The following is a 527,990-nucleotide window of genomic DNA, read 5'->3' on the forward strand; positions in this document are numbered from 1 at the left end:
CACTGTAAGGATGCTCCACAAGCGAAAACACATTTTAAGGTATAAAGTAACAAACATCTTTTGGGAGTTTCACATCGTTTCCTATCATGGCTTTCAAGTTAAAAACACATCTTTCTACAAATCTTGCTATGTATGTGAACTGTCGTTCTGTACCTTCTCTTCTTTCCTCCTTCTTCTCTTCTTCCTTTTCCCATCTCTTTGACTCTCCTTCTCCCACTCTTTTCTCCTCTTCTTCATTCCCCTCTCCTCTTACTTGCCCTCCACTCCTCTTCCCTATCTCTTTCCTCCTCTCCTCTCTTTCTACCTTTCTTCTACCTCCTCCCTACTTTCTGTTTTTCTTTCACCTTTTCTTTTCCTCTCCATCCCTTTCATTCCCCCTCCCCTCCTCTCTCTTCTCCTGCTCTTCTCTTCCATTCCTTCCCAATTTTCCCTTGTCTCCCTCCCAATATCCCTAACACTGAAATACCTGCTTATTGCCTAACTTCTTTTCTGAACTAAATGTTTCTATAACTAAATCACTTTAACTCTTGCTCACCCTGTCCTGTTTGTCATTGCTGCTTTTCTTTCAAAAGAAGGCTAACCCTTTGTCTGTTTGTTTCATTTTTTGAAAGAAAGCTGAATAAAATGGGTAGAGAGCACTAGATGGGGAATTTGGAACACCTAGTTTAAAAATCCTTTCTCTGATACTTACGAACTGGGTGACCCTGAGTATAAATGTCACTTAACTTCTGAATCTCTGTTTCTTACACTGTGAGAAGAGGCCAATGATACAAGTAATATCTGCTGAACAAAATTGTGGAGAGGCTCAAATTAGATTGAATATAAGAAGGGCTTTGCAAACTCATAGCTATGAATTATTAAAAACTCATCTTTTAATATAATTTTGAAACTTGGTAGAAATACCATAAAATCATGGGTTGAAAGCTGGAAGGAAATTTGAAGTTGTCTAGCCTAAACTTTTCATCTTACAGGTGAGGAAATAGATAGAAAGAAGGGATGGAAGCTGTCTAAGGTCATACAGTTAGTAAGGGTTAGAGCTAGAATCTTAAGCTCAGGTCCTTGGATATCTTTCACACTACATCATGTCATCTGTTGGAATTATTTGGAAAAGTGTGGAATTCCTTTGAATGCCAGGAGTTCCCCCAGAAGCTTAAACATCAATCATTATTATAACTTTTGTTGAAATTTACCCACAAGTAAAAGCATTTTAGTTTCAAGGTTCTTTAAGTCCTGAAATAGCTAATTTACATGACAGTCTTGTAAAGCTGATTAGTGTCTTTGACCTTGAATTTTATAGTGTGGATACAGAAGGATAGAGACAGTCTTCTCCTCCAAGGTCTCCAACAAGAACTGTTAGTTCAGTTTTCATTTCTTGATTCTGTGTTTAATCTAGAGATCCAAATAACTTCACGGGAAATCACACAGTCAGGGAGATAACCTTGGAAACTAACAGTCAGTGGTAGAAAGCAAAAGAAAAGTCATGGCCACATAGTTAAGGATCTGGTTACTAATAATGGGCAGCATTTATATAATACTTGAAAGTTTGCAAAGTGTTCCACATGTGTTATGTCATTTCATCCTCAGAATGACCTTGTGAGGTTGGTGCAACTCATCTCCATTTTACAGATGAGAACACTGAGGCTGAAAAAGATTGTGTCTTGTTTGAGGTCCATAACTAGTAAATATATAAGGCAAGATTAAAACGCAGATCTCCTGATTCCAAGTCTGTAGTGCTCTAGTTGGTTTTCTGGAGGTCTTTGAGCCAGCCTTCCTTTCAGCAGAGTAATCACCAGGAGATAACCAGGGATAAAGGCCAAATTCTTAATTGTCTCCTTGCCCAGGACCTGGGCTAGCTTTCTGGAGGCCCTTCAGACTGGCCTTTGGTCTCAGTGGGGGGAAGCAGGAGCATAGACTAGCCACCACGAAAGTGGGAGATGGAATGGATGTCTCTGGCTAAGTTTGTCCCAGCTTATATACTCTATTATAATTACATCATCCTGAAATCATGAAATCATTAAAAAACAATAAAAGAAAGGTATACACCATTTTCAAAGAAAGTATTTTAAAAATAAGTAAGATAATTTTATTTTTGAAATATTATGTTTCCAATAATTGTACTTGAAATAATAATGATGACAGCTAGTTTATAAATTAATTTAAGGTTGTGAAGCACTTTACAAATATTATCTCATTTTATCCTCATAACTCTAGGAGGTCACTCTTTTCCAGAGGAGGAAACTGAAGCAGATAATGAGCACAGCTGGTTAGTATCTGAAACTGGATATGAATTCACATTTTCTCGATTTCCTACCCAGCTTTCTACCTACTGTGCCAATCAAATGCCTTTGAGAGTTTGGGATATTCTTGATAGGTCCATTTGGGAGTTTCCTGATTCAGTTGCTCAGAAGAACATACTACTTTTGACACATCATTGTCTTCACTTTTAATGTATAATCAGTTTTCTACTTCTGATCTGCCTCAACATAACTTTTTATTAGTTGTGATTAATTGGCCCCAAAGAAAGACTCTGACAGGCAAAATAAAAGTTCTCAAGTTAAGTATATTCCAATAAGACTGTGATCTCTTCCATTCAAGTATTCCAAGTGTTCCATGCAGTGGGCCACTTGTCCACATCTCTCTATAAACTCTGTAGAGGGCTAGAACTTTGGAAAGGTATATTTGAATCAAAGACAGCAGGGTGCTTATAGTTAAGCACCTACTCAGCATAATTGATGGGATAATGGTTCTCTAGTTAAACATATACTTAATGTGATGTAATGATGTAATCACTCTAGGTTGGCATATACTTAGTGTGATATGGTGATGTAATGGTTTTATAGTTGGCACATGCTCAGTTGCTGTAGTGATATAATCATACTGTGTTATTTAAGGTCTGAGAGGACTGGGATCAGGGAGTCTCAGCCACAGACACAGAGAAGACTTCAGACTCCAGACTTCAGATTCCGGACTCCAAACTCCGGACTCCATCTTTGACCAGTCTCATGGTGGCCCTCCTGCCTTCATCACTTCTCCACCTAAAGACCAAGGCCAGTCCAGATATCCTCCAGAAAGCTAGCACAGACACTACAAAATTCAGTAGGAAAAAATCCAGCTAAGATGTTTCCCTTACCTTCTTTTGACTTCACAAGTCTACTAGTGGACCTTGGGGCTATCCATCAATTTTCCTTGCTCTTACTGTATCAGTAACCAACAATTTTAGATCATTCATTTATTTAATCACATCCTTTACTTCAAGGCTCCTTCACAATACCTTGTTTGTGATATGCTTCTGCTTGCTGAAACCCAATGATGTGACCCTCCATTGCTCTTTAGATGATCATCAATTTCTTATTTTTAAATAATATAACTTTTTATTGACATTACATATGCATGGGTAATTATTTACAACATTATCCCTTGCACTCATTTCTGTTCTGATTTTTCCCTTCTCTCCCTCTATCCCCTCTCCTAGATGGCAAGCAGGCTAATACATGTTAAATATGTTATAGTATATCCTAGATACAATATATGTGTGCAGAACTGAACAGTTCTCTTATTGCACAGGAAGAATTGGATTCAGAAAGTAAAAATAACCCAGGAAGAAAAACAAAAATGCAAATAGTTTACACTCATTTCCCAGTGTTCCTTCTCTGGGTGTAGCTGATTCTGTCCATCATTGATCTATTGGAACTGAATTAGATTTTCTCTTTATCGAAGAGATCCACTTCCATCAGAATACATACTCATGCAGTATTGTTGAATGTTGTTTAAGTATATAATGATCTCCTGGTTCATTTCACTGAACATTAGTTCATGTAAGTCTCTCTGTATTCATCCTGCTGGTCATTTCTTACAGAACAATAATATTCCATAACATTCATATACCACAATTTACCCAGCCATTCTCCAATTGATGGGCATCCATTCAGTTTCCAGTTTCTAGCCACTACAAACAGGACTGCCACAAACATTTTGGCACATCCAGGTCCCTTTCCCTTCTTTAGTATCTCTTTGGAATATAAGCCCAGTAGTAGCACTGCTGGATCAAAGGGTATGCACAGTTTAATAACCTTTTGGGCATAATTCCAGATTGCTCTCCAGAATGGTTGGATTTGTTCACAACTCCACCAACAATGCATCAGTGTCCCAGTTTTCCTGCATCCCCTCCAATATTCATCATTATTTTTTCCTATCATCTTAGCCAATTTGATAGGTGTATAGTGGTATCTAAGAGTTGTCTTAATTTGCATTTCTCTGATCAGTAGTGATTCGGAGCTCTTTCATATGAGTAGAAATAGTTTCAATTTCATCATCTGAAAATTGTCTGTTTGTATCCTTTGACCATTTATCAATTGGACAATGGCTTGATTTCTTATAAATTAGAGTCAATTCTCTATATATTTTGGAAATGAGGCCTTTAGATGATCATCAATTTCAAAACTGGTCATCAAAACTGACCATTAAAAACTAGTTACGACCAGTTTTCAACAATTCCCCAAATCATATGTGGAGTGAGAGATATCACAGGCTTAGCATATTGTGTTAAGGCTTCTGTTAAATATATATATATTGCAATCTGTGTGTTTTTAAGCCCATTTAAAGAGATGCCAATGTAGAGAAATTACCTAACACAGTTAAATATCATTCTGAAGTTTGAAATTTCAGTGTTTTCTCTTTAATGCAGAATTCCTAAAGGGAATTATGGGGCGGTACATTTCTTCATGGAGAGTCTGTCACCTTGGAGCTCCAGAATTTGAAGACTCATCATCTTCATGGATCAACACCATCTCTACTCATTAATATTTTTAGCATCTGTCTTTTAAATCAGGCACAAAAATGAAGGGCTTTTAAAAATAGCCTTATACTTCCAAGTTTGATCCAGTTTCCCAGAGCAAATTGTTGACATCAGCATCTTCTGATTCTCTTCTTTCTCTTCTACTTCTTCCTCCCTTTTCTCTTCCTTTCTTGCCATCCTTCTGTCTGTGGGATGGAGTTATGTTTGGGGAAAAGTAACCTGGGTCTCAAGATATTTAATTAGTCTAGGATTTGTTTTTGATCAATTTGGGGATAACTTTCAGTTAAATGGAACAACCATAAGTTTAGATCTAAAAAGGACTTTGATATCATTTAGTTCGTTTCCCTTATTTTCAAATGAGGAAAATTGGGTTGTCTCATAGAAAATGAATGATCCACACTTAGTGGTCAAATTTCTTAAATATCTACCATCAACCCAGCCCTGTGCTAAATGTTTTGAATAAAAATTAAAAAGAAACTCCTCTCCACTGAGAAGTTGATTACTTAGTTTAGAAAACAAGAAATATGAACAAGGTTAAAAAAAACCCACACTCAAAACTACTGGAGGACCGTACAGCTTAGTATATACTGAAGTATTAGAACATGTGGTTGTAGTGGCTAGGTGGCATATGGGATTTGGTGCTGCATTTGTGGTCATCAAGGTCTGAATTCAAATCCTACCTCAGACATTTATTAGGTCAATTATTCTGAGCAAATTTCTTAATCTTTCTCTGCCCCAGTGCCTTAGCCTATAAAATGGAGGTGATGATAATAGTACCTCCTCCCAGGATTATTGGGAGTGATAAAATGAAGTAACATGTTTAAAATGCTTTGCAAACCTTAAAGGATAATTAAATATCCGCTTAATCATTATTTATAATAATTATAAATAATACTTATATACAGATGAGCAATACTTTAGAAATTCAAAGAGAGATTTATAAAAGTCAGGGCATTTATGGAGGTCTTTTAAGGAGAAATCAGGGCTTTAGAGGAGTTTTGAGGAAAAATGAATTGATAGAAGTGGGGAGGGATAGAGTTGGGGTGGGATATGGAATGACCCAGGCAAAGGCCTGGAAATGTAAGTGAATATGGAAAGCATTGAAGGAAAATACCATGATTGGATAAACTATGACTGGGTTCATGTGAGGGCATAATGGGATATACGATTGGATTTGTATAATGGTGCTGATTGATGGAGTACCTTGAATGCCCATGTGGGCTGAGGAGTTTATACTTCATTCAATGAGTAATAGGGAATGATTCTAGGTTGTTTCGTAGGAGAATGACAGGATAGAAGTAGTGAAGAAGATTAATTCACTAAAGTTAGGATGTTTTTCGTGCTAGAAAGATGAAGCCAAGGAAAAATAAAACTGCTTAGTGGAAAGTGAATTTATGCAAGAAGTTGGAAGAAGCTGACAGTTACTGAGATAATATTGTTAGTGGGGGGACAATAGAGACTTGGTTTCAATAGGTATTGATGACATAATTTTTTTTGTAAAATGCTTTTCTCTCTTTTAATGAAAGCATAAAAACATCATATTTAAGGGTTATCAGACTTTTATTCTCAAATCAATGAACCCTGAAAACAAAGTAATCTGGATATTGCCCAAGTCAAAAACAATAAACTTCATAGATGCTAAGGTGAGAGGTCATCTTCTTGATATTCATTAGGGTTCAGAACTCCACCCACACAAGCCTGGTTGATTCTTGGTCTTGCCCTCCCTATTGCCTATTCCATACATCCTCTGTAGAGGATCTAACCCATATGTCACTAGATGGGAGGACTTCCTTTAGATCTTGGGGCATTTTCTGGATCCATTATGCCATGTAGGAAGGTCACATGTTGCCTCTTGTCTTTGATAAATGACCAGCCCTATTTCTTTTCTGATCACACATTTTCTGGCATCTTTAGAGCCACGTTGGATGTGCAAGCCACTCTTGATAATATGTGATCATATACTGATGACATGGTAAAGCTTTTTCTTGCTCTTTGGGTCATTTATAATCTTGAGCTTTTGAAATTTGAAAATTGCAGCTCTGTTCACAGCCAGACTGTGGCTGCAAACTGAACTAAAAACAGCAATAAAAAAAGTTTGCCAGCAATGATATCTTTTGTAATCTAAAGATCAAATGTATTTATGTTTCTTGAAGTCCTTGCCAAATCAGTCATATTATAAGGAATTTGGGGCATGTTGTTCCACCTAATCATTTCTTCATAGCTTAGAAAACTCAAATTAGATCAACATCTGATTGTCATCCGCTCCTTTAATTCTTACCTTCCCACCTCAAACCTTCATTAATTATTTCTTGATGCACATCAGAAAATCCTTCTCTTTTTCATTGCGGCTCATGGAAAAGCTGTATGTAACAACCTTGTCAAGTTGAACCTATAACTTGAAGACTGAGATGGAAACTTTAAAGGTCTCCCTTCAGGAAGAGATGTCAGTGATTTGCTTGTTGTCTGATGTTCTATTTCTTTCCCAAACTGGAGGATAGGCCAATTATAGTCCCAGAACAATGGGAAAAGTCTTTTTCACCTTTGATATCAAAGAAACCAATCATTTCTGCTGTTGACTCTCCAGTTTGGGTCCTCTCAATTATTTATTTTTAACGTATGGCTTAGCCACCTCCCACTGAAATGAATTACAAGGCTTCTTGGTGCACTTTACAGCACAGATAGTGGTTGTTCAGTCATTTTTCTGTCATGTCTGACTCTGAAGGATTTCATTTAGTGTTTTCTTGTCAAATAACAGATAATGCAGTAGTTTGTCATTTCCTTCTCCAGCTTGTTTTACAGATGAGGAAACTGAGGCACACAAGGTTAAGTGACTTGCCCAGGATCCCACAGCTGGGAAGAATCTGAAGTCAGATTTGAACTCAAGAAAATAAGTCTTCCTGACTATGAACTATGGCACTCCCTAGGTAGAGAGATGGTCAATGGTGATTCCAAACTTGTGGATATAGATAGCTGGCTACCATTTTACTATCATGGCTACATTAGGATTTTAAGGTAAAGCTTGAGGGAACCACAGAGTTCATCTAACACAATTTATTTATTCTCCAGATGAGGAAATTAAAGTTCAGGGAAGTTAAGTGAGTAGCCCAAGATCCACTAGCTATGAAGCTTTCTAGTGTTTGATCTTCTGAGTTTGGAGCCATCTTTGTTTCTTGCTCTACCATGTCACCATTTGAAGCATAAAAAATACCATTCTTTGAGAGACTAATTTTTGTTTCATTTAATTATTGTAGGAATATTTTTTAGGCTAAATCTTAAATTAATAGTATATTTGGCTCATAGATTCAGAATGAAGGCTCATAGAGGTTGCTTTGCAGCTGATAAATTTTTTTGCGTACATTCTCATATCATCTTCAAAACAACCCTGTAAGGCAGGGAGAATAAATGTTGGTATTCCCATTTTACAGAGGAGAAGAAGAAGACTTAAACAGGTCAAGTGATTTGTCTAAGATTACAGAGTGTGGCAGAATCTAAACTTGTTCCTCCAAATCTAGGCAGTTTTCTATCACATCATAGCTGCCTTGGAGGGTCAGTCATTTAAAAGATCTTTTATGGAACTGCCCTCAATTTGGGGATTTCTATTTGATGTTCTGATTTGCTAGGAGTAAGTCAGGTTTCTGCTTTATCTTCTCTAGGCTCTTGTTCCACAAAGACATTTGGTGTGCCTGTACATGTGGGGAATTGCAGTGGAAGTGATAGGGGTATTTTGTTTGGGGTATGAAGGATGTATCATATCAGGGTCAACAGAGCATAAATTCAGAGCTAGAAGAAACCTTAGACTCTTTCATTTTTGGCATAAGGAAACAGACACTGTCTATTTGCATTCCATTCCAAGTGGTCCAAGCTTACACAGCTAATAAAAGGATGAAGCAGAATTTGAACCTAACTCCTCAGTCTTCAAATTCAGGATTCTTCCTCCATCACTATGCTGTCACTTGTGGTGACCTGTTCTAACTGACTAAATAGAGCCATATTTATATACAGTGAAGCTTTGATTATATAAGTTTCTCTCTAATTCAGTAAGCCTGATTCTTAGTCAACAGGAACAGAAAACAAAGGATTTTTAACCGTGATGGGAAATGGTAGTAGATGCAGTGAATAGAGAACTGAACCTAGACAGGAAGAGTCATCTTCCTGAGTTCAAATCCACCTCAGATACTGTGTGACCCTGTCTGCCTCAGTTTCCTCATCTGTAAAATGAGTTATAGACGAAAATGGCAAACCACTCCAGTATTTTTGACAAGGAAACAAGAAAATAGAGTCACAGAGAATCAAACTATAACAACTGAACAACAATAGCAGTTTGATCCCAAAGTGACAAGCTGCTATCTGGCATAAAGGAAGAATGAGCCTTAGCTGACAATTCTAAGTATTCACTGTGAGAAGAAAACTATTTGGTGATAATTGCCTGTGTAACTCTGATTTTGAAAAGGAGACTTCTGGAAAGAAGGGCAGAGGTTAGGGCTCTGAGGTGATATGGTAATAAGGAAGAAAGTGTAAGTAATCAAATCAAAAGACCTAAGTTCAAGTCCAAAATTTGTCACTGATTTGAGTGAGTCCTTGCCTCATTGTTTCAGAATTTCTGAGAGCTAATGTATCTATCTCCCCAAGACTGTGAGTTCCAGCTATTTTATAACAGCATATGATAATATTGTAGGATTGAGAGACAAGACTTTCTTGTCCACCCCATCCTTCATTTTACAGATGAGAAGCTTTGACCCTGATGTGCCCGAATGTGTTCCTTATGCAAACACTGTGGTCTGGGGAGTCTGAGGCTTTGAACCTGAAAAAGCTGGCAGGCCTGTTCTAAACCCACCGTGACCTTGAGGTTATAAAGGAAAATCTTCCTCCCTCTGCAGCCTGCTGGTTTTGTTCCTGCTGTTTTTCCTTCTAATGGGAGTTGAGCTTCTAGCCTGCTCTGGTTTCATGTCTTTTTATTTCCCTCCAGGCATTAGAGATGAATAGCTACAATCCAAGCTAAAATAGAAAAAAAGACTAACCCAGTGCAAGTTTCTGACACTTTTCATCTAGCCAGTTGACGTGCTTTTAAGTTAGACAACACAGTGTAGTGGCTGATGACTAGCAGGACCTCTACCCACTTACAACTTTTTCTCAGACCCCAGACCAATAGGGCAAGTTTCCCCATGTTTTCTTGAGCAGGGCTGACTTTTTCAGGGTCAATGCATTAGTTTTTTCATCTCTTCAGGAGGGACAGGGAGCCTTGGCACAGGCTATGACCCCTTTCTCCCAAATTTATTCACTCATATAGCCTTGATAGGAGGCCATGTGAGGCTGTAAACCCTCTGGAAAGATCCCAGGTATAGGAGTCAGAGAAGTCGAGTCCAAATTCTGCATGTGACTCCTACTGTCTATGTGACCTTGAACACACTTAACTTTCCTGGGAACTAAAGTTTCAACAAAGATAAAATGAAGGAGTTGGGCTAGATGGAAACTTTTTCAACTATAGGTCACAATTCCATATGGGGTCACATATCTGAATGTGGGGGCCATGAAAAATTTAGCAACAATAGAAAGTTTCTGAATGTTCTACATCCTGCAGTATCAAATATTCTGCCAAGATTTAATTCTTTATGTAAAAGCAAACCAGCACATCCATCTCAGTATGCAAATTTGTTTTCATCTTTAATAAATGGTAAAATTATACAATTCCAAAGTTTAAGATAAATTTCTTTATAATTTATTATCAGTAAATATTTGATTTGTAAATCTATTTTATATACCTATATGCCCAGGGTGGCATAAAAATTTCTTGGGCAAAAAGGGCTTGAGAATAGAAAAAGTTTATGAAGCCCTAGGCTAGATGATTTCTAAAGATTTTCAGCTCTAGACTTATGATCCAAGAGGTCTTCCATTTGTAAAGCACAAATTCCAAATAATAATAATGGGACACAGTCACACTCCAGTCCTTCCTTTTTAGATGCTGAGATGAAGAAGAAGTGTACTTGGCCAGAAAAACCAACTTAGAGGGTTCAAGCAGGCTTGAATAATGTCAAGGAATCATCTGGACAGGATGGGCTCTTGTCAATTATGGACTAAAAGTAAACTGTGTAGCAGATATACATTTTGACTCATCACTACCCTAAGTGACGACTGGTCATTGAGCTGTATTTCTCAGATAAAACATTTTAGAACTTGTCTTCATTGTCCCCAGGTTTACTAGAAACAAGAGAAGGGAAGAGAAGAAGCATTTATTAAGCACCTATTGTATGCCAGGCACTGTGCTAAGTACTGATAAACTAACGTCAATGCATAATAAATATCTCCAGTTGGACATATACTACAACCAATTGGTTGTGTCCAGTTGGACACAAATGCCCAACTGAGGATATTTGGCCTTACAGGCTGCTTTATTTTTCAAAGTTTGCCCAAACTGTCCAGGATTTGACACCTAAAGACATTCACAAAGCAACAGAGAATATAAACAGAAATAGATCCTTATCCTGCCTGGGGAAGCTGTACCCGTCTTAATTACAACAAATATATTCAGTGCCTCACATAAACTTTCAGGTTCCAGAGAGTTCTCACAACAAGCATCTATTCCCATTCTCCCCATGCACTAAGAAACTTTGTGAAGGAGAAATAAATGAAATAAGAAAAATAGTGAAATAAGCATCTTGGGAAGGGCCAGATTCCCAAGATGCTTATTTTACTAGTTGCCAGCATCAGGAGAATGTCTTAGTCACTCTTTTATAACCCAAGGAGACACAATCACAACTGTAATCCAACTCTGAGTGGGGCATATATTTGGTACCTGTTCTGAGTCTACCATTGTTTCCCCCTTTATTTCACTTGTTTCCTTACTTATTCCTAAGGTTTGTGGAGGTAAGTATCTAACAGAGGAACTAACATTTACCTTTATCTAACCCCCTTTAAAATGGTCAGACAGTGTCTCATGTTCAAACAGTGTCTTGCTCTGGCTAAAAGGTTTTTTTTCATATTTAATGCAATGAATTTCTAACAGTTGGGTGGCTCAGTGTATAGAGTATGGAGATCATACTTAGGAAGACTCCTCTTTCTGAGTTCAAATCTGGCCTCAGACATTTAGTGGCCGTGTGACCCTAGCAAGTCATTTAATCCTGTTTGCCCCAGTTTCCCCATCTGTAAAATCATCTGGAGAAGGAAATGACAAACTACTCCAATATCATTACCAAGAAAACCCCCAAACAAGGCCACAAAGAATCCTATGTGAAATGACCAAACTACGACAATAATGATTAGTGGCAAGGATTTTTTCCTCTTCTACATATATCCACTCAATCATTTCTTCACTAGCTTGTGTTCTTTATTGGGGGTTTTCTCTGTATCTTCTTTTGATTTTTTTTTCTCCTGTTCCTGTGGAGCTTGCTGTAACATAAGATCCTCCATTTTAATCTCTTATAGAATATAGTTTTCTTTTTACTCTCCTTAGTCCAGAGCCCAGCTTTCTATCTTAGGTTACTGATTACCATCTTCAGAGCAATATCCAGATCATTCTTTCTAGCTAAGAATTAATCTATTAATATGGAGATCTGTGACTTGGGTATCCTTGTTCTCTTTGGTGTGTCTTCCGTTCAAAAGGAGGCACCTCCTTTCAAGCTATAACTGGATTGGCCAGTACAGTCCACCATGTCAGAAAGATCACTGTCAGTTTTCAGCACAGTACAAAACACAAAATGTATTTGCTAAACACTAGTTTCCTGAGGATCTGAAACACTATATCGGAAGTGTTTATCAAGATAGAGGACCTGGGAAAATTCCAAGGGGGATAGTGGCGATCAGAGCACATGAACAGTTGGTTATCACAACCCTATGACAGTGTTGATCCTGTCATTACTTTATATTCACTTCCCAGTCAACTCTGCCATCCAACATGTTCTACCTTGTCAATCATCATTCACTTGTTCTTGCAGATGTCTTGTTCTTGACCTCTCTACCCTTTATAGGGATTATGATTGCCCTTATCTTACAGAAACCTGACTTGCATGAGAATTGCCATTTTTAAATTGGGTTGCTACTATCATCTCCCCTTCTCAATTATAGAGAAATCCCAGAAAGCTTTATGTCTCTATAACAAGGGGCTGAGCACAGTGAGTGTCCCGAGCTGCCCTCCTTGCTTTTTGCCAACCATATGTGCTAGTTCAATGATCTGACATTTCAGGAAGGATCAATTCTCTGGCTGCTTCTGACTGACCATGTGTGTGACTTAATGCTGAAGGGAACTTGTACTTTGCAATGAAGACACAGACATCTAGGAAAATGGTTCTTTAAGAGGACAGAACCATCCTCTTGTATGTGTCTCTTTTCAATCTGCCTACAGAGATGTGATTTGTTAGAGTGGTGAGGGTGAGACTGGACCCTTTCACAACCTGGTCTCAGGGTTTCTACCCCCAGAAGGATAGGGGGACTAGAATAAGTCCTTTCTGAGACTAAGCCACTGGCTGCCTTTTCTACTTTGTATTTCAAGTGACAGAACATCCATCTTGAGGACATGTTCAAACTTGTGAGTTCAAGAGATCATAGGTTCCTTGGGTAAAAGTTACTGATAACAGGGGAAATTTTTATTTCAGAGAAGATGACCACTAACAATAGGAGGAACCCACACCCTGGCCTGGATAGCCAGTAAATGGGGACTTTGAGGGAAGGGTATAAAGTCAAGACACAATACCTATTTAGCCAGTAGTCTTGCCAGCTGCCTCATACTCAAATAATGTTTAAATTTCGACTTCCCAGCAGAGTACAAAAGTAGGTATTACTGCTGTTTATTGTTAATTTTTTTTAAATCTATCAATTTTCCCCTTGTAAGTATATTATGTTTAGCATTCCTTTTTGTTTGTAGAAAATAAAAACTTGTCCCATACCTGGATTGGATTGTACGTGGAGTGCTTTTCTTCTTCTCCCTAGATGGAGGCGTAGGGAGGAAAAGCCAAAATTGAACCAAAAAATGAACAAATATGTCCTAAGTTATTTTCCCTAATCGGTGGGGGAGGGGAATATAGTACAAACAAATAGGACAATATGAGAAAAGGGAGTCTAACTTCTCTCACTGGAGGTTAGACTTCTCAGAAGACTCAACTTGATTTGGATCCTACCAATGGCTCTAATGCAGATGACCTCTGCAATGAAATGAGAATTGGTACAGTATCCCAGCCCCACTGGAGCCAGCAGTGGTTATATTTTTAAATGTCCTTTTTTTGTAGATAGTTAATCCAGGTCATGGTAGATTATGATAAGAAAGTAAATCATTCCCCTAAGCTGATCATAACTCAGCCTAATAAAAATTGATATATTTCCCCATATGTTCAGGAGTTGTTTTTCAGTCATTTCAGCTGTGTCTGATTCTTTGTGACCCCATTTTGGTTCTTTTGTTAAAGATATGGAAGTGGTTTGCCATTTCCTTCTCCAGATCATTTTACAGATGAGGAAACTGAGGAAAATAGGGTTAAGTGACTTCTCAGGATTACATAGCTAGTAACTGTCTGAGGCTAGATTTAACTTGCGTTTTCCTGACTCCAAGCCCTGGTGTCCTATCCATTGAACCATCTAGTTGCTCAGATGAAGAAAATAATACAATAATTTGATGCTCTTCATAGTTAATGAATGAACGGATTATAATTACAGTGGAATGATGACTCCAGAAAACTTTAGAAGGAAAAGAAACAAAAAAAAATTTATTTTTTATGACAAATCCCTGTAGTGAGTGACCAAGACCCAGAATATATCCCAAAAGTCTGGACCCCTGTGCTTTCTAGGTTTTTTAGTTAAAGTGGTCAGTCCATCAGGAATCATTTATTAAGTACCAATATCTACTATATAACATGCAATGCTCAGTTGTGGGTCTACAGTGCTACAATAAACAATCCCTACCCCAGAGGAAATTAGATTTGAATTATAAGAGGGTTAACAGAGTTTAGCTCAAATGTGCTTCTAAGTACAAGCATTGGTGGTAATAATCAAACACATTGAACCTGAGATAGAAATTCACTAGCTCCTTAGTCATAAGGTATTAGGCGAATTGAAAACAGGACTGCTAAATAACATGGATTGAAGGTTTGAAATCTGAACAAAAGTGGGAGGTGGAGCTCAACTAAGAAGAATATTAAAGTTGTAAGGTGAAGGAAAATGTTGCCCAAGTGATATTACTCAATCAACAGAAATTGACCAAAAGTTATTTTTTCTTTATTTAAGAACATTGGGATGAGGAACAGCCATTTCCTGAAGCTCCTGAGAATGATAGGACTTTGACATTTTTTATTGGAAGAGTAATGAAGCTTGGATTCTGAAGAGATTTGATTAAATTGAAACAAATAAATGAAAGGTAGCATCTTGCTGAGCTGAAAATAAATGAAGTTCCAATAAAAGTTGGTCAGCAAGGCACAAAGTAAACAATTGAAGCCTGAAGGACTTAAACTTTAAATATGGATTTGTGTGTTGCTACTGAAAAACTCCTTAGTCATTGTGGAGTCTGAAACATCTTGAGTTTCTAATAAAAATGATCATGCATCCCTCCCCCAAAAAGAATAATCCAAGGAAAGTATTGGAAAATGGAAAGAGAAGGACAAACTTTATTTTTATAAAAGGAAAAAAAAATCCCCATGTGCTTCCTTGGGTCAGAGCAAACTTTATTTTCCTCCTTTCCTGCCTTCCTCATTCCTTCCCTTTCCCCTCCCCTTCCTTCTCTTCCCTCTTTCTTTCCTTCCTTCCTTTCTTCCTTTCCTTCGTTTCCTTTTTTCCTTACTTTCCTTCCTTTTTCTTTCCTTTCCTTCCTTTCTCTTTCCTTTTCTTCCTTTATCCTTCCTTCCCTCTTCCCCTCCTCTCCCTCTTTCTTTCCTTCTTCTCCTTCTCCTTCTTTCTTTCTCTCTTTTAATTTTTATTGTGAATGTAACAAATGTCAAACAAAACAGATATTTCTATATACATATTGTAGAACAAAAACAGAGGACCACATTTCTTTTTTCTTATTTCATTTTTATTCTGAATTTAATAAATGCCAAACAATATGGACATTTCCACATATATACAATATAACAGAAAAGGAGGACCATATTTCCTTCCTTTTTTCTTTTTTCTTTTTATTTTCTTTCCTTCTTCATTTCATTTTTATTTTGAACTCAACACTGATGAAAACAGACATTTCTAAATACATATGGAAAAAAGAGGACAATATATAAAACTAAATATCTTCATTTTATATAGCTTGCATTTCATGTTAAATATATAATTAGTTCAATATGTAGCTTTCAAAGTTGTCCAGATTGTCTGTGCTTTTGGAATTTTCTCCTGCTTTCTTTTTTTCTTTTAAAAAAAAAATTTCAATGCAACTTTTTTCTTTTTTTTTCTTTCTTTCTCACTTCACCCCCACTCCCATTTCCATCTTTCCTATTCTTTCAATATCTTCTCTCATTTTTTTCTCCCACCCTAAATGGAAGAAAAACAAAGCCCTTGTAACAAATATGTGTCATTAAGCAAAACAAATTTCCACAATGGTTATATCCAATAATTAACATTTTAATTCATCTTTAATCTGTGATCTTTTTGTAGATAGTCATTCCATCTGTCAGAAGTCTCAAGTATTAAATTTTATTTCTTAATAATGTTGTCATTTCATAAATTGATTTTACCACTGTCGTCAGTTCTTGAAGATCTTCCCAGGTTTCTTAGAAACAGGTAATTTTGCTATTTCCCATGTATAATAATATTCCATGATATTCACATATTTTAATTTATTAGTGATTCTCCAGTAGATGGGTTTTCTTTAGTTTCTAGGTCTTTGGTACTATTAAAAAAATCTGCTACACACACACACATACATACACACACACCCTTAGAGATGGTATAATTAGGTCAAAGAGAACAGTTACTTTTAGGATAGAATTACAAACTGTTTTCCAGATTAGATAGACCAATTTACAGCCTCACCAATAAAACATCAATATGCCTGATTTTCCATAGTTCTTCCAATAATTGGAATTTTTCATTTTTTCATCTTTAACAATTTGATAAATATAAGTAGAGACTCAGAGTTGTATTAGTTTATGTTTACTTATAACTGATTTGAAGACTTTATTTCATCTTTCTATTGATAGTTCAGATTTCTTCCATTAAGAATTGACTACTCGGGATCACTATGTGGTACAGTGGCTAGAACACCAACCCTGAAATCTGGCGAACCTGAGTTCAAATCAAGTCTCAGATACTTAACACTTCCTAGCTGTGTGACCTTGGGCAAGTCACTTAACCCTAATTGCCTGGGGGGGGGGGGGGAAAGAATTCACTACTTATACTTTAGATACCTTTTTTTCTATTGTATCTTATCTTATAAATTATAATTTCCTCCTAATATATCTTGGAAATGAGACTTTTATCAGGAAAATTTTTCTCAAAGTTTTTTTCCAAGTTGTGTCTGTCTGTCTGTCTGTCTCTCTCTCTCTCTCTCTCTCTATATATATATATATATAATATATATATATATATATAATTATTATTATTATTATTATTTCTTTCTTTCTGCAAGAGCTTTTTACTTTTACATAATAAAAATTGTCCATTTTATCTTCTATTATCCTTTCTACCCCTTATTTGGTCATAAAGTATTATCCTCTTATCCATACATCTGAAATGTAGTTCCTTTCTCACTCTTTTAATCTGCTTTTATTGTTGCTTTCTATTTCTTTCTATTTTCTCAGTTGCTTTTGTCATATAGTGAATCTTTCTCTAAATTTCAAGACTATAAGTATATAAAACATGGTACATATATAAAAAAAGATAACTCACTAGTCCTTCTAATTTTGATTCAGTCATGAAACAGAGACATCACCTTCTTGACAAGGGTCTATATAATCAAAGCTGTTTTCCCATTAGCAATGTGAGAGTTGGATTGTAAAGAAAGTTGGGGTAGAAAACTAAAACTTTTAAATTGTAATTCCAGAAAATACTTTTGAGAATTATTTGGACAGCAAGAAGATCAAATCAGTCAATGCTTAAATAATTTCATTTAAGCTATTCACTGGAAGGACAAAGATTGTTCTAAGTACTTTGGTCACATAATGAGAAAACAGAAGTCATTGGGGATCCCAGTTCCTTCTTAAATTATACATTTCACCAGTTCTTATAGCACAATAATATTCAGTCACATCCATATACCATAATTTGTCTAGCTATTCCAATAGGGCAAAGCTTCTAAAACTGTGGGTTGTAACCCTATAGAAAGTCATGTAATTGTGGGGGTTTTGAAATTTTGATTTGTTATCAAATTTGAAAATTTGATTTGTGGACCTATACCTATATAAAATTTATATATACCTATATAAAAATTTCTTAGGTAAAAAGGGATCACGAGTGAAAAAAGCTGTGCTAAACACTGTACACCTACAATCTTAATTTATCCTCATAACGACCCTGTAAGATAGTGTTATTATGAATCCAATTTTACAATTGAAGAAATTGAGGCAGACAGAAGTTCTGACTTGCTCTATAGCATAGATTTGAATTTAGATCTTCCTGAGTTCAGGCCCAGCATGTCTCTACTGTTCAACCCCACCAATTTTAACAGCTTAAAATGCTTATATTTCTTCTTTTGAAAACCAGTCACAGCTTCTAGCCATTTATATGTTGGGAAATAATTCTTAAGTTTGACTCATTTACAGTTTCTTTGGAATGAGAGTTTTATCAGAGAAACGGTTAGAAAGATTTTTTTTTAGTTACCCTTCTAATTTCTACTACATTAGATTAATTCAGGCAAAAATCTTTTAAAATGTATGTGACAAAAATTTCCATTTTATTTTTTGTGATCTTTTCTATCCCCTGTTTAGTTATAGGCTCATCTTCTATTCATAGATTTAAGGAGTATTTTTTCTTTTGTTCCCCTAATTTGTTTATAATGTGACTTTTAATACTTTAGTCATATATCCATTTGGAGCTTACCTTGGTATATGGTGTGAGGTGTTGATCTAAAACTTAATTTCTGCCAGATTTTTGTCCAATTTTCCTAGTATTTTTTTTTTGTCAAATATGCAATCCTTCTCCCAGTTACTGTTCTTTGGGGTGGTCAGGCACTATGCTACTACTTTTTTAAAGTTCTATATGTTATATTCTTAAGCTCTTCCACCGATCAACCCCCTTTTTTGTAGATCCAGTAGCAAAACATTTTAATTATTACTGCTTTAAAGTACAAATTGTTTTTTGACTTATTCTTTAGGAATGTTATTTAGTTGCCAAAGAATTTATAATATTTTCTTCAAAGATCTTTTATTGAATTTTTTCTGCATTGTAGTCAGTAAATTATATAATATTTCTGCTTTCCTGAACTTTTTGAAGTTTTTATGTCCCATTACATGGTCTTTTTTTTAAGGTTACATTCATGCCTGATAAACATATTAATATTTTTCTCTTCCCCTTTAATAATATTGTTTTTTAACTTCCTTCTTGTTTACTCTTTTTTAGATTTGTCATAGTCTGAAGGGTATACATTCAGGCCCCCTACCATTATGATTTTGTTTATTTCTCCCTATGATTCAATGAACTTTTTTCATTAAGTATTTAGCTATTAATTATTGATATTTATTATTTGTCTATGATGCCTTAGCGCATGATATTGTGTTCTTATTTATTCCCTTTTATCTTTTCTATTATTATTTCTATTATTCCTATTTCCTGAAATCTTAATTATTAATCTTCTTTTTTTGAGCATAACATATTTGGTTTTATCCCCTCATTTTACTTCATGAATATTCATCTTTCAAGGATTTTACCTTTTTGTAAACAACATATTGTGAGACTCAGTTTTCTAAACTCTTCTGCTATCCTTTTCCATTATGTGGATGAGTTGATCTCATTTCATGATGAATAAGTTTTTTCCTCTCCAGTCTCATTCCTCTCTACAAAGAAGATAAAGGTGATGAAAGTGGAGTTTGCCTAACAATTGTGATCTATAAATGATGCAATTTGTTTTGGCTTTGTGGCCTCTTTTTATATGATTCTTGAAGTTCTGAAAGGACAAAAAAGAAATCTGAAAGGATACTTGCCTTTTCTCCCACTATTACATACCAACAATTCATCCTCATGTGATCCTTTCAAATTGATCAAATTTTTCCCTTTTCTCCTACATTTTCATTTCAAAGTCTATCTAGGTATGATCTTCCTATAAGAAAAGTTTTGAGATCTTTTATTTCATTAAGGTGATTTTTTTCAGGTTTCTTTTGGATAAATTATTCTTGATTGTAAGCCAAGGTCATTTGCCTCTTCTTTATAGTGGCAATTACTAAGTCTTCTGTGATCTTGTTTTCTTTCTGCATACTTGAAAATTTTATTTTTGGCTCCATGGTGTATATCTTTTTTGATGTGGAGGCACCAGATTTTAGTTATAATGTTCCTGGGACAGTTCATTTTAGGATATTTTTCAGGAAATAACTAGTGGCTTCTTCCCATTTTCAATTTGACCCTTGGTTCTAAGAGATCTGAATAGTTTTCAGATATGACTTCTTGAAGTATAATTTCTAAACAGTTTTGTTAATGATTTTTAGTACTCCAATGACTTCTCCATAACAAGTTTTCCATATTAGCTTTTAAAAAAGAATTTCTTCTGTTTTCTAATCTTTTGATTTTGTGATATTTCTTGTCTCCTGGAACTGTTTTCTGTCAAGTTAGGTTTGTCATCATATATTTTGTCTTTAATTCTTCTTGCCATTTTTTCCTCCCAAGCTTTACCAGTATGTATTTCTTATTTTGTGTCCTTTAGGTTTTTTTATAATTCTTGTGGCCAAAAAATTTTTCCACAGAGGTTTATTGTGAGAGTATTCTCTTCTTCACAGTTAACTCCTGAATATCTCTCAATTCAAGTTATTTCTTTGTAGTACTTAGTATTTTCTTCTGTTTAGTCATATTTCCAACCTTAGTTTTTGAATTAGAATTTTGTGCTCCATTCCTGTACTTCTGGATGATATTGTTAGGTCCTGCTTGATCCTGAGTTTAGTAACTAAAACTAAACCTCACTATCTGTAGGAATTGTTGAGATTATTATTGCTGTGAGTTGGATTCAAGTTGCTTAGATCCTGGGTCAGTGGGCTGCATGGATGCTGGTCTAGTCCTGTTTTCTACAGTGGTTGGCAACCTTAGGTCACCTCTTCTTGAGCAGTTCTTGCCCTATATCTTGTTGGAATTAGGCCCTTGGGTTACTTCACATCAGCTCTAGATGTTACTTTGACCCTTTATCTTGCATTGCTTGGTGTTGTTGCCCTTGGAATCTCCCACACTGGATATGTCTACAGCAATCAATTGGGTCCCTGAGTAATCTTGAGCTGGCCCTGTCTACTAGCATTGATGGGGCCACTGTGTTGTCCATATGAGACTCTGCTGTGGCTTTTTCCCCTAGTGCAGGACCAAGCTGTTTTAAATTTCACATTTTACCTACCATCTGCTCAAGTATTCAGCAGCATTCTGGCATCCTTTTTGTGGAGTTCTGGACTAGATGGAGGAGTTTGTAGCTTATAGGAGGAGTATATGGTTTGTAATTTGTTCTCCTTGATTTTCTTTTATCATTGTTTCTTCTGGTGAATTTTTAGAGTTTTCCTGGGCTATCTGTGTATGAACTGGATTCCTAGGAGTTCTAACATACCACTGTCTTCCCACAACTCCCCAGAATAAACTTGGGATAAAAAAAATTTATGTGTCACATCAGTCAACCCAAATCTCCTGAGATTATAGAAATCCTGAAATAGAGCCTGGTGCCTGGTACCATCAATCTACTTGATTCACAACACCTCCATTATTTATGTTAATATTCAGTATATCTAAAGGCAGAGAAATCATTATGCAGTCCTAAGGGAATCTAGATTAATAAGTTCCTTTGCCTGTTCACATTGTATTATTACTAGTAGATTATTGCTTTCTTCTATATGTTTTAAATTTGATAAAAGTGACTATTCAGATAAAGAGTTCATCAGAGTGAAAATGAAAAGTGATTGGTAGGCTCATCCATGCTTGTCTTTGAGGATTTAACAAAATAATTTAAATCTTATTAATTCCCAGACAATTATTTGTCCAGAATATAGGCAATGTCAGAAGAGGGAATATCTTGGGTTCTGTTCAGAAATAAGAAGAGACAGAGATTCAAACTATGACTTTTTTGTATTTAAATCTCTAGCCCAGTGGCCTTATATAGTTGTATGTTGGTTTTAAGTTCATACTCCTCATCCACCTGCATGAACTCTATATACATTTTTTCCCACAAATAACAAATTCTTTTTTTGTCTGAACAATAGGACGAAGAGCTGAATGATGTGATTCAGGGAATTATGGGCAATCCAAAGCATGTTTTGGGAATCTTTCCTGAAATATTTCTTTACTGAAAACCTTTCATAGTTGACTCAAGTATTGCCAATCAGCATTGTACTGGAACTATCCATATTTTATTTCAATTCAATTGAACACCGAATGTTTGTTTAATTATTTAATTTTGGAATAATGTAGCAGAAATCACTTAAAATAGTACAGGTGACATTTAATTTAATGACTTGATTAAAGCATTTCTAAAGCACATTCCTAGAAATGTAAGTTGACAGGTGTCAGGTATGTCTTTCTCTCTGAATTGGCATTGAAGACACAGTAATCCTCCTCTTTTTAGGATAGAAGACAACAATGGATCACCCCAGTTTAGACTTTATCACTTCTGGCCATCCTCAAATCACTTTCTTCATTCATTCTACCTCTTCAGTGACAATCAAAATTTTCCAGGTTACATTCAATTCAGTTCAGCTATCATTTAAGTTCCTACTATAAGCCAGGCACTGTATTAAGCAATGTAGATTCAAAGACAAAACTATAACACTCCTTACTCTCAATGAGGTTACATTTCATTTTAGAGAAACAGCATGGATGTTGACATATAAAATACATAATCAAAAGTCATCAGAGTAGGACAGGACAAAAAACCTTAACAATTATAGGAATCATGAAAAGTCTCAAAAAAGAAAGGTGGCACTTGAATTGTGAGTCTTTGCTTGACTTTTTTTGTGTGTTTAGAGGAAATAAATAGCTGTCCCATTCCTGATCTTCATTATACAGCATGTACCTTTCTGTTCTACCATTTATAGAAGATCCTAAGTAGGAGTCAAATCTAAAATTTACATAATTTTCTCTGAGACTGAGGTATAAAGAGAAAAAGAGCGCAAGGAAGAGTGGGTTTGGACCTTTCTTATAGGTGGTCAGGTATTGAACCTGATTCACATGCATGGCTCCACAGCCAAGGTCAAATCCTTCTCAAAGGAGAAGATGGAGCCCCAATCTCCTAAGCCCAGGAGCAGTTAGTACTATTTCATATGGAATGCATGTAAATCAAGGAGACAGACATGTAATGAAATAGTCATTTCATGATAGATCATTTAAATGGAAATGGAATTTTTCTCAGCTCTAGCAAGATTTTGTTTCATATCATTCCTATGACAAAAGCTGGACAAATTCCTTAGCCTCTTAGTGTTAGAAACATATTTGTAAGATTATAAATTATAGAGAAGTTGCCAAGTTGCATTAAGACAGTGAAGGAGTTTTCTCATATACTAGTTCCTTATGCTAATGAAAATGAGACTAGTACCTTTCCCTAGTCTAGCAAAAGTAGCAAAATAGACTCATGATATTGAATCAGAATTAATTTGAGAAAATGGCCCCAAAACACTTTTTTAGTTTGAAATCCATAATCCTACCTCTAATTTTTACCTCTGAGGCGGGATGTGGTAATATACTTATTGGACCCAATTGAGGAATCTTATTCCCAAATGCTTTCTATTTCAAGTATATTTATAGGAGTGGGGAGGGAAAGCTGGGAAAGAACTTAATAATGTCTATTAAGACAAACAGAATGAAAAATACAATATTGAAAACATTTACATTTTAATAGTGAAATAATAGCAATAATTTTTACTTGTTCTATGTCCTTTTAGGACTTCTTTTCCATCTGTATTCACATTAGGTATTACTGGTGTTTTTTAAAATAATCACACTTCCTTTGTATTAATTTTTTTTTTATTTTTCATCATTTTGTATGGAGTTTTCCCATATTTCTCTGTATTCTTCACATTCATTCATTTCATCCATTTTTATATATGTGGATGGATGGATACATATATGCATATGAATATGTATATCAATATTACAGAAATATTTTGTTATATTGATCCAGCATAACATTTATCCATCTTCCAATTGGTAGAGATTGAAACTGGCCAGAGGACCTCACTAGTATAGGTCAGGTAGCAGTATTCCAACTTCTTATGTTTTCTTCCAACTTTTAAGCCTTTGTTTTGAAAGCTTTGCACTGTTCATTTCCTTATCTTAGTACGATCAGTCAAACCTTGACATTTATCTGTTCTATAATGCGGGTCAGTCCTTGGTTTTGTGAATAGACTGATATGTTTGTGCTGAATCATACTGTTTAGTGTATCAAATATTCATCCTCTGACCTTTTGCCACTGAATTCTACTAGGGCAGGGCTGGGGGTGCTGAGCAATGATTAGGTATCTCCTTCTTGGTAGAAACTTTGCCAACATTTGTACCACTGGGCATCCCAGAATTTGAAAATCATGGATGAATGCATTGATGAAATGGCACATTGGGGCAGTGTGTGTCCTTGGTCTAATAAAGCTGATGTCATCCATTGCAAGAAAACCCAGTGGCACATTCGTTGGCTCAATCTGACAAGGGAGAGTATGTATACCAGTTGACCAACCTAACTGATGACAGTATACACAGGCATACAACTATAGATGTAAATTGTTTAAAATTTTTCACTATTACAAATAAAACAATTATAAATGCCTTTTGACAAGATATGATGATTATTCCTCTTAAAAAGCATAGCTTAGCTAAGTTTGCAGAGGACCAGTATCAAAGCTTTAGCTTCCCTTTTTCCAGTCACAGAATCCCCTGAAGTTAATCCAATGAAGCATAGAAGTCTATTAGTCTGCATATATGGAGTAAATACCCACGATTCTTGTCATGGATCTTTGCAGTATAAAATTTATAATTCTGGTACTGGGATCACAGGGTCAAAGGATATAATCAGTCTTGTAATTAATTCTATTACACACTGATAACTTGTTCTTCAAAAAGATTATGCCAATCTACATTTTCCCAGCATTGTAATAGAGTTCCTCTTTCCTTATAGCCCTACCAAAATGCATCATTTTTAAAAACCAATCTAATGGGAGTAAGATGCTACCTCAAGGTGGATTTAATTTGCTTTCCTCTGGTTATAAAAAAAGTTTGAACTATTTTCAATTAAGCATCAGCAAAGTGTTTTCCTAACTTACAAAAGTGAGCATTCACATCTTTTGATTACATCATTCATTGAGAAATGAATATTCAATTCAGTCCAATAGATGTGTGTCAGTTGAGTCTTATATGCAAGGTACTGTGCTAGATGCTGGGGATACAGAGGCATAAGTAAAATTTTCCTGTCCTCCACATGCTTGCATTCTCTGGGGGCATACAATATGTATAAAGAAATGGGTACAATGTAATTTGAGGATGAGAAAAAATAGGGTGAAACAGAAAATGTGCTCCATTTGGAATTAGATGTCATGGATTTCAATCCTGACTCTGACTTAGACAGTTCACTTTATATGTTTGAGGATTGCTTCATCTGTAAAATGAGAGTTGGACCAGATGACCTTTAAAGACCCTTTCACTTTTCAGTTCATGATGTTATGAACTAACAGCTATGGAAAGGATGGAGATGGAGGGACAAGAGATGGATCAGCAGAACCTTTTCGCTGAAGTGAAACCAAGCTGAATCTCCAGGGAATGAGGAAGAATCAAGTTGAAAAGAGAGTATTGGAGATATGGGAGACAGCTAGTGTAGAGACCCCCAGAGCAGGTGGGAGATAGAATGCTTAATTCAGAGATTAGCTAACAAACCAATTTGGCTGCAAAGGGAGTGATTGAAAGAGAATAATAAGAAATGAGGCTGGAGAGGTAAATTGAAGACAGATTATAATGAGTTTTAAATGCCAGCAGAAGGATTTGCATTTCATTAAAGAAACAGCAGGGAAGCACCAAAGATTTTTGAGCTGGGGAGTGACATGATTAAACCTGTGTTTTAGGAACATTATTTTGGCATCTGTATGAAGTATGAATTGGAAAAGGAAAATTAAAATCAGGGAGACCAATAGGAGGCCATTACAATAATGGCCTGGTTCAAGAGAATGGAATGGATGTCAGACATGGATAGGTAGAATTGAAAAGACTTGGAAAGTGATTGGATATGGAGAGAGAAAGGAAAAAGTCAAGGATAACTTAGAGGTTGCATGCTTCTGTGTCTGGGAAGATGGTCAACAGAAAAATGTTTAAAAGGAAAGAAAAAAATTTAAGAAAATAAAGGGAAAAAAGGAAACCTTTTTTTAAGTTTCAAGGAGTGATTCAGGGGCAAATAGTGGACAATAAGTACTTTTGTGAATGTCTATCAATTTCTTACAGACTGTGTATTGGTTTATCAGATATTTTAACATATTTCCTACAAATAATTCCTCCCTCCCCCACCCCATTTCTTTTTGCCTTATCAACTAATGCTTTCACATATTAATAAGCAGGAGAAAGACAGTGCTTGAAGATAATGGACTTTGGGGGAATTGGCAGGGTTCAGAAGCAGTCATAGGAGATCCATTGGCAACCCAGCTTCTAAGACCCTAGAAAGCCCAGAAATACGAGGATCACTGGACAAAGATATGTACAAAGAGGAAACATTTTTCTTATCTTTGGCAAGGGAAGGTTTTAGTTATTGCATGTAGACACAATGATCCTCTCAAGGCAGACCAACTATTCTTTCTAGGGTATAAGGCATAAAGGCCTACTAAGAGATCCTTGGGTTCAGAGGGCTTTGTCTATGAACAAGAGAAGGTAGTAGCTTGAACAAATCCTGAAAGTAGCTTACCCTGTACTTGGACTCAGAAAATCTGGGAATAACTCTTGATTCTGACATTTAACCACTTGGAGCTTTCATTTCCTTAATTATAAAATGGAGAAAAGAGTATCTGCACTACTTATCTTCCAAAGTTGTGAGGAAAGCACTTTGTACATCCATAGTATCTTATATATTGGGAGTTATTAGTATTATTTCTCCTGAGAGACAATGTTCCACTTGTTCAAATTCAGGAAAGAGCTTTTCTCATCTCAAGGAATGGAAAAAAAAAACATAAAAGAGTGAGGGTGAGAGGGGAGATCTGAGTTTTTTTGGTTTATTGTTTATTTAAAACCTGAAATTTTAAGTGTCCCTTGTGAGGTGGGAATGGGAAAGGAAGGTGGTGTAAAAAGATTAAAACGGATTCCTTTGGACTTTTTGTTCAACTAATCATATAACTGCTTTACTAAGTTCTTTCTTATTTATCAGTTTGTAAAAAAAAATGTAGAAGATGACTGAATTTCAAGAAGAGTATTTTAAAAGCATCCTCCTCAAGATGCACTCATTCTATTTCTTGTCTATTTTAGAAATAAAACATAATTAGCTATAAACAGAACAGTTTCGTTTAATGTAAATTTTCCCTCTGTGTGGGAAATTTAGTTAATATATAATTAATTGTTTCCTGAAATAATATTGGTTTTCTCATCTTGTTAAAAATAAAATATGTATAAGCTTACATAGCTTGCTTAGTAACTGAATTATTGGTGCTATAACATAAAAACCTCACCTGCCACTTTTTGGATCAGTTGAACAGAATAATGTCTTGTTCTCATCCCTGTTGGTCCTCACAGCCTGAGAGCAACTTATTCTATACTTAGATTCAGAAAACTTGGATATGACTCTTGATTCTGACATTTAACCATTCAGAAATGAGAAGAATATTTGAACTTCCTGTCTCCCCAAGTAGTGAAGAAAATACTTTGCATATCTTAAAATGTGCTATATATGTGTGTGTGTATGTATTTATATATGTATATATATACACACATATATACATACATATGAGTTATTAGCATTATTTCTCCTGGGAGACAATGTTTCACCCTGTTCAGGATCAGGGAAGAGCTTTTGTTGATCCAAGGAAAAGCTTCTAAACAAGTTGAGATTTAAAAAATGGAATAGGTTACCTTGTGAAGTATTGATTTCCTTATTACTATACTCCGTTTTCATGTTGGACTTCCAATTCCAGGGCTTTTTCCAGGGCTTCCAATAAAGTATTTTAAAATAGTCTCCTAGCTTCTTATGGATTATTATTTATTTATTTTAAAATTCTACTTAAATTCTATTTTAAAATTCTATTTATTTAAAAATTCAGTTAGCTTCGATCTAATGCCTAAATTTGGTGCCAGTTCCTAGTTCTAAAGTGCAATGTTCATATGACAGATCTCTTGTGTATTCTGGCCCATCCACATTTCCCCCTACCAACCTGCTGAATTTGATTGTTAATGGATTTCTCATTGACTCCTTCAGGGCCAATTCCTAAAGGCCAAGTCCAATTAACTTCTCAATGGAATTATAGAATTTTAGGAGTGGAAAGAATCTTTGAGATTATCTAGTTCTTTTTTTAATCTGGGGAATTCCCTAAATGGAAAGTCTTTCCATCAATACATACTGGTAGAGCTCTGCTCAAGTACCATCTTCAGCTGAAGACTTTCCCTGTTCCTTCCAACTGACAGTATCCCTAGCCCCGAAATTATATCTGGCTAGATTGTAAGTTCCTTGAGGATAGAGACTGTGTTTCTCTTGTTTTTGCCTACTCATGACCTAAAACTATTCTTAGCATATAGTAAGCACTTAATAAATTTCTGTTAATTGACTAAACAACCTATGGTCTTAGAGCTTAGACATATTGAGAGGTTAAGTGACTTCTGATGGTCAGGCAGTTGGTATCATAGGCAGAACTTGAGTCTGTCTGACTTCAGGACTGACCTTGAGTGCATTATGTGTTCATAACATTTTGGATTTAGAGCTGGCAGGGAACTTTGAGATTGTTTAGTCCAACCCCCTTATTTTATTTTTTTATAGTATTTTATTTTTCCATAAACATGTAAATATAGTTTTCAACAATCATGTTTGGTGAGGCATTTGGGGTTAATTCCAATAATGTGTTTTAAAATAATCTCCTAGTTTCTTATGGATTATTATTTTTATTTTAAAATTGTACTTCAATTTTATTTTAAATTTCTATTAAAAATTCTGTTTATTTAAAAATCCAGTTGGTTTCCATCTTCTGCCTAAACGTGGTCCCAGCTCCTATTTCTCAAATGGAATATTCACATAATGGATGCACAGGGTTATACAGTTAGGAAATGTTAATGTCTGAGGCTGAATATGAACTCAGATTCCCCTAACTCCAGGGCTGGTGCTTTATCCACTGCACCATTTAGTTGCCCTTTACCATTCATTTTTGTACAACTTTATATTTCAAATTTTTCTTCCTCTCTCCCTTATCTTCTCTGTGCTCAAGAAGCAAGCAAACTGATGCAGCTTAAATATGTGCAATTAAAAAAAAACATATTTCCATATTTCTCGTGTGCGAGAAAAATCAGATCAAAACAGAAAAAGTCACAAGAAAGAAAAAAAAAACAAGCAAACAAACACCAAAACATAAAAAGGTAAAAATACTATACTTTGATTCACATTCAGTCTCCATAGTTCTCTCTCTGGATGCAGATGGCATTTTCTATCCCAAGTCTATTGGAATTGCCTTGAATCACTGCATTCCAACCCCCTTATTTAGCAATTGAAAAAATTGAGGCCCATAGAGTTTGAAAGATTTTTCCAAGATGACATCATTAGTAAATAGAATAACCAGGAGTTGAATCCATTTTCTCTGATTCCAAATACAGCATTTTTTCCCTATTGTACCATGGTGCTTTTATGTGTCCTATCACCTCTTCATAAATAAATATAAATGTGTTATTATTACTACTTAGGAACCTCACTTATATCTACTGCTAGCATTCACCAACATATGTTTGCATAATTAAGATCTCATATTATTATTCCTTCTCTTAATTTTACAATTTCCAAAATCTCATTTGACTTTTTAATTCCTTTCATACTGATCTATTCAGCTGGGTGAAAATAAATCTTATTACCCTTTTGATATGTGAATCTAGAATAGCCAACTACAGAGATTTCACAGCATTTTTTCTTGCAAAATATACCCCAAGTTTATGAAGTCAAAGAAATGAATAATCATGTAGGAAAAAAAAGATGGATTTGTCTTTTGGGCAAGAGTGCAGTATACTTAGTAAACAGTCTATGGTAACCATCAATGTCAATGGAAATCCTCAACACAATGGGTAGATCTTTTTTGGAAAATTTGTGGGCGTTTAAGGACAAAATAGATGATTATGGGTAGGTTTCCATCTGCATTATTTGTGAAGGAACTCATATTGATTAAATCACAGGTCTATTGGAGTAGCTGGTATCCTTGACAACACTTCTTAGATGATCCTTCATGAATAAAGCTTAAGTTATTCCCATCCACCTGTCCTTAGCCTACATATTTTGCTTGCTACTTATGAAATATCCATTAAAAATCATGTTATTATCCAAGAAACCCTTTGGGATTAAGATTGAATCTGTACACAGTGATTCAGAGGGGAGAAATAAAAAGCACCAGTAATTAAAACATAGACACAGATATATAAAGTGTTACTCTGCCTCTGTTTACACAACAGATGGCCAATGGAATCTCCAGTAATCTGTGAGCCTTCATGAATGAAATCAATTAAGTTTAGGAAAGCTATTTCTTGCTAGGGAATATAAAAACAGTAGCAATTGTGCAGATGTATGGAGTGAATCTAATTATGCTGGCACAACAGGGTAGTTTCTGGACAAATAGGACTTGGCTAATGGAGACTGGGTTTATATCTCATTCTCTATCTTTTGTTTGCTGATACATCATCAGTCTTTGGGAGATTTCTGGAAAGTTTTTACCTTAACCTGTACCACTTATTTATATTATAATACTAACACATCATATCATATTACAAACATATCAATTAAATCACATTGTGATGTGAAACTTGAACACCTAAGTGTTTATTAAAATCAACAATGTTTCTAACCTCTTATAAAGGTAATTCATGTTGGCATCACTATTTTATTTTTCAATTCACATCCCTGAGTCATCTCACCCAAGTTTTATTTATTTGTTTGTTTATTTGTTTATGGCTTTCCATTGTAATGATATTTCCCCTGAAAGGGAAAAAAGACATTTTTCTTTTAAAAATTTATGTAGCTTATGCTAGTTAAATGCCAGGGAAATTTGTCTTTCTTCTGCTCTGGATGATGATACACAAATTTACAAGGTGAGAAAAATTTCTCCCCTCATTGGAATGTTGAGAAATATATTTTTAAAAGGAAGTGTCAAAGCAGGAAGAAAGTTAGTTTGCAGGCTCACACGTTGGGTTCCCATATTTTCTGGTGTCATAAATGATGTCACACTTTTTAGCAAGATGCCAGGGAGTGCAGAAGCAGTCACATCCATCCACTAAAATGTGGGTCAAATCTCATTACAACTATATGCCAATGAAAAACTCTGTGTAACAAAAAAATTTTGAAGTTATAGTCAATAACCCACTTATTTCAAGATATACTTGGTACAAGTAAAATTATATTTCAACTAAAGAATTAAGACTCCCTTAGAATTTGCTGAAATGGAAACTGGTATGTGATCTAGTTAAATCCTTTTGAGTTAATACTGGTAGGGATGGGGTACCAAATTATACCCTAAATGTCAAACACATGGCTTTGATTATAGCTAATGTTATGTTTCAGGGCACACAATTTGACAAAAAAATATAATAAAAAACAGCAACAGCTAGTGTGTCACACTGGAAAGAACATTGAATTTGAAGATCTGAGTATGAATCTTGGCTCTTTCTTTTACCATCTGTGTTAGTGAGCAAGTAACTTTATCTCTCTCAACTTCAAACTACTCCTCTGAAAACTGACATGTTTAGATTAGATGACCACTAAAGTCCCTTCCAGCTTTAGATCTAGAATACTTTAGCCTCTCCTCTAGTTCCTAATGGATATCTGACTCCTTATTGCCCTTCTCTTCCCTTCTTCCTTTCCTTTCCCTTCTCTTCCCTTCCCTGTCTTCTCTTGCTCTCCCTTGACTTTCCTTGAATTCCCTTCCCTTTCTTTCCTTTCCCTTTCCTTCCTTTTCTTCTCTTGTCCTCCTTTGTTTTCCCTTGCCCTCCCTTGTCTTTTCTTGCCTTCCTTTATCTTCCCTTTACCTCTCTTTTCTTATTATCCCTTCCCCATTTAAAATTGGGACATAATGCTGAAAGTTTCCAATTGGTCCATAAAAATCATTCGTGTTTATAATTTGCAAAATGAGTTGTGTTGGAATAGATGACCTCAAAGATCCATTCCAGCTCTGAGTCTATGATCTACCCAGTATATTGAGGTGTGCAGAGCACCTTTCCCAAAATGAATCTGAGAGAGGATAATACATGTATTGATATCCCCATTTTAGAGATGAAGAAACTAAGACTTTGAGTGGCTAAGTGAATTAGTTGCTTAGGGTCATAAAGTTAGGGAAGTATTGGAAATCTGAACCCTCTAGATTCCAATTCCTGGTCTCAAGTTCTGCCGGCAGCACAGACTGACAGTGTGACTTACCTAACATCTTGGTTCCCCAGGCAAATCTCCAAAGATTGCCAATGGCAGAGATGCCATCCTGCACTGCTATGTGAAGTCTCAAATTCTTTACCCGAGAGTATTGGGAACTCTCAGGAATGACATATTAGAAATCAAACACAGATTCAGTCTCTGTTACTATAGAATCCTTACTGGAAAGTTACCTATTTTAAAGATTTTTTAAAGATCAAGATTAGAACTATTTCTGATTTTTTTTTTCTTTTTAGGATGGAACGTAAAGTTAGGCCAAGACCCTGAAGATTTTCAATTCACTAATAACAATAGCTTCTGAGAGAGGAACATTTATTAGTTATAATTAGTGATCTACACTGTCATCCAGAAAGGCCCTGAGTCTGGTTTGATTCGATGGCACAGCTAAATATTGCAAATTATTTTCTATTTCTTTGTGTAAGAGCAGACATGTTGCCAGAGGCTTCCTGATCAAGTCCATTGATCTGACAGCCAAATAATGAACAAGAAAAAACTTTCTCAAGGCATGAAGCATTATGTTTGGATATTCCCCTGCTCCACCAAATGTCAGAAAATAATGATGCAAGGTTTAGGGTATCCAATGAAACTCTTGACTTCATTTTTTAAATGAAAGCTGCTATCGTTCTTGACAATATCAATCTCATTGCCAGTTAAGCAGATGATTAAGTCCCATGATTTCTGGGACTGTGTAATCAGGAAATTTAAAAGGTGAGCCTGGAGTGGCTGAGAAGGACCAAGATTTTTCTTAGTAGTCTTTTGATCACCTTGATGAATAACATGAAATGATTGCTCCAAGCAATGTATGTTGGAACATTGAATCACTTGGATTTACACAGTCTGAAGGACTGGAGATATGTAGAATTGAGCATTTTACCTTTAGAAATGCATTAATGATGGATGTTGTAGGCAAGGCCTGAGCTGCCCTGAAGAACAAGGTTAAGGTAATTTAAGACTGCAGAAAATATTCAAGTTGGAATACAATACAAGAAGGTGAGCTGAATACCACTAAAATCAAAGTGCCTTCTTAAGGCTGGACTGTATTTACAGAAACAAAACAATTGCTGACTAATTTTAAATTCTTCAGGCAAAATTTCCTGCAGCTTATTTGCATATTTTAAATGTTTGTATGAATTGGCTAAAGAACTCCCCTCCCGCACCATTTGGGGGTTAGTTTTCTTGGTTTGGTGGACAGATTTTTAGTCACTGCATTTGTGTACAAATTCTGGTTCTACTACTTACTATGACTGGATAAATGAAGCTTTTTGCCATTTGGAAAAGGGGACAAATAGTCTCTTTAAGGCTTCTTCTAGTTTTAAATTTATGATGTGCTGTTTCTGTATTTGACAGTATTAGGACTATTTACACTTCAAATTTAGTCAGGAGGGGAATGGCCCATTGATTAGTATTTGACAGTATTAGGACTATTTACACTTCAAACTTAGGCAGGAGGGGAATGGCCCATTGATTAGTATTTGACAGTATTAGAACTATTTACATTTCAAACTTAGGCAGGAGGGGAATGGCCCATTGATTAGTACAATCATGTGCAGATGGAGGCTTAATGTTTTTTGATGGCATTATCAGCTTCATCATGGTTCAGAGAGAGCATCCAGGCTGCTCTTATTTCCAGTTTCCATTTCCCAGCACCAAAATGATGGCCTGAGTTGTTGCTTCCTACCCCAAAGAGACAGTGTGTTGCATTGTTCAGGGGCTGGATTTTTTAGAGAACTTAGATTCAAATACCGCTTTTTACACCTACTAGCTCTGAACAAGAACTTACCAGAGTCTGTTTCATCATCTGTAAATGGTGGAGAAGAATCAGCCTTGCATGACTTTTCTGTTCCCCACCTCACTCTAGCTCTATGATCCTGAGTTGCCCAGGATAACTTGTTGAAAGATCACATTTGATGTCTATAAATCTCCTTAAGAGCAGGGCTTGTTTTGTTTTTTGTATTTCTGACACCTGTAAAGTGTCTTGTCCAAAAGAGATGCTTAGCCCATATTTGTTGACTTGAATTATCCCCCTTCTCCAAGGCTTTCCCAGGCTCCCCCAGGCTCCAGAGATCTTCATTCACTATTTCAATTGTCTTTCCATGAGCAAGAAGAAAGAAAAGGTATCTTTCCAAAAAGCAACTTAGGATAACTTCCAAAACAAAGACATTGTAAAAGAGCAGACAACGAAGATGGTCTAAACCAACATCTTTTGACAGATTGTCTGCTGGCTCCTCCCTGGCAAACTTCCCAACTGCTTGGGAGGCAGCCTATCATTGACCATGCATGCAAATCCCACCTTTGCTGCTACCTGTAACGGTGAATAAGTCACTTAGTTTTCCTGGAACCTACTATAAAAGGAGAGCACTAGTCTTAGAAGAATTTTTTAGTTCTAGATCTATATGAGAAAGTTCCTAAAATACTTCCCAGCGCCCACCCTCACTGTGTAGGCACTCTGAGGCGATGGCAGTGAAGGAATTGGCAGACATAGACTTAGAGTCCTGGCTTCCTTCAAGTACCGGCTAAAATCCCATTTTTTAGGAGAAGCCTTTTTCCAATGCTTCTCAATTCTAATCTCTGCTGACTATTTCCAAATCATTCTCTGCGTAGCTTCTTTGTATAGTTATCTGCATAGTCCTCCCCTTTAGACTGTGAACTCAGTGATACCAGACTGCCTTTTGCCTTTCTTTGCATTCCCAGTGATCAGCCTGGCACACAGAAGGCAATTAAAGACGGTGATAGGTTGACAGGCTGGGAGTGAGTGACCCCGGCGACTTTCTGATCCAGTCCCCTCATTGTACAGATCCATAGCTTTTCTTTGCCAGGGTCCTAGGTCTAGAGCTGGCAGGGCTCTCGATGACATCTAATCCATCCCCCAACCCTTTTTACAAATTGCCCAAGGGCGTATCATATGTACTGTCAAAGGTGAGTTCCGGAGCCAGAGTGTTTTTCACTGCCTTTAAGACCACCGCCCTGAAGCAGCGGCCCGGAGGTGGCTGATACCCCCGCTATCCTTGCTCGAAGAGTGGCCAAAGGAGGACTTCTCCTTTCGGTGCAATGAACGCTAAGCCAACAGAGCCTTTGCAAACACTGCCTTTAATCTCAGTTAATAACCCGGCTGGCCCGTTGCACCAGCCCGGCCTCATTGACATGCAGGGGCCGTACGTGATCGGGACGGCTCCCGCGCTGCGCTCCGCACCGGGGCTCCCTTTGTCCGTGGCTGCAACCCGGAGCCGGGGCCGGCAGTCTCCGGCCGCCGCTCAGTGACAGTGGCCGAGAGCCCAGCGGCCAGCGTCAGGGGATGGCGCGGCTCCCTGAGGAGTCTGCCCCCAGCGGGCTGGAAGCGGGGGAGCACGTCCCCGGGGATGCCCGCGAGCCCTCCCGGAGCCTAGAGGCGGCTCTGCAAGGAGCGCACGGGAGGAGCTGGGGGTGGGAGTGGGGAGTAGGGGGGGGGGGTGCGGGTGGTAGAAGGGGGTGGTGAGGCCGGCGATTGGCCGGCGCCTGCACGTGACCGCGGCTCGCGAGGCCACACGTGCTATCGGCCTCCCGGGCTGCAGACGGGCTCCGAGGGCCGGGTAGTCGGAGTGTGCGCGCGCGCGTCTGGGAATGTGGGTCTGTGTGTGAGGGAGCGCGAGCGCCCACGTCTGTCTGCGCGCTGAGCGCCAGTGCCTGCCTTCTCCGCCGTCGCCGCTGTCTGCGAGAGCGTTTGCACTTCTCCCGAGGTAAGAGAGAACCACTGTTCTTTATTCTCATAAATTAGCCGCCAGGAATGAATGAATGAACTGGGGGAAAGCGCAGGGGGAGGGGGGCGAGCATTGTTCGCCTCTCACTCGGAGAGTGCGATTTTTGCTTTGGATGGAATGCACAAATGCAATCAGGCCGGACTGTGGAATTCAGTGCATTGGCTCCCCGTTTGATTTGCAATCTCTGCCTTCCCCCCCTCCGCCTCCCCATCGAATGTGGCTTCAGGTGCAAAGCCAACTCCACCGCCCAGCTCAGCTTCTAACAGAACCGGCTGCCTTTGTTGATAACCGGGGGTGGGGGCTTTAATATTCCCAACAAGCTTGCGGTGGAGTTAAAAATAACAGCCCTGTCAGGTTTGCATCTCCCTGGGTAGCTTAATTGATAAAGATGGACCGGGGATTGTGCCCAGAAAAAATATATGTATTTTTCCGCCCGTGGCGGCAGATCGAGGGGCGATTTTTAATGCGGGGGGAGGGGGTTAGGGAGGTGGCGGGGGAGGCTGGGCATGGAGGGATGGGATGTCACTTTTTGCTTGGTTCGCTGCGAAGTGCATGGGGGCTGCGGGTGCTCGGGGAGACAGACAGGCTGGGGGAAGCATGGGATCCAGGACCGTGGCAAATGGAGAGAATGCGAGTAATGCCGAAGCTGGAGTGTAACTGTGCAGAGAGGGAAGGGAAAAATATGACAGTTTGCTTACCGTAGGTCTGAAAGCCCAATGCCAATTAGCCAAGCTTGGTGGAGTGCCCTCAGTCAATCAGCAAGCTTCCCTTCAGCGCTGCCTCAGTGTCGCACTGTGCCCAAGCGCTGGCAATACAAAGAAAAGCAAAACCCCAGTCCCTGCCTTCAAGGAACTCCCATTCTAATGGGCGAGACCACACGCAAAGAATTAGGTACCTGCAAAAGAGTACAGAGTGCACAGGACTTCTGCTGCTTCTACTTTTACCTATATTCAATCTTGGTGCTGGAGAAAGGGAAGCAGGACGCTCATTTTTTTTTTTAAGCCACAAAAAATGATTGAATATTGGTGCAACTGAGGTAAAGGAAAAGCTGAAATTCTTTTTTTTTTTTTAAAGATAAATATGGAAGAAGCAGTTCTCCAATAAATTGTGGGAAGAAAAATACCTGCAGTGAACTGAAGAATATGTCACTATTGAGGGAAATTAGGTTTTTTGGAGAGGATTTGGGGAGACCCTGTTAGCTGAGGTTTTCTGGCAGTACATACTCTGACAATTCACTGCTTCCAATCAATGCCTTTACAGGCTTTTTAGGGAGGAAAAGCCAGTACCGGAATTAGGCAGCCTCAGAACTGGTAATTTTCTGAATAGTATGTTTTGAAAAAGCTGTTTGGCTTCTATAAGAGGTCACTTAGCAGAGGTCCCTAGAAAAAGCTGAGGGAATGTCATGTCAGTTGATACTAAAATTAAGTATAAAGAACACGTTGAGATTGTACCAATGACACCTTGCCTCAATTCTCCCATTTCTCAAAGCTCACAATAAAAAGAACATTCCATATTGATACTTCAATAGGAAGATTTAAAAGTTCTTTGGGGATTCACCTAGTTGATTGGCAGCATTGAGCTCATCTGCCAACCTACTGGATAGGAAACTCTTCTCTTTACTGATTTTATAAGGATTTTATTCCATTCCTAAAATTTGAGAATAATATAGTTGAAACTATATAGCATGGGAGACGAGGCAATGAGGCCCCACTTCCAGATTTTTGAACCAGACTAATGCCACTTCTGTTTGCTTCAAACCCCTCTCCCCATTTTTCTGCCTCTTCTTTGCTGTTTGCTATAATTGTCTTTTTTATCACAAGAAACAATTTTATTTCCATTAGAACCATGATAACATTCCTAGTTTCCAAATGCCTACAGTTTCCAACACATCTAGGATGAAGAAAAAATTAGGGTAGAATTCTTGATGTATGTATTGTATTATGCCTTTTGGTATGATGGTACAATTATTGGGAATAGGCAACAACTTCTGATTTGTTTTTGTGGAGGGAAAAAGAAATTGAAAAAAAACCCAGCTGCTATGAAGTTTAACTAGGAAAAAATGGAAGTAAAAAAATAATTGGTTACTAACTGAGCAAAATGTAGTTTGTCACCCCAGATATATAGAAGGATGTGACAAATTCTTTTAAAAACTTAACTGAGTCAGGATCATTGAATGGTAGAGAAGGAAAGGATCTTGTAGACTATCTCTTTCTGGATCAACATCTTCATTTTGAAAAGGAGGGACTCTGTAGTGCACATTAGCTAAAGAATTGGCTGTCTTAGATTGTTAACTTATGCACTAAGTAGTTCTTTGAATTCTCCTTCAGGGTTGGGGACAGGAAAGGAGAGATGGAATGCCAGAAATGAGAATCTCCCCATCTTACAGTATCATTTCCTCTTTGGGAGAGGAGAGGGCCACATACACAAAAAAGGTCAGGGGAACCAAGTGAAGAATGATTCTGAATCCTTTTCTTTGGTACTATAGGTTGGAGAGGAATATGATGGAGAAGGTCAGTGAGGGAAAGTGCTATAGAAAAATTAAGGAGATGGCAAATCTATCACTTTCTCTTGGTTGGCCATTTGAAAAGGCTTTCTACAGGAAGAGCTGCATCACTTTTTGCTTAGCTTGTGCTTATATTAGTTTCCAGCTATATGAAGGAATTCCTACATGGGGCAGCAGTGACCACTAAGGGTCTTTTGAATGCTGAGATGTTAATGACACTAAGGGACTAGCCATTTATTATTGCACGGGAGGTCCCTATGGAGGTAACTTGTATTTCTCTGAAGGAAGATTTAAGCCCTAGCTATGCTAGCAATGTGTTGAATTGGAAACAAAGCTAGCAGTAAGCCCCAGCCCTCCCCGAGTACTTGGCTCCCAGTCTCTGGGAAGCGTGTGGGTGTTAGGATCTGCCTTCCCCACCAGTAGATGGTGCTGCTGTCTCTGGGAATTCCAGTAGGAGGTTTAAAAGGGTAATTGCCAGCTGTAGTCCTGCAAAACCTTCCTGTGCAATGTCCAGATTAAAAAGAAAAAAAGCTGTGTCAGCTCTCTGTTGGAAAGAGTCACAAGAAGAATGCATCTAAAAGGCAGAGCAGCATCTAACAAGTTGAAATAATGGGTGCAATCACTGAAGATGAATGACTGGTTATTTCATTTGCTGCATCTTTTTTGAGAGGGGGAGGGGAAGGAGATAGCAAATGATGATTAAATGTTCTTAGCATAGTATTTTGCAGTCCTGTGGTTGGTTAATTGACCGTAAGGTTAATATCATTACAGTGGATTTAATTGCATTTTTGAATATCTTCTTTGCTTTTGGTTCTTTGCACAAAAGCCAATATGCAAATCTGGGCTTGTCTATGAAAACATACTTATGACTTGAGAATCCAAGCCTATGCAAACATCAGAGGCCTAAGGAAGGTAATATAGTGTAGGTATCCTCTGAAAAGGGAAAGTAACAACTGGAGAGTGAGTGAGACTTGTAACCTCATCATTGTAGAAATTTTCTGGAAGTAGGTAGAAAGGGCAGGTAGATTTGTTTGTTTATTTATTTATTTGGTCCTGGAAGGAAGTAGATCATCCATTTCTCTGACCCTCTTTTCTTTTTGCACTAGAAGCTATCTTTCTTATCTAAGAAACAAACAAGTATCTTTCCCTTGTATTTTAGTATCTAATTTTGTCTGGAAATTTGAGAAGTAAGTAACGTGACTGTGGTCACAAAGCTGCAATGTGTCAGGGCCAAAATTTGAACCCCTTCTTCCAATACATGTGGCCTTCCGTCCACTATGCCTGGGGTCCTTCCTCTTGAGTCTGTGAACTTGGTTCAAAACAAATTCTGATAATTGAATTTCAACATAATTTGTTTTCTTTGTAATTCTATGTGTTTTGCTTCCTGCTTTTAAAAATATCATTCTGTGATAGGATTTAGAGGATCAGGAGCCATATATATACATATATATATACATACATATGTATATATATATATCTTTAAAAGTTGAGTTTTTAATTAATGAAAAGTAACTTTAAAAATTCCTCCTACTGCAAACTTGGAATATAGAATATGGCATCATTCCACTGCAGGGCTAGCTTCTGCAGGCAGCTGAGAGTCAGCACCAGTATTCATTTCAAAGTCCCTATAAAATTCCTAACCAGCACCCCAAACTCTTGCACTTAAGAAAATTATTAAGGAAGCAATTGGCTCACTTTCTGGTCAGACTAGCAAAAAGTGACCCAAAGCTCGAGCAATTATTTCATTAGCCTCATTAGACAGGAGGAAATTTTCAAGTGTTGTCTTGAAACAACTCTCTGGGAGCCCCATTATTTTGAAAGCGTGGGGTGGAAGTGTTCTTTCAGAGGAAATTGTGCAGTAGCAGCCTCACACTGCTGTGCAGTGAAGGGCAGGGTCCCATTGAAAAGAACTTGTTATAAGTTTGGATCAAGTGCAAGGCATGGTTCAGTAGTAATGGTGCTTTTCATTCACAGCAGTTGCTCTCAAGGGCAGTTCTGTCTTTGACTCAGCAGTGTCCAGGGCTTATTAGAAGAATCACTTTCTGTGCCCATCTAAATGATATGATTGCTGCTATCCGTGCTGGGGCCAGCACTTCAGCTAGTGAGCTTAGGGGCTGGCATTGGGCTGTCGCTCCAGCCACTTTACCTTTTCCTGCCTTGGTATGGTAGATAGAGCACTGGACTAGAACTCGGGAAGATTTGAATTCATTTCCCAACTCAGACAATTTCTGTATTATTTAATTTTCCTCAGATTTCAATGTCTTAATTGCAAAATGGGGATAATGATAATCTTCCTGCAGATGGTTGTTATGGGGATCAAATGAAATAAGTGTTGTATTAAGCTGAGAAATTACTAGTAGTAGTAAGATCATAGATCTAGACCTGAAAGTGAGCTAGAGGTCCAATGCCCTTAAGAGGAAAAGGAAACAGAAGCCTGGAGAACCCATATGGATCATACAATTTGTAACTACCTGAGCTGGGATTTAAATCCAGGTCTTTCACCAAATACAAGCCTTTTTCTAATTCTATTTAACTATATGACTTTGGGCATGTCACATTTTTTCTGGTTCTCTGTTTTCTTATATGTACATCGAAGAAATGTAAATCGAAGTGTCTGAGACCCCTTCTAATTCTGACATTTTAAGGATCTTTGATTATATTGAAGAATTTCTGAAGTCTCCAGGAATTTTTCATTTAGAAGCTACCCTGATAATGAGGACATAAGACTAGAATACATGAGTATTTAACCCTTGTGGCAGCTGGTGAAGCTTATTAATACCTTCTCAGAATAATGTTGTATGAGATAAAATACATAGTATTAAAAAAGAAACCAATTTTGTAGAAGTACAGTTAGCAGAATATTTTGTAAAATGTTTGCAGACCCTAGATTAAGAATGCCTGGCTTCTCAGTCCTTCATGTTTCAGTAAAGAAAAGAGAAATCAATGCAAAAATATTGTTCTGTTCCTTACTTGGTGATATTACTTGAATATCTTATTTTTTAAAAAATTAAATAAATTTTTTTCTCTTTTCTACCCCTCTCTGTCATTGGAAAAAGGAAAAAAAAATCCTTTTAACAAATGTTCATCATCAGGCAAAAGAAATATCCACACTGTCCATGTCTAAAATTGCTGCACTCGAATACATTTAAAATATATTCCTCTGGTTAAAATAGTTATTTGGAAAGTTTACCTACCTCATTGGCATGATAGGGGTCAAAAGTGCTGGGAACAGGTGGAGCAGTTGTGATATTTCTCAGGGCAGTCTCCTCATTTAACAAAGATTTAGAAAACTGGAACTGAAGCTATGAGCTTTCCTTAAACCTGATTCTCCAAAGAGAGATTTTTAAACTAGAAGTTTCCTGAGTATAATTACCTAATTTGTGGGAATTGCTGGACAACCAAGGATGTGAGCAGCACATCGAGTAAGTGGATTGGTTATATCTCAAGATACTCTGAAATTTTAGGCTACTGGAGTGTTAGTTGGAAAATAGCATCTACAAGAGGCTCCTCCATCTCTAGAATTCTTTGAATCAAATGAGATGTGTCTAAGGCCCCTATGAAGTTCTCATTGGAAGGTATCCATCCTATAGATATGATATGATTGAAAGAAGGCTTTGATATTTCATCAGGATGTCAAACTCTTCCCAGTGCAGATTGCAGTCCATCTAGGATTTAGTGGATAAATCCTGGGAAATTTAAATAACTTGCTCAAGATGATATATCTAGTAAATATGAACTCCTATTCCACTATACTCCTTCTGATGCTTTACATATGGGACTAAAATAACTTTCCAATTCTTGATTTGATTTAACTTGTATTTTTCAATTCATTCAATTTTAGTCCTAATGGCCTGTATCTGACCATGACTGTGTATCCTTTCATTCTTACTCTTCTCCCCCTACTAAATAGGTTCCTACTTCATTGCAGTTTTCAGGACTTCAGTCCCTTCTAGCCTACCAGCTTCTTTCTGATCCCACTTCCTTCCCACTGTGGATTCCACTCTCAATAACTTTTGTTCTAGCTAACACTCTGGAATTCCTCTCTCCTTTGTTCTATTCACCTGCCACTAGGGATAGGGGTAAGGCCTATTCTCCTTCACTTTTTCTGATTTTTCTCTCAGGATACTTAGTAATATTAGAGGGGAAATCTTGAAACCAATCCCATTACAAATCCAAGCTGTCAAGCCTTAACTTGGACAAATGATGCTTGACAATTAATTATTCTATTGATTTTTAATTTATTTGATTGATTTATTTGATATTTAATTTATTTCCTATTGCAACTTTCATATACCCAATTGGGCCACCGCTTACTCTGCAAAAGACCTTACCTTCTACTTCTCTGAGAAGATGGAGACAAACTCCTCTATTTCTATTAATAGAAGTTTTTGTTAATGGCAGTCTATTATTTTTGACATATCCTTTTTTCCTTTTTTTTTTTTTTTTTTTTTTTTTTGCTTGGCCTCTATCTTTCATTCTTTGGAGACCGTGTATACTCTACAATTTAGAAATGATCAAAAGCGGAATGGGTTGCTTTAGGAAGTGGGAGGTTCACCCTTTTGTTAAAAAAAAATAGCTTTTTATTTACAAGTTATATGCATGGGTAATTTTATAGCATTGACAATTGCCAAACCTTTTGTTCTACTTTTTCCCTTCCTTCCCCCCACTCCCTTCCCCCGATGGCAGATTGACCAATACATGTTAAATATGTACAATATAAGTATACATGAGCAGTTATTTTGCTGTACAGAAAGAATCAGACTTTGAAATAATGCACTATTAGTCTGTGAAAGAAATAAAAAATGTAGGTGGGCAAAAATAGAGGGATTGGGAATTCTATGTAATGGTTCATAGTCATCTCCCAGAGTTTTTTTTTTTGCTGGGTATTGCAGGTTCAGTTCATTACTGCTCTATTGGAACTGATTTGGTTCATCTCATTGTTGAAGAGGGCCATGTCCATCAGAATTGATCATCATATAGTATTGTTGTTGAAGTAAATAATGATCTCCTGGTCCTGCTCATTTCACTCAGCATCAGTTCATGTAAGTCTCTCCAGGCCTTTCTGAAATCATACTGCTGGTCATTTCTTACAGAACAATAATATTCCATAATATTTTGTAAAATGTTTGCAGACCCTAGATTAAGAATGCCTGGCTTCTCAGTCCTTCATGTTTCAGTAAAGAAAAGAGAAATCAATGCAAAAATATTGTTCTGTTCCTTACTTGGTGATATTACTTGAATATCTTATTTTTTAAAAAATTAAATAAATTTTTTTCTCTTTTCTACCCCTCTCTGTCATTGGAAAAAGGAAAAAAAAATCCTTTTAACAAATGTTCATCATCAGGCAAAAGAAATATCCACACTGTCCATGTCTAAAATTGCTGCACTCGAATACATTTAAAATATATTCCTCTGGTTAAAATAGTTATTTGGAAAGTTTACCTACCTCATTGGCATGATAGGGGTCAAAAGTGCTGGGAACAGGTGGAGCAGTTGTGATATTTCTCAGGGCAGTCTCCTCATTTAACAAAGATTTAGAAAACTGGAACTGAAGCTATGAGCTTTCCTTAAACCTGATTCTCCAAAGAGAGATTTTTAAACTAGAAGTTTCCTGAGTATAATTACCTAATTTGTGGGAATTGCTGGACAACCAAGGATGTGAGCAGCACATCGAGTAAGTGGATTGGTTATATCTCAAGATACTCTGAAATTTTAGGCTACTGGAGTGTTAGTTGGAAAATAGCATCTACAAGAGGCTCCTCCATCTCTAGAATTCTTTGAATCAAATGAGATGTGTCTAAGGCCCCTATGAAGTTCTCATTGGAAGGTATCCATCCTATAGATATGATATGATTGAAAGAAGGCTTTGATATTTCATCAGGATGTCAAACTCTTCCCAGTGCAGATTGCAGTCCATCTAGGATTTAGTGGATAAATCCTGGGAAACTTAAATAATTTGCTCAAGATGATATATCTAGTCAATATGAACTCCTATTCCACTATACTCCTTCTGATGCTTTACATATGGGACTAAAATAACTTTCCAATTCTTGATTTGATTTAACTTGTATTTTTCAATTCATTCAATTTTAGTCCTAATGGCCTGTATCTGACCATGACTGTGTATCCTTTCATTCTTACTCTTCTCCCCCTACTAAATAGGTTCCCACTTCATTGCAGTTTTCAGGACTTCAGTCCCTTCTAGCCTACCAGCTTCTTTCTGATCCCATTTCCTTCCCACTGTGGATTCCACTCTCAATAACTTTTGTTCTAGCTAACACTCTGGAATTCCTCTCTCCTTTGTTCTATTCACCTGCCACTAGGGATAGGGGTAAGGCCTATTCTCCTTCACTTTTTCTGATTTTTCTCTCAGGATACTTAGTAATATTAGAGGGGAAATCTTGAAACCAATCCCATTACAAATCCAAGCTGTCAAGCCTTAACTTGGACAAATGATGCTTGACAATTAATTATTCTATTGATTTTTAATTTATTTGATTGATTTATTTGATATTTAATTTATTTCCTATTGCAACTTTCATATACCCAATTGGGCCACCGCTTACTCTGCAAAAGACCTTACCTTCTACTTCTCTGAGAAGATGGAGACAAACTCCTCTATTTCTATTAATAGAAGTTTTTGTTAATGGCAGTCTATTATTTTTGACATATCCTTTTTTCCTTTTTTTTTTTTTTTTTTTTTGCTTGGCCTCTATCTTTCATTCTTTGGAGACCATGTATACTCTACAATTTAGAAATGATCAAAAGTGGAATGGGTTGCTTTAGGAAGTGGGAGGTTCACCCTTTTTTAAAAAAAAATAGCTTTTTATTTACAAGTTATATGCATGGGTAATTTTATAGCATTGACAATTGCCAAACCTTTTGTTCTACTTTTTCCCTTCCTTCCCCCCATTCCCTTCCCCCGATGGCAGATTGACCAATACATGTTAAATATGTACAATATAAGTATACATGAGCAGTTATTTTGCTGTACAGAAAGAATCAGACTTTGAAATAATGCACTATTAGTCTGTGAAAGAAATAAAAAATGTAGGTGGGCAAAAATAGAGGGATTGGGAATTCTATGTAATGGTTCATAGTCATCTCCCAGAATTTTTTTTTGCTGGGTATTGCTGGTTCAGTTCATTACTGCTCTATTGGAACTGATTTGGTTCATCTCATTGTTGAAGAGGGCCATGTCCATCAGAATTGATCATCATATAGTATTGTTGTTGAAGTAAATAATGATCTCCTGGTCCTGCTCATTTCACTCAGCATCAGTTCATGTAAGTCTCTCCAGGCCTTTCTGAAATCATACTGCTGGTCATTTCTTACAGAACAATAATATTCCATAATATTCATATACCACAATTTATTCAGCCATTCTCCAATTGATGAGCATCCACTCAGTTTCCAGTTTCTGGCCACTACAAAGAGACCTGCCACAAACATTTGTTTGTTTTTTTGTTTGTTTGTTTGTTTTTTAATTTTTTTTTAAATTTTATTTTATTTAATAATAACTTTGTATTGACAGAATCCATGCCAGGATAATTTTTATACAACATTATCCCTTGCAATCGCTTATGTTTCGTTTTTTCCCCTCCCTCCCTCCACCCCCCCCCCCAAGATGGCAAGCAGTCCTATATATGTTAAATATGTTGCAGTATATCCTAGATACACTACATATTTGCAGAACCGAACAGTTCTCCCGCTGCACAGGGAGAATTGGATTCAGAAGGTAAAAATAACTCGGGAAGAAAATCAAAAATGCAAATAGTTCACATTCATTTCCCAGTATTCCTTCTTTGGGTGTAGCTGTTTCTGTCCATCATTTATCCATTGAAACTCAGTTAAGTCTCTTTGTCATAGAAATCCACTTCCATCAGAATACATCCTCATACAATATCGTTGTCGAAGTGTATAATGATCTCCTGGTTCTGCTCATCTCACTTAGCATCAGTCCATGTAGGTCTCTCCAAGCCTCTCTGTATTCATCCTGCTGGTCATTTCTTACAGAACAATAATATTCCATAATATTCACATACCACAATTTATTCAGCCATTCTCCAATTGATGGACATCCACTCAGTTTCCAGTTTCTGGCCACTACAAAAAGACCTGCCACAAACATTTGTGCACATATAGGTCCTTTTTTCTTCTTTAAGATTTCTTTGGGATATAAGCCCAGTAGAAACACTGCTGGATCAAAGGGTATGCATAGTTTGATAACTTTTTGAGCATAGTTCCAAATTGCTCTCCAGAATGGCTGGATGTATTCACAATTCCACCAACAATGTATTAGAGTCCCTGTTTTTCTAGGGAGGTTCACCCTTACTAGAGATCTCCAAAATAGAATCTGGAAGACCATTTGTTCAAGTATGCTCTTAAATACTTTCTGGTAGACTCTAGGCAAGTCATTTAAATTCTGTTTTCCTTAGTTTCCTCAATCTAAAGAGAGGATGATAACACCATCATCTATTTCACAGATTTGTTGTGAGGATCAAGTAAGATACTATTTGTAAAGTACCTAACAGAGTACTTGGCACATAGTTGGCATTATAGAAAAACTTCCTCCATTTCTCCCTTTCTCTCACTTGTAAGGGAAGTGGCAAAGTGGATTCCTCTTTGGGTATTTATTGGCTGAACAAGGTCAAAACTTCTCAAACTGTGGATTACAACCCCATATGGGTCATATAACTAAATTTGGAGATCACAAAATTAGGATTTGTTATCAGTAAATGTTTGATTTGTACATCCTTTAATATGCCTATTCTCAAGCATAAAGAAGTCATGAGTGGAAAAAGTTTAAGAAGTCCTGGATTAGATAATTCAGGGATCTTTTGCATCACCGAGCTTCTGGGAATTCCTACTTATCCTTCAGTTCCAGATTACCATCTCTTCCATGAAATCTTCTTTCTTTTTCCCTCCTCATTTCTATTCCCACTAGAAGTCATCTTTCTTCTTTTGAAATTCCAGGACATATTGTTTGTGCTTCTTATTGTCCTTTTATACCTTACCTTCTCCTAATGATTTGTGTACATCTTCCCTTTGTTGCTAGATTGTAAGGGCCCTGAGAATGAAAATGAGGTGTGATTCTCTTGTGTGCCTTTCATACATAACTTGAGGCCTGGCATGTAGTTGCATTTGGTTGAATTAGTGAATGTTGAACTTTGTAGCCCACTTTCTTTATTCTATAGAAAAAAAAAAAAAGGTAGGCCCAGAAATTAACAATTGACTTGAGTCAACTTGATTTAGTAGCAGAACCCAATCCAATAATTTCCCTCCTTATCTTGTGTTGTATTTCTTATTATATTTTATTTTCTAATTTAAAAAACAACATATTACAATGAAAATAGCACTAGACTCAGCAAAAATATTTGAGTTTAAAACTAGTTGTTTTTTTTTTTTGACTTTACTAATGCATCTAACTTCTAAGCATGTAACCTGAGAAGTTCAATCTGTAATATATGCTGGAGCATATGTGAGGATCAAATTAGACAATGTCTCCAAAACACATTTTTATGAAAGAGTGGGGAATTCTGGATTTCCCCAAATCATGGGTTATTAATAATCCATTTTCAATTATCCAGAGGAGGAAGTAGGAATCAGAGAGGTAAAGTGACTTGTTTTTATTTATTCTAAAAATCACTTGACTGGTGGATTCAAGGTCCTCTAGGTTAAGACTCTCAATTTACAGAGGAAGAAACTGAGGCCCAAGAAAAGGAACTGACTTGCTCATTTCATACTAAAGATCTTAGCTGGAAAAGAAGTCCCAGGTAATCTAGTCAAACCCACTCATTTTACAAAGAAAAATACTGAAGCCAAGCCAGTTAAAAAGACTTGTCTAAAATCACACAGCTAACTAGGGAGTTAGGCTAGATTTGCACTCAGGTGTTTGTGCCTCTGAAGTTCAGCAATGTAGCCATTCCATCCCACTGTTTCCTATACTTTCATCTCTCTAGATGTCTATTCTAAGACTGAGTGGAAGGCACCAGGGGTCTCTTTTAATTTGAAAAGAAACAGAATTTCCCCCAGATGTAAAGTTTCATCTGGTAAAGTTTCAGGAAATAAAAGAACCCTCTCCCAAAACATAAATATAAACAAACAAAACACATTTGATATGTACAGTGTTACTTTTGTAGCAACAGGCTACACAGCATGTGAGATATTGTGTCTGTTAGCCTTGGGCTTATGTGATTTCCCTTCATGTAAAAGCTTCATCCTGAAGACAGATTTAAGTCCACACTTCTCTTTATAGTTCTGCCCTGTTTTTCTTTGTAATTTTCACCAGCACATTTCAATTTGGGCTGTTTTAAGTAATATTTCTGGTTTTGTTCAGGGTCCTTTATGGAAAAATGCTCTACCCTATTAGGAGTTAGGGAGTGGATACGTTTTAATTAAAGCTTAACACAAACCATTGAATTCTATAATAATTTTAATGAATAATTAATAATTACTTGAAGAATAGCTTTTCATCAAAATTCCTAGATTTTTCCCACTTCTTGTTTTTTCCCCACTTTTAGCACCATTAGCTCTTTCTATAGCAACTTCAACTAACTTCCCAGTTAGGGTTTTTGACCAGAGTGAGCACCATCTTTTTCAAGTTTATATCTGTGTTGGTATCAGAGTGGGCTCTATTCTTGTCTCAGCAAGGGAATAAAAAACCATCACTTGTTAGGATTTTCAAATTAATCAGTATTTGGAAAACACTTGTGAATGAATGAAGAAATGGAATAAATGTGGATTCTGTAAGGTTCAATATTCCTCTAGTACTTCAGTGGATTCCTGCTGAGAATAGTTCATCCCCATTTCCTCATTCTGCATAATTCTTGTCAAGACTGTTCCACAGAATAACCTACCCCACATGCTGGGGTAGGTAATAAATGAAATATTCATTATTTCATGAATATTGATATAGACATTGAGCTTTCCATCATTAACTCTCCTCCCATTTTTGACACATGCCTGCCTTGCCTCTTTTTCCAGGCTTATGGAACATAAATGATACCGTCTCTTTAGCTGTAAAATGAGTAGGTTATACCAGGTGCTCTATAAGGATCTTTCCAGGTGTGAAATCCTATCTTATCCCTGTTCTAAATATGTGCTTGAAATTTTGGCCACTTGGGGACTATTTGGGATAGTCTCTCATGACACTTGTGTCCAGATAGAAAACATCCTTTTAACATTTGTACTTGGAAGTGTCCCTGTAGTTGTTCTAAGGGGTAGATATCTCACGCTGTCCACGTGCTGCGAGCAGAATAGGTAGGATGATTCCTTCATCAGACATTTGTTTTTGTTTTCCAGCATCTGGTTCAGCATGCAAGAAGAAGTAAGGAGTGAGGAAACGCAGAACTAATGGGCCATGAGGATGTAAGCGTGTTCGAAGGCTGCCTTACATACCACTCCAGGGTAAGGCAAAACCAAACCCCAAATCTTTGCCATTGTTTCTCCTACTTTCTTGTTGGTAGGCAACCATTGCCTCAGTGCCTGTCAGCGGTTCCTTGGCACTGGTGTTCCCCAGATAACAGAATACTCTGGCAGTTGTTGAATTTTTGAATAATAGTACATGGAAATACTTGACCAGAAAAAGTCATGGTGTGACCCATCATTAAAAAAATTGCTTTTTATTAATCAACATATCTAGGATATAGATGGACATTAGGAGAAAGCACAGGAACAGAAAACGAGGATTTATGGGAGGACCAGGGGAGATATTTGGGAGTCACTGGGTCATGCTTCTAGACATTTTGGGGGAGTTATAAAGACCCGGCAGAGTTTGCTTAGGACATCCACATCTCTGTAGCTTTATCACCTTTATCCTTACTTCTTCCCCATGTTCCAAGCTTCATCACACTACCACCACCCCCACACCACATAATCTGCCATCTGTCCCACATTAATCACTTTATTTAGGAAGGAAATAACTTGCCAAATGAACAACAGATATTCTAAGATTTGGTGGCAGTAGTGTTAGTCATACAGCAACATTTTTCTTGTTCAACTGTTTCCTCGGCCAGTAGAGCAGGATAATCTTTCTAACTCTTCTTCATTATTCATGATTTGGTTTATTCCACTGGAATCATTGAGGTCTCATGAGAAAGAGAGGTAGGCTCCCCATATATTGGGTGGACCCCTTGAGGCAAACTTTTGGGATGACATGGATTATAGTGTCACTGGTGGGGCAGGTTTGGAGGGATTGCAATCTGAATTGTTTAGGGAATATCCACACTGATGAGCTCGCACATCTATTAGAGTCTATTCACATTCCCTAGTGAAGAGTTGTCCGTACTAAAAGCTGTGGGAGGTTTTATTGAAGATTACTTAGACCTGTGGGAAGATTTCATTACCTTCACATATCCTTTCTTTGAGTGCTGGCAAAAATACAGATGGGGAGTAGTGGAGGAAGAGGCAACATCTGCTTGAGAGCGTCAGCTCCTACGGCTTGGGCTCAAAACTGATTCTTTGAAGAGAAAATTGGAAATTCATAAAAAAACACAGGAGAGTGCCTCTTTTCCTGATTAGCAATGGGGAGTAGAGAGGAGTGAGACATTCATTTAGCCAAGACATTAGCTGATGGGGGGTTGCTGGAGACACTTAGTGCGGCAGCAGCTGGGCCAAATCTTGCTCCCCATCCCATGGCTGAGAAGGAGCGTGATGATGGAGTGTAATGTACAGAACTGCACGCACCATCTCCTAGCTTGGTAATGAAGAAAACTCGCCAAACTAAAAAGACAATTAAGAGCTCGGGGTCTCTGGAGAGTCCCACAAATGTGTTTTATTACAGCTTTGGGAAGAAGTGCACGTGTTCAGTTTAAGCAGTCTAGTAAACTCCCAGCTGTAGAACTCCATGAACAGAGCAGAGTCAAGGCTGATGCTCAGGATTGAGACAAATCCCAGTTTAGAGCCTGGGAGCTTGATAAAGAGAGGACCCAGCCTTTGCTAGTTTTTGCCATGAAATTTGGGCATGATCGCTCAGTTTTTTTTTTTTTCTTTTCCTGGTGACTCTCATTTATCTTGGAATTTTAAAAATAACCATGAATTACAGAGTATCAGACAGGAATACTAAGACTGATATTCTTTATCTATTCAGGTTCATTACAGTGCTGTCTTTGTGGGAGTGATTGGTAGAGAAAAACTTTTCCTAAATCACAGAGCATTGGCTCTGATCCTTGTCAAATGGGGGAAGATGCTGCATGGAGCCCTGGGAAATAGTGCTCAAGACCCCACCGGTGGTCATATGTCATGGGCCTGATCTTTGTCAAATAGGAAAAAAGATTCGGGGGCTCTTGGGACACTGCTTGAGACACTGAATGTGATTTAGTTATCTCCTACTGAGCACTGGGATAGGAGAGATTATAGTCCTGGCCCTGAGGTAATATATGACCATATGAGAATAATCTAATCTTATTAAGTGCTTCAGTTTATCATCTGTAAAATGGGCATAGTTGAAGTTGTAACTAACAATAACAATAGCAATGTATTCGTGTATTGTATGCATAGTAACTAATATAATATTATAACTAGTATACATAGTAGCTAAGTTCAAAGTTTCTAAATTACTAAAAATAAGGTCTGCTAATTCAAATTCTCAAGAACAAGATGGATTAAAGTAATCCTTTAGTCATTTGCAGTAGCATCTGCCAAGAAGATTAGGATGTAGAAAAGGAAAGGAAGCTGCCACTTCTTAGGAGTGTTCTAGAGGTGTAAGACTGCTTGCATTTTAAAACTAAGTCTACATGTGACCCCTAGGTATCCTTATATATGGATCATTGATCCCACTTCTATTTGAGTTTGACACCATTGTTATCAGGTACAAGTCAGACAAGATGGCCTCTGAATTCATTCCAATGGAAATCATTGATTTGATGATTCAGTTTTTGTGACATTTAAACAAAACATGGATTAGTTTTAAAACAACTATGATGGAATATATCTATGTGGTACTATTCACCATTTTTATTTTAGTCCATAATTTAATATCCATTAAGCAAAAGCTTTTTTGCTTTGAAGAAAATCTGTGTTCTGGAGAAAGAGCTAATACTGAAAGGAATTTTTTTTGAGTTAGAGAATCAATACCTAATTTTTCATATTTTAATACAATCTCTGGTAGCCAGGCTTGTAATCAGAGGGAAGGGGATGAGGGATCTCTTTGGTTCTCTAAATAGCCTTTTTCTGGTGTAACCAAATATTTATAGATGGGCATGAAACCTGTTCCTGAATAGAACTGGATGGAGGAGAGCTGCAGTGGTGGTTCATTTTAGATTTTGCCATCATCTTTATTTATCAACCCAGAAATTTTAGAAATGTAGTATAGTTATTTATAATAGAATTTCTCAAGTTTTCTTTGACTGTTATACAAATAATAGCATCTATACATAGAGAGATACCACATTTGGACCAGTTGCAGAGGGTGAATGTTTCTTCTTTTCCTCATCCTCTTCAGTTTTGTGTTATTGATAGATGCTTTAGTTTTAATATCCATTTATTAAGATTATAATATTTTTTTCTATTGACTTACAAACCAAATAGGCCTCTCTAGTGCAATGGAAACTTTCATCTTTTTCCCATATGGCCAGATGGCCACCATAATCCTGAAGAGCCTTTCAGAAGTGTTTCTTAGTATTTGTGTGTGTTTGTGCATGTAGATATATGTAGATATATATCTATAAATGTGATATATATATATATATACATATATGAGATACATATACTTGTAGTTATTTAGAAGTTAGCATAGAACCTTGGTTGAAGAGAAAATCCATCTAGGACAAGGGTTAACCTGAGGTTCATGTACACATTTCAAGGGATTCGTGAACTTGAATGGGAAAAAAAGCTTAATCTTTATTTTTTATTAACCTATAATTAAAATATAGTATATGATTCATATATATGTGTGTATACACACACACACACACACACACACACACACACACACACTTTCTTCCTCTCTCCCTCCCTCTTTCCCTCCTTCTTTCCTTCTCTTCCCTTCCCCCTTCTCTTTCTCTCTCTCTCTCTTAAACTTAAAAAATCAACATTATTCTGGAGTGTATAGGGATTATGGGATTGCCAAAGAAATTCAGGGAGAAAAAAGTATGATATGGAAGGAAGGACCTTGTTTATCTTTTCATAATTCTGTGTTGGAAACTTATTTGAGTCATTTGTCTAAAAGGATTTTTTTCCTTATTCTATAATTTCTTAATTATTACAATAGAATTTTCTTATTCCCATAATATTCATCTGCTCCTGGTTTGGAGTCTGCTGTTTTAATAGAATTTATATGTAGAGTAGCATTTCCTTTATTTGGCACCACTGGAGGATAAGGAGTTCCACTGGGAATATATTTTTTAAATAACTAAAGCTTATCTTTAAACTTCTCAACTTTGAAATAATATTTAAGCACTTGAGATGGAAGTCTTTTCTACAATAAATTGCAGATTCTCTGCTGTGCTTTATGAGTTCTTGTATTTACCTTTATGTTCTTTTCCCATATTTTCTTTCTTGTCACTTCTTGCTACTGTCTGTGTGACTGCCTTTAGAAGCTCCTTCTTCCTTTTAAAATTTGTGGTTTTTAATCTGGAGTTATTTAAGAAACTAGATAATTATACCTTGTGGAATCTTGTCTTTAAAAAATAAAAGTAAATGGTTTATTAGGGAAGACTAAAGTGTTTACTATGAACAAAATGCATGAGCTTCAATGCAAAGACTTAGGGAAATCTACAAAAGGTTCAAATCTGGGCTAAACCTTTCCCTCCAGAATGGCTTAGACATAATCTTAGCTTTGTCTATGATTCCATCTTTAGGAAAACAAAGGCAATTAAAAATGGTAAAGGCAGAGAAGTGATAATAAGCATGAATATAGAAAGAGATAATAATTTAGGTAAATATGTTTTAGTACACTAATTATGTGATGGGGGGGGTTGTTTAATACAAAAATTTAGAGATACCATAGAGGTCTTCTAGTTCAATCTCATTATTTTAGACATAAGAAGACAGATTCCAGTGAGGTTTAGTTTAGAGGTCACACAAGTATTAAGTGACAGATGTGGGTTTGAATTCAAGTCTTCTGATTGTACAATTGGCATTCTCTTTACTTCTCTCCATCCTCTCAATGAGAAAAGAAAAACAAAAACAAAACCCTTGTAACAAATATCCCTAGTGAAGGAAAACAAATCCCCACACTAGCCAAAATCTATATCTTGTTTTGTTCCCTGAGTTTATTAACTCTGTCAGTAGGTGAATTGCTTACTTCATCATCCATTCTCTGAAACGATGCTTTGTGATTTCTTTGGTCAGTTCTTTGTCTTCACAATATTGTTATGGATAAATTATTTTCCTGGTTCTACTCATTTCATCCTGCATCACTTCATATAAGTCTTTGAAGGTTTTCTGAAACTCTTAGCATTTTTTCCTGGATTATCCATTTCATTCTTACACCACAGTTTGTTCAGCTATTCCCCAGTCAAGAAATGCTGTCTTAATGATTTCAGAGAGACTTACATGAACTGATGCTAAATGAAGTGAGTAGAACCAAGAGAATACTGTACATGGCAACAAGATCACACAATGATCAATGCTGATAGATGTGGCTCTTTTCAACAATGAGGTGATTCAGGCCAATTCCAATAGACTTGTGATGGAGAGAGACATCTGCACCCAGAGAGAGCACTATGGGGACTATGTGTACATCACAACATATCTATCTACCAATTAAGAGCCATAGGGTATTGTTTTTTTTTTCAATGAGCCATGGGTCCAATCCCACCCTGTCCCTGCTGACACAGATCTGAATGTGTGATCCTGGGCAAATCAATTCCTGCACTGGGAGGAGTTTTCTTACTGGGAGTACTCTATACTGTTGAAATCATAACTCTGAGACATCTTCTGCCTTTGTAAACAGTGCTCATGGAAGCATTTTCTGGATGAGCTAAAGAAACCATTTTTCAGATAACTTCTGGTATTTATCTCCAACCCATGACCTAGAATTTCTTTCTCTTAGTTTTTTTGTTTTCTCCAACTCCTTGTTTGGTCTATTAATACTGGCAACGTGCATTCCTCACAGTGAAGCCCCAGATGGTCAGGAGCTGCATTTCCTCCTGGGTCCTGCTTCCTGCATGAACTTGGCAGTTTAAGGAAAAGGGGCTTGTTAAACTGTTTAACTTTCTGTGGCATCTGCCTAGCACAGAAAGCAGCATGAGCACCTGACTGAGTACATTGTCTCCAAAATATCTGCTCTTTAATAAGAAGCAAGCAAGCTGTCTCTTCTCATTTGGTCTCTTCAGGTTCTGATTCTTAGTGACCACATTTGTTTTTAAAGGATGTCTTTCATGAAATTGCCAGGACCCTGGCAAATGATCTAGAAAAAGCTCAAGAGCATTTCTAAGAGTAAGGAAGAGCAGTTCTAATCATTCCCAATTTGATTTTCTAGAAAGAAGATAATAATTTCTACCCCAGGGTCTGAGGAGTCAGCCTCTAAAGCAGAGGTATTACTTGCAGGGGTCACCAGAAAGACCTTTAAGTCCCTGGAAGAATTTTTACTTAAGTTTGGGTTGTTACTCTTAAAAATATTAACTACTTTAGTTACCAAGGATGATCTCAATTGATGCAAATGGTGCTAGAGGGAAGTTTGAAAGTGGGGGAGATGAGGGACAAGTAGTAGCAAGTGAAACTAACCTATATTCTGAAGTGGAAATTAAAAAATCCCCCTGCAAATGAAGCCATCAAGCTAAGCCTATTTTGAGGAATTTTATCAAAGTAAGATTGTAGTGGAATGAGAACTGAGAACAGACAGACAGACAAAAAAGAAAAGCAACAGAGCCACAGAAAAACAGAGACAGAAGGAGAGACATAGTTACAGAAGAGACAGAGAGGGTTTTGTTTTTTTTTTCAATGAGCCATGGGTCCAATCCCACCCTGTCCCTGCTGACACAGATCTGAATGTGTGATCCTGGGCAAATCAATTCCTGCACTGGGAGGAGTTTTCTTACTGGGAGTACTCTATACTGTTGAAATCATAACTCTGAGACATCTTCTGCCTTTGTAAACAGTGCTCATGGAAGCATTTTCTGGATGAGCTAAAGAAACCATTTTTCAGATAACTTCTGGTATTTATCTCCAACCCATGACCTAGAATTTCTTTCTCTTAGTTTTTTTGTTTTCTCCAACTCCTTGTTTGGTCTATTAATACTGGCAACGTGCATTCCTCACAGTGAAGCCCCAGATGGTCAGGAGCTGCATTTCCTCCTGGGTCCTGCTTCCTGCATGAACTTGGCAGTTTAAGGAAAAGGGGCTTGTTAAACTGTTTAACTTTCTGTGGCATCTGCCTAGCACAGAAAGCAGCATGAGCACCTGACTGAGTACATTGTCTCCAAAATATCTGCTCTTTAATAAGAAGCAAGCAAGCTGTCTCTTCTCATTTGGTCTCTTCAGGTTCTGATTCTTAGTGACCACATTTGTTTTTAAAGGATGTCTTTCATGAAATTGCCAGGACCCTGGCAAATGATCTAGAAAAAGCTCAAGAGCATTTCTAAGAGTAAGGAAGAGCAGTTCTAATCATTCCCAATTTGATTTTCTAGAAAGAAGATAATAATTTCTACCCCAGGGTCTGAGGAGTCAGCCTCTAAAGCAGAGGTATTACTTGCAGGGGTCACCAGAAAGACCTTTAAGTCCCTGGAAGAATTTTTACTTAAGTTTGGGTTGTTACTCTTAAAAATATTAACTACTTTAGTTACCAAGGATGATCTCAATTGATGCAAATGGTGCTAGAGGGAAGTTTGAAAGTGGGGGAGATGAGGGACAAGTAGTAGCAAGTGAAACTAACCTATATTCTGAAGTGGAAATTAAAAAATCCCCCTGCAAATGAAGCCATCAAGCTAAGCCTATTTTGAGGAATTTTATCAAAGTAAGATTGTAGTGGAATGAGAACTGAGAACAGACAGACAGACAAAAAAGAAAAGCAACAGAGCCACAGAAAAACAGAGACAGAAGGAGAGACATAGTTACAGAAGAGACAGAGAGGGTTTTGTTTATTTTTTGTTTGTTTTTTTGGTTTGAAGTCATCATTTGGCATAGATTTGAGGAGGGGAGAAATGTTAAAGTTGGATCAAGCCCAAATCCTTTGTTTTCTGGGTGAGGTAACTTGCATATAAAGGGACTGGCTTAAAGTCATACAGCTACTAAGAGACACAGCTCTTTCCTGAACTGGACTTCATTCTATCATAGCATCTCAGCCCATTTCTTTTGACAACCTTAATTTCACCCCAGGTCCTTATTTTTGAGTTTGAGCTTCCCTTTATCATTCCCATTCTGCCCTCCTTTGCTTTCATTTTTTCCCTCTTTTTTACAAGCCCAGAACATAGATTAGTATATAGAAGGAAAAGGTGTAAAGGGAATGGAGCCTAGGAAGGAGAAATTTGACTCATTGTAAAGGCGGCATAGTCAAGAGTTGGGAAAGGGGATGGAGGAAGAATGCATTTCTATTTCTTGCTTTGGAATCTGCATTTATATTCATTCTAGTCTAGGACTAGTTTAGATCCTGGAAGAACTTCAATATGGCTACTAGGAATTCGCACAAGGCTTGGAGATCACAGGAGTGAGAGATCAAGTGACCACCAGCTGGCAGATCTGTGAACACTAAAGCCAATGTTCATCTCATTTAAATTTGCTGGAGTTATTGATCTGAAGAGAAGCTGCATAGCATAGATGGCTGGTTGGCCTCCACTTTAAGAAGATCTGAGTTCAAGGTCTCACCTCTGACATTTACTAGCACTGAGCACAGAACTCTCTGAGGCTAAGTTACGGTTAAGGTGCTAACCTGCATTCGATGAGGGAGTTGCTTTCTTGGGAATTCATTATTCCAGTGAACTCAAGGGATTGTTCCTTATTTCTATCCCACTCTGACATAGAGTTGTGCACAGAGATAATGCCCCAGACTGATAGAGAGTGAGCTGAAGAAAAAGTAATATCTCCTCCTGCCACTGTCTCTTCCTTCACTCCTCATGTGCATCATTATGAGGTATCCCTGCTTCTCACCAAGGCTAATCTCCCAATCTGTTCACATGATCCAATCTCTTTCTGTCTCCTCCAGCAAATCCCCCCCTCTCACTGCTTCACTGTCACTTATTTTCAGTCTTTCCCTGTCTACTTGTTTCTTTCCACCTACTTACAAACTTGCCCATGGCTCCTCCATCCTGAAAAATCCGACATTCGATCCTTCCATTCTTACATACTTTCATTATATCTCTCCTCTGCCCCTTGTGGCTAAATTTCTTGAAAAGGCCATTTATTATAAGGGCTTCTACTTTCTCTCCTTTTACTCTTAACCCCTAGATCTGGCTTCTGACCTTATCATTCCACCCACCCCAAAGTTATTGATGTTCTTTTAGTTACCAAAGTCATTGTTCTTTTCTCAGTTTTCCTTCTTCTTGACCTCTTTGCAGCCTTTGACATGTTTATCATTCTTTCCTCCTTAATATACTCCTCTCTTTAGGTGTTCAGGACCCTACTCTCTCCTGGTTTTCCTCCTATTTGCTTCCTCTCTGTATCATTTATTGCATATCCATCCTTTGGATCATTCCCTCTAACTGCAGATGTTCCAGATGGCTAGAATCTTCTGCTCTTTCTATACCCATTTACTTAGTACTCTTATCAGCTCCCATGAATTTAATTGTCATCTCTATACTGATGATTCTCAGAACTATATATTATGCCTCAACAACCTCTCTGCTGACTTCTAATGTTGCATCTCCACTGCCTTTCAGATGCCTGGCACTGAATGTTCCTCAGGCATCTGAAACTCGACATGTCCAAATCAGTACTCGTCCTTCCCCGCCAACCCCTTACATTCCCTGTTACTGTAAAGAACAATACCATTTTCCCAGTTCTTCATCTTTGCAACCAGAGTGTCATCCTCAATTCACTGTCTCCTACTCCCACTATCAATCTGTTGCCAAGGCATATCAATGTCACCTTTGTAACAACTTTTAATATGCCCTGTTCTCTCCTGTGACACTATCACTCTATGGAGCAGATCCTTATCACCTAACAACTTGTTGCAATTTCTGCTGGGATGTCTGTGTGCCTCAAGTCTCTTGCTCTCTCCCATCCATACTCCATTCACCCATCAACACAACTAAAGTGCAAGTCATGCCCACTCTAAAAAAATAAAACAAAACCAAAAAACCTCCAGTGACTCTCTATTGCCTTGAGGATCAAATATACCACCATATGCTAGGTATTCAAAGCTTTTGCTAACCTGGCCACCTCCTCCCTTTCCAGTCTTCTTAGATCAGTGATACCAGTCAGCCTCCTTATTGTATTGTGAACTAAGACCCTTGATCTCTTGGCTCTAGGCATCTTCTTTGATTGTCCCCCATGCCTGGAATGGTCTCCTTCATCTCTGCTGAATGGCTGCACTGCTTCTTTTATGTCCCATTAAAAACCTTATCTTTTACTGCACACTTTCTCAACTCCTCTGAATTTCAGTGTCTTTCCTCTGTTAATTATTTCCTATTTATCCTTTGTATTTAGCTGTTTGTTTTTCCTTCATTAATCAGCAAGCTCCTAGAGGGCAGGGAATGCTTTTTTGCCTCTTTGTCCTTATTGTTTAGCACAGTGATTGGCATTGAGTAGGTGCTTACTAAATATCTACTGTTTTTTTGAAAGAGTAAATCCTATTCAACCAACCTCTGAATTTCAAAGGGGAAGACAGTAACAGAGATGAAAAAGAAAAGAAAGATGAGAATCAGAGAGATAGAGAGGCAGAGAGAGATGAGGAAGACAAGATGAGAAAAAGATGAAAGAGAAAGATGAGAGTGAAAAATAGAGAAAGGAAAGAGAGAAAGGAGGAGAGAGAATGGAGAGGAAGAAAGAGAGAAAAGACAGAAGAAGGAGGAGAGAAAATGAAAGACAAAAAGAGAGGCAGAGAGATAGGCAGAGACAGAGGGGGAGAGGGAGAGAGAGAGAGAGAGAGAGAGAGAGAGAGAGAGAGAGAGAGAGAGAGAGAGAAGAGTTGAGAGACAGAGATTAGAAAGATGAAAGACAGAGATGAAAAAGATGAGAAAGGTGAGAGAGTGAAAGAGACAAAGGGAGAGAGAAGGGAAAAGGGGAGAGAAGGAAAAGAGAGAGAAGAAGGAGGAGAGGCAGAGAGAGTGACACAGAAAGAACAAGAGAGTGATAGAGAGATACACAAACAACAGAGGGAAATTAAAGGGGGCAGGAGGAAGGGAGAGAGAGAAGAGAGGAGAGGGAGGGAGGGAGGGAGGGAGGAAGAGATAAATGTGGAAGAAGGAAGAGAGAGAGAGGAAGAGGAGAGATAGTGAAAGACAGAGACAGAAGGAGAAAGAAAGATAAGAGAGAGAGAAAGAGACAGACAGAAAAAGAGAAAAGAGAAAGACAAGATGAGACAGAGGGAAGGAGAGAGAGAGAGAGAATTTCACATATTCAATAGTAAACATATGAAAAAACATGAACACATTCTTCTAATTGAGAAAACTGCTCTCATCAAGAGTTAGCAAGTATCCTTTTGGGCTAGAAGCCAGGATATGAGGGCTGTATTTCTCACACATATTCTCAACTTTTCCATCTGTCAAAACACGATTATCTGGGCCACCTGTGTATCCCACAGGAATAATGGTAAGGTGGATGAGGAAATGTTGAAAGACATTTGGAGATCCATTGATGAGTCTTGTTAACAGCCACATTTTTATTCTGATTCAGAGAAGAAAAGAAGGTAAATTGGCTTATTAATCCAAAATAAATTGCATCAAAGTGTTGATTTCCTTGGGATTAGAACCTTATTCAGAGATACTTTCCCACTTTGGAGAAAGACTTTCATTTGAACAGATTATTTCTAATGTTTCCAAGGATCCAGCTATATATTCTGCTATAAATATAGGCATCTTTGTCTTTATCCACGGTGTAATTTTGTCTTTGAAAACTAATGATCCAAACTCCTGAATAAAATCACTTGCAGCACAGATGGTTTGGAGTTCGATGGAATCAATTTGAGGATCAGACCTTGAATTTCTTAGCCGTGATTTGGATCTCATTCATGTCAAATAAAGGGAATCAGTCTTTACTTTGTGCTGAAAGGACTGAGCCAGAGAGTGGCCACTGGAACTAACAGTTTAGGGAGAGGCTTTTTGCTGGTCATGGAGGACTAGTGTTGACTTTCTGACCCTGATCTAGACTTCAGAGGTGAGAATGGTACAGATGACTCATCCCTTGCTGATATGCTTCCTTGCCTTCTTTCTCCTTGAGAATGAATACCTCTTTTGCTGTAGAATAAAAAAATGGAAATAGCCAGGAGACAAGAGATAAGGGATTGTTGCTACAATTAAATGGATAAAATGTAACTGAGCTTCTTGGAGAAAAATAAAATGTGCATCTTGAACAAAAAAATTTGGAATTATTGTGGATTCCTACCATCCACAAATTTTGTATAAAAAATAAAAAAATAACCCTCCCCCCAAAAGTCCCTAAAACCGAACAAGAAAACTTGCCAAAAATTTTCTTTGGAAGAAACATTGTTCCTGAGGCATAGATTAAAAGTAAAGATGCACAAGACTGTTTACTGAAAAGAGTTCTTTAATTTTTAAGTCATAAAACAGTCATAATCCCTATAGTTAGGAACTGATGTGAATCCTTGATGTAGCCCCTAGCCTCGGGCCCTAACAAAAAATATCTCCTTTTTCCACTCAGGAGGACATTTCTTACTTTATTCCTGATCCTTTGCTTATTGAGATTAGCAAAAAGCTCATTGGACATAAAACACTAATTACTTTGATTGGGGGATCATTTAATGACTATTAATTAAAAAATGATTGTATGCATTGTTAAGACCAGAAGTCCTAAAAAATAGTCCAAGACTTGAACCTAATGTCCCTCCCCCTATTGTAAGGACTCACTTTATTCTTTCATCTAAGATTATCTTACCTTCCTAAAAGAGACTTTTTTTTCACTTTTTTGAAATTTTAAAATCTTCTTGGAGAATCTAGTTTACTTCTATAGCCCTTCAAGTTTTTCCTTATTACATTTCAGATAATTGATTTCCTTATTAAATAACTTAATACTCATGGATACTTTCTTTTAATTTTTTTTTTAAAATTATAGTTTTCTAGTTTTAAAATACACACAAAGATAGTTTTCTAAATTTTTCTCCCTCCTTTCCCCTATGCCCTCCCCCAGATAACAAGTAATCCAATATAAGTTAAACATGTGCAATTCCTCTAACCATATTTTCACATTTATCATGTTGCATAATAAAAATCAGATCTAACCTATTCAACATATAAAGGACTGCTTGCCATCTGGGGAAGGGGGTGGAGGGAGGGAGGGGAAAAATCAGAACAGAAGTGAATGCAAGGGATAATGCTGTAAAAAATTACCCTGGCATGGGTTCTATCAATAAAAAGTTATTTAAAAAATAAAATAAAATAAAAATCAGATCAAAAAGGAAAGAAAACAACAAGCAAACAACAAAAACACTGAAAATACTAAATTGTGATCCACATTCAGTTCCTATAGTCTCTTTCTGGATGCAGATGGCTCTCTCCATCACAAGACCATTGGAACTGGCCTGAATCACCTCATTGTTGAAAAGAACCAAGTCCATCATGGATACTTTCTTTAAAAAGAAAAGAAAAGAAAAAAACCTGACAGGTGCAGAGAATGGTGAGGCCCATGTGATTGAAGTAAATTATATTTTAACAAAAATACCAAAAATAAAAGTCATTTAGCACAAGCTCATTAGATAGGCTCCCTAACAGTCTATTTCTTTAAAAGTTGAGGCTTCCCCCATTCCTTACATCTAAGCCTAAGAAATAAGGGAGAATATGTGTTCTTAATTTAATATTTAACAAGAATATTTTTAAAAATTGTTTTTGTAATATTTAGCACTGTTCTCCTAGGAAGCCATGTTCTTCCTCCAAGTATCCTTCAAAAACCACAATGTCCTTTCTGTTCTTTAGTCTGTAAATTTGGCTCATTATCAAATCCTTCAGACCAGGTGTATTGTCTCGACATTTTAAGTAATCTCTTTCTCTCCTTTCCCTCAGATGTCCCATGCTCTAAAAGAATATTTTTGATTTTTTTTTTTGCTTTTCCTACTCGAGCTAAGAATAACTTTGCTATTTTTATTCCTCCTTTAGTTTGATCTTTTTGCTTTGCTCATGGCAGAAATCTCTTATATTTGTGGTCCACATTGAATTACTTTTCCTTCTGCAATAGGGTTCTTCACCCTGGCCTCTTTTGACTGTATAGTAAAGCCTGTGGACACCTTTTCAGAAATTTAAAAAAATTTTTAAAAATGTGTAACTTTGAATATAAAGGATTATAAAAGAATATACTTATATTGAAATGCACTCATCAATTTCTACATTTATCTGTTTGTTGATCTATTTGTCTCTCTCTATCTCTGTCTCTCTTCCCTTCCTTCCTCATCTTTCTCTGTGTGTCTCTGTCTCTGTCAGCTGTTTGTCTCTGTGTCTATCTCCTGACTGTTTGTCTATCTCCCTATCTACCCATCTATCTATCCACTCTCGGTCTATCTATCCATCACTCTTTTCATCCATCTTTTCCTCTGTCCATCCATCCATCTGTCTATGTAAATAAAAGTTTCTGGAGTCCAAGTTAAGCATTTCTGCTCTGTAGACTTTTTCAGAGACTGATTGTTCTCTTCCTTTGCCTCATAAAAAAGAATTCTTTTTTTTTTATTTTGAGACCTCCAGCACTCCACTCTTTTCTTACACTGAATAAATGATTGTTAGTGAACTGATTAGACTTCACTTGAGATGAACGGACATTGATAATCTAAAGAGTGTCCAGAGAAGAATGATTAGAAATACCCCTTTATGATGCTTGGTTAAAGGAACTAGAAATGTTTACCTTGAAGAAGAAAAAACTTAGGGTCCTGTGAGAAATATGATCACTATCTTTAAGTAACTAAAGCATTGTTAGCCGGAAGAAAATTTAGGTTTGTGCCTCTTCTTATCTTTCTAGACTTCTATCCCCTCCCTTCCCCCATAGTTTGCATTGGCATCCTTGGTGTTTATCATATACAATATCAATTTGTGACTCCAGGCATTTTCCTTGATTGTGTTCTATATCTGTAATTCTCTCCTTCCTTTTCTAGCTCCTGGCTTCCTTGAGGTCTTAGCTGAAGCCCTACCTCTTGTGAAAACCTTTCCTGGTTCTCTTTAATCTTGGTGCTTTCCCTTGCAAACTACCCTCCAATTTATCCTGTGTGTATGTGTGTGTGTATGTATGTATATATATATATATATATATAAAATGTTAATTTTGCAGAATTGTTTGCATATTGTCTTCCCTTTTAGGCTATCAGCTCTTTTAGAGCAGGAACCATTTTTTGGCCTTTCTTTCTATCCCCAGCACTTAATATAGTGCCTAGAAAATAGATGTTTAATAAATGCTTTTTGACTTGATTTGTGCTTGGTTCCAGAAGATGGTTATCCAGGAATAATGGATGAAAGTTTTTTTTTCTTTTTTTAAAATAATAATTATGACTTTTTATTGACAGAACCCATGCCTGGGTAATTTTTTTACAACATTATCCCTTGCACTCACTTCTGTTCCGACTTTTCCCCTCCTTCCCTCCATCCCCTCCCCCAGATGGCAAGCAGTCCTATACATGTTAAATATGTCACAGTATATCCTAGATACAATATATGTATGCAGAACTGAACAGTTCTCTTGTTGCACAGGAAGAATTGGATTCATAACGTATAAATAACCTGGGAAGAAAAACAAAAATGCAAACAGTTTGCATTCATTTCCCAGTGTTCTTTCTTTGGGTGTAGCTGCTTCTTTCTGTCCATCATTGATCAATTGGAACTGAATTAGATCTAAGAAATCCACTTCCATCAGAATACATCCTCATACAGTATCATTGTTGAAATATATAATGATCTCCTGGTTCTGCTCATTTCACTTAGCATCAGTTCATGTAAGTCTCTCCAAGTCTCTCTGCCTTCATCCTGCTGGTAATTTCTTACAAACAATAATATTCCATAACATTCATATACCACAATTTACCCAGCCATTCTCCAATTGATGGGCAATGGATGAAAGTTTCACAGAACCATATTTACATTTTCTGCCTTGAAAAAATTCCCACAATTAGGGTTATCCAAAAGTGGAAAGGAATAAAGAGAAATAGTGGATCTCTGTCCATTCCTCTTTCTTCTCTACTCCTAGCTAGAAAGATCACATTGGGATATGTTGCTATAGAAGACTTTTTTAGACATAATTTGGAGTAGATAGCTTTTGCAGTTTCTTTTGACCCTGAAGTTTTATGATTCTTTGATTTCTGATTTTATTTCATGATAGATAATATGCTCACTCAGTGTAAAGCATTATCAACAATGACTTGTAACTTAGCAGTGGTTAAAGAGATATCATCACGCACATATATGAGCAGAAGGAGGGAGTGCTGATCCTGAAGCAAGAGTGAGGAACGACAAATGGACATCCTTAGTTTTCCCTTGGTCCCCATGACATTTTAAAAGAATTGAAAGGAAGCTATGTTGAGTAGATTTTTCTCTGTGGAAGTACAAGGTTTTAGAATAATACAGCATAAAAGGGGGGTCATAATCTTTACCTGTGGGGATAGTCTTGAGGGAGGTTTAATCATGGTACTATTGAAATCTTGAAATAAGAATGCTCTTGAAGGCAACAGATTTGGATTTGTTACTGTGGTTTGGGCTTTCAACTCTATTAGTACTGAAGACACGCCATCAATTGCTGACATTCTGCAACTTACATTATATTTTGTTAACAAACTTAGTTCTTTCAACTCAGGTTTTCATCTGTAAGATGAAGGGATTGGATGAAATGAAATCTGAGATACTTTTCAGAGAAGGTTATGCTATACAATTTAATGTTTCCCATCTACCTCTCTGTTAAATACATGATTAGAGCTCAGAAAATACTTTGCCAACTTGAACAGAATGGAATTTTTCTCTTTGTGTTCTGTCTTTGTTTAACTCTAACTTTCTTCTGTTTTTCACTTAACTTTTCTGGATCCACCTGGAGTTTGACATTTATTTTTCAGGGTGAAAGCAAGTTCTTTCTCTCTGCCTCTCAAGCTGTTTTTAGCAGCCTTCTTCCTGATTGGTGTGGACTTATCCAGTTTTATCTAAGTGGGATCTTCATTCCTCTCCTACGTTTACTGCCAAGCTATGTGAAACCTATGAAGAATAGGAACAGTAAATCCAGGGTCTTTTCCTGTTCCCCTCAAATTCAGGCCTGCTTTGGGTTCAAGATGTGATCCATTTCAGGCCAAAGTGGTCAGGCTTCTTGCTCTCCTTCTCCATGGACTTGCTCCAGGACTTTGGTTAAATTATGGAAATTTCCTGTGCAGAATTCTCTCATTCTATAATAGAGAAAATGACTTTGCTAGAAGAGAACAGTAATATAGGGGAAAGGCTACTGGCTCCTAAATGACAGGGCTGGGTTCCCCCTCTTTACCATTGATGTCTTTGCAACCTCATCTAAAGGACTTAAGCTTCCTGTTACTCTTTCCACATCTCTAAAATAAGAAGTTGAACTAAATGGCCTCTGAGGTTCCTTCCAAAATGAATTACCTCCAGATGTTATGGGAAATCAGTGACAGAACCAAACCTTGTGCCTGCACTTTGTCTTGGACAATTCCAAAGCAACATGTAAGCAAGGGCATGATGGTGTGGTAGGAGCTAGCTAAGTAGGTGCCAAAGACATTATTTGTACTAATAGATGTATTTTAAAATTAAGCTATTGGCCTGTTTATTTGGATTCAAAAGAAAAACCAGTAGATCTATAGTTTGATTTCACATGGAAAGGAAGAACTATGGCACCACTGATAGGCCTGAAGGGATTAAAGTAAATGTGAGTCAATAGTGCTTGCTTAGATATTTACTTATCCAAAAAGCCATGAATATTTTTTTTTCCATTGGCAGTTCATTGGAGATCCTAAAAGCCTACAATTTAGATATTGTAATGTAACCATAACTGTGTGACCACAAGCCATTTGTCTAACTTATCTGACCTTCAGTTTTCTTATCTGTAAAATATGGATAATTATATTGGCAGTACCTGTCCTACAGATAGGTACTGCCAATATAATTATCATTATTCTTTCATTTTTCGAAGGAGGAAACCAAGAATTCAAGAGATTCAGATACTTATCCAGGGTCACAGAATTAGTTAGGGTTTGAAACAAAATTTTAATTCAGGTTGGTGATTCCATGTCTAATATTTTATGCACTGGAACCTGGCTGCTCCAGTAAGATAATGTATATGTGATAAGATGTTTTAGAAATGTCAGCCTGATGATGGTGATGACAATGATGATGATGATAGTGAAGATGATGGTGATGATTCTTGTGTGACATGGTGAGGGAGGAAGAGAGAGACAATGCATTTAAAAGGAGTAAAGATTGCTTTTAAACTTGGAATCATAAAGCTTAGTCATTCTTTAAGCCAGTTTCTCTCTATTTGATGTGAGTATTTTCCTACCGAGGCATCATAAACCCTAATTAATTTTTTCTTCCTTGGAAAAACATAACCCACTGAACTGTTGCTGCAGATAATGCCCCCAAACCTTTTTTATAGCTCTTGATGATTTTTATTTCATTCTTCATTTAACATTCTATTATTTAGCATTGCCTTAATTTTCTTAGCCAAGATACATTTCTTTTTCAGATATTTAAGTGAAATTCAGTACACATTGCAGTCCCAAAGGGCTCATTTCCTATTAGTCTGCCAGCCCCAGACCTCATTTAGTGCCCCAAAATTAGCCTAACACTGCTGACTGTCTAGCAGAGGACTCCTGTGACTGTGAGAGACCTTGAGAGGACAGCTCCACCTCTAACTTGGAGGTAGAAACAAATCTATATGGCACTCATGATTCACATTTATCTAAAATTTTATAGTTTATGCCGTTCTTTTTCACAATATCTCTGTGAGGTATAAAGAACAGATGTTGGCATTTTTAAAAGCTGTATGACATGGTAGCCTGAAAGGTGACTGCTAGCCTAGATCTCACAGAGGCATCTGGTATCCAAGGTGGTTTTGGGGATGGAGGTTGAGGAGTCCCTGGTCTGATTCCATCTGGCATACTTGGTTTAGTTCTTGCTATCAGCATAGCTAGACAAACTATGGTGAACAGGATGGGGGAGGAATTGGAGACCATGCTATGAAAGAATCAATTGAAATAATGGGGATATTTTTCCAGGAGTAGATGGATAAAATTTAAGAAGGAAAACATGGTAGCAGTCTTGAAATATCCATAAGTGAAAGATTTTTCACTTTTTCAGACTCTAGAAGTATAGCTGCTCCTTCTCCTATAGATAAAGTTTCTATATCTATAAAATGACAGGATTGGACTAAGCCTTTAAGTTCCCTTCTCAATCTAAATCTATGATTCTTTGATCATAGTTGTTATTATATTTAATTTTCAACTTTTTTTGAAGAATCACCAACCTTACAACAATTATATTGACTCTCCAAATTGTACATTAACTCTACTCAGTGTTGCTTGTATGATGAGTCATTGATGCTTTCCCACATGGGTCCCCATATTACCAGAGTAAATCAGAGTAAGGCTGGAGTGGAAGCAGTATGCAATGATATTCAAGAAGGAGAGCAAAAGAAGAAGTGGAGAAACAGTAGGATAGTATATTAACTATCTTTGAAATTCCCAGTTTTATTTCCTTTTAAAAGCACTCTGGTTTTTATTAATTTGGATTAGTCTATCTGGTTACTTGTGACCTTAGAGAATAAAATACACTTCTCTCTTCAATTGTCAACAATCCACATTTTCTGGAAGACTTTTCTTGAACCTAACTAAAATTTTCTCCCTGAAAATCTCGCTGTATTAGAAATCCATTTCTTCTTGTTCAGTCCTTTATAGAGAATTTAGGATTAAGTACTGGAAAAGACATCTCTCAGAGGTTATTTAGTCCAGCTCCCACCTTCTATAAATGAAAAGTCTGAGGCCAGGTCAGGGTAAGGAAGGAATCCAAGGTCACAGGGCTAAGGAGTTACAGAATCATGATTCAGACTCAAGTTTGCTGCCACCAAATCTGTTGTTTTTCATCTTTCACCTTATTGTCCCCTTATGTAGACTTTAGAGCTGGAATTGACCAGAAACCATCTAGTTCAGAGGTTCTTAACCTGGGATTTGTGAATAAATTTCAGGAAGTCTCTAAACTTGGATGAGGGGAAACATTTTTATTTTAAGCAATCTCTGACTGAAATTTAACATTTCCTTTATTTGTGACTATAGGCAGCAAACCACAGTTATTTGGGCTTCCTTAGTTAATTAAAACAAGCGGGGGGGGGGAGGATTTATAATCCAAAAAAGATTAAGAATTTGACTCAACTTCCATAAGAAACTGAGACTCAAGAGTTTTTGTAGGGAGCAAGTAGCAACTGACAGCTTGTCATCTTTTTTCCCAGTGGTCAGCTTATTCCAGTTGAAAAAATAAATAGATGAAACTCAGCGCAGTGGTTAAGAGATGTCCATGCTTGTTCCAAAGCAGCTCATCTTTATGGAAGTAGGAATCAATTCATGTTGAAAATGCATACAGGAAAGTCACACTCAGAGCTGCTGTCTTTCAAGATAGAATACTGAATTGTAGCCTCCCTCACTTCCAATTTCAGGAGCTTACTTCTTGCCAGAGAAGCAGCAGTGCCCAGAGACTTGGCTGCTGCCAAGCATTTCATTATGAGACTGGCTTCTGCAGTGGCGGCCACCTTGTATCTCTAGTGAGTGGAGAGGAACTTATTTTATTCTGATGACACCTGATGTGCTCTCCCTGCTCAGACACAGAGGTGATAGACACCACTAGGTTCATGGAGCTAAACCTAGAGGGGACCTTGCAGGCTCTCTACTCTAGCACCCTCATTTTACAGATGCAAACACTGCAGCCCAAGGATATTAAAGTAAAACTTGAAGTAAAGTCATACATTTGGCATATATATATTAGAAGCAGCATTTGAACTTGCAACTATTGATTCTATCTCTTTTGCTTTTTCCACATTCTCTGCTTGCTTGACTTCCTTTCCATATAACAGCAGGATTGTGTAAAAAGATGTAAGTTGAGATTCCAAAAGATGATGAAGCGTCCTACTTATCTCCTAATGGTGGATTCAAGATGCAGAGTGAGACTTCCATTTTTGGACATGACCCATGTGGGGATTTATTTTTTTGAATATTCATATTACAAGGATTTCCTTTTTCAATGAGGGGCGATGGTATGAAGAGAAAAATTAATGCTTTTTAATTGGAAAAAAAGATAAAATAAATTAAATTACATATTCCAAAAATAAAGATGAGAGTCATCCAAGAGCTTAAGCTTATTAAGTGTACTTTATGCTAATTGCCTGATTTAACTTTTTACCTCCATAACGCTCATCTTATATGGAGAGAAAAGGTCACCTTCGTTTTGCCATCATTGATTTCTGATCCATTGGTGTTAGGACAAGTCCCACCTCTCTATTGAGTGAGCTTGTCTGGATATTTATCCCTGATTCTCTTTGTGCTTAAGTGACTATCTGATTTTAATTAGAACAATTTAGAAAGCTGCATATACTGTTCTGCGTTCCTGGGGGCTTTATCAGTCAGTAATAACATTTATATTTTTTTTTATAAATTTTATTTTAATTTAATAATAACTTCGCATTGACAGAATCCATGCCAGGATAATTTCTACACGACATTATCCCTTGCAATCACTTATGTTTCATTTTTTCCCCTCCCTCCCTCCTCCCCCCCCCCAGGATGGCAAGCAGTCCTATATATGCTAAACATGTTGCAGTATATCCTAGATACAATACATATTTGCAGAACCGAACAGTTCTCTTGTTGCACAGGGAGAATTGGATTCAGAAGGTAAAAATAACTCGGGAAGAAAATCAAAAATGCAAATAGTTCCCATTCATTTCCCAGTATTCCTTCTTTGGGTGTAGCTGTTTCTGTCCATCATTTCTCCAATGAAACTCAGTTAAGTCTCTTTGTCAGAGAAATCCACTTCCATCAGAATACATCCTCATACAATATCGTTGTCGAAGTGTATAATGATCTCCTGGTTCTGCTCATCTCACTTAGCATCAGTCCATGTAGGTCTCTCCAAGCCTCTCTGTATTCATCCTGCTGGTCATTCCTTACAGAGCAATAATATTCCATAACATTCATATACCACAATTTACCCAGCCATTCTCCAATTGATGGGCATCCATTCATTTTCCAGTTTCTAGCCACTACAAACAGGGCTGCTACAAACATTTTGGCACATACAGGTCCCCTTCCCTTTTTTAGTATCTCTTTGGGGTATAAGCCCAATAGAAACACTGCTGGATCAAAGGGTATGCACAGTTTGATAACTTTTTGGGCATAATTCCAGATCGCTCTCCAAAATGGCTGGATTCGTTCACAACTCCACCAACAATGCATCAGTGTCCCCGTTTTCCCGCATCCCCTCCAACATTCATCGTTATTTTTTCCTGTCATCTTAGCCAATCTGACAGGTGTGTAGTGATATCTCAGAGTTGTCTTAATTTGCAGTTCTCTGATCAATAGTGATTTGGAACACTCTTTCATGTGAGTGGTAATAGTTTCAATTTCTTCATCTGAAAATTGTCTGTTCATATCCTTTGACCATTTATCAATTGGAGAATGGCTTGATTTTTTATAAATTTGAGTCAGTTCTCTATATATTTTGGAAATGAGGCCTTTATCAGAACCTTTAATTGTAAAGATGTTTTCCCAGTTTGTTACTTCCCTACTAATCTTGTTTGCATTCGTTCTGTTTGTACAAAGGCTTTTTAATTTGATATAATCAAAATTTTCTATTTTGTGATTGGTAATGGTCTCTAGTTCATCTTTGGTCACAAATTTCTTTCTCCTCCACAAGTCTGAGAGATAAACTATCCTATGTTCCTCTAATTTATTTATAATCTCATTCTTTATGCCTAGGTCATGGACCCATTTTGATCTTATCTTGGTATGTGGTGTTAAGTGTGGGTCCTTGCCTAATTTCTGCCATACTAATTTCCAGTTATCCCAGCAGTTTTTATCAAATAATGAAATCTTATCTCAGAATTTAGAATCTTTGGGTTTGTCAAACACTAGATTGCTATAGTTGACTATTCTGTCTTGTGAACCTAACCTTTTCCACTGATCAACTAATCTATTTCTAAGCCAATACCAGATGGTTTTGGTGACTGCTGCTTTGTAATATAATTTTAGATCAGGTACAGCTAGACCACCTTCATTTGATTTTTTTTTCATTAATTCCCTTGAGATTCTCGACTTTTTATTGTTCCATATGAATTTTGTTGTTATTTTTTCTAAATCATTAAAATATTTTCTTGGAAGTCTGATTGGTATAGCACTAAATAAATAGATTAGTTTAGGGAGTATTGTCATCTTTATTATATTTGCTCGGCCTATCCAAGAGCACTTAATATTTTTCCAATTATTTAAGTCTGACTTTATTTGTGTGAAAACTTTTTTGTAATTTTGCTCATATAATTCCTGACTTTCCTTTGGTAGGTAGATTCCCAAATATTTTATGCTATCAACAGTTATTTTGAATGGAATTTCTCTTTGTATCTCTTGCTCTTGGATTTTGTTGGTGGTGTATAAGAATGCTGAGGATTTATGGGGATTTATTTTGTATCCTGCTACTTTGCTAAAATTATGAATTATTTCTAATAGCTTTTTAGTAGAATCTCTGGGGTTTTCTAGGTATACCATCATATCATCTGCAAAGAGTGATAGTTTGGTTTCCACATTGCCTACTCTAATTCCTTTAATCTCTTTCTCGACTCTTATTGCCGAGGCCAGTGTTTCTAATACAATATTGAATAATAATGGTGATAGTGGGTAACCTTGCTTCACTCCAGATCTTACCGGGAAAGGTTCCAGTTTTTCCCCATTGCATATGATGCTTACTGAAGGTTTAAAATATATGCTCCTAACTATTTTAAGGAAAAGTCCTTTTATTCCTATGCTCTCAAGTGTTTTTATTAGGAATGGCTGTTGGATTTTATCAAATGCTTTTTCTGCATCTATTGAGATGATCATATGGTTTTTGTTTGGTTGGTTGTTGATATAGTCAATTATGTTAATAGTTTTCCTAATATTGAACCAGCCCTGCATTCCTGGTATAAATCCTACTTGGTCATAGTGTATTATCCTGGGGATGATTTTCTGTAATCTTTTTGCTAATATTTTATTTAAGATTTTAGCATCAATATTCATTAGGGAGATTGGTCAGTAATAACATTTATAGAATCTCTACTGTATACAAAGTGCTATCTTAGGTACAATGAGAAGATGGGAAAAGGTGACTCTTGTCTCTTGGAGGAGTAGCTTTGATTATTTCAGAGAAAGGAGAAGAAAGTCCTAAGAGAAGGCACAAGATCTCCAGAAAGAAAAAGGACAATTAAGAGTTGATTTGGCTCAGCTAGCAAGTCACAGGATTATAGATCACATTGGCTATTCAAATTCAGCCTATATCTGAGCAAAAATCCTCTCATCTGCTTTAAAGCATAGAAAACTAAAAGATTCAAGACTGAAGGCCTGCTGGGTGTAAGTCACTGGGCTGCACAGAGTGACTGGGAATAGAATGAGACTCTACGATAGTTCTGATTCATATTTCATATGACTTTATAGTTGAATAAGGGAGGCAAGACATGTGAAAACATAATGAATAGTAAAAGTTAGTCTGTGCTGAAGATGAGTATTATAGATAAATAAGGGGAGTAGATATTCAGAGATAGGAAGGATCACTGTAGGCTGGTTCAATGGAGAAATTTTGTGGAGAAGGTTGGCTTGAACTGGGTTTTGACAACTGAGTGAAACCCAAGGTCAGCAGTGGTGGTGAGACCAGGAGCTTGATGGGAGCAAAGTCGACATATTGACATATCAATGAACCACTAGGAACAATGAGTTTAATTTGACTATAATGAAGCATTCATATATGGGAAATAGTTGGGGATAAGGTGGATAGACTATTGGGATCTGATTGTGATTGGGGCTTGAATGCCTTTGTACTCTGGAAAAAGGAGTAAATACTGGTGAGTCAACATGCAAAATGAAGGAATGTAACATGTGTGAAAAGAGCAATGGACCAGATGTCAGGAGACCAGATTTCAAGTACTGTCTATGCCAGATAACTGGGTTCCCGGGAGTGTTGGCTAGTTCCTTTGCAGATGTAAAAATCTATAAGTCATTGTCTTTGCTGAACATTCTGGCTAAGAAAAATCAGTGCTGGGAACCATTCTATCAGCCTTTTAAAAATATTTATAGACTTTTTAAACTTGGCTAATTTTTTGAAGATTAACTTATTTGACATTGACTCTAGAATTTTACATTAATATATTATCATTTTCCCTTAAAGAAATTCTGACTTAGATAAAAATGTATCCAGAAGGCCATGTTGTAATAGTACTTTTCTTCCAAGTGGTGAAGATGTTTCAAATAAGGTCTATTAAATGTTGAAATCTGGGTATTTGACAGTAAAGATCTTTTTTTTAATTGGGACAGGAAGTAGATAAAGGTACCTTTATCTACGTACACTTTTGTATCTTATCAGAGTCCTCATATGCAGATTCTTAACCTGGGGTACATGAAATTAAAAACTATATTTTAATAACTACTTCAATAAATTGTTTTCCTTTGTAATACTATATATTTTATTTTGGCATTTAAAAACATTTTTCTGAGGAGGGGTCCATGGGCTTCACCAAACTGCTAAAGGGGCCCATGGTGCAAGGAAGGTAAAGAATTCCAGCTCTAAAAGCCCTGTAGCTCTCTCTTATACTCTTGTAATAAGATCATAAGTTTAAACTTGTTTATCTTTATTTTGCCAGTGAGAAAACTGAAACCCAGAAAGTTTTGGAATTATTTAGTCAAAATCACATAGATTGTAAATGACAGACTTGGGATTTACCCAGGAACTCTTACTGCATCTACCATGTTCTTTCCATTATGCCATGCTTTGTTATAGTCTTCATGATACCTTGTTAAAGTAACTTCCTCTCCTTCCCCTTTCCATCTGGAAGAAATAAATTATGGATTATCTAATCTAATTCCTGTATTTGATAGGTGAGGGCACTGAAGGCCAGAGAAGTTAAGTCCAGAGGATTCTAAATTTGGAGTGATTTGCTCCAGACCATTTGATTAATGAGGAGCTGAACCATGTGAAACCAATTCTGATTTGCTTTATAGGTTGTAAGCTTAATGGGGCCAGGAAACTAACTGAACATTTCCCCCAGGACCGAGGACAGTGCCCTCCACATAGTGGGTTCTGAATAAATGGTGTGAGTTGGTTTGAATGTGAACCTGACAAAGAAACATTTTGTATAGCTTTGCAATTCCCACTCTTTGACATATTGCCCACTCTCATGAAATGCTTAAGGTGGATCTTTATGAGTCCACTAAGTTGTGTCAAAGTTATATCAAAGGAACAATTCTTTACAGGTGTTTTACACAATCCCATTCCATGCACTATACACCTATTATAGAAGAAGACTCCGAGGATGTGGTGTTTACATATTGGCAGCAAGTGGAAGGCAGGGCTATAGTTGAGCTACTTGATTCTACTCTTTCATAGCAGCTCCACTTCAAACCTTCATCTCTTTCCAGGGCAAATGAATCCCCACAAAAACAAAACCACAAACACGAATTCAGTTCAGCAAACACAGATTAAGTACTTAATGTGTGTTAGGCATTGTGGTAGCTGCAGGAGACACAGAAACCACAATGAAAACTCTTCCCATTCTCAAGAAGTTTATTTTCTACTATAGATTCTAAGATTCTAAGTCATTCAAAAGTCATGGTGCATGACATAATGCAAGACTTCTTCTTCTCTGTTGTAGTTGATAGTATGTATATGACCTCTTCCTCCCTGTCCTATGTCAGGAATCGTCCTTATGGTCCTCATGGACCTGTAGACTGGGAATATGACTTCCAGACATGTAAAGCAGCCATATTGAACATCTTCCATTATAACCATGGAGACCCTATTTTTCGTGTTCACTCTGGTTGTATTCTTCCTTTTCTTACTCCTGTTTTCCTTTCTTCCAACTAAGTTTACTCCTATCACTCCCATCATCCTATGTGAGAGAGTGGGGGAAATGTGAAGATAATTAATTCCCTGAATGTCTTGTTGCTGTGGGATACAAAGAGATTTCCTTTGCTGTGTATTAGTTATGAGTCACAGATAAAGAAGCAGATGGTGTGAAGGGTGAAATGCAGAGTTATGGGAATATCCAGGCATCATCATTTTTTAAAAAAATAGAAGTCTGAAAGCCACTGAGAGTAAAGGTAGACAGCAATGCTGTACACCAGAGTGTTCAATAGAATCAGGTTCAGAAGGAAGAAATTATGATTCAGGAATGTAATTGACTGCTTAGTGCCATATGAGTGATTATCCAAGAGAGGAGGAAGAGGAGAAAGAGAGAAGAGTGGTTGAGCCATTATGTTGAAGTAGAAATAGCATTGGTCTGGCAATAGGAAGTCCTAAATTCTTGGATCAGTAGAAGCTAGTTGTTTTCTCATCTGTGAAATAAGAGTATATCTCTAAGATAGAGATTCTGGGTGTCATGGACCTCTTTGGCAGCTTCATGAAACCTAAGGAGTCCTGCCCAGGAATATGCTTTTTGCCTATTTTCATAAATATTAATTTTTTACTATTTTATTTTTTCCAGTTACATATAAAACAATTTTTACATTTTTAAAAAAACTTTGAATTTCAGATTCTCTCCTTTCCTCTATCCCCACTCCTCCCAATGAGAAGACACATGTGAAGTTATGCAAAACATTTCCATAAAAGTTATGTTGCTAAAGAAAACATAGATTCCCATCTAAAAAACAACCCTTGAGAAAAATAAAATTTAAAAAGTATGCTTCAATTTGCATTCAGATACAATCAGTTCTTTTTTTCTAGGTATGGATAGCATTTTTCATCATCAGTCTTTCAGAGTAGTTTTGGATCATTGTATTGCTGAGAATAACAAAGTCATTCACAGCTGATCATCATCCCACAACATTGTTATGACTTTGTACTCAATATGTTTCATTTTGCATGAGCTCATGGAGGACTTCCAGGTTTTTCTGAGAGCTTGCTATTCATCATTTATTATACAACAATAGTATTTCATCATAATCACATATCACAATTTATTCAGACATCCCCTCAACTTCAATTCTTTGCCTTGAGACACATTTGCTAAACACATTTTTGAAGATAGAGATCCTTATCCTTTTTTAAAAGGTTCTTTTGGGATTTATGTCTAGTAGTGGTATTGTTAGGTTCAAGAAGTATACATGATTTTATAGCTCTATGGGCATAGATCATATTTTTTAATCAATAAATACTAAATTTAAATTAGAGGGTAAGGAAAAGAAATATGTAATTTTTTCCAATCCAAGTTCATGGGTCCCTTGAAATCTTTTCAAGGACCAGAGTTAAAGAATTTCAGTTTAAGGCATTTTCCAGTTTTAAAGCTCCATGAGTTTCATTGAAGAAGAGACGAAAAAGGTAGAAGTTTGGAAGGATTTCCATTGTAAAGCGAGGTATTCAAAGGTAATAATTTGTCATTTTAGGTCAAAGAATTCATCATCAAGGGACTAGCACATAAAAGATATGCCCCTCTACTCTGTACAGTATTATACTTCCAAAGGATCAGTCTTGATGACACATTCCATTGCCAAAACTACCGTACTCAAAGTCTGCCCAGGAAGCTGAAATCTTCTGCCAGCATAGCTTTCAAGAACTCAACATTACTTTATATCCAATTAGGGTGAGGCATTGGGGCTTTGAAGTAGGACTCTGTGGAGAGCTTCTAGGGCTAACTGTACTTCCAAGTTATGGGATGCTTAACCTGGGGTCCATGAACTTCTAAAAATAATTTTGGTTTTGTCAGCTCTCTTTTAGTATATTTCATTCTATATCTTTAAAAAATATGAGAAGGCATCCATAGGCTCCAATAGATTGTGCAAAGGGTCTTGATCCAAAAAAGGTTAAGAATCCCTATTCTAGAGGAAGTTAAAATGATTCATAAGAAAATGAAGAAGGGGAATTGCTGATGGATGAGGCTAATCATACACAAGAGAGCGCTATAATTTTGAGGGCATTGAAGGAGTTTCAGTCTGACAGAGGGGAGTGAAGAAACCAAAACTAAGGGAAATTTTGGGATTTTGAAAACCCTTTGATTACCAAAAAAAGGCAACTCAGAGAGCTTCAACAACTACTGACCCAGATATATTTTCCCCATTTGTATAAAAATATATAGATTTAATGTATAAAATTCTACTTGGATGAAAGCATTCTTGAAGCTTTTAGAAGGTGACAAACAACTTTTGCAAATGATATTCCATTATAGATGATATCTTTATTGTTGCCAATCAATATAGAGAATATGAGAACCCACTCTGTTTATCATCAATCACAAGAAAGTAGGTGATTGGTGGAGAAGAGAAGAATAGTACCTGCTGATTCCAGTTGTATTTAAGCTTCCAGGATTCTGTCACCTCTTTCTCCTGAAGCTGTCAAGATTCCTCAAAACTTTGTGTCTGGGATCATCCAAAAAATAGTATTTATGTTAGCTCTTTATATCACCTCATTTGATCCTCACAACAACCCTGGGAAATTGTTATGATGATATTATCATTCCCATTTTGCAGATGAGGAATCTGCCATTGAGAGAGATTATGTGTCTTGCCAAGAATAACACAGTTGATGTCTGAGGCAGAACTTGAACTCAGGTCTTCTGAACTCCAAATACCACATTCTATCTACTGAACTGCCTAATGGTCAGTGCAAGAATATAATTGCCCATCTTTTGGATGGACTCCAGTTATCTCATTTTATTTGATGGGCTCCTTGTAATGAAAGCAGTTTGGGAAAATTGCTCAAATAGCAGAATTGTGGCTCACTCATTTTGTGTTTAGTTAAGTAGAAAATACAGTGTCTATTCCAACCTTGGTTTTTCCCTTGTTTCTTACTTTGGAGCCACTTTCTGTACTTTTGCTTTTATTTTTTTTTTTTTGAGCCCAGGAGAGCGGGGAGGAAGGAGGCCAAGAAAATGGGGCTCCCTAAACACAAGCCCTGCGGCACCTGAAATTGACTTATGATTTCCTCTCCACTTCTAAATTAGGGGGAAAAGAGGTTACAACACACTCCTGGGCATGTTCCTAATTACCATCTGGGGTAATTCATTTAAGCCTTTCTCACCATGATGCACCAAGCTTCAGGGAGGTCCTGAAGATTCCCACAGAGCAAACTGGAGCCAAGAGCCTATGACCAGTTGCACAGCCCCAGCTTTGTTGTTACCAGAATTTTTAATTGAGGCTTAATAGTTTAAGTGGATAATCAACTGAGACATGAATGCAACCTAGCAGGAAGTAATTAGGAATTTGAGATTATATGTTCAACTAGAAAATGCTTTAAATGGAGCTCTATCTATTCAGTCAGAATAATTGTGTTAAATAAAATGAAATGATTCATACTACCAAGAATGAACTACTAGAGATTTTTTTTTTTAAACTGTATGTTCAGTTTGTTGCTTGAAATTTAAACAGAAATGACAGGCACCATTCATTCATGCATTCCTTATGTTCCATAAACATTAAGCACTTTCTGTGTCTAAAATATAGTGCCTCCATACCAGATGATACAAAGTTTAAATGAGACGAGGTCCTGGTTTTAATTCCAGCATATTTGTGCTTATTATATGGTTTTCTGCTATAGTATAGATTGGGAATTTTCTGCCTTTTTCTGAAGTTGACCTTGATAGCAGTGACTGGTGAAGCGCCTGGACTCCTTTTGAAAAAGATGTTGGGTTTTTTGTCATTTTTTTTTAACATGTAACATAAAATACCTCAGGAAAGCAAATGTTATTGAAATAAGGATCTAAATCCCCTCCTCAAACTAGTTCACAGTCCCACCTCACCCCCAGGTTAAGAATCATTTTGGATAGATGAGAAGTGTTATGAGACAGGGGAATGGGAAGAGAGAAGAGAGGAGAAAGAGAGATAAGAATGAAGACTGAGAGCGCAGACAGAGAGAGAAGGGGAGAGAGAGAGAAAGGGGGAGGAGAGACAGAGAGACAGAGACAGAGACAGAGAGAGAGAGAGAGAGAGAGAGAGAGAGAGAGAGAGAGAGAGAGAGAGAGAGAAAGAGAGGAAGAAAGGGGAGGGAGAGAGAAAAAGACAGAAACAAAGTCAGGGAGATAGAGGCAGAAACAGAGATGCAGAGAGAAACAGACAGTGAGACAAAAAGAGAGAACAGAGATAGAAACAGAGAGAGACAGAGATAGAGAAGGGGAGAAAGCTAGCAAGCAAGTACTGTGTGAATATCATAAGCCTTCTATATAATATCATTTCCTATTCTTATCCCTTAGGTCAAAACATTGCAGGCAGTAACTTGATGCATGGTTAGCTAAGAAAATCTATCTCTAAAGCTTACTGTCTTGCCTGGTACCTTGTCCAAGTTGTTTAATAAAAGACTTTGTAAACATACAGTGGTCTCATTATGAATAAGGTGTCTTTCTAGGGAGGGCAGAGGAAAATCTCTAATCTTGTATTTGTCCTGCCCAGCCAAGCTTCTGCTTGCAGACAGTAAGAGAATAGGGCTTCACGTGCTGGTCTCCCGGGTACTGCCAGGCTCACAGGATGGATTGTAAAGTATTCATATATAAGAACAGTGCAGACTGGATACTAACCTTGTAGCTGAGTTGCTCTAGAGTGACCACTGTGGCGATGGCAATGCCATCAGGATCTGGGGATTGATTTTTTCTTCCTCCATAAAGATATGTTGAGGCTTGTCTGAGTGCCCTATTTCAGGAAGGACATTGATTGACATACTGGCTCATGTCCAGGACAGCCAGAATTCAATTAAATTCAACAAACGTTCATTAAGCACCTTCTGTGTGTTTGGCATTGAAGATACAAAGATGAAAACAAAACAGTGCCTGCCCTAAAAGACCTTCTACATTCTCTTAGGGGAGACAGAATGCACACAGATATGAAAATACAAAACACACAAAGTAAACCAAAGGAATTTTGGAGTGTGTGTGCGTGTGTGTTTCTGTCAGCTACAATAGTGGTCAGAAAAGCTCTGGGTGTAGCAGTTGGCATTTGAAATGAGCCTTTAAAAATAATTTATTTATTTTAATGCACATTCCTTTATGAATTATGTTGGGAGAGAAAAATCAGAGCAAAAGGAAAAAAAAAACTATGGGAGAGAAAAAAAACAGAAAAAAGAAATAAACATAGAATGTGTTCATTTATGTTCAATCTCCATAGTTCTTTCTCTGGATGCAGATGGCATTTTCTGTCCAAAGTCTATTGGGATTGCTTTGGATCATTGAACCACTGAGAAGAACCAAGCCTTTCATAATTGATCATCGTGCTTTCTTGCTGTTATTATGTATAATGTATTCCTGGTTCTGCTTGTTTCATTCAGCATCTGTTCATATAAATCTTTCCATGTCTTTCTAAAATCAGCTTGTTTACCATTTGAACTAAGTCTTGAAAAAGGGTAAGGATTCCAAGAAATAGAACTGAGGAAGGAAAACATTCTAGGCATGGGAGACAGACAATGCAAAAGCAGGAAGGTGAAAGATGAAATGTTATCTATGGGAACAGTAGGCAGATAATTTTGGCAGTAGAGTGGAAATCAAATCATATCAGTATGATTCAAGGTTTATTAATCTAGAGAACAAACTACTTTGCAGTGGTTAGGAGTAGGAACGGGTGAAACGATGACTGGGTACATGGAAAGGGGATTTAATTTGCTTTGCTTGGTCCTAGAGAACTGAGAAACAGATTTTTGTTTGACATAAGCAATAATTTCCTAACAATGAAAGTGGTCTAGGTTTGAAATGAACTTTCTTAGGATGTAGTGGATTCTTCTTTCCTCTCTTCTTTCCATCTGTCACTGACATTTTCTCCTCTGTTTTCCTATCCCACTCAGGCTAGAAATGTAGTGCCATTTATGGGCACAAGCTGAACACCAATTGGCACAGAAGCTTTAATCTGCTTGGTTATTTTCCAGACTGAACTAGTTCGCTCCTTCTCAGATACCCTAAGTAGCCCCCCACTCCTGAGGGTTCATCATGTTAGAGCTAGCCTTAGTGTGGACACAGTCAGTGGTGGCTGTACTACAGCTTGGTGTACTCAAACAAAAGCTATCCACAAGCCTTAGACTCCTCTAGTAGTGGGGGTTGCAAGAGGATATCACCATGCCTAGCTTTACTGGAAGTTTACAAACAGAGACAAGGCAATGACTTGTTTGGGATTTTGTAGAAGGGATTTCTGTGTTTGCTTTGGACTATATGCTAACCCTGCTTTGAAATGGTGATTCTGCTTGACCAATTTTGCCTCCACTGAGGTTGGTTCTGTTTTTCACAACACACATCAGGATTTTGTGTTGAATTGCCTTGAGCTCTTCAGTGAATCAGGGCCAGAGTCAGGAGTAGACCCTTAGTTTCTCTACCTACAGCCAACACTTCAAGATTATAACATGTGGGAAGTACCCATGAAGCTCTTCCTGCCTGCTGCTCCTGATCCCTCGTGTTTCTTCCTGCATCACTGTAGTGAGGCCAGCTGGGCATCCAGCAACTGCAGAGTGATGAGTGATGAATGGATGAGTGCATGCCATATGTCCAGAGCTTTTGAAATAACTAATTTACATGACTTGTGAAGCAAGAGCAAAGCCAGTGATGTGAGACTCATGTCTTTTGTTTTGTTTCTTGTGCTATTTGTTGAATGTATCCATTTGGTGCTGTTTGCTTAGTGACCTTAAGATTGGAGGGAGGACCGTGTTCTTCTTAACCAGAGCTGTGGGATACATGTGAAGCCAGACTCAGAATCTCTGATTCAGAAAGGAACCTCAGACAACATCTTGTCAAACATAGCTGAGCAGGATTCTTATCTACAATAGATGACCATAGGGTTCATGGTTGAAAGGAACAGTTCCTGATTGGTTCCTTTATTTGATTTCAATGAAAATAATAATAATAATAATAATAATTAGGTAATATTTATACTATTTATAAAGTGCTTTACAATTTTTATCTTATTTGATCTCCCTGACACCCCTTGAGAGATAGGTATTATTATTATCCCCATTTTACAGATGCTAAGAGTAATATGGAAAGTAGTTGTCTGAGGCTGGATTTGAACTCAGGTTCAGCATTCTATCCACTCTGTTAAAACATTCAGACCATGCTCCTAAGATCCTACAATCTTTGTTTAAAGATAGGTGTCCACTGATACATTGTTGGTGGAGTTGTGAACGGATCCAGCCATTCTGGAGAGCGATTTGAAACTATGCTCAAACAGTTATCAAACTGCATACCCTTTGACCCAGCAGTGTTACTACTGGGTTTATATCCCAAAGAGATCTTAAAAAAGGGAAAGAGACCTGTATGTGCAAGAATGTTTGTGGCAGCCCTTTTTGTAGTGGCCAGAAACTGGAAACTGAGTGGATGCCCATCAGTTGGAGAATGGCTGAATAAATCGCGGTATATGAATGTTATGGAATATTATTGTTCTGTAAGAAATGACCAGCAGGATGAATACAGAGAGGACTGGAGAGACTTACACGAACTGATGCTGAGTGAAATGAGCAGGACCAGGAGATCATTATATACTTCAACAGCAATACTATATGCTGATCAATTCTGATGGACGCGGTTCTCTTCAACAATGAGAGGATGTAAATCAGTTCCAATTGATCTGTAATGAACAGCCACGCCCAGCTACATCCAGAGAAAGAACACTGGGAAATGAGTATGGACCATAACATAACATTTCCACTCTTACTGTTATTGTTTGCTTCCATTTTTGTTTTTTCTTCTCAGGTTATTTTTATCCTTTTTCTAAACCCGATCTTTCTTGTGCAAAAAGATAACTATATAAATATGTATACATATATTGTATTTAATATCTACTTTAACATATCTAACATGAATGGGACTACCTGCCATCTAGGGGAGGGAGTGGGGGTAAGGAGGGGAAAAGTTGAAACAGAAGTTTTTGCAAGGGTCAGTGTTGAAAAATTACCCATGCATATGCTTTGTACATAAAAAGCTATAATAAAAAATAAAGACAGGTGTCCAGTATTTGTGAAGTCCCTACCCTATGTACAAGGCAGCTCATTCTATTTGTGGGGAGCTATCAATTCCTCTATGATCACTGATTCTGCATCTTCACAACTTCTACCAATTGTTTCTAGTGCAAATATTAATATGATGCAGTATTATTTAAACAGTAATAAGCATCTCATTGCTTTCTCATTCTCTATAAAAATCCAAAGTTCCAGGGCCCATGCATTTAAATGTTTCCTCTCTAATTTGACTAGGTTGAATTTTTAATCATTCCAGTAAAGGAGATGTGGAGGCTTGAAAGAGAGATTCCTGGACCCAGATAGCTTGGACTAGAGATAGAAAAACATAAATATTTTTCGTTTTTCATAAAATTTTCTAGCTCTGAACAGAAGGAGAAATCATAGTTTTGGGAGAAAGAGTAAGAAGTCACTTTCTTGACCTTCCCTTTTGTATTTGTACTTCACAGAAATTAGCACAGTGCCTGACACTAGTGTTTTAACAAATGCTTTTTCATTCATTCAGTTTTCCCTGCCATAAAATATTATTATATACATACCTTTTGTGAGGATTATTTTTAAAAATCTCAAAGAGTATTGAGTCATTTGAAAGAAAAGCATTATATAAACATGATGCTTGAGTGTATATATATATATATATGAATATAAACATACATACATAAATACATATAGACATCCACATGTGAATATATGTGTGTCTATGTATATATATATGTATGTATATATATATATATATATATATATATACACACACATATACACACATTGTATATATACATACATGTAAGCTAAGTATTTTAAATGTACATTCATTGGGCTAACTCTCCCCTCTCAGTTCTCTGCAGTAAAGTGATTTCCCTTTTTTTTAGAGGACAGTTCAAAGACAATGATATGTATATGGTATGCCAATATATGTATAAGGTAAGCCAAATTTCTAATGCTTATATTTTTGTCAAGATAAATCTGAGCTCTCTGTGGGCTCTTGTGAGGGATGGAGCAGTGTTCAAAGTGCTCTTTTTAAAACTGTTATAGAGATGAAAGTCACGAAATGATTTAAAAGTGATGGAATCAAAGTATTCTAGAACTGGAAGAACCAGCATCAGAAGTCAGGATTCTTGAAGCTTCTCTTTGATTTTCTTTTTTCCCAGTAAAATAAAATTATTGATAACATGTTTTTCAATATATCCAACAACTTCCCTGTGTGCCTAATTCAGTTTAGTCCAATTTTTGAAGCATTTTCTATATATGAAGAATAGATTTGGTACCAGGGGCACAAAGATGATCTGGAAAGCAGTCTGCCTTCAGGGAGCTGACATTCTGAGATAGAAATATAATTTCTAAACAGATGAAAAATGCAAAAAGGGAAAAATCACTGATAAATAGGGCAGTCAAGAAGGATTTTCTCCTGGGAGATGGTACAGGGGTGAAGCCTAAAAGGAAGTGTATGTGTGTGTGTGGGAAAGTCACTGGGAAAAGAGACTTCCAATCAAATACTGATAATATAAAATTCCCCCCAAATCATCAAGTAAAAAGAACAAATAAAAAGGATTTTCTTTCTTAGCATGTGCAGCCTTGCATTTTAGGGGGTTTATGTTTCAATGAATCAATTATTAAGCATACAGTGTTTCAGATATTGTATTAGATGCTGGAAGTACAAAGTAAAAAAAAAAAAAAAAAGAAACAATATCTGCCCTCTAGGAACTTATAGTCTATTGGTAGAAGATGACATAGATATGTGTAAATACATATGAAATAAACATGAGGCTTTTTTTGGGTGTGGGGGGATATGAGGACATCATGAAGAAGATAACGCCAGAGCTAAACTTTTAAAGATAATTTATTGTTATTTAGTCATTTCACTAGTGATTGACTCTCCATGACCCTATTTGGGATTTTCATGGCAAAGATACTGGAATGATTTACCATTTCCTTCTCAAGCTCATTTTACAGATGAGGAAACTGAGGCAAACAAAGCTTAGGCTCACAAAGCTAATAAATATCTGAACCTAGATTTGAACTTATCAAAATGAGTCTTCCTCTTTAGATCTGGCACTCTATCCACTGTGCTACCTGGTTGCCCATAAGAGAAATGGTACACTTAATATTTGATAATTTATAATTATATATTATATGTAATTTATAATAAATTTATAAAGCTTTATCTAGGCTTGTCCATTTTTTAAATTTGAATTTTGTTGCTAACTCAAGTTACTTCCATTTACATAGTTGAAATAATTACACAATCATGTTATCTTTTTGGTTCTACTTTGTTCTTTCTTCATCATTTAATCCTACCTATATTCTTGCAGCTTAAATTTTCCCCACCCCTTTAAAACATCCTGTTCCTTTGAAGAATCATCAGGAAGAAGTTTCCTCTTTTAGACTTCCTGGGTGCTTGAGGATGAAATCATTTGACAACTTAGAAAAAACAGAGACAGCCCTCTGGGACTTATTTATGCCCTCAGCTAGTTGCAGAGTCAGAGCATGCTCCAGGCACACACTAAATAGATTTTTATTTTATAGTTTACCCAAGTCCTTCCTCCATATAAAATCCAATCTTCTAAATAATGAATTTGAAGCTATCTCCTCTACTTTTCTTCCTCCCCACAAAATGAGCTGACTTTTCTTTTCTAGTTAGCCATCAAAACTATTCTTTGCTTCTCAACACTGTCAATTGCTTCCTTTAGAAATGTTTTTTCCACCATGGTTTGGTTCTATAGATTTGGGGAAGAACATAGTATACGGGTAGTTCCTAGAACATGAATGGGTACAGGAATCTTGCTTATAACCAGGCAGGGAATCCTACTTTATATCAATATTAAGTGCCCTGTGATATATAAGGTAATATATTAAGTCTTTGAGGAAAGTAAAAATGTGTAAAGCATAGACCTTGGCCTCAAAGAGCTTAAAATAGTGACAGAGTAAGGAATGCTCAACTTCATCAGAGAGGACCTGAGTTTGAATTCTATCTTCTTCACTTCCTACTTCTATAACTTTTCACAAGTCAGTCCCCTTGGGTTGGCCATGTTTTCCTCATATCTGTAAAATGAGGGAGTTGGACAAGATCTTTAAACTCTTAGCCTCTAGATTTATGATTCCATGATTCTACCGTATAAAATATCTATGTTAATTATCTTGAGTTGTATCAACAAAGCACCATTGGAACTCAGAGAAAGGAAAACTTGCTGATGTGGGACTTGAAAGTACTATTCATAGAAAAGACAGTTCATAGGAGTAATTGGAGGAAGACATTCCTTTTCCCTCCTCTTAATAGTATTTTACTTCTTTCCCATTACATGTAAAAATAGTTTTCAATATTCATTTTTGTAAGGTTTTGAGTGCCAAAATTTTCTCCCTTCTCTCTCCGAAATAGAAGCACTCTGATAAAAAGCTATGCATGTACAATCATATTATTTGTGAAAGAAGAATCAGAATAAAAAAAATCCATGAGAAAGAAAAAAAAATTAAGTGAAAATCATGTGCTTAATCTGCATTCAGACTCCATAGTTTTTTCTCTAAATGTGGATAGCATTTTCCATCACAAATTTTTTGCAATTGTCTTAGATCGCTGTTTTGCTGAGAAGAACAAAGTCTATCACAGTTGATCATTGTACAATGTTGCTATTGCTGTGTACAGTGTTATAGTTCTTTTCCTTTCACTCAGCAACAGTTCATGTAAGCCTTTCCAGGTTTTTTTTTGAAAGGGAAGACACTCCTACCAAAGAAAAAGGAATGCGCAAAGTCATGGAGATAGCAAAAGAAAGCTCGGAGTAATATCATGTAGTAGGAAGAGTACATAATTTTTTGTTCTTATTTTGGGCCAATCACTTATCTCTCTACATCTCAATTTCTTCATCTATAAAATGAGGGGATTGGACTAGACAATTGCTCAGGGCCTTTCTAACTCCACATCTTATGTACCTATATCCTGAAAACATTGCATATTCCAGTTTGTCTGGCACTATAAAATTTATGGAGTGGAATAATGGATGATCAATCTGGAAATACCAGTAAAATCAGATTGATTTAGTTATTCATTGTCATTTAGTCATTCTGACTCTTCATGATCCCATTTGGTTTTTTTTTTTTTTTTTTTTTTTTTTTTGGCAAGATAGTGGATGATTTGCTAATTTCTTCCCCAGCTCATTTTACAGATGAGGAAGTAAGGCAGACAGGGTTAAGTGACTTGCCCAGAGTCACACAGACAGTAAGTATCTGAGGCTGTATTTGAACTCCTGGAGAGGAATCTGTGCCACTAGCTGCCCAAAATCAGTCTGAGGAGGATCTTAAATGCAGGCTGTTTTCTCGGATGATAAGCCACCTCCTCAGCTTTACATGTAACATCAATCTGACTCCAGCCTGACAGTCTACACGTAGATAACATTGCCCATCTTTCTGTCCTCTATGTTCTGGTCAGAGTGACAATGCTTACTGTCCTAGAACTCTTTTTGCACACTTGTAACGCGTTTGCACTCAGAGGTTCCCCTCCATGCTACACCTTCACCTCTTACTTCTTTCAAGGCTCATTTTGTGTGTTATCTCCTATTGGAAGCTTTCTGATCCTTTTATTCAGTAATGATCTTTTCTTAAATTGTCATGTATGAGCTAATTCATTTATAAGCTGTATCTTTCCCAAGGATGCCTCTTCATGGCAGGGGCAATTTTCATTTTCTTTTTGTGTCCCCTTTGCCTTGCAAATGACAAATACTTAATATTTCTTTATTTAATTAAATCAAAAGGATGAGAATAGAATTAAATAGCTTAATTTGAATCTTAACTCTGCTAAGTGACCCCAATCCTGCTAAGTCTCAGATTCCTTTTCTGTAAAAGAAGGGGCTGAGCTTGGTTACCCCTTCTAGCTCCAGATGTATTGTTTCACGAAACTCTAATTTTATTAGTCATAGATAGTTAGTTTTTAGTTATTAACCTGTAATTATTAGCAATGGGAAGTTACTGAAGATCTTAGAATAATTCTATACATCCAAGGTGGTGATTTAGATTCTGTGATCAATGTGCAATTCTCATGATTTTCTTAAGCAGTGCTCAGTAGTCTGGGAAGGAGGATAAACAAAGCAAATGGTCAAAGGCATGAAAGTTTTTCTCACATCTTCACTCTCTCTCCTTTCTGTCTTATGCATATCTCTATACTGTCCTTGAAATGAAACAAAAACAAAGTCAATTTTTAACTCTGCAAGTTATTTTTTGGTACTACTTCTTGAGACCATTGGTACCACTAGAAATGGCATGATTTCTTTCAATTGATTGGTTGACCCCAAGAGAGCATCCTGACTGAACTTGGAAACTTCCAGTCATAGGGATGCTTCTGGGAAAAAAGTCAATCTCCATTTCAGGCAGTTCTTAGTGTTTTTTTTTTTTTCTTCCTAAAAAGCATTAAAAAAAATTAAGTCAAAGTCATCTTTTAAATAATTTTCACTTATTGGTTCTAATTCATCACTTTGAACAAGCCTAACCTGTATTTTTTTGGGGGGAGGGGCAGTTTGTATCCTATTAGCTCACTGTATCTTGATTCCAGTATTCAAAGTTCCACCCAATGAGTCACAAGCTCTAGTAGGTCCTATGAAGCTAGAGGGAATTTGAGCTGTGGGCCAAGAACTAGCCAAGCAAAATTCAGAAAGGTTCACTATCACACTGGTTAATTTCTCAACCCCAGCAAGTAGTTTTTTTTTTTTACAAAATTTAATACTTTTGGCATTCTCAATTTGACACATGCCAAAAAATATGAACATTTATATATAAAAAGTGCAAGAAGAGAAGATTGTACATGACACTGCAAAATTTCATTATTTAGAACTTACTTTTTTTCCAAGCATATAATACTTTTAGCACACTAGTCTTTGTAGAGGATCACAAAGAGTAGGGAAACTCTGGGTGAGGTATAAGACCCTTCAGGCCAGAGGGAACCTGCTGACAATGTCTGGTTCGGCTCCCCATCTTCCCTAAAGGCTCTCGGCCTTCCTGAGAAGTCAGGGGATAGTGACAACCTGTGTTGAGATTGAAACAGAGTGATATCCAGTGGCAAACTCCGTACAATAGTAAGTTGTTTATGTGGTCCCCTGTGTGCAATATATACTAGGCGCATGCTCAGTGTTGTTTTTGTTAAATAATGGTATGAGGGTATAAAAAGGGAAAAGTCCTTGGAATAAACAGAATAAACGGGTGGTTTCCACCATCCTCAGGAGTCCTGCCTTATCACTTCTCCACTAGGATTGTATATTTTAATCACCCCACCATGGGAGCTCTAAAAAGCAGCAGTGCATTTTGTCACCTCAACTTGGGGGCTCTAGAAAGCAGAACACAACAGGTCATGAGCCATCCTGTGTCTGAGACATAGCCTCTCTCTAAGGCCATTGCTCTGCTAAGCTGTAGGACTGGAGTTTGGAGATGGAATACACACACTAAATCCCACATTTGAAATATGGCTTTGGGTAGATATGAATCTATAAAGATCTGTGATTGCTGTTAATTTAGGATACAGAATATGACATGCATGTAGAAAACAGGACAGCTGAGAGGCTGAAAATGGCCCAATGCCTGCTTGCACTGAGCTGCTGCCATACTCTCAACTCTCAAATGAAACCCAAGAGAAATTTGAGGATTAATGAAGGCATAATCTTGGCATTTGGGTCCGCCTACAACAAACACATCAAGATATTCAATCAAATCCATTACCTATCGGCATCATTTTCCAGTTTTAGTGGAAATTATAGGCTTTTTTTCTTTCTCTGTCCATTCCTTCTAATATTTGTCTCTAGCTCAATGTTTTATTTTAGCTCTGTAAATGATTGAGCTCTACAAAGATTTAGGGGAGATAGTTTGTAAGAACCATAAAAAGACATGATACATAGATGGTCTATTCTATCTTGACAGTTCGTGACTGCTTTTACAAAATTCTATGTGTTATCCTGGATTTTCATCACCTCATCTAATCTCTATCTCTACTTTATTACCTCCAGATAGGGCTAACTTCTAAAAGATAATTTCCTTTGCTTCTATTTCCTGCTCTGTTATCTCAAAAAATTATTGCCCAATAATGCTACTTTTTTATTATTTTTACTTTTATGGTATCTGGAAAAAAGAAATAAAGATAAGAAAAAAATTATATATCGTAGGTGTGGTGATGCATGTTTGTGGTATCTGCTACTGGGGAAGCTGATGCTAATGTCATACTTAAACTTAGAAATTCTGAGCTATAGTGGGCTAAAAAGCCAAATCTGGCTAAAAAGCTAAATCTGGTACCATTGTGGTAATGACCTGAGGTGGGATGGGGGAGCCACTAGGCTGTCTAAGGAGGGAAAAACCATTCAGATTAGAAACAGAGTGAGTCAATGCCTCCATTACAATTAATAATGGACCCAAAGAAAAGAATCGTAAAGAACAAGAAAAGGAAGGGAGAAGAAAAGATTACACTAAAACCAGCAAAGAAGAAATAGATCAGAAACAGAAAAGGCAAGTATTGGGGAAGTTTCAAGGATGATATGGATATCATATCTGGGGAAAACCAAATAGTTTGATAGGAGTAGCAACATGGCTTATTTGTATGCAGGACTGTCCTGCTAAACACTTTTTTGATACTTTAAGAATCAATTGTTTTCATGGGTCCAACACTAAAGTAGGTCACAATCCTCTACAACTCAGTAGGTAGGTGTTCATTGAGAGTTGTGACCAAAAAAGTTTATTGTTAGAACATAAATTGGGAGCTGAAAGAGAGGTCATCTAGTTCAAATGCCTCATTTTACAGAGGAGTAAATCAAGACCCAGATAAGTTAAGGGACTTGCCTTAACTAGCACACAGTTAATATGCGCTAGTGACAAAGCAGATGGATCTTGAACTCAGGTTCCTTGATTTGGAATCCAGCATTCTTTCCTCAGTAACATGACATATTCCCCAGATGTATGTTTGGCCATGGTACTCAAGGCATAATGGTAATCACTGCTATGGTTAGTGAAACAAACAAAATACAGTACAGTAAAAAATACCATCCTTGCTCTTGAATTCTCTCTTCTTCTTCCCCAAACCTCATTCTTTGATTCCCTTACATCAAACATATCTTTCTTCTAGAGGTTTTTGATGTTTATAAAAAATGTTCAACTTTACAAGACACTTTCCTCCCAGCGATCCTGTTAGGTAGAATTGTATGAGTGTCATTATTCACATCTTACAGACAAATAAATTGAGGCATAGAGATTCAAACTTAAAGCACTATATAAATGTGCTATTATGTTTTTTAAAAAATTAACAGATTATTCAAATGCATTGGGTAGGAATGTGAAGGTTTAAGCAACTCAGAATAGAAGATGAAAAAAAAAATTAAAAGTACTGATGTAGATCATCATATATTGACCAGAACACTTTAATTAATGTACTGTAACACATTAAGGGTTTAACCTTTTTAATATGAATACATGTGTGTAATTATGTACATTAGATTTCCCAGCCTCCATATTTCCTTTTTTTTCCCCCTGAGGCAATTGGGTTTAAGTGACTTATCCAGGGTCACACATTTAGGAAGTGTCAAGTGTCCGAGGAAGCCAGATTTGAACTCAGGTCCTTCTCACTTCAGGGCTGGTGCTCTATCCATTGTACCATTTTGCTGCCCTTATATTTCCTTTTAAAAAAAAATTCCATTCTACATTACTCTATTAGTATCTGTTTAAGCATGAGCCCTTCCTGGTTTGGATGCAGCAAGAAAGGCAGCACTGCTGGCAAATTCCCCATTCCCCTCCCCTGACCCTATATTCAGCCTTAATCATCTCAATTAGTCAACTGTAAAATAATAGCCCAGTGGATAATAATAGCACAGGGATAATAATCACATAGTGGCTGGCATATAATAGGCACTACATAAATGCTTATTCCTTTTTCCTTCTCCTTGGTCTTTATGCTTCACCTGCAAGTTGGTTAGGTTGGACTAGAGCATTTCTAAGCTTCTTTTCAGCTTTGCAAATCTCTAAGGAGGTATAGATTTAAGTATTTTACTTTAAAGGTGATTCATTTGGACATGGTTTTCTGCCTCTCTTAAAAACTGTGATTGGAATTTCTAGTTGTTTAGTTTAAAGCTGAGATTGCTGGTATGTTTTGTCCCCTAACCAATGACTAAGGGGCCATTAGACAGTGAGAGTATGAACCAGGCCTCTCTTCTGCCATCCTGCCTATTATTAATTCTGCTGCACATTCTACTCATTGCACAGATAGAAAACAGAAGATGAGAAGGAATTTATTTTAGACAAATATATTAGCTGTGAGCAGCCCTGGGGAAGGCTTGACTCAGAAGGAGGTGGAAATTCTTGGCTAAGACAACATTGGAAGATTTCTGTAAAGTTGGTCATGTATTTCTATTTTTCATCTTTATTGCTCTATGAGTTGGTTATAGGATTTAAAAAATTAATAAATGAACTGATGAAAAAATTCAAGCGTTGCTAAATGTCTGATCCTTATGAATACTCTCTGCTGATACTAGGTCTATTTGTGGGCAAGGACACCCTAAGTTTATGGATAGGTCCCATTGATGTGTATTCCAGTAATTCTTTTGCTTTGGTTAATTATGTCCTCTAACTATTGAATAGTGGGGATTCGTAAGTGATAATCCAAGTGTGGCCCCACGTTGTCCTGTCCTATGCTCTTTTGGAGCATTTGAATGTGAAGGTTCTTTTCAACTTTTCTGATGTGTGAGACTGTGATCCTTGAAACCTAGGCTCTGGGGGTACCCTAAATATCTCTATATGCTAGGAAGCATTGGACCACCTTGGGAAAGGAAGACACAGGTGGTCAGAAATTTCTGATAAAGAGGGCAGTGGCAAGAAAACTTGAAAATAAAGGGATGCCCATCAATTGAAGAACTGTTGAATAAATTGTGGTATATGAATGTGATAGACTACAACTATGTTGAAAGAAATAAGGACATAGATGATTTTTTTAATATTTTATTTTATTTAATAATAACTTTATATTGACAGAATCCATGCCAGGGTAATTTTTTTACAACATTATCCCTTGTACTCATTTCTGTTCTGTTTTTTTCCCTCCCTCTCTCCACCCCCTCCCCTAGATGGTAAGCAGTCCTATATATGTTAGATAGGACATAGATGATTTGAAAGAGATATGAAAAAACATGAATGAATCGATGCAGAGAAAATTAAGCAGAACTAGGAAAACAATTTATATAATAATATCAACAACATCATAAAGACAAACTTTGAAAATTGCAAGAACTGTGATCAACACAAAGATCATCATTATTCCAATGAAACATACTGTCCACCTCCTAGCAGAGGTGGTGGACTCAGGTTGTAGAATCACACACACACACACACACACCCCACACATTATGAATTTTAATGTAGACAATGAAGGAAGTTATTTTGCTTGACTATTCATAATTATTACAAAGAACTTGTTTTTATTTTTTTCCCAACGAAGTGGAGAATGAAAGGGTTAGAAAAATGGAGTTCTGTTCATTTTTTAAAAAGTGATTTAAAATAACAAATCTGGACCAAAAATCCTTTGAACCTAATAGTCCCTATCTCTTGAGCTTGATTAGTCACTTGCTGTCCCAGAGCACAGAGTAAGTATATCTAGCAAGTTAACCATTTCTTTGACTGGTGGAAAAACTTTCTCAGAATCCTGATTTGGAACACAATTCATTTCCAATCTTGAGCAATGGGAAAAAAAGCTTGATTTGCTCTCATAAGGCCCTGACAGGACTTCTAGGTTAGTCATGGGGTCATGTGAAATGAGTGAATGCTCCAAGTTGAATCAAAAGTCGGCTTGGCATTTGTTCTTAGAGAATTCACTTTTCACTTCCTTCTAGACCAAATTAAATAAATGGTCTGAGAAATGGGGGAAAGGAGAGACAGAGAGAGACAGACAGACAGAGATGTAGACAGAGAAAGACAGAGAAAGACTGATTCGATCTTTGTAGTTTTTTTGTAAGAAGAATGCAAGTGGAAAATTAAAATGAGAGCAGCTGGGCTTGAAGGGCACAGTGGGAGTTGGAGAAGGTGACCGGTGAGCATTAATCACCTACTATTGAACTCCATGAAGAAAGCTTGCTTGCAGGTGTCTGATTTCACCATGAAATGCAGTACAAGAAGGTAATGGCTATTTGTTTCTTTTGAGCCAGCTGAGATTTAGAATTAGGTGAGATGCTGGGCTGGGAGAGGAGAGCCAGGGCCAAATGAGTCCAGGTGTTGAAAAACAGCTTGAAAATGACCAATCCTGAAATGATTTATTATGATGGTATTAAAATAGAGAAATACTGGGCTTAACAGTGACTTGAATGGAAGACTTTGAATGTAGGGACTTCACAAAGAATTTTGGCTCTTGGTATGTTTAGTGATAATGCCATACTTTGTTTTTCTAATTTTATTTCACTTCTGTGATTTTCTTTTATGCTCCCAGTCTTATGGGACACATCCAGTAGATGCCCTTTCCTGATTTACCAAAGGGGAAGGTAAGATCACTTTCATGAGACTACTGCTAGTCATGGATGATCCATGACTGGACCATCTTATTTGCTGTTTAAGTCATCTTCTCACAAGATCCATCTCAATGACCCCCCTTTTTTTTTGTTTGGCTCCCTCAGTTTTCTCATCTATAATGCAGAAATATCTTAAAGATACTCCAATGGAGGATCAGAGTACAGAAAACAAATTATAGAATTTGGTTTCAGGAGAGCTGATGAGCTCTTTTAGAGCCATTTTTTTTTTATTGTTTTCAAAGAAAACCATCCTCTACCTTTCTAATAAAAAAACTAAAACAAATATAAAATCCTATTTTTATAGAATCTTAGATCCAGAACTAGAAGAAAGCTTAAAGAACATCTAGACAAATTCTCTCTGTTGAAGTGATTAACCCAAGTTCATATATATAATAAGCCTCTAAGGTAGGATTGAATCCAGGTCCCTTGAGTTCAGTTATTGATTTTTGCACTTCTTTCTTATCTTTAAGGTAGTTGGAGATTCACTAGGTTTGTGTCCTTAGTCTCTATCTTTTGCCTTCAAGACTCAGAACAAATATTGTTGCTATTGTTCATTTGCTTCAGTCATATTCAACTCTTTGTGAACCCATTTAGGTTATCTTGGCAAAAATACCGCAATGATTTACCATTTCCTTCTTGGGCAAACAGGGTTAAGTGACTTGTCCAGGATCACACAGCTGATAAGTGTTTGAACCCAGGAAGAAAAATCTTTCTGACTCCAGGTCCAGTGCTCGGTGTACCATGGCACCCCAGCTGCTCTTTCAGAACTAATTCTACCTTTAGCAAAAAGACTTTCCCTCCTGTGTCCTCAGATTACTTCCCATTTAAACTGCATCTGTTTTGCACAAACACAATTATTTGTGTGTCTTCTCTCTGTTTAAATGTGAGTTCTTTGAGGCCAGGGACCTTGGTTTTTTGCTTTTCTTTGGATCCTTAGTGTTTAGCACAGTGTCTAGCACATAATAAGAGTTTAATAAATATGTATTGATTGACCAACATTTCTCTGTTCTCTATCCAAGTCCTTCCTCTCCTTTCTTGATTTCATTTATTCTCACAGTTTCAACTCTCCTCTTTGCAATTAACTCCAAAATGTTTGTCTTCAGCCTCAATTTCTTGCTTGAACTCTTGCCTTGAGCCACCATCTCCACTGTCTCAAGTCCAGCACTCTTTTTGCAAGAACTAGTTTTTCTAAGGTCTTCAGTCACTGGGCTGCTGAAGAAAGTGAGAGCTATAGCACCTGCAGAGGCAGGTCCCTTCTTCACAAGAATTGCTTCCTTAGGTAACATCTGCCAAATTCTGCCTTTAGGATACCAGTTCTATTTACTCCTACCTCTATTCCCACTGGGACCCTCAGAATCATCAGCCAGTTCAGCAATCTGCTCACAAAATTCAGTGCCTCTTCTCCAATCTTATTCTTCAAAGTGTTGCAACAATGATCATTCCTGGGATCCCATCTGGTTATGTTAGTCTTAACATTCCATGGTCCATCCAAAAGAGATTAGTCCTTGTTCTCATTCATGTCCCGCTGTAGTGTGCTTTCTAGAGCCCCCAAGCTGGGGTGCCAAAATATACCATCCAGACTAGCTCTCTGGAGGATCTCAGGACCAGACCTAGTCCTTAGTCTTAGTGGAGGAGTGAAGAAGGCTGGAGAGCCACGAGGAGGATGGTGAAAAATGGAATGTCTCATTTCCAGTCCTTCTCAGCCCTTAAATACCTTGGTATGATTACATTATTACAGCATACTATGTATGTGTGAACTAGAGAACCATTCCATTACCATGCTAAGTACTAAGTATATTTATACTAAAGAACTATCATCTCAGTTCCACTGAGTTAACACCTTGTTGTAAATATCTCTGTTTCAAGTATACATCTCCAAAGTTCTGGCCTTCTACATCCCACCTTTTCCTCCCTTAGTGCTTTCTTTCAAACGTTACATTTTACAACTCATATAGAAAGTATTTTGCATTTCTCTTATATGTTCATATGTTCTTGTGCATTAGTTATTTGTGTAATATTTCTCCACCAGACTCTTAAGTTTTATGAGGACAGAACATTCTTATCTCAGCATTGCTTTTCTCTCAGCGTCCCTTGGTGGTCAGCACACACTAGGTGACATAAAACTTGGTTGGTTGCATAATATAATGGATTGAATCATGGACATAATAACTTGCTTGCCTTTCCTCACATGCTGTGCCATCTCCTATCATCATTCCTTTGCACTAATGGTCTCCATTGTCTGGAGTGATCTTTCTTCTTGCTTCTATCTCTTGAAATCCCTGGCTTCCTTCAAGACATCTGCCCTTATGATGTAAGGTTGAAGAAAATGTCTTGGGGTTGGAGCAGATACAGAGGCAATACTACATATGGTTTTCTGGGGAATAGGAGAGCTCTCGGGTTTTTATTCTGTGCCTATGTAAATCAGAAATCCAGAATGTGGCTACTTGCTGGCTTTGAACTTTCCAGTGGACCCATTGAGTCTTCCAGGTATGAGTGCATGGCTGGAATCCTCCCTTTATTCTCAAGTGTTATCAAAGCTCCTGGGGCTTTTAGAGCTGAAGCTTTGTGACAATGATTTAGACCTTAATTCTTTTTTTTCTTAGAAATTTTTATTTTATTTTATTTTTTATTATAGCTTTTTATTTAAAAATTATATGCATAGGTAATTTTACAGCATTAACAATTGCCAAACTTTTTGTTCCAATTTTTCCCCTCCTTCTCCCCACTCCCTCCCCAAGATGGCAGGTTGACCAATACATGTTAAATGTTAAAGTATAAATTAAATACAATATAAGTATATATGTCCAGTTATTTTGCTGTACAAAAAAAATAGGACTTTGAAATAGTATACAATTAGCCTATGAAGGAAATCAAAAATGCAGGCAGACAAAAATATAGGAATTGGGAATTCTATGTAGTGGTTCATAGTCATCTCCCAGAGTTCTTTCACTGGGTGTAGCTGGTTCAATTCATTACTGCTCTATCAGAACTGATTTGGTTCATCTCATTTTTGAAGAGGGCCACATCCATCAGAAAGGATCATCATAGAGTATTATTGTTGAAGTATATAATGATCTCCTGCTCCTGCTCATTTCACTCAGCATCAGTTCATGTAAGTCTCTCCAAGCCTTTCTGAAATCATCCTGCTGATCATTTCTTACAGAACAATAATATACCATAATTTTCATATACTACAATTTATTCAGCCATTCTCCAATTGATGGGTATCCCTTCAGTTTCCAGTTTCTGGCCCTACAAAGAGGGCTGCCACAAACATTCTTGCACATACAAAACCTTAATTCTTTAGTGACAACTCCATTAGTAGAAAATTAGAGGGGTTTCTCAAATATACAGAATGAGATCAATAATTAGATCAATTTGTTGCCAAGACTGGATCTATCAGATTTTAAGAAAATGCTATGAGGATCTTCCTTCCCATTTTCATGGTAAAACTATGAGACTATAGCCAGGGGAATTTATAGAATCATAACATTAATAATTATCATCATTGTAGAGGCATTGTTTCCATTTCTTCCTATTTTTCTTCTGTGTATTGTATGTGTGTATGTATAGGAGGGGGTTGTCAGTATGATTTATCATCATGTCAAGAATAAAGTTGTTACTATATTTGTTCATCAAAGGATTTTCTTTTCTCTTTTCAATAAGATCATTAGGTTATAGTTATATTAGTGAGCTCCCCAAGATGAAAGATAGGAAGAATTTTCTAGCTCTTTTTGCATGGTACCTACTGCTCTGCAAAAGACTATTCGATATCACAATTTGATCCATGGTAGAATATTGCACTTTTTACCATCTAGCTCTCCTGATGTTGAATTTTATGGCTTTTTAACTGTCTTTGCCAATTTAGCAGATATAAGATAGAGTCTCAGAGTTGTTTTAATTTGCAGGGAAATTTATGATCCTCTGAGAACAGGTTATTTGCAGATAAGAGGCTTCTGAGGATAAATAGGTCTGATGGGGGCAATATTTGTTTCTAACTAGACTCAGCCCTGGCGCAGGGACATCTCTTTCTGATGGCCTGGCTTATGAGATGAACTGTTTTCCTTTTTATTTAATGCAGTCCTGATATAATATTCTCTCCTTTATTAATTGCCCTCCTGACAAGTATTGATTATATACTTCTGTGTAGTTTAGTGACCTGTTTAAGAAATATAATATCCAATTAGGATAAGACAGTTTTTCTTATTATTATACATCTGAACTTGTTGGTCTTATTTTCAATATTTAACCTTTTGTTACTTGAACTTTGTAAATTATCACTAATTATTTACTGGCCAGGGCTCAGTTTTGAAAAGCTCCCAGGTTATTTTCCTGCTTTGGGGCAACCCTTGCACTAACACAGACAGAAGAGCATCTTGTTTCTTTTTAAAAGAAGTCACTCATTTAATCAACAGATATGTTTCTATGTTTTCCATGTAATTGTTTTAATGTTTGTGTGCAGTGCTACATGTTATAGAGACCTAGATTTCAAGCCATAAAGACTTGTATTCAAATTGTGTCTTTAACACATTCTGGTTAAGTGATATTGGACAAGTCACTTAACCTCAAAGAGCCTCAGACAACTCTTTAAAACTAAGTTTCACAAAAAACAAACTAACAAACAAACAAACAAACAAAAAAAAAACCTAAAAGTTTCACAAAAATACTGATCTGTTTTGGTAGAAAAAGTTCTTCATCTGAGTTCCCTACAATGATGAAAGTGTTTGAACCTTAAGTACACACACATATGCCCATATACATATGAATGCACACCAAAGTTACTGCTAATTTCTAATGGTCTTTCTTAAATCCTCATCCTTAAAAAAAAGTCTTTCTACAGCCTTTGGCCATGTTGAACACTCTCTTCTTGACATTCTCATCTTTCTTGATTTTTCATGACACTATCCTTTCCTGGCTCTCCTCCTACCTTTCTGACTGCTCCTTCTCTGTCTCGCTCTCTTTCTGATGGGTCTTTAATGTCATACCCACCAGCAATGTGTTCCCCCATGGCTCCATCTTGGGATCTCTCCTCTCCCCTCCCCTCCCCTCCCCTCCTCTCCTCTCCTCTCCTCTCCTCTCCTCTCCTCTCCTCTCCTCTTCTTTTCTGTTCTCTTTTTTTTTCTTGGTACTCAGATGATAAATTCACTAGAAGATATCAGTTTCAATGGATTTAAATGTTATCTCTATGTAAATGACTCAGATCTTCTTGTCCATCCCTGGGCTCTCTCCAGTCTTCAATCAAGCATCTCCAACTGCTTTCTAGGCATGTTTAATTGAATGTCCTATAGACATTTTAAACTCAACATGTCCAAAGCTAAAGTCATTATCTTTTCCCTCAAAGCCCTTTTCTATTGCTAACTTTTCTATTATACTGTCAAGGTTACCACTATCTCTGTATATGTATCACTGGGACAGGTGTTACATAGAATAAAAAGTTATAGTCAGGGTAGTTAGGTGGCCCATTGGATAGAGCACCAGCTCCTAAGTCAGGAAGACCTGAGTTCAAATGTGACCTCAGACACTTAACACTTCCTAGCTGTGTGAACTTGGACAAGTCACTTAACCCAATTGCCTCAGCCTCCCCACCCCCAGAAAAGTTATATATGTCACAATTACCCTAGTATCCTTTTTCTCCTGTGAGACACTGTTATTCACTTTTTGAACCTTTCTTGCAAGCCCATCCATCTTAAACACTTCCTTATTACTGTAGAGGGTACTGCCCATGTTTGTGCCACCTTTGTGTAATTTCTGACGCCTCATTTTCCTTTGCCCCAATCTCGTAAGATTTACCTTCAGAACTTTTGTTTTATTTCCACTCACATTCCACTTCAATCTTAGTTCAGGTGCTCAACACCTATCAGATACACTAATATAGTAATTAAATATAATTATATTTCTATGTGTGTATATATATATATAAATATAATATTGTAATTAAATATAATAAGTAAAAAATAATATAGTAATTAAAAAATTGACCTTCCTGACTCTTCCTCATTCCAATTCATCTTCTGCCAAAGTAGTTTATCTAAAACAGGGGTCCGACACTAGGATCAATTACAATTTTATTATTTTCTCATTCTTTGTAAAATGTCTTATATACAGTATATCAATTAGTGATAGGATATATGTATATCATTTATAAAGCAATAATCCCCTTGTGGGTACTTATGGAATTCATACTCAAAGAAGTTAGGGAACATTATCGAAGTTACTAATTACTGCACATTTTTAAGTAGGAGAAAACTTTCCAAAGCCAATGAGAAAATAACCATTTCAGGAGGTACTGTAATGAGCACATGGTTTGGTGAGATGCTACTTTCAGGGTTCCTGAATAGCAAGAAAAAGAGAAAATAACAGATAATGAATGAAGACAGACTTCGGCTCCTTCAACTTTATGCCAAGAATAGCCTAGCGGATGCTGTCTGCAAATGAACCAGCATTTTATAGAACTATTGATCCAAAGTAGGAAGTGACCTTATAGGAAATCTAGTATAAATACTTGATTTGCAGGTGAGGAAACTGATATCACAAGGATTTAGTAGCTTGTCCAAATACCTACTACATAAGTAGTGAACATCTGGGGTAAGATTTGAACCCAGATTCTCTGACTTCAAAATCATTGCTTAGGATAGTTTGATTTAAGGCTATAATATATTGAATAAATAAGGAACAAAATTCCATTTGTTTGTTTCTCAGGTGTTGTTCTCGCTTCAACAGACTGTTCATTTTAATGAATAAATCAGGAATAAATGTCAGGAAGAAAAACAGGGTACTGAATTGCTAAAATTGAGAATTCTTGGATTTTTGACTTTTTAGTTGAATCTCCAAGTCTTCCTTGTGTTTTTGAAAGAGCTACTGAATCCCTTATCCCCTTCATGCCATTTACTTCCTGCATTCCATTGCTACTACTCTCTAGCAGGTACTTCTCTCTCCCCATACAGGCTGTGAACATGTTCATTGACTCATTTCATTCACATATGAGTTGATGTTTGTTTGGTTATCTGTAGGGTCTTGCTATCCTCCTGAGTTAGTTCTCTAATCATAACATGAGCAGATTGACACTTAATAAAGGTATTTTGATGATGATGAGAGAATTAGAGTTTCCAAATGTAGTGGCCAGGAAGGCAGAGCAGAAATGTTATGTAAACTGTCTGCCTCTTGGGGAGATGTCAGTCCCAGGCTGGAGAAGCCATTCTCTTCACCTGTTTCAGCCTCTGGCTGCACCCAGTAGGGTGGGCAGAGATGATCCTCTGTGACAGACCAACAAGAAGCAGAACTCAGACTTGGAGCTGGCTGAATGGACCCCTGCAAACATTACTGCACACATTATGTAGAAAGCCTTAATCAGAGGTCAGTGTGGGAGCATATGCCAGCTTTGATCTGCCTCAGGAGTGCATTCTTTTTAGAAAAGCAATCACCAGAGGTTAATAGCTGTGCAGCTGTGGTGTTTGGTATTTAAAGAATCAATTTAAAAGTCTTTTACTCAATGGCAAACCATAACAATGTTCTGTGTCGGTTAATGCAGTTCAAAGTATACTCCAGATTGAAAGGCTACAAGGATGGAGTTTAGATTTCTAACAATGGAAACATCACTATTTTGTAATGTCTTAATGATCTTCCCTTGGAGGTTTTTGAAGAATCTGCTATATTCCTAGCTACAGGTATGCACCCACAGAGTTGCTGATCAACTACCCAGTTAGTGAGACTTCACTAGGACCTCTAATCAGATTGCCAATATCCAGGACATAGTTATGATTGAGGTTAGAATCAGAAAATATTAGACTAAGAAAGGAAATTTCAGTCTCCATCCCTCTCCCTGACCTTGACATTCTAGCTTTTTCTGTCTGTCCAGACAACTACTGAAGGGACTAGAGAGCAGGAAAAAACTTGCTTTGAACTTATTTTATTTATCCCTGCTCACTGGTAGAGGTGGAAGGAAAGTAATTGAATCAATTTTCCTCTCTCTATAATTCAGACTGTTATTACTCAGGGGCAGATTGGGTGAGCAAAATAGTATCAAGTGATTGGTAATTTTGTACTTATTTTCAAGATTTACATAAATTCTAAATACATAGGGTATTTTAAAAATTATGTCTTTTTTACTAAAAGAATGAAAAATAATTTCTGCATCAACTACCATCCTAATTACTACACTATGAATACAAATGATGTATGCAACATGTACAGAGCAGTGGTGTCTTGGTGTGAAAAGTCAAGGAAATGTTAAATAGAAACATAGAGGAGGTGATTGACACACCCTTTCTAGTAAAAAGCCACTACTTCTTTGATTGGGGTTCTATGGTGGTCCAGGGGAAATAAGGCTACATTTGGGTGTATATGGTGGCAGGCACAATAATCAGCAAAATGATGGGGATAAAATCTGGGGCTGCTTGAAGCCATTAGAGATCTCGTGACCCATTTGCCAATCTGAGCAGAGTGGACGGAAAAGGAAAGCTTTCTTTTCAGAAATTTGGAAAATTTTGTGCATGCCATATGAAAAACTTTATAGTAAGTATTGAATTTGAACATATGTTATATGTATATTATGGATATAAGCCCAAATACCTGTGCAAAAGGTTGTCTGGGTAAACCCTTCCATTTGATAAGGTTAAAAGTAGGAGACCTTTGGCCATTAGCATCTCTTTGTGGGAGATCTTGGCTTCTCCTTGCTGGGAATCGGTGCTTATATAATGAGAGCTTAGCTGCAAAAGGGCAGCTGGAATAGTTTGTGAAAAATGAGTTTTGTTGACTCATTGCTATACTTAGGACAGTAACATGGTGATTCTTAGCTTTTACCTCTTTGACAGATTTCTTCCTTCTACCCCTGCCTCCAACTTCTGTTACCTAAATTCTTGTGACCTTTTAGCCATATCTGCCTCAGGTGAATGGGATGGTCTGATTTCTTTTCTCTTTGATCAATTTGAGGTCAATGAATATATTCAAAGTGAGCACATATATTAGAATTCACTTAACTTTATGGGCCCTTCTGTACCTTAGCAGAACTTGCCTTAAGATCAGTTATGGATTAATCAATCTAAAGAAATTTATTACATGATCAATCTATAGAGATTTATTAAATCTATAGAAATTAATTTATCAGATTCCCTGATGTCTCTTGGAGTTGTGGGATTTGTGATTCTTTGTAGCTCTAACTTCAGTTGACATGGTACCAAAGGCCAAGGAGAAATGGTCAAACTGAAGGATTTTTTTGGGGGGGAGGGGTTAAGGAGGATGAAGGCTTGTGATTTCATCAATATGGAGAACTCTTGCTATGGAAAATCTCTTTATGGATGCAGATCAGCAACTCCTTTCTAACCAGTAATCTTAGAGAGTTGTCTGAGATCATAGAGACTTATTCTGGGTTACCTTATTCATTCAGTTTACATTTATTAAGCATCTGCTATGTTCCAGGAAGTAGTAAGCTTTGAGGGGACAAAAAGAGGCAAAAAATAGTCCCTGCTTGCCTGATTTCAGAAAAACATAGAAAGACATACATCAACTGATGTTAAGTGAATTGAGCAGAACCAAGAGAACATTGTACACAGTAACAAGATTGTGTAATGATCAGCTATGATGGGCTTGACTTGAGGACTTGATGGATTTGAGGTGATTCAAGACAATTTCTTTTTTTGAAGCTTTTTATTTTTTAAAAATATATGCATAATTTTCAACATTCACCCTCTGCAAAAATTTGTTCCAAATTTTTTTCTTCCTCCCTTCCTCCTACCCCCTCCCATAGATGGCAAGTAATCCAATATATGTTAAACATGTGCAATTTCAAGACAATTTCAAAAGACTTGTGGTGGAAAGTGGCATCTGCATCCAGAGAGAGAATATAGAGGCTGAATGTGTATCAAAGTATAGTATTTAAATATTTTTTGGTTGTTGTTGTTTGTTTGCTTGGTTTTTTTCTTTCTCATGTTTTCTTCCCTTTTGACCTGATTTTTCTTGCACAGCTTGGTGAAAATGGAAATATGTTTAGAAATATTGCACATGTTTAACCTATATCAGATTGTTGTCTTTGAGAGGAGAGAGAAGGGGGAAAAGGGAGAAGAATTTGGAAAACAAAGTTTTACAAAAGTGAATGTTGAAAACTATTTTTGTATGTCTTTGGAAAAATAAAATACTATTAAAAATAGTCTAATCTAATGGTGGAGACAATATGAAAACATATATATATATATATATATATAGTAGACCTTTATATGGGATATATAGAAAATAAATAAAAGCACTGAAATTAAGAGGTTAGAGGAGGTTTCCTGTGGAAGGTGAGATTCTAGCTGAGATTTCAAGGAGGTCAGGAAGACAGTAGTTGAAGTGATAGATGTCCCTGAGTGGTAAAAGCTCCATTTTCTAATGTCTGCTCTCCTCTCCTGATACATATATATATGTTGACACAGGCAGGGTGTCTACTCTAATTCTAAGTTTCTGTTTTCTAGTCTGAGGATTTGGACAGGATTTGTAATATCATCAGTTTAGAGAATTTCCAGTGTAGAAACTCACTTTACCCAATGCAGTTCAGTCTTATTCAGCAGCTGATAGGATTTGGCATTAAGTGATTCAGTGATTTGCTTAAAGTCATGTAGTCAATCATGCAACCAGTATGTTTTAGAAATTGGGCTTGAATTCTGATCTTCTTGGCTCCAGAACCATGGCTGCCTCTAATTGAAGTTGTAATGTATAAAACCCTCTATTAATGTATTCATTAGAAGAGGACTTGCTTTGAGTTTTTTTTTTTTAACCCACTAGGCTCTTATTAATAACAGGGCCACCCAAAATTTCCTGTGTTGTGCCCCCTATTCACTATCTCATGACATATGCAGGAATTTGGGCATCATCTTCTCAGGAGAAACAAACAGCAGATCTGTGTTGACATTCATTTTTTTGAAAGTCAGATTTGGGAAACTTTCTACATGTCAGATGAGAAGCTTTATAGTAAGTATTTGATCTTGAACATGTCATATAACCAAATCAAACATCTGTGTAAAAGACTGGCCAGTCAAAATGATGAGTTGAAGGCAGGAGGCCTTTGTTTGGACATTTTCATTTCCCTATGGAAGAGCTTGAGAATCAGGGTGTACATGGCTGTACCCATGTAAGCACAATCCTTCTAGAAAATGACTTTCTTCAACAAGGTCAAATATTCTGGCATCTCCTGCTTTAAGGAACCAGGGAGCAGTTCTTGGGGTGGAGGGGTTGGGGGAGGAAGAGAAGGAGAAGGAAGAACACCAGAGTAGGAGGAGAAAAACTTCTAAAGGAGAAAAAAAAAAGGAGCATTTTGCCTTTGTTGTACTGCCTGGAATAGCTGAGACGTGACTTTTCTTGTGTCATGGTTTTCTAGTGAAAGTCAGATTTATAGTGGCCTGTCTCCTCATAATTAAAGGCGGCTGTAGTTGTCATTGAATTGTGTAGGATTGAGAGGGACCTTGGGAGTTTATCTCTTTCTGCTTTCCAAATAGATTTAAAAATCCAAGCGTGTGCTTGTTGAAAGAATGCTCAAGTTAGAAACAAAGAACTTTGGTTGCATTCCTGAATCCACCATTTCCTGCCTGTACATTATAGGAACCTTTCTGGGACTCAATTTCTTCATCTGTAAAATGGTCTTTCTCCTAGCTCTAAATCTATCACCTCCTGGATCAAATATAAAATAAAGTACTCTGTTGGACATTCAAAGCTCTTAACAACTTGACCCCTTCCAAATCTTCTAGTCTTTTTATATTTTAATCTCCTTCATACCTTCCGAAATCAATATACTGACCTTAGAATACTACCTCCTTCCCATCTCTGCTTTAGCAATGATTATCACTTATGTCTGCAATATTCTTTTCTCATCTCTACTTCTTAATTTTCCAGACTTCCTGTAAGACTCACCTCAAATCTCATTTTCTACAAGAGTCTTTTCCTAGTCCCCTTAGCTACTATTATCTTCCCTACTGAGATTTCCTTCCATCTATTCTGCACATAGCATGTTATAATTTCTTGGAACCGTAGGTGAGAGTTCAGTGATGGGTGGACACCAAAGGTGGATGTAGCTCTCAGAAGAGCTCAGCAAATTTTGTACTACTCTGACTCACTTAAATCCTGAAGCATTAAGCAAGTTGCCTAAATTCCCACAGTTTGATATTTCCAAGCTCTTGATATAGCCCAGATCTGACTCCAAGTCTGCAGCTTTTTCTCATACAGCCTCTCAGATGTGAATAACAATACATTAAATTGTCTAACACTGTTGTTTTTAAATATGGTTTGATGCACACTACCATGGACTTGGAATCAGTAGAAATGTGGGTTTGAATCCTGATGCTGATACTATTTGTTAGATCTGTGATCATAGTGAAGACATTTAAGCTTTTGAGCTTCAGTTTTCTGTTAAGTGGGGATGATTCCTGCTCTACTTGACTTACAGTGCTGTTATTAGGAAAGCATTAGATATACTTTAAAGCACCATAGAAATGTGAATTACCACTGCACACATTATTTCATTTGATAATTTTCCCCTAGCTTCCAAGTTGCATTTTTTTGCCTTTGGTTCAGTTGCTAGATATCTTTGTTGGACACCTGTTTTAAAAATGTAGAGAACACTGCATATGATGAAGATAAAAATACTTGCTAAAGTCAGTGGTGCAGTTTTCAAAGTAATTTATAATGTATAGGCCTGTTCACCTACCAAACTTTGGAAAGAATTTCAGGTGGATATCCAGATGGAGAAGGAAATAACCCTCCATTTAAGCCTGGATCATTGTAAATGCTTTGAATTGATGGGAACTGCATTGATGTTCTATTTTGCAAGGTCCACACCTGTCCCTGTCAATCTTGAGTTTATTATTATTATTATATTTTATTATAGGTGTAAAAGATATCACACTGACAACTCATTTAGCAAGTGGCATAGCATGTATATAAATAAGGATCTGGAAGAAACTGTACTAGATTACTGTGCTAGAAACTGTTCTAGATTAGGCAGTAGATCATAGTCTATGGGTACTGGAATGGACCTTGAAGATCATCTTTTCTTCAACTGTATTGATTCTCTTGACTCTATTTTGTGATTTTCTTGGAAAAAAATACTGGAACAGTTTGCCATTTCCTTCTCCATTTCATTTTACAGATGAAGAAACAGAGGTAAGTGAACCCTGAGGTAAATGAACTCTGATTTGCTCAAAGTCACACAGCTAGTAAGTCACTGAGGTTGGAACTGAACACTTGAAGATGAGTTTTTCTGATTCTAAATCCTGCAAAACCTACCTAGTCCCTCAAATTAGTTTCCCAGCAGAAGAAACTGAGACCCAGAGCAATCCCCCATCATAGAAGGAATTATAGAGATTCTGAATTGAAGCCAGTCTCTTTCGATGAGAAAACTGGAGCCAAGAGAAAAAGACCAATGCACCCATGTCACATAGGTATTTAATGTCATAATGAGGAGCAGACTTAATCACTAGTCCTTTTTATCAAAATATCCTTGTCATAGTTTAAATTCATTTCTAGCCCTGTCATTATAGTCTCAGTTTACCTCCTCCTAACCATTATTATTAGTCTTCATCTTGTTTTCAATAGATCTGCTTGATTTCACTTCTCTTTCTTTTATTTTTAAATCTAAAGCTTAGGTGCTTAATAAATGCTTATTGATTGATTGAAATGGAAATGTCTGTGAAATTAAAAAATAGGAATAAAATTGAAAACCAACTTTTAAAAATTATTAAATCAGAGAAGTTCTATAGCTGGTCCCAACAGAACATTTTCTACACATATTGGGCATTTAATTTTTTAAAGGAAGACTGTGTAACTTTTTTGGGCCTCAATTACTTATCCATAGAATGAAGGGGGTGGCCTGGATGATCTCTATGTGATCTTCTAATTCTCAAAATGTTAAGAATCCAAAAGAATTTGGAGAATTATTTGCTTCTTAAACTGTTTCTTGATGATCATTGCTATGTCTATTGTTCCTGAGAATCTACCCATATCATCACTTTACAACTTCAAAAAAGTGAGGTAAAAGAACCTATTCCAAAAGGAGGAATAACTTATCAGCCAATTTTACATTGCCTCAGATCTCTTGGCAGAACCAGCAATATCAATGACAATAGTGTCACTGTTGTATTTGCTGATTGGAGAGCAAAGTAAGAATTATACTTGAAACATGATATTTGAAAGGCACTTTGAAATGTTGTTGAATTAAGATGATCCTCACCTGTTTTGTTTCAAGATTGCATTAGAATTCTGCTGGAAACACCTCTCCTAGAGATGCCTCCCCCTAACACCTGACTCTCTATTTCTTGCCCATTTCCAATTCTTTCAATTTTTGCACTGTGGGAGAGAAACTGGTCTGTTTTGTTCAACTTTCACCAAGTCAGGAAGTAAAAGAAAAAAGCCTAGAGAAAATTGTCTTACATGGGCCAAGTCATCAGCTTTCAGAAGCGTGGAAAGACAGCCAAAAAAAAAAAATCTTAATGCAGACAAGAGCGTCAAAAAAGGATGCTGTGATTATACAACATTGTAGGCTCCAGGAGTTATGTTCTGTGAACTAGAGGAATAAGAGAAATTTCTTCCTTTTTTAATAGTTCAGGTGTTTTTCAGTTGTATCTGCCTCTTTGTGATCCTATTTGAACTTTTCTTGGCAAAGACGCTGAAGTGATGTGCCATTTCCTTCCCGCTTATTTTACAGATGAGGAAACTGAGGTAAAAAGAGTGCTGTAAACTAGTAAGTGTCTGAGACTAGACTTGAACTTAAGGCTTTCTCATTTTGGGCCTCATATTCTATCCATTGCACTACCTTCTGAAAATGAACACTTTATATATGTCATGTTGTAAAAGACAGCTTTTTCTGTTTCTATTACATGTTAATGCTTTATCTGCTTTCCTCTTATAATAAGTGACTAGACAGGCCTAGATTCCAAAATAAGGTGTAGCCCACAATCAAAGAATAGACTAAGAGAAAAGGATACCAAACCCATGGCCCACAATAACCTTAAGAGTTAATGAGAATCAGTTCAAAGTGTACAGGATTAGTTGTTTGTAGCCAGTTTGCAAAACATAATCCACCTTAGAGATTAGTTGCAAATGTATTGCTGATAAGATTAAGGCACCTCCCCAAATTCTCCTGTGAGGGACAAGGGGAAATGTAACTAATCAAAGATAAGCCTGTAATCTCAGAAATCCATAGCATAAAGTAATGTAATAGCAGAAGGTTTTGGTGACTGATAAGGAATATTGAAAATGCAGTCCTGCCTCAATTATATCACATCATAGCACTCACTCATAAAATGACAAAATCCAAGAAATGTGGGAATCCTTAATGTTAAGCAGTTTTGTAGCTCTGTTTGTTATAAAAATGAAAAAAAAAAAAAACATTTCAGAGTAAATTAGATTTGAAATTATTGTCTGAGTAAATTATATTTTCAATATGCTAACATGATAATTTAATGAACAAACTAAGTAAAACATAATACATTTTTATGCTTCTAAACTAAGATAGTGCCTTAGTTCTGTAAAAGACCTAAAAATATGTGCATCACAGATAATTCAATTGTCTACCAAATCTTTTTTTCTCCAAAGTTTTCCCCCAACTAAAATAATTATTTTAAAAGTTGAGTTTCTTTATTCTTTTCCATACCTTTGAAAATTGGGGTAATTCCAGTGAATGGCTAATCTATGAGAAACTATTGCAATGATAAAGGATTTTATTGGGAGGAGAGGAAATGGGGAGAATTGGAACCTCCCAGAAGTCCCAGAAAGAATTAGAAATCTGATAAATGAGGTTTTGGTTTTTTAAATTAAATTTTATTTAATTTTTCAATTAACAAGAAATTATTTTTCTCTCTCTCCCACTTCCTTGCCCCCGATTGAAAAAAAGAAAAAAGAAAACCCTTGTAATAAATATACATAGTCAAACAAAAAGTATTGATTTTGTCGAGACAGATTGAGTATCTGAAAAGGGTGGGAAATTTTTGCTTTGAATTGGAATGGATAGTGACTGGGTAGTTATAGACTAGAGGAATAAGCTGAACACCTTGCTAATTACAAATGCATTAAATCAACTGGATAAATCAAGTGCAAAAGCACTGACTAAAAGACAACAACAGCTCACATGAGAAATTTAGTGAGTCAGTAGTAGGCTAAAGGAGATTAAAACAAATACATAGTTACACTCACAAAAGCAGAATGGCCAAATCAAGGAAGGTCATAACATAGAGAGTCCATGATCTGACTGAATCTGGAATGTTGGGTAGAAATCCAGGAGCCATACTTTGAGAGACATGGGTACCTAAAATGGGCCAGAGGAGGACAACACATAATAGGATAAATGGTGAGAAAGTAAGGATGTTTGGTATAAAGAAGTGAGTGAGAAGGAGGGAAGCATTAAAGCTGTCTTCAGATAGATAAAGGGTTCTTATTTAGAAAAGGATTAAACACACACACATACACTTTTAAAATGTTAAGCTTTAGTAATTTTAAACTCTTTGAACACTTTGTATACATTTTTGTTATTTGTCCAAAGGATAGGACTATGAGTAAAAGCAATTAGTGAATCTGAGGTAGATAAATTTGGATTCAGAAAAAGGAAGAACTTCCTAAAATTTGAGATCACCAAGTCTATGCCATTCACTATGTTGGAAGAGAAACTGGATAATTCCCAGTCAGAGATGCCACAGAAAGGATATATGCATTAAGAAGGAGATTGAATTTCGTGACCCGTGACTTCCCTTCCAGCTATAAAACTTTAAGGACAATTTATGATCTTACCCTCTATTTTAAAACTCTCTTGATTTCAGTAAAACCCAAAGTATTTTTTGTTAAATATTCTTCCTCTAAATCATAGGAACCAAACATATTTAAAGAAATTTGAAATGGCATTTTCAATTCACTCAGCCATAATTCAGCCTGGCAATCTTCATCTTGCTTTGGTATAAAAGAATCCATTTTACCATTTCTTCATAGAATAGAGTGTAAGCTCCCTGAATACATGGATTATTTCCCTTTTATCTCTACATCCCCAGAGCCTGATAACTTTGTAGGTGGTCATTAGATGCTTGTCAGTTGTTGTTGTTGTTGTTGTTTTTTTCACAAACTATCTCATTACAATTTAGTTATTCGGCAAATAATTCATTAATTTCAGTTCAGTTCAATAATTTAGTGAATATTTACTGACTGGGAATGTATAATGCTTAGCCCTTGGGGGAAAAAGTTTTTTTTAAGTAAGACACTATCCAAGGGCTCGTTGAACTTATAGCCTAATATACAGAGATTTATGCAGATGAGTAAAATACAAAATACATTGAATAAGTGGAAAACAAAGATGCTGCATGAGTTTTGATGATCATTTTTAACCAACTTTGGTTTCAAGAATGAGTGAGTAACATTAATGTCATCCTTGACACTTTGCTTCCTCCTTGCTTCTTAACATCCAAATAGCTTCCAAGCAGAGATTAGGGTTAGGGTGACTTCATTTATGGATAAACCTATCTCTACAAAAATCTCTCATATCCATTCTTTTCTATTCATGTTATCCTAGTTTTGAACTTAATCACCTCCCTCCTAATGTGTTGCTGAAGCCTCCTAACTGTTCCTATTTCATTTCTCTTTTTCAAGATACTTTCCATTCAGCAGCCAAAAATAATCTTCCTTAAAGCATACATCCTACCACTTTGGTCTCCCTGTTTGCAGACCTCAGTGGTTCCCTGTTCCCCTTTTGGTAAGTTAGAAACTCTTTGGGTTGGCATTTAAAGATCTTACCAAATCTGGCTCAGTGTACCTTTCTATCTTATTTTATATCTCTCCATCATGTGTTCTGTGTTCCAGCCAAGTGAGACTACTAACTATTCTTGAAATCTCATCTCTGTACATTTACATAAGCCATCCTCCATGCTGCAAATGTACTACTTGTTTTCTTTCAATGTCCATCCACCTTTTCTTTAAAGCCATTCCTGATTCTCTCCTTCCTCCAAACCCTGTTTATGTTATTTCCCTCAAATATCTTTGTTTTCACTTATCTTTGTACGTATTACATTTCATTTAGTAAAATGTAAACTATTTGGAGACAGAGATTTTCATTTTGTTGAGGCTTGCTCACAGTAGATACTTAATAAGTGTAGATTGAATTGAAGAGAATTCTTCAATTAAAGAGAAGGGCCATTTAATATGGAGTTTAATGAATTTTAGGAATTAAATAGGAAAAGAGATAGAAAGCCAGAACCTGCTAGATCTAAGGAATAGAACTAGAAATAACACAGGGATAGAAAAGCTCAGGGCATATCTATGAGACGTCTAGTTTGATTGGATTTTAGGGTGGATGAACAGTAAAGCTGAAATAAGACCTGAAAGGAAGAATAGGCTGGCCAAATTAGAGAGAGCCTTGAATGTCAGACAAATGAGCCCAAGTGTTATTCAATAACAACAAGAAATCCTTAAAATTTTTTGAGTGTAAAATGAAGACTTAAACTAGCTGGCCTCTGAGATTTCTTTCAGTTCTAAATTTATAATTCCATGAAAAAATTCTTTATTAGGTTATTCTAGCTCAAAATGATACTTGTTGTCAGCTGTTCTGAAATGAGCACTAGACTCCCTCCTTATTCTAAGCAGCTAGGGGCAATGGATAAAAGTAGAAAGAATGAGATCCTCTAGGCTGGTGTTTGATATCATCTGGTTTGTTGTGCTAGAGTTGCAGAGATGATTTGGTATGACAGAGAGTAAGGAGAGATGGAAAGGAAAAAAGAAAGATATAAATGCAGAAAGAAATAGATGTAGAAAGAGACAAAGCAGGGAGTCAGACAGACAGATGAAGTTATAGAAATAGAGAGAGTCTGACAGGTAGTCTCAAAAAGAATGGCAGAAACAGAGCTGCACATGACAAGAGAATCTTCCATGTGACAATGTAACTTTGGGGCTATTTTCTACAGGTTATTCTTGTCTGTCCCTGGCATTGTATGTGTCCAAAAAGGAGCCTTAAAGGCTGTGAGCTGTCCAAGGTCTAAGGTACAGAAAAAAAAGCATCAGTTTCATTAAAGGTGACTGTTTCAAAGGCAGCATTAATAGCATCCTTAACTATACCTTCTTCCCATCTCCCATGACATGCTTGTGAAAGTGGTTGGGAGATTCTTGTATCCAGAGGTTATGGGATCCTGATGTAAAGACTCAGAAATTAAAAAAAAACAAAAAACAAAACTATCACAGAGACAAGGAGATATGACCTTGCATAATTGCATGTATTCATTAAAATAATCATTTGAGACATTGTAAATTTGGACTTAAAAACACCATCCCCCTATCAAAAATGCTTTGAATTGAAAAACACTAGTAATGGTCACTGAGCTACAAACAGACAATAAAAACTGCCTGCACATGTAAAACATTCTCATGGAGCTAAACGAGGAAGTCTCATTATCAAGTACCCCTATGGTCAATGGTGATTACCATGGAAACAACTTCCAAAGACACTATGTCATCTTCAACAGCAAGTGTGGTGATTTGAGGCCTGCATTTCCCTTGGGAAGATGTCTGTTGCCTGTTAGAAAAGCAGCAAGTCTAATTGCTGCCTCCCATCCTACCCTTCTGCTTTGTCTCTGTCTGACAGGAAAGTACTGTTCATTAAAGCTGTTGACATCCCAGATACAAAAGAGAGTTGAGATTCAAAATCGGGGTGTTTCAAACAGCACGAGACTCAACTCCGTTCCACTAGAGAAGTCACTCACTGATAATTTCTGAACAAATGTGAAATCTAAAGCCCTTGAATTCTACTGTATTAAAAACAATTTGGCTAGCATAGATAAATGTGGGTAGCACTTCATGAACTAAGAACTTCCATCATGGAATGAATATCTATCACTCCAGATTTGGCTTATATAAAACTTACAGACAAGCCTAATAGTCTATGTCTATCTATATATAAAGCAATTAGGAAATACAGCAGTGGATAGAGCTCTGGATCTAGAGGCAGGAAGACCTGAATTCAAATCCTATTTCAGATGCTTACTAGCTATGTGCTTTGGGACAAATTACTTCACCTCTGTCCAATCCCATTGATCACTTTGCTGCCAGCCATTAATATTCCTTGACCATGAATGAATTCACATCATTCCTCTAGTCTTTTAGATAAGCAACTGGGGCCCAAAGAGAAAAAGTGAGTTAAGGTATACAAGAAATAGGATTTGAACTCATATTCTTTGACTCCAAAATGTGCCTTCTCCCTATTGTATATCTTCCAGTGGCACTCCTGGGCTTTGACTGCCTAGCATTTTATTCTCTTCACTGATACAGATCCTAATCCTTCAGTGTCCTTTCTTCCTGGGTTGCTGTGGCTGCAAAAATGCATCATTCCAGGGCTGACCAGGTGATGTAGCTCTCAGAGCTTAGTGAAACTGATCTTATGACTCTATTATCAGCTGTCCATCATCAGGCATTTACTCAAACCCTTTCCATCTTTTCAGCTGTGACAGCCTGAACTCTGATGACAGAGCCCTTGAGTACCCTTGAGTGTCTGGATGAAAGGCAACATGATTTTAGTGGGTACAGTACTGGACTTGGAGTCCAGAAAATCTGAATTCAGATTCTGCTATTAATACACTTATTAGCTGTGTGACTGTGAGCAAATCAATGTCTCTGAGCTTCATCTATAAATAAAATGTAGATGATAATGACATCATCATTACTTACTTCACAGGATCGTTATTGAGACTCAAATGAAATATGTGTAAAGTGCTTTCCAAACTTTAAAGCACCATCTAAATGGCATTTTGGATGAAGGGACTTTATAAAGCACTGCCATGGTATTTTATATTCTGTAACTTATTAGCTTATCCTGATAGTTCCCATCTTTAAGAATGATCATTAAGAATTTACTGATTAAAAAGTAGAAATCCCAAGATTTGGTTACCCTTCCTTTAAGCAATTGTCAAAACCAGGGTTTTGCATCTCGTGTGCTTGGCCTAAAAGGGACAAGAATAGAGAATGGTAACAATAGCTATCATGTAGATAACACTTTAAGATTAACAGGGCTCTTTACATAAAGGATCTTATTTGATAAATGGATACTGATTTATTAGGAAGGGACTTTGAGATCATGGCTTTCATCCTGGTAACTAATGGGAACTCTAGTAACTGATTCTAGTTTGTCAATCTTGTTCTCCCCTCTTTGTATATAGAGCCTGGATTTTCTTTCAGAACAATACAATTACTTCCAATGAGCATGTCCATTTTGATCAAGGCCCAAAGTAAGATGGACAGGCTCTTAACTAAGTCATTGTGTTAGTACTTTCATTCATCCCAAATTGTTGGCCAATGATGCTTAATGTAGGCCAATAAGATGAACCAACAGACAGGTTTCCTCCCCACCCCAAACTTGATTATAAGATGTTTTTTCCCTAGGTTTATTAGCTTGAACAACATTCAGTCCTTTCTCTCAAAGAGTTTCAGGCATAAAAATGGGAAAGGAAAGGAGAGAGATAGTAATAGTTTACTAAAACCTGACCAAAAAAAAAGATAAGATAATCTCAGAATGTGAGGCTAAAAAAAGATATTACCATCTAGTCTAACCTATACATGAAAGAAATCCCTGTTATAAAATACCTGACAAGTGGTTGTTCAGCTTTTGCCCAAAGACCTCTAAGGAGGGAGAATGTGCTTGTTCTGCTTATGGGAAGCTCTGCTGGTTAAGACAGTTTTTTCCCTAACATCAAGCCTGAATTTTCTTCTTTGCAATTTTCATTCATTGCCCTGGGTTCTGCCCTCTAATCTCTCCTTCATATGCTGGCCCTTGAAAAATAGTTGATGATAGCTATCACAACTTCTTGCCTCAGACTAGTCCTGCCCAGGTTCCTTCAACTGATCCTCATATCATATGGAGTCAGATGCCTTTCACCTCTCTGGTTGCCCTGCTGTGGGCAATCTCCAGCTTGTCAGCATCCTTCTTAAACCATGGTGGCCAGATTTAAGGTTTTAAGCTATAAAAGAAGGGGGAGGGAGATGACTGCCCATGTATATCCCTGAAGTTATAAATTATAGAGAATAGCCACAGAGAAGGAATAAGAATTGTATCAGAAAGACCCAGAAGTGCACAGAAGGCAAAATATGAGAAAGGAGCCAATCGTTCAACTCTTGGTCTCAAAATCTGTCAACAAGTATCCAAAGTTTAATCAACAAGTAAATGAGAAAAGAAGGAAAAAAAGGTGGAAAGGAAAGAAGAAAGGAAAAGGAAGAGAGAGAGGGATGGAGGAAGGCAGAGAGAGAGAAGGGAAGAATGGAAGCAGACAGAGAGGAAAAAAGGAAGGGAGGAAAGAAGGGAGGTGGGAAAGGAGTAATGAAGGAAAGAAGGAAAGGGGGAAGGATGGAGAGAGGGAGGGAGAAGGAAGAAAACATAAATTTATTACATGACTTCTAGGTACCAAGCACTGTGCTTTAATAAATATTACTTCATTTGATCTATATAAGGTAGCAAATTTGACTTCATAGAGGAAAGAAAGGCGAGAAAGGAAGAAGGGAAGCAAAATAGGGAAGAAAAGAACAAGATAGGAAGTAAGGGGAAAAGAAGATGGACTGAAAGGGAAGGATGAAAGAAAGCAGCTCTTCATCCAATCAGCTCCCCTATTCAACTCATTGATTTCCATTCGTCGGTTCCTTTCCACTTTCAACATAAATCTGTTCCTAGCATAACAACTAGCATGTGCCATGGAGTACAAACAGTCCTTCTAAAAGTGCATTCAGGTGCAGTTTGCAGCAACCACCCACTCCGCCCCACCCCTTCATACAGTCAAATCTCATTAATTTAGACTCTGCCAAACTTTAATTTATGAGTATTTGTCCAAAGCAGGGATGAAGTATTCTCATTCCTTATCAATGAAAAAAAGTATTGGCTAAGTAAATGAATTGTGGGAAGAAGATTATTGTGGAAGTTCTTACTTGCTTGTTGGGGGGATATTTTCTAGGGCATTAGCATCTATTACTAATAATTAATGTGCTGATTATGCATGCTTTTTATCTAGTCATTAAAGTCGACCCAGGAGGACTTCTATTTAATTATATTTTATTAGCATTTAACTTGAATTATTCTGCTTAGAGAAAGTACTGGAACTTCATTTCTTTAAAAAAAAAAATTGTACACTCAGATGCCATCCTGCAATTTAGCTAAATTTGTAAGGTTTTGTTATAATTAACTACACCCATACAATCCCATGAATACTAACCAGGACTATTGGATTTTTTAAACCAAGATTTTCAGTTTTCCTTCCTTTTTTGTCCAAGATAAAAAAGAATCCATGAAGTTTAAATGAGTTGTATTTCATGGTACTTGTAGTGGAGAGATCAAGATCTTAGTTATATATCACTTATATTGAAATTTCCCACTAGAGGTAGGAAGTTTTAGCCTCTAGAAAGATCATTAGAATGCTATAAATGAGAACTTAAATATGGCTAAAACAAACAAACAAAAACAAGGCTATGCACTTCTTAACTGGTGAGGTCAGATAAGGGCATATAGTCCTCTTTGTCAGTAGCCTTCTTCAGCTGGAAAGATCAAAATCATGACTTTCCTCCACCACATCCCATAAAAGGCCAAGGGTACAGAATAATGTCGAGAAGTTGACTTTGAAAGAGTCTTCTAAGGAATCCTGTTGTCCCTCTTGACTTAGGCTATTCACAGGTATACCCTGTGTTCATGGTCTAATTCATCTTTACTATATATAGACAGATTGAATAAATAGTCTACTCTTTCCCTTGAAACCTGCTGGGCTCATCCTATCCAACTCCCTACATAAGCCCAAAGATCCCCATTATGTTTCATGATCAACCCCTTTTGTCACATGTAAACAGCTTCTCTTTACTGTATAATTCATTATCATTTCTTCCTTTTTGCTTCCCCCTCCCCACCTCAGTTCTAAGATAACTAGTCATCAGTCCTTACAATGTTGCTATATCCCCTGCCAAGATGTTGCTTTATCAATATGTACAATGTTGCTATATCATCCTGTTGTGTCCTCCCTTAAGCCACCATAAGCATTGTCAGATAGTGTGGCCTTGGATCCAACTAGTCCCTTGTTTAGCAGTTTAATCCCTTTGCTTTTGTAACATTGTCCAGTTCAAAATCTTCCTACAAATCTTTCTGATCCATAGAAATACAAACAGAGACTTGCAAATGACCTGCACTTTCTCAGGGATACAAAGTTCCAAACTATCACCCCTGGAAAGAAGCCAAGGTATTGGCCTTGAAGGGAATATTCAGGCTCATGGCCCAAGGTGAGAGGGATCTAGCCAGCAAACACCTCAGATCAGAATGTATTCCAACCCAGACCTGCAGAGTACTCTTAGAGCACAGCTCAGCAGCAGTCTCCAGGGGCTAAGAGAGGCTGCCAGGTTCTTCATGACTAGTCCACTCAATGAGAATGTGGGCCCAGCAAACCAGCAGCCATCGCTAAGTTTTATGTCAACTTCTAGGCATTTGAGTCCCTTCTGCGACTATCATAGATAGGACAATTTATGTTCAAAAATGTATGTCTTATTCTGCACCTTGAGTACAGCTCTCTGTCAGCAGATGAGTAGCGTATTTCATAACAGGTCCTCTAAAACCATGGTTGATCATTGTGTTGATCCGAGTTCTGAAGTCCTTTCATGATTTTGTTGTTGGATAAATTGTTCTTCTGGTTCTCTCACAACCCTCTGCATCGGTTCATTCAGATCCTCACAGTTGTCTCTGAAATGAGATAACATGTATAAAGCACTTAGCAAACACTGAAATCTTATTTAGATACTGGTTATTTTATTATTACTTTCATCATCATTATTAATTTTTCCTAATCAGGAACATAATTTCCCTTATCATTTGGGTAAGCCTGACCTACAGGTAGAGATATAAGTAGGTCACTTGAATGGCATGGAGTACAAGAAACAAGGTATAGGAAGAATGACTGACCTTAATGGACTTGGTCCAGTAGTATCCTGTCATGAGTGAATGGGTTCAGAAAACTAATGGTATCCTTGCCCTTCACTGATTTTTACTTTTGGGGGGTTGGATGCTGCTAGTTCCATGGGTAGAAGACAGAACTTCTGTTTTCAGTGACTTCTCTTTGCCACCTAACAATGATGGAAAGAAATAAAAAATAGGCTCAGAAAAACACACAAAGCTATAAAGTAACTTTTCTTAAGCTTACATATGATGAGAATTAGAATCAAGTCCTAGGATCATGGAAGCACAGTTTTAGAGCTGGAAAATTCCTGAAAGTCCATTTAGTAGAAACTCTTTAATTTTGAAATTGAGGAAATTGAACCTGAGGAAGATTAAGTCTTGATTCCCAATCAAGTGCCCTTATCACTCCACCAGGCTGCCATCCAAGCATACATTTAGAGATAAAAGAAGGATGAAATCTGCAGAATTGTAGGTCAGAAAATGTGGATGATTAGTCACTTTAAAGCATTAAACCGCGTCTAATCTTGCCATGTTCTAATGTGTGATCTTTCCTCCCCTTGGTCTAGAGCTTTGTGAACAAGACATGTTTTCTAATTTCTCATCCATTTATGGATTGAGAAATAACTAGAATCTGTTGTTAGCTAGTGGGTACATGTGGTTTAGGATCAAGAGCACACTTCTAGTTCATTTGGAACCAAACAGTCTATTTGGCCACAGAGTAAGCTAGAAGAAAGAAACAATGACGTATTTCTGGATTTTGATTCAACAAGCATTTCTTCCTCCCTTATTATGTATAGAGAACTGGCCAAGTCCAGGCATATAAGGCAAAAATTGAAGGAGTCCCTTCCCTCAAGGAGGTTCCATTTCAGGAAGGGATACAATATGTTTACAGATTGGTATGTATCATAAGGTGAAGAAAGAGAATAGTGAAAACTAGACAACATCCTCAAAGGCATCGTGGAAGAGATGACACCACATCTGAATCTCAAAGGAATATTAGTCAGCCAAGAAGCATGTATTAAATGCCTATCTTATACCAGGCACTTGTGAAGCAAACAAAAAAGAAAGAATTTATAGAAAGAGTTTTTTTTTTCAAGAGAAATAAGCAATGCATATGTAACTACATACAGAATAAATGCAAAGGAATATGAGGTAGTAAAGAAGGGCACTAGGAATAGGGACATCATAAGACTTCATGAATCTTGAGCCTCCACAGGGAAGTGAAATGGGATGGAGAAATAAATATGAGGCTTTTTTGGATGAATGGAAGAATGTGGGAGGAGTACTATCCATTATGGCTGGAAAGATGGATGGAGGGCAGCTTGTAAAGGGCTTTCAAAATATAATTGTTTTGAAGTTTGAAAGTAAAAGGTTACTTTTTTATCTTTGAGGTGATATGGTATTTACTGAATAAGGGAGTAGTGAGCTAATCAGGTCTGAGCTTAAGGAAAATCATTTTGGAAGCTTCATGGAAGACAGATTGGTATAAGGGAGAGATTTGAATTGGGGAGACTGATTAGGAGGCTGTTAGGTAGTTGTCTGAAATAAAGTGGTGATTGTGTTAGTAAAGAAATAGAGTTGGGCTTTGAGAAGCATTTTGGAAGTAGAGACGGCAATACAGCAACTAATTGAATATGTGAAATGGAGAGCGAAGGGTTTGAGGATAACTTGGGAGACTGGAAGAAATAGAGGTGCTTGAGTAGAAAACAGTGAGATTTGGAATAGGACCAGATTTGAGGGGAAAGGATAATTAGTTATGACTTTAACACTTTTAGTTCTTGGTCTCTACAGAACTGTAAGAGGAAGAAATGAAAAACATTCTAAGCTTTAGAGTTGGTTTGTGCAAATGCATATGTGGTCAGTTGGGCTGTGTTGGGGGAAATAGCTGATAGTCTTGAAAGAGGGGAGTTTGAAGGGAACTTATAGAAAATCTACAAAGGCTGGAGCTCCAAGGCAGTCACCTGCCTACCAAGATATTTGTCTAAGCCTGTGATACAATGACAAAAAAGCAGAGAACATATCTTTTGACAGGAGATTTCACTTCTTGTTACTGAAAAAAGTCATAACAGTCATTATGTCTGGCTTTCATACGTTTCCTGCTGTTAGGAGAACAATAGACAATTAAAATGACAATGTCAGGAGCATTCTAGAGTTTTATAATTATGCCAAGGGAAAGATCCTCCCTTGGGCTTTATGAGGAAAAATAGCCGAAATTGCCTACACCTACTTTCCAAGTCCAAAGGGCCCTAGGAAGCCAGCTGACTGAATCCAGAGCCAAAAAAAAAAAAAAAGTTTCTCTTTCTAAATATCTGGCAAGTACTCACCCAGCCTTCGGTTGGAGGCCAATTAGGGGGAACCTATGGCCTCCCATGTTAGCCCACTTTCTCTGTGTGTGCCTCTAAGGGTTGAGAAGCCTTTTTGTAGTTTTCATTGCTTCCAATTCCAGAATAATTCGTATTCCTTCGCATGAGAGGCTTTTCAATACTTGAAAACATTGTCATATTCCTTCTGTTTTCTTTTGTGGGTTAACTATTTCTAGTACTTTCACTGAATCTTCCCAAAACATTATTGACTGTGTCCTCACCTGCAAGGAGCCTTCCCTCTTCCTTCTAGTTGCTAAAGTCCTCTTGAATATTTATCTGTGTAAGTGATCCATGACCATAACAGAATGTAGTAATAATTACAGTAAATAACATTTGTGTAGCCCTTACTATGTGCCAGGTACTATGCTAGGTATTTTACAATTATTATCTCATTTGATTCTCACAGTGGTGCTATTTTATCACCATTTTATAGATGAACAAACTGAGTCAGAGGTTAAATGACTTGCCTAGGCTCACACAGCAACTAAGTGTCTGAGGCTGGTTTGGAACTTGAGACTTCTTGACTCCAGACTTAATGCCCTATGTTCCATGGCATTCCCTAGCTGTTCTCCTTGAGGGCAGGTGCTAATTTTCCTTTTGTTCTCATATTGCCAGTGCCTTACACTGAGACAGATTTGGAAATTGAGTGGATTTTCAAGGTCATCTAGTCCAATACTTTCATTGCATGACTGATAAAACTGAGACCTCAAGTGACTTGTCCAGTGTTACACAAAGACTGAGGCAGTATTTGAACTTGGGTCCTCTGACATTTTTTTTTTTTTTTTTGCTGAGGCTGTTGGGATTAAGTGACTTGCCTAGGGTCATGCAGCTTGGAAGTTAAGTGTCTGAGACCAGATTTAAATTCAGGTCCTCCTGACTTCAGGGCTAGTACTCTATCTACTGAGCCACCTAGCTACCCCTCTGACTCTTTTCTAGGAATACATATTTGTTGGATTGGATTAAACTTAGCAAGTACTTGAATGGAGGGGTCTCTGGAGAATGGAGATACATAGAGATGGAGAAACTAGAAATCAAAGAAAAAAAATTCCTCATGGAGCTTATAATCTAACTTTAGGTAACAAGATTGACATTATTATTCCTCAAAACCACTCCAGATAGAAAGGCATTAAAAGCAAATGTTTTGTATTTCCATGTCCTTCCCTTTAGGTTGCTGGGTAGGAGCCAGGTCCATCTAGCTGCCCCATCCAATCATCTGTCCAGCAGCAGATGTTTAGTTTCTGAAATTACTCAGGGCATAAAGCCAGCATCTACTTCTTTTCTTCTAAAGGACAATTGAACAGGTGTTTCTGGGACTAACTGGGCTAACAGATAAAAGCTATCTTTTACCATGAAGGTAAGGATAGTTAGCAGTCTAGCATTAGTACATGTTAGAAGAGACACTGATAATAGTGAATAATATCTAGCATCTATAGAATGCCTTCAAGTTTTGCAAGTTCCTTAATCACAGCAAGATTTACACAGCATATTATAAACACATTTACTCATCTTAAATGGGGTTACAAAGGGTTAGACATGATTGGAAAATGACTCGATAATAAGAACTCATCAGAACAACATTTTGCAGATATTGGTACTATTATATTAAGAAAGTGCTGTTATCATTCTACAGGTGAGTAAAATGAGGCTGAGGAGTATCTAGGCAGAATTCAAACTGAGAGCTCCCTGACTACAGGTCCAAACTCTATCCTACTGAATACTGTGCAGAGGGTGAGAAACCAGGATGGTGAAGGACCTCAGGGCTATGGTTATGAGTCCAGCAGTTGGGGGATCCAATGACTCAGTATCACGAAGAATACACATCTGATGGGTTCTCTTTATTCCATAGTCTCTTTATAAGATTTTTGCCAAAGCTTAGGTTATCGCTTCCATCATTGCCATGGACCCTTATGAATGAGAGAAATAGGGTTTCTCATCTGCCTCCTATTTCAGGTAGACTAACAAGGCATCTTTATTTTTTCCCCCTATACTTTGGCATCCTAGTCTAAGAAGAATTTCAGTAGCAAATGGTGACATCCATAAGGCTAAGGTTCAACATTATGACTTTTTTTCTAATTTCCTTTCTTCTTTCTTTCTCTTCTCATAACTTTAAAGATAACCTTGATATTAAAGATAAATATATAAATCAAATAGCAGGATTTTAAATAAGCACTAAATGGTTATCTTTCTATAAAATAACCAAAAAAAAAAATCTAGTCTGCTGCCAATGACAGTTAAAAGATGGTCTCAAGTTGATAAGCTTCCTCAAACTTAGTAATTAAAGTTCATTATTTAAATGGCTTTATGATCTCATTGGTGTAGCCATTGCTTTCCCGGGGGCAGATTGTGATTTTTCCACACTTTATTGTGGATGCATATTACTCGTGCATTTTCCATGTATAATCTATTCCATTGTCCTGGATGAGTTTTCTCTGGAAAATCTTCAAAATATCTATTATTGGAATTATTTATTTATTATTTCCCCCCAATTTTACATAAAAATAATTTTAACATTACTTTTGAAATATCTTTATTTATTTTTAATTTTTTTAAAATAACTTTTTATTGACAGAATAATAACCCATGCCAGGGTAATTTTTTACAACATTATCCCTTGCATTCACTTCTGTTCCAGTTTTTCCCCTCCCTCCCTTCACCCCCTCCCCCAGATGGCAAGCAGTCCTTTACATGTTAAATAGGTTACAGTATATCCTAGATACAATATATGTGTGCAGAACCGAACAGTTCTCTTATTGCACAAGGAGAATTGGATTCAGAAGGTATAAATAACCCGGGAAGAAAAACAAAAATGCAAGCAGTTTATATTCATTTCCCAGTGTTCTTTCTTTGGGTGTAGCTGCTTCTGTCCATCCTTGATCAATTGAAACTGAATTAGCTCTCTTTATCGAAGAGATCCACTTCCATCAGAATACATCCTCAAACAGTATCCTTGTTGAGGTATATAATGATCTCCTGGTTCTGCTCATTTCACTTAGCATCAGATGTTCATGTAAGTCTCGCCAGTCCTCTCTGTATTCATCCTGCTGGTCATTTCTTACAGAACAATAATATTCCTTAACATTCATATACCACAATTTACTCAACCATTCTCCAATTGATGGGCATCCATTCATTTTCCAGCTTCTAGCCACTACAAACAGGGCTGCCACAAACATTTTTGCACATACAGGTCCCTTTCCCTTCTTTAGTATCTCTTTGGGATATAAGCCCAGTAGAAACACTGCTGGATCAAAGGGTATGCACAGTTTGATAACTTTTTGAGCATAGTTCCAAATTGCTCTCCAGAATGGTTGGATGTGTTCACAATTCCACCAACAATGTATCAGTGTCCCTGTTTTCCCACATCCCCTCCAACATTCTGCATTATCTTTCTCTGTCATTCTAGCCAATCTGACAGGTGTGTAGTGGTATCTCAGAGTTGTCTTAATTTGCATTTCTCTGATTAATAATGATTTGGAGCATATTTTCATATGGCTACAAAATAGTTTTAATTTCTTCATCTGAGAATCGTCTGTTCATATCCTTTGACCATTTATCAATTGGAGAATGGCTTGATTGAAATATCTTTAAAGAAACATTTTATGTCTATAGGTGTAGCATGTTAGCTGTCCATATGTCAGGCCTCCTTCTCAGGATATGACCGGTCCCTTCCAGTAACTTTACTTCTTGCACATATGTCCCTGTAACATATTCCATAGCTATCATGGATCTTTTCATTGTCCTTTCAGGAGGCATTGTGTTAGTGAGCAAAGATTGCTGCCTCTTCAGTCGGAGGACCCAGTTTTAGATCCCACTTACCTATGTGACTTAGGGCACACCATCTCTCCTTTTGGGGATGTTTCCTTGATTTCTTCTTCATGTAGAATGAGGGGATTTGACTTACTGGCCTCTGAGGCCTCTTGGAGCTCTAAATATAGAATCCTATGAGTCTTCCTTGCTGTTTTGACTCTGAGATTGCTGTTCTATGATGTACAACAAGATAGCATCACTGGAATATGTTGTTAACAGTAATGATTAATATTCATATGTAAATACTATTAGAGTCAATGGTTTCATCATTGTAGTTGCTCCTTTTTGCCAATGCATTGCCATCTTCTGTAGTTTGGCCATGGATGTTGAAAAGTTGATGAATGTCCCCAAATCTAGTTAGGCTGGCCACAAGTGGCAAAATCTTGCCTCCCAGAGCCTTAATTTCCAATTCCTACAACTGCTGCTACATTTCCTTACTTTTCAGCTGCTATGTCTACATTTAAAGAGCTATATTAGAATCTATGTTAAAGGAATATGTAATTATTTTCATTTGTGTTTCCATCCATTAGAATGTAAGCTACTTGAAGGCAGAAACCCATAAGTTTTTTTGTATTCAAAGTGCATGTTTTTGCCTTTCTTTGTTTTCCTAGTGTCTGCCATATAGTAAGTACCTAATAAATGCTGGTTCATAGACTTTAAGAGAAACATTTCCAATTTTGTGGAACCATATAATGCTATTAGTGTTCTGTTGGCATTAAGTCTCTGAGAATCCAGGGCCATACTCATGCCATAATGAGATGTCTGAGGAGTACTTCAGAGGAGCAATCTAAATAATCATTATTATATATGTATTATTAATTATGCGGCTAGGTAGTGTGTTGGATAGAATTCTGGGCCTTGAGTCAGAAAGGCTCATCAAATTTAACCTTAGACACTTACTAGCTGTGTGATCCCAGGCAAGCCACTTAACCTTATTTGCTTCAACTTCCTCAACTCTAAAATGACCTGGAGAAAGAAATGGCAAACCACTCCAGTATCTTTGCCAAGAAAATGCCAAATAAAATCCCAAAGAGTCAGGCATGACCAAACAACTGAATAACAACAATTGCTAATTATAAATATAGTTTTTAATAATAAAGGGAAATTAGAATAGTCAAGTTGTGGATGGAGATTGTTAGAATTGTACTAAAATTTCTCCTTTTTTCTTTCATATTCCTTAGTTGGTCCAAGATAAACCAAAGAGAAGATGGAAAATAAAATATTAAAAGAGCTGTTACATGGAAGAGGGGGGTAGGCTTACTCTATATTAGTTATTGTTTGAGAGGGTATAATTTGTATCAGAGGGATGGAAGTTATAAGAAGACACAGTTCAATTTCCATCTATGAAATGACTTTATAAGAGGTAGATAGTCAGCTCTATAAATAGAGCTGTCCACAAAAGAAAAAGGTTGCCTTACAAAATGGTGAGTGTCCCATCCCTGGATTATTCAAGCAAAAGTCATAAAAAGGAATCCAATAATAGATGAATGGTTGGTCTAGATTAAACTCTAGCTCTGAGCTGCCATGATTAGTAATGCATTCTCTTGCTTGTGAAGCTGCATTTCTTGGGGTATCAACCTTTCCAGCACAATCCTTAGAGTCAGATGAGAGCCGATGCATAGATAGATAGACAATAATGATGAGAATACAGTTTTTTCACATTTCCACATTTATCATGCTGTGCAAGAAAAATCAGAAATAAAAAATCAAATAAACAAAGGACAACAAAAAAGTAAAAATACTATGTTGTAATCCACATTCAGTCTCCATAGTCCTCTTTCTAGATGCAGATTTTTTTTCCTTCACAAGTCCACTGGAATTGACCTGAATCATCTCATTGGTTAAAAGAGCTACATTCATCACAGTTGATCATCACATAATCTTGTAATTGTGTAGAATGTTGTCTTGGTTTTATTCACCTCACTCAGCATCAGTTCATGTAAGTCTCTCCAGGCTTTTCTGAAATCAGCCTACTGATCATTTCTTACAGAGAAATAATAAGAATGGAGTTTATAGAATGAGGAAGAGGAAGGAACTTGTTTCCAAAATAACATCTTCACAGAAACTTGAAATATGGAAAAAACATCCAGGACAAAAAACAAAATAGCTTAGGTCACACTTGGACTGAGTTAAAAATTTTTTTTCTCTGGGAAGTTTTTACAAAACCTTTGGTTTCTGTTCAAGTCTTTTTAGAAAATCTTGATTTAAAGGACATTATGCCCTGGTTAGTTATGTAATCCAGTTTTCAGTTCCTGGGTGATTTGGGACTGGAAACTTGTCATTTACATTGGGAACTGATCAAGTCCTGGCAGACTGACACAATCTCATTTTACTCATGGGAGATGGATTTGTAAACTAGAAAGCCAATTATTAATTTACAAGGAAAACTGTAATTGGATAATCAAGACTGTCCTTGCATTCTCCACATGACATCTACTCTCCCTAGCAGTATCCTCACAAAGGAAGAAGAGTATTATACTTGTCTATGTGAGATCTACCTGCTAGATATTATCAGTATTCCTTAGACAAGTCACCTCCTTCTATCATGTCCTTCTCTCAACCATGCTGCCTTGGGAGACCCACCCAAGAGACCAGATAAATATTGGAGACGAAGGTCTCCATGGTAAGAATGTAACCAGATACAAAGCCTTCATATTTCTTTAAGAGATATTTTAGTTTAGGCTGCATTAACTTGATGGAGTAAGCTTTTGCCATTCCTGGTATCATGGTACAGTGTTAAGAGAACTGGATTTAGCACCATGAGCACATGAGTCTGATTCCTTCTTTGTCATCAGTTACCTGTGTAATCATGGCAAGATCCGGATCTGTCTGAGCCTCAGTTTCCCTATCCGTAGCACAAGAGACTTGGACTATGTCATCCTTCAGGTCCCTTCTAGCTCCAAATCATTCTTTAGGTAGAATGATTCTATGAATCAATGATTCTATAGTTCTGGATCAGACTTGTATGCCCACAAGCAGGTCTCATTCTTTCAAAGATAAAACTGGATAAATTCTGGAACTTTAGTCCAAGATAGATTTGATTTATTTGGTTTCTGATTGATGTGCTTATAGTTTGCACTGTTTCTGTTTCTTCCTTTGCCTGCCTTTGCATTGACACATATTTTATGGAGTGTAGCTACAGCAGCTTGGCAGAGAGGCTAGATCGTGTCCCCTTTGGATGTGGAGTCAGGAAACCCTAGGCTTGAATTATGCATGCCTTAGGCAGGGGTCCTCAAACTTTTTAAATAGGGGGCCCTCAGACTGTTGGAGGGCCGGACTATAGTAAAAACAAAAACTTTGTTTTGTGGGCCTTTACATAAAGAAACTTCTTAGCTCTGGGTGAGGAGGATAAACATCCTCAGCTGCTGCATCTGGCCCGCGGGCGTAATTTGAGGACCCATGCCTTAGAGACTAGAACTTAGTTTGGTGATCCTGGTCAAGTCACTTATCTTGGTAGCAGGGAGTCAGGATTTGAAGTCAGTCTCCATTATAGTCTTCTGCTGGGAATGGAAATGGAAAGGGCCTACCAAGGCACAAAGACTTTACTTGTAGGCTCAGGAATAGACTGCATATCTACCATCTGAGGATCATACCATTAATGTTCAGAGAAGTTCATCAATCCCACAACAATTTCTGAAGTTTATTTATCAAGTGTTCAAGAATTTATGGTCTACAACTTTGTAAGGAAAGCCCCCCCTCCCCACCTCTGGAACCTCTGAGCCATGATGTATTCAAGTGTGAAGACCTAATTAGACTCTGGAGCATTAAAGCCAAACAAAGAAAGCCCTTTTGTTATAAATATATGCAAGGGATGTTGCTGTTGTAGACACTGAAAGTGTGGGTATTTAGGTTCCATTAATCATTAAACATGAACAAAATTTCAGAGATTTTGCCAAGTCCCTGGATTGGTACATTATTCCTGCAGCTAGGTTTACTGCTCAGGGTAATAGCTGGTCACCATCTTTCGTGAAAGCTAATTTGGAATTTATTAAGCAAATGGTAAGAGTCCTCCAGAGGTACCCTAAGTTAATATGAACAAGATATGGCTTCACCTCTCTCTCCTGAAATACCATTAGAATGTTAGAATTTTAGAGCAGAAATTAACCTTTGTATATGTCATAGAAAGCAAATGAGATCTAGATGGGGTTCTATCTGGACTTAGCTTATCCTCTTCTATCATCTTTGGTTTCTTCCTCGGTAAAATTATGGTTTGGGATTTAAATGAGCATCCTTCCACTTTGAAAATTTTTTGTTCATCTAATTGAAACCCCTTATTTTATGGGCAAAGACATAGTCCCCCAAGAAATGGAGAGTTTTGTCCAATATTCTAAGCACTTTCATCCTTCTCTTCCATGATCTACCCCCCATCAACATTTTAAGATTTCAAAATCACTTTATATCCGTTATTTCACTTGATTCTCATGACAACCCTGTGAAACAGGTGCTATAAGTGTTATTATCTCTGTTTTAAAGTTGAGGATACCAGTTCAGTGATTGGCCCATGATTATACATGGGCCCTTTTCTGTATTCCATTCAAGTAGGCTTTGTGTTCTTCCATGCTTTTCTCATGCCTTTCAGTCCATTCCCAGTCTTGAACTTAGAAGGCTGCACTTTATTTGGAAGAAAGATCTCCAAAAGTATTTTCAATGATCTTTTCAAACTTTTTAATGATTCAAAATTTGCATTTCATTGGCACCAAAATTTGGAGTATGATGGAAAAACAAATGAAAAGGAGAAATACATATATATCCTTAAGATTTTAAAAATAAAGCTTTTTATTTTCAAAATATAAACATGGATAATTTTTATCATTCACCCTTACAAAATCTCGCATTCTAAGTTTTTCCCTCTTTTCCTCCCACCCCCTCTCCTAGGTGGCAAGTAATCCAATATATGTTAGACATGTGCAATTCTTCTATTTGTATTTCCACAAATATCATGATGCACAAGAAAAATCAGATCAAAAAGGAAAAAAATGAGAAAGAAAACAAAAGGCAAGCAAACACCAACATTTACTTTGAAATCTGAAGTAATGGATTCAAATCCTAGCTATAATACTAACTTTGTGATTTTAGATAATTTTTTTTTACCTTGGGCCTCATTTTCCACAACTCTAAAATGAAATGTTGGGCTAGATGTCCTCTGAGACCCTTCAATATTAGCTTGATGATTTTCTGGCCCAGGGAAGGGAAAATGTGAAATACCTTTGTGTTGAGTCAGCCAGGAGTGAGGGCCAGCAGTGGCCCACTGGGTAAGGGTGAGTGAGAAGGGCTGGTTTCTGGCTGACTGAGTGGTGTAGAAGAGGCCTGACTCACAGAAGTGAAGATCACACATCAACATGTGACCTTAGTCTGAGGGAGAAGGACAGAATTAGCAAGGTAAGCTCAGGCACTGAGTGGATATCAGCTAAGAAATCAGAAGAGCAGCAGTCTGGGGTGGAGTTTTAGCAAATGTCACTGCACTGATAGGGTTATGTGTTTCCCAATCTGAATAGAAGATACATGACTGAACTGAGAAGTAGTAGAATGTACTCCTCCAAAAAGCTAGGAAGGTGAATCTAAGTAGTTTTGGGGAGGAGAAATATTCTAACCTTTACAGAGGTACACTCCTTATATCCCCATCGGCATATGAGTGAGAAATTATGTCCTCCAATGTAGGACAACTAAGAAAGATTCTACTGCTTGATTTTCCATCATTTACATGGCTCTTCTGTCAAATAAAATGTCTTTTAGTTTGATATATAGACCCTGTCTTATGTTTGGCAGAGAATGCATTAGATAAGGTTGTGAAGCAAATATCAAAAATATCCTACATTTAATCTTGGAGCATTGTGACTGCAGAGTGGGTGGGATACCTATTACAATAAGAGATAGAAACATTGTCATATCCAATTATTCATGATATAGTGGAAAAGATACTGGATTTGGCAATAAAGGAAATAGGTTTGAATCCAGATTCTCCCTTTATTCCCTTTGTAACCTTGGACAAGCCACTTTTCCTTTCTGGGTCTCATTTTGTTGATCTGTGGAATGCGAGGGTAAGAGTAGATAATATCTTTTGGATTCCTCTGTCACTAAATATTCTGTTTCTGTGAAAGTTCTCTAAGTGTCTCCATTGAGTTCTAGGACTACATCCTGATTGATGAGTGGTGGATGGTTGGGAAACCTCTGCCTTAGTATGTACATGTATCAAGATTGGGAAATCTTAGACACATTTCTGTCTTGGCAAACCAAATGGATTCAACAGAGAACATGGTCCTGAAATTTTCATTGCTGCTACCGTTGTTCAGCCTCTCTTTACCTGTTGTTTAGAGTGTTGCAGAACTTTCTTAACTGGCTTCTTAACTTTTCATCAGTCCCTTTGCAATCCAATCCATATACTTCTGTGAAATTAATCAAGATATACAGCTTTCATCACGTTATTCCCTCATTCAAAGACCCTCAAAAGCTTCTTCGTACAAAAAAATAAACTCTTAAGTCCTTTCTCAAGACAATTAATGTTTCATTTTCTTGTTTCAGATTTACATCACACCATGCTGTAGCCACACTCAACTGTTCCCAGTTGCAACCCCTGCTTTTTAGCTACTGTTACTTTGCTTGTGTTATTTTCTCTTTCCTAAAACTCCTCTTCTCCTTCTTTATCAGTTTTTTGAAATCCTCCCCTTCAAGACCTAGATACTTTCTGCAAAGCTTTTCTTGACCTCTGCACTGGAAGTAAGCTTTCTGTTTCCCTTAATATTCTTAGAACATTGATTGTAATATTTATGCTTCTCAACATGCTTAGCATACTCTACTTGCATTATATTTGGATACGTCAACATCTCATTTTCCCAAGTATAAGCAGTAAGCTACTAGAAAGCAGGGACCAGGTCTTCTTGATTTTTGTAATGTCCCTAGTGTCATGACTAGTACCTTACATATATCTCTTAGATTAAGATGTCGAAGGGTCCTCAGTGCTTATTTTATGGGTAAGGAAATTGAGTCCAGAGAGAGAAGTTAAATATTGCATGGATGATAAAAGAGTTGAGATTTGAACCCAGAATCTCTAACTCTGAATTCAAGATTCTATTCAATATACCATGTTTTGTCATGTTTATTGACTCATTAAATGAATAAACAATTTTTCTGATTGTTAACATTGATTCTATCTAGTAATACCATAAAAATTTAGTATTTGGAATTCATTTAATCCAGTCTCAACTTAGATATGTGGAAACTTTCCCTGAGAAAGGAAATCACTAACCTTAAAACTCCATATATAATGATAGAATTCAGACTGTGAGAACTCTTAATGACAGATATTTTGAAGATAAAAAAACAACCTAAGAGCTATTAATTATGCATAATATTATATATTACTCTATTATATGCTTCTTTTTATAATTACTGGCATTTTTAGGTAGTGTCATGAATAGAATAATAGATTTGTAGCCAGGAAAATCTGTGTATGAATCCTCCCTTAGGCACTATATGGACCTTGAAGTTCACTTAGTGACTCAATTCCACCATCTGTAAAATGGGGATAATACCTACTTCACATTGTTTTTGTGAGGGTCAAATGAGATGACATGTATTAAGTGCTATGTAAATAATATATATTACTATAATTAAATTCCCCATGAACTCCTCGAGATCAGAGGCCACTACTGTCCTATTTTTCTCATATCTCTCTTATACTTGGCATGGAATGATAAATCATTGGTAGTTTGTCTCAAGGTACATGAGTCAAAATTTAATCTTGAGCATCTAGTATATAGAATATTCCACTTGGAGTCAAAAATACCTGGATGTTTGGAAGGCCTGGATTCAAATCCTTCTAGTTATGTGACCACAGGCACATTATTTCTGCCCTCTGAACTTCGGCTTCCTCATGCTTTCTTTGGGTGGCTGGCTGCCTGTGGCAGCACTGGTTGCCTGATTCTGAACTGTGCTTATTTTCTGCTTTGGATTCTTCTTAGTTTTCACAGACTTGATTCATTTAGTCCAGATCTCTACCAACACCCCATTGTTGTTGGGATGTGTATGTGTTAGGGGGCCTGATGTGTTAGTGGATTTCCAGGTCGGTCAAGCCTGTGTGTCCGGGTGCAGGGCTGTGAAAGTCCCAGGCAAAGAGTAGCTCAGGATGGAAGCCCTTCACTGTATAATTCCACTCGAGATGGAATGTTTCCTGAAGGGATTTGTTCCAGTATATTAAGGCACTGATTGCCTGTTCCTTTAGAGACCAAATATTTATTCACAATACATTTTCCAAAATTTTCCAGATAGGAATTGTCTACTGAATTAGTAATTGACAGTAAAATATAAACCCTCAGCAGCTTGGCAGAAGTTTAGTCTAATCAGCTAGCATTTTTCAAAGGTTTACTATATGCTAGTCACTATGGTAAGGTCTGAGAACAAGAATACAAGCAGGCAGAAAGTTAATTGCTGTCCCGAGGGAGTTTCCATTCTAATAGGGGAGACTGGACCTCAAAAAAAGCTGAAATGGGGGCGGGGTGATGATGATAGAGAAAGAAGTCTAGAGACTACCAACCTAGATTTTCCTCTGAAATGGAGGTTCTCCATTCAGCAGAATCTTTTTAGAAAGGTCTGGAGAGACTCACATGAACTGATGCTAAGTGAAGAGAGTAAAATCAAGAGAATATTGTACATAGCAACAAGATTATGCAATGATCACTTCTGATGGACTTGGCTCTTTTCAACAAGGAAGTGATTCTGGCCAATTCCAATGGACTTATGATGGAGAGAGCATCTGCACCCAGAGAGAGACTGTGGGGACTGAATGTGGATCACAACATAGTATTTTCACTTTTTTGTTGTTTGCTTGCTTTTTGTTTTTGTTTTTGTCTTTTTTCATTTAAAATTTTTTTGATCTGATTTTTCTTGTGTAGCATGATAATTGTGAAAATATATATAGAAGAACTGCACATGTTTAACCTATATTGGATTACTTGCTGTCTAGGGGAGGAAGTGGAAAGAAGGTAGGGAGAAGTCTGGAACACAAGGTTTTGCAAGGGCAAAAGTTGAAAACTATCTTTGCATACAGTTTGAAAATAAAAAGCTATTATTTTTTAAAAAATAAAGTTAAATTGAAGTTCCTGTTGAACCAATCAGAGGAAGGGGCCACAGGAGCAGACACATCTCCCTGGGTAAGAAATCCAGGGGAATTGAGGGACAAACTTACCTCAAGTATGAGTTTCTCCCTCATTTGACTGTTACATTTGTACAGAGCATTCTGTTTAAATCATCATCCCCGCCCCCACACACACACGCATCAATGATCAATAAAATTAACAACTTGAAGCCTACATGGTGTCATTGAGGGATAACCAAGTAGTATGGTTAGAGCATTGGACATGCCATTAGGAAAAGATGCATCCAATTTAGAAAACATTGATTAAGCACCTACTGTGTGCCAAGCACGATAGTAGTTATTAGAAATACAAAATCAAAATATACCTTATCTTCAAGATAGAACATTTTTAGATATCAGCTCTATGACCCTTGAGCAAGGAAGCATTATCCAGTGGAAAAAGCACTAGTTCAACTAAAGTTCAAATTTACCTCTAATAGTATCTGAGTGACTTTGGATAAATCATTTAATGTCCTTAGCCTCAGTTCCCTCATCTTAGTGAGGAGCAGATGATATCTGAAGTCTTTTTAGGTTCTATTTATGTTATCTCATGATGCTGTCAGTAATCTCTGCCTCAGTTTCCTCATTTCTTAAATGAGAATCCCATGACAACTTCACAGATTTTTCATGAAGACCAAATGTAGTGATGCACTTGGAAGCCCTTTGTAAACTTTAAGATACCATGTAAATGTTGTTAGAGTGAAATCTACTTTTGTCTAAGAATGAGCTGAGATTTATACAATCAGAATTACCTCTGTGACATTTTGAGGGCTTAGCAATGTTTTGTAAGTTAATCACAGATTTGAAGCTAGAGGGGACTTCAGAAATCATTCCCTTCATTTTATACATAAAGAATCAGAGAGAAGAGGATTCTGGGAAGATGGCAAAGTAGGTTGGTAAATTTCAAGCTCTCCCAATTTTTGCCACAAATAGAGCATATTTGCTCCTCAGGGTAAACATAAATAAATGAAAAATCAAGGCAACTTGGGGTAGAACTGGGATTCTCCTGCTACAATCTGAGATGATGTGAAGAAAGATCCCAAGCTGAGGAGTAATCTTTCAGAAGTACCTCTGGGCTAGCTCTGCAGAAATACTAAGGGAGGACACCTTGGAACTAGCTGAGTGTGGCTGGAACCTCGGCAGGAACCACAGAGACTTTCACTTCCTGGACTGTTTTGTCGAGTCAGGGTTTAAGTCCTGGAAGACTGAGGGAACTTGGGCTGATTGAAAACTTCAAGCCCAGGTGTGCTGCAAGGAAGAAGCCCTAAGTGAGAAGGAACAAGGACACTGGGAGTGCAGAGGCAGCAAGGCAATGACCTTGCTGACTGTGGCATTCACTGGAAGATGGAGCTCTTGGTTTGAGGTTCCTGGTCAAAGGAGAGAGCTGAAGGAAAGCTTGAGGCTCCACATCCCTCAACCACTATTAGAAGTACTTACACTAATACCTCTCATTAAAAAAAAAGAACTGGCAAATAAGAAAAAAACTCCACCATAGAAACATACTATGGGAATAGAGAAGACCAGGATATATCTTTAGAGGAGGACACTTTAGAAAAAAAAAAAAAAAGCTTCTACCCCAAAGAGTAACAGGAAATAGCTCACTGCCCAGAGAAAATTTATAGAAGAACTCAAAAAAGAATTTAAAAATCAAATGAGATACCTTGAGGAAAAAAAAAAAAGCTTCCAAGAAAAACAAGATTATGAAAAAAAGTTAATTAACTAGAAAAGGAGATATAGAGTTCCAAAGAAAATAATTCTTTGAAAATTACAATTGGGCAAGGGGAAGCCAGGAAAGTTATGATAGACCAAGAAATAACAAAACAGATTATAAAACAGTGAAAAAATAAAACAGAATGTGAAACATCTTATAAGAAAAGTGATAGATCTGGAGAACAGATCAAGAAGAGAAAATATAAGACTAATTTAATTGCCAGAAAGTTGTGACCAAAAAGAGAACCTTGACATAATAATGCAGGAAATAACCTAAGAAAATTGTCCTGGAGTGATAGAACACGAGGGGAAAATAGAAATAAGAAAAAAATTCAACAATCACTCTCAAAGAAATTCTTTGTGGAAAACACATAGGAATATTATTGCCAAATTTTGAAAATCCCAGATCAAAGAAAAAAATTTGCAATAAACAAGAAAAATAATTCAAATATACTAAAACTACCGTCAGAATTGTATAAGACTTTTTAGCAGCTACAATAAAAGACCACAGTTTCTGGAATCATATCTACTGACAATCAAAAGAACTAGGCCTGTGGCCAAAAATATCATATCCAGCAGAATTATCTAGAATTTTGGATAAGAAAAAACAGATATTCAACAAACTTGCAGATTTTCAGGACTTTCTATCAATCAAACCCTAAGTTAACAGAAATTTAATGTATAAGCACCAATATCAAAGATCAATTTTAAGGAATTCATCATTGACAAACTGTTTAAATATGAACAAATTGTTTTTTTTTTTTTACATGGCAAATATATACTGTATGTTTAAGATTCACATCAAAAATAGGGTAGCTCAAAAGAAAGATTGGAAGAGTTAAGGTAAAAATAGTAATCATGTTATACAAATGAGGTGCAGAGGAAGAATAGACACAGAGGCATTAGAGGAGGGAGGAAGCCTCATAGTTCTGAAAACCTATCAGGAATGGGTTTAATAGGCAACACTACATCTCTACCATGAAGGGTATAGCACTATACCCTTCTAAAATCTATATAGAAATAAGGATGGAGGGATGGATGAATGGGAAAGCAAAGGATGAGGGAAGAAGACAAGAAAAGGATCCTGGATGGGGAGAGGTTAAGTAATAGTAAGTTATGGAGCAGAATTTAATTAAAGAGTCAGCATGGATCGGAAAGGTGTGTGTATGTGGGGTGTGTGGTGTGAGTATGTGTATGCATGTATACATCTACACATGTATCATAAATATCCTTTCTTAACTATTTAGACAACTTAGACATGGTGAGGGGATGAGAGAGAAAAAATAAAGTAAATAAGGTATGCAGCAGAGAACCAAAGTACAATTTACAAGAAAGTAAAGGAAAAAATGATTGCTCACAAATATAATTTCTTCTACTAATATATATATATATATATTTTTTTTTCTTTAACTGGTATTTGTTGTTATACATTTTGATTCCTCCTCTATGTTCTTCTGCTCACATGACAATGTTCTCTTTTGTTTTATATTCCTTTTCTGCCACTTTCCCCACTATATTATACCTGGCTCCCCATCACTTTAGAACTGTGAATTAAGATTCAGGCACTAATTGTGTGACCCTGAATAAATCATTATTTCTTTGCTTCAGTTTCCTTATCTGTAAAGTGGTGTAATAATGGCTTCAATCTCCCAAATTTTATGAGGATCAAAGAAATTAATTGTAATGTGCTTAGCCTGGCACATAGTATGTGTTAGCTTTCATTGTCATCATCATTCAATATTATTGTTGATATTTTTATCACACACAAATACAATGGGGCGTGTGTATATGTGTGTGCATGTGTACAAACAAAACTCCATTTTCTCATTTGTTCTATCCCTGAATCCAGTATCATGAATCATTGGATTTTGGTTTAACCTTCACGCCAAAAATCAGTGTGGTACAGAGAAAAACATGCTGGGTTTGGAGCCAAGGGATGCTATTTCAAATCCTAATTCTGCTACTTAGCACTCTTGACCTTGGTCCTCTCTCAGTTCCTCATCTATAAAACAAGGGGATAGGCCTTGGAGCCCTCAGAGGTCCTTTCCAGCTCTAAACGGATGATCCTTTGATTAGCATGCAGCCCTCAACGGTGCCTTGGTCGCACATCACCAGCCAGCTGCTGCCAGAGCCTGCTCTCCCTGTTCCCAGCCCTCTGGACTTCCTGTTTGCATTTTTTATCTTGTACTTCTTCCCTTTGGATGACAGATGTGCTTCAGACTTGCTGTCAGCATCTGGCAAGACTAGAAAGAAAGGAGGGAGGACAAGACGGGAGCTAGAGAAAAAAAGGAGTAAGAAAGGGAACACAAACCTTCCATTTAATTAAAAAAATATTTGCAGGGCTTAGCCTGGGTACCTGCTGTTTTAACTAGAATGATTGGTTTCTCCACTGGAGATTGCTTCATGGCCTCTGCCAGCTTCCTTGAGCCTAAGCTATGATGGATGAGTAACCGCTGTGATATATAGGATTTTGCTTATTCGCTCATATGTAATAATTGTGATATATGCTGCAGAAAGTTGAGAAGAGTTGGCTATCCCCACCTTCCATTGGGGCATGAAACAGTAATAGTTCAGCATAGGGGAATGTATTGAATTCCAATTAGATTTTTGATTTTTGTTCTTTGGGGGAAAGAGTTTACCTAGTTATAGTTAGAAGCGCTCAAGATAGGGAGGAGGGGAATAGCAAAAGGCATCTCTTGCTTTTGGACAACCCCCATGCAGAAGGAAAAACTTACTTTGGAAAAATCCTGTTGCGCCTGAAAGGTATCTCTGATCTGGACAAATGGGCTACATCAACAGTGATGACTGGTGTCCAGATTATAAAAGATGATATCTCGAGGTAGCGCGGTATAGTGGTAGTATGACTCTGGGAGTCAAGAGTTCTGAGTCTCAACTCTAGCTATCTAATGATACTAACTGGCGTTTTTATGTATTTATTTATATTTGTATATATTGCAAAGGGTTTTATAAATATCTCGTTTGATCTTCACAATCACCTTAGCAGTGAGTACTAGTGTCATCTCCATTTTACATATGAGGAAACAGAGGCTGAGAAGTTGTGTCTTTTCCATTGTCATGAAACTAGTATCTAGGACAAGATTTGTTCAGCAGTGTACCAATGAGCCTACCTGGATGATCTTGGTCAAGTCTTATAGCTTCCATTTCTTCTGTAGAATGAAAGGATGGAATGAGATTGTCTCTGAAGTCTCTTGCAATCCATGTTTGATGATTTAAACTCAGTCCTCTAGAGATAAGGATCTTGGAAGATTTGCACTATCAGGGAGAGGATGGACCTTAAATAACATTTAAGCCAACCTCCTCATTTGAGAAATGAGGACACTGAGACACACACTTGTCCAAAATTATGGATTCAGTAGTAGTTAGGTCCTCTGATCCCAAATCAAGCAGGCTTTCTGCAGAGCCACACTGCTTAAAGCTCCACTATGGGGAGTTTCAGCCTGCTCTGATGCAGCTAGGTACATGTGATGAGAACACAAGGAGAGCTGAGCCCTTGAATTTTGATGTTCACTTGCCTTAGGGCACACAGGGCTCTGGGGAAGAAGTTGGAAAGCTTAGTGTTTTCCTGACCTTTGCCAAATCAGAACATTCCTAGGAATGAGACTCCTTGAAGGCTGTGAGCAGCATCATCTGAAGAGTACTTGCTATACAGGCGATTTCTATCTTTATTTTAAGCTCTCCTTTTCAAGACCTCATCAGCAGATCCATACAAATTTGCCTGGACTGTTAAAAATATTGTTGCTGTTCAATCATTTTTCAGTCGTGTCTGACTCTTTGTGACCTCATTTGGAATTGTCTCGGTAGAGATACTGGAGTGGTATGCTGTTTCCTTCTCTGGCTCATTTTACAGATAAGGAAACTGAGGCAAACAGGGTTAAATGACTTGTCCAGGATCACACAAGTGTCTGAGGCTGAATTTGGACTCGGGTTTTCCTGATACTAGGTCCAGCGCTCTATACACTATCCTTAATCTTCTGTTGTTTCCGTAGATAGAATGTAAGCTCTTTGAAGGCAGGAACTGTTTTAATTTTTTCTTTGTATCTACATCATAGCACCACCTAGCTGCTCCTCTTTAAAAAGTTTCTTGATCTAAAGGTGCTTCCAGAGAAAAAAGTGTTAAGAAAAAACTTAACAGTCATAAGGAGGGCTGAGATCCAAATGACTCAGTCTTTGCTCACATCCTGCTTGGAAGGCACAGCCCATCATCCCACCAGTTTACAGTGCCATCTTCACAGTGTCTTCATCACCAGCTAGTTGCACTGAGCTCTCCTCATTCTTGGTTTGCTGTATATAACCCATAGCACAAATTCCAGTAGACTTGGGATGGAAAGAGCCATCTGCATCCCGATAGAGAACTATGGAGACTGGACGTGGATCAAAGCAGAGTATTTTCACCGTAGTTGTTGTTTGCTTGTTTTTTTCTTTCTTGTGTTTTTTTTTCCTTGCACTTTTTGATCTCATTTTCATTGTGCAGCATGATAACAGAAAAAAACATAGCACAGAATCCTTATCTCCACAAGCCTTTATACTGCATTGGATTTTCTTCCCTTTTTTTTTTTTCATCATATTTGGGGAAATGGAGATGGGTTTTTATTAAGATAAGTCCATTCTCTTTTTGTGTGACAGACTCCTTTGGCAGTTTGTGGAAGCCTCTGGAAACCGTCTCAGAATAATAGTTTGTTGTCTATATTCATAATTGAAGATAATTCTAAATATCCATTAAAAGTTAGGGAAAGTAAAAATGTAATTTTTTCCCCATGCAAGTTCAGGGAACTTTTGAAATCTAGTCAGGGACCATAAATCCAAGGTTAAGAATCCTTAAAATTAGAGCAATTTAAATTTTTTATTATTATATTTTCTTTTTATATCACCTTTAGTTCCTAATATATGCTTTGCCTTTCCTTTACTCATCTAGGAATGCCTTATAATAATTAAATGTTTTTAAAGAAAGAAGAAAACAGTCTTGAAAAATGAACATAATTATCTCTCGAGTCTGACAGAAGTGACATAGAAGAGTGGAAAAAATACTTCTCTAGAGCCTGAGGCCACCCTTGATATGTTCAGATATCATTTTCCTCATCTATGAAAGAAGGAGGCTAAACTAGATGGCTTCCGAGGCCATTTCCAGTTCCAAAGTTGTCATATGCCGAGTTTCACACCAATGGTCCCTCATCACTGCAAAGAAAAAGATCTGTCTTTTCTCAAATCTTCTTGCAGACCAGGCTTAGTCATGAGATAGCATCCAGCTTCAAGATTGTTTTTTGTTTGTTTTACTTCTTTCTATTCAGATTTCGGTTTTCATTATGTAGAGCTCTTTCTTGGTTTTCTCTAGTAGTGACTGCAAACTTTAGAATACCATTCTGAGTCGGGTCATAGCTCTGAAAAACAATCTTGCGTAGCATGGTGATAGCTGCTTAGAGCCATCAAGGATCAAAGGGGCAGCTGTGACTGGTATTTCTTATATGGTCATTGACCCAGTGAATTATTTGTGTCCTATCAAAAGACTACCTAGGTTGTGAATAGAAACAGCAAAACAAAACAAAACAAAAAATCCAGGAAACAAAAAAAGGAAAACTATATCACTGAGAATGAGATGCTGTAGCAGTGTAAGTGCGAGAGGCAGAATAGCCACGAGGCTGTGAATCAGTGAAATGAGGGTCAAAGAATTCTGATCCATCAATAAAGCTTTTAACAACAAGGGTAAAAGTAAAAGAGCCTCAGCCTCCCAGATGTTTTCCTTCTAAGACAACATGTGCTTATGTAAATGTGGAGGGAGGGGGGCTGGTCTTGTGATTTCATTGGTTTAGAGAAGTCCCAAATAAGAACCCTTCTCCCCAACCAAAACAGGTCAACCCTTGTGTTCCACTTAGAGTTTTAGGGAAATCAAATGAGTTGTCCAGGATCACTCAGCCAAGATGTAATAGAATTAGTCCTCGAACTCGGATCTTATTTGTTCCAAGCCTGGATTTTCAGCCAGTGTGCTCAATGTTTCTGTTTTTTAGCATGTTTATAAGCATTATGTATTTCAAATGACAGCTTTATGCACTTACTAGCTACTGTGTGACCTTGGGCAAGGACCTTAGCTTCTCTCTGCCTCAGGTTCTTCATCTGTAAGATGGGGGCATCTACCTCAGATTGTTGTGAAGCCCAAATGAGCTAACATATGTCAAGCACTCTGCAAATTGTCTATGCTATTATTATTATCATCATCATCATGTAAACTCATACATAACATTGGTAAAATGAATCTAAAGTACTTTGAGAAGGAGAGCTATTGAAAAGGACACTTGAGACACTTCTTGAAGGATACTAGAGTTTAAAGGGTGGAGGTGAGGAGACAATACATTTCATATGTGGGGCTCAACCACTACTGCAAAGGTGCAAAGGTGGGAAAGGAGTGTCCCATGTGAGGATTACTGAGTAAGCCAGCCCAGCTGAATCACAGAATACAGACAAGGAGGCTGGAGAGATCAGAAGGGGCCAAATTGAGGCTTAACCATGATGTCACATAGCTAGAATGACCCAGGTGATAGAAGGGATAGAGAACACTGGACCTGGCTGAAATCAGGAAATCCAGAGTTCAACTCCTTCCTCAAACATTAGGTCTCTTGGCTTGAGTTTTCTCTTCTGTAAAATGGGCAGATACTAGCATCTACTTCCTAGTGTAGTTATAAAGATAAACTGAAGTCATATGACTGACTCATCATGACTCCTTTTGGGGTCTTTGTTGGCAAAGATACTGAAGTAGTTTGTCATTTTCTTCTCCAGCTCATTTTACAGATGGGGGAAACTGGGGCAAACAGGGGTAGATGACTTGCTCAGAGTCACACAGCTATAGGTGTCTTAACTCAGGTTTTCCTGATTCCAGGCTCAGTTTCCTATCCCTGATGCTACTCAGCTACCCCCACATACATGCTAGTTATGGTCCTTATTGTTGTAATGTGATATAACTGAAAGAACATTCGATTTTAAAGTTAGAAGAACTGGATTCGAAACCTACTTTGGAAAAAGTTACTTTTACTTTCTGAGCTCTGATGTCTTCCTTAAGAAGATATGAGGAGACTGGACTTGATGCTGCTTCAGAGCCCTTCCAGATTTCACCTTCCATGATCCTGTGACTTCCTAGGAAAAGAATGGGTAATAAAAGTGTTAGAGCTGAAAGAAAAACCTGAATAGAGGTAAAGGGTAAAGAAAAGGGGAGGTAGATGCAGGAAGAACATCTCATGGATTCTACCATTTGGGATTAAGTAGATTTGGGTTCATCCTGCAATTCTTTGCATTGATCAGTGTCCATTGGGATTCTGGATTCTGTTCCATGTCATCATTCTCACAGGGAATTAGCTCTAGAGCAATTTCTCTGCCTGTCTATATGAGAGACACAGAGTGGGGAAGGGGTCTTTATATATCTGGCATCAGCACGTTCGGGAGCCTTGTTTTATGGTAGATGAAAAGGACTTCTCTGTATCTCTTGTCTAATAAGATCAGGAACTTGGATGATAGTGAAGTTCCTGTATCAGAGATATAGCAAAGGGGGGCGGGGGTAAGGCCTTTGCCTCTGCATGCCAAAATTTAGGGGTGGTAGTGGAATCCTTCAGTAACATTCATTCATTCAGTAATAATAGATCATATACAAGATTTTTAAAAATCTGATCTCAGTATCTTAAGTCTTTTATTTTTGAGGGTGATTTTTCAGGCAACTGGAGTTAAGTGATTTGCTCATTGTCAGCCAGCTAGTAAATGTCAAGTGTTTGAAGTAAGATTTGAATTCAGATCCTTCTGATTCTGGGGCAGGGACTCTATCCACTGTCTAATCTAGCTACCTCTTAGTACCTTAACTCTCAAGAATAATTAGATAAAGTAAGAAGTCACTAAAATAATGCCGGCCACTTCTGTTCACCTGAATTTGTCTCTGGGGAGCAAAAAAATTGCTATACATTTTGCACAGTGTAAGCACTTAATAAAATACCTTTTCATTCATTAATTCATATATTTCTTCACTCATTCATTCATCTTTCTCTTTTAGAATTGTTTTTGTAATTCTAAGGCTGCAAGTTAGGTTATGGCTACTGCTATTATTGTTTTAGCTACATAATGGTTTCAGCTGCTGCCTCAACAAGGGAATGGAGTGGAGGGAGGCAATTGTTTCAATTTGCAGCGATTAGATCCTGCAACATACTTACTTGATGTTCTCAGAATTCACTTCTTGCCCAGGAACCAGCATCAATAGTCATTATGCTACGGATGACAAATATTAAGCTGTCTCTGAATTGATGCATTTTGGGAAATGTGTTGATTGGAGGGAAAGTTATCTGCTAAGCAATCATGCTTTCCCTCTGACAGGTTTATAAGTAATTTTGCTTTTTGAGAGCAAAGTCTGGTTGTGATATGAAGAAGGATGGCAAGTCAGCCATTTAAAAACATCTTCACAAAGTACAAATTAAATATGAAGTTGAGCATGAGGATATCAATCTATCTGTTTTCAGTTTATCTTTTAGTTATCAGTGCTCCAGCATAAAATTTTTAAGCTTAAATAAGAGTGGAATGATAGGAAACACATAGTGACATGACAAGAAATTCAAACAGAATCTGGCCTCAGGCTAAGAGAACAATTCCAGTAATGCCCCATGAATATTGGGTCTTGACACTGTAAAGAAGAAAAACTGTGGGTTAAGGTGGCTTAAGGTCAGGAACAGGTATGGGAAGGAACTAAGTCATGCCATAAAGAAGGTATCAGAATTCAGACAGTCAGCAGAGGTTTGCAGGAGGGGAAAAGGCCTCAAAGGTCAGGATGTCCATAATCTAGGTGGAGGGATTGGTTAGGTTTGAGTACCAGCCAACAGACATTAATATAATAACGGGAACTTGGTACTGAGTTCAGGAGTATCTGAACTACCAGCTCCTTATAAGTGGAAGGAGTTCACATGAAATCTGGAGCACAGCCCCAGGAGTTTGGGGGAGGGGTCCCGGGGAGATAAGTGAGCTGTATAGGGATACAGACACCTAATAGGTTTCCTGGGAAAGGAGGTAGAGAACTGTGGGAAAGGACTAGGTAATGGAGCAAGGAACCACAGCAGAATGCCTACTTTATAATCTCCTCTTTCCTCCAAGACTAAATGAGTCTCCTTTAGGATAGAATCTTTGTTGAAGGTCCCCTAACCCACCCGATTGCTTTTAGAAATTTACAGGGTGGTTGAAGAGACAAAATCCTATTGGACAGCAAGAATACAGGACCTCCCATATAAACGCCCAGAACAGGGAATCTTAAGCTATTTCAGTCTTCTAGTAAGAGACAGAGATAGGCTCCCTGAGGCTCTCTCCTGATAGACATGCACATTGTTTCCCTAAATAGAATGTAAGCTCATGGAGGGCAGGGACTGTTTTCATTTTTTTCTTTGTATCTACATCATTTCACATGGTGTCTGGCACCTGGTAGGCAGTCCCCAAATAATTGTCGATCAGTTAATTAATTGAAGGCAAGACCAGTAAGCTGATATTGTGTTGTTGTAGTAATCTACAGGCAGGTGATAATAGAGGATAGGATGACAGCAGTGGGAAGAGAGAAAAAGCTTTTTAGGCTTGTTTTCATTGTCTCCCTCTGCACCACTTTATGGCAAAGGGAATTGTGAAGCTAAGTGAGGAGACAGGCACAGAGAGGTCGAGCCATTTGCCCACTTATTGATTAGAGGAAAAAGCAGCCTTTGAACTCTTTTTCTCTGCCCTTAAGTTACCCCTGATTTTGCCCCTCCTTCATTTGCCCCAGAACTCTTTTCTTTGGGTCAAATTGGAGAGAACCCCAGTGCCCAAACTCCCCGTCTCTCTCGCCTAAGCCATTGTCTTGATGAATTAATAAACTGACAAATGAGAGTGTGGAACAACCCCCCTGCCATCCTGTTAATGTAAGTAACTGCGTTTGATGGATTAAATCTCTTGGTGATGCCCAGATGGAAAATTCCAAGGCCTCCGTTAGCTCCCTGTTTGACAGGTAAGGAGTGATGAATGACCCTGTTCAGTTCTCCAGCTTCCCTGGCTTTTTAAATTGCCACCTGAAAACATTATAGATTATGCTACCCAGTGACATGAAATTCTTGTGAGCAGCAGTTATTCTGAAAGGAGGACTGAATTCTTTTTGCTTTCTTTCTTCTTTTAAAAAACGTTTGCTAGCAGACTGTAGTTTCTGCTTTATTGATGTTCCAAAGTGTCATGGAGGGAGAGACGCTGCTGCAGTGGCTGGGCAAGCCTGATCTGAGCCACACCACTCAGACACTTCGGGCCTCTGCCCAGAGACTTGGGTGCAGCTAATGATGACTCCAGGGACAGGTTCCCAGAGGAAAACTTTCCTAGTGCCACACTTCTCCTTAATCTACCCCTCCTCTCTGCCTGGCCATATTCGTACCTCCTGCTGCAAGAACAGAACACAGAGTTTTGGAATTTAAGGGATTTCAGAGGCCGTCTAGTTCAAGCTGTATCTGAAAACAAATCACCCATTCTTGCTGGGACCTCTTCAATAACAAATCTAATGGAGTTCCTTCTCCTTTTCAAGCCCTCAAGATTAAGGGACTTGCCCAGGGTGACCTGGCTAGTAAGTACCTGAGGCTGGATTTGAAATCAGACTTAACTCTATCCACTGTGCCACCTAGTGTCTCTCCATTCTACTTTTAACAGCAGCATTTATTAGAAAATTGTTTTTAAAATGCTGATATCTTAAAAATTTTGAACATTATTTTCTTTCTCAATATGTTCTTTTTTCCCCCATTTTAAAACATTAGTAAAATGTTTAGCACAGCATTTGGCACATAGTAGGCACTAAAAAAGAAAAGACTGTTCCCTTCCTTTTTTCTTGTATTATTCCATTCCCCCTCCCCCCAGCCTCCATGGAGAGAGCAATTCTTTATAACAAAGAACAATATTAGGACACTTTCCTTTGCATCAAGGCTAAGTTGGCTATTTTTTGCAACATCTCCCCATGCAGGTTAGAACTGACAGCTGTTAGCATTCCAGGGTGTCTCAGAGGATTTTATGCAATTAATAATAATAAGCATTTATATAATGCTTTTTAAGCTTTGCAAAGCACTTTATAAATATTGTGTTTTATCCTCAAAATAACCCTAGAAAATTATTATTCCTATTTTATAGATGAAGAAATAAGAGATTAAGTAATAATTAAAATAAGTATATACATGATGCTTTTAATGTTTGCATAGCGCTTTATAAGTATCTCATTTTATCCTAAAAGCAATCCTGAGGAAATATTATTCCTCCCCTGATGAAGAAATAAACACAGAATAATAATCATTATAATAACAATAATAAACAGTTACATAATACTTATTATGGGCCAGGCGCTGTGAATAAGCACTTATTATTATTATCTTATTTGATCCTCACCAAAACTCTGGAGTTTTGATAATATTATTTATCCTCATTTTACAATGAGAACATGAGGCAAGCAGAGGTTAGAATTAGTAAGGGAGTCGATAGTTGGTCTCAAGTTTTAGGAGTTGAGGAGAGGATGGCTTACATGGAAATCTATTAGGGAGGAGGGTGAGGGAGAAAAAGGGGAGCAGATTCTGCTGCAAGAGCCTCACAAGCTATGGTCAAGATCTGGAATCCAGGACATCTCAGTTGTAGGCAACATCCTGGAAATCAAAAGTAGCCAATCAGAGTGGCCAATAAGTGAGGCTCAGAAAACAGGGATACTAAACAGAGGCAAAGAATTTGGGGCAGAGGGACCAAGAAAGTTCTGATGTCTGCAGTCTAAATTTGTTCAATGTTTTGTTATCTGTGAGCCATTCTGATGAGTCCAAATTCTCCTGATTGTACCACATGAGACCTCTTCTGCTTCTAGGGTTCAAAGCACACTTCATTTATTTTCTAAGTGTCTTCTAAGCTCCCACCTCCCCTGTGAGGCTCTTCTTGACAATCCCAGGCCTCCCAGGTTTCTTTTAAAGTACTTTTTCAGGTGAATCTGAAATGCGGAGAAGTTACTTCCTTCAGTTCACAGAAGCTTTAAGTGGCAGAGTTGAGATTTGAAGCCTGCTCCTGTGATTTCAGATCCATCATACTTTCCACTGTTCCGGGCTGCCTCAAAGCATTGGGGATCTCTTCTAGGCAGACTTTGAAAGGACCACAAATAAACCCTGATCCAATATCAGTTTATTTAATTGGAATTTTAGGTTTGGGCCATGACACATGGTCATCAACTGTGAATGTCTCTGAAGATCTTTGAAACATAACAGTGGGGACTGAGAAATAGTAACAGGAGAAACCATTTGTTTTCAGACAGCCTTCATTTTTTTCATTTTACACAGAAACAGAAACATACAAACTGATATCCTGCTTATGTACTTGAATAATAAGACATACCAGGCAAACTATCATTAACATAGAAGAGAAAATAATACACAAGTATACTCTTTTCTCCACTGGATACTTACTGGATTCTAGTGTAACAACATCAGTCTTTTAGACCCACTTCAAGATGTAACCCTGTATTAATGTCATTTAACTATGAATCTGCATAATACTTCTGGAAATTTTACATAATCACAAATAGGGAAACTCAAGGACAGACTTGGGGAGGGGTTGAGAATGTTAACTCTCAGAGCCAGAATAATTAAAAAAATGCTCTGTAACTTGCCCTCTTGATATCTGGCAAAACCTTTTCCTGATATTTCTTAAAATGTCCCACTCAGAATTATTGTAAATAGAGCAAAACAATTATAGTGGCATGACACCCGCTTCTTTTGCCGCACAGGATGCTGAAATAATCAGCCAGTTCTATTTCCTCTTAACAGTCCCCAAAAGCAGCAGTTGAAAGAAAAAGACGGCAAGTTAATTAAAAAACAACTGCCAACAATAAACGGGTAAGCAAAATATAAAGAGCTAATTTCAGATAAGAGCCTTATCCTAGGCAGCAAAGAGCTCTGCTGCATGAGTTCTGGGTTATTATTGGGTTCTTTCCCTGGCTTGTACCCTGGTCCAGAACTAACTGATAGTGCTAGTTGATCTGGATATATCCTCTTAATTAGATGCATTTTCCAAAGAAAGGTAAGATGAAATTCACTTTGATTTTTATAGAATAATAATTTCAAAAGTGCTGAATGGTATCAATATATAGAGAATGTTTCTCCTCAACATTAGAAACTTCAGTTTATAGATTAAGAGCTGAACGAGATCCCAGAAGCCATTGAGTTAAACACCTTCAAATTCCTGGGGTAGATAGAGCTCCAGACCTAAGTCAAAAAGACTCATCTTCATGAGTTCAAATTTGGCCTCAGGCACTTAGTACCTATATGAGTCTGGACAGGTCACTTAACCCTCCTCATCTGTAAAATGGAGATAATGAAAGCACCTAACCCACAAGATTGTTGTGAGGATCAAGTGAGCTCATGTTAAGACACTTACTATAGTGCCTGATACAAAATAAGTATAAAAGTTAGTTGTTTATTATTATTATCATCATTATTACAAATGAAGAAACTGAGTCCTGCATATTCCTCTTGGCTTGGTCACTAAATACTAACCAGTATGATTTTGGATGAGACACTTAACCTCAGTGTATTCTCATGTGGAAAATGGGGTGGATGGACTAGGTGGTCTTTTAGATTTTTTCCCATCACTTATACTTAAATTTCCTTTAAGAGGCACCAACACCATTGCCAGCAATAGCCTCAGTTAGATCAAAGGGAAAGGCTGACCAGACATCAGCGCTTAAGCCATTCTTTCTTGGACAAGGCTCACCCAAGGCAGATGGAGGCAAGCGGACCATATTTCCGCCATGACTTCCTAGGTCATTTTATTCTTTCTTATTTGGAAGCACAGCCAAAACCTCTGGCACCAGAACCTGCTGATCCTGCCCTGGAAGGGAGCCTTAAATTCACATCAGTATTTTCAGAAGGAATTCTGTCCATGAGGTTCTGCCGAGATATTATCGTGGCAATATGATTTTGAGTGACTCCAGAAAGAGTTGCCTTCATTGTCAAATGAGCGGAGGCAAATGGCTGTCAGCAGAATTCTGTGGAGGCCGTTCTCAGCATGAAATGTTGACAATACAAGTGTATGAGATTATTTTTTGAGAAGGTTACAGGGAAGCATCGCAAATGCCAAGCCATATACCTGGAAAGGGAGAGATGGCAAGCTGTGGATGGAGCCAAATAGAATTACATTGAGTTCTCATTAAGGATACATTTTAGAAATCGGAATTCATTGGATTGACTTAATTATAAATACGACTTTTCTGAAATGAACAAAGCATGAATTCCATATCAGGGAGGGATTTTTTCAGTTCAGATGCTCAATCAGCCCAACATTATTTAGTGCCTCTTATTGTTATAGGTTTGCCATTGTTATCATCATCATCTTAATTATTAGCTTACTTTTAGCAATTTAGGATTTATAAGACTTGATTTCTTGTGGACCTCCATAAGAATATGTGAGAGGTAATTCATATATCTTGTCCCTACTCTACAGCTGGGGAAGTTAATACTCAGTATCAGTATTCACTTGGATTTTTTAAAAAGCACTTATTGAATGCCAACAATGAGTCAGGCCTTGTGCTAAGTGGGCATTGGGAAAAAGAACAAACATTCATTTATTGCCAGCTCTGCATCAGGCACTGCACTTGGTATTTTACAAATATCTCATTTGCTCTTCACAACAATCCTTGGAAATAGGTACTATTACTATTATTATTATTATTTTCTTCATTTTGAAGTTAAGGAAACTGAAGCAGGCAGAATTAAAATGACTTGCCCAAGTCATACAGCTAATAAATGGCTGAGGCTGGCTTTGGACACCCTACAATCTAGCTACTCCATTATGTAGCTGTCTCTAGGTGGATATAGTAAGTAAAACAGTGCTTTCTTCTCAAGGAGTTTTTTTTTATTCTACCATGTTGTTATCAAGTAGTGAGCTCCTCAACTAGTGCAAATCAGCACTTTTTCCCCAATTTGTGGTCTTTGAGAGTTTCATGGTGACACTGATAAGTTAGATGACTAGTCCAGGGTCACACATCTTGAATCTAGGCTTTTTCTGATTCCACTTATGTCTACAAAATATATGTTACATATGAAGTAACACAAAATAACAGGGGGAAAGAGAGAGACAGAAAGACAGAGAGCCAAAGAAAAAAACACATTCACAGAGAGAGAGACAGAGACAGACAGAGACAGAGACAGAAAGACAAAGAGGCAGAGAAATACAGAGAAACAGAGAGGGACCGAGACAGAAAGACACAGAGAGAGCTAAAGACAGACAGAGACAGAAACAGAAAAAGTCAGACAGAGAGAGAGAAAGGGAGGGGGAAAGGAAGAGGGAAAAGGAGAGGGAGAGAAAGATAGGGAAGGAAAGGAAGAGGAGAAGAAGTGAATATTTATGGTAGCACAAGAGGCCATATTTAGAAGGCAATGTTTAAGCCATGCTTTGAAGGGGTTCAGAGAAAGTAATAAACTTGCCCAAAGGTCACAGAGATAAAAAAAATGTACAAGATATTCCTACCTCAAAAGAGGTTTTATTCTCATAGTGATCATCAGACGCACACATGTGAAATAATATTAAATCATCCAAGAAAGTGTGGCCCATGAGGGGGAGAGCATGCTGCATTTTGGCCTCTGGCTTTGTAGAGCTGAACTTCTGAGTCCAGGCAATGGGCACACCTGCCCACTTGTGCTCTGTCCAAATGACCACTTGTGACTCAGGATCACTTCCTATCTTTGGTTGATTTCTTTCTGGCACCACTTAAAACACAAAGACCTAAATTGGATCAAACCACACACTTGTTTCCCTCCTCTTTCCTGCTTTCATGTTGAAGGTATTTGAGCACCAGCAATAGAGCTGTTCTTTTTCTGCCCGCTCCTCCATTTCCAAAGTGATGGTGGATGCCAGCCCTTAGAAGAAGAAAAAGGGAGAATGGAAAGTCAGAGACAAAGTGCTTCTAAAAATGTAATTTAATCACACTTTTATTAAAGATCTACTGAAGTACACCAGGCTCTGACAGTACAAAGACAAAAATGAAACTGTTCCTGCTCTCGAGGCACTTATATTCATTCACAGCTGAAAAATTAACTCAAGCAATGTTAGTGCGAACCAGCAAGTGGTCTTCCTACTGATTTTCTAGTCTCTCATTTGTCTCTAGTTAGTCCCTCATAGGGAAGCTAGGGGATGCCACAGTGCACAGAGCGCTGGACCTGGCCTTAGGAAACTTTATCCTCCCGAGTTCAATCTGGCCTCAGACAATTCCTAGCTGGATGATTTTAGGTAAGTCATTTAACTCTATTGCCTTAGTTTCCTCACCTGTAAAAATGAGCTGGAAATGACTCCCGTATCTTTGCCCAGAAAATCCACGAAGAGTCAGACGTGACTGAAGATGACTGAACAAACAACAACAACAACAACAACAAAAGATCTCAAATATTATTATTTGGGGAAATACAAGAGGGAAATGATCAAAATCTCATTTTCTTTTCCCAGAGATTGTCAGTCTATAATTCATCCACTAAATTTACTCATTTACTGAATTGTTACTCATTTTAAAATGAAGAGGCCATGTAAGCTTTTTTGACCTCATGCTTTCATACTTCATTCTTGAAGTCCTTGGCATGGAATAAATGGTCTTCTGGATGAGATTACCTTAACTAAGATTTCCTAGGGGCTTAATAAGTACCTTTTTGTGTCTCTCACACACACACAACAGATGATGGGATTTAAAATGGATCTGTTTTGTGCTAAATGCAAAGTGTTAGTTCTGTCTAAAAAACTTGCTAGAATTTGGAACTATGCTCAAAAAGTTATCAAACTGTGCATATCCTTTGATCCAGCAGTGTTTCTACTGGGCTTATACCCCAAAGAGATACTAAAGAAGGGAAAGGGACCTGTATGTGCCAAAATGTTTGTGGCAGCCCTGTTTGTAGTGGCTAGAAGCTGGAAAATGAAAGGATGTCCATCAATTGGAGAATGGTTGAGCAAACTGTGGTATATGAATGTTATGGAATATTATTGTTCTGTAAGGAATGACCAGCAGGATGAATACAGAGAGGACTGGCGAGACTTACATGAACTGATGCTGAGTGAAATGAGCAGAACCAGGAGATCATTATATACCTCAACAATGATACTGTTTGAGGATGTATTCTGATGGAAGTGGATCTCTTTGATAAAGAGAGCTTTAATTGATCAAAGATGGACAGAAGCAGCTACACCCAGAGAAAGAACACTGGGAAATGAATATAAACTGCTTGCATTTTTGTTTTTCTTCCGGGTTATTTATACCTTCTGAATTCAATTCTCCCTGTGCAACAAGAAAACTGTTCGGTTCTGCACACATATATTGTATCTAGGATATACTGCAACCCATTCAACATGTAAAGGACTGCTTGCCATCTGGGGGAAGGGGTGGAGGGAAGGAGGGGAAAAATCGGAACAGAAGTGAATGCAAGGGATAATGCTGTAAAAAATTACCCTGGCATGCATTCTATCAATAAAAAGTTATTTAAAAAAACATATATTTAGAAAAATAAAATACTATTTAAAATAAAAAAACAAAAAAAATTTTTAAAAATTAGAAAAAAACTTGCTAGAGATTAGTGCAAAAATCCTTGGGTATTCTCAGGGTCCTAATACAGATACTTTACCATGATTCTTGGAAAATGTAATGGTAACATTAGCAATTAATGATAATGGTGGTAATAATTATTATTTCAAATTCATACTTCTGGTTATCATAATGAGGAGTACTGACTCTTCAAATATAGGAATGATTCTATTTCAGGCTTATTTTTGTCACTGTGACCTTTTACAAACCTTTGGGTGCCATGTAAATGTTAGATACCATGATAATTGCAATGTCATAATTATATTTATCATAGAAGTATTAATATCATTAAATTATTTTATTTTTATTATTATCATCTCAGTTGAAGCTTGCTACAGCCCTTTTGAAGAAAGTACTATTATTAGTCTCATTTTGCAGATGAAATTGCTGAAACAGATTGAAATTAAGTGACTTGCCCTGAGTCATATAGTTAATAAGTATTTGAGACAATATTTGAATTCAGATTTTTGAATCCCCATCTCATGCTCTTAATGTTATGCCAAAATAAAGAAGGAATTAGAAATGATTCTGTTTTGGGTTCAGTCTTGGAATATTCTTATTAAGTTTCTAGTTCTTACAGCTCTCACACCATTATGTCTTGGTCCCACCCACAACAGTTAGATGACTAAAACCACCATTCTTTATTGCAATCCAGCAGACATAGATAGCTGAGTTAATTAGGTTTGGGGTCTACAGAGTCCTTTAGCAAGCTGAACAGAATTTCACCAGCTTAAAAAAAAATTGCATCTGATAATATAAAGGGGGTAGATGTGATGACCCTGAGCCAGAATAGCTCAAGGAAATTCCATGTGAGTTCTGGGCAGTAGAGCCTTCTGTCTTTATGAGCAGGATTGTTCAACCATTTTTTTCAATGTTTCTTTGTTTCTTTGCCCTCTCAGTAAATGGTTCTGCACATTTGTCACTCGCTATTCCACTGTTGCAACACCTGACAGCCCTAAAAAGGTCATAATCCTGGAAAAAAAATGTTTTCCTATTTCCACTCCCTGAAAATTTGTCTCCATTCTGGTTTCTTTAATTAGATTCCTAGTTTAATTCCCAAAGCCCATTTCCCTCCGAATAGACATTTCGATTTTTTCCAATACCTGTACATATTTTCATTTCTCTCATGTCTTTTCACTTGCCATTTAGCCATGTTTTAAAAGGCTGCTTTTCTTTTTATCCTAAGAAATTAATCCTTTCAACCATTTAACCATTTGGGGATTCTAAAATCCCCATTCCTCATTGGGAATCATTTTCATACATGACTGTCACAGAATATAGAGAGCTTATTCAAAGTCTTTTTTTTTAAATAGGGAAATTAAGTTAAATTAGAGTTGGATTAAAGAACACAGTGATAGTTGGCTACTAGCCAGAGTGTACAACTTCTTTCTTTTTAAGCTAGGATTTTTCTAGTTTGTGTTGTCTTGAGAGTGTAAACAGTGCTTTGAGAGCATTCTGTGTCTTGATTCATTATAATGACCTCAAAAGAACACTTCCCAACTCTTCCCCATAGGAATAACCTTATATATCCATTCTTCTGAGAAGGCAAAAACATTCAAAGTGGCTTTGGTTAACAGGCATTTAAATGCTTGCTCTGTGCAGAGTACTTTATAAAATCCAAAGTTCAGAAAAAGCTTTCATTTAGTTGGTATTCCATTAAGGAATATGACATGCATACACATAACTATTTTGTATAATATAGGATAAATGCTTGAGAAGTGTAAAACAAGATGCTAAGATTATAACAGCATAGATTAGGAGCTGGAAGGAAGCCAGCTACTTTTGTCACATGACTAGTAAGTGTCAGAGATAGGATTTGAATCCATCTCTGACTCTAAATTCAGCTTTCTTCCCACTGTTCCACACTGTTCTGAATAGAGAAAAGGCATAGGAGAATTAAGGAGGTGACATTTGAACTGGGTTTTAATGTTTGTTGTTATTATTGTTCATTCATTTCAGATAGGTCTGACTTTGTGACTACTTTTTGGGGTTTTCTTGGCATTTCCTTCTCCAGCTCATTTTACAGATGAGGGAACTGAGGCAAACAGGATTAACTAACTTGCCCAGAGTCAACCAGCTAGCAGGCGTCTGAAGTCAAATTTAAACTCAGGAACATTCTATTCACTATGTCCTGGGTTTATTACGTATAGGTAGGCATTTTAAAAATATTGAATAGGCAGAGTATGCCAATCTTAGGCAGCATGAGTGAAGATAGGGAGGCCAGAAAATGTGGGTCTGTACAGAGGATAAGGACTAATTCCATAGGACTAGAACATAAGAATACATAAAGGACAGGAATGGGATTCTTTTATAATAATTCAGGTAGGTCCTAGGGAGAACCCACAGAAGAATGATAGCAGTGGGAATGAAAATAATTATAAAGAGCTTTGAGTAAATTTCTCCTTTGGCCTTCACAGCAAACCTATAAGTAGGTGATAATACCTGTATTATTATCCCACTTTACAGATAGGAACAGAATGACAAAGTCAGGAGTGACTCTTCTGTAGGCAAATAGTATTAGAGGTACAAATATAGCATGACTGTTTTTTTTTTATATTTTTTTGTTCATTTTGAAAAAAATTTCTTTACAACATTGTTCCTTGCACTCACTTCTGTTCCGACTTTTTCCCACCCTCCCTGCACCCCCTCCCCAAGATGGCAAGCAGTCCTATACATGTTAAATAGGTTACAGTATATCCCAGATACAATATATGTGTGCAGAACCGAACAGTTCTCTTGCTGCACAGGAAGAATTGGATTCAGAAGGTATAAATAACCCGGGAAGAAAAACAAAAATGCAAGCAGTTTACATTTATTTCCCAATTTTCTTTCTTTGGGTGAAGCTGCTTCTGTCCATCATTGATCAATTGAAACTGAGTTAGATCTTCTCTTTGTCGAAGTAATCCACTTCCATCGGAATACATCCTCATACAGTATCGTTGTTGAAGTATATAATGATCTCCTGGTTCTGTTCATTTCACTCAGGATCAGTTCATGTAAGTCTCTCCAAGCTTCTCTGTATTCAACCTACTGGTCATTTCTTATAGAACAATAATATTCCATAACATTCATTTATCACAATTTACCCAGCCATTCTCCAATTGATGGGCATCCATTCATTTTCCAGTTTCTGGCCACTACAAACAGGGCTGCCACAAACATTTTGGCACATACAGGTCCCTTTCCCTTCTTTAGTATCTCTTTGGGATATAAGCCCAGTAGAAACACTGCTGGATCAAAGGGTATGCACAGTTTGATAACTTTTTGGGCATAAATTGCTCTCCAGAATGGTTGGATTCATTCACAGCTCCACCAACAATGCATCAGTGTCCCAGTTTTCCTGCATCCCCTCCAACATTCATCATTATTTTTTCCCGTCATCTTAGCCAATCTGACAGGTGTATAGTGGTATCTCAGAGTTGTCTTAATTTGCATTTCTCTGATCAATAGTGATTTGGAACAGAGTTTCATATGAGTGGAAATAGTTTCAATTTCATCATCTGAAAATTGTCTGTTCATATTATTTGACCATTTATCAATTGAAGAATGGCTTGATTTCTTATAAATTAGAGTCAGTTCTCTATATATTTTGGAAATGAGGCCTTTATCAGAACTTTTAACTGTGAAGATGTTTTCCCAATTTGTTGCTTCCCTTCTAATCTTGTTTGCATTAGTTTTGTTTGTACAAAGGCTTTTTAATTTGATATAATCAAAATTTTTTATTTTGTGATCAAAAATGATCTCTAATTCATCTTTGGTCACATATTTCTTCTTTCTCTACAAGTCTGAGAGGTAAACTATTCTATGTTCCTCTAATTTATTTATAATCTCTTTCTTTATGCCTAAATCATGGACCCATTTTGATCTTATCTTGGTATACGGTGTTAAGTGTGGGTCCATTCCAGCATGACTGTTGAATGAATGTTGAAACAGGGGAAACTGAGTGGGAGATAGTACTATTTTTAGTAATAGTGAAGTCCAAGTAAGATTATGTTTTGTGTGAAGGTCCCAAACTTGATTTTAAATTTGTTTGCCTTTGAAATACTAAGGAACATCTAGATACAAGGACCAATGTTCTTTGATCATTGAGAATACAGTAGGCAGGAAAAGGACTCAATGTCCAGAGGCAGTAGAGAGGATGTTTCCTTACAAGCATATGCCAGTTGTTTTCATATTTCAGACTTCTGTCATACATTCAAGAACCAAGACTTTACCTCAGTTGTATTCATGTTCATTGTGAGTAGATCCTGAATCCATGGGTACAGTAAAACTTTTGTAATAGATACTTGGAAGTGTCCATTGGAAGCCTTCCTTTTTCCCATTGTTCTGGTACTTCTGAATCCAGGTTCCAAAGGGAAGAGAAAAACAGACAAAGAGGAGGCTAAAGAAGCAATGGAACTGAACAAAAGAAAATACTGATCAGCCATTTGTCCTGGATGGTTTTGAAGCTACTGTCATTTGATTCTCATGACAGGTCTGGGAGGAAAGTCCACCAAATATGATTAGTTCCATTTTACAGATGGGGAGATGATCTGAGAGAGATTTCAACTTTCATGTGGGCACATGACTTCCAAAGGGTAGGGATGTGATTCAAGATCTCTCATGGGTCCAAATCTACTTTCCCATATTGTTTCCATTGTTATTTGTAAGTGTGTTCATGTTTTGTATGATCATAACATGTTCATGCTGGTCTTTAAGATTATATTTTAAGTCTAATTAAAATAATTAACACAACAGACCAAATACTATCTTGTATTCTCTGGATTTGATTCTTCACTCAGTTATATGACTGTGGAGATGCTGCTTACTGTAGTAAATCATTTGTTCTAGGCTATTGTTCTTTTCTTGTACAGTAATTTCTTTTTTTTTTCTCTCTCTCTTTTTTTTAATTTTTATTTAATGATTACTTTATATTGACAACATTATCCCTTGCACTCGTTTCTTTTCTGATTTTCCCCTCCCTCCCTCCACCCCCTCCCCTAGATGGCAAGCAGTCCTTTATATGTTGGATATGTTGCAGTATATCCTAGATACAATATATGTTTGCAGAACCGAACAGTTCTCTTGTTGCATAGGGAGAATTGGATTCAGAAGGTATAAATAACCTGGGAAGAAAAACAAAAATGCAGGTAGCTCACATTCGTTTCCCAGTGTTCTTTCTTTGGGTGTAGCTGCTTTTGTCCATCATTTATCAATTGAAACTTAGGTCTCTTTGTCAAAGAAATCCACTTCCATCAGAATATATCCTCATACAGTATCGTTGTTGAGGTATATAATGATCTCCTGGTTCTGCTCATTTCACTTAGCATCAGTTCATGTAAGTCTCACCAGTCCTCTCTGTATTCATCCTCCTGGTCATTTCTTACAGAACAGTAATATTCCATAACATTCATATACCACAATTTACCCAGCCATTCTCCAATTGATGGGCATCCATTCATTTTCCAGTTTCTAGCCACTACAAATAGGGCTGCTACAAACATTTTGGCACATACAGGTCCCTTTCCCTTATTTAGTATTTCTTTGGGGTATAAGCCCAATAGAAACACTGCTGGATCAAAGGGTATGCACAATTTGATAATTTTTTGGGCATAATTCCAGATTGCTCTCCAGAATGGTTGGATTCGTTCCTTGTACAGTAATTTCATTAATCATTCTGGTGATAACAGGATAAGAAAGTAATTAACAGTCTTAGACAAACAATTTTCCATCTTAGAAAATATCTTTTGAGGCAGCTGTTGCTATAGTGGATAAAATGCTGGGACTGGAATCAGAAGGATCTGAGTTCTAATCTATCCATAGATACTTACTAATGGTCAAGACATTTAGCCTCTGTTTTCCCCCACTATAAAGTGGGAATATTGATAGAACTAATCTCATGTGATTATAATATACATATAAAAAACACTCTGCATAGTGCTTGACACATAGTAGGCTCTATATAAATGCTTATTTTTTTTCAGTTTTCCTTATTTTTGATCCCTGCTGTGTGCAGGACACATAGTGTATCAATATAGTGTGACAGTATAGAAGCAACATATTATGATGGATAGAGAGTTGATCTAGAATTCAGGAAAACCTGGATTAAAATATCACCATTAACACATAGTGACCATGTAACTTGCGCTAAACAAGCAAATCTCTGAAGCCTATAAAGGCCCTAAACTCTAGAAAAAGTGCAGACCTCCTTTGGTTAAGGGTCTTTGTTCATTCAACAGTTCCCTTAATTCACAGAATAAGAAGTCCAGTCTCTATTCCTATATCTTTGATGCACTTTCATGAAGTCTTTATCAAGATGAATGACTAGCGACATAGGTGAAAAATTATCGATATCCTCTTGGTTGATCTTTTTTTCTATTTTTAGTAATAATGTCTATGACTTTTCCTACTTTAATATCTTCCTCTGTTTTAAATACCTTGAAAATCAGTTCTTGTAATTTCAAAATAATCTCTCTCTGCATGATTTCTTTTCTGTCCAATCATTTTTTCTAATTACATATTCAAAACTGTCTCTGTTTCAGTTGGCATATTGGAAACTGACACATTAGGATCCAGATGTGGTGGTGGTTTCAATGTCTTCAATGAGAAAAATCTGCTCCTATAGAAATATGGCAAATCTATTCCATTTCTTGTCTATTTGTTGTCCTGCTTCCAGTTTCATTGATAAATTTTCTTGGCATGATTTGGGTTAATTTAATTTCATACAAAATTTTGTATGGATTCAGCACTCTGAACAGAGCAGGAGTTCAATTAAATGTTTGAATGAATAAAAGAATACACAAGTTATTTTCATTGCCAGGAGCCACTGCCATGAAGTAAGTACGTAGGTCACTGTGTTCTCAAATTCTTGAAGACTTCACATGTCAATAATTCAGTCTTTGAGGAAAGAATTGGTTACTTATTTAAAAATACAACCAGACTTCCAAGACCTGAGTAGCCAACTAATGAATTAATCTAAAGTATTTTCAATATAGCTCCTTTTTTTCTCGTTTTTCCCTTAGAGACTCAGTACCTCTGTTGCACTCAGGCTGAAAGTACAGTGGCTACTCGTGTCCTCATTCCAATATTGATTGGTGCAGAAGTTTTAAACAGCTTCATTTTTTCTACCAGAGTAGACAGGGTAGTGGCCCTACATTTCCCAGACTCACCATATTAGCCAGATGTGGACAAGACACCATTTGGCTCGTGTTCAGGGAGGGCTAACACATGTGGGGTGAGAGCTTGCTGAACCTTTTGCAGGGCTGCTTATCTTTCTTTGATGTTCACCTGATTCAACCTGGTAGAATGGGTGGAGGCTGAAGCAGGGATTGTGTCTCAGTTTGGGCAGACATTGAAGATGCCAAAGTCATCCACCGCATCCCCGGCCATTTCTAGGCATCTTGACTTTTGTCTTGTCACTTCAGAGATTCTGGAAGAGAGTATGAGGACTCGTTAAACTAACTAGGAAATGTAGCTATCTAAGAGATATGTATACATATATATGTACATACATATATACATACATATGTATACAGCCATCCATGATATTTGTAATAAATACAAAAATCTTAATTGTATCTGGAGCATATTTTATAGTTTCTACCTATTTACTAGGGTTATAGCAAAAATATCTTTCAGTTTAAGGGTTTATTGTTTGGGCAAGGTACCAACTAGGATATCTGTATTTTTCTTTAATGTAATGCTATAATTAAATATAATTTATTTAAGTGATAACGAAATCAAATTTTCAATTTAATCCTTGACTTTATGGCTGCAAAATTTGTCTTAAGGTAGTGGGAAAAATTACTGGCATCCTCGATAATCATTTTTCTAGTGTGATTGACATGTTCTTTATGTTGACCTGGAAAAACAAGAGGGGGAAAAAGGTAATGTTCTTAATTGTACACCTCACACTGGGGCCCAAGAACCATAATAGAATTGTCAACCTTTAATGCCTCAATGATTAGACTTCCTCAATAATTGATTTTTATTTAGATTAAGACATTGTCATTCATTTTTAAACATCTAAATACCAAACTCAGCCAGGAGCACAGATTTCTATGAAAACTTAAGCGTTATTCATAGGTGAAAGGGAGTGGAATGGCAGCACCTAAGACTTCCATACACACTTTCATACTTCTGGCCTTGTCTCCAGAAACATAATTGAAAATATTATTTAGTTACTATACTGAAGTTGTTGACTAATACTTTTAGTTTCCTTCCAGTTCAAAATTTATGATTTGTTGATCCTATGTTTTGTATCATCTAGAGGTAAGTGGAGAGCAGCCAGTGACCTACCCCCAAACAACAACATCTCTGGACTTCATATCCAACTTCTGCCCATTGGAAATGTAGACTCTGATCTGAGGACAACTCAGGCTCTGATTCAGCCATTTCTCAGTTGCGTCCAACTCTTTGTGATCATATTTTACATTTGATAGTAAAACTCAGATTGCGGTTCCATCTTTTAAACCATCTACCAACTAGTACCCTTTCCTTGCTTTCTTTTTTCCATTGGAATGCAAGTTCCTTGAAGACAGTTTGTTTTGTTTGTATTTGTCTCATCCATGATTAACACAATGCCATTGACAAATTCTTATTCCATCTCTTTGTCTGAAATTAAATGACTTAGCATAGTCGTATAGTTGGCATTTATTAGAATTGGAATTTATTTCCTAAGTTTAAATTTAGTGCTTTGGGTTTTTTTCCCTATGCTACCACACTAGCTCTTTAATGTCTATTTATCTAAAGCTTCTGAAATTGAGCCTCATATACTATCTGACTTTGGGAAAACTAACCAGGCTGGACTTGCTTTCACCATGAAGCCTGCAGAGCCAGACTTAGGGCATCTATCTGCCACTATTCTCAAGGTCTTTTCCTTCAGAACTTGTCTTAAAGAAAGTCATCTCCATGGCTCCCATCCCTCGGTTGGATGCATAGACAATGGATATCAAGGAACTTCTTACTCAGTGGCCTTCAAAGAAGATGAACTTCGTCAAATAGTGTTCTTGGGCACCATTTCAGTGCTAGCTTTACGTACAGGATCTAGATTGGAATCTAGGCTCTGCCACTTTTGATCTGCATGACTTTGGAACCTCTTCTCCTCAGTTTCCTTATCTGTAAAATGAAGGGTTTGGACTAATTGACTCTTGAAGTCTCTTCCAGCCCTGAATCTAGAATCTTGTAAACTATCCAAAAGCACTGCAAGCTCTGCTCACTAGTTGTATAGACCTATTCTGAGCAGTAACAGACAGATCATTGTCCATTTAGAGCTTCAAGAGGCAAATAGTGGGACTACTAGAACAATAGATTGAAAAAAGACAATGGCCCTCAGGTCATATTAAGACTGCCTCAGTGGCTGTTATGAGTCAGAAAAAATCTTAGGATTGGAAGAAAGTCTAGAGCAGTAGCTCTTAATCTGGAGACAATGAATTAACAATTTTTTTTGTATAATTGGTTTTTATTATAATTGGTTTCCTTTGTAATCTTCTGTATTTTATTTTATGACTTTAAAAACACTTCAGAGCAGAAGCCTTCAAGCCTCATCCAACTGATCAAGTGGAGATCCAGACAATAAAAAGAGGTTAAGAACCATTTATCCAGAGACTATTTAATCCAGTTTCTTCTCTCACCTGACTGATAAGAAAATTGAGGCTCAGTGAGGCAGAGAATCTCTCTGCCCCTGGTCAGACAGTGAGTCATTGAGAAAATCGAACTTCAGTCTCCAGGTCCCCTATTATCAGTCCAGTGCTTTTATCGTGGGACCATGCTGCCTTATAAAACTGGAAAGCAGTGTGTTGGGAAATAGAAGGGAAATGTGCATTTCCTTGCCAATGGCTCACTTAGTAAATATTGAATTGGTCACTTGGAGACCCTCATATACAGCTGATAGCCTCACAACAAGACTGAGAATAAAAGGTTTTAGTAACAAATGAGAATCGTAGGGCTAGAGCACTGTGGTGGCAATTTCTTCTGTTATAAATGAACTTAAAATCTATCAAAAATTGCGTGGGTGTTTTTTTTTAAATATTAGAGTCTTTCACTAGCATGAATTTGCAATTAAAAACTCATTTAATATCTGAGGCATGATTTTATATTAAAGAATTGTGAAATGAAATCATTATAATTAAATTTAAGTCACCCAGGGTAGAGGAAAGGATGCCAAAAAGCTAAAGGGTGAATTGGTGGTTTTTTTCTTCTAGAAAGACAAACTGGTAGGGAAGCCTTTAAGACTGGAAATTGACTATGAATGAAACTTTCTTTTTAGGGGCGTGTTGCTTTTCTCTCATTTTATCTTTGCTACATAGGAGAGTTGGGAACAATAGCAGATCTTTTGTAGAAGATAAGGGGAAAGCTAGCAGGGAAAATGAAGGCCTTCCTTCTTGTAATAAAGAGGTAGGGGAGCAGTGCACCTGTATCTGAAGCAGAGAGGGATCACTGGCAGGGACAGGTTGAGGAGAGAATATCCTTGTCTGTCGATTCTGGGGAAGCAGAGATGAGCAGGAGCTGTCCAATGCTTGGGCTCATTTTGGTCACAGAAGGAGCACCAGGTTATTTGCCACAGGCATGATCAGATCACTGAGTATCATCAGTTCTGAGAAGCTGTTTACCCAGACCCCTGCCACCTGGTCATCCTGATATCTGGCCGTTGGCTTAGCTTTGGACGATTGATTTTGCCTGCTCCCTTGTCTCCTCCAGCATTTGTATACTCTTCTTGTCTGCTAGTCTTTTATCTGCCACCTTACTGAATAATGTAGCAACAGCAGGTTTCTTCTTAATTGCATCACCCTCCATCACCTTCAGGCCAGTGGGACAATAGCTCCTTTCAGTCATTTCAATCGTATCTGATTCTGTGAGATGAGGAAACCTAGGCATATAAGGTGAAGTGACTTGCCCACTAAGAATCTGAAGCCACATTTGAACTCAGGGATATGTCTTCCTTACTTCAGGCCTGGCACTCTATCCATTATACCTTTAGTCTTTTAGATCAGTGATAACAATTAAGGATTATTTTTATAAGGTCCCCTAACTGTGTTTAGGTGTTGACTTTCTTTAAAAACTTGTTCCATATGTACTACCTTTAATACTTTGAGGATTTGTCATTTCCCTTATACTGATAATTCTTCCACCTATACAAATCACATCTTCTTGATAATTTACTTGATTGACTTCAAGAGTTTTCGTGGCAAACAAAAAGTCACTGCTGGTACTTACTTTTTAAAAAGGAGATGCTAGGACTGGCCCATTTGTCATTCTGAAGGGTCTTGGGCATTGGAGGAGGAGTTTCGTGCAGGTGCTAAAAATGAGCAGACCTAGAGTGAAGTAGTGCAATCATATGGACCATGAAAGCATTTGCAGCTAACTCCAATGAAGGGACATTGCTTCTTGGTCGCTCTTTGTACTTTTGGCTGTCTGCCTTCACTAAGTCTATAGTCTCACTGCACCAAAGGGAATTAGGACATCACCCTCATTGTTCATTCAGCAAGAGTTTATTAAGTATCTTCTGTAAAGCTGGCACTATGCCAAGTGAAGAGAAGATGAAACAAATAGTTTACCTTGGAGAGCTTACATTCATTCTACTGCAGGGGAAACAGCATGTATGTGGATAAGGAAATGCAAAAGGCATTCAGATTAAATACAGAATTATTTCAAGTAATGCAAGGACAAGCACAAGCAATTGGGGCACAAGTTACCTGTGGATGAATTCTGTGGGGGAAGGGAGTCAAAAGAAGGAAAGAGGAAGAAAATAACTCACTGGCAGCAATGAACCATTGAAAATTTTACTACTCACCTGAAAAGAGGAACACAATGTAAGCTTTAACATTGTAAATGTTTAGTTCAAATAGCATTTCATTTTGCTTTGAGGTGAAATAGAAACAGGAAGCTGATGGGGGTCAATTTCTTTGTTTTTGAAAAGTAGTGATTTCTAAAACCTGAAAAAAAAATACTTTCTCCAAATGATTTCTTACATTACAGAACAGAAGGCATGAGAGGGATCTCAAGAAGTCATTTACTCCAATCTCCAATCACTTTGTAGATTTGTTCCAGAGCCATCTAAGACAGTAAGCTAGCCAACTCTTCACTTTTCTAGAGTTCTCGGGGTTGAGGGGCTGGGGGATCTCCTGGAATAAGTTGTTATTTAGATATGTGAGGTCCAAATTTGGATTCTTTGCAGTCTCTTAAAATAAATTGCAGTTTTCACTTGGTCCTCATATGGTTTTCTGCTCCTTCCCTAGCCTTGATGGCCTTCCTCCAGATAAGTTCATCTTTTTTGAAATGTAAATCCCACAACTGATCACAGAACTTGAGATATAGTATGTTCAGAGTACAAAGTACAATGGTACTGTCACTTCTCCTGTTCTGGACAATATTTTTGAAACTTAAGCTCCAATTAATTTCTTTATATTTTTCATTCATGGATCTTGTAGTCCATTAAAACTTTTAGCTCTTTTACCCATGAATTGTTGTCTTGCTATATGGTACCTTTTCCAATTCATATTTGAGAGGTTATTTTTAGAGACCAAATGTTTGATTTTACATTTGTCATTCTTACTATCATTGTTCTTGGTGTTAAATGTCATTTTACTTAATTTAATCTAGCCCTTCACTTCATTCACAGCCTATTGAGCAAAATCTTCTTGGATCCTAATTACATCATACAATGTGTTCTTCATCCTTCTCAGCTACTTATCATCTGCAAATTTTATAAGCATCCAAACTATGCCTTCATTTATGTAATTGATAAAAATATTAAATGACAAATGTCTTGTGATAGATCTAGAGATCTCCCTCAAATTTGCCACTGTCTTTGGGTCCACTCCTTTATCTAATTCTGAATCCACCAAACTGTATTATCATCAAGTTTACGTGTCTGCTTCTTGTCTAGAAGAATAGCATGAAAGCCTCTGAGCAGAGCAAATGTTTTGCAGATGTCTAAGTCTTCCATCTGTGGAATGACTGTTTTTTAATGATGCCATGCTAGTCTTTTGTTTGCTGTGCTCATCTCTTTCTCATTCTGGTTCTTTAAAATAGGTTATCATTAAATGTAGATTCTGCTGGAGTGGGTATGCTAATGAATAATTTATCTAGACATGCATATTTGTGCGTATGGGTAGGTATAAATGTTGAACTGCTTTCAATACATAACTTTAAAAATCTTTTTCTTGAACAAAATCCATGAAGAGAAACTGTTGAGTCAGACAAAAAATCTTTGTGTCAAATGTCTCTGCTCAACCTGCTCCCCAAGATATACAGGGAATAGACACAGCTAGGTCAGTCCAACAGCCATTCTCTAATAGTTGAGTGATCAAAGTATGTGATATAGTCATATTTCCAAACTGTGTTTGTAAACTATCGGTAATAATATGAAAATATGCTCCATATCACTAATAATAAGAAAAATAAACAAATAAAACCTTAAAGTTTCACCTTATTCCTATTAAGTTAGCAAAGATGATTTAAAAAAAAAACAATAGAAATAGTGTTGATGGGACTGTGGAAAGTCAAGCATAAAAAAACCTATTGTAGCTGTGATTTGGTTCAGTTATAGAAAACATTTCAAAATTACTAGAGAAAAGATATTAAATTGTTCATGCTCTTTGATCCAGCCATCAGCTTAAGCATCATGTCTTCATCGAAGTCTTACTTGATCCCTCAGTTATTAGGGCTGTCTTCTTTCTCATACTAGGAAGCACAGAATACTTCAAGTAAACGGAGCACGGGATTTGGAGACAGAGAATGTGGGCTTGAATTCTGGTCCTCTTCCAACTTTCTTTGTAAGCCCTTTAACTTCCTCCAACCTTGATTTACTTATTCACAAAATGGAGATGTTCAGCTTAACCTGAGGTTTGCAAACTTGTTTTTTTAAAAACATAATTTAATAACTATTTTAATACATATGGTCTTCTTTGCAATCCTATGTATTTTATTTCATGCACTTAAAAATGCTATTTTGAGAAGGAAGTCATAGGCTTTGCCAGACTGTATCAAAGAGCTCCTTGACACAAAAGATTAAGAAGCCATGAGGTGATTAGCTTGTTTGTTTGTATCACCACTGGCTATCAGTAGGCACTGAATGTATATTGTGTTGAATCAAATTGGATTATTGAATGTTGCGTAGTATATAGAAGAGACTTTTGTCTCTCAAAAATTTAAGTATTTGAGGAGTGAAAAGCTCATTATGGTCTGAAGCACATGAGAAGGTTCCTAGAGGTGACAAGACTCAAGCCCTACTTTGGAGCACCAAATTATTGGATTTGGATAAAAAGAAGGGGTGGATAATGAAGATATGAAAAAGGCACAAATAAAAATATGGAAGCAGGGATGAGCATAGGGAGGGAGCAGACTTTATGGATTGATCTGGACAGATCATTTTTAGGGACAATCAGGAGATAAGATTGAATGCCTAAGATGCTCCAGTTGATGGAAAGCTTTAAATGGCAGTCTGAATGTTGTGAAAGTTGAGCATAAGGAGGCTTTGTTGGGGAATGACATGATGAAAGAGGTATTTTAAAAGATGAATAAGGCAGGGGGGGTCAAGATCAATTCAAGGGCAGAAATGGAAAGCCTATAAGATCAGTCAGCAGGCAAATTTGGGAACCCAAGTTTGAGGTAATGGATTGAAAGAGAAAATTGTTGTTAAGGGAAAATAAGATTTGGTGATTCATTAGATATGGGGAATCAAAAGGGGTATGTTCAAATGATTTTAAAATTTCAAGCCTAGGGGAATTGAGAGAGTGTAGATACTCTTGACAGAAATAGAGAACTCTCCCCAGAAAGGAGGCAGTAATTTTAGGGGAAAGCTAATAAGTTTGAGTTTTTAGTATATTGATTCCGAGATCCAAATAAAGATGCAATTGGAATGAAAAGCTGGTACCTAGGAAAGAAATTGGAACTAAAAGCAAATTTGAGAGTCATTTGGATAAAGACAGTAATTAAACTTGTGAGAGTAGATGATTTCCCCAAGGGACTGAGCATAGGGAGAAAAGAGCAGAAGAGCTGAGGTTGAATCTGATAGACAACTCATTAGAAGTTAGAAAGGAAAAAATAATTTAAGAAGATAAGTGGGAGTCATGAAATAGGAAGAGAATCAGAGAAATACAGTTCCCGAAGGGCATCTGAGTAGAGATAGGATGCAAAGTATTCCATCCTCTTCTCCTTCTACCTATCCTACCTCTCACTATACCATTTTAAACTAGTAAGTATTCATGTTAATTTGGTGTAGATTGTGAGAAGATAAGTCGTGTGAGATAAGCATGTGTCTTATTACCAAAGAAGAGCCAGTTATTCATGAACAATGGAACAGAGATTATCACTGGAGATATTATGGCTGAAATGACATAGGCTGTCCATGTAGGGAAAGCAAGTAATTACAGATAGACTAGTGACTACCCATGTAGTCCATTAAACTAGAATGTGAGATCCTTTTTTTTTCTTTTATAAAGCTTTTTATTTTAAAAACATATGCATTAATAGTTTTCAATATTCACTCTTGCAAAACCTTCCTATTTTTTTCTCCCTTCCTTCCTCTCTACCTCCTTCCCTAGATGCAAGTAAACCAATATATGTTGAACATGTGCAATAGAATGTGAGATCCTTGAGAGCAGGGACTGTCCTTTTCCATTTGTATCTCCAATGCTTGGCATAGAGTTATACACATAGAATGCACTTGATAAATGTTTCATTCATCCATTCCATTGGTGTCCATATAACATCAAGAGATCTAGCAGAAGTCTCCTCACATGTAGCAGGATGGAGGAAGGGAAGTAGAACCCTTTATGGAGGGTTTATTGAAGCATGTGAACTAGAGTCACATAGGATCTTTGGAAGAGTTCCTATTATAGATTCATTAAAGAGTCATTAGTAGGGAATAAATCTGGAAAGATAACCTCAGGCTAGATTAGTGCAAGTCTTGACTACCTGGCTAAAGGGTTTGAAATTTTTTCTCTTAGCAATGGAGAATCAATAAAGACTGTCGACTTGGTTGGTTATAGTCAGGGTTTAGAGTAGCACGAACTTCTTCTAGTAATTTTGGTTTAGTAGTTGCCTCTTCATTCCCTTCTAGTCCTGGAATTTGTTAATTCTGCCCTTAGCTCATTTTGTAGCTAGGTGGCACAGTGGATATACCACTAGCCTGGAACCCAGAAGGATCTGAGTTCAAATATGTTCTCAGATATGTACTAGCTATGTGACTCTGGGCCAGTCATTTAATTTCCATTTACCTAAGTTTCCTCATATGTAAGATGGGGATAATAATGGTACCTATATTCCAGGGTTATTGTGAGGATCAATTAAGACAATAATTTAAAAAAACGAATACCAGCTGATAATAGAATAACTTTTTCTCATGGGGGTCTCACGGTCTCCCTCTGAGTAACTCAATTCCGCTAGCGAGATTCCCCACAAAGTTTCCATGCTGCCTTTCTTTGGACCTTCACTCCCTAGAATATAGTAAGTATATCTTGGTCCCTTGATGGATTGATTAAAGGCAGGAATAGGACAAGCAGTGAGCCACTACTGGACAGAAATGATTTGGGAGTTGAGTTTTTTGTGTGAATAGTTTTCTCATTTCTTCCTGAAACAGTCTCTGTTGTTGCTGGTCATGCTTGAGTAGTAACAGTTCATCACTGCAAATGCAATTGATTAATTGTCACAATCACCCTTTTCCCTTTCCCCAAGACTTAGACTTAGGTGACTCAGAGATAGGCCATTTTTTTTTACCATGCACCACTGCCTTGCATTCATAGTTTTAGACAAAGCCAGAGATTGTGACTCAACCTGGAATTTTATCCCTAATGTGGAAATATCTTCTGCTAATGTCAGTAGGTTCGTCTCTGAAACTTAGAGACTTAGAGAGCTGCCCAGGCCATGGAAGTATTCAATGACTTGGCTAGGGTTACATAGACATTATGTTTCAAAGGTAGGTCTCAAACTCAGGTCTTCCTACCTACTAATCCAATAAATCCTTTATTTATTAAACCTTACTGCTTCTCAGACGTGTGTGTGTGTGTGTGTGTGTGTGTGTGTGTGTGTGAGAGAGAGAGAGAGAGAGAGAGAGAGAGATTGTTTTAAGCTGACAGAAGACAATCGATGGCCAAACTGGTGCCTTATACATAGAGATTATCTCATAGGAAATCATTATCTATAGCTAGTTACTGTATCATCAAAGAGATACTATATCCATGTTCATTAACCTAGCAAAACATTATAGGATGGTTAGAGGGAATAATGCAATGCAACAGATATGAGGAATTCATTAAAAAATAAATCCTCTGAACTTCAGTCCAGTCCCATCAGAAATCACTAGTTAAAATAGGGCAAGACTAAACAGCTTGGTATGTATGGATGATATAAGTATCTATGTGATAGTTCAAAGTTGGAAGGTGAAAGGAAATTAGAGAATATATAATTCAACTCCTTCATTTTACAGAGAAGGAAACTGAGATCCTATGAATATATGACTGGTTATATGACTGGCTTCAAATTAAAACAAATAGCATAACTGGGATTGGAACTCAAGTCTTTTGTCCCCCACACTCAGTGTTCTTTCTCTTCTATAGTACATGTCCATGTCCCTGTTTATAGTGGTAGGGTCTGGTAGGTTATAGAAGGATGGTAGAAGAGAGGCAAGGTGCTGCTGAAGCAATTATAGAGAAAATAGTGCCTAAAGTGATTAAGCCTCTCTAAGCAATTAACAAGGAAAGCCTGAGATATCATGATAACCAGACTCCGAAAATCCCTACTTCTTAAAGCATAGTGCCTGATATATAGTATGTACTTTACGAGTGCTTGTTGATTATCATCCTATGATCTTTAAGGTCTCATTCAGATATAAAAGTCTACCGATTTATGATTTAACTGTGATAGAAAAAAATAAATATATAAACACATTATTTTTCTCTCCTTGCTCATTCGTCTTCCGGTTCCTTGTTGTAGAGGGGCCCTTACAGGTGATATAGTCCAGCTGTTATCATGTAACTAAAGAAGAATCTCAGATTCAATGAGGATGAAGTTGTCTGATATGTCCTTGCTAATAATCTGGGTGAATCATAGCAATTCAACAAATGGTTTATTTAAAAATATTGCCTTTTAAGCTGACTGAAGAAATCAATGGTTAAATTGGTGCCTTATGCAGTTCAGGATAAGAATTCTGGAGCAATATGGGTTTTACCAAAGCCTCTTTGTAAAGGGAAACAGCCCTGCTTGCTATAAGTGATGGGCACAGAGTCGACTCTCTGGACTCTCATGCCCAGAATTTGCCATCAAGACAGCTCTTGTCTTCTAATGCTTCCATATGAGAACATAAGGGAAATTCAGTGGTCATAATTTTTCCATTTTATGGCAGTGGAGGAATGGGATAGGATAATTATTGCTTAATCCACTATTTTTAAGATACAAAGTCTGTATACAAAGTATCTCACTCTCTTTGGTTCTAAGAGATAGTTGGCATTGCCTGTCCATGAATAAAAGTTAATTTTGTCCCCTTGTTTTGCCTCCTTCTTGCTTCTTCCCTTTTTTTCATCCTATCTGATTTTCTAGTTGGCGAGTATGATATATCCAATAAGTATCTATTACATGCAAATCATTGTGTTCATGTCATGGACATACTCAAATATTCAGATAGACCTGTGGTATATATGTGAATGGCCCCTCCAATGGCACAGATTTTGTATATTCTTATCCATTTCTTCTCTTCAGTTTACAACAGGAGGCCTTCCTAACATGCTGGGGGACTTTCTTGATTTCTTTAGACACTGTGACAATGTCAGTGGAACACACTGGCCACCAGATAACCTTCTTTTCTAATTATACAATCTTTGATGGTCTGCTCAGAGGCCAGCTGAAATACTCCTCAGTTGGACTAAACCAGAGTAAAATTTATTTGGAAAATATTTAACATAATAAATAAAAATGCAATAGAATATAGATAATGGAAACATGTGATTTTTGAAGTCACTATGTGGTATAGGGATCTTTTTGTCTGGTTTGGTGATTTTTATTTTTCTTTGTGTTTGTCATCCCTGATCCAATTCTTTGTAGTTCTTTATTTGTCATATGTTCTAGCCTATATACTTATGACCATGTATCTCTCCATTGTCATCTGGAGATACTCATTTTTAATTCCTTATTGATTTTAGTGTTTGATTTATTCAAAAACATGGGTAACCTTGGCTTCTGAGATTACAAAGATGGAAGAAGTCACTTCTCTCAGGAAATTGTAGCCCAACAAAGGAACATGACATGAATTCAATGAAGAATTTACATAGAATTTTATGAGGCCAAAGGAAAGAATGATATAATGGAAGAAAGCACTGGATTTGAGTCAGAAAGCCTGCCATTCTCAGATATACTTCTTAATGACCACATGATTTGAAAGCTATCATGATATCTCTTTCATCTTCAGTTTCATCATCTGTAGAAAGAACAGGTTTGTAACGACTGTGCTAGCACCCCAGATACCTCAGAATCAGTCGGAGTCAGGATAAGCAAAAGTCCTCAGTCTTTATTCTTGGTCTTTAGATGCAGGATTGAACAGGATTGAAGCAGAGTCTCCACAACTGCCTTTTACCTCGTATACCGCCAAAAAGTGACCCTGGCTAGTCTTACTCCACCCCCTAGTCCTTCCTACAATCCTCTGTATTTACCAATCATTGAGCCAACACAGGATAGTGGGAAAGACCATTTTCCAAGGATATGCCCATAGAGTATTGTCCAATCAGTAGTTAGCTTCAAATGCTCGGCAGTCCTGACCTCAGTGCATCAACTCAATAGTTTCAGCCCTCTACACAGGTTTGACCAGGTTATTTCTTAATACTCCTTTTACCTCAGGATTCTTTGATTCTATGCAAGATTCAAAGAAAGGGCTACAAGAAAATCTGAAAATCTTTTTTTCTAGGTATGAAGCATTGTTACACTGTCAGACACAATTGATGCATTTTGCTAAATTGCTTTATTTCTTTTTTTAAGATAATTCTTTGTCTCAAGATATGTCTAACTAGTAAGAGAAAGTAAAAGGAAACATTTGAAAATGAAAATGATGCTTTAAAAAATATTAATAATTTTTAAGTTGAAAAACGAACTGGGTAAGGTGGTGATCAAGGAAGGATTCATGGAAGAAGTGGCATTTGAGTTGGATCATGAAGGAAGAGAAAGATTCTCTGAGAAATACATTTCTGCTATGGAAGATGGTCTGCATAAATTCAAGCCAATGAAAGAAGGCAGGAGAAGATCAAGAAACAAGGAGGCATCCAGCATGAGTGGTATGATCATAGGATATGGAGTCCGAGGTGCTATATAAGCATTATCATAACTTGACATATTGATGTGAAGATATGAAAGTATGCTATGTGTGGGTAGTGGGGAATGGATAATAGCTCGTTACCAAGTAACTATTAATAGCTTGAAGTAGATAAGAGGCCATTCCCAACCTTCATTTCCATTTCCATTAGTCTTCAGAGAAATAAAGGTCATTTGATGTGTTATCCAATCTGTGTGTTTTGGAGTGATGAGGGCTTAATTTTGAACCATTAGGGTGCTTACACAGAGATCATGAGATGTTCAGCTCAATAGCATCCCTTCCCCTAATTTTCTCTGGTTTAACTTTAGTCATCAACATACTCCCTGGTCCTTCTTTGTAGCTTAACTTGATTATGTTCTAAGGAAAAAACTAATGGAAAGGCTTTCTTTTAAATTCTGAATTATAACTGATTTTTCTCTATTTCCACACTCCAGTTTCCAGTCACTAATGTCCATTTATCTCCTATGTTTGTTTCACCATGACAGAATGTGGGATTCTCTACAAAATGTGGGGTTACCTTACCTGGGGATAATATATCTATCTCTTGTTCCCTTGAGATGCCTAGCAGGCCTTTGGGACTGAAAATGGCAATTATCTATCAAATAACAGATGGGTTTGTAGATTAGCCGGGATGAATAAAAACACTGTAATACTGAACAAAAGATGGTGATTACCTAGTTGAATAACAATTGCTGGTTTCAAATGCAGATGTCCTGAAAACAAGGAAAGATCAGATGCTAACATTTTTATTTTTTTGAGTTCATTAACAAAGCATTCATTATTACAATACTACCCTAATGTTAACAATATGGAGATAAAGAGGGGGAGGTTAACTTTTATACCAGATTATTCTTTTAAATTAAAATAATATTTTCCTTTAAATGCTATAGGAATAAAATATAACACTATTATCTCACTCAGCTATAAAGCATGATGGTGGTATGTTCTTATTGGAAACTATTCCTAGAGAATGCCAAACTAAGCATTTTTAGTTTAATTTATGTAAACATTGGGGGAAGAATCAAAATTAATTATATTCATATATATGTATGTATTTGTGTATGTGTTTGTTTATAGAACTTTAATTTTTGAGAAAACAAAAATAGACCACTCGTTTGGTCCTTTTTCTCATTGCTTGGGTGAAGAGGAAGTGGAGAGAATGTATCAATTGAAATACTGTAAGATGGTACTTATTTTAAGTCCTATTTGATATAACATGGACATCCACCATCCCTTTCCCCATCCTACCCCTTTCACTCCACAAAAAGCTCAGACATACATACTAAGAGAAACAAGACTGTGAACAAATAAGCTAATAATTTTCAACTGATTATAACTTGCCCTTCCAGAATGAACTTCTTCAAGCTAATGATATTACTTTAAATGTATCTACTTTCACAGTCTAAAACATTTACAAGGTTAGCACTCCAAAAAATATTGTTATTTTTTCCATCTAAATACTGAGCCTATTATATGAGAGTAGTTGGTGATAACTGACCCTGCGGCCAAACCACCTGGGTTTCCCATAAATGTGGTTAAAATACTGTTACACTCAATTACTGTTTACAATAAAAATTGGGACCCTTTATTAAACTCACTAAGCAAAAATAATAATTGCCTTCTGATTATTAAACTTTAAAAGGGTAATATGTATTTTAAAGCAAAATTTAAAGAAGTGGGAATATCTAGAGCTCAATTAGAGAACTGTTCTTTTAACACTATACTTCTCTTTTCTTAAAAAAAGACCCATTCAGTTTTTCTCTTGCCTATTGTATATTCTAGTGTACAGAATATTATGATTTGTATATATCTTTTATACAACCTCATCATCATTGAATATACAACTTTTTGTCATCAAATTGTCATGCCTTTATACTATGCAATGGATGCTGTACTACATCATATTTACATAGTGCTTTAAGGAGTAAAACCAAGTTGGATAAGGAAAAATACATAAGTGCATGTATTTTTTTTTTATTTTACTGGGAATCTGAATCACAGTTAGGTTGCATTAGTTACTTGCTTCTGTAGCCCTCTATCTAGTATTTGAACTGTGATCCAATCCTAATGTTTCTTTCATTGAACCATACCAATTTTTATTGGGCACAAAATATAACCTGTCCTTAAGGAGGTTACAATCTTGTTGAGGGAAAAAAACTGGTACTTCTTAATTATGTCAATAAATCTGTAACAAGGGAGATATAACCTAAATATTAAATTAACAAATAATAATATGAAACAACATATATTTACTGCCTACTAAATAGGTAGAATTGAAGAAAGTCTTGTTTATACCTGTATTCTACTGTTCCCAGAAAAGAGAAGTTTTAGATTGTTTTCTCTATCTTCTAATAGTTGATTACTTTACTTTTCTTTTATAGACTGAAGAAAAAGCAATTATAACCTTGTGATGAGATAAAATTGGCATTAGAAGTGCTAAATTTATATACATTTGGGAGAGCAATAAATTGTAAAAAGAACATTATGTAAAAATGGCATAATAGAAATTCAGTTCATGATATGGAACAACCATGACAAGCTAGCCATTACAGATTGCAAAGTTTTGCTATTTATTATGTAAATTAACAAGGGGAAAGATAAATTTCTATTACAGAACCAGTAGAGGAAAGATGGTATGAGGCACCCACATCATATAGGGAGATTAGTCCTGAAAAAATGAGTTAGTAAGGTAAGGGGCACTATTTATGTGAATAAAATAAAAGAAGATGTGCTCATAGGTGAGCATGTATCTCAAATGAGATCTAAAGAGCTTGTAGGTGGCTTAAAATGCTAGTAAAGCAGTGTGGGTACATTATGGCTGCCTTAACTATAGTAATAAGACAGTCTGAGAAACTAAGTTCCAAGAATAAGGGAATGGCCTTTTAAAGATGCTGCTTGTTTTTGAAGGGACCATACCTCTTAAGGAAATTTTTGAACACATTTAACAGAACACAGTAGATTTTTAAGAAGGATTTTTTTTTTTTTTCTCTATCAGATGGGAAAATCTTCAGCAGGCTGATTTTTTTTATCACAACTTACAGCAAACAAAGGCTTGCAAAATACTTTATTTTATCTTATTTTATTCTGTTCCCAACTTGTGAAACAGGTATTGTTTTCTTTTTTTTACATATGAGGAAACTGAAGTCAGATTAAGTTAGTGATCCAATCCTGATGAAGAAATTTCAAGTACACTTAGTCCTTGGAGATTGTTTACTTATTGGCAGCCTTAAAATTGCTGAATAACTAGCAAATGATTAAGTTTTAGCTTTCTGACAAATCAGTTTTTTTTCATAAGTGATGGATATGGGTAGCTCCTCAAAACTTTGAGATTAGTCAGGTCAATCATCGATGAAGTGCACTCTGAGGCCAGTTTTCATCATGGACCTCTGATCACTTAAATCTTACAACACTAAGAATTAGTATCCAAATCCTTTCTCAAATTATACACAGTCCAATTAATCCATTGTTGGTGGAGTTGTAAAATGATCCAACCATTCTGGAGAGCAATTTGGAACTGTGATCAAAGGGTAACAAAACTGTGTACAGCATTTGACTCAGTAGTGGCATTACTGTGCAAGAATGTTTGTAGCTGCTCTTTTTGTGGTAGCAGAGAATTGGAAAATGAGTAAATGCCCATCTATTGGGGAATAACTGAATAAGTTGTGGTAAATGAAAATAATGGAATATTATTATTCTATGAAAAATTATGAACAAGTGGCTGAAAGGCCTGAAAAGATTTACATGAATTAATGTGGAAACAAGCAGAACCAAGAATACATTGTGCACAATAACAGCAACAAATGATCAGTGGTTCAGTGATCCAAAGCAATCCCAATAGACTTTGGACAGAAAATGCCACGGACATCCAGAAAAAGACCTATGGAGATTAAATATAAATCAACATGTTCACTTCTTTTTTCTGTTTTTAATCTCTCCCATGGTTTTTCCCTTTTGCTTTGATTTTTCTCTCCCAATGATTCATAAGCAAAATATATTAAAAATAAATAAATTTGCTAGAAAAAAAGAATAAAAACTATGTTTATATGGTAAAAAAAATATATATGTATATATATGATATAAAAAAGTTATATATAGTCCAAAAGACCTTTAAAGAAAATCTTATGTCCTAAAAACACAGTGAGCAATTGATTAGAAAAATACAAATTAAAACAACTCTGAGGTATCATTTCACACCTATTAGATTGGATAATATGATCTCCAAAAAAGAAAAATATTGAATGTTGAAGGAAATGTGGGAAAACTGGGCCACTAATGAACTGTTGGTAAAGTTGCAAACTGAGCCAACCATTTTGAAGAACAATTTGTAATTATGACCAAGTGCTATAAAACTATGCATACTCTTTGATTCAGCAATACCACTTCTAAGTATGTATTTGGCCCTAGAATCCTACACATCTTTGAAATTCGGAAGTGTAATCATCTCTCTATGTGAGTACTGCTTTTGATCAGTTACTTCTCATTCTTTGTTTAATAGAAACAGACACTAAACCGTTCTTTCCCAGTGGTAGATCAATTAGCCAGAACACACTGAAGACAGAAAAGGTTGATTTTCCTTTCACAACCAATAATCCCAAATAGATTTTTAAAAGATGAAATTCCTCTTCCAACTAGAAAAGTGGACAGTTGTGATGGGTTTACCCAAGCACTTCTCTGAATTTAATGGGATTGTATTCTTTAAGAAGGCCTGTCTGCCAGGATTAACTATTTAGGGAGGATGAGATGAGATCTCATTACAGGATATATCAGTGTGAACATCCAAAGGATGACAGAATTGGAGATGGGAAGCTGAGAAGTTTCCCGGGACACTAAGTAGACTTATATCATTGTCAGTTGAAAGTTTTATCCTTCTTGGTCTGAAGATTTATGATAATGCACCTCCTTTCCATGTTTGGGTTACATTGTGACACTAAACAAATTATTTTCCCCCTTTTTTGCTTACTTTTGGCAAAGTGCTTTATTCAGTTAATCTGTTTCGTCCCCCTGCACTGCAGGGATGGGACTATAGCGAAGAAGACAAAGGAGCTAGGGAACCTCTCCCCAATCTTTTGTGAGTAGAAGAATGTGAAGATACTTGTAGCTTTGCTTTTGGCCACTAAATGGCAATGCAGTTAAATAGGCTAGCTGAATAAAGCATTTTGCCAAATGTAAGCAAAACAAGGTGTAAAACAATTTGTTTAGTGTCACAATGTAACCCAAACATGAAAAGGAGGCATCTTATCATAAATCTTCAGACCAAGAGGGATAAAACTTTCATCCTTCAATGATATAACTCTGCTTAGTGTCCATGGAAACTTAAATGGGTCCTTAAGGAGGTCAAGCAGAGGAAGAGTGGGCAGGAACTTTTTCTTAGTAGTCTCTAGGTTACTTACTGACCTTCTTGGAAAAGTTATTTATTGTTTATAGAAACTAAACTTGCAGCACAGAATCTTAGACTTGGAGAAGTCATCTAAATCAATCTGTCCTCGAATAGGAATTCTCTCTACAACATCCCTAAAAAGTCATCAGCCAGCATTTCCTTTAAGACTTCCAGTGATGAGGAACTTCCTACCTTCTAAAGCAATCCATTACATGTAGGAACCATTCACATTGTTATGGACTTTCCCTAGCTATCCCACAAAAACTGGCCTCTGCAAATTCCATCATAAATGCTTTTTAAGGTCCTTTGTACTCCATATTCTAAAAGCCTCTATTGCAATTGCATCAGCTCTGTTAGGCAACTTCCATGATGAAATAAACTTTATAAACTTCCTCAGATTTAAAGATAACTCTCTAGTGCTCCTATTTTTACTCTAAGCAGAAATGGCATTTAATCATATGCATTGTATGGCTGAGGAAAATGTTTTTTCTTTGATTATAGAAATTTGTTCCTGGGGAGAGTGTCACTGAGGAAATAGTCTTCTAAAACTAGACTTCCTATGCAACACTGCCAACCTTGGTCTGCTGGAATTAGGATGTTAATTAGTGGCTACTTTGAGAATGAGAATTTTCAAAAGATTATCAAATTGCTCCCCTTCATCTGAGGAATTGGCAGGCCAATTAGTCAGTAACCTGTATTCATTTCAATATGCTAAATTGGATCTTTGGGAGCAAAAGCAAAAACTTTTGTTTTTGAGTTTTCACTGCAAATACACATGTCTCCAGAGAATGTTCATAAATAGCACAGATAGAATAATTTATCGGCATGTTTGAGATAACCAAATGAACTCATTCACTTCTTAAAGAATTATTTTTGCAAAGGGTAATTACAGGAAAAGGTAGTATAGTACAATAGAAAGAATTATGATCTTGTATTCAGAGGACTTGGATTCAAATCCCTACCTATCTCTGATAATTATTTGTTTGACCTTGGACAAATTATTTAACTTTCATTAGTGTATAAGAGATAGAGGCTGGCCTTTTAAGGCCTAAATGTAAATCTAGTGCTATGATCTCCCTCCTTCCCTGACCCAACTGTCAATACTGACTCTATAGACTGTTTTTTAACCTACCTAGACATTTCATATTCATCCTAAGTTCATTCTCATGTTTGAGAGAACAGATCCCAAAATCTGAAATAGTTTTAGATAGGAATTGATTAGTCATTTGATAGAAGACAACAAGCTAGAAAGGAGGTATGGTTCCCTCTGCCCAGATTCTGGAAGATTTACATTACTTAGGATTTTAACCAAGATTTCCCTTGCAGGAACCCTATTATACAGATAATCCATATTGATGAGAGGGCAGCTAGAAAGGTGTAGTAAGAAAGATATGAGTAATGTAACTCAAAATAGAAGCTTGGGTAGAACCCCCTTAGGAGTTCCTGGGTGTACTAACCCCAAATAAGAATGCTTTAGGTAAATCTGAGAATCTGGAGGAATTGGAAATACCTTATTGCTATCTCTGGTCTTTGTGGAAAGTTACTAAGGTCAAGCAGCATTCTGGGTGTGGACAACTTTTAATCACATAATGTTATATTTAACAGCATTATAATTTGTCCCAAATAGTATAATAAATCATTTTCCCACACTCCTCAGCTTCATCCTTTAAGGCAAGGCATTTTTCTGTGTATACAAGTCCCTAATATCTTTTCAGAATAATGTTTTTAATTGCATAAAAAAATTAGGATCAGAAATGAAAACTATTATATTAGAATTTAGTTCTGTTACTATATGTATATATACATGTAAATATGGAATCTAGTTATAATTTTTTAAGTTTATAGGTCCTAAAGTAAGAACCCTTGGTCAAAAATAGCAAGTCTTGAAACACAATGCTCTTAGAATGGGCTACTATCAAGGGATTGAAAGAGATGGCCTTCAGGACTGAAAGATTCTCACTGCCTCTTTATAATAAACAGTGTACTTGGATGTAATATACATGATGAGGTGGCACATCTCTAAGCAATTTCCCACCTATTTTTGCCCATATATCCTTCTGGCTTACCTATAGCTTTATATATGTGAAGGTGCCAGCCAGATGGAGAGCACGAAAGAAAAGAATTGGTAGCCAGTGGCAACCCAGAGAACAAGTTTATGAAAACAAAAATGCCAAATAACTGATATACTAAATCCATGTCCAAACAACTAAACTCTCTCCTTTCAGCATTAAATCTGTTTCTGTCCAAGCACTGTTCCTAGTATTGTAACTGTCGCTTGTCTTAACTCTCTTCCCTTCCCTCCCATACCATTAAGATGGAAGGCAATTTATCATATAGACACTGAAGGTTATTATTCAAAGTTGTATTAAAAAGTGAATTTATATTGAACAAAACCAATAAGCCAAGCAGCCCTGACATTTAATTTTCTTGGAAAACCTTTCCTATTGAACAAGGCAAATCTACACAAGACACATTTGCAAAATGAAAAGCACTGTTGGGAGGGTAATCTTCTCATACAAATGACGGGTGAGTAATTTGAAAATGATTAGGCACTCTGGAAAGCTCTTTTTTTGATCTCCTGTATCAGTTCCAATCCTGAGAAGAATCTGTGTGAGTAACAACTTCTATATAGATACTACATAAAGCCTTAGTCCCCCAATCTATAAGAAAGGAAGAAAATAAACATTTATTAAGTATTTATTAAATGCAGTTGCCAAGCACTGTGCTAAACTCTACGGATCCAAATACAAATAGAAAGAAAAGCAGTGTCTGCCCTCAAGGAGGGTTATAGTCTAATATAAATGTAATATCAGTATTCTAATGGAGGAAAAACAAACAGAAGGAGGCGGAGGTGAGGGGAGGGACCCAGTGAAGGGGCCTAGTTGGAAGTCTGGAAGTTAGGAATAGAGCCAGGAGGGGAATGAAGACTGGCCATTTTGGGCCCTTCCATAAAATAGAAGCTCCAAGATAAAGCTTGTCAGTGGGAGAAGGGGATAATAATATTATAAGATGAGGAGAATGGCATTTGCTCTGACTGAATCAAAGAGTCTTTTTGTAGATACCTTCACACTTTTTTTGTGTGGCTGAAGTAGGCAAGCAGATATGATAATAACTTAGCTTGTATTTAATTCTTTATCTTTGCATTCCCAGCATAGTGACTATATAGACTGTCAGTATCTGACTGATTAATTGATCTGAAGAGCTTTGAAAATGGGAAGAAATGCTACTATGATATTTGTTTATTACATTACTTCAGCATCGAAACAGCATTAAAATGGTCAGAATTCTGGACTGAAAATCAGTAGACTTGGGATCTAGGCTTAGCCTGCCACTAATTTACTATTTTCAGAATGCTATTTGGTATCTGGAATTCTGTCTTCTCCCTCATTGTGTCTAAGGTCACTTCCAGCTCTAAGAGTCCATGCTACCATTTTATTTCCCCCTGCAAAGTGAATGAAGAGCTCTGGGCAGAGTTGGGGTGGAATTTGTGGAAACTTGGTCTTTTGTTATTGGCTGGACATTCCAGCTTAACCTTGACTCTCTAAGTGTGTTTCTTCAGCTATTGGGACCCTGCATATCAGTGACCAATAAGTACTCTTCCCCTAGCAGGTGTTGGCTCAGAAACTAGGTCAGGTATTAGTCTGAGCACTTGTATAGATTGAGCAGACTTCTCAGGAGGAGTAGCATTTCAGAATCTAATTCCGCTCCCTTCTCTGCTGATCACCCTTATTGCTTCTCCATGCACAGTGGAAGAAAGAGATTTTTCTAAAGAACTTAAGAGGTTTGAAATCAATACCCAGCAGCAAATAATCATACTTATGTGTTGTTCCCTAACTTTAAAATGGGATTCTGCAGGTACTGAAAGCAAGAACTGACAGTGATAAAGTGAATTCTTTCTCTCAGTTTCTTTTCACTATAACACTATAGGATAGGAAATGGTAAATCAAGTGACAAACATTTATTAAACACCTGCTATATGCCAGGCACCATTCTAGGCTTGGACATTATTATCCATGTTTTAGAGATGAAGAAACTGAAACTTGGGAGAAGTTATGAGATTCATCATAGTCAAATGGTAGTAAGTATTTGAGGAAGAATTTGAATTCAAGTCTACAAACTGTAAGGCCAGTTTCTTTCTTCTGCTCTGCACAGCTTCTTTCTAGTTGCTGACTTCCCCAAAGCTTTTGGTCCCCCCACACATACTGGGTTTCATTTTTCAATTGCATTTCCAAGGTTACAACTCTGAAACTTATATTTTAAGGAAGTACTCCATTCATTTTGATTCTTGATTATGGAACATTAAAGACATGAATGGCTAAATAGGGAGGAGGAGATGAGAAATGCATTGAAAGGATGTTGGTTGGAGAAAAGAGTTGCTTTGCATACACATGTGAGTAGGAGACCTAGAATGTTTTAACTTTTAGGCTGTTCATTCAATGTAAAGTCAATGCCAAACATATCTCCCATTTGCAACCAGTTACCTATCATATGTATACATGCACATATATGTGTATATGTACATATATACATACATACACAGATACGTGTGTATTATAGGTTATTATATATGTTAAAATATATATTTACTTATTATGTGAAATTTAAATATGTAGATATTTGAGTCATATCCAACTTGGTTTTATAATTTATAAAATTGTAAGACATGAGGACTAAAAGAGCTGGAATTTTTTAATTGATTTTAGAGCTAAGCTTTATCTGCTAGGAAAAGGCCAGCACAATAGATATCCATGGCAACAGAGATGTCAACTTTTAACTTTTAGATGCAGAGAGGAAATTATTATTATTTTTGTCTATAATTTTAGAGATGTGTTTCATGATTGTAGGAGCAACCTTTGACAGCTGTTTTCTGTCAGTTTCATGGACATCCAGGTCAAAGGGCCGATGCCTTCTCAATGTGTCACTCTCTATTTATTTAGAAACAGGAGAAAGGCTGTGTTTAGACTGGGCAGAAAATCATTTTTATGCTTAAACTCCCTGTCACTCAGAAGAGACCCATGTCTTAGAGAATAAGAGAGAGGTGAATAGAATGGAAAGTTTTGAACCCCGGGGTCAGGAGAACTGGCTTCAATCTCTGCCACTAACCAACTTTGTAACATTGGACAAATCACTTCACCTGAGTGCTAGACTTCCACCCCAAATGTTTAAATGGACTATTTGTGCATGACCTGTGGCAGAGCATTCTGAGCTCACATTGGTCTGATCAGCCACAGTTGGACACACTATAACTCGACTCTAACACAGTGATATCATTTTGGTTCTCTTTGAGAACGGACACAACCAACCAGACTTGAAATAAGAAATTGGGGGACTCGAGTTAGACACTTAATAGCTGTGTAATCATAAATCACTTGAACTATTTATAACACACTCATTTTCCATGAGAAAATGCTCTGTAAATCTTAAAGGACCAAACAAATGTGATTTATTGTTATCATTCACCCTTCTAAGCCTTGGTTTCCCATCTTTTAAAAAGGTGGGAATTTGAAACTTTCCTTCAACTTTAAAATTCTATTAAGAAATAAATTTCTAGTTTGTTCAGGTGATACAGGACAGATGTCAACACATCTACAACTTAGTAAATAAATCTTAGTTGTCTGAGGCTCAGGAATTATGTGACTTATATCTGTTCACACAAGTAATAAGTGTTAGAGGTAAGATTTGAATTTAGGTTTTCCTGGCTCTAAATAAAATACTCTCTCTTTGTTCCATAGCTGCCTCTTGCCCAACTGAAATCATCTTCCTAGGACTATTGCTCATCTGCCTAGTCATCCCATATCTCCTCTTTTCCATTAGCCTTTTCAGGACCATAGACCCTGGACAGCTCCTTGAGAAAGGAGTCATGAGTACACTGTGACCTAGCAAGAATAAGCCTTCTCAGAGTGCTAAGAAGAAATACTGCATTTGTCAAAAACATATAGGTTACAACAGATAGCACAAGTTCTTTCCTTTCTAGTAAGCAAACAATATTTCTTTCTTTTGGAAAATAGAAAGACAATAGAATGCAATCAGATCCATTGAGTCCATGTCTATCTGTTTCTCTCTGTCTCTCTGTCTGCCTTTCTCTTATCTGTTTCTGCTTCTGTGTATTTGTCTCTAGTTCTGTCTGCCTCTCTGTCTCTCTCTATGTGTCTCTATCTCTGTCTCTTCCATCCTGCCTTCCTCCCTCCCTTTTCCTCCCTCTCCTAAGGAAGAACAAAGAGAATTGGTAGTTTGCAATACTAATATTTGAGATGCCATGGATCTTGAACAGGCAGCTTTTAGTGACCAGTATCCTTGTAACAAAGATCCTGGAGGGTTAACAGCACTAATGCTTCATAAAAGCACTAGAAGGCCAATCTGTTTCATTTTTATGGAAAATAATCTGATAAAAGTAAATAGATAATTAATTCATTTAAAATTAATTGATGGTAGTGGGAGAATATGTTTCTAGATGATACAGTTGCTGAGAAACAGAACTGAGGAGGCTAAAAGGGCTAATACTGTGAAGAGAGAATTCAAGTTTTTTCTTAAAAAAAAAAAACAAGCAAGTAGAAAGTAGATTTTCACTATAAATGGAATGGAACTTCTGCTTTACCCTGAATGTTTAACTGATCTCCCATCTTTTCACTCTTTGTTTAGAGAGTAAGTTTTTATCTCCTGGAATTCCTTAAAACAATTTGGCAGTCATTTATTTAGTTATAGTTAGGCAGCTGGGTGATCTAGTAGGGAGAGTGATAGAATTGGAATCAGAAAAAAGTCAAACTTAGCCTGGATTTGCTTCTTGTTTCAGGAAGGGCTTAGTTTCAATCTGAAGCCCCTTCCAATTCTCAGATCCAGTAATTGTGGCAGCTTAACTTCAGTCTTTCTTGGAAATTTAAAACACCCAAAGGCAATTAGGTGAATGGATCTGGCCCCAGTAATTTGGGGCTTCAAGGCAGGTTAGCCTGAAGCCCTTACAAGCAGCTCTTATTTAAACTTTGGATTCTGTAGAAAAGAATAGATTGCCTACTTATAGCTTCTCTTTGGAAAGACCTCATTTGCCCTTTTCCTTCCCTTGTTTCTTTTTTTCCTTTGTGACAAAGCAGAGAGAGAAAATCTTGTCACAGCTTGATATCTTGTATAAAAACCCTGTGATGGTCAGGTACCCTACCAGCAACCTGCCTGTAAAACCCTTTCAAAGCCATTCACTTCTCAGTTATGCTGACTAACTGATTTGTATTAATTATTTACCTATCCTGCATGACAAATATAGGAAGACATTTCCTCTTTTTATAAGTTTCATATTAAGGGGGCTTAGAGTTTTAAAAAATTCTAGGCTATTCCCAAACCTACCATTCTAAACAGAACATAAGATTTCTACCAGCAATATGCAGTGATTTTTTTCCCAAAAGGTTCCAACAGTTAATCCTCATTAACTGGAAATTTCTGCTCATAACATAACTTAAATCTTTTGTATCTAAGAGGCAACAACTGACAAAGAACTCCAGTTACTCAGAAGAAAACCATATTTTTGGCATGAATAGCAGCAGGTACATGCCTGCACACATGTATGTATTTAAAACTTAAGAAGCAGTGAACTATAGTGAGCTCAACTTTGAGTCAGAAAGGCTAGAAATGATATTCCACTGAAGATGCTTTGTTGTTGTGGGTCACTAGAGAAATCACTTAATCTCTCTGTACTTTTATATAGGATTATATATTTAGAAGTGAAAGTAACCTTAGAAAACAGTGAATCCAAATGTCTCATTTTACAGATGAGGTAACTGAGGCAAGAAGTTTTTATACATGGAGAGAGACGTAGATGTGTTTATATCTGTATATATGCATATGCCTGTACATATACATATGTATGAAAATATATATGTATATATGTTAAAGGAACACAGAATAAAAAATCAATCATAAAAAGATAGAATTGACCAGAGAAGAACTTTTTTGGAGGAGGTAAATTGTAATTTGAATTTTGGAGGAAGCTGGATTGGTCAAGAGAAGGCAAGAATACATTTCGGATAGGAAGTCATCATGAACAGTGGCAAACTCACAAGAAAGAGCAAGATAGCTTGAACGTAAGTGGGAATGGATATGTGGCACAGTAAAGGTCTTAGCCTAGTAAGACTCTAGAGGTATATTGAAAGAGCATATAAAATCAGGAGCAAGTGAATCAATTCAGTTTTACCAAAATATCCCTTCATTTTCCTTTAAATTTTGACAGTGTTTTAAAAGTGTGTGCCCTTTAAAACTGGAGTCCTTAACTATGGATAGATTTCAGGCATTCCCTGAATTTGGATGGGGAAAAAATGCAGCTTTATTTTCACTAACCTTTGGTTTTCACTGTAAAGCCATGTATTTTATTTTTATGCACTTAAGAACATTATTCCGAGAAGTCTATCAGTTTCACCAGACTGTCAAAGGGACCTGGGAAACACAATAGGTTCAGAAACCCTGCTTTAAAAGAAGGAAGCTTTATATCAGTGAAGCAGATTTGTATCCAGTCTTCTGATGGTTGCTACGGAAACAGTTGAGTACAGATTATATTTCACACTTTACACAGCCAGGGAGTTTGAAAACTAAAAGCAATTTAGTCTGGTGGCTAAGGAATTTCCTTCTGATTGGAAAATGCCAGTTATGCTAGCAAACATCCTAAAGTATTTTAGAGTGAATTTCTTTTCTTCTCTCATTTCCCTGGAATGAATAGATACAGGATCTCTTTGCACATAGGAAAAGCACAAGGGAGTACAAAAGAGAGAACTTAGTGTCTTTTATTTGATGAGTTGGAAGCAGACAGATCTCTCTGACTTGAGAGCAATAGAAACTAAGAGGAAAACTGCTGGCAAAGGAGGATAGAAGGATTTTTCACGAAAATTGGTCAGGAGTGTTAAAGCTATGAACATGTTCTTGCAAGAATTTGAGAAAAGTTCCAGGTGAGTTGGTTTTATTCAAACCCAAGATGTAAGGCTCCTGAACAGCCCTTTATGCTTTTAGATAACTTTAAGCATTAGGAAGTTGTTTTTTTTTCTATATTAAGCCATCTGCCTCCTCTCAATATAATGTCCCATGAGAAATGTGGATCTTTGGACCATAAATCCATAGCCAAGTTCTTTTTCACGGAAGGTCCTTTATGACTCTTTCAGACAAAGTAACTATGAGAAAGTAACTTTTTAAAGTGTTGGTCTGATAAACCCAAATCTATAAAGTAAGGACAGAAAACACCACACAGGCTTTTAATAGATAACTTCTGATTCTCTGACTTCTCTCTGAAGATATATTTCTTTTGCTGTGTTACAAAGCACCTTTTTTCTTTGATTTTACAGAGTTTGGGGTTTTATGTGTATGTGTATGCTAGCAGGTAAAAGAATTTATGTTCAAAAGTCTTTTTTCTTTGATTTAACCACAAAATATCTCTCTTTCTATAACTTTTTACTAAAGAGGATTTATGCCATATACTTTTCCTCCTTCTGTCATAAGATATAAAACCTCATTCTGCCAAGTCTTACTTAAACCTTCATTGAAGCACTCTCTCTTTCATTCTAGACTCTGGAGCAGTCTGTCCTACCTCTCAAATTACAGTTTCATTTCCATATAATTTTATGCTTAGACTGATGTGATCTCTTCACTTTCTCATCTTGTATGATTCATATTCCTGTTTATCCATACATAAGGCCTCCCAAAATGATCTACCAAATTTGTCAGTGACTTTTCTTCCTTTGTTTTTCTCTTCCCAAAGATCACTGATCTCTGAAATCACAGATCTACTTTCTGGTCCCATTGAATTATTTGTAACTTTTATCTATTTGAGGTCATAGTATTCTCATACGAGATTACCAAGAGAATATTGGTATTCAAAGGATGGACAACTTTGGACCATGAAAAGCCACTGTACTTTTTTATATGTGCTAGCCTAATTTCATGTTGTATCCTCGTAGGTGGTCAAATGAACCTCCTGAAAGTTGATGATTTTTCTTGATGTCCTTTTCTCCACTAAGTAGCAGTCTTGTACCTTTTAAAAAATATCCCCTTTCTGTAACGTGTAGCCTTACAGAGTTACCTTAGAAAAACTAAGAGGTTCAATGACTTGCCCAGAGCCAGTACATGCCAAAATCAAGACTTGACCTAGGCTTTCTTAACTATGAGATAAATTCTTCTCATTGAACCATGATGCTTCTTATGTTTTACATAAATCCTTTTTAGAATTTTTAAAAAATAATTATATTTCCTTCTCCTATTCCCTCCTGTGTATCCATAAGGTCTACAAAAATTATCTTCCAAATATGGTGGTGACATGTTCAGGGAGAACAAACATGCCTGGTATGAGGGCTTGCTGAGTCTTTCCTGGGCTGGTCATCTGCCTTTAGCATCACCCAATTCTCATCTGTATCTCCAAGAAGTCGTAGCATGTGTAGCAGCCATACCCTGATAAAATTATATTGGCAGACAGGTTAAACCAGGTTGAGGATAATTGAAAAGCCTCAAATCTCACAATGAGTTAAGAGGATGTCTATTCTAAGCACATGAAATTTTTCTCCTGGAGGAATGAGCAGATGAGAACAGCTTGTTACAAAGGCTATGAAAGTGGCTGACACAAGTGCTGTGAAGTGCATAGAGGTGGTCAGACATCAAAGATGCTTCTGTTGCATCCAGGCCAGTTGTCTTGACTTTATCTTGCTACTGGATTTTGATAACTTAGGAAGAAAAAGTGAGACTGATGACTTAGTTCAGCTTTGCTTCACTTAAATGCAATTTTGCACACGAGTCAAGACATCACCCCATGAGATCATTGGCTCTTTAAAGCTGAAGAATGAACAACAACCTGGAATATATTTTAGATCTTTTGAACTTCAGCAGCCCTCAGCCTTAGTATCCCTCAGTAGCAAGGATTATAGATGTGTGTCACCATGTCCAGCTAAAAATCTTTGTGTTACATAGAATTCTTTATTTGTCAAAGAACCCTTCTGATCGCTGAGGTAAATTTCCTCTCTAAAATTCCATGTTGCTGTTATTCTAAAGGAGGCTTATTGAGCTTATTGGCAAATATTTTTGTAAAGTATATTTGTGCCTGCAGTGTAATATTCCATATAACAATAACACCTATGAGTCTGCAGCAAGAACTAAAATGGCCTCAGGGATAGAGCCAGGCTTGGAGTAAATAAGAACTATGTTCAAGTCTGTAACTTGACTACATGACCCTAGGCAAGTCACTTAATCTTTTACTTGTATAAGTAATTCTCATAGGACTGTAACTTGCAGATGGATTTCCATGTATGGTAGTTTGATATGGGAGAGGAGAGACCTACCCCTTCTATTTGTGTGTGTGTGTGTGTGTGTGTGTGTGTCTCAGATTTGCAGGCCTTCTTGTGACATACATAATAGAGGGGATTGTCTCACCTTGAAATTCTTTATGCTAATAAAGTAACACATCTAGTCTCTATCTCTTTTATCTATATTATATTATCTCTGTTATATAAAGAATGAACACTAATGATTGAATGAATTTTAAATGAATAAACTACAAGTGATAGTTAATGTCTGTTTCTTGTTAGACTGGTGTTCAGCAGACAGCTGTTCCTCCTAAAAGTGTGGAATGTCTTCTTTCTTGAGCTACTTCATGTGTTTATTTATCATATGAGAACACCAATTCATGAGACTCAATTCAGTAAATCTATATGAAGCCTCTATAATGTAGAGGACATTGTGGTCTGATCTTTAAGGTTCTTTTCAGCTCTAAAATTCTATAGTGCTGTTATTCTAGGTGAGATTTGTTGAGGACATCAATAGATGTCTTTATAAAATATGACTTCATCATACCTTTCAGTTAATAAAGAAATAAAGATTGCATTCAATAAATGGCAATGGACATATAGATTAAAAATTAATTGGAAACTAGATAATCTAATCCTAAAAATAAGTGGGTCCAAAAACAAATCATAGAAATGGTCAATATTTTCATTAAAGAGAATGAAAACTATAATACAACTTACCAAAATTTATGGGATGCAGCCAAAGCAATACTTAATTTTTATTAAATTAAATTAGTTAATTAATTTATTTTATTCTGAACTTAAGAAACAAAACAAGCATTTTTATAACGTAATGGAATGGGATAGAAAGATGATTACATATGAAACTGCAAATTTATTATATACAACTTGATCTTCCTTTTAAATATATAACATCATTATCTATCTGCATCCAGAGGAAAGAAACTTATAAATAGAAGTATATATAGAATGATTACATACACACATTGTCTAATGGTAGCCATTGATAGGATGGGATTAAGAGGCAAGAAAGGGGAAAAAGGAGAGAAAAAAAGAATAAAGAAAGTTAATATAATGAAACAGTACTTAAAAGAAAATTTATATCTCTAAATGATTATATCAATAAAATAGAGAAAGAGAAGATCAATGAATTAGACAATTCAATTAGAAATTGAAATTAGAAAATTAGAAAAAAAAACAAATTAATTATCTCCAATTAGATACCAAATTACAAAGCCTGAAAAATCAAAGGAGAAATAAATAAAATTGAAAGTAAGAAAACCCTTGAGCTAACAAATCAAACTAGAAACTGATTTTATTGGGAGGGGTGGGGAAACCCCAATAAAATAGATTAACCATTGGTTAATTTGATTTTTTTTAAATATGAAAGAAAAAATTAAATTATCAGTTAAATTAAATATTAGTTAAAAGTATTTAATAATTAAATAATTTGTTATATTACAAAATACTTTTCACACGAATCAGATCTAAACCATTGAAAAAATATTAATTGTTCATAAGTAGGCTGAGAAAATATAATGAATATAACAATTCTACCTAAATTAATTTGTTTATTTGGTTCCATGCCACTCAAATTACCAAAAAATATTTTATAAAGTTAGAAAAAATAATAAAATTTATCTGGAAGAACAAAATGTCAAGAATATCAAGGAAATCAATTAAAAAAAATAAGGAATATGACCTAGACATACCAGATCTTGAATTGTAATATAAAGTTATAATGCATCAAAAGTCTGATACTGACTTAGAAATATCCTGGTGGATCAGTGGAATATGTAAATGATCATAATAATATAGTATTTAACCCAAAAATCCTAGTTTTGAAAACAAAATCTCATTATTTGACAAAAAGCTGCTGAGAAAACTGGAAAATAATATGGCAAAAAGTAGGTATAAACCAATATCTCACACCATATATCAAGATAAGACCAAAATGGTATTTGATTTACATGTAAAGGTTAATATCATAATCAAATTACAAGAGCAGCAATGAGGGAAGAATTTAGAGAGTATTATGAAAATAAAATGGCTCATTTTGATTATATAAAATTAAGCAGTATTTGCACAAGTAAGATCAATGCAACAAAAATTAGAAGAAAGCTGGGGAAAATTTTTTATGGTAGGTATCTCTGATAAAGGCCCCATTTCTTAACTGTGTAGAGAATTGAGTTATATTTATGAGAACACAAGTCATTCCCCAATTGATAAATACTCAAAGGATATGAATAGACAGTTTTCAATTAAAGAAACAAACCTATTTATAGTCATATAAAAAAAAGTTCTTAATCATTATTGATTAGAGTAATGAAAATTAAAACAGTGCAGAGGTACTACCTCACATCAATCAGATTGACTAATATCACATAAAAAGAGATAATTTTGGATATTGATTGAGTTGTGGGAAAATCAGGATACCAATGTTCCATTGGTAGAGCTATGAACTTCTCCAGCCATTCTGGAGAACAATTTGGAACTATACCTGAATGGCTATAAAACTGTGCATACCCATTGATCCAGCAATACCAGTGCAAAGTCAATATCCCAAAGAGTATTTTTAGAAAGGGAGAGACAAAAGTCTATCTGTACAAAAAAAAATTATATCAGCTCTTTTTGTGGTATCTAAGAATTGGAAATTGAAAGGATGCCCATCAATTGGGAAATAAGTGAAGAAGTTGTAGTCTATAATTGCAATGGAATAGTATTATTCTGTAAGACATGACAAGCAAAATTATTTCAGAAAAACCTAGAAAGACTTATATGAACTGATATAAATGAAGTTAGCAGAACCAGGAGAATAGTGAATACAGTAACAGCAATATTATATGATGGATTATAAATGACTTGGATATTCTCAGATAAACAATGATCCTAAATAATCCCAAAGGATTTTGAAAAATGCTATCCCCAAGTAGAGAAAGACCAAAGCATACTATTTTTACTCTCTTTTTCTCTTTCTTTTCCTTTTCTTTTCTTTCTTTCTTTTTCTTTCTTCACCTCTCTTTTTCTTCCTTCCTTCCTTTTTTTCCATCTTTTTTTTTCTTGTTTGAGTCCTCTTGCACAGAATGATTGAAGTAGAATTATTACCATGATGTTATATGCATAACCTATATTAAATAGCTTACCATCTGAGAAGAGAGAGGGAGGGATAGAATTTGGAACTCAAAATTTTTTAAATGCCAAATGTTAAAAATTGCTTTTATGTGTAATTGGGGGAAATCAGATATTTTAAATATATATCTATACCTTCAGTGTAATAACAATCAATATGATAATAATATCCATTTGTTTGCAGTGACATACACTGAGACACAAAAGCAAAAATTATATAATCTCTAGGTAGCTATGTGGCTCAGTGGATAAAGTGTTGGGTCAGGAATACCTAAATTCAAATGTGGATTTGTACATTTACTAGCTGTGTGATCCTGAGCAAATCATTTATTCTTTTTGTTTAATATCGTCATCTGTAAAATAAGCTCAAGAGGTAAATGGCAAACCACTCAAATTTCTTTGCCAAAAAAACCCCAAGTGGGATCATGAAGAATCAAACATGACTGAAAACAACCAAACAGCAACAAAAGCAATTCCTACCTTAAAGGAGCAGCTTATATTCCAATGAGGGAATGTAGCCCAAAGTTTGATTAAGTAACTACAGAGGATATACAGTGAATCAGTGTCCTTTTAGGAGGTAGAGAGCTGGATAAAAACAGGAAATATAAAAGATGGCTTTACCTCTGCTTTATAGAAAGCTAGAGGTTCAAAGACAGAAGTAAGGGGACAAGTTGTAAACTGATCAGAAGAAGCAGTTCTGGCTACAATAGAGGGTCAGGAGATGCAGTTGCCTGCACAAGAAAGTCCAGGCCAGTGTGGCTGGAGCAGAGGGAACAGGACAGGGCTTGATATTAACTTACTCAAGAAAGTATGGAAAAGGAACTAGTTTGTGGAAGGCTTTAACTGGGAAGCTGAGGATTTGGTATTTTATTTTTCAGATGATTGGAAAACAGAGTCAGGATTGGGGAGAGCGTGGTCTGAGAGATCCCATAAATGTTTGCTAAAGGCATAAGAAATGAAAGGGAGCGATGGTGCCCTGTCTGGTGGACCTTTTACATCTCAGAGCAATGCACAAAATGGTGCAAAAACTAGATGCAAGTTGATAATGGCTGTGGGATTCAGAACCTGAGTGCTCAATGAGTTGTGATAGATAACGCCTTTTGGCTCAGGTCTTCTTCGTCATTGTTCCTATTTCCCTTTTTAATTGCTTGCTAATAGTCTGACAGGTGCATGACAGGTTTGGGGCAATACACTGGCTGGTAAGAATTTCCAAACATTTGTCATCTATTATCTTCCATTTCTTCTTTAACTTGTGAGTTTTTTTTAGAATTTCCTACTCCCCCACTCCTTTCCAGGACAACTTATGATTCAGCTGTTCATTGTACTGTCAGCTCGGCCATTAAGCCAAGTCTCTATTATATTCTCATCATTTTGTCTTTATTGTCTTTAACATAGGTAGGGCACCTGGGCAATCATTTGCGAAGGTGGATTTGCTAGCTGCACCAGCAATGCCAGCCTGCTCTGGAAATTCATCCTGGACATGCAGTAATGTGTGTCGCATTTTTTCTTTGGGGGCAGGAGAGCAACACTAGACTCTCAAAGTCTTATTTTTGTAAAATACTTTTCTCATAGTGAGAATTACACATATAAAGCATCAAATGGAATCAGATTTTCTCTTTGTCCATGTCAGCTGCCGGGCATGGGAAGCCATTTGGAAGAGAAACCTTCCAGGCAACAATTCTAACAATAGCTTTTAAAAATCCCTTTATTGAAATATAAAAATGACAGGTACTATTATCTGGTGAGATAATGGATGTAAATTACTTCCTGTTCTAGAAAACACTGTATAACATTCTCGATCATTACTATATTGATTTTATTCATATTCATATTAATAGTACGCTATATATTATTGAATATATTTGTTATATTAATATTGCTGCTCTCAGTCAGATGTATCCTATTCTCATTGGAATTAAAACAAGCCACTCCCTATCTAGTTAACAGTAATAAAATGGATTGTTACTCCATACAAAGATATGAAGAATAATATCTATGCCTAGAGCCTTGGACTCTTCAGAGAAAAATGTTATATAATAGATAAAATAGGTAAAGATAACAATGTTCCTCGTCCAACCTCCCTCATTCCCCCAAGAAGTGAAATGATTTTTTTCTGTCACATAGGTAGTAAATTTCAGAGGCAAAATTTGGACCCAGGTCATGGGATTTTGTAGGATTTTAGAGTTTGAACTGAAAAGGACTTTAGAAGTCTTATCAAAGCTCTTTCTATTGTACCATACTGCCTGCCAATCTCAGATATATAATTTTGTTTTTTAATAAATTATACATTTTTACTGAAAGTGTTAGTAATTCCACAGAGACATCTATTTTTCTTTTATTTATTTATTTTTATTATAACTTTTTATTGACAGAGCCCATGCCAAGGTTATTTTTTATAACATTATCCCTTGCACTTGCTTCTGTTCCGACTTTTCCCCTCCCTCCCTTCACCCCCTCCCCCAGATAGAGCCATGTATTTTTTTAAAATAACTTTTTATTGACAGAACCCATGCCAGGGTAATTTTTTACAGCATTATCCCTTGCATTCACTTCTGTTCCAATTTTTTCCCCTCCCTCCCTCCTCCCCCTCCCCCAGATGGCAAGCAGTCCTTTACATGTTAAATAGGTTAAAGTATATCCTAGATACAATATATGTGTGCAGAACCGAACAGTTTTCTTGTTGCACAGGGAGAATTGAATTCAGAAGGTATAAATAACCTGGGAAGAAAAACAAAAATGCAAGCAGTTTATATTGATTTCCCAGTGTTCTTTCTTTGGGTGTAGCTGCTTCTGTCCATCCTTGATCAATTGAAACTGAATTAGCTCTTCCATCAGAATACATCCTCAAACAGTATCATTGTTGAGGTATATAATGATCTCCTGGTTCTGCTCATTTCACTTAGCATCAGTTCATGTAAGTCTCGCCAGTCCTCTCTGTATTCATCCTGCTGGTCATTCCTTACAGAACAATAATATTCCATAACATTCACATACCACAATTTACTCAGCCATTCTCCAATTGATGGGCATCCATTCATTTTCCAGCTTCTAGCCACTACAAACAGGGCTGCCACAAACATTTTGGCACAGACAGGTCCCTTTCCCTTTTTTAGTATCTCTTTGGGGGATAAGCTCAGTAGAAACAGTGCTGGATCAAAGGGTATGCACAGTTTGATAACTTTTTGAGCATAGTTCCAAATTGCTTTCCAGAATGGCTGGATGTGTTCACAATTCCACCAACAATGTATCAGTGTCCCTGTTTTCCCACATCCTCTCCAACATTCCGCATTATCTTTCCCTGTCATTCTAGCCAATCTGACAGGTGTGTAGTGGTATCTCAGAGTTGCCTTAATTTGCATTTCTCTGATTAATAATGATTTGGAGCATATTTTCATTTGTCTATAAATAGTTTCAATTTCTTCATCTGAGAATTGTCTGTTCATATCCTTTGACCATTTATCAATTGGAGAATGAGCCATGTATTTTCAAAGCAGTGAGTAGCTAGGAACTTGGAAAAAGAATAATGATATTAATATATTTTAAAGTTTTGAAAGTCCTTTAGATTTTTTTTTTGGCTGAGGCAATTGGGGTTAAGTGACTTGCCCAGGGTCACACAGCTAGGAAGTGTTAATGTCTGAGGCCAGATTTGAACTCAGGTCCTCCTGATTTCAGGTTTGGTGTTCTATATACACTACACCAACTAGCTGCTCCATCCCTTATATTCTTTATGAATGAATGAATGAATGCATGGATGTATGTATATTTATTAAGCACTTACTGGTACTATGCTATATGTTCTTTAAAAAAACAACAGAAAAAGGAGAGGAATTTTACTCTGGTTGGAGAAGACAGAAATCAGTTGTGGGGTGGATGGAAAAGCCCACAGTTCCTAAAGGGGCAGCTATCAGGGCTAAAGGCAAGTCTTTGCAGTCTTTGAGATATATGTAGAGAGGAATGGCCTGCCACCATTGGGAAGAGAGGAATGATTCTAACGGTAAAAGAGTTGGTTCTTGGTTTCCTCTAGCATGAGTTGGGACAGGGTTGGTGACGGGGAGAGAACATAGCAAGGAAAGTATGGGCTCAAATTTGGGAAGGAAGGACAGGGTGGAATCCCACTGGGCCCACATCTAAGACCCTGTAGGAGCTTTTAATGTCTGGCACAGCTCGTTGGCAGAGGGAACCACTTATTCTTGGGCAAACTTTCATAGAACATTAGTTTCACAGTGAGACCTGTGAGCCTGGAAACATACACAGGTCATCAGATGGGGCAGGATTTCTTCTTTGTTCATGTCAGCAAACCTGTGAGACAGAGTCATATGGGTCTTGATTTATTTTCATTTTGCAGATTAGGCAACTGAGGTTTATCAATGTTAAATGACTAAATATAAATTGTGTGACATGGACATCCATCTAATAAGCATCATAGGTGGGATTCAAATCCAAGTCTAACCTAACTCCATCTATAATACCACAGATACATAGCAACAGGGACAAGAGACAAATTTTTCATTCCTTTAAAGAATTTCATGAGTCCCCAGCCTGATTCCTTCTAGGTTTTACCTAAGTCTTTTCCAGTCCCGGACTGCTGGCTGAAGAGTAATTTGCATGGCACTGGAATGCTGCAGGTGTGACTTACCTTTCAATGTTTGCTGTCAGTGTTAAGTGATTCAGGTTCTGAGTGAAAGGTTTATTTGAAAGTCACTGTTCGAGGATTTAATCGTTTAAACCAATCTTCCCCATATGTGTGTCTAGAATTTCAATTCATTGCATTGTCTAGTTCTTGGTCATCACGTCTGGCCATGATGGGAACAAGAAATACATGATGATATATTCTACAATTTCTCTACCCCACCACTCTTCTCAAACAATGCCCATATTTCAGGCCTGTGTCTAGATTTTATGGATAATGTATATTCAGTATAATAGTAATAGGACATTAAGTAAGGCCATGGCAACTGAATAACATTTCAGATATCCCATTACAATTCTAGTCTACAACACAAGATGAAGAATTTAAAACTCAATTCTTATATCCTGTTCTGAATTAAAGAATTTTAAACAATTTCTTCCTTAATAAGCTTACAAATGCTTTAGAATTTCATGCTTTGTGTACAAGATGAATATCAGAGAAGAATCATAAAATATTAGAGCTAGAAAAACTTCTGGAGTCCATGCTTTTAACAGTACAGATGAAGAAAGGCAGGCTTAAAATCATTGCCTGAAATTCTCAAACTATCTGTGTGCCCTCGGATGAGTCACTTGAATGAGTGAAATAGTGAGTGAATGAATGAATAAAAGCATTTAAAGGCTTATTATATGCTGAGCTACTGCAAACTCTGCTATAGAGAGCCCTACTCCAATGGGCTGACCACATTATTTGAATGTCAAATGTAAATTTGTATTCTTCCAAGGAAGGCACACACATGGTGGTCAGAGGAAGTAGTAGGACAGACTCAAGGTCTCTCTGAAGAACTTCAGAATTGGTTGCATGACATGGGAGATATTGGCACAGGACCATCCAGCATGGCGAGCCCTCATCAAAGAAGGGACCGTGTTCTGTGAACAAAGTAGAATTACAGTAACTCAAAAGAAACAGATGTACAAATTTAGAGATATCTCTACCCCAAATGTTCATATGAACTCTGTGTGCCCAAGCTGTAGTAGAGCATTCTGGGTCATAAGATCTGATCAGCTACAGTTGGACACACTGTATTTTGATTCCGATTTCATTTTAATTCTCTTTGAGCACTATATGTTATACTCACAGATAGAAAAACAAAAAACTAGACTTCTGAAAAGTGGGAACAATACATATTGGGGAACAGTAAGTAACAAGGGAGTTTTTGCCTCAGGAAGTCACAAAAGAAAGGAGACATAGGGGAGTTGATTGAACTGCTTCTTTGGCAATTTTGTAGGTATTAATTTGATTACACTTTATAGATGGAAGGAGGAGGAAGGAAGAAGGTAAAGGTAAAGTGGGACAGTGTGGCAGATGGCAAGAAATTGGCAGACTGAAATATAAGTGGTAGCGGGACTGGCTATTGTCCATGTGATGTTCATTAATTGAGAAAATTTGTCCCCTTCCCAAGTAGATGCTCTCAGGTCTCAATGGCTTCAATCCTCTGGGCCTCAATTTTCCCATTTGTAAAAAAGAGGAAATTAGTGTGCTTTTAAATCCATGAGACTAAGAAACTAGTTTATGGCAGAGAGCCAAGACTCAAATCTAGTTCTTCAACAACCAAGTACCACTGCAAGAGTAATAATATTTGATATTAATATGGCACTTTAAGTTTATTACGTGCATTAAATAAGTGTTCTTTGCAAGATGCTCATGCTGCTTGTTCTCATAGTAATCACCAGCACTTCAAAAAGTACTTTGTTAACCACAGAACACTACATAGACATAGGTGATTTATTGATTTATTTAGACAGGTTTTAGTTTTGTGGGGAGCTATTTTCACAAAGGCATGTCTTTGAAATCAGGATTAGAAACCAAATACTCCTCTTGGTTCAGATGCCGCCTTTGAGCCTCTAGCAGGAGTCATTACCCTATTTGATACACTCACTAGTGGCCTAGAGATTTTTTGACCTTGTTGGCCTTGGGAACTTTTCTCTAGCATTTTTGAGCCAGAAACTGTGGGATGTTTTGTTTTGTTTCCCCAGAGATTGGTGTTCTCCTGGTGCAGCAGTCCTTCAGCTCTGAGTAAACAGGATCCCAGAGCCAGCAGGCATGTCAGCCAGTATATTGGAGAGCTTCAAATTAATTGGTTAAGATGTTGTGAACTTTAGAATTCTTCTTTGAAACAAAGATCCCTAGTCAGTACATTTTCAAGTGTTACCTAGTAGTAGTAACTCTTGGGTCTTTTTCCCCAATAGAAAATGATCGGCACTAATGTCACTCACCAACTCAGAACCATTCATTGGAGCCCAACTATTTACCAAATTATGTTTAGACCAGAGTGTCCAACTCTCTAAACCAGATTAAATCATAATTGGGAATTAAATTAAATTAAATAAACATACAATAGAACATAGACAATATTAACATATGGTTTTCTAAGTCAAAATGTGGCCAGCAGGGATCTTTATGTAGGTTTTAATGGCCCTGGTTTTTTGACTTTGATACTAGGATGCAGAGGGAAGAATTCTGGATTTTGTGCTGAAAAACTAGGTTCAAATCTCACTTCAGCTGCTTACTATTTGTGGGATGTTTTATCTTTCACAAAGTCAATTGCCCCATTTTTAAAAATGAAGGAGTTGATACTTTTGAAAATCTAATGTATTCTTTCTAGAATTAAGTGCATAATAATCAGAATGGTGGGGTTTAGAGGTAGAAGGGACTTTGGATCTAAAACGAGAGTGGGAAGAACACAGACTTTAGAGTCAGAAGGACTTGGAGTCAGAAGCTGATTTTCTGAATGCCTTTAATAAGGCATTTAACATCTCTGGTCTCAATTTCCTCTCCTATAAAATGGGAAGATTGAACTAGAGGACCTCTAGGTTACCTTTTATTTATAAAAAGTAGGGGTACAGAGTGTCAAGGGAGCAAAACCAGGAAAACATTTATGTAAAAATAACATTAAAAAAAAGTAACTTTGAAGGATGTGATAGCTAAGGAAACAGCTCCATTTACCTGTAGTTCCTCTGTTTTGTCTCTGGCCCTTGCTTGTCCATCTGTCGCCAGCCCCTAGGGGTTGCACCTCCTCTTCTGTCTGTTCATGTCTGACCCACACATGTGCCTCCCCCTTCTTCTGGGCCCTAGCTCCACGGATTCTTGTTTCAGCTCTTGCTTCTCCATCTTCTAGTCCCCCGTGTGTCCTAGAATGTTGTGATAGCCCCTTCCTTCTGTGGGTGAGCAGCCCCTTTCCTGCCTCCCTCCTCACCTCCCTTTCCCACATCCCAAGAGCAAATTTACATAAGTAAAAGTCATTTTACAAAGAGGTCTAAAGTATGTCCACTTGGTAAAACAAGAATTTCTGTATAAGCTTTGTTCTTTTGTTCTTCCTGTGTGTCTGACTGCATGTGTGAGGCAGGCCCCCTTGCTGGTGAATTTAATATATCCTAGTTTGGGTTCCTAAATTTCTGGTTCTGATTCTTTGTTCTATTTCTATTTTTTTGTATGTGTGGTGTGGGTAGTTTTATTTACAAGGACTTAATAACTCTGTGGTGAATGTATAAACCTTTTTTGCTTGATTATGCATTTTTGTAATGGTTTTATTTTTCTTGCCTTTTCAATGAATAAGGGAAGGACAGGTGGAAAGGAGAAATTCAGAACTGAAACTATAAATGAATTTTTAAAATTGTACTTAAAAACATTTGCCAATGCAGTTATTGATCATAATTCTAGAGGTTCAATGATGATGCCTTCACTCACTTCTTAACAGAGAGAGGATGGATCCAGGGTACAAAGATGGACATACATTTTTGGATGTAACCATTGCAAGAATTTATTTTTCTTGGCTAGACATTTTTGCTAAAAGGCATTTTTAAAATTTTAATTTAGTTAATTTAATTTAGTTGGGGGGAAAAGATCAAAGAGAGTTGAAAATGACCCAAACAAAAATATTTATAGCAGCTATTTTGCAAGGACAAGGTGTTAGAAACTAAGGAGGAACTCATTAACTAAAGAATGACTGGACAAGTTATGGTATATAGGAATGCTGATGGGGATGATTTCAGATAAACCTTCAGAGTAAAGAGAGCAGAACCAGGAGAACACTCTGTAGTCCAATAAGAATATTGTAAAAGCCCACTTTTAAAATCTTAAGAATACTGATCAACATATTAATAGACCATGCTTTTGGAGGACTCTTGATAAACTACTTGACTCACTTCTTGAGAGAGAGATGATGGATTCAGTGTACAAACTGAGACTTTTTTTGAGACATGGCTGTTGTGGGAATGTGTTTGGAGTGACTGTCCATGTGATTTCCCCCCCTCCTTGTTTTCTCAATGCAAGCATAGAAAGTAGGTGGAAAAGAAGGCAGATGTTTGGAAGAGAATCTAAAGAAAAATTTGTCTGGGAAGATGTGATAAAGAGAGAGAGAGAGAGAGAGAGAGAGAGAGAGAGAGAGAGAGAGAGAGAGAGACAGACATTCTGGGAGAAATAGAGGCAAAGATGCAGAGACATGGAGACAGACAGAGACAGACAGCAGACAGACAGAGAAAATAAAACCTTCTTTGTTGAAAAAAAAGTTGAAAGTATGGCTAAAGGGAGCTAAATTAAATGACTCTAAATTCTATTTCAGCACTAGATTTATGGCTATGTGAAACTTCATTCTCTGGCTCCAGATTTTTTTTTTAACTTTGTGTTCTACTGTTTCTCTGAACTTCCAATTTCAATCACATTAGACACCTCTCTACTTCCCAAATATTTCTTGGACTTCATATCTGCTTATCTCTACCTATAGAGTCCCAGGTACTCAGAATACCTTTATCTTCCATCCTGACTGTTTAAATACTTCCTGTCTTTCAAAGCCTAAATCAAATGCCATTTCCTTTGTAAACTTGATCTACTGACTAACTAGGGTGATTCTCTTTATTCTGAATGTCTGTAGCATCTTAGATTCTCTCCCACCCTGTGTATTTCTGTCTGTCTTTGTCTGTCTGTATGAATGTCTTTTTCTCTCTTCCCTTATTTTTCTGTCTCCCCTCTCTTCTCTCTCCCTTCTTTCCTTTTCTAATATCTGTTCTCTCCCTCCCCACTTGCCATAAAAGTTTAGCCCTATGCCTTGTTCACATTGCTATCTACCACAATGGCTCGTAAATGCTAATTTTTCAGTGAACATTTTGAATGAATGAAAATGTCCAAAGTGTTCAAGCATGGTAGAGCACACCTGTTCTCCTAACTGTGGCTGAGGCTAGCAGATCTCTTAAACTCAGGAGTTCTGAGCTACACTGGATTTGGCCTCTAGAAGCATGTACTCCCATTTTGACTAGCAATGGGCAAACCAACCCAGGTCAAAAATGGAGCAAATCAAAGCTCCTCTACTGGTCAGAGTAAGTTGTAAGTAGCTTGTGAATAACCCTTGGACTTCCAGTTTGGGTAAGATAATGGTCAAAGTGAATTATGTTGGCACATAATTCTCTCCTATTTGCCAGAATTCCTAGTGGATCATAGACTCATGGGACTTAGGGCTGGGTAAGAGTTTCAAGATCATCTTGTTTACTTCTTCCCTTATACAGGTAGAAAATTAAGATCTAAGGAGTTCAAGGAACCAAAGTCATATAATTAATAAATAACAAAGCTATAACTCAAATCCATGTTCTCTAATTCTATATGCTGTTCCCCTCATCACCTCACTTGGAAATTTTAACAAGCCAATATATTTTGCTCCTATTATCATCTCCTTATTAAATCATGTCAAGGTTTTGAGAGAAGTGAAAAATCCCGCAAAAGGTTGGGTCCTCTTGCATGAGAGGTTAGTGACATTTTTACCTTTGAATCAGTTCCCAAGCTCATGCACAATCTCCTGCCATCTGTTCCTTTCCTTCCCACTGTCTCAGATCTTCGATTTCTAATTGACATTTACAACATGGGGCCATATGTGGTGATACTTTGTCTTTGCGTAGGTCCTTTCTTCTAGGGAGCTGAATTTACTGCACCAACACCATCTCATTAATCATCCTGACTTTCCCATGAGCTAAGTGGCAGGTACAAGTGTGAAGTTGATTAAAGAAAGACAAAGATGAGAAATATCTTGTGTTGCTTAAAGCTTAGCTTGGAAGCACAACTTCAGATCTAAATATTTGAGCAATGTGAGCTCCTTTTCCCTGTTTTAAACATAATTCATAATTGTGGCTTAACTTGTCACCCCACAGATAGAGTCTCTAGAAAAATAGTTTTAATAAAGAGAATAGAATTGTAACTAGGAAAGAGCAACTTAGCCCTTAGACACCAAAACTTAAAGGGCCCAAAAGTGTAAAATAATGAGGCAGCCAAGTGGTGTGATGGATAGCGCACCAGCCCTGGAGTCAGGAGGACCTGAATTCAAATGCGGCCTCAGACATTTAACACTTACTAGTTGAGAAGAATCTTTTGCAGGAGTTCTAGGAGTAGAACCAAGATGTCAGAGTAAAATCAGGGAGCTGCTCAAGCTCTCCCAGTTTCCCTCAAAAAACACATCAAGCCAAGACTCTGAGCAAAATCTAATGGAATGAATCCACTCTCCAAACTCAAGGTAGACTGAAAAAACTTCAAGAAAGGTCAGTCTGACTGAGGTGAAAAGGGTGTTCATCACAGGTCACATAGACTCTAGGAAAGCCTGTGAGAGGATCTTAATCATAGCAAATCATCTATTAATACCCTCGTCCTCGCTCAATAAAGGAACAAATTAATGGAGCAGTTTCCAGTCCCAGCTTAGAAGACAAACTTTGGGAAACCAGGCTTTTTACTGAACAGAGCTGGGAAAGATATCCCTTATAAACACAAGAGGCTCCTGTGCTCAAAGCTAAGGCTCAGAGCAGAGCTCCAACTTAAAAGTAAAAAGAGATAAATACCAAAAGAAACAGCAAAAAAAATTAAAAAAAAAACCTTGACCATAGAAAGTTATGAGGACAAACAGTGAGATAAATTGGTCTCATGCCCAAAGTGGCTTCTTGTAAATGCTCATGAAAGATTTCAAAGACTTCAAAAAGAGAGGTAGAAGAAAAAGTGAGAAAAGAAATGAGAGGTTTGCCTGAGAGAGTCAGTAGTTTGGAAAAGGAAGGCAAAAAATTGTCTGAAGAAAATAACTACTTAAACAGTAGAATAAACCAAAGGGGAAAAGAGATAAAAAAGATAACTGAAGGAAATCACACATTAAAAACTAGAATGAGCAAATAGAAGGTAGTTACTTTGTGAGATAGCAAGAATCAGTCAAACAAAGTAAAAAGAATGAAAAAATTGAAGAAAATGGAAAATACCTCATTGGCAAAACAGCCTGGAAAATAGATCCAGAAGAAACAATTTAAAAATTATTGGCCTACTTGAAGGCCATGACCAAAAAAGAGCCTAGAGAGCATTATACAAGAATTAATTAAGGAAAACTGCCTCAATATTCTAGAAACAGGAGGGAAAATACTCATTGAAAGAATCCATTGATCACCTCTGGGAAAAGATCCCATAAGGAAAACTCCAAGGAACATTGTTGCAAAACTCTAAAACTATGATCTCAAGGAAAAATACTTCAAGCTGCCAGACAAAAACAGTTCAAATATCAAAGAGCAACAATCAGGATTACCCAGGATCTGGCAGGTTCTACAACAAAAGATTGGAGAGCCTGGAATAACATTCAGGAAGGCAGAAGACCTGAGGTTATAACCAAGAATTACTATCTAGTGAGATTTAGCATCATCTTTCAGGGGAGGAGGTAGTGCTCCAATGAAGCAAGAGATTTTCAATCATTTCTATTGAAAAAACCGGAACTACTCAAAAAAATTAATCTACAAACACAGGATTCGAGAACCATAGAAAACTAAACAGGAGAAAATATATATTTAAAGTTTGAACTGTTCACATCCCTAGATAGGAAAACAATATCTATAACTCTTGAGAACTGTATCTGACACTGGGGCAGATAAAGGGGGGCATCACATGGACTGAGGGCATTGATGTGAATGGACTCTGATGGGATGACATTAAAAAAAAGACATTCAGATTGGCTAGAATGATAGGGAAAGATAATGCTGAATGGTCGAGGGGATGTGAGAAAACAGGGACACTGATACATTGTTGGTGGAATTGTGAACACATCCAGCCATTCTGGAAAGCAGTTTGGAACTAGGCTCAAAAAGTTATCAAACTGTGCATACCCTTTGATCCAGCAGTGTTTCTACTGGGCTTATACCCCAAAGAAATACTAAAGAAGGGAACGGGACCTGTATGTGCCAAAATGTTTGTGGCAGCCCTCTTTGTAGTGGCTAGAAGCTGGAAAATGAATGGATACCCATCAATTGGAGAATGGTTGAGTAAATTGTGGTATATGAACGTTATGGAATATTATTGTTCTGTAAGGAATGACCAGCGGGATGAATGCAGAGAGATCTGGTGAGACTTACATGAACTGATGCTAAGTGAAATGAGCAGAACCAGGAGATCATTATATACCTCAACAATGATACTGTTTGAGGATGTATTCTGATGGAAGTGGATCTCTTTGATAAAGAGAGCTAATTCAGTTTCAATTGATCAAGGATGGACAGAAGCAGCTATACCCAAAGAAAGAACACTGGGAAATGAATATAAATTGCTTGCATTTTTGTTTTTCTTCCTGGGTTATTTATACCTTCTGAATCCAATTCTCCCTGTGCAACAAGAGAACTGTTCAGTTTTGCACACATATATTGTATCCAGGATATACTGTAACCTATTCAACATGTAAAAGACTGCTTGCCATCTGGGGGAGGGGGTGGTGGGAGGGAGGGGAAAAAATCGGAACAGAAGTGAGGGCAAGGGATAATGCTGTAAAAAATTACCCTGGCATGGTTTCTGTCAATAAAGTTATTGAAAAAAAAGACATTAAGGGGTGGAAAAAGAGGAAAAGGAAGGTATAATGAGGCAATTAGTTCCCATCAAGAAGTTCAAAAGACCTATTACAATCCAGGGAGGGAAAGGGAAGAGGATGAGATTGTCTGGAGCTTGATTTCAACTGTTTTAGCTCTAAGAAGAAATAAGTTAATCATTCAGTTGGAGCACAGAAACTTATTTAATCCTATAAAGGAGTAAGAGGAATAGAAAAGGGAGGGATAGAAGTAAGGGCAGAATCACTAGGGAAATAATGTAAGAGAAGGGGGAAGGGTTGATAAAAGATAAAGTTGGTAGCTGGGGTGGATAAATAAGAAGCATATGATGAAGAACAAGGTGGAAAAAGAGAACAAAAGTATATATAGGGGAGAAAATAGGATGGAGAAAAATACAGAGCTGATAATCATAACTGTTAATGTGAATGGGATGAACTCTCCCATAAAATGGAAGCAAATAGCAGAATGGATAAAAAAAAAACAGAATCCTACAATATGTTGTTTATAAGAGACACATTTTTCATAGAGAGACATAAACAGAGTAAGGGTAAAAGGCTGGAACAGAATTTATTATGGTTCAGCTGAACTTAAAAAAAAAAAGCAGGGGTAGCAATTCTGATCTCAGATAAAACAAAAGTAAAAATAGATCCTATTAAAAGATATGAGGGGGAATACATCTTTTTTTCCCCCAGTATATTTGCCAAGAAAACACCAAATGTTTTCTTTTTTCTTTTTTTTTTTTTAATAACAACTTTTTTATTGACAGAACTCATGCCAGGGTAATTTTTTTACAACATTATCCCTTGCACTCGCTTCTGTTCTGATTTTTCCCCTCCCTCCCTCCACCCCTTCCCCTAGATGGCAAGCAGTCCTATATATGTTGGATATGTTGTAGTATATCCTAGATACAATATATGTTTGCAGAACTGAACAGTTCTCTTGTTGCACAGGGAGAATTGGATTCAGAAGGTAAAAACAACCTGGGAAGAAAAACAAAAATGCAAATAGTTTACATTCATTTCCCAGTTTTCTTTCTTTGGGTGTAGCTGCTTCTGTCCATCATTTATCATTTGAAATGGAGTTAGGTCTCTTTGTCAAAGAAATCCATTTCCATCAGAATACATCCTCATACAGTATCGTTGTTGAAGTGTATAATGATCTCCTGGTTCTGCTCATTTCACTTAGCATCAGTTCATGTAAGTCTCTCCAAGCCTCTCTGTATTCATCCTGCTGGTCCTGGGGAAATACATCTTGATAAAGGGTACAATAAATAATTAAGTAGTAAAGATACTAAATGAGTATGTACCAAGTGGTAGAGCTTGCAAATTCCTAGAGAAGATTTTAAACTAGGAAGAAATAGACAAAAAAAAACTATTGTAGTAGGGGATTTCAATCTTCCCCTCTGAGAATCAGACAAATCTAACTACAAAATAAACAAGAAAAAAATTAGGGATATTACTAGGATCCTTAAAAACCTTGATATGATAGAACCCTGGAGAAAATTCAATAGAGACAGAAAGGAATGGACCTTTTTCTTGGCAGTACATGGCACTTACACAAAAACTTACCATGTATTAAGGCATTAAAAACTTCACAATAAAATGCAAAAAGCCAGACCATAATGCAATAAAAATTATATTCAATAAAGGGCCAGGGAAAGATAGATTAAAAACCAGTTGGAAATTAATTAATCTAATTCTAAAGAATGAAGGAGTCAAACAACAAATCACAGAATCCATCATTTCGTCCAAGAAAATGACAATAATGAGAAAACATACCAAAACCTATGGGATGCAGCCAAATCAGTTCTTAGGGGAAATTTTATATTTCTAAATAGCTACATAAAATAAAATAGAGAAAGAAGATATTAATGAATTAGGCATGTAACTAAAAAGGCTAAAAAAAAGCCAACAGAAATCATATGATAATTTCAATACATGCAGAAAAAGCTTTTGAGAAACTACAGCATCCATTCCTATTAAAAATACTAGAGAACATAAGGATAAAGGGAGCTTTCCTTAAAATAATAAGCAGTATCTATCTAAAACTTATAGCAAGCATTATTTGAAATGGAGAGAAGCTGGACACGTTCTCAATAAGATTAGGGATAAAACAAGGATGTCCATTATTACCACTATTATTCAACATTGTACTGGAAATGTTGGCTTTAGCAATAAGAAAAGAAAAAGAATTAAAGTTATTAGAATAGTCAATCAGGAAATAAAACTTTCACTCTTTGCAGATGATATGATGATATACTTAGAGAATTAAAGAAAATTATTCAGAATCCCAAAACCTGGAAACAGTTCACAGCTTTAACAAAGTTGCAGGATATAAAATAAATCTACACAAATCATCACCATTTCTATATATTACTGACAAAACCCATCAGCAAGAGATAGAAAGATTAATTCCATTTAAAATTACTGTAGAAAAAGTAAAATTCTTGGAGATCTACCTGCCAAGATAACCTCAAGAACTATATGAACACAATTACAAAACACTTCTCATACAAATAAAATCAGATCTAAACAATTGAGAAAATATCAATTATTCATGGCTAGGCCAAGCTAATATAATAAAAATGATAATTCTGCCTAAAATAATCTATTTATTCAGTGCCATACCAATCAAACTGCCAAAACATTACTTTATAGAACTAGAAAAAATAATAACAAAATTCACCTGAAAGAACAAAAGGTCAAGAATATCAAGGGAATTAATGAAAAAATAATACAAAGGATAGTGGCTTAGCAGTACCAAACCTAAAACTATATTATAAAGCAGCAGTGTTCAAAACCATTTGATACTGACTAAGAAATAGAGTGGTGGATCAGTGGAATAGGGTAGATATACACAACACAATAATCAAGGCCTGTAGCAACCTAGTATTTGATAAGTCCCCAAACTCCAGCTTCTGGAGTAAGAACTATTGACAAAAATTGCTGGGAAAACCGGAAAATAATGTCAGAAAATCAGCACATCTCACACCGCCATCCAAAATAAGGTTAAAATGGATACATGATTTGGGCATAAAGGATAATACCAAACAAATTAGCAGAACAAGGGATAATTCACCTATTAGATCTTTGGAAAAGGGAGGAATTTATTACCAAAGAAGAAACTAGAGAATATTGTGAAAGGCAAAATGGACAACTTTAATTATATTAAATTTAAAATTTTTGTACAAACAAAACCAACAGAAACAATATTAAAAGGGAAGTACAAAACTGAAAAAAAAATCCTTGCAGCCAGTATTTCTAATAAAGATTTAATTTCTAAAATATATAAAGAACTGTGTCAAATTTATAAGAAAATAAGTAATTCCCCAATTGATAAATCGTCAAAGGAGAGAAACAGATAATTTTCAGATGATGAAATTAAAGCCATTTATAATTATATGAAAAAATGTTCTAAATAACTATTGATTAGAGAAATGCAAATTAAAACGACTCTGAGGTACTACCTCACACCTTTCAGATCGGCTAAGATGACAGGAAAAGATAATGACAAATGTTGGAGGGGATGTGGGAAAATTGGTACACTAATGCATTTATGGTGAGTTGTGCAATGATTTAACCATTCTGGAGAGCAATCTGGAACTATTCTCAAAGGCTATAAAACTGTAGATACCTTTGGCCCAGCTATGGTACAGGAAGGTATAAATAAACTTACTACATTAAAAAGGAATCTTTTGTTCTTTGCCCTTAGCCCTCCTCTTTTACCTTCTCCCTTCTAGAATTTAGTTCCTTTGGGGCAGGTGCCTAGGTAATGACAGGTGGATCTTCATGTCTTGTAACTTCTATAACATCCAATTATGGGGAATCAGGGGAAGAACTTGTGCTTCAGGATAGGAAATAAAATGCTGTCTTTGGAATTTCAAAGGTATATTTACTCACCTAGGTACTTATTCTTATAAGAATGTAAAATAAATCTTTCCAGCATTCAAAAAACCTTCAAAAAGCAACAACAACAAAAAACACTAGCTATGTGATCCTGAGCAAGGATTGTCTCATAAAAAAAAAGATGTAAAGTAATAATTTTAGATTAACCAATGCTATAATCCAGCAAAGCTCAATGACTTTGGAGAGTCCTGGGGTGTCTGTCTCTCCTCTTATATTGAATTTGTCCTGATTACAACTTGTATCATTTTCAAATTGTGAATTACAAACTTGAGTTGAAGGTATATTTTGTACTGTTTCATTCAGTTCCCAGATCTGCTCCTTGGGCTCTTAAAAACTACATGAAACCAATTACTTTTACTACCATTTTGGTCTGGTCTTCAGTCAAGAAGGAAGACTTTCTATGTCCTATGAGTTGTGTGATCCCAAACATCAGGTTGCACTGCTGGACTTCAGTGTCGCCATCCACAAAATTCCTTCATTCATTTTGTCTTGATCAATCAAGAGAGGTAAGAGTGATCTTAATGAACCTTGAAATGAACCTTCATTTTGGAGGATGAAAAGTAGAATGAAGATCAGGCAATCAGAGATCTTTAGTACAACATCTTCATTTTACTGAGTCCTAAGGGAGACAGAAGCAAGATTCAAACTCAGTTCCTGTGACTACAGATTCATCAATCTTTCCACTTCATCACCCTGACTCTGAAATGTTTCCCTTTCTGGCTTCCATTGCTTCCTTCAAAATTCATCTTATATCTCACCTTTTTCAAGAAGACTTTCCTGATCCACCTAGTACCTTCCTTCTAATATTACCTTGTTTTCATACTGTATCCAACTTATATGTATATACTTACATGTTCACTTCACTATCAGGCTTGAAATTCCTTGAGTGCAGGGACCATGTTCTTGCCTTTCTTTCTATCTCCAGCATTTTGCACAGTGTCTGGCTTTAATAAGTACTTAATGAATGCTTATTGACTTAATTGACCCCATTGCCTTTCATTGGTAACTAATCAGAAATTGCCCTAGTTCTATTAAATATAATAAGAAGTTAAGAGTTTTGCTTCACATCACAGGGCAAGTTAAGTGTCTGGACTTGGATCTTCCACTCTATAAACTTTCACCAGTTGTTCCCAATTTTCCTCTGAGTCCATTCAAAACAATAATAATTATTATTATTATCTGTATAGCTAACATGTGTATAGCAAGGCACTATACTAAGCTCTTATGTTCCCATTTCCACTTAAGGTTTTTTCTTCTCTAAGCTAATCATCTCCTTTCCTTCAACAAGTCTTCATCTGTTTTGGTCTCAGATCCCCTCAACATTTCAGCCTTCTTCATCTACATATACTCCAGATTGTCAGTGCCTTTTTCTAAAATCTAGCACTTAGAACTGAATGTATTACTCCAGATATGAATTGACCATAGCAAACTACAATGACACTATTATCTTCTGAGTACTCCTAAATCTATTTTCAGTCATCCTAAGATCCTATTTGCTTTTTGGTGCCTATAACTACTCTTATAACTCCTAGTAAGCTTACTGTGGTTCATTAAAATCTCTAATTTTTCCCCCATATTAATTCTTATCGAACGCATTCAAATGTAAGACTTTACCTTTATCCCCATTAGATTTCATCTTTTTGGATACAGCTCATCATTTTAGTCTATTGAGATCCTTTTTAATTCTGACACTGTCATCCAAAACATTAACTATACTACCTTCATCCAAGTCATTAATAAAAGTGCTAGAACAATCTGGAACTATATCCAGAGGGCTATAAAACTGTGCATACCCTTTGACTTAGAAGTGCCATTACTGGGTCTATATCCCAAAGGAATCATAAAAGAGGGGAAAAGACCCTTTTGTACAAAATGTTTGTAGCATTTTGTACAAAAATGTTTGTAGCAGTTTTTTGTGGTAGCAAAGAATTGGAAAAGGAGTGGATGCCTATCAAATGGGAATGGCTGAACAAATTAAATAATGGAATATTATTGTTCTATAAAAAAAATAATGAACAAGCTAATTTTAGAAAGGCCTGGAAAGATTTACATGAACTGATGCTGAGCGAAACCAGGAATACATTATACTCAATAACAGCAAGAATGTGCAATGATCACCTATGATAGGCTTGGTTCTTTTCAGCGCTTCAGTGATCTAAAGCAATCCCAATAGACTTGGGACAGAAAATGCCATATGCCAGAAAAAGAACTAAGGAGACTTAGTGTAAATCAATACATGCTATGTTCTCTTATTTTTTCTGTTTTTTATACCTCCCATGGTTTTTCCCTTTTACTATGATTTTTCTCCCCAAACATGATTCCTAAAGCAATGTGTTTTAAAAATAATTTTTTTCCCTAAAGTGCTATAGATTCCGAGGTCAGAGGAACTTAATTATTTGATTCATTTCTCCCTTACCTTCAGAATTTGGAGAGCATTTTGTGATGTTCAATAAGTCTTGGAATACCATTAGCTTTTAGTAGTGCAGAGATTATCCCCATTGGTGTGACAGCTGACTTTTAATCTAGGTTTCCAGGTGTTTGGGATCCATGGTATATTCTAACCTATTCTTTTTTTATCCTATATAGTTATCCATTCCATTTTCATTCCTTTTCAGCTATCTATTCACATCAACATAATCGGTCTGCCCTAGTGGGGCTACTTAACTTCTGAACAAAATCCATTATATGACAGGCTTTGAAGATTAAACCAGAATCATGATTTGAAATTGATTCACACCAGCCAGCAATTTTTGAATCTGTGTAACTTTTCCTTTCTAGTCCTTTGTCTTAAGGTGGGTTTTTAAAAAGCGAGAGAAAAAGATCTCACATAAGTTGAATTTAAAAGATTCAAACTGTAGCGGACTCCAGAGCTTTGAAATGCTATAATGATTTGCATTTCCCAAAACCCTTACAAAGAAGCTAAATGTTAATCCCATGTTTAAAGCAACCTGATAAACTTTTGGGATCTTCATATGGCCTCTTGTTCTCAATTTACCCTAAGAAAGCAATACTCTTTTCAGATCTGTCCTGCTACCTGAAGGCAAAACACCTTCCTCCAGGTTCCTGAATCTAATTTCAGAAGATGTTTCTCAAGCAATTTTAAAAGAGGGGGGAAGAAGAAGAAAGGGGAAAAGAAAAAGGAAAATAATAAGAAGAATGGATTTTCCATGGACAAGAAATTATCTTTTACATAAGCACTTCAGGCACTAGGATGAAGTATCCCCCTTTCATATTTGGCATCCAAGCAATATCATTTAATCCCTTGACCTCACTATTCAGTGTTTAACATTAGAACCATAAAAAGGGAGGATTTTAGACGGATTCCTTGGCCAGTACAAGCTCTTTCCTGTCTACTTCAATGAAATAAATGATCTTAATACTCTTACATGCCATAAGAACCAGCCTTGAATTCTTGTAACAAGCACAGACCATCATTGATTGTTGTTCTATTTATAGCCAGTTGCTGACTTCAGGACCTGGGATAGCAATATGCCACATTGCAAACAAATGCAAATAACGTCCAGCAGGAAGTCAGGAGCCCATGAAATTACCATCCCAGTCCCCAGCAGTATTCATCAGTAATTGGTATATTCAACACCAATTTCTTTTTAGTTGAGGAGCAGAGTTTCTCCTTTGTTTGAAATTCTTCTTTTCCTGGTGGGCCTGTTGACTTCCTCCTTTTATGTTGTTGGAAATCAGTCAGATCAGGAAATTAGGAGGGAAAGTAGCTATGCTGGAGATGACTTTTGCCTTCATGGATTATAGACACTCCCTCCCTGCCCCCAATCTGAAACAATTTGGTCATTGCCTACCAAAGTTTCAGATGCCCTGTGTCAGGTGGTCAAGACTTAGGAGTAGGTGGCATTCGTTGAATATTCCCAGAACTGGGATGGTCCAAGAAGCCCAAGATCTTAACAAAAATGAAAGTGGTGAGTTGGGATATCCCCAGTGCCTTTGAATAACGACAGTGACTTTTGAAGGTTTTTCCTTTCCCCCTTTTTTCTTTCTTTTTCCTTTTTCACTTTTTTTTTTTTACTGAACCTGTGATTTCATTGGTATAAAGAAGTCCCAGTGAAGGGCCTCCTTCTATGATTGTAGATTCTTACCCATTTGATAATGTTCTTAGAGAATTGTCTGGGTCACTGAAAATCAAAGTGACTGGGATAGGATCACACAGCTAAGAGGGGTTAGAAGGATGACTTGAATCCAAGTCTACCTGACTCCCAGATAAGGTTTCTATGTACTATACATGTTATTTTCTGCCTTTAATGACCATAAGTTTGAGAAAACCTTTATTTTAAACAGATTTCTTGGGTTAAAATCTCAGTTTCACCATTTTATGATTTAAGGTTAGAAATTGTACCTGTACTGTCTCAATTTCCTCATCAGAAATGAGGGAATTAAATGAAATTAATTAAGTTCTTTAACATTCTATGATTCTGGGGGGTGTCAGGAATATAAGTAAAGGTATGGGGATGAGAGTGAAGAACAATGTTCAACTCATTCAGAGTTTCCAGTGGACAGGAGATACCTGGAAAATAGAGCCAATTCCATTCTTTGTGGGTTTTTGTTGTTGTTGTTGTTGTTTTGCTTTACTAAAAGCATCACCTTCCCAGTTTTCAGTAGCAGTAGGGAAATAGTTGTCATGAATCCATGGCCAAGTGAGTAACTAGATCTGTCTATCTAGGAAACATGGAATTTTTGGCGAGGAAAAACAGTAGTAAGAATGGAGAGAGAAGAAGTATCTTAAAAGGACTGTTTTTTTAGGCAAGAGAAATCAGGATGCTGATATAAAGTGTGTCTTTAATGTCCTAGAATGCTGTGGGTAATAACAGTGGCACTTCCTTTGTATGGCTTAGTCAATAGGCTTGCCAGTCCTTTGGGACTTCTAAGCAGAGGACAAACATGCTTTCTGCCTTCATTCACAGGGGTATTTGATCAGAGAGAGGAGCTGTTTGTTGGTTTGTCTCACACGCCTAATGTGTTCAAGAGCCCTTAAGTAAATCACTGGGAAAAATGCCATGTGTTGGCAAATGCAGTGCATTGCAGGGAGGGCAGTGATTTCTTTATACAGGTATTTGAAAGCAGTTGGTGAGAGGGTGTGTGCTGGAATGAGAAGTGAATCAGAAAGCAATACTCTCCGGGAACTAGGTGTTTGACAGGGGCCAAGTCACTCCTCCTTCCTGGTCTTATCAGTTAATAGACATTTATTAAATGCCTACTATGTGCCAGGTACTATGCTAAGTGCTGGGGATGCAAAGAAAGTCAAAAGAGAGTTCCTCAAGGAGTTCATAGTCTGATGAGAGAGACAACATGCAGACAACCACGTACAAATTAAATATCTACAGAATAAGTGCCTTAACTGGAAAATGGATAGGTAAATGGCCTCTAAGAACTCTTCCATTTCATGATTGGAATTTTTTTACTTTGCTTTCCCCCTAAATATCCCATAACTTGAATAATATTGATCATTTCATTCCCAGATGTCTTAATAAGAATCATAAATTCAGATTGGGAAGAGGACTCAATTATTAGGTAAGATATGTTTTATAGATGAGGAAATAGATCTAAAGTCTTTCCAGAATTAAATCCAAGTTTTGTTCCTAAAATCCCAAAAGTTGATTCTTATGGCCCCCATATATACTTGGAGGTAGGGGAAAAATTTTGATGCTGATAAATACATCTTGGTAACAAGTACAAAATTGATTACAGATATTTTAATTGGGTTGTTGGGAAGATGTTCATGCTGAGTAATAATTTGCTTCATAAACTCATAGAGTAATTCCTTTGATTCAATGAACACTGATTGATCAAGATCAGCCAATGTTTATTAAGCTTCTAAGAGGTAGTAGGGTGCTTTGGAACCAGGAGGAGCTGGTTCTAGTTCTTCTTACACATAATGATGTGGCAAGCTGCTTCAACTTTAAATGGTCCCATACAGTTCCTCTAGATTGGTTCTTTCAGGTTCAAATAGAAACATATCCCCACTGCTTCTGTATTGACTTAGAAAACCACAAATTCACCTTATCTAGGTTGTATTTTAATTAATTGGTTCAGACTGTGGCTAGGGGTCTGAGTTGGGCATCTCTGTAAACTAGACTAGAAAATGCAGACTACTTGCTAATCAGCATTGTTAGGTGGCACTAGGCAGAGGAATTTTCTTTGCTAGAAGTTGTATAGAACTTTAAAGTGACCAGGCTTGGTTTGCCCCACCATGTGTATCACATACAAGACTTTATTTGATGGCTTTCTGAAGAAAATTATTCCCTTTCTCCTTTAGTTTATAGCATCCTAGATTTGTATGTAGAGGATACCTTAAAAATATTCTCCTCTTTGCTAATCTTATAGAGGAGAAAACTAGAACTCAAAAAGGGAAAGAACTCATGTGAGGTCATAGCTAATGAATGATAGAGCCAGGACTTTTCCCTAAAGTCATAGGAAGTAGCATTCTAATGAAAAAAAAAAACAGACTAGGAAGTCCCCAGACACCAAGGGAGAAAGGATGGGCAGCAAACTCTCAACTTCATAGTCTTTTCACTGAGTCATAAAATTGATGTGCTCTTCTCAAATTGATTTGAAATACCAAAGCAGGGAGAGCAGCCATTCCCTGACATTTGGCTCTTTTTCACTCAAACATATAGGGCCATTAGATTGAAGCGTATTTCATCCAGGGAGCTACCATAGGTAGGATTGTCCCAGAAGAAGCACAAAATAAATATTATTTTGGTTTAATAGAAAATGGAGTTCTGCTCCTCTTAGAGTCTGGTCTGATCATTTTAATCCCACTTAGAGGGAAGATGCTTTCTACTGTGCTGATAATTAGCAAAAACACCCTATCTCCTTTTCTATATCTGGTCAGTGTTTTCATTATCACCTTCCCCCCTTTCCCTTCCTTTGTACTGTGAGTTCTATACTTTATTAAAGACTCAAGCCAAGTATTAGTTTTCATTTTTGGAATTATATACTAATACTGTGTATCTTTTGTAGAGAAGAGGCATAACTGGTAGCCTGAGCTTTTATCAGTGTCCATTCTCCTTAATCATTCTGCAGACATTGATGCCTTTGACCACCATTTTGACTTCCATGACTGCTCTCCACTGGATCTTCAGCCAGTATGATTTCTAATTCTGTCATTTTTGTGGGTTGTCTTCTTCCTCTTGATCTCTAAGTGTGGATGTTCCTCAAAGCTCTGTCTTTAGAATGTGAATTTTCTTCTCTTCCTCTCTATACTCTCTCTTCTGTTCATCCATTCCCATGGCTTCACTTAATACTTCCATGCAGATAATGCCCCAAACTATATATAAAACTATATACTGACTCCTGAAGTCTACTCCCATGTTGCCCATCACTTGCCTCAAAGTTAAACTACATCTGTGAAAAACTGAAACTATTACTTTCTCCAAAAACCCTAACTCTCCTCCCAGCTTCCTTGTTTGCCTTGATGGTACCATTATTCCCCCCTAGTAACCCAAGCTAAAAACCTCAAATATCTTTGACTCTTCCCTCTTGCACATTCACAAATCAATCAATTGTCAGGGTGACCTTGATAAGGTATCATATTTGCGTCCTTCTTTCCATTTATAATACCACCAACTAAGTAGTAATTAACTCTCACTTAAACTATTCAAATAGCCTCCTGATGGGTCTACCAGACCCCAGACTTCCTTTTTAACATGTCCTTTTCACTACAGCACCACCTAAATAATTTTCCTAAAGCACAGGTCTGAATATGGTCATTGTCATATGAGTCCTCAGTGGTCCATCCCCTGTAAAACAAAACAAAACAAAACAATTCCTCAGCTTGCCATTTAACTCTCTTCACTTTGTGACTATCCTAACTCTCCGGCCTTATTTCATTTGTACATTCAAATCAAACTAGGTTACCAGCCATTGTGTGATTCTATCCTTTCCTCTCCTGTCACATACATTTATTAGTCTATCCGCCAATCTAGAATGTCCTTCTTCCACATTTTTGCCTGTCTAAAATTTTTTAAACCAGCTAAGTCATTATTTCTTCACTGAAGCCTGAAAACACTTTATCTTTTCCCAAATTTCCCAAATTTCTTATTGTCCATCAGGTGGGCTTATCTGGATATGTGTATCACACTTATTTATGATTTTCTCAGTCCCTCCTTCCCGACCTCATTTCAGAATGTCAGCTTCTTAAAGGCGTGATCCCTCACCTGTTATCCATTGGTTATTATTCAGTCATTTCAGACATGTCCGGCTCTCATGATTCTTGTTTGATCATTTGAATCACCAGATAATAAGATTAGAGGTAGAAAAAGACCATAGATACCATTGTTCCCAGCCTTATTTTAACAGCCAAGGAAACTGATTTCCAGCAGTATTGAATGACTTGCTCAGGCATATGGATACAGACTGTTATTGATATTGTTGTTGTTCAATCATATTTTAGACATGTCCAACTCTTCCTTGTCCCATCTGGGTTTTTTTGGCAAAGATGATTTGCCATTTCCTTCTCCAGCTAGTAGAGGCACCAAATCCAGATCATCAGAATCTGATAACCAACAGCTCTTCCCTCTGAATCCTGCTGCTTCCAATATATCCTTCTTCCCCCACCCCCACTCATAAGGTTTTTTGATTAAGAAAAGAGAAAAGTGGTTATAGTCTCATTGATTTGGAATAGGCTTCCATTCTCCTTTTTTTCTGGTGTAGCTCTATATAGTAAATGGACCAAAGTTGGGTGGAAGCAGAGCAAGTGTAAGGAAGGAGCTAATCATTCAATTTTTATGAAACTTATAATCTATCTACTGCCTAATTTTTTGCCCATTTTTCTCCATGCCCTTTTCCTCTTGGGCTATATGAAGCAGAAGTTGCTCTCTTAAGCTAATAGATATAGGTGCATAAGGAACTTTAATAGTAAAGAGAACATTCTTAAGTGACTCCTTGTGGATATAACCATCTAAAATTACACATGAACACACATGGTTTAAGAACACATTGTATGGGGGATTGGAGAGTACTTAAAAAGAACTTCTTTTGTCTTCTATTTCTGACCTTAGGAATTCAAACAACTTCTCAGGAAAGCCTTCTAAAACTCTGAAGCCAAATCTTCACTCTTACATTCTGGTTGGAATTTCCCTTAGAAGATGCACAGTTTGAGAATTTGATTGATGGCTGTGTTCAAAATGAACTATTTGTGGTTTACTGATCCCCAGGACTCCCGTCTGGAGTGATGATATTAAGGGTGTTTTTAAATGATCCATTACAACTGTGGTAGACATTAGTGGAACAATTTCTGAACAGCTGGATTGGATTATATTTCCTAAAGGAAAAAGAATGTTTCCATTCTCATGATAAATTTTCTTTTCTCCTTCTCCCAGACAGAATCATGAATAAACTGGAGGACAAGCAGGACCAGATGATACCATGAAGAGAAGTTTACAGGTCCTCTATTGCCAACTGTTTAGTAAGTAGAGTCTCTATTTCCTCTTGACTCTGATATGGCAGTGTTATTGTCTGCTGAGCTCCAGTTATATATGCATTCTCTAAATAGCATTGGAAGAAAGTCTAAGATTGGTCACAGAGATGGATGCAGTGAATTATCCCTGTGTTCATTAATCTATATATTGAATAATCTCTCGATTTTCTATCATCTGAATACGTGCCACTGTTCAATGTTAACTAATTGTCATATAAGTTATGAGTCTTATGGCTATCAAAGAATTAGATGTTGAAAGGGCAAATGCTGCTGTGCTACTGGGTTTAATAAAAATGTCTTCCATTTCAGTGGTTATGTGCACTTCTTGGTTGGTAGGAGTTGAGACTGGGAATATGCCATTAAATGACTGTTGCTCTAAGTGTTTGAGCTCACAATTGAGTAGGCAAGTGGAGCAGACTGGCAGTTATGGGACTGTTCCTCGGTAATCTAATCTTTCTAGTTACTTCTTCTTTTGCCATGGTATTTTCCTAATCTTGTTCTATAGAGAAGCTTTGGATTCATGGCTTTTCCCACTAAGATTCTATTCTTTTGCTCATTCCACAGTCCCCCTAGGCCTTTCACCTTTGTAGATTTCTAACTTTTGATCTTAGGGCTGCTATTTTATTGGATCTCTGGAGCTGGACATAATGCTTGGACTGCTTTTCTTTCATACCTTGATGATAATCACCCTAATGGATGGAAATAATTAATAATGGCACTAGATTTGATATTCATTGATTCTTTTTTTTTTAATCCTATTTGTTGGGATTGGTAAATTAACACCATTTCACCCCTAGTTTTGCCCCCTCCAAATGTAGTTTAAAGGAAATGTATATCTTGACCCTTCTAGAGACAGCCAGACAAGCACCCCTGGAATATTGACAGTGCTTCCATTGCTGAAGTCAACGGATTAAAATGCAATTAGGAAATGCTTATCCAAATACATAAGACACCATAAAACCTAAGTAATATTAATTTGTAGTTTTCTAGATCAGTATGTAGCACTACAGGTGTTTCTATTTTACTTGGATATTACTGATGGAGAAATAAGCATTACTAGAGTAGCCATCTGGAGAACTCACTTCTAATCCTGTCTTTGCTTCATGAGTATGGGATGCTAGATGGAGTTAGTCCAGTTCTTGAGGTATGCTAGAATGGATGTTCCATAGTCTCACAGAACTAAAGCTGGAAGAAATCTTAGAAACAATTTAGCCTAAATCCCTTATTTTTAAAAAATGTGTTTTTTAATCTCCCCTTCTGTCTCTCCCCATTGAAAAAAAGAAAAAAAATATATTTGTAACAAATATATATATATATATATAATCAAGCAAAACAAATGACCACATTGGCCATGTCCAAAAAAGAAATCTGTCTCCTTCTTCATGTTGAGTTTACCACATCTATCAGGAGATGCAAGCCCTTCATTTTATAGACCAAGAAATTGAAGCCCAGGGAGAGAATTGAGGTAGGAAGGTATTAAGAATCCAAGGTGATATTTGAACCCAAATGCTCTAATTCAGAGCCATTAGTCTTTCTTATGCAGTAAACGGAGCATCACACTGCCTTTACCACATGTTGGCTGGAAAATTCAGGGACGAGGGGAGTAGCTCCTTATATCCAGCAGAAATCACCATATATAGAATCATTTTGCTGTTTTATCTGTTTTATTTTGCCATTCATGTTCTGTCCTTTATCACAAACTTCTCATTTATAAAGTTGACTAATCAAAACAGAGGATATATAAAAGATGAAGGGATATCTCCATGGAGACTGTCATAGGAGTTGCTGAATGGAACTGAGTATAAGCTCTTCCATTCCTTTGCAAAGTTTGCACTGGAAATTTAGAATGATCCAGTGGAAATCCTATACTTCTACTGAGTAGATAGAGATATTCATTGAACCCGTTCTAATTGAGCAAGTTTGATTCTCAGCCAAGTCTGCCTTCTAATATCCATCTTCATCTTTCTGCTTATTACCTCTCCCATCATCCAATGTGGGGCCCCAGCATATTCTACTTGTATTCTTGCAATGGCCTCTACTGTATTAACATTAGCTATTATTATTTTTATTAACTCATTTCCTTCTAGCCCCTTCTAGGAAATGCATCCTCTATGTTGCTGTCAAAATAATTTTCTGAAATCACAGTTGTGATTGTCACTTTCTAGGGCTCAAAAATAATTTTCCCATAATGAATAAGGTCTAAATTTGTGGCATATTACTCACCTTAGTGCCCTGACTTTCTATCATGATCACCCATGTTTGTGATATGAATTGTGGAAAATTAAAGTTTCTTGTGAAATTCTTGTGAATAGACTTACAGGTCATGTGAGGCATGTACCAATCAAAGCATGAGTCCCCTCTGACTTTATCACTGACAAGTGGTCATCCAGCCTGTTAGAAGAACTAAATGATAAAGAGGAATGAATGAGAGGTGCTGAATAATAACCTGTGGCAAGTTAAGGGAAAATCTGTTTCAAATTTACATTTAGTTTTGTTTGGAATTGGAAAAACACAGATATAGATAAAATAAGTGAAAATAAGAGAGAAAGAAATGGAGGAAAAAAAAGAAAGAAAGACAAGGTCTGTCTTCTGGAGAAGACATGTTATATGTATGCATTTTCTGAGATGAAATGTCATCCCAGTACTATTTCTGAAGCCCAAATCATCTCTACCAATCACCAGTGATAATGTCAGGAGAAAGAGCTATTTATTATCATGCAACACTCCTCTCCTGGCAACAGTGATTCTTCCCCACGCTGACTGCAGCATCAGTCATAGCTCCTAGCATGCAACTAGCATAGAACAATCATTCCAGTTGTAAACCCCAAACACCTTTCTGCAAAACTTGTGAATGCATCAGGAATGAATGTTTGCTTCTGAATATTTGTAGTTCTTTCATTGAGAAAAAAATAATCCAACAAAAAAATAATCTTAAGAAACCAAGAATTCTTTGTGTTAGCATCAAACTAAAATAAGATTCTATTTACATATATCTCTCATTAAAGGATGCTAGGACCCTTACGTTTAAAGATGAATCATTAAATTTAAGAATATTAAGGTTATAGATTTGGAGATGGAAGGAACTTTTGGCATTATCTAGTTCATTTTGTAGACAAAGAAACAGAGGCCCAGAGCATCTAAAGATGCTCAAAATAAGATAGGATAACAAATGTCAGAAATGAGATTTGAATTGAGGTCTTCTGTCTTCAAATACAAAACTCTTTCCATTGACCCATTTTAAAGAGAAAAGTACCTGGAGTCAATTTTCTGGATTTGCTAACAATGTGGTATTTATGAACTTCAATGAAGACAGAATACATTTCACCATTTTTTTATTATTTGTTCCAAACACATATTTATGATGGAGTCAATTTTATTTGCATAGAGAGATGTGCAAATGATTTTCTCTCATGAGATTCTGAGCAAACTATTTTTTTGTGTGGAGAGCCTCTCTTAATCTAAGGACAAGTTATCATTTAAACCCCACATCCAATGGAAGGCAATATATGTATGTATTGTGATTGAAATCTCTTGTTGGAATTAGAGCCTGTGATAAAAGAAAATAACAAAGAACTTGTCAGGAAAAAAAAATCTGCAGGCTCTAGGCTGTGGTACATTTGGAAAATTTTTTCTTGAAAAAGGATAGTGAGCAAATCCTAAAGCCATGGATTCTACCATACACACTAATTTTTTTGCTATTCGGGGGAAATCAAATAAGTTATGTGAAGTGCTTTGCAAACCTTAAAGCACCATATAAATGTTAAGCAGCAGCAGCACCAACACCATTACCACCACCATCATCATCATGATTTCCTCAGGGTTAGTCAACCAGCAAGCATTTAAATATTTAATATAGGACAGGCTTTGGTGATACAAAGAATAGCTGGTCCCTAACCTCATGGTGTCCACATTCTAATAAGACCATATGGAAATAATTGTACATTCAAGAAAGATGCATTATAAAGGAGAAATTGTTGTTAATCTCAGAGAGAAGGCACTAAGTTGGGTGGTGGAATAGGATGGAGAAACTGGGAAGACCTCTTGCAGAAGATGGGATTTAAGCTGATTTTTGGAATAGTCAGGAAGTCATTATGCAGAAATGAGAAGGGAGAACATCCCAACCTGTGCTTATTACATATGCTTAGTTAGGAGACGAAGTGTTCTCAGTGAAGAGCTATGGTTTCTTATGAATGTGATGAGAACATCAGCCACTGATGACATGTGACAAAAAATGCGAATCACTGTACTAATTGTTGAGGAAGATTTAATTTTAAAAAAAAAAGATAACCAAAACAAAGATTTCCACTCAAGGACCCTGCAATATCATTAGGGTTATAGCTTAAACCAATGTAGTTAGAAAGGGGCATTAAAACCTGCATGATGCTATCATCTATCCTTGCTTTTTCCCACCTGACAATTAGTCCATCCATCCCTCGGCAAAGAGCATATAATAATAAATATAATTGAGATATGTTTCTTAAATTAGGGATTCTTAATCTTTTTTGTGTCATTTGCAGGCTGATAAAGCCTATGTGTCCCATACAATGTTTTAAATGCATAAAATGATAGTAATAATAATAATAGTATTTATATTATTGTGTTTAGTCATTTCAGTAATGTCTGACTCTTTGTGACCCTCTTGGGGCTTTTCTTGGCAAAAATACTGGCGTGATTTACCTTTTTCTTCTCCAGCTCATTGTGGAGATGAGGAAACTGAGGCAAATGGTAAAATGACTTGTGCAGAGTCCCATAGCTAATAAGTGTCTGAGGCCAGGATTTGCCAGGTAGTCTAAGTGCTTAACAATTATTATAATTTTCAATTCTCATGAGAACCAGAGAAGGTACGTGCTATTATTATCTCCACTTTACAGAGAAGGAGATTTAGGTAGACAGAAGTTAAGTGAATTGGCTAGGGTTACACAGCTAGTACATCCCTGAGGTTGGGTTTGAACTCAGGTCTTTCTGCCTCCAGATCTAGTTTATATCCGTTAACCCACCAACTTATCAATTACATCGAAATATAATTATCAAAATATTAAAACAAAAACCTTGCCACATTCATGGCCCCCAGGTTAAGAAATTCTCTTTTAAGGTTTGCAAAGCTTTTCTTAAGAGAGAGGATTATTTTTTCCCTTGTTTCCCCAGTGCCTAACACAGTTCTTGGCACATAGTGGTGCTCTCTTTTCCCTACATACTGTAGCAATTCTTTAAGCAGAATAGCCTTATATCAATATATGTACTTCTTACCAAGGACCCTGATGCCCTTCTTCCTTCTCACTTCATTTTTGTGTGTGTTTGTCATTATAGTACCTAACAATAGCATTTTTTTGGTCCCATTTCATCAGTGAGATTCTTGTTACTTGCTATCCCCCAAATCATTCTGTAATTGTCTTTTTAAAAAAACAAAATGAAAACAATCAAAAAACTCTTTTACGTTCAGATGCATTGAAATTGTTCAGGAAAAAAAAAGAGATTTAGTCTCTTTAAGAAAATGTTGGCCTGAACAAAAGCAATATGTTGCCAGGCTTAAATAAGCAGTGATAAGGAAAGAGTGAATTAGCTTAAAAAAAAAAAAGTAATCATGGAAGTCTGGTTGTACTTTCTTTAAGACCCCATTAAGGAATCTTAAAGAGTTAATTTCTCCATATTTTATAGTTTCTTAGCCAGAAAAAAACCTCCAAGCCCCAGAATCTCCATCGGAAACTAAAGAGAAATGACATGGGAAAAAGTTCTTTAATGCTTGCCTTCTCTGATAAATCAAGCAAAATAATTAGAGGTTTTTTTTCCCATTTAGAAGAATAGTTAGAGTGAGGGAGGATAAGGAAGAGGATGAGAAATAGCGTATTCTGAGACTGAGCCAAATAGATTTTCTGAAATCCAGAGCATTGCTGGAGAAATAGTCATGGTAGTGATGGTGGGAGGAGGAGGAGTAGTAATGGTGATGGTGGTGGTGGTATAGTAGAAGTAATAATAATAGTAATAGTAGTAGTAGTAGTAGTAGCAACAGCAGCAACAATTAACACTCATCTAGCACTCTAAGGTTTACAAAGGGATTTACATATATTATCTCCTTTGATCCATACAGTAACCCTGTGAAGTTGATGCTATTATTATTCCCCTTTTACATATGAGTAAACTGAGGAAAACAGAAGTTAAGTGACTTCAAGAAGATGAGTCTTCCTGACCTGCACTCACTTAGATACCCCTTCTTTGAGCCTACCCTCCCTTCATTGTACCTTACATTCCCAAATTAGCTTTGTCAATCCTACAGCCATCAAAACTATCTATCTCAGCTTGTCTAGTATTAGCTCTATTTTAAGAAGATATGACAGTCTGATTAAGTTAATAATAACTGACATTTGTGGAGCCCTTTAAGGCTCACAGATGCTTTATATGTACTAAATTATTTAATCTTCCTAACAATCCATGAGGTAGATATTACAAGTGAATAAATTGAGACTCAGTATTCACACAACTAGGAATTACTAGAGACAAGTAGAAAGTGAGTTATTCTGTACTCCAAGCTCACATATTTTTCCCACTGTCTTAAGCTCAGCCTATATTAATCCAAATTATGGTTTAAAAAAATACCTGCCCTTCTCCATTTTCGTAGGGAGTATTTGGACTTTTTTTTGGCAGAATGGAATTCTTCAGTATAGGAAATTTTTAGTGAGGAAATTCTAACAACTCTGTGATGTTGTTGTTATAATGATGATGACTACTTTACAGATGAAAAAAGCAGAGGCTGAGAACTAAATGACTTGTTCATGGTCAAATAGATAGTATCTGAGGAGGGATTCAAATTAGGTTTAGTGTTCTTCATATACTTACGACTCGATTATCCACATCTGAGCAGAACCATTTTAGGAGACTATTCCCCCAATGACAATCACTAGAGAAACATTGCCTACAAAGCATTGATCACCCTGTTTAGGGCTGGCATTTCGAAACCTACTAAGTGTTGGCAAAGTTTAGACCCAATATTTTCTCTGTGCATGCACATGCACACATGATTAAACAAAGCAATTTTAGGTTCTGGCTGCCTATGTGCTGGCTGACTCTCACTAATTCAGAATGAGCATGAAATCTGGCCCTGGAAACTAGAATGTGACCAATAGGTAGAAAGTTCAGGCCCCTATCACTTCTTGTGGTAGCCTCCTAATTGATTTTTCAGCCTCGAGTCTCTCCTCACTCCAGTTCATCCTTCATGGAATTATCAAAGTGATTTTTGTAACTATGTCCCATCCCTTTCCTTTTATTCAGTAAACCCTTCTGGTGATTTTGTTACCTTTAAGATTAATTATTAACTCCTCTGTTTGGCATTTAAAGATTTTTACAACCTGTCCCCTTCTAGTATTTCCAGCCTCCTTGTAGGCTGCTCCCCTGTAGTCAGCCACGCCACAATCTGTGGACCAACCCCCTGGCCTATTTGGGATACTCCATGTCCATCTGTTTATACTACCTATCGATGCTCTGGAATGCTGGCCAGGAATGCTCTGTCTCCTCATCTCCATCTCTTAGAATTCCTAGCTTCCCTCAGACTAAGAGCAGATGCCATCTCATGGAGGGGATACTTTTCCATTCTCCACAGCTATAAGTGACTTCCCCCTCAGATTACATTCCACACCCATTTATAATTTAAGTCTACCTATTTAGGTCTGCGTTGTCTTTTTCATTAGATCATAAGCTCCTTGGGGGTAAAGACTATGCTCTACCCGGTTAAGTTTACAAAATAAAATGGCAGACATGAAAATCTCTTTATTCCAGGTGGTCTTTCTTGCTTAATACTTAGCTGTACTAGATGTTCATAAGATGACAGATTTACGACTTCAGATAACATTAGAAATCATCCAGTTCAGTCCCTTCACTTTATAAATGAGGAAGCTGAAACCTAGAAATTTTGCATGAGGTTGCCCAAGTAATTAGAAGCAGGAGTTGGATTTGAAGCTGAAATCTACCTCTCTTCCCATTGCCCCTTTATAGGGTTAATTTGTGGAACAAGAATTTAGAACTGGCACCTTTTTTCCCTCCCTCATTATACAAATATTTGCATATATTATGCACAGATATGAGACCGCTGCAGTTCTGAAATGAAAATCCTTCACTGAGGGTTAAGAAACCATCTTAGGCTGGTAAAAGATAGCTAGTTCATGGAAGACCAAGGACATTCAGACCTTTCAGATGTCTAAGTCTGATTAAATATCTTTTGAAATTTCCACTGTAATTGAAAATTTACATAAGTCAACAGCTCCCCTATGTGTACTTGCATTTCCATGTGAAATTAAACCTTTCCAGCTCTCTCTAATTGCAAAGGCTGGTTTGTCTCGGTAAAAAGTTAAAGTGGGGAAGCATTTTAAAGAAAGAGAGTCTTATTACATTCAAGTACATACAGGAAGACAGCTGGCAGTACTGTGTGTTTCTTTTGGTGTGTAGGGAAGGTATGGGGGAAATCATGCTTGATACCTTAGTTTTATAAGTGTTTTAATTAACAGGATAATTTGTAATTAGCAAATTAATTGTTCTATGTGTAAATGTTCCTGCTTAAGTAATTCTTACAGATGCTCAGAAAATAGCTTGTTTGGTCTTTCACTCTCACATAGTTTAACTCCCCCCTCCTGTTATGTTTAGATAAATAGTTTTTTTCCTCCCATCATGCAAAAGTGAATTTCACTCTAACGTGTGCCAGCCCAAATTCAAAATTAGTGATAGCCCACTTATTAAGATTTATCTCCCCAATTATACTTCATTCCTTGTAGCTTTACGAATTGTACTGGAATGACTAAGGCCAAGTACAGTAGGACTGGAGATTTTTTGGAGGGAGTTTTCAGCAGAATTTTGAAAAGCCTGAATGTTGTTGTTGCCTTTGAAACGCCCCTCAAAATGTCTATGTTTCTGAATATTTAAATATCAACCTTATAAGATTTAAGAAGAGAGCTTCCCAGCTCTCAGATGGGATTCTGGGGACCCATGGAAGCTAGTCATTGCTTGCCACTCAAACCCAGCAAGTCTCTTGATGTCTGCTTTCTCCATTCTTCTCTTAGCAGTTCATTCATTTCTCACCAAGCATTCTCTTCTCTCTGCCCTTCTTGCCAAAAATTTCAGTATTTTCTTTTCTAAATAAGCATCTTCCCTTTGAACACTACTCAGCTTAGAGTGCTTTGTCTTTCCCATAGTACCTCATACAGAGCATTTAAGGGATCCTAGAGCTAATGGCTGGGCTCATTATTCACCATCTCTGCAGGCTGAAGAGTGCTATTATTGCTTAAGACACACAGGCTGTCATCCAGCTTGGGAGACGATGGCACTTGCTTACTTAATCGGCCCACGAGGAAAGAACTGGCTTCAGTTGAGACTTTACATTAGAGTCCAATGTCCAGTTAGTCCACATCATATGCTTATTAGTGATATTTGCTAATGAGATAGCTATGGATGTAATTGTATGGTATTTAATTTCATATCAAAAGGCAGAAATAAATTGAGTTTTCTATGCCACAATTTCCTTGTCTCTAAAACAAAGAGATTTGGCAAGCCCATCACTAAGGGCCCTGAGCCTGTGAGATAGATATCCAGACAGTTTCCATTGTTATTCCTCATATGACGAGTCCAGTTAATGTTCTGCCTAATGATTTTCCTGAGATTTTCTTGCAATTACAGCTGGTACTCCCCACAGCTCAGTAACTTAGATTAGATGAGAATCCTGGAGGCTTATGAGATGAAAAGTTTCCAGAGTTTTCTTTGGAAGTTCTTGGTCGTAAGGGGCAGTAGGTGGCTCATTGGATAGAGCACCAGCCCTGAAGTCAAGAGAACCTGAGTTCAAATTTGATCTCAGACCCTTAACATTTCCTAGCTCTGTGACAAGTCACTTAATCCCAATTGCTGTAGAAAAAAAAAAAAAGGAAGTTCTTGGTCCCAATAGTATAATTTAGGATAAAGGAAGTTCTTGGTCCTGATAATATAATTTAGGGTAAAGGAAGTTCTTGGTCCTGATAGTATAATTTAGGGTATTTGGCCAGATTGGAGTAGAGAACGTGTCTTCAATAAAGGGCAGAGAAGTTAGAGCACAGTAATTGCCAGTACTCTGATATACTAATCTCTGTCAAGAAAACCCCAGAATCATGAAAAGCTGGACATGATTGAACAACAAAAATGCTAAAGTAGATGCAAATGCCCAAAGCAAATATATAATTTTATTAAATAAATTGCCATCCTTTTCTCCTATTCCTAAGGCAATAATTAATAGTAAAATTGAAATAAAAATAAATAATATCAATTTAGGGTACTTAGAAAAATCTAGGAAGAAGACACCAGTGTAAATAGAATCTCTTCATAATTGTGAAGTGCTTAACCTAGTAAATGTTTACTGATTGGTTTGATGGATCTGTGAAATGAGTCACTGGACTGTATTCAGCAGTGGTACAGATCTGATAAATGATAATATTTATTGATTGATGTTGTGATATCACTCATTGAGTGAACCACGCACTGTTGCCTCATGTGAATTCTTGTGTATCTTGTCCCATAAATCTTTCACAAGAGCCCCCTGCCACTGTGTTGCCCTTTGTCCATTGGTTATCCCTAATTCCTTCTGCACAAATCATAAATTTGGACCTGGAAGGGATACTAGTGGCCCTTATGTCCACCCCCCCCTTCCTTTACAGAAGAGGAAAATGAAACTCAGGTAAAGTTACAGCTTGAAGACAGTTGGATAATAGGTAGGATCTGAACTCAGATTCTTTGATGCCAAATCCAGTATTTATTTTCCTGCTACATGATGCTAACTTCCCAGTCATGGGCCCAGTTCTTTTTTTAGTTCTAACTTCTTTTGAAGAATCATTTGTGTCACCTCTTCTGTGGAATTCTTTTTTAAAAAAAACTATTTTATTTTCCTCTAATTACATGTAAAAACAATTTTCAACATTTGTTTTTAAAATAAAGTTCCAAATTCTCTCCCTCCTTCCCCACCTACCATTGAGAAGATAAGCAATAGGTTATATATGTGTAGTCATGAAAAACACATTTTATGGGATTTTTTATTCAATTTAATAAATGTTTATTATGCATCTTTTATGTGCCAGACACTGTCTAAGCTATGTAGCTATCTGTTGCCTTCTGGGAAATCTACAGCATTTATTCTTTGGAGATGATAGAAATAGTGTCACCTGAGCTGAGAGGATCTACATGTACCTCTCCCTCCCCTCAACAGGTATTCCCTAAACTCAGCATATCTTGTTACTTTTTTCCTTTTACTGTTTTCCTAGAAATTAATCAGCTCTTGCCAGAAGAGACACAGCATCGTTAACAAGCAAGCCTTGCTGTGCATTTATAGAAACCACTATTGATAAAAACAACAACATCATTTTTTCTGAATGTACAGAACATTTCAGGACATCCGCAGATCCAAATAAACACCAAGTTAGATATCAGCTGAAACAGGAAAAATTCACCTTTATGGAGTTTCTTTCTTGGAGCAAAAAGGAAATGGGCAACAGCAAATTTTCAAAATTTGAGAACCTCTTTAAGGGCCAGAATTCTAAGTCCAGAGCAAGTAAAAATTCTCCTATTTACACTGTAGATGACAGCTCACAAAGCCCTTTGTTCACAATTCCATTTTGAAATAGAGAGTGAAGGTATCGTTATCACCATTTAATAGTTGGCAAAGCTGAGGCTCAGAGAGATGAAATGATTGCCTTTTGTTCATCTAGCTATCAAGTCTCTGGGGGCTGAGGAAGGAAGGATATGAACCAAGATTTCATGAATACTACCAATCTGTCACCTACCTAGATAGAGGCTGAACTAGGTAGCTCAGTGAATAGAGCCCTGGATCTAGTAAGAAACACCTGAATTCAAGTCCAGCCTCAGACATGTATTAATTGTGTGACCCTGGGCAAGTCACTTAACCTGTCTGCCTCAATTTCCCCAACTGTAATATGAGAATAATAATAGCACCTGCCTCTCAGGATTGTTGTGAGAATCTTGTGAGATAATAGTTGAAAAGTACTTAGCAGAGTACCTGGCACATATTAGTTACTATATAAATGTTAGCTATTAGTATTCTTCCCAATTAGATGTAAACTCCTTGAGGGCAGGGATTTTATTCTGCCTCTTTTTTGTATGTTCACCACTTAATACTGTGTCCAACACATAGTAGATATTTAATAAATGATTATTAATTGATTGATTGATACTTAGATTCATCCATGGGTTCATTAGAGTGGGCAGTCCCTCCACTGCTACAAATTGCAGCCCACCTGTGCTCTTTACTTTTGTGCTATTCTTGTCCTTGTCCTTCCATGATAGATCCCGCTCCCTTTATGCACTAAAGATGGAATTGTGAGACATTTAGTATTTCATTGATTTTTATAGCATATAAACTTCCTATTTAACTGAAGAGCCCTTTTCTGGGTATATATTATGTCACTTGCAATAACCAAGTTTCATTTGGTCACATGTTGGGACCTATGTAAGCCCTCTCTGCATCTTTATATTTATTTCCCTTTGGGTCATCTGCAACTTTTCTTCTTCTGGGTGTGAATGTTGTGGTCTTTGATTCACATTCAGCCTGTTGAGCATCACCAGGAAAATGTTAGTGGACTTTGCAGTGATAGGCAGTTTAAGATCATTGAAAACTTATATTAAGCAACAACAGAACAAGCTTGGCTCTAAAAAGAGATATAAGAAGACACCTTCCTCTCAACTCCTCTAAAAAGATAGGAAGCTGGGATTAGTTAGGTGATGCAGTGGATAACACACTGGCCCTGGAGTCAAGAAGATCTGAGTTCAAATATACCCTTATTCACTTGATACTTACTAGCTATATGATCCTGGACAAATCACTTAACCCCAATTGCCTTGCAGAAAAACAAACCAAAAAAAACTAGAAAGCCACGGTGTGGGAGACATTTCCTAGGATGTCAGATTCTCATTAATATCTTTATTGGTTTTCCTAATTTTTCCCTCTTAAAAAATTCTTTTTTTAAAATAAGGGATGGCTCTCTGGTAGAGGATAAGGGAAAAGGTTGCAAAGAAAAATGTAAGGAATATGAAAAGATAATAAATCTTAAAAAAAAAAAGAAAGAAAAGAGATTATGAACCAAAAACATAGCCCCAGACTCATGTGAAATTCGTTCCTTTTGCTTTTCGGGAAATTAAAAGTATTAGCAATAAAATACAAAATAAACTAACATAATCTCTCTTGGTATATAATGTTAATGGCTGAGATACTTCTCACATAACCTTTCCATCTTTTACCCTCAAAAGACAATTGGGAGTTTAAACGTCCTCTGTGCTTGTTGGAGGATGCAAATCTGAATCATTTGAACACACATTATCCAATTCAATTCAATAAAAAATTATTAAGTGCCTACAATGTGCTAAGAACTCTGATAAATGTTGGACATATGGTTAATATAGTTTCTGCCTTCAAGTAACTTAAATCTAAAGGGGAAAAACTCACAAAAAGAGGCGAGAAAACTGGGGTGGGAGAGATATGAGAAAGTATCTTAGGTTATCTAGCATGGGGGCAGCTTGTTTCATAGAGCTCAAACTCACCAGAGTAGCAAATGTAAAGTGCAGTGAAATGAGAGTCCGGGGTCTTCCCTCTACAAAGAAAGGCATCAGGAGGAATTTAGCACTCTATTCTTCAGCCCTCCAGTAATAGATTATCTATTATATGATAATAACCTTTATTGCTAGGTGAATAAATGCTATCTGGAAGCAGGTGATGAAAGTGCAGTGGAGAGACCAGGTAAAGCCTTTATCTACCTTTGCTTATCCCCGTGCCTTGGATCATGCTATCTCCCAGCTCTGAAATGGATCTCTGCATCCTCACCCCCATTGGCTGAAATCTTTCCTTTCCCTTGAGGTCCAACAGAGGTGCCTTGGAGTCTTCCTTGAAATCACCATCTGAAAATGATTCGTCTCAAATTTCTCACATCACTTTATCTCAACTTCTTGACATTCATCACATCCTTTCTTTAATACATTATAAGCTCCTTCAAGCCAAGTTTTATGCTAACTTTTTGTGCTTAATACATGTAATAGGTACATGATGCTTTTTTCAGGAAGTAGGGAAAGATCTGGACCCCCAGTGAGGAAACCCCCTTCTACAGTTGCTAACTACCTACTGCTCTGCAGCTTATAAACTTGTTATTTGTCTGGTATTACAATTAGCTTATATCAGAAGGGAATGTGGTCAGTTATCTTTCTACCATGTTCTCCTGCCTCTCAAGGCAACTTGTGTTGAATTGGGTCTCAGTTTCTTCATCTGTCAAATGAGGGAAACAGTAACTAGATGGACTTATAAGTACTTTATCAACTCTGAATATTTGACCTTCTTAAGTGAAATAAGTAAGTAAATGAATTTTTTTTTAATTTCAGAAGTGTTGGAAATTCCTTTCCTGTATTTCTAGAGTAACCTGTGACTTATTAGTTAAACCTAGGGAGTTGCCTTAGGCATAAAAAAACATGAAATGAGTTATCTACAGCTAAGCGCAGAAGTGGTTTTTGAACTCAGGCCTTCCAGATTCCAGGTCCGGCACTCTGCCCAATATGCCAGTTTGCCAATCAAATTCAATTCTGGTCTCACCTAACACTAGTAGAAAAGGATGTATCTACTAGTCTCGTCCATATGCTCAATAATGAGGATATGAATGGGAGAATGATAGTGCTGCAAACAAGATCCCTTGTGGCTCTCCTGCCTCCTGAGCACCCTTGAACTGCCTGAGGGTTCTTGTAACCATCCCCAGATGGCCTCGTCTACTTGCGGGGTCTTTTTAATATATATTTGTGCCTGTGAGAATGTGGAAGCCCAGAAAATGCCTTATGTGTGAAGAGAGTATTGAGTGAATCAAGAAGAGCAACTTATCAATGTGGATAGTGCCACAAAGATATGAGCAGGTGATTTGTATTGGGGCTGTGGGGAATGAAAGCATTTTAGAATCTTATGGTTAGAAGAAAGTCATCTGGTCCAATCCTTACCTGAACCTTGGAGTCTTTCTCCAGCTCATTTTCCAGAGTGCATGTGTATGCATGCAAAAATACATACACACACACACACACACACACACACACACACACACATACACAGAGAGAGAGAAACAGAGACAGAGAACATTAGTTTTAATCAACTAAAATACCTAGAAGTAAACCAAAAAATTCAGATCAAGACACAAACATGATTTCCATGTTAAATTTAGTAAACACATAAAAAACCAACTATATGCCAGAAGTTCACAATTTCATATCTTTTTTTTTAATTGTAAATTGAAATCTACATGTTGATGATAAATATTCATAATGAAGCATGGAGTTATTTTTTAGAAAGATTTGCAAAGCACTTTGCATACATTTTCTCTGCTATGGAAAAAAAGCATACCTGGATTTCAGCCAGGCATTGGCCAGTGCTTCTCATGCCATCCTCATAGGGAACAAGCATTTATTAAAAGCCTGCTTTGTGCCAGAGATTGTATTAAGTGCTTTACAAATATCCTCTCTTTTGATTGTAGACAAGCTGGAAAGGAATGGACTTGTTGACAAGACATTTAAGCCTTTCTTTTGAGTTACAAGGTTGGGTAAGGAGAGGTTCTTTATACCACTCTGAAGAATTTAGCCCATTAAATAACCAATTTGGGAAGGACATGTGAGAGATATCCACTAATGGATTGTTGGTTGAGATGTAAATTGGTATAACCATTCTGGAAAGCAATTTAGAATGATGTGGAGAAAGTGACTGAAATATTCACACCTCATGACTCATATAGCCTGCTACTGGACTTAAACCTTCAGAAAGTTGGCAGCAAAAGGAAAGGCCCATAAACATCACATTTTTTTTCTAATAGGCACAAAGGCCTGGCAACCAAATAGATGCTCACTGATTGAAGAATGCTCAGCAAATTGTGGTATACTAACATAATGGAAGATGTCTGTGCTGTAAAAAATAATGAACACGATGAATATAGCAAAACACGGAAGACTTATATGACCTAATGTAGAGTAAAATAAACATAACCAACTATGCATCAGACAAATCATATAATCTATGTAAAAACACTTAACACAGCACCTGACTTATAGTAGATGCTATAGCTTATTCTTATCCTCCTTCCCTATAGCAATGAATATGGAAAAACAATCAAGAAATCTACATTGAATGTTAAGAAAGTATGACTGTATTTGGCCCCAAAGAAGAGTTATAAGAAGATGCCCCTTCCTCCCACTTTTCCTCTTTCTGTCCCTCCCTTCATTTTCTTTTTCCTTTCCTCATTTTCTCTCTTCCTCCTTCCTTCTCTCCTTCTCTCTCTTCATCTTCCTTCCTACCTCCCTACTCCCTTTCTCCCTCTCTCTCTGTCTCTCTTTCTCTGTCTGTCTGTCTCTCTCTTTCTCCCTCTCCCTTCCTCCCTCCCTCCCCTCTCTTTCTTTCTTCTTCTCTCCTTCATTCCCCTCTCTTGTCAGCTTTTCTTTGTTGGCAGAAGTTAGCATGGTGAGTGGCCATTTACCTTGGGTCTCTGCCTTTTGATTTAACAAAGTAAAAAAGACAATAGGAGAGGCTGAGAAGGAGGGTGTGTGCAGGCGATTGGGTCAAGAACAGCATCTCACCAATGGCTGTTTACTCGATGTAATACAGATACAGCCATGGGGAGAGCACAGTGCTGGAATTCCAGTGATAAGGGTTTGCTGCTTTCTAGCTATGTGACTCTAACAAACTCCGGCTTCTTTTTTTTCTCTAAAATAAGGGGCTTGGGCACACAGTACAGGGGAGAGTGCTGGATTTGAAGTAAAAAATCTGGGTTCAAATATAGATCATGACTTGTTGGATTTTAGGCATCTGTAAAATGAGGGAGAGGTGAGACTAGATGACTTTTAGGGTCCTTACAGTCTAAACCTTGATTCTAAATGCAAGGTTGACTCCAACTATCACATGTTACAGCATCACATTTTAACATGGATGTGAGTGATCTGTTAATGCAGGGGCCGCTTGTATTTTTGCACACGGGTGTGAAATGTGCTGACTGTGAGTTTCTGGCTTGTAGCATCTTCATTTTTAGTCTTCTCCCACCACTGTTTATTTAAGAAACCCAATGATCCTGCAAAATTAACAAGCACAAACAAAGTTGATTAGTCTTCCCTTTCTATGCAATTACCTCACAGGGGGGAAAAAACATGACTCCCATCAATATTTAGAAGAACTGCAAGAGGCTATTGACATGACACAGTAAATTCTTCTAAGAACAGTGTGGTAAAAATGTCTGAAAGTATTTGATTTGTGGTGTAATTTGCTAGAATTACAGGAGCCCATTGCTTTCCTTTTGAATTATCCAGACTTTTTGGATCATAAACTACTTACCTTCCAAATGAAAGGAATTCTCCTTAGATATATAGCAAATGGAGACTTTCACACCTAGCCTTGCTCAGGGATGGAAAATAGACTGCTAAGTGGATTTACCTTCCCATGCTCCCTCTTCTTCACCGTGCCCAAGAAATAGTTTCTTTTCACTAGTAGAGTTCTGTTCCTGAACACTGGGGAAAAAATTTAGAATCATAGGCTGACTCTTCATTTTCCAGATGCAATGACCAAGGCTGAGGGTCACACAATTAATTTATAGCAGGATTGTGAAGGGTGAGAGAAGAAAAGAGTTTCTTTTGAAGATCTATTTAGAAATTTCATATTAAAAAAAAGAAATCTCTTCTTTAAATACACAAATAGTATTTGGGTTTAATATGTTGGAATCCTTACTAACTGCTAAGTAGTTAGAGTTGATCTAATCTTACAAAAAGATGTTTTGGGCAGAACCTGAAACAAGGTACTAAGTAGAACTACCCATAATCCCTCTCTCTGGAAGGAGCATAAATAGGCCAATGGGCCAGTCGGAGAGTTCTAGAGAGTGAAGACGCTACAAGTCGAGATTTCAGCGGAATGACATGAAGAGTTGGAGCTGGCTGGAGGTTGAAGAAAGCAGAGGCAGAGGCTGAAGGACCAGATCTTTGGATTTAAAGACATTCGGAGAGAGCTCTTGGAACCAAGCAGAGAGATAGGCCTATAAGCTAACCGGGCTATATTGGACATAATAAAAGATCTGAACTTTTATCACCTGGCTGTGTTTTGAGAAGAAAAAGATCACCACATTTTGGCGCCCAACGTGGGGCTGATTCAGATCCATCTGAACTAGATCACAACATATCACCTCCAGAAAGACATCCCACAAGAAAAACCCCAAGCAGAACTGTAATCTCAAGGAAGAAATACTTCAGGCTGCTAGAAAACCAAAACCAAAACCAAAACAATTTGACTATCAAGGAGCCACAGTGAGAATTACCCAGGATTTGGCAGACTCTACAATTGAGAAATGAAGGGCCTGGAACAGTGTAAAGCAAAGGACCTTGGATTACAACCAAGAATTAACTACCCAGTGAAGGATCTATATTACTATGTGCTTATGTATTTTAAGCAATTGCAAGAATCATTGGATTTCTTGAGATGAAAGATTGTTGATGAGACTTTTGCAGTAGTTAAATTTTCATGTTGATTCATGTTATTTGTTACATTACCACTAGCCTGTGTTATATTGCTGTGTGCTTTTGTAAATTATGTATAATGCCTCCCATATTGATGGATTTATGTATACCATGTATATCTGTTACAAAGTTCTGGCCCATATTGATGGATTTATGTGTACCCCCTCAGAAACCCCCTATGTTTTAAACAAAAGAAAGGGGGAGATGTTGGAATCCTTACTAACTGCTAACTAATTAGAGTTGATCTAATCTTACAAAAAGATGTTTTGGGCAGAACCTGAAACAAGGTACTAAGTAGAACTACCCATAATCCCTCTCTCTGGAAGGAGCATAAATAGGCCAATGGGCCAGTCGGAGAGTTCTAGAGAGTGAAGACGCTACAAGTCGAGATTTCAGCGGAATGACATGAAGAGTTGGAGCTGGCTGGAGGTTGAAGAAAGCAGAGGCAGAGGCTGAAGGACCAGATCTTTGGATTTAAAGACATTCGGAGAGAGCTCTTGGAACCAAGCAGAGAGATAGGCCTCTAAGCTAACCGGGCTATATTGGGATAATAAAAGATCTGAACTTTTATCACCTGGCTGTGTTTTGAGAAGAAAAAGATCACCACAGTTTAATAAATTCATTTAAATGTCCTTTCAATTGAAAAGCTTTTATAACAAAATTTTGATTATTCAGGAGCTGATCAAGATATAGTTAGAGAATGTAGGTCTCCAGCAACTTGCCTTCTCCTCTTCTCGTGTTTTTCACCTTTGGAAAGTTTCATTGCTAATTAGCATCTACAACAGAAGGTAGAAAAATGATAGAAAGGAAAGGTGAAATAAACATCAAACCATTCTGCTGTTATTTATAATTGACGATAAAGTACTTTTTAGTTGTTAACAAAGGACTTCAATTCTCTTTCCTCAATTGCCAAAGATAGTGGAGAGTTCCTTTGAGACTCTCAGAAATAGAAAGGACCTTAGAACTTATCAAGTCTAATCCCTTCAAATGACATATGAAGAAATTGGCATTCAAGGAAAGAAAGGGTTTTGCCAGAGAGCATTTAGCTAGTTAGTGATAGATGATAATGATAATGATAGTAATAAGAATAGTTGCCATTTATATAGTATCTTAAGGTTTGTAAGGCACTTTACAAATACCATTTCATTGGGAAGGTAGATGCTTATATTACCCCCATTTTAGGAAACTGAGGTAAGCAGAAATCTAGTAAAGATTGATTAACTTGCCCAGGGTCACACAGGTAGTAAATATCTGAGGTTGGATTTGGATTCAGGTCTTTCTGACTCCAAGTCCAGTCCTCTGCCCACTGTACCACCCAGCTTCCTGACAGTATTGACAATGATAAATCCTCAAATGAACATCAAGAAAAGTACCAGGAAATCTAGGGTGGGATTGGGATAAAATGTTAGAATACTGTACCTGTCTTTTTGTAAATCATTCTAAATTACAAAAGTTGGCTTATCATCAGTGTTGTAATGATGAGGCAATTGATGGAGGGCTTCCTTATGACACAGTCTATTAGATTTGCAAATCTTAGGTTAAAGTTGGAGGCCCCTAAAGGCAGAATGAATGGGTCTTATTTGGGCATTCATCATCACTAACTTAGCAGGTAGATTTATTGCCAATGTTCATAGTATCAACAAGATTTCCCTCTCTGCCTGACTCTTTAAAATATGGCACCCTGTTTTCACATTCACTGGGAGTATCTTCTCCCTGCCTTTCCTTCTCCCATCAGTGTTTGACTTGTTTTATTTTGCAATATTTAGTTATCTGTGGCACAAATATCAAGGGCAAGCCAACTGGTGGAGTCATCACTTTAAAATAATCCTGAGAAGACAATCAGCCCAAATGAAATTTGACCTAAAAATGGAAGTCATTCCTTGTCACCATCCTCTTCCCACTTGTCCTATCTATTATTATCACCTTCCTGCAGAGCAGAAACTGTTCCTGCTTTCTAGCTTTTTACTTTTCCAGGACAATGACATGCTATCCCCTTCAGATGCTCTGCAGGTCATCTGAGCCAACATCCTTGGTGGTACAGATAGCCAACATTCCATTTTTCAGCAGTGCATCTTTGAACAGGATTTCTCCAGTTAAAGGAAGCCTTTCCTTGCTTCCTTTAACACTGAGCTCATACAAACTCCTAAATGATGCTTTCTTGATTTTCATCCCTTTCCCCTAGGACCTCATACTTCTACCCATCCCCCACTCCTGAATTGCCTTGGAGTGATTTTGTATATACTTAGGTTTATATATTTTCTCCTCTAGTAAATTGTAAGCCTTTGGAGAGTAGAGACTGTTTCACTCTTTACTTTTTATCTCCAGCACATTGCCTGGCACATAGTACATTATGTTATCGTGAACCAGAATTGTCATAAATCATACAGATAGATGAACATTATTATTTTCGTTTGCCAGACAAGAAAACTGAGGTTTAGATAAACTGTTTCCTTCATGTTTGCATTGCTTGCTAATGAATGTCAGTTGCAAAAGTTGAAATACAAACTAGCACTAATCTAACCAGTAAACCCTTAGAAGCTACCCAGTCCAACCTCTCCATTGGATAAATGGAAACTGAGGGCCTGCTAATGAAGCATTTTCTGTGCAATCATTTGTAAAGTCTTGTCAATTCAGCCTTTGTAGCAAATCTGCTATGCCCTTCCTCTCCACTCATCTGGCCACTATCCCAGTTCAGGACTTTTTCCTGTCTCACCTGTCTCAACTGGACTATTGCATTGGTCCTGAATGTTTTACCTTCTTCTAGTCTCTTCCTTCTCCAATCCATTCTCTATAATCCTGCTAAAAGAATTCCTAAAGCACATATCATTTCCTTATTCAAGAATCTTCAATGAGTCCCTATTACCTGGAGGAAAAAAGAAAAAAATCCCTCTAAAAAAAAAGAAACAATCTCACTCTAGCCTATATTCCTCTGCTTATTTCCTGTCACTCCCCTTCTCATTCATTCCATGTTCTGGCCAAATTAGTCTACTTTAATTTACCCCCATTGTGCCTTTGCACAGGCTGTCTCCTCTCCCTGGCATGCATTCCCTTCTTACCTATATCTCAGTTGCCACTTTCTATGAGCAGCCTTTCTTGATTCCCCTTATAGTTTCTAGGTCTCCCCACTCCCCATCCCAAGTTGTGTTTATTTACTTGCTTAAATGTTACCTATCTTTGGTAGAACATAAACTCCTTGAAGGCAAAGATTATTTCTTACTATATCCTTTTACACCTAGCACCTAATAAAGTGTTGTGCATATTTTAAATGTTCAATAGATAGATGATTGTTAAATTGAGTCAAAATGATTTTTCTAAGTGAAGTGTTAGATCTGAGACTAGAACTCAGGTTTTCCAGTTCCCCAAGCCAACGGTATTTTCTCTACATCATGATAACAGTGATGATAGTGATTAAATATTTATTGACTTACTGCTTTGTGAACCAGACAATGCTTGAATGTAGAGATGCAAAGAAACAAGAGATGGTATCTGCCTTTAATGATCTTATAAGGAAAATTTAAATCGAGAGAATGAACACATATTTCAGAAGAGAAGTAAACTTAGAAGAGACCATATGAGTGCCAAATTCATGGAATAGAAATGAACTCTCCCTGGAATTTAAAGCAATGAGTGATCCTCAGAGATAAAACAATCGGGGCAGGCTCCATAGATGAGATGGGATTTAGGGTGATGGGAGTATTTACTTAGCAAATGGGTTTTCTGATAATAATCTCAATACAGATGAACCTGTGTTGTAACCTGAGGAGCAGGAGTAATGGGTTTTGGTCCCAGTCTATCATTAACAACCCAATTGTGTGATATATAAGGACTATATCAAGGACTGTATTTATTCTCTTAGACCCTTACCTGTACAATCCATTGAGAGGGAGAGAAGAAAAATCAGGCATTAGGGTATAGAAGTTTCCCTCCAGCTTTTAAAATTCCATATTGCCAAAAATTATCAGTGGTAGTGGAAGTTATAAAAATTTGATTTCTCTCTACTGAAAATTGAAATCTTGGCAGCCTGACAGTCCTTAAAGACCAAATTTGTTGAATGTATTTATAATTCATCATGTGGCAAATTGACAAGGAGTTCTAACCAGTTCTTGATAATTTGATATTTATTTTGTATATCTTGTGTACTTAGTTATGAACACATACAATAGAAGGTAAACTTCTTGAGCTCAGGGTCTGTCTTTTGTATTGTTTTCCTTTATGTCTGCTAGAACAATACTGGTCACATAACAGGTAATTTTTATTGCCCCTGTACTAGCCTTAGTGAAGATTTGTCCTGCTTGTGTCATCAACCACCCTTCCAGGCAGGCACTCCACCCACTAGTGACAAGACAAAAATGATGTCCTGATTGACCATGAGATTGGCAAACATGGAAAACCCAGTTGACATGGCATTAGCACATTTTGTGCAACCACTCGGCTTTTATTTTCTTCCCACTTGGGAATTTCTCTATCAAAGTTGAATAGTTTGAAAGAATAAGTGTTGGTCTGGACCTGCAGTTTTCTTGTGTAAGGAACTTACTGAGCAGAAATGATCCCCCAAATGTAGATCTCAACACTTGGTCCAGATCTGAGAGTCTTAGAGACTTAAGTTTTATAGGCCTGCTCAGGACATTGAGATCTACATTGAGATTTAACTGGGAGCAAGCTGCATGCTTTTTTTAAAGCTTCCATTTCTTCATGTGTAAAATGGGAATGATAATTTCTATAGTATCTATCTCAAGGGACTGTTGTGGATCAAACAGGATCCCATTAATAAAATATCTCATGACAATAAAGGACTATTTAAGTGTTTATAAAGTACTATATAAATGTTCATTGCTGTTGTTTGTAAGAAAGCTCAAAGACAGCCAGATGGTGCTCCAGTGCATAGAATGCTGGGTCTAGAGTCAGGAAGAGATTAGTTCAAATCTAGTAAACCTTTCTGAGCTGTGGCACCCTGGACAAGTTCCTTAATTTAGCCTGTTTCCTCAAGCACAAAACAGTGATAATAATAGCCCCTATTTCCCAGGGTGAATAGGAGCATCAAATGAGATAATACCAGGATATCATAGGTGTTTAATAAATGCTTGTTCACTTTCCTTCCCCCTTATTATTATGGGTTGTAGCATGAGAGCTCACCATTCCTGGTGCCATCTGGCTCTTCTTATTTGCATATCTTCAGTTGTTCTCCTTTATACTTACTTGGGGGTCTTTTTAAAGTGGGGGAAGAAGCCTACAGTAAAGGGATGAGGTTAATGACACACGGCAGGTGCTGTCTCTGTAATATTAGGGAAAGAAATGTAGCAACTTCCAAAAGAGTTGAGCCATTCCTTTAATATGTAGATGATTCTGTAGCTCATTTAAGCTCATTATTTTTCAGTTAGCAGGCGCTGGTTGAGCCATCCTTATGGCTATATTTTTAGAAGGCTTAGATTATTATAGCAACTGTGAAAAAGGGATGGGAAAAGAAATCTGGCTGCCAGCACATAACTCCCCTAATTACATTTCTTGAATTGAATTCCCCTTTCTTTTCACCCTCAGAGAATATCATCCCCCTGATTGAATGCCGTCGCCCTTGGGTGGCTGCTGACAAAGCTGCCAGCTGATGAATGATGTTTGGGGATGCTGGTCGTCCTCCTCATCCAGATGTTTATTCTGTGCAACAGCTGGGCTTCAGGAGAAAGGTTGGGTACCCAGCGTGCCTGGAATGCTATCTCCTTCAAGCAGCTCCGTGAACGACTTGAAAAGTTGGTCTTAAGCCTTCTGTCTCTTAACAAAACTTCTAAAAATCATGGGAGGCAATCTGAGAGAGGAAGAAGAGACAGGGAAGGAACAAGGTAGAAAAGGTGAGGGGAAAACCCCAAGGCGTATAGTATTAGTAGCTATAATGGGGGAAAATCATTGGAATAAGAAGGTGAAAGTCTAGTTATCTCTAATCTTTAGAACAGTATTTCTAAAAATGAAGGTGGTGAGAGAGAAGTTTTGAGAGGTTTATTGGATGCTGGGGTTTGTTTCGGATGCTGGGGAGGGGTAAAGGCAGGGGAAAGAGCTTTCACATTGTAGGTAGATGAGCTGACCTTGACTCCCATGTTCCCTTACTTCCCCTTTTTCCAGCTGTGGGCATAGTTCTTCTGACTTCCATGGAGCAGTGGTCATGGCCTTGAAGAAAAGAATCCAGACTTGTATGAGTTTTGTTTTTCAGAAGTGTGATGTGAAGCATTAAAGCTGAAAATTAAAAAAAAAAAAACCTGGGTGGATAAGGGCCAAATTTTTCAGAATGGAAAGAACTGCAAAGTAGGAATAATAAGAGTAAAGTGAAGGAGAAAATTTTCTGTGATTGGGCCAGAGTTAGGTCACACATGGAAGATTTTCAAAAAAAGGTCAAGTAGAGGAAGAGAAGGGAGAGAAAAGAAGGAAGAGAAAATGGGAAACAATTAGGAAATGAATGAATTATGAGAGTGAATGAAATGAAATATTGGGCTGTAAGAAATGACTAAAGGGATGGAAAACTGGGAAAACTTTTATGAACTGACAGAATGAAAAGAGCAGAACCAGAAGAATGATTTCCACATTGTGAAAGCCATTTGTTTTCAGACTTAACAACTATGGGATCATTCACTCAATAACCAATCATAGCTCTAGAACTTATATGAAGCATGTTTCCTGTGTCTTGGCAGTGGGGTGATGGATGGACTATAAAGAAGGAATGAAACACTTATTTTCAAACACAGTCAATGTATTCATTTGTTCTGGTTGACTAGCTATTTGTTTCAGATTTCTCAGTATTGGGGGGAAAGTTGGAGAGAGTGGGAGACTAGTAATAAAGATACAAAAAATGGAAAAGAAAGAAAAAAGTATCACAGAACATTTTTAAAAATACAAGAGAGAACAAAAGGAAGGTTAGATGGGGATCTAGGCAAGCAGGATAATATTGATAGTACCATGTTAAATCTAATGTATACTTTTTTAAAGATTCATCTATATGTAATAGATATTTATTGTTTCCAATCTGTTCTTTGTAGATGGAAATATTCACATCTACTGATATTTGCCAAGTTCATAATTTAAAAAAAAAAAAGAAAAATGGGAAGAAATGAAAATAAAGAAAACAAATTTAAGACCACATCTGTAATTATAAGCTTGTAGTATGAGGGATGAGGAAAAAGGTGAGAGGGGAAGAAGAGACTGGATGTGTTAATTCATTAGTTTTCTGAGCTCTTGATGAGGATTTTCTTCTACCAGTACCAATCAGTGATTTCTGTTCTGTTTACAGTCTTTAAGGAGGTAAATGGAAATATTAAGAGTTTAAGTTACTTGCCCAGGCACAGCCATCTATCAGAATTTGAATTTGAATGTGTCTTTCCAACTTAGACAAGTTTTCTGTCTACTCCTTCTTGCTGAATCTCTATTATATGTGTGTTAAATTATAATAATATTCACAGTAGAGCTGGAGAAGATATTAAAGATCATGTATTCCAATGCTATAGTTTTACAAATATCTAATCTTAGGTCACACATGTACTGTTCAATTCAGTAAATATTCATTGAGTCCCCTACTAGATATAGATCACGGTGAAAGAAACTACAGGAAAATAAAAAGGATTCCCAAAATATGCTTCCTGATTGTGTAAACTCTTACAGCTAAGTATGGAGATAAAACTTGTATACAAATAGTTAGGTTGCAAGGTGCAATTTGATACAGAAACATTAACCAGCTTTAGAAATGCAGAGAAGACAGATTTCAGGTTTGGAGCGGGGAAGACAAGGGAAATAACAGTATATCAAGATCTTGAAGATTGGTTTTGGGGCTGGTGAAGATGCGGAAGGAAAAAAAGCATATGGAAAAAGAGGGGCGAAAAGGCTGAAGTGGGAAAATATAGACTGCATTTGAGGAACAAGATCTTTGGAAAGATTATAAGGGATGTTAAGAGGAGTAATGGAGGAGGGCATGAGAAGGAATATATACTGAAGCAAGATTGTAGAGAACCTTGATACCCTGCTGAGGAATTGACAGTTTATTTGGTATGTGATGAGAAGCCACATGTGGTGTGATCTGAGCTGTGCTTTAAGGTTCCACCAGTTTCACAGCTAGGGTAAGGAGAGCAGTTAGGAAGTTATTGCAATGGCTCAGACAAGAAGTTAGATCTGAACAAAAATGGCCAATGTGGGAACAGGAAGCAGAGACTCTTCAAAAGTGAGCCTCCTGGAGGGAGGGATCACAGAAGAACAGGAGAAGAGTTATGCATTAATTTTGGCCTTTGGTCTAAGTTTTTGGCCTTCACATTGGGCTATTTCTTAAGTGACAGCATCATAAATGTGAAAAGACCTGCCACTGATAGGGACAAACAAAAATAAACATGTCCCAGAGAAGCAACTTAAAAATCTAGGAAGGACACCAGAAGGAACCCAATGATGTTGTTTAAAAAAAAAATAGTCCATCCACTGACAAGTATTTATTGATTGCTTGTTTATACTTATAAGGAACTATGTTAGAAATCAAAAGGGGTAGAAAGAAACATAAGAAATGGAGTTTTCATTCAATAGGCCTGGGGGAAAGAAGAGAAATTGTGGAACATCCAGGACACCATGTATTTATCATTTTCAGCCCAGAACTTGTCTAACATCTTCATTTGGTGACTCAGGAAGTATCTGCAGCCTTAAGAAAAAAGTGATTTGCTAAAACGTGTGCAGCTTCAACCCCATTATTTGACAGATGAGGAAACTGAGACTCAGTGTAGGATTTGAACCCAGAAACATTGAATTCCAGAAATTTTGCAATGTACCTTGTTGTTTTAATTCCCAAGTGTCAAAGTTGAGAGAGTCTTTAGGTCTCACCTTGAACAATTCTCTCAGTTTACATATAAAGAACCTGAAGCCAAAGGTTGTATACAAAATAAATAACAAAACAGAGACTTGAACTAGATCTCTGTTCTGTGTCCTTTTTCTTTTCCTTCTAAGAATATCCAAGATGGGGAAGATAAAATTCCTCTTTATATCCTCCCACCATATGTAGCTCATGTGCTTTGTCTAATGCAGGGGCCTCCATGTATGCTGAATTCTATGGAAGTATGAAAAGAGACATAACTAAACCTAGCAGAAAGCAATCAATTCTCTCAAGTCTAATTCTGTAGAGATTGTAGGAGAAGCAATAAGGCATGGCTTAGGAGATGAGCCAGCCTTAACTGCTATGCCCTGAAACCCTTAACTGCAATTTTCACTCCTGAAGCTTTGGGATAAAGGCCCAGCAGCCAGAACTATTTCTAATTTCAAGTTCTAAAAGAAGTAAGGGATAAATACTGGTATTTACAAATTGAAAAGGATTAAAATAAGGAGGGAAAATACTTTGAATTTTAAACTTCTTGCTTGAGCAGCATAGAAATGGTAGTAGGTTGGGGCTATAAAGGAAAGGGAAATCCTGGAAATTGGATGGTTTTGGAAAAACATAATGAATTTATGTACATAGTTCATCAGCCTAAAAATCCTACATCTGGAAGGATGAGTTTGCTCACAGCTGTCCAACAACCTAATCAAGACTTTCTAAAAGAATATCCAGGAAGCCTTTTAGTCAGAAAAGTAGGGATTCTAAAGATGAGATTCCTTGATGAAAAATAACACAGCCAATAGAATGGCAATTTATTGATTTTGGATATCAATCCAACTCTAGAATTTGGCCTTAATAATTCCAGAGCAAAGAAATCCTAAGAAATCCCTTAAGGAAATTGGACAAAATATTGACATAAGAGAGTTGAGGATGAGGTGATAAATGGGTGTGATTTTAAATGTGTAGAGGCCTAGGAATATCATAGAGTATTGGTTGAATTGAAGGGAACCAAACATTAAAAGAGCAAGAGAAAAATGAAAATTGAATTGGATTCTGGAGCCAGACCATTGGTATAAAGCTTGTAGCTGAGTTACCTTTCCTTCCGCTTCATTGATGGAGCTGCCATCATTTCCATGTAGGTACTCCAGTATTCACTGCAGTTCATCCATACTTACCTACCTTCTTTTTCCCATCCTCTCCTAAATGGGCCACGAAGAATCCACCCAACCCACTTGGGACCCTGCTCTTGTTTTCTTTTGACATTTTAGATATAATTGGATTCCAAGAGTTTCTTTCAGTTATCCTTCACTCTTGTTACATGACCAACACATTCTCTTATTCTCCTCATTCTTTGTTCCCCTGATGACATGCTATTCCTGCCACCCAATGCACCTTTATTCAAGAAGCTCAAAACAATAGAAAAAAATGCAACTTTTCTCGCCACTTACCTTCCTCCCAATCAAGCAGTCTGAATTCGAGTAAACTTTGATCCACAGTGATATCAGAAAAGTATTTAAAAAACAAAGAAAAAAGCATAAAAACAACAAGGTTTAGTCCTTTTTGAAATAATCCTTTACAATATATATTAAATATTCATTAAAGTAAATTGATGTTGATCAAATGGTCAATGAGAGGGTACTTTCAGCTCCTAAATTCTCCTATTTCATTTTTTCAGGGAAGAAGTAGAATTAAATGAAAGTCTTATGAAAAGAGCTTGTGGATACTAAACTTTATGAAATTGAAATAATTGAGGTTTCTTTAAATTGTTTCTGTTTCAGGATGCTTTCCTTCTGCTATTATGCTCTTTGCTTCTCTTCTTCCAATTTATTTCTATTGTAGCACACCAGAGTGTTTTCTCCTGCTCCTCATTGTCTTTTGAGGGAGTTTTAATTTTCTTATGTGAATTGAATTCCTAGACATTATATTTCTCTTTTAGAGTTTCTCTTGTTAATTGGACAAGGAAGATGGCTTCTTTTCAATTTTTCACTCTACCATATTTTCAGACGTCCTCAGTGACTAATTTAATCTGTGATGATCATCTGCCAAGCTCTTCTGGGTGTTCACAATGATATAGAGACATGTGCTAAGCATCCATTGTGTGAACATTACTCTTTCAGGGCCAGTGGATTTACTAAGTGGGATAAGGCTACACAGTTCTTGTCCTTTGAGGGCTTGTCTCCTTTTTAGACCAATAAACCAAGCTGAAAAGTCACAGAAAAGGGTGAAAATGAATGCCATTTTAATGATCAAATTTGATAATTAACAATACACAGGGCATAAGAAAGCTATGATTCCTTCTTCCCTCTGCAGGGCAATCAGCAAGTCAGCTTGTTGGAAAGATGCAGGGGAACTTTGGTGAGTTTATTTTTTCTATGGTCTCGTGTGATATATTTTTGAGGATTTCTTAATGCTGAGGCTGAAATCCCTCCACATATTTTCTGTCTATAATGCTTTCTACCTCTTTGCAATTTACCTTCATTGAGGTGAACTGGGTCTTATCTTAGCAGGTATATGAGCATTTGCTTGTTGACTCAGGTGACTCAGTCCATCATCTTCCCAATACTCTTAACTCCATGGTCCTCTTACATAAATGTTTGCCTTCTCTTAATCAGAGGCTTGATAGAAGGCAGTGAGAAAGGCAAGGAGAAAAAAGAGGTAATATTGGTAAATGTAGCTAATATAATATACTCAATATAGAAATTGAGTACTTATATAGAAATACTCAATAAAATTGTGGACTTGATGTTATGGTGTAGTAAAAAGAGTTCCGTGCTTTTGGTCTGGAAAATTCAAGTCTGTTTCCAGCTCTGCTGCTGAGTAAAGAACAGTGTGATTTGGGAAAGTCACGTAACCATACATCTCTACTCCCTCATGTGTAAAATGGAGATTGGACAGCTAGGTAGTACAGTGGTTAGGGCATCAGGCTTCAAGTTAGGAACACATCCTGATGAGTTCAAATCTGACCTCAGATACTTATAAACTGTGTGATCCTAGGTAGAATACTTAACCCTGTTTGTCTCAGCTTCCTCATCTGTAAAATGAACTAGAGAAGGAAATGACCAATTTATAGTGATGAAAAAATGCTCTAAATCACTATTGATTAGAGAAATGCAAATTAAGACAATCCTGAAGTGCCACTTTGTACCTATCAGATTGGGTAAATGATAACGAAAGATTATGTTGGAAGATAAATGTTGGAGGGAAAATGAGAAAACTAAAAGACTAATGTATTATTGGTTGAGTTGTGAAATGATCCAACCATTCTGGAGAGTAATTTGGAATTATGCCCAAAGGACTATGTAATTGTGCATGTCTTTCAATCCAATAATGTCACCACTGGATTTGTATCCCGAAGAGATCATAAAAGAGGGGAAAGGACTCACATGTGCAAGAATGTTTGTAGTAGCTCTTTTGGTACTAGTAAGGAATTGGGAATTGAGTGGATGCTCAATTGGAGAATAAGTTACAGTATATTTATGTTATGGAATATTATTGTTCAGTAAGAAACAGTCAGCAGGATGATTTCAGAGAGACCTGGAGAGACTTACATGAAGTGATACTGACTGAAGTGAGGAGAAATTTGTACACAGTAACATAACAACAAGATTATGTGATGATCAGTTATGATAGACTTAATTCTTAATTCTTCTCAGCAATGTGATTCACAACAATTCTAATAGACTTATGATGGAAATCCCACATCCAAAGAGAAAACTATAGAGACTGAATGTGGATCAAAGCATAGTATTTGTACCTTATTGTCTGTTGGTTGGTTTGCTTTTTCTTTCTCATTTTTCCCCTTTTGGCCTGATTTTTCTTGTACAGCATGACAGATGTGGAAATATGTTTAAAAGAATTGTACCTCTTTAACATCTATCAGATTACTTGCTGTCTTGGGAAGGGGAGAGTAAAGAAGAGAGGGAAAAAATTTGGAACACAAAATCCTACAAAAACAAATGTTCAAAACTGTATATTTGGGAAAATAAAATATTATTAAGAAAAAATTCTATGAACCTTGGGGAAAAAAAAGAAGGAAATGGCAAATCACTCCAATATCTTTGCCAAGAAAACTCTAAATCGGATCACAAAGAATTGAACATAACTAAAAATTGACTCAACAACAATAAAAATAGTGATAGATTCTTAGTATTTAACTTTTAAAATCATCCATATTAGCCCTCTCACTTTACAGATAAGCAAACTGAATAACTTGCCCAATGTCATGCAGTCTGTGGCAGAATCATTAGAAGGAGAGCTCTGACATGACAGGAACAATCTTGATTTTGTCTTTTTATCTCTAGCACCCAGCTCACACAGTGATTACTAAATGGCTTGTGACATATTTCAAAGAGGTACAGGACCCCTGGGACAGAATATTATAAACACTGGTAGACAGTTTCTGTATTGGCTATTTTTGCTTGTTTTTCTTTGTCACAAGGGAGGATTCAAACTAAAAGGGGAATGAGTGGGAACTGACTGTGAGATGAAGGATAAAATGTATCAGTGGGTTTTGTTAAAATAAATATTTGTTGAATTGAATTGATCCTGACAAGGACAAGGAGCCGAGATCTCCCAACTCTTAGCTAGATTCATCCTGTATTAAAAAGCCACAGAGACCTCTCAATGTCCCTTCCAGTTCTAAGCTTTAGCATAATAATGGATTTGGAAAACATGACAAGATCGGGCACAGAAAAATGACAGCAGCTTAGGAAATAGCCAACACTTGCTGGGCTGAAATTGACCCATCTCTCTGAAAATAAATGTTTGATCCGTATGTTATTTTCTTATCCCAGCTTCCAGCTTGCTGCAGGTGGCGTCTTATGGTGTTACCAATACCGGACAGCTTGAATAAATTAAATATTACATCATCAGGCAGACTGAATAAATTAGGTATTACATTATCCCCCAGGAAAAATCCAGCTTGGCCAATATTTTTAATACTGGAAAACTATTCAGGGCATGGTAGCATGAGTTGGGATCAAAAAGGCAGGAAAGAACTTAGATAATTGTTCCTCACCTATGCTCTCAAGTTCAAAATTAGGATGGTACCAGCACCCTACTAGGAAAATCATTTAACCTTTCCAGGATTTCCCATTTTCTCATCTTTAAAATGAAGGGAATGAATTAGATTATTACAAATATGATAATAATAGTGCCTTATCATTATAGTACTTTATCTTATTGTTACCAGAATTTTAGAGATAAAGAAACTGAGACTGAGAGTTTAAAATGACTTGCCCAGAATCAAACAATTAAGGCAGAATTTGAATGCAGATCTTCCTGATTTCAAATTCAACACTTGATCTACTATGGCATAATTATCTTCCAATTTTTACAAGGCCACAAGTCTATGTAGCTTTCACCTTCTGTTTATGTCCTGGATAGCAAGGAGGGGGGTTTGGTGGAGCTTGTGGATATCTTGAAACCCACTTGAGTCTGTCTCTTTTTAATATTCATGGTCTGAGGTTTCTGTGCAGTGTCAAGGTTGTGTACCAAGCATCTCTTTTATGACCCGAGTTGTCACAGACTAGTGAATAATGAGATGTTTGGAGGAACCATTGAAGGATTAACTGGGGGGTCCTAGCCAATCCCTGAGTAGCAGGAGCTTAGGGGCCTTCATGAAGAATTTATCGGAGTGATTCATCTTCAGCTCCTGTGAACAGATTACATTCTTATTCCATTGTGGAAAGTTTATAGCCACTCTCCAAGTAGTACAAATGTATTATTAATAATCCTTAGAAAAGCAAGACGTTGTTGCATGGTTTAAATATTACTCTTGTTCAGGAATATTGAATTGTCTATAGGGGCTTCATGAAATCACATGAATCTTGATATATTGAAATTTAAATCAATTTGAAACAAAGCCACAAGGAGATTTTGTGTTCTTATATTTGAGACTAGTAAATCTGTCTGCCATCTCAGACAATGCCCAGCATCAGGATGCTGTAGAGCTGGGGTTGATGAATTAGGTTCAAATTAGAAAATGAGACATACCTCTCTGGGTTTCCTTTTTCTTGAGTCACTGTCAATGAAATGACAAAGAATGAAAATGAGCTTCCTGTTAGTGTTTCTGGGATCTTCCTTGGCCATGATATGAGAGAGGTGCTATGAGTTGTACAGGGAAAACTTGTATGAACTGATGCAGAAACCAAGAAAGCAGTTTCCATGATGACTTATGTCAATAAAGAAAAAGAAAACATTAAAAGACAAACAGTTTCTTCAAGAACTGACAGGGAAGCCTGCCTCTTGCCTCTTGGCAGAGAGGTGATGATTGAATGTGGAGACAGACTGAGGTATACATTTTCTATCATGGCCAATGTAATAGTTTAATTTGCTTAACTATATTCATTTATGAAAAAGGAGCATTACATTGTGAACAACAGGCAAAGGCGGTCTTTGGGGAATGATGATGTTTTAAAAAATTGGGGGCAGTTAGTTAGTGTAGTGGTTTGAGCACCAGCCCTGAAGTCAGGAGGACCTGAGTCCAAATCTGGCCTCAGACACTTAATACTTCCTAACTGTGTGACCCTGGGCAAGTCACTTAATCCCAATTGCCTCAGCAAAAAAAAAAAAAAAAAAAAGAACTTTTAACAACATGTGAAGGAAAGGAAAGGAAAGCAAAAACATCAAACCCAGACTTCTAGTAATGTTCATACCATGACCTACTTGCATCTACATTAGACTCTATCTTTCCTCTATCTCAGTGCTATTGTAAAGATCAAAGCTTATTATTTAATTGGGAGCAATGAAATACAAGTGATTATTATTATTATTATATAGAAGTAACCACAGCGGGGGGACTTAAAGGGAGGAGGATTATGTTGGTCTAAATGGTTTCTTCTATTCCTAATATTCTATAAAGGCCCATCAGTTCATTCACTATATTCATTCATTTATTCAAGGAACTCCTTGGGTACTTTTACTGTAGTCATTTAGTGAACAGATAAAGGGATGTATATTTAGGGTTTTCCTGCTATAAGGAAGCTTTAGGATAGATTATACTCAAGATCTCAATATCAGGTAGAGCTTTAGAGCACAGTTTGTGGAGTTTAAGAGCATCTTAGAAATCACTGGAAAGGGAGGTTGAATCTTACTTGAGGGAAGGAAGCCATGCTATGGAAGAGGTTCTCAGGATTGACTTTAACCAATAAATGTCATCATTTAGTGAACAAGTATGGTGAAAACCTACTAGTGCAAGTATTAAATCCAATCAGTAGACCTTGGTTTCCTGGGAGTCTGAAGTTCTTGCCTGATGAGATCTACGTTTTCCTCCCTATGGATTAGGTAGCTTCTCCTTTATCCATTAATCACTCAGCTTCCTGCTGACTGAGCAGTATATGCACTGAGGCAGAACAAAATGAGCAGTAGCAGAAGAACAAATTCAACATTGATCTACACAAGTGACATAAAGGAAACAGTATTGTCCGTCTCATCGGGGAAAAGTTGAGGATCTAATGGGATTCAGTTAAGCAATCTTAGATAAATGTGAGTAGCCTGGTAGAGTGGGAAGAACATTAACCTGGAGTGACATTGTGTCCTTATTCCTTGTCTGACTTTGGGCATTTAACCTTTCTCAACCTTGACTCACTCAACTGTAAAACAATAATGAGCTAGAAGTACCTTCTGTTTTATATCTTACGAGCCTGTGTTTGTGAGGACAAAAGAGCTGGCAAGGTTTGCAGAGCACCTCTCCTAAATTTTCTCATTTGGACTTCATAACAACTGTAGGAGACAGGCACTCTAGGCATTATCCCCATTTTGCAGATGAAGAAACTGAGAGGCAGTTATAGTCGTTGTGTAGGTTCTGGGGGAAATATCCCATGACTTTTCAAATCTCTTGGTTTAAGTTGAGATGAGGGAGAGTTGTTTTCCCTCTAAAATTGATCACCTGTTTGGACAGTAAATTTAGATTCCAGCTGAGAAGGACAGTCTCTGAATGATGTGGTTTCCTTATCCAGAAGATTTCTTCTTGATAAATGATGATTTTGCCTCCTGACTAGCCTTCTGTGCCATCCAGAATTTCATTGGATCATAGGATTTAGACCCTAGAGGGATCTTGGAGATTATCTAGTCCAACCTCATTTTACAGATGAATAAACATGTACAAGATGTGAAATGCTCAGGGCTCATTTGCCCCCTTTTCAGGAGCCTTCTGTCTGCCTGTTGGCATGCCAGTATAGCCTCTGATGATGATTAGAAGCAATTGCTGTATCATCTAAACCTAAGCTATATGTACAATTTTGCCCACTAAAGCTACATTTCCTCCTGGGAAAGTCTCTGTAGCACTAGATCTGGCTCTTTCTGTCACTGCAATTGCTTCTCCATTTCCCAAGGTGAAAGAAGTCAGACCTCTGGGAAAAAAAATTCCTATTTCAAAGGCCTATTTATTTCTGAAGCATTCAGTCATAGCCTGGGAGGAAAAGAGGCTGTAGCATGATTTGAAGAAGGGAGAGGCCAAATGATGATAAAACATGATACCAAGTTCAGCGCAGTTGATTTTGACATTTAGATTGTGTTGGCTTAAATCCAAGGTGGCTTTAAAACAGGCAAAACAAACCTTTTTGCTTCCTCTGAATGGGTTACCTGAGCATCCTTTTACACTTGAAAATGTTAATGTAAACAAGACTCCTTAAATAGGAACCATTCTAACTACTGGTGCTTCCCTCCCAAGGCTGCTTGGCTTATATGGAAACATTATTCTGTTTAGTCCTCCTCCTACAGCTATGGGACAGACAACTTACTGGGAGTTGCTCAAACCAAGAGAAGGCCTTTTTTATTATTTGTCCTTTTTACAAATAATATTATTAAATTCTGCAGCAGTCTTTCTCTTGGTGGCTGTACGGGATTTTTCAAGTCCCAGACTCATCATAAGAATGGCACCTTACCCCAAATTGCTCAGCATGTAAGTAAGAAAGCTCTTAATAACCACCTTACCATTGTTCATTAACATCCTCTCTGATGTAAAACTTTACATTGGAAGTGATTTTCAAAATTTTCCTTCTCTCAACCTCAGTTATTGTCCAAATAAAATAAGCAATTCATTTGAATTTAATACCTTGGATAAAAATTGGCACTAAACTTAATCGTGGTACAAATTCTTTATTGCTTCTCTTTCCCAGTAGTCCTGGAATCTGGTTTTCTCTCAGGGGGTAACTCTGATGTATTCCCAGTTGTTTTTTATACTTTTAAGGCTTCTGGGTCATTTTCTGTTATCTCTCTCATTTGAGTAACTTGGTACAATTCAATACACTTTGCTTTCTGTTCTGATGCCCTCCATCCAGTCAGTCGGTCTGGTTTAACTTTTGTTCCGTCTTTAATTCTGGGTCCACTAAGTGAGTGAGTAATAAAAGTAATCATCTGGTTACTGAGTCATTCCACAAAAGATTTGCATAATACAAGTTTGGTGCAGAGATTCCATCAGGGACAAAAATGAATATCAGACATTAAAATGCATTCATTTTAGGTATTTTTCAAGGAAATCTAACTTCTTACCTTAGGCATAGGTGGGTAATGTCAATCAGTTTCAACTCATTGAAATACTTTTGAAAAAAGCAAAAAGTCATCCCAACAACACTGCCTTACCTAGGGGAAAAAAAGGTTAATGTCCTGCCTGACTGGCAGCTAACAATATCTAGTGGAGCTCACTCTGGGAATTAATTGAGTCTTACTTGGTGCCCTTCACTTCAGTAAAAAATAATTGAAAAGAATAGTTCACAGCCTCTTAGATGTAGAAAGGACCTCATAGATCATCTATTTTAATTCATACCTCAATAAAAATCTCTTCTATAAAAATACTTAACAAGTGCTCATTCAGGCTTTGTTTGGAAGACCTTTAGTGGGGGAGAAGGGGTATAGCACCCACTATCTCGCAAGGCAACCCATCCTTCATTTACAATTTTTAGCATTTAAGTATTCTAGAAGGGTGTTCACAAGCTGTAAATGAGTCTGTCCCTAGGATCTCACTCTTATTTCATGACAAATCACATAGTGAATAGTAAAATTCCATTCAGCATGTGCCTGTCTTGCAACTTATCTGCTAATCAATCAATATATCTATTTATTTATCAGGTTCTTCTCTGAGGGGAATGTAAACTCCTTGAGAGCAGGAAATATTTCATTTTTGTTTACATCTCCTCATCATGGAACTTAAAATGTATATTGATTCTTAAAAAAATACATTTTGAATTGAATTGAGAAGCATTCAGCCATTTCTGAAACTGTTGTAGAGCTAGAAATCTGACATTTCTCAGGCTTGTTGATATCATTTACTTTGGCAAAATATGACTGTTTTCTTAGAAGAATGTGGCGGAGGAAGAGAAGGGATGTTTCAGATGTTTTACCCCCTCCTAATAAGATCCAAGCCAAATTAATTTATCATTTTACATTTCTATTTTAAGATGCTGTTAATTCCAATAACTTTTGATGGAGGTTTGAAATCCAGATGTTTTAATGAACACATAAATCAAACAGTCATAACAGCTCCCTGCAAATGTTCCAGTACAAAGTCATCATCAAGAATAGAGGTTCCCTGAGGCGGAACTGGAAACATTAACCCTGCCATGGTATGCCTTTACTCTAGGCAGTTTTAATGAGATGTAAAGCAATCCCTGCAGCCCCAAATTGAAGTTGAGAAACTTGGCCTTGTGGCTAAAATGGCAACCCACCCCATCCGTTAAGTAGTTGTTCACCACAGATACCCCACCTTTGATCTTGAAAAGCATAGAGTTCAGCCCAGAATTTCATATATCAAAAGGCAAGCAATTCTAGGTGATTTTCCCTTATCTTTTAGGATATTTTTGTTATTCTTAACTATAGTTAAGAATTTTTTTCTGAATTATCTCCTTTGCTTCTAGTACTTTTTACTGAGTATGGAAGTACCTCAGTGGCAGGGATATATCTGTTTACATTGTTATGTCTATAGTACTTTGCACAATGCTTTGCATAGAGTTAATGCTTTAAAATGTTTGTCCGACAGAATGCACTAGAATAGAATGGAATTCAGGCTTTATGCTGGGCTGACCTTTCCAGGATCGTTTCATAGAATCACATTTCTCAGAGATGGAAGGAATTGTAGAGACTCTCTAGGCTAAACTTTACACGGACAAGAATCACCTGCTCCCCCATCTCTAACAGTTGGTCACCTCAACTTCACTTGAAGGCCTCTTAGGAGCAATACACAGCCTCCCTTGTGACAAATATTCTCTGGGATATCTACTGAGCAGGGTTTTTTTTCCTTTCGTTGAGCCCAATCTGACTCTCTGCTCAGAAATCAGAGCTCTAATCCTCTTCCTATTTGACAATCCTTCAAAGACTTGGTGAAAGCCATGGTTTCTCCTCACTCTTTTTTGGATACTCTCCACCTTATTTGTATCTTTCCTAAGACTTGGCACCAAGAACTGAAGATGGCAATCCCTGATTTGACTGGAACAGAATACAGGAAGACAATACCTGGACACTCTAGATAATTAGCTCATGGATTGAACCAGTGGAATTTTGCAGTCATAGCCCTTACATGTTAAAATGAGAAAGTGTTTTACCCATGAGCTCAATTCCCTCTGGTACTTCTGAAAATGTTTTAAAAGATTCACTTACTTATATTCTCATACTTAATGCAATTTCCCTATACTCAGGATATCTGTTTCAACATACTGTATCTCCCTTCTATAGAGCTATGTATTATTTAAATGCATTTATTATAGGTTGGAACATGCACAAGCATTGCAGATTGCTTAGAATGTTGCCCTCTGGGCAAATTTTTTTATATGAACTGCATCAATCTCATGATCACCTCCTCCCTTCCCCCACCCACTTTCATTCGTAGAGTATCCTGGCACGGGAGTTACCATGGTTACACGGAAAGATTGTTCAAAAAAAAAAAAAAAAAAGAACAAGAGCAGAAATATATTGAGCTTTCTTTCATCTTCCCTGCTCTAGGCTCTTCTGAACCCATCAAGCAAAGAGCCAGAGATTGATAATTTTCTATCAGAGAAGTTTTTCTTTACACATGTGACATCACAGGATTTAGAACTGGCTTGAATCCCAGAATTCATCTAGTCAGACCTTCTCATTTTATAGATGAGTAAACTGAGACCCAGACACTTTTGTTTTTATCTCAACCACTTTACTAAGAAAGCTTAAATACGAACCTTAAGTTGAAATGTTCAAGTGTACTTCCTAGAGGTGGACATCACTGTGCTATATAGATCAAGGCAGAGATTGTATATTATGGAATTGGATTGTTCTCTTATTATGGTTTATATGACTTGGACCCACTTGCAGGGGAGGTAGAGGGAATAGCTAAGTCTGGTCATGAAACTGATAAGGTGCTATCCATGGTCATGAAGTTGTACTTTTAAGGATTCAAAAATAGGCATAAACCCACCAATAAATGTTCCATATCATATTTCAAAGTCAGATTCTCCCAGAATACAGGTTATTTGCTGGTAACAATGGCAACTGGAAAAAGTAGTAATTTAACAAATAGTAACCTAGAATCTTGAAAAAGCTTAAGACAGCTTCTCAGGAAACAAATGTGTTAGCAGTTTTCAAAAAACACTTTTCAATCTTATTCTCTTCATTTATTTTAATATATGGGTTCTTAACCTTTTTTTTTCTCTTGGACCATTTTGGCAGTCACTTTTCAATCTTATTCTCTTCATTTATTTTAATATATGGGTTCTTAACCTTTTTTTTTCTCTTGGACCATTTTGGCAGTCTGATAAATATGAACTCCTTCTCAGAACAATGTTTTTAAATGCAATATATAATATGTATGTGTATATACATATATATATATGTTTAAATAATATATATATATATGTAGAGAGAGAATATATGTAGTATTGCAAAGGAAACCACTTATATTGAAATACAATTATCAAAATATTTTAAGTCCATAAACCTCCGGATAAGAACCATTGTTATGTGGGGATATTGAATAATACTCTAAGGAAATTGATTTGTAATTCACTCCATTTAAATATGTAGTTTCTTATGGTATACTTTCAAGAGAGAATTCAGTTCATTCAACACATAGTTGTTAATTTCAAGAATAATAATAACAGTTAACATTCATATAATATTAGAAGGCTGTAAAGCTTTACATATATTGATTTGATCTTTACTTACTTTGTTTGAGATGTTTGGTGGGTTTACTAGATTTGTAAGAATAACTCAGACCCATCCTTAGGAAGGTAACATTCTATTGTAGAGGAAGCAACATGTATACAGTTGAGTTTAATTGAAGGTATAGAGTTTTGACCAGGGATATGAATCTGTGAGACAGCTGACAATAATTTGTAGCCTTTGAACTGGAGTTGGCTGTGTAAAAAGCCAGGTGATATTTCTTCTCCCCATGTAGGCTAAGATCTTTCCAGGATTGGTTTATCTTTGTATCTCCAGGATCTAGAACATAGCAGACATTTAATAAATGCATATTGAATTGAAACCCAACTTTTGTCCCTGTGAAATTCAGTTTAATTCAACAAGTGTATTAAGCACTGACTTCATATAGAATACAGTGTCTGGTGTCTTAAGGGGAGATAGAAATTTGGGATAAAGCTTGCCTTCTCCCTGCCCTTGTGGAGCTGACAGAGGGATATGACACATGTGTATAGATCTTTTATTAGCTCAAACAATTCCTCTTCTGTAAAATGAGAGTTGGACTAGGCCAGTGCTTTGGCAACAAACATTTATTCAGCATTCCAATGGCCAGACCCTGTTTTAGCAGTGGGAATTCAGAGAAAGGCCCAGACACGTTGCCCTCTCCTTAATGGGCTCATAGGAAACACAACCCTTAAATAACTAAGTGTATACAAGCTGTGTGCAGAGGAGATGAGATGTCACCTCAGTGGGAAGGCATGAATGGAGGGGCGAGGAGGGGACCAAGGATTTGAGCTGAGACCTTTCAAGAGTTAAAGTGCTCCTGAGGTGGAGGTGAGAAAAAGGGAGTGAACAGTGGAGTCCAAGAAAGCCAGTGACACTCAAACTATAGAAGCTGGGGGTAGATGTAGGGGGACTGGAAAGCCTCGGCCTTAATAAAGACATGATTTTGTATTTGATCTTGGAAAACAAGAAGAACCACTGGAGTTTATTAAGCAGTGGGGCTGACACAGTGAAACCTGAGCTTAGAGAGATCACTTTGATGGCTGAGTGGGTGATGGACGGGAGAGGGAAGAATCTGGGAGGCTGGCAGATGACCAGCAGCTATTATGATAGTGCAGGTATAAGGTGGCGAGATCTATACCAAGGGAGTGTCTGAATGAATAGTGAGAAAGGGGAAAGCTATTGGGAAGATGGTAGGGGAGGAGGACCACAGATTGTACAATCAGGTTGGGAGAGTCGGTGAGACTCCCTACAGTTCCATTTCCTTTTAGCTCTGAATGTTTCTGTAAGCCTTTAAGATTTTAACAAATGCCACAGAGCAGCTCAGCAAGGGAGCAACACAGGAGTTACCTCCTTCTGACAGATTCTAGGATCATCTATTTGGAGCTGGAAGGGACCTTTTGACTTCAACAGATCTAATCTCCCTCATTTTATGAATGAGGGATCTTTGGCCCCTAAAAGAGAAGGGACTTGAAGGGATGAAATGCAATATGTGGCATACGTCTAAGAAAGGAGGGAGCAAAATGTTAGGTGAGTTAAGGGGAGGAGATAGTTTCCAACTGGATGGATTAAAAGGAGGTAAAAAGGGAAAAAAGGTTGTATTTGGAAGGCTTTTAGACATAAAGAGAGTAATGAGCTCAGAAAGCTAAGGATAGAAGGGAGAGTTAAATCACAGGGTTGGGAAGAGAAGAGGAGATAATGTCAGAGAAATGCACCTTGAAAGGTAGGAAGCACTAGCCAAGAGGTCCATTAAGCCTTTTAAAACATTTTTACCAGCATTTCCTGAGTCTCATAGTGAGTTTGTTTCCCTTAGGTTACAGTGATTTCCTCTTGAAGAGCCATTACTCCCTATAGCTTATTCTTCAGCCCCACTGGCTTTTTTGGAGCCACCTTTAGTACATATCCTGGATTTTTCCAAGGACCCTGGGCTCTTCAAAACATTATTGCCATCTCTCTTCCCAGAGGACCCACAGCTGTCCTGGCCCAAGCAATTCCCAAAATAGGATTCCCCAATGAGCCATTCTCAATGAAGAGAAACACATTGGTCCAGATCATTCTAGACTACCCTGGTCATCAGGATTTGCTATGGTTGCAACACTTCTCCATGTACACTCTAGATCAGTGGTTCTCAAACCTAGGTTTTGTTCCTAGTATTTTTACACTATTAAAAATTCTTGAGGATCTGTCCAAAGAATTTTTGTTTATGTGGGTTATATTAATAGATATTTACACATTAGAAATAAAAGCTAACTTTGAATTTGTACACCCTCTGAAAGGGTTTCAGAGACCATGAGGATTCTCTGGATCCTACTTTGAGAACCACTGCTCTAAAGTACTAATATTACCCAGTGAAAAGAATGCTTGATTTGGAGTGAGAGAGCTTGGATCTATATCCCACTTCTGTTTACTACTTATATGATGCTGGGCATATCCCTTAACTTCCTGGGCTTCATTTCCATAGGATCCTTGGAGCTAGAAAGGAGTTAGAGACCATAATCTAGGACTCTCATCCAGGGCCCTTCTTTATCCCTGAAGCCCATCCTATGCTCTTGGACTCATCCCTGTGACTTTCAAAATCATTCTTTATATTTAAGATAGAAGAATAGGATGACCAAGGACTAGGGTGTGGATGTTATATGGCAGAATGTTCTGATACTCTGATGGAGCTGGGAGCAGTAGTAGGGACAAGGGGGAGGGGAATAGTCATAGTCATCAGATGCTAGTTTGTCATCCTTCTACCTCATCACTATCAGAACTAATTCTATGTCACCTTCAGGCATGAGTCTTTGACATGAGACTTTCATTTTCAGAGCATGCTGTCTCAACAATCTGTTCTCATCTCTCTTCATGTCTCTGTCTCACCTCCTGACTTTGAAATATTCCATTCTGCAATAAATGTCTGAAATTATTCCTCATGGAATGAAAACATTCTTCAGTCTACCTTTCAAGTTTCGGAGTTATTGGTAGAAAGAATGACTGTGATGGTGTCAGAACGAAAGTCTACAGTTGAAATATTTAGATTCAAACATTGCCTGCTGAAGTTTCCTGGAATTCTAGACCTCCTGAACTATGTAAATTACTCCTGCAACGCATCCCACATCTATTTTCCATTGGCTCCAACAACCCTCAAGAAATCAGCACAAAAGAGGAAGAAGCACCAGTTACCAAAAAGAATGATAGAATGTGGTGAATCAATTACTATAGCCAGATTTAAAACTGTCCCCAAAGTTGAGGATGTAGGAGTTTGGAGACCAATATGCAATTTAAGCCAACATATAGCTTGCTGTGAACTCAGGATTCTGCAAAATAGGCAAGCCACATATGCATGCCATTTTCTCCTTTTCAAAGCTCCATCTCCATCTCAGATGACTTTCCACCTCTATGGAACTGAAATGGGTAAGTAGACACTTTATAGATATCTTCTTTATTGCTATTCTTGGTTCTAGAAACAGGGGAAAGGAGGTCTCAGAAATTCTCCTAAGACACTTTTATAAATTCACTTTATCCTCACGCTCTCCCCAGTAAGTTGTTCATCTCAGGACTTTTGCTTCTGTCCTCATTCCTACAGATACCTTGAGAGGATTCACTCTTTCCAGGGTACTCAGAGAATCAGAATCTAAAGCACTAGCCAAGGGGGAAACATAAAGGCTTAAAACATGGGAGGGAAAAAAACCTTGGTCATTTGATGCTCAGGGTGGCTCCTCAGAGAATAGGTCCTAGTAAGAAATCTCTCAGATGCCTGACCCTGAATTACCATACAAGGTGATGGAATAAAAAGCCAGGTTCTGGGATGTTACTTCATTTATTCCAGGCTGGGAGGGTCAGCTTCCCTGGGGAATATGAACTATTCTGGGGGCTAAGTGAATGATCAGCAAGCAGTATGTGAAAGCCGTGTGTGGCTGCTTCCAGACCTCCCAAGGAACTACTCTCAGGATTTCATCCCCATCTATAATCAAATACATGATAAAGACTTCTCTTTTTTGCTGTTTAATATTATGAGAACCCTTATTAAATAGGACATATAGAGTGAATATTATTCTTCCACAAAAGAACATTCCCCCCCCAGTTATTTTGTTTAGTGTCAGGGTGGGTTTATAAAACATGTATAGGGTATCCCAAAAGCTTTAGTGCAATTTTAAGCTTTAATAGCTTTCAGAGCTATTAAATAGCTATATAGACTGCCATATAAAAAGACAGAGTATTGGGATAAAGTCAATAAGCTAGAATTTGGTCAGGCTGAGAGAAAGGCAGCTCGATAGAGTGGAGAAAAAGTTGACCTCAGAGTCTAGAAGATTCAAGCCCTGCCTGACTGTGTGACTGTGGGAGAGTTACTATACTACTTAAAAGTATTGGGTGATAGACACAGCCTCTCTTTCAAATATAGCTCTATAATCAAGAATACTCAACACTGATAAAATCATAATTGTTGTTGAGTTATTGTAGTTATCTCTCTTTATAACCCTATTTGGGGTTTTCTTGGCAAAGATGCTAGAGGGAATGGTTTGCCATTTTCTTCTCCAGCTCGTTTTATAGATAAGGAAATTGAGGCAAACAAGATTATGTGACTTGCTCAGTCACACAGCTAGTAAATATCTGAGGCCAGATTTAATTCAAGAAGATGAGATTTCCTGACTCCAGGTCCAATACTCTATCCACTGAGTCACCTAGCTGCCCACTATGGAATCACAGGGAATTGTGAACAAGGAAATTAGATAGATTCTAGAAATAATTTTGCCTTAGTTACCTGGTAATCAAAAGAGAAAGTTCAATATGCAATTTGAATAAAGGACCAAATAACTAGTGTACGTCCTACCTGCTTATGGATTAAATTCAATTCCTCAGGCATTTATTAAGTATTTATTTATTAAGCATTATTTATTAAGGCACTTTGCTGAATGCTGAAAATATAATGGCAAAAGTGAAATAATCCCAGCCTTCCAGGATAGAAAGACATCACACACATATAAGTAAGTAAATAAGTAGGGAGTGATAGGGTTAAGATTTTTTTTTAAAGAGCTCTAAAAATACTCTGAGACGGGAGAAAACAGTACCAACTAAAGCAAAGTTGGTGACACCATGAAGGAAGGAAAAATTTCTGAGAAGAGGAGAGATGGGCACTCACTATAGGCAGTAAGTTAACTACCATCTAATGGCATCTGTACTCATTAAATACAGTGCTAGTATGTAGTCCTCTTAGTCCTTGGAGGTGATAAGCACCATCTGTCATTATGTACCATATGTCATTGCTTTCTCCTTGTCCCTTGCCTTTGTCTTCCCCCCTTTACAATTAAGGAAATTAGAGAAATCAATTAGTTCTTGATCTCAGAGATGCTATGAATATTAGGTCCACCAAAAATTATCTCTAATAAGCAAGCAATAATTCAATAACAAAATGAAAATGCCTTATTTGTAGAGGTGGGGGAGGCACCATACCTTTTAAAATCAGCTCATCTTCTAGAAGTGAAAAATGAAGACTTGAAGGAGCCTACATTTCCCCTCTTTCACAGGTGGGCACATAAGCCGCCATTAGTGATAAGGATGAGAAGTTAGCACATGTTCTTTCATCAAAGAAATCATTGGCTTGGAGACTTTTGGAGATGAAAATAGCTTCATTGGGAAGAAGACAAGAAGAAGAAGACTTGAAGAGAAATAGTGCTGTTTCGTTGACATTTTTCCTCCATCTCCAGAAAAGCCAAGCCACCTGAGAAATCTCATTCATTTTGCTTTTTACTTCAGGAAGTGAAATCTGTTTATAAGGAGTCCCGTGGAATCCCCAAACCAATGGATCAGGAGCTAATGTCGCCATGAAGCTTTTCTCTCTTTGTGTGACCCACTCTCTGCTATTTCCCTAGCATGGACGGTATCACAGATGGCAATAATGGTGCTTCCTTCTCCATCCTTCTCCACAATGTCGTTGTCGGGCGCTGACCTCCTGTCAGCTCCTCACAAAGTCACGGATTCAGTGGAAAGAATTCTCGGACATCTGACTTAGTAAAGAAGAAATTGTGCCATCGTGTTCAGTTAAACCATCCCTGAGAGGATCGCTTCTCATTGAAAGTTCTTCTTAACCTTGTTCTTCCACGGACCTAGCAGATGGGCCACTTGTGGGACCTACCGATGCTGATCCATCACTGAAAAGGACACGTCCAGGTCGGGCTTGGAAAGGAACGGGCGCCAGTAGCACCTCCTAGCTCTCGTCCAGGCGTCGGCAACCTATGGCACGCATGCCAAAGAGGGTATACAGGCTGGTTTTTCTTTGGCATGTGAGCCAGTTGCTGCTGCCACGACCCCTTCCCTGCGACTGGAAAGCCCGGCCCCCTCCCCACTGCACCCGGGGGAGCCCGCCCGTGGTGAGGACCCGAAGGAAAGGGCGCAGAACCTTGAACCCTGCTTGTTAAAGCTTGCCAGCCTGCTGTAGCGACTCTGGTGGGATAATGTGATGGTATGGGTCTGATTCCTGTGGGTGAGAGGTCCACATCAGGCCTATACCATCACTTTAATCAACCCTTTCTGAGTATCTGGAGTGGTTGGTTTTCTGTCTACACTGGCTCAGGAAGGGATAGAAAACGCCTCATCTTTCACTAGGGCTCCTCTGACCGCCTACAGGCTCATCTCTCAAATACATTGGAAGCCACAGTGAACAGATTTCAGGAAGGAAATCAGGTGAAAAAATTGCAGCATTCGTTCAAAATTCATTCATTCATTCGTTCATCCATTCGTTCATTTAGCAAACATTAGCTTTATGCAGAGCACTATTCTGGGAAATGGGGGAAATACAAATTTTAGATAAGATATGGTTTGGGACCTCAAGGCATTGACAGTGTAGTAAGAATATAAGACACCGAGATAGATAACAATAATCAACAATATGATATAGGAGATGTTCATCAGAGGCTTCCAAAGTTAAGTATTCTTTGAGACATTTAAGAATATGAAATATAGTTAAAGGCAGTATGGTGCTGTCAATAGCCAGGAAATATGAATTTAAGTTTCACCTCAGACATTTACTAGCTGGGAATTTCTGGTTAAGTCACTGACAAAACTCTAAGATTGTGAATGTTCATTGGAAAACGGGAGTTTCTTATGCCAGTAACATATAAGAAATCCATTTCAAAGTAATAACAATAACTGAAAATGGTTGAATTCTTCAAAATTTGTAAAATACTACACACATATATTTATATATTTACATATATAAACATATGCTTATTTCTCACACATCTGTGTGAGAAATAAGCATATGTTTATAACATCTCATTTAAACTTCCCAATAAGCTTCTGAAATAGGGTATCATTATCTCCATTTTACAAATGAGGAAATTGAGGCTAGGGGCGGTAACTTGACTATGACTATATAACCAGTAAGTATCAGAATCTGGATTTGAACTCAGGTCCCCTTAACTCATAACCTTTACAACCCATATGCACTTTAGTTCCACAAACAGTGAATCCTATGAAGTGAATATATTATTTAAATTCTCACAAGTTGACAGTATAAGTGTATCTAAAATATGTTTGTTGGTTCTAGCAAGTAGAAGATGCAATGAGAATGCAAATATTCCTACTTCCTTGTCACCTTTTCAAAGCCCTTTCACATTTTGCCATCTCTCTTTAGAAACTCAGAACAACCCTATAATGTAATGTAAGCAGGAAAGGTATTATTCCCTTTTATAATTTTATTAACTGAGATCCCAGGAGGGTGACTGATTTAACTGAGGTCACATAGCTTGTTGGCAAGAGAATTTGGCTTGAATTTCAGTCTATTCACAACTATTCCCACTGAGTCATTTCTAGGGGAAAAGCCTGGGTCCTTTCTTACCCACCCATTGCTCTCATTACTTTTACCAGATCTAAAAAGAGGCTAGTTAGATTAGTCCCACTTTTCATCATCTGCTAACTTTTATAAAATACTCATCTCTGTTTTCTGACCTTGTTCAAAAGACTTTCCATAGAAAAAATGAATGTGCTTTATTTCAGAAGTAGGCAATCAATCAGCAAACATTTATTGAACACCAACTATGTGCCAAGCATTGGGAAGAACAAGAGAAAAGTGAAATGAGGTCCTGTTCCCCCCAGATTTCATATTCTGTTGGAAGAGACAACATATCTCACAAAGGTGTCAAATACATAGCCCATGCAGTCCACAAAACTCCCACATATTTAGCAAAATTAAAATATAATAAAACATAGATAATATTACATTTGAAAATTAAACTAATATGCAGCCCGCAGAGATCCTGATATATGATTTCTATTTGAATTTGATATATACATTTAGGGAGCAGCTATGTGGTACTGCAGTGGATAGGGTATTGATCTTGGAATCAGAAAGACTTCTCTTCAAGAGTTCAAATCCAGTTCTAGACATTTACTAATTTATGATCCTGGGCAAGTTACTTAACCCTGTTTGACTCTGTTTCCTTCTCTGTAAAATGGGCTGGAGAAAGAAATGGCAAGCTACTCTAGTATCTTTGTCAACAAAACCCCAAGTGGGATTATCAAGAGTTGGACATGACTGAAATAACTCAACAACACCAATATGTATATGTGGGGATATACAAAATTGGCAGAATATATGCAGCTTCTTCCAAAAAATTTTTTTAGCTTTAAGAGCTTAAACTATGGAGTAGTCCTGTATGAGATTATTTGTGGTGGAGGGAGAGGTAAGAAAAGACTTCATATATAGGGTGACCCTTTAGCTGAGCATTAGAGAAAATCAGAAATTCTGAGAGGTAGGAATGCCATCCAGGCATGAGGGAGGAGTCTGTGTACAAAGATATGGAGTTGAAAGATCAAACAGCAAGAAGAGCAACTTGTCCAAATTACAGAATATATAATGGGTAGGAAAGGTAAATTAGAGAGAGGTTAGAGAGGGCTTTAAATGCTAAGCAATTCATATTTCATGTTCAAGATCTTAGAGAGTCACTGGAGTTTATCAAGTGAGATAGTGACAGGGTGGGATCTTTGCTTTAGAAATAGCATTTCATTAAATATTATTAAAACATACAAAACACATAAGGATTTTGCCAAAGTTTTAAGTCTTAATTGTGAAGTGATGAAAAAGAGAAAAGCATTGATGAAGAGGGAGACACACATGTACACATACACTAGTAAAAGATTTCAATCTGTTCATCTTTATCGTTAAAACTCTCAGCTAATCAGTAGCAAGCATTAATAGTCTGGCTCAGTTTGCTTCTGAGAGCTTTCCGAGTCATGTTTTGCACACTGTAAATGAGCTAATCCACGAGACAATGAGTTGCACTCTGCTTTTGTCAAAGCGTATGAGCCATTTAGGGAAAAAAGCTGGGCCTGTGACATTTCTGAGTGTTTATAGTCAAATAGGAAAAGGAAAGGGTAATAGATATTTAGTAAATGCCTACTATGTGCTAAGCGCTGTGCTAAGTGCTTTACAAATATCATCTCATTTGAGATTTACAACACTCCTGGTGGGTAAGGGATATGATTATCTCTTTTCTTGCCCAACATCAGCCAGCTAGTAAATGTCTGAAGCAGAATTTCAACCTAAAACTTACCCATTTCCAAGTCCCATTCTGTTACACACTTTCCTCCCAATGGTTCTTTGAGTCCGCAATCTTGTGTCATTATCTTCAGTTTACAGATAGCTTTTATGATAGATTTAGAGCTGTCTGTGACCTTAGAGAAAATTAGTCCACTGTCTGGTTTCATAAATGAAAAACTGAAGGTCAGAGGCAGAATGGACTTGTCCAAAGTCACATAAATAGTAGGCAGCAAAGTTAAGACTATTTTGTAGGTGACTATTTTGTATATATTTGCAGTTATCCATTTGAAAAAAATACATATTTGTATATGAACTTATTTTCCTTATAGACTGTCACTTCCTTGTGAGTAAGAATTAAGCCATTCTTTGTACTTATATCCCAGTACTTAGAAATAGTAGGTATTTAATAAATGCTTGTTGATTAAATGATGAGCCTCTCAGACTCCAGATCCAGCATTTTTCCCCTATACTACCACCTCTTCTCATCAGGCTCCATCCATCTAAGCTCTGACACCCCAAATCTCCAGCTCACCTCCCAAGTCTCCCCTTGAAGTTGATTTGTTCTCTGCATTTTGTGTTTGTGAGTCTTCCTCTGCTCAGTGGTACTAGATTTATTTCCACATTTATTTACCAAAAGTTTGGTTTTGTTATTTCATTCAAAGGGTGCAGAGCAACAATTAGGTTTGGCCCTCTTCTCCTCAGCAATCTTTAGAGACATCCTATATTAGTTCAGGGCTTTTGAGTTATAGGAAGGGAGTGCAGTGGGATCAGTTGTTTTTTTAATCCCATTATTGTTTGCCTAGAAAACTGCCTGTGTCATCCTCCTTTTTCATATGTCTTTCCTGCAGATCAGAGGCTCACAGTTCCCCTTGCTCACCCTCTTGATTCTTTATGATTATTATGTAAGTTAGTCATCAGTGTTAGGTAGTTCAGTGAGTGGCAAACCAGGCAGGAGTCAGGAAGACCTGAGTAAAACTCTGTCCCCAGACACTCACTAGCTATCTGACCCAAGACAAGTCACTTCACCCTGTTTGCCTCTGTTTCCTCATCTGCAAAATGAGCTGGAGAAGGAAATGGCAAACTCCTGCACTATCTTTGTTAAGAAAACCCCATAGAGAGTATAGTTTGCAGGGTCTCAAGGAGATGGATACGATAACAATTCAACAAGAATAATATCAGAGTCCCCCCAGGATTTCATTATTGTAGAGAGCCAGAACTCTGGAGAAGTATCCTTGAAAGAAGTATATTTGAAACAAGGTGTTAAGTCAGAGGAATTGATGAGACAATAGTTAAGTAGTTTACATATATATTTAGTACATAGCATGGTGATGTAATAGTTCTCTAGTTCACACATATTCAGTATGCCAGTGGTTCTCAAACTTTTGTTTTCTGTATCTTTATCCATTAAAAATTATTGAGGATCTCTCCAAAGAGTTTTTGTTTATCTGGATTATATTTATAGACATTTACTATATTGGAAATAAAAACTATTTTTGAATTTGTAGACCCTCTAAAAGGGTTTCAGAGATTCCCCAGGATTCTCTAGATCATTGCACTATGCTGTGATGATGTAATTGTAATAGGGTATATAAGAACTGGGGATAGAGTCAGACTCAGAAAGGAAACTGGCAGACGGGCAGAGGAGACTGGATCAGACTATGACAAGATTTGTGAAGGGGACAATAAAGACTTGGACTTTGTTCCCGACTATTCTCATGGTGATTATTCTGCTGAGACCAACGCTGGTCCCAAAGCCCTGCAGAAAGCTAGCCTGGACATTACAGATGATGACAATGAGGAGGAAGAAGAGGAGGAAGAGGAACAAGATAATATTAATATGTATGGTGATGGATGACATTTAATGATTTTTAAAGCTCTTTGCCATTTTCAGTCATCCTGATCTATATCTGGCCAGTGGACTCAGCTGGCTCCAGAGGAGAGAACAAGTTGCTAACCTTGCACAGCCTTTCCTCACTTAAATTCAATTCATTTATATGTCAAGATGTCTTGACATCAGGGAGAGATGTCATGGCCATCTTCAACAACAAGGATAAACAAGTACACCTTTATCTCATCACGATGGAGAAGGGAAGGAAATCAGCATTTATTAAGTGCCTACTATATGGTAGGCACTGTGCTAAAGGCTTTACAAATAATATATCATTTGATTCCTAGTACTCTATCCAGAGGTGGGTGCTATTATTTTTCTCAGTTTACAGAATTAAAAAAACAACTGAGGTTAAAGAAAGTTTAATGATGTTCTAAGTACCACATAGCTAATGAGGTCCTCCTCACTCCAGATTTAGCAATCTCTCCACTGTGCAACCTAGCCACTTCTCAAATATTTACAGTCATTTGAGAAGGAAGTCATTGGGATTGGGGCAATTAGGAAAGGTTTCATACAAATAATAGTGCCTGAGTTAACATCTTAAAGGAAGACAGAAACTCTGGGATGGAGATAAAAGGAAATTCATTCCTAGAATGGAGAAAGACAGTACACAAAGTAAGGAGAGATCAAGGGCAATGTGGGAGGAAAAAGAGAAGTGAGACTGGATCACAGGATGGAACAGGAAGCTTCCTGAGCAGAGCTCACCAAAATCTCTGTTCTTAAAAGTGTCCCTGAAACTCTTCTGGGGGAATAAACAAAATGGGACTCAATAAAGAGGAAAGGACATGAAATGGGAGTGGGACAAAAGGAACAAGGGAAGGTCCCTTTAGTAGGTGCCACCATGCTTAACTTTAATGACATCTCACATTTTCTAGTTTGCTTCTTGAAAGAAATGATTATTAAGCAACCAATTGTTAATATTGGGGGAATCCAGTATTTTTCCCTTCCTATTGCCTCATTGGGAGATTAGGTCAAAACTTAGTCGTTTGAAGAACAGAGCTACTGAAGAGATGAAATCATAGGTGATACTTACTCAACTGAGAAAGTTTAGATCTAATCAAAAGATTCTAGTTTAGTGGAATTATGGCCCATTGTGTTCTGGTCAGACTGGACACGGACTCCCTTTGTCTAGGGAATAGGAGTAGGAATGGTCTGAGTAGAGATAAGTCTCTCTGTTCAAGACTGAGTGATCAGTCATGTTTGCCAGCCCCTCCTTAGAATAAGCTCATCTCGTATTATAATATGCATTATCTCAATTATTGTTACCAGTCAGAGTTGATTGTTACTTTTGGGGAATACTCACTCCTCCAAGAAATTAAAAGTGTCAGAAGGCTTCCAGAAAGGGTCTCTGGGTTAAGAGAAAGGAACAAATGACCATCTTTTTGTTTATTATACACTAACCATAATTACTAAAATGATCAATTACCCCAAAATTGTATCTCTTGGACTTTTTATACAGTATATCCTGTAGCACAAACTGGACCCAACTTGGATTGGTTTCTCTGGTCCCGGTGTGAGTACAATTGTCCGTGATCTCAGGGGATCCTTGTTTTGTACGAGGTTCTTCCCCAAGTTCAAGGGGATTTATATACAAGTTCCAATTAATCCTCACTGTGGGGTTGCAGCGATTATTGGTTTTGGAGCCAAAGGCAGCATGTCCTCATGGATAGATTAATCAGGGAGACACTAAATATTTGTTGAACAATTACCATGTTCCAGGATCTGCAGATAGGTTTAGGAATACAGATACAGAGTGAAACAATCCTTCCTCTCAGGAAGTTTATGATCTAATAGAGTAGTTAACAAGTATGGGTAAAAATATCTACAGCAGAAACTTAAAGTTCACAAATACAGATGTAGACCAAGTAAAAACAGAAAATCTTAAGGAGGGCACGTGCATTTGAGGGGAGATCAGGAAAAATTTCATATACGTGGTTCTTGATTTGCATCTTTAAGGAAGAGAAGGGCTCTGAAATTCAGGTGAGGAGGTGTGAGGAAATATACAGTATAGAAGCACTGAGCTGGGAGGCAGTTTGGTTGGATCACAGAAAGGGGGGGAAAAGAATATCCACTAGGGCTAGAAGTACAGGTTATGATCAGATCATGCAGAGCTTTAAAAGCCAAATGAAGGAGTTTCCTGAAGGGACCAGGAAAGATCTCCTATAGAAAGTGGGTTTGGGTCTGAATCTTGAAGGAAACCCAAAAGGCAGTGGTAAAGAGGGGGAGCCCACAAGGATTTTAGATCTGACTCTCAAGTAATGGGAAGCCACTGGAGTTTCCTTAACATGGGGATGAGATGGTCAGACCTATGCTTAAGGAAAATCACTTTGGCATCTTAAGTTGGTGATGGATTCAAGTGGGTGTAGATATGAGTCAGGGAAAACAGTTAGAAGTCTCTAATTTGTGATGAGGAAACCACACTAAGGTAACAGCTTTGTGAACGGAGAAAAGAAGACAAACAGCTAGGTCCCAATTGGTGTAAATCTCATGACTTGTCTCTTGTTCAAATTATCACTGTTTAGAGCTCTGATTATGTAAAACACCTACTATAAAATAGGACCAACAGGGTAGAAAGTAGCACCAGAACCTTGGAAGAAGTATGGGATTCAAGATGGAGAGGTGAGGAACAAGTGCATTTCAGGCACAAGACTTAAGGGAGATAAAATGTTGAGTTCAGAGGAACAGCAAGTACACTGGTTTGGCTAGAACATAGAGCTCATGAAGGGAAAAAGGTAAAACTAACCTGAGGAGGAAGGAAAAAAAAAAAAAGAAGAGTTTGTACTTTATCTAAGAAGTAATCCAAAGCCATTGAAGTCAAGAAGTGATGATCAGATTTGTGTTTTATAATTAGGTTTTAGGTATTAGGTTCTTCTATTGGTCAGAGAGGGGTTTTGATAGTGACAGAAGGATCAAAACATTTATTACATTATCTGTTGTGTACAGAGCACTATGTCATATACTATTTCATATAAAGCAATATGGTATAAAATATATATAATACTTTAAGGTTTGGAAAGTTTTACATATGTTATCTCCTTTGGTGTAATAGAAAAAGCACTGCAGTGAGATTCTGATCTCCCCCACTTTCCAGGCATGTATGACTTTGAGCAATTAACTTAATCTCTATGAATCACAATTCCTTATTTTGTAAAATGTGAATAATAATACTTTGATATTAGATATTACTGTTTATAATAATTCATATTTTTAAAGAATGTTAGGATTTTCAGGGCATCTTTCTCACTACAGCAATGTGAATTCCATGGATGTTCCAATAGATGTTTAACAACCAGCTCTCCAAAACCAAAATGTACACAGGACAAACTTTTATGTTTAATCTGAAATATTATCATTCTTTCCATTATTTTCTTAAGCCTAGATAATCAACAATAAATCAAACAACAAAGCAATAAAACAACTCCAGATTTGTAGCATTTGCTGAATTCCAAGGTATGAATCTTCACCCTGTAAATTTGGTGATCAATTACTGAGTTTGTTCAAACTAGCTCTAGTTTACCTCTAACTGAGTTCCTAACGATCCCACCAGGTCCTTTCCTTAAGGATCCATCCATTCCAAGAATGAATTTCTGTTTTATATTCCTGTATATTTCAATATAAAAAAGGCTGTGTTATTTGTGAATGAGGGAGAAGGAAGAGTGTGTGGGAGTTAGCTAATTGCCTTCCTAAAGAATCTTTTCACAATCCCAAGAAATGACATTTTAATAATTTGTGTTGCCACATATAAATGAGATGTTTGAAATGTGGGACAATGCCTGAAGATTTGCCATAAGAAGGTTAAGATATCGCACAAAAAGTAGGTGGATTCCTATTCCTACAAATAATAATAATCTCTGATTGAAGTCAACTCCAAAGCTATGGTTTGCTTTGACAGAATCACAAAGTTGGGATCTCCCCAGCTGAAAGAAATGTCACCAACTTCCAATTTTCCTATAATACTTTAACTAGTATTCTCTACTGCCCCCATGACATTATATCTTGTTTTGTACTTATCTTCATGTAAAGGGGAAATGAAAGCTCCTTGAGGAGAAAAAATTGGAAAAAGTTATTCTTTTGTGACCCCTCCCCATTCCATCCTTTTAATTCAATTCAACAAACATTTATTAAGTGCTTATTATGTTCCAGAAACTATGCTGTGTCCTAGAGATGCAAAGACAACAACAAGTCTCTGCTTTCAAAGAGCATACATTCTATTGAGGATGAGAAGATATGTAAAAACAAAATTAAATCCAAAAAACACAAAATATTTTCTGTGGGGAAGGCACAAATCTCATAGAAAGGACAGTTTTCTATTGAGTTCCTGAGGACAGAGACTTTTGTGCTTATAGTCTCAATGTTTAGCCCAATCCTTGGCACATAATATATACTTTAGTCATGCTTGTTGATCCAATGGATTATGACCACGTGAGTAGAAAGAAGATGATGGATGCAAGAGATTTTATTGTTTTTGTTGTTGCCACCTTGTCTGACTCTTCATGACCTTATTTGCGTTTTCTTGTCATAGATTCTGGAATGATTTGCCATTTCCTTCTCTAGTTCACTTTACAGATGAGGAAACTGAGAGAAACAGAGTTAAGTAATTTGGTAAGGATCACACAGCTAGTAAGAGAGTCTGAGGCCAGATTTGAACTCCCAAAGATGAATCTTCTTGACTCCAGATCCAGCACTCTATGTACCATGGTACCACTTAGCCACCCAATCACAAGAGATAGTATGGCATTGGTATTGACAGGACATGGCAATTGATTTTATGAAGAGTGTACAAATTGAGGTAGTTTGAAGATTTGAAGATGACTTAGGTTGTGAACTTGGCTTTCTAAAAACTTCAACAGAGGTGAAGATATTTGAAGAAGGGGCAAGTTCTGAAGGAAAAATCATAAATTCTGTTATAGATGTATAAGTATAGATCATGTCCATCCAAGAAGCAAAATCATTTGAAAATGTCAGAATGGCCATTTGTACTGTGATACTAGAAGTCAGGAAAGACTTGACCCATTGTCCTTAGATCTGGGGGTTATCTGCATAGATGATACTGAGACCATCACTGAAATACTTGAGTGAATATGATGAGATCACCAAAGATGATGGAGAAAAGAAAAGTGTAATGACTCAGGTTAGTTAAGCAGTGGAGATCGATGACAGTGATGACCCCACAGGGAATAAGAAGGAAATGTCAATGCCATAAAAGCTAAGTGAGGATGGAAAATCCAGAATGAAGTAGGAATCTGTGCTGTTGATAGTTATAGAGAGATCAAAAAGGGTGGAAGACTGAGAAAAACCATCAGATTTAGCCACCAAATAATAATAATAATAATAGTCAGCTATAAATATTATTTTGGACACAGGGCTTTCTATTTTTCTTCAAATCATGCCCTGTAAGCAACCATCCCACCACAGCTATTCAAAAGGGCAGCCCTTGTTGAGAGAAGCAATTTATTAATATGCTTTTGTTTCTGACAATAATAATAACTCAATCTTATGTAGTATTCTAAGGTTTATGAAGCACTTTCCTCTCCACTGGGTGAAGTAGGTATTATGGGTTCTATAGAGTAGCCTCATTTTCTAGATGATTAAATCTAATCTCAGAGAAGTAATGTGTCTTCACCAAGGTCACCGAGCTGGTTACTGTCATAGCCAGAATTTAAGTTTACATTTTCTGATGGCAAAGTCAGTATCCTCTTTTTTTTTCCTGTATCATCCTGAATATTTCAAGGATGGATTGGAGTAAGAGAGGAAATACTGAAAGTAGCTAGGATGAAGGCTATGGACTTTGTGTGGTGTTGTTCACTGTATCAAGACAAGACTTTGAGAACATTGAGGTGGCAAAAAAGTTCCAAAGGATATCTCTGTCCATATGAGGTGGAACTGACAGACTCCAAAATCAGAGTTTTCTATTCCTTTTTTTAGAACCATAGAATCATAAAGTTGGAAGGGATCTTCAAAATTCAAAATTTCATAGAAGTGGAAACTGAGGGCTCTAGAGGTGAAGCAGTTGTCTGAAGTCTTCTAGCTAATTGCTAGAATTGAAATCTATGAAAATTCTACTCTGTTACAAGAATACATACAGATGGAAATAAGTATTTTAAAATCCATATGGCTGTGAGAAGTGACAAATGCAAAGCTGAAATTAATAATAGATTGGCCTATTTTGGGTCTTTCTGCCCCTACTCCAGCCCCATGGCCCCAGTGTTCTCTAGGTAATTCATTCATTATTAAAATCCAAAACCCTGGATTTGTTCCATCACTTGAGAATTAAGACTAATATTTCACAGCACTAGGCAAGGAGATGAACTGTGAACACCAAGCCCAACTCCTCTCCCTCCCTCACTTTATTCTTCTGGCCCCGGTATTAAAAACAAATTGGAACTGTGAGCTAAAGATAATGGGCATCTTTGAAGTTAGAAGGATTTTCCCCACTTTTCAAGTCCAGAAATGTCATCTGTGAAAGTGTGTTTTCCAGTTGATGTGTCAGAGTGATTGTATATTTTAAGTAATAAATGGCTAAGTCTTAAATCATCCCCTATATTAAAATAATCTGCTAAACGGGCAATTTCTGACTAATTAAACCAATGAAATGGTCACATGACCTGCACTAGACTGTCACAGTTTGTCAGCCTGCAACGGCTAGTAGGTAATTACATTTTGTGGTGTCATTAGGAATATTCGGGTTTGTAGAAAAGAGAGAAAAAGAGATCTAAAGGATTTCTCTATTGTCTTAAAAATGGCCATTTTCAAAACTCACAGAATTCTAGTGGGTGTGCAGACCCCTACCCACAACAATGCTTGTAAAAGTGGTCAAATTTCTCGAATGAGGAAATGGCAGCCTTGTTAGTTGGTATAATTCTGTAAACGCAGGTAGCCCGGAGGCCAGCCAGCAGAAACTATCTCCTCACACTGCCAGGAATAAAAGAGCTTCCCTAAAGATGAACATTCATTATGTGTCCCTGGGGCATTTGAGGGTGTGCTGATACAGCAAAGCAAGCCTCTTATTTTTTAGTTAACTTCCCTGATGATTCATGATTCTATCAAAGTACAAATGAATCCATTTGACATGAGATACATCATGATCTAAGCCTTGGCTAAACTTCTCTTTCCCCTTTTGCTTGGCTCAGGTTTCCTATTTTTCAATTGGTGGGAAAATTTCCGGTCTGTAGGCTTCCACCAATCAAAGGAATGACCAAAATACTTAATCTCTATGCTTGTCACTTTCCCTAATAGAATGTAAGTTCCTTGAGGGCAGGACTATTTCATTTTTGCCTTCAGATCCCCAGAATTAAGTGCAGTGTTTAGCACTTAGTGGGGGCTTTATAAATTTGTAAATGAATTGAATCTTTCTCTCCCTCTGGATATTCCTTCTCCTATTTATGTCTTTGCATGATTATCCCCTCCAGTCCTCTTCAGTTCTGCTCTTCAAATCGATCCTTAGCTCTTTGGTCTTTCCTATTCTCAGCTCTAGATGAATAAACTATGATTCTGCCTTCAAGGAGATGCAATGATATTTATAAAGGTCTTAGCATAGTGTGTTGGACATAATAGGTGCTATAAAAATACTATTTTTGTTGTTATTGTTATTATATACATGTCCGTATATAACTATGATGCAAGTTAGAATATGATGATTTTATAGGTAAGAGCAATTAGAGTGTGATTAGAGACTCTAGGGGAGAGATTTCTTCTAGCTTCTGAGAGAGTCAGAGATATGAGGAGAAACACTGAACTAGGAAGGATTTTGTAAAGGAGATGTCATTTGACCTAAATCTGGAAAAATGGACAATTGAAGGAGATGACAAAGAGGAAAAAAAGGAAGTGGCTTTAAGGTATATGGGACATCCTGAGCAAATGGCAGGGTCGTGACTTTGGAGAGCAATTCAGTTTAGCAGAGGGTTGCAGAAATGAAAGACTGCTACATGTTAAGACTGGAACGTGCTGAAGTTAAGGGCACCATAGCAAGGGGGAGAAGATTCGAATACTCCACTGATGAGCTTTGACTTGATTCAGTCAGAAGTGGGGAGCCATTAAAGATTTTTGAGCAGGAAAGCAGCCTGATCATTGTCACTTTGAAGAATGCAGTGTATCCATAGTCAACAATCAACCTTGGCTTCAATGAGCTATGCTGCTTGGGAAGAAGTACCAACTTCAATAGAAATCATAAAACAACTTCCACTTAGCTGGCAGATTTGAAGTTGGACCCTGAGAACCCTCTGTTTCTCTCTCTTTGGATTCATTTATCATTAGTATTTGAGTAAGAACAGTTGCAAGCTGATGGATAAACAAAGTATCCCTACCCACTTCCTTTCTAGAAACTGTAATTATGGCTGGACCTAATGACTGGCTTCCTACCAGGATAATATTTGGTGTTCCCTTAGGTGCTCAAAGCTTATTAACTGAATGCCTTTTGTTTAATAATAATAATAATAATAATAATTTTAAAGGTGTATTTTGTTGTTGTTATTATCCATTGATTTCTTTTTTTTTTTCACTTAGAGGTTTGGGAATATCTTTCTTGGCAGGATTTCCCATCCCTGACCCACATCCTGCCTGTCAGATCAAGAGTGCATCTTTCTGCCCTTTGGGGGAAAAAAAACACATTTTGTCATTTTAGGAAGGGACTTGGAAGACTCTATTTTCCTACTCTCTCAGTTTACAGTCAGTACATCAGTCTACATTTATAAAATATATGCTAGGTACCCCTAACCCACCCCAGAAAATAAAGGAAAACAAAAATAACAGTCCTTGCCCTAAGGAGGTCACTTTCTAACGAAGGAAAGAAGATGCAGATACCTGGGAACACAAAAGATATATTCAGAATTGATAGAAGGTCAGCTCTGAGGGAAGTGGTGAACCCTGAGAAAGGCTACACAAGGAGAGATTTGAGTTGAGACTTGAAGGAGGTGGTGAACAGAGAGAGCTCTCAAACCATAGAGACAGTTAGGGAAAAGGCACGTAGTTGAGACCACCGTCCACAAACAGCACATAGGTCACAGTCACTGGATTGCCAAGACAGCTTAGGTGTTGATCATTTTCTGAAAGGCAGTAAATAGCAAAGTTGGGAGTCCCACTTAGGGAGGGACTCTTGCCTTAAATCCAGCACATGCTTTAGCTTTCTGCAAAACTAAGGGGAATATAGTTCAGGTTAATTTGTTTAACTATGATTTCATACTGGTTTGGGAGCTGGGGATTGGGGATTTCTTAAAGGCTGAGACTGAGTTTGAAAGATTCCCTAAAATCCCATCAAAGAAACATAGAGTGCTGAGCCTAGCTAAAGAGCTCTGTCATTCAAAATCACACCACTATAACTTAAAAGCAAGATGATTGGATTTGAGTCTGAGGACTTGAGTTCATCTGTATCTGCTATTTACTAACATGTATGATCTAGAGGAACTCTCACCCTGGCTTTAAATGTCCCTACACAGGTAGTGTTGGATAGTGGAAAGGATGTCAAAACTGGTTTTTCTTTGCCATTTATGTCCCTGGGCACATCTTAACCCCTTTGGACCTCAGTTTCTCACTTGCAAAGTAGAGGAAAAACTAGATGGTCCCTTCTAGCTCTACAATGCTGTGATTTCGTTGCTGCAATTGAGCAAGCAAGTAATCAGCATGCATTTGAAGTCTCCTATATGTCCTCATTGTATGAGGGGCTGGGAATACAGACAGAAATAGAATGATTCTTGCTCTGATCTTAGGGAGCTTGCATTCTATTAGGAAAGTTATCAGCATAGAGTCTGAGGATTTGAATCACACTTTTCATTGGTGGAAATTCATCTACTTTGAGTTCAACTTCAACAGCCCCGTCTGACTCTCTCCTGTCTTTCAGTAGGCTAAAGGACTCTGCTGGCATTTCAGGAAAGGATGTAGCAGCTGAGATTTCTTCCTGTTTGTAACTCTGACTATGCCTTGGCAAGTTCCAGCCTGACAGGCAAGAATTTGATACTATGATTATCAAAAGACCAGAGATAGATGGGACAAAAGACTTCCTTTCTCATCGGGTATAAACACTTGATTTGCCGATGAATTTTAAAAATCCCTGGAGAGTCTGGGAATGGAGCAGAGAATGGGAGGCCTGGGAGAAAGATGAATGTGGATTGGCTGAAAGCTAGTCCATGTCAAGAATTCAAAATGAGCTGTCTGGCTCTGGGACTATCTTTGAAGGATGTCATAAACCTTTAAGCTGATCGGGCATTTGGTGCATTACTGAGCAGCTTATTCTTCTGCCAAAAGATTCCAAGAGGAGAGAAAGGCAGAAAGAAATAAAGGTGGAAAGAAGGAAGGAGAGGGGGAGGGAGGAAGAAAGGAAAAGAAAGGAAATTTTAAAAGGAATACAGAAAGGGACAGAAGGAAAATAAAGAGGAGGAAAAAGGATAGATGGAAGAGGAAAAGAAGTAAAAATAAAAGACAGAAAGAAAGAAATGAATGAGAAGCTATCTTTTAACCCATAACTTCCTTGGATAAATGTAAGCTGTGTGCTCTCTGAATTGTCTCCAAAATAATGAGGCATAGAGTTAAGGATTGATTGTAGTAGATAAATCATTTGGCTTCTTCAGGAGTGAGATTTGTGGAAAGTTTGTGGCCTTCATAAAAACTGGTTTCTGGCTAATTTGAAATCAATATTCCCCATGATCCCTACAGAAGAATAGCTTTAGTTCATCTCTGAGAGACTTACCTCAGACTAACCCATCTTCAACCTTCAGTTACAGCTGTGTATCTGGATTTTCTACCCGCTTTGGTTTTTTGAATGTATAATAACCATTATGTATTAACCCTTCATAGTTCCTGAGTACTCACTTGACATCCTGTTTCATCTTTACCTTTCTCCTGGATCTGTAGTCTCACAAAGATGGCACAAGCCATGTTACCATTGTTTTGAGGGTCCCATTTCTTCCCCCTCCCCAACTTTTGGACCCTCCCCTATCTCTGGGCTTCTCTGGGCTTTTTTTTTAATAGTTTGGCAAATCAGCAGAAGACAAAAGCTTTTGTCACATCCATCTTAAATCACATCCAGTGATGAAGACAGGTCAAGGATTTTTCTTCTTTTTTTACAGAATTGGGAAATCAAATCCCTTGCTATTGTCACATAGCCAAGATTGAAGCCAGCCTTCTTCTCCCATCCCACAATGTACCACATAATAGGCAAATCCTGAAACCGCAGTAGGTTTGCTTTTTTTTTTCCTAAAGAACTTAAGAAGGGGAGTTAACTAGAATGGAATAATAGCCTTAACTAGATGATGTGAGGCATCTGGGTGGTATAATGTGTAGAGAGCTAGACTCAGAGACAAAAATTGAGCTCAAATCTTGCTTAAATACTATGTGATAAGTTCTTTAATAATTTTCAATCTCATTTGCCTCATCTGAAAAATGGGGATAATAATAACACTTGTTTCACAGGGTGAGTGTGAGAATATAACATGTATAAATGCCTTGCAAACCTTAAAGCACCATGAAAATTCTATTTATTATTATTATTATCACTGGGAAAATATTGTGTAGTGGGGAAAAAAACAAAAACCCGAATTTGAAGTCAGAAGACCTGGATTCAAATCCCCAGCTCTACTCACTATTTATGTGACTCTGGGTACTTAACTTTACCTGTCTGAGCATCAGTTTCCTCATCTGTAAAAGGAGAGGCTTGGGGAAGATGTTCTTTGATCCTTCTTGTAAATTGTGAAGGTGGAAAGATCCCAGGAATTATGCCCTAGAGGATAATTTTGTTTGAGTGTAAATCCATGAGAACATAATTCTGTTTAAGCAGTTCTCAAACTATTTGATCTCAGGACCCTTTTATGTCTTAAAAATCATTGAGGAGCTCAAAAAGCTTTTGATTGTATGGATTACATCTGGCCACATTTACCATATTGTAAACCGGACTATTTTTCTATTATTGCGAAAATGGTTTTCACTTCATGGACACTCTAAAAAGGTCCCCACATTGTACTTTTTGGTAGCCTTGCTCTAAAGAAATATGTCAGGTCTGGAGTTTCTCTGGAATTGTTCTCCTTTTCTAGGCTCTCATCAAAAGGATATATTCAGGACAGCCTCTATCCTGAGAATCCGTGTTGCAAAATCACATACTCATGCTGTGTTGAATGAATTGGGTTGGGCTGGATTTATAGGATAATTTTCAGCCCTGTTTGTTGATAATTGCTCAATTTATAATTTTTTTTTTCAAAATAAGAGAGTACAAAATTAGTTAAAGATCAATTCTCATTTTGTAGTACTTTGCAAGTTTTATGAAGCCTTAGCTTTTTTTTTCTTTTCTTTTTTTTAAATTTAATTTCATTTAATAATAACTTTATATTGACAGAATCCATGCCAGGGTAATTTTTTACAACATTATCTCTTACACTCGTTTCTGTTCCAATTTTTCCCCTCCCTTCCTCCACCCCCTCCCCTAGATGGCAAGCAGTCCTATATATGTTAGATATGTTGCAGTATATCCTAGATACAATATATGTTTGCAGAACCGAACAGTTCTCTTATTGCACAGGGAAAATAACCCGGGAAGAAAATCAAAAATGCAAATAGTTCATATTCGTTTCCCAGTGTTCTTTCTTTGGGTGTAGCTGCTTCTGTCCATCATTTATCCATTGAAACTCAGTTAGGTCTCTTTGTCAAAGAAATCCACTTATGAAGCCTTAACTTTACAGATGAGGAAACTGAGGCTAAAAGTGTACCCAGGAGTCCTGCCTCCCACTCCATCACTCTTTCCACTATTACCCCCATCTTTAAAAAAAAATTATTTATTAAATTTTTAATTTATGGAATAAAACAAGCATTCCCATAACAGTACAATAAAAAAGATGATTGAACTACAAATCTATTATGTACAACTTGCCATTCCTTCTAAATCTATAATAAAATCATTATGTAGATTTCCTTTTTTTCCTAGTTCTCTGTGACTAACAAACCATGTCTTAGCTGCAAAGGCAAAAAAATAGCTTTACAGGGAAAGCAACCAAGACCTTAATGGGTGAATGCCTCTGAGTAGGATTCTTTTTGATTTTTGTGCCTCTTCTCAAAATGCTTCATCTTTCTTGGTCCTCTGCACTATCCATGAGGTTTATAAAGCCTCGCAGAAGCTCTTAGCAGTCCAAGAGTTTTACCATCAGAGTAACTTTGACACAGGGAAATAAATTCAGTGCTTCTTCCAGAACCTAGAGCAATATTAGAATTGGTGACAGGTGCATGGGATCCATGGGGTCTTCCATCAGCATGTATCTTTTGCTGTTTTGGAGTTCCTCCCAGTAGGGGACAGTAACCAGAGAAGCCTGTTCCATGGAGATCACATGGACCTCTAACTGTCTGGATAAGCTGCCCAGAAATTCCAGCACTGGGAATGCCAATGGAGAGTCAGCCAATAGCAGTTCAATGCCTCAGGCTCAGCTAGGACTACATGCCTGAGGGTGATTTCTGAAATTTTCCCTTCCCTCAAGAGCATGTTCATTGCACAGAGTCTGTCTCATGCACCTAACAAATTTTATTCAATTGATGTCCTTCTATTCAGACTTTATTTTCCAAAGTTGCCAATGACCTCCTAATTGATAGCTCTATAGGCTTATTCTCAGGCCTCATTTTCCATCTCTTGGCCACACTTGACAAGGCTAAAGGGCTTTGCAACCTTTAAAAGTCCTATATAAGTATGAGTTATTTACTTCTTCAAACTTCTCTCCTCCTTTGGATTCCATGGCGTTATTCTTGCCAAATTATTCAGCTACCAAGAGACTACTCCTTCATCAGCTTTTTTTTTTCTTTTCATGAATGGGCATTTCACAAATTAATTATTTTTAACCCTCCTGCTTCTATCCCAAATGCCTTAGGCTTGTGGGGGAAAAGCTTTGTAAATATCAAACACTGTATCCGTGTGAATTGTTGTTATTATTCCCCCTTAACCCACATTCTTTCTAATCTAAGCTGTATTTCAGCATTTGACTCAAGTCTCGCCTTCTCTATGATGGCACCAGCTGTCAGGGCTAGGGTTTTAGCTCTCTCCTTTCTCCCTATTTGCTAATTTTCAAACTCTTCTTAGCAAGGATCAGACTTGTCAACTCATACATTTTTTTTATTATTATCAAGTAAATACACAAGCGCTTCTGATTCTAGAAGGGCCAGTAGGTAGCTCTAAAGCTTGAACCAATCTGTTTAAAATTTCCTAATTATAAACACTGATGAAAGACTGATTCATTTAGCATCCTTCAACAGGGCTCTGGGTTGCTGACTTCTCTGTTCCCAAAACATGATTGGATTTCCACGGCCTTCCACAGCAGGAGTAATCACTCCAGGACACTAAGGCAGCACCAACGTCTCTGACAGGGCATTTTCAAAATCCCCATGGAAACCTTTCCTTTCATTGTTGCCACAAGGCCTTGAGTCTAGTCGGGCTATTGGCTAAAAGGCTTAAAATGACAGAGTAAATTCTGTGTTTTGACTTATGGTGTGCATAAGTTCATATTCCTTCAAGGGAGAAGGAACAGGAAAGTGGCAGAGCCAAGCCTGAGTGGATGCTTATTCCTTTTCCTCAGCTAACTTGATTGATTTAAACTTGGTTCTTAAACTTTCCAGCTTGGCAGGAATCGGGATGACTTAATTGAGGAGAGGTGTTCACTTTGGGTCTAAGATCATAGGAATTAGAGTTTCTTTATCCATTCCCTGTAGTCAGTCTGGAGAGCAAGAAGATAGAATCAGCATTCATACTGTCTCTCAGGGTAACTGTCAGCCCAAAAAGCATGAGACAGCCTCTGGTGGATGGCACCATACAGGATGGATGTCCATTCAGCCTCAGTTAAAGGGCCTTTATGGTGACAAGATGGCTCTGAATAACAGTCCTCAATATACAACTGCCCATTCAGTAGTTTTTCACTACCCCAGTGACCATTATTATCAGTATGATTGACAACAATGCATCTATTTGTTGTTGACCATCTCTTGAGTCCTATGAAGCACTCTTTGTTTCTTGCAGAGACCAGAGAGAGCTTTGAAAAGTGCCCTTCTGATATGCTGCTGCAATGCAGGGGCTGGCCAATCTCATGGCGAATCCTCCAGACTGGTGGTATTGCCAGGAGAGGGGAATTAGGACCCCTCATGGTTCTCATCAGATCAGGGCTCCATGCCCAGCCACATTGGCAGCTCCCCTGGCACTTCCTACACACACTCATTCAGCCTGCTGTACATTCTGCTCACTATCTCTCTCCTTTCATACATTTGCTTCTCCTACTCCTTGCTCTATTTTCACACCTTAACAAAACATGATTTGCTTCTGGAATTTCTATGCACACGTATAGGGACTGGTCTTTGCCACTGGATTTCTAACATCTACATCAAGGCTTACATCCAGGAATGACAGCTGACAATACCCTTGTACCTTCAGGCACGGAGCCTGGCACTCCCAAGTTCTAACAGTATAATTTAATGCTGTGAACACTCACAATACTCATCAAACTTGTAGAACTCTTAAGGCTTCTACCAAGAGACCTGAGTGGTATTTGGGCTAGCCCAGGGCAAGCTGTAGAAAAGATTACTGCTAAAATATGTATTGGGATACAATGAGATTCCTTAATATTTTAAGATTCTATGACTTTACCTGATCAAATGCTTCAGGCAACAATATGGTCTATCTTGCATCTTCCCCCAAGGGTTTATAAAATGGAAAACTATTGGCCCAGTAGATGAAATATAGCCTTTCCTGGGAGAACAAACAGATTGATAAAGATATGATTTCTATAAGTCTGAATTTAATACACATTTATGTCAGGAAGGAAAACAAGCCTCCTTTGCATAGGAGCTATGAGAGAAACCTAAGGAAAAAAGCATTACTAGGAAGCAGGTGAATGAGTATTATCCTATCACTCAAGTCTCATCCCATCATTGAAGATGTCATTTGCTGTTGGGGAACTGAGCATCACTATTTTAGTAACATGACTTCTCAGACTTTTATATAATGAGGAACCAGAAAGCTCAAATCCTTAGATTTGGGGCTGAAAAAGAAAAAAGGATAGACAGAATATTTATTAGCTTCTTAGTATGTACCAAAAAAAAAAAAAACTGTTTGAGGGATACAAAAGTGAGTATCCACGATGGTCTCTACTCTCAGAGAACTTTATATTCTAATAAAGAAAGAAAATGTAAAGGGGAACTGGAAAATTAGGATGTGGGATGACTGAGAGGAAGGTACCTACATGGGAACAGGACAGCTAATAAAGAAATAAAGACAGTCTGGAGAATAAGTTGATTTGGGAATGAAATGAATATGACTGGGGGCTCTTATGAAATAACCTCAGGAAGAGCCACTAAGCTGGAAAATCTACTATTATCTTGAGTCCCCTGTAAAAATGCTTCTAGCAGAGCAGCAATGAAAGATGATGATGACTTCGAATGGTTTTATTTCCCTTTCTTTAAAAGGGAAGAAATAAGCTCAACCCACCTACGCTCAGTTACAAATGCTAATGGGGTAAAAAATGATCAAACTTAGTATTGCAAGGAACCATAAGAGAGGTCAGAGTTGATGAAGCTGATATATGAAATAACAACCCAGAGATGAAAGCTGAAGGTCTTGCTAGAATGTATGCTATGTGAAGGCAGGGATTATGTTATATTAAAATTTTATATCTCCTTCAGAGCCATGTACAAAGAAGATACTTATCAAATATTGGGTTGAACTGAAAATGGATGAAGTCTACAATGTAAAAGGTGTGGAGGAAGAAGAGCAGAGATCAAGATTAGATAGAGTCTAGTGAATGTTCATAGTCAGGTGGTCTATGGCTAAAAGCCATAGTGAAGAAAAGGCTAAAAGCTAGTGAAGAAATCAGAGAAGGAATAGTCTTTTAGTGGTAGAAGATCTAGGAGAGCAAAATGCTATAGAAATTTCAGAAAATAAAAATTTCAAGAAAGAAGACAAGCTCTGCAAAGTTAACAGAGGTGAAGAATAAGGACTAAGAAAAAGCAGATGGATTTGGCAGTTAGGCAGTCATTAGAGGTTTTAAGAAGAGACCTTCATTAACAGTTTGTCCATCAACTAATGCAGTAATGAGGCAATTTGAGCCCTACTTATTTTCCTATTGAAAAGCCTTCCTCAAGGAGGGAAATGAGATCTGGTATCATTGAGGAAAAAGCAGATGGATTGACAAAATGGGAATCCAGTCTTCTAAATCACAGAATCATAGATTTATATCTGAAAGTCCTGATAGGTGATCCAGATGAACTTCCTCATTTTAATTAATGAAGTCCATAAATGTTAAATAATTTTTCCAAGGTCACACAATTAGTGGTAGAGCTGGAATCTGAACTCAGGTGTTCCATTTTGAGATGGAATACTTTCTATTGTCTCTTTGTATTCCCACAAATAGAGAAGTCCAGAATAAGAACCAATTTCAAGGGAAAATTTATAGGTTCAAAGCGTGTTTTCTCAGCTCAAAAGTCTCAGGGTCTTTGGCTACTAAATTCCCATGACTTTTGAGATAGATGTGTCTGAGGGAATAGGGAAAGTCTGGTGGATTCTGTGATGGACACATCTGCCATTGACCATTGGACAAAGCCTCATCCCTATCTGGACCTTTGGTGTGTCAGGCCTATAGGATCTTTACCATCAACTCTCTATGAAATTCTTCTTCCCCAGAGATACCCCCAATGTATGGGAACCCAAATACCATTAGGAAGAAGCACTAAGCAAAGGGGGTGCCCACTGACTGAAGAGTGGCTAAACAAATAGTAACATAGAGATGCAGCACAATATGTTTGCATCAGTTGTTTAAAAGTAGCTAAGGAAGATGGGATTCAAATAACTAGGTAGATGGATGAATGGCTAAATGATTAAATGATTACAGGAATTCCATCCCTAAAGCATTTTCATGGGATACAATTCATAAATTTTTCTTTATCAGTCTCCTAAGCTTTAGCATCAACATTCACAATTCATGACCCTATTAATACCATGACCTATATCCAATGTATTTCTTTTCATATCCTTACCCACTCAGTGCAAGAACTAAGAAAAACAGAATGTAAAGGTAATCTGGGACCAGCTTCTCAATCTTTTCCTCCCTCTCTTATTTTCCTCAAAAGAAACAGCCCAATAGTTATTCTATCAAAATCCCCATTGTGCTGGCAGTGACAATGAAAAGGACAAGAGAGCACACATGGAGTCTGTTCTATGAATGCTCATGAGCTAATGGCCAGGACTCATATAAAGAGATGTGGCTGTGAAAATATAAAAATATGTAATCACAAACATGCTGCCCATAAAAAACAAGCCAAAATAATATGTAAATCCTTTGAATGAGGAGAAATGTGAGTAGATATGGCAGGTGTATAGAGGGGATAGCAAGAGAATTTGTTTGGCTTACAATAGCAAGAACACAATATCCTGACATTTGTTAAAGCCTTTCTAAATTGGGTCAAAAACTGGCCTGTGCCCATATGAAGAACATCAAAAGTTACCTCTATTAGAGCTAGGTGGTACAGTGGAGAAAACACTGGATCCAGAATCAGAAAGATTCAAGTTCAAATCCACTTTCATATATTAGATTATTTCATATCATAGAAATTGGATACCTTTCTCATTCCCTATCTCCTGCCCCATTTTATTTAGCTTCCTTTTGTATATTATTGAATTTATTGTTTAAATCAGTTATATTGCTTTTTTTATTTCTCATATTGTTGTTGTTCATCCTTCATTCTTTTTATCCTCAGTAGTATTTTATTTTTCAATTACATGTAAAGATAGTTTTTCAGCATTCTTTTTTGTAGAGTTTTAAATTCTTTCTCTCTCCCTCCCTTATCTTCCCCTTCCCAAGACAGAAAACAATCTGATATAGGTTATACATGCACAATCCTTTTAAACACATTTCCTTATTTATCAGGTTGTACCAAAAAATGAGACCAAAAGGGAAAAACATGAGGAAGAAATATTATTCTTTGAACCACATTTAGTCTCCACAGTTCTGTCTCTGGATATGGAAGACATTTTTCATCCCAAGTGTATTGGAGTTGGTCTTGGATCACCACATTGCTAAGAAAAGCTAAGTCTGTCACAGTTGATCATCATATAATCTTGCTGTAACTGTGTACAATGTTCTTCTGGTTCTGCTCATTTTTAGCTTCCTTTTGTTGGCCTCCCCCGTTAGATTATAAGCTCCTTGAAGTCAGGGACTGTTTTTTTCTTATTTGTGGCTCCAGTGCTTAGCATAGTGCTTAGCACATCATAGGCACTTATGTTTATTGAATTAAGTTAAAGTTAACCTGTGTCTGTTTTAGTTTCCTCATCTATAAAATGGATATTATAAAAGAATCTACTCAGAATTGTTCCAAAGATCAAATGACATAATATTATTGTAAAGTAGTTTGCAAATCTTAATATGCTATGTTAATACTAGCTATTACTGTTATTAAGATAATGGATGACAACTTTATAATTATGTTACTAAGAATAATAGTAATAATTAATATTATTAAGGTCTTAAGAATATAGGAATTCCTACCACCATTTTATAAATCAGGAAACCAAGATACAGGAAATTACATAACTTACTCATAGTCCCACAATTAATTGGTGTAGGAATCAGGATTCAAAATCAGGTCGTTCTGACTTCAGGAATAGCACTCAGTAGCCTACATTATATAGTCATTCAAGTGTGGTTCAACAACAAGAATGAAATACCTAGCCTCAGATGAAAAATGATAGCAAAGTAATTAACATGTATTAACAATAAAAACCCCAAGAGTAAGGTAGTCTTATTATCCCCATTTTACAGATAAGGAAACTGAAATATCGAGTGGGAGAAAATGGTTCCCAACTGCCATTTCCAAGATAAGGAGACAAAATGGGAACCTGAAGTATTGACTATGTGATAGGGATGGGATGATGATGGGCAAGAACAGACCTTTTAGACAGAGAGAGAAGAGGCAATTTCCTAAGGTTATGCTTTTTTTCCATATATGATCAGTATAGAAGCTGAAAATTTCTTTTTTTTAACTTATAGAGAATAATAACATTGGTTCAGAATGAATTCTGCTAGACAAAAGCCTAAATACCCCCAGGAATGTGGAACATTGGGATACTTCTGTCCATGAGAAGCTCAATCAATCAGCAAGAGTTTATTAAATCTATAGCATATGTCAGGCACTGGGCTAGATACTAAGGATACAAAGCAAAAAGGGAATCGTTCCTGCTCTCAAAATGGTTACACTCTAATTGGGGAAGATAACATGTACATATATTATTCTATACACAGGAATAGACATAGGAACTGGATCTTTGATTTCGCTGTCATCCTTCAGTAAGAAACACCTCCTCAAGCAGATCAACTCCTTCTCTGTCAGTTAAAGTCTTAAGGGTCCAGAGCAGTGGGGTCAAATAGAAATAGGGGCTATTGTACATAAGTATTCCTGTAAGCCAGTTATTGACTTAACATTAAAAAATGCACCATTATATTTAATTATATTTTTATTTGTATTTATTTTATTTTATTTATTTCATAATATATATATTTAATGGTATTGTATTTTTTTATTTTGTTAAATATTTTCCAGTTCCATTAACATATGATTTTTCTTTTGTTAACCATTTTAATATGGTTTGGGCCAGACCTAAGTGTTTGAGTGTTGCAGAGAGGATGTTTGACACCTCTGGTCTAGAGCAGTGATGAGTAAATAAATTGTCCACATTTACAGACAGTATGTATAGAGGGAGGGAAATTTGATTTAGGTCTTCCTGGTTCTAAAGCCAACTCTCAATGTCAATTATGCCATGATATTACATAGATATAATTTTTATATTTTTTAATAATAGCTTTTTATTTTCAATATATATGCAAAAATAGTTTTTAGCATTCACCCTTGCAAAACCTTGTGTTCCAAACTTTTTTTCTCCCTTCTGCCACCCCCTTCCCTAGACAGCAAGTAATCCAATATATAACATGTGCAGTTCTTCTATACATATTTTCACATTTATCATGCTACACAAGAAAAATCAGATCAAAAAGGGAAAAATGAGAAAGAAAAAAAGCAAGCAAACAACAATAAAAAAGATGAAAATATTATATTGTGATCCACATTCAGTCTCCATAGTTCTCTTTCTGAATGTGAATGGCTCTTTCCATTACAAGTCTATTGGAATTGACCTGAATCACTTCAGAATTGAAAAGAGCCACTGATCAGAATTGTTCATCACATAACATTGTTGTTGTTATGTACAATGTTCTTTTGGTTCTACTCATCAGTATCAGTTCCTGTAAGTTTCTCCAGGCCTTTCTGAAATCATCCTGCTGATCATTTCTTATAAAAAAATAATATTCTATAACATTCATGTACCAAAACTTATTCAGCCATTCCTCAATTAATGAGCTTCTACTCAGTTTACAACTCCAACAACAATGTACTGGTGTCCCAGTTTTCCCACATCTCTTCCAGCATTTATCATTATCTTTTCCATTCATCTTAGCCAATCTAAGAGGTGTGTAGTTGTACCTCAGAATTGACTTTTCATTTCTTTGATCAGTAGTGATTTAGAACATTTTTCCATATGACTAAAAATGGTTTTAATTTCTTTGTATGAAAATTGTTCATATCCTTTGACCATTTATCAGTTGGAGAATGGCTTGTATTCTTATACATTTGAGTCAGTTCTCTAAATATTTTAGAAATGAGTCCCTTATCAGAACCCTTAGATATAAAAAATTTTCCCAGTTTTCTGCTTCCCTTCTAATCTTGTCTGCATTGGTTTTGCTTGTACAAACCTTTTTAATTTAATATAATCAAAATCACTCGTTTTGTATTTCATAATGTTCTCTACTTCTTCTTTGCCCATAAATTCCTTCCTTCTCCACAGATCTGAGAACTAGATTTGTTCTCTTAATTTGTTTATAGCATCACCTTTTATGTCTGAATCATGAACCCATTTTAATCTTATCTTGTTAGGTTATCATGTTAGGTGTTGGTCAGTGCCTAGTTTCTGCCATGCTACTTTCCAATTTTCCCTGCGATTTTTGTCAAATAGTGAGTTCTTATCCCAGAAGCTGGAGTCTCTGATTTTATCAAATTCTAGATTACTATAGGCATTGATTATTGTACCATGTGAGCTAACCGATTTCACTGATCAACTAGTCTATTTCTTAGCCAGTACCAAATGGTTTTGATGACCACTGCTTTATAATATAGTTTAGGTTCTGGTACAGCTAGCCCACTTTATTTGCATTTTTTTCATTAATTCCCCTGAAATTCTTGACCTCTTGTCCTTCCAGATAAACTTTGAATTATTTTTCTAGCTCTGTAATTTCTTGGCAGTAAATTTGGCATAGCACTGAATTAAGTTGATTAATTTAGGTGGAATTATTATAAAGTAACTTTTGAGGGAAAGGCTCTAAGAGTTGGAGGACTGGCAAAGGCCACCTCCCGAAGGTGTTACTTGGGCTGAGCCTTAAAGGAAGCCAGAAACAAGAGGTGAAATAGGGAGAAAGAATATTCTAAGAGCTGCACAGGGAATAGTCAGTGCAAAGGAAGAGACAGGACATGGAATGTTATGGACAAAGATTATGGTTGGAAAATAGAAGTTATGGATAAATGTAGGGAATAAGAAGAATGGAAAGATAGGAAGGGGCCAGTTTGCAAAGAGTTCTAAAGCACCAAACAAATGTGATCCTGGACATAACTGGGAGCCCTGGAGTTTCCTTTTTGTGATGCTTTGTCAGATCTTAGGAAAATCCTTAGTCAAATGTGTAGAAGATGCCTTGGAGTGAAGAGAGACTTAAACTAGAGGCTAATTAGGAAACAATGAAGTAATTGAGGTGAGAGATGTTGAGAACCCAGAATTTGGGGGAGTCTATGTTGTGAGTGGAGAGAAGGGGACCTATTTTAAAGCCTTTGTGGAGATGAAGTAATAAGATTTGGTAACTGATTGGATCTACCAGGTGAGTAAGAGTGAAGAATGCAATATGACTCTGAGTTGACAACCCTAGATGAGAAGGAGGAGAGCTGTGATTGCTATTGTTGTTGTTGTTCTGTCCTTCCTTCTCAAAGAGAACCATGATATTAGGGAGTTGGTACCATGACATACAAGTAAATTGGATTTAAATAGGGAAAACTGGGCAAAGTCGTCAGCCTCACTCTCCACTGGAGCCATTGGGTGCAATGGCAAGATATAGTTCTGTACAACTGGAGGAAAAGAGTGGTGGAAATTTGGAAAAGGAGTGGATTTAGTAATGAATACAATGAACTCTCCTTTGGATATGTTGTGTTTGAGTTATTTCAGGGATGTTTGGTAACTCTTTGGAACAATAAGAGCTCTCATCAAATGACCTTGGCCATAGGTATGTTGGTCAAACCATAATTTCCCTTTCTTTCAAGGAGTCAAGTCAGGGAGTGTTTAGGAAAATTAAAAAGCCAATGGACTCTACCAAAACTAAAAAATGTACCTTCCCAACATCTCCCTAATTAGTATAAAGCATCCTTCTCAAAGTATAATCTACAGATTTCTGGAGGGCCATGAGTCCTTTGGGGGAAATCCATGTGGTCAAAATTGTTTTCATACTATATGAAAACATTTTCGTTTCTTTTTAAATTTTTTTACTTTTTTTTAATTAAAGCTTTTTATTACAAAACATATGCATGGGTGATTTTTTAACATTGACCCTTACAAAACCTTTTGTTCTAAATTTTCCCTTCCTTCTCCCCACTCCCTCCCCTAGCTGGCAGATAATCCAATACATGTTAAATATGTTAAAATATATGTTAAACTAATATAACATTTTCATTTCTAATAAACTAAATATCCAAAAGTATAGCCCACACAACTCTTTGGAACCTTCAATAATTTTTAAGAGTATTAAAAGGTCCCGAAATCAAAAGAATTGCTGATATACATACTCCTAATCTGCTTAGAAGCCTAGGAATAAAGATCTAGAATAGGAAGTGATCATAAAGCTTATCTAGTCAAATCTCATTTTACAGATGAATAAACTGAGTCAAAAAAGGTGATATGATTTTCTCAGGCAAAAGATCAGGGCTCCTGCTAGAACTTAAGACCCTTGACTCCAAATTTAGCTCTCTCGAAGGTATATCACAGAAGACAGAGCTTCAGAACCTTCCCCCTTTCTATTTACCTCATAATTGTTATCATCACCAACTTAAGAATTTTTTTCTTTCTCTAACATATCACATATGACATTCCTGTAAAATCTTCATTGGCTTGACATTGTAACTCACTGACAATCTGGATAAGGAAACCTCATCAAGTGGCATTAATGAAGCACCCTCCTATGCCTGGCACTGTCTTCTGTGCCATATGCCCCTTGTTAACAGGACTTTTCCTGTCCCTGTCCAGCATGATTTTGTTCTCTTTACACTTACCTTTATGAGGGCACTGAATGTGCTCCCCATTCCTGTAATTAGTCCATCTTTAGTCAAAAGGCAATCATCAGGTTATTGCTTAGGAAAGGAAGGACACAAAAAAGACATCATGGACTAATATTGGTCAGTATTTCTAATGTAATGTTACGGTATTATAGGAGTAGAAATCTAACCAGCTGTTTATGCTGCCGCTGATGGGCTTTTAATTATAGGAAGATGCCGGGGATTGTACAAGGAAGAGAAGTTTTCAGAAAATAAACCAATGTAATCCAACCTAGATAGAAATTGCCCCCAAATGTCTACATCGAAGGTTTTAATTATTGTGTCATTTCAGTCTCACTGTCAGAGCTGATTCAGAGAAGTGACAGATTTCCCAAAATACCATGCAATTTAATTATAATTAACTCCTTAACAATTTAATTGCAATAAAACTCTCTTTCTCCAGAGTTCAAGTCCTTAGGATTCCCTCCCCTCAGTGTTGGGAAGAGGAAGTCAAGATTCAGGAAAGCCAGAACCAAGAATTTAGTCCCCCCCCCAAAAAAAAAAAAAAGCTTTGGAGTCAATGAACAAATCATAGAAATAATATACAATTTTATCAAAGAAAATGATAACAATGAGAGAACATATCAAAGCTTTTGAGATGCAGCCAAAGCAGCCCTCAGGGGAAAATGTACATCTGACTACCAGTTCCTTGTCAACAAAAGAGAGAAAGAACAGATCAATGAATTGGGTCTGGAACCAAAAAGTGGCTTTAGGATGTCATGGGGTCCACACAGCTTCAGCCTGATCCTGTATGCATTCTACAAGCATAGTCCTGTATAGTGACTATCATGAGTATTAGAGTTGGAAGAGACATTAGAGAATGAGTTCAAATCCATCTTTTACGCAGGTGGCTTGCCCACTAGACACACAGGCAAGTAAATAAATAGTACATGAAAAGGTTGGGGAAATGATGATTTTGAAGTGAGAGGATCTGGGTTCAAATCCAAGTTCTTATGTTCATTAACTGGACCATAGAAATTGAAAGTGCACTTCGCATTAGGTTCAAATAGAACTGCAGTGGGGAATAGTAGCTTGGCAATGAGGACTATGAGCTCTAAAAATGAAGGAGCTCTGGAGGGAACAAGTAAAGAAATAGTCAGTGGAAGGTGGAACCTGTCCCATGTAATGGATTACCCAACACATTAAAAACTAGACCAAATGGAATTTAATGGGGTCATGAGACAAATCAAGACAAAGTTAATGAATATTGTCACTGTCATTTCAGAACCACTATCCATTAGCACATCAACATGCCCTATTTAAACTGGGATCTTGGTTGAATGGGGCATCAAAGTGACTTGGTAGATAGAGTGCTAGGTCTAGAATTGGAAAGATTCCTTTTACTGAATTTAAATGCAGCCACAGACATTAACTATCTGTGTGGCCTGGGTGAGTCACTTAACCCTGTTTGCCTCAGTTTCTTTATCTGTCAAATGAGCTGGAGAAGGAAATGACAAACCACTACAGTATCTTCACCAAAAAAAAAAAAAAATGAGATCACAAAGAGTCAGACATGACTGAAAAATGACTAAACAACAAATCAGTTAAGTGGAATATAACCTATGGCTTGAAACGTATTTTCATGAGACTATTCCTATTGATGGAAATCCCAGGCAAATGTTTTTTGAGTCATAGGTTACATATACAAGCTGTTATTAAGTGCCTGCTAAATACATTGTACATTATAGAATACATAGACAAATACAAATACAAATAATACCTGCCCTGAGATTAGAAAGTAGAATAATATGTATTATTAGCCATGTAACCCTGGATGACCTAGTCACTAAATCTCTCTCTAAGACTCATTTGTAAAAGGAGGGGGTTGAACTAGATGGTATCTGGAGTCATATTGACTTAGAAAACCACAAATTATCATTATATCTGTTGGACTTATTTTTTATTGTGTTGAACATTTCCTAATTACATTTTAGACTGGTTCAGTCATAATTTTGCAGGCAATGAGTTTGATACCTCTGATCTAAAGCTAATAAAATCATATGGAGATCAATACAGAATTATTTGGAGATGGAAGCTCAGGAACAGCCTCATTTATGACGATACTTAGCACCTGTGTGACTTGGGCAAGTGTCCCTCCTGGTTCTTCAATTTCCTTATCTATATAATGAGAGCTTTGGCCTGGATGGTCTCCAAGGTCCTTTCATCTCTCAATTAATTTCTGGTCCTGTAAACTGAGACTTGAAGAAAGTTCAAGGTTCTACGAGGCAGGTTCTAAGGTTAAGACATCTTCCATTCATGCAGGATGGTCCATGATGAAATGCTATTGAGAGAACAGCACATAGGCCAGTGTGCATGAAACACACAATAAAGTCTAATCAACTTGAAAAGCTGGTTTGGAGGCATACTGTGCAAGCCTTTAAATGTCCAGCTGAGAACCACTGAATCAGTAACCATTCACTCCACACAATGACTAATATGTGTTTGCCCCTGAATAAGCCCATGACAAAATGTCATTTTAATCAAGTTCTTTGCCTCTGTTAAGTCAAGGAGGTTAATAGAGTTACTTCTGGCTGACTGGCTGCATGGGTGGGGATGTCCCTGCTTGTTCATTTTTTTCAGTGATGCTAGTTTCCTTTGTGAAGGAACTACATCTAAATTATGAATCAGACAGCTGAGGCCAATGATGGCAGGGCAAATGCAGAGAGGGATGAGTGGGGAGATTTCTAAGGCAACTTCCCCATTATTTTTTGTAGGTGATGATATGATCCAGAGCCAAATAAAGCCTGAAGAAAGTTCTTTAGGGCCTCTGTTGGATAGGATCGACCAAATTAACTTGAAAATACAAAGGCGCAGGATTGATAATGACTCCATCTTTGTCAAACACCAGCTATCTCTAAAGTTCATCATCCAACTCAGTCAGTTCTCAGGAGATGAAAAACACTGCTACTGTAATATAGAAGAGATGGAAAAGGGCAGGAAGGGAATAGACAGGAGTGTTCTCCACCCCCACCCATCATGTGCACTCTAAATAGGGAGCATAGGCTTGGTTCACAATAATAGACAATGAAGCCCCAAGACAAGAACTGTTCAAATTACATTTTAATCAAGCCCCAGGAGAAAAGGGAGTGTTATATATTAAGCCATTAATAGAAAACAGCGATCTTCCTTGCCCCCTGCTAATGTTAGTATACCTCATTCCTGCACAGCTTGGTGAATTAGCAGCTGCTCTCCCATTTACTCAAATGTTTATTCAGGGCCATTTCAGAAATGTTCCTTCTATGGTTTGGGACCTTGCCTTGGGCTATTTTCTTGCAATTAATGTTTAAAAAGATAAGCAGGATCACAGCAGACTTGGGTCAAAGCCCCCAAAACTAAGGGGCTAGGAAAGGACAAAAGGAAGGAATAGTTATACAACTTAAAGTTCTTTCAATCTTCCTTCTTCCCAGAGCTGTATAATATATAGGATGCTCGTTTGGAATTTATTTTTGGAATTTGGTGGTTATTGAATCATTTTAGTCATGTCTGATTCTCTGTGACCCATTTGGGATTTTCTTGGCAGAGATACTAGTGAGCTTTGTCATTTCCTTCTCTAGTTCGTGTGACAGTTGAGGAAACTGAGGCAAATAGGATTAAGTGATACCTAATAAGAATCTGCATATGGATTTGGATTTATGGAGATGAGTCTTTCATATCCACAGGTCCAATATTCTATGAATGTGCCACTTAGCTGCCCTTCAGAGCTATGACTAGGGCAGGGTAATTGAGCTTTTGCCCAGGGTGGGAAATTTTAGAGGATAGAAAAATTTCTGGCAGTTTTGTTCTAAGGTGTACTTCTTCCCCTACCCCATTCCAGCCTCAGCTTTAGCCCTCAATGGTCTTCTTCCCTCCTCAACAACAGATCTTAGATTTGTTTGAAGGAACGCTGAAGATCATCAAGTCCAGTTCTTTCACTTTACAGATAAGGAAACTGATATACAGAAAAGTTAAGTTCTGCTGACTCCAAATCCCACACCTTTTTAAATGGACTGCTTCTTCTCCATCAAATTCCTTGATAATCCTAACCTAATCTCCCCACCCCTGCCACTTGTCCAAGATGCAAAATGGCTATTTACACCTCTCTTCCTTCCTCCATTCAAATAACTATCAATCAGCCCATCCATAATCATTTATTAAGCACCTCCTGTGTGTCAGGCACTCTATTAACTACTTGAGACACAAAGACAAAATTGAAAAATGATGACCTGGATAGAGTTTACATTTTGTTGGGAAGGACATGTTAGAAGAACTGGATTTGAATCCTTTCTTTGCCACATGTGACAGAGCAATTTACCTGTCCCTTCTTAACATGTTTCCTCTTCTGTAAAATGAGAATTGGTCTTAAATGGCCTCTAAATCTATATATATTTAATAGAAATGCAAAATAAATATCAGGTGGTTTGAAGAAGAAAGATAGAACCTGAGTGGTCAGGGAAAATCGAAGATGAAAGATATAACTTGAATTGAATCTTAAATGAAGTGGACTAAGCTTTCATGAGTGGAAGTATTCCTTTCTTTGATGTAAATCACAGCTCCTCTGCAACTCTTTGAGAGTTGCTTGGCTAGTGGCCAGACTATAAGCCATACAGGCCATTGCTGGACCTTTCTTCAAGCCTTTCCAGTTTAGTTAGCCTGTCCTTTCCAGTGCTTTCAGTCCCTGACATAGTATTGAAGATCCAGTGGTTCAATCTTGGTAACTGAGAAGAGATGAGAAAGAGGATATATTTGCTTATAAAGGTAATGTAAAAACAAAAAGTAATAATAAAAACGTAAGATAAATTGATCTCTTTTTTGACAAAGAGACCTAACTCAGTTTCAATTGATCAATGATGGACAGAAGCAGCTACACCCAAAGAAAGAACACTGGGAAATGAATGTAAAACTATTTGCATTTTTGTTTTTCTTCCTGGGTTATTTTTACCTTTTGAATCCAATTCTCCTCATGCAACAAGAGAACTGTTCAGTTCTGCACACATATATTGTATCTAGGATATACTGCAACTTATTTAACATGTATAGGACTGCTTGCCATTTAGGGGAGGGAGGGAGAGGGAGGGAGGGGAAAAATCAGAACAGAAGTGAGTGCAAGGGATAATGTTGTAAAAAATTACCCTGGTATGGGTTCTGTCAACAAAAAGTAATTATAATAAAAAAAAGATAAATTGATCTTAAAAAGAAACTGTGATCATCTCCAGATTATGTTGACATATATTAAATAGGGCTTCTTTGAAAGATTTGTATATCTACCCTTTGGATGTGGGAAAATTAGCCATAATGCCTATGACCTTTAGTATATCTCAGCAGAGTAAGTGTGATTAGATTGAATGCTCATCTTTGCAGAGTCATTGAGGTTGGCAGGGAGGTAAGCTACTGCTCAAAGCTTTATTCAGCAGATTTCAATCAGACATAAACATGTCTGATAATCAGTTGGTAATTTAGAGACATTGTAGTTTTGTCCTGATTTTTCAATTTAATTTAGTTTTTTATTCTAATTCACAAAAATCTATTTTCTTTCCCTCTTGCTACTCATCCCACTGGAAAAAATCAAGGAAAAAATAAAGAAAGAAGAAAAATCAAGTCCTTGTAACAAATATGCTTAGCCAAGTAAAACAAATTCCCAGATTGGCCATGTCCAAAAAATAGATATCTCATTCTATCTATTGAGTCTTTCTGTAGAATTATGGGGTTGATTTTGTTTTCAAAATCAACTTTATTAGCTCTACTTCTAAATCTTTTTCTCCTGATTTCATCCTTCCTGTCATCTCCATTCACCTAAATCCCCATGTTTGTAATTTTAGGTTGTAATCTTAGACTCTTCTCTTTTCTTCTCCTCTCACATCTAGTTGATTCCACCCACATCCACACAACTACTTCTGATCATCTTCCTTTCTTAATTCTGTCTCCATACTACAGTAAAATCTTGTTGCTACCTGACATGCTGAATTTAATAGATTTCCCTATCTGCTCCCCCTCCCTTTAAACAAATTTTTAAACATGTTGACTGAACAACATGAACAAGAGTAATGTCCAACTCTTGTGACTCAATTTGGGATTTTCTTGGCAAAGATTCTGGAGGTTTGCTATTTCCTTCTCCAGATTTTTTTTTTACAGATGAGGAAACTGAAGCAAATAGAGTTACATGTCTTTCCCAGGGTCTCACAACTAGTATGAATCTGAGACCAGATTTGAAATCATGATTCCAAGCTCACTGCTCTATCTATTCTGCCATCATGTAGTGTTTACTCCTCTGTTCAAAGATCCTCAATCACTCCCTACTGCTTTTGAACCAACTGTCCAAAGTTGCATCAAGGTAGACTTAGGCCTATTGTAAAGGAATATCTAGAACTCTACAAAATCAAGATGAATTACCTCATGAATTAGTAGGTTATCCTTTATTGGAAGTCTTCAGTCAGTAAATAGATGACTGCTTTTTGTAGATCATGTTAGATCATGTTACAGATGGGATTTTTTTTGGGGGGGAGGGGGCCTGAACTTTTCTGAACTTCAATTGTCTTGTCTATAAAATGGGTAAAATAATATTTTGCATGCTCTTTTATTGATTCTGTGAAGTTCTTTCCAGATCTATCAGTTTATTAAAATTCATATTTGAAAATTGATTCAAATGAATAGTTTTTTTTTCCATAAGAAGGATCGCAAGCTATTGGTCATAAGGAGAGATGTGAGAAGAGATGTTCCAGCTCAGTAATAATGAAAGAAAGACAAATTAAAACTATTCTGTAGAGACACTTCACACTCATCAAATTATAAAAGATAAAAATGATTGAGGTTGGAAAGACTCAGGTGGATGGATGGATAGATAGCTGGATGGACATAAGGACAGATGGATACTGTGCATGGACACAGTAATACTTTATATTGGTTCAGCCACTCTGGAAAATATTTTTGTAAGACTATTAAATTATTGATACCATTTGACCCAGATAAGCAAATCTCCTGGGAAGATCAAAAACAGAAAGAAAAGTGCCACATGTAACAAAAAAATTAATAGCTTTTATTGTGGTTGCAAAAAAAAAGTGGAAACAAAATGTGTGTCTGTTGGAAGATTGTTTAAGTAAACTTTGGCTTGGTATAAAATTGAATAGCAACATACTATAAGAAATAAAGATTATGAAGAATTTGAGAAATTTGAGAAGATTTTTAAAAACTGATTAAAAGTGAAGAAAGTAGAATCAAAACAGTACATATCTATATCTATCTATCTAATCTCCATATCTATATCTAGAGAGAGAGATAGATAGATAGATTTTGCTTTTTATGTGCTTGGCAAGACATTATTTAAATAGATGTAGATTGAATGAATAGAAAGACCAGCCTGGCAACAAGGAAAAACAAGATACTTAGGCAAAAATAACATGAACAACCAGGCATCAGTTGAAAATCTGTAGCTGTATAGGATAAATACCCATTTAGCACAAGTAAAGAAAGGCAAAATGACCCTGCTACAGTAGTCTCCAGAATTCAGCTTTACACCAAAAGCTGTAGTTGGAATTTTGTTTGCTTTTTTTTTTAACTACTAGTATAACCATCATTAATATCGTCATCTTCACCATTCCTTCAACATTATTCCCCACTGAAATCTTCCTAATCAAGCAAATAAGCAATATACTTACGGCTTGAATCAGGAAAATTAGGTGGGAACTCAGGCTGGGCCAGGGTGAGGTATGGAAGGAATGGATACCTGCCTCAGAGTGGGGTGAACTACATGACCTCTGTAGTCTCTTCTTACATAGAGATTGTTGAGTTCTGTGACTGATGAGGAATTAGAACTAATATTCTTGTTGAGAGCAGCCCCAGAATTGGAGTAAGCACCAGATTTCCCTGTGGCTAACATGGCTCCCCAGGTAATGAGAATGCTCCTGCACTAACTTCTTCATTCTGCTCTGTCCCGACCCTTGACGGGGCTACTTTGCAGCTTTCCCCCATCATGTCCTGGGGCAGCTGGTGCCCTAGCAGAAGAGAAGACAAGCAGCTTCTTGTTTTAGGCTTGGAACAGGAGAGCTTACAAAAAGCACCAGGCAGGAACAGCCCTGCCTCAGAGTTCTCACTGTATTTTGGAGCAGATTGATTTTTTTTCTGTTTTCAATAAAATACTTTTCTGGAAACCACTGAGATAATACCCTCCTGATTTCACAAAATCTCAAGAGATGAGAAGAAGCTCCTGACTCTCTACTTCAATCCAGTCCTAAACAATAATTCCCACCACAACATACCTGACAATGGTCATCCAGTCCATTTGAGTATCTTTGGTGAAGGGAAGCTCAGTACTTCTTGGAAAAGTTCATTCCCTTTTGAGCTAGCTCCCATTTTTACGAGTTTTCCTCTGACATCAAGACTGAATTAACTCCTTTGTAACTTCAGCTCATTAATCTTGTGCTCATCTCTCTTTGGGGACAAGTAAAACAAGACCAATCCCTCCCCTGCCTAAAGGCCCCTAAGATATTTCCTGTGTCTCCTGAGGCTTCTCTTCTGTGTCTCACTTTCTTTAACTCAGGCTTAACCTTTTTTATGCTAGGAAGCCATTGGGCAATCTGGTAAAGCCTTCACAGAAGGAGGTTTATTAATGCATAAACTAAAATATATAAAGTTGCAAAGGAAACCAATTATATTGAAATAAAATTATTAAAATATTTTTAATCAAATTTAGGGACCCCAGGTTAAGAGCAAATACTCTAGGAGGTAGATATTGTTATTATTCCCATTTTCAGTAAAGGCTACTGAGACAGTGATTCAATAACTTGACCAAAGTCATACAGTTAGGACAGATATGAAGCTAGATTCAAACTTGGATCTTTCTGACTCTAACACTAGATTTCCAATCACTATGCCACTTAACTATCCCACTTATCTTTAAAAAAAGCCAAAATTAAACTAAGCCTGTCAGAGTAATAATAACAACAAATCATAATATAATAAAATAATATAATAAGTAATTAAAATGACCAATCATAATGATAATTACATTACTCTAGCCCTTTAAGATTTAGGAAATGGTATACAAACATTAGCTCATTTGACCCCTTCAACAACATTTTCAGGTCTGTACTATTATTATTTCCATTAAGTACTTAGTAAATACTAGTAAATATTTGACAGATGAGGAAACTGAGGCTCAGAGCTTAGATGACTTCCCAGGGGTCATAAGCTAACCAATGTCTGAGGCAAAATTTGAACCCAGATCTTCTTCACTACACATCCAGGCTATGCCAAACTAGAATCTCACTTGTATTCTGAGTCCTCCAGGGAAGGTCATATAGTCAGCTGCACATAATCCCCCAGCTAGTACATCTTTTGGGCCATTTGAGGTCATTTCTTCTCTCTCTGTCCTCAGCAGAGCTGCAGAACAGCCAAGTCCCATCCTCTGAAGAACACCTCTTCCCATAATTGAGATCTGGTCATAAAAGCAGTGAGCCTCCCAGCTCGTGTTTGTCCTAGCTCAGATTGGACAGTGACAGTCAACCTAGCCTGGAACACGCTGGGGAAGCTAGGAAATTGCTGCATGGCCATAAAGCTGCCAGTCCAAGAAAGCTGTACATACACATCAGAAATCAGAATCAGGGGCCTTAGAGGAAAGCCTTGGCAATAGGAAGAGTCATGATCTTTGCCTGAGTGGGGCTTCTGGATGTAGCATCAGAGAATATATACAAGAATTTATATATCCATGTACAATTTAGATAATGATCTTATCCATCGCCTCCCATCCTACAATTATTCCACTTCATCCAGGCTCTTTCCTGGCTTCCACCAGATCTCATTTCTCTGGATCTTGGAAGAATAACTTAAGGCTTAGCCCCAAAACAAATATTTTATGTCTTTTTAGGGCAGAATGGTAAGTGGAAAGAGCATTGGACTTGAAGTAGAATGAGCAGGGCTAGCAGTAGAAGGTAAGACAGCAACTTGTACCCTTTTTTTGTAGGTGCTTAATAGATGGGCTTCAGATTTCATCTCTTTCACTTAGTAGCAGTGTGATTTAGCATTTATTTCCCCTATCTGTGCTCAGCTTCATTATCTGTAGAATTAAGACAGCAACATGAGATGAGCTCTAGAAAGCAGAGTCTGATAGAAAGAACTTGAACCTGAACTCAGGTTCAAGCTAGCATTACTACCTGCCTGCCATGTATATTTGCTAAGTCACTTCACCTCAATAAAGAGAAAAGGGAACAAATATTTATTAAGTGCCTTCTATGGACCAGGCATTGTGGTAAGCATTTTACAAATATCATCCCATTTGATATATGTCTCAATTTCTTCATCTCTAAGATAAATGACATAAAATCCTATCACATAAATGTATGAACTTATATGTATGTATATGTCAATGTATGTGTGTGTATATATATATATTTTATAATATACACACATATATGTATGTGTATAAATACATATATATATCTATGTATTCATATATGTATACTATGTATGTATACTACATGTGTATATAGTATATACACATGCATACAAATACACACATATATCTGTATGTATGTGTGGAGAGAGAGAGAGAAAGAAATGGTGGCCAGGTCAGTAGCATGGTGAGAGCAAGAGATAAGTGATTGACAGCCAAGTATCCTCAATATACCCTGCACAATAAGTGGACCCAAGAGGCAAGTGTGATACAGGATCAAAAGAGCCCAGATTTGGAATTAGAGACCCTGAATTCAAATCTTTGCTCTTCCATTCATTACCTGTGTGACTTTGATCAAATCATCCCATTTTCTTTTTGTTGTTAAGCCATTGCAGTCATGTCCAATTCTTTGTAAAGAAAGATACTGGAGTGGTTGAAGCAACAGGGTTAAGCGACTTGCTCAGCTAGTAAATGTCTGAGGCTGGGTTTAAACTCAGGAAAATGAGGCTTTCTGAGCACTCTATGCTCTGGCCCACCTAGCTGCCCCTTCCACTTCCCTCGGCTTCATCTTTAAAATGAGGTTGGACTGATTGACTGCTAAGGTCACTTATTGATCTACACCTGAAATCCCAAGAGCCTATGAATTTATGGAGGATTGGAACAAAGGTGAAACACAATACACTGGCATAGATGGGTTGCAGCTTGCATTGCTGGAGGGAATTCCCAATCTAATGAGATTGTGGATCCCCCTGGGTCTTTGTGTAAAATGAGATTAATGGCCCTTTGCTATCACCATCACCTTGCACTCTGGTCTGTCCCCACTTTGTTGGGAGGTAAACTCCTTATAAACAGTAAAGTATTACATAAACATGTAACATTACATAAAATTACAAAAATAAAAAAACAAATTTTATTTGTTAGCTTACTGGTTCTAAACATCTCTGGAATGGAGGCAAAAGGGACCGTCTTAAACCCAGATGGAGCCCATAGAAAATTTTCCAGGGAAGGGAGCCATTGATCTGGCCTGACTATGTCTTGAACTTCTCAGAAAGCCTTCCTTGGAGCTCTTTGAAATTATAAAAATGAAGATGTTAAAATTCAAAGCAAAGCATTGTGTTTGTTTTAAATTCTGATTTGAAATGAAACCAAAGAATTCTTATAAAACCAAAAAAAATACAAAGGTATGATTTCCCCCTCCCCCAGATGAGACTGCCCAAGATTGATACACTTGGGCTTTTCTCTCCTTCCTTCAGAGATGATTATTTCTGGACAATTTAATTTAAATGCTGGTCTATCTAGGAGATGGGGGATTCTCCTTATGTAACTGTATTCTTAGCAGCAGAAGGATACAATGAATTTCAGTAGCAATGTTGAGATACGTTTTTATTGGTTTGCCTGATTCGTTTTTTTTTAATCTTTTATCTTCTCTATTGATTGAAACTAATTAAAACTAAATGTGTAACAGCTTTTATTAAAGAAGCACAACAGAGATGGGCTTGTTTGGGAAGTACAGGGATAGTCAATCCCTTTTATGATGCCTGTTAGTTCACAATTGGGGCAATTTTGCAAGTCTACTTAAAGCATTTCCTGAAGATTTCTTCTAAGAGGAAAAAATGGATGCAGTGCTTCCGATGTAATGAGAGCAAGACCCTCTAAGAGGATTAATGAGATATCCCTCAGGTTACCTGCTTGGAATCATAATTAATGTTATCAAACTAGAGAGTGTGGCCACCCACACAAAATGGGCCAAGAGCAGCCTCCCCTGCTCTGGGAGAGAAAGGTACAGTTATCAGTGGATACTCCTCTAAGCAAATGACCCTGGCTTCCAGGAAAGCCTCGGCTTTGGCCTGAATGACAGTCGCTTTTCTCACTTTCCTTTTAAATGAGAAGAGAGAAATTATGGGGATTGGGTCTGGGCTATATACAACTCCCAAAGTGCAATGTGGTCCAGTCAATGAGAACAGAAACATCACATCTCTAGATTTCTTACCTCACAACAATCCTATTAAGGAAGTGTTATGTGAATCATTATTCCTAATTTCTTAGTAAGTGTAATGCTGAAGAAACTGAACCAGACAAGAAATATAAGGAAACCAAGGCAACAGACCCAGCCTCAAATCCAGGTCTCCTGGCTCAAAAACTCATGTTGTTTCCAGTTCTCCAGCTACCCCACCCAACTTCAGCAGAATCTCAGTCCCAGATAGCTGTAGGCTACAGAGCAGGTTCCAAAAAACACTGAGGGAAGAAGCTTCCTCTCCAGGTATAAACTCCTAAGCCCAGATAAAAACAAAAACCAAAATGGAGCATTGTCGCCAGTGGATAAGGAGATGGCTTTGGAGCTAGCAAAGTTCTCACCTCCTTGTGAGAGCTTATTGTAAAATTAATAATGATGATGTTGATGATGATATTTTTCAATGATATCGGACTCTTCATGACCCCATTTGAGGTTTTCTTGGCAAAGATACTGAAGTGGTTGGCCATTTCCTTCTCTAGCCCATTTTACAGATGAGGAAGCTGAGGCAAACAGGGTTAAGTGACTTGCCCAGGGTCACACAACTAACATGTATCTGAAGCTGGATTTGTATTTTTACCCCAGTCCCACAATGCTCAGTGCACTATTGTGCCACATGGCTGCCCTAATAACAAAGCAGCCATCATTTACGTAGTGCCTACTATGTGCTAGACGCTATGCTAGTCATGCTATAAATATTGTTTCATTTGATCTTCACAACAACCCTGGAAGATGGATATTATTATTATTATATCCATCTCACAGGTGAGGAAATAGACAAGTAAAGGTTGTGAAATAGCCAAAGTCGCAGAGCTAGAATGTGTCTGAAGCTAGATTTGAACTCAGATCTTCCTGACAGGTAAGCACAAGGTGAGCCACCTAGCTATCCTATTCATCAATGGGAATATTTAAACACCAGAAATTGGCAACTGCTACAAACCAGAGCTTGAGTTATTATTTTGTCACTTGTCCAGTTTTAAGAAAGTGAAGTAGAAAATACCAATAATGCAATTTTTTTCTGAGGAATCAATTGTTAAATATTTTACCAGCATATCCTAGAGAAAAATTTCTTAACAATCTCAGCATTCTGACATCAATGTAAATGAGTTGAGGATCTGCATCACTGGACATAGTTTACACATTTAGCATTCTCTGTGCCAGTGAAATCACAAGATTGGACTACCTACCCCTCACACACGAAAAAGAAAGAAACAATAAGTGTGAAGAATCACAATTTTAAAAGACTTATTCGAATTGACGCATAAGCAGAACTAAGAGAATAATATATATAATAATAGTCATAATAATATAAAGGAAAATTAATATAGTATAAAAGAAAACCACATTAACCTGGTGACTGATCATGATTGTGGAGGATTGATAATAAAATTGAAGAAGTCTTTGTGGCTCAGTGGAAAGAATGCTGCCCTGGTTCTGCAGTACACTTACTTCCTAGGGGTTAAGACTAGTCAACCTTCAAATTTTAAATCCATTACCCTATGAAATATCCTTCCTCTCAGTTTAAAGGTGCTGGGCTCTAGGTGAAGAAAGAGACAGATACTGTCTGACATGATCCATGTGTCAATTGGTTTTGCTCAGCTGTGTTTCTATATTACAAGAGAGGTTTCTATTTGAGGAGAGTGATATTAAGAAATTAATTCACTATATTAAAATATATTTTAAATGCTCATTTATATTCGAGCAGTTCACCCAAACCAAGCTTAGTTAATGTTTTCATTTGTTTCCCTACTGTGTCAGGCATAACAAGAATACACATGCTTTAGTCATACTTCTGCCTGCCCAAGACAGATGCTGGCATATCAGGGCTGCCTTACAACATATGCCAGCCAAGAACTGTAGTTGGGTGTTAATAGGATTTTTATTAATGGCAATGGAACAAGGTCACTCTCTTTCCCTTTCTAAGTAGACTCATAAGTTGTTCACTTTAAAACAGAGACCCAAACCTAGAAAGAGAAGGCTAGTGAGGAAGGCACAGAGTGAAAAGGAAAGAGAGGGGAAGGAGAAGAGAAAGGAAAGTTCTTTAGTACATACAAAGGCCTGCTATTTATCCTTGGAGAAGAAGCTATATTTGTTGGGATCTTCTGAGAAAATACCAGAGAGGGACAGAGAAAGGGATTGATGGCAGTAAGGTCCCTCTCCATTTGGTGTCCTCCTTCCTCAGATTATTTAATTTGCTACACGGAGGAGGACACTCGACACAAGAGACTACTGAAACGTCTCAACTCTCTTCACTGTGCTTAAAACTAGAAATCAGGCAACTAGCATTAAGATGACGTTCCAAGCATTGTCCTAAGTGCTGGAGATTAACAAAGACAGACAAAAACATTGTCCCTGACCTCAAGAAGTTCATAGTCTAAATATCTGTCAAAATAGACCTATCCCAACTATTGCAGTCCAAGGATACTAAAAGGGTTCCCCTCCTGCAACAGAAGGGAGCTCTATGTCATAATGATTAAAGCTTCCAAGAGCATCATCAAAACATTGAAAAACACACAAAGAAGAATAGAAGGAAATTTAAAAGGAGATAGATAGGGCATTGTTGGAACTGCCATATCAAATTCAATCTCTTCTTTAAAAAAAAAAAGCTGCATATAATAGATTCTCAATTTCAGGCTCAATCTTCTTTTTCTGTTTTTATTTGTTTATGCAAATATTCATGTTTGTTGATGCTTGTCAAATTCATAATAAAAAGAATAATTAAAGCTCATTTCATAAAGTTCTTATTTGGTACTTTGGGCATGGGAATGGTATATCTGGAAATGACTGATATAAAAAACAAAAGGCAGCAATAAAATCTATTTTAAAAAGCTAATAATTGCTTGCTTTATATGTTATTTTATTGTTTATAGCCTGCTATCTTTATAGCTACTTTCTACCATCCTTCTCTTCTCCATTCATAGAGCCAAAATCCTCAGCATCTCTGCCGTGGATCATTGTATCTCTCTCCAGTCTTTCTCCCTGCTCACGAAGCATCAGTAGCTTTTGCCATTCTGATTGAATAAAAATGTCTTAGTATGATCCACAGTCTTGCCCCATGATACCTTTCTAGCCCTATGTCACGACACCCCCTTCATTTATTTTGCATTCCTGCTAATCTGAGCTACCAGCTGTTTCACCCTGCCCCACTTTAGTGCATTCATGTATTATCTCCTCTCCTCTGCTCTGCTGCCTCTGTTCATTATCATCTCTGCCTGTTAAAACATCTCTCTTACGAAAAGGCTAAACACATTTCCTCCAAGAAATCCTCCTTGATTCTGCCCCAGCTGTGGCTGAGTTCTCCCTTTCTCCTTACATTTTCTTAGAGCATTTTGCCTGAATCCCTCCTTTTCCCTACCATGTTTTTCTTTATAATGTCTTTATTCATTGACCTGTAGAAATTCCACACTATGTTTCTCAAAAACAGTAATTTGTTTTCATCTTTCTAACCCCAGACTCTAGGACAGTGTCTTGCACACAGCAAACCTTAACAAATGTTAATAAAATCGAATTGCTTAATGTTTATTAAATCGTGCATTGCTTTCTTAAACACACTGTTTATGGAATCATACTGCCCATATGGCATTGGTCAAGACTCCTAATTCTCCTATACATGAGTTTCCATCTTCCCACACCATTCTGCTCCTCAGAATCCTGATCTTCCTTCTTCAAGCCCATGTGTACTGTTCTAGTCATTCCAAAATTACCTTGTATTTACTTAATGATGTTCTATACCCCACACAGAATATACATTTCTTAAAGGCAGGAACTTTCACTTTTGTCTTCTTCCATTTCTGTCTCCAGCATCAAACATAGTGGGTTCAAAATTTTAAAAAATTAGGTCATTTGAATTAAAATTTGCAAATGGGGAAATTGAGGCCGAGAGCTCAAGGAATTAGCTAGTTAAGTACTACTGCCAGGTCTCAACCCCAGTCTTCTTAGTCCAAGTGTGTCACTCTTCACTTTTCACATTGCCTAAGAACAGCAGTCTCTACAGGTATGCACTTAGGAGTGTCAAAGTCTCATAGATTTAGAGCTGAAAAGAATTTGAGAAATCATCACGTCTAACCCTCTCATTTTACAGGGCCCAGAGAATCTAAGTGACATCCCAATATTAACATCAGTTAATAGGTAGCCAGGGTTTAAACCCAAATCCTGTCTCCAAATCCAGTGCTCTTTTTACCATTCAGTACTCTCCTTAGCCTAAGTTTAAGGATAGAAATTTTCCTTTCCTTGAGTACCCAATCTAATCCCTCATTCTTCTTATTGTGTGTTTCTTTGTCAAACTCTTAATGAGGCAAGAATGGTCAAACTCTTTAGGAGACAGAAGTGGAGTGATGATGATTGCAAAGAATAATTTTGGGAACTTTTCTTAAAGTAAACTAAGTGGGTGCTCCTGTCCTTCTGTACCAGTATCTTTTTTTTAGCTTTTTATTTTCAAAATAAATGCATAGTTTTCAATATTCATCCTTGCAAAACCTTATGTTCCAAATTTTTCCCTCCCTCCCCCATCCTCTCCCTTATTCAGCAAGTAATCATATATATTATACACACACACACACACACACACACACACACACATACAGAGAGAGAGAGAGAAAGAGAAAGAGATTAAACATGTATAATTCTTCTAGATATATTTCCACATTTGTCATGTTGCACAAGAAAATCAGATCAAAAAGGAAAGAAAATGAGAATAAAAACAAGCAAACAACAAAAAAGGTGAAAATACTTGGTTGTGATCTATATTCAGTCCCCATGGTCTTCTCTCTGAATGTAGATGGCTCTCTCCTTCACAATTCTATTAGAATTGACCTGAATCACCTCATTGTTGAAAAGAGCCGCATCCATCAGAACTGATCATTGAATGATCTTTTTGTTGCTGTGAACAGTGATCTCCTGGTTCTACTCATTTCACTCAGCTTCAGTTCATGTAAGTCTCTCTAGGCCTTTCTGAATCATCCTGCTAATCGTTTCTTACAGAACAATAATATTCCATAACATTCATATACCAGAACTTATTCAGCCATTCTCCAATTGATGGGCAGACACTCAGTTTCTGGTTTCTGCCATTACAAAAAGGGCTGCTACAAATTTTTGCACATGTGGGTCTTTTTCCCTCTTTTATAATCTCTTAGGATACAGACCCAGTAGAGATATTGCTAGATCAAAGGGTGCACACAGGTGATTGCTCATAATTCCATATTGCTTTCCAGAATGGTTGGATCAGTTCACAACTCCACCAACAATGTATCAGTGTCCCGGTTTTTTGACATTCCCTCCAACATTTATCATTATTTTTTCCTTTCATCTTAGCCAATCTGAGAGGTGTGGACTAGTATCTTTGAGCTGTATCAGGCTGTGATGTTGAAATCATTGTCCCTAAGAAGCAACCAGCTGGCTAGATGGGCATACCTACATTCCTTTAAAAAAAAAAAAAAAAAGGACTCCAGTCTGACCTGTTATCTTTGAGATAACTATTGAAACAGCAGTAGCAACCCTAATGAGATAGCCCATTGGAAAAGTAAAAATGATCATGGAGACCAGTGGAAGAAAGGGGAAACTATTGAGTAGTCTGTAGTGTTTCATTACTTAACAGATTCATGTTTCAAATATAAGTTGTAATCTCTCAACAATGTCTCCAGTAGTCACAATAGCCAAAATATTCTCCACCCTGCAGCCACTCTGGTGGTGAACCTAACTGCACTGATCCTTAGGCAGAAGAAATATATATATTTCCACTACAAACATGCTCAGTTTTTTTTGAATCTTCCAAAATGTATTCTCCAGTGGCACAAATAAACCAAGGACTCCTCACCATCATAGGATTTTAAAATTAGAAGAAACCTGCCCTTCTAATCCAAGACATACCCACAAAATGAACCTCACAATAATGCATCTGATAAGTTGTCTTCCAATATTTACTTGAAAACCTTTCATTCAAGAGATCTCACTATTTATCTCACCATTTCACAAGACAGTTAACTTTGCTGATGGGCAGCCATGATCATTAGTATGGCTTTCCTACCATCAAGTCTAAATTTCATTCTTTGAAATTTCTTAACCTCTGGGGCCAAGTAGTAAAAATACTTTTTAAAAAAATTCTAAATAACAACCCCTCCGATACAGACAGCAGTCATGTTTTGAGGCAAAGGTTAGATGACCACTTCTCATTTATGCTATCGTAGAAATTCTTTTGAACACTAGGATCCCTTCCAACCCTGAAGTTCTGGGTTTCTAGGTCTTCCCTCAATCTTCTCTTCTCCAAGCTTAACATACTTAGTTTCTTCAAGCAGTCTTTCTTAGATGAACTCTTCTGAAAGAGCTAGGTGGTGCAATGGATAGAATGCTGGATTTGGAACGAACGTGATCTCAGTTCAGATCCTACATTAGTCACTTTTTTAGTTGTGAGACTCTGGGCAATTTAGCAAGTCTCGTTTTCTTCATCTATAAAGTAGGGATGATAACAGCATCTACCTCCCAAAGTTGTTGTAAGATCAAAAATGAGATCACATATATAAAGTACTTTGCAAACCAAATGCTAGCTATTCATTGTCCTCTTTTGGATGCTTTCCAGTTTAGCAAAGTTCTTAAATGCTTCAGTAGAGGAAATGATCTTCTTTGTGAAATTGTCAGTACTTTAACTAATAGCTTACCTAGAAACAAGAATAGTAAGGGGACAGGAAGCTAATCAGAAATAATCTCATCATTTTTTTCAAAGCTGAGAGCTTCATTTCTTTTGATGGTACAGTATAATTTATGTGATGATATTTCAATTAATCCAATTCAACAAACATTAAGTGCCTACTCTGTGCTAAGTACTATGGATACCAAAAAGAAAAAAGAAAAAAGAAAGAAAGAAACCAGAAAAACATCCTTGCTTTAAGTAATTTACCTGGGGGAAGGGAGAAGTACAACATGTATATGGATAAATATGGCAAATATGTAGGTGGGAGAGATTCCTAATAAAGAAGAAACCAGGAAAGACATAAAAGAGCTAATTTTGAGGAACAACTTGCAGTTCAATTTGGCTGGAATTCTTGAAATGAAGTTATATGAAGAAAGGCTTGAATGGTAGGTAGGAGGCAGATTATGGAAGATTTTAAGTGCTGAACTAAGGTATTTTATTCGTTTTTATTTTATTTTTATTGAAACTTTTTATTTTTGAAACATATGCATGGATAATTTTTCAACATTAACCCTTGCCAAATCTTGTGTTCCAATTTTCTCCCTTCTTCCCCTCATTCCCTCCCTTATATGGCAAATAATCCAATACATGTTAAATATGGTAAAAATATATTAAATCCAATATATGCATACATATTTATAGAATTATCTTGCTGCACAAGAAAAATCAAATCCAAAAGAAATAAAATACAAGCAAACAACAAAAAGAGTAAAAATGCTATGTTGAGATCCACACTCAGTTCCCACAGTTCTCTCTTTGAGTGTGGATGGCTTTCTTCATCACAAGACCATTGGAACTGGCTTCAATCATCTGAAAAGAGCCATGTCCATCAGAAACTGATCATCAGATAGTCTTGTTGTTGCTGTGTACAATGATCTCTTGGTTCTGCTCATTTCACACAGCATCAGTTCATGTAAGCCTCTCCAAGTCTCTCTGAAATTATCCTGCTGATTGTTTCTTATCTAACAATAATATTCCATGACATTTATATACCATAACTTATTCAGCCACTCCCCAACTGATGGGCATTCGCTCAGTTTCTATTTTCTAGCCACTAAGAAAAGGGCTGCCACAAACATTTTTGCAATGTGGGTCCCTTTCCCTCCTTTAAGATTTCTGGGATATAAGCCCCATAGAGACACTGCTGGGTCAAAGACTATGCACAGTTTGATGACTCTTTGGGCATAGTTCCAAATAAGGCATTTTATTCTTAAAAAAATGAGAAGCTGCCATAGGATTTTGAACAGAAGATCACATGATTAGATGTTTGTCTGTCCTGAGAAGATTATTTTGTGGTTGTGTGGTTTATGATCAGTGAAGGAAGAAGCAAGGGGCAAGGAAACCAGATAAATAGTATTGTTGTTGTTGATCTGTTTCAATTGTTTCCAGCTCTTCTTGACCCCATTTTCTTGGCAAAGATAATGGAAAAGTTTGCCATTTCATTCTCCAGATCATTTTACAAAAGTGGAACTGAGGCAAATAAGGTTAAATAATTTGCCCAGAATCATACAACTAGTAAGTGTCTAAGGCTTCTCCTGACTCCAGGGCCTGCATCCTCTCCACTACACCATCTAGCTGCCCTATACAGTAGTTTAGGGAAGAGGAAATAAGGAACTCATATTGGGTGATAGTCATGAAGTTGGAGAGGAGACATAAGATTTTATTTATTTATTTATTTATAATAGCTTTTTATTTACAAATTATATGTATAAGTAATTTTACAGCATTGACAATTGCCAAACCTTTTGTTCCAATTTTTCCCCTCTTTCTCCCCACTCCCTCCCCTAGATGGCAGGATGACCAGTAGATGTTAAATATATTAAAGTATAAATTAGATATGCAATAAGTATACATGACCAAACTGTTATTTTGCTGTACAAAAAGAATCGGACTCTGAAATATTGTACAATTAGCCTGTGAAAGAAATCCGAAATGCAGACAGGCAAAAATATAGGGATTGGGAATTCAATGTAATGGTTCTTAATCATCTCCCAAAGTTCTTTCTCTGGGCATAGCTGGTTCAGTTCATTACTGCTCCATTGGAACTGATTTGGTTCATCTCATTGCTGAAGATGGCCAGGTCTGTCAGAATTGATCAGCATATAATATTGTTGTTGAAGTGTATAATGATTTCCTGGCCCTGCTCGTTTCACTCAGCATCAGTTGTGTAAATCTCTCCAGGCCTTTCTGAAATCATCCTGCTGGTCATTTCTTACTGAACAATAATATTCCGTAATATTCATATACCACAATTTATTCAGCCATTCTCCAATTGATGGGCATCTAATTCAGTTTCTAGTTTCTGGCCAATACAAAAAAGGCTGCTACAAACATTCTTGCACATACAGGTCCCTTTCCCTTCTTTAGTATCTCTTTGGGGTATAAGCCCAGTAGAAACACTGCTAGATCAAAGGGTATGCACAGTTTGATAACTTTTGGGGCATAATTCCAGATTGCTCTCCAGAATGGTTGGATATATTCATGATTCCACCAACAATGTATCAGTGTCCCTGTTTTCCCACATCCCCTCCAAAATTCCGCATTATCTTTTCCTGTCACTCTAGCCTGACAGGTGTGTAGTGGTATCCCAGAGTTGTCTTAATTTGCATGTCTCTGATTAATAATGACTTGGAGCATCTTTTCATATGGCTAGAAATAGTTTCAATTTCTTCATCTGAGAATTGTCTGTTCATATCCTTTGACCATTTATCAATTGGAGAATGTCTTGATTTCTTATAAATTAGAGTCAATTCTCTATATATTTTGGAAATGAGGCCTTCATCAGAACCTTTGACTATAAAAATATTTTCCCAGTTTATTGCTTCCCTTCTAATCTTGAGACATAAGATATAGCAGAAGTCATCTTACCAAGTTTGTGCAAAGGCAACAATCAAGCATTACTTCAAGGTTAGAAGTCTGGGTGACTTGGAAGGATGGTAGTCCAGATTTAAGATGGGAAGATAATTTGTTCCTTCTGAACATTTTAAGTTTAAAGTGTCAAGAGGAGCTGTCTAAATTGTAGTTACAGATGCTTAGAGAGAGTTCAGGGGAGAGATTAGGGATAGATCTATAGAGATTTGTAAAATATATTCCTGATGACTGATGAGCTAGTCCACACATCATCCAAACAACAAATGGTTCAGTGAAAAAAAAAGAGGAGGTAAACTGGTTGCTGAATGCTGCACAAAGCAAAGAAAAGCATGTCTGAATTTTACCTTGCAATTTATTGGCTTGATATTCTGAACTTTGGCTGGAGACTGAGTCATAAGTAATACTAAAACAAGTCTCATTATATTACTTGAGGTGTTCCTTCTGTGAAATTAAGTCTTACTTAATAATGCATGTAAGTAACGGTTATTTTCTTGAAGTAATGCTGTAGCAGTAGAAACTCTTCCTTTTTCTACCTCCGTTCCCAACTCTAGTCTGTCCCCACTTGTTAATGAATTTTCACTCCTCTTTCTTATCTTTATATTGTCTGTAGAAACCTCCTTCCCTCCACAGAATGTAAGTTTCCTAAAAATAGGAACTATCTAATTGGGATCTTTATATCCCCAGCACTTAATAAATATTTGATGAAGTAAATCACATCCTCCCCATCCCTTCCCCCATATACATCAATTGAGCACTTTTTTCTAGACTCCACCATTTTAACAATATTACATCTGTTCCTAATTCTCTCTAATTATAAATATAATTATCATATCCCATTAGCACATTTTATTAAACCAGACTTCCTAACACTTCAAAGTGATAAATATGAAAAATGGAGATGACAAAGGTGGAGTGTCTGGATGAGGAAAGGGTTGGGGCAGAGGGTTGCTGATCTTAGATATTGAGGAAATGGTCAGGAATGGGCTGGTTAGGGAGGGATTAGTCAGGATGGGGCTATGCAATAGTTCATGTGATGGATAGTCAAAGTTTGTGTTTTGACTTACTGCAATTGTGCCTCTATGTCCTTTTTTGAAAATTATTCAAACCCCTAGAAATGTTTGCTCATTAAGCTGCTTTTGAGTTGTGAATTCATTTAAGAATGTAAAATAAATACATAAGGAAATCAGAAACTCAGAGGTGTTAATTAATGTCCACTGGCCATATGCAGCATCCCTGATAGGATTGCTTAGCAACCACTGGGAAGCAAGTCACAGATCAACAAGGTCTCAGGCAAAGAGAGGAACTGAGTTTATAGCTATTGGAGACATCATTTTTCTTTACCACTATTTCCTAAACTGGGGGTGTGGTTAGGGTAGGACCAAAGAAGGGCCTCCCTACATTTTGTTCATTTTGATGATTGAAAGGTACCACTGATTTAGGGATTGGATCCAAATGTAAGGAGCCTTAAAAAGTCTAACAGGGAGGATTTTCCATCTCCTTTTTCCTCTGATACTGATGATGCAGTGAGGTAGGCTGCATTCAATTTTACAACCAGGCAGGGTGCCTACCTTGACAAAGAAACCAATTCTTCTCTTCAGATTTGCTGTTAGGACCTAAATATCATTTTATGCAGTGGCAGCAAGGAGTCTATTAGCTTCAGACTTGAAAAGAAAATATTCAAACCACCCTGAACTCTGCTGCTGCCCATCTTACACATCTCAGGCTGGTTAGGATAGAAAGCACCGTTTGTTTCTCTTGGCTCGCCCACAGATTTAGCCAAAGTCTAGACAAAAGATGTGTTGTTTCTATTGTGTAGTGTGTCTTCTGTCTTGTTCCTTTTGCGGTTTGAGGAGTTCCCTATTCCCCTCTAAACCCATACATTATTTCATTGTGGTATTGCTTACATTAATGGGAATAAGCTGTTACAACTCCTTTGTGCTACGAAAATGGCACGCAATTGTTGACCAGCTTCATTATTAATAATCACTTGGGAGGATTCTGAACAATGGACCATCAGTGGATAAAAGCTGGGATTCTAGTGGGGCTAGAGAGGAGAAGCAAATTAAAGAAGAGACATTTCACATTTTTCAGGTCCAAGGTCCCCGTGAGAGTGTACTGATCATTATCACCCAGGTTTTCCTTTGTGTTGGTGCCACCTTATCGAATAAAGCCAAGCACAGTGGTTGGCAAAACTGTCACTTAAATCTCACTAGGTTCTTGTCATTCATTGGCTTTTAGTTGTGACCTGTTGCTCTGTTTGATTCACACATGACATAGAGATTCAGGTGCTAAAGCATAGCTGTTCGTGTCAACAATTGTGGGAATATAGGTCTCGAGTGGAAAGAGACCTGGAAGTCATCAGATCCAGTACCCAAGAGATGGATGTCTATTATGAAATTTGCCCACAGTCAGCTAGCATCACAGACTGGATTTGAACTCGGATCTCTGGCTCTGGAGCCAGTACTGTTTTCACTGTGCTAGAGAGAATACTGATCTACATGAATTGCCTATTTTGTCCATTCCTGATGCCAGATACTTCTCCATTTGTGTCTCAGAGTCTCAGAATTAGCGCAACAGAGGTCAGCTGTTGCAAGACACCACAAACCTTTCTGCAATATCTCTGGTTAGTCGCTACCCACCTCACCCTTTCTTTTGTTATCTTTAATGAGGAAGAACCTGCTCCCTGTAGAGATGGCATATTCTTCTTTGGGAGAACGTGCATCATTAGGAAAGTTCTCTTGATAGCAAATCTCTAACTCTGCTTCCATATAACTAGATGGAGGCAGCTTAGTGGTGCCATTGCCAGACTTGAAGTTGGCAAGAATTCAGATCGTGCCTTAGGTACTCAGCAGTTATGTGACCCTGGACAAATTACTTGTTCTTTCTCAGCCTCAGTTTCCTTATGTATAAAATAGATGTAATAATAGCCCCTGCTTCCCAGGATTGTTGTGAGGATCCAATGAGTGAATATATGTTATCATCATCATTATTATGTTAGCTATCATCATCATTATTATTATCATCATCCTTTTCCATGTGACAGCCTTCCCCATGTCTTCCCTTCTAGATAAACATAAATCTGAGGTTGGTAACACAATCTGTAACTTTCTTTTAGATGCTCTCTACTTACCAACCTAATAAATAAGGGGGGGTGGGGAGAGAAAGAGACAGATAGAGACAAAAACAGAAGGAGAGATCAAGAGAGACTCAGAGAAAGAGAGTCAGAGACAGACAGAGAGACAAAGACAGAGACACACAGACAGACAGAAATAGAGAGACAGAGACAGAGAAATAGAGACAGAAACAGATACTCAAGAGACAGAGAGACACAGAAAGAACGAGAGAGATAGAGAAACAGATACTTGACAAAGATACAGACAGAGTCAGACAAAAACAGAGAGAACAGAGACAAAGACAGAGAGGCAGACGTGTCTTTTTTATATAAAGCCTTTTATTTTTCAAAATACATGCAAAGTAAGTTTTCAACATTCATTCTTGCAAAACCTTGTGTTCCAAATTTTTCTCCCTCCCTTCTTCCCACCCCTTCTCCTAGACAGCAAATAACCCAATATATGTTAAACGTGTGCAATTCTTCTATATATATTCAATGTTTCACAAGAAAAATCAGCTCAAAAAGAAAAAATGAGAAAGAAAACAAAATGCAAACAAACTACAACAACAAAAGTGAAAATGCTATGTTGTGATCCACACTGTCTGCACAGTCCCCTCTCTGGGTACAGATGGCTCTCTCCATCACAAGACCATTGAAACTGGCCTGAATCATCTTGCTGTTGGAAAGAGCCAACACATGTCTTTTATTGATATTTTTCATCCCACAATTACTTCTGTGGTACCTGTTTATGTAGACAGCACTGGTTTCCTTTTAAGGGAAAAAAAAGAAGCTGTTCTTGGATTCATCATTGGTTTGGCTTCCTTTCCAACTGAGGCATAAAAAGTGTAGCCTATGAAAAGTTGGTAGAATAATTTTGCCTGGTAGGTATATCTATCTGATAAATCTTTGTGTTTTGCCATAGTTAAAGCAGCAGTGGAGAATAGTGTTTTATTTCAATTCAGCTAAGAATTGTATCTTATTTTCATCTGATATGTAAAACTGTTTTTATTGCATTTTATAGTTCAAGATGCCAATCCTCAACCTGAATCACTGTACTGGAGGGTTAGGCCAGGAAGCCTACAATATTTGGCATTAGTCAGAAAACGGTAATTTCATCATTATTTCCATTTATTGTGTTATTTATTCGACAATTCATTGTTAAAGTAAGGGAAAAATAGTTGGGAAGAAAAGGAGATCTGGGTGATTGGATGACCAAATCCAGCACTGATTCTGATATCCTGTGGTTCTGGCATTACTAATGTACCTTGTATTCCCTTAAAGTAGAATTAAAATGGAGCTCTTGCTCACCTTTTATAATGAATTCAATGTGTACTTGAGAAATTTGACAGGAAAAGTAGAAATATCATAAAAATCAAGTATCCTCTATTATTTTATTAAAAGATTTTAGAAAAGCTAGATTGCCAAAGAAAGCAAAATGAAAAGCAATTACCTTTTGCATAAAGCAATTAAAGGCAAAGGTGAATTGCTTTTTTTTTTATTTTTAAGTGCCTCAATGGCAAAAGGATGACTTATGAATTTAGTAATATCACAAATGAGCAGAACAGTACTAATAGGAGTGGGAAAAAAAGCCTGACTCAGAGGTAATCCCAGTGATATTAGAGCTATAAAGAAAGAGAATGGAAGAGGGAGATGGGATGAAAATTAGAAACCAATGTTAGTGATAAACCTTAATTTCAGCCTGTTACTGTCCCTGAGATATTACCTCCTGAAGTGACTTTCTCCCTGGAAGAGTTAGGGGAAGCTAAGAGAAATTTAAACAGCAAGTTAATGAATCATTAGAAAGCCTCTTGTGGGTCAGAATCCCTGACTATCTAATGAAGTCTACCTACTCTCCAGAACTGAAGAAAATGCTAATTGTTGGTTAAATGTTATAAACAAAAACAAAAATGTGATTTTTTTTTCCCATCCAAGTTTATGAATTCCCTGGAATCTATCTACAAACCCTCTTTGGGGGAGGTCCATGGATTCTAGTTTAAGAAGGTCTGCCTTAAAACAATGGGTATTTTAATCAACAGCTTTCAATTAATTTTGGAGAGATTTCAGGGAATTTCCTCTTTAAAAGTCAGCTAAACCAGCGAGAGGTTCCAGATGAGGATTTCCTTTGTCCCTCTTTTAGGTGGCTCACATGGTGAATGCTCTCTTTAGCCAGTTTCCCCAGTGAGGGAAAAAAAGAAAGAAAGTAAAAATTTAAGATATTAGTTTGATAGACTGGATTTGTGTTTTTCCCATGATACTCCTCCCTCCCCTATGTTTTGGTGTGATTATGTCCTAACAGAGCTTCACCAGGAGGGCATCAAGCTTCAGCCCTGGGCCTTCCCTTTCAGACCTGCTGACAGATCTGGCTAAATCAACTCTAAAATTTGGGGTAGACCCAGAAGGGACTATCTATACAAATAGGTCCCTGTGAGGTTTATGGGAAGGAGGCAGTATGCCCCCACCACCACCACCACATTAAGTGATCAGAGCGTAATGACATTCTTTCCTTAGGGAGTTTTAGGTATAGCTTTTAAAACATTAGGTCCACAGGAAGATGATCTGTCATCAGCCTGTGTGGTCTTAGTAAAAACAGAATTGGAACCTCAGAACTAGGGCACTAAGTATTCTTCTGTCCCATCCAAATTTAAGACATCTCTGACTTTACATAATTGTATAGTCACCCATGTCTTTGAATCTAGATTCCAGGAACTGTTGTGATAAATTTCCCTTGGGAGGAAGAAGAAGGATGGGAGTTTGCCCAAATCTTATCTCCTTCTTGTTGCAAAATAGCAAAGAAACAAGAAACCACACTCTTAAGTTAATATGGCTTGGAATGAGGGGGCCACTAGTTATGTAAGGAATTACAAGATCTCAGCAATCAGGTCACCATTAAAATAGGAATTCTAATTGCAAGCCTAAATCACTGCCCCGAAGTAGTTCTGGCCCAGAATAATTTCCTACTATCCATCCCCCCTCCCTCCCACAACTTATAGGATCCTTTCTTATAAAAAAAGAAACACTATTAACCAAAACTAAGCAACAAGGCAACTACATCTGATATTAATTACTATGATTAATATTTATAGAGCATCACTTTTCTACTGAGAGAAAATAAATATATTTCAACTTGAGTCCTCTGGAATCAAGATTAACCATTGCATTTAGTATGATTTCTAATATCTTGTAGCCTGAGTTTTCTTTTCATGTTGTTATGGTTCTGTTGTCAGTTCATACAAATTTTCCAATGTTTTTATAGTGATGGTTGCTTATGACATCATAATATTCCATTTCGTTGTGTATATTTTGTTCTATTGCTCCCCAATCAATGGCTGCCCTTCTGGTGTTACCAGATAATAGGATGATAGATTTAGGACTGGAGTGACTTCAGATAGTAGTTCCCTCATTTACAACTGAAAATGCTGGGACCCATGTAGATGAAATGACTTCCCAAAATCACACACAGGCCTGCTTAGAACTCAGGACCTCTGTTCTAAATCTACTGTTGTTGCCACTATACCATACTATTATTAATAGGACATTTCCCTGATTCCCCCTTATCTTGTTGTTTAGTCATGTTCAGTTGTGTACAAGTCTTCATGACCCCATCAGGATTTTCTTTATAAGGATAATGGAATATTCACCATTTCCACCTCCAGCTCATTTTACAGATGAAGACAAATGGCAAATGAAGTCTCTAACAGTGACTGAACTCAAGAGTTGAGAATCAGAATTCCATTTGCTTTCTCCCTTTGTTATCTACAATGGAATTTTGTTCAATAAACCAGTAACCTGAATGCTGTTGACGCAATGATCCCACCTTGGTTATAGAAATGGGCCATGTTAATGGAAGCGTGACTGGTTGGTATCTCTTCTAAATATGTACCACTGGGTCTCTGAACAGAGAGAATGTTTAGATGTTTTCTGAAGCTCTGTGTGGAAAGGGAAAAATGTTCACTTCTCACAACGCAACCAGTAAATGCCACCCCTGGGAGGAGAGCATTTATAATGGTATTAAAGCCTTGGGAATCTTTTTAATGTGTATTTAAGGCATTTCTTCTGATGAAAAGATGACTAGAATTAGGAGGAGCTGTCCACCAATTTATTGAAGGCTTTCTTATCCTTATAATCTAAAATAAGAGTGTTTCTTTTCAGTGGGCCTGTTCTTAGTACTAGTAAAAGTCTTCCTGATTTAATCCCATGCTGACTTCATGAATAAATGATGGAGCAAGATTCCCATAGGAATTTTCAAGGATTTATTTTTTATTCCATCAAAGTGAAATAAATGAACTGCCAAAAAGAAAAGAAATGCTATTGAGGTTAGTGAGTTTACTAGACAGAGTGTGGGTTGGGTATTTTATTTTAATAACTGAGAATTTTAAATGATGCTGACAAAGTCCAAAGAGTTTACCCCCTCTCATCACTATCCCAGCATCCAACTAATGGGAGGAGTGACAGCACTGTTATTGAATTATGTAGATACTAATTGGAGACACAACAGAATAGAGAGGTCAGCAGACTTTGAAAGACTCAGTTTATTAGCAATGCTGCTCAAGGGCAGAAGAATTCTCTGCAAACCGTTTCAAACACCAGAGCGATACCGCTCCTAGGAACGAGACTATGTTTGTAAATAACATTTTTACACAGCCCCTTCAATGATTCATGTTCCTCGAGTCTGTCATTTTCAAAAATTGTCTTTGTCTCTGAAGGTAAACTCATCCCCCCAAATATGGAACTATGCCTCAAGTCCAGTTGAACACAAAGCTAAATTCTGTATGTTGAAGCCAGTGATTCCAAGTCAATCCAGCCAACATGTATTGAATACTTACTGTGGGTTAGACACTGTGCTAAACAGTGAGGATACAAAGACAGAAATGGAACCATCTCTTGCTAAGGAGCTTTTAGTCAACTCCACCTCTGGCTTCCTTGATTCTTTCATATCTGAGCTAAAAACTCTCTTCTGCACAAAGTCTTTCACAATTCCCTTTCATTCCAGTTCCTTCCCTCTTTTTATTACTTCCTATGTCGTCTACATGTATTCTGTACATAATTGCTTGCATATTGTCTCCTCCCATTAGTCTATGAGTTCCTTAAGGGTAGAGTCTTTTCAAGTCTGAGATACCACTACACACCTGGCAGATTGGCTAAGATGACAGGAAAAAATAATGCTGAATGTTGGAGGGGATGTGGGAAAACAGGGACACTGATACATTGTTAGTGGAACCATGAATGGAGCCAACCATTCTGGAGAGCAGTTTGGAACTATGCTCAAAAAGTTATCAAACTGTGCATACCCTTTGATCCAGCAGTGTTACTACAGGGCTTATATTCCAAAGAGATTTTAAAGGAGGGAAAGGGACCCACGTGTGCAAAAAAGTTTGTGGCAGCCTTGTTTGTAGTGGCAAGAAACTGAAAATTGAGTGGATGCCCATCAATTGGAGAATGGTTGAATAAATTATGGTATGTGAATATTATGGAATATTATTGTTCTGTAAGAAACGACCAGGAGGATGATTTCAGAGAGGCCTGGAGAGACTTACATGAACTGATGCTGAATGAAATGAGCAGGACCAGGAGATCATTATACACAGCAACAAGATTATATGATCAATTCTGATGGACGTGACTCTCTTCAACAATGAGATGATTCAAACCAGTTACAATTGTTTAGTGATGAAGAGAGTTATCTGTACTCAGAGAGAGGACTGTGAAACTGAGTGTGGACCACAACAGCATTTTCACATTTTCTGTTGCTGTTTTCTTTCTCAGGTTTTTTTTTTTACTAGATCCAATTTTTCTTGTGCAGCAAGATAAATCCAATATATATATACATATTTATACAGTTAACATATACTTTAACATATTTAACATGTATTGTACTACCTGCCATCTAGGGGAAGGGAAGGGAGGGAAGAAGGGAAAAATTTGGAACAGAAAGTTTTGCAAGAGTCAATGTTGAAAATTTACCCATGCATATGTTTTGTATATAAAAAGCTTTAATTTTAAAAGAAAAGGGGGGGGGAGGGGAGGGTAGAGTCTTTTGACTCTTTGTATCCCTAGTGTTTGATACATTTGCCATATCAGTTTTTCTATTGTTTCTGACTTTTCATCACCCTATTTGGGGTTTTCTGGCAAGGAGACTGCACATTTCATTCTCCAGCTCATTTGACAGATGAAGAAATTGAAGCAATCAGGGTTAAGTGACTTGCTTAGGATCACACAGTTAGGGTCTGAGGCCAGATTTAAAAGGAATCTTAAAATTTTCAGGAAGAGGATTCTTTCTCATTCTAAACCTGGCACTCTGTTCACTATACCACCCAGATTGACACGTCAATCCTAGCTGACTGACTGATTTATATTCCCATAATAGAAATGATGGGAAACTTCTCCCTGGGATCTAATAGCAGCCATTCTCTCAGTTCCACCTGTTTTGGAGGAAAAACAATTAACTGGCAGCTCAGGGATGCCACTTACTATCTGTGTGACCATAGGCAAGTTCTATAATCTCTTCTGACCTGTGTTTCTTCACCTGTAAATTAGGAGGCTGTCTAGGTAATCCCTACAGCTCTTTACAATTCAAACTTTACAGTTCAAAACCTGCTTCCATAAGCCCCCTGGGCAGGATATAGCTTGGACTAGGATTCCTCTGTATTCAACAATACTCTTAATGCCTGACCCAGCTGGGTGGCCTTCCTCGTGAAAGCTGTGAAAGGCTAGTCATGTAGAGAAGCCACGGAGACACGGGAAAGCAGAGCCTTCATTGTTCCCATCATAGAATCATAAAAAGATGATCTCTTGTTCATAGACAGGACAGCAAGAAGTCTTCCCAACCTCTGCCCTCCTCTAGGGCAGGCAATGAGGAGGTGGGGACAGCATCAGTAGCTGAGCCTGCAAGCCAGTTTCTCTCTCTTAAAATAGATAAATCCAGGACTCACCAATGGCTCCACGTGTACATTTCCCTAAATCTAAATCTTCAGGAAACAGATAGAAGCTGTGTCCCAATGGATGAATTTCACAGTTTCAGAGGTAGCCCCAGTTCAAGGAGAATTGAGGGCAGCATCTTTTGACCTTGAATAGGCTGTAAATGACATCTTGAAAATCACTTTTCAATACAATTACTGCTTGTGGGGCTATTGAGAGACACACAGAGAAACACATAGAGCCAGAGAGAAACACATAGAGCCAGAGAAGCAGAGTCTGCACAATAGCAACCATCTGATTACTTTGAAATTTGGTGTTATTTCATTTTATTCTTCTCTCGCTCACCCCTTACCTTTAGATGAGCCTAGAGCAATTGATGGATGCAAGGTCTGGCTGGGTCTTAATGATCAAGTAAGTCCTGATAGTTCACAACAGATCTTTCAGGCAGCTGGGTGAAAAACCAATAATGGCTTATGTTATAAAGGGCTTTAAGGCTTGCAAAACATTTTCCCACCATAGAGTAGCTTGACATAACAAATTAAGGGCTGTACTTAGACTAAAGAAGACCTGGGTTCAAATCTCACTTCAGGAATTCCTGGGGCTTTGTGACTATAGAAAAATCACTTAGTTACTCTGAATTTCAGTATTCTCTCTAAGATGAGAATGATAATAAGCCTGTGGTCCCTGCTTCACAAGATAGTAATATTTAAAGCATGCATTTAAAGTCAATTACTTAAAGCACTCTGCATATTTTGAAAATGGCCTGTAAATGTCCATTGTTATTATTGTCCTCTCTTTTACCAATGAAAAATGTAGCTCATGGATCATGGGATGGAAAGGGCCTCAGAAGTCATCCAGACTAATCCCTTTGTTTCATAAATGAAGATTAATTATTGTTAATTATTAATTAATTATTGTTTTATAAATGAGATTAAGCAACTGGATCACAGAGCTTATAGGTGTCAGAGCTGGGAATCAAACCTAAGTCTTATTCAGGCATACTTTCTCCCCTGATAATCTGAAAATGGTGGATAGGATGGTGTTCAAGAGTGTTAATACTTGGGCTCAGATCAATAAAATAATAAATAGTAAGAGTCTTAAGTTTCTAGGAAATAAAAACTTTTGAAAACATGGATTCAAGAGCTGCATGGCTTTGCATAAGTCACTTCCTTCTTGGGATTATTTTCCCATTTGGAAAATGGTCATGGTTGGGGGGCAAGGTGTATTAGACTAATAAATTTGAAAGATATTCTAGCTCTAAATCAGAGTTCAGCAAATTCAATCCGTTGCTGTTTTATTAGTAAGGATTATAAAGTATTCCAAGCTGAAGCAAGAAATGTTTACTCATTGTATGAAGTCCTACCATTACCCTTCTAAATCTCTGCTAGGAAAATTGAAGGGAATTTGGATGCCCAAGAGAGTACAGCTACTATTACCATATTACTATGATTGTTGCTGTTTGACTTACCCCCGAGGCCAGTCTTTCTTCATAAAACTTCACAATAAAAACGCTATATTTTTAGTACTTTTTATGAGGGCTGGGGAAGATATGGATATTTGCACTTTAAAAAAAAGAAGAAGAAAGAAAAAGGAATTCAGGAGCAGGAAGAATTTCTAGCCAAGCCTTGAAGATCCTGGCACTATCAATGATATGACTTTTGTAAGGAATGAAATTCCTCCAAATTGGGGCCAGCTGTACTACAGATGGCCCAGATGGCTTAGTAAGCCACAGAATTTAAACAGAACATAAATTATGAGCAGGAACGTAAACAACAAACTCCCTCACCCAAGTCATCAGAGGCTGAAACCTGAAGGATTTGTAGCAAATACTAATGTATGCAATTTAGCATGTCATTCCCATGTCTCATTTGTGCCTGGAGATGGGTCCATATTGTGAAAGAGCACAATGAAATTTCCAGCTGATTGATAAAAGTAATTTTGAATATATCAAAAATGAGAAAACTGGCCACTTACCCCATGAAACTAATAAAGACTCAATGGGAAATGCCCAAGATTTCAGTTGGGTTCGATTCTCATCCTAGCTTTGTTTCTGTGTGATCTTGTACAAGGCTTCTGCCCATTCTAGATCTCATTCCCTCATCTGCAAAATGAAAGTTTCTATCCATCCCTAAAAATAAAAAAGCAAAAAAACTAGCTTCATTGAAATATTTTAATTTTTAAGATTCTCTGAAATGAAATGATCCTTCAACATGAATGCACAGCTAGCAAGGTCATGTAAGATTAAGATTAAGGGCAGGAACTAAAAGTGAATAAAAGATAGGCTGGCATCAGAAAGAGCCATTGAGGTCTAGTTTTCTATGTCCAGTACATGTGTATATTCTAATTAAGACTCCCTCATCAGGCACAAGTTAGCCTGTCAGAAGTCAGGTGCTCATCACAGACAAGTACTTTTAAGAGGCTCTGGTTGATGGGGAAGCTTCAGGATTCAAGGGAAATTAAAGACCAAATTGAATTTCAAACTGAGAAAGTGATTTACAAGATGAAATCCTTTAGCAACTGTCAAACTAGGAGAGTCAGAAAAAAAAAAAGAAAATGGTTTTGCTCCCTCCATATCGGCTGTCTTAGAAACTTACAATCACCCAGTGATCCCAGTTATTCCATTCTCCCTGCCACAGCTGGGAGGGGGGAGGAGGTGGGGAGAGAAATAATGATTGGGGAAGTTCATTGAAACTCCACTACTTATAGGTTGAGAGCCATCTCCAGTCATCCTGATCTATATCTGGCCACTGGATGACTCTAGGGAAGAAAGTAGGACCAGTGATTTTTCATAGCCCTCTTTCATTTAAATCCAACTCACTTGCCTTTTATGTCATCACCTCCATGATGTCATGGCTCCCTTTGAGAACGAAAGAGATTGAGAACTAATAGATTTAGAATTGGAAAAGCCCTCAGAGTCATTGAGTCCTTTTTATTGAAAAGGAAACTGAGTTCAGGAGAGGGGAGCTTAACTTGTCCAGATTTCATAGATACGAAGAATAAGAGGAAGGATTTTTTTAACCCAGATTCTCCAACTCCAGAGTCATTTTCTTAGTGTATTACAAGAGTATATCTTCTTTTCTGGTCATTTATTGATGTTGATTCATTTCAGTCACATCCAAATCTTCACGGCCCCATCTGAGTTTTCTTGGCAAAGATATTGGAGGGTTTGCCATTTTCTTCTTCAGCTCTTTTACAAATGAGGAAACTGAGGCAAACATAGGTTAAATGACTTGCCCAGAGTCACAAAGCTAATAAGTATCTGAGATCAAATTTGAAATCAGAAAGATGAGACTTCTTGACTCCAAGTATAGCCCTTTTATCCACTTAGCCACATCTCTTTAATTAGACCACCTTCATTATTGTAACATTCTTATACTTTGTTATTGCCCTTTAGGTAGTATCATTAATTCTTTGGGGACTAAGTATTCTATAATTCACAACTAGAAGATCACTTGAAGAATATTTTCCCCCTCCAAGGCAAATGGGGTTAAGTGACTTGCCCAGGGTCACACACTTAGGAAGTGTTACGGGTCTGAGTTCGGATTTGAACTCAGGTCCTCCTGACTTCAGGGCTGGTGCTTTATCCACTACGCCACCTAGCTGCCCTAAGAATAATTGTTAAAATAAAAATAATAATAGCCACTAGCACTGATATAGTACTCCAAGATTGGCAAAACACTTCATATGTAACCACATTTGGATAACGTTTTTTAAAAAGATAAGTCCTTGTTTCAGGGACAAGCTAAAAAAAAAACAAAAACAAAAACAAACAAAAAAAAAAAAACAAAGTACTGCATGAAGCTCCCTGATTAGTTGGAATATAAAACAATTCCATTTGTAAGATCTCCTTATCAATGTCACACACTTTCTTTGGAAAGATCCTCCTAGTGGGTGATGAAGGGTCATTGCTTTAAAGTATACAGTAGGCATTTAATAAGTGTACATTGAGGCAAAACAAATTGAAGTAGAAGCAGTTTAATGTTACCACCTAACTGGGAGCTAATTTGAAAGGATTTTTTTCTCTCAGTGGCTCATTGTCCATACTGGGAGTTCAGTCCAGGAAAACGTCCAAATATAGTTTCTATCTGGATCTTGGTTTTGGTAAATTGGTTGTACAGCTCCTGCGCAAGCACATGGGATAATAAATGCACAACGAATGCAAGACTGCTTTTACTTAAACCTATAGAAAACGCCAAAGACTTCTTGAGACCCATCCAAGTATATAGGTCCTTTCTTCTATGCACTGATTAATTCTCTGAACAGGGAAAAGATAAAAAACAAAACAAAACAAAACAGAAAATAGGCTGTCACCATCTTTAAGACAGGCACAATAGGACAGCTCTAATGAGTTTCTCCTCCCTAAAGCCCTCGTCTATATTTGGGGCAATCCCAATTCCTGAAATCTAATCAGGATTTATCCTGTATCCTCCCATCTAGGCACCAATAACCATTCCTGCTCTGTCCATGAAGAGATTACCTGTCAGATGCCCCAAAGGCTTGCCATCCCATCAGGTCATTAAGTGAATCTGGAAGAACTTTTCAGATTGTAGAACTCTACTGACCAATAATCCATGCATAAGCATTTTTTCCCCCTAGAATGTGAATACCTCAAAAGAAATGTGAAAAGAGAGTGATATTAATGGGTGGGAGCTAAAGCTCTACTGGGAGCCAAGAGAGGAGAAGAAATTTAATATTCTTTGAGAATCATAAGTTAAAGTTGGAAGGATCTCAGAGATCATCTAGTCCCACCTTTTTATTTTAAAGATGAGGAAACTGAGTGACTGTAAAGACACCAGTAAATGACAGATTCAGGATTCCAAGACAGTCATGTCAACTCTAATTTTGGCGCTTCTCCCATTACAACAATGGAATATTCTGAAACAATACAGAGTATTCCCAAAGTCTTAGTACAGTTTTAACCTATTTAATAGGTAAGAAGTTTTATTTTATTTGAGCTTTAATAGCTTAAAACTATATTAAGGCTTTGGGGACAGCCTGTAGTTTTGAAGTATTTTTAGGTTTCCTCTTTCTATATTTCAGTCTCTCTAGTCGGCTTTTCAGTATGCATGCACAGTAACAGCAGGAGCATGGAAATATTGATTATAAAATGGAGCTGCCTATATCTAAGTGGATGGCATATCCAGGACTCATGCTGTCCCACAGGCACACTTCAAACAGCAGCCAGCTGACAACCTAGCACACATCACGGTGCCCTATGAACATTTACATGAATATTTCTCACAATTCTTGGGGACGTTCTCACAGAAAAATGTCTAAGGATCATCATTTTCTTTCAGGGAGCCACCAAAGCAAAAAGCACAAACTCAGAGGGTCAATCCTAGGGAGCTTCGGGCTTTCTGAGTACCAAGCACCCCCCTGTACCTTCCTCTAGCGTTTTCAGAGACACTTAGGACTTAGAGTTTGCTAGGACTTTTGAGACTATAGTTCAAATCCCTCCTTAGATAGATGAGAAGAGAAGTGAAATGATTTTTTCCAGTTCATAATGGCAATAAATAGCTCAGCTGAGATTTGAATCCAGATCTAGATTCTACCCCTACCCCACCCATTATGTCACATTGCCAGAGAGGTAGCAGGTTCTAGTCCTCAAATTGGATTCTACAATTCCTCAGTTCCATGATTAACCCCTGCTTATTATTGTAAGAGAGTGACTGTTCTATGAATATTTTTAGGTCTTTCTTACTCATGCATGTTCCTTAGGAGAAACACAGCAATTAAATTGAAAGGACTTAGTGCTTTGTGGTGACTCCCATTCCAATGTAAAAGTAATATATTTAATTTAGGATTCTTTTTGTTTTGTTATCAAAAAAACATGAAAATGGGAATAATAACTTTGGAACTGCTCACTGTACCGAAATAGAGAGGGACAGAGAGAAAAGAAAAAAATAGTCATTAGGCATCCTTGTGTGCAATGAAGGCAGGATGTATTGCCAGAGGACTTCAACTCATTAACAGACACATAGTGTGGCAGCTGTTGTATGAGTGGGAACATTTTGTTTAGATCATCTCCATGAGCTGTATCTCCAATCCAATGGGAAAGCTCAGAAAAAAGAAAAGGATAAAATGAACAATAACACAAAACCAGCTTCTGGAGACTTCTTTGCTCTGTGTTGACAACTGCAGATAATTTTGGTAACTGCACAAGGAAAATTGAGGGAGCCTCTACTCAAATTTTTCCTCTCTTTTATTAAAAGAAGGAAAGAAAAAGAAAGGAAGGAAGGAACAAATGAACAAACAAATGAAGAAGAAAGTGAGAGAGACAGATGGATGCAAGGAAGGAAAAAAATGGGAAAAATGAAAGAAACAAGATTATAGCAGGATGGGAATAAGGAAAGAACAGGAATAGATGGAGGCAAAGAGAGGAAGTATGGAAAAGGGAAGGAGAATAGAAAGGATGGGAAGAAGGAAGAGTAAAAAGGAAAGAGAAAGAGAAAACCTATAAGGATAGAAAAGGAAAGGAATGAAAGGATGGATGGAAAGAAAGAAATTACCAAAGAAGAGAAAGAAGAAAGAAAAAGATATAAAAAATGAAAGAAAGAAGGCAGAAAGAAAAGGAAGGAACAACCAGATAGTAATCTTCCTCATAATTAATAGTGACTTCCATATTCCCCCCAATATAGGGGGGATAGCTCTGGGACAGAGGGAGAGGTACACAACCCTTTCCTGCTGTGTCTTCCCCCAAGATAGCTGTACATACAGTAAAAGTCTGTCTTAGAAGTCCAATGGGAAATGAACAATTAATTGCTAATTAACCATCATTCTAGGCTGTGGTCAGGATTCTTATGAGAAGGTGATTAAAGGGAAATGTGCAGTTACATTCTCATTGCTTAGTGATGATTGATGAAAAATCCCTCTCATTGGAGCTTTTGGACAGAACTCAAAGTTGGGGATGTGCTTGCTGTGTTAGGTGTTCTTATTAATCCCATCCCTGCTCTTTGTATCTGGCCATACCATCTTCTCAGGGAAGCCATTACAGTAACGTATATCACTAGTACTCTTCCCTGACTCCCAGACTTGCTGAATTCCCATCTTGAGCACTGTTCATTTTCACTGGTCATTGTCAGTGGATAAAGAGCCTTCTCCTTGCCAGCTCAGCTTCTCTGACTGGACCCCATGGTGAAATCACAGTCTTTTGTGTATGACCTCACAGTCGGTTGCCATGGAGAATCAGTAGTGTGACTTCTGTGATAGATTCCGGCAGAGTAGAAATTGTGTGGGACGACATGCTTTTTTCAAATACATATTCTCTTTCATAATTTTTGAGCAAGAAAAAGAGAGCATTAAAATCATTCTTTAAAGGCTGTATGTGTGTGTGTGTACATACGCGTACATGCACTCACTCTCATTTTTCTTTCTTGGGAAGTTCTTTTTGCAGTGACTCATGAAAGAAAAGCTTAGGCAGATAACTGCCTGATTTTCTAGTCTGGGTGTCTCATTGAAGATACCAAATCTTGCCTTTTCACAAAGATAAAGTGCTTACCTCTTCTTCCATCTGAAGACTATATCCAAACCTGTCAAGAAGATGGAATCAACTGCCGAGGTCTTTTCAGTTTCTAACCTCTGTAATCTGTTCTGATTGAGTCAGCATTTAGTTTATTTTCGCATTTTATAGGGCTGTTGCAGAAACTAGTGAACAAAGAACTAAGCACTGAATTGGGAAAATGTTCTTCCAGTCACAGAACAAAGGAGACTTCTAAAAACCTACAGGCACAAGACCCCCTGTCCCTAGTTAGGAAAGAAAATAGACTGAACACAAAAGAAACCAAGTCCCAACAATTCCCCTTTTATCTAGCAGTTGTAGACTTCAAAGAAGTCTAAGACAGAAAGAAATAGCACTCTGAATGGTTGTTGTCCTTTATTTTTGAAGAGGACCAAAATGATATCACTGTGTTGTGCTGGATACCATATGTCTGACTGTGGCCAATCAGAGCAATATGAGCTCAGAATGTTCTCCCACAGGTCGGGCACAAATGGTCCACATGAACATTTGGAATAAACATGGTTCTAAATCTGTGTGTTTCGCATTTCTTTTTAGCTATTGCAAATCTACCTTGCTCATAAAGCAGAATACTTTCTTTGATGCAGGCAATCTTGTTCAACAGTTCTGTGTCGGTGTCTCCCATGTCTCCCAACTAATTCTAAAGTTCTTCAAAGAGACCTTGGTACGTCTTATGTATTGCTTCTTCTAACCTCCATATCAGGGCTTGCCTTATGTGAGTTCTCCATAAAATAATGTTTTAGGAGAGTATTTGAACTAGTCCATCGAAGTTGCGCTCCCTGAAGTTCAGTTTGAATGTTTGATAAAATCGCAACGAGTAGACATAAAGTATGTTCCCCTTGATAAGGCAATGGCTGAACATACTAGTACAGGAACATAATGTACAGTACTAAATGACAGCTCTGAGAAAATCAAAGGAAAATGCAAAAAAAAAAAAAAAAACTTAGAATGTACATTGGGTTTGATCCAAGAAGACTGGCTTTATCCCAGCTCTGCTACCCACTAAGAGACAACATGGAAAGAACACTGAACTTGGAGTTAGGAATCCCTGAGTTTGAATTCTGCTTCATAAATTTACTAGATTTGGGAAAGTTAAGTGGATAGAGTGTCAGCCCTGGAGTTAGGAGGACCTGAGTTCAAATCCAATCTCAGATGATTTGACACTAGCTATGTGATCCTAGTCAATTCATCTAACCCCAGTTGCCTCACCTAAAAAAAAAACTTGCTATCTTTGTAAGTTTAAACAAGTTAATCTCTCAGCCTCAGTTTCCTTATCTGTAAATTGGGAATAATAATAGCATTGACCTCACACGGCTGTCATGAGAATCAGATGATACATGTAAAATGCTTTGCAAACCCTAAAGTACTGTGAAAATGTTAGCTATTATTACTTTGACCAAGTGATTTCACCTCTCTTGGCCTCATTTTCCATATCCATAAAATAAGAGAATTGGACTATATTTCCTCAAAGATCCTTTTTAGATCTAAAATATGAAGCAAACAAAAGATCATCGGTTTGTCAAGGGTCACACAGCTAAGTATCAGAAGCTAAATTTGAATTCTGGTCTTCCTCTCTTCAAGTCCTACCACTTGTGTCTACCCCAGATGTTGGCTTATGCTTTCTAACTGGATACTGTGCTAAGTTCATAGGCTTATAGATACCAGAACAGACCTCAGGGAACATTTGGTCCAAACCCTCCCCTTTTTACAGATGGACCATAGAAGAGAGAAGATCACAAGAACCCAAGGTCACAAAGGAAGTTTAGTTAGTATCATAGCCAGGGTTTAAAACCAAGTCCTGTAACACCAGATCAATTCTTTCTGCTGCACCATAGGTTGGTTTTTGTTTATTTCTTCATCATAAGGAAGAGTTCAGTCATGTGTGTTGGAAAAAAGGGTATTAGAAGGAAATGATTATGGTGTAAAGATAAGAGCTATCAGTTGAAACCTTAAAAAATGACACCAGATCATGAAGCAATATCTTCTCTACAATTTAAAATTTCACTTTTGATCTGAGCATTATTCTTCATGCTCTGTGCCAGCAGACATTGGTAAATGTGGGGCAGTGGAGGGATAGAGGGTCCATAAGAATAACTGTTTAAAGTCTTGGTTGTCCCATAGTCAATAGAAGACCAGTTTCATCGGTCTCTTACCATTGCTGACTTTCTGTGGGTCATATTGATCCCTTCTTGAGCTTTCCTTGTATTGAACATTTTCATGTCTCCAGGGGAGCTGCCTTCATGATATTGGGTTTTCCAAATCAGCAGTGACACACAGTCACTGCCTTCTGCAGTTTTTATTTAACAGTTGGAAAATGCCCCGTTGCCTGGTCTGTAACCCCATTAGGGAAACGAAGGGCGTCTGGAATCTGCCCATAGCTATTTTCAGTGCTATATGTGGGATGCAAACCAGATCTCCACTGGGCACCAGGGACCAGTATCTATCACTGCCTCTCTGTCTTCCATGTTTATTATGTTCTCCTTCCTGTGCACCATACTGAACAGCTTTTCCCCTAGGAGGAAGAGGAGCAGCACAGGTCTGATTAAATAAAAAAAGCCAGGAGGAAACAGCCTAAATAATATTTGTCAGGGGAACCCCAGAGGAGGAAAGGGAATGGAAGGGTTAGAACCAAACTCAACTTACACTGGATAACAAATATTGAAATTAGATATCTAATTTCCAAGCTAGAGGCCCTGGATCTTCATCTGCCCAAAGGGAGTTGATATGTGTCATTTTGTCTCTGATCTCCCTATTGTTTGTAAATGGATAGTGAAAGGTGCTAGAAAGGAAAGAGGCATCTTCTGGGACCCCCTTACATGATTGGAATTGATGGAATCTATTGACAAATCTGGGATCAGTTGGCAGCCCAGGGCCAGCAAGAACTGCACTGAATTCTAGCAGAGCAGAGCTCTCTATGTTTAAAAGAGGAAAATAGCCAGCAATCTCTTCTTACCCAGAGGCAAGTAACTAAGAGAAAGTCTTCCTGGTACTCAGTCATTAGACCTGAATTAGCAGTCACTTATCAACTATGCCCACTATAGGGACTCAGCCAGAAGGAATCAAGAAATTCATAAGAAAAAAAAAATTACCACTTTGTGGCAAAAGCAGTCAGGCTCCCCTTCTGCTTTGATACATCCACAGCTCCACTCCAATACTATCTTTGGGGTCCCTAGGTAATGACTGAGTGCTATTATAAGAGTTCTTCTCATTTGATCACTGACAAAGGATAACTGTAGTACTGACTAGTCCACAAGCTTGTCATGGCTCACCTTCTCACTTCTACCTGTTAGAATCTTTAGCTTCCTTTAAGACTCAATCCAAATTTAACTACTGGGTAGCCAATCAATCAGCAAGCTTTTATTAAGGATCTGTGTGCTCTGCATCAGGCTAGGTTACTGGAGTTTCAAAGAGAAAAAAAAATGAAATAGTGCTAATTCCTACTTGAAATTTTACTTATTCCTCTACACATTAGGGTCTATCCAAATATTGTTTCATGCTAATCTAATTCTTAACCTGATCATGTGAATCTTAAAAAAAATGTTTTGAGAGGGACAACTAGGTGGCACAGTGGATAGAGCATCAGTCGTGAAGTCAGGAGGATCTGAGTTCAAATGTGACCTCAGACATGTAACACTTCCTAGCTGTGTGACCCCAGGAAAGTCACTCAACCCCAGTTGTCTCCACAAAATAAAAAATGTTTTGAGAGCTACATTTTACTATAATTTTATATCTTCTGTATTTTATGCATTTAAAAATGTTATTCTGAGAAGAGGTCTATAATTTTGATCAGACTACCAGAGGTCTGTGACACAGAAAAGGTCGAGAATTCCTGTTTTGGTTTTAGAATATAAGCTTCTTGAGGACAAGGTCTTTTTTTCTTTAATCTCTGTATCTCCAGCAGCTAAGATATAATAGGTATGTAAAAATATAGACAGTTCTTTGGAGCATAGATAGTATGTAGTATCATTGGGTCAAAAAACATGTGCAATAATCGCTTTGGGAGCATAATTCCAAATTGCTTTCTATAATGGTTATATTCATTCATATTTCTACCAACAGTGATGGATATGAGGTGATACCTCAAAGATGTTTTAATTGGCATTTCTCTAATTAAATTGATTTAAAGCATTTTTATATAGCTTTCGATAGCTTTGATTTCTTTCTCTCATAACTGCCTATTCATATCCTTTGACCATTTATCACTTGGGGAATGGTTCTTATCTTAATAAATTTGGCTCAATTCCCTGGATATTTTGAAAATGAGGCTTTTGTCCAAAAACACTTTGTGGGTATGATTTTTTTTCATTTTCTTTGTTTTCTTCTCATTTTAGCTGCATTGGTTTTGTTTCTGAAAAAATTAATTTTATTTAATCAAAACTATCTATTTTGTGATTCTTTATATCTCTTGCTTGGTCATGAATTCTCCCTATATATAGATTTTACAGATGATCCCTTCCATGCTTCACTAATTTGTTTATAATGTCATCCTTTATGTTGAAATCATGAATTCATTTTGAGCTTATTTTGAAATATTGTCTAAAATGTTGATCTGTATCAAAAACTGTGCCTCATTTTTAACAGACTGATTTTTAGTTTTCTCATTTTTATCAAATGGTGAGTTCTTGCCCTAATAGTTGATTTTTGAGTTTATCAAATATTAGGTTATTTTCTTTATTTGTTCCTTTATTTTGTATACCTAATCAATTCCAGTGATCAGTCTTTCTGTTTCTTATCCACTGACAAATTGTCTTGACAGTTGCAGTTTTGCAACTCCTTTTCCCTTTTTTTCCCCTTTGCCCTTTCTTCCCCTTTTTGTTCCATTGACTCCTTTGATGTTCTTGACTTTTTCTTCCTCCAAATGAATTTTGTCATTATTTTTCAATGGTATGACATTGAATAGGTAAATTATGTTGTTCAGTCTACCCACAAGCAATTAATATTTCACCAATTGTTTAGATCTGTCTTTATTTGTATAAACAGTATTTTTTTATATAAAAAGTATTTTGTAATTGTAGCCATACATATAGTTTCTCTATAAAGATCAAAAAGAAGAAAAGAAAAAAGTCCCACTATGTACAATAATTATTTATAGCAGTTCTATTTTGGTGGCAAAGAACTAGAAACTTAGAGGATATCTATTAATTAGAGAATGACTGAAAAGTTATAGTATATGATGAAGGTGATACTTTCAGAAAAAAACTGGGAAGATTCACATGAATTGATGCAAAGTGAAGAAAGTAAAAATACAAGAACAATTTATACAGTGATAGCAATTTTGAAACTGATCAACAATAGTTCCAAAATATTCATGAACAAATGGGCTATTCACGAGCAGACAGAGAAGCATATTGTCTTTTATTTTTCTCTTCTTTTCTTTATTATCCATTTCCTCCTTCTCTTCTTTATTGTTCTTCTTCATAGATAATGTGGAAATGTGTCTTGTACAACTACATGTATTTGTAGTGAGCTTTGTCTTTCTTGCCTTCTCACTGGGTAGGAAAGAAAAAAAGGAGAGGAAGAATTGGGAGCTGAAAATAAAACAAAATTTAATTTTAATAAATTTACAGATGTATGCAACTAAATGGGCTAGTGAATAAAGTGTTGGATGTGGAGTAAGAAAGACCTGAGTTTCCAAAGTCTTTCCCTTCAGCCTAGCTTGTGATCCTGGGCAAATCATTTAATCTTTATACGTTTCAGTTGGTCTATCTGTAAAATGGAGATAATAACAGCAACTAACTGTCTCCCTCCCCAGGGTTGTTTTAAGGATCAAAAGAGATAGTGCTTTATAAATCTTAAATCACTATCTAAATGTTAGCTATTTTTATTAAATTGATCAGTCCTCTTGAGTAAATGAAAAAGTTTCACCTTCTGCCAAATCTTATGCTTATAAATTAAAATTTTTCAGTTCTTTTGTGTCATTTTTAATCCAAGAATTAACATTCTTGATATATCCAATATCCCAAATCTAACCTTTTTCCAATTCTCAAACTTGCTTATTCATACTCACAGCATGCTCGTATAATCAGGCTTTAGGGAAAGTGCTTGACCATTAGTTCTCTTTTTAGACAAGGAAAAAATATATCAGAAAGAAGACCTGAACAGAAGATAGCATTTACATCCCCTGTCTTGCTTTCAGTCTCATAATCTGCCTTTGCTTTTGGAAAACAATCATAGCTAACCCCTGAGAGAAACCAAGTGCAAACTTCTCTATGGCTAAAATTCACTAGCCTTATAGCAGCTCTGGACCTTTCCCAGAATCCCTCTTTTTTGCCTTTTCTGCAGTATGAGGTCCTCTCCTCCCTTAACTCTATGGGTCTTTTAAGGAATATCAACCCTCTGAGTCCATATTTCTTAAATCATCTAGTATCCAAGTTGAACTATCTGTAGTCAAAAATATTGAGTCTGGAAACTTCCCTGAGGTTAGTTCATGACTCTGTATGTGTGTATGTGTGTATTTGTGTGTGATAGATAGAGAGACAAATAGGGAAGGAGAAAGGGAGAGAGAGAGAGGAAGGGAGAAAGAAGGTAAGGAGTGAGAAAGAGACAGAGAGTGAGCACTACATGCTGTATTGATCAAAGATGGCCTCACATTGGAAGTTGGATTTGTATCAGGTTTGGGTTGGATTAGGAGAACAGAAAAGAGAAATCGTTCAGTTTAATGAGGCATTAGAAGTAGAGGTTCTGAAGTCCTACCAGGTGTGTTTGGAAGATAGTAAAGAAACTATTCTGGCAGAAATGTGCTATTTGTGTAGAGAAGTAGAGGTTGAAGGATACTTGAAGTGTTATCTCATAGTCATTAAATTAGCAGTTCTGGTAAGAGCTGAGAAAACTCATTGGAGGAGCGGTCTAAAAACAAGTATGCTAATTTACTGTTGAAGGAGACATGGATTGATTCAACCATTCTGAAAAACAATTTGTAATTATGCAAGAAAAATTAGTAAATCATTCATACCAGTCAACTCATGACTTACTCTGCATCCTAGGGACATTATTGACAAAAGGAAAAGACATATGTACCCAAAAATATTCAGGAAAAAATTACCTATGCCAGGAAAAAGCTACCAAAAATTTGTTCAAAGATTGGGAGATGACTGAATGAAATAAGGATAGTGAAATATTGTTGTATGAAATGGAATGATGATTTTGAGAAACAAAGGAAGACTTGTAAGAAGATTACAATGTTGTAGCAGAAAGAAGATCAGGTTTAGGGTGAGGTTCTGGCTCTGCCTCCTATCCTATGTGGCCTTAGGGAAAGAACTCAGAGGGTTGAATTAGATGATTTCAAATGTCCCTACCCACTTTGTAAGCAAGACAGAGTAAAGAAAGCAAAGCTATATGAACTGCATGACAACTATTACAGCAGTGTAGATAAGAACAATGTAAGATTCCAAAAACTTGGCTCATCTACATGGCATATAATGAAAGTATCTTATAAATTATAATAATATTTATAAAATTCTTAGCACAAACAAGAGAAGTGTTCGGTTCTGCACACATATATTGCATCTAGGATATACTATAACATATTTAACATGTATAAGACTGCTTGCCATCTAGGGGAGGGGGTGGAGGGAGGGAAGGGAAAAGTCGGAACAGAAGTGAGTACAAGGGATAATGTTGTAAAAAATTACCCTGGCATATGTTCTGTCAATAAAAAGTTACAATTTTTAAAAATTTCTTAGCACAGTGACCGGCACAAAGTATGAAATTAATAAATGCTTATTCTCCCCTCTTACCCTCTGCTCTATTTCCATATTGTCAAAATTAAAACATATAATTCTTCTTCCTATTAATAATCAATAAACTATAAAATGGGAAGTGATAACATTATCAGAAAACCTTAGGAGGTTTTACTTAAATATTTTCAAGAAGCATAATTAGGGAAAGGGTTATTTGGGTATTTGTCAGGAGGTGTGTGTTTTGTTGAAATAAAATATATGAATAAAAATATTTTTAGAAGATTGATTAATATAGATAGCACTATGACCCATGTACATGGATACTAAATATCATGGATGCTAAACTCATGGCACACTACACTGAGTATGCTAGTTCGGGTCCCAGTGATAAAGAAATCATTAACTTTCTCTAGTTATTTCTGGTGGTGGGTGTGAGGAGAGCACCAAGGATAACAATTTTCTTGTTTAGGCCCTTGAAACAAAAAGGCATTAAAAAGGAGAGGTCAATGGATCCTTGAGTCATTTTTTAAAAGGAAATTTTCCAAAAGCAACAAAGCAGTTGAATTAGTTGACTTCTAAATTGGTGTTGGGCAATTTCATTTTTCAAATGACATTTTAAGAGTGATTGATATGTTATGCCCATGGACTCTAGTTCTGTTTTAGAAATTGAATCAGTTAATAACAAGGACTGTTTGCCTTTTTTTCTTCTTTCCCTCCCTCTCTCTACTTATCCCCCTTTATTTTTTTCTTTGGAATTGAATATGATTGCTTGGCTTTAAAAGTAGGTGACAGCCCATGGCATAATAGAAAGATTCCTGCCAAATGCCACAGCACACAGTTGTAAGCTGAGGTTGGTGGATTTCTTGAACTCCAGAGTTCGAAGTTGCAGTAGGCTAAACTGAGTCTGTGTCCACACTAAATCTGGTATTATTATAGTGAGCCCTTAGGTACAGAGGTCACCAGCCTGCTTGAAAAAAGATGAACCAGTTCAGGTCAGAAACAGAACAGGTCAAAATTTTAGGCCAGTTAGTGGTAGAATTAGACATGTGAATGGCCAATGTACTTCCAGCCTGGATAAGATAGAGCAAGGAAGGAAAGAAGAAAGGAGAAGAGATGACAGAAGAATGGGAAGAAGAAAAAGAAAAACTGGATTTGGGATAAGAAAACTTGGGTTTGGATTCTTGTTCAACATTATGTTATATGAAGTTTACAGGCAAGGACCATATGAAAGATTTTTATGGATAAAGAAGACCTGACCATATTTGTAAGAGATGGAAAAGAAGTGTGTAGATAATGATTGAAGATTTTAAAAGGAATGTTGATTAAGGAGGCAAATGCACAGAGGAGGCAGGAAGAGACAGAGTCAAGAGAAGGAGTGAAGAAGTTGGCCATCTTCATCATTCTGAAGCAAAGGAAGAAAGGATAGGGAGGATGAAATTCTGACTCTGAAATTCTAACATATAGAAAAAGTTATATGGATTTTTAGGTAGCCCAGTGGATAGAGTGCCAAATCTGGAGCCAGGAAGACCTGAATTCAAATCCGACTTCAGACACTTACCTGTGATGTGACACTGGGCCAGTCACTTAATCCTATTTGCCTCAGTTTCCCATTTGTAAAACCATCCCAGTATCTTTGCCAGTGAAACCCCAAATGAGGTCACAAAGAGTCAGTCGGGGCTGAAAATGATTCGATGACCACAACAGATAACCACAATCTGATGAGATTTACAAAGTAAAGCTAAAGGGAAGGAGTCCCAAGACAATGGACAGGCTCTCAGTAAACTTCAGAGCTGGATTGATTATTTTAGCTCCCTTGTGTCTGAGCTTAGATTTCCGCATCAGCAGGTGAACATCCAAGCCAACAAGCTCTACCTTAATCATTCCCTTTCACCACCCAACCCTGCCCCCCCTCCAACTTGTCCTAGCTGTCTGCTTTGTTCAGCACTGAAGGAAGGATGTCATGTGTCAGCCTAGATTTGCAGCCTGAGTTATTTGGCTCTTATGGGCTTAAGGGAGATCCTTAACATTACTTAACACCCGTGTCCTGGTGAAAGAATTGATCTTCAGTCACCAGGGGACACAGTATAATATAGAATGTTCTCAGCATGATAAGAAAGTACTGTCCATGGTTCTTAATGAATAAAGCTCTTCACCAGTTCCATGGAATCTTAGATCAGTTCGGTTACAACCCTTTTAAAAATAAAAGCAATCATATTTGCCCCCATTTTCCTATTTAAGGTTCTTTAATTAGAGTAAAGGACACGCTAGATATGAATATCTGATGATCAATCAAACAGGGAGGGGAGGTAACCAGAAGAAAATGTGCCCTTTCATTTCTTCTTAGCCACACTTTTTTACCCTAGTTCTTGTTCTAAATGTCAGATGAAATGATGAGAAAAGTTGCATAACTCAAATTAACTCAACAAACTTATATTGAACATCTCTTTTACATGTAAGGCTCTAAGCTAGGGACTGGAGGACTACAGAGAAATGAAAGACATGCTTCTTGTCCTAATAATCTACTGTGTAGTGAGTTGGATGTGGGGGGTGGGGGGTAGTACATGTGTGTGCAAATGAAACATGTATGCAAATTCATTTAAATTCAGCAATCATTTATGAAGTGTCTTCTGTGTACCAGGCATTGTGTTGGGTGCTAGAGATATAAAAAAGGAACAAAATAGCCCCTGATCTTGAGATACTTACATTCTTTTGGGGTGGTGGAACTATATGCATATCAATGATTAAGTATAATTTTTTTTACAAAGTTATTGAAGGGGATGGTACTAACAACTGAAAGAATTAGTCTGTTTCCTGTAAAAGAGGTGCTTGAGTTGAGCATTGAAGGAAGCTAGAGATTCTAAGACATAGAAATAAAAAAAGAGAATATTCCAGACATGGTGGATAATTTGTGTTTAACTTCTCCTTTTCAGTCTGCTCAGCTCCTTGGTTTAACATCTATGTCACTTCTGCTAATATCAGATGTCCCTAAAGACTCTGTCCTGGGTAGCATTCTCTCATTTAGTGATTTCATCAATTCTAATAAGCTCAATGATCATCTCTATATGGAAGATTCCCAGATATAGACATATTAATACATAGCCAGACATGTATGTGTATACATAAACATACATAAATACATACCCAAAAATATAAAATCTCACTCCTGAGATAAAGTCTCATTTCACAAACTGCCTTTCGACCGTTTCAAGACAAATGCCCCATAGGTATCTCAAACTCAACATGTCCAAAACAAACCCCATTATCTTTACTCTCAAGTCCTCCCCTCTTCCAAACTTCCTTGTTTCTTTAAATGGCAGCACTAGCCTCAGTTTTGAAGAAAAGTCAGGGAAACTAAAAGAGAAAGGTGAAGAATGAAAGCATTCCAGGAATAAATAGCCAATGCAAAAATACAAAGAGGAAAAAATGAAGAGTCACGTGTGAGGAACAACCAATAGGCCAGTACAACTGGACTGTTGAGTATATAGACAGGACAAATATGCAAGAAGACCAGAGGTTCCACAAAATTGCAAATTGAGTTCCACAAATCCTTTCAAATCCATCTCATTCTTTCCACTCCCACCACCCTATTTCAGGCCCTTGCCCTTTCTTAGTTGAACCATTGTCATGGCTTCCTCATCAGTCTCCCTGCTTCAAATCTTTTCCCCCTACAAATCATTCATTCTCCACACAGCTGTCAAAGTGATTTTCCTAAAATACAGGTCTGACCATATCACCACAAACATCAGTAGTTCCTTGTTATTTCTGCAGTCAAATAAAAATTCCTGTTTGTCATTTAAATTTCTTTCCCTCCATGGCTGTTCCACTACTGTTCAGCCTACTGTTCCACTCTTGTTATATCCATTAGTCTTCTTCAAGCATTCTAAGTCCAGCCAGTTTGGCTGTTCTCTGATGTTCCTCACACATGACTTTCTATCTCTCACCTCCTTGCCATTGCACTGGGTATCCACCTCCCTCCTTATCTCTATCACCTAGGAAACCCGCTGTTTTTTTGCACACTTTACTCAAATTCCACCTTACAATGCTGACCCTCTCCCCCAACTCCTACTGTCTTTAGCCACCATATTACCTTGTATCTGTTGTGTAGATATTTAAATACATATATGGCATCTCCCCCAGTGGAATGTCAGCTCATTGAAGGTTGGTTTGATTGGTTCATAAGAGAGGAGATTTCTACTTATGGAAACATAGGTATATGAAGAAATTGACATTCAAAGTGGATTGAGAATGGACAGGATTTCAACTGGCAGAGATTAGAGGCAAAAGGTGCAATACCTAGGGAATAGATAGAAGCAAGAGATTGAGGGAAAGGACCATGGAAGAGTAAATAGACTAGTTTGGCCAAAAAATAGGACACATAAAGAGAAGCCACTTAAGATTAAACCAGAATAGTTAGTTGGAGTCAAATTTGAGAGAGACTTGAATGCCCAGGAGTTTAGATGTTGCTATAGTGGAAAGCACTGAGGTACTTCCAGATCATCAGATGAGTGACTAGGAAGAGTAATCTTATTGTGGGGAAAGAGAGAAGGAAACAGACACACTAATGCAGCCAGAATGGCACCACATTGTTACCACACTGAAGAAGCCAATGTGGACCAGGCAACCCTTTGAAAGGAGAGTAGTAGTTCCATATTCATTATGAATAAGTCAGTAGTCTCAAATTAGTTAACATATTGCATGTAAAGCAAATTCTATGGCACAATAGTGATGTCAATTATTATTTACTACCCTGAGCTTCAGTTTCCTCATCTGTAAGAATAACACCTATATCTATATATAGATATGTATATCTATATATAGATATATATATAAATACTTAGATATAAGTGTTATTCTTAGGCTCATATGATAGAATGGGTCTAAGACTTTTGGTCAAACTTAATATTAAATGTCTAAATGTTTTTAAAGGGTTTTAGAAACTGAAACAGCAATGTGAGCTTTTATTAGATTTGCCTCCACTGAGTTGGACTTGAAGAATTATCTAGCTCCTAATTTCAGCTTACCTCTTTGAAGTCTTCCTCCATTTCACTGAATGGGCGCAAGCCACAAAAAGCATTGGATGTGCCTGTGATCAACTTTCCCCATCAGTGAGGCTGAGTCTTTCCATTCTGATTTAGAGCAATGAGTGCTACACCATGCCAACTCCTCATTAACTGTATATGTATAACTGTATGGCAGATTTCATCTGAAACAGGGAGGAGATTTTTCCTGAATACTTTTCCTTGACCATTCTTGTTATTATTGATTTTTTTTTTCATGATGTTTGTGGTTGCTTAGCAATAAGATTGAGAAATATCAGCAGGATATAACAGAATTCCAGAGGTGATTATTCCCTTCCTCTTCTGCATTTCATTTACTTCCAAGTTCTGATGATGGACCCTTGCAGGTGTGCATAAGGGATTTTTTGGCTTGGGAGGCTATATATGCCCAGGGCCAAATGCCAGTCTGACTTGAGAGAAGGAACAGGATTAGAGACTTCAAGATGAAACCAAAGTCAGAGGGCATCAAATTGAATCCTCTCAGATGAGAAAACTAGTTGGTAAGCATCAGAGACTGTATTTGAACCCAGGTTTCAGTATTTGACTCCAGGATCCAGGGTAATAGATTTAGTAAACTGGGTCAGTTATCTGATGGACTCCAGGGATATTATTGGGAAGTATCACTGACACTGGGAGAATTATAAGACCTTAGAGCTCCCTTCCTTCCTCCCTTCCTCCCTATCGACCTCCTTCTCTTCTTTCCTTTCTCTTTTCTTTCCTTCTCCATCCTTCCCTTCCTTCTTTCTATTGTGAAGTTAAAGTACTTAATATAATAATAATATACTATTATAAAAATAACAAAGTAACATTAATAAAACCTTAAGGTACCATTATAATGTAAGCGATTTCTATCATATGTATATACTTTTTTCATATCAGGTATTAGCACAGATAAGAGAAAAAAGGGGGATTCATCAAACCTGACTTCTATTACTAACTTTGTAGAACTGTTCTTTATCTAGATATAGGCAGCTAGGTGAATGATGAATAGAATGCTGGGCTAGTAGTTGGGAAGTCTTGAGTTCAAATCCTGTCCTGGACTTTTGTCACCTGTGTAATCCTGGGCAAGTCATTAACTTCTCTGTATCTTAGTTTTCTCATCTATAAAATGGTAACAAAAATAATAATAGTTTTACCTCACCAGGTAAGAATCAAATGAGTTAATATATTTGAAACATTTTAAAAGCTATAAACAATTTAATATGATTATCATCATCATCATCTCCAATTCTCACTGCTAAGTTCACAAAAATCACCTTCTGATTTATAGTTTAGTTTCCAAAGTGAATCTGCTATCTAGGAAGGAAAGAGCCAAAAAAAACCAGACACATCTCCTACTCTAAAGTAATAAGATGGTGGTATTTCTTTTAATCATAAAACAAATCAAGTATTTGGTGATTAGAATCAAGGTTGTAGGCAAAAGCTCTGAATTTGAAAGTAGGGGACTTGAATTTAAATTTTGCCCCAGTTTATTACCTATGGACTTTAGGCAAATCATTTCTTAACTATGAATCTGTTGTTAAGGGATTTTGTTGGACTGTGTATATTTGTTACAAAGGGTTTTTTAAAATATATATGTAAGTGTGTGTGTGTGTGTGTGTGTGTGTGTGTGTGTACACACAAATTTTCTTTTAAATTGAATGGGCAGGATGAGAGAGAAAGAAGATAAATGCTTGCTTGATGAAAATTAAAATGGAAGGAAAAAAAGAAACAAAAAAAGATTGCAAAGGAAAATGAGGACATCAATCTTGACAAACTCTGAGATTCTTCCAAGCTCTAAATAGTGTGAACTATGGGGTTCTCTTCCCCCAAAATGTCTCTTGAAGGAAGGTAATATGATTGAGTTTAAGATCCTTCCCACTGAAATGATACTGGGCACAAATGATACTGCTTTGCCCTGGCCTCCTTTCTCCTCTGGAAGTGTCTGTATGCCCAGGCTGGAGAGAGAGATTCTGGAAGTCTGGCCATGGGAAGGAGCTGCTGGGAGCTGCCAATCTCAATTTCCGTATGACTCGTCCCTTCCCAGCACAGACATCTTTATCGAAATATAGCTCTCCTAATCTGGCTTTTCCTTTTACACATTCATTTAGCATATGTGCGGAGCAAATGCTAAGAAAATTAGTCCTATTTCTTTCTTTGATGTGATTGGCATGCTATACACTCTCATGCATAATTCATTAGGTAAACCTTATAATACAGTTCCCGATCACGTGGAGTAGAGACGGTTTATGCTAATATTCTGTGACATCATCCTGCCCCATCTGTAAGAATTCTGTCGAGTACATTTCCTGACACATGACTTTACTCTACAATCTCTAGTCTTCAGAGTCCCATGGGATCTGACTGTTGCTGCAGAGATTGGGGGGAGAGGGAGGGAGCAGTGGAGGATGGGTAAAGCATAGGAGAAAAAAAATATGGTAACCTCTTGTCAAGAAAGTTTGTTCCTTAGTTTAGCAAGTGGAAATCAGTTAATGTTTTGTTTAATTAAGCAAACTCCTTTGTTCTACTACATATATGTGATCCAGGGGAAAAGAAGGAAGAGCTTGTGAATTCCTTTAAATTTCTCTTGCATCAACCACCATTGTTTGTACATAATTGCTTTTAAAATTCATTTTTGCATCCCTTGTGTCTAACCCACATCTGATCATAATTTAATAGTATGGTTGCCTGGATCTTGTCAATCACCCAACATTCTGACTCCTAACAACTACATTCCAGGATCTATATGGAGGAATATATGTCACTCAAATAGTTCAACATGCCGCCTACCTTCCCTCACCCCATTTATGTGTCCTAGCCCTTCCTTTCCTGACCCAGTTTGCTATTTCATTTTCTTTATATCAAATGGAGTAGCAGTTTAATCAGATTAGATAAGGGCATAGTCAAATTATATTTTTTTCATATACATATATATATATAAAGGTTATACACATATCTATATCATGAAGTATAACATTCTACTCCTCCCTACACCATCCTCCCAAGACTACAAGTCCCTTGCAGCTACCTGAGTGAATAGAAGAACAGCCACTCCATTCTAAGGTCTCCCAAACCCATTCCAGGATCTCCAATTTTGCTGTGCATCAGGATTTCTGGGGCAGCACCACTTGGAGCCCAGTCTCAGTGGAATTGTTATAGCATCATCCCTCATCAAATTTGTCTCTAGTCTGTGACCTTTATCATCAAGCTCCAACAACCAGTCAGCAGGTGAATTGCCTCTTGCATCTACCATCCACACTGTCCCAGGCTCTTTAATGCCTGGGGACCAGAGGGACAAATGAAGCTTACTTTTAATATGTGTATTGGCCACAAGTTAGAGAGCTCCATTTCTATCTCTGTTTATTCTCATGTGTTCCTAAATTAGAGCATACAGATTATCCAGTACTAAAAATCTGGAAGATGACAAATTCATTTTCATTGATCAAGATCAGTAGGTTTCTTGGTAAAGGAAGAGGAATAGAAGTCAAATGAGGAGCTGGATCTTGGAACCAATGTTTTTGTTTTATTTTTGGTGCTTTAGATGCCTTCTTCCCCTCCCCTTCACTTCTTTGTTTAGGTTATTCATTTCCTCTTCTTCCTTCCCAGAGCTCAGAGTAGCAGCCTGAGATGTCATGGAACAAAGTGGGCTAAGGTCATAATGAGCACTCAATAAATGTAAGAAGGCTTAAATTGAAAAGTTTCACCATCTCAAGGCCTGAACTTCTGGGTGGGTCACTTCCTGGAAATGAAAGCAGATCTGGGGGCACTCAGGCTTGCTCTTTGTTGGAAGGATCAGCAGAGTCTTTCCCCTCAGGGAAGAGATTTGCAGCCATTCTCTAAGGTAGCATTAGGTGACAGTCCCTTCTCCCTCACCGATACTACTGTCAAGCCATGTCTTGCTCCTTATCTTACCTGGGAATTTTTTGTGGGGGGTAGAAATTATATTTTGTGAGCAGAACTTAGATGCACAATTTAGAGTAGCATTCTCAGTTTCTCTACTACTGTGGAAGAAGAACATGAGTTGGGGAGTAGTCTGTACCATTTCTGCTTACTTATCCCTGCAATGCTTCAGCTACAATACAGCTAGATCCTCTGAATTTCTTGTTTCTTCTCCCATTTCCCTCTGTGGCCCCAAGAGGCCATGGAACATGAGAGAAAGAGCTAAGAAAACCTGGGCTTCAATTTTTCTACATCCTGTTACATGACTTTTACCAAATACTTTTCTCTCAGTATTAAAATATTAAATAAAATAATTTAAAAATTAATTAAAATATTATTGCCAATATTAAAACTATAATTTGTAGAGAAGGCACTGATATCTATTGTTAAAGGACTTCTCTTCACTTGGTATTTCCCTGTACCTCTGAAAGCACAGGTTCAGTCGCTGTCCTTATCCATCTGGCTCTCCACATTTCCTTTAAGAACAAGACAGTAAAAAGACCTAATTGTGCTCACAGTGATTAATAGAGAGAGGGTGAAAGTTAAAGAAATCAGGGCTTAAATCTCAGTGATACTGAATATTCTATCTATATGACTTTGGACAGATCATTTACAACTGGGCTTCGTCACCTGTAAAATGGAGACAATGATCCTTATATTTACTTCCCCACACAAGGTTCTTCAATAGGGAAGCACCTTAGAAATATGAGTTGTTGTTTATTTTTGAGTGTTAATGATCCAGCATCATCTGACACTTAGCTGGTGGTGATATATGGAGCCCAGGAGAACTTCAGACTCACAGAGGCAGCAAGCCAAATCATAAGCAAATGTCTCAGGAAGATAGTCAATGCTTGTCCTCCCCATGGCAGACGAGCATCCCAGACCCAAGGTCATCCTGAGGAAATGGCCCGGGTATGATGAGGACCTTGCTGGGTCACTGCCATCTTAATTTTGGCAACCTAATTGACAGTGAATGAGTATGGAGGAAGAGCTTGCTGATGAATAAATAGGATGTAAATAAAATGAAATACAAGCAGCGGGGAATGAGGAGGAAGCATCTTGCATAAAGATGTGCACGCTCTGAACCCTCCAGCTTCATCTGCTAATAGGAACCCATTTCAGAACCTCCCCCAGTGATACCTCTTTTCACCCCCCTCCTCCATATCCCCTGCCCTAGGAGAGAGACACGGAGTGTGTTAGCTGAGCCTTTTTTTCTATTTTCAGTCCTGCCTTCTTGATTCATGAAACATAGATTCATAAGAGTTTATGTCTTCTCAGCATGGGCACAGCCAAATAATAGCTCCCAATTCTCTCCTCCTTTTGGAACAGATGCTAAAAATGAAAATGATTACAGGCACCTCCAGCTCTGTTTCTATCTATAATGTACTCTTCCTTTCTTGTGTGGTGGGTAGAGGTCCCACTGAAATGTTCCATCGGGTCAATACAAGCAAAACCAGACCAAGGGCTAAGAAGTTAGTGCACATTTATTCTGTCTCCACTTTGTGTATACCTATTGGACAGAATGTAAGATTTAAAGACAGGGATTGTTCATTTGTGTCTATATCTTCTATGTCTTAGTACAGTGCCAAGTTATCTAATAAGTACTTCTTATTTATTGCCGGGTCAGATCGTTCTTGATGTGAGTAGGGAAATTCATAGCTGCAGCAGAGATGAGGTCACAACTAGGAATAACTAGTACATTTCATATGAACATCATGGGCGCCATAGTGCACAGAGCACTGGGCTTGGAGTCAAGAAAACTCATCTTTCTGAGTTCAAATCTGGCTTCAGACACTTACTATTGGGACCCTCAGTTTCCTCATCTGTGAAATAAACTGAGAATGAAATGGCAAACCACTCCAGGACCTTTGCCAAATGAGATCACGAAGAGTCAGATACTCAAATGGCCCAACAACATATACAATCCCAGAGAAAATGGGTCCAAGGTGCAAATCAAGGACATTCTTTACAAGACTAGATGCCTTTCCATTGTCAGGACCTTTGCTGGATTAGTTAGCAGTCTGGAACCCATGCCACATAAAAAAGAGGAGAAGGAATATGGAATATTTAGCCTGAAAGAGACTTAGTGATGATACGATGGACTTCTTCGAGTGTTTGAAAGGCTATCACATTGAAGGAGTACACTTAATATTGTGTAGCTTTAGAAGTTAGAATGAGGACCAATAAGTTGAAGTTCAAATTTTGCTCAATGGAAGGACAAGATTTCTAAAATTCAAAGCTATCCACACATAGAATTATTTGCCTTGTGTGGTAGTAATCTCCCTATGACTAGGAGTGTTCAAACAGATGATGCTAAATGATTACAAACAAGGTATATTGTGGAGAGAGATCCTTTACTGGTTAGGAAGTTGTACTGGGTCTCCTTTAAAGTCATAATATTTAGAGCTTTAGTTAAATTGGGATTTTATCTAGGCCAGGGGTACTTAACTCTTTTATGGATCATGGAATCCATGAAACCTGTGGACTTAATCACTGAAAAAAAATACTCAATTTCATACAAAGATTAGTAAAAACAAAAATATATGTTTTTATTCCTATTAATGCTCATGGATCTTCTGAAATCTACCCACAGAATTTGACCCCAACTTACGAATACCCAATATAATCCAACCACTTTGGGTAGAGAAGTAGACAAAAAATGGTAGAGAAGAAAACCAAAATTTAAAAAAGGAGCACTGTTTTTTCAAATTCATATTTCATAGCAAGTATCAGAATAGAATGAATGTAAAGTGAGTAAATATAAATATTTACAAAGTAGTTAAATACACAGTAGCTTGGAAGGGAAGGCATTAGCAACTGGTAGGAAGGGCTTCATGAAGATGTTATATGAACTGAATTTTATAGGGATTCTATAGCTTCATTTTCAAAAAGAACAAGTGACATCAGAGGCTGATGACTTGTTTGTGAATTGGACCTAAGTGAAGAAGATTTGCACAGAGTCATCAACCTCATTCTTTCTTCCAGAGTCACTGAAGTGAAATCAAGTTGACTGAATGGTTTAGGATGCAATGGGTAACCTTGGTGATTAAGTTTTAAGCACTCCACAGTACTTGCTTCAGCCTTCATGGTCATTGGAACAAACTGTTTTTACCCATTATGCCAAGGAAGTCTTCATATGCTTAGATTACATACCCCCTCAACTCACCAATAGGTTTAAAGTCTGTTGGTTACCCTCAACCTGTTTTAGTCTGTCTGCGGAGATGTAGCACATGCAACAGCTTCTTGAAGCCAGGCAGAGGTAAGGAGAGAGTGCATCCTGGAGATGGAAGATGGAGTTTCATCTGGGAAAAACAGAGAGAAAACTGATTTGACTTGCCTAAGGAATATAAGATAGAGAAAAAATAATGAGTGAGGATGAAAAGAAGCCAAAGTGTAAAGGTTTTTAAAAAGTACATAGAGAAATTCATCTTTTATCCAAGTACCAATAAGAAACTCCAAACATTTATTGAGTAGAGAAATAAAATGATTAGGTCTGTGTTTAAGGAAAATGACAGTGATAGGAGTATGCAGAATGGATGACCCACTTGAGATAGAGACTAATTAAGAGGCTATGGCACCCATGTAAGTGAGAAGAGATGAAGTGGTAACTTTGTGAGTGGAGAGAATGGGTAGTGTTGTGCAAGTAGAAACTGCAAGATTTAGCAATTGATTGATTATATGAGTGGAGAGAGAAGGAAGCTGATGATCCTTTTGGGAAACTAGAATGAGTAGATAAATTAGGGGAGTTTAGAACAGATGAAGATTGCAGAGTGGAAGGTAAGTAGAATTTTGGACAGTCTGAGCTGGAGATAGTCTCTAGAATGTTTGAAGTGAGGTAGTGCAGTTCGTGACATAGAACTGAAAATCTGGCTCAGGGAACCAAATGACTGCATCATCCACTTATTCCAAACTGGTTGTGATTATCCATTTTGGCCTCAAATATGTACTAACTGTGGGAATCACTTACTCTTATTTGCCTCAATTTTCTCATCTGTAAAATAAGCTCGAGAAGGATTTGGCAAAGCACTCCAGTATCTTTGCCAAGAAAACCCCAAATGGGGTCATGAAGAGTGAACAACAAGCAGGTGCGCTTCTATGTCTATGTATACCAGTGACTCCTTCAACACACACACCAAGAGGAAATGGCTTCACTCCTTCCAGATACATTTCAGGGCCTGGGAAGAAAGAATGTTGACAAGATCCTGGGAGCCATTGGAGGGCAGATAATGGAGATTTGAGTAAAAGGAACAGCACATGGGAGGAAGCTAAAACCACCCAAAATCCCTAGAGGAAAATCATAATAGGAAAGAACTACAGCCACATGGACTAAGGCCATGCAGGAAAAGTGTGATAGGAAATAGCTGTCTCCATGTGGACCCAGGCCAGAACCTGGTCCTTAACCTGACAGGAGGAGCCAGTAGCATAAGCCCCAACCTTCCTTTTTGCTGTTCATGGTACCAAAAGAGTAAATAGAACACCACTGGAGGCCTATCAAAAGGGAGGAAATAACCATCTTGCACCTCTCAGCTCAGATTGTGTCCTTTTTGAGTTCTTTACTATATAAATAAGACCATTATTTATTTCAAAATATGCTAAGTATGAGTATTGGAGACCCAAATAGCCACTATTGCAAAAGGGTCACATACTGAAGTTCCCAAGTGTTGCCTGGGCAAAAAGAATAGAGGCAGGTGAGCCAGAGAAATTTGTTAAGAGGGGCCAATGACCATCCCTAAGAGCAAAATATACTTAAGTTCCCAGCTTCTTCTGAACATGTATTAAGTGCTTACTGTGTGCCCAGCATTGTGTTATCATTAAAGTGGAGCAGAGAAATCTGTAAGAATTCACAAAGCAATGTATGGCCTCTTCATGCTGGGAGGGAGCCTCTGGCCGGAGCGTCCAATTTATGTTTGGGTCACTGTTGGCTGCAAAGTCAGCTGGCTCAGGTGGCAATTAGGTATAGTCTGCTGAGGAGAATGGCCCCTGAAGGAGCAGAGCCAGATAGGATAGGGCATGAGAATAATTGTTCCTCCCACCATAATAGAAGGTTGAAACTGCTAGGGTTGGAAACTTGTCTCTTTGTACGCCCATTTTCAGCCATCCCTGACTTGGCTGCAGCTCTTGCTATCCATTATGCCTACCATTGTTCTAAATGTCAGTAACCAGTTCTCCATCATCTACCATTCCACATCTACTCCATCATCGACTTTTGTCAATAATAGAGATGATAGAGGGCAAGAAGAATTTTTCATGAATGCTCATGAAATGTCTATGGTTTGGACACTCAAGGGTATTGAATTAAGAATCAGAAAAACCTGTATTTCTAGTTCCAACTCTACTACTTCATGACTTGGAACAAGTTCCCTCCCCAACCCCAGCCTCAGTTTCCTCAAGAGAAAGAGAAAATTCAGCTGCAGATTTTACTCCCTTTCTTTCCATAACTTATTTGTCAATGTCATATGAGTTCTTCAGAGAGAAAAATCTGAGGAAAGATTGATTTTATTTCCTCCCTAGATTTTTTTCTGCTTTAAACTTTGAAATATGAAATCTGTGATTGTCATATGCAGCATTAACCAAAATTGTGCCATACGGAGTTTTTGATGTGTGACTTTTTTGTTTATGAGTTTAGAATTATTTTTATAGAGAAATTTGGAGAAATAAAGAATCTGTCACTGGGGTAGGTAGTCTAAGAGCTAATCCAGCTCTTCAGTATTGATTTATTTGCTCTCAAATATTCATAGATCGATTATCTCAATTTGGAAGAGCCCTCTAGTGACGATAGCAACTCATCTATGTCTGCATAGTTGTTGGAGGCCTTTCTCAGTTTCCTCCTGACAATACCAAAAAAGCATTCTGACTGTCTGGCTGAAATCCTTCATCTTTGTTCAATGACTGGCAAATTTTTTATTCTATCACACATTTGAGGATGTATTCTATTTCTATTCTTCTACTTTCCTCATGAGTTTTTGATGCATCCTACTTTTATCTACCATGTGTCTCTCCATTGCTTCTACAGGATGCTCATTTTAAATTCTTTGCAGAGCAAGCTTCAACATAGAACTGTTCTTCCCACTAGAACGTAGGCCCTACCCATGGGACCTTGGGCTGTGATAAGTGAATTCTCACCTTCTCTTTCCCAAAAGCAGACTATCACACCAGTTCTTAGCCATTTGCAAACAAACCTTGCCAGCTTATGTCTCTCCTCCTCAATCTCTTTCCAACTGTAGCTAGCCTTACATGTTGTTCTCCCTTATTTGAACTTAAAACATTTTGATGACAGGGACTGTCTTGCTGGTTCTGCCTAACACATAGTAAGAGCTTAAGGTAGTAAGAGATTAATAAATGCTTTTTTTTCATTCATTCATTCAAGGAATGAATCATTCATTCATGATTTTGATGAATAAATGGGATGAGCCTTTAATTGGCATTTTGTTTATTCAATCAGATGCTTTTTCATAATCACACATAACCAGATCTTGTATCCTCCAGTCAATCATAAAATGGTTTAAAAAAAAAAGTGGTTCATTGTTAACTATGATTTGTAAAAGACTACTTGTTTCTTACCAATGGTCTCATTAGGGATGCCCTGATTCCTGTATAGATGACTCCCATACATGAGAAAGTAATCTCACTGATCAATAGTTTTCTCAGTACTTTTAGAGAAAATTAAATGGGCCAAAATTTTGTCCAGGATTTTGGTATCTTTTCCTCCTTGAGCTATCTTATATAGTGGTTCCTTAGATTCCTTATCTTTGTATCTTTTCTATATATACTTGACCTTTTCTAATTGTTTTCCCATATTTGTGCTTCTTGCTGTCCTTTCTACCACCTCTCCAAGCTCACATGTGGAACTATGACGTTAGGATCCTTGTTCCACTAGACTTGATGGTGAAAACAGCCATTCTTATAATCTTTACAGATCTTTTCTATTTTTCATCTATTATTTGTTGTCCTTCCATTTTCATCCTCAAATGCCCTTGGGATAACTTTGCTTAGCTTCATCTCTTCCAATATTTCTTTAAACTAGTTTTATCCTCCACTGCTTCTCTCTGCTTTATGAGACTGTACTGTTCATAATCATCCATCATCCTTCTTAAAATTCTACAAATGACTTTATCTTCTAAACCAATGTTGCAATGATTATATGCAACAAATCACACACCCATGGTATGTTTATATGGGGGAGGGGGAAATGTGGTTTTAATTTCCCCAATATTGTCTAATTTAAAGTGTATGCTGAAAAGTGATTAAATTTAATTCACTTTGGATTTATAACAAAAAATGAAATAAGAAGGTTGAATAGATCAAAGCTTCTTAACCTGGGGTTTGTGAATCTGTGGGGTTTTAAAAAATATTTTGATGACTGTGTTTTATATATAGTAATTGCTTTTCTTGGTAATTTCATGTATTTTATTATATGCATTAAAAATATTCTGAGAAGCAGCTACACCCAAAGAAAGAACACTGGGAAATGAATATAAACTGCTTGCATTTTTGTTTTTCTTCCCGGGTTATTTCTACCTTCTGAATTCAATTCTCCCTGTGCAACAAGAAAACTGTTCAATTCTGCACACATATATTGTATCTAGGATATACTGTAACCTATTCAACATGTAAAGGACTGCTTGCCATGTAAGGGGTGGAGGGAGGGAGGGGAAAAATCAGAACAGAAGTGAGTGCAAGGGATAATGCTTTAAAAAAAAATTACCCTGGCATGGGTTCTATCAATAAAAAGTTATTTAAAAAAAAATTCTGAGAAAGGGCCCGTTGACATCACCAGACACTGCTAGAAGGATCCATGACAAAAAAAAAAAAAAGGTTGACTGTCTAGACTAGCTGATCTTTAAGGAATGCTAGTCAGAAGAATCTAAAAGAATTCTAGAAGTTAAATCTGTTTCAGCTTTTGTCTTTGGAAGTGTTTGTACCTGTCTCATCAACGTATTGTGGAGCCTCAGAGTGAGGACCTCACTGGTTTAAAGCTTTCTAAGATAAGTAGATCAATGAAATTTGAAGAAAGGCTTTTATCCTTAATAATGATGATGATAAGAATAATAGCTAGCATTTGTATAGTGCTTTGTAAATTATCTCAGTCGATACTCACAATCCCGAGGAGGCAGATGCTACTATTATTTTCATTTTACAGAGGAGGAAACTGATGTGGGGAAAAGATTAAATGACTTGCTCAGAGTCAAACAGCTTGTAAGTGTCTGAGGTCAGATTTGAACTCAGAAAGATGTCTTCCTGATTTCTATCTAGTGCTCTATCCACTGTGCTGCTCCATGCTATCTCCTCTTAATACCTATTTAACATTTTTTCTCTCCTTCCCTGCCCCTTTTCTCTCCCCTCTCTTTTCTCTCTCTGTCTCTCCCTCTCTGTGTTTCTCTCTGTCTCTGTCCCTCTTCTTTCTTTCTCTCCCTCTCTTTCCCTCTCTCTCTCTCTTTTTCTTTTTCTCTCTATGTCTCTCTCTGTGTGTCTGTTTCTCTTTCTCTTTTCTCTCTGTCTCTATCTGCCTGTCTCTCTCTCTCTGTCTCTTCCTCCCTTCCTTCCTCCCTCGCTCCCTGCCCCCCTCTCCTTTCCCTTCCCATTTAGTTAGAAAATAAATATAATGAAATCACCTCTGACTTCCATCCCATGTCCATAGTTTTTTATGTCAATATTTTCTCCAAGGGAATAGAGGAAATAGTAATTCGTTAAAACTAGAATGTGATAGGGGAAAAAAACCTACTCTTAATATTTAGGGTCCAAATCAGAAGAAGCTTTATTCAGGACCACTGTAATTGGGGGAGCAGGGTTGTCAAAAGGAAGAATTCCCTTGAATTTAGCATATAGCAGGCTTTCATATCCTGACAAAAAAAGCAACTTGTGGTCTTTGAAGTTGTTCTTTCCAGTTTATCTTAAAATTAAAGCAGGGCTTTTTGTTTGTTTTCTGTGATTGACTTTATAAGGAGAATTATAAGTAGAACAGGTCAATACTGATCTCAGAATAGAGCAGTCAAAAAACATTTATTAAACACCTGTTATGTTCCAGGCACTATGCTAGGAATAAAAAAAAAAGACAAATAACAATCCCTACTGTCATAATCTAATGGGAATACAATGTGCAAAGAACAATTTACAAACTAGCAGGAGACAGAATAAATAGAAAATAATGCACCAGAAATAAGGAGATTAGGAACGACCCCTTGCAGAAGGTAGCCCTTAAAAAGCCAGAGGGAGAGATGAGGAAGAAGGATATGTGATGGGAAAAATCAGCCTAACTTGGGAGAACTGCCCAGAATCATACATAGCTGTTGTTTTGCTGCAGCAGAGTTGATTCCAGTTAGGCTGAAAAAAGAATATCATCTGAAGAGATCAATGTGGATACACAGAGAGCTCTTGAAGCAACTATGTATTTAAAAATAAGTCTAAGGGGCAGCTAGGTGGTGCAGTGAATAGAGCACCAGATCTGAAGTCATGAGGACCTAAGTTCACATCTAGCTTAGACATTTCACACTTCCCAGCTGTGTGACCCTGGGCAAGTCACTTAACCTTGATTGTCTCAGCCAAAAAAAAAAAAAAGTGTACAAAAAATTTGAAGCCTGGCCCTGTGAGAAACATGATTATAATTAGAGGTGGCCTGGCCCCATAGAATTGTGTTGGGAAGGCTAAGGGTCAGCATGGAGACTGGGAGAAAAAATTAACAGCAAAATTGGAGGAGGGAAGGACAGAAGAGGAACTGCTTGCACAGCCAGTTCCATCTTAATGATTCGCTGTCTATGTGTGTCTTGAAGCTCCAGGATTCAAGCATTTGGGCTTGGCTCTAGGTTGTTAATTTTTTTTAATGACTTGGATAATCAATCAATCAGTAAACATTTATTAAGCACCTACTATGTGCTAAGGCTAGAGATACAAAAAGAGGCAAAAGACAGCCCTTGCCCTCCAGAAGCTTACAGTCTAAATGGGGAACAAACTTTGGTCATAGCAAGTTAATATACTTGAGTATTACAAGCCTATTGAGATTAACATATCTATGATGTATGTGCATTTTATGTGCCTTGTCCAGAAGACTCCATCATGGACAAGATATGCCCAAGGTCTTTTTTCCCTCTGAACAATATTTGTTTGTGACTCAAAAAAAAAAAAAAATATTCCATGGCAGATTCATAAGATCTAAAGTTATAAGGGACCATCTTTTAGTTCATTCCCTTCATTTTGCAGGTGGGACGACTGAGACCCAGAGAGGGGAAAAAAAGTTTAACCCAAGGCACACAGCTAAGCAGCAAAATTCAGATTTGAATCCAGATCCTCTTCTTTTAGATCCATTTTTTTTTCCATGCCTCCCTTGTCTTTCCTCCCTCTATCCCTTCCTCTAGTTATTCAGAGGATTTCTGTGGAGAGAAGGACATTGCCAGGTTCTCCTAGTCCTCTCAGGGTCCTTTCAGCTGTACTCCTGTTCTCTGAGGCAGTGACTCTTCCATCTACAGGACAGTCTCAGGCCTTTCCCCTCCCATTAGCTGCCCAATAGCCATAGTGACTCAGATCTCCTGCTCAGCATTTTCAAAGCTGATCTGTGTGTTCTGGACAGTCTTTCATAATAAATATTAAATAAAGATAGGAAAGCTGCCACTATCCCAAAGGGATCTCCTCCCTTCCAAGGTTAATCCTTTTAATAGCTTAAGAAACTGTCCCCTCAGGCGGAACTTGGAACCTGCAATTTATTGCAGCCCCATTGGGTCTGCTGGGTAAATAACTTCATTAAAGAAGGAGGCACGTGGCTAACCCCAAGGGTTAAAGACAAAGCTAGGTGAGAAGACCACACAGCTGCCTTTTTTTCCTGGGCTTTCTCTTATGCTATGTTGCTCAATTATTACAGTTCGATCCACTCTTCATGACCCCATTTAGGGTTTTCTTGGCAAAGATACTGAAGTGGTTTTCCATTTTCTTCTCCATCTCATTTTGCAGATTAGGAAACTGAGGCAAAAAGGGTTTAAGAGACTTGCCCAGGATCACAGAGCTAGGAAGTATCTGAGGTCAGTTTTGAACTCAAGAAGATGAATCTTCCTGACTTCACTTGGTTCTCTATGGTGCCTAAAGTAGTGCATAAAACTAATTGTGCACTATGGCACCCCTTAGCTGCCCTTCACATGCATTATCTATGACAAATTAGCTTGGAAGAGCTGGTTGCTCAGCAAGAGGCAGAGGCAAAGAGAGAGTTGGGACGATGAGATCTTAGGAGACAGAATGGACTTGGTGTGGGCAAGACCTAGCTTGGAATCCCTGGTCAGATGCTTACTAGCTCTGTGAGCCTGGATCTCCCCCAGCTTCATTTTCTTCAGCTGTAAAACAGTAATAATTATTACCTACTTCACTAGAATTTGGGGTGAATCAGATGAGTTAATACATGACAACCCCATTACCACTGTCGAAAGGTTAACTCTTAGTAAAAAGTTATACCTCATAGGTTTGTCATTATAAGAAGCACAAATGGGTATCTAGGAGGTGCTTAATCAATGCTTGTTTACTTGGAGCAGCTATAAGCTAGAAATCACCCCATTCAGACCCCACCTTTTACTGATCAGCAAACTCAGCCCAGTTAAAAGGTAGGCTTTCTCAAGGTCACACAGTAAGTTCATGATGGAGCTAGAACAGAAATCAAGGTCTCCTAATTCTCATACCTAAGCCCTGTAGTGGCTAGTGTAGATTTTGAATTCAGCTCTAAGACAAAGAAAACCGAAAAGAACTTATAGAAAATATTACTATAAACAAATTATGAGACTGAATTCTATAGAAACTTGCTGGAATACTTCATTTTTCTGTGGTTTGTTTTCCTATTGATTCTCAGTCACCTGGAACCAAGTGCTCACCACAGAAGGTCCTGTGAGGGAAGTAATCGATGGGGACAGATTTTAATCTTCCCTGAGACAGCAAGATAAGAACTAGGAGATTGAGTATGCATGGACTTTATGCTCCCCTGATTTGAGAATCACTGTACTTCCCCTCTTCTAGGAAATCTCCCTTCATGTGAAACTGCTATAAGAAAATGACTATGTAATTAGTTTAAAATCTATGTATCTTGTTTAAAAGTATAAGCATGAATTTTTTAAAGTATTAACATGCTATGCTGAGGCGAGTGGAGACTTGTTCCTTTGAACAATGCATAAGTTGACCTGAGCAGTATTTTTAAAAGCAGAAGTTATCAAGTCAGATTAAGTCTACAAGAATTTATTAAGTGCCCATTAAGTGCCCAGCTCTGTATTAAGTGCTGGGAAAAAAAAAAAAAGCTTTCCAAAAGGACTGATTTGTTGATAAATAATAAGAAGGATATGAATTGGTTAGTAACTTTCTTGTTACAGTGTCCTTTCTGACATTCTTTGATAGATAGTAAGAAATATTTTAACTGAATTGGTTAGTAGTTTTCTTGTTAAGGTATCCTGACTGATTCATTGATAGATAATAAGATTTAACTGAGTTGGTTAGTAACTTTCTTGTTATGGTATCCTCTCCATTCCAAGGGAATGACTACAGAATTAGACAAAGACCAATTTTTCTCAGCCAGTTCTCTCTTTGACCCCTTCATCTCTCTAGATCCCATATATAGTAAGTCCCCCAAATTCTTTAGGTGCCCTTTGTGATTTTTCAGCCAGCCATCCTTACTATTATTGCCACCCTAAAATCAGGCATGCCTTTAATACCACATGCTGGATTCTGACTGATGTCTTATAATTTGTTCCCTTGCTACTAATTTTTCCTCACTCCTATCCATTTTATGTACCTTGAGCTGGTCATTCCTCTTTAAAAGATCAGGGGAAGCATTTTAATCAATTTACTTCCGTGCTCTAATCCATCAATAACTCCCCCTGTGTCTCCAGAGCAGTCTGTAAATCAATAAGCCCTGATCAAGTATCTGCAAGATGCAAGGTGCTGAAGGAGACACAGGAAGTCCTTAGTTCTAGGATTGGCTTTGCCATCAGTCTGACAATCTCTTAACTTTACAGAATTTCAATTTCTTTATCTGTAAATTTAGAATGTTGGATTAAATGATCTCTAAGGTTTTATGCACCTAACAATGGGTTATATGCCTGTTTCCTCAGAGTCTCCAAATTGGAATAGAACCATGAAGCTATGGTTTCATCAGCATTTAAGATGAAAATCCTAGACCACAAGTCAAAGAATACAGATAGAGGTATAGGTTTGGAGGGACATGACCAGTCAAGAATTTGTTTTGCTTCACTCTCCATATTTGCAATAGGCTTTTTGTTTCTTGCTTTCTCAATGGGAAAAAGGTAGGAGGGAAAGAAGGAAGACCTGAAAATAAAATAAATGGGATTTTTAAAAAAGAATCTGTGCCACACAGTGGAATCATATACTTTCTTTCATAAAATCATAGGATCCTAGATTTAGAGGTAGAAGGGACTCTTTGGTAGTGTTCGGTCATTTTCTAATCAGTCTAACTCTTCATGACCCCATTTGAAATTTTCTTAGCAGATACTGGAGTGGTTTGTTGTTTCCTACCCCAACTCATTTTACAGATTAGGAAATTGAGGCAATAGAATTAAATGACATGCTCAAGGTCAAAGTCTTTAAAAGACTTCATAAACATACATATACATATGTTTATATATGCTCACATATGTGGATATGTACATGTATATTCATATCATGAGAGTTTGTGTGTTTCTATATGACCACACACATATATGTTAATGGCATTGATATATCTAAACATATACATACATATTCATATATATTGACTTACGGTGTATTGTGTGTTATATATATTGTTATATATGTGGAAATATATATAATATCTATATAGTGTTGTAGAAGCACAATAGTTTATCATACATAGACCAAAATTATTTTCTACAGTCTGAAAAACCTCCATGGCTTCATTCAACACCCTATGTGAATTGGAAGGCTAATACCCCAAACAGAATTGTGGGATAGACCATTTGTTGTAGTTCTTCTCTTGCACTTTTCTCTGAAAAGATTTTTAATAATCCCAGAAATAACTGAAAGGGGGTTGTGAAGGGATGGGGCAGACATTAATTCCTAGACATATACAGCCCAGGGCTCAGAATTTTAGAATTGAAATGTGAAATCCATCTTGGTGGCAATACCTAAATTATGCCCTGGAGTATGGACATTCTGCCTCAAAATAGAAAATGAGGCGATTTCTTGAAGCTTCACAGCTATGGGGCTTGTTGCCATTTTGTCTCAACAAATGTATAGGCTATGAAGCTCTATGGCAACTGAATGAAGCAGCATCACATCAAACATGTCAGGTCCTGATGGAAAACTGATCAAGAATGCCAAGTGGCCCCTCAGACAGCCCCTCGCCCAAAGAGAAAAAGACTCAGGAGCAGCCCCGCTTCCCCAGCCTCCTCACATCACAGGCCTTCCAGAGAGCAGATATTCTTTTCCTTTCCTGGATATCACTGCAAGTTTTGTCTGCAAGTTTGCTTCTGTCATTGCTTTCCCTTCTCCCAGACTCATGTTGATGGATGCCTCCAGCTCTCCTGTTCTCAAAGGAGCACGCTCCTCCATGAGGACATGTTTGCATCTTTGGGTGCTAATAGACAATATTTCTAGCCCCAGATGGATGCAGATGACAGGTGAGGATGTCAGGTGACAGGCCCCAAGGCTATTTTCAGAGAAGCTATTCCTTAGTACAAATTTTTGGGTACTCTGTTCTTTCCTTCTTCTTTGCAGGAACTCTGTTCTTTGAACATCATTGGTCCAATATTGGGTAGGTTCTAATGTAGACACTAATATTTAAACAAAGAGCCTGATGCTGCTCCATATGATTTTATGCCCCCAAATGTTTCACTTAATCAAGTTGGCAAAATAAAATTTTCTCTCTGAGCTTACCCAACACCTGCCCAGAATGTGAGCCTGAACTGGGAACAGTGGCACTTGGGGGACTATTTTAATGGGCTTTGAAGGCAATTGAAGAGTTAGAATACTGTGTAATAAGATTTGTCGAATTCTGGAAATGTCTGCCTCTTTCTGTGTCAAAGTTGTGGCCTTTCCTTTTCTTCCCATGAGCTCTGTTGTTGGGGCTATTTTATCCACATGCTAATAAAAGACTGATGTTGTGTCTCATTTATTCTGTTGCCTTAAGCAAGATTTCCATCAGGGGTTAAGTACGGCATGAGGAACAGAGGTTCTTGGGAAAATCCAGTTCAAAACCCATCAGACCTTGGGCAAAATCTTTTCCATAATCCTTTGGAGTTCTAGAAAAGAATGAAATTGAATTTGACAGATAATACTTAGAAATGGAATCTTGTAGGACTTTGTAAGGACTTTGTAAGGCACTGTAATGCCAGTGCCAGGACAAGGGATTCTGGATGTAGGCTTGTGGGTAGAACCAAGAGTACTTAAATGATTCTAGAAGAGAAAAACTGACAACTTTACATAACTCCGCCCTGCTAAAATCCAATTCTTGTGCAACTGAAGGCATCGCTTATGTCATTGGTCCTCTTTGAAAACAAAGGATGAACAACACCAGCAGGCAAGTGTGATGATAAACTTCATACCTGGTTGTTCAAAAGCTTCTATTCAGATCCTTTCCATTAATTGCCTCCTTCAAGGCCCAGCCATTGGACTTCCCTAAACACCATCTCCAGTGTTACCATCCCCACTCAGCCAGGGCTCTTGGGCAAGTGCTTTCTTCTTCCTTCATTAATATCCTCTGGACTAGATTGCTCCAAGGAGTTTGAGAGCAAAGTGAAGTGCCTTATTATCAGAGTGTTAATTAGAATGTCCAGTGGTTTACTGTCTCTCTTTGTTTATTTGGGGAGTCATATTCATCTGTGATTTTATTTCTACTGTTCAGGAGTCAGATGAACTGCCTCAAATTCAAAAGCTGAAAGAATTTATTGATCTGAAAAAAAATACCCCTAAGTCCCATAAATACACAACACTTTTATGCATCAGAATCAAAGGAAAAGATTTTCATTCTCATCCTCCTGTTAATATGAATGTTTCCTTTCTTACAACCTGAGTCTTTGGTCAATAAGGAAGGTAAACATCTTGAGGGCAGGACCATTTCCTTTTTATCTGTGTATCAGCAGCACTCAGTACAAAGCCTGGTGCACAGTAGGTGTGCTTAAGGTGAAAGGCGAGTAAGAGAGTAACCACACATTTCTGTAGTCCCTCAGGTTTTAAGAAGGGTGTTCCTTACCACAACTCTATGACATAGAGGTTGATTATCTCTCAGGAATTAAGATATGTGGCCAGTCTTATGCAACTCCCCTACTTGTCAGAGCAGGGACCCCAGCTCTGTTCATCTTGCCCCTCTTACTCTTCTGAATGGCCTTGCATGATCTAAATAGCTATGCAGCCAATGACCAACAATTGCACTCGCTGCTTATTCCCTGATTTCATGATCCTGGGATTTCTTCTAGATCTGATTGAATGCTTCTAGGAATCTCTCTTAGAGAATTTTTCTCTTGCTTTGAGTATCTACAGGATGGATGAATTAGTATTTATTAAATGCCAGCTGTTTGCCAAGCATTATGCCGGGTGCTAGGGACTCAAATAAAAAAGAATGAAGCAATTCCTCTCATTCTAATGGAGGAGACCACAAGAACCTCCAAGAATATGCATGGCATAAATATAGGTAAATAAATAACAATCGAACACAATGCACTAATGTATAAGATCATTGAGAGGGAGGACATTGGAGCATCCCACTGGAGACCATGGCTCTCTCCTAAAGCCCCTGGAAAAAAGAAGCTCTGAAGTTTTCTTTAGCAAACCATAGCTTCTTTTCCCATGGGTTTGAAGTAGGAGGAGAGTAGAAGTTGGAATGGGAAGAAGAGCTTATAGCAGATGGGGGTGTATGGGTAGTAACTCTGGTGTATGGGCTGCTCATCCACCTTTGGTATCCAACCAGACACCAACTCTCACCTGTGGCTCCAAGACGCTATAGCATGCAGAGGGGCCACATCCTGGTAAAATCATCTCGCAGACAGGTTAAACCAGGTTGAGGGTAACCAACAAGCCTTAAACCCATCAGCGAATTAGAGGGATGTCTATCCCAACATGTGAAGATTTCCCCTCCTAAAGTGGGTGGATGAGAACAATTTGTTCCACCAGACACAAAGGCGGCTGAAGCAGGTGCATGGAGCACTCAGAGCTTGTTCAGACCAGGCCATCATCAGTTATGACTTTTGCCCTGCCACTGGACTTAAATGACTGGAAAAGAGAGAGAGGCTGATGACTTTGCACAACTGCCTCACTGAAATCCAATTCATATGCAAGTTGCAAAACAAATAAACAAACAAAAAACAGAATGAACCACTGCAGCAGGTAGGTATGGTGATAAAATGCATACCTGATTGAACAAAAGCTTCCATTCAGACCTTTTCCATTAACTGCCTCTTTCCTGGCCCGGCTACTAGACTACATAGAACATCACACAGAGGCTGGCTGACATTTGCAAAATGTTTCTAGGCATCTCCCTTCTGAATTTAGGAGAAGACAAAGTAGTTTTGCATTGAGGCAAAGGGATGATCTCTGCATTTTAATCATGCTATTATGTAGTTAGGGATGGAGACGACCTTTTCTTCTGTCTTTTCCCAATTACATTTCTTTTTGTTTGATTTTGGCATGCATTGGCAAGAGCACTGTTAATGTGTGTGTGTGTGTGTGTGTGTGTGTGTGTGTCCGTATAAGTGTGTCTTTGTGTTGCAGTTGGCTCAAACTCTTTCAGAATGCAAGTTCTGGACAGGTGAAGTGGGGGAAATAAGGCTCCCACTTCCACCTTCCACTGTTCCCTACACAAAATTCCCAGCCATTATTAACCAAACAAAAGCAATTCTATGCATTTCTCCCATCCTCAATACTAATAATATCAACAATAATCATAGGCATTTATAGAGTAAAGTTTGCAAAAGTTATTACATACATTCTGTTCTTTGCTTCTCACAACAACTCAATGAGGCAGGTAATATAGGTCATAAGATCATGGGTTCATAGGTTCATAGATTCAAAACTGAGAGGGAACTCAGAAGCCATCTGGCCCAAACATCTCATTTTACATTTAATCCAAAATTTAATTTTACATTTAGGTTTATCTAAGATCCCATAAAATGGAAGAAGCATTATTTGAATCCAGGTTCTCTGACTCTAAAGCCAGTGCTCTTTCCAGTGAACCACTTTACAAATGAGAAAATTGAGGTCAAAAGAGATGATGGTGATGATGTCATGGTCACACAGTGAAGCAAGATTCAAACCAAAATCTTCCCATGAAATAAGATTCAAACCAAAATCTTTCCAATTTCAAGCCTAAAGCTCTGCCTTCACTATTTTATAGGATGTAGCATAGACTCCAGTGTAGTGTTGGGGTCAGAAGACCTAAATTCAAAATCTAGTTCTACTAATTATGCTCTCTGTCTCTTTGGATAAATTACTTCAGATATTTGATTCTGCTCTCACAGGGTTATTGGGAGAATTGACTGAACGAGCATGTGCTTTGGAAACTCAAATGCTATATAAGTGCAATGATGATAGTGATGATGACGATGATGGGGATCATGATGGATGTATATGGTAGTGGTGGGTAGTGATGGGGATAGGGATGGTGATGATTTTGATGGTGGTGGTGGTTATGGTGATGATGATGATAGTGGTGATGATGATGATAGTGGTGATGATGATGATGATGGTGGTAATGATGATGATGGTGGTGGTGATGATGATGATGGTAATAGTGGTAGAGATGGAGATGGGGATGGCGATGATGATGTGGTGGTGGTGATGATGATAATGGTGATGACGATGATAGTGGTAGTGGTGATGATGATGGGAATTTATGATGGTGGTGGTGATGGTGATGATGATGGTGGTGGTGATAATGATGATGATGGTGGTGGTGTGATAGTGATAATGTGATGATGATGATAGTGGTAGTGGTGATGATGATGGGGATTATGATGGTGGTAGTGGTAATGATCTGTTTTCCTTATCCATGTAAAGAGGAAATTGGACTAAAGCACTGTGTCTCAGCACTGACACTCTGTTCTGATCTCTATGAGAGATTTAACTCTAAATCTGTGAACCCATTTGGGGTGAGGTGGGGTGAGCAAGCATAGCAGACTTAGGCTAATGATAACATGTCGGTAACTAGATGGAGAAAAATCTGAGGAGAAAAAAATGAACAGATGAGTGTCAGCACAGTAAAATTTTGTTTCCTAGAATTTAGGGCCTGAAAGCAACCTTAGAGATCATCTACCCCAAACTCTCATTTTTCAAATGAAGAAACTGAGGCAAGAGAAGGAAATGAATTACCTGCTGTCACAACACCTAGTAAACATCAGAGTGAAGATTTGAACTCGTGTCTCTGGGACCTTTCAGAAGGATAACTGAGCTCTCCAATGAGAGTAGTGTCATGAAAACATAGAAGGAAATTTATAGAAAAGAAATATTTGGTAGGGAGAAAGAAAGGGGAGAAGTATTTTGTCTGGGCTTAGACAACAGAGTAGAAACACAAGAAGGGAATGAATGCTGCCATAATTCTCCTTGAGCTGGTTCAGGAGATCAAAGAAGAAGATAAGAAAAAATAATGTCAAGCTTAACTTCTTGTGATTGAACCTTGATCTTTACATGAGAACTGCCTTTGATGAAAGGGTTTGAGTCTTCTTTTTCATGTGTCTGAGTTTTGGAGGGACTTTTTAGGGAGAAGGGTCAGAAATGGAGCAGGAAATAATTTATCTTGCCAGAAGTATAGAATAGAAAGGAATCTAAAGTTTTATCCAAGCCTCATTTCACATCATTTCACAAATGAGGAAACTGAGACCTACAGAGGAGGGGATTATTAAATTTCCACTATGTGCCAGGTACTATGCTAAGCACTTTACAAATATTATTTCATTTGTTCCTCACAACAGCCCTGGAAGGTGGGTGCTATTGTTGTCACCATTTTACAGTTTAAAAAACTCAAGAGAGACAAAGGTTAAGTGCTCAATGGTCACACAAGTATCTGAGCAAGATTTGAACTCAGGTTGAACTTATGCTGTCTACTGTACTACTTACCTAGAAAAGCTGCTATTTACTTACTCTCACACAAATAGGAGTAGTAAAGCCAGTACCACGCCTCTAGTCTTCCAGTTCCTTAAACCACACAGCCATCTTTGGCCCCAGCCGGAATCAAGTCAAGTAAGTAAAGAATGCTTCAATCCAGGATGAAAGATAATCTTAACAAAGTATTATGGCACCTAGAAAAGCATTACATCATCACAGGTGAGGACTGTCACTGGACCATTCTCAATGCACGGATTCCTGGATTGCTAGTATGGCTACCATGTTGTAGTTGAGTCATTTCAGTCACCTCCAACTCCTTGTGATCCCATTTGGGGTTTTCTCAGCAGAAATATGAGAACAATTGGCCAATTCCTTCTCTAGCTCATTTTACAAATGAAGAAATGGCTTAGTGACTTGCCCAGGATCACCCAGCTAGTAAGTGTCTGAGGCCATATTTGAACTGAAGAAGATGAGTTTCCCTGACTCCAGGTCCAGAGCTCTGTGCACTGTGGTACCCTCCAACTGCCCCTATGGTTTCTATGACCTGGAGACAAGAAAGCCTCACCAGGCATGTCTAGAGAAGCCAGACCACATGATTTTCCAGGTATTTTCACTCTTTCTATAAAAGTGTCATCAAGCACAAACAAGTTTCCTCAAATGTCCCAGACCTCCAGGTCTTCCTTCTCTAGTGAGTTCACAGACCTACAATTTCCCCAGAGTTCTCACCAATATCATCTTGGACATCTATCTTTGTAGACTCAACCCCAAGCACACAAAAACACATTTAATTGATGCATATTGATTAACTGATTGATTAATTCTGTCTTAGGGAGTTGCCTGAGGCTTAGAAAGTATGTGACTTTACAGATTCATACAACTAGTATCAGTTCTCACAATTTGTATGGTCTTAACAATTATTGAGAACCCCAAACATTTTTTGTTTATGTAGGTTATATCCAGGAGTGTGACATGCTGGTAAATGTTTAACAATTGGCTCACAGGGGATGGGGTGCATTAATCTGAATTATAAGCATTTTCTCCCTCACTTTCTTAAGTCTAGAAATCAACAGAACAATACATCAAACCCTGATCTGTAGCATTTGCTGATTTCCAAAGTGTAAATACTCACACTGAAAATTTAATAAATGGTTCTCTCAAGCTGGAACAAGCTGGATCCAGCACTCCCCAATATCGATATTTACTGTGTGAGAAATTAAAACTGAAGGATTTTAGAGCACTTATTAATCATTTTTTAAAAACAACAATAAACTCATTACATGTTAACATATTTATATGAAAAACAACTAAATTTTCTGAAACAAATTAAAAGAGAAGAGTGACACTATTTTCATATTATTTCTAATTACTTTCATGTTGGGTCTAATAATAGAAAACAATTAGATTTTCCTATCTGCTTCTGCAATCAATCTGTTGCAATATGTTATTTTGGTTTAATTATATGAAAAAAAAATCAAGTCTCACACAGATATGAAGTTAAAAAAGGAGTATTTTAATAGGCAAATGTCATGGAATTATTTTAGAAACAATTTTGACCTCACAGATGTCCTTAAAAGAGACTTAAGATCCATACTTTGAGAACCACTATGCTCCACCATGTTGCCTCTCTCTCACATGCTGAATGGTCACAAGATTTAAAAGAGGAAGGACCCAGATAACCTAAAGTTCTTAATTTCTTTTTAGGACATAGTTCCCAACTCACACTGAAAATGAATATACATGTGTTTGCACATCAGTAGTCAATAAGTCAATAAACATTTTTTAAGCATCTACTTTGTGCCAGTCACAAAGTGTTGGGAATACAAGTTCATACAGGTTAAGCGACTTACTTAGGGTCACACAGTTGGTAAATAATAGTGACAAATTTTGTCTTCCTGATTCCCTGTTATGTGTTCTGTCAACCACACTGTCCTGCCTTTTGAAAACTTGATAAATATATGTGTAATAATATAAGGTCATGGAAGGGAAACACTACTTGCTTAAAACCCTTGATTTTATAGTATCTAACAAGACCATCCATAGAAATTCTACTTTCTTTGCCTACCAATCTTCAGGGGAGAACCAGGAATTAGGGCGGCATTTATGTCCCAATGAGTTCCCAAGAGTTAAGACTGAGACAGAGAAATCATAGCTTTTTGCCTTTCTCATCACCTCCTCGCCTTTTCCAAATACTTTTCCCCCTTTCTCATAATATTTAACCTGAGGTTTGGATGCCCAAATCCAGATGGTATATTTCTGGTGCCCACAGCCATAGGTTCCAGTTATACTCCCGGCCCCTGGCTGCTAATAGACAATTTTCTTTTGCATGTGTTCAGAAGGCTCTACCTCAGGGACCAGTCCCCATGGAGTCAGTGACCTAATGAAGCAGACAGTTGAACCAGTGATCCCCAGACTATTCCCAAAGGAAGCATGGGTGGCTGCCCAATTAACTATAAATACGCTGAAGGATTCTTTCTGCTCTTTTAACTCACTGACCCAGAGAGTTAGATCGTAACAAACTCGAGCAGAAGAGACAGGGGCAATTACTTATTAGTTCCTTCTTAGGAAAGGATACCCACCTCACAATGAAAATGTACGTACCTGTGTTTGCAAGAAAGATTTCTAAACAAGAAAGATCATTCTCTGAGAAATAGAAATTCTAAATTTGTATCATCATAAAATGTCTCTCACAATGGGGCAACTCAGTGAAGCAGTGGGTAGAATACTCCTGGAGTCAGGAAGAGTCATCTCATATAGATTTATAATCCTCTGCATGTCACTGTAGCTCTATTTGCCTCAGTTTTCTCATCTGTAAAATAAGCCAGAGAAGAAAGTGGCAAACCACTCCAGTACCTTTGCCAAGAATATTTTAAATGGAGTTACAAAGAGTCCAATACAATTGGGGAAAAATGATTGAACCTTCAAAAACAGTAATAACTGGACCATTATTCGGATTTTCTTTATCCCCCCAACTGCTATGATCTTCCTTCTCCTGCTCCTCAATTATTCTGTATTTAACATATTTTTTGCATCTATCTAATATATTTTTGGTAACCTTAGATCTATACTATATGCCTCTATTTGCATTTCTAGCCACCCCCATTACAATGTAAGCACCTTGAAAGTAGGAATTTTTTTGCTTTTTCCTTGTACCTGTAGCCTTTATCATTTAGCACAGCACATTAGCACATAGGAGAAGTTTAACAAATGCATGTTGGTTAATTAATTAATTAGTTGGTGTTTAGACATATACAGATTGCCTTCTCTCATAGAAGGTGAGCTTGGAGAAGTTGTGAGCCTTAGAAGGCCATCTCATCTGCTCCCACGAAGGCCCTTCCATCTTGGATTCTCTAATCTCAAACCAGTAAAATATGCCTTTAAACAGAGCATGGGCTTACTGATAGGGGAAGAATTTCTAGACCAAGAGATTGTTTAGCACTCATATGAGTGACTGAAGGAGATAGTGGAATTGTCTTTTCTAGGATTTTAAGAATAAGATACATTTCTAGCTTTCTTGTATGGTTTTCTTGCCCAACATCAGAGGGATGAACTGCATGGCTTCCCAAAGCCCCTTCCCTCCCTTTGATTCAATGATAGATCAGACTTCGAGGAATGGCTACAGAACCTAACTCTTGGATCTAAGGGGAACTTAATCAAGTAGGGAAGGAGATCTGTATGTGAAAAGAAAAAAAAGGTGTTTGTTGGAAAAGGCGTGGGGCAACGAGGAGAGGTATGAGGGCAGATTTTCTCCTTCCCATAAGTACTTTGGTCTGATCCTTCCCTCTTCCCCAAACTCATATAGATTGAACCCTAGGTGAGTATGGAATTAGAGCAGAGATTCCCAACTCTCGTTGATACCACAGAATGGTAGATGGGAAAGCAAACTGGATTGGGAGGCAGAGGAGCTGAATTCAAATCCCAGTTCTGTCACATACTGATATGATTTCAAGCAAATCATTTAATGTCTCTGAGCCTTAGTTCCCTATCTGTAAAATGCGGGGTAAGGTCACTGTGAAATCCAGCGTCTTCTCCCTACACTCATGTTATTCACCTTCAATGTCTTGACATCCCCAGATCTTCCTTCTTCCATGGTTTAAAAATCAGCTTTATCTTTCAAATACATCCAAGTCTACCATTCTGTGCTTTAATACAGTTGTAGTCAGTTAACTGAATTAATTTAGCTTATTTCACCCTACCTATTTTGAGTTAACAACTCCGGAACTCATTATGCCAATTCATGCAAATGATATTCAAATTGGGGTGTCCCCCAGATCAACTGGGGGAGGGGAGTCAGGCAGCCTTCTGTAAGATGCCTTGAATATAAATTTGTATTTATTGTGCAAGCTTTTATTTAGAAGCCCTGGACACTTTATTTGAAAGCCAGTCTATTCACTCCTTAGCCTTTTATGCCAAGGATTGTAGGTGAATACTCAGCTGATTTACATACTGAAGGTTGCATTGGAGGTTGAGGGCAGAAAAATAGAAGTATAAAATTTTAGTAATCTTTTTATGATCCAAATTTTAAAAAAATACAACTTTACAATTCGAATGTTATCACCCAAATGAAAACTGGCTCCACACCAGCTGTACATCTGTCTCTTTATTGTCCTATTTATAACACTGTTTCTTTGGAAGTCACTGTCCTTTTTCCATGAAACTCGTCGGTTAAAAGGTATTGATTAAGCACTTACTGGGTAAGAGTCACTAGGCTAAGCATAAATAGTGCCTGAATTCAAGGAACTCACGGCCAAATTAGGGATTCAACATGTAAATAATTAGGTACATACAAACTGTGTACCGAGAAGGTCATCTCAGAGGGAAAAGCGCTAACAGGTAGGGGGGCTAGAAAAAGCCTCTGAATGGCAGTAGGTAGAATGTGCCCATACACAAATTTATGTCCTCTGAAGAACAGTGGCCACAGACTGCACTGGAGAATGATAACCTGACATAATAGATCCAGAGATCCAGAGATTAAAAAAAAATAGTGTGGCTTAGGCTGCTCCCCAAAATACACAGTGGACAGGACTAGAGGCCCTCTGTACCCTACATGTGGCATATTGTGTCTATTTCTAGAGGTCACTGACAAATCAAAGAAGGGCAATCAGCTGATGATGCCCCAATCTATAACTAATAGCAGAATTTGCAAGACTATCCATATGGTTCAGTGGATAAAGCACTGGGCTGGAAGCCCCAAGTTCAGATTCAGCCTCAGACACTAACTAGCCATGTAACCTTGGATAAGTCACATTTTCTGTTTGCCTTAATCTACTGGAGTAGGAAATGGCAAACTACTCCAGATTGTTGCCAAGAAAATCTCATAGACAGCATAGTCTACAGGATCACAAAGAGTCAGACACAACTGAACAATAACAACATGTATATTATTAAAAAGGTTTATTTTCTTTTTCATGGAAGCAGGGAATATGATAGAGAGAGAAAATAAATGCTTATGAATTGAAAAAGTAAAAAAGGATTTTAAAAATAAAGAGAAAATAGCTTAAATATTCTGAGAGAAATATGTCTCCAAAACAAAGTTGTCCATTGTACTTAATCTCAGGTCAGCTGACTTTCAGGGATATTTTCATTTGCCTTGTAAAACACTGTGTAGCTTATTCCGGTGGTCCTGCTTAACTTCACTCTTCCTCATTTCATACAATCTCATGTTTCTCTGACTTGTGAGATGGCACTCATTTTTCATTTCATCCATATGCCATATTTTTGGTTAGCCATTCTCCAGTTGAGGGAGACTCACTTTGTTTCTACTTTGGGGCTACTCTACAAAGTTCAGTTATGACTAAGTTGGTAGATGCAATAATACCTTTCTTTCTGTCTTTGATTCCCCAAGGGCACATCTCCACTAGCGGGATCTTCAGGTGAAAGAGTACGAATGGTGTTATGACCCATCTCTCATAGTTCCGGGATCATTTTGCGTCTTTGCCGTCGATTTTTCCAAAACTGCTCCCCCAAGCTAAATGTCTTTTGTTCTGAAGAGCGAGAAACAAAACTAGATTGTGGGATGAATTCCCCACCGTCCTTTTTAGTCTGCATTTCATCTGAAAGCAAGTTATGTTCTCTGTCACTGATGCTAAACCAGGACATTTGTCAAGCCCGGGACCATAAAGGGACACGTGGCATAAATGGAGAGGTTGGGACCAAAGGTGCTAAGAATAGAATGTCCTTGCTGGAAACAAACTACAGTGGAGGGACGGGAATAATTAAGAATTGCTTCAGACATTTGTGACTTTTGTTCCTCGTGGTTATTGTTTCATCCCTTCATTTTCCATATCCTTTTCACCGAATAGCCTCAATCAGTATTTACTCAGAATCCATAAGGAGCCAGGTTTGTTCTGCCCTCTCCCAAATTCCATCCTTCATAAACAATGCAGAATAAACAAGGACAGGCTGTTCACCTTTGCTTCTGAATCATGGGTGGACAATTCAGAAGCAATGACTTGGTCAGGGTGAATTGGGGACAGGAGTAAATAGGAGGTCAGTGGTTGCACTAACAATGTATTATTGCAAGTGGCAAAGGGACTGGGGGGTTCTGAAGAGCCCTCCCTGGCACAGACCAGACAGGGAAATGGGTACCTTGCAAAGGGTTCCATTTACAGCAGTCCTCCAAAAGCACGCCGCTTTGGCAGACAGCTCCAGCCATACGCTTCCTCCATGCTGCCAGTACCTTTGTAGGACACTCCCGGGGAACACTGTGCCAGAAGCTGGTGCAGCATATTTCCAGCCTCCATCACCCTCTTTGACCAAGGGCTTCTTGTTGCTTTTTGCTGCCATGTAGAATTCATAGCTGGAATCGATCGCTGCTGGGGGTAGAGACAGACAACATATTTGCCAGACCAAAAGGAAGCCAAATGCCCCAAATTATACAGAGGAGCTGATTGCATTAGAAACCTCAGAATATTCCTCTGAAAGACTTCTCTGGGAAGAACTTTCCTAACCCATGGAAAGCTTTCTGAATATGCTTGGCTTGATTATGATGAAAATGGTGGTCCCTCTCACTGAGGAAAGATGATCAAGCATAATGGCATCTGTTGTTCCTGCTGCTCTACTGAAGGTGCCCCTTGACTGGATGCTCCAAATCTGAGCGGCTAGCCACCACTCTGAGGCTTTGTACCATCCTTTCCCTGATTCTACTTACTACCCTACATCCAGTCCCCCAAGGAATTTCCACGTTCACATGCTGTCCCTTGACTGGGCACCTTTGGGGACTTGCTTCTCCCACCCTCTGAGTTGGGACCACCCTTTTCATCATGGCACAGCGCACAGGGTAACAATTAGTATCTGAAAGGGTTCCCTTCTTGCTCCCAGGGTTCTTCCAGCACCCTTCAAGATGGAGCTGGTATGGTGAGGATTCCACGCCAGCCCCCTCACTTTCCTTTCTATGTTTCAGTTGTTTGAACTTAGAAAGCCCAAGGACCAATAATGGATCAGGCGACCCACTGCAGAGAAGGGAGGGCATCGAGGCAGAATGAGGCTCACATTTTCAGAGGCACACTTAACTATAAATTTTTATATAAGATTTTCATTAGTTTTTTTTTTAAGGGTCATTCAACCTTTTTTGAAGGAACCAGAAAGAATGGAAGAAAACCCAAAAAGAATCACAGACATGGAGCAGCTAGAGGGTGCAGTGGATAGAGCACCAGCCCTAAAGTCAGGACGAACAAATCTGTTCTCACACACTTAATATGTCCTGGCTGTGTGACCCTGGGCAAGTCACTTAACTCCAATTGCCTCAACAACAAAAGAACCACAGACAAGCAAGACACCTTTCAAAGATACAGACTCAATTTAGCAAATCTTTTTCTTTTTCTTTTTAGCTTTTCCAAGTTAGAGTAAGTTCAAATATACAAATATCGGTCTTAACTTTGAGGAGGGGGGCCATAATCCCCCCCACACACCTTAGTGTCTGGTAGAGGCAGGGAAGAGGGGAATTAGATTCATAACCTAAGTCAGTTCTAGATAGCAGAGTTCCAAATTTCAAGTCCAGAACCCCCTCTGGGTTCTAGTCCCAAACCCAGAATCCTCCAAGGTCACGAGATCAGCAAATATTTTGATAGGAAAGCGACCCGTAATTACCGTTGGGGGCCTCTTTTTCCGCGGTTTTACGTGTAGAAATGCCGGCTTTATTTGGTGTTTGCTAAGTTCAGAATCAAAGGACTTTCCAGCAATGTGAATTGTTCTCTGTTCCTCTCTCCCAAGGTGTTCTCTTGATCTTGGCACTGACAGAAGAGCTGGTTTTTGCCACCCAGGAACCGTCTCCCAGGGAGTCACCTCAGAGCCCCCAGATGGACACTCCCCCCGTTGCCATGGCGACAGTGCCCCCCAGTTCCACCAGTCACCATGCCACAGCGCCCGCCCCCACCACTGTGGTGGCCACAGTTCCCCAGACCAGCGGACGCCCCCTGACAGCTAGCGCCCCGACCACGGTGGCCAGGAAACCCCCCCACTCCAAGAAACACCCCCTTCCCAACGCCACTCCGGCCACCTTGGAGACGGCCACGCGCCGGCCCCCACGGCCCCCACGGCCCCCCGGCTCTTCGAGGAAGGCTCCTCGCCCACTCCCCGCCGGTGGCGGTGCTGGCCGGAAGGAGTCCCAGCGGGCACGCAACCAGAGCGCCCTCCGGCCTCTTGGGAAAATCTTTCAGATTTACAAAGGCAACTTCACGGGGCCCACGGGGCCCACGGAGCCCGGCCCCCACGGGGAGCCCCATCCCTCCACCCCCACTTATAATCCAATTTATAATCGCTCCTCCGATTCTCCGGGCTCCCGGGCTGTGACTGCCACCGCCACCCCGAAGCCCGATGGCGCAGTGCGGGGGCCCTCGGACTCTGCCCTCCGGCAGACCGAGCGAGAGAGCGGCCCTTCCCCCAGCAGCCACGGAAGGGAGCCCCAGGCCACGGGCGTGGTCCCCGAGCCTCCCACTGACCCAGAAACCACCACAGTGCCTTCTCAGCCCTCGCACAGTGAGCCGTCCCGGGACGTCCCAAGACTCAGCGACTCCTGGCTCCCCCCGACCCCAGGAACCAGCGTACCTTTGTTTGCCAGCCCCGGGGTCTTCACAGCCCCCGCAGGCTCTGTCCAGGCTGCCTTTAACGTCAGTGTTTCATCCCCGGTGGTGGGGAGCCCTCAGGGAGCTTCTTCTACAACCCAGCAGGCCCTGGCCAGCCCTGATCTGCAACCCAGCAGCGCCCTTTCTAGCAGGAGCCCTCAACTACTGTTCAGCACTCTCGTCTCCCAGAGCCCCAGCCTGGAGTCCAGCAGGAGCCCCGAGCTGCTGCCCAGCATCCTGTCCTCCCGGAACCCCGGTCTTCTGTCCAGTAGCACTGGCTCTGCTCAGAGCCCAGCCCTGCGCCCAGGCAGCACCCTCCCCACCAAGAGCTCCCCTTTATTCTCTAGCAGCATCCTCCCCACCAAGAGCCCCCCTTTATTCTCCAGCAGCACCCTCCCCACCAAGAGCCCCCCTTTATTCTCCAGCAGCACCCTCCCCACCAAGAGCCCCCCTTTATTCTCCAGCAGCACCCTCCCCACCAAGAGCCCCCCTTTATTCTCCAGCAGCACCCTCCCCACCAAGAGCCCCCCTTTATTCTCCAGCAGCACCCTCCCCACCAAGAGCCCCCCTTTATTCTCCAGCAGCAGCCTCCCCACCAAGAGCCCCCCCTTATTCTCCAGCAGCAGCCTCCCCACCAAGAGCCCCCCTTTATTCTCCAGCAGCAGCCTCCCCACCAAGAGCCCCTCTTTATTCTCCAGCAGCACCCTCCCCACCAAGAGCCCCCCTTTATTCTCCAGCAGCACCCTCCCCACCAAGAGCCCCCCTTTATTCTCCAGCAGCACCTCCCCACCAAGAGCCCCCCTTTATTCTCCAGCAGCAGCCTCCCCACCAAGAGCCCCCCTTTATTCTCCAGCAGCACCCTCCCCAAGAGCCCCCCTTTATTCTCCAGCAGCACCCTCCCCACCAAGAGCCCCCCTTTATTCTCCAGCAGCAGCCTCCCCACCAAGAGCCCCCCCTTATTCTCCAGCAGCACCCTCCCCACCAAGAGCCCCCCTTTATTCTCCAGCAGCACTCTCCCCACCAAGAGCCCCCCTTTATTCTCCAGCAGCACCCTCCCCACCAAGAGCCCCACTTTATTCTCCAGCAGCACCCTCCCCACCAAGAGCCCCACTTTATTCTCCAGCAGCACCCTCCCCACCAAGAGCCCCATCCTGCTCCTCAGCAGCACCTTTTCCCCCAAGGGCCCCCCTTTATTCTCCAGCAGCACCCTCCCCGAGAGTCCCACTCTACTCTCCAGTAACACCCTTGCCCCCAAGAGCCCCACCCTGCTCCCCAGCAGCACCCTTGCCCCCAAGAGCTCCACCCTGCTCCCCAGCAGCACCCTCCCTTCCAAGGGCCCCATTTTGTTCTCCAGCATCACTCTTGCCCCCAAGAGCCCCACTCTATACTCCAGCAGCACCCTCCCCCCCAAGAGCCCCACTTTTCTCCCCAGTACAATACCCCCCAAGAGCTCCACTTTTTTCCCCAGCACATTATTCCCCAAGAGCCCCACTCTACTCTCCAGCAACACACTTCCCTCCAAGAGCCCCACTTTTCTCCCCAGCAGCACCCTCCCCCCAAGGAGCCCTACTTTGCTCTCTGGCACCACCCTATCCCCAAGGAGCCCCACTTTTCTCCCCAGCAGCACCCTCCCCACCAAGAGCCCCCCCTTATTCTCCAGCAGCACCCTCCCTTCCAAGGGCCCCATTTTGTTCTCCAGCATCACTCTTGCCCCCAAGAGCCCCACTCTACTCTCCAGTAACACCCTTGCCCCCAAGAGCCCCACTCTACTCTCCAGCAACACACTTCCCTCCAAGAGCCCCACTTTTCTCCCCAGCAGCACCCTTGCCCCCAAGAGCTCCACCCTGCTCCCCAGCAGCACCCTTGCCCCCAAGAGCTCCACCCTGCTCCCCAGCAGCACCCTCCCCACCAAGAGCCCCATCCTGCTCCTCAGCAGCACCTTTTCCCCCAAGGGCCCCCCTTTATTCTCCAGCAGCAGCCTCCCCACCAAGAGCCCCATCCTGCTCCTCAGCAGCACCTTTTCCCCCAAGGGCCCCCCTTTATTCTCCAGCAGCACTCTCCCCACCAAGAGCCCCCCTTTATTCTCCAGCAACACCCTCCCCAAGAGCCCCCCTTTATTCTCCAGCAGCACCCTCCCCACCAAGAGCCCCCCTTTATTCTCCAGCAGCAGCCTCCCCACCAAGAGCCCCCCCTTATTCTCCAGCAGCACCCTCCCCACCAAGAGCCCCCCTTTATTCTCCAGCAGCACTCTCCCCACCAAGAGCCCCCCTTTATTCTCCAGCAGCACCCTCCCCACCAAGAGCCCCACTTTATTCTCCAGCAGCACCCTCCCCACCAAGAGCCCCACTTTATTCTCCAGCAGCATCCTCCCCACCAAGAGCCCCATCCTGCTCCTCAGCAGCACCTTTTCCCCCAAGGGCCCCCCTTTATTCTCCAGCAGCACCCTCCCCGAGAGTCCCACTCTACTCTCCAGTAACACCCTTGCCCCCAAGAGCCCCACCCTGCTCCCCAGCAGCACCCTTGCCCCCAAGAGCTCCACCCTGCTCCCCAGCAGCACCCTCCCTTCCAAGGGCCCCATTTTGTTCTCCAGCATCACTCTTGCCCCCAAGAGCCCCACTCTATACTCCAGCAGCACCCTCCCCCCCAAGAGCCCCACTTTTCTCCCCAGTACAATACCCCCCAAGAGCTCCACTTTTTTCCCCAGCACATTATTCCCCAAGAGCCCCACTCTACTCTCCAGCAACACACTTCCCTCCAAGAGCCCCACTTTTCTCCCCAGCAGCACCCTCCCCCCAAGGAGCCCTACTTTGCTCTCTGGCACCACCCTATCCCCAAGGAGCCCCACTTTTCTCCCCAGCACCCTTCCTCCCCAAAACCCCACTGTACTCTCCAGCATCACCCACCCCTCCAGGAGCCCCACCCCATTCTCCAGCAGGGCCCTTCCTACTGCTGAGGGGCATGTGATCGCCCACACAGTTGCCAGCAGAGTGCCCGGTCCCTTCTCTACGGTGGGCTCCACTGCTACAGGAAACTTCCTAAACAGACTGGTCCCTGCGGGCACCTGGAAGCCTGGCATGCCAGGGAACATCTCTCACGTCACCGAGGGGGACAAGCCCCAGCACAGACCCACCATCTGCCTGAGCAAGATGGACATTGTCTGGGTGATCTTGGCCATCAGCGTGCCCATCTCCTCCTGTTGTAAGTTACGCGGCTGTTTTCCCTCTACTCCCCCCAGACTACTCCTTCCACCCTTTTTCTCCATCCCGAGCTCCCCACCCTCCACCACCCCAAACTACAGCTGCACCACAAAGCAGGCTGTGCAAATGCCTGGCAATTACAGCTAGGACAGCTAGGGGGCGTCATGGTGCACAGAGCACACTGGGCGGTGGAGTCAGGAAGCTTCATCTTCATGAGTTCAAATCCAGCCTTAGACACTTTTTAGCTAGGCGACTAGACAAGCCGCTTCACTCTGCCTCAGTTTCATCATCTATAAAATCAGCTGAAAAAAGAAATGGTAAAACCACTCCGGTATCTTTGCCAAGAAAATCTCAAATGGGGTAGGGTTTAATAACAGTGATGGTTGTGGGGCAGCGGATTATTACTGTGCCTTCTTCTTTTTATCCTGTAAAAGGGTAAAAGAGATAGGCTATTCTCCCAAAATGCAACCTCTCTACAAATGGTCCAGGAGGACTTCCATTCTGGTTTGGGACTGCTCCAGTTGCCAGAAAATTCTTCCTAATACTGAATCCAAATCTGCCACCATAACTCCTTCATCCTGAGCTCTTGGTCCTCATTCTACTCTCTGTATTATACAGTTTTCAGTCCTTGTGCTATTTGAGGGCAGCCATTTCATTCCTTCCCATCTAGCCAAATGGTCTTTTTAAGGCTAAATATCTCCCTTGATCATTTTTCATGCTCTGATTTCCAGACCTTCTATTTTTCTCCTCCAAAGAAATTCTGCTTTATCATTGGCTTTTCAAGAGAGGTACCAAGAAAAGGGAGATTCAGGTATATAGAGATCAAAAATGGAACCAATTCCTACCTTCAGAGAGATTAGGAAATAACAGAGAAAGGAAAGGAGGGATAACAACTAGAGAATCTGGAAGGAGATAGAGCTTGAGGTGTATCTTGTCAGGAGCCGAGGAGTAAAGGTGAGGAATGGGAATAATCATTCTAGAGGTGGGAAAGGAGCCGGGTCATAGTACCTAGAATTTCCTTTGGAGTCAGAAAAGGTTGTTGTTTTGTTTGTTTGTTTTTTTCCTCAGCCAGATGGCCTTGTGCAGCTTTGCATCAGACACAAAGGAAATTGGGAAAGGTTTTTTCCAGATTTCCTGCAGAAGAGTAACCACACTTTTAAAAAATAACCAGGCTGCTAAGCTATGTCTAATTTTTAAAAGCCAGTGTTTCATAAGGTTTTGTTTCTTTGGTGCTGGGACTCCAAGGCCAGGGAAAGAGCTGGTGACATTCTGGAGGGCCAGGCCTACTGGATTTGAACTCAGTGGGCATGGGGCCAAATCCTGATTTTGCTCCCTACCGCCTTGAACAGATCATCTCCCCTCTGGCAGCCCTCAGCCTCCTCATGTGTCCAGTGTGGAGTTTGGACTTCCAAGTTCAAATCCCATGATTAACCCCAATGAGGCTTCACTTAAATGGCCAGAATTGGGAGGTTCCTTTGGAATATCCAAAAAGCCCATCTTGAAAGTCTGGAGATGGGACAATTGTGAATAATAAACAAAAAGTGTCTCATGTGCGTGTCACACTTGGCAACTGAGAGAGGACTTGCAGGCCCTTACACCCTCCTGTGAAGTTAGCAGGGCAGGGGCTGTTCTCCCACTGCTCCCCTCTTGGTTCCACCATCATTGCCATTATTGTGTGGCATGGAAAATAACAGCAACAATAATAGCAATAATGTGGGTGGTATTAGACTCCACACCTCTGGTGATAAGTGGCCCCGGCCCTTAATCTCTAGCTTCCCTGGAAAGTCAAGGCAGAAGGCTGGGCACACCGGAGCAGGCCCCTTGCAGGAGACAAAGAGCTTGGGACTCGGTGGGCTTGCCTATGCCCCTTGTAGAATGGCAGATTTTTTAGATGAGGACTATTTCATCTTTGTCTTTGAATGTTTCACTCCTGCCCCAGTGCCTAGCACAGTGTCTAGCACATAATAAGGATTTAATCAAGTCAATGTGCATTGATTAATTAATCGGAAAGACTAGCCACCTAAAACAGCAGCAGTCCAACCTGACAGCAGAAGGCGGGGGGCCCCCTCCACATCTGAGTAGGTGATGGCTGGAGGACCCCGTTTTATAAAAGCCAAGGGATGCTTTGTCTCTGGAACCTCTTGCAGTGGCTCTCATGCTCATCCTAAACTCTTGGCTGAGTGCTAGTGTGGTGGAGTCTGCTGCCCCCCTCAGGACATAGGCTGTTCATGTCATTCTTCAACCCTTGGAAGCTTGTACTTCAGGTGTTCTCCCTGTGAACCATCAGGTCAAATATCTTTGACATGCTTATATATTGACCCTGCAAAAATACAACCATATCATTTTAGTTGTCTAGATACACAATCAAGATGTGTCCGGTGGGACTTGAATTCAGGTTTTCCCAGCTTGGAGGTGAATTCTCTTTCCACTCTACCATACTTCTCTGGGATCTAAACCCTACTCTCCCCAAAAATTCTAGGTTGGAATTATTCTCTGATCAGTCCAAAGCTTGGGGTGAGCAGTATAAGACAGCCAGCTCAAGCAAGGCTGGGCTCTGGGGACCCTGCTACCAAGAAACAGAAAAGGGAAAATGGGGAGCACAAGAAGGGGGAACAAGAGGCTGGGTGTTAATGAAAAGCACTCAAACACCAGATTCCTAGCCACATCCCCCCTTCTTTGCCCTTGTGCACCACTCTGTTATCCTGGATAGATAGCTGCCTCAGCCAGGCTGAGACCTGGGAAAGACCTGAATTTAGAAAGAGCAAGGTTACCCCAATAATTGCATCCCTGGCCAATGGTCTGGACTTTTGTCTTGTCTCTGGACTTTGATGGGCTCTGGAGGACAGAGAAAGGCTGAGGACTTTATGCAGCTCTTTCTCATTTAATCCAATTCACATGCAAATCAAGACATCCCTATGATGTCATTGGTCCTCTCCAAAAAAGGACAAACAACCGACTCTATTATTATGATGGACCTGCCATCTCAGAGGTTTGGGCACTCCAATAATGCAGAGAGCAAGCCATCCATTCCCATGCAACTTTGCCCTTCTCTCTGAAAAGACATTAATGATACTTCCCCCTGACCTTTATTCATTTCATTCATTGCATGGCTTTAAGGATCTACTGAGTTCAAGGCCTTGAGTGCTATTGGAAATATAATCATGAATAAATGATGGTCCCTGTCCTCAGGAAGCCTACAGTCTAATGCAGCAGAGATGACTTAGGAAAGAAATGACAAAGAAATAGAATATTGGGCAGGATATGATGGTCCTGTAAGAGAATAAGTTATTGCCATCCAGTGAATCATGAAAACTTTCATGGAAGAGGCAGGACTTAAGGCTGCCTCTTGAAAAATAGATAAGATTTCATCAGATAGAGATTGGTAAGGAGGGCTTTACAGGCAGAGGCACGGAGGCAGAAAAGCTAAGGATACGTTTAGGAAATAGCAAGCAGTGCAGTTTGACTTGCAGCAGCAGCGTTCCAGTAAATGTTTAATAACCAGCTCTCTAGGGGAGAGGAAATGAATTTATGACACACTTTAAAGTCTAGTATGCATTATTAACATTTTCTCTGTCACTTTCCTAAGTCTAGACAATCAACAAAACAATAAATCATACCCTGAATATTGACAGTTTCCAAGAAATATTGCTTATACTGAAATTTTAACATTTGGCTCTCACAAACTGGTTAAAGCAGGCTCCAGCATGCCCCTGACTGTGTCATAGAGCACATGTAATTATGTGGCACATTGAACAAATTACAAGGGATAGAGTTCCTGGTTAGGAAGAACTGAGTTCAAATGTGACCTCAGACACTTACTAACTGGATGACCCTGTTTGCCTCAGTTTCCTTATCTGGAGAAGAAAATGGCAAACTGGTCCCAGATCTTTGCCAAGGAAACCCCAAATGAGGTCACAGAGAGTCAACTAGGCAACAAAGAGAGCTATGGAAACTAAGTCTGGAAAGACAAAGCTGGACCAGATCATAGCAGGGCTCGAATGCCAGAGAAAGGAGTTTTGACTTGATGCATTATGTAATGGGGAACCATTGGAGACAGTTATTATTTTTTTAACTAGACTAGAGACTACAGATGCAATTTCACTGGGACTAAGGAATCAGCACCTACTGTGCTGCTGAGAATATTGCCTAGAATGCTGGGAGGGTGACTGACTTGGGCAGGATTTGAATCCAGCTCTTTCTGTCTCCCAAGATTGTTCTCTATCAGTTTCACCCAAACTGACTCTTCTTAAGCTTAGAGAATGACAAAATGAGAACATGCTGTAAGGCTATTCCTCTGGGAAGTGCTATGAAGGGTAGACTGAAAGAGGAGACATCTTTAGAGATTCCAGCGTACTAGTTCAGGTTGGAAGTAATAAAACCTGAGTGATGATGTCAGCAGGGAAACGAGAGGGATAGATTGTTGTTGTTCTGGCTTTCTTTGTATCCCCTTAGGACAGTACCTCGTACATTTTTATTTGTTTCACTTGCTTTGAGTCATGTCCTACTCATTGTGACTCCATATGGGGTTATCTTAGCAAAGATACTAGAGCGGTTTGCCTAGTATGGGGTAGACACACAGTGTCTACCACTTAATAAATGCTTCTTGACTTGATTTGACCTCATGCGGTGTAATGGAATTGGTCTAAAGGGTCAGAAGACTTGGGATGAGACCTACTCCTGATATTACCTGGGAAAGTCACTTACCCACTGAATCCTAGTCTCTTCATCAGTAAAATGGGTGTCATAATACTTTTATTTTCTACGTGCTCTGCAGGTTATTGTGAAAGAGCTTTGTAGATCTTAAAACGAGATTTGACCAGGATTCAGTTTCCTCATCTATACGGTGAAGACAAGATTCCCTTTAAGGCCTCTTTCGGCACTAAATCAGTGACTTTATGAATAATGAGTTATTCTTATCATTATCATTGAGAGCCATATAAGGAAAAATGAAATAATAACCAATAGACAGTTATAATATATGATTATATAATAATATAATAGTGGATTGACCATTCAGTCTAGAGTCAGAAAGACTCAAGTCCATCCCTATATATTTACTAGCAATGTAACCCTGGGCATTTAGGTTGACCTCAGTTTCCTCATCTATAAAATGTGAATAGCAATAGCACTTACCTCCCAATTGAGATAACATAAAGCACTTTGCAAACACTAATTATTTTTTAATAATATTATCACTTTAAAGATCACAGGCTATTTTACAGGCATTATACTATGTGATCCTCTCAACAGCTCTGTGAGACAGATAATGCAAGTGTTAATTCTCCCCATTTTGTAGATGAGAAAACTGAAGGTTGGAGCTACTAAGAGAATTATGCACATTCAGTAAATGGCAAAACTAGTACTGAGACTTAGCTAGGTGTTCTTTCTTTAGATTTGGCGCGCTTTCCATCCTGCATCTGGGACCCCAAGCTGAAAAACAGCAGACCTGAGTCACTTCCAGTTGGATCACAGTGTTATGTGACCTTGGACAGGGCTCCCAGCCCTGCCTCTGTGAAGGGGCCAGTGTTAAGGTTCTGGATTTTGTTTTTCTGAAGGAGGGACGTCCATGGAATATAGATCCCACCCTCACCTCCTGCCTTTGAGTGAGATGGAAACCACCAATTTGTCCCATTAATGGGATTTTGGTTATGATGAGGACCACAGTTTCCCTTCTATTGAAGCATTAGCTAAAACAGGAAATGGGGTCTCTGGTAAATAGAAAGTTTGTTTGCCATAACATCCAAATACCTCTGACACCTCTTTCCTCGTTTCCCCTTTTCCCAGGCTATAGTTCTAATAAATAATTTTAGCGAGAGCTGAGGAAAGGACTTTCCCATTTTCTCTAACTTTCTGTTTATGATTTGTGCTTTGCCAGCCCATAGTCCCTTAACTATTTAGTCATTGAAGGGGGAGGGTTGCATCTCTACAGACTCGAGGTTGAGAAGAAGCCAGATATGCTTTTGAAGCATCCCAGGGGAAAAAAAAAGAATTAAAGGAGAAACAAGAAAATTAGAGTTATTCCTCAGAATCAAAATAGATCAGAATAGAGGAAATCCCACTCTGAGAAATACCAGGAAGGTGTGGTAAAGAAGCATGGTCTTTTCTCATTCATTCAACAAACACTAAGGACTTTCTCTATACCTGTGTCTTAATAAGGTCTTCAGATATAAATACAAAAACGAAACAGCTCCTACCCTCAAGGAGCTTACATTCTATTGGGAGGGAACAATATAAATACAAAATGAATATAATATACATAAATATGAATTTATTTATAGATCTCTATGCTAATAATATATATACATATAATGTTTATGTCATTCAATCCAAACAATATTATAATATAAAATTTGTTATATTTATAAATAATATATAATATAAACTTCTACTACAAATACAAAAGAGTAAATATAAAATCAATACAAGCTGATTTCTGCGTTGGGAGAGGGGGATCAGGAAAGGCCTCAAATGAGAAATGATATTTAAGTTGAACCTTGAATGAAACTAGGAATTCTAAGCAATGGGCATGAAGACCATGAATTTAGAATTGGAAAGGATAGTGGCCGCTAAGTGGCACCCATAGTGCTCAGAGCATTAGCCCTGGATGCAGGAAGACCTCAAAAGATGCAAATGTGACCTCAGACACTTCCTAGCTGTGTGATCCTGGGCAAGTCCCTTCTCTCCAATTGTGAGGGACATTCACAATGATCTAGTCCAACCTCTGTTTTACAATTGAGGAAACATTTGCATTGTTTATCACCGATAGATAATCTGAGGAAATCACCCAGAGGCTGACTTGCTCAATTTCCACAGTTACTAAGTTTCAAATCAGATCCTCTGACTCCAACTGTAGCACTCTTTGTTGCATACTTTCAAATCTTTTTGATAGACTATCAGAGCTGCCTTTTCCTCTCTAACCTTTACCTGACCAACAGCTAACCATCTCTTTGCCTTGAAACAATTTAGGACCTTGAGTAATCGCTCCAACTTGCTTCAACCTAGTAAATGGCCTAGGTACTATTTCCAGGCAGCTTCTCCATTCCAGGTGTTTCCTATCAAAAAATTCCCCCAAGAAATCTTAGGCAGGACTTTGAAGAGCTCCTTAGGACTTCTTGTGGTCCCTAGGATTTTATTTTCTTCTAAGTATCTCCCAAAGTTTTTGAAGCTCAGAGGTTCTTGCCCTTGTAATTTGGAACAGAGCTAAGTCTCCATGTTTATTGTGGTCCAAACCTGTCCCTAGGGGAAATTGAAGGCAGGGATATCCATTAAAGTGTGCAATTTGGTTCACCTTTCCAACCTCCAGCTCACTAAGGTACAACATGATCTATCCTGAGTTTTCCCAGTAGGCCTAACTAAGATTTGTTAGGGGAAGGGAAGAGAGAAAAGGAGAGAATAGAGACATATCATGAAAGGCTTGTTTTGAAAAATCACTGATGGTGGACCTTTTCCTTCAGCAGTTACACACACACACACACACACACACACACACACACACACACACATACACACACATATGTTTGCTGAAGCTAGGCAGTGTTAAGTGTCTGAGATTAGATTTGAATTCAGATCCTGCAGACTTCAGGGTTGATGCTCTATCCACTGCACCACCTAGCTGCTCACATATATTTTCAACTGAAATAGCCTGATTGCATTCCCATCTCTATCTCAGGCAATTGGCCCTACTTCATAATGACTTGATGAGCCATTAATTAATGAATATTGATGAATGATTAATGTCTTGGGATATGCACAGGGCAGGATCATCTCTGTTGGGCTTAGACTAGAGGTGTACATCATCACTTAGCTCCCAGGCCATGCGAAAGACTTTCCACCAGGATCATCATGGAACCATAGAGCTGGAAAGGACTTTAGAGGCCAGAAAGTCCAATGTCCTCATCTTATAGATGAAGAAATTGAGATTGCAGGTAAAGTGATTTGCTCAGTCACACAGCTAGCAAGTATTTGAGGCAGGATTTTAACTCAGATCCTCCTGACTCCAAATCCAATGCTCTGTGTACTATGGTGCTACTCCTAAATGAGTTCTTCTAACAGTGACCAGATCTTGCCTTCTGTCTCTCTCTATAGCGGTCTTGCTGACTGTGTGTTGCATGAGGAGGAAGAAGAAAACATCAAACCCAGAAAACAACCTGAGCTATTGGAACAATGCTATCACCATGGATTACTTCAACAGGCATGCTGTGGAGCTGCCCAGGGAGATTCAGTCCTTGGAAACTTCTGAGGTACTGGGTCCAACTGGGGGAATGATAATTAGGGCTAGTCTTAGGAGCAACTCTGGGCCCTCTCTGATGCTGCATCATGGCATAGTGGTGAATCAGGACCCTGAATTCTCAAAGGACAGGCCAGCCAGTCTTCCTGTTCAAGCAAAAAGGTTTTGAGTTGCATGGTCAGGCATGGCCAACATATTGACTCCTTTTTCCCCTCTTGATTAAATTTCATTGTTATAAGAGAGAATGCAATAGAAGGAAGTGGGTAAGTGTGAATCATTGGGAAGTGACAAGTTTTCTTTCTAAAATATTAAAATAGACATGGGTACACTAGGAAGGAAGGAAGGAAGGAAGAAAGGAAGGAAGGAAGGAAGGAAGGAAGGAAGGAAGGAAGGAAGGAAGGAAGGAAGGAAGGAAGGAAAGGAGGGAGGGAGGAAAAAAGAAGAAAGAGAGGGAGGGAGGAAAAAGGAGTGAGGGAAGGAAGACAAGAAAAAAAGTTTAAAAGAAGGAAGAGGAAAAAAAAAGAAGGAAGAGAAGGAAAAGAAAGAAAGAAAAAGGGGAGAGAGAAAGAAAAGGATGGAAAGTCTGTCAAGTAATGAACTCACTGTCATTGGAAGAACAGCCTAACCAGGTTCAGAACAGTTTATCACCAGAGGGTTAGCCATTTGGTGATAAAGTTTTTTTACCATATCAACTCAAAAAGAATACTAAAAAAGAGAGGGTTGCATTAAGCGTTGGCAAAAGGAGTATCTATGCCAATCAATCCTACATCCTGACAATACAGGCACACCTTGAAAATATGATAGCTTCACTTCCAGGCTACTGCAATTAAGCAAATATTACAATAAAATGAATCACACAAATTTTTTGGTTTCCCAGTACACATAAATTATGTTTGCATTTTTGTAGTCTATTAAAAGTGTAAAAGTATTATGTATTCAATATATATATACATATATATATACATATATGTATATATACACACCTTACTTTAAAGTGCTTTATTCCTTAAAAAAAAAAAAAAAATACAATAAAATGCTAGCCATCATCTGGGCCTTCAGAGAATCTCTTTGGTTATGGAGATTCTTGCCTCAATGTTGATGGCTGCTGACCTATCAGAACCTTTAGTTCTTTAGCAACCTTTAGTTGCTAAAGGTTGGGGATGGAAATTTACCACATGGATTGAGTGATTCATTTGAATTAGAGGCCATTATGGGGTTACTCGTTGGCCTAATATCAATATTATTGAGAGGGAAAGAGATAGAACACAGCTTTTATTAAGTTCACAGTTTTCTATGTATGTAGTTCATGGAACCCAAAACAATTACAATGATAACATCATAGATCACCAATAGTATATATAGTAATAATAATGAAAAAGTTTGAAATATTGCAAAAATTACCATAATGTGACTCAGAGATATAAGGAGAGCACATGGTGTTAGGAAAATGGCACTAATAGAATTATTTAATGAACGATTGTCACAAATCACACGCAAAAAAAAACCCCACAAAATCTGCAAAGTGCAATAAAAGAAGGTATGCCTTTATTGAAATCTGGGGATCAGAATAAAATTACTCCCCTTCCTTCCTTCCTTCCTTCCTTCCTTCCTTCCTTCCTTCCTTCCTTCCTTCCTTCCTCGCTCTCTCCCTCCATTCTTTCTTCCTCCCTTCTCTGCCTCTGCATGGGTCATAAGGAAGCTTTGAAAACTTTGCTTACACAATGTGCTATATAGTAAACCCTTGGCCACAAAATCCATGGAATGAGTAAGCAAAACATTGGCAGAGCCCTCATAGAATTGTCTATGTGCTTCATCCTGTACCAATGAAAGTAAAAGAAGTGGAAAGGACTAGCTATGCTGAATCTGAATAAGGGATGACTTCTCAAAAGTCCTTCTACAATCTGTGCCCTATCTCTGAATAGACCTAATTTTTTTTTAGAAAATGTATTTTAAAATAATATGTAATTCAATGTAAAAATACATTGTCTAAAAAGTACCATTTACAATTAAAAAGGGAGCATGGTTTTTTGGCCACCTGAAAGGAGGCTAGACATGATGGTACAACATGATGTGCCCATAGCAGACCATATCTGAAGTTTTGGGTTCCCTTCTGGCCATGTTATTTTAGGAAGGACAAAGATCAGCTGGAACAGGCCAAAAGCAGGGTAGCCAAGACAGCAAAGGGCCTTGAATTCATGTCATATGAGAAGACAAGGAGAAGGTGACAAAAAGTGTGCTTTCAACTATTTGAAGGGTTGTCAAGGAAAGAAAGAATCACTCTTATTCTGCTCAATTCCAGAGGACCAAACTAAAAGCAATGTATCATTCAGTCAGTCAACAAGTGTTAATTAAGTATTTACTATGTACCAGGCACCTGGCTGAGCACTGGGGATCCAAAAAAAAAAAAAAAAAAAAAAGAAGCCAAAGTCAATCCTTGCTTTCAAAGAGCTCATGCAAGCAACTGTATACAAATAAACAATATACAGGATAAATTGTAAATATTCAATAGAATGAAGGCATTAAAATTGGGTAGAGGTAAGAGTAACTCCTAACACAGGATTTTCCAAAGCCCTCAGCTTACACAGACTAGATCCAGTCTTGGGGGTGTTCCTAAAAAGGAGGATCTGACCTTTTTATTAACTCGCTCTGTCTTCACCCAAGTTTTTATTTGTCTAGGTTTTCACAAATGGGGTAATAAGAGTCCCCAGTGCACTATAAGCACTCTTTACAATGCATTTCAGATATTAGAGAATCTTCCGATCCCTAAACTTCCCAAATGGGGAGCCATCAAGGCAAGCGCTACCCAAGAAATCTCCTTTTCCCTTCTGGAAGGCTACACAGGAACACACTGCTGAGGAAATCATACCCCTCCCTACTTCCCTACACAAGAAGTTGGGGTCCATTAACATGCCGTAGCCAGGGATTTGTGGTCCAGGAATTGCCCCCTCAGGCCACCTAGTCAAGCACATGATATCTACCAAGTGCTTCTGCCAAAAGTCACCATTGACTTCCCTTCTTTCCCATTCCTTGTATACTCCAGTAGAAAACTGTGAAAATGGGAAAAAATGGGAGAAGGGCTAAACATGCCTAATAGTTTAACTTTATAAGAGGGCAAAAGGGATGTTCCCTCCCAGAAAACCCCATCTTCTCAAGAGTTCTAGGCATCAGCTCATCTTGAGGACAGCCCAATCACTGGACATCAATCAGGCACTAGAAACCAATCAGAAATTGTCATTATCTACTGACCAAAATGTCAGTGGACGTGTCCATCCTCCATGGAAAGAGAGTTATGCTTGCATATCTGTAAAGGGAAAGGCATGTTTCTGAAACTGAATGAGGAAAATTATCCAGTCAACTCTTCTCCAAAGATAAAGTAAAGCTTTATGAAAGGAGAAGCTTCTAAATAATTAGAGCTTTTTCAAAAGCGGGCTGTATTACCTCTGAAAAGAGAGTCCCCCCTCACTGATGGTCTTTAAACAAAGACTAAATGATCCCTTGTGGGGTATGTCATCAGGTTCTACTAAGGGTTGGACCATATGACCCCTGAGGTCCTGAGTAACTCTGGGATTCTTGACAATCCACAGAGTAGATGGACCATGTAAGGATTATCATGAGACAGACCCACACACGTGCACACACGTGCACCCATACATTTTGCTGGTCCAAAATATAGGCCACTGATTGTACAAAACTGAGTGCTTTTTTTTCCAATATAAACATATATTTCTTTCCTTTCAAAGAGCTTTCATTTTAAAGGTGCAGCCTACATTTAGGGGTGCCACTTACAATTGCACCAATATGGTACTTAAACTTGTTTATATCCAGATCTGCTTGGTACTCAGAATTATTCACTTACTCTTTCCCATTTAAGCTGCCAATTTCGTGGCTTGCCAAAAGCTTCTCCAAAACAGATTTTTATAGTGGCATTTAAACCCAGTATCTTACTCTCCTGCTGTGTTGACGAACCTCCCATCTCGGCACGCTCAGCCCTCCACCAGAAGGGAATGGAGAGAGAAACTAATTGAGGAACGGATGTAGAAAATCATACTGCCTGAAATATGCTTGGAGTTTGGAGTCCTTTTCCTCTTTCCATCTTTCCTTCCCTGCTTCCCTCCCTATGCAATATGCTCTAGTGAATGGATCCACTTTACCATGTTTTATAGTGCTAACCTATTCCCAAGCTTCCAGGTTCTAGATAGTTCCTTCCTAATTAGGGGAAGAGGAGAAGGGGGCATTGAACAGGTGGGAAAAGGAAACTGTGGCCCCAGATACACTTTTCTCTTCCTGTAATTCCAAAACAAATCTTTGGGAAAAAATGATTTAATCATTGAAAATAAATTATTTTATAAGGATTCCTCCTTTCTCTCATTCATCCTTCTTTGTCTCCTTTTTTCCCTTCCCCTTTCCTTCACTTTCCTTTTCTCTCTGTTCTCCCTTCTCTATCTCCCTTCTCCTTCCCTCTTCTCTCCCTTTCTCTAATCCTCTTCCTCTCCCTTGTCTCTTCCCCTCCCTTCTTTCTTTTCTCCTTACACTCCTTCTTGTCACACATATATCAAATGCGTTCCCAGTTTGACTTGCTGAAGAAGCACCATTGCGTTAGGGGCTCTGCCTTTCACATTAGCCGTGCAACATTGTCAGTTCATCTGGAGAGGGACCATTTCATTTTTCTCATTGTGTCTCTCCCTCCACTAGGCACAGTATCTTGCATATAGTGGGCTGAATAAATGTTTATTGAATTATCAGCTTCTAGAGGTGAAGACATCCATAATCAAAAAAAATACATATGCTTTTAGAACATTTCTTAAATGTCACCTTCATATTAAGGAAGCTTGGTAGCAACTCCCTGCTGCCATCTTCTTGTCCAAAGACCTAGGAGTAGTTCCAGGATTCTTTCTTATCAGCCCATAGCTTATGTCAGAATCCAGACTGGTTATGACTCACTAGTAAGTTTCTGAAGGTGGATTTGAATCTAGGACTTTCCGGTTCAAGTCTGATTATCTGTGTCTCTCTCATACCCTTTCCTGTCATTTTCTCCTCAGGACCAGCTCTCAGAGCCCCGCTCCCCGGCCAACGGAGATTACAGAGGCAGCGGGATAGTACTTGTAAACCCTTTCTGTCAAGAAACGCTGTTTGTAGGCAGCGACCAAGTGTCTGAGATCTAACCGGCACCAGCTTGCTCGCGTTACAATTCTGTGCTTTCCGTCTCTAAATTATAAATACATATATATATATATATATTATAAATATAACCTTTGTGTAACCCTGACTTAATGAGAAACATTTTCAGCTTTTTTTTCCTAAGAATTGTCAACATCTTTTTTATAAGTGTGGTTGAAAAGAAAACTTTACAGAATGACCTGTGGCTTTATAAAATAAAGGCATTTCTAAGTAAAATGGTCACTCCAATTACTTCTCTTGGTATCTATCCTCAAAGTTATGTGAGGAAATTATTTTCACAAGGCCCCAAAGTCAAATAAGTTGCCTGACCTCAGTCTCTGTCTGATTTATCTATACTCCTAATATGGTCAACTGTATTGCCATTTATGTGGTCCATAGGGGCCAATCCCCTCTCATCTGAACCTGTTCCCACATTTCCTAATATTCTCCCGAGAGAAGGAACCAAGGTCATTTGGGCATAAGGGGTAACCAGATTCACAAAAGAGGGAGTGGGGAGAAGGGCCATACGATCGTCAAATTAAGGCTGAAATGGACCTTAGAAAGTATCAGTCCCAATTCTGTCATTTTGACAGATGAGGTAACTGAGGCCCAGCATGGTTGATTGATCTGCCGAAGTTCTCATAGCTAGTCAATGGGAGAGCTCTCCACAGAGCCCAGGATCTCTGATTACAAAATCCACTTCCCATTATACCACACTGGGCTGCCTCCCTGTAACTATCTCAGAGCGAGTTCTCTAGGTCAGCTAGCCATCCAGACTATTTTGCCATTTGCTATAAAGCAAAATTCCATCCAAGCTTTTGGAACTTGGTCAAGGAATTATAGTCATGGAAGTACTAAATGGACTGCCTCATACGTCAATTCACCTTATGAGAAACTCGTAAGGCACAGCACCAAGAGATAGCGTGCTGTAATGAGAAAAGAAAAAAAAAAAAAAAAAAAACAGTGGATTTGTAGTAAAAAGACCTGGAATCAAATCCTATTTCTTCCCCTTTCTGCCTGCAACTCTGGACAAATTATTTCAGTCCTCTGGGTCTCAGTTTTCCCCATCAAAAAATAAGGGATTTGTTCTAGTTGGTATTAAGAGCCCTTTCGGTCCTAAATCTTATGACAGAATCTTATGCCATAGAACAGCATGATGGAAATTATTTTGGTGGTCATAAAAATATTTTGTCTTTTAACCACTTCTCTCCCATTCATAACTATTAACTTTTAGATGGAAGGAAATTTGTGTTAGGATTGCACTTCAACTTTTTAAAGAAGGGTAAGCCATTTGCCATCCCCAAAAGAATACTTAGGACAAAGCTATTCATCAAATGTTTTGTAGGCTTTTTTAAAACTATGAAAAAATTATGTGGACACATGGCTACTCTTACTTTCCTCTGAAATAAGTTTCCCTCCTCCTGCAATCTTAAAAAGAATTAAATTTCCATGGCAAATCATTTAGAAGAAAATGCCAAGTAAATTCCTGCTATACACTTCAGAATGAATCTCCAGAAGTGTAAATCACTGCCCTCCTGGATTTTCCCAGGAATCGCAGTTCTTTTCCATCCAGAACCTTTGAAAGCTTTAGTCATTGTTGAGTGTTCCAACCCTCTCACCACTACCATTGCCCACCCACGTAGGGATCAAGCAAATCAGTGACTCAGGAAGGACTCTTAAAGAGAGGTGACTTTCCCTTCCTTCACGAATTGTCTAGATCCTTGGGGAAAGATATTTTGGCCTTCCAATTAACAATGGAGTGGGTGACCGGAAAGGTCTCTAAAGGTTCCTTCTGAGATTCTGTAACCCAGAAGACTTTGACTTGAAATTCAGTAAAGCAAGGTTACATTAAAGAATTCCAATCCAGTATTTATCATTTGATAAATGATTTTTTAAATAGAATATATTTTGAATATGTGTCATTGAAGTTTGATGGGGGAATCCAATAATTATTGCTTCATCTACTTGTGTCATTGCATTAGGCTTTGTACCATGGTTGTTTTTTTTTTCTCTTTCCTCTCCCATTTCCTTGAAGAAAAAGATGGCCCTCAATGTGTGTGTCTTCCTTGTTGTACGAGCCTACCTGTGTGAGTTACTTTGTCACGTCTACTCTGAAGACTTACCCACTAGGGGAACTGTGGTTTAGGGAACCATTATTACCTGTCTCTGCTGTTGTTGTTTTTTATTTTGTTTTAACCTAAACATAGCGTTTCTGTTAGCCTACTGTGCTTAGCATACCAATGTGTGTATATATAGAGATACATATGTAAAGTAAATCTATATATAATATATGTAATCAAAGATGCATATGTTATATATATATGAACGTATAACCTATTTTTCTTGATCTATAATATTCAGCTACTATGTATATACAAATAAATGTATTTTATTAGCCAGAGGCTTAAGTTCCTAACACCTTTTGCCTTTCTGTTTGTTTTTAAATAACTCATTAGATCATAAATTAACATCAGTATCATGCTTATGTCCATTGGGTTGCCATGGGAGCCAGAGGAGGGGTATTCCTGTTTGGGGTTAAAAAAAAAAAAGAGGTTAGACTAGATGTTCTCTGAGATTCCACACCAAGAAGCTGCGGTTGTTGGGTTTCAAATTGTGTTTAAAACAGGGCTGGATTAAATTTGTGTTGTTAAGACTTGATCATTTGACAAAATTAGCATTGGGCCTTTAAAAAGTTTCAGCCACCTGCATTTTGCTCCATCTTTGAAGATGTTGGTACCAGTGGAAGTGTGTCCTCCTTCTACTCCAAGTAGGAGACATTTCATTTGGGGAGATCTGTGGGAAAGAAAGCCCTGGGTTTATTTTCCTTGGGGAAGCAGGGGAAGGAAACATCTGAAAGTGGTCGGTTCTTAAATAAATGAATCATGGGGGAATCCTAACAAGCTAAACTGAAGCTCAGATTTCAGACGTTCAGAATCCAGGTCCATCTTGGAACACATCCAAGGTCAGGCTAGTCAAGCAGAAAGGATTTCATAACAACTCAGTTTCATCTTGACCCCATAGCACGAACCAGACGATGGCCTCAAGGCCGTGTCTGCCTAGACCATTCCAAAAAGCTAATCACCAGAACTAGTTTTTTAGAAGATCTTTATATCGGGGACTTACAGAACCAGGCACTGGTGTTAGGTGCTGGAGATGCGAGGGAAAAAGTCCAACAATCCTTTTCTTCAAGAAGCTTACATTCTAACCAAGGGAGACACACTGTCTACATCTATAACCAAATATATGACAATAGACTGTTATTATGATATACTTAGGGTATAATAACAAAATAATGGGGGTGGGGAGAGAAAGCACCAGCAGCTGAAGGTGGGAGAAGGTCAGGAAAAGATTCATATAAAAGATGGCATTTAACTGAGCTTTGTAGAAAACTAGAGAATCCAGGAGATAGCTTTGGGCTGGTTATTAGGTCAAATCTGGCTGCAGGCCCTTGCTAGCTGTGTGACCCCGGGCAAGTCACTTCCTCTGGTTTGCCTCAGTTTCCTCCTTTGAAAAATGAGCTGGAGAAGGAAACGGCTCCAGTAAAGTAAACCCCAAATGGCATGATTCTGAACTCGGCCCTCTGACTCCAGAGCTAAGGCTCTTGCCACCGCCCAAATCTATGATCCTAGAACCCTCTTTCATTAGATGTAAAGGGCTAAGTAGCCTCTATAAATGGAAAATGGACCGTTTTTCCCATCCAAACCCAAGCTCAACCTGAGTGGTATCTCTTCCCCTCCTCTCTCCCCATCGGCAGGGGCCAGCTGTCTGGAAAAATCAGGAGGCACTGAAGTCCTGACATGGCAGAGAATGAGTGAATGAACACAGCCACTGCCTGGGGCAGGGCCTCATTGTCTGGGTGTGCAGAGGCCCAAGTCCCAGAAGCATCTCCTTTCAGCTGCCTGAATGAGAGAAGCCCGTGGAAGCCCAGAACAATGGGGCCCGGGACCCTGATTTGACAGCTTTCCAGAATGCCTCGTGTCAGAGGCAACAGGACCAGAGTGGGTGGAGGCAGAGGGGGAGAAAACAAAGAAACAAGACCCCCTCCAACTAACTGTTGCCTCATCCAGGCTGGGGAATGAGAGAAGGGAGCAGCAGCACTCAGCAGGCTCCAGTGCCAACATGCCCTTCCCAAGGCGAAGGTCCTCATTTCTGGGGTCCCACCCCTCCTCCAGTCTTGAGAGTCCGGGGACCTCGGGCTGCCGGGTCAGTGTTGTAGGGAACAACATGGGCAGCCTCCCCAGGCCCCCAGGGGTGTACGTGGGGGCAGTGCCAACCGGAGGAGTGAGCAGCCTGGGCACCCGAGTGTCCCGCCGGGCCTTGGGCATCAGCAGTGTCTTTCTGCAGGGTCTGAGGAGTTCCTCCACAGCTCTGGCTCTGAGCCCAGGACTGGAGAAGAACCGAGGCATCTTCTTCGAGTCACTAAATGGCTGCATGGTGGAATACATTGAGAAGGTCCGAGCCTTGGAGAAGGTGAACAGGGAGCTGGAGGAGCATCTGCGGGTCTACCTGGAGAAGAAAGCTTCCAGCATCAGCAACTGGGGAGCCCTGAGGGAGACCTGGGAGAACATCTACCATCAGGTGAGTGGTTGTGGCTGCCAAGGTCATTCCCCGCAGCCCAGGGCCAGCAGGTTTGGGAAGGGGAGCACACCCCACACCCTACCAGCAACTCAGGCCTTGGATGACTAACCTAGAACCCCAGACATCGATACTAGAAGGAAGAGAAAGCTGGAGCCAAGCCACAGGGGGAAAAAACCACATCTATATATGTGATATGTGTGTATACGTATGAACTAATCTACTTGTACATTTAAAAAATGATAATTTCATACTCCACTTTCCCAACCTTATTAATTTACATCTATTGGAAGCAGCCTGGCACAGTGGGCAGAGAGCTGGCTTCAGAATCAAGTAAGCTTGTGTTCAAACACAGCCTCTGACACCTTCTGACTATGTGACCCCAGACAGGTCATCTAATCTCTGATAAATTGCAGAGCAAGAGCTGACTACACTAGTAGAGGGATTTTTCTTCTTGGAAATTCTTTATAATAAAAGCACAGATATGGTCTCCATCTCCCCCCTAAAAAAACAAATTAATTTTGTTTGTAAAAATTTTGTTGTGAAAATTTGTTGTAAAAAAAATTGATTCCCATAAAGTGCATGGCTATAATCTCTTGTGTCCTCCACACCCTCACTGCTATCATCATCACATTATAACAGCATCCTGAGTGGTCTTTTTCCCTCTAGTCTCTCCTCTCCCCAACCCATTCTCTACCTAGCTCCCCAATTAATCTTCCTAAAGCACAAGTCCGAACACGTTATTCCCTTGCTCAAAAACAGTTCCTTGCTCAAAAATTCCCAGTTGCTAAGAATACAAAGAAACAAACAAAAGAGAAAACTCCCTCTAGGAGTTGATGTTGGGAGTGGGAGGATGTGGAAAGGACAAACAGAGTTTCTGTTCACACAGCATCATTCTAGGGGAAAAAAAACTGGGCCTGTTGGGAAATGATGTCGAAGAAATAAGTTAATTCCATAAACACAAGACAGCATCATCTTTTAGGTCAGCAAGCATATCGAGACTTACCTTATTTCTTCTAGGATGACCAATCTACCAAAGTTCGGTCAATCAACATTTGTTTTGGCCTCTATGCCAGTAAGCAGCCAGATTGTTGTTTTTTTTCAGAATTGATTATTGTTTCAATCATGTATAGACACAACCTTATGATGGGCTTATCAGCCAGCAAGTAATTATCAGATTTATAGATCCAGCCCTAATCTTCTTGAATTTCAGTCACCCTGGATCAATTGTCTATTGAATATCTCCTCCTGGATGGCCCATAGTTGTCTCTAACTTGACACTTCCCAAAAGGAATTCATTATCTTTGCTCCTAAACCCATCCTTCCTCCAGATTCTCCATTCCTAATTTTGTTTAGTTAACAACACCACGATCCTCCACACACTCACAATTTGTATCCATTGAGGCAGCCTCCAATCCTTCCTCTCACCATATTCAATCCGTTGCTTACTAGTTAGTGCTTCTACTCCCACATCTCTCTTGTGTCTGCCACCTTCTCCCTGCTTATTGGATTACTATCCCAATTGGGTGCTTGCCACCTTTTGCCTAGAGGATTTCAATGCCCCCCTTTTTCTTTCCCCTTCCCATTCTTATCCATCTTCTATGCCAGAAGTGGTAGACTCAGCCTACACCAGCAAAGCTCTCCAGTTAAGACCCAAACCAGATGAAAATGTAATTGTGAATTGTTTAACAAAATAAAGGAAAATACCATTCAACATTGATAATGTTAATTTGTGGTTTTCTAAGTCAATATGCCAGTTTCAGAGATCCATTTCTATTTGAGTTTGACAGTAATGTTCTCTATAACTATCAAAACAATCTGCCTTTGCTCCTCTTGGCTCCCTATTATCTGTAGGATAGAATACAAAATTCTTGACCCGATCCCCAAGTCTGGAGCCAGCTTACTTTTCCAGACTTACTTGACATTAATGCTTCTCCTGTTCTTCATTTCCAACTAAACTGAACTCGTATGTAAGCTGTTCATTTATCTCATTCTGCCTCCCATCTCCAGGCACTTGCAAGTCCCAGCATACACCCCCTTCACCTCTTTGCCCCTTAAAATGCTTCTCTTTCCTCAACAATCACTCAGTCAACGAGCATTTATTAAAAGCTTGCTAAGAAAAAGAAAATATGTTAAATGCTGAGGATACAAAGGCAAAAACATAATCCCTGCCCTCAGGGAGTTTACATTCAAGTATGTGACCAGATATTATTGCCTCTTTAATGAAGCTTTCCCTGATCCCTCTCCCATAGGAAAATGAGCTTTCTCTCCTCCAGGTTTCTTAAAACGTCTTGCCTGGGTCTCTCCTTTGCCCTTATCAAAGTCTATCTAATGTCACACACTGATTTCTATTCACATCATATTTCCCCTTTATTATATTGCTGGACGTGAGAAATGTCATTTCTCATCCTTGTAGCTCCAGAACCTAACAAGGTACTTTGAACACAGTGAAGTTTGAGGTGTGGAAAGGAATAAGAATGGAATAAGATGGGATGGGGTGGAGGTGGGGGGGAAGGGAACGGACTAGGATGGAGTGGGAAGAGGTGGGGTGGGATGGATGGAATGGGATAAAATATAAGTGGGGAGGAGGATGCAATTGATTGAAGTTTGGGGGAAGGAAGAAAGGATAAAGGATTACCTTTAGTCTTGTAGTGTAATGAATTCAAAGTCAAGTCAGTCTCACCTTTAGCAGTGTCCTTTGGTGTCTGTTACCTAGAAACAGGGCCAATGACTAGGGAAGTGAAAGAGACAGTTGAATATATATATAGATAAAGGCTTTCCATGTTTATTTTTAACTGAAACCTGGTTCTGTCCATTGGTATGTTCAAGGAACTCAGAAGACATCATAGATATTTTCTGACCCATCCTCAACCTCCTAATAAAAGATCTTAAGAATGAATCATTCCTTCCATTAGTCTTCCTTTTCTTCCTTCTTCTTTTCCTTCTAGTCTCCTTTCTTTCTTACCTTCCTTCTTTTTCTCCCTTCCAAAGGAAAAATGAGATATTTGCAAAGGAGTTAGTAAATTTCCAAGTGCTATATAAATGTTAGCTATTATTATTCCTTCTGCCCTTTCTTTTTGGTTGCTCTTTTTGGCAAAAGACTAATCTTCCTAATTCTATATTTCTTGGATTAATATTAAATTCAACAAATTCAACTCAGCACTTATAAAATGTCTACTAGTAAGGTACACTGTTAGGTCTTAGAGACACAAAAATAAAATCCTAAATGCAATTCTTGTCCTCAGAGGGGATTAACATCCTCTGGGGGTTAGAAGGAGGAGACACAAGGTAAACACAGCTAAGTGTGATCCAGTGATGGGGGAATGGTTGGTGCCAAATGTCAACTCTAATTTGTAGGACAAGTACTCTACATCTCTTTGACCAAAAGGAAAGGTGAGCCAGAAGTAGAGAAATAGCAGCGAAAGGTAGACCGAATTATACATTTGCCATAGCCAACCCACGGTGCATTTAGGTCTGAATCACATATCTTAGAGGGGCACCCCAGCTAGTAAGTGCCAGAGGCAAGATTTGCCCCCAGTTCATCCCAATGACACATCTGGCCCAGCCTGCACCCAAGTAACGGAAAGCTGAATGCTGCTTTCTTCTGTAGCTCCCCGGCATAGGAAACACCTACCCAACTTACTGCTGCCATTTCACTCACCTGTTTTTCCTTTGTGTCGTAATGCACACATTTAATAAGGATGAGCTTAGCAAGACTCGCTTAACTAGATCTGTTGTTTCCCGGCTTTCTGCCAGTTTTTAATCCATATAGCGGTGTTCCAGTCCAAGCCAATTAGGAGGAAATTTGCAAGTTAAATTTCATTATCTAAGCGCATTAAGTGACTTTCCAGAAAATCCCCCATCTTGCCCTTCTGCCAGCTCTCCTATAAGTCATGGGACCTACCAAGAGGGGCCCGGGCTTTCTGGCTCGTTGGTTCAAGAGTAAACTCAGAGGGGATGAATTTGCCTTCATGGTCAAGTTTTGTTCCCTAAACCTTTGTCCTCTTATTTCATTCTCAGATGATGTCAAGCTGACTGGACAGGCACATCCAGGCTTCTTAGTCAGATGAACTCCTCCTGCTCTTGGCCCAACCTAGTAGCTGTGTGACCCTGGGCAAGTCACTTAATCTCTGTCTTAATCTACTGAAGAAGAAAATGGCAAGAAACTACAGTATCTTTGCCAGGAAAACCCCATGGATAGTATTGCCCACAGGGTAGTAAAAAATAGGACACACTAAAATGAATGAACAAGAGCCAAGGTACTTAATACATGTTTTTCCCTTTTCCTTCCCCCCTCCTTTCAGTTTCCTCATCAGGAAAATGATGATTCACACACTTTTCTTTTAACATCAAAGAAAATTACATTCCAATATGGGCTCCATAGAACATTCATAGATTTCAGTCTGGAAGAAACTTCAGAGCTCATTTGTCCAATACCCTCATTTTACTGATGATGAGGAAAAAGAAAGAAAGGAAGAGGCAGGGAGAAAAGGAGAGAAGGAAGGAAGGACAAAGGGAAGGAAGGAAGGAAGGAGGGAAGGAAGGAAGGAAGGAAGGAAGGGAGGAAGGAAGAAAGGAAGGAAGAAAGGAAGGAAAGAAGGAAGGGAGGAAGGGAGAGAGGGAGGGAGGTAGGGGGAAAGAAAGAAAACATTTATTAAGCACCTTTATTATTGTTGTCAACTCATTTCAGTTAACTGGCAGAGAGGATAGCAAAGATACTGGAATGGTTTGCCATTTTCTTCTCCAGTGGATTAAGGCAAACAGGGCTAAGTGACTTGTCCAAAGTCACACAACTAATTTGTATCTGAGGTCAGATTTGAACTCGTGACTGCAGCCCTGACTCTCTAGTCACTGAGCCAACTAGCTGCCTCTTTGTTGAGCACCTACTATGTGCAAAGCACGTACTTGACAAATAGCATCTCATTTGGCCCTCAAACCAACCCTGCAAAGCAGTACTATCACTGTCCCCATTTTACAGATGAGGAGACTGAGGTTAATGGCCTGCCCAGGACCACACACCAGCCGCTGTCTGAGGTCATATTTGAATTCAGGACTCCCTGACTCAAGAGCCTGCACTCTATTCACTATAGCACCACCTAGCAGAAGCAGAAGGAAATTAAGTGATTTGTTTAAGGTCAGTGTCCGAGGTGAGATTTGGATCTGGGTCCTCCAAGTCAGAAGTCAGTGCTTTGTTCTTCCCTAACAGTATTTGCCGATCGCCTCTCAGACTGGTGTGTCCTTGTGGTGATAAGTTTCCTTGAGTAACTCATTTTCTCCCCGGGTCTCACTGCTTCCTTCATCATCTTTGTTTCACCATAACTGCCTCCAATCTGGCCTTTATGCGGCCGCCTAGAAATTGTCCCCAAAGCAGAGTCTCCAGCGCGTCTCAAAACAGCCTCAGGGCTTGATGCTTTCTGCTCTCTCACATCCTTGTCATTTCCTAACAAGTATGTGACCTTCCCAAAGAACTCTCCTTTATAAAAGGAACATTTAAAATAGCCCTCATTGGGGGCAGCTCGGTAGTGCAGTGGATAGAGCACCAGCCCTGAAGTCAGGAGGACCTGGGTTCAAGTCTGGTCTCAGACACTTAACACATGCTGGCTGTGTGACCCTGGGCAAGTCACTTAACCCCAGTTGCCTCAGCAAAAAAACCAAAAAAACATAAAATAGCCACATCAAAGCATAAAACTAGGTGATACAGTGCACAGAGTGGAGTCAGGAAAATTCATCTTCATAGGTTCCAATATGCCTTAGACACTGACTAGCTGGGTGATCCTGGACAGGTCACTTAATTTACCTCAATTTCCTCATCTGGAAAATAAACTGAAGAAGGAAATGACAAATCACTCCAGTACCTTTGCCAAGAAAACCCAACTGGGGTCATAGAGAGTTGGACATGACAGAAATAACTCAACAGCAGCCCTGCATATCTCAAGTTCTCTGCCTAAAAAGCGCGATGTGGGTTTCCTGATCTTGTTCCGAGTTCTTTCTCCAGTCCTGCTGAGCTCGCTGATGTAGCCCCTCGGTAGCCAGAAATTCTTCATTCTAGTAGCTCCCTTCTCAGAGAGAAGGGCCTTTATCCCAGTAACGGCCTCCGTGCCAGCAAAGCATCTCGGTGATCGCTGTGCTGTCCTGACTCACCAGCTGCCCTTGCCATTGCTCCATGGGTAGCCCTCCATACTGGTTTGAGAAGTGCAGTGACCTGTGCTTCTGGGACAATATCTGGGCAGCTACGTAAAGACCAGTTTGGAAAGGGGCAGGATTGGAGGCAGTTACGGCAAAACAAATGAAGCAGAGGAAAGAAATGATGAAGAAGTGAGACGACGAGACGAATTACTCAGAATCCGCAATTAAAATGACCAAGTCGTCTTTGGGGGAAAAAGAACAACTAAAAAGGTGGTGGAGGCAGGGAGTGGGATTGCCAAAATATGTTCCCTTTATCAAGGCCCAAAGGAGAAGTTTGCACTTTATTCCAAGATTCTTTTCTCCTACTTTCAAGTCATTGAAATTGTTTTAACCTCAGGAGTTCATGGGATTTTTTAAAAAAAAACCAAAAACCTTTTTTTAAACATTCACATGAGAGCCCAACATAGCCAACTAAACTTGCTTAGTAACTAGATATCAATTAGTTTCAATGCAATGTTTTAGTCACTCCTTCAATGATTAAAAACCGGGACCATCTCCAGTCGTCCTGATCTATCCCTGGCCACTGGACCCAGATGGCTCTGGAGGGGAAAGTGAGTCAGCCCTCCCTCACTTTGATCCAATTCACTTCCATGTCACTTCCCTGAGGTCATGGCTCTCATAGACAAACAACAATCTAAATCATAGATCAAAGGTAGAAAGAGCCTCTGAAAATATCTTATCATTTTACAGATGAAGAAACTGAGGCCAGGGAGAAGTTAGGTGATTTACCCAAATTCCGGCAGTTAGGAGTTGGGACAGAGCTGAATTTGAACCCAGGGCCTCTGACCCCAAATTCAGGTCTCTTTCCACTGCAGTTATTTTTTTTTTATTCCTTTCGTCCTCATTTACTTTTACTTTTCTATGATTGTGGATATGTCCCGCATCCTGTCCCAAAGGATTTAGAAGAGACCCTAAAGATCAACTAAAAATCATGATATAAATTATATAAACACTTGAGACCTAGAAAGGAGCTCTGGCAAGTAGTAGGTAGCAAAGGTAAGATTCGAATCCTGATCCCGGGACTAGATCCAGATCTCATTCCATTGCACCACCCTAGGTCTTGACTCTTTGTTTTGCCTCCTTTTTTCTTTTAAGTTAAAAGTGCCCTAGCTGTTGAGTTTTCTCTGTAGGTGCCCAGGCTACCTCCTCCTAGTTAATCCCTCCCTGCTGCTCCATCTGTGCTCAGTTAGACAAAGTTTTTCCAAGTACCCCGGCTCTTTTGGTCTGCATGAACATAGGATGGGGAAGTCCGATTGAGCCGGGCCAGCTTCCATGGCCCGACGTTCGGCCAGCTTTCCAAGACCCCCCACACTCACTGGGGCAGTGCTGAAAGGCATCCAGCAAATGGCTTTCACATGCAAATGGCAGCTAATTTCTCATCCATTCCTCCCCAATTATGTTTCATTATTATTAATATTATTTATGCTTATTTTGCAAAATAAATGGAGCTGATAATGGAAACTGCCACGAACTTTGGGCCCTTCTCATCTGGAACCCAGCTAGGCGGAAAGCCGGCATTATTCAGGTGGCTCAGGGCCAAGAGAGAGAAAGATGGAAAGGGGAGAGGGTACAGGTGTGGGGCAGGGGAAAGAGAATAAAACTGGGAGTCAGGAGACCCAGTAACTGCCACTTAGTAGCTCAAATTGTTGGGTCAGTCATTTTTTCTGGGCTGGTGATGCAGCCTATGGATAAAGGGAGGAAAGGAGACGTATCCTAGGATCGTTTTCTCTACCCTACAAATTTCAGTGCCCTGGACAAAGTCCTCATTGCCCTGCCCTAGTTATGGCCTGAATCTCTACGGTTCTTTTCTGCTCCAGCAATCTCTCCATCTATCAGTCCAGAATATGCCCTGATGGAAGCAGGGCATAGGTCTTGGGATTTTACTGCTGAGTTATATAAGTAGGAGGAGAAATTAATGGACGCTGTGGGAGAAAACACTAAATTAAATCTGAAACTGCAGAGACCATCAGGGGAAGAAGAAGGGGCATAGTGTAGTAATTGAAAGGTAAGAAGATTTGACTTTTAAATGAGGACTGATCTAAATAATTTCTCCTGGTGTTTGTGATCCCTGCTGTGCTTGGGGCTTCTATATTCAGGAGGCTTGTTGTCAAACCTGTTCGTGGATGCGCTAGAAACTTAGGAGATCACAATTAGCAGTAATTCTGAATCTTCCTTACAATACGGGGAATTGGGGCAGCTAGGTGGCACAATGGAGAGGGCCGGGGTTCTGGAATCAGGAGGACCAGAGTTCAAATCCAGACTCAAACATTTACTAGCTGTGTGATTCTGGGTAAATCACTTTACCTGATTGCTTCCCTCCAAAAAGAAATCACATCAAATATGTGGGATCAGTTTACCAACTGGCGTCATGGAAAAAACACCAGATTTGAAATCAGAAGCCGATCCTAGTCCAGAAATCAAAACAAAAACTCACATTCATATAATACTATATGTATATTTCCATTTGATCCTTACTAGGTAGCTATTATTATCCCCATTTTACAGATGAGGAAACAGGTCGACAGATTAAGCTACTTACTCAGGATCACACAGCTAGAATGGCAAGATTCAAACTCGTAACTTCCTGACTCCACTGCCCTTTGCCAGGATTTATGAGGATGCTTCATAAATCCTGGCTCTACCTTGCCTGCTCCCTCTGCAACCCTGAACATCTGAATGTCACCTCCATTGGCAAAAGGGCATAAATTGGGCTATTGGGTAGTCCAGCCAGTCTTTGGGTGGTGAGAATTTTCTTTTCAGAGCTGTCTGTAGGGTTGACAAGGCTGTGTAGCTCTTGCAGAGGCAATTACCAGGTCATTGGCTTTGCCCAGATTGGCACTATTAGCAGACTGGGCTAGAAGCAATGCCAGTGATCATGGGGGCTCTGCTCTTCCCAGGGCTCTTGGGGAAACTTGATCCTTGGTCATAGCCGATTGTCACTTGGTGGCAGAGAAGGTGGACTCCTTCCCATAAGATTGCCATGCTCAATGATTCCTGGGGGGACTAGACTAGAGGCAAGGCTGGTGGGCTTGGAGAGTGGGGTGGAGTATGATTTCTGGGGCTCTTGAGTCCCTCTATCCATTAGTGGAAATAGATCAGTAGGAAAGCATGTTTTTCCCATTATTGTGCCCTGTCTCAGGGATGTTGACAAATTGTAAAGCATCCACTGGAGGGAAGGCAACAAAATGGTGAAAGAACTAGAAACTACGTGACATGAGAAAACGAAAGGCCCGACAAAGGCCAAAAAGGAAATATGGTGTTTTTAGGGGGAATTCCTTCCCATGGATTGCCTTTGCGTGGAAACTGATGGGTAGATCCCTTATCGAGTATAGGATCATTAGATCTAAAGAAGGGTCTTTAATACCATCTCAAGCCCAACCCCTCCACTTAACAAACGAGGGAACTGAGGCACAGAAAACTGAAGTGACTTGCCCAGGAAAACACAACTAGTAAGTATTTGAGCCAGGCTTTGAATTCAAGTTAAATTCCCTACTCCACATCCAGTGCCCCAAGCATGATACCATGGGATTAAGTGGATAAACCTCTGATCCTTGAAGTTTTTCTAACCTTGAAATTCTTCAAGTGGGGATGTTTAACTTGGAGTGAAGAAGACTGGAAGATGTCCATGTTTATTATAAGCATTTGTCAAGCTCCTATTGTGTGCCAGGCACTGTGCTACGAGCTGGGGATCCAAAAGGAGGAAAAGGACGTCCCTGCCCTCGGTGAGCTGACAATCCAGTATGCGGATGATTGTCATGGGAAGGAAGAAGGGGCTACCGGAAGGCAGAGCTGGGTGCAATGGGCACAATTCAGTTTAATTTGATAAATATTGTGTTTGTCATGCACAAAGCATTACAGAACAAAACTTTTCAAAATAGATAGTTCCTTTTCTCAACGGAACTTCTAGCCTAAAAGGAGGGCCAAACATGAACCCAAATAAATAAAATATGGGCTAATTGGGTGAGCAATTTCTTTTAAAGCAGGTCTGGGTGAGGAAGTTCCACTGTCAAGGCAAGTCAGCTCCTCTTCAATAACATAGTTTTAGAGCTGGGGGTGGGAATTGAACGTATAAATGATCTATATGAGATTACACAGTCAGGAGGTATCAAGCCCCTTCCCCTACTCCCTTTTTTTGCCAGAGGAGAAAGAGTCACTTTGAGCTGGGCCGGGGGTAGCTAAGAAAGTTTCAATAAAAAAGAAAAAATGGCAGAAGACAGTAGAAAGTGAAATGAGTTTTGAAAGAAAAAAACATTTCCCATGGAGCCAAGCTGTTCCTTATAGAAAATACTGATGTGCAAGGTGTCCATCTCAGGCCAGGGTGATCTTTGCCAATTCGGAGGGGACAGAAGGACAGGATAAGGAGAGAAAGAGGGTCTTGGCTGGAGCCTAAAGGACAGCAAGGGAAAATAAGTATGAAATACAATTGGAAAAGTAAGTGGCAGCCAGACTGTGCTGGCCTTGAAGGCCATGCTGAGCAGTGGGGAGCCACTTGGTAAATACTGTAGTGAAGCACTTTTACAGGCATCCCACTGAAGTCAATTAAATTTCAGTCAGGGTATCTGACACCAAACCCAAAATGCTGAGCTCTGGGAAGCCCACTTGTGGCCTAGATCCTCCTCCCTCCCTTTGTCCCATTAATCATTTCATCTTTCTCTCTCACCTTCAATCCCAATCTCCCCCCGGACGCCTTTTCTTCTCTTCACAAGCATGCTCATCCTCCCACTTGAAAAATAAAGGCAAAACCCCAGACACTTCCTGGGATGCTGCTGAAGCCTTAAACTATCACCTTTCCTAGCTATGCATCCGGAAAGAATAGTTTATGCACCCAAGGGTGTGCTAGAGCTGACTAGGACCAGTACTAGAGAATCAAGTATCAGATTTTCAGTGTGAGCATTTACACCTCAAAAGTCAGCAAAAGCTACCAATTAGGGCTTAATTTATTATCTTGTTGATTGTCTAGACTTGAGAAAGTACAGAGAAAATGTTAATAATGGCTTTTTCCCCTGGAGAGCCAGTGGTTAAACATTTATCAGTACACCCCTGGAACAGTCTCTACCAGAATGCTGAAAAAAGACAATTAGGTTTTCCATCCCCTTCCACTGACTCAACAATTGTCCCCCTTGGTTCTTCTGTTGGTTTGTTTTTTGTTATGTCCCACTTGTTATTCTGATCATGGTTTTTCATCGCCATAAAACTTTTGGGAGCGACCCAGACATGGGCATTTCCTTGTGTCCATCTTGATTTCCAACAAAGAGTACAACTGGAAGGGTTAAAAGCTCTGGTTATTTTAACTACACAACAAGAAACTGATTACAAAGTTTTCTTCTTAAGATGGGTGAGAGATCCCAATCTCAGGCCAAAGCTTAGAGGAGATTATTAAGATTAGGATTCTCTTCTGTAACTTGGAAGTGTGTGTGAAGGGAGCTGACTTAAATTAGGCTTTATTTGGAACCCCAGAGGAAAGAGAATAAGCTTTTGTTAAGTGCCTACTATGAGCCAGGCAATGTGCTAAGTGCTTTACAAATACTGAGCTGAACCCCAGAGGAGAGAGAATAAGCTTTTGTTAAGTGCCTACTATGTGCCAGGCAATGTGCTAAGTGCTTTACAAATACTGAGCTGAACCCCAGAGGAGAGAGAATCAGCTTTTGTTAAGTGCCTACTATGAGCCAGGCAATGTGCTAAGTGCTTTACAAATACTGAGCTGAACCCCAGAGGAGAGAGAATAAGCTTTTGTTAAGTGCCTACTATGTGCCAGGCAATGTGCTAAGTGCTTTACAAATACTGAGCTGAACCCCAGAGGAGAGAGAATAAGCTTTTGTTAAGTGCCTACTATGAGCCAGGCAATGTGCTAAGTGCTTTACAAATACTGAGTTGATCCTACAACAACCCTGGGAAGTAATTTCCTGGGGGAAACTGAAGTGGACAGAAGGTTAATTAAGTGACTTGTTTGGGGTGGGGCACACAGCTAGGAACTGAATGCAGGTTTTTCTGACTCCAGGTCCAGCACTTTATCATACACTGTGTCCCATCCCTATCTATGGCAACAAAAATACTATGTGTCCTCTTGGCCCCATTCACTACCTCAGTGAATATCCTTGTTCCTTCTTTCCCAGACTATTTATTGCGACAGCCTCCTAACTGTTCATAGAAGTATCATTATCATTTTCCCAATACATGGGTCATGTGGGAAGATCAGGATGGGAAGAACTTTGTTTCTAGAATTTGGTTCTGAATTCTAGAGTTCTACAAACAAAGGACTTGAATTTGAATCTCGGCTCTAAGACTTACTGCCTTTGAATGCCAGGAAAGTCCGTTTCATCTCTCTGGATCTCCCTTTCCTCCCTGGTAAAAATGAAAAGACTGGATCATCTCTGATGACTTCTTATGGCTCTAAACTAGAGATTTCATTTAGCAAAACAAAATCCTGCTTGTTTATTATCTAGCCACAGAAGAAAAAAAAATAGACAACGACTTGTTTTTTTCATTGGAAAGGGAGCCAGGTGCAGCTCATCGTCTCCACCACATTATTCAGCAGAAAGGAGAAGTGATTTCAGCTCTGATCTGGTCAGCAAAGAAATGTGCGGGGACAGGGATGGAAACGCCTTCTACAAGTGACCCACTATGGGAAAATAACAGACTCATTTCTCTCCTCAAAGGAGAAGCCGAACGATGGATTCGTAAACAAACATTGGCTGGGAAACGGGCCCCTCAGAAAAATTTGGATGAAGTTTATCTTTCATATCCTCTCAGTCCCCCTTTATGTACCCGCTCTCTTGCCATCTGCCATCACACGGCCAGCGTCCTCTCTTCCACATAGTGAATAACTCCCGCCCCACCCAAAGCTGCCCTCCACAGTATCCCATTTTCCAGCTCCAGTGGAAAAAACTCTCATTTCCTCCGAAGCTTCCTCTCCTCTAGTTTCCAGAAAGTAGCAAATTGATGAACTAATTCACACTGAGATATTAAGAACTGGTAACTTAGATGAACTAATTCACACTAAGCTATTAATAGCTTAGAATATTGACTTTTTAATGATAGAATTTTAGGTAGTGTAAAGATACATCCACTTGGGGATATTCTCAGGCCTTTTCAATAACATATGTGTGTATCTACATATGTAGAAACACACACAGAACTATATATCTTGCCACTGGACCTAGGTGACTCTGGAGGAGAAATTGAGCCTTCTCTCCCTTCCTCCCTCCCTTCAATACAACTCACTATCACCTCCCTAATGTCACGATCCTCTTTGAGAATGAGAAACAAATATCCACAAATAAAAACAATAATACCTATGCATTCATACATGCACACATATGTATACATGCAAACATACATGTTCTTGGGTTTCCCCATTAGAACGTAAGCTTCTTGTAAGTTGGGATAGGCTCCTTCTTTGTATTATATTATATATGTAATATATATTATAATACACATATATATAATGGCACAGCATCTGCTCACAGATGAGGGACTTACTAAATGCTTGTGGATCGATTAATGGTCTATGCTAATGATAGGAAATTGGTTTGGGTGATGTTCGATTCCCTCATAAATTGGATTTAAGTGAGGTAGAGTTGTACAAAGTCATTGATTTGTCTTCCAGAGCAGCAGAACAGAGTCAAGAAGACCAGCGATGGCTCGGGAAAATAATGCACATTTCTATAGCATTTTGTGGTTTGTAGAGTATTCTACAGAATATCACTTTTATAGGAGCCTCATTATTAAATACTGTCAGCGGTCTTATTATTCCATTTGACAGATGAGGAAACTGAGGTTCAGAAGTTGTGTCTTGCCCACGGCTCTAAAACTAGCATCCGAGGTGGGATTCAAATCCAGGGCTCTGCTGATTCTAATAATATCGTGCTCCCTTGTATCTGCTTCTTGGGTTCCATAATGGGATTTTTTGGTAAAGGGGGAGGGGCAGGATAGTATAGCTTTAAAAGAGAGACAGTGGGGTGTAGAGTGAGGAACCCCGCCATGGTGATTCCAGGCCCCTGGGCAGCTGCAGCTAAGTGAGGAAGCCAGGCTATTTATGCCTTGAAGCCTGTGCCCACTGAGAACCAAGAGGCAAGGGGGCAGCCGGGTGGGGCAGGGGATAGAGCGCTGGCCCTGACGTCAAGAGGACCTGAGATCAAATCTGACCTCAGACACTTAACATTTCCTGGGCAAGTCACTTAACCCCAATTGCCTCAGGAAAAAAAATAGAAGCAAAAGGCAAGTCAGTGGGGTCCTTGGCAGGGAGTGTGTCCCCCGCCGCGGCTCACCTTGAGCCAATCTCCAGTCTCAGGTTTGGAGGCCACCAGGCGAGGCTGGGAGAAATGCTGGACAGGCAGGGGCTGACATCCTCACAGGGGTTCTCTAGAATACAAAGCGGAAGGAGGAATTTCTCTGGAAGCTGCCGGTGCTAGGATAGAACCCGCTGCTTATGACCAGTGGATGCTGGGTACGCGAGTCCACCAACCAAGGACCCGTCGGGGCACTGAGGAACATTCAAGGTCCGTCTCCGAATGAAGGCGGAGTCTCCATCAGGAACATGCAGGGAAGGCCGGCAGCCTCCTCCGTCCTGGGCGCGAAAGTCCGCGGCTGATGCTAATAAGGAACCCCAGGCGAGGGGACGTAGCGCTTCCTGGTCAGCCTCTTCCCAGCGCCCAGACCCCTTTCCTTCCGTTTTCCATGGGGATAGTGCAGAGACGCAACAAGGCTGCCAGGGGCGGGCCGGGGTCTGCTCTGTCTGACAACCACTCGGGCCTGGGGAGGCCCCGCTCCCTGTTCATCTCCTGTTTTCCTGCTGGACGCGAGGCTGGAAAAGAGAGGTGCTGGAATGGGAGGAGAAGGCTGCTCTCAACACCTAAAGACCCGGGTTCGAGAACCAGCATTAACTCACTAACCGTAACGTAACCGGCTGGTGATGCAATGGATAGAGCGCTAGACCTGGAGTCAGGAAGATGCCTTCAAATGTGACCTCAGACACTTAGTGGCTGTGTGATCCTGGCCAGGTCGCTTAGTCTGCCTCAGTTTCCTTGTCTGTGAAATGGGGACTATATCAGCACCCACTTGGCAGGGTCGTTGTGAGGATCTAATCATTATAAAGCTCTTAGCACAGAGCCTGGACATAGTTGGTGCTTAATAAATTCCTCTTAAATAGAAGGCTACATTTGGAAGGGACCTTAGAGACTGTGTGCTTCAACTTGGTTATTCTACATGTAGGGGTGAGGGGAGTCCCTAGCCCCTCCCCAGGCTCAGTGCAGTCAGAGGACCTGATCAAAAGCTACTGACCTAAGTCCAAAGATGTCAGCCCCCTTTATGATAGGAGAGCATCTATTTCCTTTTATTGATTTATTTTTAATAGCTTTTTATTTATAAAACATATGCATGGGTAATTTTTCAACATTGATCCTTGCAAAACCTTCTGTTCCAACTTTTCCCCTACTTCCCTCCACCCCCTCCCCTAGATAGCAGGTGGTCCTCTCTCTCTCCTCCCTCCCTCCCTTCCTCCCTCCTTTCCCCCCCCCATCTCTATCTATCTGTTTGTCTGTCTGTCTCTCTCTCTCTCTCTCTCTCTCCTCTCTCTCTCTCTCTCTCTCTCTCTCTCTCTCTCTCTCTCCCTTTTCCTCCTCCCTCCCCTTCCCTCCCCCTCCTTTCTCTCCTCCTCCTTCTCTCTCTCTCCCTCTCCCCTCTCTCTCTTCCTCCCCTCTTTCTAGCCCTTCTTCTCCCTCCCCTCCCCTCTCCTTCCCCCTCTTCTTTCTCTCCCCCTCCCCCTCTCTCTGATCTCCAGTCTTTATTTTCTTCCCTCCTTTTTCTTTGCATTTCTTCCTTTCATACAGACCCATAGCTTGGGCCTCCCGGTGACTCTCCCGGCCTTTCCCCATTGTCAGTCCTGGTGTCTTGACTTACTGACTCCTGACTTAGAAGGAGTGGGCACTTTTTGGGTAAGAAGGGGCTCCCCCCGTGAAGTTCTCCGGTCACTTGAGGAGTTTACAGATGTGACATAGCTGAGAGGTTTCTCTCTGTTTCCCTTATGTACCCCCCTCTCCTCCGATAGAAATCCCTCAAGGACGAGAACTGTTTCTTTTTTCTCTCTGTATCATAATCCCCCTCCCCCACCACAGAGGTTTGCACATAGTAGGGGCTTCACCAATTTGATGTTGAATTGAATTGTATTTGCAAAATCCTAAAGTGATATTCCAATGCCAGCAGTTCTTCTTACTGTCAACATCAGCCCGCTCTGAGAGTGGAGGCTTAGGGCCCCGGGCCCATAGAAGGGGCCAAGATACAGCCATGTTCTACCAAAAAAAAAAAAATTGGATAACATGCAGCTGGTTTAAAAGGAGGGAAGCGAGCATCTCTTTAGTGCCACAAGTGCCGGATGCTTCACAAGGATTATCTCCTTGGATCCTCACAACCCCGTGAAGTAGGTCTCTTATTATGTACTCTACAGTGGAGGAAACTGAGGTAGACAGGAGCGATCTGCCCAGGATCACGAAGCGTTCTATGCACTGTGCCAACCAGTCCCCCTGAGAATTATTATGATTATCAATAGTAATAATAACTAGTATTTATATAGCACGTAAAGGTCTGCAAGGTGCTTTCCACATGTTAAACCATTTGTCCCAATACCACACAGAAAAAGGGCAGCCAGAACCTCCTCGCTGCAGATCCCCCAGCCTCCCTGTTCCCCCCTTGCCTCCTTTTGGCTTAGATCTGTACCATCACACCCCCAAACCAAAAGCCCCTTGATTGATCCTTGCATGGCGCTCCCCCGGCCTAGCCGCTCTAACCAGGGTGCCCGCGGCTGACCCAACTCGGCAAGCAGCCCATCTGCAGGAGGAGGGAGCGTCCTTTCCAGGTTGGGTTTTTAAGTGAATTTGATGCTGAAAATGGGCCAGGCCAAGAGTCCTTGAGGCAGATGCTATTCGGCCTAATCCAATCCAGCAACTCTCTGGGGAAGGCTGCGGCACCCCCCCCATTCTTTCCCTCAGCAAGACCCCCCACTGATACCTTGCCTGGGTGCCCATTTCATGGATTTGCAAATGACCTGAGAGTCCAGAGCCAAAAAGAATTGACTTTGTGAGTTTGAATTCAGTCTTGGACACTTACTAGCTGTGTGATGCTGGACAAAGCCCTTGACCCTGTTTGCTTCTGTCATATTTAATTCTCCGTGACCCCACTGGGGTTTTCTTGGCAGAGATAGTGGAATGGTTTGCCATTTCCTTCTCCAGTTCATTTTACAGATGAGGAAACTGAGGCAACCAGGATTAAGTGACTTGCCAGAGTCACACAGCAATTTGAACTCACAAAGTTGAGTCTTCCTGACTCGTGCACTATCCCCCGTACCACCTAGCTACCCCTAACAACATTTATTAAGCACTAACCATGTGCTAAACTCTGAAGATTTTTTTTAAAAGGCAAAAGACAGTTCCTGATTTCAAGGAGCTCACAGTCCAGAGGAAGACACAAGATGAAAACAAATAACTACAAAGCAAGTCCTATCCAAGATGAAAAGGAAATAGTCACCGGAGGGGGGGCCCAAGAATTAAGAGGAGTTGGGGAAGGCTTCTTGTAGAAGGTGGGGGTTATAGTGGGGACTTAAAGGAAGCCGGGGGATCAGTAGGCAGAGCAGAGTTCATTTCTATCAGTATGATCTCTCCTCTCTAGCCTTACTGCTTCTGTAAAATCCGAGGATGGGATCAGGTGGTGTCTAAGGTCCTTCCCAACTCGAAATCCTCCAATCAAGAGGGTTCACCATGGTTACCACCAGCCGACTGCAGCTGCTCCCTGGTTTCCCCTTAAGCACCTAGAAATTTTATATCCCAAGTCAAAACAGTGATTTCTGCCAGATGGCTTTTTTTTATCCCACCTCATGTGTTGGGAAGAGAGTGATTCTTCGGGGACTTTGCCATTTTCCACCAGATCAGTTTGATCTTGGACAAATTATTTCCTTCCTCTGAACTTCTGTGACCTCATCTGTAAAATGAGGAGATTGAATTAGGGGAGCCGTGAGGTCCCACTTCCAGCTCCACAGCCTAGGATCCCCCTATTGCTGCAGTGACAGGCCTGGAGCACATCTCATTTATTTAAATCTCCTTCTAGAGGAGAGAGGGAGCATCCAGATTAAGCCATTTCCTTGTCCTTCAAAGCCTCACTCAGTGACATGGTAGTAAATTGAGGTTGGAGGACAGTCTTGGGGATATATGGGGCAGCCCTATTGTCCTGATTCTTCTTTATGACTCATCTTTACTTATTGGGTGCATGTCTTTCTCTGCTTCAAATGCCCCCAAATAAACCAGAACAACCTTTTTCTATCCCAGTATGGAGGAGAAGGAAGATAAAGCCCAAACCTGCCCAAGTATGGTCTGGGATATGCCACGGGGTCTTGAAAGCTTTGGTTGGTCAGTGAGAATATTTATGGGTCACAATATGGTGAAAGTCTAATGATCCCAGGATACAAGAGGATCCAAGGTGAAGCTAGGTGACCATTTGTCAGGGTCCCATGGCTTCTGCTTTTGCCTCTATGCAGACATCTCCTTCCCTCCCTCCTTCCCTTCCTCTCTCTCTCTCTCTCTCTCTCTCTCTCTCTCTCTCTCTCTCTCTCTCTCTCTCTCTCTTTCTCTCTGTTTCTCTCTCTGTCTCTCTGTTTCTCTCTCTCTCTCTGTTTTTCTCTCTCTGTCTCTTCTCTCTCTCTTTCTCTCTGTGTGTGTGTGTGTGTGTGTGTGTGTGTGTCTGTCTCTCTGCCTCTTTTTCTCTTTCTTGCTCTCTTGCTCTCTCTCTGTTTCTCTCTGTGTGTCTCTGTGTCTCTGTCTCTGTCTCCCATTACCCCGGTCTCATGCTGCTGATATTCCAGGCTTGCCTCTGTGATACCTTCGGCACATACAGTTTTGTCTGTAATTCTGTGAAGCACTTGAGAGAGTGAGTGTTTTTCTGGTGGCCTCAGACTAACTAAGGAGAAGGAACTCCAGTGGCCGCTCACATCTGCAATGTCCATGGCAGTGTTCTGCCATCACCGCCACCTATGGGTATCTGGGGCCTCAGTTTCCTTATTTGTAAAAAGTGGTTGGACAAAGATCCAAGAATCTTTCTAGCTCTAACGATGGAGGTTCCTGCTCTTGTGGCTCAAGTCTCTGCCACATAGGATTCATGTCCAAACCTTGGATCCTGGGTCACCCCCTGGAGCCTGGCTCTCTTGGCAGGTGAAGCCACGTGCTGTCCATTAACTGGATCACTTTGCATCCCTTCTCTAGGGCAAACCCTCCCCTGGTCAGAGCTGAGCTGGGAGGGCTGTAATCATGCCCTTGCGGGGCTCCCCCTCAGCCCCCAGCCTGGCATCTCCCACCACGCTGGGCTGGTGCAGCTGGCGTCAGAATTTCCATGGCAACACCCAATTTTCTGAGGATTGCAAGTCAAGCAGAAAAATGGCATCCTGGCCTGAAACTCTGGGAGTCTATTTCTGTTGCTTGCCTGGAGTGAGAATGACGCTTTTTTCCTTCTCTTACAAAATGTGTAATACAGAAACCTTTTATTTTCCCTCCATTTATGGTGATTTCATTTCATAGACTCATAGAAGAAGAGATCAGGGGTAGGAAGGGCCTCGGAGTCCCAGAGAAATGAAGTGACTTTGTCCATTTTCATATAAAGGCAGTGGATGAGAGGCAGGATCTGCACTCAGGACCCCTGACTCCAGGTCTTTCTTGTTAAAAAGCCAAGATGCACAAGAACTGAACATGTTTAACATATATTAGACGGCTTGCCATCTAGGGGAGAAAGGGAGGGGTGGAACACAAGGATTGGCAAGGGTCAATGTTGAAAAATTATCCATGCATATGTTTTGAAAATAAAAAGCTTTAATAAAATTCAAAACAAAACAAAAAGCCAAGCAGGCCAGCACTTGGATAATCTCTGCATGATTTCTAACTATTAATAATAATAATAATAATAATAGCATTTTGTTCTATCCATAGATTTAGTGGGGGATGGGGTTTGTATCTGTCCGTCATCTCTCCCTCCTCAGACCCCAAATTCCTGAACAGCAGGAACTTCAAAAGCTGGATTTGATTGCATAGAAAGAGCCCTGGGTTGGGAGTCGGTGCTTCTAGATTGGAACCCTGGCTCAGCTTCTTGCAAGCTGGGTGACCCTTTAACTGGGGACAATGTTCCCTGCTTAAGGCGATCACAGTCAGACTGAGCTTCCCTTCTGGGACCAAAACTGGTATTAATGAAATCACAGAGCAATTGAATGAGAATCAAGTGAACCTTGCCATACCTACTTCACAGAGCTCTTGTGAGGAAATTAATCATAAAAATAATAGAATTTAAATGGCATTTAAGGTTTGCAAAGTGCTTTATAAATATGATCTCATTTTATCCTCACAACAATCCTGGAAGGCAAGAGCTTTTATTATCGCCACTTTACAGATGAAGAAACTGAGGCAATCAGTGATTTATTCTGGGTCACAAAGCAAGTAAGTACCTAAGGTCATATTTGAACTTGGGTCTTTTTGCTTTCCAGTCTAACATTCCAACAGTTAGGCACCTAGCTGCCTAGAAAGAGAAGAGATTTGGGTGCAAATGTTTTGGAAATCTTAGAACACATTTTTAAAAAAGTAATAAATCATTTATCTGATTGGAACCCAGATTGGAATATTTCATAAAACAAACATTAATGTACATGTATAATTGCTTGCTAGCATAGGGAGGGGAAGGAAGAAGAAAAACAATTGGAACTCAAAATCTTACAAAAATGAAAGTTGAAAGCCATCTTCACTTATAATTGGAAAAATAATGAACTATTAAAATTAAATTTAAAAAAACTTACATTCTAGAAAAGGTAATATTCAATAATGTCCAACTCTTTATGGCTTCATTTGGGCTTTTCTTGACAATGATTTGCTGTTTCCACTCGGGCTCATTTAACAGATGAAGAAACTGAGGCAAACAGTATGAACTGACTTGTGACGGGGTCACACAGCTAGGAGTTGAGCTGTGGAAATGAGACTTCTGACTTCAGGCCCAGACATCTAACCACTGCACTATCTAGTTGCTGAGTAAATATAGAGGACCGAGAGTTTTAGGCTTCTCTTCAAGTTCCTCCAGGGACCTCTGGCAAATGGAAATCCTTCAGGATTCTTCATGTCCTTGATTTAAGAGCTAGTATTATAGATGGTATATTTTTAGAACTTGAAGATATAAACTCCCACAAGTGTATATAGGGGGTTGTATGGTCTTGGCCAAGTGGATTCATCTTTCTAGGTCTCCTTTTCCTCGTTTATTAAATGAGTAGGGTTGGACCAGCAGGTCTCTTCTATCATTTTGGGTAGACCAGTAAATCTGGGGAAGTGAGAGGTCACCTAAGCAAACTTTCTTTATCTGTTCTGCAGCTGGGTTCCCACAAGAACCTTGCTTGCACTAGTAACTGTTTTTGAGACTTTTCCTTGCCTTCTGCCCATTGATTCCTAGTCTCTGATGTTCTACCACTGGCTTTGCTTCCTCTATCCCAACTACTAAATGAGCCAGAGGTCATGCTGGGGTCCCTAAGGTGGAGCGGGGAAGGGCAGGGATGCGACAGCTGCTCCCCTCGGTCTTAACACCAGGATTTATGCTTGGTCCACATGCAGACGTTTAGTGTAATGATAATAATAATAATTTGCATTTCTGTAATGCTTAACAGTTTACAAAGCCTTTCTCTCCCAATAGCGCTATGGGTTAAAGAGGGATATTGTCACTTCTATTTTGCTCAGTGTCTAAAACGGTTTCTATTTGCTCCCAAACTCACCATCATTTATATAAATCAGCACAGTCAAAAAGCCTTGTCAGTGGCCGGTTGTGCTAATTTGGGGTAAAAGTCAGATACAGAAGCAGACCCAAAGCTCTCTAAGTCCTTCTCCTTCAATGGCGACAAACCTAAGACTCGACATTCCTATCAGATCAGCTCTCCGGGAGGGGAACAGCTTTGTAATTCTCTTAAAAAGGAAAAAGCAGAGGAAGAAAGAAGAAAAGGTCCGCCATTGCTCTTCCCTTAAGCTGTCTTAGGCAATCATTTTAAATGGTGAGGTACTCCATCCAGAGAGCCCCACAAAGTCACATGAGTCAAGGAGTCCAAATCACTAGGGCTGCTTCAAGAACACCCATGAAACAGCCCAAGCTCCCAAGGACATGCACATCTGAAAAACTACCAAGTATTTCAAAGATGTCACATTGGAGAAACGTTGAGTTCCCCTCTGAACACAAAATGGTGGATTGGTGGGGATTCTTCGATTGAGCACTGGGATTGGACACATGGTCCTTGACCCAAAAAGGGTACTGAGTATTTCTGCATGTGCTTAATAATGCTTAGAGTAGCACAGAACTGAAGGTCTGGATATGGATTCTCTTGTCATTGAGCACCTCCAGATTAACAGGACTCCCAAAATGCACCAGTGAACTTACTGGGCTCATGGCTTATCAATACATGAATTCTCCTTGCCCTACTGAGATAATACTTACTGAAAAGAAACAGATTGTTTCTAAATCAGAAAAGGAAGTTGCTCAAAAGATATCTTTTAGATATCTTAAAAGAAACAAAAGCTTATGGCATCCAAGTAAATAGGATACTAGAATATGATATTATATATGACATATTCTAGAATATCACATATATCAATAAATATGACATTAGCAGATAAAAATGGAAACAAAAAGAAGATACCACTGAGGGCTTGCCTAGCACCTAGTAACTTTTCTGTAGATCACCCAGTTCCATATCTCTGGCATTCTACCAGAAAGGTATCTTGTCAGAGGAAAGTTAATGATAAGCACTCTAACAATATCCTTCAATTTGAAATACAGAGTCTGTGCTTTTTAGAAGGCAACTAAGAGAAGATGACCAAGTGTTGTTTCTAAAATATATGACATCTATCCTACAAAAACATCACACAAAATGGACACCCATTTTCTCATCTTTATTCCTGCTTTCATGTCTCCAAATCTTTTTGACCTATTTTCTGGCACCCTCTCTTTTCTGTTTAATGCAAATACTCTCCCTTTGTTTTTTTGTTTTGTTTTTGTTTTTGTTTTTTTTATTGTTGTTTGTTTTTGTTTTGTTTTGTTTTGTTTTTGGAAAAACAGTTCAAGTACCATGAAGATGGCTGCCCTTGTTATTTGGGGGCAGCTTAGTGATATGGTAGATAAAGCAGAAAAGCTGGAGTCTGGAAGACCCAAGTTTGGAGCTTGCCTTGACACTTATTAACTGAATATTGCTGGGCAGGTTATTTAAGTTCTCTGTTTCCTTATTTGTAAAATGGAGATTAAGAACATCTGCCTCACAAGGCAATTGAAAATTGAATGAAATAACATACTCTTTGTCAAGTGTTTTACAAACATTAAAATGCTTCCAAAATTGTAACTATTACAGAATAATAGACCTTTAGAATAAGACAGAACCTTTAAAAAGAGGTAGCATGAGGGACTTACCCATAATTTTGTGGTTTAATTGCTCAGTCGGGTCTGATTCTCCATAACCCCATGGACACCCCATGGGCCTTTCTATGCTCCATTATCTTTCCAAGTTTATCCAAACTCATGTTCGTTGTTTCCATGACCCTATCATCCATCTCATCCTCTGCTATCCTCTTTTCCCTTTTGTCTTCAATTTTTCCTGACATCAAGATCTTTTCCAATGCATCCCATCTTCTCTGTCTTAAACTTCAGCTTCAGTATTTGACCTTCCAGGGAATAGTCTAAATTAATTTCTTTTTATTGACTGACTTGATCTTCTCACTGTCCCAGGGGCTCTCAAAAGTTTTCTCCATCACCACAATTCAAAAGCATCAATTCTGTGGTGCTCAGTTTCCCTTATAATCTAACTCTCACACTTATACGTTGTTACTGGAAAAACCATAGTTTTGACTATGAAGGTCTTTGTCAACAAGATGATGTCTCTGTTTTTTAGCATGCTGTCTAAATTTTCCATAGCTTTCCTTCTGAGGAAGTAGCTTTTAATTTCATGGCTCCATCTGCAGTGATTTTTGAGTCCAAGAATATAAAATCAGACCCTGCTTCCATTTTCTCTTCCTCTGTTTGCCTGGAAGTGATGGGACCAGTCACCAAGAGCTTAGCTTTTTTCATGTTAAGCTTCAATCCAGCTTTTGTATTCTCTTTCATCTTCATCACGAAGCTTCTTAATACTTCTTTACTTTCTGCCACTTGTATATGTGACATTGATGATATTTCCACCAGCAACCTTAATTCTGGCTTTTGATTTGTCCAGTCTGGCATTTTACATGATTTACTCTGCATATGAGTCAAGCAGATAAGGGACAATAGACAACATTGTCATATGTCCCAATCTTAAACCAATCAGTTGTCTCATATTTGATTCTAACTGTTGTTTCTTGACCCACATATAGGTTTCTCAGGAGATAAGATGAGTTCTTTGAGGACTTGCCACATTTTGTTGTGATCCACACAAAGGCTCGAGTGTAATCAATGAAGGAGAAGTAGATGTTTTCCCTTAGACCAAATATCATCAAGTGTAACTTAAATAAACTGTTGTCAGGGAGGATGTTGTAGAACGAATTCTTGGGGAGACATGAGCTGGATTCGATGGCCCCTGAGCTCCCTTCTAACTGTTCCTCAGTGAGTATCTAGCCTAGCTCATTTGACTGAGGAGAAATTTGGTGTCTTCCCTCTCCTGGTTCTCAATCTTTTTATCTAGAAAATGAGGCAATTGGACTAGATCATCTCTGGCAACTTAATGTCTTCCCTAAATCCAGAACTGAACATAGTATTTGAAATCAGGGCAGATTATAACAGAACTATGCACTAAAAAATAGCAACTCACATTTTATATAGCAATCACTCATTCAATCAACCAACAAGCAATTAGAATGAGATAATGCAGTTGGAAAATCTCAAAGCACTATTTAAGTGGTAGCTATTAATATAATGACTAATTAATGATAACATTAATAATTGATAATGATGATTAATAATGATGACAGACATCTAGAATGTACTAGACAGCTTGAGAGGTACAGGAGATACAAATGTAAAGAAACAATCCTCAAAATTCAAGGAAGCTATATTTTAATAGGAGAGACAACAAATATATACATTTTTACAGAATAAACCTAAAGAGTATAAATACAAAGGCAGTTACTTACAGGTTACAAATCTGGGAGACTGGGATTGGGACTGGGAGACAGAAATAGGGAAGGTTGGAAGAAGAGGGAGTTAAAGGGGAAAAAGAGGGAATTTGTAATTAACAAAGTTTTGTTGTTTTTTCCTCCCATTTACCTCCAACCCTTAAGAATGACTCTGGGTTTTGTATTTCCTTCCACTCCATGAGTCATGATGAGACCTTGCCCTGAAGCTGACTTCTTTAGAAGGCCAAGGTGGTCAGCAGCCACCTACCCAAAGCAGGATTGCCCAGGAGCTTGTGCTTTCTCCAAGGAACAGGGGTACCAGCTACTCCCTCAAAAAGTAGAATGCTGAACTAAATGGGGGGAAAAGCTTATATTAATGAATTCTTTGAGGACAGACTCAGAAGAAATAGACAAATGAGTGGTTATCTCAACAGTTTCTGACAAACCCAAGATGTCACAGAACCATATAAAAGGAGAAAGGCAAAAAAGAGGGAATAGCTTTTGTGATAAGTGAAAAAGCATCAGTTGTGCTGTCACATCCTCCCCCACTGAATGCCAGTTCCTAGTTCCTTCTTTTGCCCACTCAGCCTGTGGCATTGTATTGGAAAATCAGTCCCATTAGAACACATACCAACCATTCCATTGGGTTGCCTCAGAACCCATAGTTGCCAAACCAGTATTTTCAGTGATAAATTCCAGAATTATGTTTTTGATGACAAATAATTACTCTTTGAGAGATGTTACTTGTCTTGTGGTGAAATTGGATCTTTAAAACTTATGGCATGATGATCACATCCATTCTTTCTCTGCTTTATTCATTTTTTCCCCCAAATGAGCCACTGGAGATCACAGAAGATGCTTTTTATTAAAGTGCTGCCTGCCCAGAATGATAAGAAATATATTATAGTCATGTCCACAGGGTATATTGCTCAAGTCCAGGAACACCTAAAGATCTCAAAAAAAATTGGTATTTTGTGTCTCATTTGTTTTAGAAGCTGATATTTTTAAAGTAAAATCCAGGAATTAATTTTAATTCGATTTTAAAGTTTAATTTTTCTAGTTTGATGAATAAAAATAATATCTTTTATGATTGATTAGTCAATAAATCACCTTAAAAACCTAATGAAATATGGTTTGTCTATATAGAGATACCCATGGAGATGGGTTTTATGGAATTAAAGAGCTAAAAAGACCTCAGAGATCATCTAGTCTGACTGCTTTATTTTATGAAGAGCTAAGACCCAGAAAGGAAATGATTTATTTTCAAGGTTACACAAATAATAAATAGCAGAGCCGGGATCTGAACTCTCGTCTTGTGATTTTAAATTCAGCTCGTTTGCCACTAAAGCACATGATTCGCTCTCTCAATGTTCAGTGAGTACTGAGAATAAGGTATCGACTAGCAAGGTCAATATTTGAACTCAGATCCTGTGAAACATGACAGGGGCTGTAGTTTTTTCATCAGAGAATCTGGATTCAAATCCTGTTCCTCCTATTTATACCCTTGAGATCTCAAGTAAGTCATTCAACCTCTGTGTCTAAGTTTTCTTGTTAGTAAAAAAAAAAAAAAAAAAAAAAAAAGATTAATTTCTCCAGCTTAAAATGGCACAAAATCCCCATTCATGTAGCTTTCTCTAGCCTGATGGTAGGCAAGAATGGTTTTTCAAAGTTGAACCACTAGGTGGAGGGCTTCACTTATTTTAGCCTAACAAAAGATTACACATTTCATGGACCTAATCAAAGACAAAACACAATATATCATGAAAGGGGAGAAGGGGGACTTAGAGATGGTCTAGTCTAGCCCATGTCCCCATCCCTAAAATTGCAGCTGAGGAAATGGAAATCAAAATATAATGGGATTTTCCCAAAGACACAGAAGAGAGCTAGAATTTAAACCCAAATCCTGATTTCAAATTCAGTGCTCTCTTCATTATCTTTTATGTTTAACCTTATCCATCCTCCCTAGCATCACTCTCCCAGAGGGGACCAGCGGCCTCATGTGGTCCCTAGCTCTCTGTAGCGGTCCACAGCTGCTCCTCCCACCAGTTCAGCAGGCTATCTTCAGGCTGTTTTTGGAGCGCTGGATCAGCCTTCCCCACTGGTGAAATTTTCCATGCTAGTCAGCGCCTTCTGGACTTCAGTACCACTGTTCTTGGGAACTGCTCAGAATTAAAAGAATCAGGAACTGGGGTGAAGAAAGAGCCAAGGGTGGGAGAGCAGATACTGGAGAAAATGAGCAAGTGGCGTCAGATTTGTTTTATGAAGTATATAGTTCTAAATAAAGAAGGATCTTTGCAGTCAATAATTTACAGAATTTGCATTGGATTTCTGACTGGAGGGGAAAAAACAGTAGATACTTTGTCTCTCTATCCCCTCACCAAAAAGCGTCTCATTCCTTTAGAATCCAGCTAAGAATTATTGTAAATTCCAAATAATACTTGTCAATGACCCACAATGGTTATTTTAAGTGTGATTCAATACCTTTATTTGATTGATCGAGTTCCAAGGCAATGGGGGAGATTTTGGGGGCAAGACCAGGACCCTTCAAATCACATCTTGCAGAGAGCCACTTACCATACCTATATGATCATGAATGATATTATTCTGAAAGTTCTTTTTTTTTTTTCATCTAAATTCTCTATATTTATTGTAACCTGTAGTTGTGAATCAAGCATTGAGTTGTATCCAGAATCTTAAGGTTCAAACCCACTTCTCTGTGCCTCAGGCAATAGGACATTCTCCTAAATTGGAGATAAATGGCAGAGGAGGTCTCTTGTACCACTGGAATTGGTGATGTTTCTTAAATTTTACAATTCTTCCCTAGCTGCCAAGAAATGAATTACAAGTAGTTGAAATTATATTAACATCTAGTTTTATTTGCCAGATCTAGACCAAATTTAGCTTGATGGGCTTAATGAAATTATCTCTTGTAGCCAACTTTGGCTTATTTATAAAAGGGTTGTTTCCCTAAGACATCATCTCTCTAGGATGTTTTCTTTATGAATATGATAGGATTAGTAGTTATTTTAACACTGAGGAGGAAGATACTTAAGCACTCCCAATCTTTTCATTATGTAGTCTGACATAAGTTGTTTTTGTTGTTATTCACTTTTTTCAATGGTATCTGAACTCTTCATGATCCAATTTGGGATTTTCGTGGCAAAAGTACTGGAATAGTTTGTCATTTCCTTCTATAGCTCATTTTTTATAGATGAGGAAACTGAGACAAACAGGGTAGAGTGACTTGCCCAAAGTCATACAACTAGTAAGTGTCTGAGCCAGACTTGAACTCAGAAAAATCAATCTTCCTGACTCCTGGACCAGTACTCTATCCATCTACCACCATGTTGCCCCACATTTGACATATGAATGTTTTATAAGTACCTACTGTGTGTTGGGTAGGGACAGCTAGACAAAGAGAATGATGAATTGACAAGGAAGATGTGGTACCTGATTAGGTAGGAAAGGAAAGAGACAAGGATGAGTTTCAGGTGATTGGAAGGACAGTAAACCTTAGAAAGATGTCAGGAAGAGGATTCACTTTAGAGGGAAAGAGTCTGATTTGGGGCTTGTTTGAGTTGCCTTGAAGAACTTGAGCAGTGGCTTGCAGACAGGTGGAGATGGAGAATTGAGTTCTGAAGGCCCCAAAAGAGATCTTTGGTGACTATTTTTTGTTTTGATGTCTTCATTTGATCACAGCATGGTAAATGGAGAGACTTCTTGTCTGATAGACCTGTGTTCAAAGTCGGCCTCAGAAAATTGCCAACTCTATGACCAGAAGCAGTCAATTAGCTTCTCTTTACCTGTTTCCACATCAATCAAGCTTGGACTCAATGGCATCTAAAAGTTGCTTTTAAATCTAAACCTATGAGTTTATAATTTAGCATAAAAATCCTGAGTCAACATTATAAATGAATAATAAGTATGGCCCAGAGCCAGGCTGTCTCAGACCTGATGTTAAGAGTCCCAAAGGAGTATAGAATTCAGCATCTAAGGGAGCATGGGACATGGAATACATTATAACATGCAGTTCTCCCACCTGAGCTTTTTTTTTTTTTTTTTTTTTTTTGGTATAGCTAGAAACAAGACAAAATGAAATAATCTAAAAGGGAGTCTTAGAAGTAATAAAAGAGCAATAACCCTTTGGAAGCTCATGAAAGTCTAAGGATCTTTTCAGAGACTGATGGGAAAAGATGGGGAAAGAAAAGGGAAATTTTGACAGAAAGGTTCTGACCCCTGTTTTTCAAGAGTACTTCATTCTCTTTTTTTTAAACCTGTTGTATTATTTTCTGCCTTTCTAGTGATTTTGCTCTTTATTCTTTTCTCTCATTTTAAAAAAATCACTGATTCTTACTAGAATCAAGAAAACCTGAGTTCAAATCCCCTTTCAAACACTTACTAGCTGTGTGACCCTGGGCAAACCACTTAACTGCTGTTTACCTCATTATCCTCATTTGAAAAATAGGGATAATAATACCTTGGAGGGTTTCTGTGAGAATCATATGAGATAATAATTGTAAAGCACTTAGCACAGTACCCGGCACATAGTACTTCATTTATGTTTGCTATTATTATTTCTTTAAAAAATATTTCATTGATATTTATTTATACCCCTTCTCAATAACCTCCCCTCAAAGAATCCTCCCTTGTAACAACAACAAAAAAAAAATAGTTAAACAAATCAAACTGATTAATTTATTGTTTCTGACCCATTCTGCAACCCAAGTCCATATATATATTATAATGATGTTTATATTGCACTTTATGATTTGTAAATCGTTTTATGTTTTGATCCTTACTATAACACTGAAGGAAGAGCTAGAATTAGCCTCATTTTACAGATGAGGTGACAGGGTGAGAGAGCTTCAGTCCTCACCAAGGTTATGTAGTTAATAAGGTAAGATTTGAACTTGGGTCTTTGTGCCTCCAGATCCAGAGTTATCCATACTCTCACAAGCACTACCTCTGAGGTCCTTTCAGGCTATGACCCTGAGAAGCTCTGGGTCCATCCATTCCCCATAGGACTGGAAGAGCTGGGAGGGCACAAAACAAGCTTTTTCCTCAGCGAACAATGAAAGGATTGGAAAGATGAATGATACCCACAGTGCTGGTTTATTTTTAAGCTGCTTGTTTAGTGAAGAAGGGGGAGAAACGCGTGCCAGCAAACCACACTTTTGGCAAGTGGGAGCCTATAATTAGCTTTCGCATCAAGCTCCCAGCTATCCCCAGTTGTACTATATACAAGCAAACTAATAAAGCCTGGAACCTGAGCAAATCCCAGTGGGTCTGAGCCTCCCTGGAGGTACATTTAGCTTGGCTTCCCCGGCTAGCCGTCAGTAGGGATTAATTCTCCAGGAAGAATAGCTTCCTTGTCCTAACCCAAAGGTGAAAAAACGAGTCATCTCAACCTCCAGCAGCCATAACTGGGGAGGGATGAGCCTGGCCCAGCCGGTCCACCGGATGTCAGTTCCTGGAAGAAAGCAAGCAAGAATTTTGGGTCTGTGTTCCATTCCTGACACCCCCGGTCTGTTGTATCAGTGGTCAAAGGATGAGAAGGGACATGGAGTTGGACTTTGGTTTCCCTAACTGTAAAATGGGAAGGTTAGATAAAAGTCTTTAATGCTCCAGGATCCCAAAGTCCCATGATACCCAGCCACTCTCCCAACCTGACCCAAGCAGGACTTCATTCAGCCATCCTGGATGCCTAATTATACAGCGTATGGTCTCTTTTTAAGAATCACTAGTCCTGTTCAGCTTCTCATTGATTCAGCTTTGCCACTTGTGAAATGGAAATGATAGATGTCAGGGACATTGTGAGAAAGGATGAGTAAATGCCTGAAAAGCATGTTGAGCATGTCTGGAAAAAGGACTGCTAAAAATATGAAATGCTGCTTCGTGGAGGAGGAGGGAGATGAATAGGAGTTTATGTCGTGGGGAGATGGAATGGAGCCAGGCCCAGATCTGGGCTGCTCATTATTGAGTTTCCCCACATGTGCTTTCCTCCTAGCCTTCTGTTCACAGAGATCTCTTCAGGGCCTTATGCCAGACAAACCACTCTGGGAAAGGACTGTCAGGCTAAAATGAGGTGAAAGTCCCTAACACATCTCCGGGGCAGATTTATCTGACTTTGAATCGGGTTCTAGACATTTCATCTCTCTCTGAGCCTCACTTTCCATAATTCTATTCATGCAATCAGAGAATCTCAGACTTAGAAGAGATCTCAGAGATTTTTTTATTAAACCCATACCTGGCCAAGAATTCTCCTACAGCATCCCCAACCAGTGGTTTTCCAGCCTCTGCTCTGTTGAGGGGCTAATGGCGACCTTTGAGGTGTCCTGACTACCACTTACTACCCGGGTGACTGAGGGCGATGCACTTAAACTTTCCTAATCTATAATATGAAGAGTCAGACAAAGGTCCTTTCCAGTCTTGAATCTGTAATCCATAATATTTCTGCAATTATAATGTTGGCCTAACCCTTTTCCCATGTGTTTTAATCTTCAGTGATCCATCAAAGATACAGGTCTTAAGGATGTAACATCCAGTATTTGCCCACTGAGTCTGGGACAAGGTTCCACGACAACATAACAAATGCGAGAAGTTGCATATTGTGGACTCCATCTAATTCGTGTCTTTGTTCCAGGTGGGCGACGCCGTCTTGGACAATGCTCGGCTCATGCTGCAGACTGAGAATACTCAGGCTTGTGCCGAAGATTTTAAAGAGAGGTAACCATCTCCTAGGGATTTTTGCCATCATCATCCGCATGACTCTGTCCTCAGATCCACATCTTTGATTTTCTTCATCAGATATTTCTTGAACAGAGTGCCACGGGGTACTTGCAGCTCCGTGGAGAGTGACAGAATCCTGACACGGCTGCTTCCTAGCTACATAACTTCTCTCTGGGCCTCAGTTTCCTCATCTGTAAAATGAGCTGGAGAAGGAAATGGCAAACTTATCCAGTGCCTCTGCCAAGAAAATCCCAAATAGAGTCACAAAGAATCAGATACAATTGAAAGGACTAAACAATGGCAGACTAGAAGTGAAATTCTAGGCTCTCTTTCAGCTCTTACCTAGCTTAGATATAATATTTAACCACAGAATCTCCCGGCTATAAGCAAGTTCAGGGAACACACGATCCAGTCCATAACTGAACAAAAATCTTATCTCCAACCTGCATAGCACGCAGTCATCCAGACCAGGAAAAGTAGCAAGCTACTTCCTTTTCCTTTGTCCCTAAGAGGCTTATCAGTTATAGAGGACGTGAGATAGAAAGAATCTGTAGCTATAGCCAATAATTGAGTGTAGATAAGAGACTGTGGACATTGGTAACTGAACTGCTCCACTAGGAACTAATCAGCTGTTAAATACAGAAAGTCTCCAAGAGTGGGGGAGTTGGGAACTTTAACAAAAGATGATTGGTGATCTTTGTGACCTTGGACAAAGATGCAGTAGATGGCCTCTGAGGGCCTTTGCAATTCTCTGTGCATGTATGCGTGTGTATATGCATGTGTGTTATACTGTATATAATATACACACAAAGCACACATGTATACCAATGTGTGCATTTTGTGTGTATGCAGGTGTGCATACATGCACACATATACATGCAAACATGTGGTGCTTGTGTGTTTATATGCCTACATGAATGTTATATGGTATGTACAGCATGTGTTTGTGTGTGTTCACGTGTGTGTTTGTATGTATGTGTGTGTGATATTTTCTGATTTTCAATTTCCTCATCTATAAAATGAGAGGGTTGGATTGGATGGTCTCTGAACACCCCACCTGCTCTAGGTCTATAATTCTATGATAGATACTGTACCAAAGGGTTACAATTTGCGGGTTTGAGAATGGAGATGATTCCGTATAATCTCAGACTGAGAGCCTGGTGTGAGCCAGGGAAGAGAATTTAGAATCGGCTTCTAAAATTCCAGGCATTTGGTTGAGACTCACCTGTGTTGACAGAAGTTATTTCTCTATAACTCACTTTCTTTTCCATCTTTAAAATGGATCTTTTGTGACGAGTTTCTATAACTATAGTCCAATGGACCAATGATCCACCAATGTATATATGATCCCTTGTCATCAGATACTTTGTAAACTAGTTGAGAGAACTAACATACAAGAAACAATTGTAATTAGGTACTGTATAAGTTCTATACTTATAGAAGTATAAACATTGTAAGAATACAGAGAAAGGGATCTTCATGAGGGTTAGAGTCATCAAGGAGAAAGGCTTGGAATGGAACTGGGAGGAGAAGGGTGCTCATGGGCTCATAGAATTAGAGTGAGCAGAGGATGAAGAGTGGCTAGTACTGAGCTTAGACGAACATCCACAAAGATGGGTGATATTCTAAATACCTTGGAGACCCTTAAAAAATAAGCTGACAGAATCACAGCATCTCCTACCATGAGCTTACGGGACCCAATGGACAGGAGACTTCCATGAACATTGGAGAGATTCTCTCAACCTGGATTCCTATGACCCAATCCCAAAGATGCAGGACATCCTAGCAGTCCTGTGCTTTCTCTTTCTCTTTCCCTTCCTTTTTTCCTTTTTTTCATTTCCCTTCCTTTTTTCCTTTCCTTTCCTTTCCTTTTCTCTCCTTTCCTTTCCTTTTTTCTCCTTTCCTCTTTGCCCTTCTGGTGAATACTCTTCTGAGACTATTTCTAGAAACAAAAAATTAAATGTTGAGAAACAAAAACACTTTGTCAAAGGAACATTGGATCATCTGATATGAAAAATAGGAGTCATCCCCCATGTACAGGCAGGAGAAACCAAGGACCAAGAAGTTGGCCTGAGTGTCAAGATTACATGAAGAGGCAATTATGAGGAGACCCCAGACCTTAAGGGACAGCAGCAACCCACAGAGTGAGCCCTCCAAGAAGTATAGGATGAGTGTCCCCAAGATCATAGGCTCATATATCTAAAAACTGGAAACAACCTTAGAGGTCATCTAGTCTAAATCCCTCTTTTTACAGATAAGGAAACTGAGGCTCACCGAGATTAAATGATTTGCCCAAGGAATCTGATCTGAAGCAATGGCTTAAAAACAGGAGTTCTCTTGACTAACCCTGCATCTTCCTTCATAATCCAGTAATCAAATTTTAAATTCCAGGTAAAAACTGCCCCGCCTAGGTAGCTAATGAGACCTCAACTGTCACAACTGGAATTTTAACAAATCAAGGTGTGATGACAGCGCTGATGACTCTCCCTGTTCTAGAAAGGCACACTGCTGGGGATGCCTCTCTTTTGGCTCTCATCTGTCATGTAATTAGTGTGACGGTATTACTTATAATATGTTTTTTCTTCCCCTTGGGTTAGTTACCCAGCTGTGATGATTATTTCTTTGTCTGCAGATATGAAAATGAGCAGCCCTTTCGAAAAGCAGCTGAAGATGAAATTAACTCTCTATACAAAGTGATTGATGATGCTAATTTGACTAAAATGGATCTAGAGAGCCAGATTGAAAGCATGAAAGAAGAACTGGCTTTCATGTCAAGGAACCATGAAGAGGTAGGTCTGAGCTTGGGCTGTGTCTGACTAGTAATTACATGTGGAGCTAGTCAGCTGGAGGTGAATAATAGGAATAATAATAGCATATATATATATATACATATATATATATCATAAATATTATCTCATTGTATCCTCATCTCATTCTAACTACCTGGGAGGTAGGTGCTACTATAATCCCCATTTTAGAGATGCAGAAATTAAGGCAGGCAAAGATTAAGTGGCTTGCTCAGAGTCATACAACTAGTATATGTTGGACATAGGTGCTTTGACTGAGATAATCTAATCACTTTAAAGAAGAGGAAATTGAGGTAGAGGTAAATTGATTTTTCTATGGTAATGCAACTAATAAGTACATCAAGTGGAATTTGAATTCAGGTTTTCCTGATTCTACATAGAGTTCTAGTGTTACTGCACTAATTAGCTGCCTCTTATAAAAAGGCCTCTGATAGATAAATTACCACCTGTATAGCTCAGAGAAAAAACTGCCTGATCTGAAAGTGGCTTCAAATCCATTCTCCTGGATAAAATTGCATTGGATTCTAAACTATCTCGAAAGATGAATGTCTGACTGAGTGCCTGGCACATGGTAGACAATTAATAAATGTTTGCTGATTGATTGAGTGATAGGTCGAAGGCAAGAGTGCTTAACTTTTTTGGAGTCATGGACCCCTTTGGCCCAGGCTGCTGATGTCTTGGAATCCTTCTCAAAGCTGGATATCTACTTTGTTTTATGCTTTGTTGAGGGTCTTACAGTTAGGTCAGGAAAAGAAAAATCCACTGATTCAGGACTGGTTTCCACTGGTGGGATGTGCCTCAGCTGGAGGGTATCTCTAAAGTGAATGTTGCTTTTAGGATGTGAAGGTGCTGTACAAACAGCTGGCCGGGTCAGAACTGGAAGGAATGGATGCTCCTATTGGTACTGGCTTAGATGACATCCTGGAGACCATCAGAATTCACTGGGAGAAAGACATAGAGAAGAACCGAGCAGAAACGGGGGCCTTGCTCTATGCTAAGGTGAGTGGCAGTGCTCTTGCTGGTAGTCCTGACTCTCCAACACACGCTCCTGCCTTAGGATGCACTCATAATTGAGAAAATAAAATGAACGGAGAACAGAATAAAATGGGATGGTTTTTCCATTCTCCCCACATCCATTCCCAAATCCAATGACGGGGATTTGGGGAGAAAGGAGAAAGACAGAAGAGCATGGAAAGAACAGGAAAGAAGAATATGGAAGTTGTGGGGGGAGGGGGAGAGCAGGAAGGGAAAGTAGGAGGAGTGACCAGGATGATTTGCACCTACTAAGAAGGTAGTGGATAGAGAGAGCTATTCTCAGCGTCAGAAAGATCTGAATTCAATTTCTGTCTCTGACAAATTCTGACCGGATGACCCTGGACAAAATAACTGTTAATCTACCAGGTAGAGAAAATTTAATAGGGCTGCAGATCTAGAACTGGAAGAGACTTCAAAGTTCATGTAGTCCACCCCTCATTTTATGGATGAGGAAATTGATATCTACTTAGGTTAAATGACTTGCTCAAAGTCACACCTGTGCAAAGTGCCTCAAAGGTTCTTTACCTAAACCTAATAGTGGAGATGAAAGAAAACTTTTTTATTATAGTTTTTTTTATTTACAAGAGAAATGCATAACTAATTTTTCAGCACTGACCCTTGCAAAACCTTCTCTTCCAACTTTTCCCCTCCTTCCTCCCATCCCCTCCCCTAGATGGCAGGTAGTCCAATGCATGTTAGATATGTTAAAGTATATATTAAATCCAATATATGTATAAAGAGAACTTTTTTAGTTGCATTCAAGTTCCATATCTCCCCCCATAAATTTACTGATGCCTTTTGTTTTGTCATTGCAAATAGTCTCTAACAAACACAAAAACAATCATCCTTACAAAGTTTCTCACCTGAAAAGGAGTTCATAATGATAATAACAACTTTAAGGTTTGCCAAGATATTTACCCTTATTGTTTCATTTAAGTCTACCGACTGTACATGAGAGGTAGACATTTTTATCCCCATAAGAAATTTGGGTCTTAAAAACACTTAGATGTCTTGACCAGAGTCACAAAACTGGGAAGAGCCCAGTGTGGGATTTGAATTCAGCTCTTCCTAACTCCCAAATCCAAAACTCCTAGATTCTGGAGCATTGACTATTGTAATTGACAGGAGATCTGTTGCTTCTCTCTATTAATGTTACTTACATCTTTGTGACTACCATATAATATATATGGTTCTTCTGGAGTTGCTTTCTCTACTCTGCATCAGTTCACATGAGTTTTCCCGTGTTTGAAATTGGGTTCTGAAGTCTGCATATTCATTATTCTTTATGGCTTTATAGATGGCGTAGTGAAAGGAAGTCAGGAAAACCCAGATTCCAGCTCGACCTCTGACATATTATCCCTGGGACCCAACAAGTCAATTAACCCGTCAGTGTCTCTAAACAATTCCTTAAGATTATAACTTGAAGAGAAAGTATGGTTCTGCTCTGGTATAGGAATATCTTCCTTAAGATAGCAAACTCGCTGCCCGGGTGGCTGAGCAAAATTTTCTAGTACAGCCTGAGCCAGATTAAAATATAATTGGGAAATAGTTAATAAAAACACAATATAATATAGATAATGTTAATTTGTGGTTTTCTAAAGTAATATGTTGCTAGTGGGGATCCATTTCTACTTGAGTTTGACATCATTGCCCTACACCAATGAAATCATGAGTCCAGTAAGAATGTAAATGCATCCCATTATGTTTGTATATCATAATTTGCTCAGCCACTCCCCAAAGGTGGAGCACATTTTTGGTTTCTGTTCTCTGTAATCCCAAGGAATGCTCTCATTACCATTTGGGGGGCATGTGGATATTTTGTTGCTATCAATCACATCCTTGGTATTTGGTCCCAGGAATGACATCTATGGATTAGCCGGTATGAACAATCCAGGAATTTCTCCTTCATCATTCCAAGTTGTCCTCTCCACCCTCCCCAACCCATTGTTTCATTTGCTTTAGGATCTCTGTGATTCTTCTCAAAGGACACACCTCCCCATTGCCTTAGATATCCTAAGACCGCTATCTTTTTGACTAACTATCTGCCTTTTTCTAATGACATTTTCTCTATCACTCCTAGTCTGGCAGCTGAGACATCAAGTAGCTTCCATTCCTGGAATTATTTTTATTGAGAAGGGGAAGGCAGTGCTAGCTTCAGAAACTTTCATTCATGAAAATTATATGATACAGTGGATCAAGTATGGGATTTGGAGTTAAGATGGAGTTCAACTCTTCTCTCAGACACTTAGAAGCCTCAGTTTCCTGTTCTGTAAAATGGAGACGATAGTTGTTTTGTGAGAATATTATGAAAGGATGTTAAGGGAGTTGTTATGAGGATCAAATGAGATAACATATGTCAATAGTTTTACAAACCTTAAAGTGCTAAATAAATACTAGCTATTATTATTATCCATTCAATAACCTAATTCAGCACTTCCAGATGGTGTCTACTGGAAAGAGAGCTGGATCTGGAGGCTTCAGACCTGGATTAGAGTTTTAACTTTGCAAAATATAGCAACTGAATTTAGCACTTCACCTGGTCTCACTTTTCTTACCTACAAAAGCAGAAATAATTATAGTCTGCTACCTACCACGGCATGATTGGGAGCAATGAATTAGATAATCTCTACAAAGTATAGTAAGCCATAAAGCATTGGATGAATGTATTTCTTATTCATCTTAGTTGCATGTGGGCTATGCTCTGGGGAGCGATAAAATGGTAAATAAGGCACATTTAATGCCCAGAAAGAAAAAATACTGGGATAGAAATATTAGCTGTGAAAACCAGATACAGATTTCTATGCACAAATGTTTCTTTATGTGTAGGGAGCTGGCTACCACACCTTCTCCCCCCGTTCCCCAAGCTACTTTGTGGACTTTACTCTCAATCCCTTGGCCATCACCTTGGATTTTTCGGATAGCCGAACATTCAGTGCTCATATAATAATAGGTCAGTGATGCTGAGCTAGTGTACAGAGTCATGTGTACAAGAGAGCAGCCTAGAGAGATTAAGTGGCTTGTTCAAAATCATCTAGATAGGAAGTGGCAAAGCCAGGATTCAAACCCAGGATTTGTGACCACAAAGCTTTTACACTGTACCCCTCTGCTTCCCTAGATCTAGAATGGGCCTTAGAAATAATCTCATCCAGAGGTTCTTAACCTGGGGTCCGTGAATTTTATTTTTTTAAAACTAGTTTGTATTTATCATCTACATATATTTGTATATGTAAATAAAAATATATGCCTATAAATACATTTACATATATATGTGTATATATATATGAATATAGTTGTTGTTGTTGTTTAGTCATTTCAGTTGTGTTTGCTCTTCATAAACCCATTTGGGGTTTTCTTGACAAAGATACAACATGGTTTGTCATTTCCTTCTCCAGCTCATGTTAGGGTTTTTTTGTTTTTGTTTTTGTTTTTTAACAGAGGAGGAACTGAAGCAAATAGGGTTAAATGACTTGCCCAGGGTCATACAAGTTAATTAAATGTTTGAGGCTGGAACTGAACTCATGAAAATGAGTTTTTGTAATTCCAAATCTAGTGTGCCACTGCTGTCCCTTGTGTGTATGTATGTGTGTATATGTGTATACACATATATACATACATATAACTTTCATAATTATATTTGACAATTATATATAATATAGTATGTATATATGTTTATACATATGTATATATGAAAGAGGAAGAGAGGAAAGAGAGAGGGGGAAGAAAAAAGGGGGCAGGGAGGGAGGGAAAGAGAGGGAGAGGGAAAGATAGGGGGAAAGGGAAGGAGAGAGAGAGGAGAGAGATAAGGGAGAGGGGGAAGAGAGAGAGAAAAGACAAGGGGAGGGGAAGAGGGAGGGAGAGAAAGAACGAAAGGAGAAAGAAAAGGAGGGGGGAAAGAGGGAGAGAGAGATGGGGGAAACAGAGGAAGGGGAGGGAGGAACAGAGAGGAGAAAAAGAGAGGGGGGGAGAGAGAGAGAGAGAGAGAGAGAGAGAGAGAGAGAGAGAGAAACAGACAGACAGACAGACTGACAAATAGGGACAGGGAGAGGGAGACAGGGAGGGAGATTTCTTTTGTAGTCTGCTTTAATTATATACATTTAAAAACCTGATTCTGAGAAGGAATCTGGGGGCCTCATCAGACTGCCAAAGGAATCCCTGATTCAAAAAAGTTTAAGCCCCCCTGCCCACCCTCCTGATTTTCCACAGAAGGAAAGGCAAGCCTGGGGAGGGAAAGTGAAGCAGCCCAAATGAGAGAGCCAGCAAGCAGCAGAGGAAGAACAAGAACCAGGGCCCGGCCCCACCCCCCATTCCCATCTGCTTCCAGCCCTGCTCACTCTCCACTCCATTGCTGAGAACCAGGGCCTTCTTTCTAATGAAAAAGCACAGACTAGGATTCTTCTCTGACCATTTCTCATCTATAAAAAACCAAGCCCCAATAGCCTTGTCTCTCATCTTTCTAGCTGGAGCCACCTCTGAGCTTGTCAGCTTGTATCCCCAGGTATTTTCAGCTCAAGGCCCAGTTTGGGGGTGGGGTGGAGAGCGGAGCAAGTCCACAGAGATGTTTGCTTTCCTGTGTTTTCTTTGGCAAACCTGGAGGGAACTTGAAAACTGAGCTTGTATGGCAATGCCCCCGAGGGACGGGAGGGAGTGAGGGTTAGACCCATTTTAAGAGCCGCTACACAAGCCAGAAATTTTTCCTTAAGGAGAGAGAGAACTGGCTCGCTGACTTGGTCAGCTGTACCACCCAGTGCTTCTCATAGGGTTGAGACTTTAATTCTTGAAGTCTTTCTGAAGAGACCGGCCAGCGGAGGTCAAGGTCGTCCGCAAGAGTGCAACACGATCACTGAGCGCCATTGTTTGCTTTAATTTAGTTGGTGCTTTAATAGTGATTTATAACCATGGCCAATGGTAGCACAAGCCAAAGTTCTTGTGAAAAGGGGGTGATTGATTTAGATATTATCACGATGAAGTAAGTCCTTGGGAGGGAGGAGGAGAATTCACGATGACAGAAAGGATCCTGCATCTTCAGTGGGGAAGGAATGACCTCATTTGAGGTTAATGTGGTGCCATAAGGGATCTAGGAAGCCATCTCCTCCAAGTCCCCCATTTTACAGATGAGAAAGTTGAGGTTCCATAAGTTGAAGTGGCTTTCCCAAGAGAGAAGGAAAAAAGAGAAAGGATTGTCTGGTTCAGACAGGGAAAGAAATAAATCTATGGTCCATGAAGTCAAGAAAGAGTGAGGAAATAATTTCCCAAAAGGGTGATGTGTGTGGTCCAAGGTCACGGTAAAGAGCTAACCAGGTCTCTTAATGGGTGGCCCGTGCTCTCTCATCCTGGATAATAGGCGTGACTTGTTTCTCATGGAAATGAGTTACCTTCTATTCAGGTGAGGCAGAAGAGTAAACCAAGCTTTTTTATTCTCTCCTTTCTAATCCGAGGCTCTTTGGTTAAGAAGAAAACACAAGGTTCAGAAATCCTGCCCATCCATTTCTCATCCTATTTCTCTCCCAAGTATGTACTTTAATTCCCCTTATCCAGGGTCTAGAAGTCAACCAGCAGGAGCATACAACAATAATCAATGGCTCCCAAGTCCCAGATGCAGACTTGATACTCAATGCTTTTCACAGTCTGGCTCTACTGATTTCATGCGATTCCCCAACATGTATGCTATACACCAGTCAAACTGAGCCCATTGGCAGCACTGGCACTCCCTGGGTCCCTGGGTCCCAAAGAGTTGGACGTGACTGAATGACTAACCAACACTGGTCTTTGTGGTCTTTTCCCCAGTGGAGCATAAGCCCCTTGATGATTCACGTCCCTAGTGCCTGGCACAGAGTAGTTATTTTATAAATACTTGCATTTGAAGTTGAAATTGGTGGCCAAGATGGGACCAGCATGGTGCGATGGACAGAGAACTGTTCTCAAAACCGAGAAATCCCCTCAGTCTGGCAGCATGATCCTAGGCAAGTCATTTAATCTCTGAGTGTGGCAATTCCATAAAATTCTCAAGTTCTTGAGATGGTTCCATCCTCCATTGGTAGAGAGAGTTTCTTCTACCAATAGTGTTCTATACCAATCGAGTCACAGCCCTAGTGTCTATATATCTCTGTCTCTGTCCCTGATTATAAAACAGAGTTGGTGATTTTCCTAAGCAAAGGCAGAATTTTAATTTGCATCTCCTGATCACACAATCCCCAAGCAAAGCCACTTGTTAAGAGAACTGGGGAATGGTGACTACACTTATCACCCACCTTCCTTGTAAAAAACAAAACAAAACAAAACAAAACTCCCTCACCCTTGCTAAAGGACTCCATACTTCTTCTTTATTGAGTACCACTGCCACCATCACCACTGCCACCATCACCACCCCCAAAAAGTATTTTTAGGAGCAGTAAAAGCAATCTGGAGTGGGTTTGGTTTTTTTTGCCACACTTTGCTGACAGTCTTCAAATACATCCTTCATTTCCTTCTGACTTATTTAAAGTTATGCTTTCCATCTTGTATACACAATAGCATGCAAATGTAATCAAGTGATTAAAAAGTCAGTAATCTCTGATGACATTACAAAATGTCAACATTTCCCTTGCCTGAAAAATACAGATGGAAAGTAAAAAATAGGCCGTTCCCCTCCTGCCTCTACGAGAGCCAAACTTTCATGATGTTTAGAAAGCCTTGGGACCCACTTAGCTGCATCTCATTATGCAAACTAGACACGATAACAATAAGAAATTTAGCCTCCCAATTGTATGACTTGCAGCTTTTCTGATCACAACATAAGTAGGAAATGGAGGATGCTGGTTGGCAAGGATATTAGCATTAAAACTACATGGTGATGATGTGGAAACATAAAGACTTTTAAAGATTCCTAAAAGCATATGGCTGTGAAGCGTCTTAGGTCAGTGGGAACAGCTTGCTAATGAGTCAGGGTTGGACTGAGTTTCTCCCTTTGTGAGCCAATTAAATTTAACTAGCTTGTCGATGTATGGGCAACCAGGTGGCACCATAGTGGATAGAGTACTGGGCCTGGAGTCACAAAGATTCATCTTCCTGAGTTCAAATCCAACCTCATATAGTTACTAGTTGTGTGACCCTGGACAAGTCACCTAACTCTGTTTATCTCAGTTTCCTTATCTGTAAAATGAGCTGGAAGAGGAAATGACAAACCATTTCAATATCTTTCCCAAGAAAACATGACTAAAACAACACAAAAATAGCTTGTCAATGTGTGCCACTAGTTTCATAGGATCCTGAGAAGAAAGTGTAAATGGTGTTATGTTACATGTTTTCCCCACTAAGGAAAATAAAGCACTATCATAAAATGTATATTCTTTAAGATGATGGTGAATTAATCAATAGTGACATCTATGTATGGGAAAAACTTTTTTATTAAAATATATATAATAACTTTGGGGGTACAACATGTATAAACATGAAAAACAAAAATTAATAATATTTATATGTATAAATTGATATTACATTCTATGATATTCATATATAAAATTAATAATAATAAGTAGCCAGGAATGGAAGCTATTCTCCTTGAATTTATAAATAATTATTTCAACAGATAGTTTTTCTACCAGGACAGATCAAAGCTTCCAATCCTCTCATCTTTAGTGATTCTTGTCCATATCTTGAAAAATATACTCTATGAGGGTACATACCATGTCCCTTTTGTATTTGTATCCCTAGAACTTTACATATAGTGGGTGTTTAATAAATGCTTGTTGATAGATTGATCTTGCCACAGAGCATCCACCCATAGCAATATGAAGGAAACAAAACTATCTGGGGTTGAAAGGAAACATATTAAAAAATAATGGATTTCAAGCTGGAAGGGATTGTAGGGACCATCTTGTCCAACTCCTCTTCTTACAGAAATGGAAGTTGAGGTCAAGTGAAATGCCAAAATATATCACAGATGTAGGAGGGGCAGAGGCAGAATTTGAACCCAGGTTTTCTGACTCCTGATGCACTGTTCTTTCCATCGTAGCACATTGTTGTTGTTCAGTCATGTCCAACTCTTTGGGACCCCTTTCGGGGGGGAATAGGTTATATCTTGGCAAAGATACAAGAGTGGTTTGCCATTTCCTTCTCCACCTCATTTTACAGATGAAGAAACTGAGGTAAACAGGGTTAAATGACTTGCCCGGGATTACCTGACTAATAAGTGTCTGAGGTTGGATTTGAATTTAGAGAGAAGAATTTTCCTGACTCCGTGCCCAACACTCTATCCACTATGGCGCCACCTAGCAGCCCTCCACTGTAGCATACCATGTCTCAATGAGGACTCTAGTTTGCAGTTAATTGACTTGCTAGTAAATGGCAGAGACAAGATCTTAACCCAGATCCTTGGAGTCAAAAACTACTACTCTTTGTCCTATACCACTGTGCTTTTCATTAAACCCCATCTTCTTTCTGCAGCTCCGAATTGCTACTGTCTTCCTTTCTGAGATTACCTTCCATCTCCCCTGCTTACATCTTAAATGTCCCTTATTATTACATATTATTCCCCCCATTAGAACAGGATCTCTTTGAGGGTAGGCACTGCTGTTGCCCCCAATCCACTCCCTCCCTTTTGTATAGCTGGGCCCAGATTAGTACAAATATAACCACTCCCTTGAAATAGTTGCTTTTATTCAAATTCACACTATTCAAAGGAATAATTATGTAAAACATGGTAATTGGTTTCAGCCCAATGGAAATATGCAATGCAAATTCAAATAATGGAACCATTTCAGAAGAGGTATTATTCTCACTAATCAGGACCTAACTATATCTCCAGCACTTAGTACAGAGACTGGCATATTTTAATTGCAATAAAGCATATTAATAATATAATGAATACATAAACTAATATAAATTATAAATATAATAACTAATTTAATGAATGCTTGTTAACCAACTGATAAACTGAATACACAAAAACTTTTAAAGATTCCAAGTAAACAGAGATGTCACGTGGCATCAGTTGGCGGCTGGCAAGGGCACTTGGCTAATAAGACATTTCCTCTAGTTCTTTTTAGTGGGATTGGATAATCTTAACGATTTGGGGACAATTAAAATCAATTTCAAAAGATCTCTGTTTTCTCCTATCTGGGGGGTGATGAGGGTCTGAAATGGGGAAGATGGGTTTCAATTCCCCATTAAACATGGGCCCTTTGGCATCTCTGCCTAATACAGCAATCCCAAGTGGTCCAGGCTCGGTCACAGGAGGAAGAAGTGGTGGAGGCACTCAGAGCAGAGTTTCATGATACTGCTTGTGACATCCAGCGCCTTCAAGCAGAGACGGAGTCCTTGAGAACCTTGGTAAGCAGCTTCCAGACAGGAACTATTTTTACCTGGATTCCAGATCTTTTTCTGATCTTTCCTGGTTATCAAAGAGGTCCCCTTCTCACTAGAGAATGTCCATTTCTGTGCAAGGACAAAATAAGCCCTCAGCCTGGAAAGAAGGTCCTTGTCTGATTAGTCAGCAGCTCTCCAGAGAATAGGAGTTCCCAAAAATATTTCTGGGAATGTGTTCCTCGGAAATGATGTATCCACAGGTGGGTGTGACAGCATCTCTCATTCACAGGATCATAGATTTAAAGCTGACAAGGATGTTACAAGATATCAGATCTGAGCCCCTAATTTTACAGATGTGGAAACTGAGGCACAGCGAGGCTGACTTGCCCAAGATCAAACAGATAGCAAATGGAAGACCTAAGATTTTAATTCAGGTCTTCTATGGCCTTTCTAAACCAGAGGCAGCTATGTGATATAGTGTATTGAATACTCATCAGGGAGACCCCAAGTTCAAGTATTATCTTAGACACTTAAGTCGCTTTGATTCCAGGCAAGTTGTATAGCCTCTGCCTGCTTCAGTTCCTCAGCTATAAAATAGGGATAATAAAAGCACCTTCCTCTAGGGGTTGTTTTGAGGATCAAATGAGATAATAATTATAAAGTACTTAATCCTGTGTCTGGCATATAGTAGAATAAATAATGTTAGTTGAAATGAATTAATAGTTCAATTACTAAATTAGCCTAAGCAAAGTGCCTAGGGGAGAATGATGCATCTGGAACCAGAGGATATGGGTTCAAATTCTACACTGATAGTTATTAGATACATGACTTAATCTATCTGGGACTCAGTTTCTTCAATTAGAAAAATGATGATGTTGAATTGTGGGTCAATCTATGCTCCTATGAGTGCTCCTTGGAACTACAGTCCTTTTCAGTTACTTTCCATTTCAATGGATTTCACTCAATTTGCTACAGTGGAAAGTACACCTAATTCAACTCATGCCTGAACAGGATTGCCCCTACCATGTTCTCCCAAGATGGTTTCCAGCCTTTGCTTCAAAACCTCACTGGGGTTAGGGGAACTTGCTACTTCCTAAAGTTGTCCATTCCTTTTGGGACTTGAGCTTGACCCAAAGTAAAGTCTTCTCTTCTCTTCTCTTCTCTTCTCTTCTCTTCTCTTCTCTTCTCTTCTCTTCTCTTCTCTTCTCTTCTCTCTCTTCTCTCCTCTTCTCTTCTTTTCTCTTCTCTTCTCTTCTCTTCCGACTGCTTGTCCACAACATTCAACTACTGATCATCACTCAATGTAACATATGAGATACAACAAGAAACAAAAACATTGCTCCTCACCTCCAGGAGCTCACATTTCAATTGGGAAGACAATTGGCAAACAACTATATACAAGACAGTGCAAATGAAACAACTGTGTACATCAAGATAAATACAGTGTGAACGGGAGGTCATCTCCAAGGGAAAGGATTAGATGATGGTGGGGAACAGGAAAGGCCTCCTGCAGAAGCCTGCATTTCAACTGAATCTTGAAGGAATCTGGAAGATGAAGATGAGAAGGGGAGAGTATCCCAGGTGCTGGGGACAACCAGAGAAATGGCAAAAAACTGGGAAATGAAAGATGGAGTATCGTACTTGAGGAAAATCTAAAGAGTCAGCACAGTGAATCATGGGGTGCATTGGAAAGAGTAAAATACAAGAAGATGTCAAGGTGGCAAGGAGCCAGATTGTGAAGGGCTTCGAGTGCCAAACTGCAGATCTGATATTTGTTTCTGGAAATAATAGGATGGCACTGGAATTTGAGTAGGATATTCCAGTGGGGGTTGAACAACAGCAAAGGAGTTAAGTATGAGAGGAAAGAATGAGTGATTAAGAATCTTAAAGAGAAAAGCAAAAAAAAAAAAAAATAGAGATGAGAATTAAATCTTTGGGGATTTAACAACAAAATAAGAACAGGAAGCATTTTTTGCCTGTGCCTTAGAATCCAAAAAATCCCCCAAATATTATTGTTACACGCCACCTTACATATTCATTTAGGCATATATTCATTCATTTAAGGTGGATTTAGGGGTTAATAGTGCTAGGCACAGTTCTAGGTGCTAAGTTGTCACAAAATATCTGGGCCCCAAGTCAGTTCTCCATCCAGTATGGGGAATGAGACTTGGAACATTAAAGTAGACTTGAGAATTTTGTCAGAGCAGTATACTGACTGCCTCACCTTAACATTCCGGATGAAGCTGGCCTCGGTCCAAGCTCCATGCCATTCTGGCATCCAGGAGGACACGAAGACCTAGCCAATGTGGGCATCTTGCCATCCACCCTGCTGCGGCATATGTCTTGCTCCCCTTCTCCTCATCCTTGTTCAGGGAGGAATAATCAAATCAACATTATTGCCACTAGAAGGAGGTGACCATCTATTGTCAACTCTGTGACTGCCTAGATTCAGACTTCCTTCCCTGGCCACCATTCTCTCTACTCAGATAGAAGCTTCCTTGAGGGCCAGGACTATCTCATTTTTGTATTTGCATCTCCAGCCCCTGGCATAACGCCTGGCACATGTTCAATGGTTAATGAGATGCCTGTTGGTTGACCGTGGTAGCTCTAGGAGACCAGGCAGCTACAGTTACCCTCACATCACTGGACACTTATTCTCCTGTCTAATAGAAAACAGCTGTAAATACAGTGTCAGCTGCTCAGCTGAAGGGAAAGAAACTTTTCCCTACACTGAAAGCTTAGGGATAACTTCTTAGAATAACAGACTCTTAAGGCTTAGAATATTAAAAAGAAGGAAAAAAATCTTTTTAAATGGAGGCTTTCTAGAAATTACTCCCATTTCTATAGCATTTTAACTTTTGTAAAGTACCCTCATAACCACTCTATGAGAGAAGAGAAATATTATTATTATACGTATTTTACAAATGACCAGTCTCAGAAATTTAAAGTGATTTGCACTTAAGTGCAAAGTAATTAGCAATTGTCTGATGCAGGATTTGAACCCAGATCTCCTGACTGTAAGTCTAATACATTCTCTTTGTCACATCTTGTCTCCTTTCGAGCTCTGAAAACCTTGTCCTAAAGTTTCATTGTAAATTATCCGGGCTCTTCTTTAACTCCTAGCACAGGAATCCTGTTTAAGACTGGATATGAGGGGCAGCTAAATGGTACAGGGAGATAGAGCATTGGCCGTGAAGTCAGAGTTCAAATCCAGCCTCAGACACTGAGACCAACTGTGTGACTCTGGTCAAGTCACTTAATCCCAACTGCCTCCCAAAAGCAGGTAGGGGGAGGAGGGGTGAGAGAATACTGCATGGGAACCCATGTAATCCCACAATTTTTGAGCCATTGTATGTAATCTTGCCATCTCTATTATTGATGTAGACACCCTGGAGCTTCATGAGGGCTTGTTTTGAATAGCAGACAGGATTGCCTGCTTAACATAGAAGGCTCTAGACCTTCTCCGCTCCATAGCCATGTTTATATTGGCAGCCTTGTTTTATAATGATGTTGGAGGCCTCCTAAACCGTGTGTTCAGTCAACTGAGGTTGGGAATGTAACACAAGGCCAGAAACCACAGGGGTTCCCTTTTAAGAGAGAGAAGGAATGAGGTGGAGACGGGAGGATAAGGTTTAACAGTTCAGCAAGTTTTTTTAAACACTGATTTTTTATCTTTGGGGTAAAATCAATATTTAAGTTCATGGACTCTTAGATTTAGGGCTGGAAAGGACCTTAGAGGTGGTAGGATCCAATCCCCTCATTTTACAAATAAGGAAACTGAGGCATATAGAGATCGAGTCACTCTGTCACATAACTAATGTGTCTGAATCAGGATCTGAACATTCTATCCACTATGCTATTCTTCCAGCCAGAGATAGGAAAGTTACAAAGATGGTGGCTTTAGATAAGACATTGCAACTCTGAATTTCAGCAAACTGGGGATTTTGTACATAGATAGCCCTTCTATATCTCCATCTATGAGCCTATGGTCCTCCAATATCTTGGTCTCTGTAACCTTTGTTTACTCTTCCCTCAGGCTCTTTCATCAGAAAAAGAAAGGGCTACATTAGTTAATCTCTGGAGTTCCTTTGAATTCTAAAATTCTATAATCCTCTGTTCCTCCATCTCTGGCAGAGCTTCTCTGAACCTCCCAGGTGGAAATCATGCCCTGCTAGAACTGGATTCCAGTTCTGAGGGGAGAATGAACATGTTGATTCTGGTCTTGGAGAAAGAGAGGATGGAGAGATATGAGAGCAGGGATTCAGTACCAGAAAGGACAATCCACTTGTCTCATTGGCTCAGCATAATAAAGTGACTTGTTTAAACTCACACAGGCAGTAAAAAGCAGAGCCAACGACAGAGCTCGGGTCTACCAAGCGAAACCGGGCCCTTCGAGGGATGTTCTCATGATTTAGGTCCAAGCTGAATGTAGATATCCCTGCACCTGTGATGGGGGCAAACTGAGGAAATAGAAAGACTCTCAGATGGATGGATCACATTAATACCAAGTGTCTGCCTAAAAAGCCACACACACACGTACACACGTTCAACATGAATGACCACCCACAGGTTACAACTGTTTAAAAAACAACAACAACAAAGAATTGAGAAGAGAACTCAGGGAGATCAGAACATGTTTCTCAAGTTCAGGGTGGCCTAATTCCACCACCCACATCGCAGGGATTGGTTTCTAGCTCCTGTTATGGATAGAGTTCTATGAAGAAGCCTGATCCAGAGTTGTGTCCCATTGGCCTGATTTTGCCTCTAAATAGCCCAGAATCTATTCCGATGTCTACCTTCAATTGCATCGAGAATGGCCGGAGCTAAAATGATAAGCCTGCCTCTGTTGAATGGCAGCTGCTTACAGCTGCTCCCTGATGGCCAGTACCAAACATTTCAATTCAATTTAATTGTTCATTAGACTGTGAACTACTTGAGAGTGGGGATTGGGATTTGTTTGCTACCTAGTGTTACAGTGTAGGTGCTTAATAAATGCTTATTGGTTGACTGATCATTTGTTAAATACCTACTATATATCAGACAACTAGATGGCCTACTAGAGGATGTGCCTGAAGTCAGGAAGATCTCAATTCAAATTCTGTCTTAGACACTTACAAATTGTGTTATCCTAAGCAAGTCTCTTAATCTCTGCCTGCCTCAGTTTTCTCTTGTGGAAAATGGGGATGATATTAGAACCCTTACCTCCCAGATACACACACACACACACACACACACACACATGTATATATATATATATATATAAATAAAGTTTTTCAGATCCTTAAAGTGCAATGTTAATTATTATTTCTTCTTATTATTAAAAACTAGGAATACAAAGATAAACAGAAGGCAGCCCCTGTCCTCAAGGATCCTACATTTTACTGGGAGGCTATAAAATATCCACAGATAAATCAATGCAAGATCTGTACAAAGTAAATGATAAGTCATTTTTCTGTGGGGAAAAGGTGTTCTCTGAGAAGAATCAGGAAAAGTCTCATGTAACATGTAACCAATCAATGGTCTCTCATAACTCTTCCATGAGAATCCATCCAATGAGCTAGAACATCTTTCTATTCTTGCAAATAGCAACAATCATTCAAGTGATGACCCCAGCCATTACCTCTCTCTATGTATAACACTTTTCTCTGGCTACCATCCCTTAATATGTGTTCCCCTATTAGAATATAAAGGGGTGGAGAATGTAATGGGCACAGCACCCCTGTGATCTGGAAAATCCATGTAAAATATTTTGAGCTTCCCTTTATAACAGAGAAGAAACCCAGATTATTGTGTTATTAAAAGAGAGATTTGATATTATGCAATACTATATTTTATGCATTTGTGAGTTTTTAAACTTTTTCTGTATTATTTATGAGCCTTCCCTTGTTATCTGCAGCCTCCACAAAATTCCCCCAAAATTCCTATTTAATTTCTTGCCGATCCTCAATATGTTGAAACCTCAAGAGGGAAAGTCCCATTGGGGAAGGCATAACTGTAATGGTACCTGCTAGGCCCACTTCACAGGGTCTCAGCTGTTATTATATTAGGGTATAAAGAATAAGCCATTGTGCTATCAGAAGAACAATGGATACTTGGTCTGGCAGCATCCCAGATCATCAGTTTGCTATGAAGGACTTATTGAGAAGGGTTGTTATCTTCCTTGTCCCAGGCTACTTCCCCCTTTGTTTCCAAATGTTCTCTCCTAGAAAAGAGGCCTGGAGAACTCATTGTATGACGCCAAGCACTGGCACGACATCGAGCTCCAGAACCTGGGTTCTGTTATTGCCAAGCTAGAAGCCGAGCTTGGGGAGATCCAAAGGGAAACCGAGCAGCAGCAAAAAGACCGGGAGCATCTGTTGTCTGGCAAGTTACAACTGGAGAAAGACATTGTGTCCTATCACTGCCTTCTGGATAGAGAAGGAAGCAGGTATTTGTCTATTCTGGTATGGAAACAATGGTGACTGTGATTTAGGGCTCTGATTTCCAGTTAGTTCTTTACAGAAACCCACAGAAATCTTCAAGGTCCTCCTGCTTTTCATCGGATCATGGGTCTAGAGGTAGAAGGGAACCCAAGGAGCCAACTTTTTCACTTTACAAATCAGGAAACTGAGAGTCTGGGGGAAGAGGAGGAGTTCCTTTGTTTTAAAAAGGTTTCATTCATTTTGTTTTGCTACCCCTATCACTGCTCAAAAATCGCTCTCTTATAACAAAGAAATTCTGTGTAGCCCCCCCAAAATTATATACTGACTACATCTGATCATGCATTCGGTATACATGGTTCAACCCTATTCTACTGAGAAGAAAAAGATAAGTTTCAAGGCATCTAGGTGGCCTAGTAGTAAAGAGAGCTGGACTTGGAGAGCAGCTGTGGATCCTGGGCAAGTCATAGCCCCCCTCAGCCTCAACTTCCCCATCTGTAAAATGGAGATGATAATAGGATTCTCCTTCTAGGGTTCCTAGAGCGTTAAGTGAGGGTTGTGTAAGTCGTGAGGGTCAAGTGAGATCCTTAAAATGCTATATACAGACTAGCTATTGTTATTATTCCATCTTTGTATTTTCTTGTTGTTTGCTAACAACTGTGCCATATTATTTGTCTCAGAAGAAAGAGTCTACACTGGACAGTACCACCCTTTTTCTCCTTTCATCATCAAGATAGACTTCCAATCCACATCTCTGTGAATGACCAATTGCTGTTGAATTAAGCAATCGTGGCTTTAAAATGATAGTCATAAAAATATAGATTATCATGCCAGTGTCCTGTGACCAGAATCAGTTTTGCTATACAAACAATTTATCAATGTTTAGTCTGTGAAATGAGAGTCTTCCTCCTAAAATGAGAGTGCCTGATTGGACGTAGACTTGGGTTCTCAAAGGCTCTGTCAATAGGGCATAAGTTCTAGAAGGTTCTACCAGGATGTAATAGACCATAAGTCTGGTGTTTGGGGACTAGCCTAGAGAGAACCAGTTCAGAATGGTTTATCACCGGATTAGAAGGTGAAGATTTGGGGCCACAGAAGCTCTTGAAGACAAGTCATTTAGATCTAGGAGGGTTGCAGTCCTCATCTGTAAAAGGAATAGGATAATATCCATACCAAAAGAATAACAAATCCTGAAGTATCAAAGTTCCAACTTGCAAAAAGCAAAGTCCACTGTTTCTGTTGTTTGTGCGTGACTATTTTTAATAACTAATGTGTATATGTATTTTCAGCTAATTTGGAAAATTCCTGTTTCATAGAAGTTGATGCTGAATAGCTGAAGAAATTGCTGGGAGAATTCTTCCCAGAAGCATCACTCCCACCTTGAATTGAATAGCTCCCTACAGAAACATACAAGATTATCGCTGTTAATATCATTGCTATTTCTTAATTAATATAGGCTTTTGTGTGAGATGCTTTCCTGATTATTCTTCAAATAAAAGCTGTAATTTGCAATCTTCTATTTGCTCATCTTCACCAAATGGTTCCCTTGGTAGATGAATGTCTTGCGAGCTCACTTTTTCTCATGGCTTTCAGGAGTTTTGTTGAACCATTTCCAAAAAGGACTAAAAGCCATCTGTTAGGCCATCCAGGGCCATGGAGCCAACTCACACTGCTCTGGTGCTTAAAAATATAATTGTGATATTTAAGTATAAAAACCAGTCCAGCATTAGTGCCAGGAGAGAAGTCTACTTGTGGTCACTAACAACCACCACCACTCTAATAAATGTCAGCTATTATTATATGATTATCAGAAGTCGTATGCAGAGTATATCAAAATTTGTCTTGGAGTTAGGCAGGCCTTGGATTGAGGCACTGCCCTGATGCATCCCAGCTGTGTGACTCTGAACACTAGGGTCCCCAGAAACTCTCAGAGATAGTAAATTTCAGAATAGTTGCTCATATTCATTGATCTGAGGAATTTCTCATGAAGACTTCCTAATAACGATGAAATAATAGCTCCCCAAATAGTTGTTATGTAAGAACAATAAGAAAAATAATAACTCACATTAATGTAGTTTCTATTTCCAAACTGCTTAGCATACATTATGTTAAAGAACTCTACAAACTTTAAAGCTGTAAGGGGCAGCTAGGCAGTGGTTAGAGCATCAGCCCTGAAGTCAGGAGGACCTGAGTTAAAATCTGGCTTCAGATACTTAACACTTCCTAGCTGTGTGACTCTGGGCATGTCACTTAATCCCAATCACCTCAGCAAAAAACAAACAAACAAACAAAAACAACTTAAAAGCTGTATTTAAGTGCTAGTATTAATATTTAAATTTTATTAATATTAGCATTAATTGATTTGAGCTTCACAACAATCTGTGATAAAGGTAAGAATTTATAGCTGGGAATTTTGGAGAGTCAAAGAATCCTTGGGTGCATCAATAACATTCCTTTAGTTTCCTCTTCTTGCCTACTCAGTGGGCTCCATATGGCCAAGAACAGTGGTCATTTTGCAGAACAGATTGAGAGTTATGGAGATTTAAACAGTTTCCTTAGGTCAGAAAGTATCAAATGCAAGATTTGTACCAAGTATTGCTGACTAAATCTACCAATTATGCTCCACTACTGTCACAAGTGAATTCTAGTTGATGAATTAATTAAGTTGCTGCTTTATTATCTGACTGGATGGATAAAGAGACAGATAGGGATCGGGACCGGCCCTGTGGTCTCATCACATGTAGAACTCCCCGGACAGGTGACTCCTACAAATGCAATTCTGCTGCCATTTAGTGCTTTGAACTCTTGCAATTTAAATGAATCGCCCAGCTCACTCATAGCCAGTACATGCCAGAGGTAATACTTGAATCCAAGGGCTCTTGGCTGACCCTCCACTATACTCAAACACAAATAGAAATATTTCAATATCAAAACACAAATAGAAACAGAGCCCACGAACCTATACATAAGATATAGGTGAAATATCACGCTGCAGCTAAATATCAACAGTTTTAAAATATGATATTTCATTGTCTTTTTTATTTATTTTGTTAAAAATTTCTCATTACTGATTCTGGTCTGATTTGGGATTGTGAGCCCTGTATGATCTAGTTCAATTCCTGATTTTACAGATGGCAAAAGAGAAGCTCAAAGTCTCCCAAACTTGCTGAACATCATCCAGATGGCAGTGTCAGAATCTGAACCCAGGTCCTCTGATTCATAATCGGGTTCTTTCCCAAACTGCCCGAATGATCATACGAGTCTATGTCCCTCTCAGGTCCTCTAGATCACAATCTATTCATGTCTTCTCAATCTGAAGGATTCTAGAACACATCATCCCATAAATGTTATCAGTTTATCCTAAATCGGTTGTGCTGGGGAACTGTGGATTTGTCATTTCATGAATGTAGATCTGCAAAATGTTATTTATGTTTTGTTAGGGAGCAGTGAAAGGCTTTCCTAGGGTCGAATGGCTAGGAAGCATCAGAAACAGGGCTTGAATGCAAATCTTCAAGGCCCCTAACCAGCCTGGGGCCATTCCTCATGAGTTTAAAAAAAAAAAAAAAGATAAAAACCTTGCTATCTCCCATAGTCTCCAACCATTATATTAAAATGTTTCTTGTTCGTCCTAAAGATCAAAAGCCATATGAAAGGCTCCGCTCAATGATACAACGGAGCAGAAGCAGGAAGTTCCTCCCAGCAATAAACCGCATCCTTGTGGTGCTACATTGTAAGCCAGTCGACTTGCAGGTGTTGGTCACAAAGAACAGGGCTAGATTGTTTAAAAGGGACAAACCCTCCTGCTGAGATTTGTTGCTTCTTATTTTTGCAAATGTAACATTTCCCGCAAATCTGTCCCAGACCTGAAAAGCAAACAAATACAGCTGCGATTCTAAAAGGTGAGGACCCCCTGAGGGGTCCACTGTCAAAAGGGGTTATTGACATCTGAATGTCACTGCTGAGCCACTTAGAGACAAGTCCTGCTATTGGCTGAGGGAAGAATGGGTTTAGATCTGCTTTTGTTTCCCCTTTGCTACCAGGCTCTAGGATTAGAGACTTTCTGCTTCCTCTGGGCTGTAATTATAAGGAACAGCTGCTGAAAATCATTAAGTTAATCATTCACTGGCATAAGAAGAGTGGGATTTGAAGTGCCTTCCGTCCTGGGCACAATGTCTTGCTGTTTCTAACGACGCTTCGTTAATAGGTATGGGAGAGTTTGGCCAGCCAGGCACAGAATTGATGTGATTTAAAGAGCGTGTGCTCCGGCAGATAGAATCCCAGGGCAATTATACCTTGGCTTTAACACTCCAACAGGTGGAAGGGAGTGCCTTTGGCCAGCCTCGCTCTCCCAGGGCAGAGCATCCTGACCAAGGACTTTTCAAAAACTTCACTCCGAGGCTAAGGCAGGACTAGATTTCAGACTTGAATGATCTCCATGGTTTTAGAGGGGCGCAGGATGAGATTTGAGTATCTTTGTGAGCATCTGAAGACCGCCACCTGTCTCTGAATTCACAGATGTGACAGTAAGATGGGTGATTATCCTGGCACCAAGAGGCTATTGAACAGTTATTATGTGGAAAACACAATGATGGCCACTTAGGTATACTGACGGTGGCAGACCCCATCCTTGACATGGAAGGGCAAAGCAGAAACCAGGGTGGGACCCCTAAGACTTTGACCCAGGGTGCTGAAATTTAGAGGGTAAATTTCTACCCCTTTAACAGAAAGAAGAGAATGAGTTTGTATCAAGGCAGCAAAAATAATTATTTGAAATTATTATCCAATGATACAACTTTCTTCCCCTCTCCCTAAATCCCACAACTGACCCTCCCAGAGAAATTCTTCTACCCATATGGCAAGGTAATATCATTGTATTCCAAATTTCTGTCTCCCTCCACCAACTGAATTTGTCTTAATTTGTCTTGTTTGCTCTGGTTGCGAGTTATTAATAAGGGAGAAAAGGGGGAAGGAAGGCAAAGAAAAGATGACATTTACTCCAGGGAAGAAAAATGTTACTTAGGGCTCTGAGCTGGGGAGGCAGGATATGAACAATAACAGGCTTGATAAGCGTAAAAATAGATTGTGGCGAAAATAAACCATGGGCATTCTGCTTGATAATCTACAAACTAGGATTTAGCTTCAATGATTTTCAGGAAAATAGAGTGAACCAATGCTCTGTTTATCTCTGAATATGATCACAAGAGCTCATCATCAATATAGGATCTTTTCAAATCATTTTCTGTCTAAAACTCTAGGAAGAAGGTAACAAAAACATCATTATGCCTATTTTCCAGGGAGAAAATAAATGTTCAGAGAGTTCCAGGGACTTGTCCATGATACTACTAGTAAATTATGAAAAGTTGAATTTTGACACCAAGTTTCTGACTCTGTCTTCTCCATAGCTCCAAAGACTCTCCTAGAATTATTTCTTAAATATTCTTAGCCTGCCCTTAGGAAGAATATGAAATAAAATGTCTGGCCTTCTTGTTTTTTATAAATAGGGAACCTAAGGCACACAAAAAAGTTAAACAACTTGGATTCTCATGGGATCATAGTATTTAGAGCACAAAGGGACCTTAGCATTCATCTAATCCCCTCCCCCATTATTTTGCCGATGGGGAAACTGAAAGACAGAAAAGTGAATAATTTGATTGTGAGTTACATAGGTTGCCGATGGCAGAGTTAATATCTGAAGGCAAGTTCTGCAATTCCTAGTCTAGTACTCTTTCTACTGCATCAAATACTCAGAATGCCAAAGCTGGGTTGTGACAAGTGATCCTAGCCGGTTTATTTCAGTAATTTTGAATTACACATCTATTAGATCCAAGCTACGTAAATTTTTTAGGATTTGGATAAAGGTGAAGCCAGAATATTTATCCCTTTCACATTGCGACATTCTCTATCATGGTTTCACTAGAAAATGAGTCAGCATAAGAAATTAAATGGTCATTGAAGGAGAGTTTTGCCGAAATTACAGATGACACAGAAAAAGTCTGGAAACTCAGAAATCTATAAAATATATGGATAGTATTGTATAATAAGGAACTATAAAGACCTCACAAAAGAAAAAGAAGATGAATTTCTCAGCATGACAATCCTAAGTCGATTTAATTAAAATTAAAATTAATAAAATTAAAATTAAATTGAATGTATATGGATATGTGTATATATGTATGTATATATACATGAAGTAGACTTATGATTTGCAGGGAATTCCCAGATAAAGGAACTCCTTCTGTGAAAGCAAATCAGCATCTTCTCTGTAAATTCTAGTTTTAGAGAGTTCTTACTTAAGGTCACACTGTGACAAGTTATAACTTGACAGTAAGCACTATATAAATGCTGTTTTTGTTACTATTAATATTATCACTCCTGGCAATTATGTGGATTTTTTAGATCATAGAGGTGCCATGTCTCTAACCCCCACAATTTGGAAGGGGATAACTGTACATGAAGAGAAGAAGGTTCAAGAGAAAGCTTTGGGGAAGTCCTGGGAAGAGAAGAATAAACTAGTGAGACAAGTCAAAAAAAAAAAAAGTAATTGGCCAAAAGGAATAGAGCCTGGACAGAGTTCTATCTTGAGATGAGAAGAAGAGATTGTCAGAAGGAGATAGTAGTCAACAACATCAAATACTTCAAGGATCAAGGAGGATCTGGAATGAGAAAAATTCATCCCACTTAACAATCAAGAAATCATCATCTTGATCTTGGAAAGGGCAGATTCTACAAAGTGATTGAAGAGGCAGTGAATAAGATGATGGAGGGAAAGTAATGAGTATGGCTTATTCTTTTTAGGAAAGAGAAAGGGACAAAAACCATAGGATAAAAACTTGAATTGGCAACATCAAGGGAAAACATCTTAATGATAGAGTAGAAATTAGGCAACAAAGGCAGAACCAATAGAGAAAAGACAAATGAAAGAGAGAAAGGGAGGGGATGATGGGAGGGAGCAAGCTTTGGACAGAAGCGAGAGGGAATGGGATCAAGAATACTTGCTGAGGGATTGGTCTTGTCAAGAAAGCCTGCATCATCCTATGAAATTTGAGAGCAAAGGAGAAGAGTCAGGTGAAAACATAAAGAGGTATTGGGAATAGAGAAGAACTAATGAAATATAATTCCTGTCTTCTCAGTCAAGTAAATAGATAGCCATCTGCTTGAAGAATGATGAGAAGTTTTGGAAGGGCCATTGGGGGAGGGAAATAGTAATAGGGAGACAATTATTCATGAATAAAAGGATTGAAATGAGTCAGAAGATGGACCAGGAAAGGAGACAAAGAAGGGATATCTGATGGGTAGGATCAGGTCTAGAAGGGAGGACTGTCCTGAAGGCCCTGAGAGGAAATCATGTCCATGAGTAAGTGGCCAGTAACATTACATGATACAATGATACTAGGATTTTTGGACCCTATGTTCTTCCTGGTGACATACTGGAAATCTAGCCCTCCATATTGCTTTGATGTTACCTTCTGGTAGCCCAATTATAGCCCAAATATAAATATAATCTGGTGGCCCGATATAACCAATATATATGTCATCTTTGGCCAATATCATCACCTAACATCTCATGAAGTTAGATGGTCTCTCAACTGCATGACAATCCAAAGTCAATTTAATTAAAATGAAATATATTGACAAATATTTATGCATGTGTGTGCATGTGTGTATGTGTGTATCTATACATGGAGTAAACTTAGGATTTCATTAATGTAGGAAATTCCCAAATAAGGAAACGCCTATAAAAGTAGATCAGCACTCTCTCTGCAAATTCTAGTGTTAGAGAGTTCTTTGGGACACTAAGAGGTTAAGTGACTTGACTAAGGTCACATTGTCACTAGAGGTATAATTTGATAGTAAGCACTCTGTAAATGTTGTTGCTATTATTATTATTATTATTATTCCTGGGCTCTGATGCCAGGTCTCTATTCTGCCAGGTTCTCTCTACTGCATATATCTGAATGTGTAGATTTAATTTAAATTATTTCATGTATAGAGCTAGGTAGATAATAAACAATTTTACACACACACACACACACACACACACACACACACACACACGTCTTGTAGGAAGGTAGATGATACAGTACATAGAGTGCTGAACTTAGAGCCAAGAAGACTTGAATTAAAATTCAGCCTCAAACACTAATTAGCTGTGTGGTCCTAGGCAAGTCACTCAGTCCTGTTTGCCTCAGTTTTCTCATCTGTAAAATGAGCTGGAGAAGAAAATGGGGAACCACTCCAATATTTTCACCAAGGAAACCCCAAATGGGGTCATGAAGAATTGGACCTGACTAAAAAGATGACAACTAAAGTCTTTCTTTGGTGACTACAGGGATTTAAAAGGTAAAGAGAGTGATGTAGGGGACTTAATAAAAGGAAAACTTGAAAAATAAATCTCCCACTTTTATCCATTTGATCATTTGCTGAGGAGCTATATTATAAAACACAATGCTATGTTAGGCCCCCGAAGCGTGATATCTGTCCCTACTTGCTCTTAGGCTTATAGTCTAGTTAGGCACAAAGGGACACTTATGAAAATGTAACCCTATACAAGATGCAGTTACACAACAAATGGTATTAGCTAGAGAATGACGCAGTGTCACAGTGGAGGTTTCTTAGTCCTGCTGACTCAGTCAGTCAATCTTGATAGAAAAAGCCATCAAACTTAATATTGTATTAAAGAAGCTAGTAATATGGGACAGACTGATGGCCCTCTGTAGACATTGTTCAAGAGGTTATTAATTAGCTCCTTGATTTGCTAATCAAGATCGTTTTTAAAATTTCCATTTCTTAATCAAGCCCTCCCAAAAATACCTCTAAAAAAAGTCTCTTCATTCCTCCCTCATTACCTGAGGACAGAAGGTAATTTACACTAGAGGAAGAGGAGCTTTGAGTTCAGTCACTAATGAAACATGAAAGCCATGGACCATCTTTAAGCAAAGCCTAACAATACCAGCAGAATGATTCCAAGCCAGTCTTATAAAGCTGGCAAGGTTTTGTGTGTAGACCCATAGACAGATTGTGACTGCCTGCTGAGGACCAGCCTCCCTAAATACCCAGCATCGACAGCAAGTTGTCCAGGAAATAAATTCTCTGGCTATATCCATCCATGAAATTGGTTGAAATCCATCCAAGATAAAATAATACTCTACTTAGCTGTGTGATCCTGGGCAAGTCACAACCCCAATTGCCTCGCTAAGCTCTGAGGTCACACACACACACACACACACACACACACACACACACACAAATTGATAGTTCCTGGTGTCTAGGAGCTCTTCTTTAGGAGGGAAGTAATTTAATTGAATTATGAAAGGGAGTTTCTTGAAGTTAGGAGGCAGAACATTCCAGCCAGTGAAAATGTCGGGAGAGGGAGAAGGAACAAGATAGCCAGAGTGACTGAAACATAGAGGGAAGGGAAATGTCAGAAGACTGGAAAGAGCTTTAAAATATGTAGGACTTTCAAAATACTTAATCGTGGAAGTAATGGAAATCCTGGATTTTATTGAGAAGGGGTTAGACTTGACATTAAGGAAGATGAATTTGACAGCTGATGAAAGGTTGGAGTAGAGCAGGGAGAGCCTTAAGACTAGGAAACCAGTGCTGCTGGAGGGAATGGCTGTCTTGGGCTCCATCCTTTGAGGTCATGGGACATGTTGGAGTAGTGGACCTGACATTTCTCTCTCACCTCAATCTCTAGGACATTCTAAGATGCTGCTGCTGTAAATGACTTGCTATTAACTAGATGGTAACTCAGTTCAAAATTGGTTCAGAAGTGATTCAGAAATGGACCGGCTCAGAGAGCCATTAGAGATGTCAAATTGTTTCTGAGAGAAAGGACTGAGTTGTTTGGAGAATTTTTGATGCTGATGTCAGGTTGTTCCTGAGCATTCAGAAGCCATTTATTAAGCTCAGGCTTTCTGTGAAAGGAGTAAGTTTGAAAATGTTCCAAGTCGTGGTTCTATTTCCTGAGAAAAGCAGCCATGTTTTTATGGACCGTGGGTTGGTTCCATTTCATTTATGGCCAAACTGGAAATGTGGCTGTCTCTCCCCTTCCCTCCAACCCCAATTCCCTTCCCTGGCTAGAAACCAGCACAGTTTATTAGGTGGAATGGAAGAAGATGGTGCCCAATGCCAGAAACAAAACATTCCCTCTGCTCAGCACTTCCAAGAGAGGAGGGTGAGTAAATAAAACTCTTGCAAATTAATTAAGAAAAAATGTTTGCCTTAAATAGCTAAACAAGGAGGATTGAAGGACAAATAATTAATGGCTGATATTCATATAGTAACTTATAATTATAAAGTACCATCTTCATAGGCATTGTCTCACTTGACTTTCATACCTGTGAGGTAAGAAGCACAAGGACAATTTTACAGATGAGTACACTGAGGCACAGAGCAGCAGAGTGAACAGCAGGGCCAGTCCTGAATGACAGCAAAATTGAAATATGTCTCTTCCCTCTCTAAGCCACTCTTCACATCACACCTACACTAATAGTCCCCAAACAAACCGGATCACTTTCTCCTCCCCTCTCTCTCTCTCTCTCCTCTCTGTCTCCCTATTTTGAAATCTCTAATGGCTCCCTATTGCCCCATGGATCAGTCTGGTATTTAAGATCCACCACACTAACCCTCCCTCTTGCCTTCCCAGATAGATTTCATATTTATTTCCCTCACCCACTCAAATTGACCTGTTAGTTTATATTATTACAGTACCTGAGGTTTTGTTATTGTTATTTTGTTATTTTTATAATAGTATATTATTATGATAATATTAAGTACCTTAACTCCTCACAATGGAAGGAAGGAATGAAAGAAGGAAGAGAGGGAGGGAAATAATGAGGAGGAAAGGAAGGAAGGAGGAAAGGTGGAAAGGAAGGAGGGAAGGATGGAAGGAAGGAAGAGAGGGAGGGAGGGAGGGAAACAAGGAAGCATGCAAGCAAGCAGACATTAACTGATAATCATAATTTCATGACCCCCACATTCAGTTAGGAGACTTCTTATGGGATCACTGTCCATAGTTTACAAAGCTGGACCTCGGGTCCCTTTCAGCTCTAACATTCATGAGGGAACTTGCCCTTGCTCCTAAGCAGCCCTGATCTCCTTCCTCTCTCCTGCCTCATCCATGCCATTACTGTTCTGCTTCTTTCTGGCTTCAGCAAGATGAGAGGAGGCCAAAGCTCTGTTTCTGGCCAATCTTCAGTTCTGTACTCCCATGGTCCTTTGTATTTCAGACAGCTACAGCATCCTCAGGTCAGTTCTGGTCTGGGGGCTTACTCTAGTCACTGCACTAGTCCCAGCATAGGCTCTGGATTGGGCACCCTCACAGGAAAAGCAAAGACTCTATGTTTCTGCTGCCTTTAAAAAATATGTACTGATACTGGGATTTTCTCCAAAATGCTCAAAAAGCCTCCAAAGTGCTCTTTTAATTGATCTTTACTCTCAGTCCCTGAGAGGAAAACAATCCCAGAAGAACTGGCTTTTCTCTGGTACATCAGGGCCAATTTTCTGAGCTCCTGATTTTGGAGAGCCCTGAACTGAACCTTCCCCATGTGTCCCATCCCTGGACCACACAGACACACGCACACGCACACACACACACACACTCTCTCTCCACCTTTTTGGAATTTATGGGGGTGATTCAGGCAGCCTCTCACTGAGACATCTTCCCATCCACATAACCCCAGGATCTATGGGATTGGTACACAAGGGTCTAGAAGGTCACATTTGCTCACGTGGGACAGTAGAAACAGTCTTCATCTTCTTTTAGCTTTGAATCCAGGCTCCGACATTGATAGCTTGTTCATCTTGGAACCCTAGTTCCTTTATCTATCACAGGTGTGGGGGTGGGGAGACAATGATGCTGCCTCCTCCAGGAAAGCCCTAAATTGCCATGTAAGTGGGAGTTATTGTTAGCGTTATTTTCACATCCTCCCTTAGAAGGAGGCAGCCACTTAGAGGGGGTGAGTGGAGAATGTGGGTTCCATTGCTCAGGACAGCTGAAATGCCAGACAAATTCAGCTGCTTGGCTAAATACTGTCGCCATAGCAACCAAGCCGGGACCTCCAGCATCCTGAGCTAGCAGGTGTTTGATGAGATTGGAGGGGCGGAGGTAGGAAAGGACATATGCATGTGAGATAAACCATTCTATATTGGCAACCAGTAGTTCCATCAAGCCTTGGAGAAAAGGGAGCTGGAGGAAATGTCCAAAGGAGCCCCAACAACTTGCCAGAGCCAATGAGCCTTTTCTCAGTCCTCTTGATCTCTTTGTTTATTAACCTTGTTCTCTTCCTGAATGCTCTCTCCCCAATGGGTTCTCTTGATTCTCCCCCTGACTTTAATTATGAAGGTCAAGGCCACCCACTACATCCTGGGCCATCACCACTGAACTCTGATAACTCTGGAAGAGAGAGTGAGGCTGATGACTGTGCAACTCTGTTTCATTTAAATCTTATCTTCCCTCCCTTCCTTCCTTCCTTCCTTCCTTCCTTCCTTCTTTCCTTCCTTCCTTCCTTCCTTCCTTCCTTCCTTCCTTCCTTTCCACTTTTCCTCCATAATTCAAGTAGCTCCCTGTTAAACCTTCAGGATCAAACCCTCTGGCATTGGAAACCCTTCACATCCCAGCCCCTTCCTAGGTTCTGGTCTTCTTACACTTTACTCTCCTCCACTGGTTCCAACACAATCTCCTTATTTTTTCTCATGTATGAAACTTCATCTCATTCTTGAAAGGTCCTCCCTTCTCACCTCCATACTCTAGACTTCCCTAGATTCCTTTGAGACCCAACTCACACTCCACCTTCTGTAAGAGACCTTTCCCAGAATCCATCCCCACTCTGATAAAGCCCATTGGTGGGATAATTTGGAGCAGGGGGAGGAGGAAACTCCCAAGGAGGGAATTAAGAGGCAGAAATACCCTTCTTTTTGCACCCATGTACACACCCTCGAAGGGGAGATTTGGAGCCTTTAAATCTGGGGGACCCTGAGTCAACTCCTCTACATGTTCTTGTGATACAGGAATGTTCACTTCTGGCCTGTCCACACCAGGACAGGAAAAAAAGAATGTGGGCTGGTTGGGAAAAACCAGTTGGGAATTGGTCCAGGTATTACATGCTGATTCTCATTACCCCACAGGGCTCTCAAAACAACATGTTTTCAGTTCAGGAGAAAGGGAAAAGAGAGGAGGACTTAGAGGAGGAAAGGGAAGGGGGAAGGGAGTAGGGAAGGAAGAAAAAAGGAAGATCTGGGAGAAGAAGGAAGAAGGAAGGAGGGAGGAAAAAAAGCAGTCAATCTGATTAGCCAGTCAATCAACAAACACTTCACTCTGTGCTAGGCACTGAGATAAACACTAATGACATAAAGATAAAAATAAGTTTCTGCCCTAAAGGCACTTACATTATATGATAGGAAGGGGGGGGGGATATGTTGTGGTTGTTTAGTCATTTTTCAATAGTGTCTGACTCTTTGTGATCCCTTTTTAGAGGGTTTTTTTGGTGAAGATACTGGAGTAGTTTGCCATTTCCTTCTCCAGTTCATTTTACAGATGAGGACACTGAGGCAGAGTAAAGTGCCTTACCCAAGAAGTGCTGAGGCCAAATTTGAACTTAGAAAGATGAGTACTCCTGACTTCAGATCCATTGTTCCATGCACCTTAAAGACCTACAAAGTCAAAATGAGGCAATGGAGGAAGGCCCTGAAACTAAGGTGAAAATGGTAGCAGGTGTGAGGATAGGGAACATTGACTAATGCTTTTAGTTTTTGTTCAGCAAATTCAGACTATTTTCTCTTTTCCAAAGATACCTCTTTAAAACGCCAAGGCGCGGTTGCTTTGGGGACAGGGCGACCTCAGCCAGTCTCCCTTGCTTCAGCATTTTGTCTAAAGCCAGGCCTTTATATATTAGCTCCCAATGGTCTGAGCCTGCAGGAAGAGCCCGACATTTTTGCAGGCTGAAAGATTTTTTGAAAGCTTTTTGCACGACTGTATTTCAAAGACAGAGCTGGGTAAGCGCCTTTGGGGCCTTTGGATGAATTCTTTCAAGCCTGGAGTATATTATTTGGATGCTTTTCTTTCTGGCCCCTGCTGGGGCTGGGATGAAGCATGGGATTTTAAGCTTAAAATAAGCATGAAACAACAGTGTTGCTTCAAACCATGAGCTTTGGTACCCCAGCTTTCCCATCTTTTTCATCTCAGGGCACTTTTGCGGCAGGCCAGTCATGAAGAGTACATACACACAGTTGGAAAATTATACTGTAGAAGAAGAAAAGTGTACCTGCCGTGTCTGTCCGATGGAAAAGGCCCTGACTTTATTGGGTAGAGCCTTCTCATCCAGTTTTGATAGGGAATTTGGAAGCAAGGCTACCAGTTACTATTGCTGGGGGTTCCTTGGATTTCTTAAGCATCTTTCAGCATTCTGTTCTTCCTATCCCTTTATCCAATCATCAGTCGTCGAGTCTTATTGAGTCTACCCACCCCCATTCCATAATCTATCTTATATCTGTTCCCTTATCTCCACTCTTCCTAATGGGTCTTGTGTCCAGTCTCCTCCTTCTCAACTCAGCCTTCACACGGGTGATATTCCAGAGGCATTCTGCTGCTCAAGAAGCTTCAATCAATTGGTCAACATTCATTAAGCACCGACTATGTGCCAGGCACTGTGCTAAAGCTCAGTGGTTTGCTGTGACTTCTAGGATAAAGAACATGGGTTCTTGACTCCACCCTGAGATATATAAGCCTGTATATAAATAAATGTGTGTGTGTGTGTGTGTGTGTGTGTGTGTGTGTGTGTGTGTGTGTGTAAAAGAGAGGGAGAAAGAGAAAAAAGAGAGACAGAGGAGGAAGAAAAGAAGAAAAAAAAAGAAGAGAAAGAAAAAAGAAGGTAAGGAGAGAGGAAGAGGAAGAGAAAGTAGGAGGGAGAGAAACAGAGAGAGAGGGAAGAGGATAAACAGAGGGACAGAGAGAGAAGGAAGAAGGAGGAAGAGGAGGAAGAAGAAAAAGAGGAGGAGGAAGAAGAGAAAGAGGAGGAGGAGGAAGAGAAAGAGGAGGAGGAGAAAAAGAAGCAGAAGACCAAATGCTTTTCTTGGAGTCAGGAAGACTGAGTTCAAATCCTGTCTGACTTTCTAGATGAATGACTCAAGACTAATCCTTTAACCTCAGTCTCAATTTCTTTATTTGAAAAATGGAAATAATAATAGCATTTATCTGGCAGGACTACTGTGAAGATTAAATGAGGTGACAAAAAAGGGCTTTGCAAACTATAAAACATTTTATAAACACTAGCCACCATTATTATTATTACTAATAATAAATTGTCAATGAAGGAATAATGGACCAGTTATGACCTCTAAGAAAATGACTCCAGCTCTCTTTCCCTTCTCCCATCAGGACTGCTAACCTCAGGCTCCTTTGCCCAGGAGAAGTTTCTTCCATTTGTTGTCTTCTCTGCTTTGAGGAAGCTAAGTAACCATGTATTAATAAAATCTATTTTATTCATCTCAAGACCCCAGCTGGAGAAAACCCTCAGTGATTGGAAAGAGAATTTCTCTACCTCTGTTTACCTGCCTGACACATTTAATCATCCAGGGACACACACACAAAAAAATAAGTCATGATAGGTAAGAATACTATGTCCCATATCCTAACCCCAATTAATTCAACTAAAAAAAAAAAATGAAGTAAGCCAAGAGTTCTAGGCTGACTTCAGGGGACTTGGTTCTTGTGGTTAGTCTCTAACTTAAGTTAGCATTTCCTTCAGTTATTTAAAACCATTATTCTGAGAAAGGGTTTATAGCTTTCATGGTTCTACCCACAGGAGTCCATGACAAAAAACGGCTAACAAGCCCTACTTTAAGTCCAATTCCATTATTAGATAAGAATGCCCCCCTTTTTGAGAGTGAATCAATCAGCCAAATTTGTAACCAAGATGTGAATAATATCTCAACACCTCTAATGAATCAGTCCATTAATCAAGGGCCATAAACTAAGTAAGATAAACTGGTTATTCAAAAAAGGAGCAAACTGGTTCCCACCATTAAGTGAAATCAGATGGAGAAACTTTATATTAGGGTTGGTTGATGAGTCATTTTCAGTCTGTCCAACTCTTTGTGATCCCATTTGGAGTTTTGTTGGCAAAGATTGTGGAATGATTTGTCATTTCCTCTCCAGTTCATTTTACAGATGAGGAAACTGAGGCGAATAGTGATGAGGTCTGGATATGGGGTACCTAAAAGAAATTAGGGTTCAGTTGAGGTCTAGTGGCAGGTTTGGGGTACAGGGAATCAAATAGAGCTCCCCTGCAACTCTCTGGGATTCAGCGCAAGGATACGGAGTTAAACGAAGTCTAGTGGCGGCATGAGTCCCCGATAAAGGAATTTATTGGCCCCAAAAGCTAGATTGATAAAAGATTTATTATGGGGTTTGGAAGCAAGGTTAAAGCACAGTTAAGGAAATAGGTGAAGGTAGAGATAAGGAGGGCACCGGACAGAAGGTCCAGTGGACAGAGAGTCCTGATATGGCTAGCGTGTTGGGACCTCTGCAAAGAGGAGGTCCCCACTTGCCCCCTTTTATAATGGGAGATTTAGCTAGAGGGGCCTGTGGGTGTAGTCCCAAGTTGGCTCAGATCCGGGTGGGGCTGGGACTTCAAAGGGACCAGAATTTGTGAATCAAAAGGTAATTACATTAAGTAGGGGGGGAAATTTGGAATCATTAAGATAGGAATCTTAAAGGGACCACATCCGCATCAATAGGGTTAAGTGACTTGCCCAGAATCACACAGCTAGGAAGTGTCTGAGGCTGGATTTGAACTCAGAGAGATAATCAGCGCCACTCTAGGGCAGGGCTCCATGCACTATGGCACTCCTCACTTCCCTAGGGAGAACCAGCAGAAGCATTCCAGGAAAGGCTTTGAGAAGAGAGACCTTTTGTGCCTGTACTATAGGGCAGAGAGGAAAGGGAGATCAGAACCTCCACAATCTTAGAGAAAATAGCATCTTTTAAAGTCTCGTTGATGCACTTTTAAAACAAATGGTAATCTATTGAATTGCTTGCTATCTGGAGGGATAAAAAAAAAAAAATTGGAACATAAGGTTTTGCAAAGGTGAATACTGAAAACTATCTTTGCATGTATTTGGAAAAATAAAAAGCTATTATTTTTTTAAAAGGAAAAAATGAAATAAATGACGAATTTAAAGTGTAGACACAAAAGGAACACATGTATTTCATCAGCGATCCTCTGGATCCCAGATTGCTCATTGCATTTAATCAGATGTCTTATAACTTTTACTATTGTTTTCATTTATATTTTAGAGTAATTATACATATAGCTCTCCTGGTTCTGATTTCTAGTTCTATATCTGTTCATAGAAAAGCATCAGGCTTGCAGTCAAGAAACCCTGAATTCAAATCCAGCCTAGGTGCTATAGAAAAGTTAGCTGTCATATTATTATCTTAACCCTTCATATTAGTTATTTCTTAAGACACAATGAGATGCTATCACATTTACACATAGTCATTTGTCCGGTCATGCACCAATTACGCCACAGCTGATGAAGAGTTGACTCTGATCAGCCCTGGGCATTAGGTACAAACCCTACCTTTTTCTGTTGCTTATTGGCTATCTCCGATCCTGAACAAGTGGCTTAATCCTCTGGAAGGATACAAGCAACTCTCAATTCTCTAAGACTATCAGGCCAGGGCAAGTGCCAATCTGGAGTAGTAAAGTGTTTTCCTCACTGGAAACTTCTTATAACAATTCAATCATAATATAGGGCCTAAAAAAGAATTCCCTGATAAAAGGTTACTCATTTGATTTCCAGAAAGGACCAGAATCAGCAAAATTGACAGAGTTCTTTATTTTCCCCCTCTCCCAACCCAGTAAGGTATATCAATATGCCCACTTTACAGATAGGGAAGTTGAGGTTCATAGAAGTCAAGGTCATTATCAATAATGTCTTTGATTTTAGATTTATTTTCTTAACCAAGACGAATATTCCTTCTTCCACATCATCCTTCCTTTTAGATTATAACTTGGGAGGGCCAAACCAAGGTTTAAGGATGATCAAAATGACTCCAAAAGACCTCTTGTTTTTTGCATTTGTATTCCCAGCATGGAGCACAGTACTTGGAAAACAGGGAAGGGAACTGGAGCCTTCATTATTATAAGGAACTCCCAGAAGAGCAAACTCCCTTTCCAGTGCTGGTGGGCACCTTCTCTGCATTCACAGTTAGACTAGATCAGCAAGGTCAAACTCAGGTAGTCTATTGATTTAGAAAACCACAAAGGAACATCATCTAGATTGTCTTATATTTTATTTGTTGTGTTCAACATTTTTCATTACAGTTTTATATGGGTCTGTCTGCACTCAAAATGTGGGATATCTTGAGTGCTGAGATTTTGTAAACTTGCCTAGGATCACCCAGCTAATATGTATTAAAGGCATGGATCAATCAACAAACATTCTGTAAGGATACCCAAGTTTAGTGCTGGGGTTACAAAGAAAGGCAAAAAATTGTCAATGCTGAAAAATTACCCATGCATATATCTTGTAAATAAAAAGCTATAATAAAAAAAAATGAATTAAAAAAAAAAAACAAAGAAAAGCAAAAATAATCCCTGCTCTGAAGGGTCTGACATTCCACCAGGAGAGAGAACAGCCCCTTGGTATCACCATACAAGGTATTTCCAGATATAGTTCAATGGAAGGTAATGTCAGAGGGAAGATCCTTCTAGGTGATGGAGGAAAGAGGTGGGGCAGCGGTGGGAAAAGCCTCCCACCGAAAGTGGGGTTTGAACTGAGTCGGAAGACAGCCAAAGGGTAAAGCTAAGGAGGGATTCCAGGCATGGGAAAGGCCGAGTTGGGGAATGTCATGTCTAAGGAAAAACAAGAGGATCCTTAGCTAAATTTCTGTTTTGTTTGTCCAGGATCACACAACTAGCAAATAGCTGAGGTCCTCTTGACTCCAGGGCAGACACTACACTCACTCCAGACCTGACGCTCTATAAATTGCACCACCTGCTGCCCCTATCTAGAATTTTCTTTTTCTTTCTCTCTCTCTCTCTCTCTCTCTCTCTCTCTTTCTTTTTATTTGTTCTTTCTTTCTTTCTTTTCTCTTTCTCTCTTCCTTCCTTCCTTTCTTCCTTTCTTTCTCTCTTTTTTTTTTTTTTTTGCTGAGGCAATTGGGGTTCAGTGACTTGCCCAGGGTCACACAGCTAGGAAGTGTTAAGTGTCTGATGTCAAATTTGAACTCAGGTCCTCCTGACTTCAGGGCTGGTGCTCAATGTGCTGCACCCTAGCTAGAATTTTCAAAGATGAATAAAGCAGAAGGCTTGGAAAGGCAGGGAAGAGGCCAGAACGTGAAGGGCTTTAAAAGTCAAACAGAGGATTTTTATTTATTACTGAAGGTCATAGGGAACCACTGGAGTTTATTGAGTAGACCATGTTATATGGTCACATCTATATTTTAGGAAAGCACTTTGGGCAGCTAAGGGGAGGATGGAGGGGAGGAGGGAAGGCAATGGAAGAAGGGAGACGGTAGCCCCAGCCTGAGGTGAAGAAGGGCTATAACGGAGCAGTACAGATCAGAGGTGAGGATCTGGCTTGAAAGCCCATTTTCTATGTAACTCTCCACCTACTATACCATAATTGGTGTGTGACTTAACAAATTGTTACATGTAAATGTAAAAACACCTTTTTTCCATAAGAAATGACTAATATGAAGAGTTAAGATAATAAATACTATAATATACTGATGTTTTACAGATGTCATCCATTTGACCCTCACAACAATCCTGGGAAGGTGGGGCTATTTGTATCCTCATTTTACAGATGAGGAAAAAGAGGCCAATCGAGGTCAAGTGGTTTGTTCACGGTCAACCCACGTCTGAGGCTGGATTTGAATTGCGTTTCTCCGTTTACAGATATTTGTAACAACCCTGGGCACAGTGCCTGGCACCGCACAGTGCGTGCTGTATCAATGCTTGTTCCTTTCCTTTTCCTGCTGATGAAACCTAGTGGGCACTTAGTAAATGCTTCTTGATTAATTAATCAATCCAATTCAGCCTACATTTAGTCAAATTTTCATTTGAGGAGGTCAAGAACAAGATTTTATCCATTACATCCATATTGTGGAGAGAGTACTGAGTCAGAGTCAGAGGCCCAGGGGTCTGTCTCAAGCCATCCTACTTGTTATCCCTGTAAGGTTGAACACGGGGTCTCAGGTTGCTTAGGGGTCCTCAAACTTTTTAAATAGGGGGTTAGTTCACTGTCCCTCAGACTGTTGGAGGGCCAGACTACAGTGAAAACAAAAACTTTGTTTTGTGGGTCTTTTAATAAAGAAACTTCATAGCTCTGGGTGAGGGGGATAAATGTCCTCAGCTGCTGCATCTGGCCCGCGGGTGTAGTTTGAGGACCCTTAAGTCCTTCTTAATGTCCCAGAGATGGCGGCCACAGCCTCTTGGGGATTCACAGAAGTCACAACACGTAAAGGAATTGTACCCATCCATCCGAATTGTCCTTATCAAGGCTATTTATAGATGGACGAGTCATTACGGATTGCTGGCACATTGCGCCGCAAGCTCGTTGTTCAATTGTTTAGAAGGGAGCACAAATGGCTTTTTATGAAGCGGGTGTTTTTCCTAGCTTGGCAGCTCATCACTCGGGGCCCTCCTCTCTGCTTTGCGCACTTGTCAAAGTCACCTTAGTGAGTGGGCTTCCTGGCATCCCGAGCCTGGCACACACAGCCGGGAGGATCGCCGGAGGAATTCATCGGCCGCGGCGGAGGAGAGCCCTTGGCCGGCATCGCCGCAGAGAATTGGCTCTCGATGGCTCTGGCGGAGCCCCACGGTGCGTCTAGGAGGGACTTCCAACAACCTACAGCCAGGGAGAGAAATACGTGGGCAAAAGGAGTCTGCAGTGGAGCGCTCCCATCTTCGGCAAGGTGACTTTAGACAGAAACTACGTTTCCATCCTTTAAGCGAAAACATTTGGACCAGCAAGCCCATATTAAACAGCTTTTGGTGCCCAGGACTGTGCTAGGAATAGGAATATAGTGACAAAAGAAATAAAGCAGCTCTTGTCCTCCATCTCAGGGGATTTTATATAGGTGTGTGTATGTGGATATAATATATATGTGTGTATGTATATATGCATTATATATTTATTTTACACATATATACATAATGCACACATATACATGTGCACGTGTATATAACATATATGTGTGATGATAAAAATATAACTATATGCATGTGTGTACATATACATATGCACAATACATGTGTATGCATGTGTAAACATTGAAATGTGAGATAATTTGAGCAGAAAGGATCAGGGAAGATCTCATGTAGAAGGTGTAAGATCTGGAGCTACTTCCCCTGATCTATACTCACCCTCACAAGGTCTGGTCACCAGAAGGTGTCTGATTATAGTGGCGTTAGTGTTAATAGCTAATAGTAGTTAGTATTTCTGATACTATTGCTCCCCCGAGCCCCCACCTATGTGTTCTTATTTAATGATAGACATCAGTTAACTTTTAGAAGGATTTACCAAGAAGGTGTAGTGAAAAGAACTGGTGTAAAACATTATCCCGCCCCCAAACCTGGGGCACATTCTTCCACAAATCGACACTGTCGTGGGGACAGTAAGCACTAATTTACTCGTGAGTAAGGAGGAACGTGTGTGATCCATCTGCAACTACTTCCATTACTACTGCTACCATTTCTGCTGCCATTCAGCTCTGACCAGCGATAGAACCTCTGATGGTGGCGGACCTGGATCTCCCAAACTCAGCAGGTCACTGAGCCATTTCCCATCCTGAAATATTCATTTGCCTAAGATAAGGAAAGAACAACTAGAAAGAAACAGAGGCAGCTCTAAACACAAAGCACCAGCTGTGGCCAGATGGGAAACAGAGCTGCTACCCTTCTCCCACCCTACTCTTAGGTCTATTTCTAAGTCATCCTGCCTCCCCACAGTAGAAAGGGGAACAGGTGTGAGAGCCGGCCAGACCGTCCCTCTCGGACCCACACTCAGTTCTGGCTCAGCAGCCCCTGACTCATCCTTGCTCCAAGGCCAATGAGAAGACTGCATCATCATGAAGTACTAACCTATGAGTCAGCCACAAGGACGTAAATCCCCCAGCTTCTTCCTCGTGGTTGCTTGGGCTGAAAACAGGAAGGAAATATCTGTGCATGCTTCAAAACTGGTCACACAGGCGCCCCAAGTCAGCCCATCACCTTCCACTGGTGTTGAGGCAGGGTCCTCTGAAACAGAGACACGGCCCCACCCACAAGGATACTTGTGCTTCCAACTCATCTCCAGATCTATTCTTGTTCTTGTGGGAAATGAAAATGCTCCCAGACCACACCCAGGTGGATCAGTCCTATCTCAAACGCTAGACTAGCATGTACCCGCACCAAAAGAGCCAGAGCCTTTTATAAATGTGCTATTTGAGGCTGAGCGGACCCCAGGAACCTTTGAAAAATACCATTCACCAGCAGATCAGATAAGGGGTGGGGAAAAATTCCTTTAGGGTCAGGGACTACACCCATGGAATCATCCATTCTTCTAATGTTTCTCTCTCTGTAACCTGCTTTTTCTTTCTGATTCAAGGATTCTTAGCTTTTTTCTGTATCATGGTCCCTTTGGTAGGCCAGTGAGGTCCATGGACCCTTCTCACATAGTCATGTATTTGAACGAATAAAATACAAAACATTGCAAAGGAAAAGAATTGAATTTTAATAGTTATTTTAAAATTGTCTTTAAAGTTCATGGACCACATTAAAGACCTCTGCTCTGATGCTTCCATCTAGTTTTAACATCCTGAACCAGGAGGAGATGCTAAAATAAATAAGATAGAGTCCCTGCCCTCAATAAACCTAAAATTTAGAAAGGGAAAGACAAAAGTAATTCATGCTATTAATTATAATATTTTTATTTAGATGCTTTTATCTTTTACAGTGCATACAAAGAGATTTACAGAGACAAAACATGTGCAGAAATAAATATAAAAGCAACTTGAATATAAATGCATGAGAAGTAAAAAGTGCCATGCTGCTGTGAGGGTAGGGGTGGGAGCTACACGGCAATCTTTTGCAGCAACAAGGCTTGTTCCCAATGCTTTGAGCAAATCTTCAAGGTCATCCATTTAGATGATCTTCCATTTCCTACAAATGTATAGTACCCATGAAAGTCATTAAAGTCTCCTCCCACCTCCCAGAATTATGATCTAGAGCCATGGGCCCTGGTGGAGCTCGAGTTTTCTCAGAATCAGTTCCCTCTTTCCACAAGCCATCTTAATATATTGGGAACAAAAGAGAAGCTTCCACAATAACCTTCAAACCCCAAATCTGTGTCAACATTCCACTGTCGGGATCTCAGGAAGAATGAGGAACAGAGGAAAAAGAGAGCAGAAATGTGACTTTCACGATCTAATCATGAAGATATCTCATGAAGCAGCCTTTTCCAGTGATGGCAGGTGTTTGGTTGTGAAGAATTGGGTATGTAGTTCTGAAGATGGAATTCTAGAGGCTCCCACCTTGCTCGGAGACCTTTAAAGTTACTCACAGTTTATAGTGCTACCAGAGGATGATATTCCCCTTCTCTACAGAGAAAGAACCCCATTATCAATGATCTTCACAATCCACATGACTCACAATACCAGCAAAAGGCAAGGTCTAGGTTCACCTCTCTCTGTGGTAGATCTGTCCTTCGTTGTCCTTTGTTCCCAGCCCCTTCTCTGGTCCTCTGGTTCTGGGGCTCCTTGCCAAACCCACTTTTATTTCCACTTCCATAGTCTGGCTTAGCTACTACTCCCTCTAGATTCTTCCAGTATTGCTCTTCCACGAGCAGCAGGCTGGAACAATCGGTATTGTCCCAATTTCTTGCTTTTGTTGACTTATCAAGGTTCTGTCATTCAACTGTACTAACATTATCACTACATTTTTTTGCTATCAACCTATCTTGAAGAGTTCTAATTGTTTGGAAGACATTATTACATCAGACCTAAATACGCCTGTCAATTCCTACCCACGGCTCTTAGATTGTCTCTCTGGGTCAAACAAAGCAAGTCGAATGGCTTTCCAACATGACCGTCCTTCAAACACTTGAAGTTATCTACCATTCTCCCCATTACAAGTTTTCTCTTGTCCAAGGTTAAACATCCTCAGTGCGTTCAACTAGCCCTCACGTAGCAGGATCTTAAGTTTCTTCACCAATCTGTGGCCGCTTCTGAACATTTTCTGATTTAGCAAGATTCTTCCTAAAACCTGGTACCTAGAACGAAACACGATATTCCAGAAGTGTTCTAACTGGTAGGATTATCAGTTCCACATTCTGGAAACTTAGATTCTTTTTCAGAAGAATTGCTAATTGGCCACACTTCCTATACTTATCACAATATACTCATGTACTTGATTTTTTGAACCTTAGTATTTTTTTGATATCTTGAAGCTTAGACTTTACATTTTATAAAATTTTTATCTTCAGTTCAATCAATCAATAAACATTTAGTAATTGTTTGTTTTGTGCCGGATTAATAGACTCTTGATAGAGTTATGAATTGGACCAACCATTCCGGAAAGCAATTAGGAACCATGTTAAGAGACTGATTAAAGTATCCACATATTTTGATTCAGCTCGCCATTGCTAGACATATACCTCAAGAAGGTCAAAGACAGGGAAAAAATCGGTCCCACAAATAGCAAAATAATCATTATGGCACTTTTTTTTGGTGGTAGCAAAGACAGCAAATTAGGTATCTCTCAACTGGGGAAAAAAATAAAATATTACTCATTAGTGTAATGAAGTATTGTTTTGTATAAGAAATACTGAATATGAAGGATTAAGAAAAATATGGGAAAACATATGACCTAGTTCACAGCGAACAGAACAAAGAAACAATAGGCACAATTACTATGACAGTATAAATGAAAAGAATGACAAAACAGAACCAAATACTGTATAATTGTAATAACCTAACTTGGCCATCCATGGAGGAAGTTGAGAAAATGTAACTATCTTTATTGAAGAAGTGGGTAGGGGAACTGAAACAATCAGACAGGGTCAGTGCATTGATTGGTTTTGCTGAATTTTTTTTTCTGCTTTTCTTTTTAAATCCATTACAGATTAAGATATCGATAGATGTGATTTGAAAACAAGCATGTCACTTTAAAAAAAAGAAAGAAAAAGAAACACAAATTCACCTTGATGACTGAAGTAGGAGATTTTAGTGATTTATTATAGTTAGAAAGCAATTCTCGGCATGCAGAGTTTGTGAAACATGATTTATTATGTACTATTTTTAAAAGAATAGGAACTTCAAAAAGAAAAAAGATATTGCCTGCTTTGTTGTACCTGATTATTTAAACAAATGGATGGTTAGCACAGAACTCATTGTTGTATTTTAGGATGTGAACCCAGTACTTCTGGAGAATCACATCACCTTCTGTTATTTCTTTTCTTTTTTCTTTTTTTGCTGAGGAAATTGGGATTAAATGACTTGCCCAAGGTCACACAGCTAAGAAGTGTTAAGTGTCTGAGGCCAGATTTGAACTTCCCATCTAGCTGTTTTCCCCCATCCCACCCCCGCTTCTGTTATTTCAAAGAACCTTTGGGAATATTATTTGGAAAAGCCACTCCTTGCTTACAGAAGTAATAAGAAAATAGTATAATTAGGATAGAAAGGGTTTCCAATAAACTTTTATGATCTTCCTCTCCAACTTGGTCAGATAAATATTAGTGGAACTGGCATATTAACAGCATATTATTGATAGGCAGCCCATCCTCGTGTATTTGGATTCAAAAATACCTTGACTGGATCTTGGCACACTTCTTGGCTATATTACCATGAATAAGTCTCAGTTTTCTCATCTATAAGATGGGCATCAATCAATCAACAAAGACTTTTGTTGCTTTTTTAAAAAATTACTTTTTTCTCAATTACATGTAAAGCTATTTTCAAACATTTGCTTTTTTAAATTTTGACTTCCAAATTCTCTTCCTTCCTCCCTATCTCTATTTCTCCCTTTGAAAGGGCAAGCAGTTTGATATAGATTATCCACGTGAAGTCATGCAAAACATTTTTCCATATTAGTTATGTTAACCAGCATTTATTAAAGCACAGTTATTGTACTAGGTGTTGGGGACACGGAGAAAAAAGTGAACCAATCTCTGCCTTTATAGAACTTAGATTCTAACAGGAGAGGCAACAATTTGCATCTAAACACATACAGAATGTATGCAAAATGAGCCTAAAGAATGATAATATCTGCAAGCGCCTACCAACCCACAGAGTTGTGATGAGGTTCAAATGAGATGGCATATGTAAAACTTCTCCGAAATGACAGCTATTATGGTTCTATCTCAGAGGAAGAACATACCTGCTCTACCTGTAAGATTATCCAGAGACAGGCAGGGGAGGTGAGAAAAGGAGAAATGAGCCTTCAATCAGTTTCTTTGTACCTCAAGGGAACTAAATTTAGTTATTCACAAAGCACTTTGAAATTCCAAGGTATCAGCCTTTTAAAAATAACTAGTGGTGGTGCTTGTTATTCTAATAATGACGACTGATCTGGATTTCTTCAGTATGGAGAACTCATCTATAAATCATAAATTTAGAGGGTTTTGTGGGGCCTGAAGAAATTGTCAAGATAAATCAACAGAATTTGTTAAATGACTACTGTGTGCCAGGGGCAGTTAGGTACTATCATAGTGGATAAAGCACTGGGCTTAGGGTCAGGAAGACCCATGTTCCTGAATTAAAATCTGACCTCAGATACTTATTAGCTGTGTGATATTGAGCAAGTTACTGAACCCTGTTTACCTCAGTGTCCTCATCTGTAAAATGGGCTGGAGATGGAAATGGCAAATCACTGTAAAAAAAAAAAAAAAAGAGAGAGAGAGAGAGAGATCTGTCATCTCATTGGTAATGGAAGTGACAGATCCAGTCCTGGTCTATATCAATCAATTTTTAAAATAAGGGCTCATTTACAAAGACACGGGCACTGTGCCCTCATTGGAAGAAGACGGAAGTGATTTGGGATCTATGTCCTTGGGGGGGATGTTTACACCGATGAGATCATACAGAGAGACAGGTTTCCAAAATGAAAAGAACTCACAAGTTTGGTCCTACTATGTGCTGAGCACTAGAAATACAAAGACACATAAATGAAAAGGTGCTGCCCTCAAGAATCTACAAATACGAGTAGATGCAAAACGAATGAGAGAGCGCGAAGGAAGGAGAGGAGAGCGTGTCACAAAGCTATGAGGAACAGGAAAGATTCCTTACAGAATATGAAGCTTGAACTGAGCTGCTTAGGAAACCCTGGATTCAGGGAGGCAGAGGGGAGACATGCGTTTGTTTCTACGTATATGTGCATGATGAGCAACTGGGGTCCTTTCCAGCTCTGGACGTATTCTTCTATGAATCCATGGAAACATGTTAGTCTGTGTGACGTGGAAATGGTACGGCACTGGGTGTGTAATTGTCTGGAAAATTAAACACAAAAAGCACAGGTTGCGTGTGTGTGTGTGTGTGCGCGCGCGCAGGTGGTAGGTGGGGTGGGGGATGGGGTCAGGGAAGTCACAATTCTCCCTGAGAAAGGAAACACCTGGTCCTGACACCTAGTCATCAGGTCCCCTGACAGCCCAAAGCCGGGGCTTACAGCCTTAGACAGGTGACTCATTATTTCCTCTGCATGTTTTCAGGGGCTTGAAAAACGCCACAAGGTCTTTTTTCACTTAGAGGTCTTTTTTGGGGGGAGGTCTTCTGAACCCCCCCCCCAAAAGGATTTTAGTGTCTGCCCTTCCCGTCGAGGAGCGCTATGGGGGATTCTGGGTCTGGTGCCTAGTGCTGGGAAAACAACTACAACCTCTAATTATTTCCCAAGCTTCAATATGCCCCGGGGCTCTCCAAGCCCTCCCACCCTTCAATTATGGGCAGAGTCAGCCACAGCCTTGAGCTCCCAGAAGTCTCTCCTTGCTTATCTGAACTTCAGAAAGAACCTTCTCCTCCAGGGAGGACGGTGCCATTTCCTCCACCAGGTTAAAACTCCACCTGCAGGGTACCAAAGGCTGGCAGACACGACTGATTATATCACTCGGGTGACTTCTGGAGGAAGGTCCTGGAAGGCACCTGCTAGGAAGGACCCCCACTCACCCATCTCCCCTACTGTGTACAGGCAAAGATGGAACACATTGTCAGAGAAGGGGCTGTGATCCATGAGCAAAGCAGAGCTGAATTAGCTCAGAAGATACATGGGATGGGCAAAGTCAGAGAAGCCTCCCCCTCCTCCCCATATATGTTCATAGGGATTATCTGTGTCCGACCTGTGGCAGAGCATTCTGGGCTCGTATTGGTCTGATCAGCCCCAGTCAGACACGCTGCAACTCGAGTCCAACTTAGGGTCCTCTTCGAGAACAGAGGATAACAATCCTCCAGAGTCTATTATATATATCCAGGGTCACAGCTAGAAAGTGTCAGAAGGGCTCCACTCACTACGTTATTTTTGTATTGTTAGAATGTCTTCTAACTCTAGCTTGTGACCCCATATGGGGTCTCATAACTGAATGTGGGGGTTGCAAAACCATGATTCGGGTGCCAAACTAAAAAACAAGAAGGGAAGGTGGTCTATATGTAACAGGGTCCCTGATTTTGAGAAACAGAAGTGCCTTGTAGATATTCAAGCTCAATAACAGTCATAATTCATATTTATCTGCTACTTTTCTCCAACAACCCTATAAGGGAAATAGAATTGTAATTATTATTCCCATTTTACAGATGAGGAGACTAAGACTCCCTATTACTCCCTGACTATATGACTTGGAGCCAGTCATTTTAACATTTTGGTTCCAGTTTACTCATCTGCAAAATGAAGAGGGGGTGGTTGTTGAGATCATGTCTAAGGGGCCTGCCAACTCCAAGTCAAAGACCCTATGACTCACATTGAGCTTCAGAAAAGTGAAGGGAGAGGTCTGTGGCCATCCAGTAAGTTTGGCAGCCAGGAATTAGCTTCAGATCTTGTGATAGCACATTCCTTTCACTCTTGGTAGACACATGATGTTCCTTCGACGTTCTAAGATGGACTTTGTAGTTACCTGGAGTCACCCCATCCTCAACCCTTTTCTTTGAAATAACTCAGAAATCACAATTTTTTTCTGCCTTCTTCTTCCTTTCCACTTCCAAATTACAGTCTGGAGAAGTCATTAAGAGTGAAGGAACTTAGAGCCAAAAAGCTGAATTTAAAGGAAAGAATGGTGTTTAAAAATATGATCTGGTTAAAAAAAAAGGGAAGGGGAAGGGAGGAAGGACCTATGTATGTGAACAAAAATGTTTGTGGCAGCCCTTTTTGTAGTGGAAAGAAACTGGAAACTGAGTGGGTGCCATCAGTTGGGGAATGGCTGAATAAGTTAAGATATATGAATGTCATGGAATATTATTGTTCTGTAAGAAATGACCAGCAGGATGATTTCAAAGAGGCCTGGAGAGACTTACATGAACTGATGCTGAGTGAAATGAGCAGAACCAGGAGATCATTGTACATGGTAACAACACAGTATTTTCACTCTTTTTGTCGTTGTTTGTGTGTTTTGGAAATAAAAAGCTTTAATTAAAAAAAATTTAACAAAACAAAAATATAATCTGTCACAGAAAATTCACTACCAGGAATTGAAGTGCTTGTATTTTACTCCCAATTCTTCTGGGGAAGATTCAGCCAGCCACAGCAGTGGACTGGAAAGACATGAAAATGAGCCTCAGTTTCCTCATTTGTAAAGTGGGGGGTATTGGACAAAAGTCCTTCCATATATGACATCCTAGGATCTCATCTCAGGTAGTCCATCCTCCTGCCCCACAAATGGACTTGTTCTAAATCATCTTTGACTCACAAGCATTTTGCATATGATATTTTGAAGAATTACTTCTATTGTATTGACTATTCTTTTTTTTATAAAGCTTTTTATTTTCAAAACACATCCATAGATAATTTTCAACATTCACCTTTGCAAAACCTTGTGTTAGAAATTTTTCCCCTTCCTTCCCCCCCACTCCCTCTCCTAGATGTCAAATAATCCAATAGAGATTACACATGTGCAATTCTTCTATATATATATTTCCACAATTATCAGGCTGCACAAGAAAAATCAAATCAAAAAAAAAAATGAGAAAGAAAACAAAAAACAAGTAAACAACAACAAAAAGAGTGAAAATACTATATTGTAATCCATACTCAGTCCCCATAGTCTCTGGGTACAGACGGCTCTTTCCATCACAAGACCACTGGAACTGGTCTGAATCACCTTGCTGTTGAAAAGAGCCACGGCAGTCAGAATTGATCATCATATCATGTCGAATTTCAAAAGACCCATGATGGAAAATGCTATTCACAACCAAAGAAAGAACTGTGGAGGCTGAATGCAGATTGAAGCACACTATTTTCACTTTTAAAAATTTCTTGCTCGTGGTTTGTCATTTCTGTTCTGAGTCTTCTTTCACAACATGACTAATATGGAAATAGATTCGAGATGATTGTACACATATAACCTATGTCAGATAGGCAGGAGGAAGGGAAAAAATATGTAACTCAAAATCTTATAAAAGTGAATGTTGAAAACTAGCTTTACAAGTAATTGGCACAGGTTAATTGTACACTATTTCAAAGTCTGATTCTTTTTGTGCAGCAAAATAACTGTATGGACATGTATACATATATTGTATTTAACATCTACTTTAACATATTTAACATGTATCATTCTACCTGCCAGATGGGGGAAGGGGTGGGGGGAAGGAGGGGAAAAATTGGAACAAAAGGTTTTGCAATTGTCAATGTTGAAAAATTAACCATGCATATATCTTGTAAATAAAGAGCTATAATTAAAAAAAGAACAACAATAATTGGAAAAACAACAAAATACTATTAAAAATAGGACAAATGAAAAACACGTCAAGCAAGGCTTGCCTCTGTCTTTGTGGGGTGTTCACCCAGAAGCCTTCTCCTGGATTTCTTGATATTAAATGAATACAATTAAATGAATACAAATGCAATCTCCTGACTGTTTATCATTTGTTGCTGTCACTAACTGACCAACATACCTTTTCTGTTCATATAAGCATCTGTTTAAAATATATGCCTCGTATCTAATGATATATATATACATATATATACACATGTATATTCCTACTCATATAATTATATATATATATACTCATATGTAATTATTATATCTATATTCAGACTGAAGTTCCCTTCTGCTGGCACACACCACCTGTGTGACCCTGAACAAATCACTTATTGGAAATCAAGGGAAATCTCTGAATTGTAAATTGCAGAAAAGGTGCTGATCTGTCTTGGCAGATGGGAGGTGTCTATATGAAATCCCAGATCCTGTCCCTAATCCCTACATAGATCTATGAGATCTTTGACATTCCTGAACCGTTCCTTGAATAGGAAAGCCCAGGATGTAACATAGGAGTAAATCAGAAAGGCAAAAACGGTGTTCTAAGAAAAGAAGTTCAAGTAATAAGCAAACAAGCCTAGTAAATGGACCAGCCTGATTAGGAATAAAGGCCAAGGCAAAGGTACTGTCCACATTTCCCTAGATATTTCTACTTTGGATGGAAATAATAAAGAGTGGAATTCAAGTTCACTTTTTTCCTTTGTTATTGTTGTTGTTTTTTCTCTTGTGGTTTTCCCTTTTGTTCTGATTTTTCTCTCCCAACATGATTCATAAAGAAATGTATATTTAAAAAATCAATGTACAAGTGTAACCAGAAAAAAAAATAACAAAAAGAAAAAAAAAAAAAAAAAGAAGAAGAACTGGAGTTCAAGGATGGTGTTCAATGTCCCAGAGACACACAGCCATTCAGAGAGAGTCTCAGGACCTGCCTCCCATGCAGGGACACACAATATGGTATATGATAAGTCAAAATAGCACTGGGGCCCCAATCTCTTTCTCCAGGGTCTCCCATGGGAGTAAGGCTGAAAGAGCCCTGGCATAAAGATAGCAGTCTGTGGGCAAACTACATTCTTGTCCAGGGAGAGATTGTAATCTTTCATGTTCTATAGATTGTGCAAACTCACTTGTCATACAAAATAATTTAGATCAGGGATTCTTACCCAGGGCCCCATGAACCAGGGGTGTTCATGAACTTGGGATGGGAAAAAGTCTTTATTTTCACTAACCTTTAACTGAATTTTGGCAGGCCCTTCAATTATAAATCTAGGTAACAAACCATTATTCTGAGAAGGATTCACCAGACTACCAAAGGGGTCCATGACACAAAAGTTAAGATCCTCTGGCCTATATACGGGATCTCAAAAGTCTTAGTATAGATTAAATTTAGAATTATTTGCCCAAGGTATGTGTCAAAGACTTGGATCCAGATATGAACCATGTGGGTCCATTCTCTACTTACGAAATCAAGTTGTCTCACTAAATAGCAATGTAATATTAGTGTAGGACATGATTCCAGGCCCAGACTTAAGAGTGCACTAAGACTTTCAAGACACTTTGTGTATTTATGGGCCCTCTTCTAAAGAATAGTTATCTTGTAATACAGTGGCCAATGGTAGCTTGCAAAGGCCTGATTTTAAACAGTTCATTACTGTTAAAAAATGGTAAGCCATAAGTAGTTACATTGCTATAAATATCAATTATTGTATTAGACAGTGTTGATTAGTGATGAGCTTCTTTTCTGGATATTGGAAGATATTGGATAGGAATTGTTTATTGGGAAGTAGTTTTTAAAAGAATTTCCTTTTTATTGCAAATTCAGTTAACATCAAGAAACATGAATATTTCTATAAACAAAGAACAGCTAAAAAGACTGAACATGAAGTTGTAAACTTCTGTTATGCACAATTTGAGTTTCTTTTTTAAGAGGAGCATTAAATTCAATATAATAAGAACAAAAATGCCCTGTGGACCTGCATTCCCCACTGAACCTTCTTCCACTTTTCAAGAGTGATTATTGCATGAAAATAAATCGTATTAGTACAAAAAGGAATTTTAAATGAATTCATGTTATAATTATATTATGGATTTGATTTTTTTAGCATTTAATTTTTGCCCCAGATGGGCACCGTTTCTTAATCCATGAAAATCACTTGATACAAAGAGATCAGAAGTACCTAAGCAATCCCTTCAGGCTGCAAACAATTCATCTCCTTTGCCAGGCATAGAAATATAGCAGTTAAAAAACAATATTGGTGAACTTTTGTACAGTCTTAGGGAAAGGAAAGAAGCAGTAGGAGAGAAAACAAGTTTATAGGTAGCTTGGTAAAGGATCCAGTTTAGCTGGATCATCCCTAGAGCATTAAGGGATGAAATTTAAAGGTTGACATCAAACAGGTAAAAATAGAGATCTGCCTAAATTTCTCTAACAGGCTCTTTTCTTCATCACTGACAATGAAACTGACACATTTGGATGCTAACCTTGAGGTACTGTAGAAGCAGAAATGGAAGAAAATATAGATGGGGAGAACAGTTGGATTAGACTAAATCAACACAAAGTATGTAAAGGTGACAGTTTTGAGGATATTGAAAGCTTAATTCTCAAAATATTTAAAAGAAAGGAAAATGTCAAACTTTAAAAAAAAGACAGTATTGTTGCTAAAAAAAAGTGATTAAGAGCATATCATTAGATATAATTATTTGATTATTAAAATGTAAACTTTTTTTGTGAGTAGTGATTGTTTCATTCATTGTATATGTACATAGTAGGTGATTAATAAATCCTCTTTGATTGGTCTTTACCTATGTTATGCCTACTTTTCAACTTGGCTCTAGCCTAACATCCTCCCACTATCTCCCAACATATGCCCAAATTTCCTGCTTTTATACCTTGGCTTACATTATTCCTTGTGCTGGGAACCCTTCCAGCCTTTTCTGAATTCTTACCCAACTTATAAAGTTCAACTCAAAAGCTTTTTACTCCAGGAAACCTCCCCTGTTTCCCTCCTCCTTAGCTTTCATCAATATTTTTTTCATATTTTCTTCATTTCTAGATATTTCCCCTAATTAGCAATATATTGCTTACAAAATAAATTTAAAAGAAAGAGAATAAAAAGTAGTTCAAAATTAACCAGCATGTTCATCTAGTCTGACAATACTATAGAGTCCTCATTTTTTCAAAGGAGAAAGGAAAGAACATTTTCTCATCTCTTCAACCCCAAACTTGATCATTATAATTGCAAACCCTCAGTTTTATGGTGGTGTTGGTGGTTGTTAATTTCATTTCTACTGTTGCTATCATTGTGGATTTTTCCTGGTCCTGCTTATTTATTTACCAGTAATTCGTATTCTTCCCAAGTTTTTCTCAATTCTTCTCTGAATATTCAAGTCTTAACAGCGATATTCTATTTATGTTCACATGTCAAAGCCAATCCATGATCACTTCTCACTTACTTTTCATGTATTATTTTATATTATAGCTATTTGGGAAGCAATCTCACATGATTAAAAAAAAAAAAGCCTCTGGATTTGAAGTCAAGAATCTTGTTAGTAGCCCATCTCAAACACTCCCAAATGTATGGAGTGGGGTTAAGTCACTTTCTTCTCAAAAATAAGGTTTCTTATTTGTAAAATGGGGACAGTGATATTTACACCACACACACAATTGTGAAGAATATGTTCTATAAACTTGGGAATGTTCCATAAATTAATCTATTTCTGTATGGTGTGAAATTCTTCTCCTTGATTTTAAACTCAATGAGGACGGGGATTCCATGAGTCAACTTGGCAGCTTCCCTAGCATTGATATAGTGCTATACACATAATCCAATCCAATCCATTGGCTTTCTTCAAGACCAGGCCGGATCCCACTTTCTCTAGGAGACCTCTCTCATCTCTGTCTCTGATTGTGCCTTCCTTCTGAGATGGCCTTGCATTTAGACTGTAAAGATCTTGTCCTTGCAATGTTATTTTCCTCCAATAGAAAATGTGTTCCATAAACCTAGGATCCACATTTTTGCCTTTCTTTGCATCCTAAGTCCTTGTGACTGTACCTGCCCCTTAGTAAGTATATAATAAATGCTTGTTGACTAACTAACTAGGGATTTTATAAGTATTTGTTGAATTGAATCAAAGGCAAGGTGATTATTTCCTCTATTATGCAGTTGTTTTATGTTTGGGAATTCTTCATGCCTTTTCTCTCCCTTCCCTCATGCTCCCTTTCATTTGGCTTAGTTTGTCCTCTGGGGGAAATCTGGGCATTTCTCAGTTATCTGCCTCTCAAAATGGAAGCAGGCGATAAGACCGTAACTATCTGCCAATATACAAGATGATCATATATATCTAGCATCGGACAATTTTCAATAGTGCTTCTACCTCCCGAATCGCTTGGGGCCCGATGAAACCTTAGAATGACTTGGAGGTAGCTGGGGGAAAGAGGTCCAGGAGGGTTGACTTCTATTGAGAGATTTGTATCATTTGGTCAGTTCTTACAATAAAGTGTTATTCGGATCATCATACGGAGGTTGTTGGTTTATATGGTTTTGCTGAGTTGACATATGTGTGTGTAAATGCAAGTTAAAAAGCATGATTGTGTGGTGTATACTTTTGATTCCTGAAGACCAAAACTGTAAGATGGGCTCCCAGAACCACGAGGGGTGCTGAAGTGGGCCGGAGACCAGCAGGAAATCAGCTGCTGAATGAAATCACCCGTCAGCTTTAGCTCCTTTCTCTTGCTACAATTCTGCTGATTTGAAACAGGCCTCCAAGTTGTATGAAAACTTCCAGATTAAAGGACAAGGAGATCCGCTGGCTACTTGCGATTGGGGGTTTTATCACAGTGTCAACAAACTTTACCTTAATCATTTGGCTGCCAAGGTTGGACAAATAGTCGGTTTCCAATTAGCTAATTAATCATTGGTTAAGAACATTATCATTGACTCCAGGAGGGACAGTACATCATTGGCTCAAGACAGGATGATCCAGGTACCTCTGTGAGTACTAGGTGTGTCACTCAAGGCTTTTCAGTTTCCCAAGCAGCATCTACATAGAGGAGCATTCCGTCATCTTCATCCCTCTCTGGACTTTCTCCGCCTCCGCAGCTTCTTCCTTCTGGAAAATCCTTTTAAGCAAAGTGCTCAGGTCAGCCCTGCCATCGGCCTTCCCCTCTGACTTTCCCGAGTTTCTCCATTATGCCCTGTACAGGTCCTTTATTCCTATTCTTCTTTCCCCCACTCCACCATGCAAATCCCTCTTCTGTGTTGGCTTCCCCTGTCAGAATGTAAACTTCTAGAAGGCAAGGGATTGTCTTCTTGTATTTGTGGTCCTAGTGACGACTTGATCTGCACGGATAGGAGTTTCCCTACTAGAAGCTCTCCACACAGAGGAAGGCTTGAGTCTAGAGAATGGACATTGAATTGGGCCCTAATTTACCTGGTCAGCCCAAGATTGGCTCTATGACTAGGAGAGTGAATTTCCAGTTCATTTAAAAAGGGTTTGAGTTAGTCAATGGGCAAGTTTTGTCGGAACTCTCTTTCCCTTCATCCCTTCCCAATTGTCTTTCTCTCTCCCTCCCTCCCTCCTTCTCTCCTTCTCTCTCTCTTTGTCTCTCTCTGTTTCTCTCTCTCTCTCTGTCTCTCTGTTTTACCCATTGATAAAGTACTAGAAACAGTGATCTCTGCGTCCTGTTTCCACATTCTCTACACCAACTTAATCCTTTTCAATCCATTTCTAAGCCCATTCCTCTAAGGAGAATGCTCTCTCAAAGATCTCAGACTTTTGATGTTGCTGTTGTTCAGTCCTTTCAGTCCCCTCTGACTTGTTGTGACCCATTTGGAGTGTTCTTGTCATAGATACTGAAATAATTTGCCATTTCCCTCTCCAGCTCTCTTTATAGATGAGGCAAACGGGATTAAGTGACTTGCCCAGGATCACACAGCCAATAAGTGTCTGAGGCTGGATTTGAACTCGGGACTTCCTGACTCTAGGCATTGTGCTCTATCCACTACACCACCTACCTGCCTCGCAAAGATCACTGATAGTCTATATTGCTAAATGCAGGGGCTTTTTTGTGATCCTCCTACTCCAGGACCTTTTTGTAGCATTTGATCCTAACTGTTGGTTGTATTCTGAGTATCTGGATATTCTCTTGGTTGATTTCTGGTTTCCATGACACTATTCTTTCCTGGATCTCTTCCCCCATGTCTGACTGCTCATATATAGTCATTTCCTGTGGTTCATCTTCTTGAGTGTTCCCCAAGGCCCTGTGTCAGGGCTTTCTCTTTCTCTACACTTTCTCCTTGCGTCTTATCTATTCTCACGCTTTCAGTTGTCATCTCTCGGCAGATAACTCCCAAATCTATCTATTTAATCTATCTCTAATGTTTGCAAGTTTCAGTCCTTCTTCAGAATTCACATGTCCTGAACCGATACAGTCAGTTCACTCTGAACTTACTCCTTTCCCCAGAATCTCTATTATTTTTTTTTATGGTACTATCATTCTTTCACTTACTTAAGTCCCCAAATCCAGTCATCCCTGACTCTTCCCCATCCCTATTCCCATCTCCCATATCCAATTAGCCAACAAGTGCAGCATTTTTTCCTCTTTCCCTTTCTCTCAATTTCTACTTTCGCTCTCCAGGCCGTTATCCCTCATTTTTCTTTCACACAGGCCATTATTGCTTTTTTCCTGGATAATTGGAACAACCTCCTATCTTAGCCCCCTGCCTCCAGTCTCCAATTAATCATCTCCAAAGCTGCTGAAACTTTATTCAGAACGCCTCAACACATCAGACTTTGATTCCCTTTTTCTATATCTAAATTCTCTAAACTTTTTTGATCATCCACTCCATTATTAAACATTTTTTGAGAACACTATGTATCCATGTGCATGTATACATAATATATACACACATGACATTTACATACAACATTTATACAAACATACACACATGATATACATATACATAACATATATAATACATGTGCGTTATGTTATATATAGAAAAATAATGTGTTCCATATATAAATAATATATATGCTTGTATATATGTACTGCTATATTAATAAATATATTTTATAAAATTTATACAATAGATTTTTAAAAATAAAGATATAAAGATCAAAATGAAAAAAAAAATGGATCCTAGTAGGATCTAATAGAGAGCCATTATAATTAACATGATCAGCCCTGAGCATTAGGAAGGCTACTCTGGCAGCTGGTTGTGTTGTGCTGGAGACAAGGAGACCAATTAGAAGGACCGAAGTCCTGGCTAGAGGTGATAAGGGCCTGAACTAGAGGCAGCCTTTATAAGGCCATGTAAGGAGAGAAAAGACAGATGCAAGAGATGTGTCATGGAGGTAGGAACACATTTTAGCATCTGATTAGATATGGAGATGGGAGAAAATGAGCAATTGAAGATGGGATTATGACCTTGGGTATTCCCAAGGATGGGGCTGGAGAAGTTCGCAGGAGGTGTGAATTGGGGCAGTGATTCTTCCATCCCTGCCTGCTTATCCTGTCCCCTAGAAAATAAAGGGGAGAGAGAAGGCAGAACTTGAGTAAAGAGCTAAAACAAGCACACGGCTTAGAGGGTGAACAGGGGAAGGGGGAGGGAGCAGAATAGGGGTGAGGAGATGCTAGAGAAGTAGGGTAGGGGTGATCATCTGGTGATAAACTTCCTCCCAGAGCTGGCTCTCACTGACTGCTGCAGCCATCTTCCCATCCTTCTGCTGGTTGATGGCCACAGGTCCCCCACATTGGGGATCATTGATCCACAGAATCAAACACAATATCCTTAGCGTATCTTTGATTTGAAACATTTCTCACACACTTGACTTATACTGCATTATTTTAATTTGGTTGAATACGTATTCAGAAGTAGAAGGAACCTTCATGCTATACAAGCATAGGCTGTGCAGCCGGGAAGGATCCTTGTTTTCTTTTCATTTAACCTTCTCATTTTCTAGATGAGGAAACCAAGACTCAGGGAGGTACAAATTAGATGACTAATTGGAGGCATCCTGTTTACCAGCATGCTTTGGTTGGCAAGGTATTACATTTCTTTCAGGTGAGCAGGAGGAGGGAATTCCCATAAATCACCAGGTGCCTGGTGCCTGTCCTGGATGCCAGATCTCCAGAAAATCCAGTTCCTTGGGCAGCCTAGCTCCCAGCGATGTGGTTGACTTTGCCCACCCTCAATCCTCTCAGGCACTTTGCAGTTCACCTTGAAGGGATTACAAAGTCACTGGGGTTGAAGGAGATGACAGATTGAGATCTGTCCTTAATTAAGCCAGAGGAAAAGGGCAAACTTAAACGCTTGGGGAAGCCCCAAAGTGACCTGCTTAAGTACTGATTGTTTGGATTCCTCCCCCTTGAACCCTAAATGACTTTTCCATGAGCATGTATAAGGAAACATGTGGTGTTATGAATTATATCAGTTTATTTCTCCTCACCTGGGTAATGAGTTTGGACTAGCTGGCTGCCAACATCTATGATCTTATGAATTATACCTTTATTTTTCCATCCTATAGTTCAGTTGGGGGGGAGAGGGAATCTCTAAGCTATTTCTAGAAAGATTACTAAATTAACTTTTTCTCGGGGGAAAGGAGGATAAGGCAATCAGGATTGAGTGACTTGCCTAGGGATCATACAGCTAGCAATCTGAAGTCACATCTGTCCACTGTGCTACCTAGCTTCCTCTCCACTATTAAAAATATATATTTGTTGTTCTTCTAAACTTACAAAGGCCAACAGGTCTGGACATTTCCTTCTACATATAGAAAAAGAGGATTGTATGTGAAATCACAACTCTTATATATAGCTTGTTTTTTTAAACATATCATATAATCAACTTGTTAGTTTCTTTCTTTCTTTTTTTTTTTTTTAATAATTTTTTATTGATAGAACACATGCCAAGGTAATTTTTTACAGCATTATCCCCTGCATTCACTTCTGTTCCGATTTTTCTCCTCCCTCCCTCCACCCCTTCCCCCCAGATGGCAAGAGTCCTTTACATGTTGAATGGGTTGCAGTATATCCTAGATACAATATATGTGTGCAGAACCAAACAGTTTTCTTGTTGCACAGGGAGAATTGAATTCAGAAGGTATAAATAACCCGGGAGGAAAAACAAATGCAAGCAGTTTATATTCATTTCCAGTGTTCTTTCTCTGGGTGTAGCTGCTTCTGTCCATCTTTGATCAATTAAGGCTCTCTTTATCAAAGAGGTCCACTTCCATCAGAATACATCCTCAAACAGTATCATTGTTGAGGTATATAATGATCTCCTGGTTCTGCTCATTTCACTCAGCATCAGTTCATGTACAACTTGTTAGTTTCAAAACTTGATTTCTAATCTAACCTTCCCTTTGAACTTCTGTCCACTTCTGTACATTTTAAAAATGCTCTAATAATACTTTTTTTTATTTTTTATTTTGGGGCATCATTAACCTCTCTTTGCTCTCACACCCATTTCTTTTTTTATATTAAATTCGAGGCATACATATTTATACAATTATCTTGCCTCACGAGAAAAATCAGATCAAAAAGTAAAAAAAAAGAGAGAAAGAAAATAAAATTCAAACAAATGATAACAAAAAGAGTGAAAATGCTATGTTGTAATCTACCCTCAGTTTCCACAGTCCTCTTTCTGGGTCCTACACCCATTTCTAATAATAATAATTTAAAAAAAAAAAAACCTTTCACATGTCACAAAAATAATTAAATAAAACAAATCTATACACTATGTCCAAATAAATGTCCCTCTAGTCCATCATCCCTATGTCAGTCCTCTGGAGTCATGACTGACTCTATCAATCAATTCTTGAGTCCTTCCAAAAGTGATTTACTTTACAATGGCATTGTTACTGGTCATCATTAGAAAGCATTTATTATATGCCTACTAGGTACCAGTCACTGTGTCAGTGGGAATACAAAGAAAGGCAAAAACACAGTTCTTTGACACGTCATAAACTCTTCCCACGATTCTGCTGACTTCATTCTCCATCAGTTCATACAAGTTGTCTCAGGTTTTTTCTGATCCTTTCTTTTCATCTTATCCATATCATGTAACATAATGTGTTTGCCCATTCCCCAATTGAAGGTCACCCACTTGGTTTCTAGTTCTTTGCTTCAACAAAAAGTGAATATTTATTACAGAGGATTTTCTAGCCTGAGTTTCTTATTTGGAACTTTGTGGAAGGGCCAGATTCTATCCCTTTCTGAACTCTTGAGATGGTTAGAGACTGACCTCAATTTCTTTAGTTTGTGATTCTGGCTTCCACATCTCCCCAGTATGTCTTCAGTGCCGGCAGTTTTCAAAGCACAGTTGGACCATTCAAGTTCAGAGTACTGCCGTCTTCAGGGCCTTCGGCAGCATTTCAAGTCCAAGTCCTGTGGACTTCTGACCTCTCTGAAGCTCTAGATCAAAGCACTGTGGGATTCTGACATCCCACCCTACCCTCACACAGAACTTCTTCAGTCAAGCACCTGATGCCAGCCTCGACCTTGATCCTAAGGCACAAATTCTGCCGACTTCAGGTGTGGAGTGTCTCTCCTCCGAGCCCTGGTGGACCTCTGGGCTTGTTTCCCTGCACTTAGCTTCATTTTCCTTCCCTAGAAACCAAAGGCTCTCTTTTTGTGCCATCCGAGGCTTGCTATTGTTCCTTTAGTCATTATTGGTCCTGGGGTGCTCTATTCTAGATCTCTGTAGGAATACATGTGGTAGAGGTACACTCCTCCCTTTCACTCAGCCATCTTAACCTTCAAAAGTGAAAGAAGTCAAGAGAGACAGGGTGGTATAATGACTATAACCCCAGAGAGAGAATCAGACAATCTGGATTCTGTTCTTACCCTCTGCACTTACTGCTTGTCCTAACTTGAGCCTCAGTTTCCTCATGAGTAGGCTGAAGGGGCCGGATTAGTCTGGGATTCGTTCCCATTCTTGATGCCATGAAAGATATTATTGACTCTTTAACTTCCTGCCTAAGAACTTGCCAGCAGTTAGTATTAGAGTACTCCAAGAAGCCAATATACATCAAGTCCCTGGAATTATATATTATACATGCCAATGGGAGAACATGAATCACTAAAACCTGTAGCTAAAGCAAAAATTTCATTTTAAGTCATGACTGTCAAGTTCTTCACGCCAATAAAAATTGATTTAAATAAGTTTCATTTGGGATCCTGGGCTCATAAGTTCATTTCTTCTCCCAGGATCAACAAATAGCACAATGTTCCAAAACTCTGGCTGAAATTTCAACGGCTGGAAGCCAAAGACAATCAGAGAAGTAAATAAAGAGCCCTCAAGTAGTTAAGATGACTAAAAATAGTGGCAAATCACAGGGCTGTGAAAAGAGTCAACAATAAATGTTTGTTGGATTTAAATACACATAATAGAAAACCATTATGACATGTCTGTTATTACACATACTTTGCATCAAAGTAGATGTTCTTCCTTCCCTTCCTCCAATGGACTCCATACAGCAAAAGCCAGATCCAAGAATCTTTTAAAGGATGGCTAAAGGGCTATTTAATCTTTGGGAATTATTGAATGTTCCTCATTTTCCTTGACCAGACCATGACATTTGACACTATTGGCCATCCAATATTCAACAATCCAACAAGTATCTGTTAAGTCCTGCTGTGTACAGAAAGATTCTTGTGTTAGGTCGCAGGTAGGTAGATAGAACTATAAGCCTGGAGTCAGGATGATCAGAGCAAATTTGACCTCAGGCACTTACTAGCTGGGCAAATCAAATAACCTCTGCTTGCCTCAGTTTCTTCAACTGTAAAATGAAGATAATAATAGCACCTACCTCTCAAGATTACAGTGAGGAGCAAATTAAGTGCCTGGTACATTGCAGGCACTAAATAAGACTCCTTGGTGTCTACTCCCTTATTTCTCCTCTCCCAGTCTTTGTATGGTCCATTCCATTTATATGGTGCATTCCCCTCTTTGCCTCTACCTCTGAACTCCTCCCTTTCTTGATGACTAAGATCAAACACGGGAAGACTTGAGTGACCCACCCATCTGCCAGTGCCCTCTCCCACATCCCCAGTCACCATATAGCTATCCTGAAAATATTCTGTTTGTACCTATAGAGATGTCTATGTTGTTTTTCCCTAAGTTACCTCAAAGAGACTATTTCCTTTTCTTTGTGTTACCAGAGCTGAAGTACTTCTGTTGTTGTTAAAGCCAGTCCTTTTTCAGTTGTGGTCTCACTCTTTATGACCTTCTTTGAGGTTTTCTTGGCAAAGATACTGCTATGATTTGCCATTTCCTTCTCTAGTTAATTTTACAGATGAGGAAACTGAGGCAAAAAGGGTTAAACGACTTTTTCCTGGGTCTGAGCGCTGGACTTGCCCTGATCTATGATGAGTCACCTTTTGGTTGGCCTTTAGTGCTTAGCAAATACTTCTTACTTAAATTTGTTGATTAAGGATGCAGCTCTGTAGGCCTTCCCTTCCTATTAGAATCCTCCTGCTTACCTGTAATAGCTAAAGAGATCATCCCACAGAAACCCTGGGGGTCTTCTCCCAGATTGATTTTTTTTTAATGAGATAGAAGAGGCCATTCTCTGCCTCATTTCTAACCCAACCTTAATCGATGAATGGGCTTTGCCTCAGTCAAACTGAGGCCTGTAAAAGACCTTAGCTCCAAAGGCCAAGGTCTCCCACTGTATCCAGGGCCACGTCCAGTTGTCTGTTCTATATCTGGCTACTGGTTCTGGAGGAGAAAGTGGTGACCTTGCACAGCCCTCCTTCCCTCCCTTAAATCCAATTCACTTGCAAATCATATCACCTTCCAGATAATTCGGTTTTCTTCAAGAAAGAAGGAAAAAAACAACAAAGGGATCTTGGTGTGTAGATAATTTTGGGGTGGTGATGGTGTGCTAACAATGAGAAGAACTTAGCAAAGGCTTCTCAGAGAAGGTAGGGCAAGCTCTGAGCCTTGGGGGAAGCCAGGGATCCCAGAATAGCAAGCATAAAGGAGAATAATTCTTATAAATAAATAAATAGATAAATAGCTAGATAAAAAAATGCCTAGAAAGGTAGGTTAGAACCAGATTGGAAAGTTCTTTAAGAATTTATTTGTAATTCTACAGGCAATAGGGAGCTCCTGAAGTTTTTTAATCAGGAAAGTGTCAGGACCAGATAGTACTTTAGGGAGATTTAACTTGGACATTGCTGTTTTCTAAGGCAATATGTACTTCTAACTACTGCTTTTCTGACAGTAGTGGTAATTCTTTCCTTCATCCTTCTGCTTCTTCATCACATTTCTAATTGTAAGTATTCTAGGGTCCAGTCCTGTCCCTGATGCCTCTTGGATTCTGGGGTCAGCTCTCACTTCTTCAGAGCTGGAGCAAAATTCCTTTCAAACATCTTTACTCACTGCTAACCTCTTCTGATTTGGAGTTTGGTTCTTCTGGGCTCTCTGGATCATCATCCTTTTTTTCAGAGGTCCTCAAACTACAGCCGCAGGCCAGATGGCACAGCTGAGGACGTTTATCCCCCTCCCCCAGGGCTATGAGGTTTCTTTATTTAAAGGCCCACAAAACAAAGGTTTTGTTTTTACTATAGTCCGGCCCTCCAACAGTCTGAGGGACAGTGAACTGGCCCCCTATTTAAAAATTTTGAGGCCCCTGCAACTCATTCCCAATCAATTGGAGAGCCAATTTGTTGCTTGTGTATTCCATCCATGATATTTTCTAATCACTTACCTAATTGCCTCTCCTCCTCCTCACTCTCAGTGGAGAAAGCAATAGAATGAAATTTTAAAAATTACTTTAAAATCAGAATAATTCAACACAGAGACTACTCCCAGAATTTGCAAAAGATATCTTTTTTTTCCCTTTAATTTCATAGTCTCCCCTCACCATCTTCAACACACATTCATATGATTTCCAAATTCATATTCCCAATTCCTGATTCCTGGACCCCTCCCTTCCATAAGTGTGAAATCAAATGAAATTGGGAAATGAGGATCTTAGTTTAAGCCTATCCCAGTTCTTTCTTAGCTATATAATCCTGAGGAAATTATTTAATCTCTATCTGCCTCAGTTTCCTTATCCTTAAAATGGAGATAGCGATACCTACCTATCAGTGTTGTGGTAAAGACAAAATGATATTTTTAAAGTGCTTTGAAATCTTAAGGTGCTAGGTAAAGGCTTACTATGCTTATTATTATATTATTATACTTACTATAATATAGTTGCAGATTTCCAGCTGCCTATTATCTTCAATTGGACAAAGAGAAGGCTAAGTAGTAGCAGGACCAGACTTGGAATCGGGAAGGCTTGAAACTTGTCTCTGATACGTTATTATGGGTCAGTCTATTAATCTACCTGAACTTGGTTTCCTCATGTGTAGAATGGAAATAAATGAGAGTACCTACAGCCCAATAAATACTAGTCCTAATGAATTATGTTCTTACTTATCACATTTTGGGGCTGGAATTACTGTTCTTTATATGCCAAGGATGTTCTACTATTCTTCTCATCCACTATGTTTCTTGAGTTGTTTCTTCCGTTGAAATGGATCTCTAATTTCCTTTTCTTTATATATAGTATACATACATGCATACACTTCCTCCTTTACCCTTTTGAGATAGCCTTTGTAACAAAGATTTTTTTTTTTAAGAAGAAAAAACAAAGCATTTCAGCAAAACCAAAAAAGACCATTAACCACGGTTGATTGTCAGTATGATATTGTATGACCATAGTTGTCCACTAAAGTAGGGAGGTGCCTTTTTCATCACTCAGCTCAACTGAGCTTGTATTGCATTGGATTGTAACTGTTGTATATGGGGCAGTAACTGGAGAAGACTTAAATGTTACCATCCAAGTTACTTTCAGAGGTTTCAGGGGGCACGATAGGATCCTCTTGGTTTTTAAGTGGGCCTTTTGTTGTCTTAAGGGACCTTTATTGCAGTAGGAACAGACTGAATTCCTTGTCTAATTCATTGCATTGGTATGACCCACAGTTACTGTATCCAATTAGAAGGCCAAGTTATAATGCCAACTCCTTAAGGTTATTTTTTCCCCTATAAAAGAACTACTTGTTCCCCTCTTCTCTGAAGATTGATTAGAAACTGCCTGTATTATGGCAGGGACTTTGCTCACCATCTTTCTCCTTATAGCTAACTCCTTAATCTGATTACTAAACTTTACATTAGATAGTTCATTAGGAACTCAGCTTGGCTTAATGGCATCTTCTCCTTCTTAGGACATTTATTTCTAATGAGGAACTTTGCCCTATTTTTTCCCCTTGATAATCAATAAAACTCCTTTTTGGAACTTGAGGCCGAGTTAATGTCATGTTAATCAGATCTTTGCCTCTTGATTTGGAAAAGTTCTAAGCCTATAAATTCTTTTGAGATATTTTGTGATACTGGTCCAAAATCCCAATATATTTTTGGGGTCCAACCCAGCTCCCTAACATTTGGTGGACATATGGGGAGAATCTAAAACCTTATATTTGGAGGGTTCAGCACTTCTATACCTCCATACCCCGTTATCCTTAGCACTTGGCACATAGTAGGCACTTTAAATGAATTGCTGAATGAATCTAATGATTGAATCACCTTCATTATACTATGATGAGGATAGAAGAATGGGAGGGGGAAACACTATAATGTACTTATTTGGGCATTGTCTTGTTTTTCTTCTGGGCTTTTGAGTTCTTGATCAAGGGGCAGAGACCAACTCTTACATCTTTCTTTAATCTGCTGTTGTGGTACCTTTTAAATAAGGCTGTCAACTCTGGTTAAGGAAAATTTAAACATTAGGAGGATGGAGGCCCAGGAGGCTTTGTAACATCACAGGGAAGGTATGATTGTATCACAGAGGGAAGTGACCTGGGGCATTCTGGGACACACCCAGGGTCACTGGATGAGATAAATGGTTGAGAGGAGGTGGTGATTTGGCTTCATAGAAATATATTCAAAAGAAAAAAAGACAATATAAACTCTTTGAGGGCAGGGATGAGAATCACCAGCCACCCAAAGCTTCTTAGTGGGTCCTAATTCTTGTTCCTGTTCTCTATAGATTTTTTTTTTTTCTGTAGATGATTTACCACAACTTTTGGAGGTCTTTTTTCCCTCTAGGTCTTGTTACAAAGTTGTGTGGTTACCCTAAGGCAACTGATGTGTTGTACCTTGTTTTCCCAATGTGACCCGTGGTCTCCCTTTGCCAAATATATATACTGAGGATTAGGGTTATATAAAATATTCCTGATAAGACTATCTTATATGTGGTCATCATTAGAAACATGGTGGAAGAAGTTTCTATTTACCATGTTTATCCATACATGTCCTTTAGGTCATATCCACCTTTGATTCTATGGAGATTGTGGCATTCCAATATATCATACATTGTACAATATATTTATAACCATTCAGCATCACCAGGAAAACACTGGTATTGAGAATAGATGAGTTTTTTTTTGGTCAGGAAGCATCCTGAAAGTAAATGATGTAAGCAATGCATAATTTCACATCCTACTCATTCTCCCTTTATCCTAGCCGATTCTGATTCTTAGTCCAATTTACTGTGCCTCTGCAATGTCTGAACATATGTATATACACTTCTAGTCATTGCCTCTGCCATCCCATTATCTGTCCCATTTTGAAAATAGACATTATTCATGCATTTGTTTCATCCTATTTGAACAGTTGGGCCTATCTATGTTTTGTAATCTCTTTCAAAAATTTTAATTTTTTTTTTATTCTGACCAAGGAATATTTTTATATATAAAGAATAAAAAACAAGGATAATGTAGTGAAGATGTATATTTGTATTAGATTCAGCTTGCTTTCCTTTTTCCTTTTTTTCCAAATATATAATAAAATCAGCATAACTTTCAAAATGGTTCTGCTTCTGTTTTCTTGTGAACTCAATCTTTCTGTACACTAAAAAAACTCTGCCTTTTTTTCTTTCCTTTTTTTGTAACCCTGTTGTTAGCTAACCTTCCTCCCCTTCATTTTGCCCATCCTCTCAAATAAAAAACCCCAAACATATCCTTGTAACAAAAAAGCATAGTCAAGTAAAATAAATCCACACATTTGCTGTCAAAAATATATTAGGTTAAATTCTTTTAGTAATAATAGCCAGCATTTGTAAGTTGCTTTAAAGCTTATTAAGTACTTTACACAAGTTATTTCATTTGAATTAAGTAATGCGGAGCTCATTAAGAAGAGGATAAGTGACAGTATTACCGTTATAGACTTTTATAAATCCAAAAGGTACATCTCACTTATTTGGTAAGCATGAACCAATCAAATCATGGCCCAGTGCTGAAACTGTCCAGTATCCTCTATGTTTTATTTATATCCACATCCACGTTGAACTGGGGAAGAATAGACAAATTTTAAAAACATTTAATCCCTCTCCTCCTGGAGTTTACAATCAGGTGGTTGGGGAGATAACATTTCACATTTCAAGTAGATATTATCAAGGGAGATCTAGTTCATTGTTCAAATTTTAGCTATATAGTTTCCTGCCGTAAACTGGGCCATCTATTTAAGGTCAGAGGCAAGAGAGAGTCTTTGGCTGACTATATAAGCTTTGAAGGGCACATCCTGGTGATGTGCCCATGTCAATGTAAGCTCTGGCTCCTATTTGTATCTTTGTTGCATAGCACACAGCCTGGCACATAATAAATGCTCCATCTAACTCATGATTCCTCATTTCTAATCCAGTGCTCTTCCCAGTCAATTAGCAAGGATTTATTAAGCCCTTCTGTGTCTAAAGGCATACTGCAAAGGTCTGGGGCCCACAAAAGAAGTTATCCTTGCCTTCAAGGAGTGAACATTCTATTTCAGGGCACAACAGATACACTACAACAAACTCTTCTTTGGGCACATCTAAAGTACTCAGAAATCACACAGAATTTCGCAGAAAAGCTGAATTTTAGAAGGGACTTCTGTAGCTTTCTGGCCAGTATATAGCAGAAAGAACCCCCAAGAAAATGCACAGGGGAAATTCTAATAACAAAGCTTTTTAAAACCGTTGGTCTGAACACTATATGGGGTTTCATAACTGAATGTATTTATGACTTTTTATCCATATCATGTTATCCCGTAACCATTTCTTTGCCCAAAGGGGTAGCGGGTGGAAATTTACTATGAAGCCCTGGTCTACTTAGGGCTTTCATTGTTAGGAAGCTTTTCTTGACAGCAAGCCTTCACTAGTTCTTTTGCGAATTCTACATGTCGCTCCTAGCTTCCATAAAATGCCCGACAGCCAGTTGCTATCTAGTCTATCTGCCGGATGCTGTCCTTGAGAGCGCAGATTATCTGAACTCGAGCACAGCTTGTCCAGATCTACCGGGATCCTGCTTCTCTGGGTTACTATGTTACCATGCCACCTCCCAGGCTCGCGCCACCCGCAAATTGGATAAACGTGCCCTTTATTACAATTTTTATTCGAGTCACAATAAATAACCATTATATATTTATACAACATTGTGCCCAGGATGCCCTTCAGTCTCCTGATAAAGGACAAGATGATAAGGATGATAATGGACAAGGGCCAAAGGAAGGTTCTGAACGTCACCACCCATCCCCATAAAACGGAGTCCAGCCAGCAGACACACACATACTCACACACATACACACACACGTGCAATTCACTCTCCTGCGCATGCGCTCGGCTAGGCGGAAAATAACTTTCTTTTTTTCTACCGGGTTCCCTACTTCATTGAAGTTCCTCCCTCAAATCCAAAAGTGTAGCCAATCAGAGGATTCGAGACTCTCCGGGACGTGTGGCGCCGCGGGAGGGGGCATCTCATTTGCATAGTCCCACCTCTCCGCCCCCACCTCCTCTAGGGCGGGGATTGTCCTCTAAGCATTTCGCGCTGCCACCTGATTGGTCGTTTCTCCCCCAGCCCTGAGTTGCCCCCTCTCCCTCCCGTGGGCTCTTTCAAAAGTGAGGGCGGCGCCAAGTGGGCAGGTACCGCCTCTTTTCTTTTTGCCCTCCCTCCTCCTCTCCCTTCCCCTTCCCATTCCCTTTCCCTTCTCTGGGCGCGCGTGCGCGCTTCTACCGCCCTCCCCCTTCCCCTCCCCCCGTGCCCGCCCCGCACGTTGAGCGTCCGGCTCTCTCCTGCCCCCTCCCCCGCCCTTTCCTTTTCCCCTCTGGCTGAGGAGCTGGCAGCAGCAAAAGCAGCGGCAGCAGCAGCCGTGGCCGTGGAGTAGTCGGAGCAGAAGCAGTGGCCAGAACCCGAGCAGCCGCCTCCTGAGCCGCCGCCCCTCGCCCTTCCTCTCGCGCGCGCACGGAGCCGTAGCCGTCCGCGGGGCCCCGAGCGGAGCGGACCGTACCACCGCCGGACGGCGCGTAGGGGGGACAGCCGGGGCCCGCCCCGCCAGCCCCGCCGAGCCCGGGCGCCCGCCGAGGACCTGCGGACGCCGGCCGCCGCCGGGGGCGCTGCTGCGGCCCGCGGGAGCCCGAGCCGGGGCCGGCGCTGAGGCCGGCGCGAGGCGGGAGCCGGGGCGTCCAGGAGCCGGGTCCTCGCCGGCCGCCGCGGCCATGGCCGAGACCGAGGAGCGCAGCCTCGACAACTTTTTCGCCAAGAGGGACAAGAAGAAGAAGAAGGAGCGAAGCAGCCGGGCCGCGGGCGCCGCTAACGCCGGAGGAGCCGGCGCCGGGGCCGCGGGGGCCGCGGCCGGGGCCGCCGGAGCCGCCTTAACCGGAGGCGCCGGGACTGGGGCCGGCGGCGGGGGCGCTCGACCGGCTGAGGGGGCGGCGGGGGCCGCAGGGGCTGCGGGGCCCGGAGCGGCCGCCAAGACCAAGGTGAGTGCGGGCGGCCACGCCGTCCTAGGCCGCGCCGAGCCTAGGGCCTGGGCGGGAGGGTCCCCTTCCCCACCCCCTCCCCGCCCCGCCCCGCCATGTGTCCGGACTGGGGGCGGCGCGGGCCCTCGGGCGCCCACGTGACGCGCGTGTCCGCAGGCCTCGTGGGCCTCGTGGGCCTCGCCGGCCCGGGAAAGCGACCGCGCCCCGTCTCGTCCCCTTCCCTAGTGCCAGGGGCCTTCCGTCGGCCAGGGCCTCCCCTCCGTCCCCGGCCTGACCGAGCCCACGACTCCCGAAGCCGCCAGGCCCTCCCGAGTCCCGCCGTTTGACGGGCCCGGCGGGGCCTTGTGACCCACGCCGGTCCCTGAGCGACGGCCGTGGGCGCGAGGCTCTCACGCCCGACGTCCCAGCGGGCTTGACCTGGCTCTGTATGTTTTCCAGGATGAAGACGAATGGAAAGAATTCGAGCAAAAAGAAGTCGACTACAGCGGACTCAGAGTTCAGGCGATGCAGATAAGGTGCGGCTCTGGGCGGGCTGACGGCTGGCTGCGGGGGGGCCGGGTCCGGGACGCCTTGGGAATTGGGAGGAAGACGGGGGTTCGGAAACGGACCGAGACGGCGCGGAGGGGAGGAGGGTAGAGCTATCGCTGGCCGCGCGCGGCCAGAGACCGGAGACCTTTGCGGGCAGAGAATAGGTGCGTCTGAGGGGGGAAGGCGGCTATGGCCAGGACTTGGCTCCTTCGACAGGGTTGAGCTGAAGTCACCCGAGAAACGGATTCGTCTGCCTCACGGATGTCACGGGCACCTGGAGCCCAGACTCTTAAGGTCAGAACTGAGTAGCTGGGTGACCCCCAGCCAAGGCCCTTCATCCCTTCTGCCTCGGTTTCCTCATCTGCAAAACGAGCCATAGAAGGCTTGGCATTTGGGCGCCTGTTATCTTTGCTGAGAAAACGCCGCCTGAGGTCACAAGAGTCAGCAGTACTGAAACACATGTGGTATTTAATTTAAACAGCTGGTGCTATCTGGGATTTCAGGCATGCTGGATGAGTTACTAAGTCAAAGAAAGCGGTGATATTGTTACAGGCAGAAATAAGATTTTTCGCTTCTGTGTGGCTGTGTAAAGGACATTTCATAATACTCACTAGTCTTCCTTTGAAGTCTGTTCTTTCAGAATACTTGTGTTCTCCCTTCCCTGAAAATGTAATGTTAGTTTCCTTAACTTCAAACCCAGTTTTTATCTTAATGGTGGTGTAGCTTTTTATTGGCCTTAGAAACTTGTTTTTTAATACAATCTTTTAGGTGAAACAAATTTGTCCTTAAAAAAGGAAAGCCTCAACTTGCATCTGATGATAGGGGATCACTAAGAAATGCCATTTGTTTTTGAATGCCCTTACAGACTGTAGTCATTTTATTAAAACTTTTAAGCACTTAACTGAATTTAAATCTTCAAAGTTTTGTTTTTAGCTCTTCTGATTTGTTGGGTATTCTGAGTATTTAAGTGGGTAGTCCTGGAATTGGAAAAGTGTTCTGCCTCTGATTCTGTTTTTGTTTAACTAGTCATCACCTTTTCCTTAAAGTGGGAATGATTTATATCTGCCTTAGAGGTCGCTTGAGCATGTGTAATAATTTTCGAGTTTTAAATATCTAAATTCCAGCTTGTTTTGCTCCTCTGTTTAGAATGGTGCTTGGCTAGACTAGCATTTGGCCATCTTATGTGAACTTTCTGACTTGTAGGATTCTGGGGGGAAGACCTGAGTTGTGTTTATAATTTTAGTCATCCAATTCTTGTTTGAATCCTTTGTTGGATTGTTGCTAAGACAGTTGCTGAGAAGATAGAGCATCAAATTACCGGATGGAGGGGGGATTCCATTAGTATGACACTGAGTCTTTAAAGCAGGAAGATGGCTTAGTAATATTAGTAATTCCTGTTAATGAATCTGAGTAATTTCTGTTTATGAATCTGAATTCCAGATTCAGTTCAGAGCACATTTTTATCCTTTACCAGGAACTGGTTTTTTGCTATTAATCTTTCCATAGTCAGCTATAAATTTTAGCTCTGCCAAAGTACAAATTTTAAGTTCAGCATTTTAGTTTTGCCATTTTACTGCTAGCCAAGACTAGAGGCTTACTTTTTGTAGTCTTATAAAACCTTTAAATCTTTGAGGATTTATCTTTCAATTAGTCGGAATGGCCTTCAAATAAAATTTGACAGTTACCCAAGTAACTTGCTTTTCTTAGGAAAGGGCATGATATCTATATATCTGTATATCTATATATATATATATCTCTATATCTCTATATATATACACATATATATATATATATGCGCAAACCAGAGCAAACAGTCTGGGGTTGGGAGGTGGGGGAAGGGAGGGAAAAGAAGTGTTCTGTTTTGCATGGGAAGTTGCACTGGGGTCATGATCATTTACATATTATTCATCCAGAGACACTTGGATGAAATCTTTAAAATCTGAGATCTTGAATCAACTTGAGATCATAATCTAAGGATTTCATAGAACAGTTTGTCATCTACCAGAATGTGATGGAGAGTCACTGAAGAGCCAGTAGACCAAGAAGAGATAGAAATGTTCCAACTTGGGAGCAAAAAGTGGGAGAAAAGAACATTGGGAGGGGAAAGGGGAGCAATTGAGTTTTGGGATAAGTTTAAGTTAGCATCACACCTCAAAGGCCCTCTTGATTTTATTATTTTATTGGGAAAATATAGTTCTACTGTGGGTATGCTTGTTTGTCCCTTTGCCACATTTTTCCTTCCTGAAAGTTTAGCATATCATGAAGGAACATTGGTAAATATTGGTTAAAAAAACAGCAAAAGAAGTTAATAATTGCCTGTCTCATACTTAGCTTATGGGTGTAAGTATATCTACTTAATTGGATGTCTGCATTAATACCATTGAGTGTATTGCATTTTGAACAACTTTCTGCTTAAAGCAACATATTGATTAGTCCAATAACTTATTCAGGCAAAATAGGATTTGATACTATTCAAAAATATTCCCAATTCTGGCAGATAATTGAAGATTAGCCTTAAGTAGTAGGAGTTTGCTGTCTGAACCCTATGATTTATAATATTAAGTTATTGAAGGGACAAAGGAGTATTCATGTTAGGGTGAACAGGCCCTTTCTGCCTCAAATGTACTTAAGTCTTTAGATATTAATGAGCTGTAAGTTATGAGGAAAATTCTATACAATATCAACATGGCAGATGCATTTTTGATGCAAAAGATTGGGATAAAAAAAAACTTTCTACATCATACTTAGGTTTTCTTAGCTATTTGGCTTGTGCAAGTACATTCAAGCTTTGTCTTGTTTGGATTTTCTTTGGTCATTGTTTGAATTCAGGAATGGGGCTAATAAAATGAAAGGCAGGTAGCATCATGTCTGCTTAGAGGATTGGTGTTGGAGTCCTTTCCATCCTGCCTCTGATCCATCACACTTGGTGACCACCAGGAAAGGCATTTTTGTCCACTTGGGCCTTTTCTCTCAGAAGAAAGCTGGATTGCCAGCATGGGAGTTTGTTTGATCTCTCCCCCCACCCTTTACAGGCAATTGGGATTAAGGAACTTGCCCAGGATCACACAGCCAGGAAAGTGTTAAGTGTTTGAGATCAGATTTGAACTCGTGTCTTCCTGATTTCAGCGCTGGTGCTCTTTTCAGCTATGCCACGTAGCTGCCTCATTGGTTGATTTTGATTGCCAGATGTGCTAGCTACTTGCAACTTCAGATTTGTGTAAAGTAGGACACTAGAATAAGATGATTGCTAACAGAGCTTCGTCCTGGATAGGTAGAGGGAATCTTCGCACCTGAAAATTCCTACCTGGGTGGATCCCTGTCTTGATCATTAAAAAAAAAAAGTAAATGTGAGCAAATAATAGGCTATATTAAATTAAATCTGCTATCAACTAGTTGATGTGACTTGGCAAATCATATTTTAAATGACATTGGATAAATTTAATAGTTTTAAGGGCCCTTGATCTAAATACTATAAATATTGTGCATTATAATGGTCTGAATGTAATGGGTTGAAGCAGAATCTTAATACTTTGACTTAAATGAGAAGACAGGACTCATTGGAAAAGACCTTAATGTTGGGGAAAATTGAAGGCAGTAGGAAAAGGAATGGTGGAGGAGAGATGGATGATGGTATCATGGAACCATCAGGCTTGAGTGTGAGAATCTTTGAGAGGACAGTAATAAGTATGGAAGGGCTATGGTCCATGGGGTCATAACTGAAGGAACAACAAATTGTAATGAATGTTAAAGTAGGTTGACCTTTTCCTTTGGTCAGTTGGATTCAGGTGTTTATCACACTTTGAGATTATGGTTAATGAGCATCTTTAACTAGAGAGAATGATGGGAAATGGGAAGAAGGAACCCAATTATTACTGGCACTAAAGAAATACCATTTTATTAGTTAGATCTCTGTCATAGCTCTTGCTTTTTCTTCCTCCCCTCCCATTCTCCATTTCCTTCTTCTGCCTTGCAACTTGAAGGAAACATTTATGAACCCTCTGCCATGGGCCCAAGGACTGTGATAGTGTTAGGGGTACAAAAGGGGGACCAGAATCTTGTGCTGTTGGGAAGCTTACAGTTTAACTTGGAAGAAATGTCAAAAGTTCTATGGTAGAGCTAAATCAGATTTAATGGAAAATAACTATTGCTATAAATAAGATACCTACAGTATAAGACATAGTCAGCTTTTAAAAAAAGAATTGAGCAGTTTTTAATTGCAGCTTAAAATACTAAAAATTGTTCATTTATATGTTTCTTGTGCATCTATTTAGCATTCACAGTATGGATAGATAAAATGTTTTTCATGAGCAGTGGAGTTTTATAAAAGTGAGTTTCATACAGCAAAACTATTAGTAGGTAATATATAGAAATAACAGACCCTCACACAAAATTATTAAAGATACAGTTCTAACAAATGTTTTTATTAGATCAGGGCTTCTTAAACTTGTTCCACCTTTGACCTTCCTTTCAGATCTGAGAAATTTTTGTGACTTGCAGGTATATAATATAGGTAATAGGTATATAAATATGGAATAAGCCATAAAAATGTATTTTAAAACTTTAGTATACATATAATTTTGCCATTTATTAAGAAGTGGAAGCAAATTTGCATATCAATGAAATGGTGTACTTTTTTACATAAAGAATTGATACGTCTTACTATATTCCCAGTTTTCTACTAGCTTACCCCACCCCATTTGGGGTCTCTGCATGTAGTTTATATATATATATATATATATATATTTTGCTGAGGCAATTGGGGTTAAGTGAGTTGCCTAAGGGCATACAGTGAGGAAGTGTTAAGTGTCTGAGCCCACATTTGGACTCCAGTTCTCCTGACTTCAGGGCTTGTTCTTTAGCCACTGTGCCATTTTGCTGCCCCTCTGTCCATAGCTTTAAGAAGCTTTGCCCTGGAAGTCGGTTAGAAGGGAGTAGTAATAGCGGGAGGGCTAGGCAAGTTGATAGGAATTGGAGAAGGCAGCTTATCCAAATTAAAAGTAGGAACTTTGAGCCTGGGGCCTTTGGATGTAAGTTATGACTTTAATAACTTCAGTTAGATTACAATACAGGAATTGGTGTTTTTGATGAGTGATACAGAAAAGGTTAAATATATATTTTACTCTAAAAATGTAGAATTATAGTGGATAGAACAATAGGTCTGTATATATAAACTGAGATTGTGTATATGAACCTTCAGTTGGCACCTTCTAATGTAAAGATGGAGACCCCTAAAATCTCAGACTTTGTCTAGAGAAACTTGTCCCTTTAAGATTGGAGGCTTTTTTTTTGCCCGTAGCCATCAGTGCCTGAAGAGTTTAAGGTGTCAGGGGATTATTTACAATTATCAGTGGAGTTAGTTGGCTTACTCTGATAAAATTTTGAATTATAATTCTTACCTGAGGACCTGGAACCTAACTTGGTAAAAAAAATAATTATAATTATAAATATGTAACTGCAATATAAAACTTGAAAAAAAAGTAGGTTATAATTGATGCTTGGTATTTCACATTTTTAATGATCATTTAATGAGACACTATGCTATACTTGTCTATGTAGCTTTTTCTGTATTGCAAATCTGATTAACACAATGAAAAATCTGATGTGTAGTGATCCATCTAATCTCTATCTTCTTGGGGCTCAACTTACATCATTAATTTATGATAGTTCTTTCCATTTACTTTTATGTAGTCAAGTATGTATTTTCCTGTCTCTGCTTTGCTTAGCTTCAGTCCATCTAAGTGGTCTGCTTCTATATTTTTAAATTTTAGCATAGTAATACATTTGCAGACAGTCAGCACTTGTTGAGCCATTTCCCAGTTGATGGCACCTCAATGCTTTAAGGCATGATATTAAGAATGCCCTTGTTTGCACTTAGTTTTTCTTCCCTATGGTCATTCACATTTAGTGTTCTGAAATCTCAAAAGGTTTGATTTAATACTGGCCACAGGAATACTTGCTTGAGTGCAGATGAGTTCAGGAAATCAAGATTTTCCATTTTCCTGACAGGTTTTAATAGTTGGCCTCCTAATTGCTTGTAAAACTAGAGAACAGTGTTCTTTGCCATTATTTTAGGGACAGAGTATAACGTTTTAGGACTAATCTAAAATATTTTTAAAGAATCATTTAAAAGTTGTCCAAATTAGTGTTTTTCTTTAAAACCCTCTTGACCATACTATTCAAATGATGGTGCAATGGCACTATTGGATCTATTTGGGAAATTTGTCTTTTGTAAAACTGTCAGTTTCTTTGCTATAATCCTCGGAGACTCCTCTTTGGTTCTCATACCTTTTTCTCTTATTCTCTTCCATTCTTTTCCCTCTATTCTCAGCTTAACCTTTCCCTCTCCATCATTCCTGCTTCCTGAGCCAACAACCCTGTTTACTGGCTGTAGCCAAGAGAGAAAGAGGGACTATCGGCCAGATTCAAGCTGGGAGCCAAGGAAAACCTTTGTATACTGCCTGTCTTCTCTAAGTGCTGCCAATTGATAACATGGGTATAATTGGCTAAGTGTGTCCTAAATTCAAACTTTAGAAAAACTTATGTAAAAATGCAAGTTATTGACTTGATAGGGAAGTAGTACTAAAAGGATTCCTTGTCTGTTTTGTAATTTCTAAAGGGACTTTAAGAGGGTCAGGTGTCTCATTTTATTGGAAAGGCATTAGACATCTATAAAAATCTTTTTATCTCCAGGAAAATATCTGAAACTAGAACTAGAAGCTAACTTAAATCCAGTGTTTTTGTTGCTAGGCCTATTTTAAAGGGGAAGGGAGATTGTTTCAGGTAGAGATCATAGAAATGACTGATTATGAAGTCTTTTAAAGCATTAGATTTGTTACCAAAAAGAGGGCTTTTTTCTTGAGTTTTAGGAAACTTGGAAACCTATAGGCCTCAGTTCTCTGATCTGTAAGGTGAAAGTATTAGCTGTAAAGTTTTGTGCTTAAAGTGATGTGGGTGTATGTTTTGTTTTAATGTTCTCTATTTGTTTTAATTGGTGTTTAAGGAAAAGTTTTAGATTATTTCTTTTTGCATAAAGTTAGCCAACCTTTTAAACTATACTTAAGTTACATCAGACCTGAGATCTGTTTATTTTAAGGTTAAAAGCATAATATTGTAGGCTTCTCTAAAATTTATTTGGAACATGAGTATACACTGTATTATAGGCTAGTTATGTAAAGGGGGAAATTCTTAAGCTCCTTATACTTTCTTACATTCTAAAATCTTGGGCACTTTAAAGGCTTTAAAATGAGCATGTTATCATGTAAGGTGCTATAGTTGGTTAAAACTGCACTGACACTTTTGGAAGACACCTGTATGGAATTGTGGTGGTTACTAAAGGTATTCTCACCTTAGAAAGGAGGAAACTAAAGCTTAGGTGAAATGATTTATTTGCTAAAGAAGGATTTTAAGTTCAAAGGTTACATGTGAGGAGAAAGTATTTAGATACAGATGAGGGTGTAAGATTTATCAGTTATACAGCTAGAACTCAGACCCAGGTTTCTCAAAAAATTCAGTCTTCAGCATTGTCTCAGGACTATTGCTCTTCAGAATTCTTTAAGTGTGTTCTTGGGAGAACAATAGTACTTTCGTAGGGCGCATCCTTTGGAGTTAGCTGACAGATGAAGCAGACTTAAATTTGTTTCCAATTTCCAATTTTCCATCTCTCATTTTCCTCTCCTGCCCTTTCTCCATCATTCCTCCTTACTTTCCTCTTCCCCCTCCCAACCCCCCTTATCTTAAAGATAATTCAGAATTCCTTCCTATTCAGAAACACATTTTACAAATCTTCTGCCCTACACCATTCTCCTGTTCCCACTAGCCCATGAATATGTGGCTATTTCTCCGAAAGAAAAACTTTTATTAGATGTTATGTAGTGTAATCTGTTGATGAGAAGCTTATCAGATTCTTTTTCTCCAAAGAATGAATGAAGCTCTCCTATACTAATTAAGAATTACTTAGCAACTAAACTTTTAACTAGTTTTGAAATTTTTCCTGGTAATTCTTGTTAGTCTTAGAGTGTGTGTGTGTGTGTGTGTGTGTGTGTGTGTGTGTATATATTATATATATATATATAAAATCTTTACTTTCTAATAGTGAAAAGGAAGAAGATGATAATGAAAAGAGAGAAGATCCAGGGGATAACTGGGAAGAAACCGGTAGTGGTGGCGTAGAAAAGTCATCTGGTCCTTGGAATAAAACAGCTCCTGTTCAAGCACCTGCTCCAGCTATTGGTAATAGATTTTTTTTTTTTTTTTTTATCAAGTTGGAACATGATTTCATAACATACAGTTTAAATACATTAAGTCTCAACTATGTAAGTGGGTTTTTATGTAACTCTTGAATTTCATTTGTTCTACATGTAGTTTGGGGATTCTGTTGGATAAGTAGGGTAGTTTAAAATAGGTATAAGCTAGCCTATTCTATTTGTGTATATTGGTATAGATCAATCCTTGATTAAAAAAAAATACTAATCTATTTTGTAATTTTCTATTACTTATTTTATCAGAAATTCATTTAAATTCAATCCTGCTAATCTAGCACATTAGCCAGTAGGATCGTAATTAATCAGTAACATTTATTAAAATTATACACTAACATTTGTGGATGGGGGAGAATTTATTTTTGATCAAGAATTCATTGTGATTAAAGTATGTTCACTTTTACCTTCATAGAAGGTAAGTTTTATTTTTTCTTTGTCCCTCCTAATTTTTATTTGATTCTTTGTGAGCAAATCTACTTATTTTACCTTTGATAAATCTTAATGCGTTTAGAGTTCTGTTAACATTTAGTTTTATTGTAGTAGTTGTTCTCTATTTGACAGTACAAGTTAGGTAATCATTTTGCTTTTATGGACAGCAAGACATTTTAAAGAATAAATTGACTAGAAATTTAGGCAGGTAAGGGACATTCTTGTGTCATATTTCCAGTTTTTTCAGTGGTGGGGACCCTAAATAGAATTGTCTTTTATGTATAGAATCTTTTCTATTAGGTTGACAGACTAGCTAGTGCTTGTTTTAAACTACCCTACCCATATATTCCAAAAAGGAATTTCTGTTAGATGATTCCTATTTAGAACCTACCTAGGTATTTTAAGTATTCCTTGTTTCATGTAGTTGGTAGCATGTTATTTTTTCACTGAATCATTTTTGTGTTAGTTACAGAAACCCCAGAACCTGTTATGACTGGTGGTGTGTACAGGCCTCCTGGTGCCAGAGTGACTTCAACGAGGAAAACACCACAAGGACCACCAGAAATCTACAGTGATACACAGTTCCCATCATTACAGTCCACTGCCAAGCATGTAGAAAGTCGGAAGTAAGTGTAGCTACTTAAGTAATTTTGGAAAGTTTGGGATATGTTTGCTGTAAGTTTTTCATTTATTCATGCCTCTTCCCTCTTAACAGGAAATCAAGGAAGAGGAATGAAAATGGTCTATTAGTTAATTAGACCTTAGCTGGGTTAGTTGATCGCTAAGAAAAAATTGGGCATGACACAACCGGGAGACAGAAAATGGGCTGATATAAGGGATCATTGGAAGGATCTGGAAAGACTCCTCCTGTTCTTGAAACATTACCTAGTCCATATATTATATAGCAAAGTAAAAAATGTCACTAAACATAAATGAGAGGTATTTGACTTTTATAAGAATGGTAAACATGTATTTCAGCAATTACCTTAAAAAATGTATTGTGGAATTGAATTTAAGAAACAATTCATATCAGTTTAAGAACTATCTCCTTTTGGGGAAACAACTTACTTCAAATGTTAGTACTACTTCTGAATATAGTGGGTGGTTTTGAAAGCAGTTCCAGGGCTTTTGTCTTTCCTTTTTCTCTTTAATAATAGCAGTTTGAGTAATCATTCACTTAGTTTGGTTCTTTTCCGAATTGTACTCTTAAAAATTGGTAAATAACAAGCCATTTCCTTGAATGTGCCATTCTCAATCCCCACCCCACTTTTATTTCCCCCCTTATCCTACACACTAATATAAGATGGAACTTCTAGAAGCTTAGTCAAGTTTTCAGTTGGACTTTCATGACTTTGACAAAAGGATAGATACATTTCTAGTTCAAAGAAATTAGTGTTAAATAGAAATAGCAATTTTTTAGATTGTTTCCAAACTAGCCCTGAAAATACCTGCAAGTAACTACTGCAGGAGAGATCATTGTTAAAAGCTAGGGCCATATTAGAAAACAATTCTGTGTTTTGTTTAGTTGAAACCTTTTATTTTTATGTCAAGAGGTTACTCTAGTTCTAAAAATGGCTGAGCCCTTTTAAAGGAGTTACCTTAACTTCATAGCATCCATCTTACCCCCCTAGATTTTTCTTGGAGTGGGTTTTTTCAAGGAAGATTATTTTCAAAACATTCTTAGTCAAGAAGAGATATTTACTGATTCCATTTCTTTTCCCTTAGGGATAAAGAAATGGAGAAGAGCTTTGAAGTAGTAAGACACAGAAATAGAGGTAGGGATGAGGTTTCCAAAAACCAGGCACTTAAACTGCAGCTAGACAACCACTATGCTGTGCTTGGGGATCAGTAAAGCTGCCCACACATTACAATTAAGGAATGGCTTTTTGATAACCCTCCTACTAAGGTAACTAAAGTCCAGCTATAACAGCCATGAACAAGAAGCCATCTTGTGATGTCTGCCGGATCTCCTGCAGCACGTGCAGACTGTTTGACATCAGTGATCCGCTGAACTGCTGCTCTGTGGAAGCTTAATGTGTTGTACACCATTGGATGTGGGGGAATTCTCAATGTTATAAATTGCTTGAACTAGATTCACCAGTGTTCTTTAATAATTATTCTGCAAACAAAAACAAAACATACAAAAAAACCAAACAAATCTGCAGCCAGTGGTCATTTCCAAATCTTTTTATGTTCAGATACTGAGCCTTCGTAAGGGTTGACTACCTCAGATTTGCTGCACTCATTGTGGACACCATGTGGATCACAACTTCTGGATAAGAAGGTTACAGCTATTAAGTGGCGATGTGAAACTTGAAACCAGCTCTACTGGATTCCTATCAGAAATCCTGCAAAAGTCAGCCATTTGGGTTCTGATCTGCTATAAATGACAAAGATTTAAGTGACCTTAATTAACCTGTCCTGGGCCCCATCCTTAAGGAATACTTTCTCTAGTAGCTATGGCTATATAGGATTTTTCCTGAGACGTACAACTCTCAAAAGAACTGTGTTCAAATAAACCCATGCAGAGCTGTCTTGTTTTTTTTTTTTTTTTTTTTTTTTTTAACCCTTTAGCTGTAACCATATTCTGAGGTTACAAAAAACTAAATTTAACCACACTTTGATGTACAAAGTGGGATTTGGGGGGTGGGGTAGGGGTTGAATGGTCCAATTTTTTCTTTAGCAATTTTTATTTTGATAGCACATGTGTTGTATTTTCCGCCAACAAGGCCTTCCTTGCTTTGACTTAGAATCTAAGTTCTTTGAACAGAGCATAATACTTGGTTGAGTAACTTGAAACATCTATTAAGAGGGATTGTGAAATAAGTTTCATAACCTGATTTCCACCCCCAAGGGGCTGGAACTCCATAGCCTTTAAAGAGCAGTGGATGCCAAGGCTTGACTTCAGGTGCTGCTAAAGCCTCTAATCACCAGGTCTTTAACTTGTACAGTATGTATTTGACAGGAGTACTGGTATCTAGCAGGTGGGAGTGTCACCTTTTTTTTTTTTTTTTTAAACTACTAGAGTAGAAGTGTTCAATCACCTGTGAGTTTCTAGCAAACATGTCTTGTTCCTTTTCAACTCAAACCAATATGATTAAATTTTAATCAGAAGCTTGGTGCGTGCAAAGACTTTCCAGATAGATATTCCACATATACTGTTCCAGTAGTGTGGTATTTGACAAGACTCCCAGGTCCCCACCTTTTTCAAGGTCAGGATGTTTTGCTACAGTGATTATCCTGACTAGCTCTGTTGGGTGTGTGTGTGTGTGTGTGTGTGTGTGTGTGTGTGTGTGTGTGTCCATCCCCAGTGGTTGGGGGGTGGGGCGGGTGGGGGTGGGAAGAATGGGGCAAAAGACAGGTGACATAGCACTTCTGTTTTTAATAACTCCAGGTTAAACAATCCAGTAACTTAGTCCTTAAATGGGACCTGACAAAGCCACCCAAAGTTATTGCCTATGGTATGAAAGTTTCATTCCATCTAACTTCAGATTCTGTTTCATCTTTCTTTGTTTTTGTCACTTTGATTCAGTACAAATATTACAGTGGTGTGTGACCACTTGATATGCAGAGTCTGGGTTTCTCTATATTACATTTCAATGCCAAATTCAGGAGGTGCAGACTTGCCACTGATAAGTGAAGCAAGTAGGTGAGTAAAACAATCTTGCTGATATGATGTAGCAGCGTGCTCTCTTGTAGGGGCTCAGATGCAGAATCACCTTCTGACTCCTATAAGGGTTACTGACAGTATCTCTTGGCAGCCTCTGCCAACTGCTTCTTGGCATAGTTGCTGGCATTATCCAAAAGAACTGGCAGGCTAGCTTCCTGTCCTCTTAATAAAGGTGTACCTGGAAAAATTGCTGAGCCAAGGAGGAGTTGGATGTTCAAAAGAAAAAACTGAAGACTTCATTTGGGAACCAAAAACCTTAGTAAAAGAATTAAATAGAATTCTTGGACTTTGAGCCATCTATTTTTCCTGAAAAGTATGCATCTTTGCCAGCAGTGTCTTGTTGGATTATATTACTGAGGAATGAACTGAGATGATTATGTGGAAGTGTTATTTAATGGCATATTGTACTAGAAATTTGAAGACCTGCAGTAGATTTTAAATCCCAACTCTTGTTATAACATTTTTAAGAGATTGTGAAATTGTCAAAATGCACATTAATCAAGTTTTAATATACTGTATGATGGGTAGATGTCCATTGTACCTTATTTCGTTATTTGAATTCTCAGGCATGGTTTTGGCAGTGCAAGAACCCTGTAACATTAACAAATTCAATAAAATGGAAATGTATATGGATTTTTGAGCATGACTTCTTATCTTTACTTCATGATATAATTTGGTTTAAAAATGTGCTTGAACTCTTGTTGGGAAAGGGGGGATGGAGGAAGGTTTTATGTTTGGGTGGAAATAGGGAAACTTGGTAAGTCAGTAAAAAGGCCTGTTTGAGTGTGCTTTAGTTTTTAATTTCATAATATAGTTGGGAGTTTGGTATTTACAACTTGGTGGTGGTTATGGAACAAGATATCACTACCAAGTTATATTACAAACATAATACAACATAATATAATACAAACTAAAGGATTTTGTGTAAGAGTCAATGTGGAGACATCACTTGAACCAGTCATTTCAGTATGTTGAAGATGTTTAAAACATGTTGAGATGTTTAAAAGATGTTTCAATATGTTGAAGATGCCAAAATAGCCATGGCAAGAGAGGTTTGCACAGTGTTCTCCCATAATAGGTTCTTTCTTACATTTTGGGAAACCAGCAAAAAATTCCCAATACTTTGAGATTTACTGCAAAGTACTTCAAAGCTTTGTTACTTGGAGCCTCTCACCAGGCCCTGTCTGTGTCATAGTTTATGATTGATTTATTGGTGGAGATCAATTCCACAGCTTTTGACTTTGCCTTGATCACCTTTCACCCAGATCTTTCCTGACTCAAAGTTTAATGCTGCCTTTTCCCATTAAGAATCAACTTATCCATACCCAAAGTTGTTTGTTCAGGGCACATATCCCCATCAAGACTTGGCTGCTGGGACTCAACTGGAAGAGAACTTGGTTTGTCCTAGATACTGGTTAGAAAGCTGAATTTTTTAGTATTATGCAGTGTAAATTTACAAATAAAATATTTCTCCCCCAGAATGTTGTATATTCTCTAATTAGAAGAAAACAATAAAGGTTAGGCTTATGTGGGACCTTTGTCCTGAAAAGCACTATGAGGGTATGTGCCTTCAGGTGTTACAGCTCTTTCAGCCTATTGGTTAGATTTCACACTGATTTTGCAGATGACAAAATGTCAGGTTAAGTGATTTGTCCCAAGGTTGCCTACACAAGTGATTGGAACTTAAGACCAACCCAATAATTACTTGTGTAAATTTGCTTTCTTGCATGGGTTCAAGATCACCCGATTTATTACCCTTATATATGAGTGCACCCAGCCATGGGTTGGGACTCCCTGGGTAGATTGCTTCCCATAAATTGATGGGTCTTTGCTATTAGCATTTGATGCCTGCTGGTCTAATGCTAGGTATGTTTTAATGGAGCCCCACTTTCCCCTATTCCATTAGAAAACGTTTTTGTTGATTTTAAGTTTTTGAATCACATCTTAATATATATTCCTCTTCCTCAACCCAGCAAACCATCCCTCATTTAAAAGATCTTGGAGAAAAAGCACAGCTATACCCCATCATTTATAATACCACCTCTGTAAGGAAGGGAAGGGAGATGGATTTTCTCAATTGTTTTTCACAAAGCTTTGTCAGTTTCCAGTTTCTGTTCACTACAAAGAGGGCTGCCACAAACATTCTTGCACATATAGGTCCTTTTCCCTTTAAAATTTCTTTGTTATATAAGGGGCCACCTTTCTTACTCATTTTCTGAGCAAGTCTAGCAGCAGTGTGATCTCTGGGTCAGATTATAGATCCTCTTGGTCACTTTTATTTTAAATTCTTTTGAAAATGAGAATGAGTTCCCAAATGCAGGATAGTAGATGAAATTCATTAGTGATAAATGTAAAGTTTACGCTTGGGTTCAAAAATTCATAAGTACTGATAGGAATTTGTCTTGAAAAAAGACACGGTGAGGTCTGTTGGAATGCTTCAGGTTCAAGGACATTGAACCCATGTCATAGAGGGGTGGAAGGAACTAGGGGTACAGTTGAAAAGGCCCAATTGGGACATAATAGCTGTGTTTGAAGCATGTGAAGGGCTCCCATGGGAAGAGAGGCATTAACTGGGTGCAAGTTTTCAAGAGGTTGGGCTTTAATCAGGAAAACCTTCCCAATACTTAATAGTCCAAAAGTGGAATGATGTGCTTCAAATGATGGGTTCTCCCATATTTTCCTGATGGTTCATTGCTAAATTTTGGGATTATTTATCCTCTCCCCGCCCTCACCCTCCCAAGGCAATTGGGGTTGAGTGATTTGTCTAGCATCAAATAGCTAGGCAGTGTGTTATGTCTTGAGGCCAGATTTTAATGCGGGTCCTCCTGATCAGAGCTGGTGCTCTATCCATTGTACAATTTAAATTATTTTAAAGTACATTACATATATCATACATATGTTGTCTGTATTGCATTTATATCAATGATATGAATATAATAAAATATATTAATGTAAAATTAAAGTTTTTAGATTTCAGAAAATGTTTTAACTTAAGACCAATTTTGAGTTTACTATTGTATTATCACCTTTGTGTCATGTGTCAGTCTAATAAGTAAGCCATCTATCTATGCTTTCCAAATCATTAATGGAAATAGTCAAGTAGCATAGGGTCCCCCACAGATCCCAGGACGAGCCCTGGAGACCTTCTGAAGTGACCAACTGTGAACAGTACTGTCCTTCTGAAACCCAATGACCTCTCCATACAGACTGCTCCACAACTTGTTTTAGGTAAGTCAGGAACTGGACTTGGCTCCACAGTGAGACGTTATGGAATAGTAGTGATGGCGCCCAGTCCTCAGATCCGGCCTAGGCCAGGCCTCATGCTTTGCACTCACAGCCCCTTTTTGTCCACCACCTTGGATGTGTTAGTGTATAAAGCAAACATTTACTGTCATTGTTTTGTGATTTCCCTCCCCTCCCCATTCAGTTATGGGCCCTCCCAATGGGCTCCAACCCTCCCTCCCTGTTTGAAGTTGGGGTCTAGGATGGATTCCCTTGAAGGACCCTTTCTGTTAGGCCTTATTTTGTGTCCCAAAGAACAACTCCCTTCTGTGGGATTCTTTCATCTGTTATTAGGTGATAGGATGTAGGTGGACTGATGATTTAAATCTGCCAATCTGTGATTTTAAAACTTTTCAATCAATTGGAGGGTCTTAAATGGATGAAACAGAAGATCTTAAGCAAAAATTTTGTAAGCTCTGTCAACAAGGGCATTTTAAAAAAAATTTGTGGTCCCTTTTATATCCATGGGGAAGAACATTCTCCAATCAGATATTTGCATAGTTTAACTGTTAGAAATGACAAATTGCCATGAGTTTTTCTGAAAAGAATGTAAAATTAGTTCAAGGCAACTAGGTGGTGGTATGTGAAAAAAATTAAATATTTTTTTTGCTGAGGCAATTGGGGTCAAGTGACTTGCCCAGGGTCACATAGCTAGGAAGTGTTAAGTGTCTGAGATCAAATTTGAACTTGGGTCCTCCCAACTTAAGGGCTTGTGTTCTATCTACTATGCCACCTAGTGACCCCAATTAAATTAATTTTAAATAAAAAATTACTCCTCGACTTGGGAAGTCTTAGGGTTTGAAATCTTCTTTGCTACTTAGTAGCCTTAAGATCTTGGCCAAATTATATCACCCTTCTAAGTGTTCACCCCAGTGAAGTAGCTGGTAGCATCAGGTGCTGTCCTATGCGGGGAAGGTGAAAGCTTGGCAGACCAGGGCTCTGGGGCTCTGTGCTCAGGATTTAGATTCAGTCAGGCCCCTGGGGCAACTGAGCCAAGACCCCCTCAGACTCTTGAGTATAAGATTCTGTGACTGCAATCAGTCAATTAGTGTTTGCTTTGTGACTGTGAAGACATGAAGCCTCAACTCTTGCTGCTTGTGGAATTTCTGCATTTTCCCTTTACCTGTGAGGCAGGGCTCACCTTCCTTCCTCACTTTTGGCTAATGTCTCATTCACACTTGTACTTTTGTGCTATTTGCTCCCTCCACTCAGTGCAATGGCTCTTAAACGTCATTAGTGATGGAAATCTATTAGAGCTTTATTTTGCAAAGATCCTACTTGGAAACCTTTTCCATGGTAAGACAAAAGGTCAGCTTTCCCATTCCGAACCTCCCATTTGTCGATTTCTGGTTGTTAGCGATTCTGAAAATCTGCTTGTTTTCACATTCTGTAGAGGGTGAATTAGCAACACGTTGCTTAACTGAATTGATCTGCCTCCATGTTACTTCTCTGTCCAAAAATTTAATTGTTCTGTAGATTCTACTTCATTATTGGCAATTTTTATGGGTGTGCTAACCCATCCATCAATCCATAGGGTGAGTCAGGTGATCTGCCTTTTAAGTCTGTTCTCATTTGGCCTCACTTTGGGTGCTCAATTAGGGCACCCAAGAGCTTTAGCACTTCCTAAGAGTCTGAGGCTTTTCCCTGGTGACCCTGAAAAGAAACCCTTAATTAATGCAGTGAGAAGTTTTAGCTGGTATGGAATGGCACAGCTCATTTACTTAAGGAAGAAAGCCTCGGAGACCAGCGCTTTATGCTTCACCCATACACCCCTGTTTCATGGTTCATCTTCCTTTTCTGTTCAGGTTTTAAATGCAACTGCATCTAACACAAAATCTGGCTTGTAGTGGGCCAGATTTAAGGACACCATCCTTTTTCCCTTACCTGAATCCATTAGCTTCTTTGATATTTGTAGTCTTGGGAGGTCTTCCTTGGCTCTTCAGTGAGCACAAGAGCGCCCAAATCTAAACTTCAGAAGTGCAGTTAAGGGTGGTTGGAAATGGTCTTTGAGACCACAAAATATTCACAGACCAATTATGAAAATATTTGGAATTTTTCCAACTGCCATACCTCCTCTCACAAATGTTCCACTGATGGCTTGAACCCAACCATGTATGTCCCAAGCAGAAGACATTACATTCCTCTGCCCACCTCGTTCTTGTGCCCTTTTCCATTCTAGGTACTCAAGTTCATTGATGCTTCCTTCACCCCATCACGAGGCATCAAGATGTGATTGTCCCTCCATCTTATTTTTCTGGCCAACAACCTCTATTCTATTTTTCTTAGGATCTCTTATCCAAATGAACATGTCGGCTTCCTCCTCGAAGCTTTCAGATTCTTTCCAAAATAAACTCCAACAAGTATCACTCCCGTATTTTAAGTATCCCAAGTATTGCTCCTGCTTAGTGGCTAACTCTTGTAGGATAAAATCCAGATTTCTCCATTAGTCTGGCTCCCACTGAACAACCTTAGTCTCTGTTCCAGTCACGCCCGTTTACTTACCAGCCATCTCCTGTGTCTTGATCCTCCTCTGTGCTAACGGCCCATGTGCTAACTCCGACTCAAGGTCTTTCCCCAGACATTCCCTCCTTGACACAACCTCTCACTGCCTGATATTGTGGACAATTATATTCTTTGTCTATGTGTTTTGTTTCCTTACTCTCATCCCCCCATCCCCCTTGTTGTAAGCTGATTGGGAGTGGGGAGAGGTAGGGTCTCTTGTCACACACACACACACACACACACATGCATGCCTTGGTATTTCTGGACTAGAGGCAAGTTTTTCACATATGGGCCGGACCACACAGTCTCTGGGGGTTGTTCTTCATCCTGCCTCTTGCCCACTTATGCTTGGGAATCCTGGCAGACTAATCAGGGCATTATTTTTAATTGATGCCTTTTTGTGTTTTACATCGGCCATTCCCCTGCATCCTCTCTCTGGCCTGCTTGCCCACCTTCCCCTCTTTTTGCAGAGTCCAGTATTGTGGATCATGACATTGTTTCTCTGCTGAGAGGGAAGGGGTCATATGTTTTATGATGGCAGTTGATAAGTATGTATTAGTATGCCTTTTTTACCTGATCTAGAACACAGTTCTGTATTTGAGAAAGCACGCATTAAATACAATTTTATGAAAGCACTTAGTGCTGGGTGGTTTTGACAAAGAATAAGACTTAATAGGCTTTTGGTGCTCTGCTCTTTGCCCCCTGCTGCCACCCGGGCATCCTGGCTGCTCAAGCACAAGATGTTCCGCACTGGGGTTTGCACATTTGCAGAGTTGTTAGCACATCTCCCTCACTATTAGTTTGAGAGATCCTTGGGAGCAGGAACTGTTTTTTCCTCTCTTACATCCCCAGTGTTTTAGCCTAGTGCTTAACAGGTAGTAGCTGCTTGATAAATGCTTGCTTACTAATGAATGATGGCACATACTTGTAGAGAGTTGGTGTGCCAGACTGCCAAGAGCTTTCTGATGATTCTCAACTGATCCCTAAACCTTGCCAGGTGGGTGCTAAAAGCGCCTCAGGAAGATTTGAACTCGGTTCTTACTGATTGGAGATCTGGCACTATCTTGTCCCACACCTTGTTACCTGTTAACTACCAGGCCCCTGTACCCATAGATGCCAGTCTGCCATGGGAGAACTTGGCTCCACTGAGAGACCCTCCTGTCTGTCCCTGGCCACCCGAGATGGGAGTCCTGCCAGCCCTTTCTGTCCTTCAGGCCCTTATCTGAACTTCTTCAGCTGTTTTCACTGAACTGTGTCTTTCATGGATGTTCCCCTCCCCCCAACAAGAGCCAGAGTTTCTCAAACAGGAATGTTGTTTTCTCTTTGTATCTATCGCCCTTGGCACATAGAAGTGCTTCTTTCATTCATTGCACTGTCTTCTCCCTCCTAAACTAAACTTTTGTAAGATCTTCACTGAGGGGTCCCTGTTTTCGTTACTTCTCTTTTTAAGTACTTTGGAAGCAACAGGAGGAAACTGAAAGAAGCAAATGTAGGTTTGTAAATACATTTTAAGACTCGAGTTTGTATGCATAAGAAACATTGTCATGATTTCTAGATATGTTGGACAGAAGAGGCCCTCTGGTGTTTTCCAATTCTTGAGAATTTGTGACTCTAAATCTTGATGAACATGGAAAGCATTTCTAAATATTTATGGAAAACAGCCAAAGAAAGAATTAAAATTTCCCCCTTGTTTTCTAAATGCTTCAATTTCTCTTGATTTTTTTTTTTTACCATGAGAATTTCCTAGCTCCACTAATGAGCTATCTTGTGGATTGTCCTCCACTGATA

General features: G+C 38.5%; 3 protein-coding genes and 1 long non-coding RNA gene across 9 annotated transcripts; 3 read left to right on the forward strand and 1 right to left on the reverse strand.

The window, feature by feature from the left end:
• The first annotated feature begins 35,957 nt into the window (after positions 1–35,957).
• On the forward strand, positions 35,958–403,077 carry TMEM108 (transmembrane protein 108). Its single transcript, XM_051962345.1, has 7 exons — positions 35,958–36,121; positions 49,950–50,054; positions 222,572–222,657; positions 383,230–385,721; positions 385,838–387,278; positions 395,363–395,517; positions 400,544–403,077. Exons 3-7 carry the CDS (start codon positions 222,618–222,620, stop codon positions 400,664–400,666), a joined length of 4,251 nt encoding a protein of 1,416 aa, XP_051818305.1. The 5' UTR covers positions 35,958–36,121; positions 49,950–50,054; positions 222,572–222,617; the 3' UTR covers positions 400,667–403,077.
• Positions 380,398–383,219, reverse strand: LOC127538888 (uncharacterized). 2 transcript variants are annotated; one of them, XR_007947775.1, is made up of 3 exons: positions 383,107–383,219; positions 381,607–381,830; positions 380,398–381,002 (listed from the first exon to the last, which is right to left on the reverse strand). It is a non-coding gene; the product is annotated as an uncharacterized LOC127538888 (long non-coding RNA). The 2 variants fall into 2 exon arrangements; XR_007947776.1 differs by having other exon boundaries at positions 381,607–381,833.
• Positions 403,078–404,660: 1,583 nt separating the features above from the next.
• Positions 404,661–458,263, forward strand: BFSP2 (beaded filament structural protein 2). Its single transcript, XM_051961223.1, has 7 exons — positions 404,661–405,239; positions 437,184–437,266; positions 439,902–440,058; positions 440,914–441,075; positions 450,292–450,417; positions 456,600–456,820; positions 458,102–458,263. Exons 1-7 carry the CDS (start codon positions 404,781–404,783, stop codon positions 458,103–458,105), a joined length of 1,212 nt encoding a protein of 403 aa, XP_051817183.1. The 5' UTR covers positions 404,661–404,780; the 3' UTR covers positions 458,106–458,263.
• Positions 458,264–507,179: 48,916 nt separating this feature from the next.
• Positions 507,180–519,282, forward strand: CDV3 (CDV3 homolog). 5 transcript variants are annotated; one of them, XM_052000641.1, is made up of 5 exons: positions 507,180–507,533; positions 507,972–508,048; positions 516,154–516,290; positions 517,221–517,374; positions 518,474–518,648. In XM_052000641.1, exons 1-5 carry the CDS (start codon positions 507,270–507,272, stop codon positions 518,598–518,600), a joined length of 759 nt encoding a protein of 252 aa, XP_051856601.1. In that variant the 5' UTR covers positions 507,180–507,269; the 3' UTR covers positions 518,601–518,648. The 5 variants fall into 5 exon arrangements, with proteins under 5 accessions (XP_051856601.1, XP_051856604.1, XP_051856599.1 ...); XM_052000639.1 differs by having other exon boundaries at positions 507,182–507,533; positions 517,215–517,374; XM_052000643.1 differs by lacking the exon at positions 518,474–518,648 and adding an exon at positions 518,655–518,841 and having other exon boundaries at positions 507,183–507,533; positions 517,215–517,374.
• The last annotated feature ends 8,708 nt before the right edge of the window (positions 519,283–527,990 follow it).

Source organism: Antechinus flavipes, chromosome 5 (assembly GCF_016432865.1).
Source record: "Antechinus flavipes isolate AdamAnt ecotype Samford, QLD, Australia chromosome 5, AdamAnt_v2, whole genome shotgun sequence".
Lineage (NCBI taxonomy): Eukaryota > Metazoa > Chordata > Mammalia > Dasyuromorphia > Dasyuridae > Antechinus > Antechinus flavipes.

Bases quoted from the DNA above. Each gene is read 5' to 3' on its own strand.
- BFSP2 (XM_051961223.1), top strand. From the start codon at position 404,781: ATGCCCTTCCCAAGGCGAAGGTCCTCATTTCTGGGGTCCCACCCCTCC. The intron at 441,076-450,291 runs GTGAGTGGCAGT...TGCCTAATACAG, and splicing joins GGGCCTTGCTCTATGCTAAG to CAATCCCAAGTGGTCCAGGC. The intron at 450,418-456,599 runs GTAAGCAGCTTC...GTTCTCTCCTAG, and splicing joins CGGAGTCCTTGAGAACCTTG to AAAAGAGGCCTGGAGAACTC.
- CDV3 (XM_052000639.1), top strand. From the start codon at position 507,270: ATGGCCGAGACCGAGGAGCGCAGCCTCGACAACTTTTTCGCCAAGAGG. The intron at 516,291-517,214 runs GTAATAGATTTT...TTTTTGTGTTAG, and splicing joins AGCACCTGCTCCAGCTATTG to TTACAGAAACCCCAGAACCT. The intron at 517,375-518,473 runs GTAAGTGTAGCT...CTTTTCCCTTAG, and splicing joins AAGCATGTAGAAAGTCGGAA to GGATAAAGAAATGGAGAAGA.
- TMEM108 (XM_051962345.1), top strand. From the start codon at position 222,618: ATGAAGAGAAGTTTACAGGTCCTCTATTGCCAACTGTTTA. The intron at 385,722-385,837 runs GCCCCCCCTTAT...CTTGCCCCCAAG, and splicing joins CAGCACCCTCCCCACCAAGA to AGCCCCACTCTACTCTCCAG. The intron at 395,518-400,543 runs GTACTGGGTCCA...TTTTCTCCTCAG, and splicing joins AGTCCTTGGAAACTTCTGAG to GACCAGCTCTCAGAGCCCCG.